Raw genomic sequence first — 533,133 nt, forward strand, 5'->3', positions numbered from 1 at the left:
AACATTTAACTTTACATCTTGTTTCCAAATTTTTTTTTTTTTAATATTTGGATGGCTTTTCATTTCACCTTATATTTAATGTAAATGACAACTAATGATATGAGATTTTGGAGTACTAGATTAAAACTGAAGGCACTTGATGAGTCTGATGGAAGTAAGAGCTAAACAGCCTTTTCTTCTGAGCTGGGGCAAGTCCATATTCAGGAGGAGATTCTCACTGATATGTGATAATGGAGAGAGGACATGAACAACAATTTGCTCTTTTTGGCTTTTGTAAAGTTGTGAACCACATGGTAGACACTTTGAGAAATTAATGTTCTTCAAAGACTCAATTACTTCTATTTGTTTAATAACTTAATCCTCTATTACATTTTTGAACTTTTAGGAAGGAAGTATAGTGGTATTTAGATGATTATGGTTGTCATATTAGATAAAGATACCTAAGTTAAGTCACAACATCTGAAATTCTTATGGAATTGCAGAGTTGGCAGAACGAATGTCGAAATTTAAAGGCAAGAGGTAATGGCACTGGTCAATAATTTAAAAGGACCCAGTTTGTACATTAAAATGACACAAAGCTTATTGAAAATGAAATAATTTATATTTTTTTACAACTACAGCTCTACGCTGTGCTACAGTTGTACCAGAAGATCCGCTGTACTACATTCCATAAAAAATGTGAATGCTCTAACTGTGGCTCATCTAATTGCCTGAAGAACACCACAGATGAAACAAATCAGAAAACGAAGTACTACATTCTTCAGATGTGTAAAGGTTGTAACAATAAGGTTGCTGAAAATCATTCTCAGGCAGGAAAGGAAATTATAGCAGACCTGCATGGACTGCACTGCATGTGTACAGCTTGTCATTCAGGGTCCTGTGCATTGCAGGAAAATCCATATCAGTACCTTTCAGGCTGGCTCTGATTTCAATCCATAGGAGATGTACTGTCCACAATCTCTGAGTCATCCACTCATGACTCACAATGAGTCATTACAAATGGAAAACCAAGGCACAGGAATAGTGTATTCACCTTAAAATCAGACCAGCAGTCTATAGTACAGCTGGAAATGAACATGTATTTTATATTGCCTGGTAACCTAAAGCTTCCATCTTGGCTGTAACTTCTTTCTGAAGACTAGAATCCATTTTTACAACTTAATGAGACCATGCAGCAATCTTGCTTTTCACTTTTGTACCTTATTCACTATGGATCTTATCCTCACAAGCCAGGTATCAGGAAGCTTTTTGCAGAATGGAATTATACACATACTAAGAGGCCTGGCAGCAGAATTCTCTTTATATAATGAGGTAAAATTTTCCTTTTTAAATTCCATATCTCATAGCATCAATACTTTGGTGCACTATACTACCAACTGACCCTTCTTCTCCTAGCAAAGTAGGCAGACATACACTGTCATATTTCTCCTCAAAAGACCTCCTAAATTAATCAGTACCTATTCTCAGCTTACTATAAACCTGATGTTGATTCTGTTTTTCACACTCCAGACATCATTTGAACTGAACAATATTACTTACTCATTGTGGGAACTCAGCACAGCATTCCTGATGTGCAGAGTCACCGAGACAACCCTTGGGGGGCTCGGAGGTCCTGGAACGTTGCCAGAAGTGTTTGGTGGTTAGACTTTGATCCTGCACAGGATGTAACACCTGTATGAGGATGGGAGGATCACACAGGGATAAGTGGTGAAGGGATAGATTAATTATAGTGTGAAACACAGGTTTTGGAATTTCGGTACAGGGGGGTTTTTAGGAGACAAGATGGAGGAATTAGGGCGTGTCCTGTCCTTCTTCTTCTTGTCATCCATCTTCGATGGTGATGGTGGCACTTTGAGATTGGTTCTTACTGAATGTGCACTTGTCAATAAGGGTGAAAGGTATTGGGGAGAAAAGGTAAATATCTTACACGTAGTTTTTGGTATAAAGATAAGTGACCGCCCCGAGGGCAGTCAGTGTGCTCATGGCTGGCTTGCTGTGCAGACCTCTGTTGGGCCAGGAGTAAATATTGTAGATAAGAATTAATAAACAACTCTGAAGAACTGAAAAACCTGAAGACTCCTTTCGTCCTTTGGAGCACGGGCTGCCCCAAGGCCATCCCGAGCCTTTCCAGGCCATTGGAACAGCCGAGACAGGACAACTCATATTGTAGGGAATTGGAGATTCTTTTGGAAAGAAAAGACAGTTACCAAGGTGGGGGGGTGGGGGGGAAAGAAACTCACGGGCGTTTCTGAAGCTGTCAAATAGACAGAAGGCAGAACCCAGACACAGTGCTCTTAGAACTTTTCCAAGATCCCTCTGTCCCTTGAATGGTGACTTCATGCTTATTGACACTGTGTTGAGAAATCACAATTCATGGAAAAAGACTGAAGGAACTCAGGTGCCTTAGTGTAGAGATGAAAATAGTGTACAAATAATTTTATAGGTAGTTGCACAGAGGAAAGGAATAAATTCCTTTAGGTGATAGGATATGAGTAGAATAATGGGTGAAATAATTCTTTTAGTGAGAAAAGCAAAACAGCCCCTGAGAAACTCCTTGATTTCATCAAAGTACTTTTACAACAGGTTGATTAACACTGGCCAGGAGTGTTGTAGAGACAGTTGGAAAAGGGGCTAAATGTCTCAAGATCTTTGATTTGTCATTTGCAATTAACTAGATACTTGTTTAAACATCTACAAAACTTGGTAAGAGCTTTTTCATCTTTGGCTGATAGTTCCTTTGCTCTTTGACTTTTGCCAGAAATGTGAGCTTATGAAATGTTTTTACCTTTCTACTCTTCAGTGAAAGCATTGTTTGTGCCTCCATTTATATATTAATTTTAGTTAAAATTTTCAACGGTTTTTCAATTCTAGGATATGGTATATGTTAACTTACTGACTAACCAAACCTCTGAATTTTCCATCTCTAAGGTCTGATCATCCTGCTATCCACATCCTCCATTTCATTTTTCTTTCTTTCTCTCCCTTCTTTTTCCTGATATGTGACCCTCCAAAAATTTTTGTGGAGCTTTGTGTTCTGTAGTCAACAAAGCAGCAACATTATTCAGAACTTCTGACTCATACAGAAATAAATAAGTACCACCAAGACCCCAGAGTCCAGGCAAGGAGGTTCCAATGGAAGTGTTTGAAAGCAATGAGTCCGGACTTTGCAGGATGAGCCATCTACAGCCATACATGTTGATTTGAAGAAAGTAACAGTAGAGTTCAGAAGTTCTTCCACATTGCTACACCTTATGAAGCCTAGTAGCTGGTAGCATTAGAAAGTTGTGTTCCATCTATAGACATTCCTGGAAATTCTGATCTATTTCTTCAAACAAAAAAGATATTAGAAGTGGGTACCTCATTAGACATGTGACTATTTTCTCATTGCTGTCCAAAAAAAAAAAAACAAAGGCCAAAGCTATGTCTAGTCATGCCCAGAAATAGTTTGCTGTCACTTTGGTCTTTACTGGCTTGTTTCTATATTTTTTTAAAATTCAGACCAATCCAATTTTTGCCCCATTACATGATTTAACACTTATTACATTTAATCTTAAATAATTATGGATAATATTTATAATTATTAAATATAAAATATCCATATTAAGATGTAAGAATATCTTTACGTGACTGGAGATTATTTTTCATAGAGTCAAACTTCTTAGGAAATCATATTCATGGCCATGCACATGCCAGCATAATTAAATTTTTTTGTTTCATAGCAACTAGCAACTATGTGGTTATAATAAAGTTTAGTCTGGCAAGCCTTTTGGGATTTGGAGTAATTTCTGTAATTAATGTTCCTGCTCTCTAATTTCAGAGTTTTGGTGTGCAGTACTTTCCTTCTTGCAGTCTACAGCCATGTGAGACACTGAATTAAGACAAGACACTGTGTTGTGATTTAACCCCGGTTAGCAGCTAAATCCCAGCAGCTGCTCATTCACTCCTCCACCCCTCTCCCAGCGAGGAAAAAAGTGGGTAGAAAAGGCAAACATCATGGGCTGAGATACAAACAATTTAATAATTGAAAAAAATATGAAAGATATTAATTAGACACTACTACTACTACTACTAATTGTAATGGAGAGAGAAATAAAACCCAAGAGAAACAAGAGGTTCCCACTACAATTTTTCCCCACCCAGTGCCTGATGGCCAGCCTGTCCCCCAGCAGCCACTGATACCTCATGGCCAACTCCTACCCCATTAATGTACTGGGCATGGAGTTCTGGGACAGGAAATATCCCTTTGGACAGTTTGGGTCAGCTGTCCTGGCCACGTTCCCCTCCATTCTTGTGCACCTCCTCACTGGCAGAGCACAAGAAGCTGAAAACTCCTTGATTTAGAGTAAGAACAACTCAAACCCAGCTAAAATATCAGCCTGTTGCCAACATTATTCTTTCACTAAATCCAGCAATGTAGCAGTTACTATAAAGAAAATTAACTCTATCCTATCTGAAAGCTTTACTGATTTATTTTGCACTACCTGGGATACTTAAAAACCTCCAGAACAAACAGAGGTGCCCGTTTGCTGTGGTTCACAACTGCTGACCAACAGCTGCAGAAAGAGACACTTTAACATTGAGAGAGACAACTAGAACTAACAATGTAAGAGCTGAACAAAGGGCATAGGACAGGTTTTGGCTCAGGGAAACTTTTTCCAGGGAAATCAACACAATGCATCTGAGCTTAACTACATGTACTATCCAAAATAAAAAGGAAAAAAAGAAACTAGAGTAGCTGAATTTCATATTCTTATTTACATAGAGATTTTAATGTGCTGGTGGTTTTCTGGGCTTGGTTGTTTGGGGTTTTTTTTGGTATGTGGCAAAGTTTGCACTGACAGAGGAAACGCTGGTATCTGTTATGCTTACCAACATCTCTGAACCTAAAATAGTAGAACAGAAAGCCTTGAAGAACTTCTTGGTCTATTTCTGGAGTAGTGACTTAAAAAAGATTAGATCTTTTCTTTAAGGACTTCCTTCACATAAGTGGAAACAGATTTTCCTTTTGAAAAGACTCAGTTTTAGTTTATTTTTTTCTCTGTTTGACTTTTATTTGAACCATCCAGGTTTTGTCTGCTTACAAAGAGCATGTGGTAATTTGGAAACTTACAGCTCACTATACTTCAAGTGATGATGAAGGAAAGGCTATTTGGTCTTTTAGAGTTTTCAGTGTGCAAAAAGACATGTACACATGGTGTGATTCTCATGATAATGTGCATGTCAATTGTATTAGATAATGAATTAACTTGTATTAGATAATGAATTAACTTCCAAAGTGATGAGAGAAACTATGTCCCCTGGATCTGAAACGATGAACAGGTAAACAGACAAACCAGATAAACAAGTTTGTTAAGGTCTTTGCATTCTCTTTAATTGAATCAGAAAATTCTCCTGAAGAATTGTACACCGCAGGCAACATGTCAATTATTTGGGGCATAATAAAGAACTCTTCACAAATGGATTAATACTCATGAGCTCCTCATTGCATCTAGCATGCAGCAAGTTTTCTTGGCATAACTTATTACTTAAATTAAGAGGTGGTTACGGTGTTTATCTACCCTGGGAGGAAAAGTACTGCCTACTTTAGAGTGAATGTGAAAAAATTATTTGTTTAGTGCATAAGAAAAGGTGCTTATGCTAGAATAACTGTCACCTTTGCAGTGCCTTTATGACAGATTTGAAGGAATATGTAGTTCCAGTCGAATATTTTCCATCTGAAAAATTGTAAGTGCCTTTTAAAGGTAAGCAAAATCCGTAACTCCTTTTTGTAACCCAGGAAAAGATCTACTATTGTGTATAAAAAAAGCAACTCTCTCCATCTCTTGCCATCAACATTGGTTCATTTCCATTCACAAAATGAACATTTCTTCACTCCATCAACTTGTTTATTACCTGCTTCAATTGTTACGACACATAATACACATATGCCTTCACTACATATAGAGAAATGAATGCTTATCAGCAGTGTTTACCCACACCACTATGACTGGTGGCCCACTGGTTGAGGCAATTCCCTCTGATAATGAAGAAGTGTCTTCCTGAAAAGGACATGGAGCAACTCGCAACCTTTTGGGTTCACCGCTAGGTTTGGTTCACAGCTCCCACTTCTGGGTAACTCACTTGTAAACTACAAGAACTAAAATCTTCTTTTTCATAAAGTAGCAGGAGGAGATACTGTTTCCTAACCCCACTTTTTAATGATGATCTCCTAGTGATGAATGAAGAATGGGCATAAATGATTCACACTATCTACTTATCCAGCTAGGAGTAGGGAAATAAAGGCACTTTTATTTTTTCCTGCTTATACGGTGTGTTTACTCAATTCATACAAGCTGCTATGAGCACAGCAAAACTGTACTTCCTCCTTCCCGCAGCACAGGCCTCCTGCAGGGCTTGGTCCCACAGGCAGACTAAGGCACTGGGCTGGTACAGTGGCCTGCAAATGCGTCCTGTGGGCTGCTCTGCGATGATGGCCCCAAGGAGGAGTACCTGCTCCGTGCCCGCACAAGCCTCGAGAGTCGTGCCTGCAGTGAGGAGCCGCCTGTGAGAGCAGGAAGCCTTCCTTTCAAATGCCGTACTAACCCAGGCACAGGACACATCACAAACGCCCTTTCCAACTGGCACTGTGCAGAGCCCAGGGGTGGCAGACCTGCTATGCCGGAAAGGGGGAGACAGTCCCAGAAGAGGGAGCGAGTTCTGTGCAGCCAGCCTACTCTAGGGAGCCATTCCTAATGCTGAGCATGAGAGAAAAGCATCAGACCTGCCCGTGCACTGAGAGGAGGCCGCAGGGGCCTCAACGCGCTGAAGCGCTTCAGGCCTGGCACCAGGGACACGGGCTGTGACACGCCCCGAGTACAGGGGCTCACGCTGGCCAGGGGCCAGCAGCAGGCAGAAAGGGGCTGGGGAAAAGCCCTGCCCTGCTTGCAGGGTAGCTGGGCTGGGGGCCGGGAGAGCTCCGTTTCCCCCTGCGGGGCGGAGGCAGGGGTGCTCACCCTCCTTTACAGGGTTGTCCCTCTCTCCGGGCAGCCAAAGGAGCACAAGGGCAAAAGGCCCAAGCACAGCAAAGACCAGCCCTGCACACAGGAGGTCGCCCAGCGCAAAGCCAGCCGCGGCGCCCTGAAGGTGCCCTGGCCTGGAAAAGCCCTTTGCCCAGAGGGCCCCTCATGTCCCTCTTCAGCTCCCAGCTCGCTCTTGCCTCGCCCTTCCACTCTTCAGCTCGAAGCCGCTGTCGCTCTGGCCTCGTCGTCCCACGGCTTCTGCCAATGCACGACGACACACCCAGGCCTGAGAAGCTCCAGACCCCGTGCCTGCAGGGACCCGCCACCCAACAGCCTCAGCTGGTCACCTCCAAGCCATGCAGCCAGAATTACTAGCAGTTGGCTTTTCAAGATATCCGTTTTTGGAGTACTGTGTGTAATGATCCCTCTCCATACACACCCCTCAGTTCTGTCTCCTATATTTGTAGGTGAGATTTTTCCTCTCTTTGGCATGGGTGGGTTATATTACGTTTCATTGTTTTGGTTTTTTTTGTAGCTTTAATATAATTAGTGTTCCTTTCAGGTAAGGCATTATACTACACTAGTTTATTGTGTCTTTATGGTAGTGTAAATCTTTCTGATTATGAAACTTTTGAGTAGTTTTTATCTTAATAAATTATATCAGTTTACCTGAATAGCTTTGGTCTGCATTCCTTTGTTCTTAGAAAGAATCTTGAGAAAGATTCACTTATATGTATTAAATCTTTCATGTAGAAACCTGTGATAATGGGAGATGGTAGGATTGTATTACCCTTACCCAAGTTCCTCTCTAAGGAGTTTGGAAAGCAATGGGGCAGTATTGTGCACCTCAGGATTCATCAAGAAGGATTTTCTAAGAAATTTTGTCTGCAGCTCCGACTATGCCCAGGACAATACCCTTCTAAAAACTTGGAGGCTTTCAGGTAAAAATATCACCTCTTTCCCTTTTAAACTATCTCAGATTGTCTATCAGAGATGCTGCCTTCTACTGCTGTGTTACAACAGACTCTCCCTCAAATGTGGTCATTTTTCCTCTCTAAATTACCCTAAACTCACCCATCCAGAAAGTGTTAATTTTTTAGCTAGGTGTTTTAGCTAGATTTCCTCAGGTTTTCTGAAGATAAAGTCACTTTGGCACCCCCCAAAAGAGAGACTCTGATTTTTCCCTCCAAATCATCCCCTAGTCATGTCCTATATGTCACCTAAATTTTATCCCAAAAATGTTTGTTTTCTTCCCCATACACTTCAGATTTTCCCTCTAGAATATCTCCTACAGATTAACACAGACTTTGCTCCTCAAAAGTTCTGTATCATAGAAATTCCTTTTTTACTTTGATTTATTTCATTGCAGATTAACTGAGATTTCAAATTAAAAATGTTCCTTCTGGCCGTTCAAATTACCTCAGGTTTTATCACAAAACTGTCTCTGCCCCATCTCCCCAAAATACCTCAGACTTTTCCCCAAAAGCCATATTGTTGTCTAGAGATCCCCTGTAATTTTCTTGCCAAAAAAATATCTGCTCTATGACCTCCATATATGACCGCAGCTTTTGACTCTCAGGTCCCCTCAGAGGAACACAAGCAGCATTCGAATCCTAAGCCGTATGTAACAAAAGGCTACACGTTATATTGTATCAAGCAATGGTAACAAGTAATATTGTACCAAGAGGTGCGAGGGAAACAAGCAAGACACCAAAGTCAGTGACATAGCATGCACCATCAAGACAGCAAATCCTAATAAATATTGCAAATTGCAAAATTAGCTAAAGCCATAATAGACTGAAAAAACCCAAGACGCACCAGACATGTCCTAAAGACAGAGGTTAAAAGTTCAAATATAAGGAAGACTAAAGAAGTCTTCATCAAAAGACCACCAGAAGACTGAGGATCACAAAGAAACTGACGCGGGTGTGAAATCAACAAACTCTCATAGAACCATGACACAGCTTTACACAAATATGGGTATCCTAATGATACCTTGTAAGTGTGACTTTACATTTTAGAATCAAACAGAAGCCAAAACAACATTGCGTGAGGTTTGGAAGAGAGATTCACCTCACTCCCAGCTGAATAAACAAACACCTGCGCTGTAGCCTTCTGAATATAGAGTTTTGTTCTCTTACCCAGCTTTGCGCTTCACATCTACCTCCCCTCAGGAACACTCATGGTCCCTCAGCAGCACATGGGGCTTACACTCATATTCCCTCAGTGACCCTTACATCCCCTCAGCATCACCTGGAGAGCAACCTCTCCCTCATTGATCACTGTGGTCCTTACAGATTACCTCAGGAGTTCTTTCCAAGTATTCTGTCAGTCCCTTGCAGATTACCTTACATTTTACCCCCCAAAATGGTCATTCTGGCCATTAAAAATGACCTCAGGTGTTATCACAAAATTTTCTCTGCCCAACCTCTCCAAATTACCTCAGACCTTTCCCCAAAACGAATTTTCTCCCCTAGAGATAGGTTTTTCTTCCAAAAAATGTCCACTACATGATTGCCCCAGATTACTGCAGCTTTTGTTCCCACACTCCTCAATTTTCCTCCAAGATGTTCACTCCATGCTCTCTAGGTGATGCCAGGGAATTCTAGCATTCCTCCCCCATGAAGTTCTTTTTCTCCCCTCTGACTTATCTCTTACTCCCGCAAACCGAAACATCGTGCAGACGCGTGAGGGCCGTCCATTCCTCCTCTGCCTCACGCCAGGGGCTGCCCGAGGGCGCCTCCCTGCCCGCGGGTGGCTCCCCGCCTGACGCCTCGCCGAGAGCGGCAGCCACAGCGGCTTCGGGTTCCCGCCCTCAGCGCTGAGGGGACCTGAGGGGCGAGGGCACCGCCCCGGGCGGGAACAGCGCCTTGTGGTGCCCCTCAGCAACACAGCCCTCATCCAGCTGCCCTCAGAGATCCTCACACCCCCTCAGTGACCCTCACACCTCCTCATCATCACTAGGGTCACCCACCTCTCCTTTAGTATTCATTCTGGTCCGTATAGATTACCTCGGATTTTTCATTCCAAAATGTTCTATTCCACTGAGATTACCTCAAATTTTCCCTTCATAATGTCTTCATCTACATCTGTATCCTACCTCCGATTTAAGCCCCAAAATGCCACCTAATGATTATCTTGGGTTTTGTCTCTAATATGTCCAATATTTTATCTCCAATATGTCCAATATTTTTCCCCTTACTGATTAGCCTCAGATTTTCCCTCAGAAATGTTCCCTATTGGTCCCGTAAAAATTATCTCAGATTTTGCCTTTAAACACATTCATTTACTCCCCTGCTGATTACCTGAGGGTCTACCTTTAAAATTTTCTTTCTCCCCTTTAAAAATTACCTCAGGTTTTTGTCACAAAATTTTCTCTGCCTATCCTTCCCAAGTTACCTCAGACTTTTCCCGCCTTTTCCCAAAACCAACTATTCCCCCTAGAGATCCTCTTAGATTTTCCCACCAGAAATGTATGCTAAATGTGTTGCAGTGATTGCCACTGTCCAATGGATATAAAACTCCTCAATTTTACTCCCAAAATGTTGATCCCCTGCCCTACAGATGATGCCAGGGAATCCCATTCCTCCCCTCTGAAGTTCTTGCTGTCCCCTCTGAGTTACCTAAGCATTTCCCCTCAAACTGAAACACCATGCAGTCCTGTGACAGTACAGGCCATTCCATTTTTCACCACAAATTCCCTGTTCTTGGTTTTCCAATTGTCCACACCCATTCCTCCCCAGTGTGACATTTCTTATAGTTCTTTCATTCCCACCGCCAGGTTAACAATCCCTATTTTACAAATCCATTTTAGCTGTGCATCACAGTTTTAGTTCTCTTCCTACCATGTGTCTTCTTCATTATCCTGTCCTATTTTCTCCCCGCGTGCTCTGTCATTCCCTATAAGCATCCCCAATGACATCAAAAGATTTTCTTTCCTCTTCCTGAAAATAAAGCACTTCTGGATACTTTCTGGACAAACTCAGTTTGGGAATGTAGCAGGGGCACTTTGACCCTCAGTCAGGGTGATATGTCTGTAGCCCTCACAAGTGACCCCAGAGCCATAACCACAGTGTTCTGTCATTCCCATGACCAGAGATCTCAGTCAACATCTTGAGAATATTTAACGACTGAATTCATTACAAATCCATTACAAATGTGCAATTATTATTTTTTTATTTAAGGCTGTAAATATAAACACTTATGTAGAGTTTTGGTACCTGAAGAGAAAGTGTTCATCTGAATCAAAGGCTACCATCTTCTTCTCCTGATAAATTTTAGCCTTCACTCCAGACTTTAGGAAAGTTAGAGACAGGTTTACCACAGTGCTTTGAAGGCTTTTTTGTACCTTGAGAGCATTGTTTAACAGCCTCATCTCTAGGATGGCTCTCAGCCAGAGAAACTGCCAGAGGACTGTGGGGAGACAAAGGCAAACTCTCACACAGCTTCAGAGCTGCTGGGAGAAGAGAATCTCATCCATTGATTTGCTCCCAAAATAGCACCCGCTGGCAGGTGCTTGCCGGACCAATACGTGTGGTGTTTCCATCACTTATTGAGATGAAGTCTGGTGCCAGGAGTCCTGGGGTGGTTTCTCTGACAACCATAAGACACGCACAACGGAGATGCACATGACTTTTCAGGTGGTGTTTTAACTCCTCTGAAACAATGAGCTGCACCATCAGAACTCAAGATAAATAAAACCTAGGTGTACAGCCAAATGGTGAATGGCATTTATGTTCAAGGGCAAATCTGGGGTGAGCCTGAACACAGCCGTCTGCAGTGTCCCGAAGGGGAGAGAGCTCCTCCTGGAGACGCGCGGCCACCCACTTGCCCCGCCCCGGCCTGTCCTTCCTCAGCCCTACCCGCGGCCGGGCAGCGGCCTGCGCCCATCGGGGCCCGGGCAGCCCGCCCAGGTGCGGAAGGCGGCCAAGCCCCGGCTGATGAGGCGGAGGCGGCACTGCAACGAGGACCCAGCTGCCCGCCGGCAGCGGCCCTGTGGCGGCGAGCGCCCAGGGCCAGCGCCGACCCCCGCACGGGCGTTGCCCCTCGGAAGCTCGTCGGAAACAGGGACTCCGGTGCCCATCCCGCAGCTCGGTCCTGGGGCTGCGCGGGGGCGGCCACGGTGGTACCGGCGCTCGCTGGCTCAGCCAGCCCCGCACTGCACAGCGCCGCGTCCAAGTGCGCCCGCCCCCGGCGACCGGATTGACAGCGCTGAGAGCCAATCGCCCGTGACGAATCTCGGCAGCTGCCCAATCACCGCTCCGGAAATAGGATGTGGGCGGTGCCCCGGGGGACAGCGGGCTCGGTGGCGCCGCGGCCGAGGAAGGGCGAGCGCGGGGGCGGCGGCGCGGGCGAGCGCGGCCGGGCTCCGGCCGGCACTGCCGCAGGGATGGCGGCGGCCGCGGCGAGGGGCTCAACCCCCATGGGGAGCGCTGCGAGCCGCCCCGTGACCCGCTGAGCGCCCTCCGCCTGCGCGCTGCCGTTACCCCTCCCCGCGGGCCGGCCCGGCTCTGCAGTCGCCATAGAGACCGCGCCGCACGCCATGGGGCGGAGGCTGGGCCGGGGGGCGCCGCTGTAGCCCCCGCCCCGCGCCGCGCACACCATCTCCTGTGGGGCCGGGGGTGCCACCGGGACTCGCCGCCCCGCCTCGAGGAGCCGCCGCCTCGGCCCCATTCCAGGTGAGGATTCGCGGTGCTGCGCCGCGGCCGCCGCCGTTACCCCGCGCCTCGTCCCCGCGGGCGCTCTGGCCGCCTCGGCGGGGCGCGGCCCGCGGGCTCCGGCGGCCGCCGGCCCGGCCCCAGCGGCTGCTGCGTGGGAGCCGCGTCGCGGTTTCTGTCCCCGCGGGAGAGGGAGTTTGCCGGGCGCGGGAGCTCCGGGGACCACGGCCCGCCCCGGGAAGGGCTTATTCCAGCGGGGCAGGACGGCGCGATCCCCTCCGTGGAGTTAGGTCGGCAGGTCTGGCAGGCTCCAGTAGCAGTCACCGCTGTCCCGGCCTCTACGGAGAACTCAGATTCATAGGCATGAGATTTTTTTTTTTTTTTTTTTTGTTGTCCCTCCCACTTGGTGCAAGAAGGCAAATGGTACAGAAATTTACGTGTTCTGACGGCGAAAGATTTCTGTTTTAAAATAGCTGCGTCTGTATTTCCAGCTCTGGGTTGTGGCATGCGTGTGACGGCTGCTGTGTGGGCACGGCTGGATGGGAAGCGGGCTGTCTGTCGCCTGGCGCTCTGAGTGCTGGAGCCATTAGCGGCACTTGCATCGATCCGTGCATACAGATATTCCTGGCTAGGCCGCGGGTGCGCGCACCACGGCGCTCCGGGGAACACAAACTGCGTGTGGAACGGCGTTAAAAAGACGTTATTGCACGTACTTTTAGCTTTACAAAGAGGAAGTGGGAAAGCACCTGGTTCCCAAGTCTTCTGATGATCTCTGGAGCTGCAGCGGCATCCTTAGGCTTCTGTTGTCACTCTAGAGCAAAAGCAATGAGAGGACAAAGATTGCTACGAGGTTTGTAACCTCTGCTGTGAGCCAGAGCAGTTGGAAACAACTGCTAGTGTAAGTGGGGGTGGGAGTGCAAATAATTATAATATTGATGTAGTGTCGTGGGAGGCGGAGAGAGATGGACACAAAGGAATGACCCTGGAGCATACCCCACAGCATTTTGAGAACCTTCTACTGTATTTATAGTTAAGCTGAAAATGGCTATAGAAAATTAGTTGTAAAATAGCCTGTAGTGGCTCTCTTAGTTAGACTTTATGTGCAGAACCAGTGTAATTTCAGCTTAAATGTTCTGAATTAATAAACTGTATTGCGGGAATGTTGAGAGCCTTGAAATAAATCATACTCTATTTATTTAAGTATCTTGTTAGCCTTAAAGTGTGTGGTTAGTTTTTGTGTTATGGTTCTGGAAAGAATGAGTAGATTTTTAAAATTCATTCTGTGTAGTTAATGCCATGCCTCTGTTGAACACATGCTAGCTATGCTTGTAGGTATGTTAGTTCATTTTAAGAACAGAAGGGTTGAGAAAGCAAAAGGTTAGGATGTATTTTGCTACTCTTGTTTGATTTTGGTAATGTTTTTTGAAGTCTTTATTGTATGAATTCATGACAAAAAGATACCCAGCGTTTTTATTTTGTGTTAATGTTGTCTTAATGTGTTAATGTCTAATGTTGAATACTTTTTTGATGATAATTCATTTGCTTTACAGAGTGAATTATGTTTAACAAACTTTCTTAACTTATTAAGCCAGAGGTATACTTGTTAACATTTGTTTGGCCTGTCAATGAAATTATATATAGGAAAGTTTGACTGCAATAGTATGAGTAGTCATTTGTCAAAAGTTATTTTGAAAACAGTTCATCAAGATGCAGTTTAAAAAATGTGGAGATGGAACCAATTATCCCTAAAAAATACTTTGTTCTTCTCTAATATAATATATTCCTGATGTACCATTATTTACTTGAAACTCAGCATCATTTTAAACTTCCTGTTTGGGAAGGATGAAGTTAGAATAAGAAGAACAAATTGAGTGACTGGAATATCGTGACATTGCTTATGTTTAGTGTGGTCACTGTACTGCTGCTGCATGCTGCAGGCTCTGATGCTTCTAACATCACAAATTCCAGAGAGGCTTTTCTCAATCTGGCTGATTATATCAAGAAGATTTTTGAGTATGACAGATGAGAGATACGAGTGGGGTTTTCCTTGTTCAAAACTGGCTTCTAAACGATCAGTTTCTACCAGTGCTAGATGTTTGTGTACAGAAGGTTAAGCATTTGTTTAGTGTGTGAAGTTGCAGTGTATGGTATGTTAATATACTACTGTGTTTTCTATTTTACTAAGGGCTTGTTTATCTAGTGGGAGTGAATTGGTACTTTACAAAGGCGATTGACAGTTTCTGTGTGTTCCTGTGTCTTGCCTTGTCTGTTTCTTTTTCTCTGGGGAAGCACTACACAAAGCCTTTGTGTTAGGCTGGAGGGGAGGAGAAACAGCTGCCTTTTCAGTAGGAGACCCCAGGATTAGTTGTGGTCTCCCAGGGATGCGTTGTGGTACACGGACCAGCCATTGTCCTTCCTCCCTCATTCTGCGAAAACGCTCTCACCTCAAAGGAGAGCTTCCTTTGGCTGATCTCTCAGAGCAGCGAGTTGTGCCATGGATCTGTAGCAAATCAGTCTGAAGGGCCAATTGTTAAAGCATTGGTGGGCAAGAATTAAAACATGCAAAATTGCCAAAATACAAGGTTTATCTTAAGGAATTTAAGAGCTACGGGTCATGTGTGTTTAAAATTTTCTTGCTATGAACTTGACTTCTTGTTCAGGATTAGGGTGAAAGCAACTTTCTCAAATCTTTTACTTGGCTTTTTTTTCTTTTTAAAAGTATAGTATCTAGGGTAGTTAAGTGGTAATTAAACATGTTAATTTTTAGATGTGGAAATAAAAGCTTTTTCAGTTGGATAAGAGAGTACAGCTACATGGAGCAGTTTCATTTTTCTGCTTTCCATGCACAAGTAGAGTGCTCTAATGCTTGTACTGTATTCTCTGTCATGCAGTGGCAGAATGAAAGAGAGAAGTTGGCTTGCCTTATTTTGTTAGAAATATTGAGTACTATCTCATGTGGATTTTAGTAACTATATCTTGTATGTTCTTTCATAATAACTTCTTTGAGAATATCATCCAGTCTTTACTTATCCTTTAAAACTTTAATTATTTATTTACATTTTAGAGTCAGAATATTCCCCTCTCCTTGCTTCAGGGCTAGGTGTTCAGTAGCATTCTTTTGAGGGAATCTAGTAACTTGGATTTTTTTTTAAGCTGCTTGTGAAATTCAGATGCCATTCTTAGCCATTTAAATTTATAGTCTATCATTCTCTGTAGGAGCTTATAGGTCACTAGTCTTGAAACCTAAGTAGTGGAAAATTCAAGCAATAAAATCTGGCCTTCTGATACTTCGCCTCTTGATCTGGTTGATAATTCTTTTTCCCATTTTTGAGATGTTGTACAAGTCATAACTTTTGAACAGTTGTTTTTAAAATTATTTTTCAATTAATGGAGATGAATCCTGGAAAACTTGAGAAGGTTTTTGGGGAGAAGGGAAAGATTTAACCTGAGAGGAGTGAGGAAAGGAGGGCAGATTGAGAAACTGAAGAAGTCTCGGGTGTTTTTAACGAAACTATTTTGTTAAAAAGTTAAAAATATTTTTATTGTTATGTTCAGGCATGTTTTTCTGTGGTTCTTGTCCTGTGTGTTTGAGAACTTTTCATCACAGAATTGCATCATTTAAATGTTATTTTGTGCTGTTGCTTATTGTCCGAAGAGATTAATCAATGATTAAGAATTGCACTGATGAGGAACTGTATCCACTAATTCTTTCTTTTGGAGAACTGTATGTAGCTTAGCCTTGCATTTAAGTGCAAGTAGTAGTTGGAAGAGGTGAAGGCCTCTTTCAGGGATGAAGTTTGCCAGATCACTGATGGTACTGATCAGGAGAGTAATTTTCTTTCCCGTACAAAGCTGTCTGATGCATAAAGGAAGAGTAAAATATGCTGAACTTGCTTTGAGAGCTTGTAGAGGATGTCAGGTTTCTTTAATATGTTGCCATATTTTTCTATTAGGGTGTTAAAAAGGGACCTGTTACTTGTTGCAGGGACAGGTTACTAATGTGGAGTTCACACGCAGAAAAATGTAAAAAACCAGATTTTGTCATCCCGGTCGGTTTATACAGAAATAATTTTATTATGTTTTTGATACACTTCTCTCACAACTGAAGTTATACAAAATTTGTTCCACTAGTTTCATCCACAGATAGGAGAGATCTTGCCTTTCAGAGCTTGCGTCCTTGTAGTAGTTGGGAATTGTCTTCAGTCAACAGCTGCCTATTGATTCTGAGAGGGGGTTAGTTCTGCTCTCTGTCACTTCCCAGATAATTCTTAGATAGTATTTGTTGCTTTTGTCATGCTCTGTCTCGGAGTACTAACGTTTTGTGAGGGTTTTAACCGCACTTATTTGATACAATGTTGTTCAACATAGTAAGAATTAGATTGCTTGGTTACATGGTGTATCAGCAGGATGTATCTTGTAGCTGTCAATTTACTTGTTGCCATAGTAATGCTTCAAATGCCACTCGTGGCAAGCAGTGTGACTTTGAGCACATGAAGTATGACTCTAGCTTTGCAGTGTTGAAGAATTAGAAAAAAAGGGAGACAGTGATCTGTAAATAGAATATACTTTTCAGCATCAAACTGGTGACTTTTTAGAATGTATTTGTATTCTTGAGTTATATGCTGCCTTGAAATAATTATTTTCTTGTCTTTCATTTATCAGCATCTTGAGCTTAATAGATCTAGAATGGGCATTATAAACTGATAGAAAATGTATCAGACGAAGAATGACTTTGTATTCCTTGAGTTTGATTGAATTAAATGCCCTGTTCATATGTGATGCTTTGATTTTCCATCTGCAGTAGTCTATAAATAAAATCAAAGTATAATTCCCTGGGTCAAGTCAGCCTAGAACAAACTGTCATGTTGCACTCTGAGAGTTAAAGAAGAGGATTGGATCACTGTTCTTTTTCTGTGTGACGTTTTGTGCGTTTTCATTAAGATCTAGAGATTATTCTGATAATCGTGATGGTTTTAGGTGAAATTACAGTTCTACAGTTTTGAGCAAGACAATGTATCCAGTGAGAAAGCCAGTTGAATAATTCATCTGGTTAGAGAAAAATCTTGAAAGACTCACAGGATAGATTAGTATGAAGAAAGGACTGACTGATCTTGTGGAGCGACGTGCTAGCAAAACCAGTCAGGTCTTGTCTTGACCAGCCAAGAACTAAGAAATTGATGCTGAAGTTGAGGAGCAAACCCCAGTAAAGGGTTACCCCTCTTATAGTGAAGGAGATGTGTGCGGGAAAGGAGCTCTGTTATTGACTGACTGCTGATACTTGTTATTTATTTATGGATGAACATAGATATAAGAATATTTTTCACACATTAGCTCCTGCAGAAGAAAATGTGCATTATTGTTAAACCAGTCTAGCAGTTGGCTACTGCTTTTAAATGGAAAATTATGTTCTCTGCCTGAGCCTTTTCTAGTGCCCTTGGATCTCTGAGCTACACCGAGTCAACTCACTAACTTGGCAGAGAATGATTGTAAAAATGGAGTTGTTTGTATTGTTTTTTGGCTGATATCTGTTTGTAACTCTTGCTAGGTCATGCTGTTATGTGCAACTTCACCCTGAATGCGTAGCTGAGATAGTCATAGCCAGATCCTTTTGTTTACTGTAGCCTGCATGCTCAGCTGACAGGTTTTCCTGCCTATTGTCGGTTCAGGGATGACACAAGAGAAAGAGGAACATTTTATGTGAAAGGCTGCTTTGAGGTGATGGTGCACTTTCTTCTCTGTTAATTTGAAGGAAATAGGGGCAGCGTGCTAATTTCAGACTGGACATTTCTTCCTGTTGTTCTGATATATTTCATTAATTTTGAGCCCAGGATACCTCAGTCATGTGGCAGTGCTTCTGTAAGTATCTTTCCTTGATCAGTCCATTTCCCTCTCGTAATCAGGGAGCAGCTGTACTTCGTCTGGCTTGTTGGAACTGGCAGTTAATACTTCAATTCTATTGTAATGCCCTGCTCACTGAAATATTTCTTTTTCCTGGAGTAAAGGTTTGGACAGAATTGATTTATGGTCAGAATCAGGACTGTGACTGACATACAAGTAGCCATGCAGTAGATGTTGGTCATATTTGGTGTTGGCATATTATGAAGTGCTTTTATATTTCTTACTCTGAATCACATAAAAACTCAATCTTGATCTTAATAAATAAGAATGTAGTTATTACTACTCTTAACTGTGTTATTTCTATTCTATCTTCTGGTATTACAAAAAAACCACCGACTGTACACAGATTTCACCCATATCATTGAATGTGTCCTCTTCCTCAGCAGAAAACTCATAACCCTGCTTGCCATATGATTGTGTGTCTACATTATGCTCTTATAGAGTTGAAATTAGTTGTTGTTTAAATAATAATTTTAAAATGCAGAAGTATCTCACCACAGTTTAAAGCTGAATATACTTCAAGCAAATGTAATGACTGTTGGTGTTTAAAAAACCACCATAGAACTGTATTTCCTTTATGTAAACTCAAGAACGTGTAGAATACTGGTATCAGTGTAGGGTTATTACACTTTGCCATAATGATGTCATGTGTAACTGTTTCCATGTCTACAAAGTTAAATCTCCTCTCAGTCAATCTGAAGTAAAATTTCCAGTGTTAGACAAATTATTTCTATAGATCAAGTGTTCAAACATTTAAAAATACAAATATGGCAGGTTATAGGTCAACAATACAATCAGGATTATTTTTGTAGCCTGGCTTTAATTTGGAGGGATTTGGAATTTCATGTCTTTATTTACATACAGTCCATATTTCCTAAAATGTGTAACACTGCTACTCAGTACTATTTATTATTTAAGTAAGGGATAAACTGAAAGCCTGTAAAGGTTTCTGAGAAACTTTGCTCTTTTGTTTTTAGGAATAATTGTACATTTGTTTGGAAGATAGTTAAAATCTGATCTTGCACTCTTCTGATGTGTAGGAAGTTCCTGTAATTTTTGAGAGCCTCTTGAAGCCCATGTTTGTAATATATAAACTTACGGATTTTCGTGCCTCATCGTTCTGCCATGTTTTATTTTTTCAACTGATCCCTGGAATGTTTTTTCTGAACTTAAGACAGTCCCAGCAAATGAAATATGCCTAGGATAATTGTATTTTCATAATGAAATATGCTTGTATAATTAACTTCCAAAGACAAAAGCCTCATCACTTTACTCAATCTGACTGTGTGAAGACCAAAGGAATTGTTGTGATTGTTGAGGCTAACTTTATGCGTAAAACCAGCTTCCCTAGGGCTTCTCTGAATTATGTGTGCTAGTAGTAGTTGAATAAGAGTATATAGTGTAGAAAATCATTGTGCTGTCTTTTAAGAATTGTCAGTAATGAGGAATCCATTGAAAGAGTTAATGAGATATTCTATTAGTAGAGTATTTTTATTAATGAAAGCTAAATATATTGGAGATATTTGTATGCATTTAAGGAATCTAAAGATTTGACTTTTAACTTGTATGATTTGTGTGTCAGAATTAAGATCTTTTGCAATTTCCTTGACTAAAGCAATTTCTATTAAATAATCTGAAGGAACTGAGCTTCATAATTCTGAACACCAGAATGGGATATAATATTGTAGCAGCAATCCTACAATGAGGATAGAGAGGTATTATGATCTCTCTTAGTATTTATTTGCCTATTCATCCATAATTTTAGTAATCCAACAAATACATATATCAGCAATAATAGATTACTCCTTTGTGTTAGGTGATGTTTCCATTTATTCCTTGGTCCTTGATGGATAAAATCTTGTTTTATCTAAGCTGTAAGTTATCTAAGTTTTATCTAAGTGTAGTTTGATTGCTGTCTGTGCAACCTCTTGATGCCATTTGTCCTTTATCACTTCCTGATCTCAGTATCAGCTACAAACGTCATAATTTTTTCCTGAGTAAAAAATGTTTCAGTGTTAAGTAGGAAATTGATTCCTGTGGGAGTAATTAGAGAGGTATTTGTTCAGTTCACTTATATTTTGGGACCTATTATTTTGTATGATCTGTTGATTTTCTGGCAGAAAGACACTACAGTGTGATGTGAACTTATATGTCTTACAGAAGTAGAAGTTCCATAATAACTATTACCCTTACAGACCAAACTTGTAGTGGCATAGTAAAAAGTTAGTTTGATAGGACGGGGAACTTAATTAAATGGCCATAGCTATAGTGCCTTCCTTTAGTTCTTTATTAGTCAAGTCCCCTTATTTGTCTGGAATTGATGTTGAGCTAGTGGCCCATAGTTACCAAAGTTTAATTTATCCTTTCCAAACTTTAATATCAGTTATCTTCTGGAGTGTTCTATGTTTCAGGAACCTTTAAATCAGAGATCTCCTTGAAAATTCCTATTAAGGTACAAGTTATTCAAATGCGTCCTTCTGAACGTTCTGTCTGACCTGGCAGCATCTCACTAATATCTGTGGCGCACTGGAAGGCAGCGGCGGGGCTCGGGGCGCCGCCCGTCCTGGCCCCGCTCGCTGCCCGGCCGGAGCTGGCCAGGGTGCTGAGCCGCCCTGATGGCTCCGCTACTGAGGGGCTGCCGCTGACGGGAGTGTCCCGTCTTCTATCGCTGCGTCCTGGGACTTGCACAGATAGCCTGGATGCCTTTGCTGCTTATATCAGAAAAAAACTCTACTGTGAAAGTTTTCCCTGAGCCACAGCTGCTGGCTTTTTAACATCTCCAGTCAAGATAAATTCATCATTGGGACCAGATTCTTTGCTGTCCAAATTATACGAAATGCACCTATACCTCCCACAAGCAAGGCACTTTTATAAGTGCATTAGCATTCACTGTGCATTATGGTGAATTTTCAGACAGTGTATAAAAGGCAAAAAACATTATTCTGTCTGTAGCTTAACAACTTTCACCCAGTGCCTCAAGAGAATCCTATAGAGCAGCCTCCAAAGATGAATCTGGAAAGTAGCACTAAACATCTATAAACAACTTCACTATTATTACAGATATTAGTTTAAGTTTTTCCTCCATGACCCACAAAGTTCTGCCTTTTTGTCTCGACCACTTTTTTTTTTTTTTTTTTAAATATTGTAAAGATGATCAGTGATAGCACTGGTTTAAATTATTGTTATTAAACATACCCCTCTCCCATTACTTTAGTAATTCACTTTTTAAAATATCATACCCATTTGGTAAGTGTTAGGGCATATTCATTTGAATCTGTATGTAGCTACATTGCTAAATTTTCTGCCATTTTTTATAAGTAGTTATGGTTGAAGACATGAATCCTCATTTATACAGTTCCAAAGTTCTGTATTTCTGTAAAAAATATAGCAGTGTACATGGAATAAATATGTGAATAATATAAGCATATATGTGTATATCATAAAAACACACATGCACGTAATGTATATATATAGATATGTATCAAAAAGTGTGTTGTGTCATATTCTTTATAAAAAAGTATGTTAGCATAGCAGTATTATATATAATCTATGTTTCTGATTCCCTGAACTAATTTTTGCTTTGATGTAGTTATACCTGGGAATCTTGAACAGAGAAGAAGCTCTTTGATGGCTGCCTCAGCAATTATGAGGAAGTAGAAACAAGAAATGTGAGAGAAGCATGAAGGTGTTAATTAGAACATGTAGCACCATCCTCCTTCTCTCCCCTTTTCCCGTTTAATTCCTTTTGCTCAGGCCCTTTCTGGTGAGAGGTTTGGATGCCCTTCTGCTGTGCTGCTTGGCTCTCAGGCAAGAGCTGGGATTTCGTGACATGGCTGCTGTTCTGTGTAGTGTGAAGGCAAAGGCTAGAGCAGAGTGTTGGACCTGAAATGTAACAGAACCTGAAGGAGGCAGCTGTTGATGTATTAAAGGCAAACCCAGAGGATTTGTTTATTTATTTAGGCTTCATGTGTGTGAATTGTATGTTATAGTCTAGACATGGTGAAGGGAAGTAATTTCCATGATTTTTTAAATCCGTTGCATGTTTTGATTAATATGCCTAATTTCTTATGCATCACCATATGCATGGCAATTTAAGTTCACACACACACAAAGAAAGAAATCTCTAGCTAGTTGACTGAACTATTTTAATATTTTGAGAATATGACTATTGCTCTATCCATGAGTGCTTTTTCTCTTAGAAGTAAATGTAAGCCTCTCTCATGCTTTTTTTTTTACATTTTCAGCTTTAAAATTATTACTGAACAATTGTTAGTGGTTATTGAAATCTTATTTACTAGCTGCCAGACTGAAGCAAAGCTGTTGGATGGAAGCAAATTAAAGTCACTTTTGCAATTCAATAGTGCAGCCATCAACACTTAAATAAAACTTCTGAAAATGCACTTGAAACTTGAATCTCTTTTCTTGTTCCCATCACCAGCTACCAGCTCAACAAAATGTCCAGGAACAGATTGTCCTTTTATCAGCCTTGACAGCTGATAGTGACCAACAAATGGATTAAAAAGCATACTTGTGCCCTGTTTTTTGCTGCATGCTGTAGGGTCTTGTATGGTTTTAAATATTTCATGATGTGGTAAAAGCCTGGTCTCCTTGGGGAAGGAAGTTCTATGTCACTAACAGTGTGTGATCACTTCTCTAGCAAACAATGTAGAAATCTTTGTAGACTTCTTTCTTGTATGCAAGTAGTGCCATGTCATAAATAGGTGTATATGTGCTGAAGGAAATGAGGGAAAAAATGCCTTAATCCAAAACAAAACAAGCTTCCATGGTATTGGATGTAGTCAGTATTTGCCTGTAATGTGTTTTCTATGGGAAAGGTAGAAAATGCTAGAATTTAGTTAAATGTTGAGGAATATCCAACCAAAACCATTTAGAAAAGTGAAAAGTATATTAAGAGATGTGAATATTGTATCAAGTGGCAACAAGATTTTGGAATTTTTTGTCCTTTTTTTCATCAGTTTTACATAGTAACTTACTTGTGGAAAGAGAGTCATAAGTCTTTGCAGTTCTTTTACAGCAATTGTTTAGGACTACTCATAAGAGATTTAATTTTTTTTTTTTTTTGTAAAGTTAAGTATTGAGAGTTCCTTGAAGTAACAAAGTAGATACAAAAATCACATTTGTTGTGGTTTTTAATATGTTTGTTTCTCTTGAAGCTCAGGCATTTAGCAGTCTAAAATTTTTGTCCTGTCACCTATATAAAAATTACTGTCCTATGTTTTGCAACTGCCAGAAGTAACAATCAGTTTTTACATTAAAGTTTTCTTTCTATTCAAACTGTAACATTGCTGTATCTGACTGTCAGTGATTTAAAATGTATTCTGTGAATTTTCATTGTCAAAAATCTGACCCTGGATATCTGCACCAACTTTATTAAGATAGAGATAGTCTTGAGGTTAGGAAATGTGTATTAATAAATTAGTTCTCTGCATTCAAGCTATCAAATTATTTGAGTATAAAGATTAGAGGCATTTCCAAGTATTTTCTGAAGTGAGGCAGAGGGAAGAAAATCTGTATGGAAACACTGAGACAGCACAAAACCCAACACAAAGTGGAAGGGAGAACATGTGTAAAATAGAAGTTGAAGTGATAGAACAAATGATATTTGGAGTTCCTGAGTGTTTATAATATATTTTTTTCAAAATAACTTCACGTAAGTGCCAGAGAAGAAGAGTTTACTTGATTTGAATTGTTTTGCTTTATGATGCCACTCCTGTAACAGCTAGCTAGTCAACACTTTTAGGGTGGAAGCTTCTTTCAAGTAACTGACAGAAAATTATGCACAATATTTTGAGTTGCATCTCATCAGTTCCAATAATTTAAATATATGTTGTACAGGGAGAATAATTTCTCTGTCCTTTCTCCATCTTCCCAAACATAATGTATGAATGTAAAATTCTAGAGTAGAGTAGATATGTATTCAGCAGTAGTCACACATGGATGCCTAAGGAAAAGTTCAAGACCACAGATAATATAAATTATACTTCCCTCTAGTTCTTTTCTGTTTTTCAGTAAGGGATTTCCTGCACTAAATATATTTAATATGTATTTTTGGTAACCTACAGTAGTTTTCTTTTTCATGTAGTTGACTGTTGTTCGCTTGAACCATTGTAAACTTTTAGTATTCACAGTATCCTTTTGCAAGAAGTTTCACAGATTAGTTTTCTCTCAGTCTGGCTCCTGCTGACCTATTTTGTTTTGGTTTTTTCTTCCTTCATTAAATGACATCATAAATAGCTGATTCCTAACTAAACTCTATATCTCCCTAATAATTTTGTAGACCTCTGTCAAGTACCTCTCTCTACTTCCCATCATCCTTTGAAAAAAATTGTAAGTCATTACTTTGTGTGGAAACTAGTTTGTAGCCCTGATTATCTTGTTCTATTTTCTTTTTTCTTTCCTTTTTTTTTTTTAGATAGGAAGGGCTATTGTATACAATACTCAATATATTAGTGAACCATGGATGTACACACAATCTTCATGTTGTTGTCTGCTTTGTCTGAATTCCTAAGATTTGATTTTTTTTGGACTGCTATTTAGCATTGAGTTGCCATATTTTCTTTCTGAATATTTACTTACAATATTTCTTATATCATAATAACAAGATCTTATTCTTGATTGCTAATAGTTTCTCATGTGTTTAGTGAACAGTTAAGATTTGTTCTTGTGTTTAATAATAACAGTTATTATTTTTCTGATACACATAATTTTATATGTACACACATAGAACCTCATTTGCCTTTTTATCTCCTGGTCATACAGTACCATGAAGTCACCCAGAAGTTTGTCTCAATTGTCCCTTTAATAGTTTGGATTGAACTTTAATGATCATCTAGATCCAGCCCCTGCCATGGTTGCCAGGTTGTTCAAGGCCCCATCCTGTCCGTCTCCTTATTTTGAGGGAGTATTGTGTTTAGGTACCCAAGGAATCCATTCCAAATTTGAAAGCAGAGCTGTTAATAATCCAGATGGAAGATGGTGAGTCAGGTTTTCTATATGTGAACACTTTGTGCAAAAATATTTTTTAATGGAACTTGAGTGAAAATATTGATCTTAATAAATGATAACTCATCAGCCTAAAAAGGGTAGCTCTCTGTACTGTACTGTATATTTACAGATGATCTCGGCACCATGCAAATACTGAAATTACATAGTCTGGTGATACAAGGGTATTAAAATTAGCAAAAAGGAAGATGGAGAACTGGAGAAAGACCTTGCTACTCTGAGGTAATGATGAATGAAAATAATCATAAAGCAGTTGTCATAGGATAAATAATTTTAAAATGTTCAGTGGTGAACTTCATTCTTTTGAATGTGGTTTTGCAGGTTCTGTGAAAATAATAGGTTAGTGCTTACTAACAATGCTTTTCTCTGGATCTCAGAGGGGATGTAGTAGAACTGGGAAAAACACACAGGTGATGATCAAAATCAGTGAATGACCAAACAGTTGAAGAGGTAAATGAGGGGGCATATGGTAGGGGTGTATTCCTTGTGTAGGACTGAAAGGTGAACAGGGAGCAACCATACACTGCCTTTCTGTACAAGGGTTAGTGAATCTCAAATGTAACCAGCAAAAGGCAAACTGGAAACAAAGATGTGCTTCCCACAGCATGGAGTTAGGTTACAATTTGCTTTATGAACGTTAAGAGTGGTAAAGTTTTCATGGTTCAGAAAAGTTTTGATGAACTTGGAGACAAAAGAAGTTAAATATCATCCTTGGCACTTTGTGTTTTGTGTCCCAGCTTGCTATATCCCCAGAAAATATTCTGGCAAGGGTAATCACATGCTTTGTGTGTCTTTGTATTTTTCCCTAGCCATCAGCTGCTGGCAATAGTCAGGGACAGAAGATTGGACTAGGTGGATCTTTGGTCTGATGCAGCCTGTCTCCTCTTCTGATTAGCTGTCCATGCTATCTGCTTTTCTCCTGTCTGACCTAAATTTTTTTCTGCTGCAAATTAAGTTGATATTTTTGGATTTGTCCCAACTTTAAATACCTTTGCCAAAGTTCCATTTTGGTTCTTTAATACATGTCTTCCATTTCAAACCTTGAAGGACCTTGGATTAGGAGCTCAAGTTTCAGTCACTGTTGCTTGAAGCCGCCTTCAACTGCAGCTATAAAACAAGTGCATACTCTGACCAAGCCACATTGCTGACTGAAGCTCCTGTACCTTTGTAGTTTCCAGCACCAATATTTTTTAGGGACAAACTGGTTAGGCAGTCTTAGATGAGATACAGCCATCTCCTTTGTTGTTGTGTATTGTACTTGTAGATTTGATGTTGCCTGAGCCCATGTGATGATTGTGGAATATTCTGTGAACAAGAGAGGCTTCCTGGCACTGTACAGAACCTCTCTCTACAGCCATGCCAAACTGAAGATAAAGTAGTAACTTGTGCTGCTCTGCTGGCAGTATATCATATGTTTATTCACCTGCCTTAGTGCCTCCTTCCTTCACCAGAGCCAGACGCCAAGCTATTTCCCACCTCTCCTGTCATTTGGCAGTGCATAAGGACCCACTTATGTGGCTGTGTCTTACTCTCTGGTGCTAGGGGTGTTGTCAGCAGTGTTGAATTGGTCTTGGCAAGAGTGTCACTGTGGTTTTTCATCTTTGTGCCTGACTTTTTTAGTGCTCTTGATCTGCTGCTGAAAAGTACAATGCTCCTTGAACAACTGAGGTGTTACTGCATAAACTGTAACGTGATGCTGTGTCTTCCCTCCTTAACTCTGTCAGGGATTGCTGTGTTGTGTGGCAGGATGGGTGTGTGTTCCCCTCACTGAGGGGTCCTGTCAGAGTTTGGTAGATATCCTGCACTGTGTGGACTCCCTCATGTTCATCCTGTCAGCTAGGCTCTTTTGGAGTCATCCTGCTTGGTGTAGTAGTTGCTGTCCTCATTTCACACATTAGCAAAAAGCAGAGCTTTATTTAAGAGCTGTATTTAAGGAGATGGCACACCTATCTACTCACAGCCTGTGTCCTCTCTTTATCACAATGCTGCAGCAGATTTAGTTATGTCCCCTAAAGTTAAGGATGCTAAGAGATCAGACATTACAGACTGAAAAAAGATCTTTTCCTCTGTACTTTTTCCTGTTCTGCTTAGCAAGCTGTCAGGCTTCACTCACCATGTCTTTGTGATGTGCTTTATACACTGATATATCAAGAGAATGCCCAGGTTTTGTTCATGAGTCCAGGTCACTTCATGGCTGGTGCTGCAGGCTGAGCACAATGCTGTGAGAGCAGTCATGTGGCTGCCAGCTGCGCTGCTTCTGTGCCACTGGCAGCCCTCTTGATCACTTGAGTGTGTCAGTGCAGACAACATTTTGCTATTCACATGCTGTCTATCTGAATGTCTCATCAAAGTTTCTCTGCCAATTTTCTTGTATTTTCCAAAAAGTGAAGTGTTATTTCCATTTATAATTAGAGTTTGCCCTGAACTTTAGTTGTTGGGATTAGGCATTTAGCTGTATATATTCCCTTGCATCATTCTCACACAGTCCTTAGCAGCAGCTCTTCTCTGTAAATTGCTGTGTATCTACTCTGAAGAGTTTCATAGGCTTTGGCAGAAGTTCCTCAGAGCAGTGTATTGCTTGCCTTCTTGTCTCCTCTAGTTGTGTGTTGTATGCACGTGCTGGGCATTTATATTTTTCTTTTCTCAGAAAATGGATTTATGAAATAATACATAGTACTAGTCAAAAGGTCAATAGCTTGGAGCATCTTAAAAGATCAATTTCTGTTATTCCTTGGAATATAAATGGTGAACTATTAATATTTCGGAGTTTATCCTAAAAGGATGACTTAGTATTCTGACATTTCAAAAAACTGGAAGCAAAGATTTTAATACTGCTGGTAAATCCAGACTATAATTAGTTTGTTATTATAACACTGTGCCTATCTTAACTGTTTGACTTCAAGCTGTCTTTGTTCAAAACCACACTTCACTACCACTTTCCTACAATGAAATTTTTCTTAGGATCCTAAAAAATTATTATTGTGAAACCTTGTATAATTAAGGTAATTGCAGAACAGAATTTTCAAGTTTCTTTGAAGAAGGCTTGACAAGTAAAACAAATTTTTATTGCAAAAGTCCATGGTTCTAGTTCTATTTCGGTTTGTTGTCAATACCACAACAGTCTTGGTGAATCTAAGACGGAGAAATACAGATTTATTTTTTTTTAACAAGTGACACTTTTAGGGTTTTAAAATTAATTTTTGAGTAATTAATGAGGTTTCACAATCTGCTTTTTGATTTGGAACTCACTCGGAGTTGTGAGAAAAAATTGAGAGTGAATTTCACTTTCCCAAGGGTTAGGTTCCCACAGTAGTACTAAAGGCTTTGCACCTGAGGCTGAAGTTCAACAACTGGTTTCAGTTGAAAGCAACACAGTTGTCCAGCCTTTCCCTGTTCCCTACAGCTAACTTCTATTCTTTCTCTTTTTCTGACATAAGCCTTTGTGCTCTAGTGAGACAGATCAAATTAGGAAATTAACTCAAGCATCTGAAAAATGTCATGGTAAAAATGTCATGGATTAAATAGAGTTTTTGATATATAACTCATTCTAACTCTCCCTGACTGAATTTTTCTGTTTTTCTAAAGGTGATATATTACATTCTGCTTCTCTGATAGGTGTCACAACCATATAATCTCCTCCTGTCATATGCATGCAGATGCTTTCCTTTCTCTATGGCAAGATATAGAGTAGCCTTGTTTTAGTTCGTCTGATCAAGAAACACTAAAGTTTACTTCAATGCAAATGCTTTTAAGTCCAATTTAATTTTCAAGTTGTAAATTCTATTTTGGACTTGAAGAGGGTTTTGTGAGCCTAAAACTTGTATGGTTTTGCTACATGAATTAGTTGGTTTAGTGAGAGATAATACACTCCTTTGATAAACATTGCCTTACTTGGGTTTTCATAATATTTTGGTACTGAATTCTCTTGCAAACTGAAAATTGCGTGGTAGCTTGAAACATATATATTTTTAAAATAAAACTGGAAACTAAATGTTATATTTTTAACTCCATCTTCCAACTGAGAAAATTTCACCACCTTTGTAATAGCAACTGCAGAAGTTGCCAGAAGGAAATACAGACTCTTTGGCAATAGCACACAAGGCAGTTGGGAGCTTTTCACACCTGGAATCTGCAAATGGTGATGAGTATTTTTGGCACCAAGCATTTGAGAAAGGAAAACCTAAAATTACATTGATTCTTGTTGAATTTTTTAAAAGATTTTCTTCACAACCAGTACAGTTGGAAATTTAAGTCAAGATTTTAAATTCAATTTTCTCATTGATGTGATGAATGATGATTTTTCAAAACACCAGCTTTTAATGGATGTATTTAGAAAATGTTCAGGTTTAAGTGTAGGATGGCTTTCTAGTTTGGATGTTCAAATAGATGCCTTTAAATAATTTCTATCCCTGGAATTAACAATTTGAACGTGTTCTTAGCCTTTCTAAGACAGTGGGCTTTGCTGTAAATGTGGTGAAATTAGGACCTTTGAACATTTCCTGCCCTGATTTTCTCTTTATTCTGGCCTTTTAAAATGTTCTTTGTTCTTCAAGTTCTGCTTAAAAATAGAAAATACAGAAATGGAAACCATCTTAGGCAGATTTCAGTTGGTTTACTAATTTTTTGAATGAGTTGAAGGCAGGCAGGTAGGGCTCCTAGTATGCTCAGAGAGTTCCTAATAGCAAAAGGTCAATACTATTCCATAGTGGAGGCAACACGACATATGTTCCTTTCTATGGAACAGAAGTAATCTTCTGTGCTCCCTTGCTTTGTCCTGGAACTTACAGTATCTACATTAGGCCAAAATTGTCTGTGCTACTTTTTCAACCTTAGGTCTGCATTTAAGCATCCATAAAGGCTGGTAAGCAGAGGTTGGCTTCAGTTTAGGCTCTTTCTAAGGGAATTATAGACATATACACAAATACTTTCAAGGATTGCCCTTTTTACTGGAACTTTTGCACTGTTATTTTCAAATACCATATAATCTCTTAGTATACTTGGATGGGATAAATTCATCTTTTACAAGGCTAATGTGTAGTTAAAATCAGTTAAAGTGAATAGAAAGGTTTTAAATAATGGATGTCTGTACAGCATTCTGGATATTAGCTCTAATGCTCTTTTACCTGTTCTTGTTTTATACTGCAATCATTTGCCAGCAAAGGCTTATGCTATGGAACAGTCTATCCTCATTCTCTTGTCCTAGTTACTCCATGACCTCTCACCTGGAAATAAATTTGACAGAGGGCTAATTGTCTTTCATTGTAGTTGTGTTATCTTGAAAAGTGTCTCTGAAGTGACAAACTGATGAGTTCATGAATACAGAATTTAATTATATCTATTGCAATTAGAGTGACTGTTTCTTTTTTAGGAGAATTGTAAAGACATGTTTGTTTTGCTGAAAATAGCCTTACTGCCACCTAAAAAACTGCACTGCTAAAGGATTCATCTGCTGAATGAGTAAGGGAAAGCTTGCATCTTAACTGTGTGTCATTAATTATTCATCTGCTTCAGTAGAATACAGAACATGCTGCAGCTTTCTTAAATTGTTAACAGTATTATAGCCTGGTAAAGAGCTGTGCTGAAAACAATGTATCTCAGTAATACAGATGCAACGGTATTTACTTATATGAGTCTTTAATTCATCTGTGAAATTTGGAATGGGCCAGTCAGTCTGAATTCAAATCCTTCCAAATTCAGAGAAATTTCAGTTTCAATCTTGACCTGAGAACCACCTCCAAAGAATGCATATTTATATCTGTCCAAAAGTCCTTTAAATGTAGTCATCTCTAGTAATGTCCTTTTCTTTTGTATAAATTTGGGGAAGGTGATTGTAGTCTAAATTGCACCTACTAGAATACATGTTATCTGTTACTAGGTAAGGAATATAAAGATATTTATCCACTGCAGTACATAAATAATTAACAGATTTGCAGATTATACAGTTTTAAGACCATTAGAGACCACATCAGAGCAATGAAACTCTGCCTGGGTTAGATTGTGAATAAGGTCTTTAAAAACCATATTCTTGTAGCAAGAATATGCCTGAGTGTAAGGATGGAGGTATTTAAGTGTTATAGGGTATAACTGTGTAAATGTATAAGTGTCTGATAGTGTTGTGGTTTAGCAAAAGTATAAAGCATTTTCAGACTTAAATTAGGGAAACAAGACTTCTACCACAAAGAAGTAATAAGAAAAACTTTTCTCTATATTGGGAATTGGTATGATAGAGTCTAATTCAGTGTGGATGTCTAACTCAATGTTGTTGTCCACACAAGAAAAATGTGGAGCAAGGAGAGAGGTGTTTTGAAGGAGGACCATATAAAAGACCCATGGCTGTGAAGGAAGGCTTAAAACTAAATGTATTAATTTACAGGAAGTTAAAAAAGTATTTTTAGGTGTTTAAATGAAGTGAAATTACTGGAAATGGAATTTGGTTACCAAAACCGTAACCTGTGGTAAAAAGTTAAAATTAAATGCATTAAACCTTGAAACAAAGCAAGTTATGTTTATTGTGAGGAAAGAAACATACTGGAACGTGTTAGCAGTGAAGAACATTTGGAGTCTTACATATTAGTGTGTGCTAATTCACTGAAACGGGTTGAAGCTATGAAGCGGCCTGATCAGGAAAAGGTTTGGGCCAAGTTCAAGCCTTCTGGCCTTGAAATTTGTCACTGAATCCTTCTTCTGCTTTACTTAAGTCTTGAAAAGAATAGGATTCTTCAATTTGACATCAACATGTTTGTAATGCTTGCAGTTGATTATTAAGCTTCAGGAGGAGATTAGCACCTTGTCTTCAGGGGCTCATGAGAGAACTTTTGCCTCCCATGCAGGACAGTTCAATGGATCCTGGTGTTTTATGGCTTTGAATACCTGGTTTTGATGATATAGAATAGATATGGTTGCTTTGTAATGATCTAGGATGAAAGAGATTTAACAAGGAATTAGTGTATTAGAATAGGATTGAGGAATTGTATGCAAATGAAGATTTTGTTACCCTGGCCATGCAGATATTACATACAGCAATAGAGTACTTCTACGGCAATTCTTAAAATACAGGGTGGTTCTTTGAGTGTATGTGTTGGACCTTTGCATTCTGGGCCAGTTGCTGATGCGCTCTTAGTCTGCTCAAGAATTCACAAATGCACAGCTGCCAGAAATACTTGTCAGAGTTGTGACTATAAATTGTAAATTTAAATGTATTAAAAAAAGAAAATAAGTATCAAATCAGGAATCAAGGCTGATAGCAGAATTAACAAAAAACTCTGAACTGTCATATCTTTGATTTAATAAAGCACTTTTCCTACAGGTGATGAATTTTGTTCATGTTTGAAAGCTTCAGCAAAAATCTTACTTGCAATTTTAGATTTTGCTCTGGTGACATGAATAGTTTCACCATTACTTGTTTTAAGCAAGTATCAGGAAAAAAATAAACCTTATTGGAATTCCAGTATAGAAGTGAACAATTTGTCAAGACCAACCCATGCTTTGATGTAACTGACAGGTGGTAGAAAGAAAAGCAAACATTTGAGTTAAAGTGGGGAGAAGGGGAAAAGCCGCTGTATGTGCTTTAAGTATGTAATTTTGGAAATAGATCTTTTCCCCTTCATTAGTGAGTTTTTGTTTCATCTCTGTTCCTGAGTGTGTTATGATAATTCTGTTAGAAAAGACTGTGAATGTGGTCTGTGGTTAGTAATGTTAAGGGGTTCACATAAATGGCTCTAGTTTTTTTAGAATTTTGACCTTATCTGCAGGGGAGAATTTACTATCACCAGTAGAATTTGAATTGGTTTAGTTGAACCTGATTAAATTGCAGGATGGATGCTGTTACTTGCAATACACAATCTCAATTTGTTTTCCCTTCATTTGTTTGAATTAAATCAATTTAGGCTATGTATTTTGAATGAACACTCCTTTACAGGCACATAATGCACTCTCATTGGGTGTAAATTTAGATCCTCAGCCAATCCAGATTAATGTTTCTCCAGAGGAGTTTCTTTTATCTGGAGTTGGTTCAACTGTCATCATGTCCAATTTAAGCAAAAAGGCATAAATACAACATGAAAAAGAAATATTAAAAAACCATGGAAAACAACCACAATTTCTGTTGTGTCAAACAAACGTTTGTCTTAAAAAGCCAGGTTGTTCAAGCAGTGGAATGTTTACTAAAAAAGCATCTTTTAGTCCCAGTAGTAAGATTGGCAGTTAGCCACATGGAAGGCCATACTGCTGATTTAAATCAGAATGATTTTACCAATTTTGCATATCATTTGTGTGTTAATTCAGGGAGAGAAGCATTGTTCACTTGTAGTTATGCTATTTTGAAAGCCATGGAAATAACCTAAAGCAAACATACTTTTCAAAGAGTGTTGTCTTTGAATAAGAGGGCTTATACAAACAGTTACATTTGTATAATTACACCAGTGTAAAAATAAGCCCAGTTCTAAAAAAGCTCAAAGAATTGAAATAAGCTTTTAATTGGTTGTAGTAGTTGCTGATGGGAGCCATTGTGGATATGTTAATCTCCAAAGTACAATTTTTTATAATACTATCTATAAACCAATTCAGCAATGATTGCTAAAACCAGAAAATAAAATAAAAAATGAACTGTCAAAATTACCAAAGAAAGGGTTTTTTCCCTTACCAAAACCAGTTGTTTATAGCCTGAGATAATTGTACTTAAGATGTATTTAATCAGAAATAATCCTAGCTATGTGAAACGCATTGTAAAATGTGAAGTAGTCTGTATGCAGTGCAACTGAAACTTAAGTATCTATTTCTAACATAGTAATTTTTTGCTTAATATTATTTTAATGTTGTTATATATTACTATAAATTAATTAAACAACTATTGAATAAGTTATTAATTAGATTATTTAATTAGCTACTAATTTTAAAAGGGATTATTAAAATTAGGTTTAAATGTAATTATGCCTTGCTGCAATTTGAAACTGCTTGTGGAATATACCTCTGAAAATGTTTAAGTTTATTAGTTCTGTATTGAGATTGGTATTGGAGATTTGGGAGGGAGCAAGTTGGAAAATTAAGGAAGGCTATCCTTGAATTTTTTTCTGTACTGGAAACTGACTAAAATTTCAATGTTAGTCACTGTGGGATACAAAAACTAGTTAAGGTGCTGGATGAGAAACAAAACTTTTGCTCTATTTCTTGTTATTCTGTTAATCACTGAGTTCTGCCCTGTTTCTGCAGCGACTGGTTAAATGGAAGCCATTCCTGGGATCTGGATGGTTTCTACTGACACAGACTTTGCGTAGCAGCTCCATCACCTCAGGAGGTTGCAATGAGTGGAGGAGGGGATCAGCCTGACATCCTCAGTGTGGGAATATTGGTCAAAGAAAGATGGAAGGTGGTGAGTATGCCTTCCTGCAATTCTGTGTCTTCTTTTCATTTTAGAAAGAAGTGGTTTGTGCTTTGAAATTAATTTGAAAATTCTTATGAGATATATTTTGCTTAGTAATTAAAATAATTGTGAATGAGCTTTAAAACTACTTGTTTCTCTTACCCTACTTTAAAGAAAAGTGATGAGGATTTAGAGTGGGTTATTTTTTTTTTTTCCTGATAAGGACCTAGGAGAGCTCTTAAATCCCAATGTAGTGCCTGATCCAAGCACAATTGGAAGAGTACTGTTAGTATATTGAACCCAATGAGCCAGTGATTATATCAGTCCATTTTGGAGATGAGTCAGATGCCCTCCCCTGAAACCAGTAGGTTTGTGAGATATGTTTCTCCTTATAGGAAGATTTTTCAGGGCCTTGCTGCTCTTCCTTTTGTTTGTTGGATTTTATGGCATAGATTTATTCTCAGCTGATTTGTATTCATTTGATTGTGTGCCAGCATTGGCTTTGCCATAAATAGCTCTGTTCCCTTTTGCTGTTCATATCCTTGATTTGCATCTTGAGGGAAATAGTGTCCAGTTGAAGCTATTTTTGCTGGGAGAAACAGGCTGAGTTTTTGTAGCTCCTTCTCCATTCCTCTTGATCACTTTGGTTTTTTTAACTTAGAATTTTAAAAAAGGGAAAAAAAGACCAGTTCACAATAGAACATTTAGAGTATCTGTGTGTGTGTGTAGTGGGCTGTGAATGGATTTTGAATTGCTCACTTTATATTACTCTCCTATTTCAAATTTTTTGGAACTGTAAGACTGAACATAGAAGATACAAATTAATCATTAATTTTAAATTCATAAGAGAGAATGATTTCAACTCTGTTGTACCCTGTCTTTCACTTAAATATGCAGGAAGCTGATATTAACGTTGTGTGGGGAATCTTTATATTTCCTTCCAGGTAAATAGAACCTAAATAGCTATCTCTGGAGTGTAAGTATTTGTAAAATACCCGCTTATATTTAATCTCAATACAGCAGTGAAGTAAAAACAGAAAGCATAGTCTTGAATCAGAGCAAATAGTATAAAATACCATTTAAAATACAATAATATACAAAATATAATAGATAACATACATATCACTAGCCACAAAACCACTTAGTTGTCTGATCTATGCAACAGCAGCTGTGTTTTCTTCAGGTTTATTTTCTTTCCTATGTAATGAAGACTGCTGATGACATAAGTGTCTTCTGGAAAATTTTGCAAGTATGCTGAAGTTCATTTCATGTAATTACACATTTTCACTTTTATGTTTTCCAGATACAGTATTACAGGTAGATGAGTGCAAAATATTTCCTGTGGGTAGCTCTTCAATTTCTTATCTTCTGTAGCAAACATTAAGGATTTCTTGATGGCATCTAAGGCAATAGACTTCCTGAATTCAGTATTTCATAGGAGTGGCTCCAAGCAGAAGAAAGTGAAGTGTGGTTTTTGGATTTTTTTATTGTTGAGGACCTTGTTCATTGCAGTTGAGAAAATCAAATCTAAAATTTTTGAACATGAACGTTTTAAAAAACCATGTTCAATTTAGTTTAATTTTAACCTAGACATTAATTAGGGTGATTCTATTTTGAAAAGTAAGCATAAAAAAATTATAAAATATTTTTTCCCCAGCGACAACCCCCTTCTCTAGTGTTGTCTGTTAGCTTTTGCTTTTTTTCTTTGTTGATGCCTTTCCTCCTGCCTCTTTTTTGCCTTTGAAACATTACAATCCCTGCTTGGAGAGACTTGCTTGTAATGATAATTGATTTTAGATATATTTAAGAATGCCATTCAATATGTAGTGTAAGCAAAAAGATAAAACTTGTTCGAAATTGTATGCTTTAGCCTGGAAGCATATAAAGGTACAGAAGTCAAAGAGAGAATGGAGAGGAAGAGTTTGGGGTGTGAGATGCTAAATGCAAAAAGAGAAGGCTGAAACTAAAGAGCAAAGTGGGAAATTGTAATGCAGGTGTAAACAAGGACAATGTGGTCTTCATCAAGGTAAAAGATGTTGAGCAGGTGTGGCAGGAGACCAGTATGGTTGAGTGGTCACCACCTGTGTGAACTGGACAGCAAAATGCAAATTAACAGAAGGTGGGAGCAGGGATGGGCTGCCCAAGATTATACTGGAAATGTTGCCTCAGTGTGATGAATATATGGGAAAGCCAGAGCTCAGCTGGCAGTTGTGACTGGTGAAGGATGTGAAAAGCAACAAGAAAAGCTTCTATAGGGATGCTGGCAGCAAAAAAAAAAAACCAAAGAAAACATGGACTTATTGTTGAATGTGTGTGACTCAGTGACAAAGGACATGGAAAGTATTTTTTTCTGTAATCAAAGACAGGTTAATTTGTGCCTGGAACTACTGAGTGGTGTAATTATTGGGTGTATGTTAATGATTCTTGTGTATTTTAGCTGAAGGTATAAATTGATCTGTTTATTTTGTTACTGTAGTGATGGTTTTGTTTGTTTTAAATTTATTTTAAGCACATATGTTGAGAAACAATGCTTTCAGCAGCAGTCTTTCGTGGTCTGGCCATTTCTCAAAGCTGGCAAATGAAGTTAGATGATAAATGTGTCTACATTTGTAAGGGGGTGAGGATGGCTGTGTCACCTCTTTCCTTTTCCTCCCACCTTTTTCACCATGTATTCTCACTGGTGTGCTTGTACTATGCTGAAAATTCATGTGTTATCTGTTACCTTCTTTATTCTGTTATCTGTTACCTTCTTTATTCATAAAGCCTAGGCTATTTTAAAAAATGTTTTCCCTGCTCAGTCAAATGTCTGATGGTGTTAATTAAGAGACATTAGATTACTTTTCAGAATCTGAAGATAGGTCAGCATAGTGCTGCTCTCTAGAACCCTGGACAGTTTAGATGACATTTTATACAGTGTAGTCATATAATGTTAGCAACTGTATGCGTTCAGATGACATTTAGAAAACCATATTAGTCTTAGGGTAAGTTCTTTTTTGTCTCCTTTTCTCTTTTATCAGCTTTAGAATGTTAGCCAGGGGAGGCATTTTGTGAAACAGCATTGACATTTTTTGATATTGAAAACCAAAGAGGTGCCTGTTCCCCGTGACCACTTAAAGCAGAGTGAAAGAAACACCTTTTAATATTTGCTCTGAAGGTAGTGCAAACTAATTAGTATGCTATGAGCATTCTTTTTACCTCTTTCTTGCACAGATGAAACTTTCAGTGCTGCAAGTTTCTTGAGTCTGTCTGTAAATAAGAATGATATTGGTGAATTTTAAGTGAATGTGAGTAACATTTGAGATGTATATTCAAAGATAATCTTAGCCATTTCTCATAATTTATGATTTAGCCGCTGTATGAAAGTCTCTCCACATAACAGATAATACTGCCTCTTTTCAGGAAGTCCAAAAACTGGTATGACTTTATACCGTTATTATTCAGTGTGCTTATTTCTGAAAGGACAAAAAGATGGTATATTTTAAAAATGTCGCTGTGCATTTGTATTTAAAGATCTCTGGGCTGTGTGTGACTATTTGAGGAACGACTTTATTCAGCATGCTGGCTTTGCCCAGATTCATGCTGGGAATACTACTGCAGTCTTCTATTATGCTATATACAATAGTGCAGATGGGGATCAGGTGTGTTCTCTTCCAAACTGTGGTTAGCCATACCTTGGTCAATTATTCAGTAGCTCTTTTATGTACTGAAGGATGTAATTATTATTTTTAAATCTATTTGTAATAAAACAGGGTTTGCAGTATGACAGGCAGAACAAAGACGTATTGCTGGTTTTTTTTCTTTCCTCTCCCCTCTTTAAAATATGTTTTTGTTCTTTCTTTTTCCCCAATATAGTTGAGGAAAATAGGAGGTGGAGGATTTGGAGAAATTTACGATGCACTGGACTTGCTTACTCGGGAAAATGTTGCACTGAAGGTCGAATCAGCTCAGCAGCCAAAGCAAGTGCTGAAAATGGAAGTAGCTGTGTTGAAGAAGCTGCAAGGTAGGGCTATACCTTGGATATGTGAGAAGTAGAATGTCAGTGTATCTTCTTTAAAAAATAATTGTGATTATAATAATATTTTTAGTAAATATTTCCTATATTCTGCAGGTTCTTGGTAAATGATTATTAAAAGTGGAATAGAAGCTCTTTCAGATGCTGAAAGTTTTGCTACAGTGAAGCTTTTGTTTGAAATGGGATGAGATGAAAATAAAACGAACAAAAATTCAATTGCTGCAAAAATCTTGGTTCAGATTTAGTTTGTTCTGAATCCATATCTTCTCTTTGTTTTTTGCTCTAGACTTTGTTATTCTTGTTTTTATTTTTTCTTCTAAGATTTTTTTTTCCTGTACTCTGTAGCATTGAATATTTGAGGGTCCTTCACATAGCATATGCGTTAAGAATATTTGTTTGCTTTGCTTTGCAGGTATTGCTGACATTTCTAATATTGAAATAGGAAACATACTTAAAAAATCCCCATGAGCAAAAGCCCCGGCTTTAAAATACTGTAACTTGTATGAGAAAACTACTGGCACATAAAATCCTGAAATACTTCCAGAGTTCAATTACTTGAATCAGAGTTTGGATAGTCACACTTTCTGTACCTTTAGATACTTAATGAAGTTATCAATACAGAGAAATATGCAGTGACTTCTCTTCATTGGTTTTTGCAACACAAGATTACAGAAAGATAGTTTAAACAATTACTTTTTCTTTAAAAATTATTATTTTTATTCTGGAAGATTTTGAATAATACATGCATTCCTGTCAGCAGCCCAGTTTTTCCAAAGTCTTACTTTGTATAAAACAAAGTCTGCATGACATATGGTGCTGCCTAATGTGCTGTAAAGGTCACGCTGCAGCAGGAATTGACAGCCTCTATAGATTTAAGAGGGCAAGCATGTCACATGTTATGATGGTAACAAACTGTTCCTATGCTTTTGTCTGTTTCAAGGATTTCACTAAAACATCTACTATTATATAGCTGAGCAGGGAGATTTTCTTAGAATTTTAAAGTTTCTAGTCCAGAGATGAATAGGAAATTTCAATATTGCCACTTGAAAGTTTGGAAAACATTTGTCAGGATTCTTGAAAGAAATTATCCTGAAGACAATGAGTTTTGAAGAACAAAATATTCTGTAACTCCTGGGGTTTTTAAATGCTCAGAATTAATTTTTTCCAAGAGTTTGTGGGTCTTTTTCTGTACACATGAGCTTGATTCTATTTTACAAAACCCAGAGTCCTTAAAATGGAATAGATGAAAGAACTAGATGATAAGGAAATTAGTAGAGCTGAAAGAAAACACTGCAATTTGGTAGCACTACAATGCCAATGGATTTATGAAATCATAACCTTATATAGGACTGTGTAACTGGAGTGCATTTTAACTTTGCACTGTTGATTACAGTATGGTGGAATTTCAGTTAGGGTATTAGAAAACAGATTTTTTTGTTAGTCAAAACTTTTTTATCTTTTGAAATACATGCGGAAAAAAGTTGATGAAATAATAAAATATTTATGTGTGAAAAATTGCCATAGGGCCTTACAGAAGTTATGCTCTCCGAGGAATAATTAGGAAACTATAATTCCAAACAGTCCAAGTCTTCCTACAGAAGAGTCTTTGGTTGTATTCAATAATGGGAAACATCTAGATGAAAAGAACAGAACAATGAAACACATGAACAACAGATCCACTGAGACAAATAATCCACAAAATATGTAATCCAAATAAATATTTATGTTATTTATTTTCTCAGTATTATTTCTCTGAGCAAATAATAAGTGGAAGATTTTGTATAACTTAAAATCAGATTTTATATGAGATCGTTAAAAATAACACTTTTTCCAATCTTTCTTATGAGAAAACAATCTAAAGATATTATTCCTTACCTTTTATTACTTGTTGCTCTCTTGCACCACAAAAAAAAAAAGAAGTTGGTGGTGATAGTAACACTAGAGGTGACCTCCAGTCATTGTTGGGGAAGTTTACACCTAACACTGTTACTGCTCTGGTTTTAGACAAGGAATATTGTCAGTGATCAGTAAGGAAAACTTAGTGAAGGGATGGGTCAATGAACCTTTTGCATATATTGTGATTTATAATTTGCGTAGATACAATACTTTAGTTTTACATGCAGCTTTTTTTTATCCATACTTGGAAGGTTTTTTATTAAATAAGGTTAGGGACCATTTTATGTTTTATAGGAAATTTTTTCTCCTAGGAGCCATTTGCATTAATTTCTTTACAGTCACAAGCTTCATTATGGAAGGGCTAAAAATTTGAAGCATAGGGAAAATGAAGAAAAGTGGATGAGAATGGGGAATAGAAAACAACTTTATAATTACTTCTTAAAGATTTTTTATTATTCCTAAATGCTTTTCTTATAATGTAGAAATTAGTCTTATTTTTGACATTTTTTTTTCTTTTCATGAAGATTCTGACCAGGTGAAATTGTAAACAGTTCTTTTAGGATGTTTTTGTAACAACTTTACATTATCATACGTCCTCTAAGACCAACTTTTATCTTGTTCTTCTACCCCTTTTTGGTGTGTGTATGTATGAGTATATATATAATTACTCTTCTCTTCTCTATGGGTTTAGGTTCTCTTCTTGCAAAGTGTTCTGGTTACATTGGTTGTAGAGAGGAAGGAATAGAATTGTCATGAAAATCCTTTTTATTTCAAATTTTGGAAAATTTCCTCTGTAATAAGAGACAATGAACTTGCAGTGTTGGTGAAGATTTTCTTCATGTGTGGATCTGAGTTTTAAAAAATATTGCACAGTTTGTGGAATATTATAAAGAAACAGGCTTTTAGAAGAGAATAAATCAACAGGTGTGTTCTTCTAGTGTATAGTAGTCCAAGGGACATTTTTATAAATATCCCTAGGACTACTATAGTTATAAACATGCTTTTGAATGTATCTGTACTAGAGTCTTACTTCACAGAAACTGTGAAACTGATATAAGAATAGATGTTTGCAGAAGTAGGGATGCACTATTTGTTACCATTCTTCATTTTCAGATACTTTTGAAATTAGAACAGTGTGGTCATTATTGCAGGGGTAAAATGAGTAATAACTATGTGGTATAATGAAGTATATAAAAGCAGTATCTTTGTATATGGTACAGTGACTAATGAAAAACTTCAAATAAGTTTTTTTTAAGACTCTGAGCTAGCAAAACCTGCTGGAATATGTGAGCAATTGTATGACTTCTCTCTCAGTTGTGAAGGAGGACTAGGCTCACTGATACGGCCATTTATTGCAGCTTAGTCATCAATTACATCTTAATTTTTCTTCTCCCTGCTGTCTCCTAATTATTGTTGCAGAATATTGTTTAACTATTTAAGTTTTTTATTTTTGCCTTTTTTTTTTTTTTAAAGAAATCTGCTGCAACAGATGGTTGTTTTGTTTAACCATGTTTTTAGGCCATCTGTTCCCACAGTCAGATGGGAGAAGACAGATTTATCACATCTCACTCAGTGAGAGTGAGACTCACTCAGTTGGTTTCTGTCTCACACAACCTTACAGACTTCTCCCTCACTCATTTACAGCTCTGGAGTGTAATTTAGTTATGGGCTGTGTCTGGTGTAGGCTGTAAAGCTGCTGTAGTGCTACACTGCAGCAGCCTGAGGAATGGCACACAGGCTTAGCACCCTCCCTAGGAGATTTTTCAAGGGCAGAGTTGTTCCCTGCAGCCTATTAACATCATCTTCTCACTCTGCAGCTCAGCAGTGTAGGTCACAGGTGTAAGAAAATACTGTTTTCCTGCTGAGGAAAAGGCTGTAGTAGGTGTGCACAGCCCCACTGGAGTGGTGGAGGATCATTCTATTTGAATAAGATATTTATGTTCTACTTCTGTCCTTCCTCTTTCCTCAATTTTATGTAAAAATTTCTAGGAAATTTACCACACAAACTGAGTTGGTGCTCCTGTCAAAGTGGGATTTCTCTGACTAAACTGAGTTTTAGACATTTACTGAATTAGTCAGATAAAATCTGACTAATATACCTTTCTCTGGAGATGTTCCTTCACAATACCCACAAGTGGCTGTAAAATTAATCATAACTATTTAAGATGAGACTTCATTAATGGAAACTACAGGAATGAATATACAAAATTTCATCTTGATAAATTTGCTACTAATCCTTTTTCTTCATAAAATTATACTGTCTGTAATATTGCCGGTCTTGAACAAATGGGTGGAAGGAAAAAGTGGAGAAAAAATGGTGATGCTTAAAGTTTAGCACTTACATATTTTCAGAAATGTAGAGATATCTTTTAAAATAAATTATTTTGATGGATCTTGTCAAATTTTCATTGTTTGAGAGCCTACCAACCTGTTTTAATTGGATGTGGCAGGCAGCTTCCTGAGGAAGCAAGAAACAGCAACCACTTTTCTGTCAAGTTTGAAATTGAATTAAAACCATTTAGAAGCTGTAGGGTCAAGTTTTAGGGTTTTGATGGAGCTACAGTGCAGCAGTAGCAAAAAGTCCCCTCAGATCTGTAGCTAGACATTAGGGTGTTTTGAAAACAGTAATGAGTGGGATGGGGATTCCCTGGTTATGGCATTCTTGTAATCCTAAGGGTAAAGATATTAATGATAGAAATAATAGGTGACAAATTTTACACATCTTTAGCAACCACTTGAGATCATCAGCTTTCTGTTGGCTGTAGCTTCCATTGATGTGAGAAAGGAAGGTAAATGGCCTGAGGAACTTTAATCCCACAGTTCCCTGTTCTGTCAAAGAATGGGGCAGACTGGGATCATAAGGGGTCACAGCTTTTCTCCAAGTCAATGAACACTGGTACCAAAATGACAAGAGGCTTGCATTCTCATTCTGTTTCCAGCTGCAGCCTTTGGCTTGCCTTTTTCTCTGTATTTACCTGGGGAATCTTCTGCTTTGATTTACAACTGCAGGATAGCAAGGAGATTATTTTTGACCTGTCTTCTCTGCAGTTTGCTCCTAGGACAGGAAGAGGCTTTAAAGAAAATCGGCTTAAACAAAACTCTGATTTTTTTTTTCCCCCTTTTTCAGTATACCTGAGCTGAATTTATCTTTTGTAGCTAAACAGCAATGATTGTGTTCTAGAGAAAGATATTAATAAATTAGATTAGTTGAATTACATTTTCAACAATTTTTTAATACAAAACATAACTCACAGGTAGTACTACTGTTTTCTTTCATCATGGCATCTGCAGCTTACAGAAAAGAGGAATATTGGCTAGGAATATTGTCTATTACAAACCATTAGATTTGTAAGAAAATAACCTTTTCCAGTCCAAAATGTCTCCAATTTGTGGACATTTAGGCATGGTGTCATGCATGTTTTCTTGTGGAAGAGTGAGAGCTGTGGTTATGGGAGAAAGCTTCTCTTTAATTGCAGGTAGAACTAACTTTGGTTTTATTGCTGTTGAACTGTGTGGGGCTTAATTTATTATTTTACATATTTTCCAGTAATTTGCTAGCTATTTACAGGAATAAACCACAAAATTTCATTGTTATTTGCTAATTTGCTTTTTTTTTCTCTTAGGAAAAGATCATGTCTGTAGATTCATAGGATGTGGACGGAATGACAGATTTAACTATGTGGTCATGCAGTTGCAGGTTAGTGTATCAAAGTGTTCAATGTTTGCTTGTGTCTTTAGGTTTATTACCCAAGTGTATATGAATATAGAAGTGAAATTTTAGAGGATACTAAACAAGCAAACAAAAGAAACCCCAAAGATCACAAATGCATTGTAGTAAGTGAATGTAAATTGAGCATATCCTTGTATCTTTTTCCTTTTATATCCTTTCCATAATTCTCTCAAAAGGGAGAAAGCTTGCATCCTGAGAAAGACCAGACTGTTGGAAGAGTAAACTGTGATGTCTTCTGAGATATTTTACCTTCCCTTTTAGTCTTCACTTGAAGATAGTCTAAAATGTGTTATATGAGCCTCTGTATTTTGTTGGCTTTTTTAATGAAAATGAAAAATTATCCTATGCAAGTAAAAGAAAACACTTCATTTTACTAAAGGACTTGTTCATTAAAAAGGGATAAAATAGGTGCTTAGTACTTAGAGTTATGGGGTTAATGTCCTTTGTCATCCTGGTGAATATGAATAGTGAACAAAGTGTGTTCTAGTGCCTACTGCTGTTCATCTGTTATTGTAGAAGAACAGTTCTATGATGTCATGGGGTTGCATTTTCTACATGATATATTTTTCATCTGTTTGATATAATGTGCTTTTAAATTATGTACTTTTCCTTAAAAAAGTGAGTGTGAAGAAGTCTTCATGAGCATTTTCTCGGGGCCTTTTTTGGGTGTGACAAAAATACAACTTTAAGTAATTGTGTTTGTACTGGTCTTCTGATAGAGATTAGTTTGTTCCATGTTTTTAGGAATAGACAGGTACTAAGTTTGCATTTTCAAAAGCAAATTCTGAACTTAGTGTTGGAGATACTTGTGGACATACAGTCATTACATTTAGGTGTGATGTGTTACCTGTGAGCGTGAAAATAAGTATTGGGAGTATTTCATGGTTAATCATAAACCACTAAAGAAGAAGTAGGAAGACTTTACAGCATCTGTGAATCTTGGTATTAGTATTTTTCTATGAAAATGCCCTTTTAATTTTATCAGGGTCGGAACTTGGCAGACCTGCGTCGTAGCCAGTCTCGAGGGACGTTCACCATTAGTACCACTCTGCGGCTTGGGAAGCAGATCTTGGAATCTATTGAAAGTATTCATTCTGTGGGATTCCTGCACAGGGACATAAAACCAGTAAGTCTGCCCATTAAATCAAAACAGGCAAGTAAGATGTGGTCATTAGACGGCTGCATAAGTAAGAATAGCTTCTATACTCGCTGCTAAAATGCAAAAATGAAAAAGGATGGAAAATTGAATGTTTAATCATCAGATAGGGCAGATTTTTGCTATTAATTAATGTTGGATTGCAACAAGAGTAACTTTGGTATTTTTCAGTCTTTGTCTCCAGTTTAGGCCTCCTTGCAATTTGCTGTAGTTAAAACTTCCAACCCTTATCTTTAGCATTATGTAACCAAGAGTATTTGCCATGAGATGTAACATAATGTGCTTGACTAATGGCAATTAATATTGTCATATAATAAATCCAAAAGAATAGATACTAACTGCAGAGTGTATTTATAAGTCCTTCAATAGCAGTTTTTATGTATTTAATATATTTTCAACAAACAAGAACGTGAAAGACAGACTGTATGAGGAAACTATTTTTTATGGTGAAATTCTTATTAGATCTATTGTTAATAGGTTAGCATGAGGAGACTGCCTTCCTGGTAGTATCATGCTTTTGTTCTTACTATTTTCTATTTTTCTTTAATTTTTTCCTGAAATTCAGTCACCTATTTTTGATATTGCTCTGTATGACAAATATAATTACAATTCTGAAGTGCCAGAATTTGTAAATGAGGAAAAATGAGCAAATTTTTGTGTTTTCAATAGATGCAAATATAGTTTGTTATTGTATTTGAGGGGTTCCCAGACAAAGGGAGGAAGGAATGATGAATCTGACTCCATGTTCTTAGAAGGCTAATTTATTATTTTAAGATACTATATTATATTAAAGAATACTAAACTAAACTATACTAAAGGATAGGATACTTACAGAAGGCTAACAAAATAATAATGAAAACTCATGACTCCTTCCAGAGCCCCGACACAGCTTGGCCATGATTGGCTATTAAGTCAAAACAATTCACATGAAACCAATGGAACAATTGCCTGTTGGTAAACAATGTCCAAACGCATTCCAAAGCAGCAAAACACAGGAGAAGCAAATCAAATAATTATTGTTTTCATTTTTCTCTGAGGCTTCTCAGCTTCCCAGGAGCAAAATCCCGGGCAAAGAGATTTTTCCAGAAAATATGACAGTGACAGTTTGTTATATCTGACATATATTGCTAACTTTCCTGTCAGCTGAATGATGCTTACATAAAACTTCCAACAAGTTTCTGTACATTAGGAAAATTTCATTTCCATCACTTCTTCCTGGCAACTTTTTATAAAACTTGTATTCCCCCTGACCCATCCCCATTTAAGCCTTCATTTAATATGAAAAGAACATAGAGGCAGTGGATGTCAAGTGAAATTGGTGAGAAAAAATTAGCTGGAGCTAACTCTGCTTTGTGCTGAACTCCGATCTTGAAATCCTTGATGGTTTGTTTTCCTTGAGACCAATTAGGCAACACTGAAATTCTGTGAGTAGGTGACATGATTGGAAAATTCTTGCTAAAAATTAATATATTCGACATGATAAAGTAAGATGACAAGCTCTTTGGACAATTTAGGCCGCTGTTCAGATATGCTAAGTTGGATGCCTGTTTCTCTTAACAGCATTTTCTTCAAATTTATTGGGAGTTCAGTAGAAGTTAAAACATGGAAGGATAGACAAACAGAATATTAATTTTCTGGTTGTGTTATTGCATTAATATGTGAACATATTGAAACCTGTGTGTATTCATCTCTTATCTGTCTGTATTTCTTTTTCTTCCTAGTCAAACTTCGCGATGGGACGTTTTCCAAGCACCTGTAGGAAGTGTTTTATGCTGGATTTCGGCTTAGCACGGCAATTTACCAACTCATGTGGGGATGTCAGACCAGTAAGATTTTTTTCACAGTTGAAACCCAAATTCTTGAGTGTGGTAGTATGCTGTCTTTTCTTCTGGAGAAGTGTTGGAGTTGCATCGAACTGGTAACTGTTGTAAGCTTGACAAACACCATCCCCAGTCAGAAATGCTATATGATTTATTAATTATGTTTAAAGATTGTTAGTAGGGAATGAGTCAGGTTTCTGGTTTTTGGCTTGAGACAGAGGTGTACATCTAAGATACTTTGGGATAATCTGTCATTTGGTTTGGAAAATCAAATGATAAATAGGTCTTCATTAAATAGCAGAAAAATATACCAGAACTGAATTTCACTTGCTGTTTTATACTGCATATCATTATATTTTTAAAAAAACCCCAAAACCCAACAACAAAAAAACCTCAGGAGAAAATGTAAAGTCAGACACTAAACTGAATACATATAATCTGAAAGAGAAAGTCTGAATAACTAAAACAGTGATAGGACACATCATTATTGGGACTGTAATTTCAAATTTAATTTTTTCCTTACAGGAAAATATTGTCCCTCTTAATAAAGACAGGTAAAAGGTCATTTCAGGAAATTACAGGAAGGAGTATTTTGAGGGACAATTTTACATAATGAAAATGTGTTCAAGCTTTATTAGTCTGCCCCAGTGTCTGAGCATACTGTCAAAAGCAAATGCCTTTATTGCTCATCTGAAGAATCCAGGGATTTTACATTATTTTGGGTTATTCAGTTAGCAGAGACAGCTTCCCACTTGTTCCAGATATTAGCCTTAAAATTAATTTGTCATAGTTGCAGTTTTCTTCTTGTAGTATCATTTTACTATAGTGGTCTATGTGAATCTTCAAAACTGAAAGAAAAACGTAAAGCATAAACCAAAAACAAGGCTTTGCACACTTTTTCATGCTACAGATAGTTCTCTCTCAGAATTACTATTGTAAAATAAAACATTTTTAACTGCTGATTTTGACAGATTCATTTTACCAAAGCTGCCCTGTCTTCCAGCTGTCTGAATGACTATGCTTGTGAGGAACTGACTTCTAGGAGAGAGGGATATGTCTGTTGTATTCAGTAATAAGATATCTGTAAAGTGAATAAACACATTGAAGAGAGTAGTGAAGAGTTGCAGTTTATTAAGTAGTATGATCTGATGCTATTACCTGGCTAAAACTTAAAAATCAGAAACAAACATTTATTGCATTTTCTATGTTTGTGAAAGACGAATGAAAGGTAACAGCTTCTGATACTAAATTCTATATGGTGGGGACAATACTAGGATGCAGGTATTTGGGGTACATGTAGAATTAAATGATAAAATGGAGTTTGATAAGGAACTACTAATTGGTAGGAGGAACCTTCTCTGGGAACAGAAAGGATCAGAAGAGAGAAAACTGAGTGTGGGAGGAACAAAAACTGCTGGGAATGATGTAGGCTGTTAAAAGAAGGAAGGATGAAGCACAGGCAAGCAAATAAATTGTTGGAGAGAGGAAGCCAATAAATGAATTAATGATGTAGATAAGAATTGATTACTGCAAAGCAGGGTAATTAGAATTTAATTGTAGGGATACTCTAATCATCAAGCAAATACATTTAGCAGGATGCAAATTTAGTATATTTATGAGATTCATAGTCTACTGTTTATTGCTTTTTGAGGGTGTAGTACCTAACATTTTTGTTATTGATTGCTATTGTCTTAGAGATAGCTGAAGTAAATACTAGCATATATTTGTTTTTTTAATGGAGGCAAAGAATAAATGATTCTTTTTGCATGTCAACCTAACTTCATACAGCCATCAATTTCCATGTCTCTGTTTACATGCCGAAAATGGAAAGTGAGGGTGTCAGCTGTGGTACAGAAATAGAAAACCTTGAGGGACAAAATGCGAAGGACATTTGCATTCTTAACATGATCAGTACTGCAGCCAGCTCTTAGGCAGTTGTCATCACTCCTGTTTTAAAGGGAACCTTAACCACAACTGTTTTCTGAGGTACTACTCAATTTAATACAAAGAAAGCAAAATAAAATAAAAGACTAAGCCATTAGTCTTTGCTGTTAAAAAAATTAACCTTTAAAAAAGAATTTTAGGTCATAGTTCTTTAAAAATCTGTCATTTCAGCCATCATATATTATCAAACTTCTGAGTTTTGTGGTCTTTTATTTATGTAGATTGCAAATTATAAATAGGTGAATTTCATTTTTTTTACAAAGAAGATAGTACAACATATATATGCAAGCTGAGGTGAAAAAGGTAGGGAGTAACAGAATTAAAACCCTATCCATAAGAAGGTGGCATTTAGATGAAACCTTTTCATTTAAAACACCAGTGGTTTTCTACTTGGTATACAGGTCTTACTGACTGGCAGCCTAAAGAATTGTTCAGATTAACAGCCAATCCCCTGAATCTGATGATTTGGACTCAGCAAAGAGATTTGAAGGAGAAATTTCCCTTTTGCCCAATTTGGTATTTAGTTTGGAATGTGGGATTCCTTTATTGAGACTATCGTGACTAGTGGGTTGAAATGTAATCAGAGGAGAATAGTTTTTTTGTGAAGTTGTTGTATTTTTGATAAATAAGACTTTTTAGGTCAAGGGGAGAGCTACCCTATGACTGTATCCCCCATCTCCCCACCTATCTCCTGCTCTTCCCTGTGACTACATTTTAGGTCATTCTTCAGTGGTTACTTGAATAAAATGAAGAGCTTCATCAGAGATGTCATTGTCATATATACAGCATGACCTTAATTTCAAGTGTCTAAATTTTACTTGTTTTCAAATATTTATTTGAAAACAAGTAAAAAAATCAAAATTGCTTTATTTTTAACATTAAGTAGATTTAAAGTATTTTACTGTACTTACTTACTCTGAACATTAACAGAAATATTCAAATCCAAAGGCAACAGAGTATCCACCAAAATTTTCTGAGGCACTACACATGCTCTTTACTGGTGACCTGTCAGTGACAAAAATTGTCTTTGACTTCTGCTAAAGCAGGAGATGCACCAGCTGCTGTACAGTCTGACCCTTAAAAATGCTGTGAGAGCAGTTGTGAATGCAAATGTCTAGATTTTTTTATTGTCTAGGGAAGCAGTTACAAAGCTGTTCACATCAAACAATGCACGTTATTCCATATCAGGTGTTTCTGTACAAATCAGCTAAATGCTGCTTGCCTTTCATCAGTGCCCTCAGGTTCTGAGGATTTTCGAGCAAATGGGGTTTTATCTTCAAGTTTCACTTTAACGTACAGATGGTGTCCTAGAAATGTAGTATAAGAAGTCGATTACTTTAAAAAAAACCAAAACAAACACAAAACGAAAAGAAAGAAGCAGTAAAACGATGGAACACACCCCCAATAAACAAATAAGCAACGCCAAACAATCCTCCACAGAATACTTCACAAAAAATGTATTGGTAGATAAAAAAGCAGTGTGTTATATCCATTTTGAAAGCTTTGGAAGTCTACTGTACTTCAATTACATACAGGGACAGAAGGTATAAATTTCTTATATACTGGAATTTTCATTTGGTTTTTTACTTGTGAAAATTTGGGAATGGTTATGCATTTCAATTGCATGGATGCTTCTTCTAGTAAGATTCTGGATTATCTTGATTGCTGAGGAAGTCTAGAGAATACTTCCATGTTGTTCTGCCCTACCTCCTCTCATCTTGGCAGAAGAATTGCAGATTGTTCATTTCTGTATTTGGAAGAGAACATTGTTTTTATGATGCTGAAATAGTGGAAGCTATATCCATTAAATGCTTTTTATGATGAGGGAAAAGGAGTGGGATAGTTTTGAGAACTAAAGGAGCCAATGGTGAAGCTAGACTATTGTAAACAAAATGGTCACTGCAAGTCTTTTGTCTTCTTTGAAAACGGTTTGGACCCATGGACAGCTTAAAGTTCTCAATCTCCTTTTTAAGTAAATGCTGTTATAGCAAACATTGATACAACTTTAGGTAATAAGACTTAGAAGTGGTCCACAGATAGCGTTGACTAAAACTGGTGCAGGTTTTTTTGTTTGCCCCAGTGCTCTTCATGATCTAGAATTTATATTTGTAACTACTGAATAATCCCTTGACTGTGTGAATTTATTATAAATAAAAATCTGTATACTGGAAGTTGTTCAAGAATATGGCATTCCTAATAAAATTTGGCATAAAATGAGACCACCCATTAAATTTAAATGATTGGCAGCACCTCAGTCTGAAGAAAATTGTGAAACTGATCTGGTTTTGGTGTTAGTTAAAGAACACTAAGATGTTGTAATAGATGTAGACTTTCTTTAGCAGTTTCTTGACACACCTTTGTTTTGAGTGACACAGGTTAAAGCAAAGTCCAAGGACAACTAGGATATGTTTATGAGTACAGTATTAAATGGCAGCAGATTTCATGGAAAATAATTAAATAGTACAGGAGAGTTCCAGGGGGCTGTTTGATATCTTTGGGCACTGTATCATGACTATAAAAAATAATTAGCTCAAATATGCCCACTGTTCTAAACAAGCCTCTCTTCCATACCTGACCAAAACTGTTGAAAGCGCTGTGCTGCAGGGTAATGGTGCATGTCATTTTGTTAAATGCACTGTTCAGTTGCTCTTTCATCCTGTTGAGAAGCATTTTGTAGCTGGCATTTACCTTATGTTATCTCTTCTCAGTAATGGCCTCTCTCAGTGCTGAACAGTACATTACAGAGGGATGTGATTAGCTGAGGATTACATGTGTACACCTAAACAAGGAACAGAGTATTTATTTTTCCTCTTGAAATATTTTTCATTTTCCTCAGAGCTTTTTGGAAAACATGTGTTAATAAGTTTCTGTATAATAGTTCACTGAGGCTTTTACACATTGACATACTTCAAAGGGGACTTTTTATAAGTTGTCTCTTAAAGTGAATACACCATTAGCTTGCAACATAATTGTTTGGAACAAGATAGTGACAAAAAGTTTCTTTTCCTCCTCAACTGCATGGAAGCTATGTGCGATGTATTGCACACCTCTGCACCAATGCTTACAAAACAAAGACCTGTGTGTGCTGAAATTTGACATTAGAAGTTCCCAGGATCAAATGTCTGTAACTGGGCAATCCCAAAATAATTTTTTTAATTAGTTTCTTCACTGTTTATTTAGCAAAGGCATAAAGTAAGGAGAAGAAGCTGTGAACACATAGAATTGTGCAATGGTTTGGGTTGAAAGGGACCTTAAGGGTCACCTGGTTCCCACTCCCTTGCCTAGACCAGGTTACTCAAGGCGTACCCAACCTGGCCTTGAACACTTCCAGTGATGGGGCATCTGCAGCCTCTCTGGACGACCAGTTCCAGTGCTTCACCACCCTCTGAGAAAAGAATTTCTTCCTAACAAAGCAAAACTATGTCCAATTTTTCATTGTTACCAACTTTCTGCAGACATAGGACAGGTATCTTAACGATGTATTTTGAGAGCAGCTTTCTTAATAGCCTTTTCTTCTTCTCTTCAGCACTTCATGTGAAGATGCAACAGCTGGGATTGTAAAGCATTAAAAATACATATTACATTTGTCCTGAACTCTCTATAAATCAGCAGAAAGGCATAGAATGAGCAAGAAATCATAAACAAAAAAAATTAATAATTTTAATGTGTACATCTTTGCAGTTATTTGATTAATGTTGATTTATAAGTGGTATGCATGAGTTGAAAGAATTATGACAGAGATTAAAGTAATTGTTAGACTGTTTGGTTTGAAAGGTTTTTAAAGTAATGCATAGCTGTAATAACACCTACCAGTGACAGGCCCGTACAGCTATAATGATACAGCAGTGTTACACCTGCCAGTGTAACATTAATTATTGTGTGCTAAAACCTCATTCAAGGACATAGAAGGAGATTAGTAAGGGCACAAGCGTATATATAGTAGCTATATATGTATATACAGTGTATATATAGTAGTATATATAAGTAGCATTTTCAGCATCCACTGAACGTGATCCTTGCAAGTTTGGTTGTATTACTGACAAAGTAATGAAGTAAATCAGTGTTACCGAGACAGACAGCTGGTGTCTTGTGTGTGGTAATACAAGGTGAAAAATGCAGGTGGTGAATTAATGCAAAAGATGAAAAAAAGAGCATTATCAATCGACTTGGTGACAAAAGCCGAATGGATAAACAAATTTCATGTCATGTGACATTGTTTTGTAACACCTCAGTGGAATAATCTTGGAATTAAATAGTTAAACAAAAAACTTAAGGAAAACAAGTGTGGTTATATTTGAGAGGAAGATTCTTTATGACCTGTAGTTTGGGGTTTTGGGGTGAAAAATAAAACTAAATACATGATATCCTGCCTGAACAAACAGTTTGATTAATAGCTGAGATATGAAAAATTATGATGAGAGAATACTTTGTTAGGGTATATTGTTTATTTTTTTCCTCCTTTTCTGTTGTGCGCAGAACACTGGTATCATATCCAAACAATCATTAAACAATTTAACTATAGAAATTTAAATTTGACATTCTGAAAGATGCTTATAGCTGTTCTATGTTCTGATGCAGCAGTTCCTTTATTTTCTGTATAGCTAATAGATGCTCAAGGGAATGGGCTGTAACAGCCTTAAAAAAACCCAAAGAAAATAAATAATTTTTCTAGTGATATTTGATCTTAGTTTTGAAAGAAATTATTCTATGAATGATGAAACTTACAGTTTTTCTATTCTTTTGTGCACAGCTTCCCTTTTGCCCTCCAAATTTCTTAGTATTTTCAGCTTCATGCTAGAGCTTACCTTTCTGATTACTACCTAGTTGCACCTTTGGGACTGGGCTTGTATTTACATGCCATCTAAAACTAATGCTGGTTGACCAGCTGGTTGGTGACTCTTAAGATAGATGTGAGCCATTTTAATTGAATTTTAACTGTCTGTCTCTGTGTCAGTTTACTAATTTGGGTTCTGTCTTTAATCACCAATTTTCATTAAATTTGCAGGAACTGAAAGTCTTTGAGAGCTATCCTATTTGTTTGAAATTAAAAGCTATTGTGGTGGAAAGACAGATGGTTTGGTCCAGTAAAATTTGTTTTCTGGTGAAAATAAAAGCAAATGAAAATCAAACCAGAAACTCTGGTTTCCAGTTCTTTCTGAGTTATGGGCTAAATTCTCTGCTGAGTTATGAAAAAATACTTTGAATCATTTAAAAGGAAGAAAATGTGTTATTTTATTTTTATGGTTTAATCTCAGCTGGCTACCAAGTACCACAAAGCTTCTTGCTCATTTCCCCCACTCCCTTCCTGCCCCTGTGGGATAGGGAAGAGAATTGGAAAGAAGGTACATGTATGTACATTAGCTTCCTTGAGACTTTTTGCTTTCCATCCATAGCTGAAATAAGCCTACTACTCAAACAGTCTACTTCTGGATTGTGCAACTCTTTAATATATGATATTATCATTATAAATAATAAACTAGATATGTACAAAACATAAAAAATAACTACAAAACATAAAAAAATTAAGGTCTCCATTCTCCAATCAGCTAAGTGCAGAACAACTGTAAAAATTTTACTTACAGAGATAAATAAAACAATATTCTGCTCTGTGGGGAAATTATTTGCCAGTGCATAGCTGGTTTATATAGATAGTATTCTTCTTACAGTAATCTCTGCTTCAGTTCCTGCAATAAGAGAAAGAGGAAAGATTCCAGGGAGCAAAGCAAACGTACATGTGGCAGACTTATCCTGTGTGATTTTTCACTGCAGGAAGTTTAGGTTTGTGACAGACATTAGTAGGTTGTTACCCTCTTCAGCCCACCAGATTTTTTGTCTGCTCATAAATCAGCTGTGGAGTGACTGTAGTCTTTAGCTCATGCATCATTTTGGCTGAGTACTCCAGACTGAAAACTGAGTAGCTCAGGAGATGTTTTGCGTATCAAATACTGCTGTCTTAGAGATGGTGTTGCTCTTTATTGCACATGCAGTAGGCGATAAATTTTCATTTGTCACATATCTATTAGAACTCAAAATAGTGAAATTTAATTGTATTGTTAGTTGTTAACTTACCTTGATACTCAGCTTCTGCTGGAACTAGGTAGCATAGGATCAGACAGCTGCAGTGAGTTTTTGGAAATCACAACATTTGTTTAGGTATATCTGAGGCCAAGTAATGTGTCATATCAACAACTAGCAGGAGATGGGTTGATGAAAAGTTCTAAGTCCATGTACTCAATTATTAGTGTCTGATGTGGGTTTTAAGATAGAGCTGAAAGTCTGGGTTTGAAGAGCTTATATGCAGGGAAAATCAATTGAGAACTATAATATATTGTAATGGCAATTGTATTTCAGCTGCTTGATCTTTCCTTACTCAAGTGATCCCTGAAATTTTCACTTGTTCTAAACTGGTGCTAACATGTGCTAGGCATTACATTAGACTGCAAAGTCTGTATGTTCAAAAAGGGGAGGATTGGAATATGAATTGTTGAAGCTATGAAGAAAGGTTTCAAAGAATTGGAACTGTTTGTAGCTCCAATCAAGGAAATAGATTTCTGATGGAATTTGAACTAAGAAATTAGCTTTTTTGAGGGAAAATATAAAAAAGGAGAATTCTACCTTTAGCAAAGGAAAATAGGGATAATGTAACTGGCTGCTTCTCTACCCATCCCCTATGGCTTTTGAATCCTACTCTAGAGACAGCACTGCTGACTTCTCAGTGCAAAACCTAGACACTTGGGAATACTCAGTCATGGCCTGATTGATTGGGAGAACCATGGTGTGTCTCAGATATAATGTAAAGAACCAGTGTTGATTTTTTTGTTCATGTTGATTTTCTGGTTTCTGTGACTGCGGTAATAAATTAACTTTTTTGTTCTGTGTAACCTTTCCAATATTGCCTTGAGCAATAAACCCAGAGCATTTATCTAGAGACACTGAACTGAGCTAAGGAGAGTGATTTTCCTCCTCCACAGCCACTCCAAAAAAGCAACATTCTTAGGTTTGTAAGCATACTGTCTCCCAGGAGTCTGAAAGCTGTGTGCTTAGTGGAAATAGTTCACTTTGCTAGGAACTGCTAATTTCCTGCATGCAGATTATCTGAGACCTTGCCAAGTGTTTCCAGGGCAGTGACATCTCCAAAGAAAACTGATGTTACATTTAAAAAGTACCTTGATAAGTAGAAAAATTCATTGTAGTCTCTGGATAAGCTTAATTCATCTGCATGTACCTTCAAAAATTTTTTTAACTTAAATTTGAAGGATTTAGTATTTTTCTTTGGCTACGTGAGATGTTGTGAGATGCATGAAAATTTCTGAAACAGTTTCAGAAGTTATGCAAATGCTCAGAAGTCTGTAAGTTCTGTTCTGAACTGGGCAAACTTGATTTGACCTACAGAACATCACCCATGTCAAGAAAGACATGATAGAATTATTTTATTATTGTTGTGTGGCATTGCAGTACTGCTATTGAAAAGTGACCAGCTGCATTACTAAAGGTATTTTATTGCATCTTGAAATAGAACAGAGTGACATATGCTTTTACTTCTGATTATAGAAATGATACTTTAAGGCAAGAGACAGTGAAAGGTTTTAGATGCCCTTGCTGGAATAAAGAATTCAGAATTTACTTCATTATAAGCTCATAGATAGAAACAGTATTCATTCTTTTTTTTTTTTTCCTTCCCATCCAGGTGATTCTCAGATAATTGAAATCATGTTAGGGCAGATAAGGATGGCTGTGACTTTAACATTCAAAAACATTTGAATTGGTACACAATGAATTTCCTCATATGGACATTTCTTCCCCAGGACAGAAGTGGAATAGGTCAGATTTTTAGTTTTTGTAAACTGAGTGGGATAATTTAGTTATCATATGAAATTTCTTAGTCTTTTTTCTTGATTTGTCCAGCAACTGAAGCATTTTTGTCTTAGTTATCAAGTAGAAATTGAAGTCGTGATGCTAGAAATGAAAGTGGCATTTCATCCTCGGTTTCATATTTTCCATTATTCTCAGAAGAACAGAAATATTTAACTAAGTAAAACTGAATATAGTCCTTCCTTTTTAACATTCATGCCAGAGGCAAAAGACAGCAAACATTTGATTTCACTTCTGAAAGTATATGCTCTTGAGATTTATGGAATTTGTATTTGCAACTATTTTAAACTTAAGCTCTCACTGCCCTCCTGAGAAAATACTATTAATTAAACTGCATATTTTTTGAAATTTATCTGCATTTTCATTGTCTTGGCAGTGATGCTATATTACCTTTAGTTGGATGATTTACCAACCTGCAGAACTAATAAGGAGATTTAGGTGCTTTTTAAAAAAAAAATGTTTCTGCCTAAATTTAGCAGTTCCAAAGCATTTTGAGCTGTTCTTTTTCTAATTGCATGGTACTGTGAAATTTCTGCAACTACAGTGTAATGTTTCAGGGGTAATGTTCAGTGTGGAATATGATGTAGAATTAAAAATAAGGCAGACAGACAGTTGAGTCTGTCTCACATTATTATGAAATGTGATCTGAGCACCATTTAAATTGTATGATGACATGCAAAGTCTAAGATCTGTAGACTATCATCTGAGTTCCTCTTCTTGTTAAGAACATCCTATAAAATATTCTCTCCCTTAACTAACACTGGTTCAGCTCTCATTGTACTACTCTAGCAGATATTGATTATATGGGCTGTTGAATCCTTTTTAAAAGATGTTGCTGTGTAATCCTGCTGGATTCAATAATTAGATTTATTGATGGTAATGGCAGCCCTTGATTTATTTAAATGATACCTCTGTATAGCATTTGTTGGTGGATAAGAAAAAGATATACATATATATATAGGTAGAGAGAGGTGGAAATGTTTTATCTTAATAAGGTATCAATTATGTATTGTGGTTGTCTTTGTGTGTATATCAAACCAGGCTTTTCAATGTATTGTGCAAATTTAAAAAAAAAAAAATTAAGAATTGCCATGAGTCTTGGGAGACCAGATGAATCACCATTACCTCTCTAAGTACAAGTCAGAGGTGAGGTAAATAATTCAAGCTTCTTATGCTCATTGTTAGAGGAAACAAAAAGAACTATTTATTGGGAAGATAAGACTGCATAAAAGAAAGCCAATTTAATAGTCCTGGCAGTTTTGTCTATATATAATGATTAATTAAGGGGGTAGCATGGATCGGATATTTGGATATCTTAGGCAAAACAATAATATCACAGTTTGATTGAAAAAATTTAAATATCTACTAATTGTGGCTGTCATAAATTATATAACTCCTTCTGTAATACGTTTATTTGAATTAAAAAAAGGATGGGGAAAATACATTCTCTGATTATAAAACATCAATTGACTTAAGATCACAAGATCTCTAGAGTGTCAGGGAAGAAATGCTGGTTTTCAGAAAGTGAAAGAAATAAATATTTTAAATTGGTGTCTAATGCAACCTTTGCTATTTATTGGTCAACCAGTTAGTGCCCACTTGAATTTCCACTGAGAACTTGTAGCAGCACAGTAAACCAAAATAAAATCTCAAACGAGATATGTTGTGGCTCTGTACTCACTTTGTAGATGCCAAGTTCAGTAGTCAGAGGGTTTATTTCTGACAATGAGTCTCTTTCTTGTTCTCTGGCAGCCACGAGCTGTTGCTGGTTTTCGAGGAACGGTACGATACGCATCAATCAACGCGCATAGAAACAGAGTGAGTATCACAATCTGGACCTAAACCATCTCATGCAGCTGGAAGCAGTCAGTAACACAGCTACTATTAATTTCCTTTTTTGTATTCCTATCTGTGCTTTTATTATGTAGAAATTAGCAGCTATACATTTTGTGAAAGGATAATGTAATTTACAGTAGTTGAGGATAAAAAAGTTCTTGTATGAATAATAGTGATTCTAATACTTATCTTTGGTGTTCAATTGTATTGCAAGTTAATAAGTTACAAAAGTGAAGCTACTGAGTTTTATGAGGTACATAATGCCCAGTATATTGTTTTAACATCATACTCTAAAGAAATCTGAATTAACAGAGATTTGCCCTGTTATTTTAACACACTTCAACTTTTATTGTATTTCTCTCTGTCTTCTGTGGAAATTTACTTGTATGTTTCTCCTTAAAATAGCCACTGGATTTAATTAACTTGTTTTGCAGCATAGGTTATATTAAATTTTATATAATAATTGAAGTTACGAGCAGTAAAGAACTTATCTTCCCATTTGTTTAGGTATTTGTAATATGCTTTAAAATAATATTTCCTTTTACAGGAAATGGGTCGGCATGATGACCTCTGGTCTCTCTTCTACATGTTGGTGGAATTTGTGGTTGGGCAGCTGCCTTGGAGAAAAATAAAAGATAAGGTAAAGCTGAAGGTGAAACCAGAGCAAAAGGAAGGTTTACTTCTGGATTCCAGGGAAATGCTGTGATAAAAATTCCTCTTAGAATAATTAAATAATTTTAACATTACATTTTCCATTTTTTTCTAGTGTTAGTTCTTGTGACTAGTGTCATGGTATAAAAAGCAATCAAATTTTACTAAGTGTTCTAGGAAGAAAGGAGGTTATACTTCTAGATTGAAATTATTGTGAAGGGCAGAAATAAATGTATATTTGCCACTTACTTCATTATTCCTGTTACCACTTGAGTACTTTATTTCAGCTATCACATGCTTAAAATGTCTAACCTGTTTTGATTATTTGTGAAATAATCACAAATAATTTTTTGATCGTGAACGAAAGTGGATAGGGCAATATGCAGTAGTTCTTTAATCACATGTCATAGGTGAAGTATGCAAAGCAAAAATATCTAATCACCCTGTTATTGCTTCTTGCAGCTTCTTTTGTAATCATATTGGAACCAGGTTACTCTCTGATGTGGTTTGTGTATTGGTAGATAACAGTGTGGTGTATAGGTAGCATCTCCTTTTCGGTTTGGGTTTGTGCATCTTACATGACTGAATATACACTAAAAAGTGACTGAGCTTGACATGATGCAAGAACACATTTAAGCCTTTAAAACATACTGTTAGAAAGGGTTGGAGTGTTTAGTGACAGTTCTTCGTATCAGTCAGCATTCAAACACAGACAACAAAAGCACAGTAGAAAACTAAATGGCTTTTCATATTGAATTTGAAATTTGTACATTATTTTGCAAGTGTACTGAGGCCAAAACCTATCGAATCTCCTGTCTTGGTATCAGGTGTAGAATGGCCTTTCTGACTACCATTCAGTGTAATGTAGTGACCTGTCTCTCTGGCTAGTGGTGTATTTAATGGCTGTAACAGAGAAGGAAGATGTGCCAATGTTTGTTGTGTTACTCACTCCTAGGAGCAAGTGGGCTCCATTAAAGAAAGGTACGAACACAGACTTATGTTGAAACATCTTCCTCAAGAATTCAACGTTTTTCTGGATCACATTTCTAATTTGGATTACTTCACAAAGCCTGATTACCAGGTAAACACTTGTACTATTTTGTCTTTCTGTTTTATAAAGCAGATAATTTTATACTGTTTCATCTTCAATTTACTTTGATTTCATTGTGTAATCTTGATAGTTATTATGGTTTGTGCACCACAAAGTTAATTTAATGACCATTTAGTGCCACAGAAACTCTGTGGTTCAAACATGTTATTTTTTTCCATTTGGGAAGGTTAAGACTTCCCTTAAAGTTTCTAAGAACAATTGACACCTGTTTTTCAGTCAGTATTCTGTTAGGGTTGGGAGCTATCCTACTATCACAGCCTATAGTATGTGCTCTGTAAGTTAATTGATCAGATTGTTCTTTCAGGGATTGTCATTCTGGCAGTTTTCCAAAGTCTGGAACTCAACACCTACAGCTAGAGCACAACATACAGTCATGGTATGAGTGGAAAAAAACCTGAACTATTGTGTATAGAGATCACAGAAGACCAGTCATTTTCATTTTTCTTTGTTTAAGAGAGTGTTGCCTGCTGAAATGGGCAGCCTCTGCTCCGTGGTAAGGTGGTATGTGCTGAGAGCATATGCTGTAGAATGTGTCTTAACTCACTCAGTGTTGACCTAGGATTAAAGAATAAATAAATGTAGAAATTCTTCCCAGTTTGTGGAAAGCAGCAGAGGAGTGCTCAGGAGAAGCAGGGAGGGAAAGACTTGACATTTTTTTCAGCCTCACACACTGTGAGAAGTTGTACTGATCAAACTGCACGCCGTGGCGAGCCATCCCTGTGTGCCTTCCTTCTGGCTCCCAGAAACATGCATTCCTGCTTCCCACTTGCAGGACCTATCTTCCTCTGTGCCTGTGTTCAACTCCCTTAATCAGTGAAATCAGAAGGAATGAGTTTCTGATAGTGTTCAAGTGTAATTGGGTCAACTGAATAAATAAATCTGACTAATTCTGGAATTGTAACTTTAATGAGAGCAACTTGTCTACTTTGCTTGGTAGAACAAAGAAATCAAGATATATAAGAATTGAAATAAGAGCTGAAAATCTCAAGGAATAACTGATTTCCTGTTGTAAGTGGATTTCTCTAAATCTTCTGGTATATGATTCTGCACATTTGCAAAACAAATAATTTTTTGTGAAAAAATTTGAATGTTTAAAAAAACCCTTATTACCAATACAAAAAATATTCAGTATTGCTGAAAAATAAATACTTTGATTTTTTTTCCTCTTCTCCATTACAAATTTCCATGAAATTTATCCTATAGTTTACAATTAAATGAGGAAAAAGTTTTCAATGTTTTGTGCGCCTAGTTATAAAGATGTATCAGATTTTTTTCCTATGGTAAAAAGTACTATTGCAGAAATTTTTATGTTGCATAGAAAAACTTGATTATAGACTGGTAAATACATTTTACATTGCAGAATCTGAATGATAAAGCATATAGACAGTCATATTTTTGCAAATCCTTTTCTGTGGTCTGTTTGTATCTAACACAGCACATGCACTCAGCAATTAACACAATACCAGGAGAGAGTTTTTCCATGATAGAGAAAGCCTAGTAATTTACAATCCTGTGACTATTCATGGAACATTTGCAGTTGTGTAGCTGCAGCCTGAGCCTTACAACACAGTCTTGCTCATGTGCTTTAGAGCAGAACAGGGTGGTTTTATTTAGAGCAGTGAGAATGCTCTTTTAAATTCTGGTCTCTCTTAACTTGTGTTTGCAGTGGTGTTCTTCCTACCTACTATACTCCTTGTATTTCTGGGTGGGCACTGAACAAGAATGTATGTGTATCCTTGCTTCAAGGAGTTTGTAGTCTAAAATGTTCATCACCAAGGTTGAGAAGCCTTGTTTGATTTGGCAATATCAGATGGTTTTTTTTTTCAAGTATTTATGCATACAATGCCTCAGCCTCCTGATATCAATAAGCATTTGAGTTTGCATTTGGCTTATAGCAGAAATTGTTGAAAAGATTTAAAAGAGAATGGCTTTAAAAATTACTTCAGAGACACTACTTAATGTTTAGAGGAGGAGAAGAATTAAACACAGTGCATAAGGGACAGAGTGAACTATGGCTTTGTGCTCTTCAGTAGGATTACAAAAATGACTGGGACAGGTGGCACACAGAAGGTTCTTGAGAGTAAAAATTACATGGGTGAGACCACTCTATACAAGAAAAATGATCCAAACTTTCCATCTATTTTAAGTTGCCAAAGGGTATGGCAAAAGAGAGTGTGGAAGAATTTTCAGCATCCTGAATTGGAAGAAACCCCAGATTTTTAGCTTCTTGGGGAAAAAAACCTTAGAAATGCTACAGAGTAAGAGAATGATATGGACACAGCCTTCCTGTCAGCTATTAGAATGAGACAAAGTTTGTTTCACAGAGAGAGGAAAGTGATGCCATTTTTTTCTCCGTCATGGACACAAATTTACTAAAGGCTTTTTCATAGCATAAAATGGGGGTTGAACAGGTAGACATTTATATACTATAAATGTCAGCATTATATGAAGTAAATGATTATGGTTCTTAATACACAAAGGTTTTATGAATTAGCAGATCAGTATCCTTTTCTACATCTCATTCATTTCCTAGGTTTCATGGTGTTAGCAAATGTAGTATTTTCTCCTCCTCTGCTACAGAGCCATTGTATGGTATTCTGCAGCAATGTAGTTATGCTTCTCTGTGTGTATTTCTGTCTTTCTGTTAAAGTCTATGGTGTATCTTTGCCTCATGCCACTTAAAAACATAGATGTGGGTGGATTTTTTTCTTCTGTTTCAATAAAATGTAATTTTGTATATTTTGGCCTCAAAATCTTGAAAAAATGAGAAGTGTTTAATATTAAAAACTCTTTAATGTTGTTTTCAGTATTATATTCAGGATAAGTAAATGAATATCCTGATAATAAATACCAGGATATTTCTTAATTACTTGGTCTCTTTGGCAAAAATCAAGCTTATTAACTTTTTTCTTTATTTTCAGCTTCTCATGTCTGTGTTTGACAACAGCATGAAAACGTTTGGGGTTATTGAAAGCGACCCTTTTGACTGGGAGAAGAGTGGAACTGATGGCTCTCTGACAACAACAACAACTTCAACCACCCCTCAGCTGCACACTCGGCTTACGCCGGCTGCAATTGGGTATGCACTGTGTGGTCTCTTCAGTGGCAGCCACAGAGGGGCTTCCTACCAAAGGGAAATTGCCTCCATAATTCAGGTTTTTGCTGCAGGAGTTTGAATGTATAGAGGAAGGGAGGTCTGGGAGCATTTGAAGTATTTCCCTTTTTAGGGTTCCAGTTTATACTGTCCTAAAAGACCAGCACTGCAGTCCTAAAATTATAGCAACAAAAATAGTACTCCAGGAAATTGCATGTAAATTTCCTCATCCATCCTTTGCTAAATTGTATTTTGTGAAACGAAATAATGTGTTCTGAGTGTAAGTGCCTGGAAATTTAACTGCCTGGAAATAAACCTGTTGTTTTCTGTTATCTTGAAATAAAATTCTAGCTGCAATTTCCTTTATAAGTTTGAAAAATGACTGGATCTTTATAAGAAATTTGGAAGTAGGTTTTGGTTGTGTTTGAAATAATATTTAATATGTTGTATGAGACATTCTGTAATGAAGTAACTTGGACAAGATGTGATGTTCAATAACACCCATACTCATCTCAGGGGACTGAAGAATATAGGAGGTGTTTATGGATGAACGTAAGAAGTGTTTATAGGTGCCATTAATTTTTTTGAATAGAAGAATACATAGAGAAGAATCAGGAGAGAAGTTGAGCCTGGACATGATCTGTAGCAAATTTTCTCAGAAGTGGCTTCACAAACATTTGAATAAACAACTTTTATGTGATAGTGTTTTTTTATTTGCATTTTGTTATGTACCTACATTAAATAAATTGTGAAAGCCAGGAAGTTGGAGGTGTTATATTAAATAATTTCCAAGTTTTATTTTTCTGCAGAAATGTGATTTTCTTTGTAAGTTTTTGCTTGTTTCTTTCTTTTAAAATAGAAAATAATTTCTGTAAACACATGAGAGTATAAAAATTTTTAATTTTCTGATATTTTTTTAAACTGCTTTTGTAGAATTGCCAATGCCACTCCTATCCCAGGAGATTTGCTGCGGGAAAATACAGATGAAGTATTCCCTGATGAACAGCTCAGTGATGGAGAGAATGTTATTCCTGTTGGTGTATCACCAGAGAAAATACCTGGATCCCCTGGACATCAGCGTCCTCAGGAAAAAGATGTTTGGGAAGAAATGGATGCAAACAGAAACAAAATAAAACTGGGGATCTGTAAGGTACTTTCAAATCTGCATTGTGAAGACCATCTTTGCACAGCTTCATGTTCTTGTAGTGCCCATAAGATGTAATTAATATGGCAGTTGTACTTATACTGATTAACCAGAATGACCTAAGAAAATTATTTATGTTGGAGATAACACATTTTATATACTGAAAAAAGCAGGCAGATTTTTGAGACTTGTGTCACTTTATCAGGTCTTTATGATTAATAGCTTGCTGATAATTTGAGACTCTTTGTAGTTTACTCCTATTTGTTTTCTTCAGACATTATCTTCATTCCTGCTCACTGAGTGAAATCAAAGCAATTTTCCTGCATCTTGCATGTGTAGAAGCTAAATTCTAAATGTGCAAAAGAAGATTTTAATGTTCTCCAGTCAACAAATCCTCAGTGTGAATGGCAGTATCCATTTAATGCACTTGGTGGTTTTGTCTCCATAAGATGTGATACCTTTGTACTGATTCAGAGGTTCATTGGCTGGTCTTTAGAAGAGAATACTGCTTTTTTTTTCCAAAGTGATTGCTGAGAATTCGTCCCTCTCTTCCTTACTCACAATCATTGTGTTTCATACTTGGACATATGTTGCCTCTTTCCTAATATAACAGTGTTTTTAACATGAAAACAGATCTGGTACTAAAGTGTTCTTTATCTAGGAGGGCTGTCTAGTTTTGAAGCTGTTACTCATTATGTGCTAGGAAAACAAATGTATTGTGGGAAAGACCAAGGCATGGTGCCTGCTTTCAAATGTGTTTGTTTGTTTGTTTGTTTTTACCAAAGAGAGAGAAAGGAGATTGTTCTAGTTCAAACAAAGGTACTTTCTGTTACACCAGTAGAAACCAAGGATGATCATGATTTCCCAGCTCTAAATCATATTCAGTTATTCTAAATCATGTTCAGTCATTATTAAGATAGAATGCAGCTGGGTTAGAACATAGGTTAAAGTCACAGAAATATTTAGTAGATTTAGAGTATAACAGTGTTATATGCTCCAGAGAATGAAAAAGACAGCCTGAAAGCTAGCTTCTCTTTAATAAGAGCACTTGACTGTGAAGCAGATCAAAGATGCTACCAAATGCTAGGTTTCAGGCTATTACTGAAGAAAATTTCAGAGATGGGTTTGAAGTGTCAGAGTAAATGTAACTGTATTAGTGTCTTTGATACTCCTATTCTCACTTACCCAGAACCAATGTATTGCCAGTATTTTGTCAGCTATAGATGTGTGCTGAAGAGTATATCTAAACTCATAACTTAACTATGGCATGAACTTAAGGACTATTCCAAACACAAATGGGCTTTTCACAGCCAAAAAACTGGGGGGGTATTTCCCATGTAGTACCTTGTCTTCCTCTTGTTTTGCCTCTCCTAGTGAGTTACGTTTTTACTTTACATTTTGCACAGGCTGCCACAGAGGAAGAAAACAGCCATGGACCAGGGAATGGAATGCTAAATGCCCCAAGTCTTGGTTCTCCAATTCGAGTTCGCTCAGAGACCACCCAGTTAGACAGAGATGTTCCACTGGTGCGGAAGTTGCGCTCCATTCACAGCTTTGAACTGGAGAAGCGTATGACCTTGGAGTCTAAGCCCGACACTGATAAGTTTCTTGAGACCTGGTAAAGAAATTATGGTATCATTTTGCTAGGATCTTTTAAGGATATGTGGTTAGGATACTGTTATCTATGCTGTGTGAAGAACAGGAATGGACCTGTTGAGTATGCTTATGCAAGTTACTGCAAAATATTTTTCATAACATTGCTCAATTAATGGATTCCACTACTTGTTAACTGCTTTAGAAAATTCTTAGTGCTTGAATATGGTTGAAGTTGGACTCCCTCACCTGGGAATTTTTTATTTCAAGACTTAGTGGTTGTAACCCTAGTATTTATTAAGTTTTTCTTCGATGGCATACTCTTGAAAGTCAGTACAAGTCATTCTGAATAAGAAAGTTGACATCAGGTGCCCAATAGAGGTAGCATGAGATTAGGCTATATGATATGAGAAGGGAAGTTTACAGGAAGTGGAGTGAAGAAGTTAGAAATCTACCTGCATGCAGCAGGCTTAGTTATGTCCAAATGTTTTACACCAACATAAAAAAATCTTGGTGGAAGACAGATAACTTAAAATATAATTTGAAGGTAGAGAAGAGACAGAGGTATGAAAATGGATTCAGTTTGCCTGTGTCTAGCAAGAATAAGGGGAGAGGGACAAAGTGAAGTCTGACTGAAAGGCAGAGGCTGAGTGGGGACAGTAGAAGAGAGCTGGGGCGACAGTTGCAAAATCTTTCTGAATACTTCATAGGGGAGCTAGGAATTTGAATTTGTTTGATGAAACAAATTATGCAAAGCATAAGTAAGGAATCAGTCAAAGCAATAAATAACATTCTTCTTGAAAGCATATAATAACTCCTGCAGGAGACATCCGTTTCTTCTCTTCCTCTTTGAGTCTCTGCTTTGTAACAAATTAAGTACACTGGACATCTGTGGTTACCTCACGCCTGACTTTTTTTCTCTCACAATTCTCCTTTCTGGTAATTATATTTACAATACAATGTCATGCATTACAACTAAAATTAAAAATGTGTACATTTCTAAGACCATCCATATTTACTTGACATCATACTTATTTGTCTCAAATTGTGGATCTTTGAACCATTGTAGGTTGTTGTAGAATATGACAACAAATTTTTATATAAATCTAATTTTCTTCTTCTGAAAACACTCAAATGTAATATAAATGATTTAATTAATTCTTAACTAATTCGGATATTAACTTTTTTTCTCTAAGTTTGGAGAAGAAGCAGAAAGACTTGAAAGTGGCAGAGACTCCTGTTGCTGGCGTTCCTCCTCTTTCTCAGAAAACATCTCTTCCTGCCCGCACGGACCATGTTTGGCACTATGATGAAGAGTATCTTCCAGATGCTTCAAAGCCTGTGTCAGCTAATTCTCCTGACCATGCTGATGCTGTTATGAGCAATGGATTTGTAGCTGTTAACCTAAGCTCCTGCAGGCAGGAGGTTGATTCTAAGGAATGGGTGATAATAGATAAGGAACGGGACTTGCAGGACTTCAGGACAAATGAGGCTTTAGGGCACAAAATGACTGGAAGTCCCTCAGATGAAGAGCCAGAGGTACTACAAGTTCTAGAGGAGTCCCTTCCAGAAGAGCAGTCCAAAGAGGGTGGTTGGGCAGGAAACGATGTCCATGCCAAGAACCAAACTTCAGGTGTGGAGTTTGTTCTCGACGTGGAATGTCACCCTGCTGCATCTGAACAGCTTACAGATAAACTGGAACTTCTGTCTGGAGCTGCAGGACAGCTTCTTGCAGCCACCCCTACAAGTCCTATGGAAGCTCAAGCAGAAGGAGCCCTCACTCCGGTAAGAAAACCTCTTCTTCATTCAGAATTGTAAGAGGAAATGGTAAAGGTGGTGTAGCAGAAATGTCTAGTTTCAGCAGGTATGGGACTTGATTCTTGAAGACTGATCTTCCATATTCTGTTACACAGCTGTTTACAGTCACCCATGGAAGTGCTAATTGTTCTGCAGGGGTGATCCACAAAACTGGCCACATTTTACAAAGAGCTATCTATCTATATATCTGTCTGTCTAAAGAAGCTCCTTGTGCAGTGATTCCTAATCAGTGAGGGACACACATGCAAACACATATTTATTATGTTTGCAGTACATAAATATAAAATTGCAATTGAATATGTAAAATACTGTGCTACTATGTTTCATGTGCTCCAGGAAAAATCTAAGTGGCTGAAATTAAAGAAACAGTTACTTGCTCTCATGTCTCGCTATTATTCCTGCAGTGTTTGCTTCTGGAATTCACTTTGTTTCTTCCTGTTACTTCAGAAATTTCTAACGGTCCCTATACAAACAACTTGTTGCCTTTTATAAAGTGTTGCTGCTTTTCACTTCTTAAATCCTTTTGCAAATCCTACTTTACTCTTATACTTTTTGCCAAAACAGATTGCTTTGCTTTTGTTGCATATCCTTGCTTTTCTTTTTCCATCTTTTCTGAGGAATTCTCTGTTGCACAGTTTTTGAAAATTTATGTTTTTCTCCTATCACTGTTTCTAAACAGAGACTTCTTTGCCTTTACTTAAGGAGTAAGTGAGGTTAATGTTTAAGTGATTGGGAATCACGTTGTGGTTTTATTTCTCCCCTTTTTAAAGTAGATACTGTGGCATCTATGATCTAAAGGTCAGTTCTGTGTAGTTCCCTTGAGCCAAAAAACCTAGCTATATTTTTCTTCTTGTATCACCACTTTTTGTGAAAGTTACTGCCAGCTCATTAGAAAAATTTGTCACCGATTAGTCATTTATTATCAGGTGTGGATTATCCTTTATAGTGAAAATGAGCTACCCAATGTAATTGACTATAGCAGCACAGTAAAATTTCAACTATGCCTAGATTATCATGGAAAAGGCAAGATGTATGGACATCATACTTTAAATAATGTCATTTATAGAAGATTTGTTTTGTATAATAGAAAATATAGAACTGTGTTAAACAACACAGATGTCCTGCAGATTTTTGAGATTTAGTTTGAAATATTAGATGCATGAAAGAATTTTTGATGGTTAGAAATCTTTAAAGGTGAAAAATTATTTTAAATTTTCAAGTTTTTGTATTTTAAGGTCAGTTTTAGTAAAACAAACAAGAAAAAGCAGCACTTGGTCCTGTAAAAAATACTAATTATCAAGTGTCTTTATTTCAAGAGCCCTTAAAAACAGCTTGTAATTTTCTAATAAAATGCACTATACAATTGTACACTTTATGCAAATGTGGCTCTTTTGGGGGAAATAGCTGTTTTACATTAAACTAAAAGTAGAGGTGGTACAAATATTATATACTACAGTGCAAAAAATGGACAATATCTTTGTCTGTGAAGGAAGAAGCTTCAGAACATGGGAGCAGAAATGGTTGCAAACAAAGTTAATTACTATAAAATGCATTGGAAGAAATACTGGCTGAAGTAGAAACTCGAGTGAAATTATATTTTACTCTCGCTTTGCAGGGAGATAAGTAGCATTTGTCATTACCTCAAAAAAGGGGGAAATTAATATAGTTTATGTTATGCTGGAAGAGCAAGTAGTGTTGTGAGTGCAAGATGAATGGCAGGAAGGAATTTGGTGTTTCAAAGGTGAATGATGTACAATAGAAAATATAAATTGACCTGAGAATAAAAAAATGGAAATTACTTAGCCAGTTTAGTAGCTGGGAACAGAGTGTGCCTATACAGTGTGTCTCCTCCAACTGTGATGGCAATTTGGGGTAGTCTTCCATCTACCTCATTAGCCCTTGAAAGCCACACAAAGCCTAAAAGGCTATTTCAGGGTGAGTTTTTCTTTTTGGCCTTCATTGATGCATTCCACTTTATAAAGGATACTTAAATATTCCCTGTGAAGGGCACTAGAACCTAGTTCTTATAGGTGAGTGTTCTTGTCACTTCACTGGGAGCAAGTGTGTGTGTGCCTCTTCTTCTCGCCGTTCTCTCTGTGCAAAGGTCCTGGTGACCCCTGAGAGCCGTTTGGTAGACTCCTTTTCTTTCTTCCTCCGAGTACTTGCCCTGAAACTACACATTGTTTTTTCAATGTGATCCTTGATTGTGCATAAGATGTTCTTGTTCTTTAGTATTTTTTCTAGGTAGCACCTTCCTGGCAATAAAAATAATAGGCAAAGGTGATACTTTACTTTTCTGCTGATTTAATTATATTCCGCCAGTTACTAAGAGCAGGCTTGGATTCAAGAATGTCAATTTTAGAACTATAAATTAAATTTATGTTACTAAAAGGGGTTAAAATAGATGTTGAAATTGTAATAATTTAGAAACTTATAATTACTGAACTAGTTCACTCATTTCAGACAGCTTGAAACTCTAGGACATGCCAACATTCGTGATCATCATGCTTATGAATATACCTCTCATATGGGTATATGTATTCTACTGACCTGCTTCACTGTGACTTAGAACAAAGTATGGTTTTGCTTTTTGGGCTTATTTTGATAGGTTTGTTAAATATGCAAGCAATTACTTCAGTGGTGAAAGCATAAAATAGTTTTCCTATCATAAGTCAAGTATTTTTTTGAATATTTCCTTTTTGCTTTGGTGATTCTTCTTTGTTCTTCATTTCTTTCAGAGCTTTATTGTTCACTATTTTATTAACTACTAGCATGGATGTTTCTGTATGAGAAACTAATATTTCATACACTCACCCATAATTTTATTTTCTTTTGAAGGAAAGAAATTTCTGGTCTACAGTCTTTCCATTTGTAGATAAATATTCTTCCTGAAATTGTTTGTGTATATGGACTTCCTGTAATGTGGATATCACTTCTCACTTGTTATATGCAGCATCAGCATTCTATTAAAAATGTAGAGAAATGTAAAGAAAGGAAACTTGAACTCAAAAAATAAGAGAGAAAAATGTGTTAGTTATTGGCTTGGGGATGAGAAAGTCTCAGGCATAAAAAATTACATCAAATTATGCTATTATGAAAAAAAAGGCCTGCAGGTAAGAGAAGCATTTTTCATGTTATCAGTCTTGGTTTTTCAGTTGCAATACAAATTCTGTGTGCTACCAGCAAAGACCAGTTTTATCTGGCTTAGTTGTGGGCACATGATCACATATATGTTGAATACTCAGAGTATGCTAAGGGTGTATGTGCTGATTTTATGCTTTAATAATAGATTTATGTTCGCTTTGGCTGCAGGACAGACAGTGTGGGATTTGCTGTAATATCTACTGGTATGAAGGTAATTTGTCAAAAGAATTTGAGCTGATCTACACTAAAAGTGAATTTATACTGGAGCAGCACTTTGCATCATACAGCTCTAGTTTTCTTTTCCTACACCTGGTACTAACAGGCTAGAGCTGGAGTTTGTGTCTTATGGACCCACAGCCTCATTAATTTTCTGTTTGTATTGAATTGCAAAGAACTCCATACAGTGCTTTCACAAATCCTTGCAACTTATATTTATCAAGCAGATATTTCAGTAAATAAGAAATAATGGATTTGAAGTAGTTAAGTATGTAACAGCTCTTTCCATCTTCATTTTCAGTTTAAATTAAACAACAGTTTGCTTTGATCTCACTTGGCTGACAACACAAATTTGTGTAGATGTATATGTGTGTATGTGTGTGTTATAGAAGAGGGTTTACTGTGTGAATCTATTTTTTTTGTTATTTAGAAATATTGCTGAAATGGAAATTTTATATGTCAAGGTTATGTTTATCAAAAGCTTGCTCTTAAATATCTATTTATTTCTGAGTTGTAAGTAATTAAATTTTCATGTACCTTGTCTTCTCATTTGCTGCTTTTATGAGGCACTGGAAATACTTTATTTTTTTCCAGTTGCAAGTCAGTGATGCATTGTGGGACCTGAAGCTTTAGTATTGACACAATTAAAAGATACCTTTTCCTTAGAAATGGAAATGCTTGCTAGATGGTCTTGCTTTCTAGAGGATATAGGTTAGAATTGCAATGGTATAAAACAAAAAGTCACCTTCATGAAGCATGAAGCTTGCAGAAAATTTCCTTATCTCTACTCTTCATGGTTTTCTCTAACTGTAATTGGAACAAAGAATTGCAAACTATGTATAGCAATCTCATTTACAGGTATTTAAGTGTGTCACTATGAGATATTTATTCAGTACTGGTAAAGGTCTTGCAAAAAAATAGTGGATTTTAGCTTTGTATATCAAAGCTATAGGTTTATTAGAATCATCAATAAGCAATTTAAAAATGTACTTTGTCTAAAATTAACCATTTGGAAGAGTTTGCAGTTCCTATTCTTTTTTCTTACCTCTTATCTAAATGCTTTAATTAATGTAGTTCAAGATGAAGCAATTGTTCCTTGATTCTCCAGGCCAGTGTAGCCTTCTAGTTTGGTCTCATATTTGGGAAATTTAATCAGAATTGTTTAGTATTAACCTTACTGATTAATCCTGTCAGAGGCAGTTCTTAATGTATGCTGCTTTTGGCACAGCAGTAAAGCCTTCAAAGGGTGTATATGCTATCACTGTAGTAATCTCAGAAACACAGATATGATGTTGTGCGGATGTGCTAAGTGTTTGAAAGGATCAGTCAATGATCAACGAGCCAGTTATCAACTGATGTACGCAATGTCCTTGAAACAGCCTCTGATAGTTTATTACATTTAAAGCCCTACCAGCCCTAGATTGTTACTGACCAGTTATTATGGTTGCAGAGGTTGGACTTAAAGAATCTGATTTTATTTCCCAACCTAAATGATTCTATGATTCTAAGACTGAGTGAATGAAGAGTCCAGCTAGAGAAATTATAATTACTCTTGATTTTGATACTGGATTTTTGAAAATGATGGAAAATGTGAAGATTAGACTTAAGACACCTCTTAAATTATGACCTTTCAGCCTCTTAGAGAGTTGTGAATATGGTTTTTGAGGAAATGCATACAGGCGAAACATAAACAAGAATTATTAAAATATATTCAACCTTATTTTCTTCCCCGCCATGTTGTTCTCACAGCTCAACTCATGTCATATGCTGCATTTCTCCACTCCAAGAATTTCAAGTCCCATCCTCCGCACCATGAGCCCTATAGCCTATCTGTCCATCCACTCGGACCCTCTGAGGGAGGCTGCTTTACCCAGGAGTCAGTCAGCTGAGAGCCACTCCTCTTCCTCCCGCTCAACTGGCCGTAGGCAGCTTCCTGTCATTCCCTGTGGCAGCAAGCTCCCCCCTGTCATTCGCATCTCAAAAGCACAAGCTGAGCAGGTGAATAAGCCTTGTCTTCATAGAAATGACTGTGTTGTAGCAGTCAGCTGTAATGTTTCACGTTTTCAGTTGCTCTGCACAGTCTGGTGGTAGGCATATGCTAGTCATACTGCTATACACAGCATCCTAAAAATGTTTTGAAAAATCAAGTTGGGGAGTAAGAATGGATCTTTTCCAGGAATAGAGTTGGGAATACTCTGTGAGGAAGATAATACTGTCCCACTTAGAAGAGGGGAATATTTAAGGAGCTGTTATTCAAGTTAAGATCTGGAGCACAAAGCATCTTTGGATGTTCTGAAAGACAGATTCACTTCCTCAGAGATTTTCTCTTGAAAAAAGATAGGATTATAAAATATAGATTTTTTTTTTTTTTGCTTAATTTAAAGCTAAGAATAATGGATTCCTATAATCACAGTACTAGCTGAATTTCAAACTGGGAACACATTAAAATTTTGACTGCCCTAAATGATTTTAATGTGACAAAAAGAGATCTAGTAATAGTAAGAACATTTCTTTGGAAATTAGCAAGTAATAAAATTTTCCCCTGCTTACAGTTTATAGAATAAAGATGGCAATTATCAGTGGTCACAGATAATCAAAATGCCACTAAAGAAAGGGGACTTTTTGTAGTTTTGTATTTCCAGTTTCATTTCAATATGAAAGATCAAGGCTTGCAGTCATTATTGAAGTTAAGTGTAATTTTTGTATTACAAAAATAATTTTTGTGTTACAAAAATATTGAGATCTGCTAAGTAGTGTGAGTTTGCATTGTTGGGTAAAGCAGTATGACATAGCATTAATGCATAAGACTGACATATCATCATCATTTTACCATTAATGTTTCATTTGGATTATACTTTGTGTTGCCTTTCATTTCCAATGTATTTTTCAGTATAAAAAGTTCTATATTCCAGTTTTTCTTTTCTCAAGGAAGAATGAACAGGAGTATTGATATTAAAAGTAATTCATTAAGCTTAGTTACTTTCAAAATCTTGTAGGACTATTGGTATGTGATAACAAGGTAAAATCCTGACTGTTTTTTAGCTGAATATTAAAAAAAATATCTGTGTTTGATGTATAAAAACAAACAGTAGCTCCCCGGTGTTCATGACTGTGAACTTGATGGGATACCAAAATACCACATCTTCATGATGGCTGACATACTGATTAGGGAAAGGGACCTAGGAGAAAATAACTCATTAGGAGTTAAGTTTCAGTATTTTTTGGCATTAGTTTGTATCCTAGGATGCAAGATGACCTTACTTTTTGGTAGTTGGGGTTTTTTGGGTTGGGTGTTTTTTTTGGTCCCTATAGCTACGATTTAAATTTTTCAGCCAGAATCTATTGCAGATGTAATTAGCAAACTTAGTAAAATGTCCATAATGCTCAGAAAAAGAAAGTTGGCACAGAGGATCTTCTCTGGCTTCCTTAGTACCCAAAAAATAAATACAGCTGCAATATTAATAAGGGCTGCAAAGTGATGTACTTTGTCATGTGAAGAAGACCTGGCATTGTGCCAGGGGCTGCTGCTCAGTGGAGTGAACATTAAGCTTCTTCTTTCCTTTTACCTGGTAAGTGCTTGACTGCTGTGTTGCTTTTTGAGCTGTGATTTAAAAGTCATAACTGTGTTAAGAATGATCAGTTTTTCACTTTCCATGGAAAATACAAGCACGTGATTATTTACTTCATTCCAACAAAGAAAGCCTCATGTACTTTATGGCTCACTGAAGAATTCAAAAACTTTTGCAAGTCCTTCTCTTTTTGACATATTTTAAATATTTAAAAGATTTTTAATGTCATTCATGCTAATCTCTACAAATATTTGGTATTGAATATATTTTCATGTCTTTCCTGCTGTCTGCAATTTGGTTCAGCATTCATAACTAATGTATTGCAGAGGTCAGGGATCTGTACTGTTGAATTTAGTTTCATGTATTAAAAAATAAGAAATTATACATTTGTTTCTGAAATCAAGCAAAGTGACTTTCATTCCAGATTTTTGATGAATGTGGTTTCAGGAGCTCTAACCTATCTTCCTGTACTTTGGTATCAGATAGGTCATGAAATCTCTGTATATTCTCTGCACACTAGTGCAGATGTAGGTTGGTCTATATTTGCTCAATACAGGACTCCTGTCTTGCCATACATAAATTATGAAAGAGAATTGGAGTGTTTTGTTTCAGCTCTCCTTAGTTATTCAACTTGCAGCATAAAGAAAAGAGTGTGACAGCATTATAGCTCTCAAAAAACCCAGATGAATTCTTTGTACTTGGGTCTGAAAAGTGTGTCTGGAGTGCTGTTAGTATCCTTTTCATCTACAGCATGGTCAAATTGTACAGCAAATCCTCTTGAAACCTAACACTTTTCTTTCTTTCTTTTCCAACCAGATGAGTTGTCTGCTTATTTAGAGAGCGGCATTGGGTGTTGTGTGAGGTCAATGGTAAAGGTGATGTGAGTGCAGCAACTGCTGGCCAGGGCTGTGTGTGAAGATACTGCTTAAGTAGTTTTAGTGCTAAATGTGCAGCTGTGTCTTAAGAAACAATCAAAATCAGTGAGTGCAGATTTCTATTTCTGGTTTCTCTAATTCTCCAATAAGATAGTGAACACCTCTTTTAGCCACGGCAGCAATCTAGAATACTTCTAAACTGGCTGCTTTATAATATGATACAGCCCTTAACAAAGGTGGATTCCAGTTTTGTCTGTCATTCAGATGTTTCTTTTTTCAGTCTGCTTAATCAGGTATATTGGAATATGAATCCCAATATTACCAGTTAGATTGTGCCTGGGCCAGTCTGACCCTCGTGGCTGAGCCAGAGGCGGCTTCTGTGGTGCATCACCCCAGAGACACCTTTAGCTTGCTGATGGTTTCAGCTGGGCACTAAACAAGTCCAGGCTTGTTAGGGACTCCATTTACCTTAGGAAGAAGGCTTCAGGCGAAGGTGAGGACAAAGGAGGGATTCTGCTGGAGGGTTTAATATCCAGAGGTTTATTCCATGGTTACAGATGTCTGAATCTTGGGAAGAACCCCAACAGAATTCCGAGCACATTGCCGGACTCACCTTTTAAGCTCAGGGGGAGGGGAGGGGAGGGGACAGGTGAGCCACCAACCAGGTGGGAGGGGCAGGGTCTCAAGGGACGAGGGACACCTAGACAGGCCAATGACCTCTGGGCCTGAGGGGCATCCTTTGAACTTGACCAACCACACTACGCCTTTGCTGGAATGTTAAGCCTGATTGACAGGACTCACTCAGCAAGGGGGTGAGGGGGGAAGGGAGGGTTTTGGCACAGCTGGGTAAGGGACCCGGAAGTTTAAAACACACTGCAACAAGGTATGTGCAGGGAGGCTAGTTTAAATCTTCTTATTTTATGGTTATTCATTGTGTTAGGGAAGGCTAATCTGTGTCTCTCAGGTTAAGCAATTAGAATTAGTTGGCACTTATACAAATATTTTCTGTCTTAAAATTCTCAAATTTCTACCTTACTGGAACATTTAAAAAATATTTTGTAATTATATACTATATAATTAGTTACAAGATGCTCTGAAATATTCCCACACAAGAAGCTATGGAAATGCAAGCCATCACTTTCATATTCATATCCAAGAAAAGAAATAATATACTGATCTGAGTTGAAAAGTTAAGTTTGCCTGTAGAAAAAAGGTTCCAATTTCAGATTTTACAGAATTGTTATGCCTCTTGTTACCTATCTATCCTGATGGAAAATATATGGAGTCAGCATGAGGTTTAAGTTAGGTTCTTCCCTGTTTCATTCAAGGCAGAAATGCAAGAAGTTAGTCCAGCTTGTAGCTATGAGAACTGTTTGATACACAGTAGATTTGATTTTGTTAAGCAGATGTTTACCATCTCATTCATGATGGGGTAATTGTTAATAAGTGTTAATTTTTCAAAAAAATTTACCCTGGCTTGCTCACATTCTTTTAAGCAACTGGATTTTATATTGGTAATAATGTTTCTAGAAGAATTTTCTTCTACACACTCTTTCTAATGCGAACAAGTAAAAATTTTTATTTTTTACTTTTATCCAAGTGTCCGAGGAAATTGCTTGATACATAGAAATCTAAATGCTGCCTTTTCAGAGCAGTCTTCTGTTTGAAGGAAATTCTTCAGGCATACTTTTTTCTCATCTGCCTTTGGTGTAAAGAAGAACTAAAAGTACAGCATGTTAAATTCTTGCAATGGAAACTTTCCACATTGTAAATTAAATAATTAAGAGTTGAGGACAAGCAGTCAGCATGAATGAATAAATTTTTCCTGAATAGTGTGTTGCTGTAGAGAAGATTTCCATTTGTAGTGACAGAAGCATTTTGGCCTTTCTGCTTCTGCAGGTTTCTCTACTAGAAGCAGCAGAAAAGTGATGAAAGTCTGGACTGAGCAGTGGTAATAGCATCTGCATACATTGAGTCAAAGAACCCCAAAAATATAAAAAGTTATAATTGTTTAACATGTTTGTGTTTCTGGCATCAGCAATGCTTTTATGATTCCCAAAATTTGTAATCACAACTTGCAGTTAGTCTTGTCTGTTCTTGAAGTTATCTTTTTTTTTTTTTAATTATTCTTTTAAAATACCCATCCTATCCAAAACATGTGTGATTTGTTACATTTTTCTAACATCATAATTTCATTAGCATAAAATAAGTAAAGGTGTTTCAGGAAAGCTAAGTGGTCTGTGGGATTTCCCATGGAGAGCTGATTAACTCTGGGGTCAACAATTGTTTCCATGATGACACTTCATACTATAATCATCTTGAAATAAATAGGTGGTTACAGTTCAGGACATAATGAATCATGATTGTTTGTCCTGTAATTAAGTTATAATTGATCTAATTAATATAATTAACATTGTGTCTGTAGATAGGTCTACATACTGTCTACAATATAATTCAGAAGATAATCTTTAATTTAGATGTATTTATTTCTTAAAATAATTGTATTCTATTATTAAAATCAGATATGATTCTAGTGCAACTGTAATTACAGGGAAAAAAATTCACACCTCTGAACTGTGCATTGAGGCAAATCAATGCTTTCTTTAAAAAGAACCATTTCTTTGGAACTCAAGAAAAATACTACAATACTGATCATTTTAATAGCAGTATCACAGGAGTATTATGTGTGTGTTATGAAATAATAGTCTATAAGTGCTTCTGCTTTCCATTTCAGCAGTAAATTCCAAGAATGTTCTTCAATTGGTTTATGCAATATATAGAAGTAGTTTCAAATTGAATGAGTACCTGTTTTAGTCATGTTACCAAATTAATTAGTCACTTTTTAACAGTCATGGTCATTCTCTAAAAGGAATCAAATTACTATTTTTAGAGCAATCAGTATTTGCCCTGTATAGGATATAGCTTTATGTTAGAACAAAAAAAAAAAAGTCTAATTTTGTCTGATAAGTGGGCTAGGAATAACTGAAAAGTGAAGCTCTATAAAGAATTCAAAAGTTAAACCATGGCTAATAAGCCTTAGAGAAAGACTGTACACACAGATCTCTATGTTCTTTATCCTCAAAAGCTACCTATCACATTACACAATTTGAAAACACAGTTGTCCATTTATAGCTCTGCGTTTATTCCATCCTCTTCCCATTTCTCACAACCTCCGTGTAAATCAATGGCCAAATTAACATTATAGAAGAAATAATGTATCTGAAGAGCTGTGGAGAGCAACATGTGCCTCTTAATACTTCACTTCTCTTTAGTCTAGGATTAGGGCCTGCCACATGTGAGTTTTTACTAAAAAATGATGGTGTCCTGAGGCCCAGCAGTTCCTACAAATGCCTGCAATGCTTGCAGTACTATATATACGGGACTATTGATAAGGATTCAGTATCAAAATTTAGTCTAGTGTTCCACAACACACTGAATTAAAGCCATATGTTTATCCTGTTTATCCCCATATTAGTCTATTTGTAGAAACAGTCAATATACTTTAGTAAACATATAAATAATTATCTTTAACTTCCCTGCTGTGAGCTTAATCTGGGAATGGAATGTAAGGGATACAATGACCACATTCTAGAAAGTCAGTAGGAGTGACAGTGGTAGATAGGGAGGATTTTGGGAGGTGGGTCTGTCCTGAACAGGTAGCTGTGAGCTGTCTCCCAAGATGTGAGGTGTAGCAGTGTGAGAATGGCACTGGCAGTAAATTACAGGACAGTGCATTATATAACTTTGGCTTTTTCATACAATCTGCGATTCAAATTTCTTTGCAGAGGCATAATATTGTGTGAAGAAATAGAAAGTAAGTAATGTAAGTAAAGAAAAGCTCATGAAGTAAGAGGAAGCTGGTGAACTGGAAAGATTTAGGGAGAATTTTTGGTCTTGCAAATCAGAGTTGCACTTCCAGACTTGTACTAATATTATTTTTGTTCCTACTGGCTGTAGAGCTAACCATAGGTGAAAAAGAAGCAGGGAAAAGAGAAAAGATGTGGGGGATTTATTCTCCTGGATACAAAAGCTTCACGGTTTACAAAGGTAGCAAAGATGTTCTGAAGAGTAAACTGATTAGGTGAAGTGTCTTCAGAATGTCCAGTAATATAATGATGATGGTGTATTAATATGAAAAACTCCAAATAATGAAAGGTTTAGCAGGAAACAGAGCTACACACCACGTCTCTAAGAGGCCCAAAGTCCTGACAGCCCTTGACATTCAGAAGTATCAGACATCATGAGTGGAATGAAGAAGCTATTGCTGATATTATAAAATGATCCATATTCACACCTTTATGTCTTTGAGTTTAGCTCTGCAAAATTGCTAAATGAGTGTTTCATTCCTCTACAATTAGCTGTATATGTACACAGAGGCATTCATGCAAGCATATTGCTTACTATTGCAGCCTGTCAATGGTTTAAAAGGAGGAAAGTTTATCAGATGCCATGGAGGATGTTTATGTTGTTGTTTTGTTCTTATTCCTTCTTGACATCCCACTCACTCTCGTAAAATTTCCTGAAGAAATGCAGGGTAATTTCTCATCTTGGTTCAAGTGTGAATTTGAGAAAACAGGAATTAAGAAATTATTTAGGGAAGGCCAAAAGATTCAAGACTATGGTAGCAGTAATTTAATTGGAATATTTTGGAGTTAAAGGAGAACCTTGAATTAATTGTTCCATATATTGTCTCAGCCATTTTTAGTGATCTGTTGTGTCACATAACTCCTGTTGAAGTGTGGGAGTTGCAAAATCAGTGTTTTAAACTAGTTATCATGTTGAGGTGAAAGGTAGGATTTTAAGTTGTATTCCCCATATTTCACTTAGATGAATTGTAATCTTTGTTCCTCAGGTTCGGTGTTTTACATAATTGGCATAATTAACCGCAAAAATCTCATAGGATAAGAGTGTATTTAGCGGCACAAGAAATAAAAATATGAAGTTTATGACTGCCCATTTAAATTTCTTGAACACATATGTGAAGTGTCAAGTCCAACAGGGATCTAGTTCTTGTACTTTGAGAAGACCAAGAAGAGGTTTATTGACCATGTGAGAAAACAAATTTTTGTTTGTTAGTGAATAAAAATCAAGAAAGTGATATATGTGTTCAAAAAGCCTTTTCTGAAAGTTTGAATTATTTAGTAGTACCAGATTTTTAATTGATAATTAGTCATCCAGTATCCTTTTCTTTTCTCCATTTGTTCAATGTTTCTTTTTCACAAATAGCTCCTGCCTATTTGATTGTAGGTGGTTCAACAAGCCTAATCTCCTCTTTCTTGAATGTAAGGGTTAAATCTCTATGGCCAAGATATGGTGGAAAGACTAGAAAATTCTCTCTCCACATGTGGCAAAGGATATGAAGTCTATTGAAAAATGTAAATTACCTTCATATCAGAGCTGCTTTCTTCTAGCAAAGAATTGACACATGAAAGAGGTTTCACAAGGAAAAGAGAGTTTTAATGTAAATGTATTTTTGCAAAGGAGGATTTAAATGCAGTTGCAGTTCTTCTTGAAATATATCAAATAAATACCCTTCTGAAAGCAAATGCATAAGGTTGTCTCATCTCTGTAAGTTGAGAGGACACCCCGATCATTCTGTTCTGAGGGAAGTTATCCTTCAGATATGTGGAAGATAACTCTGGTGTTTTAATCCTAAATTATTTGGATTGGCAACTGGATTAGCTCACCCAGTGAAAAGTTTGAAAAAGGAAATATTTACACATGCTTATTTTTGAGATGCATCTGCAGCCCTGGAGAACAAGGTACTGAAACAAACTATTGAAACAAGACAGAGCTCAGTGGACATCAAATGCCCAAGTGAGCTCTCCAAAATTTGAACCTCCTCTTCCAAGGATAATATTGCATTAAAATTTTCTGAACTCACTTTTACCCAGGTTGTAGATCAGAATTTTTAAGCAAGCTGATGATTTTTGTCTGACAGGCCGAAATAAGTCCCTCTGTTGTATGAAAGCAAGTCCTTCAATATAGGCTACCTTGAGCAGTGTTGTCTTCAGGCAAATTCCTATGTCTGGATGAAAACCTATGGGACAGCTCCCCTGTTTCATAGATCTTTTTGTTTTTATTTTTTTTTCTCCTCCAGTTTTTTCTTTTTTCTTTTCTGTGCAGAGTTCTCTCTAAACTGTTTTTTAATATTCAAGATTAAGGCACTAAATGATCTAATCATAGAAAGGTGCCTTTAAAGACAATTCTATTTCCTCTGTTCTTTCTGTAGCTGAACTGATGGTCTTGGATTCTCTCAAAAGAAGTCTTTTGCACTAAGAAACATTTCACTAACTCAAAAGGGAAATAGTGTTTCTTTCAGATGAAAGAACCTGGACTAAGAGTAAGAGGAGATGAGTAGGACTGTTTTTCCCAAACTAAGTAACCTCAGATTTTTGCTCAACGTACCATTTTAATTCAGCAAACATGGAGGACTGTATTGGCCCAAACTTGAAAACAAATTATAAAGGAAACAAAAAATAGACTCTTACTGCAGGTCTCTGTGTGATTATTTTTTTGTTTCATTTGGTTTCTACTGCCAGTAATACCAATGTTCTAGGCTTCTTGCACAAGCCTAGTAAGCTCAGCACTGTGTACAATTTCTTTAACAAAATCAAGTAAAATCTGTATTATAACATAGCAGAATGCTAGCAATGCTCCATTTGGTTTCTTTTCTACCAGTAGTGAATCAAGAAAGTGTTTTTAGCCAAACTCAGACTCCAGTTTCCACTTTCTGTTGAGTACAGATTGTGTCAGATTCATGAAGCTATAGAATAGAAAGAGACACAGAGCTGAACTCTCTGTCCATGTCGAAAAAGATGGAATGGTATCCCCTTGATTTTTAATTTTTTTTTTGCTGTTTAGACCAACTTACTCGAACCAATATCTATAAGCCAGAATGCTGGACTCCTCTTCATGTGAGAGTGCATTCCTCCCATGTCTCCAGAGACAAAACTTGTGTATGTGCTCTCTCTTGTGTATGTGTTCTCTCACCCTCTCACCTCATGATTCTTGCATTTTTGTCTGTATATTTGCCTGTCTTCAATGGGGAAGGTGAGAAACAACTCCACTTGGGTTTTTTCCCCTTTTGATGGGAACTAGAGGAAGTGGGTCTATACCCATCAAGTAGGGAGAGATATGAATGCAGGTTTCCCATTTCCTGGACACATACTCTAACAATTATGCTGTGTGCCAAAGACAGCACTCATCATAACCAACTGTTTTTCAAAGAGTATCTGACTTAATGATATATACAGGTGTTAGGAGTGCTTTATGTGTATCTATTGGATCAGACCTGTTAAGGGATTTAGAGATGTAAGTATTTACTTTTTGAATGTCTTAATCACCGTAGGTAAGGAGATATCCTAACCAGGTTATCTAGTTAAAATGGGGCATAGGCTTCAGTAGGAAAAGCTATAACTAATGCAGGATACAGAGAAAAGCTCTTTTTCCAGACAAAAATATATTAAGAGCATGGAATTTATGAATCTAAATGTCACTGTGTTCTTTGTCTTCTGCATTTGTCTAAAAATATTGCTGTGTACTTGTTAAAAATTTTACATTTATATACAACTTATTCTAGGAGTATTCAAACTAAGATTAAATAAAAAACACCAAAAACTGCCTGTTAGGATCTCATTCCCGGGGGGTTATACTTGCTAACTGCAACATTTTTCACTGACATGTTTTTTTTACCTGATACATATTTCTATCTTGAGAGGATAGATTTTTTTTTTCCGGATTATCTACATGTACGCTATGAAGTTAGGTATTGTTTGAACATTGTGATTCATAGGAATCATTATATGATGTATGTTGAAGATGTGGAACCAAAGCTGCTATTTAAAGGATGTTACTTGTATAACATTCCTGAGTTTCTCACCTTTTTCTTTAATTTTCCAATGCAGATAACAATACCCAGACCTTCAGTGGCATCCACACAGTCTGCTTCAGAGAGCTTTCACTATGGCCACCAGCTGGAGAGAAGAGAGCAGGATGGTCAATCTGTGGAACATACCATGGAACTTTCCTCTCCAAAGGAAAGTTTGCCAGGTTTGGCTGGGACAGAGGATGCACTTCCAGCTAGTGCGAACAGACCAGATTTGGTACTTAATATTAACCAAGAGGTGCTTGACAGGGGAGGACTTGTCAAAGAATCTGTCCTGGATTGTGACCAAAAGGACCTACCTGAACACAATGGGATACAGGAAGAGAAAGAGCTTGGAAATATTCCTGTGGAGGAGGCTGAGGAAGAAGGGCTCCCACTGGTTTCTGAGGATGCCATTGAAATGCTTAGCAAAGAACAGAATTCTTCTTTGCCAGGAAACTCAAAATCTGCAGAGGAGGAACCTCTAACAAATACTGAAGCAGCTCAAGAATCAAAGTCAAGGCCTATCTGTTTGGTGCCAAATCAAGATGAGGTTCTGAAGTCAATAGCACCTAAAACATCAGAATTGTCTCCCTCAAGACTTAATAACGCACATGTTAATAGACAGGGAAGCAAAATAGCAACCATTCAGGAAAATGGTTTTCATTCTGATAAGGAGGAAGTCCATAGCCAAGACCTGAAATGCCACCAAGTGGCCCTTACTACTATTTTGCAGCAGGAGAATAAAAAAGAGAAAAATGCTCCCAGAAATGGAGAGTTATTCCATTGCATTTCAGAAAATGAGAATTCTTATAGATCTAAGAAGGACTCCGTTAAATCTTCTTTTGTATTCAGGCAGAGTCGAATCCCAGTTTTAGCACAAGAGATAGACTCAATGTCAGATTCCTCTTCTGTTTCTGCAAAGGAAAAGCTTCTTCTAAAAAAGGCCCATCAGACAGACTTGGTCAAATTACTTATGGAAAAGAAACAGCTCAAATCTTTCCTTGGTGACCTCTCAAGTGCCTCTGATAAGTCACTGGAGGAAAAAATGGCTGCTGCTCCAGTACCGTTTTCTGAGGATGATGTCTTAGCTTCGTTTTCTAAATTGACATTGGACTCTCATTTCAGCAAGCAGAATGAAGATAGCTCTCTATCTCCAAGCAGCCCTCAGTCCAGAAAAAGCAAGATTCCAAGACCAGTGTCTTGGGCAACCTCTGATCAAGTTACCAGTTCAAGTTCAGCTCAGTTCTTTCCTCGGCCACCACCAGGAAAACCGCCTACTAGACCTGGGGTAGAAGCTAGGTAATGCAGAGAAAATAGAAATAGATTTTCAGGTTGAAATAGATTTTCAGGAGCTAGACTGCAGTTACTGTGCAGGATGTAATGCTGTAGAAGTTCCACCCTCCAACCAGTTGAAAAACAAATGCTGGGCTTCAGTTCGCTGAGGAACCTTATAATGTTGGAGAATGAATGAGGAGAAGCTGATACACAAAATGAGCCTGGTTCACTGTTAAAACTAATACATTGATAAATGTGCATTCAATTTTTTGAAACGTGACAATCTATAACTAAATTTTTACACATTTTGTTTAAGTGGGGTTCCTTTTCCAGAACTGCTGGTTATTTAAAAACCCATAGAAATTTTTAGGAGCTCTTGTATTCAGCTCCCTTGAAAATTAATCTGTTCTTAATGTAGACATTGTAAATATTTGGAGATTCCAGCCATCACCATTAAGTCAATTAATGCTTAGATCATGTCTAAGTAAACCAACTAATTAAAGTAGGGCAGAGTGAATTTTAGAATACCTCCCATTTGCCACGTCTATATGCAGACAACCACAACTTAGGTTTTTCTGTCTACATTCCCTAGATAAGGATAATTTTGATACAGTAGTGCAAAATCCTTTCAAGGAAGCTACAGTGGGCCTTGCCATCCCTTAAGTGTATGGGAGTGCACTGATGGCGTGCAGGAATGGATGTACCCCTCTGAAATGGCAATAAGCACTGCTCTTCAGTGCACTTCTTCCAACACCACCAGGAAATTCCTGTTATCCTGTAAACACTGAGGCTATTTGTGGGAGTGAGTTTATATAAATATAAATACTATGTTGAGCTGAACAACACAGAAGCCAAAGCCTAGATCCAAATACCTCTACCTAACAGGAAAGTTGAGGTCCACATGTCTGTTCAGCAATGCAACCGCCTCCTTAGTTTCTAGTGATATGGAGTTTCTATTTGAATTTTAGTGAATAGATGGAAAAAGAAATAATCTTTCTTCGTTTCTTCTCAAGGTTGCGCAGATACAGAGTCCTAGGCAGTAGCAGCTCGGACTCAGATCTTATCTCTCGTCTGGCTCAAATCCTGCAGAATGGATCTCAAAGACCAAGGAGTTCTACCCAGTGTAAGAGTCCAGGATCTCCTCATAGTCCAAAAACGCCACCCAAGAGCCCTGTCATCCCCCGCCGCAGTCCCAGTGCCTCCCCTAGGAGCTCTTCTTTACCCCGTACTGCCAGTTCTTCTCCGTCCCGGGCTGGGAGATCCCATCATGATCAGAGGAGTTCATCCCCACATTTTGGGAGGAGTAAATCACCTCCTAGCCATTCAGGCTCTTCATCTTCTAGGAGGTCCTGCCAACAAGAGCACTGCTGCAACAAAACGAGCAAGAATGGTCTGAAAGGATCTGGCAGTTCTTTCCACCATTCCCCAAACACTAAGACTTCCACAGGAAAGAGCAAATCAACTACTAAGCTTAGCAGATAGGAACTGAGTCTTGACAGGTATAAAATCTCCTCCTAAATCTGATGCATGTTGTGTCTGTGTACTGTGTATTTAAAAAAAAATCAAAAAAAAGTATATTAAAAAAAGGTGTTGAATCTGCACATTTTAAAGAAAGTAGCCATTGTAAACTATTCATGAGAAAGCATTTTATGTAAATAAGCGGCCAGGCTTTGCCTTAGAGCAGGCAGCAAGCAGATCCACAAAATGGGAAGTAGAAGCCAGGGTAAGAATGGCTGGGTAGTCAAAGAGGTGCAATGTGTTTAGAGTGAAAAAGTATCTTGAAGGTGAGTGTTTTAAAATGGTATTAATCTTGATCTGTTTAGTTTCCCTAGTTAGAAGATTTGGCCTAAACATTTAACGCCTTGCGTACTCGAGGGGTATGTAAGAAAGCCTGAAACAGGCATTCCAAAAATGATGTCACTACTTGGGAGATAAGTACTGCTCAAGCATTTCTTTGCAGTTTTAAAAAAGCACACACTTTAGAAGATGATATTTCTGCCTTATAAATTTCTTCCATTTTGAGCTGCACTCACCTCTGAGTCACTGAGTGCTTATTTTGTCCCCTATTATGGCACAGATTTCTTACCTTAGTATCATATACCTTACCCCTTCTTGACACTGATGAAATTTAAAAAATCAATATTTGACAAGATGTTTTTGTACCAATATTATTTAGAGATTTTCTTAGCAGTAATTAGGATCCAAGAAGCTAATTCTCAGTTCTATATCATACAGTTTTTTGGGAGTCATAGTGGGGTTTTTCAAACCACATTTGATAGGATTTGGAAAAGCATTCTCTCCTAGGAAATGAGAGAAAGGAGTAGATGTATGCCCTTCACTGTATGTTGTAGATTTACAGGAAAATGCAATATAAGTTAGAAAATAACAACCTTTCTTGACCCCCTTAATTCAAATGAAAAAAGAACCTTTGTTATTGCTGACTTTTATTTTCCATTATTTATGGATCACTTAAACCACAGATCTTGCAATGCAGAGATGATTACCAATCAAGTTTTGGGTTTTTGGTCATTTGTTTTTTAAAATTATGAAAGATGAAACAGAGATGAGGAAATTGCCTACTTTATGAACGTGATAGGTTAGGGGTGATGGAAGTACACTTAACACCCTTAGAAAATCTGGATAAGAATATTAATCATTAAAGACAAATATACGGAAAGAAATCTGAGATATTTTCAGATTGGATTATTGTAATTCAGTTTCCCAAATGTGTTTTTGATAGAGCAGCTTTGTTGACTCTCAGTAAAGTCCATGGTGTTTAGTTCCTCCAGTTTTATTAGGTAGTTACTCAGTAATATCTTGTGCTCTGCAGGAACCCTGTAGGGAATGAAAGGTGTGGCACCTTTTGCTGTGTTCAGAAAAGCATAGTGGGTCAGAGTAGGGACAGACAAGAACACAAGCCTGAGAAAGATGCAGCCAGCTCTCCTCCCTAATGATTCCTGTTGTGGGGACTCTGGATGCATAGGACACTTGTCAATTACTGATCTGCTTGCTGTAGTCATATGCCTCTCCAGCCAGCATCTGTGTTTTTTTATTTAACCTCTGCCAAATGAATATTTTTGGATTTAAAAGGGAATATTTTGTCTCTGAGCTAACACATTCTAATGCTGCATTAAAGCTGCCCTAGAGCTGCACTGAATTTCACTTGCTTTGTCAGACTATGTTGATTTTTTCCTTTTCTTATTATGTATATTTTTTCCCATATGTAATGTAGCACAGTGTGGAACCTTAATTTCATTCAGGTTTCAAGCACTACAGATGAATGCAATAGGTAGGGTATACCTGCTTTTTCTGAAGAAACTGTACCATTGCAAAGTCCTATTCCTTTGTATTATAATGTATAATAGGTGCTATACCAATAATTGCATGTCCTCATGGTAAATTATATAATATAAATATTTATATATACATATATGTATATGCTTATATAAACTCATTCTTTCTCATTTTTCATTTGTAATTTATGGACCACAAATAGTACAGTTCCCTTTCTGTTAGCTCTTGTATACTTACCTCTTCTATTCTCCCCTGCACCCCTGCCAAAAAAATCTGGAATGCACAAATTCTAATAGCCTTTATACCTTGGTACAAAATTGAAGGACTGCTGATTTCTCAACCAGCCAATGTTTTGTGTTGCAGCTTTGTTGTTTTTATTTTTTATTTCTAATTTCATGTGCACATTTGCATATGGAACAAGAACAAAGACTCAAAAGGTGTTTTTATTTTTTATTACAAATAGGTCTTGATCATTTTTATTTCATTATGTGAGTTCTAAATTGTGAATACTTGTCATTTAGGAACAGTGACAGTCTATGAATACCTAATGGTTGAATGTGACAACAAAAAATTCCATCTTTTCCTTCCTGTTTTCTACATGTTTCCTTATGGTATACTATAAAAAAGAATTTGGTCACATTGTGATGTTTTTGTCCTGGGCGCTTGCTGGAATGATTTGTTAAGGTGGCGTGGCAGCATATGATTATTTTTCCTTATTTCTGAAAGCATTTATTATCATCATGTAAGTTTATTCCTATGTTACATTGTCAGTTTTCATAAGTGCTAACTTTATGCATCCTTGCCTGAAAATGCTGAAGTTGAGGTGTTTATATTTTCTCTCTAGTGTAACAGGATCCAGAAATGGTAACTGCTTTACAGGTGAGAAAGCACAGAACACCTCTGTTACGTTGTCTTCAAAGTACAGGCTTGTCCATTGTTAGACATTACTATGTAAAATAAACCAATGCTGTAGAAATTCACTCGTACTTGAACTACTTGCCAATGTAAAAATAGTAAACTATGCCAAAAAAAAAAAAGAGAAATCAGTCATTATTGGTGACACAGGCTTCTTTTGGTGAGGAAAAGGTAGAAGGACTGTATACCCCCAGTTGCTTTTTTTGCTGTAGATTTAACAGGATCTAAGGAGAAAATAAGAAGATGTGAATGGAGGAGCAATTGTGAATAACTTAGCTTGAACTAGCTGCTCTTCTTGAGTTTTTTGTTGCTTGATACCCTTCTCCCAAAAGTTTACAGAAATGCTTACTGTAGTCTAACATAGCAATCAGTTAATGTTATTAAGTAATGGTCAATTGATTAACTCATACATTAATGTTAGCTTAATATTTCTAGAGGGCCTATATAATCATTAAGGACTCTGTAAGCCTCAGTATTTGAATGTGGATATGGCTCTGCAGAAAACCACCAATGTACATGTGTGTGACCCTTGTGCAGAGTGTGTGTGAATAGTTTATGGCAGGTTATCTGCAACACATTTTCAGGGACGGGGAAGATTTTTCTCCATTGTACAAAATGGCTGCCGTTACTCTGCATAGCACACAGCAGTTCATTTAGGAATATTAGCTGGGAAATAATAAAATTCAAGGAGCTGTTGCTTTGTCTTCTCCCTTTCTTTGGTGAGCAGTGCAATGGGGCCATGACATGTAGCAGGTGCAGATGCTGCATGCTCATTTCCTCTTTATGGTGTATTCTGTGTTGTGGCCAGCACTTTGGAGCATTTTTTAGAGAAACTGAGGCATGAAGCCTTTAAACTAAAATAGAACTTGAAATCACCAAACATTTCACACAGACTTTTGTGCTACAATAATGCATGGTAAAATCGATCTAAGTTACAATCTCACAAATCAATATTAATTAACCTCTTTATTAATTACAAATGCCAATTACTACTTAGGTAAAACCCTGTTAGAGTAATAGAAAGTGTGATACGGTAGAGCAACGTTGGCAAGTTGTATGATGCTACGCACCTATCTACTGCTTGAGCAGGATCAATAAGCGTAGAAAATGTCACTGCTCAAAGGCAGGAGCAAGATGAGGTCTTAACTGCTAGTTATATGTAATTATACAGGAGGCAAAGCCCTGCAGAGTGACACAAGGCATTCATTACAGCCACCAGCCACATCCTGTCTTGGGAAATCTGGACATATTCTTACCTTGAAGTCTGCATGTTTGAGATCAAGCTTTCTTGCATACCTCACTAAACAGTCTTGATGTATAACAAAGGATTTGGTCCTATATATTTAAAAATAGCTTGAAATATTTTTCATCTGAAAAAGACTTGCTGGAGCTCTATCATCTACAATTTGTAGTATTATGGTAATAACTATTGCTGGGAAAACACACAATTTTGATTTTATATATATATATAAATACACATTTGTACCTAAGTGTATCTTCATATACACTTATATAGATACTGTATATTATATAGAAATATATACATACATACGTACATATGTGTGTATATACATATAGATAGGAAGAGTCTCAGCTATTCCATCCTGTTCACTGGAATTCATTTGCCGGAGTGAGCCAAGGCCTGTTTTGCTTTGATTTACTCTGGTCTCCTTTTCATCTACTGCAATGTCCCTATGCCCTAATTCTGATTTTGTGTCTTTTTCATATTACAAGGTCTCATCCTATAGTCCTACTTGGGTAAAACTCCTGTAAGTCCTTCTTATTGCAGTAATACTTATGCAATGGTTGACTGTAATGCTTCTAATTTTTTTTTCTTTTTCTCTTTGATGAGAATGTAGATAAAGCCAGATTTACAGTACAGTCTTTTTCCTGTAAACAGATTTTTTCTGTAATGAATTGTACATTTTTATGGAACACTTAGAGGCACAAATTCTGGTAAGAAGAATGTAATTATTCCAACTTCTTAAAAGGGTCTAATGGAAAATGAATTATATGTGCCTCCAGTTTTTATATATATCTTAAATTAGAGATTAGTCTTCTGGAAATGAATAGGAGAAAAAAAGAAAGCTCAAAGTCAAACTCTTTCTCATGACAGGCCTATAATACATGAATTTTTTTCATGCAGGACTGATGCTGTGAGGGGACAACAGCCATGTCTGTCTTGTCATTCTCAGTGAGTCAGGGTCTGCTTAGGTTAACACTAAGCTTCCTGTGGTGCATTCTCTGTATCCTTTTCCACTTCTAGGAATGGTCAGAGAACACTTAGCTGGATAAAGGCCTTGACTTTTATCCATGAGTCCTCTCTTCAGCTGGTGAAAACTTTGGCTGCTCGTTGGATGGTGAACATGGCAGTGCTAGGTTAGCAGTTGAATTTGGATCTTGGCAGTGTTTTCCAACCTTGATGGTTCTATGATTCCTCTTTCTGAAATTTATAGAACAGGACATAATATTTTTATTCAACTTCTTTTAGCTAATCAAGTAGGCAGTGAACAACTGATTGGGTTTGTTTGCTGTTTTGCTTTTGGCTCAAATGTCTTCGGTTGTAATTAGTACCATTTTTGGTTACCAGAAATGCTGGTAAAAGAAGTGAGGTTCAGTGTTTTGACTATATGCAATACACAGGCATAGGTCATACATTTTTTAGCTAATCAAATTGCATAACATGCACATCACATAAGAATACCTCACCTGTCTGCTTGAAGCCAGTGTTCCTTTTCCCTACACATAATATTTGTGAAAGAGAAATTATATAAAATCAGCTTGGATTATATAATAATTATCAGGAATTATCCTATGATATTGTCAAATGCCAAAAAGATTTTATCACTCATTTTCATATGGTTTAAATAATCAGGCTTTTAAATATATATCTTTAAGGAGGGGGTTTTGTTTGGTTGGGTTTTTTAAGGAAAAATGTACAGGAGTCCATTGTTTCAAAGACTGATGTATTAACTTTGCAATGACTCTTGCCATCCAGGTTTGAACAAGTTGGGCTGATTTTACTCTCCATTGATGATAACACATTCTCTCTCAACAATGATAATGACAAGTCCAAATGCTATGCTCCTGTTTCTCCTCTACATTAAGAGCTTGGACCCGTGGGAGTTCTTGCTGTTCTTGTGCAGGTGCAACTTCATTAAAATCAGTATAGGGTCCTGTTTTGTTGAGGCTCTTTCCCCTGATTAGGAACTGAAAAGATAAACTCACTCTATGAATATCAAATTTGCTGTTGCTGTATTTTAAATTGGAAAGTACTAATTTTCTTATTGTTGTTATTATTATTACATGACATGACATGCCTCTGGATCTCTCCTTTTCTGTCAGAATTACTGTTGAGAGCCAGCTTTGGCCAAGAGTACAATGTGGTTTCTTTTAAAACAGTGTCCCAAGTGGGCTACTCATGTGAGGCCCCCATCATCCACAAGTGTCTGTGGGAATTCAGCTGGAATTAATTTGATGTTTGTTTTGAGATCACTTGATCTTTGACCTTTTATGTAAAGGGCCTATGGTAACAGCAGAACAACTTGCTCCAAAAGATGCATTGTAATTAATTTTGTCTGTCTGGCTTCAAATCCTTTTAAACCAGTATCTGCTGCATGGCAGGCATGGTCATAAAGGTTTGATGCAAAGTGAAGTAGGATTTTTTTGACAATTTCACATATTTTTCTTCTGACTGGAGATCTGGATTTGTTCCCAAGCAGCCTTCTCTGCATCCTCTTTACTTTCATTGGCTAGGAAGCAAGATTGAAAATTCTTCCCCAGCTTTTAACTTTCTTTTTTATAGAGTCAGCCCAGACTCAAGCTGCAGTGCTTGTGTTAACAGATGCCAATTTTCAAATGCTTTCCTATGAACATCCAAACTACTAAATTAAGGAAATCACCAGCAATGCCTTCAGACAAGTACTGACTTTTTGAAGTGGCCAACCAATGGCTGCTAATCTAAAAATCCCTGGGCAATACCACAAAGAATTAAATCTGTGTATTAATTAAAAATACAATGTTGTAAACCCCATAAGAAATCAAGTACTCAATAGTAAAGTCTGCAGTGTGATTAAATTAAGTGGAAAGTAGTTCTGAGATTGTTTTTTACCATTGAGGAAGACAAATGTTGAGTCCTTCAAATTCTCTTACTCAGTAATTGCAATTCTCTTCCCCTCCTTAGAAATCCTCTAAGCCATTCTTTTCATTTAAGTTTGCTCAGGCACCCAAGAGCATAAAGAGTTAATGCCCTTGTAATGGTCATTTGTACATAAAGTTGTAATTATTTATTTTCTCATTTGTACCATATCAAGGCTTTGTACAATGTTTAAGTTTTGTTTTCAAATTATTTTATATTTTATTTTTATAAACTGGTTCTAAATAAAATATTCATTCAGCATGCAAAACTTCAGTTCTTGATTGTGTTTGTATAATGATTCATTAACTTATAAAGCTTTAGCTGAAATATTTTTCAGTGTTTTTTATTACTGTAACCCTGTAATTTAAATGGATAAAGTGCTTCAGTAGTGATTTTTTTTCTCTGTTTCAAAAAAGTAAAAAACAAGTGTGTGTTGGTACTACTACAGCATGAATCAAATGTTCATATTGCAAATTGAAATGATTGGATCAATGGAAGTTTAACTGATTTAGTAGGTTCGTGTGCTGTATATTAATAACTACAGAAAAATCCAAATAGGCCACCTCAAAAACCTGACTTCCTATTTGTTCTTATCCCTTCCATTTTTGTTCATCTAAACAATAACTGATTGGCACAGCCAGATCAGGTCAATTTTAGTAACAATAGGATGGTCCTGAAAAGCCAGCTGCTGATGGCATTTTTCCCTTCAAAATTGTATTTTTTTATTTAGTCAGAGGTCACTATAATTGACCTCTTTTGGGGATAATCAGCTGTCTGGATGTAGTCACTAAGCTTTTACAGTCTCTTGAGGGGACTTGTCTCCCTCTGTATAATAAACTTAAGCAGCAGATAGCAGAGAAATGAATGAATGGAAGTTGTTACTGAATCTGAGTGCTATGGGGCAAATGCAGTGTTAAGCTACCAGTTGCTCTAGTTTCCTCCAAGACCCTTTTATCTTTCTAGTAACATTAAGCATAAGTAGAGTGTAAAATCATCACAATTTATATTTGTGGTTTGTGCCTGAATGTCTTAGTCTTATGCTACCAGAAAATAGTCTGCACTTTGCACAGCAGGACAAGTTTTTTAGGGAAGTCCAGAAGAATTTGAGAAAATTCCCTGGATCCCTTTCTCAGTATTACCACTGTTATGCCATGCATTTGGGAAAATTTAAAGCCAGCTTTGCCTTTGTTCAAGTAATTAGCAGTATTTTCATTAAGCTTCATGACCAGGTCATTAGCTCTTGTCATTTACATAAATAGCCTGGATAGCTTCACAGGAAACAAACTGGGAATTCATTTACTCAGTAACAGTCCAAGAAAATTATTTCACCTTCTGTTAAGAGCAGCCAGAAAGTTAATGGCATGGCTTCTGGATGGTGCATGTGATCACAGAAAGGGTGTGTAAAGAAATAGCAACCAACTGTATTAATTTGAAGATGAGAATAACAATTTTGCCCACTCTGTAGTGATGAGAGGTAGCTCAGTTTCCTTCTCTATTTAAAAGATGTAAATCTAGAATGTGTCAGAAGTGGAAGAGTGACTTTGATCTGGCTCCAGTATATTTTAGCAGTTCAACTGAAACACAGGGAAAGAAGCAAGATCAGAAGAAACATTGATGTGAGGTCTGGTTGTTCTCTGACCATCACAGTGTCACACAAGCATTGCCTGGCTTGTCTTCATTCATACAGGAGATCCAATCTGCCCCTTCTGCTCCCAGGATCTTGCTGCACTTCTCTACTTGCACTGTAGCTGCCTCTCATGTAAATCAGCACTGGAACACCAGAAAGCGGACACAAGTCACCTCTCCCAAGAAGTATGTGAAATTCAAGAATTAACAGTTGCAAAAAGAATTGAAACATCAAGAGAGAGACAGGTTAGAACTGCCAGTTGCAACCTGGACAAGCTCAAACTGCTGCCCAGAAGTACCAGGTAGATCGCGTTTCCAAATCTACCTGGAGTACCATGGTAGCATGAATTACCTTCTGTGTCCATGAAAACAAAATACAGAAAATCCGGCTCAAAAGAGCCCATCTGTACTGATGGAGGAGAAATAATGCTTCCAACAAGTTAATTTGAAAAGCTTTTAACATAAAAACAAAAATCCATAGAAGGATTCTTTGCCGTTCTTAAACTCAGCAATTTCTTAATACCTGTCACCCACACTATCTTCTTTTGTTAAGGGAAACCTGGAAAAAAGAACTTTCTCTTCTTCAAGGCATTAATCCCAAAGAACATTGTGCTGTACACATATACATTTTATTTTTGTGAGATTTTTTCACATTTTACTCCATCTGTGATTCTGAAGGGAAACACTTGCTAACTGGTTACCCTGTTTTCACATTTTAGTAGGCAGCAGTGGCTGGTTTCTGAAATGCGGATGAGTTAATTCAGTACACCAAAATGGTGGACATGAACATTTTCATACGGTGCTGTTCAGTCAAAGCTGACTGCAAAAGTGGCATACCTTATGCTATGATTACATAGGCTTCTAGGAGAGGGGCAGTTTCATTGTGATTCTCTATGTTATTTGTATTTGCTAAATTTCTGCAGCAGGAATGCTTGTGCAAACTGACTGTAACACTACAAGCAGCCAGTCATTGCTATAGGCCAAATTTATCTGCAGAATCTTTTTAAATGTTGGTGATAAATGCTTAAGAAGAGCACCTGTATGACTTTTCAAGTCATTGGACAACATTTCAGGTGAGTGTTTTTGTTTGACCTCTGGTACAGCTGCCAGATACAAGAACATTGCACCTCTGCTACTTCTGAACTGTGCAAAGTAGAGTGGCTCGAATATGTAAGCCTGAAACACAAAATAGTGCCAGTGACAACAGTTTTCCCTATCTAAATACGAAATGGCAATTTTTCTTTTTGGCATGAAGATAAAATGATTTTTGCTTGTTTCAGAGTTGACATCAAGTTACATTTCGCTCCAACTCGTCCTCATCTTTCTTCTTCTTTGGCTACTTAGTTATGAGAAAGGAAATGATAATCCAAGCTTTCTAAACTATGCCTGGAATGAAGTGAGCCCCTGCCTCCTGTAATTTAACAGCAAATCTGACTTCCATTTCATGTAAAAAAATACAAAGCTTTTTGTTCTCTGTATTTCAAACACTGTGGTATTGATTCAATTTCTTAAAAAATCAGATGAAGATACAGCCTACATATAACCTGTATGTCAGAAACAGGCATCACTCATCCATTCCTCATTTTTCTGTATTTCTCTATTTTAAACATGTGACTGGTTAAAAAAAGAGACTACCCTGCTTGTGCAGTAAAACACAATGTCTCTGAAGAGAGGGTGCATTTGACAAGCCAGGAATGAACAACAGCCAAGTGGAACAATGCTGTATGCCTTCTGAGGAATACACTAATGAATGCCAGTGAATGCTCAGTGCTAAACCATTCCTAGAATAAGCAGGTATCTTAAACTCCTTCTGTGATGCCTTGCACAGCTCAGACTTCTGAAACTTCAACAACAACAACAACCAAGCAAACACCCCCAACATAACTATTAGAAAAGAGAAGTACTTAAAAAGCCAGCTGCTTCTGAGGCTTGTTTAATCCAAGAACCAACTAACTTCTGTAAGTTAGCTCCTGGTGGTAGTAACCATAATGGTACTTTTTTACCCCACTCTCATGCCTTTTATTTTTCACAAGGTGACATTAAACAAAGGATGATACAGACAAAAGTCTTACTCAAAATAAATGTTTTTTTTTTTAAGAGAATAAGAGGATAAAGAAAAGAGAAGAAATTTATTAGCCAACTGCAACAGAGTTAACTGGAGGCTGGTAATTAGTGTTTAATGCCACCTATAGTAAAATGTTTCCCACTGGGAAAAACACGGGAGGCAAGTCCACTTCGCTCCTTTGAAGTCACAGGCCGGAGCAGAACATACATCAGCACCCAACAACACAGTCATTTTACATCTATTCAAGTTTTTACACATCTGCAAAGCAGAAATAGTAGCAGCCATTTGGATGTTCTTTCTTAATGGTTCTCAGGGGGGGCCTAGGAAACTCAGAAGGACCTGGTTCTTGTGACATGGAGCTGGAGCTGCAGCTGCTGCTTCTGCTGCTGCTTCCAGCCACCTGTGCTCTAGCTCTGTCCTTAGCAGGGGAGAGCTGGGGGGATCCTGGGCTCAGGTACCCAGCTGTGGTCTGAGTAGATGCAGTGGCATGTGTGGTTGGGCCAGTGTTGTTTTTCACATAGACGTTCTTGATAGCAACAAGTGTATGTGCCATGATGCTGATGCTGTTACTCAGATCTTGCATGCCTTGCTGCAGCAGCCGAAGATTGTGGTTGACACTGTCAAAGCCAGACTGGATCACCTGTATTTGGGTCTGCTGAATCTGCAGTAGGTCCTCTTCAGTCATTTCATTTTGGTCTGCCTGGCACCTGCCTTTTGTTTTGGCTTTTACTTTCCCAGAGGAACCACCACCTGATGTCCCCAGAAAAGGCAGCTGTTCTTGACTAGGTGGAACCACTACCATGTCCCCAGAGCTTTCTTCTGGCTCCACCACCTTCACTACTATTTCTTCTTTGAGGTTCATCTGCTCAAGACTGGATTGATGAGATGGGCCAGGACTGCCATTAAACCCTAGAAGAGGTGGAGGGAAGAAAAGCAAAGGAAAGCCCATAAGAAACTTCATAACCTCAGTGGTGACATATTTTCACGTCCACTAAGCACTAAAATCAGTCCTTGAAACAAGACTCTCAAAATATGCTATCATTGATGGTTTTAGAATACAAATTACTTCGAGAGGTGGTAAAAAACCACAAATACACATTCACCAGTTAACCATGTATCTGCATACTACAGCTCCCTTACTACCACAGAAGCCAAGCTTTAGGATCCCAGAGACAAAGTTCACTGCAAGCTCATTTCATGCCATATCGTGCATGCAATAAACAGTTATCATTGCTCAGAGCTCAGCATTGCTGAAACACTGGATTGCAAGAATCCCCTGATATTCCAGCATGCTAGGACAATATCGCTGGCATGTATGAAGTTATGTGCTCGCAGCACTTTGTACTGGCTGGACCTGCGTGCTGCCATTTGCAAGAATAATAACGGCAATAGTGAAGATCGGTGGCCGGGTCTATCGCCTCATGGATGGGCAGCATCTCCTACGAAACGCTGTTTTTACTCTTGGTGCTGTTCTTAGACACTTCTGTGACCTAGAGCACGAAGCCTCACAGTTCTGTGTGCGCGCGTATACGTTTTGCCTTTCCAAGGATCCGAACCAGCGCTTTCCTGCGAGGTCGGTGCCCGCGGCCCCTGCGCGCACGCAGCGGGCGGGCAGCGCCGCTCCCCGCGCACCGGGGCTCCCGCGGCTGCGCTGGGGGACGCCGGGCGGGCGGAGGGTCCGTGGCGGCGCCGCGGGGGTCGCTCCCGCACTCACCCATGTCCCCCACGACGGCGCCGGGCAGCTCCAGCGTGTCGATGCCGCCCACGATGGGCACGGCCTCGGCGGGCAGCAGGGAGCCGTAGGGGCGGCGCTGGCGGCGGGCGGGCGGCGCGGCGGCGGGCGGCAGCTCCTCGGGGGCCAGGAGGAGGCCGAGGGCGGGGGGCGCCGGCGGCCCGCAGCCCTGCGAAAGGCGGCACAGCTTGCTGCGGTCGCGGCGCTTCAGGTCCCGCCAGCGCTTCTTCAGGTCCTCCACGTCGCGGGGGCAGGCGGCCACCGGGTTCACCTTGTGCCGGATCAGCTCCCACACCTTCCGCTTCTGGCCCGCGGAGGCGCGGCCGGGTCCCGCCGCGAACAGCAACTGCTCGTGCTTCAGCACCTGCTCGATCAGCACCTCCGTCTCCGCCTCGTTGAAGTTCGCCTTGCGCCGTTTGGGGGAGTCCTCGGCCATCCTCCGCCGGGGGTGTCGGCGGGCGGGCGGGCGGGCGGACGAGGAACCGCGGGGAGGGGGGGACGCCGCTGCTCTTCCCTGCGCCCCGACCCGCGGGTGCCGCCGCCGCTAGGCCGGGCCCCGAGCCCTGCTGGGGAAGGAAATACCGCGCATGAGAGGAAAAGACGCGCACGGACCGGCGCAGGCGCCCCGTGCCCCGCGTGTTGACATGGGGAGGGGGCGCGGCCCCCGCCCGCCTCCCCGGCGGGAATCCCCGCTCGGCGCCGCCCCCGCGGGAAGGGGGAACACGGCGGGCCCACCCCCGGCGCGGGTTGTGCGCGTGCTCGGCGGGAGCGGGGCCGGGAATGGCGGCGGTTTTGGAGCTGCTGCTGCAGGAGGAGGTGCCGGTCAGCGCCGTGGTGCGGTGGCTCCGGCACGGCCCCGGCCACCGCACGGCTGAGGTAACGTGCGCTAGGTCGTCCGCCCGCAGCGCCCTGGCTCCGGCGGGACCGGGCCCGCAGCCGCGCCACTCCCCCAGCACCCTCCGCTGCCGCGGGCCGGGGCCGTGCGGGAAAGTTTGCCCGCCCCGCACTGCTGTGAGGGGTGAAGCCCGCGTGGGTCAGCCCGGGGCCCCGTCAGGTGCCGTTCGCGGCCGAGCGTCTGTCGAGCCGCCAGCGGCACCGCCCCCGGCGCGGGCGGGCTCCGGGCACGGCGGCGGGAAGGCGAGGCCGCCGGCGGGAGCTGCGCCGGGAGCTGCCTGGCGGGCGTGTGAAACCCGCTGGAATGCGCGGCGCGGAGCCCGCCGGAGCTCAGCGCCGCCGGCGCCGGGCGGTCTCGGGCGGGCCGTGGCGCCGCGCGGCTCCGGGGCGGGAGCGGGGAGGCCCCGCGGGCACGGGAAGCGCCGGGAGCCCGGGGCGCCGTGTGCTAGCGCAGAGCCAGCGGGACCGGGGGTGGGCTGCGCAGCACGGCACGGCACAGCACAGCTGGTGTCCTGAGGGAACGCGGTGACACTTCCCGCATCTCTGTAGGGGAAGGCAGCGGTGAAAGCAGGACGAGGCTGTCAGCACCCGGGGCTTGGTGGTGGCTCTCTGCAGGCGCCAGCGCGCCTCCCGGGTGGATGTTCCTCCCGCCTGGACCTTGAGGAGGATCTTTGCGGGCTGGTAGAGGGTGGTTATTGGCTGAGTTTTGTAACGAATGATTTGGGTTCTTGTGGAAATAAAAACTTTTGTAACTGTAGATGGACTAGGAGTGCTTATGTTTCCCATAGAGAATGACACAGAGAAACAATTGGTATTTAAAGCTTCTTCTACCTGATCCCCTCGCATAGTGCTACCTAGTATTAAAATCAAAACTCAATGGTGTCACCCCCATGAGTTAGTTGGGTATTGCCATCATCCTAAATGTGTGGGAAGAATGGACCAGCACTTTTATGTTGTGTGGTATTTCTTCAGCTGTGACTTGCAGAAGCAAACCTGTGGACATTATGAAGTTTGAGATCCTGGCAGCTCAGCTAGCGCTGTGTGGGTGAGGGGTGGGGAGGTCAAAAAGTTTGCCTTTGCAATGGAATTTCTTGCTGCCTTTTGCTATTGGGAGCAGTGCAGTTACTTCAGCATGAGAAAGCAAGTGAGAGGTTTGCAGCTGGCAGCTGTTGACAGGTTGCTCTCACCCAGTTGTGGGGGAGCCAAACCTCCGTTAACTTGGACAGAGAAAGATGAGTGAAAATAGGTTGTGCTCTGAAAAGTTGGAGAAACTGCCCAACCGTATGCATAGCATAGACTGTAATCATCTTTGTGCCCCTGTGCTAATTCCAGGGGAAGGAAATGCTAGGCCATGTCTTGCTCTAGCTCTCATGGCAGTTTTGGGCTGGACATGGTCTTCTGACACCTCATGGGGGTTGTATTCTGAACTGTGCTTTTTCACTGGTTGTTGGCTGCTTGGCTTGTTATCTGGGCTGTGTCAGAATTTCACACTTCTCCCAAGGAGCTGAATTGGTCTCACACTTTAAAGTATGAATTTTAGTATAGGTGTTGAAGATTGTGTGAGTCCAGTTACAGACAGGCATGTTAATTTTACTTTCACTTCTTTCTTTCATGCAGAAACCACCTTCAGAAATAGTGTTTGCTTTTTTGGCTTTCCATCTCGTTAGGGTTGTGAATACAACTTTACTGGAGTATGTATGCAATGCTTTCAGTATTAGTGAGGAAAAGGTTTTGAGAACTTCTTCTGTTGTTGCAAATGTTGCTGAATCCCATTGAGAGGAAACAGAAACCTGATGGAGTGTTAGGAACAAAAGAATTTTTACCCAGGGTACAAAACTTTAAACTGTGCATGTAGTGTGAAGTAATTTTTGTCTAGATTTACCCTTGTAAGATCAATGCCACCTGTTTAGATTTCAAATGTGTTGGGTCAGTGGTGGGGGTTTTGTTTAAGTTTCTCAAGTATAAACTTCACCTACCTTAAAATTGCACAGTCTCTGTTTAGACTTCTGTGAGTTCTCGAGCAAAATTACTTAATTGAAATGGAAGAGCAGCTTTGGTCGTGTATTTGGCGCTGCAGGGCTCCAGGTGCTTCAGCGGTTGTTGTTACAGCACCCCTCTGTGGGAGCAGGCGGCATTCACAGAAAAACAGGGCACAGAGACCTTGCAGACTGTAGATTTTTCTGTTAGAATTAGATGCTTTCAGTATTGATGTTTTCAAAATGTTGAACTTGGGGGCGTCAGTTGCTCCAAGTCCTCCATGGTCATAGCTGCAGAGAGTATTACTGATGTTTCCATGGAACAGTTTCATTATTTTCCAATCAGAGACCAAAGTGAATGACTCCATCTGAAAACTTGTGCCAAAATGGCTCGTGTGTAGGCTGGTTTTAGGGTCTGTGACCAGCCCTATTGAATTTCAGTGATGTACTTTGACAAGTCATGTTGGTTTTTATTGTGTATTGAAATCCCATAGTTACTACTTAAATGTGTCTGAGTACTTGGACAGAAAGAATCAGGTAGCATCTTTATATTAATTTTTTGTCTACTTCTCTTGTAGGAGAATCACATCCATGACAAGCTGGTATCTCTTAGCTTGCTTCAGAAAGATTTTGTGCCTTTTCTGCTGAATTTTTTAAGGGAGCAGACCAGCCAGATCCTGACTAATGGACCCCCTACTCCTGCTAAAACTCCTAATTCCAAGGCTCATGGGAGCCAAAGGACAGGATCAGAAAGGAGGGCAGGCCATGCAACCAGCAGCCGAGTGCAGCTCTTTTCTCAAAGGACTTCAGTGACCACCTGCACCACAGATACCAGCTTTTCTCCTGATGCAGCATCCAGTGGTTCCTCTTCCTTTTCTGGGTCAAACCTGTCTAGCCCTTACGGTGATTTCCCCAGCGTGGTCTCCAGCAGCAGCCCGAGCTTTGGGCACAGCCCTGTGCTGCACCACGGTGAGAGGCGTTCCTCTCAGAAGGCCAGCCTGGGCAGCTTCCTGGCAGGCACGCCGGAGGCGCTGCCCGCGAGACGGGGCCGCAGGAAAGGCAGCGGCTCGGCCGGCGCCTCTGGCCGGCAGGTGGCTCGCGATCTGGGCCGTTCCCTTGCTGAAGAGGAGGATGGAAAGAGCGATGGTGGATCGTGGAGTGGAGGGAGAAGGAAGCGGAGTGAAGTGCCTCTTGTTTCTGCCAGATCCCCGCCCAGCCAGCTAAACCTTAACAACCTGGAGGAGTTTCCACCCATGGGTGCTGCCTCTGGCTGGACAAAGTAAGAGCGAGTCCGCCTCGTTGTGTCACTGGGATTGCTGCAGGTTGCAGCTCCTTGACCAGCAGTTGTGGGTGTCCAGATGCAGAAGAGGCTGTAATACACAATACCTGGCTTCTGGGAAGCATGGTCAGAACTGCTTTGTTCTGGTCATTGTGTAGGGAGGGGAGTATTGCCTTGGCAGGGAGTCAGGTTTCCTCCATGGGCTCACCCAAGACGCCTCTTTTGCCTCTCACTTGTGATGCTGCCTGCAGCTGGCCAGTGCACGGCCCAGCTGATACAAAGCTGAGCTCGTCTTTGTCCTTGTGTGTTCTAACGAGTCAGCATTATCCTGGTTCCTCACGATTCTCATTTAACAGAATATCAATTGGTAAGGAAGAGCTATCCTGGAAGGTTCTCCAGCTTTACTGATGCTAGCAAAAAAGCTTTTGGGTTGATCTTCTGTGGCTTCTGGTAGCAGATGTTAGCCTGCAGCTTCATTTGTGCTGTGTAATTGTGGACAAAATAGCAGGCTGTGTTCTTGGTCTGCAGCAAGCCCTGGTCTCCGTGGTGACTTCAGCTAAGCTTTGGGGCAGCTGTTTGTGTTGTGGTTGCCTCAGTCCTTTCATCTTTGTCTTTGCGTTCTTTAAAATCCTCATTACCAAATAGAAAGCCTTTGTGTCAGCCTGTTTGCTCTGTATATCAGTCACTGGTCTCTGAAAGTGGGACTTTCTAGTTGGACATGCAAAATTCCAGCTAAAAATTATAAAATGAGTGAGTGTTCAGCAAATCCAAATGCAGGGGTTGGGTCCTGCTCTAGACGCTACTTTGGCCAAGGGAGATAAGATGCGTTGCCAGCACAGCCAGCAAGTCTCTCTTCCTCAATTTCATTAATGCTCAGCTAGGAAAAGGAAGTAGGAAAGAGATCACAAGTCTTTGGAAATCCATGTTACAGCGATTTTGAGAACACCTTAGCAGTTAATGTGTAGCAACCAGCATTTCTGTGGTGCTTTATGTATCTGTATCCATTTCCATTTTTTTAGTGCTTTTTTTGCTACTTTACCAAGCCTATTCCTGAAGGACAATCAAGTATTTTGTGCAGGAAGGATGAGTTTCCCTGAACTTAAACAGCCTGGACTCCCACTGATAGACAATGGCAACTTGATTGATTTTGGTGGGTTTTTTCCCTCCTGATCATGTCAGAAATGAATTCACCAGCAGTTTCTTACTAAAATGGGACATATCCTGTCCTGCAAATTAGAAACATTTGGAAGGGTTGTGTGGCCCTGTGGTACCTGTTAGATGACTTACTATTTGATAATTAATTTTGCTGCAGGTTTAGCAGGTTGCTTGTAGCAGGCTATAGCTCCATGACTTTTTTTTTTCAGTGATAGAATAAAATTAATAATTACAGGTACAGTTTAGAAATTCAATATCCTAGCTCAACATCCATTTTGTTTTAACATTAGATTCCTCTGGAAGAGTTGATTGCACATCTGTCTTGCGACTGAATTTTTTTTGTTATTGTTTAGCTTGATTTTAGTGGGGTTGCTTCTGTTCTTTTCAGCAAAAGCAAACCATCGAGGCGAATCAACCCAACTCCTGTGAGTGCTGAGCGGCCCCTCTCGAAACCAAAGACCTGCTTCACTTCCACACCTGTCAGCCGGTCTCCAGCCTCAAGCCTCGAGGCCTTTGCTGCTGTCCAGGAGGGACACCTCTCATCTGTGATGAGCAACAGCCTTCAAGAGGAGAGGGAGATGCTGAAGAAAGAACGGTACAGTCTGAGCAGGGGGCTGATTCTTAATTCCCTTGTGTCCTGGTTCCAGCCAGGACAGTGTTCATTTTTCAGTAGCCAGGAGAGGGCATGGCCAGGACAAAGTGAAAATGACAGAAGAATATCCAAACCAGATATTGGTGACCTTAAATTATAGTTTGCCAAAGCCAAATGTGTCTGTGGTATCAGACTAGCATACTAATGCACCTAGCTCATGTTTGCCACTTTAGAGGTATGCTGGCTCTGGAACAATGACCCTCACTTCAAAAGTGTAGTCAGTTCTCACTGCTTTTATGAGATTTTTCTCTTCATGGAAATGAATGTGTGGCTATCTCCTATGCATCTTTCCTTAGATTGCACAGGCAAAGCAATTGGGTGTAATTAGACTGGGTTTGAAGATTGCACCAAAACACATTGGTTTAGAAAAAATGAGTTAGTGATGCAAATGTGTGGAAAGTGTTAATGGTCTTGCAAGGTAGGTAGGCTAACAGAAGCTTGCAGTCAGAGAAAACAGAATATGGGCACTTGAGATTCTGTTTTAAAGATTTTGTTCTTGGGGGAATTCCTCAGGACACATGGGTGTAATTCTTTTCCTGCTAAGTTTTGCAGTTCTCTTCAGTGGGACCAGAACTGGCTGAAACATATCCAGTAGAGTCTAATGAATTACTGCTTGTACTGAGCCTGCAGCAGAAATGCTCAGGATTCAAACCTGCCACTCTGCACTTAAGTCTAGCACCTATTCCAGTCTGAGTTCTACCTGAAACGTCCCAGTAATGTGTATCAACTGAAGTCAGTGAAATAGCAGTATGTGGTTGGTTGGATCTTGCCCATGCAGTGATATTCTCATCTGACCCATCATGCTTGAAAGCTGGGAGACATTGCTGTGTCCTCAGTTGTGGTGAAATACAGAAGTAAGGCAGTCTTCAGCCAGCTAGATCCCTTTGAGCAGGGGCAGAAGGTGAATTTCATCCTGAGGTAGATGACAGCACTGGGGCAGAAGTGAAGCACAGTCTAACTGCATTATTGGAAACTTGCCATGGGTAAGGTCACAAAGTACTTGATAGTGGGCTCATCCCTTGGGTGCGATCACAAAGTACTTAATGAATAATTTTCTTCAGTTCTATCTATTACTCAATAATTTTCTTCGGTTAGTTGATTATGTTCATTGCAAGGAAGCTGCTGGTAATCTTTCTACTTCCATTTTGGGACCAGTTGTTCTTCATCACAGCAATAGGCCAATTGAAAAGATTCTTTGTTGCAGGTGAAAATGCTTCTGACTTCCCAGAGCCCTTAAAGTGACTTAAATCTTTCACTTTTGATACAGTGTGGCAAGAGGTAGTGTGTTGTTCCAAGTGGAAACATTCCATTGGAATCTTTGACAATCATTTGATATTGCTGTTACTGCCTGGTGTCCTGTTTCTCAAGTGTGTTACATATGCTACCCTGGTGTTGCATTTTGGATGACCTCTCTAGATAAAGTTTTGTACAATGTCTGTGTATTTAACTAAGTGATCATTTTTGATTTAGAATCTAGCAGTCAAAGTGGTTTGTTCCTTCTGTTGTTTACGTTGCCAGTCTGGGATTTCATCAGCTGTTGCATTGCCTTTCCACTTATTGGTATTGGATCTTCTCAGAGTGTCATTACTTTACATCTATAACAAAGGGGTGGATGTGAGCCCTATTTTCATAGATGTTTTAAAATATCTACCTGTCAGAAACTGTACGTGAAAGTAAGATTTTTAGGACCAGGTCTCTAACAGATTCCCTGTCCTTAACAGGTAGCAGTTCAGATGAGAGAAGGAATAACATCTGCTAGTTGGTTAATTTGGTCAAAGTGCTACACTATTTTAACAGAGTTGCAGTTTGAATGGGATTCTTTAGTCTTTTGCTTGCTAACCTCAAGAACTATTCTCTGTTAGATAAAGATGACTTAAATTACTGTCATGCTAAAAGCTGCTTTAGACAGTGTAAATGACATGGTTTAGTTATTGCAGAATTTCCTTCATGCTACACTGGAAGAGAAAGACCTCTTCTGGCTGCATGGCTGCTCTAGATCATCTTCAGTCACATGGTTATGTTGCTGCTCTTGAATTTCAGATGCAAATTGCTGCACCAGGCATCTTCTCCTGCAGGGATATCCTTTGATCCTTGTACTCCAACTAAGCCTAGCTACTCTCGCAGTGCCAGCCTTCCTGCTGAAAGCCATTTGGTGACCTGTGCAAATCCTGCTAAGGTTTCCTGCAAGAAACAGTTGGAGTGTCTGGCACAGCTCTATTCATCCTGTATAGCAGGTGAGGACACAGAAGATGTGAAACTGACCTTTCTTTGAGCTTTGAACTTGCATGTGTGTTGTGAGAGGGAGATAGATGGGAAGTGGAAGCTGTGAGATAGTTATAGTGTACAAACAAATGACATCTGGAAAAAGAAGGTAAGCCAATACTTTTATTTAAATAAATGAACACTTGGCAAAAGTGTAGGGAAGGAGGTGAGCCTGATGCAGTACTCTGAGCTGCAGTAGACTGAAGTTGTATGTCCCATATGAAACCAGACTGTTCCCTAACACATCTTCCACATGCTGATCTACACTGTATCACAGTGTCATGTTGGGGGGAGACAATTGTTTGCTGACTACCACAGAGCAGGCATCTACCTTTTTACCTTTGTGTATTAAAGCACGACAGTATTGAGTAATCCACCTTTAACATCTCAATTACTCTCTCTCAGAAAACCTGGTACCAAATATTTTTCTGGAACTGTTTTTCGTTCTGCAACTGTTGACATCTAAAGGCACTTCTACTGCAGAAGATGGGGATAGTGACCCTGAAATCAGTGAAAGAAATAGAGGTAAGCAGTAGTAATGAAGGGAAAGGATTTTGCTTCCATAGAATGAGAAAGTGTTGTAGACTAGCTTGGACAGTTATTCTTAAATTACATAAAAATGTCTTATTACCACTGTGGGACTCATCTGAGATGCTGACAAAAGTCATGCATGTATGGAAAGTGTTCCACAGTATGATAGAGTGGGGTTGCTAGCTAGTTTGAATCTAGTTTTCTGTTATTGTGCGAGATTTGCTGTAGCTACTTCTATCACTGACTTTTAGAGGGAAGGACAGATGTGCATGAGTTGCTTCTCCATTGATCCTACAACTCAAATGTGCTGTTGACCTGCTATGTGTTTATTAAGCTTCAGGTTTGGATCTGAGTGCATAGGATCCAGCTGTATTGTTGCATTTGGTTTTTGGCAAATTCAGCCTTAAGCTTGATGCAATTAGTACTTTGATATGGATAGTACAACCAAAAGAGTGGCTTTAGGATGAGACCCACCACACCCTCCTCCACCCCACATGCCTCAATTTGATTGACCTTTGTTTTGCTATTCTTTGATTCTTAGGGCTGAGATTAGGAACATGAAATCTTCAGCTATGGGAACACCATTTTATAATTGTTTTTAGTTGTTCTACTTTTCTTGTCCTGTGTCTCTTTATTGTTGTTCAGAACACTGAGAGTCTTTTCTTTCCCACACAACATTAAACACTTCAATTGCCTTTAGTATAGGACGGATAGGGAATGAGAACTTCTGAAAATTGAATAGGAGTCTGGGAGATTATTTTTGATTATGTCAGTTCATACTTTCCTTAAAAGCTAATTGTTGGTCCTTTAGTTTATAAATGGTAAAAGGTACTTTTGTTGTTGTCTCATGTTTCTTTTTTCCTCTCAGATGTGTCAGGGAGACAGCATTTTGAAAGTGTGCACAACTGTGTTTATTTTGCTGTTCAAGTCTTGGATTATCAATATGAGTGAGTTGAATTCTTTTTTCATCTGCTTGTGTCTGCAGTTGTGTGTGGGATTAAGCAAATTTGCTTGGGTTGTAGAACTTTACCAGTTAAAGGCACAGAGTTTTAATTTTTCAAAACATACAGCTTGACCTGGATTTGGATGGCTGTGGGTTTCCTTGCACTGATGTGTCCACTGAACTTTGTTGTAATTGTGCAAGAACTGGAGAGTCGTGAGATGAGAATGATAGCAAATACAGATACCAGTAGGATTTCCTGCTGGCACATGTCCTTTAGAACTCTTTTCTTGGCAGCGTCATAAAATGTAAACATAAGCATTTCTTTAGAACTGCTCATGTGTTTTTATCTGTCTGTCTCTCTGAGCGTGATCCCCCATTATCTTGGCAGAGTTATTTCCCATTTAGAAAAGGGGGTGCTGAAGCTTTTGGCCGAAAATGAGCGGATTGCATCGTTTTCTCCCACCTTGCACAAGAGGCTCAGGCAGGCTTATGAAAGCAGCACAGCTAAGGTAAAATTTGGCAGACCCCAAGTGACATTGCTTCAAGCCTTTGTGTTGTTGTTCCTTTATTTGCAATGGCTTTGATGTTAAATCTCATTCTTTCTATTTCATCTTCTTGTGTTGACTTTAGAAACTGCCTAAAAGTGCTTTTTTTCCTTGTCAGTGGGTGAGTGAGTTGCTGGGTCCAGTGATTGTTGGCTGTGAATCACTGCTGGCTGGCCTTATGTTGTGCTCCAGGCCCTGACCTCAGCCAGAGACTTTGACAGGGTCAAATTTTGCTTTTGAAATTCTCACCTAATAAACATGGATCCCAGGAGAATGATTTGTTAGGTGCAATATGAGAAGGTAGTTTCAAAGATTTGGATTTTTTTTCATACATATGGACTCTTTAGACAAACAACATTTCACAAGAGACAATCCAGACTGGGAAAAAATGGTTCCCTTGTGTAATCAACTGGGTTAGGGAACCAGTTTGGTTGGTGGGAATTGCATGGTAGAAATGTATTTTGTATCTCATTTCATCCATCTTTTAAAAATGGAAACTACTGTTATCAAAGAAAGGACAGTGTACTGAGATTGGGACTTGTCAGTAGCTGAGCTTTAAAGTTGTTAAAGTTGTAAATAAAGGTCTTGTTACTTGAAGAACAGTAAGGAGAAAGAGTAAGGTAACAGAAATTGCCAACCGGGATCCTGAATTTTCCCAAGCCCTATATTGAAGGTGTATTTCAACTGTTTGTGGGTACTGTATCAATACTGGTTGCAATCTGGTCAGCAGAGATTTAAGGGGACCAGATACTTTCTCTCTTAATGTTGAGTGATTCTGCCTCTGTAGCCTAGTGTAGATTGTAAAAGTTGGTGTTTGCTGGTAGTTAGCAATTGGGAAGTAACGTGTAGTAACAACTCAGCTAGTGATACTTGTTTCCTAACCTGCCTCTTCCCTGGTCTTTTTCTTGGTCTCAGATCGTTTAGAGACTTCCATTAGCTTAATGACTGCCTTTATATTTTTAACAGGTGTCTCTCCTGCTGCCATGCTCTGTACAGTCTGTTTCTTTTCAGCCAGAAACTGATAATCGCTCAAACTTTCCCAGTGACAGAGCATTTCACATATTTAAGAAACAAAGGTAAGTTTCTTCTACTGTTCCTGAATGCTCAAGGTATAACCTTTGCATGATTGTGACTAAAAGATATTAAGAATGTCTCATGTATGCTACATGCTGTAGAAGAAAATCTTGAATTTTTTGCTCTAATTAAATGAAAAAAAGTCTTTGTCCGTATTGACTGCAGGAACTAAATGGTTAATGTCTTTAGAGAAGAACAGCCTAATTCTTCAGGAGTTATTGAGACTTCTGATAATGCCAGTACAGTGTGTCACCCTACTGGATTGCTTCTGCATATATATCTGGTATGCTTTTATTCTTCCTGCTGCCTCTCTCCATGCTTGCAGTGACAGGGTGAGGGCAGAATGACAAGTTGTCTTGGTCCTTTTCTTTTTCTCATAGGTATTACTACATGTGGCTTATTCTTTGCTGCCTCTCAGTCTTCACTATGTCTGTCTGGTAATGGCTGTTTTGGTCATTCCATCATAGATTGGGCATAACAAGCTTAAGCACTTGCTGTCAAAGACATGGAAAATGGAAACTCACTGAAGTACTGCTAACATTTATGAGTTTTTCAAAGGTATCTGAATGATTGGAGACTGGAGCTATTTAATCTGAGGTAGATTCTTGCTGGGAAGCTTTGGAACAATTAATGCTCTGTTGTTTCTTCAAATTTTGAAGAGTGGGAATTCATTCCCTTAAATATCTTGGTTCACAGGGATATATTTTATGAACTTCTGCGTGAATGGGAGGATAACAATGAGAAAACTGGCTGGGACTTTGAGAGAGTTCTGGGCAACAAGATCAGGTAGGAGCCCTAAGCAACTTCAGCTGTCTCTTTAATGTAGCTGAATTGCTGGTGAATCATGCTGCACTTGGCATCCTTAGTTCCCTGTCCTGCCTGATCTTCTGCACTACTCTGCAGGGTGCTGTGGGCTGCTTGGAAAAAGCTGCCCATGTACACTTGCTTCTGAATTGAAAGGCATCAACCTTTACCTTAAAGAAACAAGCCATAAATGGCAGGGGCCCAATTTGTTCAGTCCTGATGTTGATCTTTCCCTTTCATAATCACAGGAAGAGCTACTCTCAAAACCAGTGTATTGTCTGAACATTGTTGTTATATACACTCATGTGTGCATGTCATGTTTTCCATGTCAGGCTCCTCTTAAGTGAGGAGAAGTGTGTTATATGTTCAGAAGCTGTTCACTCTTCTGATTATTTCAGGGGTCTAGTGCATTGGCTCTGAAAACAAGACAACTGTGTGTCTTTCTGTGGAGAGCAGACTGTTTTATTCATTTATTGCTTTATCAAAATGCAGTATATATAAAGAAACTATTATAGCATTGAAAGCAGTTGCCTTGTGGGTTTTTGTGTTAATCTCAACCACCAGCCTACTTAAGTAACATGTATGTAGGTGGCATTTCATCACAAGAGCAAAACAAGGCTGAGGCTTAAACTGAGAAATTTTGGGGCATCAGAAGTAGCACTGTTGCTGTTTCCTTAATTCATATATGTGAAATCTCAACTTACTGTTCTGGGCAGGGAAGAGTGGGAACTGAATGAGTTTATTCTTTTTTCTAAATAACAACATTATTGAAGGAAAGCAAGAGATTCTTTTTATCTCTAGAGCTGTGTTTGCTCTGCAGGTGCTCAGGGAGAATTTTTGTTTCCATGTCAGCTCAATGCCTGGGAAACTGGGTTATAAATATATTGCTTTTTTTTCAATGATCTTTGGAGATTGCCTTCTTAAAAGTAGGGTTTTTAATGCTTTTGGTGTAGTTTGAGGTTAGAACACTGTTTTTTGTACTACAAAGTTCCAGTCAGAATCTGATCATGTTTTCCTTCACAGGGCCATGATGGCTCACCTGTCTGCAACCTGCAACCACAGCCATTTTGCCAGGCTCTTTCAGAAACAGCTTATCCAGGTAAATGACTTGGGCTGTTTAATGACTGTATACATCAAAGTGGGTTTGATCCTTCCTTGGCCTGAGAAAACAAGCCATGTCTTGGGATCTTCTTTGAGATTTTCCTATTGAAACATTTTTGGGGAGAGACAAGTTTTCAGAATGGGAATTTCTTTCCTTCTTCAGAAATAATCAGTGATAAATTACCAATGAAGTCTCTTTAAATGAGGAATAAGGCACACTGAGAACATGATGAGTTGTAAGCATTCATTCTTCATGGTTAATTACTTTGTCCTTCTAATTTTAGTACAGTTTCTGGAAATTTTCGGGATGTATTTTGGCATTTGTCAAGTGCAGAGGTTCCTAGTTGTGTTTGTTAGCAGCATGAGTGCAAAAAATCTGTGTAACAGTCAACAGGCTGGTTTTTGGTACGGTGTTGCTGTTGTAATTTGGTGGGGGGTGGGGTGTTGGCCAATTTCAAGCATCATCTGCCTTCATTGTAAGTAGATAAATGAAGAAGAAGATTTGCTGTATTCTCTGTAGACTTGTGGCTTATTGGTGGGCTCCTTTTGGAGAGCAAAACAGCCAGAGAGCCTCACCTTGAGTGTTAGCTCATACACATTGCCAGGAAGTTGCATGCTCTTGGAATGTTGTAAATTCCTTTAGTGTCAAGTCTGAGTTTGCATCAGTGACCTGTGTGATTGTATGGGTGTGTTCATGGAAATTGTGGGAAAGAGGTAAGATTAACCTTGTTGCATCAGTAGGGTTTAATTAGTCATAGGTGCTGTATTTCTCCTTTGTATCTGTGCCTTCTTAATGAAGACTGCAGGATTTCACAAGGGTAGCCAAAAATCTAAATGGATCTAAACCGGTGTCTTCAATGGATCCAGTGTGTCTGTCTGGGAAATGATTGCAGACTCTTGTGTGGATTATGGTGCTTTTGCAGAAATGAACCGAGACTGAGGACTTGTGTCAGGGTCTGGTAATTTAAAGATAGAGAAGTGTAGCAAGATATTCCTTTGGGGAGGTGCCCCCAGAACATGGGCTCTGTTTGGAATAAATGGACCTAGTACTTGCTCACTTGATAGACATTCTTAAATGTTGCTTCTTATTATTATACTCTCTCTCATTAAAACTATCATGACTTAGATGTAGGGATATGCAGTCAACTTAGATGTAGGGATATGCAGCCAGCTTTTCCTTTTGCTGGGTATTTGCTAGGTTATGTCTGAAGTGCTGTGTCCAGTCTTGGGCTCACCAGCACAAGGAAAGAAAGATGCAGACTTACTAGAGCAAGTCCAGCTCAGGGCTTTGTAAATGATTAAGGCACCAAGCGTTTTTTGTATGAGAAAAAATGCTGAGACCTGGGAATATTCAGCCTGGAGAAGAGAAGGCTCCAGGTTGCCTTGGTGCTGTTATAAATACCTGCTGGGAGGGAATGAAGAAGAGGGAGTGAAATTTTTCTCAGTAGTATTCACTGACAGGTCAGGAGGTGACCCTGACTGAACAACAGGGTTGGATTAGATGATCCAAGAGACCCCTTCCTAACAGTTCTGCAGTTCTGTAATTTTTTGAGTCTTGAGTTGTATCTGTGTGTTTGAGGCAGTGGGGCATTAATTTTTAAATGTTATTTAACTCCGCGGAAGTTCAGGAAAACCTGCCCTGGGAACATGTAGTGCAGCATCATGTTCCTTGGAGGCTGAGCTAAAGATCCTACTGAGTGGTTCATGAAGATTGTGAGAGGGATAGGCATTCTCTCCACATATCCCTGTGTAGTCTGCTAGGTATGCCCTAGTTAGATGTGTAAGATTAGAATTCCATCTCACTAGACCTCTAGGCTGTGTATGGCCAAGGTGGGTAGCGTGTTTTGGCATGGGGAAGAGTTGTTCTGTATGTTCCTGGGCACCAGGAGAGACCATGCGTGGATTACTCCAAAAGCAGTCTTGTGAGGAAGGGATAATATGCTGGCTGAGAGATGGAGTGAAATGATGCCTTGTTACAAATAATCCACCTCGCTGCTCTTTCTGTCTCCTAAAGATGTGCAAAGGTCCTGTCGGTGGTGGTGCAAGCTGTGGAGACACCCCAGACCAGGATGTCCTTAATATGCTGGGCTCTGATAATCTGAGCCGTCTGAAGAGGCTGCAGGAGAGATTTATTGTTTCTCAGAGCATCAGAGGGCCTTGTCCACCCCCTTCATTCCCTGGGTGCCAACAATTCTTCAGGGACTTCATCCTCAGTGCTGGAAGGTGAGTGGCCTGGGCTTGCTGTTCCCTCTGAAATGTGTGGGCAGTGGAAGCACCAGCATGTTTCTCTTGCAGATGGGAGTTATCCAGAAAGTTGGGACTAGATGATATGGTAATGATTTTTCTGCTATAAACCCACAGTATTTTTTTGGAGCTGTCAGCATTTCCCAGTGCCAAGGCATGCAGTGCTACCTAGCAAGGACACTGGACTGGACAAATGCTTCTTGTGTGATAGTGCATGAAGCTAAAGTGTACAGAATGAAGCCAGGTTGTTTTGTTTAATAAGTTTTTCACAATTCACAGCACGGGGGAATGATAATTTATGTGAAAATTTTATCTTAAATTCAGTTATTTTATTGATTCCTCATTTGGCAGATTGATTTTTATTATCCTTATGCTGAGACTTGTTACATAGCATCTCTTAAAAAGTACAAAAGAAGAGTGGAAATGAAGGTGGTCAGCCAGTCCTAAGTCTTCTCTCTTGCATTCTTGTCTGTCATTGTGTAATGTTGTATGTCTGCTGATTGTTACAACTCACAAGATAAGCTCAAAATTCTGCAGTGTGTTAGTTGAGGTTTTACTGCTGTTTTCAGCTCAGTCTGACTCATCATCATCTTTTGCTGAAGTTACCAGTTCAATCAGCACCTGATGGATAGTCTGTGCCTGAAGATACTTGAACTGAATGGTCTTACTCTGGTGGAGCACGAGCACAGTGATGGGGAAGCAGAGATGGAGGAACAGGTAGGTTTGCTTTGTGCAAACACATCTGTCAGGAATTTCTCTGAGCTGTTCCAGTAGTCAAACAGTTACTGGCTTGATTGTAAATTGCTTGGAGCTTCCACCACAGTTTTTACAGGACAAGAGCTTTGTCATTTGGTTTTGTCATAACTCTGCAATTTGCTAATTTGTCTGAACCCCTTACCTGCATGCCTCAGGGTGCTTCATAGAACTGTCATAAGTGCAGAATAGTGTGAAAGCCTCCTCTTTAGGTTGTTATAACCTGTGTTAGATCAATGAAATGACCACATCCAGTTGTGGCAGCCCATTGCAATAAGTTCCTTGTTACTTTTCCATATAAAAAGATTGTAGTTACATTGAATTTGTAGATATACTTGTTAATGGGTGTACAGGTGTTTCTTCACTCAGGTCTGCATATCAGAGGTGTCACAGCTTATAGTCTTTTAGCAAAGTAGCAGCCAAAGGTTGATGGACACTTGCAGAGTAGTAGTGCTCTAAAGGAGGCAATGTGAGATCAGCTCTGCCTCTCATTGACTCCAAAGTTCTTAATGCATAGATACGATTGAGCAGCTGCTTGTCTTAGAAAGCCCCTGAAGAATTCCCTCTTGTGAAGAGGTGAAGCAATGAGACAGAAGCAATTTAAAATACTTGATAAATATGTATTTTGGAAACTTACCTTTATAAAAAGCAGAGCTGAAGCTATGTGGCCCTTTTAGATGAAAGGAGTGGAGGTTTAGCATAGACATTTGCTTTGCCAGTGTGGGCTAGCATAGCTTCAGCTCCCTTTTCTTCATTTTAGGATGAAAAGAAGCGTTTCACTGTGGCCCTGTTGAGTCTCCGACTCCTCGCCAAGTTCCTGGGGTTCCTTGTGTTCCTGCCCTATCGCACTGCGGAGCAGCCAACCAGAGACCTGCAAGATTCCGCGCTGGCGCTGAGAAACCAAGTAAGGAAGAGCACTGCCTTTTGCTGGACAGGCACTTCTGCTAGCTCAGGGAGCATTGTGGGTAGTCATGCTCTTTCAAAGCAAGCCAGTGTTCCTGGGATGATGTTGTGTGGTCCTGTGTCCCTGCTGCATATTCTGGGGTTGGGAACAAAGGAAAAAGGAATTTGTGTAATCTCGAAAAGAGGGAGTAAAGCACCAGTGGTAAGGTTGTCAGTCTTCTGTTGTTTCTGCTAATCTGGGTCTGTCATACCAGAAATTTCACCTAGCTAAGACAACTTGTATTGATAGTGTAAAATCCAGCTACCAGAACTGATTGTGTTAGTTTTGCACCCATCTCCCAGCAGTGTGCCACCGAACGGAAGCAATGGACCTTGACTCCATTTTTTATGTAGTCAGGCTTTTAGCCTTGCTTTTGAAATTTCCAGTGGGACCTTTGGTTGCAGTCATAGTTTGGTTTTTACCTCTGGTCATGTGCAAAGAAGTGTTTTCATTAGCCAGAAGTCACCAGTACAGAAAATGAAATCCTAGAAAGAAAAGTCAAGATATAGACAAAAGTTTTCTATAAGTAGCAGAAGATAACTTCAAGCTGCTGGTTTAACTTCTCTTGTCCTTTAAGACCCTGCCTGTACTGGATATATTAAAGCTTCTGAGACAATCTATTCGGAATCAACGTTCTATCCTCACTATTCCTTGGATTGTGGAGTACCTTTCCCTTGTGGATCATGTTGCTCCTTTCCTTGATTATTACAGGAAAGTGTTTAGTCTCTTGCTGCAGGTATACAGGTAAGAGCTTGGGAAAATATATCTGTAAAGAACTTTTCAGTGAATGTTTGATTTTTCTTTTTTTTTTTTTTTGTGGTGCAAATCATGCATATTTTATATTACATAAAGCTGCAAAGAGAACATAGTCTAAACTTTGGGATTAATACTTGATTCAAATTTGTGGTTTTTATTAAGTAAACAAAATCTTTAAATCCCGCTTGATCACTCTACATCTGCAGCTGTGATTGACCTTCAAGCTGGAGCTTGAATTTTGACCTTAAACCTACAAGGTTTCCAATGCCTAAATAATTTTCTAGTTTTCTTTCCTATATACATGAGGAAAATTTGAAGCACATTCTAGAGAATGGCTTGTCTAGTGTAAACTTAAGACAGGATGTTATGCAGGTACATACAAAAAAGGCAGACATGCAAGGAATGTGTTCATGGTATATAGATAGTGTAATTGGTAAGTGAATGGTTTGGGAATGTTTTCCTTAATGAAAATTGAGCTGCTGAAAACTGACACTCTGTCTTGGTACTTCTGGTGCATGGCAGGTTAATGGTCCTTTCTGAAGACAAGGAGATGAGTTTCCTGAACAAACTGCTGATCCTTGCAGTTCTGGGTTGGCTTTTTCAGGTAGAGTCTCCTCTGTGCATGTAACTCCTCTCTGAAGAAAAAGCAGGGCACAGAACTCAATACAAAATAGTACTGAAATGAATTAAAACAATTCAATACAATAGTTTGTTCTTTTATCATGGGTTTCCTACCCTGTTGTGGGGTTTAAAGAATAACTGTATTTTAGTGGAGAATTATTTTCCTTTAGTGGAATTGTGTGAAGCAACAATTTTTTTCCCAATAGGAATTGCAATTGCATCTGAAATACATTCTGTATTTACTAATCTGCAACCTTGCAAGAAAATTGACAGCTGATTGCTGTTAGACCTGGAAGCTCTTATCACAAAGATGGTGTGCTAGCTGTCAGCCTTAAATTACTGAGGAATTTATTGGATAGAGGGATGGTGTATGATGAACTTTTAAAATTCTTTTGTGCCTCCAGTTGGAAGCAAGGTAATTTCTTAGCAGGAACCTGTTGGAAATGTGGAAGATGCTGTATGGGGAGAATAAGAAAGGTGGCTTTTGTTACTGTGATTAAAATAAGTCTTTAATTTTATGGAAAATTCTCCTCAGGGCAAGAAGATTTTTAGTAGGGTCATTTTTTTGTGGGTGGCAGGGCGGTGAGATTTTACTGTCCTGTTATCAGAAATAGTGGAAGTTACTGTGTTCATTTTGGGTTGCAGCTGCTGGGTTTTCTGTTTCAGGTTCCATCAGTTCCTGAAGAATTGTTTTTTACTGCTGACGACAGGCAGGAGAGATTTGTGATGGACACTGTGACATCTGCTCAGGCTCTGGTGAGTTAGTGCAGCAGCATGTCTTCTGAATCAGTGAGGGAAGATGGACCTACCACTTCCTCAGGAGCTGTAAGATTTGATCAGGAACTTGCCTTCAGGGCAGCTGCACTGAGCATATGGAGGCCAATGGATGTGGTGCCCAGTTTGGCCAAGTGCCTCAATTGCATCTGTGTTATGGGTTGTGAACTCTGTGTTGCAGCTCTGGGTTTTCTGTCAGGCAGGAGCCATCTCATCTGCTGCAATAATTTGCAGAACAGGTGCCAAGTTATGCTGGAGGATGAGATGCTATTTTCCTGCAAGGTGAGTTGACAAAACTGTAGCTGTTCCCAGAAATAAGCAAAAGTAATGGTGAACAGAAATAGAATGATGGGACTGTAGAGCAAGGTTGCTGTTTGTGAGATCACCTGTTTTCCAGTGTCATGATAAAGGGTGACTGAACTGAAAATGCTATGAGTAAGCAGGAAAGGAGGTGAGGGTATGGCATGTGTGATGTTTCAGATAATTCCTAGACATGCAAGGGGATATATAGTATTCCATGGAAAAGTGGTGTAGATGCTAAGATACATTTCCTTGGTGGATGGGATCTGAAATTCCTGTTCCTCCCATGGCCCTGCATGTTCTGTGTTAATAGTGAATTAACATTTCTCCCTGGCATGGTATTCCATGGATGAAGGCACTTGTGGAGGTGTAATGCATAGCAGATGTGCCTCATTTATTTTCCTCCATGGATAGGTTTCTCCCTTATGAGTAGAGGCTGTGGTAGCAGTCCTGGTTTCTTTTTTTAATGCAGCTTTCAGCTGGGCTTTGATAGTGATCAGGGGCAAAGGCTGAGCTAGGCTAATAAATGAAGAGCAGCTCATTCTGTGTTATGGGGACTGAACACTTGGGCTGCAAAGTTCATTATTTTACTGTGTGTTTGAAATCCAGCGATTGTTTTCATGGAAAGGTAGCCCTGAAACCTGCCTGTGACTGCATGTATGGGATTTCTGACTTGAAGATTGTTTATTTGGTACTGTATCCTTTCAGCATTTCCTTAATTTTCTCACCAGGACTTTGTACCCTTGGTGGATCAGCAGTTACTTTATACCTGCTGTCCCTATCTTGGTGAGTATTTACTTATTTTTACTATATACATAAAATATATTAGTATATATTTACTTTTATTTAGTCAGTTGTTTATATTTGTTGTTTGGTACTGAGTCCTTGGATCACCTTTCTTACTCCTCTTCACAACGAAGGTCCCAGTTGTATATGCAAGAACCTTGATAAGAAGCTGTATTGCAGAAGCTCCTGCAGCTGTGGATAGTATCTGCTAAAGCTGAGGGAGGGAGGTTACCTAGTCAGGATAGTTGATTCAGAGCCTGAATCCAGAGGGACAGGGCAAGCCACTCCTTACAAGCTGTAAGGAAGCTTTACAACAACACAGCTTTTCTATCCTAGGTGCAGGAAGAGGAGTTTGTGCTGCAAGAAATGTCTTGATCCTTGAGCAGATTTTTGCTGCCAGGCAGAGGGGAAAAATCTTTTTGTGCCCTGGTGTTTTGTCAGTTTGTTTGAGATAGCTTTTTCATGGGATGTGTCTGCCAATGGTAAAATTCCTCTCTATAGACAATAGAGTCCCAGATGGGGAGATGGTGCTCTTCTTACTGAGGCTTAGTAGAGAAACTGTATGTTAAACCTCTATCACAAACTGTATGTTAAACCTCTATCACGAACTGTATGTTAAACTTGTCTCACAAAATCTTCTAGGGGCGAATAAGTTGTCCAGCTTTTCCCCCAGGATTTGCTCCTGTCTCTTGGAATTTTGTTTAACTGCTCCTCTTGTTGTCCTTGTAGACTTTACAGTTCTTGCGTGCCACACTAAAAAGGAAAGCACAAAAATAACTGGTCCCTCATCCTTCTGAACAAGTCCCATCTGCTAGGGGGCTTTTCAGAAGCTTCCTCTTCAGAGCCTTGCTGTGCCCTGCCAGTTATACATGTGGGATGCCCCCTCTGCTTCAGTGAAGCTTCTGCTTTTGTAGAAGCTGAGAGAATCTGCTCTGGGAACAGGACGGGAGAAGTGAAAGTTTCTTTCTTGAGTTTTGGGATTAGTTTTTCTCCTTTCTTATGGGGTTGACGATTGCTTTTGCATGTGTTCCTGTACAGGTGAGCTGCGTAAACTACTTGCCTCTTTTGTGGCTGGTAGTGGAGGCAAGAATGGCGGTTTTATGAGGAAAATCACTCCCACAGCTGCAGAGTCCTTAGCACCCAAGGCTTCTGTCACGCAGCGGAAGCTGCAGGTAACGAAATTAGGGAGTCACAAGGGGGAGAGGGGCAGGAGAAATTTGCTTGTGTGAGTGCAGGGTTATACAGTGGTCTCTTAATGCCAGGGAACATTGTGTTTAACAGTCAGGTGTCTTCACTCCCTGTTTTTCTGTTACAGTCATGTGGCTGGGATATGGTGTGGGTGCTGAAATCCAGATAACGTCAGTAAACATTCTTGAAGTTGGAGCAACTAGTCTTATTTATCTATTTCCCTCTTCTTTAACATAAAATGTTGGTATGTTTCTCATACTTTGTTTTGGTTAGATTGTAGCCATGCTTTCCACTGAGAGAAGGACATGCGCAGGAGCCTAGAGGGTTATCAGCCTCTAATTAAAAGGGCTTGTTCTTCCCAAAACAAGCTCTGTGTGGTGACTCACTACTAGTAGACACTGTCAGAACTCTCCCATTCCCCTTTACAGGTCTTTTGTAGCTTCAGAAACCCTGATAATAAGCTTTAAGTGATTAGAAGGGAATAGGGAGTACTATTCTGGGATGATGAATGCTACAGTAGCAGAAAGTTCTAGTGGAGGCAAACTGTCTTTTAGTAGATCTCCAGAAGGTAGTTCTGTCCATTCCTGTGCTGATGAGAGGAGGGTGGAGTGCTCTAATCAATTGTAGTGCTTTCTCTTGAACAGGTAGATTTGGAACAGGCTTTCTTCCACAACCAGCCTCCTTCCCTACGGAGGACAGTGGAATTTGTGGCAGAGAGGGTGGGATCCAACTGTGTGAAGCACATCAAGTAAGTGCTGGTCTGTGACTAATTACATTATAATTAGACAAAGAGTTGATCCTTTAAACTTGTGTGTATGGGGGAAAGAAGCTTCCATGGGGGTGTGCTGCGTAGCAGAGCACCAAGGCTGTGCAGGACTGACCAGCAACATCTGCTGTGATAGAGGGGAATTTGTGAAGGAATGTAGAGAGAAGGGGGATACATCTGTGGGACACTTTGTATGTGAATGCAGTGCAGCATTGAGACTTTTCAGCCTGTTCAGAGCATTCTTGCTAATGATAGGAAAATCTCATATCAGAAATGACCTCTGGAGGTCACTTGATCCAAACTCCTACTCAAAGCAGACCCAGCTTTCAAGTTAGGTCAGGTTTATTGGCACCTTTTCCAGCTGGAAAAGTTTCCATCTTTAAAGGATGAGGATTTAGCCACCTCTTTCTACCATGGTCCAATGCTCAGTTTTCCCAGGCTTTGTGAATAATGTTTCTTGTATCCTGTCATAATAGCTATCCATTGTTCCAGCTTGTGGATATTCCTGTCAATCTTTAGCAGTGCTCTTCCTGAAAGTCTTGTTCTGTCTTCTCTGTAAATTTCCTTCTCCCTTCAGCTTTTTCTTGTCTCCAGGCTAGGTGAAACTGACTCCTCCTTGTGGGTGTGTGCTCTAACATCCCAGCTATTTTAATAATTTTTTCTTTTCTCCTGCAGTTACTCAGATTGTCAATGGCTTTCTTGTCCTGAGATCCCAAAGCTGGACACAATACTCCAGATGCAGCCTCCCAGTGATGAGGGAAGCAGTAACTTCCCTTGACTTGCTGGCTGCACTATTGCTATTGTCTGCCCAGTGTAAGGTTGGCTTTCTTTGGACAGTCCTAACTCCCTTCCCTTGTTGTGGGAACCCCAGGTCCTTTCTGCAGAGCTGCTCTGTAGCCAGTAGACCCCAGCCTGTACAGATGCACAGTCAGTCCCATTTCTCCCTCTTTTCACAGCCCTCCTGTGTGGTGGCCCTGCCCTCCAGCTCATGAGCTTGCTCAGTTTGCACTGATCTGTTGTCAAGCTTGCTGAAGGCATTAAATGTTATCAGCCCCAAGGAATGGTGGTTTCAGTGGCTGCTGCTGACATCTTTGAACTTCTGAGCATTATCAATTGAGCGTGCAAGGGTAATGCTGCCAGAAAGGAGACCTGTGACCAAAAAAGTTTTTGGTAAAACCTAAAGACTTTTGACTCTTGAATCTTAGAACTGTTTTGGTATCTTCATTGCTGTTGTCTTCCATACACACAGAACAAGGAGATGATATAGATGATACAGCATGATTGATTTGTTTTTAGCAGAGTGACTTATAACATTTGAGATGGGTATCCCCCTAACCTGGGGAGAAGAGATGGTGCACTTAGTGTGCACTGTTTCTGTATTGATTTCAATCTGCCTGATTGTTCTTTGTTTTGTTGCAGGGCAACACTGGTAGCAGAGCTAGTTCAAAGGGCTGAAGCCATGTTGCAAGATAAAGTGAAGGAGGAGGATGTTAATAATGACAAACTGCTTGAAGAGGTGTGCACTCATCTGTATGAGGAAGGGGCCCAGGCACTCATCAAAGGCAGAGAGTAAGGAGGAAAAGTTATTTAAACATGTGCCTTCCTATCTCTTCTTACTGCAGAATCTATAAGCCTAATTTAGCTTGACCTGTCATGCTCAGGTTCTGGTAATTATAAACCATGCCCTCTGCTCTTCTTATGGTGAGTGTCTGCTGTGCTCCAGCCAGTTAATACTGTGTTTGTAGAAAGGAATAAAGGTGCTGTGTGTCCCTCTGCTCCAAACAGACATCCGCTGCAGCTATTGTATTTCTCCTCTTTGGAGAATTGATATTGCAGCTTAGTTGCTTGTAATTACCCTTTCCTTGTCTTGTTCTTTTAGTCTGATTTATTGCATTGCTACATAATGAACCTCTGAGTGTTGTCCAAGAACCTAGACTAACCCCGTGGCACACTTTCTTCCTTTTCTTGTAGATTTTGCAAAAAAAAAGGTCCTGAGGCAGTAAGAGTGTTGTTGCCAGAAGAGACATCTGCAGCAGTATGTATTTTCCCTAAAACTTATTAAAAGCCTTGACTTTAAGTCTGGATCATTACCATTTTTCCATTGCTGCTTCACTTATCCCTTAATAGCTCAGGTAAAGAAAATCTATTGATGCCCTCATGGGAGGACTGAGTGATAGCTAAGAAGAGTCACTTCTACTGGGCTGCCTTGCATATTGTGGGTAAAGTGATACTCCAGCTCATAGCTGACTAATGAGGCTAGAATGTTACAGAGATTGCATTTATCTTGCAATGATAATGCATTGGTTTTAGCATCAACTTCCACAAGAAGTTGATGAGGTTTTCAGAAAATCAAAATGCCTCAGTTGTATTGCTCAAACCAGCTGTTTCCATAGAGGAGGTGGTGTTCAGTTTAATTGTTGCATGCCAAAATTAAGCTTTTTCCTCTAGACTTCCTTCTGAATTTTCACTGACTGCAGTGCTGTGGCTGATAGTAAATCTCCAATGATTTGTTATCCTCCCTGTAAAGGTTTTAAGTAGTGCAGAAAACATTGCGGTGGAGCTGGCTACCGAGAGAGCCTGTGGCTGGCTCTCTGCCAACATTGCAGGTGAGTGTTTTTACCTTGAGCTGGAGCTTCTAACCTGTGCATTGTGCTCCTTTTTTTCTGAGATCAAGGGACAGACAGTGTTATAAAGTACTTGGTCCTATTCATTTTTTGGTTTTTTTTTTTTTTAGTGTAAAGTATGCCGTTGCTCTGTTCCTCCTTGTTTAGGAGGAATTATAATTATTTCTAGCTCTAAGAACCTTCATTGGGGATCTTTTGGACTTGGCCCATGGTAGTGATTTTTAGTTATGGAGTCTTGTAGGATGATGAGAGTAAATGCTGTGGAAATGCTTCTGGAAATGTCATCTAGGCTGAAGTTGTCTTAGCACTTCCAGTGTGTACAGACAACTGCTCTCTCAAAAGATCATATGGTCACATGTACAGAGTGCCTCTGAAATCTCCTGTTAAACAGACACTTCTTGGACTGGGTGCATTTTCTGCAGGCTGAAGGCAAATGTAGTCTTTTTATTCTGTAATACTGCACTGGCTACTCTTCAGAATCTCTGAAAACCCATTTTTTCATGAGGTTGGACCAAAAGCCTGGGGAGGAATGTCCAAGTACCATTTGCAGCCACAGGAGTTTAGTGTTTTGGATGCTGATCAAAATGTATTTTGGTAGAAGACATATGGTTTTTATGGGCACAGTGGTTGAACTAGCATGATCACACTGAATCAGCTTTCTGCTTTGGCATTGCCTTCTGGCTTAGCTACTGTGTTTGTTAAACCCATGGAAATATTTTTATGGAAGTGAGAAGAGTTGCCAGTTGTACCTGGCAGTGGTGGGTGGCTGTCTTCTACAGCTGTGGATTAGTATACCCTCTCCAGATTTGCCTCTGCACATTAAATATAGTAGGAGGTCGGAGAGAGGGAGTTGAAAATGTACGCTGTGGCCTTTGGAATGAAAGGCTAAGAGTGTTTGGAAATGATTCTCTGCTTCAGTGGAGACAGAAACTGAAGCAGACAGGATTTGTTCTCTGTTCTCTATAGCACTCATCAAAAGGGAAGTGAAGGCAACCTTCAATAGAATGCTGAAAGTCCCAGGATTTCCCTTGCCAGGTGAGGATGCTCTTGAGCTGAGAAGGGACTGTCCTCCAGGCTGTCAGCACTGTGCTCCATTTCCCTCCCAGATAATCAATGAGATTAAGGTACGTGGTATTCACTTCCTGGCTTGCCTTTCTGTTTTTCACATTGGTGTTTTTGCGGTTTGTTTTTGTTGCTGTTTTGTAGGGTTTTCTTTGATTGTTTGGTGGGTTTTTTAAGAGAATGTTCTGATTCTGAGGAGCTGGCTGTGGGGAGTGCTTAGGAAGCATGATGAAAAGTTCTCAGGTTTTTTCCAACCCCTGCTTGCTGTGTCTATATCAGAGTTCCCTGCTAGGAGTGCTGTCTCAGATACAGGATTTCTGGTAGCATGGCAGTGTGGCCTTTTTGACATGAGTAGAATGGAAACCACAGTGCAGACCCCATGGTATTGTGTGCAATTTCACATTCATTTAAAGTATGCACCCCATAAGGGAAAGAATTCTGAACGCCTCGCCTTTTACTGTTGTGTGTTCTGACTGTGTTTTTTGCAGCTGTTTGTCTGCTTGACAGACAAGTAATGCTGGTTATCACTGTCTTTGCTTTCCCAGCAGTTGTGTGAAAATGAGTTCACATCTTTTAATGCTTTCTTGCTTGTGCTAAAAAAAGGAAGGTAATTTGTATGAGGAAACCTCTGGGTTGGCACTGAAGCTTCCCTGACATTGTAAGAGGGGTCTGGATTTCTGTAGCACTTCTACCCTGTACTGCTTGCTGTGCTGTGAAATTTATTTAGAGCTTTCAGTGCTAGTACTTTTAAGAAATATGAATTTGTTGCCATCATTGTGTTTTACTTCGTAACATTAGTGAGAACTGTGCTAGAAAATGAGATCTTGGTAAGGTTGTAGAAAATCAGCTTAACTCTGTCTTATGAAATGTATATATACTAACTTAGGTTCTGGTTTTAATGAGGACCCAAGAACTGTTTCTGAACTGCTCTGTCACAAGTCTAAGGATCTGTTTGTGGAAGAGCAGGATACTAATGTGTATGTTACTGTTGTCTTTCTCATCAAGGATGTTCTCTGTGTTGCTGTGGGCCCTCGGGAGGAGGGTGAAGTGGTTGACTGCGTGTGGCTGGAGTGCTTGCTGGGAAGGTTGAGTCAGACACTTCGATGCAGAAAGGTAAAAGATGTAAAAAAGCAGCATAAACTCCCTTTGAATCACTTTCGGCTGTCTGATATCTGAAAAATTTAATTTCTTTGCCTCACAGTTGAGTTCAGTTGAGAGGTTTTTATTTGAGCTCAAATGTGGCAATGTTGCACTGTATTTTTTTATACTGTGTAGATCTGCTTGTTACTTCAGTTTGCCTTTGTGAGTCCCCTTTTCATATATGACTGTTTTGTCTTTCAGTCTTTAGTGGCCTCCTCATTACAGCTCTGTGCTTCTTGATGTAAATTGCCTGCCCTTCTTGGATATTTTTTATCCCTTGTGGAGCCCTGTTTTGTCCAGTCTGCTGTATGGGGAAAAAAATACAACTTTTTTTGGTGTTTTCCAGTTTGTATGTCCCACATCGGAGCAGCAGCTGGCCAAGTGCACGGTTGAGTTGGCATCTTTGCTGGGTAAGTTATGATAAGCTATTTAAGACTGAAATCTGTTATTAGAGTTCTCTTAGATCCTTGAGGTCAGAGATATAAGTGTTAAGAGCTCATGGATATTTAATTCTCCTTGGTGCCACTGAGTCTGAAGATTTTTTTCTGTCAATTTGGGTGGTTACTCTTATTCCTATTTACATTCTGCAAAACAGAGTTGTTCAGTGACTAACCATCCCTCTGATCTATTTCACATCTGTTGTTTTTTATTTATTGACACCTTCAGTTAAATATGGGAGATGTTTTCCAGTATTTCTGCCTCTGAAAAATTGTGGTGGAGTTTGGGCTTTTTTGACTAAAAGTAAGGGCCTTTTCCATTAAATTATGTTTTTATGACTTTTTTTGGGGAAAGAATGGAAGTAATTTTTTTTTTTTTGTATTATGACTCCTGTGAACATTTTCAGTCTGTTTTTTTCTCTTGCTCTGGTATGTAAACACAGTTTTTCTCTGAGCAGAAGCTTGTGATCTCAAGACAGGTGTGTTCTTCACGGGCAGCCTTCTAATTTTGTGGGTTTAGAATCAGCTTTAGAAGTTTTATACATAATTTGTCTTTCCAGAAGGCAGTTCACATCTGAATGTTGTGAAATTTATTCTGGGAGCAGCAGTGTCAACCTGTCCCATTCCATTAGATTGTACCAAGGAAGAACTGGTATCTTCCTTCCGTTTGTGTTCATTTGCAGTTAAGCACGGTTCAGTTTTGCTTTCACTTGTGTGAAGTCATGTAACTCTGCCTAGAGTCTAAACTATGGACAGCTGTTCAGTCTGTCTGTAGACTTAAATGTTTAACTGTGCTACTCTCCTCTCCTTTGCAGTAACACCTAGGTTCTCTTTGACTAAATATTAGGCTGACTTTCAGGACTTGGGCTATATTCCAACCAATTGGTGTTCTTTGTCTGAGGAATAGAAATCTCTTCCTATGTCATACTGTCTGTATAGTTTCAAAGGTCATAATTTTGAAATATTGAGCTAATATTTCCAAACTCCATTCCTCTTAGGTTCACTGGTTTCTTCTCCCTAATTGTGCTGCTGAACCAAGATGATGACTAGAAAAGGAAATAATGCAGCTATAGGAGTTCATTTGTCCTCCTCCTTTTAGTTTCAGATCATGTTCCTCTGAGTCTTGGGATCAAATCCCCAGAGAAGAGCCCTGAGAGGCTGCCTGTAAAGAACAATCCCACTTATGGCCTCCTAAAGCTGCTGTTCTCCATCTGGAAGGAGGACTTTGGGACATCTGTGCCCGTGCAGCTGATCTTCAGCAAGAAGAACATGGGTTATCTTGCAGAAGCCAAGCAGCGAGAGGTAAAGCTTGTTCTGATGTGTGGGGCAGGCTGGGATTTGTGTAGGATTTCTGCCAGCCCACAGTGCTCACTGGGGCTCGTGTGACTGAGGCCAGCAGGGTTTGGCCAGCGGGTTGGCCTTGTTTCTGTGGGGCAGTGAAAGAGGGGGATGTGTACAGCTTGTCAGGGGTTGGTGCCTGCCTTGGGGGGCTCTCAGGAAGGCACAGTTTTGGTTAGGAGCCAATGGCAAAATGGCCCATTTGGCCTGGGATATTGCAAGGACTGCACACGTGGCTGTCATTGGTTGCATCCTTGTGCCTTTTATCAGCTTGCATTTCTGCATGTGTGTTGGCGTGACAAGCACTCCAACAAAAGCTGAAAATCACCCTACTTAATTGCAGGCTAAACGCAGCTTATTTCAGGAATCAAATAATTTTTCACATTGTTCTTGAATCAGGCAGGAGTTAAATTCTTGGTGTGTTTATAGATGGAGAATTTATAATACCATATACTTATTTTATGGCAGAAGAAAATCAATGTAAGAACTGAAGGAATTGTGTTCATTCATTGTGGACATTGCTCTTGCCCTCATTGTCACATGCAGATAGTTAACGTGCTTGCTGCTTTTTCCCATGTTCTGATGCAAAAAGAAAAGTGTGAATTATACATGGATAAAGAAATAAGCACACAATCCATTTCTTTTTGACGTGTTGGTATTTTTTTCTCTTTTGCAGTGGGATTTGTTCCTTTTCCTGCTTCATGGTCTTATAGAACATGAACTAATGAGAACTAGTGAAATCCAGAATTGCCTGCATATCCTTGAAGGGCTCCCTTGGCCCTCAGTAAGTATTAGATATGCACAGACAATAAATAAAATAAAAAGTAAAGCTATGTAAACAGAATATCCTTGTATTTCTATTTAATATGGCTAAGGCCCATAACCTTCCCATCTGTTGTTCCTGCTTAATGCCAAGGAAGGACTGGTTTCCAACAAGCTTTTCTCTGTTGCTAGTGTTTGACTGAAAGCTGTACTTGTGTGAATCCACCATTGCCCATGCAGTGGAAGCGTTTCCATAATTGTAAACCAGTTTGGAGACCAGCTGACTCAGTTAACCAGTTCTCAGTTCTAGCCTGAGTGTGCTTGCTGCTTTCCAGCTGAGAATAACGTGTTGGGGAGTGTCTTAACTGGCCAGTCCTGCACTTATATCCCTGTGCCTCCTACCACCAGAGTGTGAGAGCAGCTGGAATGTTCTAGAGGAACCTCACTGTTCTGGCCACAATCAAAATGTAGGAATCAACCCAAATGCCTTGCTAAAAATGGACAATATTCCAAGGCTGAGCACTTGCAGGTTGGAGCAGTTTTAACCCTTTAAATTGTGGCAGTGGTCTTATCTGAGAAGGGGTGTGGGCATCAGAGGGGAGACTGGGAATGTCTGCAGGCATTCATCATTGCAGTCAATTCTGTAGTTCCTCTAGGTTTTTGCACTGGAAAACCATCAACGTGTTTAACCTTGTTAAACATAAATTTTTCTTTATGGAAAAATTAAGTCAGTCTCTTTTGTTTCCATTACTAAGGGTTCTCTGGTTTGTGTCTGTTTGTTGCAGGATTTTGTGAAAGACCTGAAAAGGCTGTCCCGTGTATTTGTATCAGAACATCAGATGGAGGAGCACAGGACTAACCCTTGTGAACTGACCAGACAATCTCTAACTACTATGGCCACACAAAGTTAGCAGAGGTGGACTCTGTGGACAAAAATTACTAGTGAAGATGCCCATGGAATTTTCAGTGTTTCTGAAAGGATTGGGAGCTCGTTGCTGGGAGCTTACTGAAGCTAAGCGGCCACTTGGTGCAAAACCTGCATTGGGCTTTCTGTCATGGACATTTTGCCATGGCGACTCTGCTGAAGGATTCGCATCAGCAAATGGATCTCCAAGTCAAAAGTCTTTTAAGCACCTTGATTGCATCTCAGAGCAGCTGTTCTTTGGACTCAGAGACACTTTTTGTGTTTGTGCAGCAACAGCTATGACCAGACCCAGGAATCAACTCAAGTTACTTTGTGATCAGAGAGATGATTTCTTGGTGGCTGTCTCTTAACTCAGTGTGACTTCTCATGCTCTCTTTTAACAAAGCCTCTACAGTCAGAGGAAGGAAGAGGTGAACCTATATGACACAGAGATGTGCCTATATTTATTTTTCATTGTAAGCTCAGTGTTGAAGGTTTGATTTTAATTTTTTAAGACTGATTTTAAAAGTTAAACCATATCAGATAAATCCCCTAGACCATTGATGGCATTATTCCTAAAGGATGCTTAAGTGTTTTTCCATCTCTTATTGGAAACAGAACTTGCAATTCCCAGGGTTTTTCATAGAAATAAGGAATAAAATATCTGTTTATATTTTTTACTGAAGACATATTTTTAAGACACTTTTATAGTTGTGAACATGAAATCTTGTTGCTATTCACTGTTTTTTTATAATTTTTCTTGCCTTGAGTTTGGGTTTTATCAGTCAGGAAGTGCTGCAGCAAGAGAACAACAGCCTGGAAAAGCAGACAAAGTGAAGAAGCACTGTGATGTTCTCTGGAGAGTGGGTTTTGAAAGGGGCCCATTTCTTGGAGGACAGTGGGCATTTTCTGCCCTTACAGACAGATGGTCACACCAAGAGTGTGACCTCCTGTTCGTTTCCTTCTTCCCAAGTATTTCCTTGAACTGAGATTTGGGACAGGGACTGCTGGTGAGTAGCAGAATATATTTAGGTGCTCATCAGCTGTCTCATGGGATTGCCTCCCCCTGCCCCAAAGCAGTGAGGACATTATTTCCTTTTGTCTAGGAGTGTCCTATTTCTGTAGGTTTTTCCAGAAAGCAAGTTCTGTGTTACTTAAGAACAGTTTCTGGACAAGGTGAAGCCCAGGGCTGTTTAGCTTGCTAATTAACTAACCTCTTCCCTGTACAAGGTGAGAAAAGGTAACATCTTGGAGTTAGTTTTTGAAACAAAACTACAGACAGGACTGATTACGTAGAATTGTGGCTTCTGTTAAAATATGTGATACAGAAAGAGAAATCACAGAGGCACATTAGTGTCTGACCTATATTGTAATTTTTCTTGTCTTGTTCATTAAGCACTGTATTGAAAGATTTGGCAGGTTCCACCTGCATTCCTCTTTTTAGGGGCTTTCTGAATGAAAAGAGTCCCCAAAAGTAGGCATGCTGCAATACAAATACAAATGGAACAATTCAATACAAATTGAAGAGCAAGTACACCATATCATGCCATACCTGCTCCCTGAGGCTGAGTATTATGTGATGTTTTGCTGCAGATTTCATTTGAAATTGTTGCCATAATAAACATTATTAAATGTCTTGTCTTGTGTTCAAGGTGTCAGTATAGAACCTCTTGGTATTAAGCTGAATAACAAAATGGGAACCTTGCCACAAAGCGTGGGACAAAGTGCAGCACAGACCTCCTGTCTGGCCTGTTGAACTTCTGCTAAATAGAAATCTACTTTGCTGTGTAAGGGAGGGCAGGGTGGTGCAAGGGGGAGAAACTGGAATGCATAAGAGTTAAAAAAAGTGCTTTTGGTTCTGGCATGGATTTTTTTTGGTTATTATGAAACTGTTTGCATAGCTACTATGCCACAGTCATCTTCATGAACTCAGCATACTGGAATTATCCTTCTCTTTATTTAAAAGGTGACCAAGCCCCAGGAGCACTTTGCAGCAACCAGAGAACACAGTTGTGCCCTATGGGGCTGGAGACAGTTGTGCAGTGGGACCAGCAGGTAAGAAATGCCCCTGTTTCTGTGTTCTTATGACTTAATGCAGTGATGCTGGTTCTTGGGCATCCACAGCCCCAGGCAGATTTGCTGTGTAACACCAGATGCCCCGCTCTGTATCCGAGGCCCAGGGGCAGGGTGCAGCACAGCTTTTCTGCCTGGGACCATGTGTGAGGACACGGCCCTGCAGCCCCCCGGGCTGGCAGCTTTCTCTCAGTGTGAGTCCCTTTGTTCTGGGCGCTGCTGCTGGTGCCAGAGGTGCTGCAGGCAGCAGAGCAGGAGCTCACTGAAAGCCAGCTCTGAGGGTGTGGCCTTTCTTCTGCCAGTCTTTCCTATTGCAAACTCAAAGGTCTCAAAAGAGAATTAGGAAAAATGGTGTTAAATTAACTTCCTCCTGAATGTGCTGGTCTGGGGAGTTGTGTAACAGGAGCCAGGAAGAAGCTTCACACAACTTTTTTTTTTTTTTAAATAACCAAACAAAACCCCCTTTGCTTGGAGAAAGCACTGTCACAGAACCCCAATTTAAGCAGTGACTGGCTTCTTGATTCCTGTGGCAAGAGTTCATATTCCATGCTCATTCCTCAGCAGGTAAGTAGGAGACCTACGTCTGTTATCACAAACTTGCCTTTGTGTTGATTTTCTATCCAGCATAGTTCCATAGATGGGTATCTTAGCTGGAGCAAAATAAGGTGGGGCACATTTTCTTGTGTAGAAAATACCATTTATTGTGGATATGAAAATAGCAACCTTGATTTAGGAGCAGAGATGCAACCGTAGGTGATACAATATAATTGGTTTGATCATCTGCTGCTCAGCAGTAACTTACAGGAAATTGGTTTTTGCCTGTTGTAGAGAAACAAATTTGATATCTGCTGGGCCTTTGTTTCTTTCTTCCAAACAAACCGATGCCATACATTAGCAAGTACCAAGAAATGTTGTATTTGCAAAAGAAAACATTCATATAAATAGGCTTTTTAGTATCAATTGAAGACTGTATTAAAAAAAAGTTACAATACTGATAAAAATAAAACTTAGCTTTGATAGCATATAAAAATGCTTCAAACCAAGCATATATAAATAACTTAATCTGTAAACGTAGAAAAAAAATTTTAAGTATATATAAAAATAAACATCTGATGCACTGTACAATAAGACACTATCCTTCATAGGCACTGGCATCATTGATCAACAGGAGTCCCCCGAGATGTTTTTCCTACAAAACCTGCTTTATCACTAGTGCCATGTCCAAAATAAAAGGGAAAAAAAGCAAAGCGCTGAGCAAATCTGTTGTGGTTGTATGAAGACCTCCCCTATCTCCTCTGGAAAGCTACAGGAGCAGCACTGGGGAGACAGCCAATATCCCATGCTGCTGGTTCTGCTCATTTTTCCTGGGGCTTTACTGTTCTGCCTTGTCTGCTCTTCCTTCTGGGTTTCCACTGAAGGGAGGACATTGACACGTTACAAATCTGGAAATCTGTCATTTTGCTCAGTTGCAGAAAACTGTGACAGCTTACCCATTCTTCCTTGAGGGGCTGTAAGATGTGTGATGCTCAGAGCGAACCATGCTGTGACTCAGGCTTTTAGCAAAAGGCTGCACCTCACCAAAAAGAGAACACTAATATGTTGGTGTTAAGATTGTAGCCATGACTAGCCAAAGATGAAACAAAGCAAATTTGTAAGTAAAAACTTTTGTCACCCTCCCTGATCTAGTTAGAGAAGGAAGCCTTGGGCAGGTATGTATCAAAACTGCTATATTTTTAAGTATCAAATCAAAATAGCTATGGTCTTTTCCTTTAAAACTCACTATATTAGTAACAGGAAGTAACATAGAAGCTGAGAGCCAAAATTACACCTGTGCAAAAATAGAGTAAAAGTAGATCTTGGCTCTTGAACTCAAAGGTGGCAAGTGCAGCTAACTTCACCATGTGCTGGGAAAACTCACCTTATATTGAAAGTAATGGTGTGAAAGTAGCAGGCACTGGCTGCAGTGGGGTGGATGCTTGAGTACACGTTTCTCACTTGACAAATTCAAAGTGCAAGACCTTCTTGAACAATGTGGGCTTTTTGAGCTAATGAAAGCATAACACAGCAGCTTTTATTGCTTAGATATATCTAAAGTGATTCTGTACTGTTGTGCTGAAGAATTAAATGAAGGTATTTGGATATTTGAGGTGGTTGTGGTTTTGCTTAAATTTAGGAACATGTGAACCAGCTAGGGAATTGTGTTGAACAAACATGTAAAGCCTGACAGCAGCATTGTTGGACTAAGTGCCACAGAAGTCCCATGAGGTAATTGAATGGGAAGAGTCTGTATTTGCTACAGTGAGACAGCTGGTCACATTATGAACAAAGTGTGATAAGACTGACCAGGCTATATTTTCAGATCCTAATGCATTTGGGTGCAAGTGTAGAAGGGCCGATGGGAAAAGGCATTATGGAAAAGTGTTGGAGCTACTCTTACTTGCAGGACTTAAATTCTAGGAACAAGCTGATTACTGAGTACTAACCTATCTGTGACAGTGTCACTGTGTAGAACGGTTTGGTTTCTTTGTTTGAAAGCACCTGATTCTGCAGTACAGTAAAACTGTGTCCTGAGGTATGATGGTGTCTACTGATGCTGCTTAGTGTAGTGGCAATCTGAAACACCTTACACTGGCTGCAAGCAGTCAGAAAATTCATGAAAAATCTATCCAGGGTGTAGGATGACTAGTGCATATTGCGCTGCTTTGACTTCCCTCTTCAAAGGGAAGGGAGCAGGCAGCCAGCTAAGATAAATGATTTAGCTACACAGTCAGGAATTCTGCATTTGGTACTTATCATTAGAAAGTGGCTTTGCAGCTCTGCTTAAGAGCTTGTAAAAGGTCTCAAGCCATACAGATACTGCTTCCAGGCTAAACTTACTTAAAGAAGTTGATCTCTGAAGCTGCTTGGAAACAGGAGTTAAGTAATATGCTGTATGATTCTGGCTATTGTAAAGCAAGGTATCTTCCTCTGCTCTTTATAGAGCAGTACACCTTTCTTCTCTTTCATGGAGGTTTTCCACTGCTGTTTCCAGGAGAAGATGTTCCCCACTAAACTTGCTGCATTTCTTATAAGTGGTGTTGGCTAAAACAAATGATCCTTTTCTCTAACTGCACTTTCATAGAGTCCAGCAGTAGCAACCGGGCTCCTGAAGTGAGGCTTGGTGGTGGCTGCCTCAGGAGGCAGCATTTTCCATGGTGCTTTCTGACGCCGGTATGTCCCTGTGAGCTGTCAGGAGCTCTTCAGTGCCCGCGGTGCAGCAGCGCTAAGCCGTGAGCAGGTGAGCCAGCTGAGCGATCACCAGGGGCTGCCGCTTCGCCACAGAGCTCAGGAGCCTGGTGGGGATGGCCGGGGCACCAAGGTCCACCTGCAGGGATTACAGGAAAGGCTGCAGCGTGGAGTCTGTGCCTGCTTTAAGCAGAACACTTCTCCAGTCTGGAACAGCTCTGATTTAATGAGGATGCGTTGGGCACAAAAGTCGTTAACACCCAAATGCCATTATTGCGGTGTGGTTTGTATCTTTTTCTTCTCAACGCTCCACAGACTTTCAAAACTTTGCTATTCCATGTTGCTTCTCGCAGGTATGACCCACATTGCTTTTGAGTTTGAGCTTGGATTAAAGTTTACTAGTTTGAAACACACAGTGTTGCTGAAAATGTGTGTGCATATACCAAAGGGCAATGCATGTGCATATATGCATAAAATGCATATAAAACTTTTAAATGCATATATAAATTTCACCTATGCATTATAAAATCTGTGTGGTAATTAATGATATTTTTAAAAATGTTTCTTAAGTTTTAAATAGGTGAGTTTAAAGGACTAATGGAATTTATTGCTACATAAGCATTCAAATAAATTTTATACATTAAAACATGCTCTTCTGGACATTTTTAAATACTTAGTACCCCTGCCTCGCAGTGAGCCTACTTTTCAAATAAGTCTAAAAAATTGATGATAAGATTATAATTTTCTTATTTTAAACTGGAATCCTAATCTTGAATTCTCTTTTGTATCTATTAAGTGTGAAGAATTAAAGACTTTGGTTAGAAAAATGCACCAAATATTTTCAGGGATTTTGAAAATAGTATAACCCAAGGTGGACTTCCTGTGTCCACAGCACGGTGAAAATGCAAACGAGACTCCCCATATTGGCTCTCCACATGAGCACAGCATATACTAAAATTGCTAATAAATCTTTACAGAAGAGCTTGATATCCAAGGAATCAGTGTTGAATGCTGTAAAAGCTTGGGAATGTGTTCTTTAACACAATCCTAGTAAGAGTCTCTGCATTGAGAAGTGTGAAAGAGGTGGCTTTGTGGTCACTTCATAAGGTTCATGGAGCATAACATGATGATTGTGTTTTTTGTTGCTTACCAGCTCTTAAGTGTTCTGCTGTGTAAGAGCTTTTTGCATTCAAAGTTGGACGTAAAGAAAAATCCTTACCTGTGCCATGTAAATAACTCTGGTGATCTCTCTTCCATTCACTATGTCAGGTTCCAGTATCCAAGCACTTGGCAAAATCTCCCCTCTCACTGCTTCTTTACAAGGCTGAGGCATGGCTGCATCATAGACAGACTGAAAAGCCAGGACAGACAAGTTCTCCTGCACATGACAAGGTGTAAAGATGACAATTTGAAAAATATAGCAATGTTTTCTTTGTTTGCCACGAGGCATATTTCTCACATCGCTTACTTAACATGAAAAATTACTACTCTCTTATCTATTAAATGATTCTGTCAAAATCATGTGTGTTTGCAACCAGAATATATTGTGTGACACTTGTGTTACTCTATGATGGGCCTTGGTTGGCAATTGTCATTCACAAGAGGGTTTTTACACATAATTCACTTGTGTGATGCTGGCATGTCTTTCCTTCCTGCTACACTGGCACTCCTGCAGATATGAAGATTGACTTCTTTCTCTCCTTTTTCCTTTAATCAGGATATCAAACAACTCCTCTGTGTTGCAGACAGAATGTTCACTTTACCTCTTTGGCTTCTGCAGTAATGCAGCAGAAATCCCGGGGCTGCTTTAGGTAACACAGGGAGGTATCAGTCACTATATATACTGGGGGGAAAAAAAATAAGGAAGGGGAATTAGACTTTGATGACTTCAACTTGTCACAATTTTCCCCACACCTTACATGGAGATACATATTTTATTTTGACTTGCTTCCTGGGAGCAGAGCTCTAGTTCATATGCTATAATACATATTTAAAATGCTTTTTCAAGCCACTTCAGGTTTATCTTTACTTTCTAACCACTGTCTCTACCTGCACTTCACAGCAAGATGTGTTTAATATCAGCTTTGGAAAAGTTTTGCAGAGCTGAAGCTCCCATATTAAATAATGAAATTGTTTATTTACACCTGAAGAAATGGAACAAGAAGCCTTTAACTTTCCTCCTGGCTGCCTACATCCAGCCAGGATGGTGCTGGTGGTTGTCATGTGCTACATGTGAGGATACTCACCCAGGTGGATGTGGCTGGTTACCTTCTTGTGTATTTGAGCTGTATTGATAGAGCTGTCGTAGAGATGCCTCTTGACAGGATCTCTCACCAGTCCCCACACAAAGGGAAGAGGCCTTTCTATCACTCCTGCTCCCAGAAATCCATGTCTTGTTGCTGAAGGGAAGGCTTTGTAGTACACCTGCACCTCTTTTTCTGTACACTGATATCTGTCAAAGGCAAACAAAAGGTATTTGCCCTCAAGAGGGCCAGGTGTAGAGAAAGGCCTCCCCTGACACAGAGCTGCCATAAACTTACTTCCACCCCGCTGCTGCTTGGCACGTGTAGAGGTTCCTCAGGTTCTGAGAGCATGCTGCCATTACCTTAGAAAACAATGACAAATGACACGAGCTTCACTCAAACATTCCAGCTAACACCCCATGCTCTCTTCTGCACCCTTTGGCTACAGCCTGGCTCACTTTCACCCATCCTTCAAAATTGTTCAGTGTGTGTGTCTGTACCTGACAAAGAGGTAACTGTTTGTGATGTAGGACAAGACTTGTCCCACCCATTTTTGCTTCAACTTCCAGAAGGAATAAGTGAAAACTCTGTTTTTACTTACCTCAGTGGTAGCATTAGCCAAGATATGTTTGGATAAATCTTGGTATCCTTTTGTTGAAGAGGAGTTGACAGAAATAGTTAATCCATGAGTGAACCTACAGCTGGTGCCACTTGAAGGAAGAGGTGGCTGAATTCTGCTGGCTTCTGCAGGAAAAAAAAAAAAGCCAGAGAGGTAATAAAAAAATTAAAATGTAACCCCAACACTCTTCTTAAATTGTAGGGACTTAAACTCTCCAGTGGAACCCCCAATCCATCTGATCCTAATGAAGGAGTGATAACATCCCTTGCCTCCACATTCTCTGTGTTGGTAATTACACTACAGTTATATCTGTCAGTTTAAACAGTTATTGCCACATGTAAGAAAATAAAATAAGGAAAAATAGACAGCTTAACTCTTGAGGCGAAAAATAAGAATTTGCTTTTAAAATTCTATACTCATTACAGATTCGGGCCCCACACCCCTTGCTTCCTTCCTTCATTCAAAATATTATCCTCATATTATCTGAAAAAGCTGTACTTTGATGTTACCACATCAAAAGACCAGTTTCAGAGGAAGCAAGTCACCATTTAATATTTAAAGAAATTCTAAGCAAGATCTGACTAGTGGTTGGTGATATTTTTCTGAATTAATGTAAAGGTAGGGATGTCCTTGCAATATCCAGATTCAAATTGATTTGCATAAATGACAAATCTCATTAGGCTCTGGAATGCAAAACTCAAAAGAAGCAAATGTATGTTTTACTTACCAAATGTTGAATCCTTATGCAATTGCTCTAATGTATAAAGCTGACTATTTCTAACAGCTGAGCGACCTCGTGTATCCCTTGTAAACAAAGTATTTCCAGAAGAAACCTGGTTTAAGAAAGTGCAGAAGTGGGAATGTTCATTTGAAGTGGGAAAAATAATTTGTGTTACATAGGCAGTGGAATATTAGTAACAAATCTGCCTTACAAGGCTGGAAGTTTCTCTTTATCGTGAGGTAACCCCTTTGCCTTTCCCCTAGTTATGAAATGATACTTTAACTTGGGAAATTTAGCAAAACAAGTGTAAGGAACTAGCATGGGTGCATACTGCAGAAGTGACTTCAGGAAAGTCCATTTTCACACATGGAAACTCAAGTCAATGCATGTATCACTGAGGGTGTCACTCAGAATATCAGATGCCATCAGATTTATCACAAGAATAAATTTTCCAAAACATTTCTAAAACTATTTCTAAAACATTTGACAGATTTCTGACAGTTACATAGGCAGTAGTAACTATCTGATTTTTTCATCCATGAACTACAAAAAAAACTCCCTGCAAAATAAGTGTCACTGACCTTTGCAATTACATTACAAAGTGCTCCCTTGCCCCATGTCATCCCTCTCTGTACTGGTACTGCAAACTTGTGCTGCTTCATAGCTGTGACAGAATTCAAATAATGTCGAAAACCATCTCTGCTCCTACACGATAGCTCTGTGCCTGAAGCACCAGGGGACATCAGTCTCACCCAGCAGCGGTTTCTCACCTGCCCTTCCTGGCTGCTGAAGTGACTTGCGGTGTATGTGGCAGTATTACTGCTGTTGTAACCAGATGTTGGGCCAGAGGACAGGCTGAGGCTGGAGTCTGTACATAAAGTGCTTGTACTTGCAAGAGTCTTCAGTCTCGCTTCTTCCTGTAATAGGAATCACAGTATTGCAAACAAAACAAAACAAAACAACACCAAAAAACCCCAGCACTGAAAGTTGAAAGAGGAATCTGAAGAAATCCAGTTTCTTCCAAGAAGTGTTGACACAAACTTGCCATACAGAAAGCATTAAATAAGCAGGTTTTTTTGAAAGCCTAGGATCATATAAACCATAGAGTGAATAGTCCTGTAGAACTTGGCAGTCTGGGAAAATGCAGCTTTTGCTGTTTTCTTCACATATAAGAGTTCAGACTATCAAATAATGCTAGGATGCTTTTAAGAGGAAGAAGGTTTATAGAAAGATATCTTTTCAGTCCCATTTGTTGCTCTTTGTCTACTTCTCAAGCCCCTGACTTAACTTGCTGATCAAATACAGTTGTTAAAGACTGAAGATTTTACTTTACCAGTGCAACTACTCAATGCTAGAAGACCAAGTAAAAATTACATACAAAGAAAATCCTGAGAACTTCAAGACTATGTATACTTTCAACATAATGCTCACCTTCTGTAACTGAGAAAGTATTTGTTCCCGTATCCGCCTTTTTTCTTGCTCTGCTCTTTCCCTCAGTTTGTCCCTAGCTCTTGCAATTTCAGTTTTGGTTTCCTCTCGTGCCCTCTGATAGTCTCGGAGCAGCAGTTCAATGTCTGAAGGGTGCTGAATGCTTCTTCTTTTTGGTTCTTGAACTCTGTAAGGATGGACAAGTAATGGGAAACACACATAATTACTTGAAATACCATGAGAAAATCATATTTCAATTCAGAACAGGAAAACCTGCCAGAAAAGCAATTAAACCCCACCACATTAGCCTCCCAAAAGCTTTTCTTTGCTCACTAAAGGCTAAGTAGACATAAGCCTTGGAAAATTACTCAGATTGCAAGTCCAATTACTACTGAGATTACTACAGTGGTTTCCTAACCAGGTCTCCATATGATATAAGGTTATGGCTTTGGCAAATCACATACAAGATTATTGTGTTGGGAAAATAACTGTCTCCTGACCACAAAGGAAGCAAAACATTTAGGGAATATTGTGGGAAACGAGAAACAGAAATTTTAAAAAGTGAAGTGTTGCAGAGTTTTTCTGATATTTAAAATTAAACTGAACTCTGTGGCTTCTAAGTTAGTGAAGGAGTGTTCTGGTTCCTGCTGGGCTAATTTTGCTGGGAGGAGGCATGGCCAGGGCACAGAGGTTACTCTGTACCACCTCACATCATTGCTGTGGTAGGGGAAAGGCGCTCTTCTGGCAGAAGGGGTTCATTCCAGCTGAGATGTGGCAGAGGGAGCCATCCCATATTGTCTATTGCCAGGGGGCTGAAATTACTTCAGTTTGAGTAATTTCTTTTCTCATATATTTTGTTATTAATGCTGTTGCTGTTGCTGCTCTTTTTTTTATCGCATTGGTGTTTCCAGTAAATTGTTCTTATCTCAACCCATGATCTTTACCTTTCCTACCTCCAGTTGGAGGGGAAGGGGAAGCAGCACTGATTTTAGCAGAAGTACGAAATTGAAGAATACCAATTTAGTACTAAATCACAGCAAGATTGGTCTCTAGTCAGTCCAGAGAGAATACTTGGCTGTCCCCATCCATCATACACATATAATAAATTAGACACTTGTTATGGCCTGAAATAAAACTAGATCCAATATTTTAATGAATGTTTTCTAAAATCAGGCATGTGTTTTTCCTGAAAGCATTTTCTAGCCCAAAGGTGAATGCACCCACACTGAGAAGAATTCTGCCCCTGAAGTCTCGGGTGTCAGCAGGAACCATAAATGTGCAAGCATTGTGAACACTGTTCATGAGCAGCAGGACTAAAGGGAGGTTTCCAATGCCCCACCTGGTGTTTTCCACCACATCTCTTCTCAGCTGTTGCAGATATTCTCGGCGTCTGCTGGGGAGATCTGGATCCCTCTGACTTGCATCCAGAGTCTGGGACAGACTCAAATGCTTCAGGGGGCTCAGGCTTCGGCTTCTTTGGTATCTTTGGAGCCTTTTTACTCTTTCCTTCCTCAGAGTTTCAATAGTTCTCATGTGTCTGTTAGAGAAACGTGATTAGAGTGACAAATCACCCTGCAAAGTTACATTTTCTGATTTTTTTAAGCACTTAAGTATTAGGTAGATTTTTAATGTAAAATTTTCTAGGAATCTGATACCTCTTTGTCTACATGCTGAGAGATGATGTAGAAATTCTAAAATGCCACTGCTTTTCTGACAGCAGGAAATGCAAGAGAGGGTTGTGATTACTGCTGGTAACAACTGAGAGGAAAATTGTGAATGAAGACTGATGTAGCTGCTTCAAAATTTTTGTTGCAATATTTTCCCAAATGTTCTACAATCACAAGAATCAAGTTGCTTTTTTAAAATGTTCTACAATCACAAGAATCAATCTTGTTTTTTAAAAAAATTATTTTGTATATTTATGGGGAGGTTAAAATTATTTTTGTTTATTCATACAGCAGCATTTATTCGCAGAAGCATGAATGGGATATTTCCATAAATAGGATGTATCAATCATTTTTACATCGCAATAAATCAATTAAATATATTCCCACATCACCAGGTACACAGGATAACTCTTGTGGCTGCTAGAAATTTTAAGAGTGAGGTAACACTAGATTTGAATTGCACCAAATCACTTTTCCTTGTGTTCTTGGAGTAACCCCAAAATATTGTCCTAAATGCATTGCTTAAAAGTTTTCAAAATAATCCTGATAGTGTATCTCTTCACATTCATTGTGACTAAGTGATTGGCTCATTATTAAATGCTATTTAAGCTGCATGAAGTGTATTAAAAATACTTTAAACAACAGTACATAAAGTAATTTACCTTTCATAAAGTTGCTGCTTCACTGGAATTGTCCCTGGCTCATCTGCAGCTCCTCTCTGAAGGACCTTCAGCAGGGCATCTGTTTCCCCAATGCCATAATTGAGCTTTGCTTCAGTCAGTTCCACTGTGAGGGGATGCTGATGCAGATCCAGGTGAATGCTGGACATGATCTGGGCACGCTCTCTCTGAAGTCTCTTGATCTCTCTGCTCCTGCTGTCACAAGACTGGTAATTCCCTTCCACTTCTGTTGATTGTGTGCTTCCAGGCTTCTTGTCTGCCTGACCCCTTAAATCGGTCACGCTGCCGCTCAAGCCGAGGAGAAAAGGAGGAGTGCTGCTCTTTACACCACACCAGTTGCTGAATTTGTTGTGTATGGGTAAGTCACGGAGGCTGTAGCTCCGAGGCCTGCAGGGCTTGGCAGAAGCAGAGTTCTTGCTGAGAGGGATTTCGGTGTCACATTCACTCCCAGTGACCGATTCTGTACTGTCATCTTGGAAGGATGTCTGCACGTCGCTCACATCAGAAAGTGGAGGAGGGCAGCTTTCCTCACTCTTCCAGAAGAAATCATGAAATTGTACAGAAGATGCTCCTACCAGAGGTTCTGAGGCTGTGCCAGCATTTTTCTTACTTGAACAAGTGGCACTAATTTTTTGATTAAAAAGTAAGTCAGCATTTGGAGAAGGGTAGTTGTGAATCAAAGCAGTATCAGAATTCCCAGAGTACTTTTCGTGCCCGATTCCACCTGAAGGAGCTCTTCCACCCCTTGTAACATACATACAATGAAGGGAATGTGCCACTGAGCCCTGGTCTCTGACATCACCTGTTACCACTTCACTGTGGCCTGACACCTCCAGCATACTGCTGGAGTGATACAGCCGCTCTGCACAAATGGTAGTGCGGGTGTCAACCCTCAGCCTATGTTGCTGTTCCAAGTCTTTTGAACCATCCTGCCCTAAAAGGTCTTTGCCTGCTTTCTTATCAGAGAAAGTTCCAGACTTCTTTCTTATGCTCTTGTGTTCTCTAGAGATGCTTGATTCACTGTCTGTTTCTGTCTGTGAAAAATTGTCCACATGATGTTGCATGCTGAACTGTGGACCTGCCCTCAGCTTTCTCTTGGTGTGAAGGGGACTTGAAGCAACACTGGAATATCCAAGAGGTTCTTTAGTAGGGCAGACAGACTTGCTAAAAGCAGTCTGGCTGCTGGGACTAGCACTAAGAGTAAGAATAGGGGAAGAGGCCCTGTCGACTAGCAGGGTATTTTTGTACCAAAATTTTCTTTCAGCTGGAGTCTCTGTTTCATTGACACTTCTTTTATCCTGAGTGCAAGACGTTGGAGATTGAGAGGTGCTATTAGTAGGGCTGCTAACTACAGTGCATGAAGAACCATCTTGCCCTGAACTTGGCAAAGATGGTGTGAGAGGTGAAACTCTGGTGCTAGCAAAAGCAACATTCTGCTGTGCATTTAGTGATGTTTTTTGAAAATGTAAGATAGGGGTGGAAGTTTTGGGTAAAGAAGGCAGATGCATAAAGGAGTCTTCCAAAATGCTGTCAAGACTGTCATGGAAGTCAGAATTGCCCAGGCGTTTCATCCCTGTTTGTTCTTGTGTACTTTCTTCAAGAGTGAGTGTTTCCTCTTTCCTTTTGGGAATCTCTCCTACTACATCTGCACCAATTTTTTTCCTATCAACATTTACTGCCTGAGCTGCCCTCAATTCCTTTCCCATTTTTGCCTCCACTTGTTTTTCTTCATGTTTGCTTTGAGGTTTTTCCAAAATCTCAGTCTGAGTGCCGACATCTGCTGTAGTCTGAGTACAGCTATCAGACCTAACAGCACCTTCAGTTCTTTTTTGGTTGATTTTGGCATTCTGCTCACTGTCTATAATACTCTGTTGGGAAAGGTTTCCCAACAACTCAGAAGTGTTCTGAAGTAGCTGTGACAGATGCATGGACAGGTTTTGCATGCTTGTCCAAGAAGAAGGTTGATAAAATAAATCTCTGTTTGTTTCCTCCTTTTTTGCAGAAACATCTGTATAGCTTCTCTGATGTCTTCTCTGCCTTTTATACCTTCCTGTAGTTGCAGTTTGTGTTCCTTGCTCACATGTAATCCCTGGAGGTTTATTGGAAGGTTTTTCAGACTCTGAAGGATACAATAGTACAATTTCATCAACCTGCATTGAAGAGTTACCAGGTTGTGTGGAAGGATTCTCAAGTTCAGCAGTGTTGTTTTCTGAGTTAGTCTCCAGTGTTTCGCTGGATATGTTGCTGTACTGTTTGGTACTGTCACTTGAGTACGCTGATTTAAAGTCTTGTCTGACACTGTCCCATTCTTGAAGACCTTCAATGCTACTCAAAGTGCTTGACAAAACTTTTGCTGTAGCATATGAACTTAGATGAGAACGAAAAGGAGAATTTTGAGAGTTCAATCCATTGTCTACACTGGAACATCTCATAACTTTACGATTTTCCATATTCAAAGGAATTTGATTGCAAGAGACATCACTTGCACTTCCAAAAGCATACTGTTTCCAGCCGATCTTGCAGGCTCCATCTTGTTGCCATGGGTGAATGTATGGGTTGATATCACTTGATCTAAAATGCATTGCATCTTTATTATCTTGCAAAAATAAATCAGTTTCTGGCTGGTATCCAGCTTCTTCTCCTTCCCCTTCACTACACTGAGCTACAGAATTGCTCTTTGAATGGACATTTGCTTCTGCACACACAGAACTGCGAGCTGTGGGCAGTAAGGATGATGGAGATTGACTAGTACAATCTTTCAAAGACTGGCTACTTTGGCTTCTTGCTGTTAAATTTTGTAAGCTTTTGGGATCACAGTTTGCAAGCTTTTTCATTTGTGCCATTTTTGGCTGAAATCTTGGTTTAGATTTAACTTGTAATAAGTTCTTTGATTCCTGCTTTGAAAATCTTTCAATTCCATAAAGATCATCTTCAGTTGGTGACGGAGGCTCTACACTCATATTCAAATCTTGCAGTGATTTAGATGCAGAATACAACAAAGGATCTGCCTTAGATGAAGCTTCCAAAGTACATTCTGTGTCAGAGAAAACAGCAATAGCTGGAGCTGATACTCTGTGACTTCGTAAATAAGGTCTCAGTTCACTCTGTTTACAGCCCTTTGTACTCCGTGTGGTAGAATATGATCTTTTGCTCCTGAGTTGCACCAATTTGGATTCTTGAAGAGTTAAATCATGGTTTTCTGGCAAAACCTTTATGGACGTTGTTTCATTATTTTTTACAGGAAAATTGAGTCTTTCTAATTTCAGGGTATTATTCCTCATTGTAGTGTCTTCCATTGTTGAACAAGTGTTCGCCTCAGCATCAGTGCTATCAATGCTTGAACATGTATTATTTTTGCAAAGAAAAATCTCTTTTCTACCATCTGCATTTGTTCTGTCTGGCACCTGTTCTATATGTTCACCTGCAGGCACATACTGACAGTTAACTTGCAGATCTGCAGGGTTTCTTTCAAAACCCAAGGCAGTGTGATATGGTTGCCTGGGATCAGGGCTTCCATATGTGGCATATGCTTGACCAGATGAATTGCAGGTGTACTCAGGATCCACTTGAACATCTCTTGGATACAGATTTTCCAACACTGTAACTGCTGAGCCTGTTAATTCATTTGGAGAATTTGAGGATACACTAGTTTGCTTTTCAGCAGGTTCTCTACTTAACGTTTTTCTCTGCTCTGTCTTTACTGCAAAATGTTCATCCTCAGTATTTGAATGCAGTTCTTCCTTACTTCTGTTAAGTGTATTTGTCATTTGTCCCTCTTTAATAAGAATTGCCCTGCTAGTATCCCAAAAAGGTAATGATGGTAGTAAAAGAGAATTATCACTTGGTATTTTCTCTATGTGTTTGTTGCAAGCTTCTTGTGGTGGAACTTTATCCCAATAATGCTGATCAATTTCTGTATCACTGTCAGGTTTTTTATTATTACTTCTGTATGCAGGTTCCCTATCTATAGCAGAATTTTCATATGAAGTACAGTCTATGTCTGAGACTGGAAAATGCCTGTTTTCTTTTGCAAGAGAAAGTAAAATACTTCCCGAAGCACATATTGGCTCATCAAATACCACAGCTTTATCTGACTGCGTGTCTTGTATTTGCAAAACACCAAATGGAGACTGTTTCAATATATTTGAATGTGAAGTATCATATGTGCTAGTTTCATCATGACCTATATCTGCAGTTGAAGGAAATTCTGAAAATGCTGTTAAGGCTGGGTAATTGACTCTTGCTAATGATAGGGGAAAATCTCCTTTTACAGAGCACACATCTTCAGAATTGCAGGACACTTTCTCAGTCAAACAGCTGTCCTGAAATGAGTCCTCAAGCTGATTAAATACTAGAGATTTTGAGTCCCCAAGTAAAGAAGATGTGGTAAAAGCACTGAAGTTCTTGAAGCTTTGAAATGGTGTCTCAGGGGCAGTTTCTTCTGCAGAGTGTGATGGCAGAGACTTTGATTCATTACAGCCAGTCTGTCCTTGGCTCTGGAAACTGAGCAGACCCGATTCTGGTACAGTCACTCTGTTAGTGTTACTGCAGTGTTCTGAGAACTCATTAATTTTATCTTCTTTTATGTCACCACAGTTCTGGAAATAACCTTGAACCATTTCCTCCTTTTTCTCTGTTTCCACAACTTTTCCAGGGAGTTTATTACTCTGAGCATATGTGGTCTCTGCAACTGCAGAATTATTTTCCTTTTCGTCTCCTTTTTGAGAAACACCAGGAAAAGTTACAGATACACTTAAATCTGTTGATTCACTTTCAAAGTACTTTGTTTCTTCAGAGAGAACATTATTATTTATACCTTTGTCTCCACTGCTGACAATTAAACTATCTGCAGTTGATGCTGGACAATTTAGAAGACCAGGAGAACATTCAGAAGTGTCCAAGTTCCTATTATAATTTAGAAAGTCTTTACTATAATGTGGATGTTCCTTTGGAGACTTGTTCAGGCCTTCTGAAAGGGCTGAAGAATTCTCAGAAGCAGCATTGCCTGATTGGTCTACACAGCACTCTTCAGAAGCTTCATGCTCCTGGTTTTCTGTGGGCTCGTGCTGATAACCCACTACACTGGGAAACTCGGCATTTTCACATTTACTGTTTGCTGTTGGATACCTTGCACTTAAAAATGTCTTCTCATCATGCACTGATGAAGCCCCCAAGTGAGGTACTATCTGAGTTGTATTAATATTCTGAAATATTTTTTGGGTGGAGCTTTCTAGTAAAGAGTGGGGTTTTCCCACCCCTACATCTTCCATCACTTCTTTTTCTGAGGAAGACAGCAGATGTGAAGTATCCAACATTAGTGAATCAGGCACAATGGTATCCTTTACCTCTTGAGCTGTATCTTCTATGGAATCAGGACAGTCTTTTAATAATTCATTAACCATGAAATCCATACCGTGTTCTTCACAAACATTATTAATATCCTGTATGATATCTTCAGAAGAATCTAATTTTTCCAAGAAAAATGAGCTTCCCTTGGCCCTTTGCTGAAGTACAACAGTTCCGCACTCAAGGCCACCTGCACTGTAGGGAGTGAAAGAGCTGTTCTCATGGACAGGTTGTGCAGATATGGCATAATCAGGTCCATTTTTAAATACAAAGGATTCTTCCTCCTGCCTCTGCTGCATGGTGCTGGTTTGCAGAAGAGGTACACTTTTACTTGGTGTTTTAGCTGGAAGATGTTTGTTTGTTTCTCCCATTTTGTTGGCTGCAACAGATGTACCAACACTGATCTCACTCTCCATTAACGTTTTGTAGTAAGGCAGAACAGCTCCAGTTCCAAGACTGCTGTTAGATGGTTTTGTACATCCTCTCAGTGCAGTGGGAGCATCTTGAACAAGATGGGAATCATCACTTCCTCCAAGATATAAAGGCTGATTTACAGACTGACATGGGGAGTCTTGAAGCTCTTGGTTTTTTTCTGTACATGTCTGTGATGCTGGTGGATTTTGTTGCTGGCTAATGTCTTCATTATTTCCAGAAAAGCTGGTAGACACCCACTGGCTTTCTCTTAATATTTCATTTAATCTGCTGTCATCATGTGTCATTTGGTAACTGCCTTTGTTTTCAGGGAAGAGTTCATCCAGGTTTTGTAAAAAGATCACTTCTACATCCTCTGTGTTTGCTACATATATCTGCTTTTTTCTGTCTGCTTTGGCCATTTCTACTAGCTTCATCAATTGCACTGTCTCCTCCTCAGCTCTGGAGCCTACTTGATCCAATTCACAAATGTCAAAACTTTTTCTAACAATATCGTCGTTCAAGTTTTCTGAAGTGCCATGGTCAGGAGATCCCACAGAGAAACTCATACACGTATGTCTGTCAAGACTTGTAAATTTTTGTTTAGTTCTGTATTGGTCAATATTAGCACTATCTTTAACTGAATATTCATATGCATCAACTACATTTCCTATCTCTGTTGCAGAGTCCACTGAATCACCATCCTCACTCATTTCAGTAGGGTCTTGGTATCTTGAATCATCCCCTAACAGTATATTTGATTCTACTTCAGAAGCCATCAGGTACCTTTCAGGGATCTTAAATTGATCTAAAATTTCTTCTGTGTCACCTCTGTCACAGTACACTTGATGCAGAGCTGGAGACTGTTCATTAAAGTAAACATTTTCATCTGTGCATAACTCTTTTTGCCCCATACTAACCAGCTCCTCAGGGTTTGCCATGGTAATTTGTTCTTCACTCCCAGTCACTTCACATTCATTAACCTTGTCTTCCTGGGGCAAACAGTTTGGTACACAATGCTCAATTATATTGCTAGAATTTATTTGTCCTTCATTTTCAGGTTTTGCTGAAATATTTCCTTGCCTCCTTGGGATTAGTACTGTTTCAGCTACATTCTCTGCTGTTCCATTCATCTGTAAAAACCCTTTGCAAGTATCAAGGAATCCCAAAGTATTCTGAATAACATCTGTTGTGTGGGAAAACACAGATGAAGGAGTGGTTTTGGGAGCAACAGAAAGCTCTGTTGAATAAATACCTATTTCTGTTTTCTCACTTATTTCTTTTTGGCGAAAGCTGCTTGTTTCAGGTTGGCTGCCAGAATGCACAAGCGCTTTTGATTCCTGAGTATGTTCTGCCCCTGTGACAGCTTCCTGCAGTTCATCTTTGTGCACCTCTTCATGTGTCAGGCACAGATTTGTATTAAACTCACAGTGAACTTCACAAGCTGTGATATCAGTAGATTTCTTTGGGTTCTGAGTTAGACCAATGTCTTTAAAATCCTTTTTACTGTCTTCAGTTATACTTTGGACTTGGGCTGCTAGTCTGTCAGGTAAACTTTCAGTGTGTCTGGATTTAATTTCCAATGCACTTTTTTCTAAGTTGCTTGCATTATTAATTGATTTTGTTATTTCCTCGTCTGTGGCTGTCCCTGTATTCTGATAAGGAGCCATGGCTTCTTCTGTATCCATTTCTATGTCTCTGAAAATTTTGTATTCTTTATTTCTGCAAGAACTCTCCTCTTGAGAAATGGCAGCTGATGCATTTGTGTTGCATTCAAAAACCTTTCCCAACTCTGAATTTGCATTGTACTCAGCATGAAAGTCCACTGGACAATCACTTTCAAAAAATGCTTCTTCCTCCCCTCTAGATTCAAGTAAAGATTTGTTCTGTGTTTCTGTTTCCGAGAGAACAGAGGCACCAAATTCTGCAGAAATGTCAGTTGTCTTGTGTGTAGTGTTTTTCTGTCCTGTTGACTTTGAGGAGCATGTTGGGCAGAGGCAGCCAGAATGTACATCAGAACAACTTTTTGTGACACCGACTTCCATGGTAAGATTAGATGTAGCATCACAATTTCCTTTCACGATTGTGACATGCTCCAATAGTTTATCATAATTTTTGGTCTCACATGCACTTTGAAAAAGATTAGCTTTTTTTGAAATTTTGTAAAATAGGCTTGAATTAGATTCTGGGAGAAAATAATTTGTATTCTCACAAATAGCAGCAGGAAAGGACTTGGTGTTTTTCCCATTTACATTCAGTAGGAAATAACTTCCTTCATTTACCACTAGGTTTTCATATTTGGATGAAAATTCTTTCTGAACTACAGCCTGAGAATTCAGTACATGGTGTTCCTTGCTTTCACTGCTTTCTTCTCTTATGTTATCAGTGCATAATGTAGAATTTTCTGAAATTTGCTGCGATAAGCAACTCACCTGACTGTCTGCTAGGGCACATTCAGGGGAATAATCCTTTGAATCAGGTTTATGTTTGAATTCATAATGATTTAGTGAAGACAAGTCTTCATCCTTTGATATGTATTCATCATGATCTGTGAATGATGGCACCTCTGGCACAATGTCTGCCAAGCTATCTGTGCTTATTTCCATACAGATTATCTCTTTTTGAGACATCTCTATTGGTGTTGCAGACTGGTCATAGCTTGTGCTGGCAGCAACAACTGAAGGGTGACATTGATATGTTATCTTCTGTGAGGAAAAATCTGTCTCTGCAGTTACTTCTGCAGGTATTTGCTCATGATCTGTTTCTTGCATGGTTTCCAAATTACTCTCCCCAGACCTGGGGGGTTCTTCTGCATCAGTTGACTCTGCTCCTTGTCCAGCCAGCATCTCAAGCTTGTAACTGCTCACTAGAGAGCAGCTCTTGTTTGTTAAGTCACTGAGGAAGAAACCTTCATCACAACATGTTGGTATTTTTTGTACTGGAAAAAGATGCCCGCAGTTTCCAAACTGGATGTGTTTTACTGCAGATGTCTGTGTTGAGGTCATATTATGAGCAAGTCCCATAGAACACTCAGCAGCAGGTTCACTGACATGTGCGCTTCCACTGCCTGAATCTGCCACACTTGACTCTGACTTCAAGTTATTGTAGTCATTGTCAAGCTCATCTTTTGAAAAAGTTTGGAATAAGCCATCTTCTAAACCTGTATCTACACAGCCATTCGTCTGCTCCACAATTTGCACAGGCAACACGGTGACAGAATTCTCCTCTTTCTTAGATACCAGTGACAAGCAGCCTGCAGTGGAGGTGCTTTCCAAACAGCTGAAGGCTTGTGCACATTCAGTAGCAGACCTGCAAGTAGACAATTCACCCAGTTGTTCTTGTTCAGGATGGTGTGACCTTGAATGTTCAGAATAATCATGCTCTGCTGAAGTAGGAACAAAAGAGGAACTTGGTTCTACTGAGCTAGCAAACGAGAACTTTACATTTGCAGATTCCAAGGAGGAATTTTCATTAGAGTTCGTCCATCCCTTTAAAATCTTATTTAATGATCCACTCTCAGGAGTCCTGCTTGCAGTTGTTGTTTCAGGTAAAGGTACTTCCAATGCGTCAGAGGAGAAAACTGAATTTATTTGGATTACATGATGTGGACTGTGAGTAATGCTGTGAATCTGCTTAGAGCCACACACAAAAGAAACCTCAGCAGCTGACTGCTTTAGATCATCTTTCTTTAGCCAAAGTTCTGGTTTGCTCGAAGAGCACAGATGAGCATCTTGAAATTCCAAGTTTTCATGGGAAGAAGATGCTGTTATTCTGGGGCTGCTGATGTCAACCTTTGAGTCACAGGAAGACCAGGCATCATTATTAAGCAAAGGATTACCACTTGCATAATACAGTCTTCTTTCAGGAGACCTTTCTTGCTCTACAAAGGAGACTTTTGTTCCCTTCAGCAACTGTTTGCAAGCATTACTGGAAGCAGTCTGTGGCTTGGTGTTCAAATAAAAGGAACTGCTCAGCTTCTGATCATAATTTGCCCCTTCTGTATCTCTGTTGCAGGTCTTGGATTCATGGTTTTCCTCAATCTGTATAGCTGGTAATTTAGGAGTTTGTAACTTCCAGAAAATCTCTGCTGGCATTTCATCAGATGAGTCAGATTTGGATTCTTCTACCAGATCTTCTGCTGGCATCTCTTCTCCATCAGCTAAGCTATCCAGAGAAAAGCTTCTTTCAGCCTTTCCCAGTCTCCTACGAGATGCATATGATGTCACCAAAGATGAAATATGGTTCTCAGTTCTGCTTTTGTAAATCTTAGCTGGCTCATGATGGGCCTTTAACTTGTGAAATTGGCTTGTATTTTGCTTTTTGGCTTTATTTTCCTTTTCTATCAGAGAGTCTTGTGACATTTGACTGTCATCACTCTCAGAATCTTCTGGGTTGGCAAGACATTTATTTCTGTCAAAATCTTCCAGTTTCAGTTTCTCTGGAACAGCTTTTGCATAAGCACAGGAGAGTGAATCGACAGAATAGGAACTGTCAGTATCAGAAATCTCATTTTCATCATCCTCTTGCCAGTTCTCCAGCATATCTGTGGCTGTCTTGGGCACTCCAGCACTTAGCATCTCAGCACTGTGCCACTTTTTTTCAACATGAGAGAGTGGTGTCTGTGAGTTCATCTTAGTGAGATTTCCTACTGATGTCGCTGCCATCAGAAATTCTTTCTCTTCTGCTGATGATTTCTCATGACTTGGCAAGGCTGAATTTGCCTCTCTCCTGCAGTTCTTGACTGTTTGGTTTAGATGCACTGATGGTGGGTTTCCATACACTGTTTTCTTCATTTGTTTAGGAAAGTTTTCTGGAGAAGACCTATGGCCTTTTCCATTGATATCCATTCTAATCTTTTTATTGGATACCTGAGGTTTATTTTGTGCTACATTGCTGCTGGCAGGCTGACTTAAATCTCCTAGCACCTTTGATTTTGTCATTCTTCTCCCTGTAATAAAGGTTTTAGGCTCATCTTTCTCCTTAAAAAGATCAGGAGAGGAACCTTTAGAGGTCTGGTTTTGAGATCCAGCTTGCCCTGGACTGTCATCCAACTTTTCCATTTTTTTATAATTTTTATTGATATAAGCCATGATAGCTGAATCATTAGAGTACTTCTCTCCTCCTTTTTTATTTTCAATTGAAGATGTTTTTTGTTTTTCAGTTAGCTGCCTCTGGACTGAAAAGGAGATCCCCTTTCCATCATTAAGGTCATCACTCCCAGAAATGTCTTTATCACTTTTGTAAAGGTATTCTACAGGTGACAACCTCTCTGTTCTACTACCTTTACAGTATTGATCAATATTTGGTGAGGTAGATATCTTGGAGACAGACTCCCTCTTCGAAAAACAGCTGTGGAAATAAAGAAGAAATCAAGTTCAATCCTCGCTTGAATAATGTAGTTGACATTTTTACCACAGTAATGTCTTGCAAATAAGAATAACAATTAATGAAGCAACAATCTTAATGCCTCTCAAAATTCAATTCTAGAAGGGAATAAAAAAATAAAATTCTGTGACTAATTATAAAATCCCCTTGCTATCTGGAAAGATGCCCTGCACACAAAGAAATAGCTCAATGCTTCGAGGTATAGCTTCATATTGAATCTCTGTAGACTCAAGTAGCTGTAAATGTTAATTAAAAATAAAAGATAGTTCTAAGTCACAGAAATCCACTGAGCAGAGTTTAGCTATTTCCTGCTGTGGAAATTGCTAAGGACCATGCTGTGATAGACAGTGTAGCATCCCAACATTTTAGCTTTGCATGGAGATGTTTATTCAGCTTGAGAAAGGCTGACCAGTATAAAAGTCCTTTCCATAATCACCCCAAAGATACCAATATTCTGAAGAAGAGTTTGATGATAAGATAAAATGGTGCAGTAATTAGTATTTACCAACAGTCTGAACAAGGCAACAACAAAAGCTAAGCCACTTCTAAAAAGCCTTCTCAAAGAGGTAAAAAGCGCAGAAAGGCTTGAGAGAGAAATGTAAAAAAGGGAGAAAGACCACATCAGACAGATAAGGAGGGAATGCACTGTACAGACCCAAAGGAAAAGGACAAACAGCTCCAGCGTGATGTACAATATAGTGGGCTTACTGATATCGCAGATTTGAGGATTTTCTTCAATACATTGAAAGGCATTCAGGATAGGTGGCCTGAAAATACCTTGAATTTATGTTACTTTTGAAAGTGCAGAGGATTTAGCAGCTATCAGCTTACCTGGGTGCCTGGGGCAGGTACGAGTCACAGAACAAATGCCTGTGCCTCAAACCCAGCACTTTCTGTCTCTTTTGCAAGTGGTGATCCAAAGAGCACTGTACAGCAATATTATCACTTAGGCCTTGGGATTGTTTCACACACTCTTCACTGAGCCAGCAGCTAGCTTCCAGCTGCTCCAGGTTTTGCTTGGCTTCCAACAGCTTCTGCTTCTTGACTATCCTTTCCAGCCGGAACTTGACCTTCTTCCGCCGTATGTTTCTTTCGGCCTTTTTTAAGGAGTACCTTTGCAAGAGCTCCAGCTGCACCAGTCTCTTCTTGTTCTGCTGCAGCAGGGAAAGGCAGGTTTCCAGCCCAGTGGTGCTCTGCACCTCAGCCTCTGCACACAGCGCTGGCTCTGTTTGCACTGCAAACTCCCTCTGCTGCTGCTGCTGCTGCTGAAGGGCAGCCAGACGTTTATTCTCATTTATAAGCCACTGCTGGTCTGTAAACAAAACAATGGTTGAGAGAAAGTAAAAATCACACGAAAACCATTACTTGTTACTATCTTGTTTCTTAATTTAATCAGCCTTTAGAGGTCATTTGAGAACAGAATTTCTGTGCATGTAGAGTAGAGACTCAACAAACTATTTAAAGAAAAATGTACTGTTGCTGTACTTCATTGATGACTAAAAGCCTCTTCATTGGGTTAAGGACTCAGGTAGCAACTGCAGAATATAAGCTTGTAATCATAATATTAAAGAATTATTAAATGGCTTGGGCTGGAAGGGACCTTTAAGATCAACGGGTTAAATGTGCACCGAAAAAAACAAATACTGTCATGGCAAAGATGCAGGTGAAGCCAACACAACCTTTAGCTATTATGACAAACAGTTCAAAAAACACAAGTTCATACCACCAGTCAATGTGTATTTTTCACAGAATTACCACTCTACTCCACAAAAAGAATTAGATTCTCTGCTTCCATTAATGACCCCTACAGTTCATAAATGCCAAATATGTTCACACAACAAGTGATTAGCCTAATTTGATAACAAAATATGGTACCTCTGCTTACATACTAAGTCTTCTCTAAATATTCAGAGCCTGATCTTTGCAGTCAGTGAGGATGCAGTAGAGAACAGAACCAGGCTGATTTGTTTTAAACCCTAGATGAAAGAATACTTTTATTCCATGCAAGGAATGGATGTGCTTAGAGGTTTTTCAGAGCACACCAGCTTCAGTCTGAGCTATGATGAACTGTAACAAAAGAAGACATTATTGAGATCACCATGACCAGGTTGTATGTGATGGCTTGAACCTGTTCTCTTAATGAAGAAGATATTTTATGCTGCCATAAAAATATACACATTCAGTGCTCAAAGCAAACAAAAAAATAATCTTCATTGCTGAACAAGCAACATAAAAATTTCAGGCCAGGTTCCTTTACAAGTGAAGCACTCTCAAAGAACCCAAGTTTCCCAAAGCACTGCTCTCTTACTAGCAGCAATTTTTCTTGGCTGAGCTTACTTTCAATGTGCAGTCCTTTACTAAATAAGCAATGTTTCGTTGCTTATTCAGGGATGTAGGAATTAAGAGGTATTTAAGTTTGATGTGATGAATGAGGGCCTCCTGCAGCTCTGCACAGCTGAGCTGCAAGAGAGGAATTTGGGGGTCTGGAATTTTCCCTAGTTCAAGAGACCATTAGTGCAGAGACATTGTAGGTATCACTTGCTTGATGAATACTGATCTTGTTAAACACACTTCATTAGTGATCCCCACCACAATGAGTCTCCTGTCCTGCTTATATTGGCAGCTCTGCAGAAAGCACATGCACAGAAGTAGGAATTCTGACTCTATAGTAACTTCGTAGATAAAAGGGAAGCATTTTTGTCATTATGTTAGTTAATTTTTTTTAATAACATTTTTAGTTTTGACATACAAAGCTTTTTTTCTTAGCTTTGTTTTTGGATGTGTTCTCTTTAGCATGATTTTAGCAAGCAGAATATTTGGCAGATCAGTTTCCCTGCAAGAGAGCTGCAAGCTTAAGATGCTAAATAATCTCTACTCAAAAACTTGCCTCTGTCAGGAGCTGAGCCACAGAGGGCACAGAAAAGGTGAAGAACTTTGGTGGATTGCCAAGTAAAGAATTGCATTTGGCTGGCAAAAACTACCTGCCTGGCTGAGCTTTGCATGAACACAGTAAAAACAGCAGAACTAGAGGGAGGCAGAGAACAAGTCTACAGAGCCACAAAAAAAAAAGATATTTTGGGGAAACTCTCTGGATTTTCTGTACTATCTACATATTCTTCTGCTATATCCCATTAAAACAATTTCATTTTAATCTCTTCATTGTGGCTGGCAAAATTAAAAGTTAGCTGGCTGCATAAGTTTTGGTCTGAGACCTTGTCAAAAATTCACAGAAGTTTTCTTCTTCCAGGCTCAAACAGCAGATTTTGCCAGGTGGGAATGACACCTTTATACGGGCACCCTTTGCTTGTCAAGAAACCTAGATGAAATAGATTAGAAGACAAGCTAGAGATCATCATAACCACGGCTGTAGGGAGGCAGGATTGGGATCAGGCTGAGAGAGGAGGCTCAGGGCCACAGGGGAGTAGCTGGTGCTGTCCCTCCCAGCAGCGCTAATGACCTGCAGTGCTAATTAAACAGTGCTGCTGGAGCACTGTTAATCAAAGCTCAGTAACTGTTCTCAAGGGAAAGGCAATTGGAGGAGAAATCCAGTAATTAGCCATAATAAAAGTTCCACTCATTAAAAGAAGTATCAATAGCACAAAAAATGTTGAGAGGATGAAAGTATGCAGTGATGGAAGGGAGTTGAAGCAGGGGAAGAGGCAGGTACTCACGTTCTTGGATTTGCTGGTTGATGAGTGCTTGGTCATTTTCTAGTTCCCGCTCTGCTTTGATCTGTCCTCTCAGAATCTGCTGCTTTAAATCCTCAACATAGAGCTGCTGTCGTTGAATTTGTTTTCTGTGGAAAGCTTCCTGGTCTCTCAGTTTCTGCTTATACTCTTCATGCACAGCATCTATTTCTCTGCTGTTAGAAATGTTGTCAGTGAATTTAAACCAGAAACAAATATTATTTGTAATAAAGGAATCATCTTACTAAAGAAAGACAGACAACATTCAAGACATAGTTCAGTTCAATAAGGGTGCATTATGACAAAAACTCATAGTTGTGTATATGCATGTCACAGCAGGCTGCAACCCTGTATGTGTCAAAAATGCCAGAAAACATGAAAGCTCTAGCAGTGAAGCAGGTAATTCCATTGCCAGAAAGATAACAGCAAAAAGAGTTTTTAAAAGTATTGTCATTTTTTATTCTGCTGTATTCTTCCATAGATGAAACTGGGGAGGGGGTTGTTTTCAAATGATAAAATTTCATTACCACTATATAAGATACTTGTCATCTAAGTGCTTCGAAGTGCTTTACAGAAATGACCAACATTCTTTGTTTTCAGACCAAAACCTCCAACCTAGAAATATTTACAGGCATTGTCAAGATTACACCCACAGTCTCTGGCAGTGCCAACAAAAGACCTTGATCACCCAAATCTCTGTTGGATGCAAGAACTATATCAGGTTACTGCTTCTATATTTGGAGCAGAATTGGGATCAGAAAAGCGAATAGCCTGTGAAAAACTGCTTTATAATCTTCTCTAAGATGTTTGGCTTCTGACTGTGCGCCAAAATTTTACACACACAGAACAACAATCAAAAGTATCTCAGAAGTATCAGAACAACAACAGAACAACAATCAGAAGTATCTCTTCTTATCATAAGGCATTATAATACTCAAGATCTCTTAGCCCTCTGAAAGGAATATATATTTTGCTTCTCCACAAGTTACCATCAAGAAATTATTAACATTCAAGTTAGATTATATCTAAAGGTGGTATATGATCTTTGCCTGCTAAACACTGCATTAGTATATATAAACTCAGAAAATTAAACCATTGAGTCTTGAAAATTTGTTTTAATTACATTTTAATAAGAAATTAAATTATGTATTCATTGTACTTCTAAAGCAATAAAAGACACCAAAAGTCTAAAGAGTCCCTAAAGGTTAAAAAACCTCAAAAAATATAATTCAAAGGAAATCTTTGGAAATATCCTGTAGTTTGTAAAACCACTACCAATACAAGGTCATCTGTATGAAAAGAGTGTTTGACCTTTGCTACACAGGAATAATTTAACATCTCAATTTAGAACTGTAAGCATATGTTCAAAGCAACCATTTCTACAGCAAAAACTTGATTTTGTGTGATAGTTTTGCAGAAAGAACAGATGAAATAATTGAGCAGTGAAAATCTAGAAATCTCCTGGAGTACCTTTACATGATACATGCACTGCACTTCATAAGAAGTAGTAGGAAGGTCTCAGTACAAAAAAGCTTTAAGATTTTCAATAATTTATAATATTACTATGAATCTTGCTCCCACGAGAAAAACAGAATTCTGTTTTAATGTTTATGTAAATGTAATGCTGAGAGTAACTGAGAGAGAATATCTTCTGTTCAGTCGTCTGTCATGGTGCAAACAGCACAAACTTTGCTACTGCCATCTGCTAAGTGGTTTGTGTCTATTTGTCACCCACACAAACAATTGTAAGAATATCCAGGTCCAAGATCTCTTTGTCCTTGGCTCATCTCCAAAGATGCCAGTACCCTGTAATTTGTAATTTTTCTGCTCTCAGATAAACTGAGGAAATAGAAGTGGGATGCCTCATTTCCCATTCAGCTGAAGTAGGTTTGAATTGAACCCTCCCTGTGGCACCAAAACACTCCTATGGCAATTACAAACCTGCAGTGTTCAGGTGTTTGTAACACCCCCAACCACGGGAGCACAAACTCAGAGCTTAAAGAGAGACTGGTTCACTAAAGAATAACCACTTTCCAAACACAGTATTGAATCTGAAGTTTCTTGTTAGGCGAAGTTCCCAAGGTTTCAGTGGTAACTCTCAAGGAGGCTTGCCCTAAGCACAGCTTTGAGGTTGCCTTCCATATTTTCTAATGGAGCAACCATGTAACCTGGAGATTCAAGTACTGATCTGGGCCAAAACACTTCTGATTTTGGAGCAGTTACATGAATCTCTGTGCTTTCACATCCTTGGCCTGCACAAGGTCCTCAGGATGAGGAGTGCCTCTGGATGCTTATGCACCAAACCTAACAGCCTCTCTGCAGAATCTGGTGATGAGATAGCCTTTAACCTGTTCTGCTAACAGACACATGAAAGCTCTGGTTCCTCTGCTGGTATGAAAGTTGAAAAATGTGAATCTAAATTTGTCACTGGTCTCACACGACCTTGGGCAAGTTGCTTAGTTTGAGACACGTGTAAAGAAGCGAAGTAGATTCATCCAAGACAAGTGATGGGGATCCATTAGCATTATCAAACATCAGAAAATCAAATATCAGAAGAGCTGATTTCTATTAATTTATTTTTGTTAGCATCATTCTGCATGAATCTGAGGAAATGGAGTAAGTCATTGCCAGCAGGCTGAAAAGAAGCATGATACTAAAACAGTAGTGAAAGAATTTTTGTTCTGCAACTGTTTACTAAAACTAGATAAAATTCCTCTGATAAAATGTCTCTCATTCTTCCTAACCATGACTTTTAGCCCTCAGCCAATCTTCCCATAAAATTGACTTATTAGATTTCAAACAGCTTACAAACTGAAACCCAGAACATTTAAGTAAATGATACAACTCAGAGCTGTGTTTCAATCGAAAGACGTAACAATGCCCACAGGGGTGGTTAGGTAACATCAGCTTACAGTTGTGAGAGGGTCACAAGCTTTTCCTGTACTTCCCAACCTTGCTGAAACCACACCCCACCCCCACATTATAAAGGAACAGAGAATTAGCAATACAAACAATGCACGTGGCAGAGAGCTGTTTGCTCTCAGCAGCACTAGCATATTCCCTCACGTGTGTAGTAATGGCTTTTTGCTGAACCAACATGAAATTGTGAGATCCTTTCCAGCAGCCCTGTGTGTTTGCAGCCAGAGCAGAACACGAGGCAGGCCAAACTGATGGTATTAATCACAGCTCCATATTGTGACTACACCCCAGAAAGGCAGAGTCCAGAGGAACAGACATACTCCACTTTAACCCTTGGAAAACCTAACACAGCACAGCAACCACTGCAGCATTCTTTCTGCTTTTGTTCAGGTGATGTAGCTGGTTGGTACAACTCTCCCTCTGTAAGGTTAAAGTCTCTGTAACAAAATACTGTTGTTCCGGTACATATGCAAGTTGCAGTTCTGCTGTTATTTCAGTGTCTCTGCTTCATTTCCTAATTTCTAGTTGCACAAAGCAAAAATCAGGCAGAACAGTAAAGCCAGGTCTGATTACAGAGACTGAAGATTAAACAGCTTTTTATGAAGCTGCTTCTTACAGACAGCTTTCTGGAGTGGAACAAAAAGATAATGAAAATCCATGCAGAGCCACTTACATAATACAGAAATGCAAGAGGATGTTTTCCCTCTGGCTGTTAGAGCAGAATTACTGGCTAGTTTGGGATACAGATCTGTCTCTAACAGAAACTGCTGAAACCAAGAACATGAAGTCAGAATGCTCCCTTTCTACCTTTGAACATGCTATGTCATGTCAGCACACTTCTGGTTTGTGGAAATAACATGATAAACTAAACTAAAAAATGACATGACAACGGCCCAGAAAGAAAATAACAGATTCACACACTCTTCATAGCTAAATTATCTAATAAGTAATTCAAAGAACAGTCACAGTTTGTGTCATATAGATTTGAATGACTAAACTAAACCAAGTATCAATCCAGTTAACATAGGAATTTAGCTAGATTTTGTAATAAGTAGGAGAGATCACCAATTTTTTTTATCTAAAACATCTTAAATCATATATACTGGTAAATTTACACAGGAAACACTGGAATGCTATGAGATACAGGAAAAAAGCCCAGCACGCTGTTGCTCATGTGCCTGCTTTTCCACACAAGCAATCTGCACTCAGTACAGTTCTAGCAGGAATTAAAATAGCCTCCGGAGAAACATAAGAGAAACAGCTTCATTTCTGTAGGTATCAAGACATACATGAAGTCTTGGTTTCAGAGAACCAGCATACTCTAGCATACAGTATACTAAAAAAAGCAATTCTGCATAGAATTTCATAAAAGCATGCAGATTTCTGGGTGTATCAAATGCAGCAAGAAGTGTCAACAGTTACCCCCTCCTCCAAGTAAACCATTAAAAGCTGCAAGTAAAATGACGACAAAAAGACACCCAACCCTAAACTAAAGATAATCACAAATTACTGAGAAAACATTAATATGATACCGATTCTGCTGCGTTGCTTTTTCATCTCATTTTTCTCTCCAAAGTTTGCACGATGCACGCTAAACGAACCCTCTGTTAATCCACATTTTTTTCCAGCCGGTTTTGTTGTCAGCTCTCTGGGATCCTATTGTGCAATTCTCCTCCCCTCTTCCCCAAACACTTCTGCTGCTGATGCAGAGGCTGGCGGCTGCTACAGCATAATGCAGCTTCCAGTAACTATGGCAGCAATAGCTCTGAATACCTGCTGCAACAAAATCCTAAGGCTCAAATAGAGAAACCACAGTGAAAAATAATGACTTGTGGTAAAAGCTGAAATTCTCCAGTTTTCTCAAAGAAAACATCAGTCAAGTTAGCATCCCCATCTTTTTGACTGCCTAGTGTTCAAGTCCTATATGCCATTTACAAATTATTTTTCCCAAGGGAAAAGGAGTTAAAAATAAAGCAGAAAAAAAGATGTTGGCAAGGCATTTTGTGCCCTTGCAAACCCCACACTGAGGGCAGTCACAAGTTAGAGCTACAAGCCTATCCACGAATGCACATCTCCACCACTGCTCCCACCTTCTCCAGCTCCATCCTCCCCCTCCTGCCGTGTCCAATCCAGGGCCCTTCCCGCAGGGGCTCAGAGCAGCAGCAGCACCAAGCACAGGCACAGGCAGAGGCACAAGCACAGGCACAGGCACAGGCACAGGCACAGGCTCTACGTCTGCTGCTGCCTCACACAGGGGCCAAACCTCTCCCTCCTGCTCCCTAAAGCAAAGGGAAGAGCAACAAAGGAGATACAAAGACCTTGTGTTGTCACCTCCTTCAGCCTCCTGAAGGAATGCCACTCACAGAATTCAACCCAAAATTTGGGGAGTGGTGGGCAGGAGATGGGAGCCAGAAATCAGTCAAAATGGCCAGCAGAGTCAGAAACCTTTAGAAATATCTTTGGAAACCTACACACATAGTAATCCCCTTCACAGAAGTTACCATCAAATGAGTATCATTTAGATTTCTGATTAACTGGTTTGCTTAGAGAATAATCACACTGTTCTGTTTCATATGTGTTTTTTTTAGCCTTTCTATGCAAAACCTCTTTTTCTTTGCCAAAGCCCCCAAAATAAAAGCAAAGCAACGACTTATTTAAGGCACCCCTTTAAATATATCTCTAAACCAGATCTCTTTTTGGCCAAGAGTCACCGGCACAAGACACAGCACATTCTCCAATAAAGGCCAATGTTGCCTCTTTAAACTCTAGTTCAGCTAACTTCACATTGTGTGTTATATATAGAATTTGTTAGTTACCCTGCTAATCCCCTTCACAGAATTCTGCTGTAAATCATAGAGTTGCTGTAAACTGACACAGTGCATTTCTCTGTGAAACAGAATATTTGAGGTATCTTTTAAGAGATGAAAAAGTTTTCTTTAACCTTTTTGGGTTTTTTTGGTAGACCATTTTGAAATTCTCAAATGAAAGCTGTTAGTGAGAACTCAGAATATTTTCCAGATGGTAGTTGGACAAGTGAACTATGCCTCATTAGAATATGTTTGTTATGCTATATCGAATTCCTTCTCCCCCTCACCCAGTTTAACAATTTTGGTATTTTCAAGGAAAGAAAGTTTAAGCATGTTCCAAGCACCTAAATAATTCAGTGTACTGCTATACCACTGAACTCTAATGGAAAAACTCCTATGGGGTTTTTTCTGAAACCAGCAAAGACAATAAAATCAGAGTTTTTATTTGTATGCTGTATGGCATTAAAGCAATGGCAGGAGAAAGACCTTTCTTATCTACTTGTTTGTGGTGATGCTGTAATACGACTGATGCCATTCACAAGCCTTCTGTGTTTGTTGGCTGACAGCAAACACTAGAAATTTGCATTGCTGGGGCTGTTATGAGCAGGGTGTATGAACAAGCAACCAAATTAGAGTATAATGACTCACAATGCCTGAAGTTTTAATATTTGTGGGCAGTGGTAGAAAAGAGTTTTTCCTCTCATTCCTCATAATATTTAATATACAATTAAAGGTTGAACTTTAATTGTACATTAAATATTGTAATTCATAAAAGACGGATGAGAAAAATGTCACCATACTGACAGCAAGGGAGATAAGACTCCTATCATTAATAATCATTACTGTAATACATATATTGACATGACTGAAATAAAAAATCCAGAAGAAAGCAAAGTACCATCAGGTCCTGATGAAAAAGGTTCTTAAACCCATGGAAACTCAACAATTTCTGAATTACTTCTGTTTGCAGCTGCTGTGCTCCTTTGCATGAATGAACCACATTCTATGCCAGGAATTATTTATCTTTACTTTTCCCTAAAGCGATTTTATTCTCACCAGAAGAGAACCCAGTTTATCCAAGCAATTTTCAAAATACTAATGAGTATTCCCAGTACCTACTATTGGCACAAAATCTAATACATTTAGGGTTCTTATATGCTGGAAATTGGTGGCAACTTCAGAGTAAGCCTCACTCTATTAATGGTTTTTAAATGCATTCTACACATGCAACAAAGATGCACACCATTTGCACAAGATCTCATGTGAATAAAGAACATAGCTGCAGAGCCTTGCCTGTAATTCAGCTTCATGTACAGATTCTTGTTCCAATATGATACAATAGTTTGAATTAAAGCTTCCATCCCTTCTGGGGGAAATCAGTGTAGCACAGGAGAAAGGCAAAGCTGAAGGTGCCAAAAATTTCAGCATGATTTAGACACATTAATAGTCTTACCTTGGTTCAAGAGAACATTTGTTTTCTTCACAGTTTCTACATTTTTGACTGCAAAAATAAAAATAGAAAATCATAAATATTTGGGGAAAAAAGGCAAGAAAACTTCACTGAAGCCTATTGCACACAATGTTACTGTCATTTTCAGTAGAGGAAGATGCAGATTTCTAGCAGCTGAGAGAGCACTGAGAACTTTCAAATGAGAGTGGGACAGAGAACAAGACACACACAGAGCTTTACCTGGTCTTCTGCTTTCCTCTAACCATCTCTTACTGACAGAGACAAGGCCCTGCATTAGGGTGGACTTCTCTACTGCTGATCAAATACACACTCCCTGTAGTCGACTTAGTCCTGTATTATGGTTTGGTCACACACACCTTTTAGTACTTGACATTTATTCTTATATCAATCTTAGGCTAGATGTCTCAACCATAACCCCCTCCATGAGCAAAACTTCTTGTCTGTACAGAAACAGGCCCACAGGTTACTGCAAAGCAAGGCTGAGTGGATCACTTCAGTTTACCTATGTCAAATAACTATTCAAAAGGACAGTAGGACCACTGGATTACTTAAGGTGAAAACCCAGCTATTATAAGACATAGTTTACAGATCAGTCCTATAAGAGATGGACATAGATAAAACCTAAGAAAATCAATACCATAACATTTTTCATCTTTACTGAAGTAACCATCTGAAATCCATTTAGGTAAGCATGAGGGTAACTTTAAGCAATGTAATATGCTTGTAATATCCTGTTCAAGGGATTGAAAAATTGTTCAACACAAACAAGTCTTCTTTCTGAACATGATAGGGAAGAAAAAATCAATCAGAAATGTTCTGCAGTTTTGTCAGGCTAAAAAGGGAAAATCAAGGATAAATTTGTGATAAACTGTTCAAAATGCTTCTGGATTTCTTCAGTTTTTTCTAGATTCATCAAAAAAACTTGTGACAAGAGCTCCACAACCAATGTTTTTAGCAACATAAAGAGCACCTTGGTGTGTACATTTGAAGGTCATTAGACAAACCATTGATTTTGAAATTATTTCTAATTTTTCCTAAGAAAAGAATAGCAATGATGTGTAAAATGTTCTTCAGTAAAGAAACAAAATGAAGCAATGTTTTGTATAGGCAGGTATCACTGCAGCAAATGAAAAGCAAATGCAGAGATTAGATACCTTAAAGAGAACATATAAAAACACACTATCTAAGGTGGAAAGCAAGCCACTTGATTAGAAGCATGAAGAATATTTAAAACAGAGATAACATTTTATGCTCATAAAAATGACATTAAATACTTCCTCTAGAAAGAGATAAAAGATTCCCAGTATGTTACCACACTAAAAACACTAGCAAGAAGCAGAACCACCAGCAGATATGAATGAGAAAATGGCTGTTTCTTGCCTTTAACAGGTTAATTGAATGGGTGAGGCTGAGAGGAATTAAAAAAGAAAAAGAACACAGTTTTATTTAATTTAGTAATATTCTGTTTTCAATGTTATGAACTGAAACACAGAACATAATTCATTTTCCTGATACATATTAATCACTGTCTTCATCACACCAATTCTTTCCATTTCATGAAATCTCTGCTACAAAAGCATACACTAAACACTGAGTATGAGCAGCTCTTCAACACTTTGAAAGCAGTATATGCCTTATTTACTGCTCAGTTAAAAAAAAACAAGCAAGGAACAGCATTGGCTTTCTGAGATGAAGGGCTCAATGAGGACTTGAACTAAAGGGACTTTATGAACAAACCTTCTGATTTCCTCAACAAATTAGCAGTGAAAGTCAATAGGTAATAATTGCCTTGGCTAAATCATATCCTGAAAAGGCCATTCTGTGCATTGAAGTAATAATATTGTAAAAATTATAGATTAGCTGTAAAGCAGATGTCCAAGTGAACTGAATTAAGGCTGGCAGTCTCATCTGAGGTACTTTCTTAATTGAGCATCAATAAATGATTTTGCAGGTTTGTTGCTTGTATACCTTAATGCTCTATATTAGTCGTCGGGCCAATGTATTTTCTCTGACAATTCTTTTTGACTACTTACTTAAAAACATGGTAGAACTTACTCTGTATACAGCTTTCTTTTGTCTGAACCAAGTCCCTTATTTCATACATCATCCCAAAAGAGAAACTGCTTGTTCAGTTGGTTTTTTCTCAGTTTTAAACTTACTTGTAGAGAGAAGAAAGGATATAGTGTGGAGAATTGATGCAACTTCCATCCAAATTGAGCCAGTCCAAAGCTCCATAACTCATAGTGAGTGGGGTTTCATTAATCTACAGAAAGCACACCACATAGGACAGGAATTAAAATAAAAATCACAGCAACCCAGGAAGTTCCAAGGTATCATTAGTACTGTCATTGTTACCTATTGTGTGCAAGACTGCATAGTACCTCCCATGTGAGTTTATAATCTCACACTTCTGCTTAGTCTTTGATAATTAGCAAAACAGCTAAGTGTTTGTTACTGAGTACATCTCTTTTTGCAGCTCTATTTGAATGTGCAGCATGTTTCATTAATCAAGGAATTAAGAATGAAAGCAAACAGAAGTTAAGCTCCTTATCTCGGAGTGAGTACAGAAGGATTGGAGAGTGGAAAGTAGAAAATATTAATAAATGAAAATCCATTTTAAAAGGTAGAATCTTGCCAATAGCAGTTGATAATATGGTTAATTCCTAAATGAGAAAACTTATATTTTTTAAGTTAGGTTTTTGGTTACATTTGTCAGTCATTTTAAGAACTACCTCATTTCTTAAACATTATTGAACTAGCAAACCAAATAATAACTTACAGTAATTTTTTTCCTGAGTTTAACATACCAAGAAATATTTTGTCTATTTCTGATGTATGTAACAATTAACTGCTTCCAGAGTCAACAACACTTAAATACTTAATCCCATAAATTTTCCATTTCTTCTAGTATATTTCATTCAAGACAGTGAAATGACAAAGAAGGAAGATAACTCAGAAAAGTATCAAATGTGGAAAGATTCTTAACTGGTCTTTTCTGCAGCATTCTGCCTTTTTGTTTCAATCCTACTGTAGTCATGACTAGAAATAGGAAACACTAAATTATTCAAGGGATCTGCATCATCTTTTGCTAAGCACATCTGAAGGAAGTGCTAGTGTCCTCCCACAAGAGGTTTAGTGTCATTACAGGCCATTAGATGGAGGAAATGAAGCAAGTGAATATGATGATGAGATGAAATATAATCTTTATCAGGCTGGCTTTTAAGAAGAAAAAAAAAAAGGAAAAAAAGAGGAAAAAATATAGCAGAGAAAAACAGTTTTAGAGCTTACTGATCTTCTTAGTCTTAAGATAGCAGCTTCTGCTGGGTGATTGAATCTAAACTTATGAGATTTGCCAAGGACAACAAGGGCCCCTGTGAAAACAAAATAATTAGACATTTACCGAGACATAATTCATCAAACTACTATAGAATAGTCAGTTAAAAAAAATCTGACCAACTGCTTTCTGTAAATCACAGAACAGAGAACTATTTTCAAAATTTGTCACTACGGAATGGCAGAGTTATCAATCTGTAATGACAGCACTCAAGCAAACTAATCTTGGAGATCTCTGCAGAGTAAACATAACTGTAAATTCCCCTTTCATATTAAAAGCCAGCATGTCTTCAGGCCAAACCCATAACCAACCCAGTGCTGAAAACTTGTTTTTACTGTATCTTTAAGACTCCTTACACAATATCTTTGAGAACATTGCAAGTTCCCAGGAGCCAGACTGCTACTTTAAGAAACCTGAAAGTGTGGAAGCCTGACCCATTTAATCTGAACTCATTCATCATAGCCTATGACTTAGTGGCTACCAGCTTCCACCTCAATACACAGTGAAAAAGCTGAAGGTTGTTTCAACCATATTATATAATTGCCAAAAAACCCTTTCAGTGGCCAGCTGGCTTACAGTGTCCACTATTTTCCACAGTAAAGTCTCTGACTACATGGCTTCCCTTTTCAGAAACCAACAAACTACTGTTGCCAAAAGGAGACAGAATATTGTCACCAATGTTTTCATTTTACTTCTGTGGGGTGCCTAATTTATTTAGCCATGCATCAAAACTTGTGGAGCTGGCAGCAGGCTGACAGACATCTTTGATCTGCTCAAGATCAATTGTAGATCTAAGCTGCAGGGATGGGGTGCCCATGACGCAGGGCTCATTTGCCCGGGAAGCGCAAACCTTGCCTTGTGACAGACGGCAGGAGCCGGCCACCTCGCAGCCGTTGACGGAGCAGCGCGCGCCGGGGCCCGGCCGCAGCGTCACGATGCCGCCCTGGTTCTCTATCAAACAGTGGTTCCTTTCAATCCACTGCCCCTGCAAAACTGCAACACAGACACCGTCTCACCTGGGGAAGGGCTTGGGGAGGCCCTGCTGTCCTCAGACCGCCACAAACTGTTTGACGCTATGCATGCTGCACACCCCAGACAAACATACCATGTGCAGAACAAGGAGATTAAACACTGCTAGTAAATACCTAATCACAGAAAAAACTTACTAGTGAAACTCACTGTTGAAACTCACTGTTTCTTTACTTCTGGTACTGGAAAACTACATATCACTTTCTGGTCTGTGAGCTGATGTGCAAATTCTTCTGTTATGTTGAATTTTCTTAATGCCATTATGGCATTTGTTGTTTATAATTTACTAATCTTTTGGCAGAAAACAATCAAACCTAATCAAGCTTAGCAGAACTTAACCAAAGCTGGGATCCCGCAAATTTTCCAATTTCAGTAGAAAGTTTCGGTTCTCTATCTCAGTATCTATCTCCTGAAATTGACTGAGAAAATTAAAAGCAGAAATTAAATTAAGTAAAACATATTCTAAATAATTTGCACTTTATCTAAACTATTCTGTGCAGGTAGAGTTGAAAAGCATTTTCAATGTCTCGTGATCACTTGTGCCCCTAGTTTAGGACAGAACATCTGAGAATTTGGATGTAAGATGTAGATAATTTTAAACTCTAGTGTACCATTTCACAGGTGGGAAGAAAATTCTGAAGAGATCTCAATTTGGTCAAATCCAGTGACTTTTTGGCCTCTTAAACAAAAAACAATCACATATTTTAGCAAACAACAATAATGAGTCTCTTCTACTTAACTTCTTCAATGAAGAAAGCTGATAAAAAGAAACACTACCCTAGCTGTTACTCGTGACAAATGTACACCTCTTGGTCTGACCTGAGCATATGACAAAGTAAATTGCAATATCATTCTCTTACCAATGTCTTGATCTTGGTCTGAGTCACTTCTTCCGATTTTGGTTGTTCCTTCCTAAAACAAGAAAAGAACTAATTTAAAAGTTGGTTACAGGAAAAAAATATTATATATACTACTTCAAAAAAGTTTTGGTACATCATTTTAGCAAACACTTAAAATAAATTTCCTCTGAATGATTGCACTGTTAGAAGTGAATTCTGTGTACTGGTAACATTTCAGCCCACTGTCCCCCTCAGCATTGCAATTACTCTTCATCCAGCAGCTATGTCAGCTTTTATGACTCCAGCAGATAAAGGAACCCTCAGTGGACAATGTTTGGACTGTGCTTGAGACAAGTATTTTGGATATGAATATGTATCCTGATCCTTTGCACTTTCACAGTGAGACTTGGTGTTTACAGATATGAGATCATTCCTTTAATAAATATCCATGCAGAAAGAAAGAAGCTGCAAAAGGATGATTCAATTAACCAGGCTTTTCAAATTTAAACATAACAGAATTCCTAATTTGTAAGGGCACTTTGTCATAGATTATGAACTCTTCAATTTAACTACTAAAGAAGAACTTTTTTCTGAAATTTAAATTACATTTATGAAGTCTTCCTGGTGCTCATGGTATATGGGAAAATTTCCAAACCTGAAGATTCAGTAACTTCAAAAAAAGAACTGCCTAGAAACCAAAGCCTCCAGAACAAGAAGATCTGAATTATATTATGGGTCAGGGATGGAAGTGAGACAGTAGTTTTATGGTTGCCTGAAAATACCAATAAAAGAGTTTGAACAATAACACAAGGAAAAAAATGCCAAAAAAGGCAAATAATGAAATTAATTTACCATCAGTCTATTACTTTCCATTACCAGTTCTATGTTTTTCCTTAGGATAATTTCCCAATTTTAAAGAGACACTGTATTTGGTTATGGTAAAGTGATTGGTAAATGCGGTCTAAAATTTCTTTAGTGGCAAGCCTTTCAGTTTTATTAAAATTAATTATGGACAGTAAACAATGTGATTTTGTATTCAAATTAGAACAAATTAAATATACTCTCTGCTCCAAGTGTATTGAAAAGCTTGAATTTAAAGATCAAGCACGAAGTAGTAATTGGAAGCCTGGAGACTGGGAAAACAGAAGCTGTGCACTACTTCAAGGTGCCCCAGTCCTGGGTAATTATGGGTAAATCACAGTGGGTTTGTGCACTGGGCTGAATGGGAATGGTTACCACAAAGCTCCTCACAGAGCTCAGCTGTCTGAACCAACCAACAGACCCCCAGGCATGAGCCCTGCTGAGACTTCATTTGCTGGGGGGGCTGAAGGCTGGGCTGCGCCTCTGCTATGAAACAATTACAAGTTACATGTCAGCTTAATGATCAGCAGACTCAAAATATCCACCTGGGTTGGCTGCAACTTCTAGAAAACTTGTGGTTCCATATGGCCTTTGATTCATGTCACTCAATCAAGTCAATTAGCAACATGTATTTTATACAGAGAGAAGTAAACCAACTCCTAAAAGTTCTCTTTATCAATTATCTTCTTCACTGTCAATTATGTTCTTCTTTGGCAATGAAATAATTTTTGTAATTCCAAAAGAAACTTTTTCCAAGTTGCTGAACTAACTCTCTGGTAATTCAATTTAATTAAGAAAAGTGTATTACAGCAGTATTGGCTCAGGAAATTCGCAACAGTATCCCAGTTAGTGGGGTGATTCTGGGAAAGTTTAAGTCCAACTAAAAATTACAGGTGAGACCAAGGGTACAGATATGATACAAGCAAACCAACTCAACTTGAGAAAACAAAGAAATAACCATATCCCAGGACCATGCTGATTTCATTTTTTAAATGCTATTATTGAGCTAATAATTATAATATTTATACTCTTTCTTAATTTAATATTGAGTATTCCACCTGAAAAAGGCAAAGGTGTTTCAGATGAAACAACTGCACAACCTGACCTGAGCACACCATAGTGCATCTTCACACCCCTAGAAGTGTTTTCACATTGTTACCTCCTCTGGCTGTTTCTCATCACTAGTGGTAGAATTCCTAAGGTACATTACAGAACTATAAAAAGTAAGATTGCTTTGCCCCATCACTTCTGGAACACTCCAACTTTCAGAAAAGGTTATGAAGTACATCTTTTACTGAAACAATAAACAAACTGCATATTTTCAGGCTACGTAAAAAAGGTCAGCTAAATCGCAGGAAAACATACATCCTTTATTAATGAAAGCCAGAAATTAGGCATAGGCACAGCATCAGTTAGTGCAATTAATGCTACGAAATATCAGGGGAGTAAAAGAGTAACACAATATTTATTTTGCATGATCTGGAAAATGCTGCTGTGACCTCTCTCTAGAAGTACAACGTAAAGGGTTGTTATATGGTGAAGCCTTAGTTTGTAAGGAACCGCTAACGTTTTACCTTCTTGCTGTTCAGATGAAGGTAACAGACAGCAGAGACTAAAAGGTGTAAAGCACAAAGAAAAGAAAAGGCAGCATCTAGAAGCAAAGAAAGAAGGAACAAAGATGTTAGTGGGACAGAGTCATGAATGACTTCAGAAGATGATCCTTCAAACCATGTTATGCCATTAAAATGAATATATTTAAATTAGGTGTTATCAAAATTAGTGTGGGAAAGTATTTCCTCTTTCCCCAATGGCACATAATAGAAAAAATATTTAAGTAGTAGCAGTTGCTTTCAATAAATATTTATTGCTAATGTAGGGTTGAGTAGTTGAAGTTGCATGTTGATCAGCACTGGACAAAAATACTTGGTCCCTAATAATTACCTAGTGCAATTTCTTTGTGTTGGCATGAGAAAAATTAGTTAAGTTTCTCTTTCAACATGATAGAAGAACAACAAGATTTCCGTTTTAACTATTTGCTATCATTTTTAAGAGGAATAAAAAAAAAATCCTGTGTCCATAAATTGTTAGTTACCACAAAATCTAGATAAAGATTTTTTATTAGTAGACAGATACATGATTTTAAACTGTATTTTACATATGTTTTGGCAATGAGTGCATGCCTGTAGAAGTACCCATACAACATGCCTTTCACATTAAGCAGCATCAATATTTCATTAATTTCCATTCATTTAAACAACTTTAAAAATGTTGAAGTCTGGCCTAGCACTGGCCATATCAAAAACAAAAAAATCCCTAAAACCATCAGAGCCAGCCATGCATATCTTATGCCATAATGTTCAGTAACATACATACAATGTTATAAAAGTTTCTTAGCAAAAAACTTGCCTTAAATTAGCAGCTACAGAACACAACAGTATCTATGAGGCCAGGATTTCTACGTGATCTTCAGAAATAGCCACTCCAGCAGTATCACAAGTAATTAACCTTCATGCTACATGTCTGGTATCTACCTGGCAGATCGCTCATAGGGTTAAAAGCAACATATAGTCGTTGCCAAAGTGAGCTTTTGTTTCTTAAACCTTACTTTTATCTATACATATACAAATATTCCAGTCTTAAATATACAAATGCATAATAAAATTTGGACCATTGTGTCTGGTATATTTTAAGCACCATCCTTTATGTTTCCACATATATGGACACGTAACTGCCCTCATGCTCCGTGGACTAATTTAAATATTTTGCTTTGCTTTTAATATAATTCTGATACTTTGCACATGCATTCATAAGGGGTCAAATTATATTCATATATGAATTCTTTGCCATTTCAATTACTTTCTGCTTTTCTCCTCCATTATGTCTTGTGATCTGCAACCTTCATATTTTGATAGCTGTTGTGGCAATGTCACCCACACCACTCTCCATTTCCAAAGAAAACAAATATTTTCAAATTAAAGGGCAAAATAAGACAAGTGACCATATCTCACCCTGAGATGGTATAGCACCACTCCTGTGCTGAGGATATCATCATCCATGGCCATTAGATGAGGTAAATTAGAATCTATTGTTACTCCAGCTTTTTCTTTGTTGATGTCCACACTATATTCTTCCATGATGGCTTTTCTGTCTGTCCACTTACTTGTCCAGTCTTTGGTCAATTGCTCAATCTTAAAGAATAGAAGAGAGAACTGTTTCATTACTAAGCAGGCTAATTTTTCTTTTTGATCATGCTGACAAATTATTTTGCCTGTCTTTGGGCAAAACCTAAAGTCTGCAAAATCTTTCCAGGTTAGCAGTGATCAAGTCCTCTCAGTAATTTTGGTAAGTGTACAATAATTTTACTTGACTAAATTGGAGTTTATGTTAGAAGGGAGAGACTGTGTATAATGGATTGCTGTGATATATTGAGCCAGCTTTCAAACAAGAGGCAGATTGTGCGGGCTTAGTGATGCACAATGGACTGTGTCCCATTAAGGACATGAGACTTTTGTCACAAACTGGTGGAGCACACTCAACATGAATGAAGGACAGCAGCTTCCTGCATCTGCAGAGCAAAAAGGAAAGGATTAGTACAAAACAGTTTTCACTGTAGTTTCACAACTACAGCAATGCTATCCCCCATGCCTGGAGAGAGAGGTAGTTACAGCACAAAGTAAATGAAATCAAACACACCTTCATTTCATTCTGAAGGACCAGCTCTGTCAGATTGCCATCCTTGTCATCACTCCAAGAGGGACTGGAATTTCTCTGTACAAACAACAGCCACCAAGATCTGCAGGTTAGTTTTCTTATGCTCAGCTGGCAGGCATGTTCTTTCACTCTCCAGCATTTCAAGGAGATGAAGTCAAGAGAAGGAAAGACAAAACACATGCATCTAGCCTACATCTCTCTAGCTATTGCATGCAATTTTTGAGTGTAAAGAACTCGTAGAAAGCAATAACTGACAGATAGTTCTGTGTAAATACATTCTGAAGTGTAAGTTCTGTCTCTCCCAGCAAAACATTCACTCCATGGCTTGGAAAACCAAATCATTATTATTATTCCAACAGGGAAAAACACCAGGGATGTCAGCTGTATTGTGAGGGCTCCCAGATGTTCACAACTCCTTTGTGGGGAGACAGCATGCAGGAAGTGTTAAACATCAATTAATCTCTTGAAGCTTCCATACCCTTAAAAATAAAATATCCTATTTCATGGTATTTCTGGACAGGTAAACAATCCAACTCTATGAAAGACAGGCAAGGAAATCCTTTTGAATCATTACATGACTACTTATAATTCAGGTTCATCAGTACAGTGACAGAAAGAGGAGAAATTACAGAAAAGCAGTTAACCTTATAATAATTACAAAATCACCCAGAGAACAGTTTGGAAAGATAAACAGGTGAGATGAAAGTAAACTACCTAAAGTAACACAAAAGTTCCAGTAGAGAAATGTTGCTACATACCAGTTCAAAGCTCATCAGCATAGTTTTCAACCTATCAATTTCTTCTCTCAGTTCTCTGATCAGTTTCACATTTGCATCCTGAAACATTGAGACACAGACTGTTGGAAAAATCAGTCTTAAACTGTAGTATAAGAAGTCAATGTGGAGATTTTCCAACAGCCAGGGAGAGAGAAAATAGGCAAACTCACAGCAGTACCCCTTGCTTCACTCTGCCAGGCCCTTGAATGTACTGCCTAGGGACAGCTGGTTCTCATCTTTGACCTATTCTCTTTTACCATAAACATTTTTCCATCTCTCTTCTGAACACAGACCTACCATAGCATTTGCTCCCATCATGACCAGAGGGATACATCACTGCTTCTAAGGATTTACCTTCAAAATAGCTACATTACATCAGAAAGATGCTGTAACTTAAAGCTGGTATATAAAATCTGATTGGAGGAGAGAAAGCCAGAGTGTCATCCAGGATGGTATTAAAAGCCTTTACATACACACGTAAAGATACATATATAAAGCTGATACATAAAGAATTTCCTGTCTGCTTGGTGTCAGGCATTTATCTCACTTTCAGAGATTCAGAGATTTAGTGTTTCTGTACTGGTAGTTTCTGGAAAACAGCTTTTACAGACATTTCAGACAAACTCTTGAGTCAAGAATCAGCTTTCTCTGGGCTGCCAGGCCAATTTGCAGTGAGGCGAAGAAGACTGAAGGGCTGGGGTCAAGGGTCTACCATGGGCTGTGCAAGAGAGGGATGGGTACACAAGCTGGGAGGCTGAGAGGCTGTGTGTGACAAGTGACTTACCCAGGAGTGTTTATGTGACTTTAGCCTGTCACAGAGCTGAGAACTGCTGCTGGCAAAACCAAGCACACAATTGCTGCTACTATTGATGTCTGAAAACAGCTTAAAGGCACTGCTAATCAAAATGTAAATTAAATTTGGGAAGCCTAGGATTAGAAGGGTTTCCTTCTGCCCAAATTTAATGTAGTATTGTTAGGAAAGCAAATAGTGAAGTACAACTCTAAGATTCTATCCTTCCACCTAAAATATAAAACCTTGATACACTCGTGCCAAATCACAAAAGAGTACTACTAAAGCTGTAAAGTCAACGGATTACATATTAGGAAATGGCTGGAATCAAGACTATTTTTGAAACCTAAATTCACTGAATATTCCTTAAATGGATGCAATCTAATTCAGTCCCTAAGTTATGCAATCATGTGTAAAGGGGGCCTCATGCAGAATTTCAGGTCAAGAATGGTCAGTTACAGAACAGCAATTCTTGAGTTTTAGATTTCTAGCATATGTGATTGGAGATCTGGATCAGTATGTGCTGCTTGAATTCTGCAGTAAGGACAGACAGAATTATGCACTTCTCTGTGAATTATTTTTAATGCTGGTTCTTATGACTATAGTATCTAAAATGTCCAATCTGTTCTAACACTATGTCTTTGATTGAGAGTTTATGTTTTTCACATTTGATAAATGTGGACTGGGTGTAAGGATGGGAAATGAGAAAAAAGCACAACTGAAAATTTGCCTTAAGCCTCTGAACATCTAGGATTGAACAAGAATGGGATAGTAGGGGCAGCAATAGAATTCAGGCCTCCAATGCAGCACCTGACGCTCTCCTTAATACTCTGCCATCTTTTAACTTGTGCAGCCTGTGAAGGAACTCTACACAAACAAATGAATCTGTCATAAAGTCAGAGCTCATTCCTAGAACAGGCAATGAATGAAGCTTGGATTCTGTGGCCAAAATTATTCCCATGTATTTAAGGCATTCATTATTTTGTGTACTGAGAGGAAGACAAATTGTGACTACATAAGCTACTTAGGCAGAACTCAAGGCCTCACCTCATTTACTCTGGGCTTGTTAATAATATTTTTGGCATTTGCAGCATATCTCAAGGTACTCATGGTCTCATTGTAGCTGGAGCTGGCAGGTGAGATAGCTAGAAAGAAAACAAATTACATAATTTTAAAAAATATTCAGCTTAACCAATCATTTTTCAAAAAGGTTTTTTTTCCAGTCTTGCTCCTTTAAAGGATTTTAAAAAATAACTCTAGGATTATTTCATTCAGCTCACAGAGAATGTCTTCTCCAGACTGTAATTATAACAGAATGAATCACCTAAAATCGAAGCTATCACCTTGGTAAGACTCTTAAACATAATTTCATGCACAATCAGCATGCATTTTCATTTCCTTGAGTATTCTCTGAAGTATTTATGAAAATCTTTACAAGGACAGACTCGAAGTGTTATAGCTGTCATCTCACTGCAGTAGAGGTTCTTATTAAAGGCACAATGTGTTGCCAAATGTTAAACAGTTCATAGGAACCAAACTCACTGGCAATCATAATGGTCTTGGAGTTGCCGCCCAGGCTGTCCTTCAGCAGCCAGGTGAGGATGGAGTCGCGGTAGGGGATGTAAGCCGGCCGTCTGCCGCCCGAGGGAGGGCTCTCCACACGGCTGCTCTCCCCTTCACTGGTCAGGGTGTTAATGCTCTGGCAGCTGCTGAACACCTGGGAATTTTGTGCTGAGGGAGAAGTAACACAGAGCTCAGGAAAGGAGTTATTTTCTTCTGTCATGGCTACTTAATTTTCTTAGATGTCATTACAATTTATAAAGACAACACACAGCTGTTCTGTTGAGCTTTTTGATGTAAATGCAAATAACAATTACACTCAACACACAGTGAGTTGTATGCTTTTATTACTACACTTCAATATAAAGAACTAATGTGCTTACCTAAAGTAGATATGACAATTCCAAGTGTAACTAATGACTTGTTAATATTGGCACCTTCGGTAATTCTATCTTTACAGTAACTGGGATCAGCTCTTTCGCTGTAGCAAGCAAGTGTGAAAAAGGCAATGGAAAATAAACAAAAACGCTTAATTATTGATATACAGTCAATATGAACACAATATGTATTTTCAAGCAATACAAGAAAACAGAAATTATGAGCTTTGCAATTAAAAAACCCATATTCTTCAAATATTTTGTATTGCCCTCTCTTTCAGAAAATCCAAACAACCATGAACAAAGGCTGTTGGTGCAATGTACTGTTAAAGACACACCAAAACATAAACTCAAGTCTGAACTAGGCAACCCAATCAGAGTGGTTCTGAATTTAGAAGAACAACGTACATTTCACACCTCCACAAGGGTACCCTGGCTCAGTACAAAAGTCTGTATATTCCCTCAGTGCCACTTTCTCTGACCATACGTGCATGGTAATTTATGTTCTTGAGAAAACAAAAGTCCTTTTCTCTAACTGTTCTATAATTGTTCAGCACAACTTCCATCTTTCTGTTTTCTGTCACATCCAGCACAACCACATGTACCTCACTGAAATGCACAAGATCAGAGACGTAGGAACTTTAGCAGTATAAACAACATAGACAGTGAGACATAACTATTTTCTCCTGCCCATGCTGGGCAGTGCTAGGCAGTCGTGAGGAACGCATTCCTTTTTGCCCCTCTCTTTTCAAGGACAGATTTAGTAATTCCAACAACACTTACTGGAAAAGCAACTTAATAAGAATATAGAGCTGAATGGAATTACCTTAAATATATGCAAAAACACAGTATTGGTTCTGAGAACCCAGGAATTCTCTTCCCCAGTGAAAACCAATACCCAATACAGAAGAACTATTGACAAAGACAATATTAGCTTAATATTCCCTGTTACATTATAAGAAAGTCAGGCTTTCTGTTAGTTCAATGAAATTTAAAAATATTAAACTTCATATTTTAAGACAGTATTGCCAGCATCTTCAGAGAAAATTACCTCTCTGCCCTTCAGTATATTATTACCTGCCTGCAAGATCCACTAAGTTGATCTTGCTTGCAATTTCAGAGGGAAGATTGTTCTCCAATATAGCCTGAAAAAAAAAATCAATAAGGAAGATTATTCCCCTTAATTAATTAATGAAAATAAAATTGATGTGCTCTTTTGTTTAAAGCTGAGTTGTACATATGACTGTCTCTCTGCCTTTGTTTGTGACCTTAACCCTCAGACTATGTTCAAACCACTAACTCAACAGCTTTCTCACCCCACAGAGAAACTACCCTCTCATGCCAATTTCCTCTCAAAAAACCTTTACTGCCTAGAGACTGTAAAAGGCTTTCTTGTAGACCTTGCAGAGTTATTTTCCACTAATGTATTCCAAAGGTCTTTTGTGAAACTAAGGAAAAATATCCCAAAATGTTCTGTGATTACAGGATGTTAAGAGTGTGAGATAGAAAAGGTCTATTGGATCACTGAACGACTTCCCTGCCAGGACAGGATGTAATTCCTCCAGAGAAAGGCTGCATTGTCTCAGGGAGAGTACTGGATGCCAAATGCTCAAAAGATGAGCACATCTAAAAAGCTGGACAGATACAAAATTTTGGTATAAACTAATGCTGTACTTCAATTAAGAATCCTAAACAAGCGTGATAAAACATAACCTCAAACATATTCACATGTAATTTTCACAGCATCTGAGGGGTTATTGCATTTCAAAGGGCCAATTGAAACTGAAAACATTTCTTTTAAAAGTGAGGTTTTGGCATCACTTCTGACTATAAGCTTGCACAAAGGAACAGAATGCTTCAACAAACACTCAACACATCTGCAGTGTGATCCAAAGGAAATAAGTAACAGCTTCCACCATTACTACAAGCAGCACAAAATAGTGACAAGTAAACAATGCACAACACAGTGAGCAATGCTTTTGGAAGTGAGGAAGTTGGGTTATTTTTAACTAACCTGAGTGTAGTGGATGGTGAAGATAGCATGGGATCTGCTGCTGGCATTGTGAATATGTGTAGCTGCTGTGATTCTAGAAAGAAGAACAAACCATTCGATTACAAAGGGTTACTTCCCTGTATTGGGGGAAATCAAAATCAACAAATACAGCAGATAAATGAAAAAATGTGAAACTTGGAGAATACGGCAGGCTGCATTCTTGGATCTGATCCCTGAGCATTTGGCAGAGAACATGGAAAGGTGAAAAGTGAGGATCAATTAGAGGTGCTTTTTTTTCCACCAGCAGCATTCTGAGGAGATATCTTAAAGCAGCCTCACAACACAGGTGGAAGGTGTGGCATAAGCAGGGAGCACAGCAGAGAAGTACAGCCAGCAACAGCATCAAACAGCTCATCCCCAACGCAGATTGCACAAGCCAGCACATCTTCTCCATTTGTTTCCATTTTTATCCCTTGGCATTTCCAAAGGGTTAAAAAATCTTCCTAGACAACTTCTGGGGTTCCTTTACTCTGGTATAGCTCTTTTACACTGCCAGAGGAGCCCAATGAGACTAAGCAATACACCCATGTGAGTGCTAAATGAGTACTGTAATTCCCTGTATGGCACTTGGTGACTCCGACATGGACAGATGGCTCTTGTGATCTGACCCAGGGCACTCTGGCAAGCAGGAACTGCTCACAGAAGGAGCAGTAGAATTCTCTCACTGCCTCTGTAGAGCAAACTTTTGGAAATTCTACTTTCTTTATTGCTGTTTTAATTAGAAAAACCCAAAGAAATTAGCATTTTGTCCAGGGCTTGCCTTTGAGTATCAGCTTGCCACGAGTATCAGCTATAGGTGCAGCCTTTGTCATCAGTTTTGCCAAGCCTGCCCTCCACAACAGCAGGTAACTTTAGTAGGGCAGAAAAGGACTGTGGTACCATGCTTTTGTGACCAGCAGAGAGCAGTTGTACCAGAGAGCAGAGAATTGCAGCTGTGTGTGTGCTGCTGAGTGCCCAGGGCACCAGGGCAAAGCCAGGACTCTCCTCCCCGTTTTTCTCTGCTTCCTCCACCTCCTCCACAGTCCTGAGTGGCCACTGCCAAAAGCTTCGGGCAGCTGAGCACAATGTGATTATAAGCAAGCCAAAGCAGGGGAACGTGAACTGGGCTCCAGATGCTGGAGGGGGACAAACAATTAGGTAAAGGGCAGAAGACAGAAAACAGCCCTACAGTGGGCAGAGAATGTAAGGGCACAGCACCAAAGTTAATAAAGTAAAAGAGAAAAAGATGGTGGTCCAAGACTTGGGGGAGGAAGTGTTAGTACTCCTCACCTCCAACAATACACAAGGGAGTTACAGAGCTAATTCACATCTCAATTACTCACAATACATGTAACCCATGCATTCACCTGGAATGTTGTTATACTTAGCCCTTTTTTTACCATAAAGCTGCATCTATTAATTGCTACAAGCAGAAACAGCAAAACTTAATCCTGATGTATATTCTATGGGAGTTTTGTGATAATGCAGCTTGGTTTTTATTTACTTCCCAGCATCACTGTTATTCTAAAATGTTGACTACTCTTATGATAAGACTTAATATTAATTTTGGAACTGTGATTAGGATTTGGCAATTCTTTCAAATATAAATATTTTCCATTACTGCAATGGCACCTGTAAAGATATTCAAGATTTCTTGTCAAAAAGTTTCTTAATTAATGAGAGCAAAATCATTGGCTTCACCAGTGTTCCAAACCCCACAGTTCACTGGCAGCAAACACACAATTTGGACTAAGAACTTATAGAAATAAAACCAAATAATTGTAAACATAGTAATTTTAGAAAATAAATAAGTATGCATTATATTATCAGCAGTTTTAAATCACTGAATTATACAACAAAGGGAGTTGAAAGCTATCCAGTCTAAAGTATCATGAGCAAGTGAAGGGGAAAACAGATGTCTGTTTACAGCAAAATGTTTTCTTGGCTCGCATTTTTTGTCACTGACAGATGGTGGAATTTTGTGAGTAAGTCAGCACAGGGTCAGTGTTGAAGAAAGATCTTCATGAGTGCTTGTAGCTCTTGCTCTGGACAATATGATGATAGGTAAGGTCTCATGTGTGTCTCATATCACCAGACCACCAAATGTGACAGCTTGTCATCACAAAGCACTGCCAACCCAGTCAGTAAAATAAACATTGGTGAAATAAACATACAGTCAAAGAAGAGTTAAATACAGATAGAGCTGGTTTGTTATGAAAAATACCTTTTAGCTATTCCTTCTTCTAGAAGTTTTACGACTTGCTTGTAGTCTGTAACTAAATGCTGAGTCAAACCTGCCAAGGATTCAAGAAGAGTTAAATTCTTAGCTTTCTCAGAAAGTTTCATTCAGTTCATCCAACAATTTACCCAACATCAGGAGAATAAGAATGTTCTGCTGAGATGGCAGTCTGTTATACAAGTAGTCTCTGGACTAGAGTTAATTTTACAAAAAACCACAACTATTTAATTTTTAAAAAATTATGTAAAAAATTCTAGTTCATCTTTCTGATGCAGTGACATTAGTACAAAAAAATGCCTCATACCTTCACAGATCAGAACTTTTCCATCTGCACAACAATGATACTTAAGAAACAGTATAAATCCATAATAAATTTTCAGCTATGTCACTGCTTCTGTTTGGGTACAGATCCTGTAAAAAAGATTTTGGCCATTGCTCAGGATGATGGCTCTGCTTACACAAGTAACTGAACCAGGAACCAACCCCTGTGAATATTCACCACTTCTTAAATAGGCTTTAGCTTGCACTTGGGGTCTTCATGCACTTTTCCCCTCAGAGGGCATTTTGAAGGATCTCCCTGAATAACGACATGAATCATTTGGCCTTTTCTTGTCTTCTCCTTTCTGTTTGTTTTTGGTTAGTTTTCACATGTTTGTTTTTTAAATCTGATTCTATTTTTAAGCGGGGACAAGGCTGTGAGGAAGAGGAAGGTCCCCGCACGGCGAGCCGGCGGCCGGGCTGCGGCACCGCGCTCCCGGCAGAACGGGAATTCCAGCGCACCCACGGAACCACCCCCAGCGGGCTTGGATTCACCAGAAATACAGCTTAATATGCTTCCAATGTGTCTCCAAGGATTATTTGTCATTTGCACTGCAGTGACTCCTCAAAAAACACCTGAGCTGTGAAGCAAGTCTGTATCATACCACAGCTAGAAAAACATTCTACCTGTGCAGAATGTTTTATCTCACAGATGGAATCCAGGGCAACTCCCTCCCCCTCCACAGATTTAGATTTGTTTTACTACAGACCATAAAAGTGTGTGTGAAGGGAAAGTATTGAAGAAAATATTGATTTATTTGGATCAAATAATTTATCTACTGTTGGAATATAAGTCAAGATTAATATGAAATTCAACCATACTGAAATAGGTACTTTTGATATATTGTTCGTGTCTATCCTTTCATGGTAACAGCTTGCTTTATTCTAAATGAAAATAAAACCTAAGACAAAGAAGAGATTTAACTTTAGTCCTTTAATAATTGATACATATAAAGGGAAAAAAAAGATTTTTGGATCACCCACACCTATAAAAAAACCCCTAACTGCAGTGTGCGTGCATGAACAATTGCACACACAAACAGTATAGGATGATTTTCAAACAAAAGTATTTCTTCTGCTCTCTAGTGTCTCTTTACAACACATTAATTCCAGAAGTCATCACATTTTCCATTTGAGAAAAAGGCCTATTATTTTTCCAGCCGCACTGGGATCTTCAAAGCTCAGAATATGGAAACTATCATACATTGTTTTCCCAGACCCCTTTTCAGAGTCTTATTTAACTGAATAAAAATACTGTTATAAAAAAGAGGCATGGAAGAAATTCTTACCTGTCTACATTTCCCTAAGCACTGTAATTGTGAATCTTGCTGAGAGTTTAAAACAATTAGCTTTTTAATAAGGTTAATGAAATATTTTAAATGCTGCTTGAAAAGAAATGATGAAGTATTCTGTTGGCTGCCAGAAAGAGAAAGGTCATTTTCAAATCCCATAGAAAGATCAAAACCACTTTCCTGTCTAGAAATCTGCCTTGGAGTAAGAAAGGATCTCCCCCAGAAATCTGTCTCAGAGTAACAAAATGGATTGCATCATTTCCTGATTTAAGAGGGGCCGATTCCTTAACAGTGCAACCATCTGTGAGGGAGAAGTTTGAAACGATTCCAATCCAAAGCACTGAAACACTTTCAGCATTTTAAAGGCTACAATCTCTCCGCCTTTATGTGAAAAAACAATGGGTTGGAAAACATTTAAAATACTTAATGCTCAGAGCTGGGACTTTCTGACTGGACTTGAAAACGGAAAATGCATTGCCCAGGGCATCTAAGTGTCCTTAAAGGGAAAAAGTTTTCTGATTTTCTCCTCTCTCTGTACTCTTCATCCACAGCTAACTGTACTCTGGATGTCATTGACAGCAAACACACAACTAAAACTAATGCACACTGAGGAGTTCCTCCTAAGAGTCAGCAAACCTTAAAATTGCTGATTGCTTGCAAGAAGTACAATGCAAACACAGATGCTAGTCCTTAACTTGTTGATGTATGGAAAACAATGGAAAATTTCTGAGCTTTGTTGATGTTCACCAATTTAATTTCTCCCATACAGTAAATTGCCTGGAAGTGAAGCACAAATCAAGTTCTCCTAGTAAATTTGCTGATAATTTTCATCTTAGCTGTCTAGCTATTTGAAATATTATTCTTGCACTCTGATCCTGGACAGAGACCACATATAAAATTATCAAAGTCTACTTCAGCACATAGAAAACCCTCCTTACAGAGCTCAGCAATTTTTGATTGCAGCAATACATTAGTGCAGTTGAGAAGGGAATTTTGTACCAGTGTTGTGAACCTCTTCTCAAGAGGCTTTCTTGAATTCGATCTTATTGAAATCAAGCTACCTATACTTCAAACTTGCATTTAAGTCACTGCAGCTTATTTTTGATGTGAGCTAATGAATGTAGTTCCACCACATTTTATTAGTCCCTCTCCTCAACAGACATTAGGGCTGTCTCAAGTAAAGCAAATTGTCACAGTTCTGAATTGCATAAACTGCATAGGCAAATTTATTAATATATATTGTATGTACATATCTAAAATAAAAGAACTCTGTTGCCACTGACTCATCAGGCTGAAATTACTTCAGTTCACATGGCCTCAAAACAGCATCCAATTGCACCCCATGCTGTCTTCAGCAGAGAAATTATTTCACTTTTCATGCACGTGATCAGTTTTCTTAAAAAACATGAATCACAATTACTATTGAAAATATTTTTTTTCTTTCATGCATTAATACAATTATTTTTTGAGGCTGTCATAATATACAGAGAGAGTGAACAATCTAAAATAAATTTACAACTGTAGTCAAAAGCGGCAAATACTATTTAGACTTATTTTTTGCCATTATCTCTTCTCTTAGTTTACAAAATCTAATCAACTGGGAACTTTATTGGCATATTTCAGAACTCTAGCATAAAATTTTTCCAGTCAAAAAAATTTGGAATCCAAGAATAAAATCCTTATTCAAAATGGGTAAACAAAAAAAGCACAATAGAAACAAACAACCAACCCCGCAAATGAACCCCACAACAACAACAAAAGCCACAATAGAATTTAAAAAGAAGTGACAAAATTGGCCTGGAAGATTCCAGATGAAGACAAAACAGTGACAAAAGGCAAGCCAGCCCATTGGCAGAAGTTATAACTGTATTTTCTTTTAAAACAGGGAAACTCCATTATATGCAGCCAAGGAATCACTGGAGATACAAGGCCTGAGAAAAGAGATGGAAATTGCCAAGGAAGGAAGCAGTTTAAAGATCCTTTCTTGCGTGCTGAATGAGCAGCTGCTAAAAGAAAATACTTAGTCTTTGGACTCCATCAACAATGAAGTTCTTCAATTACAAGCAGGTAGAAAGAGAATCTTGGAAAGCCCTCAATAAAAGCCAAATGTCTATGAATTTACTTTTCAAAGAATTATGTCTGCCATACTAATGAGACCATCAATTGATCTATTATTTTCCAAGTCTCCTTAAAACAGGAGGCTGATGTGCTGGGAAAGCACAGCTGAAGCAACCAGAATGTCTGATAGACCCTTGTGTACAGGACCAGGCAAGTTCAACACTTTGCAAGTGCTGATTTAAAATTTTGAGAGCAGGAATTGGTAATAACCATGGCCTGTTAGATGCACTATGACCAATAGGGCAGGTGTGCAAGGAATCAGAGCTGGGCTCCATTCAATCAGGCTCCATCCAATCACACAGTCAAGTCACTCTATCTATTGTCACATCTTCCCTCCATCTCTGAAGGAAGGATAACCATATGATGAGTAATGCCGCAATAAAGAAAATCAGGGAGAAAAATCAGTCAGGGAGAGCAAGAGAAATCCACTAAACAGAGATAAGGACTCTATTTAGAAGCCAGGACCAATCAGTATTTGCTCTGATGTGACGGGATCCATAACATCCTATGTGATATGCATTTTGTGTACTACCCTAGGTATTACTGCTCACCTGATGGCAAGCCAAGCAGTTGCAGAGGCAGTGATACCAGAGGCTACTCTGGAATTCCACCCACTGGATATAAGGCATGAAGAAAAGGAAATGTATGCATCTACTTTCCAAACAAACACCCAGCTTGGAAAACACTCTTCCTTCTGATGTCCACTGTAAATCTTGTTTGTATGATTTTGCACTGGTTTTGAGATGTGATTTTTGTCAGCTGTTGGTCAGATACACGGAAATGTAGCTGGCAAACTTTATATCAGGATCGAATCAATTCATTAAATACCAAAGGCCAAACTGCAATTTAAAGCTGTATGAGACCTTGAGATAAAAGCACCAATCAAAACTGAAAATAAAATGGAAGTAGAAAAAAAAAAAAGAGAGAGAAGGCAAGAACTAAAGTAAGAAAGACAACTGAAAAAGCTGACAATTGAAAATCAAGCTTATTAGGTTTTCACTTTGGTGGGATTTTTATTGCTTCTTACGGCCTGCCCTGCAACATCAAACAGTTAAATTTATCTACTGTTTTTTTTTTTTTTTAATGTATATTCTGCTGCCAAGGTATGAAACAGGTCTGAAGGGACCTTAGGCTGGTCTGAAGAACACATTTAGAGCTAATGTTGGTAGACTTCTTGATTAAGTTAATACTTCTTTAAAATAAAAGGAAGAAAAATAATACGTCTGGAAAGGCAGGCAGTGCAGGATATCCAGCCGTTAGGATAACAGAGGCAAAGCTTTCAGTGATCATACAAGAAAAGCATTTGAGAAAAGTAACCCTTGAAGGGCAGAGGCAATTCTGACCACTGCAGGAATGCATGCAAAGACACAAACACGCCTGGGACACGTCCACCTGCAGTTGTGCTGCTGACTGAGCAGGCCACTCTCACCTTGGACATACGGTCCTGTTTCAGGGTGCTCTCGAACTCGAAGGGTGTAAGGCTTCTTTTGGTCTGACTGCTTTAACAAGTCTCGGACACGCTCATTATAGATTTCAAGAAAACTGAAAAGAAAAAGGAAAGCTAAATTCACTCAGCTAAAAACAAAACAAAAGGAGTAACTGTATATTTAGACCATGTAACTGACTCCTAGATAGATTTTTTGCACTAGTGGGCTCAAATCCCCAGATTTCCAAACACAATGCTTTATAAGGTCCAAGGGAATGATGAATAAGACCAGAATGTAGGATTATGGCTCAATTTAGGAGTTAAACAGAGCAAGTAAATTTTCACTGCATTCCTATTTCAGCTGTTTATACAAAAGTGAAAAGACAGCATCATCCAAAGAACTATACTTAGATGGAAAACTAAACCCAATACTTCCTCATCATTCCTCTGTGTTTTCCCCCTCATTCCAAAACTACTATAATCTAAGAAAACAGAAACAAAATAAACTAGTCTTTACTTTGTTCAGTCACAGGAGTATGCTGTTAAAAGCCTTCATATTGTTGTCCAAAAGAGTAACACACTTACCTGACCTTTACCCTGCATGATGCCATCTGGTCTGAGTAATCATCCTTCCTAGAAAAGAGGCCCTTCACAAATGAGAAGTTTATGTCAATTTAAAATACATTAAGAAAATCTTACTGCTTAAACAAATTCAAATGAAGAAAAAAAAAATACCTCACATATACGAGGTGTCAGCCCAATGGATGCCTTCAAATAATAAACAGAAAAAAATTTAAATAATATATTTCCTAACACTCATGCAAAATCTGTTTTTATACAAAAGCCAAGTTTTAAGAAAAGGACAGAATCATAGTGCAGTAATGATGGTGGATTACAACACAAACATCCATGCAATGTAGTTCAGAACAGCATCACTAATTATACCAAAAGTAATTTTAGAGCAATGTACACAGCACTGATGAGAAGTTTAGGGGCTTGGGTTAAATCCAAAAGCTGTTTGATGTAATGATATTGGACATGTCTATGTCAGAGGTGCTGCAGACGAGATGAAGCCAGGCCAACACTGAAGCTAGCTTGATTGCTCATTAATATTTTTGGGTTTTCCTTCTCCTAGTTTTATTTCTTCTTGCCATGGCATCACTGAGGAGCCTTAGAACATCTTTATATTCTAGATTTATAAATTTTGTGTCTCAGAGGGAACAGGACATGGAGCTGCTGACAACACCCAGACTAGGCGATGTAAATTTTGCCCAGTCTACACAGCACTGAGGTAACAGTGCGGTTTGGTGTGATGAACTCTCCTTATGATATGATTGCTCCCACTTGAGCAGTGCCAATACACCCTGGGAAAGACACCAGGGCTTAGATGGATTCTGCTTGCTGAATGGCATGAAAGGCTTTTTTGAAAGCCTTGAAAGAAGGCACACTTGAAACTGTGTTCTTTGAAAGAAGAAAGTCCAGGTTCACCAAGCGGACCACTATGGACAAAAGTTCTGTTTATACCAAACACTGGAACATTGTTTCACAGTGAATACATGTCATTAAAGATCAGCCCAAAGCAGTATTGCATTGCAGAAAGAAATTAGTTTTAAAGCAAGAAATCTCTTAGAAACACAAGATCCAGAAATTTCCTTGAAAAAATCTGGTAATAATGTAACTAAATCCTATTGCTGATGTCTATTGAGAAAATAAAATTTTAAAAATCCAAACTCTCATCAAAAGAACAAACTATGTTAGAATTGAATCCCATGGATGTAGAAAATACTGGTCCACTTATGCAAGCTATTAATTATTTTTCTTTTTAGCAGTATGTTTGACCAACAGCTAAGAATATTCATTAATAAAAATCAAATTGCCTTCTGTTGTGGCAAACACAGGAAATCATCAGCTGACTCCATCAATCTGAGTAGCAAGATTAAAATGCACTTCAGGTGGTGCCTGGTAGACAAACTCAGAATGTAACAGCTTCTGTAAATTCCATTCAAATGAGTGTCAAAACTGGAAGTGAAGTATTACTTTCCACAGGTCAATATTACGAGTAATAATTAAGCCTGTTACAAAACCATTACCGTGAATTGTATCTAATTTTATTTGTGAAAGCAATTTAATCTCAGCATAGGCCAATTTGCCAAAATATCACATGGAAATGAATACTTTGTATTATCTCGGGTTACAGTTTCTAAAATCCAGAACTATTCCTGAGTATTGAGATGATTTTTTTTGTCCTCTACCTCTACGACAAGATTCATATGTAGTAAGAAGATTATCAAGTAATAAAAATTTAGACTACACCACATTTTCTAATATTTTTACCTGATACTCTGTTTTTTACCTAAATGCAAAGGCTCACATTTTACAAGTTTAAAACCGGATAAAACATGTGCAAGCATTCTGCTCATCAAGCACCACAACCACTGTTTAAAATGAAGCAAGGTTTCTGCTAGACATCCTGCCCTCAACCCCAAGTTTAAAATGCATGGTGTAACTCACAGGTGTTCCCATCATTGTGTAAGTTTTTCCTGAACCTGTCTGTCCATATGCCAAGAGGCAGATGTTGTATCCTCTAAAAGCACCGGACAACACAGAAGTGCCAAGGTCCTGGAACACCTGAAAAGACCAAGAGAAATAAAACAGCGCATGAACAATTTGTCTCCCTGCAAACACTCTTCATTACTTGTAGATCTTGCTCCTTTAATAACTCCATGGGAACAAGAATCTTCACACATTTGTCTTTCTGTGTTATCAGACTCAATGTTGCATGTTCAGCGTCCACTTGCTAGATCTTCCTTAAGACACTGGTATGCCAAGCACACTGCTGACAAGGAGCAGTAGTAAGTGCTTCCCTGCCTGCTATCTCTTATTTTATATTCACACTATGTGAATTCTTGAGGATCTTTCCTACCCTGAGTGTTTACAGTTCTCATCATAAATGTGATTGAAAGACATGATCAAGGCTCTTTTATGCAATTAGATAAACTCAGCATCAAAATTACAGATCAGAAGCAAAGCAAAGTCAAACCTGCATGCAGATTTCAGCCAAGAAATATTTGTACCTGGCCCATCTGATCAGTAAGTGACACCACCAGAGGCCACACGCTTTTATCTTCTCTTCCCACCAAACACACAGTGATGTGTGTTTTTCTGCTCATTGTATTACAGAGTCAGGACCTGTTACCACCAAATCCTTGCCAGCCTCTCAGGACTTCCAAAGCTTGCTCTGGTCCTGCTGTTGCTGCTGAAGTTGGGCCAACACTGCCAAACTCCCCATACAGGAAGTTCTGACCAGTTTGTCCTCCTACTTTCCCTGCTCCTTTTTTTTTCTTATTTTTGATCCTCAGGTGACTCACATTGTGATCACATTCTCAGGACAGCAAAGCCTTGCCCTAGACCAGCTGATAGGACATCTACTAAGGTTTGCCAGGAAGTGCACTGTGGATCAAAAGGTTCCAGCAGGCAGGCTGCCAACCCCTCTGCACACTTTGGCCTTGAAAAAGAGATGTTACAAGCATTAATGGTTTTGCTGTTCACATAGAAAGGTGGTTAGTATCTATTGAGAGATATATAGGGTTTCACTGTTCCATGCTGTGAAATCTCATCCACTGCCAATAATTTGCTTCTCCAGTGGACAGATAAATGCACTAAAATAGATCCAAAAATCAACAGAAAAAAATCATAGATATCACTACTTTACCTAAACTACCCAGAAAGCAGATTGAAAATCCTCTCTTGAGACTTCAGTTCTCAGATCATATTTAAACTCAAAGTAGATCATATTTAAACTCAAACAAGAGGTTAATCTCCAGCTGAAGAATCAATAACATTCCTATTTGGCAAAATTTGACTACCCCTGCTTGTTTGTAAAAGCATTTGGCATGTCAGAGCATCTGCTTCACTAGGATTATCAGCTCAAGAAACTTTTCCATTCAAAGCATACAGAGAAAGCCATGAACAAAACACAGGGATACAAATGTTATAGACAAAGGATTAAAACAATACAGAGACAAACTCGCCAGTCGCTACTGGAGGCCATTAAGAAAATGAAGCAGAGCTTTGGAGGGGGCCAACCTGGACTTCCCAGCCAACAATCTGGAGGGGAAAAAAATAAACGGGAGAATTTGGGATATTTGAGTGGGGTCTACAGGGCTGTGTAAAACTCACCAAGGAATGTTTAAGGTGAGGCATATTAAGGTTAGGAATATTAATTAGCAGTAGATTCTAAGCTGATGGTCAAGGAATTCAGAGCAGGGATGCTTCTGAACACACACACATTTGCTTGTGGGCAGCAAATTGGGCTGTCAGGCAAGAACAAGCCCTGCAGAGAGCCTAAAAGGGCTCAGGGTCCAGGGAAAGCTCTTCTCATGTCAATTCTCCAGTGAACACTGAACTTTCCCTCAGTAGAAGCGCCACTAGGATCTCTTCTCTACCTGGTTAGCACATAAAACTTGCAGGAATTCTCTAAGACAGGACACTTAAGTTCAAAGGAGAAAGTTCCTCCTATGTGAATTCAAAGAGATCAGTAGCTGGGAATGTGAATACAAAGGGCAGGAGGAAAGAATCTGATCTAAGTTGAAGATGGCAAGAGCTAGTTCTGGAGATTGACAGAGGATTGGCATCAAGCAGCATAAAGGACTAAGAAATTACAGGATGAATTACCTTGAGGTAAGGGGAGCAAGGCAATACTGTGCCCATTTCAGAGTATCAACATTGAATAAATTCAGGAATTTTGCATGGCTCTTTGTACTAAAAGCAGCTGGACTCCATATCAATTCAGAAACCACACTTCACATGGTAGAACCTCTTACAACAGGGATAAATGCAGCCTAGAGAAGTATCTTGATTCTGTGATAGTCTCCTCATTAAGTGCTGTCCTACTTTGTGAAGGTTCACAATGGATCTCTGAGGGTTAGTAACTGATCTAAGTATAATAAAATGAAATCTTCTCAGGTGGCTATCTTTCAGGATAGCAACACTAATCAATGCCATCTGGACAATGAGGCTGGTGTTTTAGAACAACAGCATTTTACTTCTTACTCTGTTTTGTATGGTGTTGTGCAACTCATTTAACATTTTCATGGTTCAGTTTTCCTATAGATAAAGTAGGAATAATGCTATCCATTAGTAGAAAATTGTGGAATGTTCTCACTAGTGTTCATAACACTCCTTGAGATTCTAGAACATCCATGGCAATTCAAGCCAACTGTGCAAACTATTGGGCATGCCCCCTCTCCAGGAGTACCTTGGAAACTCTGAAAGCAGAGCCTCTAACTCCACAGTCTCAGTTCAAGCTGTTACATTTACTCCGTATTAAACACTAATGGTTACTCAGATGCTTTAATTCAAATGTGTTTCAAATCAGACCTTTCTTAATTAGGCCTTGAGAGAAGACATATAGTACAAGCAAAACTGGATATTCTACAAACAGTCACCTAGGATGGTGACCCATCAGAATTTCAAAGCAATTATTTGCTGAACTTTTTTAAAAGCTGATTTGTACTGTTTTGTTTTTGTTTTTTTTCTAGTAAATTACTCTCTCCCCTTCTGTGAGGATAAATTACAATTAGTTTAATTGAATAAAGCCTCAATTTAGTCAGAAAAGCCTCTTTGTTTTGGTGTACTGCAGAAAAAATGGAGAAGTGAAGCACTGCAATGAACTTATTACTTCATTACATATAAAAAGGGAGGAGAGTAATTGAAATCAAAGCTTTTTCTAATATCAGAGGCATTAGTCCAAATACCCATCAGCAATAACAGCTGCAGTTTATACAAAAAATCCTCTAATTAATTTCTGGGCATATATACTAACATATTTCATGATACAATAGATTGAATCACAGATTTTGCTGATCATGAGGTAGGGATGGCAAGGAAAAGAAGATTTTTCTGGGAGCCTTCCAAGCCTGACATTTGAAATGAAACTCCAGGAAGATGAGGCTTTTCAAGGAACATGAGTTGGATGTGGCTTCCTGCAGAGAATACACTCAGCTGGCTGAGACAGCTCTGTCTTCCCTGCATGGCTGCTCTGCGTGACTGGCACTGCTCACTTTGTTCCAGGCAAGAACGAGCCCTTCAACAGAACCCTGGCTGCCCTTGCCATGTCTGCTCCCTGCACTTGCCCAGCTGTATGTGGTCCACATCCCGTGGTGATCTCTGAAGTATTCTACAGTTTATCACTTGTCAGCAGTCCTAACAGTGGAAAAAAACCCTGTCTTTCTGAAAAAGTTAAGAGAAAGTATTAAGAAAAGTCTTTAATTATCACCTTTGAGTTAATCCTATTTTAAACCGAAGACTAAAGACACTGACTATTTATTTCTTTTTGAAATAGAAATGTATTGGAGGTTAAATGAATGTGCCACCCTGCAAAAAATCTCTGAAATTGTTTTGGAAATCAAAAATTATGAAGTATAAACTGAAGCCAGCATGGACAACAAATTAAATCCACTCCAAAAAACTGCAGTTTATATCAGGTCACCCCTGACAAGAACATCAGGGTTTATGACTCAATTAAAACAAAATAAAATTTGGTAGAACAAACTGAGATATGGTTTTGGGTTGCTTCTTCAAGAATGCCTCAGTATTTTAACATTTCCACAAAGTCCATTTTTAAAATGATATATGAGGATTATCAATTGGAAATGCACCTTGTTTTACCAAAAGATCAGAAAATTGAAGGAGTCTGGGAGATTGAAAGAAGGATACCACCTGTCCTAAGAAACAGTGATGACCAAGTGACAAAATACATTTCTTCTCCACTTTGCATGAACTTTTATAAAGTGAGTTTCATAGTACTAAAGTAATAAAACTCTTCCTTTTTAGAAATTGCAGACATGTTTTGCAATTAGATTTGTGAGTAATAAGCATAACAATATTTTTCACTAACAGGAGATTTATAAAAGCAATAATCTGTTCTGATTCTTTCCCATTTGGACAGCAGAATCAGAAATCTTCTCTCAGCTCTCCTTTGCTTGCTTAAGTGCCAGAATTTATAATGGGTTTTTTGTGTCTTTCTTAAATAATGAATTTTCAAGACACTGAAAAATACCTTATTTATTACCCTAAGATTGTATCACAATTTATCACACTAGACCTGCATGTCTATCTATAAGTATGCACTAGCAGACAGATGACTGTTTTTTTCTGAAATATATTTTTTCCTACTGCTAAGAAGTAAAATATGGCATGGAGTTACTCAACAAAAGTGAAAGAATTTTCAGATTTCTTTTATTAACAGTAATGATTTGGGACTTTAGTTTACACTGAATTTTTTGCTCAGATATTAAAAGTGTAAAGCCTTTTGTTTTCAAATTCCTCTTTTTAAAAAGGCCTATTTATTTTTGAAAAAAAGTTTAAGCATGTTCTATTTCTCCCAACTGCCTGTGTATATAATAAAGACTTTTCTTCTTTTATATTCTTTGACTCCTTAGTTATTATCAAACCAACAGCCTGTGGATAATCCCTTCAGTCTATAACCTCTCTGTGACACACACTAAGACAGACACAAGTGTGTTGACTGTCAGTTTTTCTTTTGCTCTTCCAAAAGGTTGGAGACAATTAAACTGTTCTCTAATGCATGAGGCTCAAACTAATGCTACTGACTTTGTAACACAAGGCTCAGTTAAAGTCAGTACCTTTGACCTTTCTTTGAATTAGAATGCATTGAATAGATACACACCTAGCACAGCTGATGACAACAAACAGATATTTTACATTGTAAGTGGAAGGGGCTCTCTATTCTATGAGAGTATTCCTCTTAGACTAATAAATGCCTTAATTTTAAAAATAATGGGGTCATTCTATCAGAAATTAAGGTTTGGCAATATAAATTTCCTGAGCATAAAACTTTTCTTTCTCAATCCAACCAGAACCTGGATTGCAAGCAGAAAAAAAAATTAAATCAATAGTTTTAAATGACAGTAAATTGACTGTTATGCTTTGGGGTTTAATAATTTGGGAAATTGAATTTTTTTCCATATCACTCAAGCCAAGTCTCAGAGTCACATGAAAAAAAAATCCAGTAAACTTTCAGGTACAGCATGTAATGCCAAGTTTGCAAATGAAGGGATCAATATTGATAAATAAGCATTTTCTGCCACTCAGGGCTTTTTTCCCCCAAGTAACTTCTGGAAAATAAGACTTCCATTTTGCTTTGAGAACAATGAACAAGCAAGGACCAACTTTGACTGAAGCAGAGGAAAGGGGAGGAGAAAGCAGAAGGAGGAAGCTACAACTTTTAGGAGCAACAAGTTAACAGAATAGTTTATTGAGTCTTATTTGGACAGCATGTATTTTCTTATTTGCCAGTGTCTGAAATGGTCAATGTGTGATAGTAACATTAGGACATGAAACCCAACTTGGAAATCTCAGAAATTTCAAGAGAGTTTACTTGATAAAGGCAAAAAAAGGAACATAAAAGGATTTCTGAATAAATAAAATTGCTACTTATTACTGGCATAGTCCACAAGCATCAACATTGACAACTCTCCAAAAGCAATCCAGTTTTACTGAAGTACATTAGGCTAAAGTTCGAATACTAAGATAAATTCCCACAGCTAATAACAAGGACCAATATCAAAAGACAATTATCTTCTCTCACAGCACAATTTAAAAATTGCCTTTAAAACACCCCAGTTTAATGAAAGTGGAAAAGACTCAACTGAAGGAAGACACACAGCCAAAAGCTACTTTTGACCACAGAACCAACAAGTGACTTTACAAAGGTTGAAAAAACTTGACAGCCTGGTTTCCATTAAAGATTTGCCATGCAAGCAAGACAAGGGAAAACTTTGTCATCAGTAGATAGAAAGCTTCAGAGTACCAATATAACTGCAGCAGACACAGCTACAAAGTGAATTAAGTATTAAAGAGGTGCTCTTATTTACTACACCCACAAAATCACACTCAGCCAATAGGTCAGGGCAGTTTGAGTAACTGTATGAAGTCTGAAAGGCTCAGTCCTGCAGTATCTGTTTGCCACAGTCTCTAATATGAATTACAGACATGCTGTATCTTATTTTGTGTGTTTTCCTTCCAGAGTCTTGCTCACCTCAAGCTGTTGCTGTTCGGGTTACAACTAAATCATGTTTAGTTAAATTGCTCCTACATCTCAAATGTAGCTGCCAAGACTCAGATTTAAGGTGAAAAAATATTTCATTAAATAGAATTATACAGGACTAAGCAATTCCCGCCAAAATAATGAAAGCCTTTGTCCCACAATCTTCACAAAATCCTCAAGATTAATTAAAATAAAAAAGCAGAAAGAGAAGGCAAGGAAGGAATATGTAAAAACAAATCTAGGAGGTTGTTGCAATAACGCAAGGCTTTTTCTGCACGTGTTTTGTCTTAACAAATGTTACACAAATGTCAGCCGAAGGGCTTTCTGTACACGGGCAGGGAAGGCACAAGCACAGGGAAGCACATTATGCTGATCAGTTGCACAGAACCCTCCACTGTGACATTTGGATTACTTCAGCAACATTACTCCTTGCTTTGAATGGGATGGAGCGGAAGGGGGGAAGGATCGGTCGGTTAGTTTGGGAATGCTTTTTCTCTCTTTACAAGAGGCCACAGCTTCACAACCAGGATTATTTCTTTTCCTTCTCTCTGCCCTGCCTTTTCAGTTCCTTTTTCCCAGTCCGACCGGAAGCAGGGCTGTGAAAGGGACGGCTTCTCTCCAGCTCAAGCAGCTTGGCCCCTGGCAGAGGCATTTGCAGCAGAACCCAAGAGACAGTTCTGCTCTTGGCTCTGCCAACAGACTTCCTGTGTGTCCTGAAATCCCTTTGTGCTTTAATTCTCCCTGTGAGAGACAACAATGGTCTCTTTGTTCTTCCTATCAGGTGTAATTTTTTTTCCAGTGGAAAAGCTGTCTGCTCTGTGTTGTCATGTACAGACACACACTAAATGTTACAGCATGAAAGTTCAAGCTTAAGCCATAGAATAAAAACGCTAGGGAAAGACACAGAGAATATTTGACAAATCTATTGGTTTCCTGGGTGGAACAGGAGGGAGAATATTGGATTCTGATTAGGGTGAGTGGTAGCTTTACATTTCTGCCATTTTATTGCTGAATAAAATAAAATTCAGCAATAAGCACCATGAAACGGGGGGCATTCATGAAAACACATCTTATTCACTCATTAAAAAAATCTCACCTTTTGAAAAAAGGAAAAAATCTCTGCTCACTTTATCAGCCCAATTTATAAATTGTGCGTGTGTATTCTCATCTACCTGTACAAAAGGATATACCTCTCATCTCTTTTCCTTTCCAACAGGGATTCCTATTGTGTTATCACTGATTTATAGAAGAGGAATTTTAATGTAATAGCCACATAATCCAAATTCTACAGCATTTGACACTGCATCAATATTGATTTAGCTTAGCCCAGCTATATTTGTCATAATAAAGCTTTATACACTGAAAAACACCAGACAGTTTTTGGCTTCATTAATGAATACTTTAAGATTCACACATAGCATTTTGTGGTTTTGGGGTCTTTAAAATAGATAAAAACTTCCATAAGCATCCTTAGGGAGAGGAAGAAGATTGGAAATAAATTGCTAGCTACACACAACTTGCAACAGTTTCTACAAACCACTTAATGAGTAGATGAGAAATGAAGCAGTTTCATTTCTCTGTCCCAAGAACCTGAGACTACAGGTTTGAGTGCTGGGTTGGATATTAGAGGTAGAGATTTAATTTCTGTGCTGCGCATCTTCAACAGCAGAACAGTAACACTGGGACTCAGACCAGTGCCAGCAACACCCAGGAAGGAAAACTTTTCCTGAGTGAATTCTGGACCAGACCATTCAATAATGAACTGTGCGGGAAGCTAAAACCTTCAGCTTTCCAAAAGGTCTAGCTAAGGTTAATGTCGCAGCTGGAAGAAGTAACACAATATTATCTACAGTTACACTGTTTTACTCCATGGCCAGATGTTTTAGACATCTCATTCCCCTGCCCCTGATATTACCTCATGCCAGAAAAATAATGTAAGCTGTCACTTTAAATGTTGTGATACCATTGTTATCTGTGCCTGAATGACCACTGAAAAGAAATAAGAATTAAAAAAAGTAGAGCAGTTAATTTTACTGATACCCTTAAAAGAAGCAAAATAAATACCGTGAGAGTTAAGTGGTTTTTTTTATGATGACTGAATGATACCCCTCTTACAATGAAGAGAGCAAGGAATAAACGATGGATTATAATGAAGTTATAAATATCCTGCATTTTCTCCCACTGCCTCTAGCTCTTGGCTAAGATCCCAGGTCATTAGTGGATGTCTGTGATTCCATGTGAAAGGAAAGTAAAGAAAAACAACATGAAATTACCAATTTTTTTTTGACAAGACAGCAGAGATAAATACCCATCTGTGTCTCTAAAAATAACTGCCCCTTAATTTTGTGAGAAGACTGAGGATGCAGATGGAAAAAAGATTGTTCCTTGACTTTATTACCAGGAGGTAGAAGGAAAAAGTAGTGATTTAAATTTTTCAGTAATTCAGTAAGGGCTAACAACTGTTTGAAATACTCAGACAACAGCACAATGACACTATCAAGACAGATTTCTGCTTTTTTTCCCTTCAGCTGGGAATGGGTACTCTCTTTTCATATGTCATCTAGCTCAATTTGATATTTTTGCTGTTAGATCACTAACTCTTAAAATTACAGTACTGGAAAACAATTCTTAAGCCTATAAAATGTACTTTCCCAGTCATCATCTCTATTTTTAACCTTCATGCAAGAGACCAAAAGAAAGTAAAAATTAAACAAAAGAGATGACAAGACATTGGAAATAGTTATTTTTATCAATAATTCTTTTAAAATGCCAGCAGAAATTCTACAAGGCATATTCTGTGTATAAAACTATCACCAATGGCTGCATTTCAATGGTACTCAAACCCAATGTGCTTCACATCATGCTTCTAGAACTAAATTTTCTACATTTGGCATTATTTAATCTGGGGTAACTTTGCAAGTGCTCATGGAACTCACTGGTGCTAGTTCTTAACTTTACCTCAGGTTTCAGTTTTTCACAATTGCAATGATGAGACTTGGAACCACCCTATAAGCTGAATCTACACTACAACATAGATATTTGTAAATTGTGATGTTAAACAAGACGTAGCAGTATATTTTGTTAATAAAGCAATCCTCATTATCTATTAAAAAATTTATGCTGTTACTGCATAAACCAGAAGCATTGGCACTTTACTGCAACAGTTTCTTGTTTAAAAGAAATTACACCTCCATAACTAGGGAGATGAGAAGGATGCTTGTTATAAAAGACAGCAGTTGTCTCTACTTCTATTTCACAGGAAGAAAAAAAACCCCTCCTAGTTTCAGGCAACAGACTTAGGACTATATCTGTTTTAATCACTAGAGACATTTTTATTTCTGTTTCTTGCTTACTTAAAATAAAGACATAAAATGGACAGTTCTTAGAGTATTTGCCGGGCTTACAGGTGTGTAGGGGGATAGAATATAAGTAAATAAAGATAGTATAGACAGTAATCTTACCTCCTAAGGAGTTGCAGCTGAGCTAATTTTTAAAGATTAGGAGCAGGCCTGATTTTAACAGACCACAGCTGTAGCCAATAAGAAGAAGTGTTATAGAAGAGTGTTACAGAAGAGTGGATTGGTTGGTTGGGGGAACTGGAGTCAGTTGGTTACTCTGAGAAGAAGAAAGAGTCAGTGCTTAGAGGAGCTGCCTATGAGAAACATCAAGGAGGCATGAAACTCTTGCACTAAGGAGACAACAGTATGAAACCTTTGCAATGTAATGACAACACAGGTGCACCATAAATTGGGTAGAAAACTGGCAGGATGTCTAGGCCATGAGAGTGGTGGTCGATGGAGTTACATCCAGTGGGGTTTTCCAGGGCTCAATACTGCGGCCAGTCCTGTTTAATGTCTTCAATGACCTGGATGAGGGGACTGAGTGCACACTCAGCCAGTTCACAGATGATGCTGATTTGGGTGGGAGTGTTGATCTGCTGGAGGGCAGGAAGGCTCTACACAGGGATCTGAACAGGCTGGATCAATAGACCAGGCCAATCATATGAGGTTCAACAAAGTGAAGTTCCAGATCCTGTACAACCAACCCAGCCAGCACTAGAGGCTTGGGAAGAGTGGCTGGAAAGTTGCTCAACAGGAAAGGACCTGGGGCTGCTGAATGATGCTGGCTGAACATGAGCCAGACGTGCCCAGGTGGCCAAAAAGACCAAAGGCATCCTGGCCTGTGTCAGCAATAACATGGCCAGCAGGACCAGGGCAGATTGTTCCCCTGTACTTGGCCCTGGTGAGGCCGCACCTCAAACCCTGTGCCCAGTTTTGGGCACCTCACTACAATACGGACATTGAGGTGCTGGAGTGGGTCCAGAGAAGGGCAATGGAGCTGGAAAAAGGTCTGGAGTATGTGACCTATGATCAGTGGCTGGGGAAGCTGAAGTTATTTAGCCTGGAGAAAGGGAAGCTCACGGGAAATCGACTAATTTTATGCTTGTCTCTTGAAACACCTACCTGACAGGTCTGAACTAAAAGTGCAGCTGATGTCCACAAAAAGGATGGGAAGGAAAAATCTACACATTTTATGAATTCAGATATGACTTCAATGTATATTGAGAAGATCAAGAACCACCAGTCAAATCCCCAAAAGCAAATGTCTTGACTGTGATTCAGCTCTTCAAATATTCTTACAATATTAAAGACTTATGTTTGGTTTCTTCTAGTGAAAAAAAAAAAAAAAAAAAAAAAAAAAGAGAATGTTTTCCATAGTATGTCCCACAACTTGAAAAAGAAATAAAAAATGGTTTGGAGCTGTACAAAATCCTATGGAAAAAAAGTCCTTTCTAAATTTGTATGGTTTTTAGCAGTTTCCAGGAGAATCCAAATAATGGGAGGTAATTTAAGGTGATTCACGAATTCACAGAGAGGTTTTGGCATCCTATTCTCAACAATATCTTAAGAATGAAGTTTGACAGGGCTAGTGGTTCAGTAAATTGTTATTTCTGCTCTTTTTCAAGGACATTGGAGCTCTGTTCACTTCCAATTTACAAGGACTGCATATTAACTGCCAAAGCTGCCCATGAGCAGCCACAGCTCACCTAACTAGAAATGTTACACTAAAAAAAAGGTGCAGAGTACCAGTTTCTTTTATTTCAGCTCTCCTAGGGGCAGAAATTACTCAGGTTGGACAGAACCACTGTTTCATACTGTCATTCTCTTCCCTGCTCACTTCATTCCACACCAGCCTCAAAACTGGGCAAGGCACACTATGAAGATGGTTCAGTAGTTCATACTATACTTTGTTTAGCTATCATAATGCAAAAAGCAAGATGGTTCATATCATCTGTAAAACTTCGACGAAGCATTTGTAAAATTTATAAGAGCCCAACTATCCCAATACTCCCCCAGGGCAAAAGTTAATACTGTATATTTTCAAAAATTAAAAGATGCAGATCTTCTAAAAAAATCAGTAAAAACCGCAGGCATCAGAACCAGAGAATCTCCATGTCTCAATTAAGGTCACATACTTGTGTGTCATTACAAGCCTAGTAATAACCAAATCATTGGTATTACCAAGATAAACAAAGACCCTTTGGCAAGCTGTCAAAAAGAAAACAATTCATAGTATAATGGCAAGGCACTGCCTGTGAAGAAAATACTGGTTTTTCTCTCTCAGACATGATGTTTTCTGGGGTAAAAAAAAAACCTAAACTTTTAAAATATTCAGAGGAACATATCTGATTGTATAAGAAAACCAGAATTTTTTCTCCCTAACTAATAAAATACATGAAAAGTTGTGATACAGAAAAATGGCACAGAATGAAGAAATCTCATCAGCATTGAAAGCTCTTGAAGATGCATTAAATATTGTTCCTTTACAAATTAGGATTTTATGCTATGCAGCACACTAAAATGGGTAAGAAATGAACAAGCAATGAGCAGAGCCAGATGCATGTTCAGAAAACATATTTACAAAGGAATGAAATGTGGGAAATTAATGCATTTGCAGGATTTAGCTAGCTGAAGGTTGCTTCTTCATATTCTTTTCAGCTTCTTGCTACAATATTCTATAATGAGGTATACATTTTGTCATTTTTAGTTGCAACTTGATTGTCAGTTCCACCCCAACATACATTTATTGTACTGAGTATATGCTAAATCAATAAATTTTAAATACATGTCTCAACTCTTTTTTAATACAAGTGTCTTATTACAATAAACGTATTAAAATAAATGATTCAGAAAAAGATTCACATAAAACCTCAGGATGGTCTCAAATATGCCAACCTATTAATCTATATTTCTACTTGCACTACCTTTTCTTTTAGGTAGAGAACAGTCACATCATTGATTCAGCTAGAGATTCAGATACTAGAAAATATTGTTACTGTTTCAAAACACTAGAATATAATGACCCTGTGTTGAAGTCAATAGGTGATTTGCAAACAGCTGTGCTGTTTAAGATGACCATGCATCTCCCTGGGAATTGGGTGCAGACTCTCTCTTTTCAGTGTAATGACTTCAGCAGAAGCATTGGGTATTTCTTACATTAAGGATCTGTATACTCTGCTCTCACAGCAAAAGAAGGCCGCAGTATCTGCAAATTCTTTAAAAATGGCTGCCTGCTTTGATCAAAGCTGTCCAAGCAGGTCAAAATAGCACACAGTACAGCAATTTAAAACATTTCACTTCTAACAGTTCTTTTTTTATTAGTCCCTCAATCACTTTGAAAAAGTCAAAGCCTGACTTGAAAAGCATACTTTTATAATATTATTCTATGTGTAAGATTGTTTCTTCTATTTCTGTTATCAAATAATTTCTCTCCCCAAGTCCTTTTTTCTCATTTTTAGAAATTAATCTGTTAACCAGAGTCTGACTGCAAGAAAGGCAGACTCTGAGATTCTTTCCCAACTGTATCAGCCCCAGAAAAACATTACAATGTACATGCTGCTAGTTATCTTGTGGACCACATATTTAAAAAAGAAAAAAAATTCTTAATTTCTTGATACTCACTATGAAGCATAGCTATGCAAAAAAGGTGCCAAAGTGCATGCAACAAATTTCAGCCCCCATAATTAACTCTCCACCCCTAACCCACAACTCTTCAGCCAGCTCCCATCAGCAGCAATTTAAACATGCCCAGCCCATATGGCACAGAACAGCCCATGCTCAGACTATCAAGAGCTCTCAGCCTCCAAGGCAGGGTGGCCACAGCAAAACTTCTGGTCCCTGCCGGTTCCTGGGCTGTGCCTGCAAATCATTACCAGCAGTTGCATCTGTCCCAGGCCAAACAGCACCAGGAGCCACACTAACAGTTCAGCACTATGGATGACCCAGCTGCAGTGCCCATGGAATATTCCCTGGCCCCAAGGAGGGCCTCTACACTTACAGCTGCAGTTTGCTATAAGGAAAAAAAACTAGAATCAACCCTTACAGCTGCAGTTTGCTATAAGGAAAAAAAAAACTAAAATCAACCCTTACAGCTGCAGTTTGCTATAAGGAAAAAAAACCCTAAAATCAACACTTAGATGATAAAATCAGGGGCAAAAGATGACCTTTTAATCAAATGAACTTCTAATCTCTTTTGGTTCCTCTTTCAACTCAACACGCCAATGAAATTTCAGTTGCAAAAAGCCTCTTGCGTTCATAATAAATGGAATAGAAAAAGATTACATTCCATATATTGTAATAAGCAACAAATTTATGCAAATGAGGAGCAGTAGGAAGCGAGACAATAAAAGCATTGTGGTGTACTGAGCACAGTCAGACACACAGAAATGATGTAAAGGAAAACATGAATAGCTGAAAGCAAGTTTCTTCAATCCTCCAAAATCTTTGGTTTTGGACTAAATGTGTCTTCAAGACATTGACAGTTCTTTGGAGTTTCTGATGAATTTGAGTTTAAGTTAAAAATATAAAAGCTACCTGAACCCAGGCTTTAAATTATCTTATTTTCCACTCAAAAATCAAAACAGTTGCTAATTTTCTGAATATGGATTGGAAATTCAGTTTCAATTTCTAGGTTTAGAGCTATAAGACACATTAAAAATAACAAAGAGATACAGCAGTGTTAGCTGTCAAAAACCCCCAAACGATCAAAAAATAACAAGTAACAGCCTCAAGTTGTGGACTAAAGCATTTCACAATCATTACAGAAATTAGATTAATTTAGACTTCAAAATTATAACTGGCTCCACAAACCCTTTCATTTGATTGGAATTTGAATGTGCTAGAAAAGAAAAATACTACCATTACTTCAATGATAAATTCTTATCAACTCTGTCTCTAGATCTTTAACATGATTCAATCTTTTCTCCTACTTCAAAACAGCTATAAGAAATTTGGTCATTTGGGCTCTCCCACCTAGTCATATTCCAAATGAAACAAAGTCCAGAGATGCAAACAGCTCTTCTAAATGACGTGTGAAACTGAAAAATATAAACTTTCCTCAAATATGCCTACTTTACATTGAATAAAAAAATTCCCTACCATTTTCTCTTTCCAGTTCTCCAATACTAACTAGAGAAGGCTTCCCTTATCCACCTTTATCTATGAAATCCTAAAACAATAAAAATCCATAAATATAAAAAAAAATAGACCACGTTAATTGATTCTGGTCTGGATCCTCCCACTTTGTTAGATTAATTGTTCAGACCTGGTGTTTTATTTGTTGGTCTGTTACATGGGGTGGGATGAGGTGCATACTCCTTAGAGAGACTTGACCCTTCACAAGAAAACCTGCCAGCAACACCATAAAAGCGCTAACTACTGATGATACAATCCATGTACACACTCTTAGGCATGTGTGTGTGCGTGAAGGGGATGGCTGAAAATGGAAAACACTTGCAGAAACAGTAGAACAGCAGCTGAGATCTATTTTAACATTATTAGGTGTAATTTTGAAAGCAATCAATCCTTATGGGAAGGCATAAAGAAACCGCCAATCAATTGAGGAAAATATTTGTTGCCATTCAGCATCTCAGGAATAAGACCTATCCAGCAAGAACTGATTGAAATGGTCCACTCCAAAACTTATTAATCAACTATTTAATGTGACAGTGATGTAATTTGGTAGACACCCCTCAAAATACATTTGTGACTCTAAAATATAGAACATCATCTCCCCTCCTTCAGATGAGAATGTCCTAACATTGTAACACTGAAGTTACAAAGAGTGAGAACTTACCTATACTGCTGTGTACATCTGAGGATGAGAAAACCTAAAATGACACACAGAATTTCGAGTTGGTGTGCTGGGGCTACTGGTAAGCATTTCTAGACTGAATTCATTCTATTCATCTTCACTCTGTCTTACACAACATAAAGGAACTGCCATTCACAAAGTAAGAAATTTGTCAGAAAAGCCACAAGTGAATGGAGATGCTAATTTTGGTTTTCACATAGAAGTTCTCAAGGGCATGCTTTTTTGGTAATTAAAAATTAAAAATGAAGCTGAATAGGGAGTCAACATTCAGGTGCTCAGATACAGCCAAAATGATGATTCATTCAGTTTGTGTTCAAGGCCACAAACACATATCTTCCTGAGGCATATCATCTTAGTTAATAGAAAAAAGTAAAAGTCAGCTACAATTAAAGATAGATAAAGTGAGCACAAATTTACACAAAAGGGAAGAGGTGCTTTTTGCTATAATATAAAGGAACTACTGCTGATCATACCAGACACTTTAATAAACAGTGACACTGGACACATGTACATTGTTTAGGTTTATCAGACTTCAGCTACTTAGGCATGCAAGTCCAGTCTCATGCCTCCAACATATCAGAAACATGGCTCATTTTCAGAGATAAACAAATAGGTTGTGTGGAACTCAATCACAGGTGTTGCAATAATATATCTCAGTATTCAATGCTAGCACAGTTCTGCCCAACTGTGCAGAAGGAGGCTGCACAGTTCTGCCCAAAATCTTTCAGAAGGAGGCTGCTCACTAAAAGAAAATAAAACCTCACACCCAGAGAATAAAAATCTCCAAACCTGGACCAGTCTCCCTGCAAAAGCCTATCAACATCCTTCTATCCACTATCTACAGAACTCACAGACCTACATGATCTTGGAGAGTTAGCTGAAGTTCAGACTAATTTTTCAGTAATTTCAGCACCCAAAAAACAAGTCTAACCAAAGTTATTCACATAGCATTGATAAGATTGGAGAAAAACCACTCCAAGTTAAAGACTAATCTTGGATCAATCTGCAGCCTTGGAAGTACCATGAATATGACTTTCCCTTCTGTGAGTAGCCATGGTGTGGAAATTCTTACATATGAACAAGCAAACCTCCTTGCAAAATAGAAAGAGTATAGAATAGTCCTTAGATTAAAAGAAGGCGAAAAAAGCCACTATTTTATGAACATGGAAGAAAAACTGTGGTCTGATTACATAGAGGAATTTAAACTGTGAATGCCCATCTGCAAGTAAGAACAATCAACATCCACATACAGCTTATCTATATAGAAGATTTTTTTCTTAAAAATATCTGTATCTCACATCTTAACCACTTAATTTAAAAAGATAAAAAATATCATCCATCCAAATAAGCATACTTTGCTGGGACTTCAGAAAGTTTGCAGATCATTATGACTTCAGAAAGTTTGCAGAACCAGCAAGTTCTTGGTTTTACTTCTAAACACGCAAGAATCACAAGATTTGTAGAAGTAATTCAAACTGCTCATGTGCAGGCTCACTGCAAACATGCACAACACCTGACCACCCAAAGAACTTGATTCTTTTTTACTTTTAAATTGTTGAAGGCACAGACCCTTTCAATAGCATTTAGTGAGCTATACTGAGTGCCTATTGTAAAGAATGTGCTCTGTGTATCTAGTAAGCAATGGTCAGTGCCTAGCAGGGAAACTATCACTGAGCATGAGCATTAGAAATGTCTCATTTCATTGTTTGTTAAATAGTTTACTGTTTTCCCTCAGCTTAATCCTTTCTTGTGTACTCTTGTTTTGGCTTCATATTTGAACTGTATCTGCACTAGGCCACAGTTGCCTATGAATGTATACAACTATTTCTATCAATTAATTCAATGCCTCAATAAATTGAAAATCAACTTGATTCTTTTTGTCTTCCAACAAAGCACGCTTTGAAGTTTGCAATTATTCCCAATAGCTCCCAGAGAAGTTTTCAGCAAAGAAGTCTTGGTATAGTCAGAAAGAATGACCTTATTTGATCACAAACTGAACACAGCAGCTGTGCTGCTGGCAGAAGATCTATAACATGCACTCATGGTGCCTTCCCTGCCTCCATCATAATCTGCTATGTACGGATCCAATTATTGCACAAAAAGCCTTTTTCTTATAGCACATTCTCCTTTTCACTTCTCTCTCACTCTGGATTGAAGAAAAAAAAATCTTGTGGATGGAATGCTTACTGCTTTTCAAATATTTCGTGCAAAAATGCCATTTTACACCCACAGCTGCTGCTGCCTTCTCTTTCTCCCTTCTTTTACAAGACAAGGAAGGGAACAGGACAGAGAGAGAAAAAACTGGAATAATTTTTCAAGGTATCTAAATTAAAAGTTCATTGTATTGTATTTTTTATAATTAGTCTCATAGGACAGATAATAGATTTTGATTTTGTCCTGATCATTTACAAGGTAATTTAAAATTTTAATCTTGCAGGGAATGCACAGAGGCACGGAAGTGTCACAAACTCAGCTTAGTGAGGAATGGCCTCTCAGGTAAAGTTGTTCAGCACATGACTTTGTTTGCACTTTAGGAAAAAAGGAAGGAATATAGTGACTTAGTTTGATGAAGAGTTGGAAAGTATGTTGCAATATTTTCCTTCTGAACAATACTGTTGTGTAACTTTTCTAAGCTTTTGCAGTTGAACATGTAAAACAAGTAAACAAATCCCTTGGGGGGAAAAAAAGCCAAAAGCCCTAGTGCCATATTGGAAACCTTGCATCCTAAACATCTGTTTCTTTATTCACTTTCCAGCTACGTTTTGACAAGCAACCAAGAGAAAAGGCCTGTCAGCCCCTTTCACCAGCTACTTTTTGTACCTGGAAATAGTATAAAACCCAGCTATGCTGCGAAGCCAGACATGATGGAAAGCACTTAGGACACTTTTTAAACAAACAAGAAATGAAAAAACGCTTCACAGGACTCATTCTATCACAGGAGCCATCAGTAATCCCCATTTCTGCCTTCAGAGCAAGGAGTAATTTTTCCAATTAATGTATTTATAAAGACAGAAATAATTACATATCATATTTGAAGATAAAGGAGCTCTTCCTAGCTACAAATGTGGAATGGACAGACAGGCACAGAGCCTGTATTACTTGCTATATAAAGTTTAGAAATAAACAACCTTTAATTGAACAGGTCTGGCTTTTGAACAATCTTGTAAAATTCTCAGTGGTTCAAATGCACGGTGGAAGTGCACCAAAAAAGGATCAAAGTTATTCTTTCACTTACATTAGTAAACAACTGCTGAAGAATAAGAAGGTGTAGGGTGAGAAGGCCAAGAAATTATGAGCAGTTACTAGATTTGCAATAAGATTTGTTTTCATACTCTTACTGCTTTCTTACTATAAACCATCCTGATTTATTAAGGTAATACTCTTCACATGGAACCCCTACATACAGGGAAATCCATAACAAAATCTTGAAAACAATGGTTTGGGTTTTTTTTTCTTTGATAGGCAGATGCTTCTCTTCAAACAAGACAATGCATTCCTTCCGTGAAAAATATGCAAGAGTATCACTCTTGTAATCACTCAGCTATTTAGCCTCTGTGCACTCTTATGTTTCTTAGATTTACCTCAAAGACAGTTATCTTTCTGTTTGGCCACAGCCTTTTTGGTCAAGGGCTTTTATGGATATATCTTAGAAGGGCCATTGAGAGTCACAGTATTACTGAGATGTATGATCTTCAGAGGGACACTGAAGGAATATTCACACCAGCATAAACCAAAAATACTGTGTCAAACCAAAATAACACACTTGTCAAGCCCAGAAGTGTAAAATTCTTTGGCCAATATGAATATAATTTGTTTAATTCTTTAGGAAGCCTGAGGAAAAAATTCTAAAGTCTAAATTATTATTTCCCTTATAAACACTATCATCTCCATCAAACTGCTGCACTAAGGTACAAAAAACTAAGCTGCAGAAAGTGCTTCAATAAAACCCAGTCAGAGTTTCGGATCCCACTGAAGTCAGTGCTGGCTGGGTCTCTGCCCACCGCGGGCACTGAGCGCACACAATGCCCGGGTGGGACGCGTGCCTGCAGGGAAGCTGGGGGCTGAAGCTGCGGGAATACTTAATGCTTGCATGTGTTCCTGTGTTTCTTGCTCTTCTGCAAATTACCCTTATGATTTTGCTTAATTGTGCTAGCTCAAACATATCTTTTTCCCCAAGCTGAAACACATTTTTTAATCGGTAGGATTTAAATGAGCAGTTATGTAAGTTTCACAACATTTTTAAATCTTCTCCTCTGCTTAGTGGATGGAGCTAAAACAGATTTGGGGAAACATTCACTAAGAGCTATATTAGGTTTTACAAGGGAAGCTCAAAAGTTTGAAACACACTGTTCTATGCCAGACAAAGATTTGACTAAGTCTAAACTTAGGTGCTTGTTTCTGAGACAGCTATAAATATCTCACAGCACTTACATAATAACTATCACATTCAACCAGCAGAAAGACTCAGGCTTGCTGATTCCACCTGTAAGAATAAAAATTATAATCCTAAATAGCACTAAAATAACATTATCACACAGTATTTTTACTGCAAAATGAAAATATATCATGAATCTCTAGGAAAGAATAGTCCTGTAATTATATAATGGCCAAAGAGTGATGGATTTCCAACATTGTCTTTGGAAAACAATCCTGAACTACACACAGGTATCTGAAGTCATCTGGGGAGGAAGGGAGTGGGAAGGAAGCAATAATCACACGAAATGCCCCCCTCTACTAAAGAAGATTTTGTACCAAATCAAAATCACTTCCCAAAAAACCCTTAGTACAAGGATATGGGGAGACAGGATGAAACAACTTCATTGTTTGCAAGTGGTAAAGCCCAGGTGCAGACAATCAGCATTTTCCCCTGTGAGACTGAACTAATTCTGTATCAACCTGTGACAGAGGAAATCTACACTCTGTCTCAAAAATGATTTCACTTTTTTGTGGGGTTTTTTGTTGTTGTTTTTGTTTGTTCTGTTTAATAGGACTTCTTTCAGTGCTATTAAAAAAATAAAAGTAAAGGCATGTAATCTGTCACATGAACATTACAGATTTTACTACATTGGTCCAGTTCCTCCTCAGTTTACTGTACTTCAAAGTCTGCCTTTCCCAAATTAAAATGAAAAAACACTTTCCCTACTTCAAAAAAATACGAACATGAATGTATTGGGAAAAACATACAAGATGGGCAACATGTAGTTCCCTTTTGGAAAATACAAATAAAGTACAGGAGGCAGGGAAAGAACAGTCTTTATAAACAGAAGAATGAATCCAAACTCATTTTCCAAACATTTGAAACTACTTACACACATGTGGCTTAAGACTCTTACAAGTGCCTTTGAAGTATTTGATCAAAGTATATAGGGAATAAAATGCATTGTGTGTACACATCTCTGAAATGCAGGATACAGGAACCTGAAGTGTACAGTGTTAATATCAGGAAGAAACTGTAAGAAGTATTCAGAGAAGCAGAGTTATATCCTTAAAATCCTACTTAAAGCACTACGGTTTGCAGTCCTCACACTATTGTTACACTGTCACAGAGTCCTTAACTGAAGAGACTCTTAGGATTGATTTTTATACATCCATCTACAAGAGGAAAAAAATAATAGTTTACTAAAAGACAGCATTCTACAAAAACAAATCTGAAGACAGATACTTTTATCTACTTTTCATCCTCAACCAATACACCAATCACATATGATAACAGTTGGCAGGACATCTTCAAGAGAAAAGTAATCCAAGGTCAGCCTGTGAAAGAAAGCTTTTACAGGATGACAGTGGTACTGAATCTCCTTTGGCTGCTGATAACATCATTGTTGTCAGCTCAGCACTGAAGCAACGGTTCCAAACATGGCATTAGTACAATCAATTCCTTCATGCAGTGTAAGAGGACAGAAAATGCCCAAAAGCATGGTAAGATTGCAGTATCCCAGCAGCCTCTTCTCAAGGACATTTGAAGTACATTTTACTGGTTCCACAATCACAAAGACAGGCAAAAAGCCCAAGTAATTCCCTCATGGCTCCAGGCCTTTCAAAACACCAGTCCATCTTTTGACTTTCCTTATCTCACACAAGGCATCTCTCTCAGCAGCCAGCAGTTCCACAGAGCAGCCCTGGATGTTCTTTCAGTCAGCATCAGGCACAAGTAAAGAAACTGCTGCCCATTTCTCAGTTTTCTATGGCCCAGGAGCTCATGGCTCCCCCACACTGTTTGTGTCAGATAAAACTGTACTGCATGATAATACAGAGTTCTCCACAGAGTCTGAAACAGCTACTCAAACCCAGCAAGAAAGCTGCACTGTTTATATTGCATTTTGCATTCCTCTTCAGTCACACTTGTATTTAATAACAACATGAACAAAAACTTACATTTGTAGCCAATATTTGTATTTTCCATTTGGCAGTTCTGATAATTCCTCTCACAGAGTAGAGCTAAAACTGACTTGGCAGGCAGGATTTATCAGCATTTCATTTGCTAAACCATTCCAGTTAGAAAGCCACCATATTGTTAACAGTTTTAAGAAGCAAGCTTCTACTTGTATTATGTGACAAACTCATAATGAACACAAAATCAAAACAAACAAGAAAATATAAACGGGGCTGGGGGAACCCAAACAGATCAACATTTAAATGTTTGGTTTTTGCAATCCCTAAAGTAGAAGTTTATCTAGTGCCAAGTACTTCAAAAAGACCATTTTATTTTTTAAACACTAAAATACTTCCCAAGCTCACAAAGCATCTTCCACACTACTGTACCAGGAAGGAAATAAAGCACAGTCAAGAACTTCACCTATAGTTATGGTAATATCCAAATGTGATAAGTTTTTCAAAAACTGACTCCCAAAAGTAAAAACAGTCCTGTGCTCATCACTACCAGAAATACAAATTTTATGGGACTAAGTCAGTCTTAAATATAATTTCTGTGAAAAACAACACAATTATACAGGTCAAAATTTCAGGAACAGCTGTACTCACAACAAACAGAAATGAAATTTGCATAATTTGGGAGACAAAACAGCAGTAAAACCTGATTTTAATGCCAAAATACGTTTGCTTATATAACAACATATTTGGATAGCTTTGCTGTGCACTGTATTTATTTGTAGATTTAATAATTCCTTGTTTATTAACAGAGTTGTAATAACATAATATTTCAATTCCAGATCCTTCAATCTTCTTTTTTATTAATTAACCAAAGCTTGGTTCTGAAGAGAGAAGGACTTTCCATTAGTTACAAGAGATTTCTGACGGTTTATCAAGGAAAATATCTCTGAACAATATGGTGTAAGTAAAGTTTTCTACCATTAAAGATGTGATTACTTCACTGTTGATTCTCTCAGAGAATCACTCTTACTTTCTTTCAGAGCTTTCTCCCACTAGATCATGACACCTGCTCCTGAAAAAAATCTCATTTTGAAGCTAGAGTCCTCAGATCATCACCATTGATGATCACTGCCAAATGTAACATATCTAAGGAAAGTGTGCATTGGCTGACAAACAAGGGTATTGCATTCCTACTGCACCTGTTTCAGACAGAGGCCTGAACACTGTGGTATTGCAAACAAAATTAGAAAAAGATGGGGGCAGAAAAGAAAAGGAGATCTCTCATGTTATCTATATCTCAGCATCTTCCTGAAGACATGGTTATGAAGGACAAAATGGGATGGGAATGTGGACGTGAAGCATCACTCACCATTTCCTGAGATGCATACTTTGGATCCTCAGGATCAACTGACCAGTAGCAGTAGTCAAAGCTGAAGGCCACAGTTTTTTCTCTAGAGTCCCAACTGCTGTCAAGTCTACTGTCAACCTGACAATGAAAGGAAAAACACAGAAAGACCAAGTCACTCTGAAGCTGAGCCCAAAAATACATTTTCCAACTTAATGGGAAGTTTATCTAGGATCCATCTTGTGGAAAAGGAATGGCATAGAGTTAAACCTCTTTATTCAATTTTCTTTGGTGCTTAGAGTGAGGTGGATAAACCCATGACAAACCTGCTAGAGCATTTTTTCAGAAGGGTTCATTTACTACAGCTAAGGTTCCCCAAGACACATACAATAGGCATAATTCAGCTAAATAAATTCTTCATAAATTCTGTGTATTAGCAGGAAAGCTTTATAAACCTTTTGATATTTCTCTGAAATTCTTCTGTTTCACAGAGAACCACATGACACAAATGAGGCCCCAAGCAATAAGAAGAAAACAATTTTACCACTGCATAGTTAAATATGCAGATCTCTTCCCCAGTTTCCCCCTTTGCTTTGTCACAGTTGCAAGCTAATGCTTCTGTCACTGGGACTGCACAATCCAGACTCAACATTTATGGGCTACTAACAATGACAGAGAAGCCTTTCTAGCACAGCAGTCAACAATTATTGAAATGAAAGGAATTGTATAAATCTTTCCATATAATCTTACCCAAGTGATTGGTAATAAAACAGATAAGCTTATGAACACTCAAAGGAGGAGAGTAACGAGTCAAAACATGATAGAAAATGAACACCATATACATGTAGCTTTGATCTAATTCATAACTTTGTTAGAACCTCAAGATTCACACTAACTTCAGCAGAAAAAAAAGCATGCAGGCTCCAGAGCTCTCGAGGAAGATGATGGCTACACTCAGTTTGTTCTTATAGCTCTTGGTCTTTTACCAAGGCCTGAAGTGCAGCTTTACACAACTTGCTCTATTTCATGCAAATCAGTTGCACTCTGAGGGGAAATATGAAAGGAGGAGAGATACAGGGAAAGAAATTATCCAGATGTTAGTAACAGTAAGATATACAAAAATTCCTAAACAATTTACCAACAGCTTTGAATGATGGCATGCAATGGCATTGCAGAGGCTTTGATAAATATAACATACAGACAAGATAGCTGCCTGTTATGTCCCTTCTCAATTTCTTCCCCCAAAACACACAAACTAACCCCAAACCAAAACAATCCTTCCCCACTCTTTTGCTGCAATAATTCTAGGGCTGTGCCAGTTTAAAATTCTCCCTTAATATTTCTGTTAGAATGATCCAATAGGCAAGCAAACAGAGAAAATTATCAGGATATCAGGATTCTTGTATGGGAAAGAGGAGACAACAAAAAGCATACCTTTATATTTCTGACTTTTGCCACTTTGTCATCAACTTCTACAATCACTCTTCCTCCTTCTGCTCTCTCTCTGGAAACAGAACACATTTTAAAAATCCATTTAAAATACAAAGAAACAGAAAGGTGCATTTCAAATTTCTAAACTTCATAAATTTATGTTTACTTTAGTAAACTGCAAATCAGAGCTATAAAACAGAAATTTCAGATATACGTACATGAGACGCTGTGACATAAAATAGCATTTGCAGATCAGCATTCAGGTATCCCAAAAGCAAGGGGCTAAAAAAAAACCCAATAAGATGGGGATTAAAGAGCTTTGAAGGGTTTTTTCCTAAATTGTTGGGATTTTATTTCTGTTTAAGAGTTGTTGCTTTTACAAGAAGGTAGAGTGGAGCACTGGCAGAGTGGCTGTGCTTGGTGGGGTAGGGATCCCTGCCACAGACTTGTGAGCCACAAGACCTGTCACATTTTTCCCCACTTAATCCCAAGTGTTTGTTGTAGTCCTCAAAAAGTACTCTTTAGGGAAAAGAGCGCCAAACAAACAATAAAACCAAAGAACTGTCATGAAATAAAAATGGACAGGACTGTTCCTCAAGTGCAAAGGAGCATGCACTCATATATACTGTCTAAATCTGTCACTGGAATCAGCTATGACTGACTACTACAGACAACTTCCACATCCAAATGGGTCATGTTAGAAAAGAATGAGAGAAGGATGTGGAAAAAGCAAAACAAAACTAACCAAACAAACAAACATCCCAAAACAAAAAATCCAAAGCAACCAAACAAAGATCCCCCCAAACCAAATTCATTTTATTTCTGGGCTGACAGCGGAATAGCTACCTGAAGATAAGGATGCTCTTATCTCTTACTTATCCCTCTCAATTATTATAATGTATTTTTTAATAAATAATAGGATAGAACAGAGGAAGAAGAGCTCAGTGTTCTAATTCTCCAACTTTAGGAAGCTAAGAGCAAGACAAAGATGATTTATATTTTCTCTATATTTTGCTTTGTGGTACACTTTCTGATAAAGTTTTGATGAAGCCTAATATCTTTGTAAAGCTATAAGAAATTGGTTTAGAAATAAAAACAATTTTTTCCTTAGTGCACTTTTGTGAAATTTTATTAAAATCAAGGTGAAGACACACTGCCATTTGGGGTTAGATGTATATATATCTCCTGATAATCTCCTGGATCAGTATCATGAGGTCAGATGAAACAAGAATTAGAAAATTGAAGCCCAGCTGACAGCTGCTCACTCCTGGCCCCAGACTTTTAACAGATTCCCTTCTATGTGTGCAGAAGTATTTAGTCCCCCACCAATTACAATCTGCCTGCACTGTGGGCTCTGACTTCAGGTGGCCAAAAGCACATCATCCCCTGCCTTTGGGTCTCTCCACTTCTCAGTTTTTACCCCATGCTTTCTGATTCAAAACAAGATTCAAAACAATGCCTTAGGACACTTAAGGCTTCCATGAAGACAATCACTGTGGCATTTGAGCTTACCAAGCATAAAGAGGTTTTAAGCACATTTCTGAGTATAGCTGTTCCCATTTTGCAGACAGAAATAGTGCTTTACCCCAAAGTCTCTTGCTTCACATCACTGATTTTTGAGGTACCCTCCCTGAGACAGACTGAACTTGGTATTTCCTGTAGTACATATTTACATATGACTCCTCACACAGACAATACAAGGACAGCTCCCAGAGATTTTGGTTAAGCTATGAGTGCTCAGCTGTTCAACACATCAGTCACCAGAGCCCCAGTCAGACCCCAAGAGAAAGGGAAACACCTTATGTACAGCTGGGTACCAAATGCTGCATTATGTACAGCTGAGCACACAACCAAGGTCTCATAAGGCTCCCTAAAGAGCAAATGAACAAGGAACAGTGCCTAAGGATACCGGCAGGGAGTACCTAAACTAGAAATGGGCAACTGATGCATTTGGCATCCTGGACATGTGTAACTTTATAGATGTTTTGACAAGCAAATTCTTTCCACTGTAAATTACTTAGGGGACTTGATATCCATGCACAAATCTCTGCCAGGTGAGCTAATGGACAAAGGTGGCATTTACCCTGTACAGCAGATCTGATTTAAGAGGCAATGGGATGTTTTGACAGAATTTCACAATATCTTAAGAGCAGCAGCAGACAGAGAAAACCAGGGGGATTGTTTAGAAGAGAACTTGCTTTGGTTACATATACCCTTTTCTTCACTGCCCAAGAATGACATTGGCCCTATCCTGCCTCCCAATCCCATAAGCATCCCTAATTTTCAGTTCTTAATGCTCCATTCTTACCAGCCTAAATAGTTCACTGAGTTCCTATCCTTCACCTCCTACACACATACATCATTCCCTACAGGTATCTGCTATGTGTTCTCAGTGACATCATGTCCATCTCGGCCAGGGCAGTCTTCAACTGCTCTGCATGTCTTGTGTCCCTTCTCCTGCTGCATTGTAGCTAGTCATAGGCTGATGTCCCTGCTCCAAAGATTCATAATCCTGCTCTTCTTGTCAGTTCTTCCAGTGTCTAACCCAAGTTACTTTTATGCTCCACAAGTAAACCAGTGTTTCTTCCTGGACACATGCTGAGGTCAGAAAACAGATTACTGAGAATAAATCAGAGAGAAGATCTTGTTCTCAGGTCCCACTCCTGGGTTTCAATTGTGACTTGTACAACACTGAGCTCAACTTCTTGAAATAATGCTCAAACAATGCGTTATTTTTACTTTAGGGGATGATGCAAGCATTATTTGGTCAACACTGAAGAATTCCAGCTGAGAGAAAGCAGATCCCTTAAAATTTTTACGTGCTATACTATTACAAGTCTTCACTGAGTATGGCAAAGAGTTTTAATTATTTAGAACTTGGGCAGAAATGGGTAGATTGAGATGGGAATCACATCAGATTTCAAATTTTAAAATCAATTGGGGAATTCAAATAAAAGGTCCCCCTAAGTAGCTTTTATATGTTTTAGAACATAATTCCCCCATAGCCTTGTCTCCTGCAACAGCTGAACTGTTCTGGGTGAAGCTTAAAAATAATTTTAAGCAACCTTAAGTCTGAAACAGGCATTAATGAATAGAGCATTTGTGCTCAAAGGGGTGAAATCTGGAATAGCTTTTAATCGTTTTAAATGTCAGGGTACTCTAGTTGCAGAAGTAAGGCAACCTCAACAACAAAGAGTGTTTACAACCCAAGCTGTAATAATTACATGAAACTCATTGCCCTCAGTCCACATGAGTTACACATAACCCTATGAAAAAGTGACTTTACTCTGTGAGTCCTTATAGACTGATGCTTTCACAGCCTACAGTCATCACTAAAGATTAAAGAAGAAATTCCAAACATAAAATATTTGAGATACAAAAAAATAGTGGATTTAAAAAAAATTATACTCATATTTACATATATACTTATATTAAAATAAACATAAACCCAGTAAAATACAAATAACATAAAATGAAACTGCCACCTTTCACCAGATAGTATCAAAGCTTCCACACTATGCAGCCATAAAGCATGATGCAGCAATCAAGTACCCTTGTTTGAGTCTCACAAAACAAGAAAGCCATCAGAAAACAGGGACAGAACTAAAATCTCCCCTAGCTTTGCATATTTACAGCATCCAGACTTTTATCTTAACTCCAGACTGTTGCTAAAAGATGCAATTCCTCTTTGCTGCTCCAGCCTCCCACATGTGTTTCCACTTTCTAGCAATCACACACCCATGCAATGACTCAGATCAGCTGTGATCAGGGAAACAAGCCTCACACCAAAATAAATAATCAGTGTGTCACAGGCCCCTCAAGCCCTTCAGAGCACTGAACCCAGCAGTCACACAACCTGCTGAGCCAAAGCAAGAGACAGGGCAGGAACACGTGGTCGTGGGAATGGAGACCCTTCCCTTCTGCTGCAGCTTACAGCCAGAGACCCAGGGGCACAAAGCAAGCAGCCTTGCCTAGGGTAGCTACCAGCCCTACAGACTCTGCGTTTGAGCTCTCTGTAAACACATATTTATATCATGCTCCATTTAGGTACAAAACAGAGAACTTGGGGAAAGAAAGCCCAGGAGGAAAAACAGACTCACAGCTGTTCTAAATATTTTGACCTTAACTCCAAATTGCAAACAGTACAAAAGCTCTCTCAGCAAAACCTGTGTTTGTCAGTACAGTCTTACACACAAGTGCAACAGCTTACATTTGAATGATAAAGCAACCCATCATCCTTAGGAATGGGTGCTCTGCTCCACAGGTAAGAAAACTGCAATTTTTGTACCAATAAAATCAACTTCAAACTACACTCCTCTAGTGACATGTTTCACTTCTGCTGCTCAGAAATCACTGTGGCCCTAACATTTAATTTTCCCCATCCTTTCCTCTCCCCCACTTCTTGAAAAATGCATGCTGTGTTTGGGAAATACCTCTCCTAAATTATTTGCCACTAAAACCAATTACTTGCACAAAGATAAAGTTAGAAACAGCCGTTAATGGTGCTTGTCCCAGGAAAGACCTGCATCTTCTCAGTCATACAAAGCTTTACAGAATTGCAGACCCAGCAACAGAACAGCGACATAAATACAGAATAGAGTGGCAGGGCCGTAATGGGTGGCTACAAGGGAGACCTGGCAGAACAAAAGCTGCTACAACAGTCCAGAAAATACAGGCAGCCCAAAGGGAATCTCATATTGTTTGCTGTTGCTATGAAAAATCACTTTTGCCGACAGGATATAAAGCTAATGCAACCCCCAGGGACAAAGACACTGCAAGAATGAGTGGTGGGAAAGAATGATGGAAGGATCAAGACCCCGTAGAGGGACACTTCCACAGCTTGCTGAATCTCAGTGAGATGAGTTCAGACACAGAAGTGCAAGGAGGTATGCAGAGCTGGAGGAAGCAGTGGGTGGAAAGAAAGGGAGAAGTTGGTTTTTTTATACATTCTAAAATTTGCCACACTTCTCCTCCGCCCTCTCAAATGACAGGCACTTGGAGAACAAAGGAAGCTGACTTTTTAAAAGTCGCCTGTTTGTTTTAGGAACACGTACATGTGATAAGGCAAAAATACTGTAGTCGTTAGCAGTAGACACGTCATGCAACAAAACAGCTTCTACAATACAGGCCAGCAAAGTACTCACCAAAGTAATCAAAAATACCAAAGCCAATATATATAACTCAAGTACAAGAAAATGTACTTGAGTTATATATATTATCTTAAATGGTTTTTTAAAGAGGCTTCAAAAATAACCCTGCAAGGTAATCACTGCAAGTACGTAATGCTTTCCTGCCAGTTCCCACCACTCAAGCTAATTCCAAACCGAATCTGAAACTGTACTGACACAGTCCCCCAAAAGTAGTGTCAAGAATATCAATCCCTCCCCTCTTGCAGAGGCTCTTCCAGAAAAAAAAGTAGCCTTCTGTGGCAGGATGTGTACCAGCAGTTACTCCCGATGGCTCTTGGACTGTCACTTCCCAGGACATGACCCACACCTATGACAGCCTACAAGTGAGACGGACATTTACCACTTGTACCTGGGGACACTTTGTGCCATCTAATGGCACACCTATGCAAGCACCATGCAGCTTGTGTATAATCCTGAAGGAAGTCAAGCCCAACTATTCCCTTGGTCATGAAGTCTAAAGATTTTATAGGAAAATTTAGTTAGTCAGATTTCTCTTTTCTTTCCATTAACAATATGTTGTACACTGTCCCTGACTCTTGTTTATTGGCAGCCTTGGCAGAACTATCTTTGGGAAGCTGCCATCTTCCCACTTCTGGAGTGATTGACCAACAAAAATACCAGAGAAACTATGCATTATTATCATCTTTGCTAGTTATTATCATCTTTGCTAGTCTCCAGAGAACACTATCACAGGAAAATGGGTTGAGGATATACCTGTTGAGACTTCATGCTGCTCCATCAAAAATTATAAAAAATATCAAAGTTTTCAGCCATTAGAGCTTCTGTACTCTACTGACAAGTCAAGGTACCTCCAACCACAACTTCCCAAACATGGCATCCATCTAATGTGTATCCTTTATACCTGCTGCTTTAACCCATCAAAGTTGACGTGTTAATAGTATGAACATCCTCACTTTGGTCAATGCAGGATTTTTGATAAGTATCAATAATCAAGTATAAATAATCTAAGACTAATTTTCAGTGTTTCTCATTATTCTCATTACCCAATACCATTTTGGATATTTCTCTTTAAAGTCAAAACTGTTTCACTGTGTCTTGCAAATGGGAGTGCACAGCTGGTCAGCAATCCTCCTACCAAATTCAGAACAGATGTTTATAAATAATTCCAAACTCTCTACTGAAGCCAAGTACACAGAGTTCACCAAGACAGCATGCTGCTATATGAGACAGGCTGCTCTAGTAATTTTTTGAGGCACCTCCCAGCAGCATGGAGCTTTCATTGCCTCTCATAATGCCTAACAAATCTGAAAGTCAAAAATCACCAGTCTTAGTGATTAGTATTATTCTTGTGTGATTTCCCTCATTCTCCTTTGCAAATACTATATAGCAAAAAAAAAATGAACATTTTGTGCAGTTATAAACACGAGGCATCTTCCCGGATAAATCCAAGTCAGAAATACTCCTGCTGATACAGCAGTGCTTTGAATTGTGGAATAGTGATGTTTTCTTTTCATCCAGAGACATGGACAGGAGGAGGGAAGGGGAGAGGAAAAAGTCTTTTTCATCTGTCATACCACCAGCATTAAAAAAAGCATGAAACAAGGAGGATGTAAAACAAGGCTACATTCCAGTCAGTGCAATTTCATCTACCCTTGATTTCACAGCTGTTTACTGAGCAATGACATAGTATAATTCAGACTTTTGCATCAAAGGAATCCTGTAAAATGCCACGTTTTCCATGCAAACCAGAATGTGGATGCAGAAGTCAGTTTTCATTTCTTGACACCAACTATTACGTGAATGGCCCGTATAGGGACCAAACCTACAACCCCAGTGCTATCAGCACCATGCTCCGACCGGCTGATCTCATCTCAGGGTCATGCAGAGTTCTGCTCTTTTAGGAAGCTAGAAAGTCTGCCCTTTATCAAACTCTGAAAACCTGGTTCATGCAACTTCAAGAAAAATACATCTGGGAAAAGTTGCTGATGCTGTACCCTTTATTAAGTAACAGATGTGGCTTATGGAAACCACCTGCTAATGCCAAGTACAGATGCTATGAGAAAAGAGCAGCCACCTTAATGATAGCTTACATGAAAATTTTAATAATGGACTAAGTAAAGAAAATAACTAATTTAAGAGAGGGAGGAAAGTATGTCAATATAACCTTAACAGGATATACAAATATTAAATACATTTGTTTGGAGAGGGATTTCCTTTATAAAACCAAAATTAAAATCTCAACTTTTCTTCTAAAAATCCTAGCTCTACTGTGGAAAAGAAACTTGAAATCCTTAGCAATGCATAACTAATGCAGTTCATAGAGATTTTCAAACAGCAAAAGAGTCTTGGAGGCCGGAGACAACTCTCTCCCACCATCAGGTACCAATTCCAAAACTCATGTTTAACAGAGGGAGAGAGAGGAACAACACTTACTCAACTACCACAACATATAAAAGTAGATAAAAGTCTGCCATTTCTCTATGTGTGAGAGGGCAACAGCACCAAAGTCACAAGGAATATATATATGAAAATATATAAGAAGGAGAACAACAAGCTGCAATCAGCTATTGTTTTAATTTTATTTTGATAAAGCATTTAACATCTGTTATGCATAACATTCAAGGAATGTTTTCTACAAAACTTACAAGTTATCACTCTTGTCAACAGTAAACCACATTGCTATATCTGAGTTCTTGTGGTTACACATGAACATGAAAAACAGCTGATAACACAGTCTATAAAACAGCCATAAGTCTTCCTTGCAAAATAATCCTTTCTTTGTTTACTATAATAGAATTATAAAGAGTAAAGGAGATAGAACACAGCAGAGACTAACTAACAAAGTAAAAACCAATAGTGATTTACTTTGTATCATTTTTAAAATGACCTGAAATTAATCTTAATTTTCCACATACCTTTCCTTTTAAATAGAAATGGATTTAAAATACTCACATCATGATGCACCCATGAATTGAGCTCCTTTCTCTGCTATTCAGTGAAGCTATGGTCAGCACACTGCTCAGGTCAGCCTCCCACACCAAGCCATTTTCTGGAAATTCTGAGTGAGAAACCTTCCCTAAAATTCCCTCCCAGGCATGGGCTAGCTCACCTGAGCTCCTAGGACCTCAAACTTAACTCCTCCATCCCATCCAGTCCTCAAGCCTCATAAACTGCTGCATTCCAGGAAGGCAATTAGAGGGATATGTCGTGCAGAGCAGCACTAACAAGGAAAACAACTGTTGCAGCTCAGATGTGACAGTAAATACCTGCACAGCTGGAAGTGTGGCTCAGCTTTGCTACTTTGCTACCTGGGACTGCCCAGACATTTCTTTGATGCTTTCATTTGCCAGAGTGTGGAGGACAAGGCCAAGAACTCCTGAGAGGACTGGGGGATACATAACTGGCCAGGAGGCTTCAAGTTACATCTCAGAAGCAACACAAAGCAGAAAAAAGACAAAGGGCAGCTTTTGGCTCGATGTTTAGCAACACTTTCAGATGACATGCCTCTGAGGGTCATAGTGGATGGGAAAGTTCATTTGTGAGTCAGTAAAGACACCAGGAAAGACTCTCCCAAATGAGAGCTCTCTCCTTTTTGGGCCAGAGAAGCAGCTGGAAAGTGGAGATGATATTTTCAACAGCATAATATGTTTTATGTTTTGCTTGGTCCTGCACAAGTAACTCCCAAACTTCAGGGCACTATTGCTGAATACTGCAGGGGTTTCTGTAGCATACAAACACCCAACATGTATTAAGTGAGCTACTCAAGCACAAGGAGAGCCCTGGACACAGTACTGAAATACTTGAATACTTTCTCAGCCAGTCACATTGTTTCCAAGTCTGGAGGGTAAGGTGTCCTATCACAGCACCACACTGCAGATTGCAGTGTTCGCATCCTCCACAGAGCAATCAAAAAAGAAAGAGGAACAACATTCTTTCACCTAGTTACATGATAGCATTCAGAGTGTTTCCATCCACAGCTTCTGACTGACAGCCAAAAATAACATTACACTTTCCTTACAAAAGTCTGACATCCAATAGACCAAGCATTAAGATGTCCAGAAATAAACAATAAAGAGATTTCATCAGTTCCCAGCTCCTATTTAATACCTGATTGTTACCTATGGCTATAGACAATTTAATGTACCCATTAAAGCTTCCATGTTTCATTCCAATGGGGAAACATATTTACACAGAGCAAGTATCCATGTAACCACAAAGTAACAAATATTTTTTAGTATGTAGAATAGTAAATGTGTAATAAAGATTTTAAAATGTTACTCTGGGGAAAATATTTGACGGAACTTACACCCAACACTATATTTTGGTGATAAAAAACTCATTTAGTCTGTTACAGAATGACTGATAGCATTATGAAGAACATTGGCTATGGGCTGTTTAAACTTCAGGCAATGAAAACCTGCATTTGTGTAACCATGTTTGTTTTATATCTGTGATGGATTATTTGGCCATAGGAGTTGTCCGTCCAAGAATGCACTGTGTAGATGCCATACAGATGCAGAGAAAAGAGACCACTCTTTGCCTTGTGCTAAATAACAAAAATTTTGACAGCTCCTGCATTAAAATTTTTTTAATGTCTGAGCTTGAAGTAATTTTTCAGATGCAAAACCAACGTTCATCTGCCATTGTAAATTAAACAAAGAGCAGCAATGAGGAAGTCTGCGTGGCAGTCTTGAAAAAACCAATGGACCCATGAGTTCTAGACTTTGCCTGAAGCTTTCCAATTTCTGATACTCTTAAAAGCCAGGTTTAGTATTTTTTGGCTGTAACAGAAAACGTACAAACAGAGTACAGTACTTCAATTCAGTTGAACTGAAATTTTTACTGTGGGAAGTCTCCTTTTTCAAAACACCTAAAAGGTCATAGAAGCTGTGGCAATATGGGTACCCTGTTAGGGCAATTGCAGAGGGTGTGTACAGAGATAGCAGGAGGTTTGTGTGAGGACAGTATGGAAACAGTATAAGAAGATGGAAGAGAGCAGACTTTTAAGCCCACTGAGAATTTTTTTTCCATGTCTATCAAGGTTATTCAAAGCCTTCATATATTTGGTATTTGCCTCTAAGTCATTACATTTGAACCGTGTTGTTCAAATCTAGAAAGCAAGTTCTCCTGTTCACAGAGCATATATAACCACTTTCTTTTCTCATTTATAAAATATAAAAATCCATCTTAAAATGCCTTTGCTGACCTCAGCTGAGGCAGCACAGTAGAAGGATCAACTGGCCTATTGCCTTTGGGGTCAAACACCATGAGACTGGTCTCTGCCTCCCTTCCCATCCCATCTGTTACACCACCACGAGTTGAATAGATGGAATTACTTAACAGTTTCTCTCTCCATTACCCCCTGAGTTTCCACTCTCACCTTCATACATTTCTGAAACATTTCTGTTTCAGCCTCATTAATTCCTCTCATGTGCAGAAAGCTGCCCACCTCTCTGATCCTGCCCTCCTCTCCAAACAGCTGCCCCACAGTAACTACGCCAAAGGTTTTCCTGTTTATCTCACCTTATCTGACAGTTACAGGTGCTGTTTATTGCTATAATGACATATTCAATATTATGTGCTATTTAAACCCACCCCAGAAAAACATGAAGACAGATGTGCTACAACATTCCTCACCAAGGAGGATCTAGTGAGAGGGAAGGTCATGATAAAAATCAACTAATATATCCACGGCTAAAGCAACACCAAGCAATAAAAGTTTAAACTTAGCTTACTTCAATGCTGCAGCTCTTCTCAAAATAGGCCAGTATCTATTAAAATCTGTTCTGTTCACCACTGTACAACATATCAGAGCTATACAACCCAAGTATGATTTTAACTAAAATTATGGACAGAGTATTTTTAAAATCAGTTAGCTTTGACTTAAAGGCAAAGTGTATTGAAAACATGCAAATTAGTTTGCACATTTCCCTTTTCTATTAATACTTGCAGGCTTGTTTGGGGTGGGATTTTAAATTTTATTCAAAACTCTCTGGTGTCCTTTCTTAAAAATGAAATAAAAATCCATAGCCAAATAAGAACAAAAGACTGCAAAATATGCTAGTGTACTGCTGGATAAATGACTAGGCTAGTTTTCTGGCTGGGCAACTCTTCAAGAATCATTTTCTCTACCGCATGAAAGAGTTATTTATCACAAAAGTCCACGCAGTCAGAAGACAACATGAGGGACTCGTACCAAAAAGAAAGGCAGCATCAAATCAAAGACTGGCCCTCAGAGCTTGTACCACTTTTCAAACCATTCCTGTGTGGAGTGCTATAGGATTGCTTTAACAGGAGGAGTAAATCACCAGCCGCTGACATTTGGGCTGCTGGCTTTTTCTCCTCCTTTTCTGCTCCGAATTTCCAAAGTCTGCAAGGTTTTAAGCACGTAATATTTACAAATAACACCAGAGCATTGTGCTACGGCATATTCTTGTTTGTGGGAGTTGTCTTCCAGCTGTAATATGCAACTTTTGGGATTTCCATTGGAGCCAAGTAAGCCGGGGAGGGAGCGGAGCTGAGCGACAATGGGAATATCCGGCTCTGCCTCCCGCTGGAAAAAACAGCAACAACAGAAGGGGAAGGGAAGACTCCTAGACCCTGTATAACAATTGGCCTGTTTCGGGGAGCTCAGGAAGAGGGAAGTCAGCCTAACAGCTCCACTGGTGATTTTTCGAAGCAAACTTTCCAAGCTACTTAGCGAGGCGGCGAGAGGCTGCCGCCTCTCCTGCCGTGCCTCGCTCAGCCGCGGCTGAGCAGCTCCGGGGCGGCGATCCCGCCCCGGCTGACAGGACCCGCGGCACCCGCTCACCCCCGCTGCCGCGGCCCCCGAGCCTCCCGTGCCCCTCCGCGTCGCTCCGCACCTTTTGCTCAGAGGCCGGACCCGCACGGCTACCTTGACGTTGGCCATGGCTCGGCTCACGCCCAGCGGCTGCGGCCGCCCGCGCCCCGGCCCCGCATCCCGGGCGGAGCGGGGAGGAGCGGAGCCGCCCGTCCGTCCGTCCGTCCGTCCCGGCCCGTCCCGCCCCGCCGGGGCGGGCAGGGCAGGAGAGAGCCCGGCCCAGGCAGCCCCCGCGGAGGGAATGCACAGAAACTTGCCCGGGCAGAGAGCAGGCGTTTCGGGGAAAGGCTGCCCGGAGCAGCCGGGCGCAGCCTCTCCAGCGGCCAAACCGCGCTTTTCCGCCTGGGACAGGTCTGCCCGGGAGAGCGGCACCCCCGGAGAAAGAGACGGCGGTTCCGCGCTCCTCCTCAAATTCTCTTTGCAGCAGCAAACCAGCGCGGGTTTTACCCAAGAGTTAATGGGCAAAACCAGCCCGATTAAGGGTGATGCAATTAAAGCATCACTAGGGACGAGCACTGTAAGCCCTCCACATTAATTTGACAGGAATTTAGGGAAGGCAAATATCCCTTCCTTATTAGTGCTAAAGGAAAGGTCTCAAGTGTTTTAGATTCCTTTGGAAACATCCAATCTTCATGTGGGTCGTACTTAGGATCTAAAAGAAAATTTTGAAACTTCCAAAGAACTTTAATTGAAATCAAGATATAGTTGTTGCATTGATTGAAGTTTTGTACTTGGAGTAGTATAAAAGTCACGGAGTTTTAAAAAAATTTATTTTAGAATACTGTCTCGGTCAGCTATGGATGTTACAGGAAGATGCAAGAGCAAATAGCATTGGCATAAAGAAAATGTCAGGCTCAATAGGCAAGTCCTGTTTGATTTTGACAATTCCATTTGCCAATGCAAATTTTTAAACGGACTTCTGGTTTTGCATTTCAAAATATGATAAACTGTGCCATATCTGAATATCATATATGAGAGTTTTAGAGTCCTAAGTTGTTTTTATATTTAAACAACTTCTCTTTTAACTGATTTTTAACTGCTTTTTTGTACTTTATGTATAGTTATTTTCATGAAACAGTTTGCCTTAAACTCCAGAAATGTTATATCTAAAGGAAAAAGGTACCACAATTCAGAAGTTTTCCCAAGTGAAGAATGGCATAAATCCTTGGGTCCCAATACTCCATTCACCACAGAGATGCTAAATGAATACCTACAAGCTGTGAATCACTGTATACTTTGATTTGTCTCTTTTAATCACGCTAAAGAATTAATTGACACATCACTGGCAAATGGCAATTAGCTAAACTCTACCAACTCCAGTCAACTCTTCAAAAGTAGATACAGTAAAAGAAGAAAACACACTCAACTCTTTGGGAAATGGCAAAGAGTTACAATGAACAAACTGACTACAATGTTTTGTAGTCAGTTTGCTCATTGTAACCCTTTGTGCTCCAGAATGATTAAATTGTGCTCTAAAATTATTAAATTACAACAGCTTTAATGTGCCTGATCTAAATCATCACTGTAAGACACCAAAAGTGAGAGTCTAAGCCTAGAATATATATAGAGGTCATTGACTGACAAAAATCACAGAATCAACTAGGTTGGAAAAGACTCAGCTCATTGAGTCCAACCTATGGTCACCTATTGTTCTGTTTTCTCCCATGTCACAGAATGTGCAAAGGATTTTTATTAAAAATGTCAGGGTCTCTGCAGTTGGGTGGAAGAACACCTTGATTGCCACATCTGAAAAAACAGTGACATGGGACTTTGGACTCAAATCCTGTAACAATGTATAGCAAGTGTTGACACAAAGATCCCATTAATGCTTGTGGGACTCAAACACGAGTTTATATTCTTAGATTCTATCTAGTGACATACTGCTTAAACCTAATTCAAATTGTTTCTATCCTCTTAACTTTTCTCAGCAGCAGCAGAGGAGCACCAGCTAATGTTCCTCAACAGCTGTACTGTATAGCTTACACAGTATGCTAGAGAATTGTTAAACTGGATGTCTTGCATTCACACTCTGCAGAATGGTTACAAAGATTAAAATGAGATTCTCAGAAAAGTTTAAATATAAAACAGACCAAATACAAGTAAGTTTTAGTAGAGTGTGCTCAACAAAGAGACAAAGAGTTCTTCATTAATTCTACTTTAAGTTTATATGCAATAATCAGATAAACTTGTGAACTTTGTGCTACCGAGCCACCCAGTGGTTACTTTGAGAAAGCAAAACGCTCTTATTTCAGCAGTAGGAATCAACAGGTGGACGTTCACATAACAAATGATACAACAGTAGAAAGGAATACATCTGCACCGCTACTGTGTCTATTTCACATCCTGAATACAAAACCGGGCACCCTCCAAAGACAACCAGCTATCCTGGATTATAGATGTCCTGCTGGTGACATTGTACCAACCCATCTCTTCATGAGGGCTACAAATTGGGACAATCAATGGTTTTGATAAACTGTCAATCTTACTCATGGAACAAGAGTTTTATTCTAAGTGGGACACTGAAAATCGGGCAAACAACAGAAAAAGAGAATCTGAAGAATATATTTATCATTACCATTGAAGCATGGTTTCCAAATCAGTAGATCTGTCATATATTAGCAAGTCCATTTCCTGCTTTCCCACAAAACCACATCAGTCATAATAAACTGTAATTTAAAACTTATTTAATTTCTTGATTGGAACTCCTATAGAAGCATAAGCTTGGACCTAAGACTTTGCTCCGTAATTTTAATTATAGGATTTTGTAACAAAATTAAAAGCTGAAGAAACTGACCTTTTGAAATCTAGTGCTTTTATTAAAGTTTTATGGAAACATACAAAATACAAGTGTTTTATCAAGATGCTTACAAAAATGAATTGAGATACTATAGCAAGTGCAAAAAAAACTGAAACAATTTTCCATTGAAGATATAGGCTCCAAGGGACCCCTATTTAACTATTCCAGAAAGGAACTCTTTTAACAGGTTTCTCAGTAGCCTATCTTCCTATGAGCATTGCCCTTTTTTTTAGTAAATAGTTGGAGAACTGTTACTTAATAACAGAAATATAACTACCAACAAAGACTCTGTTGGATTAAAAGAGACCTATGTTTCAGTTTTCACAGAAGACTCTAAGAATGTAGTTCTTTGAGTAGTCATCCAAGTTGAGGAAAAGGATTTGTTAGATTAAAGATAAACCAAAGTCCAAGTCAGCAGTATTGCGTACATTGTTAGAATACACTTCTTTCTGCAGTTCTTCCCATTTCAGTATTTGCTCTGTCAGCTCCCTCAATTCTATCATGAGCACCTCTGTTTTTGACAAAGTGGTGTCCTGAAACAGAAAAGGGGTGGATTTAGTCTCTATACATCCTGTCAGCACATAGAAGTAACCTAAACAACCAAACAGCACTGCATTTTTCATGCTGGAGAAGACAGCTGGCTCAATTCTTTTACTACTCACCATGTTGTTCATCATATGTGGTACCTGAGGGATGCTTCTCACAGACTGCAAATGGCTTTCAAGCTTCTCAATGAAAGTCACAGCCTCATTCAACAACTCTACTATAGACCTGTAACCAAAAAGGAGCTCAAAAGTTGTGCTAAACAACAAAAATTTATTACTTAAAAGTTCTTTTTCATTGCCCTGCTTTTCTTAATCCCCTTTTACAGCTTTATGCAAGTTCCTAAACATCTAATTAATTTTTCTGCAATCACACTTCTTGTATGACTCTTAGCAACAAGCAGGGCAAGAATTACAGAAGTAAACTCCTTCAGTACCTGGGCTAGATTTTTAGACTGTAAGAAGAAGGACTATGCATGTCTGGGAATTAGTCACGTTTAGTTCCAAGCAAGCAACAGTGGAACAAAGACACCCAACGCTAAAGTAACAACTCCTGCTTGGGAGAAGCATAACAAACCCAGCATGTAACACATTTGTTTAAAACAACACATCACAACTTGTTCTGTAGACTTCTAAAGACAAGACCAATAACCTCAGTAAATGTTCATAAAATATGTATCACTTCCTTTCTATGAATTTACCAATGAGTAAACTACCCACTTTTAGATGAGGTTTTGCTACCATTTTTAATGTCTACCAGTGGAAAATTATTGAAAACATGATTTTTACTGTCTGTTAGTTCAAATTAACTGGGCCTCCTGCAAACAAGAAAAATTATTTTCTGTGTACCTACTTGTGATAGGTAGCCTCAATAGGCAGGCTTTCTTGACATCTGTGTTTGAGCAACCTCTTTCTGAGATCCCTCTTCTCTTTCAGTATGGCTTCCAGGTGTCTGTTCATATCTTGCAAAATCTCACACTTTTTCCCTATAAAATAAAATTGCAAAGTTGAACCTATTGTCCTGCTAAAACAAGAGAAAGATTTCTCCTGAAGATAGAAAGGAAAATACTGACCTATTGCAGTGGACATTCAAGGGACATTAATCAGAATGGCTTTTCTTGGAGCATGTATGATTTAGTACCAGCATTTGTGACTCAAAGTCACAATACCTACTTTTTAGAGATTGATATACTTGCTTTACGTTATCTATAGCTCTAAGTAAATTCTCTGTGAGATAAAGTCAACTATATCATAGCACTGTGAAGTATCATAACAGATTTCACTGGTCTAGCACAACAGCAGCAAGCTAGAATATTTTTAAGCAAACATAAAATTGTAGTGGACAAAATGTGCAATAACAGAGAAATCAATGCACGTACTCCCCAATTGCTAAATTAAAAATGTAGCAAGTTTGAGAGGATAGAGATGCAACAGCAATACACTGAGTTTCTGGAAAAGAAGCAGAGTAGCACATGCAGGTCAATGGTAACTGATGGTGCACTGACCCCGGGGAGCTGACCACACCTCCCACATGGGAGTTACACATGGACCTTCTATGAGACAGCAGAGTGCAAGCTCAACTAGTATGGAAACATGCTTTAGGTCTTAATACCTACCACCTCTAACAAGTTATTCAGAGATGACTGCTGCAATAACTTCTGGAAGTGTCATGTACTCAGACAAAACATTATTCTGCTGCTAATTTAAGACTCTTGGTTTTTCTATGGTACAACTGCACTTACCTAAGTAAAAATGGTGAGTAATGTCTGCTGTCTCATTCTCCAACTGCAGCATTTCAGTTTTCAGTTTTATCTACAACAGCAATAACATCAAAGGAAAATGCATTTTTAACATACTTATCCAGACACTGTTGACTCTCCTGGGGTGGAGGAGAAAGTGGCAGCATAGGGAGAGCATGTGTGTGAAAGAGGGTGAGCATCAGCACAGGAACATGTTGCCCTGCTCTCTGGAGAATTTCTACTACTAGGTGGGACTTTTTTGGTCAATAAAAAAAAGGTGGTTTAAAAAGACAAACCTAAATAATTTGGAGATTTGTGGTGGAAAAGACAGATCCTGTAACTCATTCCTAAACCGCAGAACTTATGATAGAATGGCTTGGATTGAAAGGGCCCTAAAAATCATCTAGTTTCAAGCCCCTGCCAATGGGTAGGGATATCACCCACCAGACTAAGTTGCTCAGACCCCTCTAACCTGCCCCTGAACACTTTCAGGGATGGGGAATCCACAGCTTCTCTAGGCAACCCGTCCCAGTGTATCACCACCATCACAGTAAAGATTTTTTTCCTAAAATCTAATCTAATCTAATTTCTTTTATTTTAGTTTAAACCCATTCCTCCCTGTCCTAGCATTTTCTGCTTGTGGAAAAAGTCACTCTCCCGCTTTTCTTAAGTCCCCTTTAAGTACCAGATGGCTGATGAACAATCCCTGCTCTCTGAGTCTGTTTTTGTAGGAGAGGTGTTCCAGCCCTTGCATAATCTTTATGGCTCTCCTCTGGAACTGCTCCAACAGGTTCACTTCTCTCCTGCTCTGAGGATCCCAGACCTGGACACAGCACTTAAGTGGGGTCTCACAAGGGCAGAAGAGGAGAATCCTCTCCCTGGCCCTGTTGGCCACATTGCTTTTGATGCAGCCTAGGATGTGGTTGGCTTTCTGGGCTGTGAGGGCACATTGCCAGGTCAGGTCCTACTTTTCATCCACAAGAAACCCCAACTCCTTTCTGCAGTGCTGCTCCCAATGAGTTCATCTCCCAGCCTGTACTCATGTCTGGGATTGCCCTGACCCAGGTGAAGGATTCCACATTTAGTCTTGTTGAGCCTCATGAGGTTTTTGGAGCCTATTTCTCAAGCTTGCCCAGTCCCTCTGGATGGCATCCCATCCTTCTGCTGTGCCCAGGGCTCTTCTCCTGCCAATTTCTTAATCACTGAATAGTCTACCCTTCAAACCCATGTCTCTCCTACTTATATCTCTTACAAAGCAGTTTCACAGTCTATGTAGTGTCTAAACCAACATTACAAAGTACAAGGCAACAGCCTAAAATCAGCCTCACTTAATGCAGTACGAAATGTCTGAGGTTACTGCCTGCTAACCAACAAAATTGCCTACAAAGAGACACATTTTTGAGTAGTGAAGTAAACTACAAATTATCCTTTATTGTTCAGTTTCTTGAAAAAAATTCAGGTAACACCTTAGTCAAAGGTGCAGTCTACCGAATCCTTCTACTTACATCCTAAAATTTTGTTTCATAGTTTTATTTTCTTTATGACAACTCAGTCCACTGGGAAGAAAAAAATGCCAACTGTTAAACAGCTGAACTATTAACAAATCCCTCATAACATGAAACAACATGCCATGTGGCAGTCTGATATTTCATCAGGGCCCTCTATTACCTCCAGGTATTGAAGCGTACACTGACAATAGTAAAGGCTGTACCTCATTAATTTCAGCTTCCATGTTTACCATTTCTTCCATCTCTGCGAATTTTGCAAAGCACGGCATTCTTCTGCAAGTTAAATCCAAGGTTTCCTTTGAAAGTAAGACAACAGGAAAAATGCAATCAGCAGCACGAACGCACCGGGCAAATGCTCCATAGTGACTTGTAGTAGTTTAAAGCTGTTTCTCTCCCGCGCTCGGCAATACGGCCCAGCTCAGGAGAGCAGCGCTACCCGCGGCGCTGTCCCGGCGGTACCTGGCTCACGGTGCCCGCCGCCACGCACCGCTCCAGCAGCGCGGCCACCGCCGAGCGCTGCGAGGGCCGGGGCGCGCCGGCGCCCTGCTCCTCATCGCTCTCCTCGCTGAGGCACTCCGGCTCCGGCTCCAGCTCGGCATCGCCATTCAGCTCGGAGTCGGAGCTGAGCTCGGAATCGGAGCTGAGTTCGGAATAGGAGCTGAGCTCGGAATCGCAGCTGAGCTCGGGCTCGCCCGCCCCGCAGGGCAGGGGGCGGAGGCTGCGCCTGAGCCTGGCGGCGGCCACGGACGAACGCCTGGCGACCGGCAGGAACACAGGGCGCTTGAAGGCCGCCATGGCGGGCGTGGCAGGAACGGCGCTGACACGCGTCCGGTTCCGGGCGGGCGCTGCGGGAGCGGCGGTTCTGGAAGGGCGGAGCGCGGGGGACGGGCCGGGGCTCCGCCGCCGCGGAGCGTCTGCCAGCGGCGCCCGGACAGGTGCGTTGGGCCTGGCCAGGCCGGGCCCGGCGGCTCCCGGCCCTGCGGGGATCGGGGCCGGAGCAGCCGGGCGGGGTTGGGGCGGGGGGAGCGCGGCCTGCTGCGGGCCAGGGCTGGCCTCGCCGCTTGCCGGGGGTACCGCGACGGCGGGGAGCGCGTCTCCGATCGCCGCTGCTTCCGTGCTTTCCCCAGGCTTCACTGCCCACCGCCCGGTGCGAACCCGGCACTAATCCCGGGCCTGTGACCCGTGCGCCCTGGGATTAAACTCCGCTGGGGTTACGGAGGTGGGCGTCGTGTCTCTGCTGATATGCACGGCAGAGGAGTCCGCTCTCTAAATAGAGTAAAGGTCTCAAAAAAGCCCAAATAAAACAATAGCTGTGTCGGTGTGTCGGCAGGCCAGCGCTGGTAGATGCCAAAGAAATCACAACCCGTCTCCGTGGAGAATCTCCTTAGGCGCGGGGCCTCGAAAGAGGGAAAATACAGAAATGTGCAGTTTTCTCACTTAGTTTTGACTGTGCTTGTTGCATAGTTTCAGTAATCAAACTGCTGTAAGGAATACACCTTAATCTAGGTAAACCTAGGTAAACCTTTATACTTCCAGGTTTTAGTTATGAGGGAGATGAAAACAAAGCAGTGAAGAAATGGTTCGTTGTGTCAGAATGCTTGTAGTGCTGGGGGGGACAGTGCACATAAAATGACTTTTTAATTTGCTTTATCACAGAGACTTTGGATTGCAGTTCTCTAGCACAGAGTAAAACTGGCTGACACCATCACTTGAACTCCGTGTGCTTGACAGAGAACTGTTAGGATGGGAAATAGTGCACTAAAAGCCCACCTGGAGACAGCACAGAAAACTGGTGTATTTCAGCTAACGGGAAAGGGACTTACTGAGGTAATGTACTGGGAGGGGAAACATGGCTGTTTGTGTGTATGATTGAGGGGAAACATGGTTTGTGTGTATGATTGACACTTTCAGAGAGAAATTCACACTTGTGGTTGTAATGCACTTGCATACATGTATTTCCTATAAGCAGTCATGAAAAATATTTCAAGTTTGTTTTTGCTTTTCCCATTTTTGCTTGCCTTGTCTTCTGCTTGAGGATTTATCTGTCAGGGCACTTATATCAGCGTATGCTTTACAGTGCACATATGCTCAAAAAATACTAGCTATGATGTGCTTTTAGAAAATGGCTGTAAACTCGAGGGGGAAAATATGAATTTTATAACTTAGAGAGATACTCCACAATTTGTCACATTTAGGTGCTTATGCTATATTTAGTTATAGCCATATGAATAGTCTGTACAGGCTGTTCATTGGGCTGGCAGCAAGCATCCTGAAAGTTTATTATATTGGAAATTATCTTAACTTAGACACAATTGCAGAAAAAGCCAGAATGTCGTGGAAACCTAAGTCAAGCAACAATTCACAGGATGGCCAAAAATAACTCTATATTACAGTAACTTTCCAAGCCTTTTCTGACATATCTTCTTCCACTGTCCTACCTCCTCACTTCACTTTTTCTCTGTCAAGCCAAAGGAGGATCAAAACCACTGGCTTATTCACCAGGACTCCTTGATGGTGATTGTCAGGTTTTCTTTATTCACCTGAGGGCCAAGACTCAGTACCAAAGTGGTACAGGATGTAAATAAGAATAAGGGAAATGGTATACATAGTTATTTAAAAAGGAAAGCAGGAGAAAAATTCTCATATCATACTCTGCTAAAATATAGAGTTATTAACTGGCTATAGAGTATTTTAAAGGATAGGCATGTTTAAAGAAACACATAGGAGGATGAAAATGTAATGTTTTAAATTTTACTTATTTGAATGAAAAACTGCTCTTGTAGATGTTAGTGTTTTCTTTTCCCTTTCCCCTCTCCAGATGAAAAAATATTTTAAAAAATATGTGATAAACAAATTTGCTAATCACACTGTGGTGCTTGGACATTGTGATACATATGACAGTATGCAACAGTGAGACAATTAAAATTTTATCTGTATGACTTGAACATTCAAATTTGTATTAACTCTTTAAATACTGTATCTTTTTTCCCCCAATAGTTTCCTGAAGATCTGCAGAAGCTAACAAGCAACTTAAGGACAATAGACTTGTCAAACAACAAAATAGAGCTCTTGCCACCTCTCATTGGAAAATTTTCCTTTTTGAAGAGCCTTGCTCTAAACAACAACAAACTGAGTATGCCTGCTAATTAATATCTCCACTGATTTTTAAAATAATAACTAATTTTCTCTATCCAAAACTAAATTTAATTATTTAACTCTCACAAGATGTAAATGGGGAGTTTAGTCACCTAAACTGAAATCTTTGGAGTTTTTGTACAGGATAAAAAACTCTCCATCATAAATTCTACAAAACTAGAATATTGCTGCTTAGTGTATTATCAATTTTACAATGACACATGAGTACTTAAACCCATAGAGGTTTTGTGCTGTGACTTAATCTGACTTGAGGATTTAACAGTGCCAGATGGTTTAGTACTTGCCTAGAGAACAGGTAATGAAGATGACATGTAGACAGTGTTGCTGGCCATTCAGCTGTTGTTACTGTTTCTGTTAAACAAACATCCATCATTATGGAAAAAACACAATGAGGAAACTAGGGGTTTTATGCATTAATTATGTATTATCTGGCTTTTTGAAAGAACAAAGATAATTTACAAACCTGATTGACTCTATAGTGCAGCTCAGGAGTGTTAGAGGTTATGCACATGTGTAGGTGTAAAGAGAGATAAATGGATGCCAGCAGACCTTACCTGGTGGTGTTTGTGTGCTGGTATGACACAGTATGAATAATCTAACTTACTTCTATAAGTTGAGTAATACCTTTAAAGGGCAAAGGTGTAAATTTTGTGGTATTTCAAGTGTCATAGAATGCATTGGCAGAAGTAAGGACTAACATAAGTTAGTTAAGACTGTAACTGACAGGCTAAAATATTCAGAACTGAAGTGATTTCACACTGTGATTTGAAGGTCTGCCTTGTCTGCAGATTATTTTTGATACATTTATGGATGATGGTTAAAAAAGCACATGTTGTCTGTGGGCTTAAGTTTCTGTGCAGGGATCTGTGCTTTCACTGGAAATTGGGGAGGAATTCAGTAGTGAGAAATTGCTTAATATAGCACTGTTCTCCCTGCAGCAGCTCATTTGAATTAAATGGGTATGAATGTTTACTGCTCTTGAGGTCATATGTTTTTCTGTCATTTTTCTCTAGCTGCTTTACCTGAGGAGCTGTGTAAACTGAAAAAACTGGAAACACTACACTTGAATGGCAATCACTTGAGGCAGCTACCTGCTGCATTTGGACAACTTTCAGCTCTCAAAACCCTGAGCCTTTCTGGAAACCAGCTTCGGACTGTGCCCACACAACTCTCTGGTCTTCGCCATTTGGATGTGGTAGATCTTTCAAAAAACCAGATCCAAAATGTCCCCGACACTGTGGGAGAACTGCAGGCTATCGAACTCAATTTAAATCAGAATCAGGTCTGGTAACTGAGATGTTGTGGGAATGTAGATTTAGGACTTAGTACAGCCATGGAACATCAGATGAGACCATCAAAACTTTACAGTTAAAAGACATCTCCTGGACACAACTCAAATGAGGAATCATAACTAGATTTTCTGTACCAATACATCAACTGCCTGATTTGATGAACAAAAAAATCCTGAATTTAGTCATGCAGAAAAATATTTGAACAGTTCTTGAGTAGGAATGTGATAAAGATATGTGTAGGTTGCTTGTCATCATGGAATAAAAAAAGTTATTTTGATTTTTGATAATTTGTTACTTATGCATTGCTTTTAAGTACTTGCTGATGATGTACCTTATATTTACAATATGGTAGTTGTTCTGTGTAAGTGGGAGACAGATCACTTATTAATTATTGATCACTACCATTTTAATCCCATTTGTCTTTTCTTTTTATTTCACAAGATTTCCCAGATCTCGATGCAGATCTCCCACTGTCCACGCCTCAAAGTCTTGCGTTTAGAAGAAAATTGTCTAGAACTCAACATGCTGCCTCAGAGTATCCTCAGTGATTCCCAGATCTCACTGCTTGCAGTAGAAGGCAACCTTTTTGAAATCAAGAAACTCAGAGAACTGGAAGGTTATGACAAGGTTTGTGTTTTGTTTTGGGGTATTTTGTCTTCTTTTAAGAAACTTCTGGTGAAGTCCTTACTCAGAATGCTAAGCATTTATGCTGGTGAATAAAAGCACCAAATAGTCCGTTGGTGGTGTCACTGCTACTGGATTCATAACTAACCTCTGAAAACGTCTCCAGGAGTTCTTCAAAGGTAATTTCCTTGTAGGATTCAGCGTCAGTGTTCTTTCATCAGCATCTCTTGAAGAGTAGCTAATAATGACAAGCGTGTCTTCACTTAGATGTGACAAAAAATAAAGGATGCTTTGAATTATACAGCATTCGTTAAGTATTTAATATTAGTTCATCCTTAACACTGGTGATCTGACCATTAATCTGAATTGCAGCAAATGCCAGAAATGCCAGAAATGTTTTGGGGGTGTCTTTGTTTGAAATTAAAGCTCTAATAGCTATGCCCAGCATTTAAAAATGTGCTTTAATGCAGACTGTTTTTGAGTCTGAGAGCAGAAGCTCAGCTGCTTTTAGTAGTTATGAATCCTCTATTAATTTCTGAAAAAAATCATAGATTTTTTTTTTTTTGTCTGTAGTACATGGAACGGTTTACTGCTACAAAGAAGAAGTTTGCATGATCACTATTCTGATCCTTCTACAACTAATAAGAAGACTTAGACTAGAAGCATCTGCTTCACTGACTTGAACCAAGACCTATGAAGGAAACGATCAGAGTACTCCTCTTCTAGTAATCTGAAACAGCCTGTTAAGACCACATTGAATAAACTTGAACTAGAGAATATAGGTATTGAACTGATGAACCTGCCCAGGGGCCAGTTTTGATTTTTGTGCCACAATAGCTTTTAACACAGTACATGTTTTCCTTTGTCAGGGCTTGTTCTTTCACAGAGAAAGGGAACAAGCATTTCAAAGTTGCCAGTTCCCTTTTGTCAGGAAGCTGGCTGTTGATTTGTAAGAGGATTATTTCTTCTAGAAACATTTTTCCATGATAGCACATGGAAGCTCTACCACCAAAGCACTGTATGTCTTGCAGTAAGCACTGTTCTGCAGAGAACTTTTACAAATAAGGTTTTAGTTTATAACTTAAGTTGTTTGTTTTTTTAATGAAGCACAAATAGTTGTGGTTAAGTTAAATGTTTCATTAACAGCTTCCAGTAAACAAATTGTGGTTTGAGCATCCTTAATTTATATTTTACTATACAGGCTTTCTTTTCCCATAAGCAAGAATTGCACTACAGTCCACTTTTGCTTGAGCTGTATAAAATAAAAATTAGGTTCATCTTCAGTGTATTCAGTAAATATGTATATTGCTAGAAAATATATCCTTGCACTGACTCCTTGTGTACAGAGCAATGCTGAAGGTTTTAGTCGTCAGCCCACTGCTGCTGCCTTATTACCAAAAGCACCTAGGAAGAGCTAAAAATGTATGCAATTATGTAACTTATACTGAAAAGGAAAATGTACTTGTATATTTTAGTAAATTATTTTCAAAAAATCAGTTCAAATTTTTTTGCTGTAACTGTTGTCATTTTATTTGGTAGTACTAAGATGTCACTGAAAGCCCTCACTTAGCTACTTGAGTCTGTCAGTTATTGGTAACAGCTACACTTCAACATTACACCCATAATTATGATTAGCAATAAGTGTTTCTTGTGTGAGATGCGCAGAGAAGCATTTATTTCCCTGACCCTGTTGCCATTTTATTTCAGTTCTTACATAGCAATATGTAGTGTAGAAGAAGAGTGTTTTAGGGGACATCAGCTCCTTATTCAAAGGATGGATGTGACTGATCATTTAACAGGGAACCAGCTGTACTAAGATTCCCCATTCCAGCTATTCCATAGTAGAAAAACCTACTAGCTTCTTGACAGAAGCAGCTGACAGCTGACCATGCTTATGAGACTACTTTGTTTTGGGAGGCATAACCAGGGAAGTGCTTTAAGAACACTTATGTCTTACCATGATGCAAGGTCCTGTATAGTTAGAAATCTATTCAACTTCATACTAATAGATTCCACAGATTAGGACATGAAAATTGAATAGTGAATAAAGCCTTCACACATGTTCTAAATTTTAGCTCCTTCTGCTTGATACCTAAATCCCATTTAGCTTTTTTCTTTCTAGAGTTTTGCTGAGACATCAACAGAACAAATTAGCAGTTAGCAGATTCCCCCTTTGCATTCACCAAAGAAGTGGTCTACCATCAGTATGTACAAACTTGGCAGCACTGTGCTGCAGTGGCATTTTGGTTTAACAATTTTTTAACTGAAAGCATCTGTGCTCAGAGATGCTGCTTCTCTCATTTAACATGTGTTTATCAGGGGTCTTCTTTTCTATTCAGCAACAATGTGCAAGAAGAGATGCTAGAACAGAACCATTGAAAATTATGGAGTTAGGATTGCTATTAAAAAATCTTACAATTGTGGGAAGAATTTCACTAAATCATTATTTCTTTTTTATGATCACTAGTACATTTAGAAACCTTTCAATTGCTCATTGTTAGTCTCCTTTGCTGCCTTGGAGTTATGACAGGTATCAAGCTTTTTTAGAGCAAAATGGAGAAAGCGCCACATAAAATACTGATTGGAACCAAGTTAGTCCTAATTAACTAAACTTGTTCCAGAACAGAAGAAGACATATTTCTGTTGCAAGGAAAAATTAACTGACTGATGCCTTGCCTGTTTTAACTCACAGCAATGTACTGTGACTAAGTCACATAGTAGAATGCTGTTTTAGGCATTTCAGCACTCTAACCTATTAGTATTTTTATATTGGGACTTTGTGTTTTCTCTTCTCATCACCCCCACCCTGCAACAAACGAAACTATAAACCAATTTTATTTCTGCGCACAATTTTGCTTGCAGCTTTTTAATTTTGGAATTACTGAGGTAGAACATTACCCTAGTTAACAATATAAACAATTTGTGTATTTTGTTTCAGACCTACATCCCTTGCTCTCTCATTTTCTACTGCAGTAAGACACACATTTCATCCATCTATTCCACCAGCATTTAGACACTGCATTGCTTCGAATGCAGCAAAGATGAATTAGCAACTGCAGGTCATTGTATGGGGTGAACAGCAAGTTGTTTCACCATACAGCATTCACAGAGGTGAGTTCTGCAAGTAGCTGCACAAGCAGCATGTCCTGCAGGTCATAATACAGTTATTGGTCTGCTAAAAAGCTGTCTTTCATCAAGGAGTAGACTAGCTTGAATTTACCAATTATTGTCGTTAAAGTGTGGAAATGGAATGAAATCTTGAAATCAGAGGACAGAGCTGAACAAACACTCCAGAAAGGGGATATGGTCAATTGAAACTGAAATCGAAAAATCCAGAAAATTTTAAATGGAGTGACTACAACCAATTGTACCAAGATGAAATTGGGTATAGGGAAATAGACCAAAAGTAGTGAAAATTATTCCTTTTGAAATCCCTAAAATCAGGAATGAAAGGGAAACAAAGACACAGAAGAGAAACAGAAGAATTGAAATTGCAGGGGGAAAAAAAACCAACCTGACACCCATGGGACATGTGCTGCCTCCTCATAATAGTTATGTAAGCAAGCTGTCCCTACTTTCTTTTCCTGGTTACTGGTAGATATTAGATAGTATATTAGAAGTAACTCTTTCATGCTGTTTCCAGGTATGCTAGTCTGTCTTGCAGGTCAGGAACTGTTGCAAGTCACAAAAGTCTCTACTTCCCCCCATAGCTCCTCCCTGTTAAGAGTGTTTTGGGAATCTGAGGCTGTGGTACTAGAGAAAATACAACTTAAATTGCCTCACAAATAAAATTGCTTTTGCAGTAGGCTAAATCTCTTAATTTAATCTACTGGACTAGTTATTTACTATGTATCTGTTAGCAATACTTAACTAGAAAGTTTTAAATTATTTTACTTTGTTCCTTTATCATCTTCAAGTATACTCCCATGTATGTCACAGCCTTTCAAAGAAGAGATGGACACAGTTCATAGTCTGCATTTAGGAGATGATTATGCAGGAATCAAAACCAGAGTGTTAAAGACCACAATATTCCTCTCCTCCCAACCACACCTATTCTTTTTTTAACACCGGGATTTCTTGAAATAAAAATAGATGAGAACTTCCTAGTTGCATAATAGCAACTAGTTATGCCAAGTTTTTCAAGGACAGGAAACTAAACAAAGACATTTCTAGAGAAAATAGTTTTAAAACACATTCAGTTATAAAAGTATGTATTTTTTGTGCACAATATATAGTGTAACAATCAAAAGCAGAAACTGTAAACCTTCATTCTTAATAGCATTTAGACATACAAAGACGTACAAGTGTTGATTTCATACCATAGATATGTAAATTAAGCATCTATCGACAACAGTAAGACATCCAAGAAGCAAACTGTTTTTGACTAATATAAAGGCACCAACTCCCTCACAGATTTGGCTCTTGCTGCGTCAGAAAATAGCAATGATACTCAGATAATACTCAAGAGTCTCAGAAATTATTTTGTGTGGTATTCACTACAATATTACAGTTTTGATATACCAATCACAGCATTTTATCAGCCAGCATGCTCATTTATTGGTAGAGATTAGGCTAGTCAAGGACAAGAACAATGGCAAGGGAGAAAAACATTCTGATGTTTGGAATGTCCAAATGCTAAAGAGCAGGCTTGCACTGTGTAAGCAGAATAAGGTAACCACTTCAGTCTTCTGTTGCAGGAGACAATCATAATTAAATAACATATACTTTTGTTTTCACAACTAGCAGCAAATATTCATTAAGTTAATCTGAAGTTTTTAAGAAGGAAAAAAAGACATACAAAGTCTCTATGCAGGTGGCTGTTTGAAGTTTATTATGCAATGTTCTTAAAAGTACTTCTTTGCTACTTGCATTTTTAAGCACATTATCCTCATTTACTGAGTGGGTAGCTAGTGAGATTTTGAAATTCAGTAGCATTCCAACAATTACTGGAAGCTAGAGAGGAGCCAACCCACACTACTCAAGTATCTATTCCCCTAAAAATGACTTCACCTTATTCACATAAGGCAAATGACCACTGGCCTATTTTTACGTGCAGCTGCCCCATCCTTTGGTCAGTTGTTTGGGGTTTTTTTGTTTGGTTGGGTTTTTGTTTGGTGGGGGGTTGTGGGTTTTGTGCGTGTGGTTGTTGGTTTTGGTTCTTTTTTCTTTATCAAGTTGTACTGGGACCCAACTGAAAATATACTGGTAACACTGACTGTTATTTCTACTAAAAAGAAAATAGAACACTTAAACACTGTCCTGCATTTTGGTGGATTAGTGTCATCTCTGACTCTGGGATTCAATATTAGTAGCCACAGGGCATTTGTGGACTGTCCTTCAAAAAAGCACCCCATAATGCTATTAAGTTTTAATTATTTGTCCAATCAATTTGGTTTGAAGATTTTTGCCATCCAACACTGAGTATCACAGGTTAGTCCAAAACATCATTTTCAACTTTAAAACAGGCATAATATACTGCTGGGTGGAGTTAAAATAACCTAAGTCACTTAGAATTTAATTATTATTAAGATTTCAAGAAAATCTTTTTATATTACAGTAAAACCAGACTATTTTTCTTCACAGGAGAGTGGTTTACCTCACCTGTAAGAACATTTTATTTGCAAGCAACTTGGACATATAATATTTCCAACTGCCAGTCCCAATGTCTTCAATAATAAACCAGTCAGGAATCTATTTAGAACTAGTTTATTTAGAACTAGCATACAGTTCATAAATAGCTACTGCTTCCTCCAGACTTGTGACAAAGAAGTTTCACAATAAGCTTCTCTGGTTTTGGTAGGGTTTAGAAGCACCCCCAAAGTCACTGCTGAGAGCAAACTCTGCACCAGATCTCAATCATTATTTTGCACTGGAGAAAGGCATAAACTGAACTCCAGTGAAAAGTGGCCAAAAGAGAGTAAGATATGGGAATGCAAGCAAGCTGCATGCTTTTCTACTCAGTTTCTTCCAGTTCAGATGCCTCATTCAAACACTTCAAAGTTAGCTTTTAGATGAGAGGTGTAAAATTTCCCATCAAATAAATACCTTAGGGAGATAGTTTTATTTTCTTCTACTTGTGTGCATGGGGCTTAGATCAGAAATGTATATACACACAACAATATTATCAGAACAGTGCAGCATGATTAGTCATGGCCTCCTAACTGATGTCAATTTACAGTAAAGAAATGGAAACCTGTATATCCCTCTGGCTACCATTACCTTAAAGTTCATGTGGTTAGGAAGTGTTTTAAAGCCCTCAACCCACAAGGTGTAAGTAATGGGCCTCTTCAATTCTGTGATCCACAAATTCAACTCCAAACCAATCATGTGGTTTGGGTTGTAAAACTATGGTTAGATGCTAGAGATACAAATCAGACAACATTCACCTAGTCCCTATTTTAGTGAAGACACTCAACTTATGAGGTATTTCAAACAGTGCAAAGTGCCCTCTCCAACTTTCCACAGCTGTGAATTCAGGTTACCCTGCTTGTTCAACTTAAATAAAGGACTGAATTTCTGGTGCAGGGAAAAAAAAAAAAAAGAAACTGGGAAGAAGAATCAAACATGCAAGAAGATTCTCAAAGCCCTAACACTTTTAGCCCTGAGCAGTTTAAAGAAAGTGAAGGCAAATGAGTAGAAGGAAGTTGGCTGCTTTCTTGGAGTCAAGACCATGTTTACATGAAGCAATAAAAGATAACTAATCCCTACAGAAGGGGTACTGCTTCATTTGTCCCAGCCTCTCTTATTTCAGAATAGAAGTTTCACAGATCCATGAATATGGTGGCTTGCAGCTGGAGAGGCTGTCATTGAACAATGACAGCGGGCTTTAATTTTCAATTAGTTTCTTGGCTCTGATGTTTGCTTGCTCAATGCGTTCCCTGTTTGTATCGGCCTGAAAGAGAGAAATTCATAGGTCATTTGCAGACTCAATGCAAAGCAATTTAAAAATTCAAACTGACATGAACTTCTGAATTGCAAGGTATCATCATTGTGGTAGAGAGAAGGGGAGCAACTTCTGTATGCTGGAAGTAATTTTTTTTCCCCTGGAGAACATATGGTGTCAATTTTGGTAGAAACAACAAAGAGAAAAAGGTTTTACTCTTTAGCGGACTTTCAAAACACATCAGCTTTCCTCAGCTGGTAAGGAAGCATGTTAACAAAACAAGGGAATAAAAATTCTCTCCCAGTGTTTAGACATCTTATGAACCTCTACAGAGAAAAAAGGTTGCTCTGAACTAGAAGTAATAGTAAAACCTGGGCCTATGGGCGTGAAGTCAGATTTATTTTGTTTACTGCAAATCCATAATTTTCATTCACATCCCCTCCAATGTACTAGTGCTGTAACAATATGGTATGTTAAGAACAAGCTTTAGATTTTATTATTTTTTAAAGCATCAAAAGTCAGGTCACAGTATCTAGGTTGAACAAGTGTGAAAATACAGTTTTACTGAAAGGTATGATAAGGAGTTTGTAAGTAATTCCCCAATTATGCAGTGTCCTGTGGGAAATGTGCAGGAAGTGCAATATGCACAAAATCAGCCTCTGCCCTCACCATGAGTGGAACCTCTAAGAAGCTCAACCCGTGCCAAGTATTAGCACAGGTTTATGTGCCAAGTATTGGCCATTTCACCTTTGTCTTGAAATGGGCTGGGCAGAGCACACTTGCAGTTCAAGTCCCTCCCTCCCATTCCCTCCTTCCTGCCTTTCGGGTCAAGGGGAGGGGAGGGACAAAAGCCTACTATGGAAAAGGGAGACTCTAATCTGTTAACAACACTTTGGAAATACTAATCTAGTTACTAGATCTTCGTCTAAGAAAAATCCAGTAATGTAAGTTTCATTATGGGTTTCTTCAGACCACGAGTCTTGCATAATACTACCCAAAGTCACCCAGTCAAGCCTATTTCCAAGGTGAATCAGAATTCTTTAAAAAATAGAAGTATCAATTATATTCTGTTTCTTTACATGATACTGTTGTTTGGAGATTTACAGACAACATTTGGTTTGGTTTCCGTACTGTTCACTACATTTAAGAAGTTATAAACATAGGATTAATTTAAATATCCTGAGACAAGTTGCCAGTCTCAAAGCCAGGAATTGCACTTTCATTTTTATTCTGGTCTGCAAAACAATTCTAACTTGTATACACCCCATTTTAATTATTAATAAGACTTGATCAGCAAGATTTATTCAAATCACTAAACCAAAGGAGCATCAGGCCAGAAGAGATGCTTGAATCTACTAGAAACACTATAACTAAAAACAGTAATTCCCACTAGCAGTTTATTTGACCAGGCAGTTTTCAGTCTGCTTTATAAGTTATAAGAATTTCACACCTCATTTTAAATTCAAAGAAATTTTCTAGTGTACTTCCAAGTGTCTGACTTTTTTAACACGGTAATCAGATGTGCAGTTTCAGGGAACAGTTAATGCATCCTCCATATAATCATGTTGATTTGCCTTATCAATACTAAATTACTAGACAAAATTGAACTGTTGACACACATGCAACTGGCATTTTTGTCACATCAGAGGAATTCCATTCCTTTTTCGTTTAAGTCTACTGCAACATTTCAGTGAGATTTTTAAAATCCCATTTTGTCTTAATACTATAATTTCACAGTAATCAGTGTTTGCTTCTACTTTTTGAAGTCTCTAATTCATTAAAGGTTTTTCTTTACACACTATTCATTAAAGGTTTTTCTTCCTTTCTCAACCAGGATGCCTATAAAACAACTTATACTCATTTCAGAATACAGACATTTCTAAAATAGACTTAGCATTCTCATTAAGCTTCCATTTGAAAGAAACCTCCCAAAATATATTCATATATGGTTAATCTGTTTGGAGAAGCTAACACTTAAATAACTAAATTATATACATAAAAGAAAGTTACTATAATTAACTTAATGTGCAGACCATTTGCCTATGCACCTACAAACTCCATTATTCCACAGTCTCCCCAGGTCCAATATTAATTAATCCACAAGAATTAGGGCAATGAATAACTTGTGTTTTACTTTACATTCATTATAGTGACTTCCTAGAAATTTTGAAGAGCCTTGGTATTGTTAAAAATACTTATTCCCTATCACAAGAAAAAAAAATTCCTGCGAGTAACAATCCACCAGGTATACCTCCAGTAAATGTTTGTACTTTTGATCCCATGAAGTTTATTAGTTTTCAGAGTAAGTAGTCATCTGTGATGTATATTTAGGTTTCCTGGCACTCAAGCATTTGAATTTTAAGCTATATACCTGTATGTATCAAGGTGTATCTCTTGGATACCTCAAGGATAGCATAAACTTATCACGAATTTGCTGCAAATACAGTGAGCACATTCCTAATAATCTCTGAGTGACAACCTCTGAATTGAGAGCAGAGAACACCTTTGACGTTTACCTTTATATTTATCCGGTCTATTTGCTTATTCTGGGCATCAATCTCATTGCCCATATCCAAAGCCATGTTTTTCAAATTCCCAAGAATGTTTCCAACTTGAGCAAGATTTTCATCCATTTCATCTTCTCTGGCATCATTGGTTATCCTGTTCAAATAATTAAGACAATGTTTCAAGAATAAAGAACTTGCTTTTGTCTAGCATAGATTTACTCTAGTAAAACTTGACTGTTTGTTGCACTATGCTATCAAACCAAGGTATGTTTTTCCCCCTTTTAAAACTCCCTGTACTTCAAGCAAGCATTCACCAAAAAAAAAAAGAGTGCTAAGCTAGCCACTACTACAAAAATAGCCTTAAAAATTTAAATAGTTACCTGAAGTTTAAGACGTGAGTTTCTCTCAAATATACTTTATGACAATAATAGACCTTGATATTTTTAACAGTCCCCTCAATAACTGAGTACTAAGCCTTACAGTTCTCACATCCAGAAACAGACTGACCATACCAGCACTATGTAAAAAAAAAAGTGCAGGATGAGCACTACAATACTGAAGGTGTAGGTGTCTGCCATCATCTCTCCAAGACACAACAATTCCTCCAAACAATACTAAAATTTTTGATTTAGCAACCTGACCTAAAATGCATCTGTGAAAGAAGCAGACAACTAGTAAGAGGATTTGTGCATTTGAGATTGAGGAATATGAGCTAGCAAACCTTGTAATATATCCACCACTTGGTCCTCCAGAAGTCTGAGGTTGCCGCTGATTTATACTTCTTGGCTGCATGGATATCACATGGTCTGCTGAGTTCTCTGTTCCATCTCCCCAGGTTGCTCTGTATGCTTTGCTGGCCTCAAAGTTCTTTGTCCTACTCCATAAAAATAAAAAATCTGAACCACTATATCAGAAATATAGCTTCCTGACTGAAATTCAGTATTAATCTAGAATTTTCATAAACATTTGTCTTGTGCCCAAAAGAGATGAAATTTTGTAGAGATAAAACTTTGTCTATATAATACAAGTTCTTGTATCTTGATAGTACAAACACAACTGAGTTACTCTAAGGACAGTGATGACTTTGGTCTTCAGCTTTAATAAAAGAACAGTAATTTGCTTAAAGCAATATTTAGCAGAGGACAGAAGCTTATGACAATCACAAGAAAGCTTACCCTGTCATAAAATAGAATTGCACTTATAACTGGAATTAATCTAGAGACAAGATTAGTTACCTTTCAGGAAGAAATAAGAATGAATGCAAAAACTCACTCAAATAAATACCTATATTATGCAAGAAAACCATTAATTGCTACTATTTTTTTAAATCAAACATTAAAAAATTCTTGGCAACAGAAGAAGTTAATGTTTTTCATGTTAACTTTGATTATGAACTAACAGTAATCATGTTTAAGTAGTTCTTTCATTCTGCAATTCAATTGTACTAACTCCCTTAAATCAATAAGCCAACTTGGCATTATTCTTTTTCTATGTAAATCATAGGAGGAAAAAAAATAAAGAAAGCACACTGACACAAAGCAGTCTCAAGAATCACAGAACCACAAAAGCATGAGGAGAAGAAAACCTAGCAAAATAAACTTATCTATGGGTGTTTATGTATTCAATATGGGAAATTACATCTCATAGGTCAGATCCTACAAGAAGTAATCTAAAATGAACATATTGAGGGGAAAAAATAGAATAATTTCGCTGTTAATAGTGGAAATATTGCACCCAACAAAACCCTGAAGAAACCTAAACTAGTCAATTCTAGCTCCTTGTACATACACAGGCCTAAAGATGTCTAAGTTTACTGCAACTAGATTGAGCATTGTATTTTAATCTCATTTATACTAAAGCCATAAATGGAAGAGATCTTTGTATGATTTGCTTCTGGAGGAGCAAAGTCTTAGATGCCAGAGGCACATGTGAGGACTTCATTAACAAAAAACAAGGGACCTGGGGACTAGTTGCACCTGTGAAGTAGGCAGCCAGAAAAAGAATTACTGTTCAAAATAAGCCCAGTTAAGAAGAAAACTTCTCACCACCTGCTTTTAAGAGCTGTTTTTCAAATTACTACACATTCCCATTTCTCAAGTTTCATTTCTGCAAAAATAAGGCAATTCACACAACCTATCAAACCAGCAATGGCTCAAGCAGTTGCTCACCATTTCCACAGCTAATAATACCCTCTGTAATAATGGACATTCTCTATTCATGTCAGTATTACAAAACATCACAAGCACAAGGAGACCCACATGCAGACAGACATCATGCACATGCAAGCACAAATGCAATAGAACATCACTTCAGACAGCTGGTTAAATATGCATCTGCACTACTAACACTGACCTTGTCCTAAAATCCACTTTCACCAGTTTAAGTGAATACAGCTTCTTATCCTAGTCTTCATTTTTAGAAAGCAAGCATCAGTGTTAGGAAAGAATGGAGAAGAAAGTAGTACAGATCAACAAAAAGGTAAATTGTTAATAGTATATAGATTGTATAACAGTATTTTTTATTTTCACAAAGCTGTTATAAATAATCTAAACCTATGAGATATTAAAAAAAAAAAACAGTAACTCAGCAAGTGTTCTGATTTAGCTTATATAGCTTTATGCTTTTATGAAAAATACGAAAAGTTGTGGAGGTAACTGACAAATAAATCTAACATTGAGAAAGGGTTGGTGTACCAGTAGATATATGAAAGACACTCACTCTTTGCTGCCCTCTACTTACCCATTTTTTTTCTATACATTACTGTCCAGTTTGGTACACAACTACTTCTGTTTTTGTTATCTGTGTACTTGGAGTGCCACAAGAGTTCACAAATTCTGAGCTTGTTTAGTGTCAATAAGCTGCTTAGCTTCAGTGAAATAAGACTATCAACTACAGAAAACAAAGACTGAGTGTGTCAAAATGCTCAAAGTCCACCAGCTTGAGCCAACTAATATATAGCAGTAAGCACATCTATCCAGAAGTCAGGACATCTGCATTTGCAAGGGACTAAAGCACTGAGACTTTCAGCCTTAGAAGTCACATTCACATCTATCCTAAATGACCCTCTAACTGCTATTCTCTTAGTTAAACAGACTTAGCTACTCCAAGGAATATATACCTAAACTTCTGCTACTTCTCCATTGAATGATAATTGATTTTGCTCATGCTAAAGAGCAAAAACCAACAAATGCACGCACTATTCACTTCAGTCACTATACTCAATTTATGCCTCCTTAATTTGGAAGGGTTATGATCACATCCAAAGTTTGGTACTTTACTACTTAAAGCGAGGACACCATCAAAAATAATTCTGACATTGCTCAGGCTGTTTACTTGTTTAAAAGTACAAATCAAGTGTCATACTAAAGATTAGATTACTCAACTGATTTAGATATGGCAGCCATAAAACTGATGTTATAAAAGCAATGTGAAGCAGGTCTGCAAGAATTTACATAGTCACTAGTGAAAAGATTAAAGCTTTAACACCAGTGTCTGCTCTGTTCTCCTAGTCTCATTCTCCCTAAAGTATGAATAAGTTGTCTTGCTTTTAAATTAGTACAAAAGTATTTTGTGAAAAAATTATTTTTGGAAGCAAATTTCTAAGAGACAGGCACTTACATATAGCTATTTGCAGTTCAATTTGGCCTCATCTACATGGATATTAATAATCTTCTACTAAATAGAAGCCTTAAATAGATTAGGGCAGAACTATGCAGGATGCTATATAGCAGCTATATTTACAGTAAAAGGGGCACAATGTTTGGTTAGATACAAGTTAACTTTAGTTTCTCCATACAATTTTAAAAGGATGCAGCTCTATTTATCAAAACAATCCATTTTTGAGATTCAGCATTTTTAATTAGCTCTTTAATTAGTTAATATTGGGAATATTCTGGAACTCTAGGCCCAAGTACCAGTATAACTGACCTGTTGCAGGGACAGACACAGAGCCCACAGCATTTGTTGAGCTCTGTCAGTGTCTTCTCAGCTTCTCTCATGTCCTTGTTTATCTGGTCCATGCCTTCTTCTATACGATTTAGTTGTTCTAGAAGAGAAACAGGTAACCTGACTAAACATGGACTGGGAGAAGTGGGCAAAATTAACATCTCTTTATAGCAGGAAGAAGTTTCAGTGCTATTTTATAAAGACTATTGACTTTTTCCTTTCCTGCCTTCTAGGTTTTTTTTCTAATTTTTAAGAAAGATATTCAATGAGAAGTTTTGGTTACTACTTTGCAAATACCTTCCCCATCCTTAGAGCACCATTTCTATTGCTACTTTTAGAATAAATGCAGCTGGTTACATTCATGCCATAGTGAAAGAAAGCAGTTTCTGTAGCAGAGCTGTGTTACATTGTAACTATCATTACCTCTTAACTACTTTAAAACATATTTTAAACACTACAAATACCTAGGAATAACCAAGTAGGAAATCTCATTTTCACCTAAATAGTCTTTAATAATAAGCCTTTAGTTTCAGCAACAACTCTTCTATGATAGTTCTTTTCTTACATTTGTTACATTCAAATGTTGATTTTTAGTGTTAGGGAAGACTTACCTCCTTGCTCATCCAGCATGGTAATAGTTTTGATGCCAACATCCTGGGACTGCAGAAAGAAATTTAGTTGCACATATAAAATGAGACTGCAGTGCAAAATCAGAAGGTCTGGATAGTAAATTTGATCAACCAGGATTATAATAAATACTGTACTTAAAATAATTTCTGTAGCAAAGCTATTAGAAGTCTCAAATTACCAGCTATGTTAGTGTAACAGGTAAGGTGCTTATCAGCCTATCTCAATTAGTGGGGCTTTTATGGTATTTTTGTGAGGTTTTTCTTACATTACAAAAGATGATAAAATTTATTGTAATATTCAGATTGAACTGTGACAACATCTGGCTAGAAAAGCAAACCTAGCTGTGCTTCATTTTGAGAACTAGCATTTGGTTCATTCATCTCTACATCCTTCAAAAGGGCTTACAAGGCCTTTAGTCCTGGGAGCCAGAATCAATGCAAGCAAAACAAAGCCTGCAAAATAATTTCTAAGAATTTAGCAGAGAGGAACATACTACAGCAGAGCTCTTTGCTGGCTCAGTGTCTTGGATCTAGCATGCAAGTTGCACCCATACTTTACTGTAAACTGGCAGCACAGAATGAATCAGGAAACTACGATGCCAAGAGACATCATGTTGGCTCATGACATTCATTTAATGCTTGTGTGTGAAGGATTTATCAGGTGATAGATGCCTTACTGCTAACAGCTGCATCTTCAGCAACCAGAACTGTGCAGAGGAGTAGATTCCTCATACAACTTCACTTTGATAAACCCAAATACAGATTTGTTTCAAATAATGTAAAAGGGTGTTAAGAGTTTCCTTATCAGTTAAAACTGATGAGCAGATTGTAAGAAATATGTAGAATTACTTGTTTGAACCAAGAGCAGTCATACTCTACCACCCCTCCCAGCTGACCCCTACTGTCCTCAGTAGTGAAACATTTCTAAACTGTTCACAAAGTGAGCTGAAATACAGACAAAAGATGTTATGAAAAGCAAATTTTGCAGCAGCCAAAGACATAACTGACCATCAGAAGACTTTTTACAACTAGTCTGTAACATTTGGAGATCAGATCCTTTTGCTTAAAACAGGTAAAAAGGATATTGATTCTTCTGTAATCTAATAGAATGTGAAAATCATGCAGGTTATGTCATTCTAATGCTACTACTCAATTAAGGCAGCAACTTCTAATGATGAAGTGTGTCTTGAGAAAGACAAAAAACTGTTTAAAATTACAGTTACCATGACACTTTTTATACTTCATAAATCCAGAGAATTCAAAAGCTTTTTCTTACCTCAATGGCCAAGCCAAGAATCCTCCTTGTGCTTTCCAAAGACTAGAAAGACAATTTTAAAATGAGTGCATTAATTACTTATACATACATTAGTATCTGAAAGTCTTCTCTGTCAGTTCATTGTAGTAAGGCAATAGTATACACCTTGTACACCAACAGTTCATCACCTGTTCTATATTTAATACATGCTACAACATATTGGCAGCACATTAGATTTTCTGTTTTTAGTCCTTGCTTTTATTTTTGTTATCCCATTGGAAAGTCTTAAAAAAGATTACATATTCAAATGAATTTTAGTTAAATAAGAAAGCCATGAAGTATCAATACAATTACAATGCTGTAGGAAACCAAATTCTATCATATCAGTAATCACAACTGGCTGATCAGTACTCAGTAAAGTGACTTCAAAATTCAGCAGTTAAAACTCAATTCTTCTTTTTAGGAGTAGTCTTCACTCCAGTATTCACCAACTAAAGTGTAAACTTAAAACATTCAGCTATAACCTTGCAGAATCATTATCCTGGTCCGTATTTTTTTTAAAAGATATTCTGATCTTGTTAGGCAAATACTGTAATCCCAGATGTCTTCCTATAATATTTACCTCATCAGTGACCTGGTTGGCCCTCAGCTGAATTTCTTCAGGTGATAGCTCATCCATGATGAGGAAATACTACTTGTAAGGAATCACGTTAAAGAGAACCTTCCCCCTGTAACAACAGATACCAAGTAAGCATTAGAATTATCATTTCATCAGTATTTTGAGTTGAAAGTAGAAGATAGTTCAAAGAATGAGAGCCTATACATTTCATTCTGCATAGTAAAACATCTCTAGGACTAGAAGACACTAAAATAATTATTCAGCTGATGTGACCTAACTGAGGAGCTAAAAGAAATATAGGAACAATCAGTATATGAAGAACGTTTTTTTCCAAGATTTGGCTTCCTAAACATTTTTGAAAAAATTCTATGGTTAGTAAGGTAAAAAACAGGAAATAAGGTCTTAAAATAATAAACTTCTCCATGCTGGAAAAACACATTAGTTTGCCCAGTAATCTAGAAATAAATTTATTAAGACATTTAAGTTATTAGTAAAAACTTTAAGTGTTCTTTCCATTTCCATTGAAGAATTTAAATATCCGAAAAAGGAGAAACATTTTCACAGATAAAACACCACCTAAAATGATCCCAAGTAAGACTCTAGAAATGGTTGTTGTTATTGTATGGTGAATTCCTCAAATGCAAAAGGATCCACAAAGGTTTTAACTGGTATGTCTGAAACTGTAGCAAAGGTTTTCTGATCTATCTTTCTCATAATAAGCACAGGGTGATAACTGAGGTCCAAAGACACCATGATCTACCTTTTGCTAAAAACAGAAGATATCTATATTGCCTAGAAGACAAGATGAATTAGCAATCCCATCAATAAGTGTATTCCTATCAGAGACAGGTTTTTCAGAGTTAAGAATCTGCATTTTTGTTGGAGGAATGGTAATAAAACCATCACTCCTAGCAATGGGAAAACAGAGCTCACAAGCTATACAAGAATTTAATGAGATAGCACATAAGCTGAGAAATAAGAGGATATTCCCCCCCCCCCCAATTTTCCCCCTTAATTTTAAATTACTCCTTGATCTTTCACATGAGTAGGTTGCAAATAAGTTCATGGTACTCATGGATATAATTCCAAACATCCTGCTTGACTTGACTAATTTTCCCCTACAAGATCAGTATTTTAGAATATCTAACGAAAGTAATTGCTCCTAGGAAGTTAAATTCATGCAGATTTGCCCAGCTGTTACCCCACAGCTCTTCAGAAAAAGTGTGCATTACTCTGATGGTGAACTGAAATCAAGACACCTAAATCCCTTACAGTTGAAGTACTTAAAGATTTAAAGTACATTCAGCAGGTTTGGTCTTCAGCACCTGGCATAGCCTGAGACTATGGCTCTAGGAGATTTCTGTAAAGTAGATGTCAGTGCATGTTAGCTTTTGGTATCATTAAATAAAAAAAAAAATTAAGATATTCTCATACAAGGCCTCTAACTCTGTTTTCAGTAGTCCAATTTCAGTGTATAATCAGTACATTATCTTTTCATTAACAGGCTTAAGCTCCTTTCATAAGGTTTATCTGAGGCAGTCCCAGCTTTGAATTTGAGAACACTCTTCAAGCTGATTTGCACACCTAAGGACCAGTAAACCTGAGACAGGGAGGAAAGTACCTATTTTCACTGAATTAGATTAAGCAACATCTCTGGGCAACCTGTTCCAGTGCTCAGTCATCTGCACCATGAAAAAGCTTTTCCTCATATTCAGGTGGAACTTCCTGTGCATCAGTTTCTGTCCTTTGCCTCTTGTCCTGTTGCTTGACACCACTGCAGAGCCTGGCTCCCTCCCTTGAGACACTGACAGACATTGATGAGGTCCCCTCTCCATGGTTTCTTCTCAAGGCTGAGCAGGCCCAGCTTCCTCAGCCTTTCCTGGTAAGAGAGATGCTCCAGTCTCTTAATTATCTTCCTAACCCTTTGCTGGACCCACTCCAGGAGCTCCATGTCTCTCTTGTTCTGAGGAGCCCAGAACACACAGCACTCCAGATATGCCCTCATCAGGGCTGAGCAGAGGGGCAGGATCACCTCTGACCTGCTGGCAGAGCTCTTCCTGATGAACTCCAGGTTCCCACTGGCCTTCTTGGCCACAAGGGCACTGCTGGCTCAGTTGTTGTCCACCTGAACCCCCGGGTTCCTCCTGGCAGAGCTGCTCTCCAGCAGGTCAGCCCCAGCCTGTGCAGGACCCTGCACTTGCCTTTGTTGGATTTCTGACAGTTCTTCCCTGGCCATCTCTCCAGCCTGTTGAGGTCCTTCTCAAGGGCTGCACAGCCCTCTGGGCTATCAGCCACTCCTCCCAGCTTTGTGTCATCAGCAAACCAGTTCTAACAGCTGACAGACAGGCTTTGTGTTCACCTAGCTTGCTCACATCTTTATGAGTAGCTCCAGTGGCAGCCAGCAAGAAGTTCTATAGAAATGCACAGCATTCCACTCACTTTTGCCCTAATAGTATTTAGTCTTGACACTGTTTATAAATTGACCTAACAATCAAGAAATCCAGCTTCAAGATGTGGAGGAAAAACCCTTCCAACGCAGCAGACACAGAGGGAAAAAAGTTACTTCCAGGATTTTTCAAAGCTGAGTTATGCATGTGCTTATCTTCTGATGCTCATATTTGGACACCTGCAGTGCTTTGCCTCTTGTGACATGAAACCATAATTTAAAGTGATGACTTATATAATTGTGAGGGTATGACCTGTGTGAGTAAGCTAAGTAAAACCATTCAGAACACTTGGTTAAGAGAAATGTTCTGACAACCTTTATCACAGATAAAGGGTCCAGCTATTTGCTGAGCTTTTCTGATAATTTCTTGAGGTCTTATGTCACTGAAAAGTGACAGAACATTTCTTTCTTTCAACTTCCTGGCAAGCTTATCTGCCTTCACTTTTCAGGCATTACCATAGAGTATATAAAACAAGACATATTAAGATTTCCTTATTAAGACAGGTATAAGAAAGCATGCTCTTTGAATTAGTATGGTTATAATGTCTGTTTAAAGTTGAACATCCAAGCCAAATGCATTAGACTCCAAAAACCCATAGTTTTATTCCTGTTAGTTTGCAGCATTGCTTTTGCAAGCACAGGCACAACCTACATGGTACCTCTGCAGAGGCAATTAGTGCCATAAGGCAGAACAGAAAAACACATTCTCTAGGCAATAAAAACTTCTCACCACATGGCAGTTTAAAAAAAAATTCAAAAAGCACACAACACTAATTTAAAACAAACAAAATATTTCCAAAATAGGCTGTTTCCAAAGACATGAATACAGACTCAATAGCTACAGGCCTAAGTGGAATAGCTGAACAAAGCAGGTACCCTTCATGCAAAGAAATTTTAACAGCCAAGATGAGGCCATTTGTATTGAAGTAACTCAGCTGCTCCAACAGAGCACAATATACATACATACAGAAAGGAGACTTGTTTACCCATCTTTCTGCCTAGGAATCAAAAAACATCCTTGGAGGTATCTTACTCCAATGTTAATGGTATAGGAGAAAATTTATAAGGCATTAAGATTACTCAATAAAGACAAAATATACAGAGAGAAAAAACTTGATATGGTTAAGATAACATTTGTTATGATAATATTTTCTAAGGCAAGCATTTATTTTAACATTGATGCTCAATGTCTATTTTCTTCACCTTCCTTCCCCTACCATTTACAAAATCCTAGCCACAAAATAACCAAAATAAAAAAAAGACAACAGCCTACAAAGATATTTCATAATTATATCAATATTCTGCTATTTTTAATTTTCTTTCTAGATGGGCAAACTTTAAACAAGAATCTAAAGTACCTTAAGACAAAGCAGCACTCCTTTAAGGAAGGATGTGATGTCAGCTTTGTTTACTTTCTTTTATCAGTTTTCTGCAGTATTTGCTCAGTTAAACACATTTCAGTACAACTCCCCTTCTGCCCCTTTCAGAGGAAGGCCTGGTACTTGCAGAGTATGGAAACTAAACTTGCTACAAAAATGTATTTTCTTGAGATAACTGGGCTCATTAAACCTTTCTACTAGGAAACAAATTACAACACATTCATTACCTTAACTATGACTGCCTTATAAAAAGGAAGATTGAGAAACCAGAGCAGCAAGGAAATAAACACATGGCCATGAAATTTTTACAGCTATGCTTTATTTGGGAGATTGTACAAGATAGAAAGAGTTCTTTGAAATTCCAATTCCAACCTAAAGCTTTATATCTCTTTACAAGACTACTCATGTTGGACTAAGTCATCCTGTAAGTTCACCACTATAATACACATCATAACTACAACATTGCTGCCCAAGCCAGTTGAGGATGGATTAAGCTTAAGTTACTTCTATCTCCTGGACAAAAGGAAACAAACTTATGTCTGCACAGCCTTTTTCCCACTTACTATCCATTTAGTCATGGCTCCAAAAACCCTGAAAAACTTTCAATTCACTCTCCTATGTGAAGTTCTTAGGTTGGAGAGGACCGAAAGACAAAACGAAGTTATTGCAAAATAATGAGGGACACAAGAAGCACTTTTGGGGTGATTTTATCATTGTCCATTCAAAGCATCTCTGGTTTAGAGATCTTCATTTTGTTAATCAACACTCAGAGCAGTGGAAGCATTTTAGTGGGTTCTTTGTCTAACTTGAGAAAGCTGGAAGGTGACAAACTGATGTGAGCTATGGCTTGGTCTCTATTAGCAGGAGGGTGATCCTGGGAAACTACAGTGCAAATTTTTCTTTGGGAAAAGCACTGCTGGCACTGCCACATTTGTGGTGGATTAGTCCCAAGCACTGAGTTCTGTCCCCAGCTACTGAACTGAGAGCTAACACCTGCCAAGGCAGAACTTTCATAGTGTGAGAGGAGCAAATCGAGTGTTAGGAACCCCCTTGGTGACCTGTCTGACCAGTCCCCAGGTTTAAGTACCCACTTGTGATCAGACAGCTACAGAAGCATCACTTCATCCAACAGCAGTTCACTGGCTGCTTTCCTGACAATAGGCACATTAAAAACTTTGGGGGGAGGTCATAAAGCATTTAAATGGAAAGACCCTCAAGACTTAAAGCACTGCTGTATGCAGCCAGCAACACCATAATCACCTCTGCCACCCACCTTCCCAGAGCACACTGTAGAAAATTAACATAAAATCTTTTTTTGTTGTCTCTCTCATGGGCCTAAAATACCCCACTGCACCACTAAGGGTTTTCCTTGCAAGTACTTTCATTTTCATTCAGAATTACTTGCCAACTGGAAGCCAGTTATTTATACCAATACACTCAGCTTCCAATGCAGACAAGTTTCAGAAGCCATTACAACAGTGACTTTGCACAGCATTTTTAAGGGTTTTTTTTTTCAATAGCAATAATCTTCTGGGATTTATAAGACACTTCCATAGTAATGAAAGCTATAGTAGGCAAGTTACATTATTTAAATATGCTCTTCTTCAGCACTTAGCTGAGAAGCAATTCTAATGCTTATTGTCATTGTCTCTAGGAAAAAAGAAAACTTAATTCCTTGCTTTATGACCACCACAACACATTAAGGCTGTGCTGTCCAGAATACTCAAAACCCTTACTGATCTTTATGAATTTAAATTAATTGCAGGGTGCCACAATGCTGATAAAGTGCTTGTTCAACTCCAGTTACACTGTCCACATCTGGGCAGGGAGAGGCTGACAAAAGCGACAAGTTTCCTGAAGCCAGACAGCTCTACTTGCACCAGATCAATATTGTTTGATTGCTGGCACGTTTACAAACCCACTCCAAATAAGATTTTTGTTTTGTATCTCTGGCTGGCAAGAAGCAGTTTTGTACCTCTGATAGGCTTAATTCCTTTCAGAATTTTGAATGCAATTCAGAAATGGATATATCCATTACATTTGCTACATATCAAACTACTTCCTTACTCAGTATCTGAAGATCCTCTATTTGCACATACCCCTTTTCCTGTGAAGTTATGCTTTTAATCAATTTCACAAACTTGCCTTCCTCTTTCACTGATAACTTGTAAACTGGGGGGGAGAAGGAAATAGCCTATCCGGTGCATCTACAAGTATAATTGAGACATACAGCTTATGCCCTCTTACCACAAAGATAGGAACTAGCTGCTGATACAACCCAGCTGTTGCAGCAACTGACTGGAAGCCAGTATCTCATGAGATGTATTTTTAGCTGCCAGTGAATTTGTACAGCCTCAGGTGATTGCAGATGCTCTCAGTTCCTTCTCTTGTAAAGGGAGCTGTTGCCTTTCCCCAAAAGATGGAAAAATTAACGAAACTATATTCTTAGATATGTGAATGTTAAGTATGAATTTCCTGTGCATACTCACAAAGATCAAAATTAGACATCTTTGTGTTTAGTGATGGAGGTTTTTTTGTTCTCTCAAATTCTTCGTATCACTAATACAGAAAAGTTGGGTTTTTAAAACCCTTCCTTAACACTAACACCTATCCTACTTGCTAGTTAGCTGAAATTCAGCCCAGCTATTACAGGGTGGCAGAAGGCATCAGCACCAGAAATTATTATGTCTACAAGATAAATGAATAAAGCATCTGTGGCCCTGGAGGAAGAGGCCAGGGCCCAGGACCAAGACACTACTCTGCATGCTTCCTGCTTTCCCTTATCAGCTTCCTGAACACACTGCACAGAGGAGATAGCACAAAGAATAGGCGCTACCAATGCCACCTCCTCTGTGCACTGTGCTCAGTTCTACTCTCACCTCAGCAATTCATTTTTGCCCCTGAAAAAGCCTCATGAAACCTCCTCCAAATCACATACTGACCAATACAAATTCACAGTCCAACTTTGATCATTTACCGAGTTACAGACTCCATTTCTCCTAAAGACACAAGCTGTGCTATATAATTGTGCCCCTACTTCAAAAACTGCGGAGCGGAGGAGGTCAGGCATATAGACTGGCTACTAGACTGCCAGTAAGCAAGAAAGTGCTCAATTGCATCAATCAAGCAAGCAGTTGATATCACAGGTGGCTTTGCCTTTGTCCCTAAACACCTTCCTACATAGCTGTTCCCTCTACAGTACAGAATCACGTTTGTTTATGAAGGGGAAGTAAAATAACACCCTTAGTTCTAAAGACTGAGCATCTAGTAACCTTTTTCAGAGAACAAAACAAAAAGTAAGGCAAATAGTTAGAGAGGTTGCATAAAGAAATTTCCCAAGTTCCCTTAGATCGTTTACTTAGAGTGTCATGTGCTAACTTCACATTAAGTGAAACAGAAAGAGAAAAAAGTGAAAAAAGCGAAAAATAAAGGTGACTCATTAGTAGCTTCCCAGAAGCACCAAGGGCATCGAGAGGTACAAGAGAAAGAAGCACAAGAAGCACTTCGATTCTTATTGTTTACTACATAAACACTACAGCATTTTACATAGATTAGTCTAAAAGCAGCAGGACACAATACATAAGCTTAATAAGAAGCAACAAGAGGTGGGTTTTCTCCTGGGCCCTACTAACAGTGCAATTCACGGGCTCTCACCAAGCAAATAAAAACCACCTGGACATGGCATTGCCGCCCCTGCTACGGGCGAGCCCCCGAGGCCTCTTCGCACACGGGGGCGGGCGCAGCCCACAGCTGAGGCGGAGGCTCGGAGGACCTGGGCCCGGCGCCCCGCGCAGCCGATACAGGACGGCAACCGCGGCGGGCCAGGCCCGCCTGGCCCCACTGAGGCCCCCGGCAGCCACAGCCACAGCCCGCCCGCACAGGGCGCTACGCGGCACGGAGGAAGACGCGAACCGGATCAGTCAGCCTGCCGCCTCACCCGGGGCGCTGCGAGCTGCCAAAGCCCAGCCCGTCACACACCTACCGGCACAGCCACAGCCGCCGCCGCCGCTCCCTTACGCCGGGCCGGGCCGTCCCTTTAGGCTCCCATGTCCCGCCCGTCCCCGCTGCCGAGCCCCGGCCCGCACGCGTCACCGCCGCCCCCGGAAGCGGGGCCGGGCCCGCCCCGCTCCTCCGCCACTCCCAAGGTGGCGGCGGGAAGGAACCGCCCCCGGCGCCCTCGCACCGGCCGGAACACAGGCCTGTGTACAGCCGGCATGGCGCCATGCGAGAGTGCTGCGCCTCCTTCCCTCCCCCTTGAAGAGTGGGGGGTCTCAGTGCCGGGTGTGGGTGTGCATGTGGTCGCCCGCGGTCCCGCTGTGCTTACTGGAGCTGCGGCAGGAAACAACGCAGTACAGAAGTGGCCCTATTTGTATCGGTGGGGTTTTTCTCCAGTTTACTCTCTACTAGGACGATGAGTGTCAGCGCCCTTCTGCCACCAGCGGAGAGGAGAGCAGAAAGGGAAAGCTGCTCCTCGCTATCACTGACCTTATCCTTTGCAGCTGAACCGCGCAGCCTTTCCTGAGATATATTCCTTCTCAGGTGTGGATAAGTTGTTCCCTGAGGCTGCTGTCGGGCTGTAAGCACTGAAAGCACACCCGGTAGCTTTCACAGCATCAGGTCCTGCATCCAAAGCCCCTCATCCAGTGGAACTGCTGCTGCGATCTCAGAGCTTGGGTCTTGGTTTCCCCCGCCTCTCTCAGTATCTCGGGATGCTCCAAGTCCCTGTGGACTTTGGCCTCGTGAAAGGTCCCGGTCAGTAAGGCTTACTGCAGACTGCACAACCCGCGCCCTTCTCCTCCTGCCTTAAAAATCGCCTCTGGAGCAATTTCCCAGTCACGGCCACCCTGGCAGGAGTGATGTCCACGGCATCTCGCTGCTGAGGTACCCGCCGTCTGCAGCGTCTGATTTGTAGAACGGTAACACGTAGCACTATGCGTGTTTAAAGCGCTGTGTTTAGACATAACTACAATAATCTCCATTTTCATTATCTGTTGGTAAATGCCCCCAGCTGGCCGGTGCTGGTGCCCTCGCCATGAAGTTCGTTCGCCTGTCGGCTGTCCACGATCGTCCCGCCGCCGCCAGGACTGCATTTCCCGGCAGCCCCCGCGGGCACGCAGGCGTGCCGTCCAGCGTGCAGCGCGGCCGCGTCCTGCCGGCCCATTGGTGGGCTGCGCTGTGCCCCCGCCAAACCGCGCGCGCTCTTGCAGGGTGGGCCCGGTGCGGTCGCCGTGCGGGCGGCCGGACCCGGGGCGGTGCTGGCCGGGCCTCCTCGGTCCCACAGGGGAATGGGCTGCCGGGCCGCTGGCCTGGGCAGGGGTGCGATCCGTGAGTACCGGGGCTCTACGGAGCAGAGGGCTTGGGGAGAGCGGTGGCAGCTGGGGGCGATGGGGGCTGCTCCGGCTCTGGCGGAGTGGGCGGCCTGTGGAGGGCAGCAGGTCGAGCCCGGCCGAGGGGGGCTGCGGCTGCGGGCTCCTCGCCTTGGGGCGGGCATGCGCTTCGCTTTGCCTTGTGAGCATCCCCGATTGCTGTAGGGATCCCTGCACTTTGATGCCCTGCTGGAGAACAGCTTGGGGTGGAGGACTCTCTGTCCCAGGTGTGCAGCTGCCCTGCTGCCTCTTCGTGCTTGCCAGGAGTGTTTCCGGGGATGAAGTGTAACTGAGTGCAGAGTTGCTTAGTTGCCTTCCTCATAAGTCAATATCTAAAAATGTGTTGTAGTGAAAGCATGCATGAGTTTAGTGGTAAATATCTGCTAACTTAAAAGGAGTGGGACTGACAGCGTGAAACAAGTCATAATAGTATGATGAAATATGAGGTATTTGTAAGCAATCATTCATCATTGCACACAGGGTAGTTGAAATCCAAATTTATATTAAGAACTGCTCGGGGGTGCATGTGAATGTCAATTCGCAAAAGTTTATGAAACTTTGGATACAAGTAGCACTCATGAAGCATTGAAGTTCCTGCTTCAGTATACTTTGTTGATGGAGGTTTGGTAACAATTTTCTCATGCAAGTATAAACCTTTTCACCTTCCCTTCTGCACCTGAGGAAAGCAGCTTTAAAGAACAGATAGGTTTTGAGATGGTGTGTCCTGAGAGAGAAGATAATTGAGAATTTGTGGACTTTGTTTTCAGCATGAGTTTCCAGGCTTGCATATCCTATATCTCTGTTGCTTATTGCTGTTCTTCAGGTATTTGCTACTTCTTTCAGTTAAACCTCAATTACTGTATTTAGCAAATTGGCTGTTTTGCTGAACTGACAGATCCTGGCCTAAAAAAAAAAAAACCCAAACACTTAAGCCTTCCAAAAATTTGATTAACGGCTTTGCAGAAGTTTAGAAGCTTATTCTCATTAGTACTGCAGTGTTTGGGATTACAACTGCAGGCTCTAAGGACCAATGCAATGTATCTCTGTAACTTTTTACATGGGAAAATAGATTTCTATCCTGAAGTCTCTCCTATTAAAAGCAACTGAATTATGTTTTGTTTTTTTTAAAGTCCTTGCTTGACTTCAGCTGAACTGACAGTAAAAGGCAGCTGCACTTGCACTACTTTGTGTGTTCCACTAATGACTGATTTTTGTATGTAAAGTTAGCTAAAGGGGTGCTACACTCTGGCATTTTCAGTTGATTTTACCCAAAGTATGTTTGCATTTTACCTAAGTCCGTTTGGTCACTGTGACTAAACTTCATGTAGCTTCTATTCCCTAGGTTCAAAAATGTCACATACTTGAACTAAAGACCTTAATTCCTGCAGGATTGTGAATCCAGTACAGGGCAACAGCAGCCACTATCCTCTACATGCATACCTAAATTGTGTACAGAGATACAACTTGAAGTATCTAGGTAAAATGAAAGTATTTTTCTATCCATGTTCTTTTCACCTTATCTTGTAAAGAAAAAAATTGTAAGATATCCAGAATAAAGTTTAAATTTTTTCAGAATAAAATTTAAATTGTTAAAACTCTTTTTAACATCTGGTAATCATCTTTTGTGAACTCTGCCACCAGATGGTGTCATAAGATTTGAGGTGTTATCTGACTCAAGCTGATTCTAGCAAAGTAAGTGGATACTATATCTTACAAGTAGCTTGTTTTGTTTTTATAAAACTGTGTTTTATATTTCTAATGTAAGGTTTTTGAGTTTCTTTTATTAAGTCCTAGACTATTTTACATTTGGATCCTATTGTGGTAGAGCTGCATGTGTTCAGCCCTGGGACAAACTACAGAGATATGACAATTTAGGCAGAGCCCTGTATTTCTATTACCTGGTCATTAATTACTACTATCTTAATGTTTGAGATCCTTAACTTGATTTTTTCTTGGTATGAAAGCTCTTTATATTGAATAGTGACTTGAGTATCTTGGTTTGAATGCTTCAAAACACCCTCCAGTGATTCTTCATACTCTGTAATGACACTATAAATAGAAGAAGCCCAATTACTTGCTGAATGCTCTCCCTGTTTGTTCTCTTGTGTCTATACAGATCTTTCTTAGGGAGTCTGAGTTATTTTGACAAGGTCAGGTACCTGTTTCTGTGGAACTGCAATAGATAGGATGTATAGAGTAATCTGTTTTGGTGTGGCTTTTGAGTCCTTGTCCTTAACTTATCAGTGAAAGAGATGGCATATGAATACCCGGGAAGGATACAATGAGATTAAATAGCCTAGGAAGGGGGAAAAACGATACAACTTAATGTTACAGAAATAAAGTGTAAAATTAAGTGTTGGATATTTCTATCATTCTTATAAGGGTCTGTAAAGTGAAGACCCTTTATAAAGTGACTCAAGGTCACCAGAATAAGCTAATGTGAATTCTTTTGAGAGTCACAGTAACATTTAAATTTTTAGATATTTAAACCTAAAATTTAATTGGGTTGTTTTGCCCACATGTTGTGGATCGCTATGTTGCTTTTTAATAAGACTTTGTCTCAGTCACTATCAATTGTGTTTGAGGCTGTAACAGTAGTAGGGATACACAGGTAACTCCCTTCTCCTAAGGGTGCTAATAGGGGTGTTAGCCAAAGTACTACGTCCGGTTTTGAACAATCCTTTTAGAGTGCTTTGGGCAGCTTGGAAGGGGAAATGGCTATTTCAATAAGCCCAGGAAATGTGATGTTTGACGAAAATATCTGAAGAAAACAAAACTTGCATATGCCTTAAACCTAGTAGGGAGTATGGGAGAAAACAGAAGCTTTCCAGCTTGTGGAATTTCCAGGTATGTGGATTTTAGGTGTTCTAAGTGACAGCATACAGTAATAATGCTGAACAGTTCTTCATTCCAGTTTGGCAAGAATATATTCCTGAATCTTCAGGTGTGTGAAAAGCTCTCATGAATAAGAAAGAAATAAGGCATTTAGTTTCACTAGAGAGAAATTATCACCTTGATTTACAGCAAGGAAAACTTACTTTGTATATTAAGAGATTATTACCATTGCTTATGTATAGGACTTGGAAAGATGCAATTTGGTTGCGGGTTAAAGTGTATATGTTCTTCTGGTCTGTGCCCTGTTCTTAGACTTACATGAAATAAAAATAGAAGTCAGTGAAAACTCTGTGTTCCTGCCAGGTGTTCTGTGCCTGTGCAGGTCTGTTTAAGATATTTCTCTGTGGTGTCCTTATCTCCTGCAGACTTTCCCTGTATGTTGTAAAATTCCCAGTCATACTTATGAGATAGCACTCTGTTTCTGCTAGATGTTTTCTAGGCCACATAGTGAAGTAAATTTTATTGCTTTAAACAGGAGCTTAAAGAACTTTGATCTGTGAAATAACTTTTCTTTCCTGGCTTAATGTCAAAACAGTTAAGCACTTGTCTGCCCAGTTATACCATTTGCTGTCTAGTGGTGCTGTTTCAGTGCTCAGGGGTCTAGACTACCCCTTAGACTGTCACATGGATAAAATTAAATCTGGAAAGCAGGGAGAAATTTACCTTAAAAGCTTTACTTCTGGTATAAGTATTTGAACTTCTGGAGTGTAATATAGTTTTCTCCTTTGCCCTGTAAAAATAAGAAACCAACTACAAAGTAGTTAGTGGCTGACAGTGTGCTGGGGGAGAATCATGCTGTTAGTCATGACTTACTAAAGTTAAGTCCTTAAGTTTTTGTTTGTTGCCTGTGTTAGGATGCACAGATCAACATCTCTGAAGGAAAGTTAGTGCCCAGAAGGAGAGTTAAGGTAATTAATAGAAGTTATTGTCTAGCGGGGATGTGTGGTAAATTCAGATGCTTGAGGGGCAATGAATCTTGGAAGAGAAGATAGTCTGTGAATGATAGTGCTTTATTCCAGTAAATTCTGCTGGAGGTGATGAAATTGGAGCACAGGGCTCAGTATTATTATTACTATTCTACAGTTCAGCTGGGGTGTGCAGCTGGTTGCTGCAGGTCAGAAGTCACTGAGGCACTAGGAATGACATCTCTGCAAGGAGCTGAGCATGTTGCTGCAGAACATTCTGCACAGTGAATTTGTAGCCTCCTGTTCTTCTCAAGTGTTGAGTTTCCACTGCTCTCTGTAGGGACATGCAGCACTTAGGCAGGCCTTTAGACAGGCCAGCGCTGCTGATCTCTTTGAAGCCTCCTGAGGATTTCTAGGCAGCTGGAATGCCGGGCTGCACACCCCACTCCATGGCACTTGTGGCTTTATATAGTCAGAGTGTTCAGCCACTAATCTGTAGCAGATTTAATCTTGATGTACATTTTTAATGTATGTTATCCGGTAAGGTTGAATAACTGTGGACAAATGGATGTTCTACCAGGAAGTAGTCTAATGCCTAATTTTCTTTGTAGACTATTTTTATTTGTGAGAAGGGCTCTCTAAAGGCTCTGTAGCAGGCTTTCTTAATTTAATTAAAGCTCTGTGGTATTTCTAAGCTCTATACAGGTGCAGACTATTGGCAAGTTGTGTTTACATCACCCAGTTGTAAAGCACATCCCTTCCTTTTAAAACAAACAAATAATAAATGACCCATTGAACGGTTACAACAACTTTCTATTTTGAGGGAATGTAATATCTCCTTTGTTTCAAAGGCTTTGCATTCTGCTCTTAACATCTTCTTCTGTAACATGTAACGTTCTTTTTATATGATGGTGGGGTTTTTTTGGCAAAACCTTATCTTTGCTTGCAGTTCGCTCATTTTTTAGAGTAGCTCATTTTCCTGCTCAAGTCCCATAAAAAGTAATTTTCTATGTTATACAGCAAGCCGAGGATTTCAAAAGTGCAAGGTGTTAAAGCTGATAAAAGCTTGAATGTTGTTGAAGTTTAAAGTATGTGGATCTTTTTTTTGAGAATTCAAATGTGCCTGCATTTATCTAGAGAGGGCTCTGTTTCTGAAGTTTCTTCATGAAGAATGGAAGTTTTGACATTGAACAGACCAGTATATGATGAGATGAAATGCAGTGTCTACATGGCTCAAAAGCTGTCTGATTCTTGCTGATTTTACATAGTGACTGAGGAAATGCCTTTGATTTATTATGTTACTCAAAATACTTCATAGAAGTTCTTTTACAGTAAAATTGAAGTACCTAATTAAAATGAACCCCAGTGTTTATAGGTTTAGCAGCATTTGGGAGAAAGCTAAGGATGATGGGAAGTGGTTTATATCTATGTAAGACTGTAAGTCAAGAGGTGATCTGGAAATAGAATGTGTGTCTGTGTTCTCCCAGTCCCTGTAACATCTACTGAATCTCTTTATTTCTGAGCCCATGCCACTGAGAAAGTTTCCCTTTTCATAGTGACATCCAATAGCATTTGAATTCTATCAGTATTTTTAGTACTCTGTCATAAGTAATGCCCAGCTGATTGGGCAGTTTGCCGAAAACTCTTCCTGTAATCGTGTATAGTTACTATATGTTTTAATTAGCCAAAACAGGTGTAATGTTAGCTCTGCTGGTGAAAGCTTTTTAATGTTCCGTGCTAACTGGCCTGCTTCTCCTGATTTAAGTCCTGTGCTGCTTTAACCCCAGTGCAGAACGAATTCTGTAAATACTTGGGTGCTCTTGAAGGAGATCTTGAGCACATGTAGGGTATTCCTCCGCTGAACTACAAAGTAGTGCCAGCAAAGAATGTTGGGGGTGCACAGAATATTTTAATGCAAAAGGAAGTGTCTGAAATTGGTGCAAGGATTAGCAGCCTCACTTTCCATGAGTACTTCCATATTATCTGCATTAAACCAGCTGTACTATGTTGGATAGGCATCTAAACATTTGTCACTTGTGTATGATCATTAATAATTCCTTTAGATCTGTTGTAGCTGCACAGATCTGTGTATAAACAGTAGATTGATGATGTGCTATTACACTCATCTAATAACTCACTAGAGAATCAGGAGTCTGCAATATCTCATTTTCTGTCTCTACTTGTATTAGCTTAAAGTTTCCTTAACTGCTGTCTCAGTTGAAATATGCTTTAAAACAAGTTATGATCTTTATAAATTTTTTCAAAATAATTTGTTGTGAAAGATAGTGTTTCTGAATCCTGACCTTCCCTGAAGGCAGGTGCTTTTGCATGGACATTGCTGATACCATATGAATTTATATGCAGGCTGGTGCAAAGTTTTGAATAATCTTAAACCTTTGTTGGGGCTTATGTGTCAAAATAAACAGCTGCTATAATGGTTCAAATATATCAGGTGCCCATGTGATCAAGCTAGAAAATGCATATTTAAACACTATCAGGTATCTCAGGGAGATCAAGAATGGTGGTTAGGGAACACAAGATGACTGAATCTCCTGTTGTGTTTTAAATGTGTTTGTTTTAGTATGGCGATGTGGATTTTTTTAGTGAGAAAACTGTTTCTCTCTTGTCTAATGGTGGAAGTGCTATTGCAGCTCTCAGTTTCCTCCCCTTTAACCCCGACAGATGCTGGTACCTTATGTGTAAATGGACGTGGAAAGCTGTAGGGAAAGAGTTACTTGTCAAAGAATTACATTTTGGACTTAAAGGGTTGTCCTTTTACTTGCTCATTTTTGTTTTCAGTTGTACAGAACAACTGAATATCAGAGCTGCTTTAACTCTAGGTAATCTGGATTTGGTAAAAATCCTGTTCCTGCCCTTTGTTCACAGCCTCTAGTCAGTACCAGATTTAGAGATTTTGATGCCACTGGTAAGGTTGATGTTGAATAACTAGAATTAACTTTATGGGGTCAGTTGTGAAGTAGAGTTCTTGAAGAAGGCTCTTGCAGGTTAATTTTGGTGCTATTAGCCAAGTTAGCTCTGAAGTTGCCTAATGTAAGATAGCAAAATTTGAAAGGATTTGTATTTTTCTGTGCAGATAGCAAAATGCTGAGTATTGAAAAAATGCATTTGTTTTCAATTTAGGGTGAGGAACTGCCTCTGCCAAATCAATAAAAAATTACAATAATGCTCAATCATTGTGCATTTTAGTGTATTTTAAGAGAAAGAAAAGTGCAAAGATTGTACTCTGTTATTTAAACGGACATATCTGTTTTTGCATTATAACCTAGACTCTAATTTCATTGCCCTCCTTATGAGTTAAACATTAAGATAAAATACATATGACATCTTATGACCTGCTGCTGCTTTTTTTGCATATATACAGGTCTTCAGTAGATTAGTGTTAAAATGCTGTCTAAATTGAGTATTTAAGTACATGGATATGTGCATTTCTTGCAAAGGCTAGTGAGAAAAATACTGAATTTAAATTACTTCAGGTTTTATTTTATAGTGAGTAAATGGATCAATAAAACTTGAAGACTAGTGGTCTTTGATATCATAAATGGCCTCTGTTTCATTTTCCTACGGCCTTAAATATCTTCCTTGAGTGGCCCTGTGCACTAAAATAAAGATCTGAGTTTGCCCTGCTTGGTTTTCCTAATTCCTTATCTCCCTGTCATCAGCCTAGTTGAAAAGTGTTTTGTTAATCTGATTTGAGTAGCTAAGAGGATTTGTACAGATCTCTGACTGTTGAATGAGTACCAGGTCTTGGATGACCAGGAACAAAATGAAAGAAAGGGAAATCTGCTTTTTATTATAGATGTTTTAGATGGCTGTTCAAAGTACCTTATGTTTTTTTTTTGAAGACTATTGACTATTCATGAGAGGCATGTATTCTCTTAAGCTCAGCACAATAGTTTTCATGAACAGTAACTTTCCTTACTTTATTTAGTAAGATTAATGAAACAAGTAATCCTGAATGTTGATTATTTTTAAATTGTTTTTATTTGCAGGTATGGAATAAGATATTTCCAGAGTAATAAGCATGGTTCAGCAACGAAAATGTGCATTATGTCACATTGTGTACAACTCAAAAAAGGTAAATAATTATTGCTTGACATGCATCAGTAGATATTAATATGAAATGTGAATGAGAAATTCTTTCATTTTAAAATTGTGCAAAGTGCAGTTTCCCTTTACCAGGAATATATTGCCCTAAGTCTATCTCAAATCAAAGAATATATTTCTGTGTGCTTTGGAGTATCTTTCTTGAAGCGAGCTGTGCAGTATGCCTGATTCTGAATGTTAAAAATAGTGAGGTCTTTGAGGTTTTTTATATTATTTTATAAAGATACTAAAGTGAAAAGCACTCACACATATTTGACTGTAGATTATGACATGGGAAGAATACTGTAATACACAATTTTATAGATTCCTTTTGGAAGGTCTGTGCTTCCATATGGAAGAACCAAATGGAATTGTGTTTTCCACATAACACAGCATGTGTTTTCATTAGTGTGTCAGTTTGATGTCCATCTTCTGTGTGCTGAGTATTTATGCAAAATCTGCATTGAATCTGAGAGTTTCTTAATGGACCTTCATGTACGTTTTAGATACATGGCATGTGGAGATGTGCCATATGTTTTAATTCACACAGCTCTTCAAGGTGGAAGATGTTCCTTTCCCTTTGCAGATAGGACTTCAAGGGCTAGAGAGGATAGTGATTATTATCTGGTCTTTGAAGATTTCTGAACACTTTGGCTCAAACACCAAAGGAAAGTTAAATCATCTGACTGCTTCCTTTTGCTGAGTGATGAATGTTTTTTCTCTTCTGGCAGCTCCCTTTCAAAAGCAAATAATTATAACAGTACTGTAGTTCATAGATCAGGGTTGCTGTAAACAGCTAACTGACATGGACATCTCAGTTTCTGAAGTGTCTAGCCAAGTAAAATAGTATATGATGGTGAATTTACAGCTGTCTTACAATAGAATTGCAGAGAAACTGCTCAGATTGCACAGGGAAACTGTTTTAAGTACTGTGATTCTGAAGAATGGTATTAATGAGACTTCTAATTAAAATAATTTTCAACAGTGTTTTGTCAGAAATCAGTCTAATAAACTTTGCTACATAGACTGATATTTGATTTTCTGCTGAAATTCTGCTTCCATTGTGTTGAATTTTAACGACTCGTGTGTTCTTCTTGGGAAAGGTAACATAACTTCCTGCAGGTGTGCCTACTTGTGCTTTCATAGTCACAGAAACAGGAATGGCAACTACTACAGCCCTGCAGAAGTAGAGTACACCCTTGTGCAAGGCAGGAGAATTCACAAAAATGAGCTTTTCAGATATGATACAGCATTTTGTTTTGTTTTGACCAATTTTTTTTTTCTACATGTTGAAGGAGATGGAAGAACACAAGAGAAGCATGCTTCACCACAGAGAACTGGAAAACCTGAAGGGAAGGTATGAGAGCAATCTTCCATCATTCCTCCCTGTGCCATTTTGTATGTCACTTTTTGGAAGGACTCCTGACCTATTTCCCGTACAAGCTGAATTGCACAATTTATTTTTGCGCTTCACTTTAGTAGCGTGCCTTGTCATACAGCTGGCAATGAACATGTTTTCATGATGTCAGAAACCCAGGAGGCAAACAATGACATGGAGGAAAGCTCACCTGCATTGCTTTGACTGCAGTGAAATAAAGTTACTTCGTTCTTGGCAGTTTCATGTTTGTGGGGGGTTTTTTTCAAGCACTAAATTTCTGCCTTTTACAGAAAGGCACAATAATCAGAAATTAGAATTAGGAACAGTAGTATTTTTCTTTTTGAATTTTTTGGGGTTTTTGTAAGTTTTCAATAATGTAAAAACAATTGTTGATCTTTTAAAGCACAGTCACTTGGTTAGGAGACCTAACCATGCTGGATGGTGTTTCCTTTGAGGTTTCTATGTTTTATTTGAAACATTTGGAAAGTAGAAGGGGGGAGTTAAGGGTATTCAAACATGATCCTAATAATTGGGAGTTAGGTTCCAACCAGACTGCACTTTAAAGTGATTTCAGGTGTATGGATTTTGAGGTAGCCACAGAGATCACATAGTGTCAAACACTTGAATATTTAATCTACAAATTAATTTTTAATTATCTTTCAGCAGAAACTGTAACAAATTACAAATCTGTTTCAACACCTCTTAAAGAACTAAAAGTAACCGTCTTTCCACTCTTTGAGGTGTGGGGGATTCATTTTGTGCAGACATCTATCTCATACCCAGGGAAAAAAACCAGAATGCTCTCTGCCCTAGAAACTGACTGTTGGCTTCTGGTCAGCTAACTTGCTGAGCACTTCTGTTCTAGACTGTTGTCTTCTGACAGTGATTCTGAAATTTCACTTATTTTGGGCCTTCTACTTTTTTTTTGTTTTTTTTTTAGTTTAGTTATGGCTCTGTAACACATAATTTCTAGAAGTTATATATTGTGTCTGCAGTGGCTTGCAAATGATTGGACAATTTTTGGTTTTCCACTCCATAGGACTGATATTAAGTTAAATTTCTTTCATCATCATTACACTTTTTTATTATTAATGTAACTATCTGTCTTCACTACTCTTTCAGAAGAATGCACGGAAGATGCTTGTTCTCAAAATAATGAACTTAATTTTTCACTGTGCAACAGCAGCCTTGTTCTCTCTCTTGTGCCCCTTCTTCCATTTCAATTTAATTAGAAGCTTTTTAGGAGTCTTTTACAGCCATGTACTTCAAGAAGAAAATGTGAAGCACAAGCAGCAGCCTCATGAGTGTGGCTGAATTGTGTAACAGATGATAGTACCATTAAAGTATGTGGAGTATCAACATCTTACTATCTTGAAATTTAGTATCTGACTAGAAGTCACTTTTCAGACTTTCTGTATGCAAGAGGTAAAGGAAATGCACACATTGATTCATCCTGTTTTTTTCATTTAAAGTTGGCTTAGTTATCTCAAGGGCTAGAATAATTTTCTGGAATGTTTTAAGACTCTTCTCCTTTCCTTGAAGTCTTATTCTGTGTGATGTATAAGGAGAATTGGATGCCAAGTACCAAGCTGTAGCATATTTGGGTTTTGCTTGTTTTTAGTTGAAAGTGAAATAGTGCTCTTGTTACATGGGACATTGACACTACAGTCTGAAGTATACAGGCAGTAAGTAAAGCTCTTGAGTGCTTTCATACCGAGAGAACTTTTGTTGTGTTTACCTCAAACTTCTTTTGGCCGCCTTGTTTAACAGCTAAGGTTGTGTGGTATTCCTGTATGGCAGGGGAATGTGTAGACATGATCAGTGTGTGCCACGGACTGTGCTAGTTCTGGATGGCATTAACGGGTGTAGGAAAAGTATAGAACTGAAGGAAATATAAATTCCTCTAAGGGTAGCTCTCTGAACTCCTAGCCGGTTTATCTTCAATTAAAGCAGTTGTTCATAAAGAAAAAAAAGTGTTGTGTTTTTCTTTAGGCTCATATAAATTAACAGCAGGTCAAAGAAGTCTTGCCTTTTCAGACTGTCAGTTGGTACAAGAACCACAGCTTTGTAATTAGTAACTTGCAAGTTAGAAGCGATAGAAACAAGTTCTTTGTCCTCAGTCCAGCTGTTAACTCGCTGGCTTTGTTCAAAATAAATAAAACTTTGCATTTAGTTAATCAGTCTATAAATGAGGATGGTAAAAGTTTTATGCAATAATTGAAACATGGGTCTTATGAAGGATGTGGATTGTTCTTTAAAACCTAATTACTACCACATTAGAACCACTGGGATGTGCTTCTCATTGAGAGTCCGTATGGGTGAAGTGGAACATTATGTAAAAAGAACATCTTTTTCAGTGAGCAGCCAACTTTCTATTTGCAGTTTGCCTTGTGTGATGACCTAAGTTAAAAATAAGTCTTATTAGCTATGCACAGCTGTGCCATTTATTAGTGTGAACAGGATTTTTCCAACGACATTAGTAAAATCCACTGGTCTGGTTTGGTTATCTTTATTGCATTAAGATAGCCTGAAGTGCAATATATAGGATATGGGCTTTGAATATTTATTAGCCAATGTGAAATGTATGAAATTAAGTACACTTAGTTCTCGAAAATACAGGGTAAATTTGGAAGCTACTGACATCATGAATGAAATTTATCATAATGTTTAATCTGAAATTAATTAGGCTGCAACATACAGAATAATTAAACAAAAAAAAATCTGATTTTTAATACTTAGGCTGTTTAAAATAAAGCTGTCTCTAGCTGTGTCTGAATGACTGCAGTGATTAAATATCTGAAGTATGTTAGTAGGGAAAACCACTGATATCCAGGATAAATAAAACATAGCTGCTGACACTTGATTAACCACTCTGATGAGGACATTGCCTTAATACCTTGAGTGAATGCACATCTTTTGATCTTTCTCTTTTTTTTTAACTGTTCACTAAAAACAAGGATTCATGTTTGTCTTTTTCTTTTATGGATCCCATTTTCTTGACACTAGTCATGAACTGTGTGTTGTATTGTGATGCTTCTGTTCTAAGACCTTTGTGTCAAGTGCTCCATGGGGACATACATATCTGCTTTTATTAATTAACTGGCAGAATTGAAAGAAGCACTGTGGAGGCAGTCAGTGAATCCTGTCTTGGTCCTGCTGAGTTATTTGCACTGGACTATGCTCTAAATAATTTTTATCTGTGTGGTTTTATTTTTAATCTGGTGAACATATTTTCCTTTTTAGGAAGTTAATAATGTACTTCTTTTACACTGAATTATTGGAAGGCATTGTCAGAAGAACAAATGTTGTGGTTTTAAAAATCTGAATTTCTTAAAAAGAAAAAAAAAGTTCAAGTCTTGCAGTCTTAATCCAGTAATATGAGTAAAGCCATTTGTCTGATACAGCTGTCAATTTTCTCCAGCTGAAATTATTTCTATAATTTTTGAGATAAGTCCTCTAAAGTAGAAAGCAGACCTCATGCACACTTGAACCAAATAAAGTACAGGAAACTGAAGACACCCTCCCATCACTCACTGTGCTGTGGAGTCTTTGGATTCCAGGCAGCAGTCTCAGCTGTCCCGGTTTAGGTTATGTTGTATCAGGATTGGCTGTATCCATGTGCTGCCTCCTCCCTTTTCTAAATTTCACTGGGGGAAGGCTCAAGGCAAGGATTAAATGTAGAAGCTGTCACCAGGCTTCCCCAGTGCAGCTGGCAGCATGGATGGGTTTCAGAGCTCCTGCTAGCTCTGGAAGCCTTTCATTCTGCCTCCTCGCTCACTATGTTTCCTCTGAATAGATTTTGAGTACAACAATTCAAGAAGAATTCCTCCTCCCACTTCATGTAGCTTTATTACCAAGTCTTTTACCTCTTGATTGTTGGAAAAAAATCTTGTTAAAACTGACCATCAAAAAACAAAACCTTGAAAGAAAAAGCCAGAGAATTCAAATAAGCATACTGAGCAAAGCCTAGTTGCCTTGAACTCAGACACATTCAGAGGAAACAAAGTAAGACAGAGCTCCCTGCCATGCCAGTTGGCAGAGTTGAAAGCCCACCCTCTGCCTCTCTTCCTAGGGATAGCAGCCATGAATGCCGGGTGTGCAGGGTGACGCTGGTGGGTTTGTCAGCATATGCCAAGCACATCTCCAGTCAGCTGCACAAAGACAATGTTAATGCCCATGACAGAAAAGAGGAAGAGAAAGAAGTGGCAGAAGAAGAAGACCTTGACAAAGAACTCATTCAACTCATCAAGCAAAAGAAGGAACGGAACCGGTGAGTTTTCCTTTCTCCACTTAGATCATAGAATTGCTTTTAACACAATGAGCATGCACTGCTGAGGCTTAGGTGCTCGCAAAATGTAAATTTCCTGTAGCCAGCATTCTTGTGAGAGCAATCCAAGAGACCTGTGTGGATATCATAGTTTCAACATGTAAATGTGACTCTGCTGAATGTTTTTGTCCTGTTCCTCTACTAGTAGTATGGAAATACAATCATTCTCCATTATGGGTAAAAACAGTCTTGAGTTTTGAGAACCCTAATGTTTTTATTTTAATATTTGATACCTTTTTAACTGAAGGCTTAATAAATGGACAGTAGTGCTAATACTGTTTATGGTGGAGGTTGTCTGTAGGAACTTGGCCTTTAAGAAACTGCTGCTGAACATGTTTTTTTTTATAAAACCAATTGGATTATTCTGTAAATGTCAAGTGAAATCCCCTAGTCCTTGAATGAAATTTCTTACCAGTTGTATCTTGCTGCTTACCATTAGCTAAACATAGTTCCAGTGGCTCACTATGAAATAGAGGGCTGCAGAAAGTAACAAATATTGTCTTTTATTTTACATGAAAATCTGCACATGTGCATTGCTTGTGTGATGTTCCAGTTGGGAATATATTATTTGAATACATTTATGGCATGGTGATGGTACTAAAGGGGCATATAATTTTTAAAACAAGCTTTTGTGTTCTGTGGCTAGAAATTTAAATTAGTGTTTCCAGATGTTGAAATCTGTGATGACTGTTAGGTAGGTTTTGGCATCACTCTGTTGTACTAGTGTGTCTCTGTGCTGCACAATGGTAATGTTTTCATACTGGTTAATGTAGGTAGCAAAATTGTTACTTTTCCTTTTTGTTTTATGGAAAAAGGAGTAATACTGTCAGTGCAGTGTTGTTCTGAGGCAACTAAAACTGTAGAAAATCTCTGTCTGCTGGGTGCTGGTTTGGAGAGGCAGAAAACCAGAAGGTTTAAGTTACTAATTCAGCAAAATTATTTCCATTAGATCACAATCTAGTTGATCACAATCAGCTCTTAGAAATTACTGTATCACTTAGATAGTGTTGTTTTGAATTCTCATCTTAGAGCTCAGATTATTTCGCACAGTAGACTGTTTTCCATTAGAGAGTAGTTATTAGGGAATCTTTTAGCAGAACTGGAATGTATCAAAAACATAAAGGGTGATACAATATGAATGTTCAGTTTACTCAAATCAATTGTTTTTGAGTAGTAGTGTGAAAATTTACTGTCTTTCTTGTCCAGGGATCTAGAATGGATGTGATCAGTTCCTGGAAAAAACTTTTAATGAAAACTCCTCATTTGGTGGGGTAGATTGCTGACCCTGGGAATAGCTGTAGCTGTTAAGGGAGCATTTATCTTTAAATGTACATGTGATAGTTTGCCACGTGTCTGTGATAAGTTGCCAAGCACAAGTGCTATCCAAAGGGCAGCCGATAGTGCTGCTGGGAAGCTCATACAGACTCAGGATTGCATGCTGTGGACTGTTCCAGTCTCTTGTTTAAAAGAAGACAAATTACTTTCCTATCTGAGGTGCGTCTTCTGTGGATGTCTTACATCTGTGTTTTAACTTAACCTTTATAAATGGAGCTGTCATGTCATTTGTTCCCTCCAGTAAGGATAATAATGGAGTTTTCAGCCCAACTTTCCTCTGTTTTCTATCAGTTCACTCTAGTTCCACCTGCAGAATAGTCTTCAGAAAAAATAATCTCACTATTGAGTTTTCTGTCTACTAAGATAGATCAAATTACAAAGATTCTATAACATTAAGAAACTTGATTTTTATTAGTTTCTTATTAGTCCAATAGTAAATATAAAGGAATATTATCTTTCAAGTTAGAGAAAAGTATTTGCGAATCAGTCTATTGACCTGTCCCTATGCCAAATCTTTTGTTCATGTGAGAGAAATTTTGAAATTATCATGTGTAAGTAAAGGTACAACGTTAGTTTTGAAAGTCAAACATTAGTGAAGCTTGAAAAGCAAAGCTGCTAAAAAAGTATCTGTTTCTTTCTACAATAAATAATTTTTTAAAAATTTTCTTCTCAGTGCAAATAAAATTCATGAAGCTTGTGGACTGTTGGATTTTAGTATAATAGCATCAGAATTTAGGTTTTTCTCAATTCTTTTGTAGGCAAACTGAACCAAGTTGTGCAAGCCAAGAATTAGAATGTGATGATAGGAGATCACAGAGAAGGCGAGAAGAAAGAGCTGCTTACAAAGAAAGAGAAGCTTATGATCAGTTGTCGTGGCATCATCATAATGCATCACAAAGGGACTGGAAATGGGAAAAGGATGATTATGTTAGTCCTAGACAAGGCAAATTTTCACACTCTCAGAGGAACCTTAATATAAACAGACATTCAGGTAGTGCAAAGGGGCGCTCTGGGTGGCACCAGAATGTTCCAGGAAACCCTTTGAATCGACATAATTATGGAAATTCTGGAAACGCTTGGCATCTGAGTGGGCGGAGAGGAGGAGCATCAAATTGGCATCATGGTGCCAGGGAAAGAAATTCTACTTGGCACTCAGAAGAAACGGGTCATTTTTCTAGCTGGAATTCCAAGAGTTATGGAGGAAACTGGAAGCCAAGTCCTCATGGTGCAAATGGCTGGAATTTTGGAAGCTCAGGAGATTCATATTCATCAGAGCCAAATATATACAATCAGGAAAGGTCTGCATGGCAGCGGCCAGAGAAAGGCAATGTTCTGCCACATAGAAATCGAAGAAATAGAGGTGACCGTCTGGATTTTACTAGTGATGAGCTTGCTGCTGAGGGAGTGTTAGAATTTAGTACATTGAAACAACCAGAAAGCAAAACTTCAAGAGCCAGTGGAAAAAGTGTCAGTCCTTCCAGAGATAAAACATATCGCTGGAGTCCCTACCCATCCCAGAAAACTGCAGAGCAGCAACCACGGTCTGAAGATAATGTTTCAAAACCTTCAGAGAAAATGGGTTCTGTACTGACACCTCTTAGTGATTCATCAATGATAGGAGAAACTTGTGAAGCCAATGTTAGCCTTTCAAAACCTAGAAACCATGAAGCATCTTCCCCTTCTAATGGAACCTCTGATCACCTTGATTCTTGCAAGGTTATGGAAGACTCTTCCAGTGGTGAAAAGCCTGACACAGATGATGGCAGAAGTAATAGGATGCCATCACTGAAATCCCCCCTTCTCAATATCACAGATATGAAATTATCCTTGATAAAGCAAGACACGAACAGTCTCTTAAAAAATGTCAGGCGTCTGTTATCCTCAGCTAGTGGTGAAGAGCAGAATCATTTGAATGCGGTGAACTTGGAAACAAACAGTTTCTCCTCTTATTCATCAAAGCTGCATGCTGCTTGTGTTGGTAACTTGCAAGACAACAAAGATGTGCTTGGTGATAATCTTAGAGAGCCTGTTAATAACTTAAGTGAAGCAGAACAAAATCCCAAAGGTATCCAGTGCAACCATTCCTTGCAAAATACTCCCTTAAGCTCTTGCAAAGATACAAGTGACCAGAATTGGGAAGAAACTGGGAAGGCATTGCCAGAGACGGAGTTCAGACTAGATTCATTAGATGTAAGTGGTGATGATTTAATGGGAAGTGAGAAGTCAGAAGCAAAAGTTGAAAAGTTGGATTCTTCTTTACCCTGTGACACTCCTGAAGCTAAAACTACCACCTCTGAAAGGGAAGATGATAAAAAGCCATCTGCTTCAAGTATTGCTTCTGCTGAGCTAAAAAATTTTACATTTCGGATAGAACCCAAAGTTTCTTCGTCAAGCAGTCAGGACCGTTTGCATGTGGATTTGAAAAGCTCACAGGACAGGGAAGGGAATGAAGAGTGTGTCAAGTCACGTGATCAATTTGAAATTGAAGGTTTTGAAAATCCTTCAGATAATGAGCTTCAAAGAGGAGGAAGCCAGTCAGGAGGCCTCCTTCTTCCAGATTTAAGCAAACTTGGCCTGCCTGCTTCTCTGCAGAGAGATCTGACACGGCATATCAGTCTGAAGAGCAAAGTCGGGACGCATCTCCCAGAGCCCAATCTTAATAATGCTCGTCGCATTCGGAATGTGAATTGCCTTCGGAGAAGTGAGACAGAGAAAGAGTCAGGGCTTAAACCTACCCTCAGGCAGATTCTTAGTGCTTCCCGGCGAAATGTTAACTGGGATCAGGTCATCCAGCAGGTAACCAAGAAGAAACAGGAACTTGGCAAAGGTTTGCCAAGGTTGGTACCTTTCAGATCTAACCATGTCTCTCAGGGCATGCTGAGGGAGGAGGGATATTTTTTCCCATATGTGAAATGAATCCCAAAATCCTTAAAGTAAGAGCTTATAATGAAGCTTGCTATGCCATAATCTTTTGCAGAGTTTTTGAAAATGCAATTTTTTTGCAAATAATGCAGAGTTTTTATTGATTGATGCTATGAATGAATTTCTGTCCATAGATAAGTAAAAGTAATCTGCTCAGAAAAGATTCTGATCCGTTCATAATGGTTGCTTTAATATCTGAATGTGGATGGTAACAATGTAGTTTCTGTCATTTCTTTTGCAGTTCTAGTAATGGAAGAAAGTAAAAATGCAATCAGGACGGGAACAATGCTATGATAGTTCCCTATTTCCTCGTTTTTTTAGGACTACAAGAAATGCTTGTAGTGCTGCAAGCAGTGTAAATGCTCACTCTTCATTTGTTAATCTTTTATTCTGGTGCACAGTTTGCTTTTGCATTTAAGGAAGCAATTCTATAATGCTGCATTTTTGAAACTTGCTTTAAACCTGAATGATTTGAAATGTCTTGAACAAATGTCGCATTTGATTATTCCAACTTTGCTTGAGAATAATTTATAATAACATGATTTCTGACTTGAAAATCATGCTGCCGATTCTTAGCCACTAAGTCTGGTTATTGATGCACAGGAGATGTTCCATTGTCAGATGAGCACAGAATACCACTGTAATGGGATTAAATTTACTGCTTAAACCAGTAATCTACATTTGGGGAAGGGGAAGGCTTTTCTCTATGTGCAGCAGGCTTGTAACTTGTTTGTTTATTTTTCTTTTTATCTTGTTAAAGGTTTGGCATAGAAATGGTGCCTCTTGTTCAAAATGAGCAAGAGGGTCTAGAACTCAGTGAAGAATCTGATCCGACTGCTCTAGAAGGATTCCAGTGGGAAGGGATTTCCTTAGTGTCTGGCTCAGCCAGAAAACGTAGCTTTTCTGAAAGCAGTGTCATAGCAGACAGAAATCCTTCTGCTTATAGCTTTTTCAGTGAACAAGCCAAAATTAAAGAAAGTGGGCAAAGGCAAGTAATTGCAGCCAGCCACCCACATCATATAACATCTGGATATGAGGCAAGCACTGACATTGAGGCTGATCAGAAAGAGGGGACACCATCCCTTGCTTTGTCACCCTTTATGTCTGAAAGAACCGAGGCCAGCAGAAGTCACAGCCTACAGGCCACCTCTGAGATCACAGGCCACACAGAACAAGACCAGGAGAGCCCAGAGAAGAGAACACCTCTTCTTGAAAAACAAAATGAATTAGATGTCTCAGAAGAAAATTGTCCAGCTTCAAATAGTGCTTCACTTTTTGCAATGTCTAATAACATAGATGCAGCTACAGACAGTAGCTGCACATCTGGAACTGAACAGAATGACAGCCAAGGAATTGGAAAGAAGCGAAGAGCAACTGGAGTAAGTGTGCATTTCTGTCCAGCTTTGATCTGCTGAAAATGCTCTTTCTCTGTCAGTGGTTATTCAGCTTTGGAATGATCTGTGCTGGGAGGACTTTCCCCATCTGATAGTCTTGTACATTGATAATATCAAGTTAATTTTCTGTTTGACTTGATTTTCTTTAAATTTCTGCTTTCATAGTGCAGGACTTTTGATAGTTTTTTGTAACTAGTAGGAATGACAAATGCTCTTTTTTTTATTTGATACCTGTCATACTCTGTTGATAAACAAGAGCTGTTAAAAATTTCTGTGGAAGTACTAGGTTTTGTAGCAAGAATCTTGGTGCTTCACAGCACAATTTAAATGGAAGGTAGCCTATAGCAGAAATTTGTTTTCCTTAGATGTTTCTGGTTTTATGGTAAAGCAAGGAAATAAAAACATTTTGAAGAAATTACACACCTAAAATTATATTCTTAAATCTGAATTTGTTTCAGAGTCTGGCCTTAGGCTTATCCAAAGGTTCAAAAAAAATCTTGTTGATCAATTTCACAGAATGGTTTTGCAGAAAGCAATAATTCAAATTCCTCACTGTTTAATCCTCTACACCTTCAACTAAAACTGTAGAGCAGAAACTGTAATTCAAGTGCAATCTTAAACATCTGAGCAAGAAGCAGGCTGTTGTCATACTTAATATTTCTTCTCAGTTGAGATGAAAACATGACACTCTTGTCCTCCCTCTTTTGAGAGCAGAGCAAATGACGAGTTATGCAAGAATGTGCAAGCAAATGATGGATTCTTCTCTGTGCCTTCAATAATGATTGAAAAGATGAAGGATATTCAACTTCTTGATTTGGGCAAAATTATTCTTGTTACTTTTTAATAGATGATTTTACTTGCAGGAGGGATCTTCTCCTGAAATCCCTAGTCTAGAAAGAAAGAATAAAAGAAGAAAAATCAAAGGTAAAAAAGGTGGGTGAATATCATACATGTGTGCATGTGGCGTAGAGGCTATAAACACCCAATAGTATTTTGACTTGGCTGATGTAGTAGTTCCTTAATGTTACTATGCTGCTTCTTGGGCTTTTACTGAAGTTTGTAGTGTGGACTACAAACTACTAATGTGCAACACATTCTTCTCTGAAAACCTATATCTTAATTTGTCATAAGTTATTTCTAAGAGAAGGGTATGTGCATCCTTTCTGCCTGCAGTTCATATTCCTGATTCTACAGATGGGACCTTTGCTTTCCCCCTCTATAGGGTGGTGAGGTTTGTTGCCTCTTTGGATGGAAGTTCTTAAGGGAGAGTTAATTTCCTTCGAATTTGCCATGCAGCTTTCCCTTTCTATTTCTGGGTGGTCTCACCAGAAAAATTGTACTCTGTTTAATTTGGTCTCTGTTCTGTTTTTGATATCTCTGGCAATGCTTTTTACTTTTTTAATGTCCTTAGTGGAAATCAGTGTGAAATGCCTCTCTCCTTCATGCTCCTGACCAAAGAAAACTTTTATTCTGGCATTAGACAGATATTTCTCAAACATGCCTAAAACATCCTCATCACCATGTCTCAAAATGAATCATCCAACCATGGTGTTTTAGGCAGAATATTTTCTTTGATAGCTAAACTGTTGCCAGGAGCTTTGAGCTCCGAAGATGGCTTTCGCATCACTTATTTTTTTTCCATTATTTATTTATATTAACAGTTGTTTGTAATATAGGGCAATAATATGACTCTTCTGTGGCAATGAATATTTGACTACTTGAAAAGGTGGGGGTTTAATCAGCCTCTTTCTCCAATGACCAGTGTCTGTTATAGAGAATAATAATGCATTCTACTTTGTAAAATTTCTTTCCCATTGCTTTGTTTTAATGTGATTGTTGTAGTAAATTTGCTGAAGGAAACTATAACCTGAGCGCAGTTAAGCAGTGCCCAAATGTTTGGAAGTTTGTTTGGACAATCTCTGTAATGCCAGAAGTCTCTGGGAGTATAGGAGGATCTTTTACTGAGTACAGTGGTCAGAAACTCTTTCTCAAGAGATGGCAAACACCAGTCTCATGGCCCAAAATCATCTTGAGTGGTCAACTCTTTTTTAATCATTGGGTTCCTTTTCTCCTAAACAGCTTTTCCTTGGCTTTTGCATTCACGGAATAATTTAAATCTTGTTTAGCTTAAATTTGCCTTTTCCTTTTTGTTTACATTAATGGCAGGTGTGTATTTGTACGTCTTGCACACATGTTCTTCAAGAAAAGGTTTTTGTGGAAGATAATTACTTCATTTATTTAACTAAATCAGTGCTGGCAAAGCTGTGATGGAATTAATTACTAGAGTCAAGGTTGAGATTCCTTAAAGAACAATACTTAACTTTGCAGTTTATCCATGTGGATGTGTCTAGTCCTGTCCATAAATACTCCTTTTTAGCTTGTATAATTATCCATGCTTGAATGCTTGACCTAATTTATGAGATTTTTCCATTCTGAGACGGTGCTATTTGTTGTGATATCACAAGTAAGGTATCTTAATGTATTGTTCAGTGCTATTAGACTCCACATTTTATTTCTTTTTCAGAACGTTCTCAGGTAGACCAGTTGTTGGCTATTTCTCTGAGGGAAGAAGAGTTAAGCAGGTCTCTGCAGAATGTGGACAGCAGCCTCTTGCAGGCAAGGGCTGCCCTGAGGGCTGCCTATGTTGAGGTTCAACGGTTCCTTGTGTTAAAGCAACAGGTAACAGTGGGCTTTGGAAACTCTCTGAGCTTGAGCTTAGCAGCATGAAGAACTGCCTGTTAAATCAGTGGGACTGATATAAGCCACAACTGTTTTGCAGATAACCATGGAAATGAGTACACTGAGAAGTCAGAGAATCCAGATCTTGCAGGGGCTACAAGGTACAGGATACCATAGAGCTACAACAGTGCAATGCTTACTCTTATATTCTTTGAACTCAGAATCTTTTAAAAACTGTGTTTAACTTGAATCTGCTCATTTAAGCTATGAGAAATTGTAGACTTTCAAAATGAGGCCTTTATCGTCAAGTGTGAACTGTCAGTTTTGTTAGTTCCCTCTAGTGTCCTTTTTTTCAAATTTTTCCCTTCTTTGACTCTGTGTCCACAAGAAATGAGCTCCTGGCACCACTAAATTTTATTGTAAAATAAAAATATTTTTGTTCTGTTATTTATTTGTTTGTTTGTTTCTTTAATGTATCTCTTCTTTTGCCATTAGAAACATATGAACCTCCTGAGCTCTCAGAACAACTTTCCTGCAGTGCCCTTACTGAGAGACGAAACAGCAAATCTCAGATGGCAGCTGACTCAATTCCTTCAAGCTCTCTCCTGCCTATTTTGGACACTTTGTCTTCCTCTGTACCCCCTCGAGGAGCTGCTGTTCCTGTAACCATGCCATCACCATTCCAGTCTTCTGGCAGTACACCTTCCAATACTCCTGACTCCTCAGTGCAAGTTAAACGAGAACCTGTGTCTCCAAAAGGCACAGAACTAAATGTGAATTCTGTACTCCAGAGCTCTCCATGTCCTCCACAAACAGAAGAGGTGCAACAGAATGATGGTAATTGTAGTTTTGCTTTGAGATGATTAGCTTGAAGAAAATAAGGAAATTATTTTTTTTCCCAACAAGAATTTAAATTGTGCCTCAACCTGCGGTCTGTGAGGCAGGGGTGAACTCTCATCATCTTGTGTAGGACTTTCTAGTTCTGCTTTGAAAATAGAACAAACATGAATTTGAAGGTTACATCCTCTTATAATAATTTAGTTAACTAACAAAACCCAAAACCGACACAACCCAACAAACCTGAGAACCTCCTCTGTAATTTCTGTCTTCTACTCTGTATCATGTAATGAGCACTGGTAGCAGAAAGTCTGCCTGCAAAGGAAAAAATGTGCCTGAAAACATGTTGTAAAAAGTTATGAACAGCTACATTGAGATTATTTTGTGTTCTTCTTGGGCTCTGCTAGATAAGCACAAAATGTATAATTTGTAATATTGGAAGTAACAATCCATCTTCTACTAATTGGCTGTTAGGCACTGTTCGTTCATGTGAGGGGCATGAGAGGGCTAGCAATGAAGATAGGGGTTTCCTTTTATCTGGAGGAGAAACTGCTGAATTAATTGAACTGCTAATGGGAGAGCTCTTGCCTCAGCAAAGTGAGATGTTAATGACTACAGCTGAAATAGCCAGCTCTTTATTTAGACAGTTTAAACCCCATCAAACTTGTGCACTGTGGTCAAAGGCTTTGATACTATTGGTAGTTTTCTCTGCAATTTGCTACTGTGACTGAAGGTAAAAATTGAAGATTAAAAGCTCATCCCATACTTTCTTAAGAGTCTGTGAAGTCAAGCAGGGTGACTCTAATGACAGTTGTCTGCCATAACAATGTCACTTACTCAGACCTTTAACTTAGGTAATTTGAGAAAAACATTCATAAGATTGATCCTAGTTCAAAATAGCCAATACAATTTTTTTTCTCCTCTAACTGAAGTACAAAATATTATGGAATAAATCATGTTCCACCTTTCTAAGCATTTTTTTTCCTGAAGCACAGGATGAATGTTGGCTGAATTGAAGTTTACACCTCTTTAATTAAAAAATTTGGGGTGTTTTTTACTATTTTTAGTTTGCTTCAGCTGTAGAATTGCATATATGTGGTGGGTTTTTTTAGTCACTATTGCATTTCCTGTATTACATTCTGTTGAAATACATTAATGCAGTATTTTAAGTTTTGCTTCATCTCTCTTTGGAGGATTTGACAAGGAATGTGAAGCTCTGGAGGTATTCACTAAAGTAAACGTGGGGAAGGGGAAGAATCAGCTTTTTTGTTTGTTTTCATAGTTAAGACTCAACTTTTAGGAAGCCACTACCTTTGCTTTCCTGTTTTTATTGACATGTGCCATACTGTTATGCTTAAAAATCAATGAAATTTTTGGTTTTTGTATCAGTGCTAATTTTATTCTCACTTTTCCAACTCTAAGGAAAGATTTAGTGATCACTAGTTGCAGTGGCATGAAGTGTCTTGCTTGCAGAATCTTGAAACTTCACAACAGAGAAGTTGAAAGAAGTTTTTTATTTTTGTCTTATGAAGATGAACCTTCAGTGTATAGCTACATTTATTACTTGACTAATTACTTCAGAAAGCTCTCAATCACATTATTTTTCCATTTCCTACAAATTTAATTTTGGTGTATTAAAAGCAAGAATATTCTTTTTATGTTCATTTGTCAAGCTACCGTAGTTTTGGTATTGATGAACTTCTGTATGTGCTATATTTAAAACGAGTTTGCCTTCAGATCAGTTTAGTAATTTGGGGGGAAATAAGAATTTGTCTCAAATTCTGTAATTTGAGGAAGAGGAATTCACTCTGGGGCAGACTGTTTACTTTTTGGAATTGAATGTTTAGCTTGTCAGCTGCCCATTGAGGTTAGCTCAGCCTTGCTTTGAGGGAGCTGATTGCATTTGTTTTCCCCCAAATGCCAGCAGTGTGTCTCACCTGTGGTACTGAGTGATTCAGTTTTCTTTCATTGCTATGGTGGTTTCTTACTTCTTTTTCTAATACCCACAGCTCTCCAAATGCTGAGAATTAAAGACTTCTGGGTTTAGAAGTTTCAGTTTAAGTGGCTGGTTGCTATTGCTTTCCTGTTATAAAGAGACCAAGTGACTTCCTTCCCCTTTCCAGTGAGAAATGAGTGGCACATGATATTAGAGGCGTATTCAGAATTTAAAGTTTTGTGTGCCTTCTTCCCCGTATAATTGAACACAGTAACTCATTCAAACTTCATCTAATTATTAATTTTTTCTATACAGAGGTTTTTCTGTATAGGTTTTGCAGTTGTGCATGGCAGTTACATGTCCAGGGAAAAACCTATCTCCATTGATTTACTTTAAATGCAACATATCCTATGCTGTCAGCAAGTTCTAGTTTTATCTTGGAATTCCCCATCTGAGGAAGGTGTGGGTGAGAGATGTCCTCATTTTAGCTGTTTCTAGTTGGATGTGTAATTCCAAAGCATCAAATTTGTCCTGTGATGTGTAATGTGCTTTTGGCCAGGCATTAGTGTAGGTTTAATTTGCTGGCTTCTGAGAGGCTGGAAGAGGGGAGTGTTTCAGATACTGCCAACTTCCCATTTGCATTGCATGATCCTGCCCCAGAAATGCAGTGAGCTTGAAATATCCTGTTCTGGACTGCAGTTATTGCAAGTGTAACTAGGCAATTTTAGGGTGTGGGAAACAGCTGTGAGATGCTGCCCTTGGTCTGTCTCAGCTGAGAGGTTGGATCATTTTGTTCATGTTAATTCAGTCACAAATGATAGGGAGAGTGTGTTGACCCCATTGCATAGTCCAGCACAGATGAGCTAACTAAACTAAAGTAACTAAATAAAGCCTACCCTCATAGCTTACAGTGCTGCTGTTCCCAGGATAAGGGTACAGTGCTGCAGACTGGGTTGTGCATAACTGTCTACCTTGAGTTAGTAGTAACTTGATAGAAATAACTGTATATATCAGCTGTGATAATTCAAATTCATGATTTTCAAACTGTCACTTAACAGCTGAGTCATACTTGGCATGCATTGATTAATATAATTTCTACAGAAGTCATGACAGCTGGTAAGGGAGCGTGCAGAGAGGGATGGTAGTATCTGAAGTCAACAATGTAGGATTCACCAAAGATTGTCAGAACTTTAAAAGCATGTAGCAAATAGCCAGCCAGCAGCTTGAATGATTGCCCCATTCCTTAATTTCTATGTGCATGGATGAACATTTTATTCCCCAGTTAGGTTTTTTAAAGGCTGTGAATAGCTGACTGAATCAGCAGATCTAGATGTGCACATGGTTTTCAACATGTAGGAATATGTACTTTGCTTGCACAATTAAGTGTAAACAGAAAATACAGGGAGGGACACTTTGCATAAATAGTTACTGCTGTACAGATTGCATGTAACACTATGCTGTTTTCTTTAGAAGAGACCAACCAGAAAACTTCAGTGTATCCAGTTATCACTGCAACCATATCTCTAGCAGGGCTGGCAGCTTGTTTCCAACACACTGATCAAGATGTCCAGGAGCCTGCTGCAGACGAGGGACAGTCTGGACTTCCTGAGAACTCTTCTCCTCATTCAGTGTCTGTTTTCAGCAAGAGAGAAGCAAATGATCCAGCTGCTGAAAGAGTTTTAGTGGATCAGTGTAGCACTTCTCTTTCAAAGCATTCAGTCCTTCCCGAAGTGCCAATGGATAAAACTCCCAAATTGTCAGCAGAACCATCTGAGCAACACTTGACAATGGCTACAGTCCCAGCAGAGAAAGGGAATAGAAGGAGGCGAAAGTTAAGGAAGAAGAAAACACTGAGGGCAGCCCATGTGCCAGACAACAGCGATACAGAGCAGGATATGATTGATTTCAAACCTGTCCGGAAAGTCAAGGGTGGAAAGGTTCCTAAAGGAGAAAAAGTTACTCCTCCAAGAGAGGAGGGTGGAGTTACTGCTGAAGCAGCAAGAAACAAAGATGAGAATGACAGCGATGCTTCTCTGGAGCTAGTGGAAGTTCCAGCACCTCAGTGTGAGGTGGTTGATGTTGGTTCATCAGCATCAGGAGATGAGAAACCAGACAGTCCATCAAAGAGGGAGTCATGCAACTCTGTGGATCAAGCAATCCTAGAGGCATCTTGTTCTGGGTATGATGAAGTGAGCTCCACCAGTGAGATTGACACAAATCATAGGAATGATGGGAAAAAAAGGTGAGATTATTGTAGACCTCTGTCAAGTAAGATTATTAATATTACATAGTATTCATAAGAGACCTCTCCTTTTTTCCTTTTCATTTTTTTTTTAAATTCACAAAGTCTTGCATTAGTGACTTCAGGAGTGAAAAAAAAGGGGAAATAAAAACAGACTTGTCTTTTTTGGTCAACAAGTGAATGTGTCTTGTTACCTACTAATTTCACTTAATAGAACTGGGCTGCCCTGTTTGGTTTTAAGCTTACCTGTCACAGCATATTTTCTAAGTCCAGAGTCTTGTGTTTTGGAATATTACTTACCTCAGTATTTTGTCTGAAAATGAACTTGCAAAGTCCAATTTCACTACTGTTTATTTTTGTCTTGCAGTGTGGCTGAGACACAGACTTCCATATCATTCCTAAGAGGATCAAAGAACTCCTCAGGTATATCTTTCAAGCTTTCTTTCCAATGCTTTGTATGTATTGTCTTGCAGGAATTTGAGTTAAGTCTTGATCCACCTGCTTCCATAGGAGAACTTTGCCCTGAAGATAAAAGCTTGCACTCACAACTAAAGTGGGAAGTGACACATACTCGCATCATCTTGCACTGAATGCTTTGTGTCTTGACTCCTCCGTATCCTCCTTCCCCTCCCACATGAATGCTATTGTTCCACAGTCTCTGTAGAGCTCTAGGACAAATAATGATACACTCTCTTTTTAATTCTAAAGATAGTTCTGAACGTAGTCATATGAAGGTCTTTTTAGCACTTTATATTGCCCTCTGTCACATTCACAGTCCTGCTGGAATCCACAATGAAATTTGATTTAAAGGTGCTGAACCCATGAAATAGTTCTGCTGATTGGCAGTACAAACCACAGCAGTGTGTTTTCTTGACTGTGTTCCCATAGTCAAAAGTATGTGTCTCTGTCCTACAGAAGTGTCTTCGGAGCCAGGTGAGGATGAAGAACCTACTGAGGGAACTTTTGAGGGACACTTGGCTGCAGTGAATGCTATTCAGATTTTTGGGAATTTGTTGTACACCTGCTCAGCAGACAAAACAGTTTGTGCCTACAACCTCGTTGTAAGTAAGGTTGTGGGAGTAGTGATACATTAATTGCAATCACAGGGTTGTCTTTTGTAATGCCTTGCTATGTGGTAAAGGAAGCAGCTGCTTTTTCAAGCCCCTAATTTTTTTTATACTATTCTTTTCTTCAAACCTCTCTTCTCCACTTCTCCAACCCCTTCTTCCTGTGAGAGAGACAAGGGGAGATAGATTGCTGCATGTATCCTGATTTTTTTAACAGTCCTGCCCTGTTGTGTTAGGTGCCTATTCCAAGAGGTATTATAGGCTTTTATGCTGACAGACTCTGTGCTTTCCTTTTTAGAGCAGGAAGTGTGTGGCCGTCTTTGAAGGACATACTTCAAAAGTGAACTGCCTTCTGGTCACTCAGACAAATGGGAAGAATGCTGCCCTCTACACTGGCTCAAGCGACCACACTATCAACTGTTACAATATCAAGGTACTCAAACTCTGTGTTGATTTATTTACGTATGCTGCATTTTATACAAGTGTTTCTTTACAAATATAAAATTTAAAAGCCTTTTAAACCTATATGATCTGGATACAAGCAGCAGTTCATACCTCTTTAGAGTAGAGCAGGAAAAAAAACCTCACAAATATAACAGCAAACCATCAATGGATTTACTTGCCCTAATCTTTTGACTAGCTTGTCAGTAGAGTTTTTGCTGGAACAGCTTGGCATAATCCCAAATGTTGGGAACACCAAAGTGCTGGCCGTGCATAGCTGTTTGGCCATGAATCTTACTTTTCTTCCTGTATTTTTAACTTCATTGCTTATGGAAGGCACTGCTCTCTGCTGTATCTTTAGAGCAGCTCTAGAGAGAGCAGGTATCTGTTATGCTGAGGGTACGTGAAAGAGCAGACCTGAGGCTTCCTGAAGCTGGATACTTGAGACTAAATGATAAAAAGACTTACCCAACCTGTTACTTGAAGGACTAGAAAGCAAATATCTGTTTCAGAAAGCAAACTGCCAGACATTTTAAACCCTTAAGTTCCCTGTGGGAAACTTAATAGGGAATTGTCGACCATGTCGACCAAGATTCTTTTCATGTGTGTGTATATATATATATATATACTTAGTCAGTAGTCTAAATTTCTATGCACATTAAAGGCTGTGACTAGAACAAAATCTTTAGGGTTATAACTGGTTGCTGAACTACAGTCAAGCCTTACAGATGGTCCTGATTAAAGTGAGGCTCAAACTGCCACGTGACACCAGACTCTCAGATGTTTTTCTCCAGTTCTGTTGGTTTAAAAAGTGAAAATCATCATTCATTTCAGATTTTTTTTCTTGAATTGTTTTCAGTTAATAAAAATCTTTAAGTACTTCTTTCCATTGCTAGACCAAAGAGTGCATGGAACAGTTTAAATTGGAAGATCGAGTACTCTGTTTACACAGTAGATGGCGGATCCTTTATGCAGGTCTTGCAAATGGCACAGTGGTTACTTTCAGCATAAAGGTAAGTTTGTTTAACTATTGGCACCTGAATGCCTGTTGTGATTCTGTTTTTTTCCTCTGTGTTTCTTTCTATTCTTTGTCTACAGTAGTAAATGTATTGGTAATAAACATATTTGGGTATAAATGGTCGCTGTTGACCCCTTTTGGTTGTTTATTTTGTCCATGCATGAAGCTGTCCTATCTGCCTTTTTGTTTACCTTTCTTTTAGGTGCTATATTGTTGTATTTTTCCTTAAGGTGTCTCCTGGTCTACATAACGTAAGGAGCTTTCTCTTTGATTTGCAAACTTAATTTTTAAGATGCAATTCTTACCACTGCTGTTTTGTGTGTTACTAAACTGAAATCAGATGCCGTAACAAGCATAACACAAAAAGGACTCAGTGGTCTAATCAGTGTCATAGCAAAAGTTTAATTCTTTCCATTTCTTTCTTCCCCCACCAGAATAATAAACAGGTTGATACCTTTGAATGCCATGGCCCTAGAGCAGTGAGCTGTTTGGCCACAGCTCAGGAAGGAGCACGCAAGTTGTTGGTAGTGGGCTCCTATGACTGCACCATCAGCGTGCGAGATGCGCGGAATGGGCTGCTCCTCAGAACCCTGGAAGGTCACAGCAAGACTATTCTCTGCATGAAGGCAAGTGTCTCTGAAAATACATTTTGGACAAAGAATGCTTAAAATGATGAGCAAATTGTGATAGGAAGTGGAGGATTTCTCTATTTTAAATTATAAAAACTGAGTAATTTGGTAGGGAAATTCTCTGTTTGCCTGCCATATCTCATGTCCCCAGCTGCCACATCTATATCTGTGCTTTGAACATTTCAGAATTTGTGATTCCATCACTTCCTTGGGCAGCCTGTTCAAATGCCTGATCATCGTTTCAGTGAAGAAACTTTTCCTAATACCCATTCTAAACTACCCCTGGTGCAAGTTGAGGCTGTTTCCTCTTGACACTTTTTAGGGGTCAGGAGCATAATTTTTCTTACATAAGCAGCATATAAATATGCAGCATGTCCAAAATTTCCAAGAGACATTGGGCTTTACTGTGCATGTGCTTGCTTTTTCTTTCATACTCTTGATTGGTTTTAAGGCTCTCAAATTTAGGAAATATTAGAGTATAATTTTAAACTGAACAGTGTCTTAATATTTTGCTTGCTCATTTTCATATCTGTTACAAAATATAAAACTTTTTTTTTTTTGTAAGGTTGTGAATGATCTGGTATTCAGTGGGTCCAGTGATCAGTCTGTCCATGCCCACAACATTCATGTAAGTCTCATATAAAATATGGAATGACTTTTGCTACTAAGGCACTGAATTCCTATGCTATAAAGTCAGCATTTCCAGAATATTTGACTGACTGGTACGACTGATTGCTTCCAGCACAGGAAGTCTCATGATTTTGTGAATATGACTATGCACTATAGGTAACTCTGGAGGCATGAAGAGGCTACATAAACCTGCTGATTCTTGTCACATGATACACAATGCCTTTTTATCTGGCCATCTTGCTTTTGCAAATATAACTACAAGCATGCTGATAATATGGAAAGGGTTCAAAGAAAAGCCATGTGAGATAGTCTGGTGGAGAAGAAGTTTCTTTATTAGTGGAAGAACTTGAGGAACACTGTGCTCCAAGCTATATTGTTCAAAAGCATCATGAATTCTTTGTCTCTCCCTCTTTTACACCATCTTCCCTTAGTCCTAGCAGAAGTATTCATGCAGCTATGCAATAAGTTAGATTAAGAAACTTATCAAAGGGAAATTTTAGTTGATACAAAAAGAGTTTATTTCTGTGTGTTTAGCTGTATATATATTTAGTATATTTCTGTGTGTTTTGCTAACTGATCCCTGTGGATGCATAAATACTGCTAATACTAAATAGCATGGTACTAGTTTCAGGATGGGTGGGAATATGTAACTAATGATGAAAACAGAATCAATTAGGTTGGAAAAGACCTCTGAGATCATAGAGAACAGCCTGTGACCAAACACCACCATATCAGCTATACCATGGCATTTTCAGCTTCCAGGGGCAGTGACTCCAACACCTCCCAGGGCAGCCCATTTGAAATTCAATTGTGAAGAGTTTCTTCCTAGTGTCCAACCTTCCTGGTGCAGCTTGAGGCCATTTCCTCGTGTCCTGTTTCTGGTTGCATTAGAGAAGGAGCTGACTCCTCTCTGGCCACATTCCCCTTTCAGGGAGTTGTAGAGAGTGATAAGGTCCCCCTGAGCCTCCTCCTCTCCAGGTTAAACAAACCCAGCTCATTCAGCAGCTTCTCATTACACTTGTGCTCCAGCACCCTTCACCAGCTTCTTTCCCTTCTTTGGACTCACTCCAGCACCTCAATGTCCTTCCTGAACTGAGGGGCCCAAAACTGCACACGGCGCTCGAGATGTGACCTCACCAGTGCTGAGTGCAGGGGAGGAATCACTTTCCTGGTCTTGCTGGCCATGCTATCCCTGGGACAGACCAGGGTACCATTGGCTTTTTGGCCACCTGGGCGCACTGGTGGCTCATGTTCAGAAACAGAAGAGAAGAAAGAGAACTTTACACAGACCCATGCATTTCTATTGTACTGAGATAGCTCTGTGTTAGTATGGACAAACAAAAGGATGAGTAGTATTTGATCATAATCTAGAAGTGCCTTCACAGAGAATGGAATTCTAATAACAGGTGTTTCTGGTTTTGAGTAGTGAGCATTGAAGCTAGCTACCCTATACAGGTTAGGTAAAACCATCTTGTACTTTTATTTAAGAGAAAACAAACCCAACACCTTTTTTACCATTGCTTTTTCTTGATGCAGACCGGAGAGCTGGTACGGATCTATAAGGGCCATAACCATGCAGTAACGGTTGTGAACATTCTTGGGAAAGTCATGGTGACAGCATGTCTGGATAAATTTGTTCGTGTTTATGAACTACAGGTAAGAAAATAGGTGGTTACTAATGACATTTATCTAATATGTGTTAATTAGTGATTTTGAAGTCATCTTTGTCCTTTCTGGTCTCTAGCCCATCTCTCTTTTTCCCATCACTCTGAATATGTAGTTGTCTCACCAGTCAAAATACATGGGTTTTAAAGAATATAACCTGAAACATTTTTTAGAACCTGGGTTATTCCAAGACAATGACAGCTCAGAAAAGTGGGGAAATGTTAGCTTTGTCTGCTGATAGAACAAGAGCTTAGTTGGGCAAAAAGACTCCCAGAAGCAATGTAAGCAAAAGTGAGCTTTTCAAGATGACTATAAAGTTTGGAATCCACCATATCAGTTGAGTTGGTACCAAGGAAACTTCTCTTGAAAGTATTATCATTTACATGTCTATGGAAAATGGCTCTTAAAAAATGTTGTGCTAACAAATGTCTGTTTTTATTTCTTTCAAGTCACACGACCGCTTGCAAGTCTATGGAGGCCACTCAGATATGATCATGTGTATGACCATCCATAAGAGCATGGTAACTCCCTTCTTTTCACTGTTCTTAAAGAGAAGGTTGTAATTGCTACAGGTGCATACAAGACAGTTAAATTTCTTCAGATTAAGAAATCAGCCTGCTGCTTGGCTGCATTTCTAAGTTGTTCTCAGTCAAAAAATCAAGTGGCTATAACAGCTTTATGTAATATTATTGTCTGGGGAAAAGTCACTGTTCACTTTACTGCAGTCTTAAAACAATAGTTCTTTTTGCAGTTATGATGACTGTGAAGACACTAGAAATAGTAAAATACTTCTGCTTTTTCAAATGTCAGTCCTGTTTGACTTTTACTGAAGGGAATCTCACTGGAGAAAATCTTCACCCACAGCCAAACCTCTAGCAACCTTTGACAGAACATAAACAAAGCTGTGCAGTTGATTCAGATGTACAGGTTTCTTCATGCATCTGCCCTGCAAGATAAGTTTCAGCAGCACTTCTGGATAAATATTTCTTAAAATAGTCTTTAAAAGCACTTATTTGTCTGTATGTCTAGGAATTTGTTTGCAAAGTTACTTTGAGACTGTAAAATGGAAGGTATTGTAGTGATCTGTAATAACAGAAAATTTAAATCCAAAGGAACAGATTTCCTACTAATTGGAATACCTTCTGCCCAAGCATCACATCTCATGTGAGTCCAGCCTGAGGCTTGAGCTGTGCCCCAGCAGTGTCTGTCATGGACCTTCTCAAATCAAAGGGCTTAAATGAGAAGTTTAGTGATGAGTGAAAGGATTTGCATCAGTCTTTCTGAAATTCTCATGTTTTTTCACACACTTCCTCTCCATCCTTTTTTGATATGCATAGAACTGGTTAGGTCCTGGAAATACATTCAACTTGACATTTACACCTACATATTTTTTAACTTTAGTGGATAGCACTGTAATTTAAACATTTTTCAACTGTTACACACATGACACTATCAACAATAGGGGTTATGGAAGCATTTCTTATTCATGTGTAGGTTTTTGTGAACTATGAATGCAAATACTAAAAGAATTTGGTTATACCTATTTTTAAATATAGAAGCCTTGCATGCTGATATTTCTTTGCTTTTGCCTACACTGAAGTCTCTTTCAGAATTTTACTTTTTTTTTCTTTTATTCCCAGCTTGTTTATCCATAAATGTTTTTTTTACAGATCTACACCGGATGCTATGATGGCAGTGTCAGAGCTGTGAGGCTTAATCTGATGCAAAATTATCGATGCTGGGTAACTAGCAAATTGTATTTAGCCTTCATTATTGAATTTTCTGGGGGTGGTCTCTAGTCACTTAGTCTTGGGTAGGTTGACTTAGATTATTCATGATTTTTTTTAAAAAATGTGTATTTTTTTAATGTGTATGTGTATGTATGTGTATTAAAATATATATCACTTAGGTATTTATCACTAGTTTCATTTTTTATTGTCTTTGCTGTATGTGTGTGTATATAAATATGTATGTATGTGTATATGTGCTTTGGGGTAAGTTGTTAGTGTGAATTGCTTTTCTTTCTGACTGTTTTTAGATGTGTAACTGTTTAACACCTAAAACTTTGGCTGAGTGACATAGAAAAGCTGATTTACTGTGCTAAATAAGTTTAATTAAATTCCAAATGACTTTGTCACAGGTAAGCTTAAATCTTGTAAAGGCTTATTTCCCCTCTTCCTCCGGCCATTCCTGGTGATGGTCTAGGCTTGGCTAAAGGCAGGAAAAATTTCTGTAAAGCTGTAATTAAAAGAATAGAGACCATGGAAAATGGAAATGTAATAAGATAAAAAACTTACAGGAGTTGGCAGGCGTGTTTACTGTCTTGGCAGAATATTGTGAAATTGCAGGAAGAAAAGCATTAGCAAAAATTGTGTTTTCCTGGCTTATTTTGTTGTGTTGTTTTTTCTCCCAGTGGCATGGATGTTCACTGATCTTTGGAGTTGTGGACCATCTGAAACAACACCTGCTAACTGACCACACAAATCCAAATTTTCAGACCCTGAAATGTCGTTGGAAGAACTGTGATGCTTTCTTTACCTCCAGGAAAGGTTCCAAGCAGGTATGTGGTTGAAATAACATGATTGTATTTGGTAATATAAAGTACTTTATATCACCACAATGGTGGGACTTGGTCCTATTTCTCTTAAAAAGGGTTAAATTTTTCTAGCTTTGGCAGGCTTAACTGCATGTGGTTATAGTCATGCAAGGCTAACAGGGTTCAGTTCAGCCTGTGGCAGATGAACAGTGCTGCTATGGTAAATTGACATACGGTCAATTTAAAACAGTTTGATCCTAAATTATTACATGGAAATGGTACAATTCTGAAAATGTTAAAGAAGTTCTACTCAAGATATTAGGACATTTTTGAAGGAAAAATGTCTTTATAAGATGAACAAACATCTGCCTTGAAAACAGGTTTTTATCCTTTTAATTTTTATCCATTGCTATCTCTTTCACTGTTTATTTTTCACATGAAATTGGTTTTACAAACAATCTTTAAATAAGTAGTGCGTAAACTTCTGGATAAAAGTTACCACAGAAAGGGGAAAAAATGAAGAAGGCATAAGAATTGGATGAAGTAATGTGGAAAGGATTGGGGGATGGGTGTAAGGAGGGCAGTTACCTATAGACTGACTGGTAAAATCTACATTTTAGTCCTTGGCAATATAAACTGCCTTCCTTTGAATGCTTTCCAACATATGGGAAGGATGGAGATTTCTTCAAGAATTAATGAACAGTAGAATCCTTTATTTCTCTTTAAGTGCTGCTTTGGATATGATGTGCTTGTGTAATTCGCTCTTCTAATCAAAAAGAAAACTTTTTTATTTGCCTTTAATGCTGTGCTATGTGAAACACTTTATATATGTGATTTAATAGCTTGACAATGATAATATTTAGAAGCTTTAAGCCAAACAAATGTATGTTATCTAGAATGTCACTTTCACTGACACTTCTGGAATATTTTGCAGTCTTTTGTGCTTTTTTTTTGTGATGATCATAATGACTTGTTTTAAATTGACTTCTCTGGTTCTTTTCTAGGATGCTGTAGGACACATTGAAAGACATGCTGAGGATGACAGCAGGATTGACTCATGAAGCTTTTCACCTCCCACATTGGGAAGTAATTTTGTATGTCAGAATTATTCCAAATAACATCAGTTTCTTACTCCAGTCTTTCCTTTTTCTTTTCCCACTTGGAATGCAAAAACTGAGTGGGGCTGAAATGCATTGCTGTGGAGACTGCAGGTTGTGTTGCACTCTGCAGAAGTAAGGCTGGTAATTAAGACTTAGCCCAAGTTCTTGCAAGTTTTTAATTAATTGGTGGACAAGAATATTCCTTCCTCTTGTCTGCCTTGTTTCTTTGTTGTTTGTCTTTTTTCAGGTGGTTTTATTTGTTTTTTTAAGAAGCATAGTCTTTGGGAAGCCTAAAGGGGTGTGAAAACTTAGATTACAATAGGTGCTGCTGTTTGCAAACTCAGCTGGAATCCTGTTAAGTGTCTAAGACATGTCTGGTTTTGTTGTATCCAGTTTTATAGCTGATTTTAATAAAATTCTGCAAACCAGAATATCACAAATTCTAACAATGTAACCTGAATATCCAGTGTACATTTTTACTTTCTTCATATAAAGAAAAGTTATTTTATGGGGACTGGAATAAACTAATTTTTTAATGTTAATTGTAACTTATTTTTTATTTCTTGTGTAAAAGTTGCTATAACTGGCACAATATATACAGTGATAAATATACCATACCTCTTGAGATATCTTGTTTATTTTGAGGAAAGTGATTATTTCTTGAGAGAGATGCCAGTAGTAGCAAAACAGCCACAACAGTGGCTCTACTCACAAGCTTTGCAATCTTAGTCTTTTTCAGTATAGGTCCTAATGTATAGGAAAGAAGTAAGTGGTATCTGTTTTTCTTTTAGTTAAAGAGCAGTGTAATCACCACTGCTGTCTTGACAAAACACCATAATTGGATTGCTGATTTTATGTAATCTTAGTGACTGAGCTTTGCAGTCCCATACTGTCTAGGCATAGCAAACCAAAAGAAATGCAAAGGCACTGTGTGTCTGAGTGTGTCCACTTTGGTAGTGTTTTGTTTCTGTTGTGAACTGCCTTAATTTGGCTTGGGCTATAAAAAGTTCACAAAAACTCAACTGGAAAGAATGGAGCAGGATTTTAAAGTCTAAATTTCTAAAGCAGAAGCTGAGGATATGAAATGCATATCACTTGTAAAAGTCTTATTTCACCTAATGCACAGAAAGTACCACAGAGAGGCCAGTGCAGAAGGGAAGATTGTTTCAGCTTGTCAGGGTTCCCCTGCAAGTGTTCCCTCGAGTGGGGTGGCTTCACCTTGTGAAGTCCAGTGCAATGCCCTTCTGGCACTAGCCATCCTCTCTCTCTTAATGACACTAATTTAGCAAAGAACCCTCTTAACATTGAGACTAATCTAGCAAGGATCTTTGCATTCACTTTTGCCTAGCTTGCTGCTCAGGATAAAATAAGCAGAGATTTTCCTAAGCTGTAAGTGAAGGTGAAACTGAGTTGCTTATACATTAATCCAGTGCCAGTTTTTCAAAAAACCTGAGTAGACTTTCAGTGGGTATCTTTTTCACAACTACTTTCATACTTGTCAACCACAGACCAAGTAAGTTTTATAGCCTCATTCTTTGACTGTAAAGAAGCCTTTTTAGGCCAAGAAAGTGAATGACTCAGGAAATCCCATGGATGTTTGACTGCCATCAAATCAAGGAACTTCAAGGCCTTCTCTGGAGCACACTGGTTTTGTATTAGCTTACCAGACAAGCAGAATTGCTCTTACACTGATGAATATTTTTTGTGAGACAGGAGTAAAATATGAATGAGATGCAATAGCATCTTCTGTCAAAGACATGGGAATCTCTGAGATTCCAGTGCTTTTGTGGTGTTTGATTTTGTTTGTTTACTTTTTATTAAGCTGTTTGTGCATAGCAAAAAGCCCCAATATGTGGCCCAGACCTCAGGCTGTTCTGAGGATGGTGTTGCTTTGGTTTTTGTGGATGTGTGTTTGTGGTTTTGGGGTTGGGCTTTTTTAATCTTTCTATGGGCTGTGGATGAAGCAATTCAATAGAGAATCAAGTTTGGGGAAGTCTTTAAGTGGTGTAGTTGTTTTATGAGGGACAGTGTAATGCTCTGAAGTCTGAGAGCATTTGTTTGGGTTTTTTCGTGGCCTAAAAGCAGAAGACTGCATAATACTTAAACCATTTCCAAAGATGTTGATATTCAGGAGTTCTTCTGGGAGTTTTTTGAACCACAATCAGAGAGCGTGTAAGTGTGACATAAACAGGGTGGGTGTCCTACTAAGGTGTCCTTCGTGGGCTGTGCTGCAAGTGAAGGTGTGGAGCAGTGTCTGGAGGACAAGCCTGTGGGGCAGTAGTGGCATTCTGAAAAATGTGTGTGAGAATAGATTTTGTTACTTCTCTCTTGTGATTCTTTCAGCTGTTTTCAGGAACATATAAAGATCTTTTTCCCTAGATGGTGCAACAGAGTTATTACACTTTATTTGCATTCCCATTTGCTTGTTGGGTTTATCTTTTCTAGTTGGTGGAAGCAGTCTTTTTTTTTTTTGTATGTGGTCCATGATATTTCCTTAACTGTCTTGAAAACAGTCCTCCTGAAAAGTCTGGGCTTCTGAAGTCCAGCTTTGGCAGTGGTATCTTTTGCTACTTTGTTGGTCATTTCAGAAACATTTTTTTAAAATCCTCAGAGGTTCAGAGAAATATGCTGTACTGTTTTGTCATGAGGATATCTTAAAAGGAATTGCTATAAAGTTGTGCAGTTATGGAAATCCCCCAGCTTCTCTGGAGTTCTGTGGAGAGGTTTCCTATTTGTTCAGCTGGAATTTGGTGCAGATTTCACAACTGGCCATTTACTTCTTCTGGAGGCAATTGCAGATGCCAAACTAATGTTTGTTTGTTGGTATTCATTAAAGATCCTCTATGGTCTTGCAACTTAGGGTTTTGACTCCTGATATACTTCTAGTTGAAGAATGTAGTAGCTTTGGGAAGGTGGGCTGTTTGTGACATTTAACACAGTAATATTTGCATGAAAAGCAGTACTGCACATCTGAAGCCACTTTCAAGACTATTTATTTTTGATTTTGGTTTGGTTTTTTATGCAAGTAAAAGGTTGTGAGTGGAAGAGTGAGTAGAGTGAGGATTTATTTTGTGGTTAGCTGTGGATTTTTTTATTAGTCAGGTGTTTAAAAACAAGTTCTGTACTTGCTGTATGGCTAATTACATACAGCCCTTTTGGGATTAGTCTAGATTAGTTTCTCCTTTCTCCTTCAAATTTCAGAGAAAAATAACAGATGTCTGGCAGTGCTAAACACTCTGGCCTAATGCTGCTGCTGCTGCTTCTGTATGTGGAAGGGATGGAGGGAAAACTTCTGCATCTCTGGGTACAAAGATGCATTAAATATCCAGGCTTCTGCTTACATTGTGTCACTTACATGTAAATTACAGACTTTAAACATATTATCAGCACATAAGCTGGCTTCTGCAAAATAGCAGGAGCTTGGCTATGTGGAGTGTTTGAAGTAGTGCAGTTCTTAATGCACATTTTCAAACAGTACAATCAGCTGGATCAAGGTAAATGATAACTGCAAACTGCAATTAATGGCAGGGGAAATGTTTTTGTTGGAAAAATACTTTTCCCTTCAGCTGAATTAAAACACAGGTACAGGTGAATCTTTGTTTTCGGGTTTGTATGGTACTATAATTCAAGCAGTCTAAGTTGTCCAGAGTTGCAGAATATGTGAGGAAGGATAAGGAAATTGTTTCAGCTAGTGTTTGTAAAATTATTAATCATCAAGGAGCAAACTGTGTAGGTATATATTCTATGTGCCTGCCAGCTTCTCAGATTTCATTTTGCTGTAATGTTAAACAGTCTTTTGGGAGAATGGAAGTGGAATAAAATAACTTGATTGAATATTTAGTAATTTAAGCTGTGTAGAACATGTGCACAGACTGATCATTGTTTTCTTCTCTCAGTTTGGTACAAAGCTGTGAGTGTAATAATGAAACTTTACATGACAAAAGAAGAAATAAAAAAAATAAACTTCTTTATATTGTTACAGTTTGTCTGTTTCTCCTTTGTTTTAAACAGAATTATTTTTATACGATTTGGTAGAACTTGACTTTGTTCTGGATTTTTTCCTGTTCTGTGAGTGGTGGATGAAATCAGACAGGCCACTTTGAAGCTCCAGCACTGGCAGGAATGTTACAGATGTGCAGAAAACCTCAGACCCAGTCGTTTGGCAAAGAAATGAAACTGTCCATCCAACTGATGCCTCCAAGCTGATGTGCTGCCTGTCTTGCTTCATGGCCCATTGCAAGGGAAGTTCTGTAGAGCTTGTTGGTAGTTCACTTATCAGTACTATAAGGACCAGTTTTGAGTTGCCAATTAAAAATCCTGATTTTGATCTTTTGACTGATAGATTTTGTTTTGTCTCTGAAGATCCCAGCCAAGAGCATCTCTGCACTACTTGTGTGGAAAATAATAGCTTTGTGGAGGTAAGGCATGGCTGGAAGCCAGGGCTCCAGGTGTTCCAGTCATCCTAAAATTTATTTGGGTTAAAAAACAGTTGAATAAAGAAGGGGAATAACTTTTCTTTAGATAAATTATAGGATTTTCTTCCTCTCTCAGAGTAAGTTACAGTGCAAGACAACACTAAGAACTTTATAGTCAAAAGGTTTTCTGGTTCTTAGTGACCTTTCAGTTAATGTACTACTCACTGGAATAACTTTCAGTGGATGCTAGAATTTGGTTTTTAATTTTTACTTTACATTAGTGGATTGCGTTGCTACTTTTTGCCACTAGACAACTAAGTAAAAGGTTCTCTGACAAAGTCTGGTCTTCCTTGCATGTTTTGTTTGCCCTTCCATTTTTTATATTGTACCTGTTATCCTTAAGCTGGTAGCAAGGGAACCTCTCAAGTGCTTTCGTTTTTCTTTTTTAATGTATTCAAGGAGTAAACAGGCAAATATTTGAGATATTAAGCTAATTTCACACTTGCCATAAACTCCAAAAACTGCTCTATATTCAGGAGAATGATGGAAGAGTGCTCAGTATTTCATCTTCATCTGTTCTTACAGAATGAGACCAAAAAGCCTAGGCCAAAATCCAGTTGGTTTTATTTTTGATTCCATTAAACTAATTGTACTTGCCAATTGGAATAATATTCCCAAAGTGGTCATGCTGACATATATTCTCCTACAAGTCCCCTCTTGCAATAAAGAAATACATGCTAGTGTTGGGAAATAGGACCTGCAGCAGGGGAAATACATATGTGTAGATAAATAAATTTGTATGTATAAGAGGTTGTCTGCCTCAAATGGCAAATAAGTTTCTCAATATTATGGGGAATGCGGTTACAATGAAAAACATTTACGATGTCCACATCTGTAATCAGGATAAGTACTAATAATGAGAGCCAATTGCTCAGTTCTGGTACTTCTGCTGAGGCATTACATCAAGCTGTACTCTGGTATTGCAGTCTGTTATGCCCTGCTCTCCCATTTCTACATAGCAGAGATCCAACCTGCACAGCCAAATCTGTAACTGAGTCATTGGGTTGGATAATATTAATGCAATTAGCACAATCTCATGTGAATTATTCAGTAAACATTACAAAGAGATGAAAGGATAATACCAAGAGCAGGACAAAGAGTTAATGACCAATTACAAGGTAGCAGTAAACACCTTTGACTTTCACAGTTAGATACAGTCCCAGTTTCACCTCACTTGAGGGAAGACCTTTCCAGTTGTCAGCACAAGCAGAACAATTTTGTATTCTCCATGTCTTCACCATGCAGAGAAAGCTTAATTCAGTCATTAATAAATTAATCTTTGTTGCCCAAAGGAAAAATGTCACGATGCTATAAAAGTAGTTAGGAAATATGCGTACTGTGCTGTCCACTACAGTGTGGTTGTCTCTTTTTCCAAGGGCTTCTTCCCATGTGCTGTTCGTCTTGAGGAGTGAATGACATTATTAGGAATTGCCCTTGGGATGAATGGTGCTAGTCCTTGGAATCTTCAGTGTGATCTTCATAGAGGTGGCCACTGGCTCTGGTGTTACGCATACAGTGTGAGCTGCAGCCACTGAAAGAAGAGTTAAAGGATGGATGAGTTGTTGGTGTCCTCCCACAAATTGTGTGAAGACACCACCATCTCTAGCTGGAAGGCAGCTGCTTGCTGTCACTTAGCATGGAGTGGCAGTGGGGAATTTTCTTGAGTCTCTTGCTCCTACTCCTATTTCTCCTTCCCTTGCAAAAAGTGATGGGTGTTTTTAATGTCCTCCCTAACAGAGGACATGAAGTTGAAACTTTCTAATTCTTCTTAACAAGATCTTTTTAAAGGTAAAGAACTATGCTAAGCCCCATTATCATTTAATACCATATCACTGTGTTTGATCTTAATTGCCTCATAAAAAAATCTCAAAAATTTTTTATTGACTTTAAAGATGATATGAAGAGACTGCAGCCATGCCCGTCAGCACCAACTGGAGTCTTACAGAGCAACTGTTGTTGGCAGATCATGGATGTTTTCCATGTAAAATTGGTAGCAAAATTTTAGGAGGTTTTGGGGTTTCTTACCAATTGGGTAGCAATTTCTCTATTCATAGAATTCTCCCTTGAAAACATGTGCAATGATTAATACAATTAAAATTTAGTATTGTGACGTTGTGTTAGACATACTCTCATAAAGCAGCTTACCTCCAGGACATTGAGCTTAATGATGCCATCTCCATCTTTGTCAAAGGCGTGGAATGCCCCTAAAGTAAGGAAACGAAAATATGGGGGGTAGATTAGGTTACTGTGTGAGTAAAGATGATTCCCAGACAGGAATCAAACAGCGCTCCCATTGTGAAATGCCAGCTTGCACAGGTCTTCACTTGTGGGGTCACTTTCTGCTGTGTTTTTCTTTAGTCAATTCAAGGAGAAACACAGTGGTTTCTTCTGTGTTTGTGTGAGACAACTTGTCATCTTAGATTCCCTAAGAACATGTCTGTAATAATTAACACCCTACATAGAGGCAGTAGTGCTGTGAACAAACTTTGCTGTATGATGGGGCTCTGAGCAATCTGGTCCAGTGCAAGATGTCCCTGCTCACAGCAGAGGAGTTGGAACCAGATCATCCTTGAGATCCTTTTTAACCCAGCACATTCCACGGATCCAGGGCTGTGTCTGGGGGCAGGAGGAGAGGCAGTGCCCTGGGAGCGGAGTAGCCACTCACGGAACATGGCGTCCAGGCGCACGAAGCAGCAGATGAAGCTGTCAAAATCAATGTTCATGTTCTTGTCGGCGTAGCGCATGGTGATGATGTCGTAGAGCTGGTTGTTCAGCCGAAACCCTGCAGGGAAGCAAAAACGGGCACGGGTGGGCCTCGGGTGGGGAAGGCGCTGCTCCATGAGGGGTGGGCCACAGGCGCTCCCCTGGCCCAGCTGAGGCCCGGGCTGGAGCATCCTGCTGCAACTGCTAAACAAAATCAAGTGAAGCTGTAAGGAGCTTCAGTGTGTCCAGCTGCCTTCCCAAGCCAGGAGCAATGCTGTGAGAGGGCCCTTAGCACATGAGTTACCTCAGGCTGTAAGTGTGAAGAGGAGAGCTGTAGCCCCAGAAGGCCTGATGGCTCAGCTGGGCCTGCTGAAAGCAAATCAGCTAAAGCTGGCAACAGAAATGCAAGAGGAAGTTGCTATAAAAACACAATTAAGCAGTGGTCAGAAAATAGACAAGGAGGCAACTTCTTGGTGTGGTAGGACTGAACTTTGGCACTGAATGCTTCAGCCTGTGCTGTGCCTTGAAAAGGTCTGTCACGGTTTAGGTACAGCTGTTTGTTGGCTAAATGCAAGGTCATGCACAGCTTATGTGCTGTAAGGCTCTGAAATGTTCTCAGTTCTCAAGTCAGGGCAGGAGGTATTTAAGTATTTTCTCTTTTTACAGTGACAACTTCCCTGGTGAGAACAGAAACCTGAAAAATAAAAATGACCCATATTTCTACCACAGCAGGAGTCCAGATCTAGGTGTAGTTTTGTCTTCAGCAAAGGACTCCAGAATCACTGAGGTTTTGTAAAGTACCAGGTAGCCATTTGTTTCTGTTCCTTGACCTGCCAAAATACTACTGAAAAAAAGGTGTCACTGAAATCATCCCAACTAGTTGAATAGTGATACTACAGATTTTCTGATCAAAGTGGTTGTCTCACTCCCTTAGAGACCTTTTGTGGGGAGAGGCCTGCTCCCCAGGGGAAGAAGCATACTGGTGCGTCTGAGACAAGCAGGAAAAGTCCAAAGTCCCTCTTATCAGAATGAATTTCATTAACTGCAGTTTTGCAAAAATACTTTCTTATCATTGTGCAGATAGAAGAGACTGACCCCGCAGTGGCTCAGTATGGAAGAAACATTAACATAACTTAAGAAATGTCCACCCAAATGCCTGTAATGCACACTTGGACATAGACCTGCTCCATCCCAGATTCAGGGCCTGTACACTTATGTTGAAGGTTTTCCACTGTTCTTTGTTTTTACTTAGACAAATGTATAGAATCCAGACCTTAAATGAGAGTAAATGCCTTCAGCACTCCCTGGTCTCCCTGAACAGCAGGACCCTGAGTAGGACATCCTTAAGGCAGCAAAGCATCACTGACTGGATTAAAGACGAGCTGAAGAGATGTATTTGGATGGCAAGATATACAAGTCTTGCCATTTGGATATTTGAGAAGCTCTGTTGGGGGAAAAAAAAATATTTGCTAATTTCTCTGCGATCTGTCTTTAAAAGGCAGCACAGTGTTCAGTGATCTCACCCTGTGATGCACCAAAACAAAACCAAGTTTCTTCAGCCGTGGGCACTGCACAAGGGACAGTACCTGCATCGTTGACTGCGTTGCGCATCTCGTAGCTGTTAATGGTTCCTGAATGATCTGTGTCATAGCGCTTGAAAATTTTCTGGAAAAAGAAAAAAAACCCACAGAAAACAGTAATAAAAAACTTGTACTGCTCTTGAATGCCCTCACTGAGTGGATGTGGGGTCTGTGCCTCAGGCACTTGGAGGCTTTGCCATGTGCCTTATATTGCCATTGCTAGCAATATATATAATAACTGTTTCCTCTCAGTTGCAAAGCAAAATAATTTATATCCAATTTCTGGGAAGAAAAAAAACTCTCCCCTTGAGACTCTCCTTGTTTGACTTGAGCTTATGCTGGTAATCCTCCCTCTTGATTGCCCTAATTAAGCTATTATTGAGGCCTGATTCTAGTTCCCATCATTCTCCTCCTTTAATTTGTATGCCTCTGTGCTACTCTCATGGGGCAAAGCTGTACATGGGATATTCAGGCTATTTGCTTAGGCTGTGAAGTAGGATGAGGAGAGACATTACTTTTCATTTTTGAAGCTAATTCACAATTATTTTTTAGCTTTTCTTCTTGATGGAACATATGTGGAGAGTTCTAGTTTTTCTGTAGAACACTTGCACTGCAGAAGCTGTGAAGAGGAGCTGTGAAGATATCAGCAATACCTGCCAGCTTTTAATCTTGTCCCAGAGATGTCGAAATTCATCAAAGTTTATCTTCCCTGAGCCATCTGTCTGTGATGCAAACATTCAGGTAAAAAACCCACAATGCTTTTAGGATAAAATTAATTAAGTCTGCAATTACTGGTAAAATGATGAATGTAAAACTGGGTTGGAGATCTCCTCAGCATAAAGAGTTGATTCACCTTTGCAGTAAAACATTTGTAAACGTTTTGGTTTTTCTGTATAACATGGTGCTTCAGGAGTGTGAAGTACTATTTCTACTTTGTGTAGAAGCAAACTTCTGGTACAGGACACAGCTTTGCCTCTGGAATTATTCTAAAAGTGCATGAGTAGGATGCTTTAGTGGGATCCTCTGAAATACCTCCAAATGTGAAGCTCACCTAATGCTTTTTAAGACAACTGAGCTTTACTCTGGCATGGATCTCTTTCTGCCTTGCTTAAAATGAATTAAGAAATAAGCAAAATGTTGACTAAAGCTCTTTTCAAAAATGTGTTTAGGCTCCAACCATTATGGCTGTGGGTTGTAGTTACACTTTTGTTCTGTTATATTTGAATGCACTTACATTCTCTGAAAATTGTGTTATCTCAAACTGGAAAGCCTAGGGTGGTTGTAGCAGAGGTAACCACATGGCATCTTATAGCGTGTTTTATTGCACTTGTTCCAGACAAGTTCTGCCTGCATTGCAAGCTGAGCCCAGTAGAATATGTGATACATTACAAACTTAAAGAGATCAATATAGTAAATTTATTGGCAAGATCTATAGTTATGTTGACTTTATTTCAAATATAATATTGAAAAAATCATGCTTTAGTACCTAATGTGGCCAGTGTCTGATACCTAAAGAAGAATGTCATACTGACTGATTTATTCTGTAGTTTTCTTTTTGGGGACATCTTTCTCTGCCAATTATATTAACATTGAGATGACTGGAATTGAGATGTGCCAAACCAGGAGTGCTTTTTTATTTGACCACAGAATACAATTTGCTGTTTTGTTTCTCTGGCTTACTAAGTGGTATGGTGGTGAGAAGTGGTGAACTCGAGTGGTTTCAAGCAGTCCCTTTTCACCAGGAAAGGATACATCCATTAAAGCAATCATGCTGCGGCAGGATTCCAATTCAAACCCTTCTGACCTTAGGTCCTTATCTGAAACAAATGGTCCCAGGTGAATACAAATCATGCAAATCAGCAAATTATTTTCCTCTCAAGTGTAACTCTAATCAAAGTAAAAGCCAAACCTACTTCCTTTGTCCAGTAAGAAATGAGTGGTAGAGAAATCTGAAAAGACTCTCAGTAATGTTACTGCCTGTGAATTAGATTTACTTTTCTTGATTTGTTACAAACAATAAAAAACTCTGAAAAACTCTAAACTAATTCCTAAATTATTAAGGAAGTCCAGGGTCTGTTGGTTAAAGTTTGCTAAACAGGGAGAAATGTTTGCCTCTCCACTAGAAATTTTTTAAAGGGCATTTGCAGACTGTGAGAATTGCATTATTGTCCCAGTGGTAATTCCAATGAATGCATCTGCTCATTTCTACATTATCAGTACTAACAAGCTGTAGAGATAATCTCTGTGAGAAGTTCAGCTTGTGAAAGTCTCAGATGCATTGTCCATGGAAATGTAACTAGGAAATTTCTGAGTTTGAAAACATCAATAATTTTTAGAAATTCGGGGAGGGGAGTTATGCTCTGTCAGATTTCTTTGTCCAGGGTTAGTAAAAAACATGCTTTAACTCACGTTTTTTTACGACATTATTGAGAACATTCCTAAGTTCCTCAGCATTGATCTCCATGTCCTGTTGGAAATGTGGTGAGAATATCATTAGTTAAAGAATTCTTTATGAAAAACAATTTTATGGCTGAATATGCTATAAGACTTTGGTCACTTTCCAATTAGACATATACATGTTTCAAACCAGAGGGCATTCTACTTCATGTGAACATTAGTCCAGCCCTTTCCTGAGGCTTAGGTACAAGGTAGACCTGAAGTTACCATACAGTGCTCATTAAACTACAACTAGAAGAATGACTGGTAATTTCAAGCCAGTCTATAAGTAAAATAGTAAAATCAGAAAATTCCTGTATCCCATATGCAGCCACTTGATTTATGCAGTTCTTTGATCTGTTTTTATCTTTAACTTCCCTTGTTAAGCATATACCAGAGGGCATTCATTTCTGACTTGTTTATACTTGCTGTGCAAAACAGCTTCTTGTAGGAGATAGGAGAAAAAAAGCTGGATTTAAGTAAGACTCCCTCAGACACAGTGAGAATAGTTTATACATACATATGAGGATAGCTGCATACTTAATGGGGTTCTTATTTGATTTTACTTATCTCAAAACCACAAAGAGAATTTGATGGGAGGAAATTCAAAGGAAATTTTGATATTCAATGTTTTTTATCTATGGAATAGTTGATTTAGGGGCTGTTGTGGCCAGGCTGCTTTGAGGGCAGAGACAGGGATTGATTGCATACTCACATCCCCTGCAATCTGTCGGAAAATGTTCCTGAACTGTTTTTGCTCTTCACTCTCCTCATGAGCTTTTGTTGAAGAATGCTGAAAAGAGACAAGCAAAGAAGAGATACATCCTGAGCCCAGTGGAAAAGAAAAAGGGCCTGGATGGCTCATTTACCCTTGTATGAGGGATCATCTTAGTGAATCTGGAGGCCTTTGGAGGAATGGGTTGTCCTCCCACTTCTTTCCCTATGTTTTTGTTAATTCTCTTCCTTAAAACTGCCAAGTATTTAACTTCATCCCATTGTTTTCTCTTCTATTTGAAGGAGCCTAAATAACACTAGTAGTTATCTTCTAAATTTTTGTTCCAAAATATTGCCAAAGAGAAGTTTGGAGCAGAAGAGGCTTATCGGAGATTCAAAGAATGGTTTTGATTGAAAGAGACCTTAAAGATTATCTTGTTCAAGCCCCCCTGCCATGGGCAGGGACACAGTATCTGCCTCACAGCTGCTCTATAGGCAATAAATGACCATGTGAGAGCTCTTTATGATGAGGGGCAGGGGCCCTTGCTGAAGATAAATAGCATATGAGACAGAGGAAAACAAGGAACATGAGGCTTTCTCAGTCACATGGAAAATGCAACCCTGAACTCTGAAGCTGATACTGAAAAGGGAAATGAAAGCTATAGGTAACAAAGTGGATTTCTTGGCTTATTTCTTGCTTTCCTTTGTCTAAATGCAGAGGAAAGTTTAGATTGGTTTTCACTTCACCCCCTGCATGCTCTAGCAGTCATGCAGCACCCTCCCTGTAAGGAGATGCTCCAGCCATGCCCCCAGATGCCACAAGCCTGGATGTGGGATCTGGCTGTTAGATGTGTTGTGTCTCACCCGCCTGCAGGAAGAAATTCTGAATTTGCTACTCTGTTTTCCTCCTCCCTGGTAGCGAGGGACAAGAGAGGGGTGCTGGAGCTCCTGGGTTTACCTGTCCTTTATCCTCTGGCCAACAAGGACTAGGACAGAGGTGTGTGTTTGTAGCAGAAGAGGCTGTGGTCATTGCCAGGAGCTTCTGCAGCCCCTTGGGTGCAGTTTGTGCATGCGCCCTTCTAAAGTGGTACCACCTCAGGGGGCCGAGCGGGGCTGAGCTGAATGTGGGAAAGGAATCTCTCACAACCAGGATTATTGTGTGAGAGAGCAACCAGGAGATTTTTCAAGCAACTAAATCCTCCTGTAGAGCTGTTAAATAGCTGAAGGGACAGTCTCTCTGTGCTCGTGCTCATTAGATCCACATAAACCAGATGAGAGTCATGTAAAGATTTGAAGAGAAGCTGTTTAGTATCTCAGGGCACCTCTTTGCCCCATTCCTGTGTTCTCCTCAGCCACTCTTTCATGCTAGCCAGACCAAGCCCTATTCCCCCCTCTGCCCCTTGCTGCAGAAACCTTTTTCTTATCTGCTTGGGTTTTTTCACCATCTTTGCCAGCATTTTCATCTGCTGTCAGCTCCTTATTGCTGTTTGCTCTGTCAGAAACGAAGATGATAGGCTAGAAGAAGAAGAAGAGAGCAAAAGAGAGGTGGAAATTACAGGAGAAATAGTGGAAAGGAAAATATTTGGTTACAAGCATTCTGTGGAAATACATGCAGCAACAACTCCTGCTCTTGAAAGACAGTTATTGAATCTGTTTGGTTTGTTGTTTTTGTTTGGGGTTTCTTTGTGTGGTTTTCTTTTGGTTTTGGTGTTTTAGTTGGTTTTTGGGTTTGGGTTTTTTGGTTTGTTTGGTTTTTTTTTTTTTTTTTTTTTTTTTGTGGGGTTCTTCCCCTTGTTTGTAAGCAAAATAAGCCTCCCAGAGTCTCATCACACAAACTGATGAACTTGCCCCTCAAGGACAGTAGCACAGAAAACAAACCAAATGTGCATAGTACCCAGAAAAGGAGTTATTTGTGTAGGAGTTTGTTAGTTATGTGAAGCATATGTTCTTTATCTGTGCTGACTCTTGAAGCACTCAGCAGTAAGCAGCCATTTGCAATTATTCTGCTTTGGTGCATTTAAAATAAGGAAAAAACTGCTACATGATGTGAATGTATTACTCTAGAGTATTAATTACAATCAGCCTCTCTTGGGATTAAAATATCTGCTTACATTTTCAAGGTCCAAAATGTGTTGTGTCAAATCAAAAATAGAACGCAAGACTTTGGTGAGCAGAAACTTCAGAAAAGAGGAATGGCCGCTGCACTAGCTGGTGGAGAGCAAGTGTGAGGGCACATGTCTGGAGAAGGGGTGCTTTTCAGTAGCAAGGGGTGTCAGGTTGCCTCTGGAGGGGCAGGGAGGAGGAACAGTTTGAGCAACCCAGAGGACTGAGCTGAATAGTTTGTTACCCTTTCACCCCCCCTTTGAGTGAGGGGGGTATATGATGCTAATGCTGTTTCATTAGAATCTCAAGTAGGAAGACAAAATCTTTGTTGCATGCAGATGGCCTCGTATCCAGCGCCCTTTATTAACTAGGTCAGTTTCCAGACAGAGAAAATTGTAATAGCAGGGAACTCTGTCCCTGCTCATGCATTGCACATGCTTTTTGCCTTGCTGGCACTTAGCACATTGCACAGGTACCTACCTTGCCCTTTTTCTTCTGTGTGAAGAGACAAAATTAAAAAGTGCTTGATCAGATTATGCAGCACTGAAGGCAAACTTTTTTTTCCCCCCTTTCTCATGTTTATTTTTCCAGTTCCTATACTCATACAATTTTTCCCATTTCCTATATTTATAGAGCTTTCAAATCACTAAAAATGAGGGAACATGCACCCACCAAGAAATGGCATACTGAAGGAAACACATTGCTGAAACCATAATAAAACTGTGTCTCATCTCATCTGGGGCTTTGTCTGCTTGAATAAAATCTCTTTAGTTCTGGGTATTCCTTTTCTTTTTCCCAACCTGCTAGTGTCAGGGAGATTGAATTTCTATGCCCATAGATCAACGATATCTGAAGTGACAATTTAATTCCCTCACATCTGGACAGTTGTTTTTCACTATGACAGCAAACAGAAGGGGAACATTTCTGAGCAAATTTTGATGGTGCTCAATTCTGTGCAACAGCATTTGCTCTGATTTTTTTTTCAAGACTTATTGTATTGTTTGCTCTAGTATATTTCCACAAAGATGTGTAAAAATCTCCAGAGGGAAGAGTTAGAATTTGCCTTGGATGTTATTTTGAATCAGAGTGCTCTTAGGATCCCTTTTCAGAAAGCAGGTACTTCAAAATAAGGTAGTTTTTTCTTTATTAGATGAGACACCAATTTCACAAAGAAAGTATCTCAGGGCACAGAGCCAGGCCTCCCTTGGTAAATGGATAATCTCCATTGATGGAGACAAAATCAATGCTTAGCATCCAGCTTCTCTATGCGAAGACCAGATTTCAAATCTGCAAAAGCGTTTTGGTGTGAATCAAGTTGAGAAAGTAGCATATATAAATCAAGTGTCAGCAGAAGTATCTTAATGAGAAAAAAGATGAGAATTTGGTAAAGGTTCTGTCATGTAGCTTCAAATGATTTCCTGCTGTCGGTTTCCCTAGGTATCATGTTCCTCTCCTCTCTACTCCTGCACACAAAAGAGGACCAGGACAGTACTTACCAATGGACGTTCTGCCTCAATCATGTTTTCAACCTCCCTAAGTAGAAAGCAGAAAATAAATAAATCAGGAAAGTGACTGTTCCCAAAGTTGCTTGTTTCTTTAAGTGGTTTTTAAGCAGCCACTCAAACTTTTCAAGCAGCCAGTGGCGTGGGCTGGCTTCCAGCATTACAGCTGCAGGCTTTAGGAGCAGCTTTTTCCCAGTTTGAGCTGAACATCCCAAGTACCTTTTCCAGGACAGCTGCCACCTGGCTTACTCCTGTAAAGAGCCTTTATAACAGCGAACTGGAAGTAAAACAGAAGATCTTTGGCCTTAGTAAATGCCTAATGGTTAGTTTGCAAAGGATATCCTGCAAGCAGTAAGTTTCTCCAAGGACAATTCAAAGCAGGTTCTTGTTAATCTATAAAGTAAGCTTGTGGAAATGAGTTTGCAGCTTGGAGTTTCTAATGAGGTTAACAAAATAAAAAGCAGGGTGTAGCAAACTGATAGCATGACTGTAGCTGACTAGTGACGTCACTCCACCTATATGGCCAAATAAATGGCTCTGCAACTTACTCTGAAAGACTTCTTTTCTCTGAGAAGACCCTGAGGATGAATTCTCCCTCCTGGTGGGGGTCATATGTCGATGGGATGATGACGTACTCGCTGGGAGGTAACCGGAAGCGCTCAGAGATTTCTCGCATGTTTATGTAGGTCTTACTTCTAGCTTTGGAGGCATTGTAGAGGAAAAAATCCTTCTGCAAGTGGTGCTTAGTACCATGCATCTGCAGAACAAATGAGCCCATTTGTCTTCAAGGAAGTCTTGCCCATTGCCCAGGTGGGTTGCCATGCGGGCAGTGCACGGCTGGGACAGAAAACACAGGAAGCGGCAGCTTAGCAAGCAGGGAGCTTAGGACTGGTGGTAGCTGGTGGCAGGTACAGAGTCTGTCACCTTTGAGTTGCCACTGACTGTGTCTAGTTGGCTTCTGAGGGCTGCTCCAGGGCCCGCCTGCAGATTGTGTGACTGGCTTCTGCTGTGTAGGCACTTGTATCTGACTCTTTTTCTAGATGCTGGGTTGTGTGTAACCAAAGCTCAGCCACTTTCCTTGGAGGGTGCATGGCAAGGAATAGTGTAAGCAAACTCCTACATGCAGAGTGGTAAAGTGAAGGTGCTTTCAGCATAAACATGTCCTTGTCTAGACAAAACATGAATTCTGTATTTTCTGAACAAATGTGATAATCAAACATTGCATTAGTTCAAATATGAAAATTAAGCCAAGAATTGTGGACTAAACACACTTGAGGGCTGTTTTTTGCAGAAATAACTACCTGTAAGATAGTTGGCAAAGACAACATTCAGACTGTCATCCTTATGTTTTCCAGGTAACAGCCTTCAGATGAGCTCGTTAGCAAAACTTCTGATGCCGATGATTCAGCTACTGTCAGACTCAGAAAAAATGTAATCTGTGTACTTTTGATAAGCTTTCTTCAATGTCTGAAAATACCATAATTTTCTAAACCATTCTAAGACTACAGAGAAAACTCTGTGACTGCAGAATGTAGGCCATTTGTATTACGTTTAGGAGCAAATGCAAGTGGCTTAGGGTGGTTCTACATGGAGTGCAGAGGCTAAGCCCTCACAGGCACTGCTTCCCAGATCTCTGACCAACTGTGCAAGTGATGGCCAGGCCACCACAGAAGAGAAAAGAAGCATTGATGAAAGGGTCCAATTGAAAATGGGGTGCGAGTGAGAAGGAACTAAAAATTACTCACAAAATATTACTAATAAACACTCAAAGCAAAAAGGTTAGCAGTTCTACTGCTGTTACACCCCTGAAAACAAACTTGACTGGACAGTCTCCTGCTGACTTACTGCCAGGCACTACAGTAACACTAGCTGTGGGTATACACCAAGATGTCAATCTGGCTCCGTTCTGCGCATACCTCTTTGGGCACCTTAGGGAGAAACAGAGAGAAGAAACCGTCAGAGCTGCAAAGGGAGACTACACGTTTATAGGTCACACAGAAGGGTATTCAACTAAAGTTCTGAGGACACAGTTATTAAAATGCCCTTAGTCAGATAAGCACTTTCCCTCTTCCTTTCTAAGTTTCTTGACTTCTACATGAAATCATGAACCAAAATCTGAACCAAATATGTTTGTGCAAGGGACTGAGTAAATTGACTTTTTCATCAAGTCAATAGCAGGGACAGAGGTTAATTGCTATGTGTGAGCCTTGGATGTCTGTTTCCTTTTCCACACTCTTCTGCCAGTGAAATGCTTAGTTTCAGAAAGGACAAAAGGGAGATTGAAAAATATATGTGAAAGAATATACTAAAATCTGGCATTAGGTCACTATAAAAACCTAAAAAGTGTCTTACTTAATAGATGGGTAAACCCTGACATTGCTGTTGTACGAGGAGCTAGGAAGAGTTTAATTTCCTTCCTCTCTTTCAGATTTTCTGACTCCCTTGCAAAGCAAAAATTGCAATTGATGTAATCAGCTTGAATGATTCAGCGACTCTCTTGGTAAATACATACTGTCAGGATTTGTGACCACAGTGCAAAGAGCAAAATCTAGAGCTGTTACCTCATAGATGGCAAAGCCAATGGTGTAGAGGTTGGCTCCCAGCTTGCGTTCTTTCCTCCTGTTTTTCTGCATGAGTGCGACAAGGAAGCTGCAGATAACCTCTTCATCCTCAGGATCATCATCTTCCTCCAGAAGCTTCAAGCGATACTGGGGATTGGTCCAAAATGTATCTGTGAAATCCCATCAGCAACCCAAAGAAAACATGTAAAGCTTCAGTCTTCTAATAATGCTCATGATCAAAGAGAATTTTTACGTTCCCTGCCTGTGGCTCCTGAGGGAAAGGTTGCAATTGGGCTAAGATATACATGGGTTTTTTTACATATTATGGCTGTTACTTAATTCTAACAACTGCATTGCAAAAGAGGATATATGGAGAACTGTCATCTGATAAACCTCCTAAGTCCCTAAAGCTATCCCTAATCCACAAAAGTGAATTTCCAAGTGAATTCTAACTGTTAGGGTGAAATTCATCCCTTTTACTTGGGGCACTGTGAAGTACTTGAACAATGATTTATCTTTGCCAGGGCTGCCTTTTGGGCTTACCATGTTTTGTTACAGCATAGCGACAGAAGATGTCCAGCAACCAATTTCATGCCTTGTCCACGGAGAAAGCAAGGCTTTTCCTATGGCTGAACACTAACCAGGTTGTGGTATGACTTAGCCTTTGGGATCTAACCTAGTCCCCATCAAAGAGGCTGTATCCCTAAAGACCCTTTGCTCACCTGGATAATTGCGGCAGCCTCCAGCTGAGCAGCCTCTCACCCAGCGTCCTTCATTAACTGACACAGTCCAGGTCTGGAATTTATCCACTTCCAGAGCATCAGGTGTGAGGTTACAGATCTCAAGCTTTGTGAAGTGCCTCATGAAATCTTGAAATGATATCCTGGAGGAATTGAGGGGAAATTGAAACCAAATGCATTTCCATGGTTGGCAGTTGTCTGAAAGACCCTGGGGAGGTGGAAGACGGTGCCCAATAGCACTGTCAGTACTGGGACAAGTTTGCAATGGGAGTGCCATGTTTTCCAAATGCTCTTGGTCTGCTGGTTGGTGAGTTACCACAGGTACAGCTCCAAACGCAGGGAAACTGAGCTGACAGGACAGTAAGTAGGAAGGGTGATGGAGAGCTTGTGGAAGTGTAGCATAATTAGAAAGACTGTGCTGATGGCACTGAATAATCTCTGGTGGGAAAATGAGAGGATCACAGAGCAGGGCTTATTGCGAATATGAAGGGGAGCAGAGATCACTGCAATGGTTTTAGTAGATTGGTAGTAGTGCAGTGGCATTCATTTTTGCTATGATTGCATATTTCCTAGAGAAACTGATGCTCTCACCAGAACTCCCCATCCTCCACAACCTTGTGCTGCAGGCGGATTTTCTCTTCTTCGTTAACAGAGTCCCACACCTCTGACCTTCAAAGGAGTAAGCAAGTTAGCTTAGGCTTTGCAATACAGTTTTCATTAAAGTTTCTACACTTTCGGCTCATAGAGTGAAAAATCAAGAGTCATCTTGCTTTCTCCACATAATTTTTCCTTTGTAAGCCTTGCAACAACTTGTTCTCAATGCTATTCTCTTCTCTATATGCCCAACAAAAGAAGCAATTGTTCTGTTTCTCTCAGCCTTCCTCTTAGAATTCCTCTTATTAACTCTCAAATCTGCTGAACTGTGTTAATTTTACTTAGCTTGAAGAAAAAGGTGTTTGCAGATTATCAATGCTGGTGTACCTATTGAAATTCCTTTAAGGAAAACACTGACATCTTGCTTCATTCATTTCTTTCATAACCTAATTTCCATTTATTAAAGCCTCTCTTAACATCTTTTTAGGTGTTCTTTTCTTTTTTACAGCTTCAGCTAAGCACTCAATGAACTTCAAAATTCAAAGACAATTGAGATACCTCATCACTGAATATTAGGATTATGCAAAAGTTGCATAAAGGCAAATAAAGCTGCAACTTCTTTTTCAAATCATGTGAAGCTCTGTTTTACTCACTTGTCACTCCAGGCTCCATTCCATTCCACCTGGCCCCAGGGGTTTCTCAGCCTTACCAGACGTATTTTTTCCCCTTTAAATACTGTCTAATTGAAAAAAGAAGGCAACAAGAATAGAATGAGAGCTGGTTCAGAAGGAAATGTTCAGCCTGTCACCACACCTTTCAGTGATGGTGCTTTTCTGGGCCACACCCCAGCCTGATCTTCTTGGCGTGGCTGTGGGAAGGCTGTAAGACCAGGAGGTGGCTGCATGTGGCCACCTTTGCCCAACTGGGTGTTGCCCAAGTGAGCCAAAACTTGGATAGGTTTCTTTGTCCACAAGACTTTGACTTATTTGAATATAGTTTTGTTTCCTTGGCTCATAATTTGTTTCGCTTTTCATGCCTCTCATGGCTTTGCTGCCGTGCGTAGGGCCAGGCCAGCAGCGGCTGCAGCTGCGCACAGCTGGAGGGGGGAGCGGGGCACGTACCTCTTCCACGGCCGTCACGGAGTAGGCGTGCCCCTTGACGAGCCCGCAGGACATCCGAGTCTCGTACTGCATCGGCATTATGGTCTGTCGGACAGAGAGAAACACCCGTGCGACTCACCAAAAGCTCAGCTGCTTGCTCGAGGGCAGGTGCTGCCACCCAGGGCTTTCACAGGGAGGGAGACACCATTCGGCTCTCTGGATTTTTTGCCTTGTTCTCCTCTTTGTGTTTGTCAAAGCAGTCAAGCTAAGCGCCCATAGAATTCATGTTGATAGTTAGAAAGGAGTGAAGTATGAACTAAAAATGGAAAAAGTTGATAATATCAATTGGAAAGGACATTTTCTGGTGTCTTTTCCCCTTTTGTGTAGACTATTGCTTTTTGCACTTGGAACATGGCAGGATATAGCGTGCTTAATCAAATAACTAGTTTTTTGTATTAGAAGGACTGTTCAGCCTTTTCTAGGATGGTATGTTCTTGTATGGCTCTGTAAGGTTACTACACGTGAACTGGTTAAAAATTAGAGCAAATCAACACCTAGAATACTTTCATCTTTCCACATGGCTGCTATCTTATCACAATGACATTTAAACAACCTGTTTAATACACTGTGACTGCTGACTGACACTATCTTATTGCATCTAACTTTCAGGAAGGGCATAGCTGTGTTGCTCAGGTGTAAATATATTTGCTGTCTTAGTCATCAGCTTTTAATGTGTCTGATGGATTTTTACTTGTGTGTCTGTGAGCTCTGGAATTGGCAGCAGGATGGCAGATGCACACAGCCTGCTGTTCTTGTACAAGAGATCTCCAGTATTGGTAAGAGGGGTAGACCCTGCCACGTGCACGTGGACCAGGAGCAAAACTCCTCCTCCTTCTTTATGTCTGTTGCTGAGAGATGCCTGCAAAGTCCTGTCAGTAACTCTGCCACCCCTTCTTGACACATCTAATGGCATGAAAAAGGCAGGGCTGGGTCCTGAAATGTTCTCAGCTTGCACAGGGAGGATCTCATCCAAATATTTCCTGGATGTTGCAATTGTTTTCCATTATTTCACTTCAGCATCTATTTGGTTTCTTTTCCCTTGATTCTGTTTTCATACTATAACCTCACACCTATTTCCTTTTTTCTTCATTTCTTCTCTAGTTGTTGCCATCATCACTTGTTAGAACCCTTTTCTCTTCTTTCTATTTAAGAACATTAACTTCTGCTGACCTGGACAACTTCTCAAAGTCCAGGTTTTGGAAGTGTTTCATCTGCCTCTTTCCATTGAGAGCCCTGATTTTTTTCCCTGGTGATGGTTCAGGAATATGTAATAACCAGCAGCACAACAGCTGCTGGAGCAACAAGTGTAGAAAGAGTTTTGCAATCTTCTTTTAGCAGACAGTCACTGAGGAGGAAATTCTCCCCCCAGACATGGGAGGTTTGGGCAGCCATGCTTGCAAAACAAGATAGTCATACTGGTCTTTCCCAAAGAATGACACCATTTCAGCCTTTTAGGAAGAGCTAAATATGGATGCCAGAAGAGAAAAAAATCAGCTATTTCAGCTGCAAATGCAGAAGAAAGTTTGCACAACCAAAAGTTTTGAGTGATGTAATTGTGGAGGATTTTTCTTTGGTTTTGTTTTGTTTTTCTCCACCCTTCCCTACACCCCTGTAAAACAAGAGATGTAATTTCATTGTCATGGAAATGCAGCTCCTTAAAGGGCAAGGTATGACAGCTGCCTGACACAGAGAAGGCAGCAAAGTGTCCCTCTACAGATTTGAAAGCTTCTAAGTTGTCCAGTATGGGATTTTTTTCTTAGAGGGTTTTAACATCCCTCTATCTTGTTCTATTCTAGTATTTAATTTTTTCATACTCTCCACCCTATTCAAGCAAGAGACTTGATAAAATTCACTAATAAATTTCTTGTTCTGCAAATTATAAGCCTGTGTCACAAGCCAACAGCCCTTTAATGCCTCAGTATCAGTGAAGCCCCCTAGTATCAGTCACTGTGCTGGAAAGCATTTAAGTCTTTCAACATACACATCAAACAGCATCCATAAGAACATCTCATTAGTGCTATTCTGCAAAACCAAAGAAGGATTAAAAAACATAGATTATATGTTTTTCTAACAGTTTGTAGATAAAAGCATTCTGAACTGCTTAGAAGACATACCCAGGCTGGCCTCTCCTCGATGCCCTGGTAGTCTACAGTGGACTGAGTCATCTGCGCATTTTCTTGATTCTTCACCATGCGAGCAATCAGTTCCCCAATGTTGCTCCGAGGAGCTGATCCATAAGAAAAGCCTAGGTCATCCTGGCACAGAGAATGGGAGAAAAGTATCATGGAGGAAGATGAATGGTAAAAGACAGCCCAGATTACTTCTCTTTTCCCTCATTATGTCCATGCTTATCTACAGTGGTCAATAGCACTGTTCTCCCACCTTTACTGAAATATGGTACTCCATAAAGTACTAATTTTTTAACTTTTGAATTTCTTTTTTCTAAAATTTTTTCACCACAATAAGGGAAGACAGTCTGAAGCCATGTGGACAATAAAATGTTAATCGGCACACTTAAGATCTTTGACATGAAGATTTGTGTCTTATCAGAGTTGCAGCATCTCACACTAACCTATTTCATTGACTTAGGGTCTTGAGGGGGAAGGGGTACTGATTTTGCTGATTGTACCTGTTCTTTCCACCTCCATGTTCTACTTCTGTTTATTTCCCTTTTGGTACTCACTGTTTGCTAATGGCTGGTGTCTAGGAAGGATTACTCCATCTCCTAGAAATGGATGTTTTTTATGTGGCCTAAACCAAGCAGTTCCAAAGGTGGTATATATTTGGTTACGAATGGAGAGGTCTCTCTCCTCTGTCGTTTCTTATCTGCAAAGTTCATATGGACTCACATCAATGGAACTGGCCATGAGGGATCCTCTGTCAATGGCATGTTTCATGATTTTATAGATATCTTTAGGGGCATCCTTTATCTCGTAGAACTCTGTGACTCCTCCAGTGAAATCCTCCATGGCTTCAGTGGTGTTTCCTCCCTTCAAAGCTTCATATGATCCATGGAGTCTTGAAAAGAGATAAAAAGAGGTATTTTACACAGGTATAGATACCTACCTATGTATTCATATCCAACTTGTGTGTATAACTACAGCTCTGTAAGCACACATACTAAAACCCCACAACCCATCTGTCTGGTAACTCACAATTTAGAACTTCTAAAACATGCCACCTGCACACATAGGGGAAAAAAAAAGAAAGATATGCTGAAAATCAAATATAGACTTCTGAATGGGTAGGAAAACTTCTTAGAAAATACACTTTAACCCATCTCCGGCTCCAAGGCGCGGGAAAAGGCATTGGTATATTCAGGTATATTCTCTGTGTGCCTCTAAACGCTGTATGCAGTGGTGCAAGCACCGCCCCAGCAGAGGGAGCGGCGCTGGGGAGCCCGGCACAGCCACGCCGTTCGCTTTACTTTGCATAGGCCTTTTCCAGGAGGGCGCTCCAGAACTCGTTGCGCTGGGAGGACTTGGTGAAGACCAGCTGGTTGTTGTAGGTGGGTAAGCAGTCATCGATGACGACATCCACCCAGTCTCCATAGCGCCAGAACTGCTCAAAGGCAAACAGAAAAAAACCAAAAAAAACAACAACTGGATCGGCTTGGTGCAGGGAGAGGAAACTTGGCTGAAAAGTCAGGCTGAGAGAGGGGAAATATGGAAATACACTTCCTAATGGGGCCAAAACTGATGGCTACTGTGAAGGAGGCAGCTGTATTGAATTCCTCTGGGCAAAAAGCTCCTTAAGAGAACCAAAGGAAATGCGGAAAGCAGTCAATCTTTTCCGAATAAGAAGTTCTTCGAGAACTTGTTTTGACCAGCTGTTTGTGTGCCTAAAAGCAGCTGCTCTTGCCAAGTGCCCGTGTGTCCGTCTGGCTGCAGTGCTGCATCTGAGCAGTGAGGCAGGAGCAGGCTCCTGTTGCTACTCCTTACAGCCAGGACACTGCAATCTGCAAATGCTTCCTTGCTGGGTTAATGCTCCCTAATCGCTTTTATTGGCTGGCCCTGCTGTGACTGCCCTGATGGAACAGTTTGGGGTGAGGCAATTCAATCCCTTTTCCTCCCTTCTGTCACTCTTTATTCCAAAGGGTGGGGAAAGAGAGAAGAACATGAAAAGAGCTGAGCTTTGGGTAAATGCATATGCTCACCACTAGACGGAGCGACTCACCTGGAAGTGAAAGATTCCAGCATAGTTTTGTATAAAGGACTGGTCATGAGGAATGACTCTACAGAGTAGTTTTTTATTCAGTGTCAGGCAAGCAATGGCAGCCAGAAACCAGCAGTTACCTGTAAATGAGCAGAAGCAGCAGACGAAATGAAGTGAGAGAGCAACTAGAAAAGGAAAACCTGAGATATTGCAAATGATGTTAATTCTCAGTGGAGTATGATTGTCTGTGTTTTAGCACTTTATCTTTTTGTGCTCTAGAAATGCTCATGGGCATTGTTCATGACTGGGTACACACAGGCTAAAAATAGATTATATTCCATGTACTTTGGAAAAAGCCTAAAATCTGATAAACACTGATACCTGCATTAAGAATTCCCTGTGGCATGTGAATCTTTCACTAAAAGTTCTTGCCTAGATTGCTACTAAGCAGATGTCAACAATTTGCTACAGAGCAAAGGAATCACTGAGACAGAGGATTTCAGATATCACCTTAGAAATGAAAGAAAATTAATGGAGAGCTGAACCATGATGTAGACTTTAAAAATTGCAATTGAAGTACAAATTTAATACCTAATTCTCCTTGGCAGATATCTGTTCTGTTGGCTCCACCAATAATAAACCGTGGATTCTCACAGATTTCCTGCAAAACAGAAACAGATGGATGAGCAGGAAGTGTCCATAATGATGCCTGTTTAGTGCAGAAGTAAAGTCAGTTTTATAACATTTTCCTATAGGGTAGCTTGTGGTATCAAAACCTCTCTCACAGTTGTCATCTGCAGAGTTTCACTATGAAAATGTTTTGAATCTGGGTGTTCCAGACTCCAGTCAGAGCTTCCTCCATGCAACTACAGGGTCTAATACTGGGCCTGGGGTGCTCCCTCTATACTGAAAAGTGAAAACACACTGAAAGGAGAAGAATGGGGAAAATATTTTTTTCTGTGCAATTATGAAAAAACAAAACATTGGAGGGAGCAGGAGAAAAAGTAGATGAAAAAACCATCAGGTGACCAGACTAAATTATTTTAAAATGATCTTATGTCCAATTTGTAGTAACTGGCCTGTTGGGGCCTTGAAAGGGCTGAAGAATGCGTTTCTTGGGAATGAACCCCAGGATTACTCCTTCTTAAAATTAGAGGATCAGATGTTTAATTACAAGAAATAATCAGTTGCTGGTTAAGAGATTTTGTTCTTTCCCTCACGTTTTAGTATGTAATTGACAATGCTGCACTCAAAAATGTGTATAGATATAATCTGTCTCCGAGGACAGAAAGGTTTCCTTTCATTCTGCCCATTGCACAATGTATTGGGTTTGTCTGTATGTATACTACAACAGAGTGGGTACAAGATGTATATATGTATACATGTATAAATGCTATACATGTATAATACATCTATACATGTATAAATAATAAAGACATTTCTGCAGGGAGGGAAGGCAAAATGCAGCAAGTGAGGTGGCACAATTGCAGGCTTACATAGCCCTTTTCTGTAATGAACAAAGACTGTGGAAAACCAGACAGAGGAAAACCAAGGAAAGTAGTGGCTATAACCTGTCCTACAGAGTGAAAAATGTCCCTGCTTTATGCCATTTGTCATACTCAAATACTTGGTATGGAGAAGAATAAGAAGACAGAACTTCTGGACACTTGTCTTATGAGGGTAAGGAAAGAAAGATATTGCAACCTGAGGAGCACCGTCTGAGCAGCTGCAAATTGGGAAGAAGACAAAGTATAGTTGAAGAGCCCAATCTATTGAAAAATGTTAGGACAAGAGTGGGAAGGAGACAGAACAAACAATTGATAATTGCTTGTGTGGCAACATACACAGGCAGCTGATGCTACCTCTATAGTCTAAAACTTCTTATTAATATCATCAGTTTGCTTGGCTAAACTCGCTTCTTTTCTACTTCACAGTTATCAGAAGAGTTGCTTTGATGTAAGTATTTGGACTAGTCATATAGCCAGACAGAGAGACCAACTTCTGCCACCCTCTCCACCACCAACCCCTGCAGGCACTTTGCTTTGCTTGAGGGAAGGAATGGTGGGATTGTCCTGTTATTTTGGGCCTTGGTCAGCTGTTGGGGTCCTGTTCTGTCAAAACAGATGTTTGAGATGCCTTCATGCTTTTCTCCACTCACTTGTCTTTTTGAAAATATTCTTCCTTATATTGCTGTGATGCTCTGCTGAAAACCAGTCTGACATGCAAGGTTTTTGGTTTGTGTTTTTTCCAACTCTATTATTGTATTTTGACTCTATCTTGCTCTTATTGTAACTAGCTTTGAAATCCAGCATGCTGTGCTTTAGTTAAAAGTAGACAGGTGCCACCTAGTTGTTTCCAAATATTAAATGTACAGCAATGTGTTACTCAGAGGCATTTATTGCATCTTCGGGTCATTTGTTTTGTAGGATGCTTGGTAAAGGAATGCAAAGGAAAGAATCATGCAATTGTCATGTGGCCTGGTTTAGCTGTGACAGAAATGCTTTTCTTGCATTTCTTTATGCAGGCCAGTTGTGTATAGCACACTGTGGATATGATTTTACTTTGTATTTCCTTAGTTCATCTCCAGCTACACTAGTTTGCTGAGTACAGCTGAAGTTACAGAGAAAGGTATCAAGGTCTACCAAGGCTGAAGTACTCAGTCAGCAGAGCGAGATGACCAGGTGTCAAGATCCAGGTGTCAAGATCCAGGTGGCAGGTCTGTCCTTCCAGTCTTCCTGGCTGAGCAAGAGATTGCTCTTCATCTCTTAGGTCAAGTTATCACAGAGAATCCCAACAGGCTGCACTTCACTGAGGCAATGATTCATCTTTTAAAAGAGCCTCCTCTGATCTGAGTGCCTCAGACTGGCTTGGTACTACCCAAAGGAGCTTTGTGTTGCACTGGGTTGATCCAATTCAGATTGTATCTTCATTGCAAAGAAAACAAAGAATCCCAGGAAAAACCTAGTAGTGGTGCATGCTGCATTCTGGGAAGAGATTACTTATGAGTCAGTTGGAAGGGAGCCCTGGAAAATGCAGAGGCAGCATGCAACTAAAAATGGCATTTGACCTTTGTTACATTTTCATTGGCTTTTCTTCTTATCAGGAAGAAATCTGCCAGCCAGCTTATACTGCTGCAGCAAAAGACATTAATTCCTTTAAAAACTGCCATTAATAAACTATGACATTCTAAGTAAATTCCCTAAACTGATCCTATCAAACAGAGGAAGGATCTTTTTCAGCCTAAGACAATTTTTTTTTGTAGCCTCATTGTCTCTTGGTCTCTTGTGGTCTAGACCATGCTTTTAAATGTCTGTGCTGTGCACTTCAAGGCACAGTTCAATGTCAGACACCAAGCTGCTTTTAGAGCTTCTGAGTTGGATTATCTTCTTCTGAAAGTTCTGCCTTGGCAGCACTAACTTCCATCTTTGCTTTGTGGTATGACCTGCACAGGCACACATTTTGTGATGACTAAATTCAAACAGCTTCATATGTGTGCAGTAGATGATCTGACTGATTAATTTTCATTCCAAGCAAAATCCAGTAGTTTGTTGACTTGATTTGATTTGTATTCATTATGAAAAAAAGCTCCTCCTGGTGATTTTCTGGCTATGGAGAGGATCATCATAGGGAAGTCATTGAATGTGGTGGTTATGTTGTGACTTGGCTGTGAGTGAGGAGAATACAATGGTGCATTTGAAAGCACAGTGTCACAGCAGAGCCTTCCTATCAATACTCTGGTGTCACTAGATCCATACAGGACTGCAGCAGGACCTCTCAATATTCTGTGTTATGTTATAACACAGACTTTCTCAGCTCTCAAAGATCAGTAGCCTCATCCTTGCTCTCAGCTGCGAGAAATTCCCACTGGCAGCATAGTTGTGAGAGGCACAGCCAGTCAATGAGCTGGATGTGACCTGTTGTAGGTGTAAGCAGCTCTCTGGGCTTCTCTTACCTGCTGTGGGTGAGCCAATAGTTTAATATTTTGTGTTAACAGAGGAGGATTTAATTTTCCCTCTATGTATCTAAACCATGGTGTGCATACTCTGAACAGAGACACTGGAGGAATGGATCCTTGGGTCCTGCAGACTTTCCTCAGGGGAACTTTCAGGGCTCTCACTTGGCTTTTGTCTGAATTGAGTATTAGGAGATCTTCTCTGTGCATTCATGTCGTGGCATGGCAGTCAGTAGCTGGGTAGAATTACAAATACCTTTTTTCTGCCCTCATGCTAGGGCTGCCAGCTGCCCTGCACAGCACCTGTCCTTCCCTGGGTAAGGGACAAGGCCAGTCCTCGTGCATTTGCTGCCCTCGCTGCCGCAGAGGACAAGCATTTTGGGAGGTGTTAGAGGAGGACCTGGCCTCTGGGTAGAGGGGCTTTGATGCAAATTGATGAGGTGACGTGACTAAGGTGATTCAGGAAGCCAGAGAGTCAGGAATACATTGTGTATTTCCCAGCCCTCTGTTTTAAGTGGAATCATAGAGCACACTGATCACTTGTTTATTTGCTGTGTCTGGAGGTATGTGGCACATAAAATGGCACAGGGAAATGATCTAGACTGGTCACATTAGGACATTCTCTCAGGAATTCTGAACTGTGAGGTATTTTTTTTCTTTTAGACTACATTATCAAGTTTCATTCAACTATTGACCTGAATTTCAAAGTTATTAAAATTACCACTTTATAAGAGTAAATTTTATAAGCGAAAGTATTTTCTTTCTTTGGGGAGGGGGGGTGGGTGGGTGGGGGGTGTGTGGGAAAACTATTGCAATTTAACAGGAACATAAATTGTCCATATCTTTACAGACTATCACAAAACACAGCCTGTGCAATGTACTATATGTGGTGCTCCAATGATTGCTTTAACCTCTTAGTAATATACTCTTTAGCCCAGTATTACTCCTGTTTGTGTAAATAAAAAACCCAGATAGCTTTGGATTTGAAGTTTATATTTTAAGTATTTGGGTTTGAAGTTTGTATTTTAAGTCTTACATGGCCCCCAGCCTGTGGCTGCTACATGAATAGTAAGTCCAAAGTTACATTTTCATGAGTGACTTAAAGAAATGTCTTTGGAACTAAGACCCTGGTCTGAACCTTTCCAGTAGCAAAGGTTTGATCTGTGCCTGCAGAGTTACATACAAGTCTGAGGTTACATTGTAAATTTCTTTTGTTTTGATGCTTTCTAATATGACACTTGCAGTCTGTCTGCTGCAGGATGCTGGCACTCATCCACTGTACAGCTGTACTGCTTCCCTCTGCAGGGAAAGAGAAGAAAGGGAAAACCTATTCCTTTACACTACTTGGGGCTGCATTTAAGTCATTCACACACATTTCTAGAAGCTGATGCAGCCGTGGTGATGATGAAGGAGTGACAGGGCACAAGTGCACGCAGCACAGCAGATGGGGGACTTGTTTCAATTCCTCCACATTGCTCAAGTTGTTGTGACAGAAGCACATGGCCTTCCTCCATGTCTGTAAGAGCCACCCACAAGACCTCGTGGTCTTTTGCTATTCAGTTACACTCCTGTGGTCAGTTTTATCTATCACCACTGACTTTGCCACTGAAGCACAGATTTGGGCACAGGGGAAGTATGGCAAATATAAAAGAGGTGGCCAAAACCTGCCACAGAAATGCTTAGAATACCCACATTAATGGTAAGTGGGACAAGCAATGCAGGGAACAACTGACTAAGAGCCTGTTTGATAACATAACCCGTCCTTTTATTTTCACACATGAGAAAAATGGCGGAATACCAAAGTAGAAGTTTAAATGAAACAAAGTAGTGTTAAAAAAATTAAGCCTCAGCAAACCCAGTAACTTGTTGCAGAAGGAGGAGAATTTTTCTTTTGTACTTTGAGACAAGAAAATCCCAGGCAAACCATGCAAGAAGAAAATGAAATTCCCATATCTCCTTCTAAACATTTCATTCCATCTCCTTTGTTGCTGCTGTTTTATTGTATTTTAGTCATTATATAGACATTGTCTAAGCTTTCACAGCCCTAGCTACTTATCCTTAGAGCCCAGGAGAGCTCTAAGGAAATATATTTCCAGTTTATTCCACCTGCCTCTCCAACACACAATTTCTGCAAAAAAGTAAGCTCAGGGTGTATACTTCAATTTACAGAAAAAGGCAATCAGCAAACATGTTACTTACACGTGGTCTTTTCCATTCAAACTTGACAGGGCTTTTCTGGCTGTAGAAAAGGGACGACTCATTTGGGGGGAAATCAGGATCTTCATAGAGAATGTTTTTCTCCAGGCACTTCTTGTGAAGCTCTTCATATGTCTTCTCCTTTACGTGGATAATGGGCTGGTTGCGACTTATAATGGCAGAATAAATTCCCCCTGTGCCCCCTCCTGCCCCCTCCGTAGTGCCAGCAGTGCTGCTGGGGACTGACCCAGCAGCCGTTTGCTGAGCCACCACTGCATTTATGGCGGTCGGCATGGGAGTCAGGCTGACAGCAAATGCTGAAAGGCAGCAGGATCTTGCAAACTGGAAGGAAATTTCAGAAAAGAGGAAGTTGCTGTGCAAACCGTCTTCTCTGTCCGTTGAAAGCCTTCTAGTCAAATTTGCGAGCCAGAAAATTCCATGTGGCTTTGCATCCTCCTAAAGGACCATATTTTGTCATCAGAAATTGGAATTTGTTGCTTGATGTGAGACAAGATGATCAGTTGGCTCACTCCTGTATCTGAGTTGTATCTACGGCGTGTGTGTGTGCTGTCCTGTGTGTGTAAGTGTCCAGAAGGGACAAGCTTTAACCGTGAAATCTAAAAATAACTACAGGCAAAGAGAGAGGGAAAATGAGAGGGGGGGCATTAGTGAGATGGTGTCAGTCTTCTGTGCAGCTTGTGCTGAGGCCAGGCATGTTCCTGGGACGGGCTCTATGTGTGGGCTGACTCCTGGTGCAAGCAGTTCATCTTTTCCTTAAGTAGAGGGAACAGTGAAACTGGAAGCTAAACTCCTGCTGGTGTAGGAACGTTATGTACAAAGTACAGCCAGGCAATGGTCCTGACACTACTGAAAGAACTGTTGTACTTGACTTGTTTCTACCCTTTGTGGCAGAAAAGATAGAGACAATTTTTTGCTACTAGAGGAGATGATCAGCAGACACTTCTAATAGTGAAAAAGGAGCTATTTGATGCTACTGAGGTCAGGTCACTTGCCAGCTCTGTTTGGCTCCTCTGGAGAGCAGCGCGGCAACCTAAGATTCACCTTATAATAGCTAACTTCCATAATATAAGCAACTTCTTGTGTAAACTTTGAAACATTTATAGAGCCTAGTGTGGAAACTGGGCTATTCTCTATGTGTTAGGATATACCAAAGTTAAAGGAAACATCTGACTCTACACATGTATTTTTCATACAACAGTGGGATAAGGGACAAATTCACAGCCTCTGTGAGCAAAAATCTAAACACATATTGCTTTTCTCTGTAACCCAGTTCCTTAAAAGGTGACAATATTTATATGTCAAGAAAAGCACAGTAATACCTTGATTTTTCTTTATTGGGAAGTCTTCAATCACAGGTTTACATCAGTTTTATTTTTGCCTAATGATACTCATTTCTGGCTAACATATACATTGCTGACCTTCTGGCCTAGGGCTATGACATTTTCCAAAGCACTGATGGGTTTTTTTCTTCAGCCATTTGCTCAGTTTACACATTTAAAATCAACAGTATAGTGGACAAACTCTACAGCTCATTAAAGAAAACTCCACTGGAGAAACTTTTAAAAGAGGTAATATAAAGTTGGCAAGCTTGACTAACCTCTAGGAATATTAATCATCAGTCTTTTAGGCGATTTAGGTGGCCTAAATCCTTTTCTTTTTATCATGAATACAAGCCTTCTTGCACCAACAGGGCAATTGAAAAAGACAGATTCAAGCATTTGTGAAAATAGGAATGCAATTGCTTTAGGGTAGGTTCTTCAGATGCAGAATTGATGACTTCCTCTTTACATTTAGATGCCAGGATTGCAGGTCTCATACTTGACATTACATTGCAGGACAGCTTGGCAGAGCTATGTGTCACTCTTTCCAAGATAGGCAAATATTGAGACACAAGGGCCTTTCACTGCACAATTCAGCAAAGTGCTCATTTTGCAGCCTGTGCATGTGTTTTTTCTTTCCTACTCTCCCTTTTTGCTCAGTGCACCTCTTATATACAGAGCTGTGTTTCTGGAAGAATTGTAGGGGTATGACATTTGAGAAACTCTTTGTGGGCTGCTGGGGAGGATCATGTGAATAATTAGCAGTGTTTTGGGTTTTTTTTTTTTAATTGGGATTGTCAGCAAGTGCCAGGGTATGACCTGCTGCTACTGCTAGAGCTAACAGATCAGCCAGTGCCTGCATATGGAATGAGAGGTGGACATGCACTTCTCACTTCTACACCAATGCTGCTCTTTAGGCATGTTCAGGAGTTACACCTGTTTAAAATACAATTTCTCCTTTTCCTTTTTCATACTGGAAAGATGAGTTTGTTATGCAGGATTTTGGTCTTTTTTTACAGGAGCTGCTAGTAAAAGACAAATGGTGTCTTTAAATAAACACAGTTTTCCATAGAGGACAATGGATGTGCTGTCTAATACTAACAGCAAAACAAATACTCAGGAATTAAATCCTGTATGTGATGGAACTTCCTGTAAGCAGAAGTACTCAAATAGCTGACCTGTTCAACAGTAACAATGAATTAGTGAATTAATCTTAAATGTTAATATTGCTATTTAATTTGTATGGAGTTTTCTCTCCAGTTGTTTTCACTAATAGAACTATTACTTTTTATAAAGATATACTAAAAATTTATTTTTTCATTTATGGCATAAATATGTGAAAAAAAATGTGAGTTACTACAAACAGCAATGTAAATCATATTCTTTGAAATTTATCAGATCTGAAGACCCAACTCAAGATTTTCAGCAACTAATTTCTACTGAAATCCATAGATGTTAGGAACTTCATACCACTGAAAATCTGACCCATGAGTACTTACTATGGTGCAGATATCTTACTGAGGGCCAGAGAATAAAGGCAAGCCATTCACATTCACCAGGTACCCTTGGAAGAATACTCACTAGTGATTCTTAGCAGTAGAAAGAAGGTTGGAAGGAAAAAGGCATGTAACTTGCTTCATTTCACTTTATTTCACTTTCCAATTTGAGAAATAGCAGTTAAAATATTTTATTAAATTACCCAAGACAATAACTGTATCTTGTCAGAAGCACTGCTATACTTAAACACAGTAAGAAATCATCAATCAAAGCTTAGAAGTTGATAGAAAAATAAGGTCTGTCTCTCTTTTCACAGATGCAAAAGATCTGTTTGCTGCTGTTCTACCCGGATTAGCACATTTGCATTAAGCACAACAGTATTCACACTGCCAGTTCCTGGAGTGGAGGCTCACACTGTCTCCTGGAAGGTGCTGACAAATAGCTCTGCAGAATATAAAAGAAGGGAGCTAAGGGTCTGGTGGGGAACAAACTACACTTGAGTAGTCAAGAGCACTCACAGTTTGCTCTCATGCTTGCTGTTCCCAGCAATCTGCCCTACAGAGGACAAACAGCAGCAGGTGGGAATGACAGGGGGGATTAGTAATGTTATGTTACCTTTAGCTGGCAAAAATGGTGACCATCCTTCTCTGTTTCCTATGAGTTAATTTACTGATGTCTTTAGAAACTACTTCCTTATCTAACGAAAAGAAATTAAATTAACTAGAAATCCAGAAAAACCAGAAACCCAACTAATGGCATGTTCAGACTGGACTCAAAACAGAACTGGTTTGAAAATAATATAGCACGCAAGTTTAGCAAATGGAAAGGTAAACAAACTCTGTGGAGCAATGGCAGCCTGTGAAAAGAGGTGCTAAGATGGAAAAGCCTGAGGAAACAGGCAGGATGTGATGGATGTGAGACTCAGGATGTCTCTGCAAGCAAAGCAAGCATCAAAACATACTACCGGTTCTGTTTGCAGAGATAGTGGGAAAAAAAGGCAAGGGAACATTAGGCTGAGTTTTAAGAGAAAGTGGGATGCCTGCACACAGAATTAATCCCATTAAAATTAAATTCTGCTTCATAAATGCCTAGCTCAAATCTCAGCCAGATAATAAAAACTGACATGACTAAAACTTTTCTAAAGGAAGCCAAAACTTGGCAGGACTTGGAAGATCTGGGAAAGCATAGCTTCTTCACTGGGCTGCCTTTAATCAATGACATTCAATCATCAGTGCCAATTCCTTCCTAACAGAAAACTTTTTTTTTAAGTAGTACCTGTGCCCTTTTGAAATCCAAGTTTCAAAGCTGGCTGTTAGGGAGCCTTCTGCACCACCACATTACTGTCTTCTGTTATTGCACAAACGAATGGCACAAGCTACCCAACCCTCACCTCCAGCCAGCCTGCTGTTTGTTTTCCCGTGCAGACCAGCTAATTTTGCGTTGCCATAAGGACTGGAAAGCAGAAGTGTCTGTGATCACACTGGGTGGCTCCTTCTGTGTTTGTTTTCAGAAGGCAGCTGGCAGGCAGAACTCTGGTGATAACCTCTGTGTCTGCCATACCTGCTGATGCTGCTTGTTGCACTGGCCCAGATCTCCTCAAGTGCAACAGCCTCTGAACAGTGTGATTTTCAAATACTTACATTAAGGCATGTGCCAACAAGCCACAATCTCACCCCACCAACTCATAATTATTTATTGTAAGTGAAGGCAGAACTGAAGCTTAATGCTTAACTGAAACAAGTCTATTGCAAATAGTAGTTAGCTTATTTCCCCAAAGATACAATCCTAGTGCTATTACTTTTGCTGAACAGAAAATTTATCCAAGTCCAAACTGATGCTTTAAAAGAAAAACTGTAAGAAATGTTAGTTTGGATGTGTTGGTGGAAAACGTTTGTTGATTTAACTGGAATCAAGTGAACATCTGAAGTCCTCTCAGTTTATTTCTCCTCAGCCTCTCAATGGACAGTTTCTCTGAAGAAGTTGCATCTTCTTTCAGCTGATACAGATCTCCCAGTCAGCATCAACACTCAGGGCTAAGTTCTCCAGCGTCAGTGCAAAGGTCTTCATATCATATGTGAAAACCACATCTTTTTTTTTTCCATCTGAACAGGACAAGAGAGTTTTCTATTTAATTTAAAAAGAATTCTTCTGAAACACAGCTACATGTGACTCTACAGTTTTTAGTTCTGACTGTCCCTGCAACTGATGGAAAGGATTGATTAAAAAACAAATAGAAGTCAAATCTTCCCAGCACACATATAAGAATGCTGTGGAATAAGAAAGTAAGTATTTCTTTTTTTCTGATCTTTCAAACTATGGTACATCAAACTATGGAACTACTTAAGATTTTTTCTGAAAAAAAATCACCCTGGTTTTTGCACAGGTGTTCCTCCAGGCACCCTTGACAGGTGGAGGCAGAAAGTACATTTCCCCATGACTCTCAAAATGAAGGGACATGCTTGAAAAGTAACCAGAAATTGTATGCTCCTTCTGTAGCTGCTACTGCCTATCCCTATGGGATACCTCACAACTTCTAGAGATCTCCATATAGTCAGGAACTCCAGAGGTTTTGGATGAGCATGGAAACAGAAGAGTAAATCTGGGTTTGTCTGCAAGTTTCCTGTTCTAGACTAGGCAGGTTAACAGACCTAAGCAAATAGGCTTTCATTTGAAGTGCCATCTCTGCTCATGTTGTCTGAATGTGTTCATTCCAAACCACATTTACTGATGTATTTATCATCTTTCAAAGTCAGTGTTCTTCAGTTCTGCATGTAGTATTAGTGGTGAATAGCTGCTGGTTCCTTTCATTAAATTCTGTCCTTGATATAAAAAAGTAACAAAGAAAGCTAAACAAAGAGGCTTCCTAAGCTGTAACACTTCTTCTGCAGACCTGTCAGTTTGACACCTCAGGTGAATGGCAGCAGAGCAACAGAATTTGAAAAGAATGGTAGTAAAATAGAAGTCAATTCATTACCCTTGGCACTGGCTGTCACAAAAGTGGGTTGCTTTCCAAATCCCAGAATTATCACCCGTTCAACTACACATGTAGTGTGGTATTGTCCGCTTTCATCTACGCAGCTGAAAAAGGAAAATAATTTCATATACATCAATTTCTTTCCTTCAGAATAAATTCAGTATCACACAAATATTATTACTTCAGTCTCATCCTGAAAGCTCCCTATACTGGTTTCCTTTCCTCTATTTACCTTTGTCTTAAAAACAAGTAAAGCTTTCTCCCACTGTCAGCTGATTTTTTCACTGCATATCAGATTTCACAGTCAGAAGAAAAACAGTTTGATAAGCTATTTTAAGGCAAAAAGCATGGCTTTGAGAACCAGAAAAGTTCTGGATTTTCAGAAAAGAGTAGTCAAAACTCCTAAATATAAAGCTAATTTTTTAAACTTTTTTTTTCATGTAAAATATTTCAATTTGAGACAAAATTATGTTTAATTTTGTAACTAATTCAATTTTTATTAAAAAGCTCTAAAAAAACCTCAAATCAAATCAAAATGCACCTCTTTTTTAACGAACAGGATGTTATTAATATCAAATTTTTTTTTTCAACTTTAGATTTGCTAGCAATTTAGCAACATTTTTCTTTCCCATCCTGAATTTTTAAGCTTTTCAGATTTCATATTCCATATAAGGAGATTTGAAGTATACTTTTAACCACATTATACAAGCTAAACTAGTTTTGCCCTGTGTTAAATTTTGTAGCTTTAGGACCAACACCTGCATACTTTTGAAGCTTGAAAGAATAAAAAATGTCTGTAGAATCACCATTTATGCACTACACAGCCCCCTGTGCAATGCACCTCAATAGCAAAAGTGTTATAGTACATTTTTGGCATCTCTTTGGCTTTTAGGTTTTGTCACTGAACCTTTGCAGGGGGTATCTGCTTGTGCCTCCCTTCAAGTATTTTTCTTCATGCTAATATATACGGTGAATTTGTTGATTACTTTGGGAGACTGCAAAGGTGTGGTTTTGATTCCCAGACAGAAGCACTGAATATCTCAGGTTGGAAGGACACATAAGAATCAAGCTAACTCCCTGCTCCTTGCAGGACTACCTAAACCTAACCACATGACTCAGATCATCATCCAGATGTGCTTTGAACTAGGAAAGGCTTGATGCCTTGACCACTTCCCTGGGGAACATGTTCCAGTGACTGACCACCCTCTCAGCAAAGATTATGTTAGAAAACAAATCTTAGAAAATATAAACGCTCCAGGTGTTGCATACTTGCAAATCTCCTGATCTATCTTTTTTGTCTCTCAGATAGGCTGTACTCTTTCTAATGACTTCCTTTATATTTGTGTCCATCTGCAGAATCTTGACTACACTGAAACAATGTAAGACAGCTCAGTATTTCACGTGGCACTGCCTTCAGACTTCTGTAGAACACTATTTACCTCAGCAAGTTTTATGACAGATTCTGCACTCTCTCGGACTTCACTAAGCAACAGATGAGACTAATATTGCTACCTTTGTAAGAAGGCCTCATGAACTAGAACAGGCATTTCCAGTGACAGTGTGTTGGTGGCTTTTGTCCATGATTGCTGTTACCTGGAAGAGAGAATGTTCTTGTGGAAAGTGAATTTCCGATACAGGAACTGCTTCTTGTGGAGATATTGAAATGAATGCCCATCATCTACGTAGAGCTCACCTATGGCACAGGCCTGTGAAACACACCAGATAGAGCACAATATAACAGCAACTTCTAGTGTTGAATAATTAAACTGTCTCACTATATGCTATGCTTCATATTGAAGGTGTGTATTTTTTTTTCTTTAGCAGCTTGTATCCCTGGAAGGCTCAAGCAATCCAGCTCTGAGACTGCTGGACATCCTGGTTTTGTAAATTGATGCAGGTGCCATATGTCACCTCTTTACTAGCAAAGACAGTTGTAGGAAGTTCCCTCTCTGTGTCCAAAAGGAAGTTTCTGGCCTGTTCATTCTCTGCTCCTCCCTCCAAGGGACTAGACAAGGGCTGAAAAAAGTCAGAAAAATATTCTGGCTCTGCTGTACTCACATAGTCATGCTTAGAGGGGACAGTGGGGGAGCTGTCTGAGTCCCCTCAAACACACACTTGGAGAAGAGCCATTGGGCACTCAAATGTAGATGCCATTGTGCTGATCAAACAGGGCCTACAAAGGTCAGACAGAGTAGAAGACATCTTTGTAAAAAGGGAACACTATCCCAGCATACCTCTGCATCTAAGGCCACGTGGAGTTCATAAGAAATATCTATCATCCATTCAGTGGATTTTCCAGCTGAGGTCTTCAGAGGTATCACAGTGCCCCCCCGCTGGAATACAGGAATCTGCAAAACACAAAGCCAGGGCAGAAAGGTTCCTGCACTCCGATAATGCAATTTTAACGAGGATCAGAGATAACAGAAGTTTGCTCAACTTAGAAATGAACTTTTACCACAAATATATAAAGAAAATCATTCAACTAACAATGGTAATAGTATTAAACTTCTGCATGTATATAAGCAAGATAATTTTGCTTGGAAAAGTAACTGTTATATTACCTCATTTTACTACCAGGACACAGTAGGGTTTAATCTAACAACAGAGGAGATGGGAGTTTTATACAAAAGCTATTTTAGATTACATTTCTACAAGGAAATTAAATTGTAACTTTTCTGATTCTGAATACTGACAAAACAAAAGCTTGGGGTTTTTTTCTGCTCCACAAAAGTAGCATTTTAAAACAAAAACATACATTCTCCAGTGTTACCGGGATCTTCACTGTGCCCGCATCTTCCATTCGCTTAAATTTTCTGAAATCATACCAAATCTAGAAAAAATGAAATAAGAATGAGCATGACACATATGCCAAAATCTTTTCCCTCCGTAGATGCAGTTACTCTCCTTGACTTGTCAGTATTCCTAACAACCTATTTGATAGGCAAGAAAACGCATTTACTTTTTAAATTAAATGATCTTCTGGATGAAAAGAATAAATTGTAATTTCTGAAGAACAAAAATCATCTGACTTTTTCTACCGTTTGCATAATGTCTTGTATGTCTTAAAGCATCTGGAAGTGCAAAACAATGAAACTATTTAATTTTTTTAAAAATACAGTTCTTGAAAAAGCATATTTATATTGAAGTGAAAATTAACAACAAAGTTGCTAGTAACAGGTGACAAAAGGGAGCTGCATCTGAATCTCCCATGCACCACACTTGGCAGCAGGTTTAAGTACTTTAGGTGTGCCAAGCACTCAATTGCCACAGAGATCTTGATAAAAGTATTTTCCTTAACTTGTCTGGAGAGCCTAGTCTGTTTTTCTCCTTAAACTGAGAAGAATTCTAACTGTTCTCAGTTAGTGGAGTCACAAGACTCTGCATGGTCTCATACACCCCTTTTTGCTGCTTACTCTCTAGAGTCTCAGGCCTTCCCTTAGCAACTATTTTCCCCAAATCATTTCCCTTCCTCCACTTCACTGCTGCTGTAGCCAAATGCTCTTGGTAGGAGTGAACCACTGTGCCATCCTGTGGATAAATACCTTTATTTCAGAGAGGAACTGCTCTCTGCATGAGTCAGTGTTTGCTATACATGTCCCAGGCTACTGAGGCTTGACTTGTTAAAATTTCCCTCCCCACAGTTCCCCTCTGATTACCTTTTGACCTTTCTTCAAAGTTCCCTTTTTTTCCTACATAAAATGAGAAGTTCAACCCAAAGAGAAATACATGCAAAAAGGTAACTGACAGAGTAGGGAAGCTGTTTCGTGGTGATTGATGAGCAAGCTTTGAAGGGAGATTTAAACTGTAGGTGACTTGAAATTTGTGCAGCAGCTTGTGGAAAAGCAAGAAAGCAAATTACCTGTGAGCCAAGCAAGCAAGGCATCAACATGGAAGGAAGGGCTCAGAGTGGCACAGCATGGCCAGCAAAGACTTGCCACAGCATTAGTGCTCAGCAGTTGTTAGATGGGGAACTGGAAGGTTTCTGCATAAAATACTTCTTTGAGATGATTAGCTGAGCAATTCATATACATCCTTACCTCCTCTGACCCTGGAAACAGAACTGTCACTGTCTTGGCCTCTTTCTCTGTGACTGGATGTACCAACAAAGCATTTCCTGGAGAAAAACATAAATACAGTTATGGTCCTCAAGGCTGCATCTTCCCAGAGCAGACCCTGTGTGCTCTGGGGTTGTCAAGCTCCCACAGCAATTCCAGGAGCTTGCCTGGGCATGTCATATGCTTAGGTTCACTTTCTACTGAAGAAAAAGGCTTGTGTAGTGGGCTGATGGCTGACTGACTTTAGCAGCCAAACATACCACAGTACAAACCAATCATGTTTGGGTGGTAGTTGTTTACTACTGCCATTTTTGAAGCAGATCTTAGCTGCTGTACTGAACTTGATGTTTCAGGTCAAAAGCAATAATGTTTTTTCAAAGTGACTAGTGAGATACAAGTGAGTTTGTGTATCTCCTATATCCTCCGTTTTCAAAATGCTGCGAAAAGGAGGTCCCTTAAAGAGGTTCTATATTCTCAAGTTCTATATTCAATTACAATTTTTTTAAGTCTTGGGCAGTGTTTTAATATTTTCTTTTTCTCATGCAACACCTCAAAAATATTTAACTCAAGTTGCAGGGAACAAGACACCTGCTTACCCAGCATGTACTCATTTTCCACATCAAAAGTTTCCATTTTCCCTGGAAACTCTATCCAGAGAGACCTGTAGAAAAGAAAGATAATGGAATTCAGTTACATTTTTCCTCTCCAATCAACCTGTTCAAGTCTTTCTGGCATTTTCAGGCTCCATTTTTTCCCTCTCTTTACAAGGCACAGTTACCAAGAAGTGAACATAGGGTAAGGTTCTCTTTTGTGTCAGTGACTCAAAGTGCCTCTTTGCCCCTGCTGAGAGTCCCCAGTACAGCATGGGTTAAGACATTCCAGTATACCTATCTTTACATCTGTGGCATCAATTTCTTCCCTCCTGCCTTCTTCCTTACAACCTTGCACTACATTTGCCTTCCTTCTATCAAAGGAGAGATGAGTGAGCCTTTGTGTCCCAGTCTACCAGCAATGCTGGCCCCTGATGAACTAGTCCCTGGAGCACAATCCTTCCTGTTCTCAACAGCTCCCTGCTGCTTTTCATAGAAAGTCTCACCTTGGCCACTCCTGAAAAACCTGCACCAGAAGCTCATTTCAGTCTATTTCAAAAAAGTGTAGTGTAATAACCATCTGGTTATGGAACAGGAGTTGTATATTTAAAGTTTGAGAGATTATGACAACAACAGCTTGTTAAGAGACAGGGTCTGCGTTTCTTTACACAAAAGCCTGGCTCACCTGCTCACACACAGGCATCCACCTGTTCACTGCAGTCCTGCTGCTCATGTGCTTGCTAATGAGACACACCTTCCATTCTGCTTGTCTCAGTGAGAAAAATACACTTCCCCTCTAATTCTGTACCTACTGCAGCAAACTTAACACAATGAAGTGTGATTTAATACTGTGGGCAGTTACCATGCAAACAAAAGCTTCATTTCAAGGAAGACAGAAACCCACTGTTTCTGTCAGTGCATAAAACAGGTGCATTTACACCTACACAGGTCCAGACAGACACACACTACTAAGTCTTCAATTATCTTCAAAACTCAAACCACTCAACCCTTGTCAAAAAGACTGTTATGTTTCTAAAACATGTAAGATGTATCTGCATAACAAAATATAAAGGCAAGTGTGAGCAAAAGAACAGTTCTAGGGAAACTGCAAACACAGATTATAATACAAACAAACACAGATTATAATCTATACCAGGGAGCTTAATGACATTAGTCTCCTCCCAAAAGAAGTGCTGCATTCAGTTCCATAGACGTGCATTTTTAAGAGGTTAGAGAGCAACAGAACAAATAATTTATTTTGTAATTTCATTTCTGTTCTAGATTATTAAATTTTCTACTAAAAGAAGCATTATAAGCAATATTGCAGAAAAAAGTGATGAAACTATTAATATGAAATAAGTTTTTATAACGATAACAGTTAAGCAGTAACAAATATTTTTATGAGAGGCAAAATGGCAGTTACATTTCCAGGTCAAGTTCACAGTCCATTAAGCACTGTTTTATGTACTGGCTGGACTACTATGTGATGGTCTTTATCACGACGAAAAGTTTGAAGCCCAGACTACTCTAAAAAGTTCAAAGACTGCAATGTGTTTATTGAATTAGTGTGTTCCAGGTGTCATTTGGGGAAAAACTCAGAACATAATTTTCCTCTGAGAGCCCTAACAAAGCTCACAGAATGCATGAAAAGAGAATTCACTATTAGAACTTTTGTCTGATTTTCTCCCTTTTAATAGTCAAATAAGTAACTACAAAACTAAGAGGTGGTAATTTAGCCTCCCTTCTCCAAGTAAGCTCCTGCAGATACCCTCTAGGCCTGCTGGCTCATGCTCTTACCTCATGACGGGTTCAGCCGCCGTGTGTGCCCGATAGAACAGAGTGTATAAGTAGGGCAGGAGGACGTAGCGCTCTCTAATGGCTCTCCTGATGATCTGGGTGTTCTTCTCCCCAAAGAGCCACGGTTCACGCCGTTTGCTCTCCATGTTAGAGTGACCTCTGAAGAAGGGCTGGTAGGCTCCCGCCTGATACCAGCGAACAAGTAACTCTGGCTCTGGATCTCCAATAAACCCTCCCACATCAGCTAGATATTGCGCAGACAAATAAAAATACACAGTTGTGGAGATTGCTCTGGAAAATGTGAAGCTTTCCTCTAACAAACATCCCAAGGGTATAAATCCATGCATTTCACAGTTTGCTCACTGTTCTGTTCACCTGTTGGGCAGCTGCTTGTCCAAATAAGAGTAAAACACCAGTGCAACAAGTTATGCTTTGAAAAAAAAACAACTCAAGAGAGGTTTTGAAGGCTGAGTGATTTTGCGAGGGACAGAGCACTATCACAGTGATGCTGTAAACAGAACACTACCTGAGGACTGCTACTCCAGATGGGACAAAAAACACTGCACTAAAGTTCGTGGAGAGAGACATGATGGTGAGAGCGGTTTCAGGCTTCTGAAACCAGACTAATCTGTGAAACCACCTGGAAATGCAGAGGGCTGTTGAACTTTCCACCGTCTGTGTTGAAGTCTACCTTGGGAATACAAGCTTGATGGCACAATTTATGCGCAGTGAGAAACTCATTACCTCCACAGAAGGAAATCCCTGCCATGTTGATGGTAAGAAGCATTGGAATGGATATTTTCAAGTAACTCCACTCTGCTGTGTTGTCTCCAGTCCACACTGCCCCTGGAAATTCACAGTTTCAGGACTATGCAGGAAAATTGAATGTATATCTCAGTTTATGCTTGCAGTTAAGGAAAGAAGACAAGAATAATCATTAACTACTTTGGAATTCCTGTACATTACACCTTTCTTTTTTCTTTATAAATCCGTGCTCCTGAAATAGGCAATAAAAACAGCTATTGATTTATCACAGGACACAGATTGCTGTTCTACCTTTGACTCATACACACCCTGCCAGTTTCTCCTGATTTTTTTAATCACTTGCACTCATAAGCTTACCACATCAGTATTTCTAAAACAGCTTCTGTCCTCTCTAGACTACTATCCATCAAACTTAATATAATAAAGCAACAAGGAAGGCATTCAGCTAATCCTTACTGACCATACTTCTGTGATCCAGCAAAGAAAGATCGTGCAAGGACAAATGGTCTCTCTTTTCCCGAAGAACGTCTGATGAGTCCTTCTGCGGTTGCCATTTGCTGAAAAGTCATGAATGGAAAAGTCAGGAAGACAAACTCTTTCATTAGGGTATTTTTACATTGTCTTTTTAGCCCTTCTAAGGCAGAAAAGCTAAGGCAAATCTGTTCCCAGAAATAATACCTATTATTAAATAACATGTTCTTATTAGAAGACATGTGAACAAAAAGATTCAGTAGTCACACCAATGTAATTTACATTACTATGGTAGTAAGGCACAAATGATGCCACATTTTCTTGTGACCAATCACAGTTTATTTCAAACACTGCAATATCCAGCAGAGTTTCAGACCTTGATGAAGGCTATAGAATACCTACTACTGTGTGAAGTACCACATCACACATATTCCATAGAAAAACTGCAGTTTGTGTCTCCTGATACTCTACCTGGTAGAATCCATAGAGGTTGTGTACTTCCCGATGCTCCCAGTTGTTGTAGTGCACAGCATCTTTCTGCATTGTTAGTTCTGCCCCCTTGAAGACCGAAGGCTCGTTCATATCATTCCATACAAAGAGGATATTAGTGGATCCCTGTGACACAGGGCTTCAATTAGGTCATGACAGAGTCAATCCTGTGATTTTGAGTGTTTATCTCAAGTGGGTGTCGGGCCAGTCTGGGGTATGAGTAGAAACAGCAGGACAAAAGCAAGACTTGGTAATTACACTTCTCAGGTCACTTGAAAGCCCCCAGTTAGTCATCTCATCCCTCTCAGAGGCCCTTCTAGTCAGGGTAGCAGCCTGCAAGCCCACTTGATCTTTGCAATTCTTACAAAATTCAGTTAGGCACTTGCTATTCCTGCTTTCTTGTGAGGGAAAGAGGCAGGGAAAAGAGAAGTATAAAATGGCCATTAGGAAAAATCAGAGAAGGCCAGATGTAAAAGCTGGAGAGAAAAAGCAGTATGGGAAATATCTACTATGTATGTCTACTAGGGAAGTGATTTCAACAACTCTCCTGCAAACTAGGACTTTGAAGCAGGGTGGGAGGAACTGGAGGTGTGCAGCAATGGTCATCCAGACACTTTCAGCACTAGGCAGGAAGGTCAGGATGAAGTGACTAAGGGGTGAGAGTGCACTTCCACATCACTCCTTGTGTGCTATCATGGTAGTAAAGGCTGGAATAGCAGCACCTGCTTTAGCTTATGGGTTCTTAAAATGCCTGCAGTTTGTCCCTTATATTGCTGCAACTAAGAGTGTGTGTTCACTGGTGGCATATGAGTTCCAACTGGCTCAGTGTAGATATGTCCACGGAGAAAATCCTTCTGTGGTACTTCAGCTTATCAAGGCATTTTCCTATACACAATAATAGAGCTACAAAGGCCAACAACTTGCTTAAACAGTATCTTCTCTCCTCCCTTTTCAGGCTTTCTGGGATATGTAGATCAGAGCAAATAAATACAAACCTTGTATGTTTTGAAGGCAAATTGATCTGCGTACCATTTTCGCACTTCAGGATTGGTGAAATCTGGGTAACAAGAGGAACCTGGGGATGTTGGAGATCCCAATTATTTATCTGATTTGAAGAATATTGTCTTTGCACCTATATACAATGGCCTAAAACTACAATGGTTTCCATAGGCAGCAATAATGTAGTTGCTATTTTTTCTGAAATTAAAGCTCAAGACCAAATTCCAGGCTGACTTGGAATTCAGCACACCCTTTGCCATGTTGTGAAGGTCAACACACTTAGATTCAGGAGGTCTGAAGCTAAGCACCATTTAAGGATGTCTGCTAGCAGTTTCAAATACGTTCACATGTGAACAAGTAGTCAGGGAAAGCCATCACCACTGGTATTCTGAGCTCAAACAGAAAAGTGTCACTGAGAAGCTGAATAACTACATCCGACCATGCTACTAGAAGTTGTAATATGTCCTTGATTTTTCCTGTAATCATTCCTTTGTCAGGACTGTGTGCTTCCTGTCTGTAAAGAAGGGAGACAACCTCCTCTGCCTCCCTGCAACGAGATCTCATGAAACATAATGTGTCAAATCACTGTGTTTCTCTTGAATCAAAGTCCTCCGGATCAAGGTTCGCTAAATTTCATCCAGCCTACATAGGCTGTGCTCACTGCAATGGACCAGACTGCATTTCTGCGTCCAAGACAAGCTGGGAAGAGGAATGGCTCTTCTAATCAATAAATCCAACACTTCTAGTTCTAGGCACTGACACTAGCTGCACATCCAATAGATATAGCAGAGGCAATTTATACAGCTGAGGCAATTGGGACATTATGGGGAGGACCAACCCTCCCCCATTATTATAAATGATATTATTTTTAAATTTTTATTATAATTACTAATATTTACAACAAATGCAAGGAATTTGCAAGGAATGTAAGGAATCTGAAAGGAATATAAGAATTCAATTCTGCTTCCATGCATCCCAATTAAACTATTCTGCAAAATTTTTAAAATAAACAGCTTAAAATACAAAGACACAGTGTTTTTTACCTGGCCAACAGATGCCCTCAAAATCTTGCCCATTTCTGTCTTTCACAAAATATCCCTTTTCTTTTGCCTGTGCATACAGGGTATATGAGGGATCAATCTTAATATGAGGATCTACGATGACCACAAGCTGTCAGGGTAAGAAAATAAAACACATCATTAAGATCAGCTGTGCTTAATAAAACAGTAAGAGTTCACTTTTGCTAAAAGGCAGAGAATGACTTCATCTCAGGTAAAGAGAGCTGCATCCCTAGTTTTAAAAAGCAGATATCAGTTTTTTATATATTGTGTTAGACATGTGTACAGGACCTGAATTTACAAGGAGTGCATGAACTTACCCTTCTGAAATAAATGACAAAAGCCATTGTTTCAGATAAAAGCAAGTACCCCAACCCCTAAAAACAATCTGTTTAATTCACTGCTGTATTCTGTGAATGGGAAAATATCTTTTGTGTTCATGTGCCTGCTTAAAATCATACGCCTTAAGACAGTTAAATTTATTTTAGTTTGTGTATCATACAACAGCAACAAGTATTGTGTTTTGCAGTTACATTCTGCTGCTTTACTGCAGAGCCGAGAAAGTACTACAGCTCCAATTGAGAGACTGTAAAACTTGAATACTGTTTCAACAATCCCCTCTTCATTGACTTTTGGCAAAGATCAAGCATTAAGCAATTCTACAACTCAATAATTCCAAGGAAAATGTTTCAGCGGTAAAAACAGAAATACAGAAACACAAAGAAAAGCTGAAATGACCACAGAAAGTATCAATGGTGAAAGATCATGTTAAGAAGAAAGATTTTCTGCTGTGTTCATCAATGCTGAGCCGCTTCTGTAAGATGGAGTTCCACATGGGTCAAATTTAGCTGGATTGTCAGGATACAGAACAAACTACTAAATAATAAAATGGTATAAGGAACTGAATTAAACAAGGGAGCTTGCATGCTGGAAGCATCACCAGATGGCAACATAGTCTAATTTAATGTGTTGAAGTTCACCTGATTCCAGTATCAGATGTACCATGCTTAAAGCTAGATTGGGTAGATTCACACTACAGAGAAATCTTTCTTTCTTCCTGCAATATTATTTACCTTGCGTTTTTTCTTCCTGAGATGTTCTTGCATCTTTCTGGGGTTCTGGAATTTCTTTTTGTCCCAAGTAAAATACCTCTTGCCATCTGTGTGCTCTATATCCAGCCATATGACATCATAAGGAATATCATGTGCATCAAAGCCAGCATCCACTGCCTTGACATCTTGTTCATCCTCATAATTCCACCTGCACTGATGGTAGCCCAGAGAAAAAAGTGGGGGCAAGGCTTGAGTGCCTAGAAAGAATATATGAATCAAGATTAAACTCTAAATAAATTCAGTCTTTCCACATTAAAAGGTGGCATGTCTTGATACTTGTGATACATGTCGTGTGACTGGCCGTTCTATCCCCCTGCATTTCACCTCTTCATCTAAGGGTGCAGTTTCAGATAGCAGGGATTATGCTGGCTTCTCAATTACAGGCAAGTTCGACCAGCTCTGAATGCTACAGAAAACAAGGATAGAGGCCTGTCTTCACAAAGCACGAGCCTTTGATCTACACACTGCAGTTTGGGAACAACTGGCCCCTGCACACAATGGGCTAGGTAAATATTGACCCACTCTTGGGTACAGCACGTTCCTCAGACAATCTCCTGGATAAGCGTGCCATTCTGACTCCAATTATGTCAGTTAGTACCTGTCAGTTGTGCAAACTGCTTGAAGATATCAAATGCAGTGGGTCCCATCAGCAGGAAAACATCAATGATCCCACTTTCTGACATCCAGCGAACATCAGTTAGAGGCACTGCTCTCTGCTTAGCAGTTTCTGCAGCAGATCTGGATGGAGTGTGCTTAGAAGGAAAACAAGGTAAACCTGAATCTCTCTCTCTATCATACTTTTATTCAATGAAGGAGCAAATAGGGGAACACACAAAATTCACCACCACATACCTGGCAGGTAGTAGGAATACACACTGAATGTTTCTTATAAATCCTTCACAATTCTTTACCTTGCATACCACTTACACAAAGTAGAGTAATAGGTTATGAGAAAAAATGAGTAATGAGTGGCAAAATATTAAAGCATTTCCATAATTAAGGACTGTGAATTTTCTGTATGATCTTTGAGTAATATCTATATAATAAATAAAAAAATAAAATTAACCACATAATGCAGTGCTGGAAAAGCAAGATTTGCTTGTCACTGTGTCAATTTTAACAGAATTCATGTTTGTGTTTCAAGAGTGAGTTCCTTTCCTGAACATTTTATGTTTCTTCATGGTCAATTACATTCTACAGAAGAATGAGCCTGCTAAGCAGAAATCTGCAGCAATTCCAAGAATTTAAACACTCATAAAAATTTCTAAAATCCAAGTGAACGTCAAGATTTTTGTCCACCATTTTTTCTGCCCTTTACATCCATGTAGATTTTTTCTATGTATTTTCTCTCTGTCTCCTCCTGTAGATCTGTTAAGATACAAAATCTGTAACTTGGCTCTTGAAAGGAGCGATCTCTTTGTTCTTTTAGTTTAATACAACAAATTTAGCAATAGGGAGGACAGGAGGAAGAGACTTACAATTGTTCATTAGTGAGCAAAAGATCTCCAATAGTGTTAAATTCCTGTTGGCCTTATCCTGAAGTGCTTTCTTTTGTAATTTAATTCTGAGGAAAGTGAATAATTCTCACCTCAGCTACTGCCTTTGTACTAATATCCACCAGTGTTTCTGAAGAGTTCAGCCAGAAGATTCCTGAAGTTCTGTTAGGCTTGTGTGCTAAGAGAAGGGGTACTGAACCATAAATGCCTATTTTGTCATGTATCTTGTGGCCGAAAATATCCAAATTATAAAGCCGGTAGGCATCACCATCACTAGGACAAACAAACAGATGTGTTTGTTACACGTAAGCACCTTGCACTAGGCTAGTTTTAATTCTATTGCTGTCTCACTAAACCTGGTGAATACTCAGTAAGTGCTTTGTGTTCTAGTCTTTTGTTTAGCATCCAGAGCTGAAATATGGACTGCCTAGATTACTGCTTCTTTGCTTTGGTCCTTACAATCTGAAGCAAATGAGAGTTTTGCTGCCAGGGAGACTACTGTGAGTTTGCTTTAAATCCTAAAACATTATTTCTGAACTCTCCCATCCTCCCATAGAATTGCTCTTTTATGAGTTCTGCTGAAACATGACCAATCCTGGAAGTCAGAAAAAAACTGCATGGAAAATTGGGAGAGAACAGAAAGGGCCATTCATGAAACTGCACACTAGGGAAAGCAGAATGCCTTACTCCGCATGGATAGGGGCTACAATTCAACTAACTAAAATATTACACTAAAAAATACACTATATGATACACATATCTCAAGGTCTTGTCTGGGTTAAATTAATAATACTATGTTATAGCTCTCTCTTACAAAACAAACAAAAAAAGACACTGCATTCACGAGCAGTCTGATGCCTTGACACCTTTACCTGGTGTTTTTGAGAAGAAGTGTTTCTGCGTGTTGTGGTATTCCATAAACATGGTCATATCCATGTAAAGAGAAGTCTATGCCTACAGAAGTAGGACCTGTGGAAATAATATTAAATTATGAGAATGCAGAGTTCTTAGACTTATCTGAAAGGAATAAAGCAGAGCAACACAACTGGATAAACCAAAAGAAAATAAGTTTCAATGTTTCAATAATTAAGTCTTTCATGCTTCCTTTTAACTTCACTTCCATTATTACTTCTGTTCTATAGAGGTAATATTTGAAACAGATTTTATTATATTTCATTTGATTTTGAACTTCTTAACAAGATAAAATTAATCACTTTAACAGAAAAAAATCCCAAATCCATGTAGCCATGGGTCACTTCTTTATTTTGTAGTGAAACTACTTAAAACTATCTCCTGTTTCTACCCCTACCTAAAAGCCAAACTTTGCAGCACAGCAAACTTCAGTATCTGAATTGTCTGTTTCCCACTGGTCTTCTCTTCAGCCTCAGCCAGGGGAGTAGCATGCACAAGAGTCCCCACCAGTGATATCATCCTGTCACACTACTGAACCCAGAGCAACTTTTGGCAGGCAACCTGAGATCCTGAAGACTGACAAACAGTGGCTTCAGGATCAGAATCTGACCATATGGACCTTATTCCTCTGACACAGAAAACACAAAAAGATGATGCTGGCCTAAGACATGAGAAATAGCATAAACAACAAGGGCAACAGCTTCCTGCCCTCTGGATCTTGACTGTGAACTGAGGAAGTTTCTGCCACCAAAAGGAATTGCTTTCAGACTTCCCTTCTTCTACTGCAGTTGCTGGGTAGTGCTGATCACTATAAAAGTCTGCATGATAATGGTAATGGACAAAGCCAAGCAACTTAATTAATATAGAATACAAGGGGATGGACAGCAGATCATCATATATTTTGGTAATTTATAATTTAAATTTTATTTGAGTTACCACTCTCATGTGTCTATAACTTTTGTCTTTATCACTTAAGATTGCTCCGTATTCTCTTTTTTTAGTCCACACTTAAAAGGGTTTCTTTGTGACAATTATTAATGCTTAGATATCATGATTTCTGATATGACATGAGAATAAACTACAGGTGAAGTCAATGTTACGTACTAACACAAAAAAAAAGAAAAGGAAAAAATGTATTATATACAATATATACATACAAAGTCAGACAATGCAGATAGTGTTAATGCTGTGTCAGAAATGGCATACAGTGAGTTGATGAAATGGGTCACATTTAATGTGTTCCCTCTTGAACAGAGATCAAATGAATATTTGCAGAGTTTTTGTCAAATTGCTACCCATCACTGATTTCTCATTAAGACAAAGTTAAGGCAACTGAGAAGCAGGAGCAAGTGGGACATTGATAAACATTAAGCAGCTAAACAGAAAGCAGACAGAAATATGAATGAACATGGCTATATACAAAACAGTAAAGCTGTTTTCAGAACTAGACTGAGACTTACCATGAGCTTTGATGTCCAAGAAACTGCCAAATTTCTCTTTCCAGAGACCTAGATCCTCTTGTCTTTCCTGTACAAACAAAAATAGCTAAGCCTAGCAAATGAAACTGCACACATAATGTAGTTTTAAGAAAAACATGATTGTTCACATGAGATTTATACTGCTTTATTTTTTTGGCCACATATGGCTAATATAAATAAATCAAAACCACAAATCAGATTCAGCTCCAGGAATTTACAATGAAGAACTGATGTGCATATATTGTACACAAGCAGTCTGCTACAGCATAAAATAATATTTGAGATCTTAGACAGAATCACAGAATGATAGAAAAGCCCAGTTTGAAAGAGACCTCAAAAGATCACATGGTCCACCCTTTAATGGTAAAGGGAGCCTTGATGAGATTATTTAGCAGCCAATCCAAACAAATCTTGAAAACCTCCCATGATGGGACTAGGCCACATCCCTGGGAAGGTTGTTGCAGTGACTGATTATTCTCACTGTGAAAAATGTGTTCCTCCTTGATGTTGAATAAATTCATGAAATGCATGGGTAGAACCAAACAGAAAAAACACATACAAACAGAACCAACTCACTCCCCCAAAGAGTAAAGGTCAGACACAGAAAAAGCTCTTCAGACACTCTGGAGTGTCTGTAACTGATACTTTTAACCTCCTTGTGTCCAGTAATTCATTGTCATAGAATTTACACTTCTTGCAGTGTCTTCCCTAGTTTTCTTTTCTACATTCATCCCACAGTAAGTGGACGTGGCCTCTTGCAGCTGTGTGCTTTCCCTGGCAGAAATCAGAGCTCAAACATAAGTATGCTGAAGGCAGCACAGCTCCTGCCATTTATAACAGGATAGCAGAGTAAGCAGCCATCTGCTCTGCAGGGGGCTAAAATTATATCCCAGACACAGCTCAGCCTCCTGGGAAAACTGCTATGTGCCTCTATGTGCTGCCAGCACGTGGTCTATTTTAAGAGAGAATTTTATGTCTGTATTATGCCTGAATGTATGTGGAGACACATTTTTTGACTGTTATAAAAAAGGTCTTGCTCTTTTGAAACTCTCTTTGCAATGAACAGGGAATTTGAAATGACAAAAATCACCACAAAGCTCCCTTTTACACATCTACTCCAGTTCGAGTAAGAGAACAAAAGGGAAGTAAATTAGTAATAAAAAGGCTATAGAAAAAAACATTTTTGGGCTAAATCTACCTGACTGATGCCTTCTACAAGGTGGTAAAACACATAAACCTTCCTTCAACTATAAATTTGTAAAATATCTCAAAATGTTATACCAGGTCCTTTTTGAAGGTGGTTGGATTGTATTTATAAACATACTATAGGACAAAATGAACATGTAATTTAATTTTCTTTTACAAAATATTCCTGCTTGAATTGCAGTAAGTATGTGTTACCTTAGAGGAATCACTTGCTGCCTCCTCATTTTGTGCTGTAGGTTTTCTAATGAAAACAAATACACAGAAATAATCAGTTTATTGTTAATGGCTACTGCAAGGGATTAAAGCAGTCTTCAGCTAATTGATCTAGAATTTGTTTGTTAAAATAACAAACTTCCCCTTGTATTTACTGTACTAATGAAGTAAAAGAGAAGTCATGTTTCAGTGCATAAGAGCTTTCAGAAATTGCAATTCTATACTTTATTTTCAGCTACAGCACAACCAGTATATACGATGATGAGATATACAAATGCTGTACCTGTCACTGGGAGGTGGTTGTAGGTGCTCAAAATACAACAAACCATTGGAATTCACACTCATAACAGTCTCACCCTTGGACTGCAGCTCAACTTGGAAGGGGTTTGCTGTGACTCGAAGTTTGTAGTTCTCATTAACACTTGACAGTACCAAAATACCTGCCTCCTTGTGGGATATGAACAGTCTGGCAAATGAAAAGCAACAACAGCTTTATATCAATCAACAGCACATGAAATCTGCTGCAACTAAATAGCAATAGATACAGAAGATGGCTGAGAATATCTGCACACATTACACAAACCTCAAGGCTAACATCAAGCCAAAGAAGGCCAGAAATACATGCTGTGATCAGGGTTCACTGCACAGTGCAAAAAGTGGCTACAGAACTGCCATGAAAACTATCCAGAGCTTGCACTCCTTTCACATTAACAGGTAATGCCTTAGGTAAAAACTTTGCATTGTAACAAGTAGGCTATTTTCTGATTGGGTCAAACAGGCTCAGTTTTCTAGTGTGTATGATAAAGCTTTCTCTATTTTTTAAATACTTTCCTAAGTATTTAACATAAATTTTTGAAAGTAAATAAACCACATGCATTTTTGTTTCCTCTTCCTGTAGGAACTTTATATTGTAGAGGGACAACTGTACTGTAATATAAAGGAGGAATGTGTATAAGATATTGAGGTGCTAAATAATCATCACTTAAATCACCCATTGCTTACTTCTGGGTGGTAGGCTCCTTTATAAGAACATCAGGAACTTTGTATCTTGCTTTGAGAGGAGATGCCTCATCAATCTTAAGCCTGAAAATGTTGCCTTCTATTTCATAAATTTCTACTTGTAGAAGAACCTGTGAGCAAAGAAACAGATAAACTCATAAGGATAAAAATTACTTATTTTTAACACAGCATCACCAAACACTTACTGTTTGGAAAGAAACAAAACATGCCTGCTCTCTGATTGATTGTTCTTTAGCATTGTTGAGAGTAAAATTCATCATCCCTATGAATTTACGCCAGTTAACTCTACTTCACCCCTTTGAAGATGTAATGCCTTTTAAGTGAGCTCTTTATCTTCAAGCATCTGATATCTAGCATTACAAAAGAAGAACTTATTACCTTGAAACAGTGGAGAAAACTCTGAATTAAAAATATTTTTTAGGAAAAAAGTCTTCTCTTTTTTCATACAGCCATTAATTTTTTAAAACTTAAAATGTTGATTAGTAAGGACATATTTAGGCTGATAGTATGTGTTATCTCTTAAATATCTATCACTGAAGAATCTCAAACCCTGTAAATATTATTAGTCGTGTTGACAATATTCACTGCTCTTTCTGTAAGCACCCTCTTATGCTATATGGTAGCTCACCTTATTCTCCTCGTGAATGATTTGGAATTTGACATTCTCATCACTTAATGTGACTGAATCGAACAAAACTCGATACAGGGATTTTCCAGGACGTAGAAGTTTCTGACGCCTGTCAAGATAGAAATTATTTTTGGTCTCCCCAGCTCTTGTAGCTTATATCATACAGAGGGACATCATATTGTCAGAAATGTTTATTTAATCATTTTTATTGAGCTTTTATTGAGCTTGAAATACAATTATTAGCACTTTAAGTCAAGAGGAAAAATAAGGAATATAGTTCTGAGCACACCTAAATGCTTATGAATGAGATGTTAGAGGGGTTCAGGGGTTCACCCATCACCACTCTGTATGGCTTTTTGTAACAATAATAGTCTTAAGTGTCCAGTTCTTAGCTGTACAATTCCATTATTGTTCTTTCATTTATCCCTGAAATTTCAGTTGAATAATCTGTTTTTCATTTTCTGTCATATATCCCTGTAACTTACAATGAACACCTTCTACATTCTGAGGTGATGAAACACTGTGTGTTTGTAATGTGTAACCTTCAAATATGCACCAAGCAAATTGTTTCTTGATAAATTTGATGACTACAGAGTTTTGACTACAGCTTTTGGCCCTGATAATGTTTTTAGGTCAGAGATCCTGAAATAAAGGCTCTTTCAAATGTTTGTAGAATTCTCCATGCCAAGCCCAGGTTTTACGAAGTATTTGAAGATAACTGTCTTGGACGCTACCTTAAAGACAAACTTTTTCATTAATAAACCAAATATGTCAGTGACTAATTGGTGTAACAACAGACAAACACTTCTTTTAGTAAGCACAGGAAAGACCCTACAAAGGGAAGAAAAAGGTCGAGAGCACAGTTAGAAATGAGATGAGAAATATGACTTAGCAGAAGGTTAACTTTAAGGGACTAGTGAGCTAGAATTTAGATTTGACACTGAATTCTGGGCAAGGTATTTGCTCAACAGAATTCTATTGTCACAGACAAATGATTTCTACTGAGTGTTCTGCTGCTTTGAACTGCAGATGGTCAAGAAACATCCGTGTCAAGAGAACAATCTGTATCTGAGTGCACTTAAATTAAAATATTGCTGTGGCTTTGTCAGAAGAGAGGACTGATCCTTTTGAACTTTAACAGAAGACATTCTGGGTGTAAGACTACATGTTTTAAAGTCCGCTGATTACTGCTTGCTGATAGGTAAGTGGAATGCTCACCTTTGGAAGATAAATCCTGAAAGTAGCAGACTTGCTGTGATTAAAAGTCAATGCGTAACTACACTACAATTCTCCATACCTGTAAAAAGCAATCTGGTTGCATTTCTTAAAGTTGCTTTTGTCCACAGCCTCATCTTGGACACTAGAAAGAGCAGATAAAGGAAGTATTTAGATGTGTCCATCACACACCTGCTGGATGATCAAATGATGGGGGTCCTTTTCAAGAGAAGTCAGGATTAAAAACAGTGAAGAAAACTCTGGTCCAACATAAAATGTGACGGACCTTGATCTACTGTGCTTAGATATGGGAAGAGTTTCACGCTGAACCATTTCTTTTTAAACCCTGAAATTTTGAGAAATGATTGAATCTATGACAGAAATGGATTTCAGCATAGCTGAATTCTTATGCATTTTGAAGCCAAACCTCCCTCTGCAGTCATTACAGTTAATTATTATTTTCCAGTAATAAGAATGGAGAAATGGGGAGGACTGGCAGAAAGGAAGTAATACTGCACCCTTTTCTTCAATCTTCAGTGGGACTGACGAAGGAGGGAGGCTTCCGATGGTCCTGATGACAGCTCTATGTTATCTTAGGCTTGAAGTAACTTTTAGATTTATTAGATAACAGTAAATTTTTTACTTGCCTGAAAGAAAATGGGCTGCCAGTAGTGTCTATCACCAAAGTATTTCCCAGATTATGCTGGGCTCAGATGGAAAGGAATAAAGTATTAGTTCTGGCAGATAAAGTATTGATGCTTACGGAATACTTATTAATTCCATACATGCAATATAGGAAATGCAGACGGCACCCACTGAGGTTCAGTCACAATTACAAGTCCTCGATTATTATTTGAGATCTCACAGTGACCGTATACTTAGATCACTCAGCCCTTTCCATTTTTGATTGAAGACACGTACGTCCTTTCGGGTTTTGCTCCAAGTTCGTGTGCCTCTGTTGGCGCATGAACGCGGTGCAGCCCCAACTACCCCTGGCGCTGCGGTTCCGCTCGCTGCTCCGCTCCGCCGCGGGAAGGCTGTGCCCGGGCAGGGCGGCGAGGACAGCACGGCACGGCCCTGCACGCCCGCCCCGAGCCCGACCCGCTGCATGGGCCGGGTCTGACCCCGCCGCTCCCCGCGGAAACCGGTGGAGCCTCCCCGGCACCAGCGGGAGCGAGGAGAGACCGGCCGAGGAGCGCCTCCCCGGCTGCGTTACCTGACTCCCCCCGGCGTCCCCGCCTCCATGGCGGAGCTGCCCCGAGCGACCCCCGCGGAGAGAAGGGGTGGCGACCCGCCACGCCAGCCGGGGAACGCCGCGGGCCCCAAACGCGACCGGGCCGGCGAGTGACACCCGGGGGCGGTGACAGCCCGGGCCGAGCCGAAAGCGGCTCCGCCCAGCGTCGCTCTCGCCGGCCCACGACGGCCGCGTCCCTCCGCGGGGAGCGGAAGAGGCGCGGCCAGCGCGGCGGCCTCCGTACGGCGGGATGGCGGCGGCGCCGCGTTCCGGGGGGCGGCGGCGGCCCGGAGCCGTCCTGCTGCGGCTGCTGGCGGTGCTGCTGCTGGCGGGCACGGCGGGCGCCGGGCAGCGCTCCAAATGGCGGCTGCCGGTGCTCCTGGTGAGTGCGGGGAGCGGGGCCGGGCCCGCCGCCGCCGGGCCGGTCGGTGTGGCGACGGTCGGGGCGAACGTGTGCGGGCGGGAGGCCGTGGCTGCTCCGCGCGTCTTCCTCGGGCGGCACGGCTGCCCTCGGGCGCGTCTCGCCCAGGCCGCGCCTCTGTGGAGCCTGAGCCTGAGCCGGAGCTGGTGCGGGGGCTCGGGGCCGTGGCTGCCTCCTGCCTCGCTGCCGGGCTTGAGCCCTCTCGGCGGGTCGGCGGTGGCGGCAGGGGAGAGAAGGCTTGTGCGGGGAATAATCCGATGGGCGGCGGAGGGAGAGCCGCCCCTGTGAGGCCCGTGGGGAAGGAGGGAGTGTCGTGCCCGGCCTCGGTGGGCCCTGTGCGGGGGAGGCCGCCCTGCGCCCCCCGTGCGGCCGGGCTGGCGGCCCGCACTGCCGGGCAGCGCCGGGGCCTGGCCTCGGGGAAGCTGGGCCGCTGCAGTGCTGGACCGAGAGAGATGTGGGCCTTAGGGCAGGTGGAGGGATTCCGGCACTTCTCATAAACCCTGCCTGCTTGAATTTGCATGGAGGAAAGCTGTTTTGCCTCAAATTCGGTCGGACTTTATCAGGCAGTGAGAGTACTATGTACTTTATGTGAAGCTTTTGAGCCTCAGGAACAAAACTGAAGGATCACGGTGAATGCTCCTATTGGTTCTTAGAACAAAGTTTTTTTTTGTTGGATGGTCCAGACCATCTCATCAGCAAGAAAATGGTAATCATTTCAACAGATATCAGCGTGAAGTTGATTCCACTTGCGGATCAAAAAACCCCAAGCCTCTTAAACCGTCTTCAAGAGTATGTTGGAGGGTGGTGAAGCGTGACTGGAAAGTCCAGTAAGACTGGCTCCAGATTTGACATTTGCTTTCACTACTGTATTGACTTAAAACTCAAAATGGAAGATTATGTTTACTTAAGCTCATGACATTAAGCCTGATGCCAAAAGATGTATGTATTTTTCATCTATTAGTAGCTCTATAAACTATTATACTTATATAATTTATTAGCTAACTTCAGTACTTCTCCTACCCTGTTAGGTTAGACAAAGACATTCCTGGAATCCTACTATGATCTTGCTTCTTCAGTGAACTCAGGACATTTCACTTTCCCACGTATTTAGGGATAAGCAGCGTGGGGCTAGAAGCAAGGGGGAGGCTCCAGTAGGGGGTCAAACCAAGAGGGAATTTACTTCATTTACTGTCCTTCTAATTGGGGATTCTTGTCAATTATGCTGATTTGCTAAAGTTAGAAAAGTGCTGAAGCCCTACATCATGTGTGCGCTCCACCATAAGTGCACCTGGAGCACTGTCAATAATGGTAACTGCTTTTTATCATTTCTAACTTGTTTGGCTTGTGATTTTAGGGCTGATAAGGTGTCAAACCCACTAATACCTCTTCCTCTTTTGTGCCTTTGCAGGGGAAGAAGTTTAGCTTTGGGAAGATTCTCTTCAGCAACACCACCATTTTCCTGAGATGTAAGTGGTTACAAGGAATTAACCTGCTCTCTCTGCTTTTTGATGCCCCTCCTGTTTTTAACATTTGGAACTCAAAACACTGTGAAGTGTTAAACTGCACTGGCCCCAGAGACAGCTAATCTAGCACTGCATGAAAGCCACAGCTCTGATATGGTTGAGTCTGTTAACAGCCTTGGAGCTTCCCAGTTGTGATCTGCTTAGGTTGTAGCAGAAATGAATGGCTCTATTCATGCTCTTTGTGGAGAGGGCAAGATGGGCAATGGGAGCACCACTTGGTTTCATATGGTGGGTAACCGTGTGTGGGGTGTGCTGCGCTGTGCTGTGAGATGTGCTTTTCCTATCTAAGATTGTTAAATGTCTGAGAGATCTGGTGCCAGCTGGACAGGGGCTATTTGTATGCTGATGAGAATACAGAAGGCAATGTTTTTTGAAGCCTTGTTCCTTATTAGCTGAGTGCTTCTGGGTGTTGGAAGGGAATGTTGCACACTGCAGCAGAGCTCTCCTGAGAGGTGTTTTCTCCTGATCCCAGTGCGTGATTGGGATCATCGAGTTTGTTCTGTCGAGCAAACATGTTGGCAGCCTTCTGATTTCTTCTGTGTATTGCTCTTTGCTGATCTGGCCAGGTCTATGGGTTATGTAGGTTTCTGGTCCAAGGAAAGTTTCTGTGAAATACCCTCTTGCCTGTGAACATGAGGACAGCATCTAGATGGCAGTAAGATGTTATAGAAGTGACTAGTTGATTTAGAAAAGTGTGAAATCTTTTTTGAACACTTTAAGTGGTTGTTTGCACCAGTTTTTACCATGAGGGAAGGCTGTTTAGTCTCTGTACTTGTGGTTTTTCAGGTTTAATTTCCAATACATGCCCTTCTTGGGACAGTTTTTCAAGGAGAGTTTGTTGAAGTGCCTCTCTTGATCCCACATGAATCTGAAACAGGAGGGTAGAATTTGAGTGGTTATTAGAGAAGGTGCATCACTTCTGTGTTAGGGCTTTCCCACTTGACAAGTTAACTGACCCACTGAAGTTTGCATCTTGCAGTGAGACAATTGCAAGTGTACAGCTGCAGGATCAAAATTAGAAATCTGCTGCTTGGGAAGAGGAGTGGGGGTTGAAAGGGTATTTTGGTGCTTTGGTAGGTTTTAGGCTTTCTTGTCTAAAGTTTAATATAAATAGTGTATTGTAGTGACATGGCATCTAAGATACAGGTCTCTGAAGTGATGTGTGTGGTAAATCTACTTGTGCCAAAAAAACAGAGGGGTGGAGCTGAGGCATAGGAAAAAATTATTTGTTGTAGGGCAGATCTGTCACTAAGAATTGGACCACCCGCCTCCTGATGTGGAATTGAATTACACTGTACTTTTAACCTTTAAACAGGCATTAAGCCTTAAAATTCTTTAGTGAAGACACCTGTTTTACATATCGGTGTGATTAAAAGATTGACGTGAACTTGAAAAATGAAAGAGGAAGGAACAAAGGCTGGGAACTTATTTTTTCAGACTAGATGAAACTTAAACTGCATCTGATGCTGGGAAGCTTCAACTTTGTGATTTTTTTTTTTTTTCTGCCCATGCTTGTGTGGAAACTATTCTCTTTTTGTTTCCTGTCTCTTGCCTCGATGTGTGATGTTTGTGAGGACAAAATGACCGTTCTTGCCAAACATGATTGCTCATGGCCTGTTTATGGTTTTCCTGAGCACCTGCATCTCTTTTTCTCCTTTTTTTCCCCTCTTCTTGATTTTTGTTTTTTTTTTTTTTTTTAATCTGTATGGCACATTGGTGTCTGATGCTTTCTGCTTCTGTTTGGGAAGATTGCTGCTGGCATGCAGTGTTGTCAATAATGAATTTATTTTTATCTAGTTTTTTGAAGTGTTGTTCTAGAAGGCATTTAATTTCTTGTATAGGATCATGATAGAAATCCTGTTCTCTGTAAATGAGTACAAAGACTGCATTCAAGCTGAATATTATTGGCTTTTGTTTGAAGGCTGAGGAACTTAAATTTCCATATTGCTGAATTCAGTAAATGCCATGGATAATTTTTCTGAAGTACTTCCTTTTTAAAGTTTCTGTAATTTTGATGTTTGCAGAAATTGCAGATTGTTCTAGTGACCTATTTTACCTCTGTGGGTGCTGCTGCTGAATATGTAGTTCCCTATTTATTTTTCACAGAGAAAAAGTATTTAAAAGGGGTTTTTGAATCTTATTTTATGCTAGCACTTTTTTTGAGATACTCCTCGTTTGGTCAGTTTTATTAGAAAAGCCTGTGTCAACAAAGAATTTGGCATCTGCCCATGTCACTGCAGTGCTTTAGTTTCCTTATTGTGCCCTCTGCAACATCTAGGGCAATGTGGAACATATATACCTTGTTTTCATGCTTACCAGAAGGTGTAATAAAGAAACTCCTTTTTTTTAGTGATTTTGCTTAATTTTTTGGTATTAAAAATGTGCTTTAGTACTCACGAGGTATAAAGTGGGATTAGTCAATTAATACCTGGTGGCAGGGTTTTCCTTCTAATTGCTTTTTCTGCCTGGTCAGTATGGAAACATTCCTTAGAAGTGTACATGTAAGAAAGTTGTGGATGCCTCCTCTGATATGAATGTTGCCTGTAAAGTTGTAGGAACTTCTTAGCCACTGCAAGTATCTGTTAACTCAAAAGAGTTTTGCCATTTGCTGACTGGGGAAACACAAATGTAATAATCTGAATAGCTCTTCTGAGACTCTGAATAGTCACTGCTCATTTTATGTAAGGGTTGAGCTTGTCTTCTTAATGTCAAATTCTCTTCATTGGGCTTTAGTTTAAGAATGAGATTTGAAACACAAAACCCCCACACAACCTTTCCTGGCTAGGGAGAAAGTCTTGTGTTTCACTTTTCATGCGTGTTGTTACTAAAGTAAATCACAGAGGAAAGGTGTCTTACTGCTGTTTCAGGTAGCATTGCAGCTTAGACAGCATGGGCCAGTGTGTAGATACCTTGTGTGTCTTTTGGGAGGCTGGTTGTCGACTGGCACTATCTTACCTTCATTTCCTTGGTGATGGCATGGTGGTATATTTAAATTATATGTGGAAATGGCTTAGCATTATCCTGTTCCTAGCTTTCTCTGCCTGTTACATGTGCTCCTGTCTCTGAAAGGGAGGCCCTTTTTGTGTATTGGAGTCACTGCTGTTCTCCTCATTTGGTATTTGCAGTTGCAGAAATATCCTTGATTGTCTTCAGAACAAAAAGTTTCCAAATGATCTTCAGCTCTTTAATAGAATTGTATAATGCTATAATGGAATTCTGTTCACATGCTTCTTTCTTTCACTGAACAGTAATGAATTACTTGAGGAAAATATTCTATTGTTTTGCTTTCAGCTTCATGTTTAAAATTTAATTATGTTGGTTTTGCACAGAATGGGAGAAGAAACCTGGAAACCTGGAAGGCAGATGGTGTCTTACATATCTCATGTTTGATTTTTTTTTGTTTGTTTGTTTGTTTTCTTAGTTGAAGGAGATGAAAAAGCTTGTGACGCCTCCCAGGGTTTCAATGTGACTTGGTACTTAAGATACTCTGACTGCTACAATGAAGTCTTCAACTTTGGGGTAAGAATTCCATGGGAAAACGTAAGTTACGGTTTTTAGAGGTAAGCAGGTTTTGGAAGGAGGGGGTTAGAGATGTCTCTCTTGCATCCACGTTGTGATTTGGGCCTGAAAGACACATTCTTCCATTGGAAGATAACAAATTTATGGAATAGAATGGAAATTATCCGCAACTTGCTGCAATTGCTGACTTTTTTGCGTTTTGGATCAGGTGGAAATGTTTATCAAAATTGTTTTAAGCCAAGAACCTAAGTGAATGCAGTGACTCTAAAATGAGTGAGTTTATGGTATATGAAAATATTTGCAGGAATGCTTAATGACAGTGAATAGAAAAAATTGAATATTTACATATTAAGTCTAAATTCTGTTCTTTATGGCAAGCATTAGCAATTTGTGCAAAATGTATAATGTTTCTAGCTAATGTGGTAGAACATGGTTGTGCTTTCTGTGGTTAATGTTTTTCCATGTTTACTTAAATTATTAATTATGCTGTAACTACTAATCTAACACAGGACTGAGTCTTCACTCTTTAAAATGATAATACAGAGTTTGTTTGTGTAGACTGAAGTTTATTTTTTCTGCTACATCTCTACTTTTTAATTCTTACTCGAAGCCTGTATACCATCATTTCTATAGTCTTGTGTAGTTTTGATGCCTTTATTCTACTAAATTTGATTCAAGAGTGTGTGCAGAGCGAAACTACGAAGCTTTCCAGGTCTTGTAGCTGTGTACTGCAATAAACCATTTGAAGTACTTGGTGCTAACCTAAGTTCCACTCTGTTTGTCAGGATGAACAAGCAGATACCTATTTTGGGACTACAGCTGAAGAGCATCCGGGTTGGTCAGGATACTATGCCACTGCTTCTCTCCTTTTTCCAAACTGCTCTGAGCTCTTCAGGCCTCAGGTATGGGTAGAAACCTCAGAGTTTGCTCTGCTGTCTTATACAATATATAGAGAGGGTGGTAATTCCTGGTAGATCTGTTGGCATCTTGTGTAAGTACCACTGTAGGATGGGAGGTACTTCTTTTTATCTGTTTATGACAACCAAGCTGTGATGATGAGTTCTTAATTTTCCTTCACTTCTGGCTTGCTCTTCAATGGTTTGCTCATGGTAGCGAGAAAACCTCAACCAAATCCTGTAGAATTATGTACAGAACAATGTTCTTTTAGTTTGTGGTTTTGTATTCTGAATTTGTTTCATGTACAGGAGGCTACTGCTAGTTGATTAGAAGTGGCAGCAGAGTAAAAATCCCACTAAACTTGAATCAATAAAGGACTGGCATTTATTAGTCAAATAATGAAATGAGTTTTGAAAAATGAATTACTTTAGCACTCATGGAGTAGTAGTGCTAGAATATGTTGGAAAAAAATCAAGTAAAAGCAACAAGACAATGCAAAATTAGCATGGGGAAGTAATGTGCAGACATCAGCTCTACACCAGCTGTGTATCAGCAGACTGATGATAATACCAGTGTAATTTGCTGTCTTTATTTAATGGTATACTTAAGAATTGAAGGCAAATTACGGAGTGTTCCATCTGTGCTCAGCCATTCCTCACGTAGACAAAAGATTATGGATAGAAAATACTGGGAAGTGTCTCATAACTATTGAAGCTAGTGTTGTGGGTTGCTTTTTGGTATTTTTGGTTGTTTGGGTTTTTTAATTAAGAAAAAAGACTAATGCCTAAATATGGCTTTTAATAATCTATTTGCATGCCTCTAATTCCTTTGATGTGTGAAGATGGCTTGAAAGGTTTTCAAAAGGAAAAAAAATCAATGATGCATGCTTTTACTGTTTTTACTTGGTTTTGTAGAAGAGATCTTGTGAGTTCACCTGTGTAACGTGGATTTGGGCATCCTAACTAAACATACTTGTGAAAATCTTTAAGGTTTTAAAAATCTTTAAGTTTTTCTCCAATGTCTCTGGAAAGTCTGTGGAATTCTTAACAATATATTCTTGTCAGATACTAATTTCTGAAGTTTCGCAGCGATTTCTTCTCTAAATGTTCAGCCTTGTCCTTGAGGTGTAGCAGTTTCACTAGATTTTGAGTCACCATAGTTAGGAGAGTTAGAAAAAATTTAATCTCTAATAGGCACTCACTCATCCAGGGACTTACCTTTGCATAGATTAAGGCAGAAATCTCAAAACCCTGTATCTGTTTGTGGTGAATTAATCATGTGATGGGCATACACAACTGATTCATGTTTCAAAAAGAAAATGAACTTCTTACTATCATGTCTGGTTTCTAAAACTAGATGCCTGTTATTTGAGGGGAGGAAAAGTAACTCTCAAATTACAAAACATTAAGTATTCAAGACTTCTTGCACAAATGGACTATTGTTTGATTTAGAAAAATGAAAGCTCTCCAATACAACTGTTTAAAGAATTATGAAGTTTGTTGGAAGCTGTTCTGATAATGTCATGTTAATGTGTGAAGTGCCTGTAAATGTTAAAGTGCCTATTAAGTGTCTATAAATTATTTACCTGTTTTATATCTTGCAGATTTTCTATAAAGAATTTGTTCGTCCAGAGCCTCTCTCACCTGAGAAACAAGAGGTAATTTTCCTTTCCTTCTAATGATGCAGCTTAGTCATGGAAAAGGTAGTTTTGGCATATTTACTTGTTCATTTTTCTGTGTTTTTTTTTTTCTCCCTAAGGGCTTAAAAGATAAGAAGGAGAGTGCAGGAAATCACACAATGGTGACAGATAAAACTGTATGTATACTGAATTTAGGCATGGCTTGTCATTCAGCAGTCTTATTTTGGTTTTGTTTGCTTTTTTAAAATTTATATTTCTTTGTGTAAGAACTTGATGGTAGCATATTCTATGGTTTTTTGACACCTGGAATTTTTTAGCTTGAAACTAGGTAGTGCTGGGAAAACAGAAAACAGAGTAATTGCTTCTTCTGTAAGTGAAATACAGAACTGATACAATTCCAACCAATGGTATAAATTAAAAAATAAAATTCTTTTTCCATTCTAATTTAAAATAGTAATTTAAATTATCTTCTTTAAATGATGACTAATTCTTACAGAATACATTTGGTTTTGTCTTCAGTCAGTTTTTTTTCAGAGACGTTATACTTAACAAGTTTGCTGATTACTTCATAGTATTTTTATTTTATATTATATTACTAGGAACATTTCTCAAAATAACTTCAACTTTAATGTCCTGGATGCCAAGAAAGAAAATGTATTTTACTCCTTGTGTACATAAGGGGCCATTTATTGTAAAGCTGAAACATAAGTAGATGCGTACAGTTATGAAGTAAAGAATCAATGCAGCAAGAAAAGGTGGCATTTTAAAGGCAAAATTTGTGTATATAAATTTACCCATTTTCTTTCAAGTTTACTGCATTTCTAAGTTTTGTGTTTTTATGAATATTAGCATAAACTTTTTTTTAATATATATAATATTCTATTTGCTTTGCATCTTGCAGTCAAGAGGTTTCTTAAAAGAAATGCGTGCTCTTGATACTGACTTTCTCTTGGAGAGGCCTTTATAAAAAAAATCTTTATTGCAGTTCTGGAGTAGTCATGGGAGTGGCATACATGTAGATAATCTAAGTTTTAACTTTAAAGCTCTTAGTAAATAGTGCGACTTCTGAGAGATCTAGAGCTTCTTCACTTGTGGAGTTAACAGTTCTGTGTGCTGGAGCTGCAAGATACCTCTGATTTGATGTATGGTGCAAATATTTATCTGGACAAGGTTCCTCTGTTAGTTCACTGGCAAGATTTGAGCTTTGCAAGTATGAGAGCTGTTGCAGGGACTGTAGTAGTAGTGTCCATAGGAAATGGCTACTATGGAAATCTTTTACAGCTAAGCTACTTCTGTATTATGCTGTAGAATTCAGCCTTCACCAGGGAGATGAGTTCTGTAGCTCTGCAGTTCCCAAGCAATTGACTTCAGCAGGAATCTCTGTGGTGGTCCTAATGCTTCTGTAGTGAAAAAAGTGTGATGCTTTCTTGAATTCTTTGTAGTTTTTGCAGTACCTTTGAGTACTTTTGCAGTAAGCCAGTGTTAGATTTGCAGAAAAAGTCCTGATCATCTCCGAAGTCTTTGAGGATTCTTCATGAATCAAACAACTAAATTTTAAGTGTGATGTCTAATAAGTACCTTTAAAATTCCCATATCAGATAATTATTAACAAGTTTTAGGTCTTGGAAGAGATGAAATTTGTATTTACATGAAGCTACCACTCATATATGGCCAGTCTACTTCTGTCTTTTCCTTGTCTCCTTGACTGTGCACTGTTTATGTGGAGCTGTTTTATTTTCAGGCAATGAATGCTGTTATCAAAACTTGGCGAGATGGGCCGTATATATTTATTGTGCAAATTGTACAAACTGCAAAGGATTCTGCTGCCAGGCTTAAAAGAACTGAAAAAACAACACCTTCCTCATATGAGAGCAAGCCTTTTACAAGTAAGATAGCTCTTTACAGAGTCAACTGAAAATACAGCACTATTTTATGTATTCCCAGTCAAAGTATTCTAAGGTGCTCTTAGCATATACTGTATGGTTTAATTTCATAAGACACTGTCTTTCACTTCACATAGGTAGGGTATTACTACTGCTCATTTAAGAAGAGAGGTAATTGCTTCTCTCTTGAAGATCCTGAGACTGTTCTGTCAGTTTACTGATAGAACTCAGGAAACGTCAGTCCCGAGCATTTCAATTTTGAGGCTTGGTTTTTTTTGTTTCAGAAGTGTGCAGACCAATACAGTGATCTATACTAATAAGTCAAAAATTAAGAGTATAAAGATTATAATTATCACAATTATTATTGTATTCTATTTAACAGTGCATTGATAACCTATTCAAACTTCAGAGAAATTGAAAAATCCCCTTAAGAAGTGAACATACATGTGTTTCTGAATTTTTCCTGTTAGACATGCATGTCCAGCAAAAATTACTTTTAAGTACTGCTATGAGTTACTTAGTAATGGCATGTGTAATTTTAAGCTGCATGCTTTTTGGCTGAGTATGTCATGAGTCTTAGGTTCATTAAAGTGCAAGTTAGATTTTAAAGGCCATGTGAAGATGTGGAATTTCTTTACACTTAAGTGAAAGTCAATTAAGTCCTGGCTTCCTCCTTTTGGTGCTTGTTTGATTTTGTAATTGGATTGTCTTTTGACAGTGACAGTAGAACTGAAGGGGCCATATGAGTATCTTTCCCTTGCAGACTACCCTCTGATGATTGTAAGTAAACCAGCTTTTCTTTGATCTATAAAATTATCAGTTGATTTGAATGTCAATTAAATACACTGCTGTCATACTTCTGGAAACACAGAGCTAGTTTCTCAGGAGCAAAAGTTACTTAGCCAAGGGTGTTTTTTGGTTTGATGGGCTTTTTTTGTTTGTTTGGCTTTTATTTTTGTAATTAGTACAGGATAGGGGAGATAGACGGAGATTTCAGTTCCTTGCAGGTGCTGCCAATGTTGTCCTTCTCTGGATTGTTTGAATTAATGGTTGTTAATTTTATGTTCCTGAAGTTATCAGTATTATTAGCTCTAAACTGACAAGTTTTACTGGTGCTGTTTTTCTCCTTAGCTCATGTCTTAGAAAATCTGCTATTCTGTGCTTTTGTTTGCAGCTACCCTTTCATTTGTCACTGCCTTCTTTGTTCTTTTATAGCTTAATCTCGCTTCCTCCACCAGCTGTTTGACACCCCATGAGGAGGTCTTTAACACTGCTTAGCAGTGAAAGCATAATTGAGCTACCAAGAGCTAATCCCCGTTTTATTCAAAGGAGTTATTGACTTGGTTTCTAGTTTCTTCTGTTGAGAAGGCTAAACAATGAAGGAACTTAAAATGTTTATGTAGTGAAGACAGACTTTAGCTGGGGATCAATAGCAAGTAAGGTCTCTAGCTTGACTCTATTGGCAAGAGCAGCCTGTCAATAGAGGAGCCTGGCAGCATTTCTGAAACACACATTTTACTTCCTGGAGAAGCAAAAAGCCTCCAGCAGCCCTATTGAAATGTAATTCATCAGTGAAAATATCCCATGTGACAGGACCAGAAAAGAATCTGTATCTTTAAATGTTTTCTCAACACAGCATCTGCATGTGAGCTATCTTGCCTAGGTTCTTAGCATTTGAACTGGATGAAATGGTCAGGTGTGAAAATGTGTAAGGATCAGTAAGCTATTCTCCTAAGGAAGGTGTTTTCAGTTTGTGAAAGTTTTGGTGGATTGTGCAGCTAAGAAATTAAGTGTTTGCTTGGTTTTCTAAAAAAAAAATCTTACTTCTGAAAGAGGACACTGCTTGATTATTAAGCACTGTCCTGTGCTAACTACTTCCTGCTATTCACTTAATGTCTTATTCTCTCCTTATTCCTCTTTTTGCCTTTCTTTGGTATGATGAGAAAATTCAGCATTGAGTAACATTGTCAAGCTTATTGTTTGCTGTATGAGACACACCATGAAACGTTCTTCTGAAGCAAGTAACACTGAACCAAAACTGAATCAAAAATCACAAAATCTTAATATCTAAATGAATATCTGGATTTCTTTGTCAGCTGCAGGTTTTTTGCTGGCCTAAAACTTGGTAAAAAGCTGAGTTTGCTGGAAATCAGCTTTTGAGAAAAGTTGTCAAATTATTTCAACACAGGGCATGCAAGCATTGGTTGCTCATCTCTGTTCTATGGAATGGTGTCTAAAGGTGGTCTGTGAGTTTATTTGCAGAGTTCTGTAAATGTATGATGAAGTTATTAATAGAAGAATACATGAGAACGAATAGAGTTTCTAGTACTTGATGATTTGCTTGAATTCTTACCTTTTGGAATCTGGTAGAATGTATCTTCCTTGGAAAAAATTGCCAGACTATTCTTCAAGGGAGAAATTGCGCAGAAATTCAGTTACTCTCATTCCCTTTGTTGGTAGTGAGAAATTAGACTCTCACTGTTAAAGAGTCCAGAGAAGACAAATGAAACAATGCTTGTCTATTTAAAAACTTCCAAAGTTGCTATGCTAGGGGAGAAAATAGAGTTGTCTTACAGCTGTGGAATGGAAGCAAGGATATTATTTTTCTGGGTCTAAAGTTCCTGTGTCTTTCTTCTTTTTGTGCAATAGTTTTTCATGGTGATGTGCATTGTGTACGTATTCTTTGGGGTTCTGTGGCTTGCGTGGTCAGCCTGTTACTGGCGGGATCTCCTGAGGATCCAGTTCTGGATTGGTGCTGTTATCTTCTTGGGAATGCTGGAGAAAGCCGTTTTCTATGCCGAGTTCCAGAACATCCGCTACACGGGCGAGTCCGGTAGGTGGCAGCTGCCTTGTGCAGGATGATTGAGGGGACAGCACTAACGGCTTATGCTAAATTGGGGTGGCACATACATGTTAACTATATGGTTACTTGAGGATTGTTTCAAAACAAAGAACAGGGAACTAGAGTTTCTGTATTTTTGTATGTTGTAAACATGGTGCTCTGTGTTCTTCTAATGCTAAAATGCTGTTGCTTTCTCTGACTCCTGAGAGTAGTGTCTTAGGTATATAGAATGCTACATTCTGTTGTTGCAGTGGTGGTTTTAAGTTTAAAATAGGACTTGCTCAGTGTAGCTTGTAATTAATTTCTCACAATTGGTAGAGACCTTGGAAAGATGCTCCGAAACTCCTTGTTCAACATGACAGCATTGTGGATACCTTAGTATTCGTCCCATAGCCTCATAATCCATATTAAGAGATTCCCTTTACCTAAAACTCTTTTATTTGGGTTTTTAGTTTTCAGACTGGATGCATACAAATGAAACACTGCAAGTAAAATATCATTATGATTTTGCTAATTTGCCATACCCATGGTGCAGAAAGTTTTGTTGGTTGACTTGTTTGGAAGAGTATCCAGGCTGGATGTAAAATTTTTCTGTAGCTTTTTTTTAATGCTAAGTGACCTATCTTTTTTGAAAGCTAACTCCAGATGTAGATAATAAAAAGACTATGCACTTCATTAGCCTACTTTTATGTCTGCTCTCATACTATAATTGCATGCAGTAGTTTATAAAACAGAAATTGCATTTTAATGCCCTGTCTTTCTCCTCTTTGCTTTTGGTAGTTCAAGGAGCAGTAATACTGGCGGAACTTCTTTCTGCTGTGAAGCGCTCCTTGGCTCGAACTTTGGTCATCATAGTCAGCCTGGGATATGGGATAGTCAAGTGAGTAATTCTGTTACAGGCTTTTTGTGATCTGTTTAAAAGGGTTTTCACTATTGGTTTTTAAGAATTTAGGGCAGTATTCATCTCCCTGTACTTTGCTTGTTTAAAGGTAAGTGCTTTAGTTAAGTGCTCTGAAGATCTAGACTTCTTCTGTAGTAAGCAGAGACAGTTCCATACTGTGATTACTCTTCTTTCCATCTACTTCTGTGTGCTACTGTAGGGTGATTTTCTGAGTCATTACTGAGATGCTCTACTGACTGGAATGGGAAATTTATGGGCCTGCCTTCTGAGAGAGAGGAAGCTTATAAAAATGGGGTAGGGTCAAGAACCATTGATAGGGGAGGGGATCTGCCTCAGTAAGATTGGGGCTCATTTGTCTATCCACAGCTGTATTCAATGGTATAAACGCATGCTAGGTGGCAGTGGGAAGTTTTGGCAAGTGTGGGTTTGCTGGGGACACTGGTGAGGAATTGGGATGAGACTAATTGAAATGGTCATAAAAAGCTAAACAGGTTAACTAAGAAACAGGACTGTTGCGTGTCTCTCCCTTAGTCACATCACACCCAAGACAAAATGAATAGTAAGTTTCAAGGACCATAATAATATTTCTGGGTCTAGATGTGGCTTGTTACAAGGACCTTTTATTCATATGCTTCATACCTTATGTTTAGATTCAAGTTGACATGACTTTACTTTTTGGTTTCCACTTAATCTGAATTTCATGTTGTTTCCTACAGACCTCGCCTTGGAGTGACTCTTCACAAAGTAGTTATGGCTGGAGCCCTTTATCTGTTATTTTCTGGCATGGAAGGTGTTCTTAGAGTCACAGGGGTCAGTAACAACTGCTTGAATTTTCCCATATGCCACAAACATATTGGCTGTATGTACTTGTGTGAACAGCTACTTTCCCTCCCCCTCCCCAACAACCAAACCAAATTCCCACTGCTCCAGTTTTGGAGGCTGTGCCTGGGGAAGTGTGTGTGAGTGGTGATGCTACTGGATTCGTTAAGTGCCTCTTGGGATGTAGATTTCTGTTATTCTGGTTTTGGTTTAAAGTATTTAACCTGTCGTATATTTGATACTTTTCCAGTTTTTCTATGACACTGTGGCTCTGATAGCAAACTTGGCCCTGTCCATGATTGATGCCTGTATTATTTTGTGGATATCCTTTTAAAAGCTGCAGAATGTGTGACCTTGCTCATAGCTTATTATTTCTGTCTTGTCCTTGAAAGGAATAAAAGGTGATTTGCTTGTTTCTGTTAGGACTTTGATAAGTTTATGATGTACATGCAAAGGCAAGTTTTGCCTTTTTAGTCAAACTCATGGTTGCCAATGGAGCTTTCAGTTCATCCATGGATAGTGTACAAGATCTAATTACTGCACCTCTAACAAGCTGGTTGCTAATTTTCTGTAATGGAGATGGCCAGAGCAATTAATCACAGCAGCTGCCTCAGCAGAGACTCCTTTTAACAGTGCTAGATTGACTTAATCTGGAAAACTGTTTCTTGCCTTGCTGGTGGAGAACTGTCAGTGTGGTATTGTCAGTTCCTCTCTGTACATTGGACAAAACTCTTGGTTTAAGCCCTCTGTTTCTGTAGCAAAACTTGGAAGTGTTGTGGTGGCATACTGTTGGTTTCTCATAAAACAGCCTGACCCTTCTTACTTCTCTACTTTGTTTTCTTTTCAGTTTGTTCTTATTGGCTCTCTCTTTGTCTCCAGGCCCAGAATGATCTTGCCTCCTTGGCTTTTATTCCCCTGGCTTTCCTAGATACTGCCCTGTGCTGGTGGATATCCTTCACTGTTTTACCTGATGGGTTGTGTTTTCTTTTGAATTTGTTTTTTTTTTTTTTTTTTGAGTCTTTTCTTGGCTGAACTTTTTTTTTAAGTAAGATCTAAGTGTATATTTTTTTGTACTTCTGGTAAAGGTTATAGAAGTTCTATAATTGAGTGTTCAGGTAAGCCTCTGCTGTTTTTGCTGAACTGGTTGTGCCTGTGTAAAGCTGCTCCAAAATGTATTCTGTCTGCTATCAGTCTCTCATTGTTGAGTATGAAAGTATTTTGCCCTAGTGTATAGCATGTCATGGCACCAGAGCAGTAGCCTTTGAAGAAAGGAATCAGTTTATGTTTTAGGGAGAAGGTTGCTTATCAACATCAAACCTAAAAGTCTCTGTAAAATTCGAACTGGTCTTGAAGTCAAGTGACAAAATGAGGCAGTGTTTATTTTTTGGTGTCTTGATGTGTTCATTTTAAGCAACCATAATCTTGTGTGACTTTAGCAATTGACATCAAATGCTGAAGTTGTGTATGGCAAAATCCCTCTAAAGTGTTCTTAGCTAAAGTCGATCACAAAAAATGTTTAAAATGTGAATAGCTGACTGCCCAGCTGTGACAGCCACAGTTTTCCCCTATCATGATGTCTCTCCTAACCACTTGTTTGGTCACTGTGGAAATAAAGAAAAAAAAAAAAAAGTGAAGGCACCCGTATGCATTAAATAGATCTTAACTATTTTCTGGTTTCTGGTTTAGATTTTCATTTTCATTTATCAAAAGCACAGCCAACTCTTTCCTGAGGGAAAAGGCCATAGTCCAAAATAGAGGTTTGGATACCATCTTTGTGTGACAAGAGTTACAGGTGTAGATGATTAAATAACATGAAAAGGACAGATTTTGCTCTCTTGAGACCTTTGTCGTAGCATAAATCTTCTACTGAGAATAGTCTAAATTTTTGGAGGGTTAAGTGTGTGATTGAGAGAGTTGTTGATATAAAGTTTGTGTCCCCCTAAGTTTGTGACTAGCTTGTCCCTTCAGAGAATTTTCCTTGACTTTCCATACATATTCATCAGCTTAACTCAGACAATGAAGCTGCTAAAACTTCGAAGGAATGTTGTGAAACTCTCTTTGTATCGGCACTTCACCAACACACTCATCTTAGCAGTAGCAGGTAAGCAGAAAATTTTTCCAGTTAAGTAAAAGCACTTTTCATTTCCATATAGGGCTTGATTTGCACATTTTAAGTTTGGTGGCCTTTCTGTAAGTACAGTCAAAATTTTTGGTATCTCTAACACTTGACCCATTTCTAAAAGTGGGTCTTTGCCTAGTGTTATGTCGATATTTCAGAGATTGTGGATTATTAGTCTTGATGTTAACAAGATCAGTAGTTCTATGCAGCTCCTCTAACCAAGCACTTTTGTCCCACTTCAAGCTGCCAGGGCCAAAAGTTTATTACTATCTTATACTGTTAACTTCACAGAGATACTTTTTGCCAAAATTGTGATACTGATGTATGCGATGGGGTTTTAAGATGTCTGAAGATCAGAGTGATTCTTAGAAAAACTGTATTCTTAGTTTTTTAGCATAATGCCCTCTCTGTTCTGGAAGAATACAGATTGAGTTTCTTTTTCCATTTATATGTGATCAACTGAATTTCAAGAATAAATTTGTTGGTACTTCCAGGTTATCTGCTATAAATACAATGAACAGAAAAGTTTAAAGACTGTGCTTTTTTATTTAAACAAACAATCAAAAAGTACATTCCTTTTGAAAATTGGCTCTGATGAAACCCCTTTCAGCACCTGGTTCTTGGTCATCTTAAAATACTTTAGTGGAGGAAAGTCTTTTCTAAAACTGTGGTAAGAGCATGGTTGGCCTGTTGGAACTGTTACGGGTCAGGATCTGAATGCTTAAGGCATTCAAGCAGATCAGATTGTTCAGTTACTTCAGGGGTAAGGTCAGCTTTACTTGTCAAGTGATAATGAAACCATGGTTTGAATGCTAGATGAAAGTGATATAAGAATAATAAATAGTAGTTAGGAGTTGGTTGAATACTCTTTATTTGATTTATGCCTTGTGTCTGTAAAGAAACATGAGTAAAATATACTGGTCTATGCCTAAATTTCTAAGGTCAGTGCAATAGATCCATTTCTTGTTTTCCAAAACTATTAAATTGCATTTCAAGACTTGAGGTCTTTGATCTTTGCTTGGGAAACACGGTCCTGTTAGTTGGGTATTTGGATTGATATCTTTTGTAGTAATAAGCAGCTTGTTTGTTTGAATATTGCAGCATCTATTGTATTCATCATCTGGACAACCATGAAGTTCAGGCTGGTGGACTGTCAGTCGGTGAGTTTCTATTAAATGTTTTCTACAATTGCTGCCTCTTGATAAGTTTATATTTGGCAGTGAGATTGCCACAAAGCACCACAGGCTAAAAGTATCACTTTTATGGGTAATGGGCCTCTTTGACAGATGCCTATAGTTCATCCTTGGAAAGAGATGAGGACATGACCTTTCTTGCTTCACAACATCTTTCATTTGTGCTGGTTTTCTTGACAGGACTGGCAAGAGCTATGGGTGGATGATGCCATCTGGCGTTTATTGTTTTCAATGATCCTTTTTGTCATCATGATTCTGTGGAGACCATCTGCTAACAACCAAAGGTTCAGCTTTTCTTACCTCTTTCTAAAAATCCTGGGTTGTAGGAATGGTTGTTTATTCAAAGAGTACTGGTGGATGATTTTTAGTTGCTGTCCATTGATCAATAAGAATACTAAGCAGTGTTTGTAGGGAAAGGTAAACCTAGAGAAGTTACATACATAAAATCCAGTCTGTTCACGGTGCTCAGCTTATTCCAAAAGAAGTAACTTAAGCATTGTTTTAAAGACTGACACTAAACATAATCAGTGAGGTTCACAGAATAATCAAGCCATGTATGTGTTGGAGTAATGGATCTCTTGGGAGACAAGAGATGGAATACTAAGGTAGCTTTCATTCTTTCACTTCTTTCACTATTCTTTCACATAGGTTTGCTTTCTCACCACTGTCAGAAGAGGAGGATGATGATGAGCAGAAAGAGCCAATGCTAAAGGAAAGCTTTGGTAGGAGAAAAAAAATTTTCCACTCAATTTCGGTGTTGAAGGCAGTTCTGTGGAGGAAGGTGTCTTGCTCTCTGGCAAAAATTGCCATTGATACGCAGAATTCTAGAGGAAACACTGGCTTTATGTTTAGTGTTTACATCACCTGTTTAATTCTGGGATTTTCTCTTGACACTGAAAACACTGCTACTGCTGTGGTTGCTTTGCCCTGTCCAGTGGGCTTTGTTTCATTAAATATGTCATGTCTTAGGTTTTAATCCAGTTGTGATGACAAGCATCTCTTGGATATTATTGCTAGGCAGAGGTTTAGTGTGCAGTTCTCTTTTAAAATCCCATTTAAGAATTTTCATTTATTATCTCTTGTCTCAACTGTGAAATCTTCTTCATTCTTTACATTAGGGCTTAGCATAGGAATGTCCAGTGTAAATGTAGGAGTGAATATGTTTATTCATGAAATTGTCTTTTGTAGCACCTCTCTTTGTAAGCTGTGTGAAAGGTAGGGCTACATGCCTACTGCTGTCTGTCCACAAATCGGTTATGCTGGGGTATATCAGTGCTGTTTGGCTTGTTTAGGAGCTGAGGAGAAGTATGTAATCCATTTGGTGCATTTGGCAAACCAGCACTATATGGCTGCCTGCCAGGCCACATTGCTTCTCAGCTTTTAAGGCAACCAGGTGGCTGGTGAGCAGTCAGTAGGTAAAGTAAACTTGAGGAACTGCCTGTGTCTCAGAATGGCTGAGGCTGAAAGGGACCTCTAGAGGTCATTCTGTCCAAGCCTCCTGCTCAAGCAGGATCACCCAGAACACATTGCCCTGGGCTGTGTCCGGATGGCTTTTGAGTATCTTCTAGAGTGGAGATTCCACAGCCTCTCTGGGAACTATGTCTGAGTTCTATGCTGCTGATGTCTGGCTTAAATAAACGTACTAGAAGTTTATATTTCCTAGGTAAAATTGTAAAATTCGGTAAAAACTTTTCCATCTGTCAGGAAAAAATACTGCAAGCCTTTCAAAGGGGAAGCAGTTGAAATCATTAGCTTGTCTAATTGTGTCTCTCTGACTGAGGTGAAATATCCTGAATGAACACTCAACACTTTCATGTACAGTCTATGAACAATTATAATTCAGTTGCCCCAATCTTTTTTCTTTTTTTGGCTTCAGAGGGAATGAAAATGAGAAGTACAAAGCAAGAACCAAATGGGAATGTAAAAGCAAACAAAATTGTGAGTATGACCTCTGTACTTCAAAGAATATAAGACTCATCTCTTCTTTGTTAACTTTTTGGTTTGCCTTGGAGTGTGAGTGAGCCAAAGTATCATAAGTTAACACAGTACTGCTGAAAAGAAAATAAATACAGGTTTCTCGTGAGATTTCCTGTAAATACGATGGGAACGCAAGAATTCAGTGTGTTCTTCAGCAATGTTTCCATAATTCACTGTAGAGAGAACTGTCCAATACAATTTTCTGATAGTGATTAATGTATTATTTTAACAAATCTGTCAGTCTGAGAGGGAGGCTGAGACATATTTTAAATAAATTGCCCTCTGATTTTGAGATTGGTGATTCATTACATGAGTGGGGTGATGTATATATTTTTATCTACATACCTAAATACTTTGGAGGACTTGCATTTTTTTCTTTGTGGCTATAAGCAAGATGTTTTCACATTTATATAGGAGGCCTAAAATATGTCTTGGACTCTTTCCATAGAATTTGTGCATAAATTTAAAAGTGGAAAGTACCTGTAGGAATTCATTATAATAGCAATCATATTTTTGTCATTAGCATTGTTTTCTCAAGAGTTGGTTGCAGCTGTATACTATTTACCTGAGGATAGATAAGATGAAACTTTTCTGTTTTGCAAGGGGGTGGTGTTGAGGACTGTTACAGAGTTCACAGCAAGTGGGTGGGTTTCTCTTTACTTTTTTTTTTTTTATCCTTGAAATGTGTTTTCTGTAATCCAGAAATCAAACTGAATGAGGGTTTTTTTGTTTGTGTTTCTATTTAATTTTTTAACTGACATTAAAATACCTTTTTTTTTATCAAGTAAGTTGAAAAGAAATAGGCTTGAAATGACATCATTGTGGAAAAACTGACTTTTGTTTTCTGTTTAATTTCTGTGATTGTAGCAAGAGGATGACCTGAAATGGGTAGAGGAGAATGTTCCTTCATCAGTGACAGATGTGTGAGTATTTCTGTAGTCTCAATAGAGGCAGGTTCCTTTCCCATAGGAATACATGAGGATGCCTTATCACTTGTATGCTGCACTTCCATGGGCAGAGGTTGGGTGCAGCCTCTGATCCCTTGTATGGAGTCTGCAGGGGTTGCACACAGGCTGGCTTAAGGAGCAGTCTCTTGGTGTGTGAAACCATAGACTGGTCTGCATTTTACTGAAGTTAAATCAATATACATAAATCCAGAAAACAAAGAACAAACAAACCCTTTCTTGTGCTCTGAGAAGACCTTTGAGTATCTTGCTGAATATAAATCATAGAATAATGTAATCCAGTTTTCAGCTTTATCTGGAACATGTGATGTGATTTTTGTGCTTGTGGTAATGTAGTCAGCTATGTACACTGTCTATATCTCTTCTGCTTTTAATAACTTTTACATGCTAGAAGTGTCAGTGCCTGTGTCCACATTTTCCATAACAAAACTGAAGTTCATAGATCTGTGTATTTACAAATTTGAACAGGTAATTTTGGCAGAGGATCTGGATTGAAGTACAAAACTTTGCTTGAACTTAGGTAAAAAAAAGAAATTAGGTGAAGTTTTAAGAGGAAGAAAAGTGCATTTTCTCAATTGAATTTGGTTTACCCAGTTCTAGTACTTATTTTTTGAAGGCTGATAGGATTCCTTAAACAAAAAAGGACTAGACTGGTATAAAGTAGGAGAGGGTAATCTGAGGTAATTTGAGGTAATCTGTTGCAGGTTTTTCTGTTTCTGAGAGTGTGATCAGGGTTGCGAAGAGCCAAGATCCCAATAAATGGGAGATCTATTGTAGCTGGAAAGGCTGAAGTTCCAGTGGAACTTGTTTGACTTCTGGGACATGTTTTTATAACATGGTCCCATATTGTAAATGTCTTCAGTGCAGTTCAGCAGTGTTCCTGTATGAGTGAAGCAGCTTATTTCATGGCAACTTGAAAATTGTTCACTTGTTAATGAGAACGATAATACAAAAGCATAAAAACTGTGAAGGTCACTGAGGATACTCCTTGGGCTCTTCCTTTTTTGTCTGTCTTTCTCTAATTTCTTATAAATTGAAAGGTCTGTCTTCATTGTTTCTTTTCTGTGCCCTAAAAACATAAGGTTGAAAATGGTTGTCAGTATGCTCTTAGTATGTGCTCTAATTATTTTAACTTCTTTTTCCCCCCACTGCAGGGCTCTTCCAGCTCTTCTGGATTCAGATGAGGTCAGTAAAGAAATCTTCAGTTCAAATTAGTCTTCTGACATGCCAGGGGAGTCATGAGTCAGTTGATAAGGTCTTGGCTTATCAGAACTGGACTCTGCTCATGTCAGCACAACAGTAAAATACTACAAGAGGGGAAGGATAGTGGAAACAGCCACAATACAACTTCTTAAAGTACAAATGTGTTTTAAAATAAGTGGTGTATCTGCGATGTAAGTTGGACTCCTAACTTAAAATGCATATGAGTGTTGTTTGTGTGAATGTGCATGTTCTGAATAATGTAAATCTACTGGGGAAAATTACAAGACTGGGTATTTTATTTTCTAGGAAAGAATGATTACCCACTTTGAAAGGTCCAAAATGGAATGAAGAAGTAGCTTTTTGCTCTTGGAAGTGGAGACACCTCTTTTAAAGTTGCTTGGTGGAGCAAGTGCATCCTGCTGATTTGTCTCTTGATCTCAGCCTTGAAAGTTTGATGCTTTAATGTCATGGAGGGTGTCTTGCTGTGGAGGAAGTTCACAGGGACATTATAAAACTTCTGGAAATTTGAATTTAAAGTTGCTGCAAGTTTGGATTTTTAAGCAATTGACATGTGTACTATTCCAGCACCTTCTGTAACTTTTCAAATATTTAATCTGTGAAACTAAAATTCCTAATGTCTGCTTGAGGAGTTTATATTTCGATGTTACAATTGACACTTAGAGATGAACTGCCTCTACCTGTTTGGGGGGAGGGTGGGGACAGATAGAAATAAGCACTGAAGAAACAACAGACCCATTTTCTGGTAGATAACAGCTGCTGTTGTATGTCATGTGGTCAACATGCATGAAAGAGTTTTAGGGAGAAGCTCCTGTTGATGAAGAAAATGAAGATGCCAGAAAGGAAATATTTGGAAAAGTTACAGTGATATGAGTTTTTAACAAAATCAAGTGCAATTTTATTCATAACACTGTGTATGAAAGATTTTCTATTTTAAATGCCATTGACCTGTAGGTAGCAGCTGCCTAGAGCTAACACTCGCTGTTGTGGCACATCTCATTGCCGGCAATGTGGTGGATGCCTGGAAAAACGATTTGCCCCTGCCTTTCATGTGTTGCATGATTTAATTTTAAAAAATACCCCAACAAATAAAACAACAAAAGCAAACATCACCAGAACCACTCCTGCAGTGCTCCACAAGTGCTTGACTACATGTTAAGCAGATATTAACTATATGTTTCAGCAGAACTCTTCTCCCCTTGCGTGTAACATCTCCCACCAAGAAGCTGGTACTCCTCTGTGAGAAGATGGCGAGCACTGCCTGCCTTACTTGAAAGAGGATTTATGGGGAATCCACGGTGCTGGGATAGTTCTGTTCCCAGTGTCTGTTTAGAATTGCTTCCTATGTAAGTGATTTGATGCTGGGCTTTCCTGTCCCAACTGGTCCCTGTGGCCAAGAGGTACTCTGAGATCACTGTGTTTCAGTCGAAGTTGCAGGTTTCTGTTCTATATAATTGCATTTTGTTTCTCCTTTTTAAATGAAGAAGAGCTTTTGGACAATGTTCCGGTTTTTGCTTGGCTGCAACAGCTGAAGTTGCAATAACTTCCTCATGGAAACCTGTTGTGGACTGTATGACAAAAGCTCTAATTTGGGTTCACAACCTTTAGAACTGATGATTAGGAGGCAAGCAGCAGCTGGATATCTAGGAAGCAGATGTGGCTGCTGCTGGAATGGCATAGAGCATCAGGTTTTCTGGGTCTTCTCATAGCTATGTCAGCAGAGGTGAACATGTGCTTGTACTTCATTCATTCCACTGTAAGGTCTGGTAGCTTAGCTGCAGCTCCTCTTTATCAGCAATTCAAGCTGAACATGGCACTTTACAGTAGCTGGGGCACAAGGACACAGCATCTTCTGCTAGCTGTGTTGTGGGAAAGGCACAGGAAAAAAAAAGTGTGGCTATAGCACCTCACTGCTTCTGCAAGAGTTGCTGGAGCTCTTCTACCATCCTCTTCAGGCCACAGATAGAATCTTTAATTAGAAAACACTTCTAATTTGCCCTGCCTAATTGATATAGATGAAAAAGGTATTTACCCCCGTGTCCTTTTGGGGAGAGGAAATTTTTTTGTGAAATAAAGCTACACAAAGCTTGCTATTTAAATTTTTTGTTTTGTTTTGTTTTCATTTTTAAAGAAATCCTGTTGGTTTGGGTTGTTTGGTTTTTTTGAAACAAATAGGTAAAAATGTTCTCTACTAGAAGCACAAAAGTTTGTATGTACTATTTAATAAAGGCTAGGCAAAGAGTAGAAAGGCTCACATTGTGTCCTTCCAGTTTCTTACTCCTGCTTCTCTCACATGAAGTGTTACCACCTTCACAAATCTGCCTGATTTTAGCTCTTTAGTCCATGGTATATATAATGCAGTTAGTCTCAACTTTTTAAGTTCTCAGTTCTTTTTAAGATTGAAAATGAAGTCTGTCATTGAAAAGCTAATGGAAAGAGGGCAAATCATGAATTTCTGAAAAAAAAAGGTAAAAGAACCAACCAGTTTCCCTAATTGTATTAATAGTTCAATTATTAATTTAAATTCTAAAATAAACATAGTAGCAGTGTGGCCCTTCCAGCCTTTGACTTCAGTGGTCTTAAGCAGTCCTTGCTGCCTTCTACTCTTCCATTCTTTTACTCACTTCCAGCAGTATTTAAAGTTGTCCTGAATTTCCCAGGGAGCTTGTTGACCCCTTAGTTAGCCATTTTTGGTTTTTCACTTGTTTAGCAAAGCTTGTGTTGTTGGAAAGGAGCATCTGCTTCCTAGCCCAGAGCAGGCGTGTGCTGGAACTTGGGTGCAGTCCTTGGGAGCAGCTGTGTGAGAGCCCGGCTCCCAGAGCCGGTGTGGGCTGGGGCCTGGCAGTGCAGGAGAGATGGCAGCGCGTGAGCTGTGGCTGAGGAGCAGAGGCTGGGCTTGCAGGCTGCAGCAGCGAGGCCTCTCCCTCAGCAGCATGTTTGGTCAAGTGGGTTGGTTGTCCTTAAGGATCTTTGCCTCTTCTGAAACCTGACGTGTTGGCTCCCTGACTTGGAAAAACTTGGGAAAGCTTCAGTGAGCTAGCTTGCTAGAATGCTTGAAACCAGAAATCCTGCAGGTTGTTACCTTTAATTATGTTGGCAGGGAAGACAACTCAAATCTATACTCCTTTCAAAAACAAACCATGCAAGCTGTTCTGAAGGATTGATGAGCTGGAGGGAGAAATGATCTGAGATCTGCAAAAGTTCTTCAAGAAGCTGTTAGTAGTAAGAAAATGTCTGGCAGGAGTATTTTAGAGTTTATTTATTTTAGAGTACTTGTTTCTGATTAGTTCTGTGAGGATTTGTTTGCTTATTTGTGAGAAGTAGCTGTTGGGATTGTAGCATATACCATACAGAAAACTGGAAACACAGTGAAGAAGATGATGTTGACCAGCTTTTTGTTAGGGTGACAAGATGTCCCTGTTAGGAACTCCAAAGGAGGGACTGAGTAAGAGATCACATGCCCTGGTAAAGAAATGCCAGAGGCTTGATAGGCACCCACTGAGTCAGGATCATAAGACCTAGGGAAGGTTATGTTTATCTTATTCTGCAGATGTAGGGTGTGTGAGTTTGTGGGCTTTATTTATCCTCATGTTCACTGTATATGGCATTTTAGTTGTATGCTACATTGTAAGTCTGAAGAGGGTAATGCTTCACAAATAATTTGCTCTCTGGACTACAAACATGTGAAGTCTTTCTTAGCCAGTGTTACTGATACATTTCATTTCACTAATTGGTGCCATGTCCCTTTTCCTTTTGTGGGATCCTTGGTTAAAAAAGACAGCTATATGCCTGAGCCATAAGACCTTTGGAAATCTGTAGTTTTGCTATCCGTGAGGAGGGATCTGACTTAGCACAGTTTTGTGCTAAGCACAAAATGTTCATTCCCGAGGAGGAAAGAAGTTGGATGCAAGAATGCCATGCTTGTTCTCCCATTCCTGTGCTTTGATTTTCCAGCACAGAGCATCCTCAGTCCCTGTTTTCTAAAAGTGGTCTCTGTTGGTAAAGATGCTTGTAGAATTTAGTACCATGTGCTTTTTGAGTTCGGTTTAGTTAGTTTAGTTTCTAGGTCAGTGATTGTGAACGTTGCACCTCTCCATGACAAACATAAATGCAACCGTGGCCGGTTCTGGAAGGGACAGACTAACAAGAAAGATTTCCTCCTGGAGACTGATATTCACTGGCCGAGTTAATAGGATAAGTTCATTAAAACAAAACTTATGACCTCAAAAAATAGACATGTGCTTGCAAGATAGGCCTCGCTGTGCTCATCTGCTTATGCAGGTCAGTTTTTGCCGTTGCATCCGGGTGACTTTTCTATGGTTTACGGTAGTCAATAGCAACCGGACACTTCCTGTAGTGACGTTTTGGGAAGACGAGAGTTTCCTACAGCCTGTCCACTTTTCGGGCTCTATGAAGATGCATAAGGCTTATGTCAGGGTCCCCTCGATGCCGTGCCGACCTGCGTTTCCCGTTCGCGCCCGAGCCCCCGGGGCGGGCTGTTTGATGCCGGCGCAGAGCCCCGTTTTTGGAGCTCGGACAGAGCGCCGTTCCTGGTGGAACCCCCCGGACAGTGCCAGCACCCTTGAGGAGTCCGCGGGGCGCCGGAGGCACAATCTGGGCGAGCTGAGCGCGGCGGGCGGGGCGGTGCTGGCGGGGGCGGAGCCAGGACGAGCGGGGCGGTGCGCGACGAGCGGGGCGGGGCGGTGCTGTGCCGGGACAAGCGGGGCGGTGCTGTGCCGGGCGGAGCCGGGACAAGCGGGGCGGTGCTGTGCCGGGCGGAGTCGCTGTGCGGAAGCGGCGCCGGGCGGGCGCTGCCGGAAGGGGCGGGAGCCGCGGGCGCGGGGGCGCTTCCGTCGGGGCCGTTCCCGCCGGTGCCGCCTGTGCCTGGGCCGGGCGGCAGCCGGGGCCAGAGGAGCGGCCGCCATGCACGACGCCTTCGAGCATGTGCCGATCCTGGAGAAGCTGCCGCTGCAGATCGACTGCCTGGCGGCCTGGGGTGAGCCGGAGGGGCCGCGCCGCAGCCCGAGCCGCTCCGCTCCTCCGTCCCGGCAGCGTTCGTGCGGCTGCCGCGCCCTGCCCTGCCCTGTCCCGCCCCGGGCTGGGGGGCAGCGCCCGGCCCGGCCGGCGGCACCCTGAGAGGCCGCGGCCCTGCCGCCCGCCCGAGCCTCTCCCCGGTGCCGAGCTCCGCTCCCGGGAGCGGCGGCGGTCGCGGGCCCCGCTGCCCTGCCCTGCCCTGCCTTGCCCTGCCCGCCCGGCCGCAGCCCGGCTTTGGGGAGGCTGCCGGGACTCCCGGGCTGTAACCCTGGGCTGCCTACTTTATTGCCAAAAAAGCATTCCCTGTGTAGTGACTTAAACCTGATTTGGAGGGCCGGTGGTGTGTTGAAGTCTTAGATTTCGAATACGTTTGGACGTGTTAATGATATATAATTGTGGGTTTTATTTTTGGGCATACTGGAGAGTCAAGATTTTGGTCAGGTGACTGCACCAGCTGTCCTAATGATTAGGCTTGATAAGGCTTTTCAAAGCTGTGACCAGGTGCCATTGGATGTAAAATCAGCACCATCATGCAAAATCGACAATTTAAAAAACTCCACACTCCACAATTGTGAACTTGATTAGTTGTTTTAAGAATTGTATCCTGAATGATAATGCTCCTGTTATTCATGGAGGTTTATGATGGAGTTATGTACTGGAGAGGATGTGAAGGTAGTTTATTCCTGCATTGCAGCTTTTATATTTTTCTCTCTTTGAATGCATTTATTTTGCTGAACTAGGAAAAAAACCCTAAACATACAGACGTATAGCAGTATGGTTTTGTAAAAAAGTTGCGTAATTCTCTCTCTACAATATTTCTACCAAGTAGTAGAAGAAAGACCTTGCAGGAAATAAGATTTTATTAAAATGCAAATTCCTTTGGTGATGAGGAAGTACTAGATGTAAAAGGAAATATTCATGTACGCTGCTTTCCTGTAGATATTCAGTGAGGAAGAAATTCAGCCATATTTCATGAGCCTGTAAAGATTTTATGCTTTTTGTATGGTATAAGTGCTGCAAAGAGCATGAGTCTGAAACTGTGCCTTAGAGTTTGTATAAAAAGGCCCTCCTTTATGAATCTTGAATGATTCTTGATTGTCCAACCAAAGCAAAGCTGCAACACTCTCCTTCCAAACATAGCTGACTATTTCAGAGAGGCATTTTAAAAACCTGACTTAAAAAACTTAACAATTAAACCCACGTAAACTTGATGTTATTCTTTCTGACAGTACTTCCCATTATGTAGCACAGTTCCTCTCTGAGAGGTAATAATGTCTGAAGAATAGTTTATTGCTTTTTTTGATGGCACACAAGATGCAGTGGTTTGTGTCTTTACTTCTCTATGAGCCAGTTTGGTGTGATGGCCAGGCTGTTTATGCTGTTTTACTGCCTGCTCTTTGGCTGTCCTCTCCTGAGAGTTAAAGCTACTTCTGTGCACTCCCACTGGAGAGATGGTAGGAGACCTGTGTAGTCACTACAGAAATTTCTTTTTGGTGTTTGATGCAAGTTTCCAGTTGTTCTGGTAAATGTAACATAGCCCCATAATAGGCACTGTGAAGAAAATTAACTCTACCCCAACAAAAACCAGCACAGCTGTGAAGGGCAAATTTTGTTGAACTAATTAGACTCTTTTTCTCCTGTCTTTTTAGAGGAATGGCTCCTTGTTGGTACAAAACAAGGTCATCTTCTGCTTTACAGGATCAAGAAAGATGTAGGTAAGTTGATTTTAAGAATGGGGTAAAAAAGTTGATTGTTATTTTTATTTCTTGCACTTTTAGCACTGTAGTGATTTTAACATAAATGTGATTAATTGCTGATTTTTTTCCTGTATAGATTTCATGTATGTAAAATGTGTTTTATCTCAGGTTTCTTTGTGTTTAAATTTATAGTAAGCAATTTTAATTTTTATGAATACATACAAATATATGTACAAATATATGTAAAAGCAGTGCAGTGTATGAGTTGCTGGACTTTTGATGTGTGTTATCTTTTAATGACTGGATTAGTGAGAGAGCAAATACATTCACTGGGTCCATGACCATCATGTTTGGGAAGAGGGATAAATACTAACTAGTTTTGTCAGGTATTTGCCCTTTCCCTGCCTCTTTGAGAGTCCTAAGTGCTCATAGTCTATTCTGGGAATGCCACAAATAGAACTATTCTATTTTTGCTTTAGTTAAAATTGATTTTCTCTAAAGATGTTTGTATTTCACATTGCCTGCTATTATGTAGGAAATGATGGTTTTGAATGCAGTAATATTTTGTAGCATGACACAGGAAAGTAAACACCAAATGTAAGTTTCCAGGTTCATCAGCTCTTGGAAAGATATTAATTTGTAGCTACTTGGATTCTAGAGACTGAATTCAGTTGATTTTTGTGAAAGTTGTAGGTTGTCTGTCCAGCTGGAATATGCTAGTCTTGAGTTGCTAGTGTCTTATCTCACATGGTAAATTTCTCCCCCTTTTTTGCATCAATGCCAGGAGAGGTTATGTCATCAGAAAGTGTCTGTAAGTCTTTCTCCCTAAAACTCCTTTAAAACCCTTGTGGTGTAGTCTTTATTCCATGTCTGTTTTCCAGTGATGTGCATCTTAGGATTTTAAGTTACTGATACTTGAGTAGTGTGGATAAAATCTTTATGGGTATCTTTGTATTTCTGGGTTTCAAATTACTTAAATATAATGCTTGCAATGTAAAACTTGGGCAAGGCAGAAATGTAACTACTGTTGAGGCTCTCAGCTGGGTACAAGAAGTGTAATTTATGTTTTCACCTGACTCTGTAGAAGACCCTGTGATGCATTTAGACACAGATGTGTTTAAGTGTTAGTCTTCCAGTGTTAAGTGGCCAAGTTTGCTTTCATAATTATTTGTAATATACTTAATGTAAGACAGAGTCATGAGCAGCTTCAGTTTACATACCCTCTTCAATCTTTCTGATAGGTTGCAACAGGTTTGAAGTGACACTAGAGAAATCCAACAAGAACTTCTCAAAGAAGATTCAACAGGTAGGAAATACCATCTTCTTGATGTGGGAACAGTTTTCAGCCAATAAATGAAATATCAAATGTACATCTGCAGTCTCTGCTGTGCTTAACAAAACAAATTCCCAGAGCTAAAGATTTTCTTAGAAGTTTAACAGCCAGATGTTTTTGCCCACTCTTCTCATAACAGAATAAGCTTGGTTTGATTGCTAAAGCAGAAACCAAAGAATTGGAACTTGCAGGTTTATTTTTGGCGTTTGCTAGCAATAGGTCCTCAATTGTTCTGACTATGAATATTTGTAAGAGTGATGGTAATACATCAACAGACTGTAATGTATTATTTGACTCTCAGATGACATTCTATAGGAATGTGAATGTAATTCCACTTACTTGAAATGTAGAAATAAAGTAACTGCCAGTCTTGCTGCCATTTTTTGTTTTTTTGAGAATTTGCACTCAATGGTTATATTGATTCCAGGAAAAACACCTTAAAGATTATGGATCATCTCTCAGGATGCAGCACTCTGTGTGTGCTTTAGAAGTATTTTTTGTACTAGTAGCATAACAACGTTACACCTTTTTCAATCAGTTTAGGTTGCAAATGCCAGCTTGTGAAAAGTTACACTGAAAACCTTTTTCAGTGTAACTGAAAAGAGTTGCAGTAGCTGAAGGAAGCTTGCTCATGGAAAACTGCCTTTTTTATTGTTTTGAGATTTTCTTAGACTATAATCAAACCTTATTGAGAGTTTTAGTTTATGAATGGAGTCACTAACAGCATTCTCCCTTTCAGATCCACGTTGTTTCTCAATTTAAAATTTTAGTCAGTCTATTAGGTAAGTGAAGAAAAGTGTTTTATATTTAATGAGTTCCTCTAGATGCAGTTACTTGTCTGAATGTGGCACCCTTTCCACACACCAGCATAGTAGTCTGGTTGCTGAGAAGTCATTGTGTGGCTTTAAGCTTTGCATTTTGCAGAGGAAGCATTAAGCAGCATAGATGAGAAGCAGCTTTGCCAGCTGGGAGAACAAAGCATTAATGCTGATTTGTGATTAGGAATGAAGAAGCACGTGCATGCTCTAAAGTGTCTGTGTAAAATACAGTTTGTGTTGGCCCCTGTATGTACATGTATATGCATGCATGTGAATCTGTACACTGTAGGATAGGCACTGAAACTTCTGACTAAATTTGCTGGATATATCAAACTTATCACTGATGTCTTGCACCAAATTCACTTTATATTCAGATGTGATCTTTTAGTGTCTTGTGGAAGATTAAAGTTTGCTTGGCTCTGGCTTTCTTTAACTTAGGATCTTCTAGTGTCTTTTTTTGCTTATATTACTACTCACTTCTTTATGATCTCCAAGTCCCAAGTCTTCCAGCTCCAGTATTTGTAGATTTCTGCTGCTTGCATCCTTGTGCATGCAAAAACAGTACGCTACATTTTCAGCTGTTCATTTTCCACTAATTTCAGGAGCCAGTTCAGAATGATCTTTGTCATGCAATCTTGCATTCTTGAGCTTGTTTTGTTCTGGCCTGCTTGCTGTCCCTTCCACTCTGCCTTCCCCTGCCTGGTTAGCGTACCTTCCTGTAGTTTTACCAATGCTGCTGTTAGTCTTCTTTGCTGCATTTGTATTTGTATGTGCCTTAGCATTTTTCAGCTTTTGGGAAAACACTTCTTTTCCTTTCTTGCAGCTCTTAGTTTCACAAGTTCTTTTTTATATGAACATAAAATATGGTAACTTGTTTGAATTAGCAACGCCTCTACATAAAATATGAAATAATAATTGGAGTTTTGTTTCAAACAGAAAATAACATTTATGTCCATGACCTGTTGACATTTCAACAAATCACCACAATTTCAAAGGCAAAAGGTGCATCTCTCTTCACTTGTGATCTCCAGGTAAGGGAAGGAATACAGCTGCACAGATGTCTTTACTGTTTGTAATAAAGATTCATCTTTCACATTGCTGTATGGATTAGGTTTTGTGTTAGATGAAAATTTCTTGGGTACTAGGGCTTTTTAAAATTAGTACCTGCTGCATTTGCTTAAGGCAACAGTTTTAAATTATTTTTCTTACTCTGCTTCACAAGGTGTTTTCCTGTGCCTGTTGTGATTGCAGCTTTTGATACAGAACTTTTCATACAAGACTTAAAAGCATTTTTGTCCTATGACTTTGACTCTTCTTTTTTGAAAGGTCCCATTAATATAAAAGCCATTTTCTTTCCTTGCATTGCCAGTGGACTAGCTCATTGTGGTTTCCTTCTGCAAGCAATTCTATCTGGGTTTTTTAAAGTTTTTGTTTCTCTTTATTGCCTCAAGGACTTCTAGAGCAGTTGTGGTAGATTGAAGCCTTAAAATGGTTCTGTAGGGTGTAGCCAGTCCTCTGTTCATTTGATCTGGTTCATTGAGTGAGCAATTTCTAGTCAAGTGAGTTTCTTAGCCTGCCCATATCATTCAGACACCTTTTTCATAATCAGAAGAGATGATTTAGTGCCCTTTATAATTCTTTACATTTTTGCCCCATGGGAGCATAATGTTAAATATTTTCTAGGATGTACTTGGGGTTTTTTAGACATGAAAATGAATGTCTTTCAAAGTACCTTTACATCTGGTCATTGCGAAGTGGCTTCTTGTTTGTGTGTCCAGGCACTTAGCTTTCCTAGTATTTCTTGTCAAGAAACTTTTCCAGCAGGTTAGAATATTAGATTATTAATGGTTTTATCTGTTAGTATAACACATTCTTTGCATTCCATATCCTCACCTCTCCTATACCGCATGGAGTTCCAGCTATTTATCCTAGTTCAGGGGTTGGACTGATAGCTCTCTACTTATCCTCTGTTTGTGTGTGTGTATGCCTTTTGTGCTCTCTTAGATTTTTGGATTTCCTTGATGTCACAATTCCTGTCAAAGTTAGTTTTTAAGTATCCTGCCACCTCCCATGCTTCCTTTTTTGGGGAGTTCTGTTATGGATGAACAAAGCTGCTCTTCAGTGGACAGCTTTGCTTCTAGCAGAGGCTTCTTTTGGCCTTGTCTTAGCTGACTTGGCTCTCTATGAGTGCCTGTGAGTTAGGTCTGTCTGTTTTCACAGCAATCAGATACAGGGGAGGAGGTGCTGAGGATGTGTGTGGCAGTGCGTAAGAAGCTCCAGCTTTATTTCTGGAAGGACCGGGAGTTCCATGAGCTCCAGGTGAGTTGTGTTCTTTCTGTAGCCAGCATGTCTCAGCAGGGAGGGTCATTGCTCTTCACTGCTTGCCATGTTACTCTGAGGCACTGCTGACTTTCAGAGCATTGATGGTTGGTTCTGCAGAAATTTAACAATGGAACAGCAGAGAGAAGCGAAAACACATGTTTGAAATCAATGCCAGTTAATGGCATTTATAGTTTCATAAGTTAGAGCTGTGTCCTGTATTTTATTGTTCTGGTTGTAGTACACTTTTAAGTACTTGACTTTCAAGTCAGTGAAATATATAAGCATGCATACCTTGCAAAAACATAGAAGTGGGTGCACTTCTACTCTAAGTATGTCACTTCTACTCTAAGTATATCACTAAGAAGATAGTTTCTGACAAATGTAGAGAGCTGCAGTTGTGAATACTAGAATAAGAAAAAATAACTAATTGAAATGGGTAGAGCCTCTTCAGCTACAATCCTCTACTAGAAAATTTTCTACTAAAAATGATCAGTTAACTCAGAGCACACTTGTTTGCTGTACATTAGTCTAGCCTTTTTGCTGAATATTGCCATTCCTTGAGCAGTAGATGCTGGGCATAGGTGGTGGGGAATATGGTGTCAACAAGAGAGCAGCCTGTTACACTCTGTGTTCACAGATTTGACTTTTGCTTTTTATTCCTAACAACCAGTTTAACTTGTTTTCCTCAGGGGGACTTCAGTGTACCTGATGTACCCAAGTCTATGGCCTGGTGTGAAAACTCCATCTGTGTAGGCTTCAAGAGGGACTATTACCTGATACGGGTGAGATGGGGCAGTGTAATAGTGTTTTAAGAAGATTTGGGTAGCAGCAGACACTATGGAGGCTGCTCCTGTGCTCAGGAATTTGGCTTACAGATTTATGGAAAACAGCATCTGGTACTTCTGCTATTTGTGACTTTAGAAAGGGCAGTCTAAGCCTGTCCTTTTAAATGGATATTTGTCAGGAAGTAATTTTCTGTTTGTTGCTGTTGAGACCAGTGTTTGCAGCTCTTGCAAAAAAAAAAGGAATTGGGGAAAGTATATTTTGTTTTGGCAACAGTGTGTGTAAGCTCAGTTTGCATTTTATTTAATGTATTAAGAAATGAGATTAAAAGGACAAAGAGACCAAGAATAACTCATCAGTGAAGCTTACCCATTCTTTCATTTTTCATTCTCTAGCTGAACTGTAATTGTTTGAAAGCCTCTGAACTTGTTAATTTACTATTGCAATTTCCACTTAGACTTCATTTACAGCTATAGTTTATTCTTCTTTCTGCCTTTATAATTGGCAGATATTACGGGAAAATAGGATGGAGATGAGGTGCACCACACATGCACATGTATGCACATGAGTGGCAACAGTGATGTATAGTCAAAAGGAAAAGCACACATAATTTTTACAGTCACTTGAAGCTGATGCTGCTCGCAGAAGAAGGGGTGCCTTTCTGCAGTGCTCTCCTAGATGTTGATTCCTGCCATTCTAGTGATCAAAGTGGTTGTGCAGGTGCTCAGGGGAAAATAGCTAGGCTTCTAGGCTTTTAGTTAGTTGGTTTTTTTTATGTGGCAGTGCTCACTCATGCCAGAATAAAACAGTGTTAAAAGTTTTGGCCTAAATGAGGGGTTTGGACACTTTAGATAATTTTGCTGCTGTGGTATAATGGATTTGATAAACTGGTGTGAATGATGTGCTCAGCTGCTATCATCACCTCAGACATAAAAGTAATATTTTTTACTTCAGAATGATGTATAAGCAGGATGAATTAGGATATGCAGAAACTCTTTAAATTTGCACTTGTCCTGTTAGTGTTTATCCTGGGCTGCAAAATCCATCTAGGGGTTTTCGCTTTAGTCTTATGTAGCTTTGAAGAAAAGGTTATTGTGCAAAACACTTTTTTTCTTTTTATGTTCTTTTTTATCCTAGGTGGATGGAAAAGGATCCATCAAAGAACTGTTTCCCACAGGGAAGCAGCTGGAGCCATTGGTGGCTCCTGTAGCAGACGGAAAAGTCGCAGTTGGCCAAGATGATCTAACAGTTGTGCTTAATGAAGAAGGGGTCTGTACTCAGAAATGTGCCTTGAATTGGACAGATATTCCTATAGCCATGGGTGAGAAGTAGCAGTTTGTTTTTGGTTTTGTTTAAATTTAATTCTTTACTCTTGTGTATGTGATAAAATCATTATGTTTGCAGTATTGTGAAACCAGCTGGATTTCGAGTGTGGCAGGTTCTACAGTATTCTAAGTTGTACTCTGGGGAAGGTTTTGTTTGGTTTTGCTTTTTAGCCTTCTTTGCTTGTGGTCTGTGGGCCTCTCTCATAAAATAGGTGTAGTCCATATCTTTTGTACAGGGACAGGGTCTGAAATGGAAGGTAGTGTGTTAAAGCACTGTAGATCTGGGAGCCTCAGAATTTGATTAGGGTGAAGGATGAGCAAAAGGCTTGGTAGTATTCTGTGAGCAAATTGCTGTCAGTGTCAGGCACTGAATTTTGTTTCGAGTATGTAAAAGGGGCACATTTCAGGGGGGTGAAAAATTGAAGAGAAGCCTTAAGTCATAGCTTGTTTCCAGGAATGCTTGAGACCAATCAGCTGAAACGTTTCCCTTGTTTCATGAGCAGAGCACCAGCCTCCCTACATCATTGCTGTCCTGCCGAGGTACGTGGAGATCCGCACCTTTGAGCCCCGGCTGCTGGTGCAGAGCATCGAGCTGCAGAGGCCGCGCTTCATCACCTCTGGAGGGTACTGATGCAACTCACTGCCGCTCTTGTCTGACTGGCTGGCTGCATGTGGCACGCTGAAAAACTGGGAGAAGAGCAGCTTTTCTGTTGGGTTTTTATGGAGATTGGTGGAGGCCATACCTTGAGGAGGAAAGGGTAGAATTGAGGGTCTTCAAGAATTTGTGACACAGGAGATACAGTCTTCTTTCTGCTTTGCAGTAATGCTCCAGTTGCTCTTGTATTGATGCATGTTTCTATTATAGGATTGGGATTCTTTTAGGATAGGGTATTGCTTCTTTCTGAGCACTGAATCTTAGTAATTGACATTTTTTGTCTTGTTTACAGCACAAACATTATATATGTGGCAAGTAATCACTTTGTTTGGAGGCTCATTCCGGTGTCCATAGCCACACAGATCCAGCAGCTTCTGCAGGACAAACAGTTTGAGTTGGCTTTGCAGTTGGCAGTAAGTACTCAAGAACTTGAGTTTGCAGTGGATGCAATTGTGCAAAAGTACACAAAGGGATGTTTGCCATCTCCTGAACTGTAATGAGTCCAGTAATCAGTCAGTATAACCTCCCAACTGTCCACTTTGCACAAGCTAGTAAACTCTAGACTTTTTAAACTTTTAAGTTTTAGTTTTGTGCTGCCATTACTCCATATTTATCTGTTGTGGTGTAGATTTTGAGAAATCATCTTGTACATGAAAGATTATCTCTTAGCTGTTTGATATGCTACCTTCCTTTAGAATTTGCAATCATTTGGGCTACAGAATCTGTAGACTGCTTGTAAACAGCGTATTTTGGAGTTGAGTTGTCACATGACCTTTTTTTGCATGATACTACTCCTGAAACAATAATTTCTTAGAGATACTGATGCAGTCTGTTTAATTATACTGCTCTTACTGCGTTAAAATTTTTTGGTTTTTGGAAACTCCCCTTAATTAATTGCGTTTTGAATTGCTGACTTGAAAAAAAAACATTGAAAAGGCAAATGAATGAAGAGATGTTTTCTGTGATGGAGCAGGTATAGAGGTAACCAGAAGTAACTTTCAGATCTTGTGGGTTATCTCACACACACAATAAGCACAGACAGGCACCACCAGTGTTCACTTGGAGACATTATCTTTTTTTCTTCCTACTGTCTCCACAGGATAATGCTCCTCTTAATTCTCTAGGGTGTTTCTCTCTTCTGTAAACTGAGAGTTTTTAATGTTTTTTAATTTGTATGCAGGAAATGAAAGATGATTCAGATAGTGAGAAGCGACAACAAATCCACCACATAAAGAACCTCTTTGCCTTCAACCTGTTCTGCCAGAAGCGTTTTGATGAATCCATGCAAGTTTTTGCCAAGCTTGGTACAGGTAAATGCTTGGGTTGGCATTGAATCACTTCAGTTAGGAGGAATGAAGTCAAGCTCACTGGCTATTTTATGGGGTTTTTTGTTTGTTTTCTGTTTTGTTTTAGTTCAAAACAGTGCTATCTTGTGCACATCAATCCCCTGTGAACAGCAAATAGCCTGTGCAGCTATTTAGTTATTTTTGGGTGGAACTGGTGATTAATTACTTAATAACTTAATTAACTACACAATTAAGTACAATTAAATACTTAATAAACTGCACGTAGTAAATTAAGTTAAATCAGGAGTTTTTCCCTTTTTTACAGAATATATTTGTTTTGTAGGGTATTTAAAGCATGCATAGCATGTGCACAGACCATTTGAAGCTGAATGTTTCAGCGGCTGCTAAAAGCCTACTTGTAGCTTGGAATGAAAGATATGCAACATCTGTAGATTTGAAAAATCATTGGACTCAGATGAGGACCCTTAACCCTTGGTTTAGCCAAGATGCTGAAACCAGGAAGCTTTCCTGTCCTTTTGGAAGTCTCAGTTGTCTCTGAGGGGTTTGAAGACTGAGCTGTACCACAGAATAGTGCTTAAGACTGAGATTCTTTTTACTGTTGACAGAATTCTCATGTGCATTTAAACCTAAAGCTTATTCATGACACCTAGTTTTTATTTTGCAAAACTACAGTGAAAAACAAGGGCTTAAAACTCAAAATATTTTGAGCTTGAATTAGAGGATAGTAATTTTGAATTTGCTTAAACTCTGTGAAAACAGGTATGCATTAGTTAGAGATGCATAAAACATTGTGTTCCTAGAAATTCTGTCTTACTGTCAGAGAGGTTAATGCTAGTAGGTTAATACTCTGCAAGTAGAGCAGTAAGATTGTAATAATGGCTTGTCCTCTAAGTGTGCCAAGTGCACAGGTTGGAAATTCCTGTGCTTGGACTTCGAAACATGTTTTGCTTTAGCTTCTTTTGCATTGTTTTAGCTTCTTTTCTGTAATGAGCAAATTTTATTTAAGCTCTAGAACCTTGTGGATGTACAAGTAGACTGCAGACTGCTCTGTTAGAAAGATAAACTTAGTCTAAGTTTGTAAAAATAATATGAATGGTTACTAATACCAGTTATTTTTTGCATAGATCCCACTCATGTGATGGGTCTGTATCCTGACCTCCTGCCCACAGATTACAGGAAACAGCTACAGTATCCCAACCCCCTGCCAGGGCTCTCTGGGGCAGAGCTGGAGAAGGCACATTTAGCTCTGATAGACTACCTAACTCAAGTGAGTGCTCCTCTACCTGGTTTTAGAGCAGGATTATTCAGTTCTAGCATGCTTTGTTAGCTTTGATGTGCTGGAAACAGTACACCTAGCCCAGCTCTGTCATGCTAGCCTTAATGGGCTGTCTTAATGGCTGGAAAATGTGGCAGCAGCCCCTGAGTGAGCAGGGGAAGTGGAACACATGAGATACCCCACAGATATGTGGAAAACATCACGTGTGATTGGACAAAATTTCCTTATGGAGTGGATCTGATTATGAGTCCAGTATTTTATTTCTAGTATCCTGCTGAAGAAAATTTGAGCACTTCATTTTTTTGTTTTTGTTCAATGATTATTATTAAGGGCGCTCTGTCCATGAGATAGGCTGAGGGCACGCAGTAAAAGGTGGAAGGGAATTAATGAGCCTTGCAAGTTCCTGTCCTCTTTATTTTGTCATAACTGGAACCTGAATTGTTTGGTTGCCATCCTTGGTAGAGTAAAAGGAAGCTTGTGCCTGAAGTAGGATAGGTTTTAAGTCTAGTAGTGCAAAATCTAAATAGTTTTCAAAATGTTTCCTGACTTCTCTAAAATGTCTGCTCAGGTTAACAGAATTTCCTTCTGACAATTTTCTCAAGACTCTGGACATTTTTCAAAACTATGCAAATATGCAAAATACATACACCTGAATATGGTTTGTGTTGAATAGTTAGTGACAATAAAATTTTTGGGAAACAGTTGATTAAATAAAATAAGTTATTAAATTGGCTTAATTTAGTCTTTGTAGTTGGTGGGTTATATGTGCTGAGGTGAGATGTGGAAATCCATGGCCTTTTCCTGTTAAAATTTCATTTGATGTCCTGCAGAAAAGGAGTCAGCTAGTGAAGAAGCTAAATGATTCTGATCATCAGTCCAGTACCTCACCCCTCATGGAAGGAACACCCACGATCAAATCCAAAAAGAAGCTGCTACAAATCATTGATACCACCCTGTTGAAGTGTTACCTGCATGTGAGTTTCTGTCTGACCTAGAGGCTTTGCCATGGGAGCACTGATGGAATTTCAGACTGAAACTTTTAAGAAGGAGGATTAGGAGCTACTTCAGAAAGGCTCACACAGCTGTCTGTCTTTGATCTAAAAATAATGTGTAAAATTGAGCATTAACTAGTTTCCTCTCTGGTCAGGAAGCAGTTTCAGGTAACGTGGCAGATATGTCTGTCCCTGATTGCTGCCTCTGTCAGAAGAAAATGGCTGTGTATTTTGAAGGTCTAATGAATGCTTTTATTGCCTTATACTGGTAAACAGAGGAAAGTAGGATCTTTGCTGTTTTGATGTTTTTCAAAGCCTGACCTCTGTTGTTGAAGGGGAGTAGCTTTGGTGTTTTGTTTTCTTTCTGTCCTCAAAATTACAGAAATTACCGTGGACCTTACTGTAAGGTATTAAACTGTCATTTCTTATTTTTCTTACACTCTGAGGCTTCCTTCCTCCCCTGCCCCCACTCCCAGCTTGTGTTTTGTACTGTACACTTAGAAGGTGCAATTCCAGTGAAGTTTAAGTGCTCCCTTTTTAATTGCAGACAAATGTAGCACTGGTGGCACCACTGCTACGTCTGGAGAACAATCACTGCCATATTGAGGAGAGTGAGCATGTACTAAAGAAGGCACACAAGTATAGTGAGCTGATAATACTGTATGAGAAAAAAGGTCTGCATGAGAAAGGTAATTCTGAGGTTGGGAGAGGAGGAGGACTAGAAGCATGTGTTCTTTGTGTTGTGTTTTGACTTCAGTAAGTAGACAGTATTCTGAAGAGGCTGTTTAATTGCTATCTTGTGAGTAAATCTTTGTTCCCGTTACAATTTGGTCTCTATGTTCAAAACAAAACTTTGGTTTGTCTTCAATAGCATAACAGGAAAAATGCATTTTTTTGTGCTTTATGTTGGAGCTAGCAGTTACAAAGGAATTGACTCCTTTTCTTTTGAAAGCATTACAGGTACTGGTGGATCAGTCAAAGAAAGCCAACTCCCCTTTGAAGGGTCATGAGAGGACAGTGCAATATCTGCAGCATTTGGGTGAGTGTGAAGAAGAGCAGTGTTTTTGTGAGTTTTTGTTCTTGTTTGGCTTAGTGGTTATTCTACTGTTTGGCAGCTTTCTGGAGGCCATCAAGCTGAAAGGGTATCCTTGTTATCTTGTTTGGTTTCTTGCGTAATGCAGCCTTCAAGTATTAGCTCAAGGGATTGAAGTTTCATTGAAAATTAAATATTTTTGTAAAACTTTCCTTATTTCTGATTAAAATATCCACTGGGAGAAAATGGGCCATATAATTTGAATTTTCTTCCACCGATGAGGAGCGAAGTAGAAAATAATTCTGAATGAAGTAGAAAATGTTCTTAATCTACTCTTTTTCTGTCAGTTTCTGGGGATTAAATGCAATATTCTAGGTAGTTCTCAAGTAATTGCGAGTTCCTCCAGGCTGGCAGCTATAAGTCAAGTATATATAAGTGTATTACTGATGGGTATTTAATACTAGCCTTGTGTCAATAGAGTAAGCACTTGTTTATTGCATCAAAGCAAATATGTGTGATTGACCATCAACAATATGCTTTGTCAGTGTGCAGGAGAATTATTTATTTACTTGGGTGGTAGATAGTTTTCTGTGTTGCATTATTCTTTTATCTTTTAAAATAATGTTGTGCAGAACCTTTTCCTATTGTTGCTCATATTTAGATTAAGGATTTGTTACTGAGGAAGTTGAGAAATCCCCTGCCTGTGGCCTGTGGGAATCCCCGTGCAGATGAATGTTACATTATGTGCTGAGGGAGCCAGTTGTTCTGTGGGGCAGTGTGGTGTTTTCCTTAGAGTATACTGATCAATAAGCTTTGGTAGTTACTTGATGAGCTTCTCCTCTCCTCCTGATGCTCTCACTGTTTTGAGTAGGTTTTAACTTCATGTTTGATTTGTTTGCAATTTTAGGAAAGACACCTTGATCAGTGTTTTGGCAGGGGGCTATTCTAATTAATGTCACGCTTCTTTATAAGGAGTTAGTTTTCATGTAAAACAGTCTTACTTCCATTTCTTGTCCTGTCTTTTTTTTTAAATGTTCTCTGTGAGGCCAGTGTGCCCTGTAAATTCAGAAAGTTAATAGAGTTCAGCAAAATTCAGGCCCACATGTTTACTGCCATTTGCCAAGTCACACTTTTGTTACTGAAATTTGAGATTGGCTCTTCTGGGAACTATTTCAATTGTTCTACTTTACAGTGCACATCATGTGCATTTTTAAAACTATATATATTTTTTAAATTCTGCTAATATGAAGATGCTGCTTGTTTTAAGTATTGTGGGATGGAGAAATGCAAACAATGACTGCCTTTTTATAGGGTTGCTTTAAGTTTGTCTTGTATGGTGGTGTCATATTGTGTTATGTTGTTCAGGCAGCAAATGCCTCTGATTCTGAGCAGGAGGGTGAAGGGAAAGTCTTGTTTCCTAGCATGCTTTATTAGTATTGTGAACCAAATTGTCCAAACTATAGTATTCTTTTTAAAGGGGCAAGTCCTACATTTTGCTAAAAGCTGAGAAGCTGTTACCTGTCGTGTAGTTTCTATGCTAGTTACTTCAGGACTATGATGCTCTACTACTTGATATAAAGTATTTGACCATTTGCTGTAGCAGTCATTAGACTGACAGGCTGGAAATGGACTGAAGGAAGTTACACAAGTGAGAAGTTCACTGCCTCTGTACCCTAATTAAAACAAGTTGAAAGGGAAGACTTCTGAACGTGATTAAGGCAGCCCATCTTGGTTTTGGGCTGAGTTCTTTACATTTGGTGACACTTACTATTTGAGTTAATTTTTGTTTTGGTTTGAAATAATGTTTGTGAAGCAATGAAATTGTAGCTTTGGAATGAGTGATTTGCTTGACTTGAGCAACAACTGGATTCTTCATGTAAATTAGGCTTTGCTGGCTCTGAAAGCATCTGCTTGTGTTGAGAATAGATAGATATTTAGGATTTTAACAACGAGCACTGCTGCTTTTTGTATTCCAGGCACAGAGAACTTGCACTTGGTATTTTCCTACTCTGTCTGGGTGCTAAGAGATTTTCCTGAAGATGGACTGAAGGTTAGTGTGATTGAAAGAGGTACCTTGCTGATGACCTTCTCAGTGCAGTATATGGAATTTGGATAAGTCATTGTAAGAATCTCATTAATGCTAAACCAAATTAAATATATAATTTTTGTTTCTGGCTTCAGTGCTAATGTTAGCAGTAGATAAAACAGGTCAGTCTTTCACTTTTTCTTATGCTTTTCCATTCTTGGAACACCTTATAATAAATAGCTAGGAACCTTTGATAGAACATTTCATGTTATTGATGCCACACTTTTGCACAAGAGCCTAATCGAGTATTTAAATGTCAGGTATTGATTTCCTTATAAAATTGGCTCCCTGAATTTGGAGGGTGTTGGGCACTGTAAGAGAAGGGTGTTCACTAGGGCAGAAGTGGGGATGTTTGATAGTCTTTTCAGATGTGAAGTAAGTTCGCAGTGCCTGAATAAGCTGCTCAGATCTTTTTTTATATTTCTTGTTTACTCTTTGGAACATGGATGGATTGCTGGGCTTCAGTGCCTCAAGAGAAAAATATACTATGGCACTGAAGAAAAGAAAATCACCAATCTGAATAAAATTTTATTTAACAGATATTTACAGAAGACCTCCCTGAAGTGGAAGCTTTGCCACGAGACAAAGTGCTCAGTTTCTTGATAGAAAATTTTAAAAGCTTGACTATTCCTTACCTGGTAAGAGCTCAATCTCTACTACTGCATTTTACCTTGAGTAAAACAAAATATTACCTGTAAGATCTTAGTTCTTCAGGAGCTGGAGTCTGTTGGGCAAAGAAAGCATAATTAAAATACACGAAATCCTGAGGTCAAGCTTGGTAAAGGCAAGCATGGAACTGTTCCTTATAAAGAACTACATCCCAAAGGAAGTGTCTGGAGCTGAGCCTTAACATGTATTTACAGGAGCACATCATTCATGTCTGGGAAGAAACTGGAGCGGATTTCCACAACTGTCTGATCCAGCTGTACTGTGAGAAAGTGCAGGGCTTAATGAAAGAATATCTCAGTTCTTTCCCTGCAGGTATGTCTAGCCTTTTCTGGGGGGAGGACCAGGAGTATGGGAGAGCACAGGGGAGCCTTCATATACCATGTTGTAATCCTTCCCTGTTGAGATCCACCATAAGATACCTTAGTGACGGAGGGAACTGGAAAACATGTGGGTTTGTAGGACACTCTAGTCTATTGCCTCTCAAGAGATCTTTTAAAGGACCAAGCAACACTTTGTTCACAATTAAGTTGAATGGCAGCTACTGCTCCCTGACTTCTGCATGTTAAGGGTAGGGAAGGGTTTTGAATAACTCGAGTATTGCTTTAACCAGCCATGTGATGTGTTTTTAGGGGCTGAAGTTAGTTTGGCAGGTACATGACAGCTCCAACCCATGTAACAGTTCTATCATCATGAAGTTCCTCTTCATAATGATTTGTATCTCTTCTAGTACAGACTGGTGTAGTGAGTTAGTTGTAAGAATTTAGCTAATGTTGTTTTCTTTCATATAGATAGAGCTCCAGTGCCTGCTGGGGAGGAAGGAGGAGACTTGGGGGATTACCGGAAGAAGCTGCTGCTTTTTCTGGAGAAGTCCACCTGCTATGAACCTAGTCGACTTATCAGTGACTTCCCCTTTGATGGTGAGTTCTGTTTCTGTAGGATAACTAAACCCTAGCTTATTGCTTACAGCAAAACTTCCTCACTTATCACAGAGTCATGGTAACTACAAATAGAGAAGATGACCCTATCTGTAGTTGTAGACCACTGGTGTGTGTCCTAACTCTGTTTTTGCTGGCACAATTGGGTTTACCAGTTTCTGCAGGATTCCTCTAACTGTTGCCCTCAGACCTTGTGGCATCTCCCAGCTAGTTAGCCTAACTTTGTGATGACCCCGAGTTGTGCAATAGATCTGAAGGTTGTTCCTTAAGGTGACTTAAGAATTCATGAAAGGTTTCTGAGACTAGTGTGAAATGTAGGCTTAGAGTGTCAGTGTAACTTATACTGTAGCCTGAGCACAGATTAATACTTCCTTCTGTTAGTCTGGGCACGAATTTTGTAATTTCTCTGTGTAGCTATTGATTTAATCCTTCATGCTATCACTAGGTCTCCTAGAAGAACGTGCTCTGCTCTTGGGTCGAATGGGGAAGCATGAGCAAGCTCTGTTTATTTATGTTCATATTTTGAAGGACACCAACATGGCTGAAAAGTAAGGATTTCTTTATTTTAGAGTTTTTGCATTTTTGCAAGACTTTGCTGATTGCTGTGTGGATAGGATATGTAGTGAAATGTTGCTATATGTGGGACATGAACATTGTAAGTCTTCAAGATCTTCTGTGTTTTCACATTTTATTGGCCTTGAACCTCTTCTGGGTGTCTGTTTATTACAGATGCTGCTTGCTGGCCCCTTGAGGTTTGCCTTTTTGTGCTCTCATTGTGCTTTAGAGAAATATGACCACCATCACTGAGTTAATACTTTACAACTGTCCTTAGTCTGTGATCTTGTGTGTTGTTTTGCTTCCTTTCTCTTTGGAGAGATGTTCACTAGCCCACATTAAAAATAACTCTTGTTAGTGAAAATACAGCATTTTTCTGTGTATTTTGTATCAGGGAACCTCCTGAGTGAATCAGAAGTACTCAGGTAAAAATAGAATTACCCAACACTGGCAGGTGTCTCTGAACACGGGGACCTGTTCAACATAGTTGCTTGTGATTCAGATACACTAATTAGATATACATACACATAGATTTTTATGCTGTGATGTGTTGATTGGGGATATCTTTCCCCTCTTTTTTCTTACACAGCTAAATTCAATTTGGCTTCTGCATTAAAGCTTTTAAAGTTGATTGGAAGTGGGAGACTTGCACAAAACTTTGCTTCTCTCAGCATCGTGATGCAGAGTAAACTGTGTAATCCTGATGTGCAGTTTGATGAATTGATCTGAATCAGATGTACAGTCACTTAACTTGGATGACTTCAGTAGTAATTAAATGTTAATTTCTGTAAACTAGTTCTTTGGATCCTGTAACTGTTTCCGTATTTGTCTTAATTCTTCTCTGTTGATTCTTCTAGCTATTGCCATAAACATTATGACAGAAACAAAGATGGCAACAAAGATGTAAGTAGCTTCTTGTTCAGTAAGGAAGTAGAAGGCTATATATATACCTTGTTCACGACTTGAAAGTTCTTGCTCTGTATAGACTTCTTCAGGGTTTGTGTAGTGTATAGGAACCTGTGTATAATCTCTTGGAATTTCGGAACTCCTAGATCATCGTAGGGTGTTTTGTCTTGAGAATGTTACTGTATCATTGGATTTAAGTATACATTAAGAGCTGTTTAAATGAGCAGTGGACAATTTTGGATGGCATGGGTATAATTTAGTACCATTGCTGGGTTTTACCAGCACTGTCAGCTGTGGATAGGTGCAGCAATTTTAGAGCTTCTCTTGTGTGTGCTGCAGGTGTATCTGTCCCTGCTGCGCATGTATCTCTCCCCACCCAGTGTTCATTGCCTGGGACCCATCAAGATGGAGGTGCTGGAGCCTCAAGCCAATCTGCAGGCTGCTCTGCAGGTTTTGGAACTGCACCACAGCAAACTGGACACCACTAAGGTAAGTCAGATCTGTAAGTACTCTGTGCTGTTGGCAGGAGACTACAGAAGGTCCTGGAGTAGGCCAGTGAATGGAATGTGTCAATCTAAATGTGTCAATTTCTATTCTATTTTGGTCTCTGTTCATCCTTAACTTTTTCTAACTTTGTTCCAGGCAATAAACCTACTCCCAGCAAACACACAGATCAGTGAGATTCGCATCTTCTTAGAGAAAGTACTTGAAGAAAATGCTCAGAAGAAAAGATTTAATCAAGTGCTCAAGAACCTTCTCCATGCAGAGTTTCTGAGGGTAAGCATCCACCACCTGTTATTGATTGGAATAATGTTTTAAAATATGTTCAAATTGAAATTTACTGTTTCTTATGGGGGATGGGTGTCCTCTAGATGGTGCTGTAATGCGCCTGAAATTAAATGGGAATTATGTAGCTTGAACATCCTTTTTGCAGGAGATGGTGTGTACATTCATTTTAGTTTGGATGAGATGTTTGTCTTTGCTCATTGTGCTGTGGTGTGCACTGCAGAATCATCTCAGACAGCTTGGACTGGATTTCTTTCCAATGAAGTGAGCCAGGGGAATGCAGTTCAATTGTTCATCTTAACACCCCTTTAGTGGTTGAATGCCTTAGGCTGTGGACCAAGGTAAAAGTAAAACCCTGTGATTCATATAGTGTGGGTTTTGGGTGTTCAGTACCACCTGCTCTGCTCCACAGAGCAGCTTCTTCTGTCCTGCACAAGTTGGTAATGTAGATACAGCCACTAACAGTTAAATGTTGTGATGCTTTGCAGTTTCATCAGACCAAGGTCTGGCATTGCTTTTTTGAGCAGCTTGGGATTTTTGTCCTCCTTTAGGTCCAGGAGGAGCGGATCTTGCATCAGCAAGTCAAGTGCATAATTACAGAGGAGAAGGTGTGCACTGTTTGTAAAAAGAAGATAGGTAACAGGTGAGAGATCTAGTACACTTAAACTAAGAATGTTGGAAAACTGGATGTATGTATAGCCAGAGAGAACAGCAATATGGGGGAGCTGTTTGAAGAGTATTTGAATTACAAATTACATTAATTAGCTGAATGGTTAGGAATACTTTAAAACTTTGGTCAGTGAATTTGCTGCAAGAGTTTAATCCTCCTTGCAACAAAGGAGAATAAAACCCCTTAAGAAACTCCCAAGAGTTCTTATTTCATAACTCTAGAAGGCATGAAATTGGTCCTCATACTGAATTTTGCAAACTTTGTAAGAACACTGCCTTTCTAAGAACCTGCTTTTTAACTAGAATTGGGGAGGAAGATATAATGTTAGGCTGAGATACATGTGTACTTTTCTATATCTGATGGCTTCATGGCTTCCTGACTGATTTATGTTTTGTAGCCTACATGCAATAGGATGTTGAAAAGTAGAACTAATTTGCATGATTATTTGGATGACAGTGACCCTGAGATGAGCTCAGTTGGTTAGAGCATGGTGCTGATAACACCAGGCTTGTGAGTTCCATCACTGTACTGATTTATTTAAGAGTTTGACTCTTATCCTTGTGGGTCCCTTCCAACTCAGAATATTCTATAAATCTGTGAACTTTTCTTCTACCATTTCTAGTAGCTAATATAGAGTGCAAATTTTATTTGCACTTGGTTTTGTTTTTTTTTTTTTCTTTCAAGTAGAGGGAAATGCTGCATGATTCAGTCATTATTTTCTTCTTGATGGGAGCCCTTCTGAGATATGAGTAGCATTAACAATGATAGGGAAACGTTCTTTTCCCAAAACATTTTAATACACAGTCTAAATATTGCTACATATATTCAATTTTTTGTTCTTAACATTCAACATGTAGCTTCAGCATTTAAATTTGCATATGCAATATTGTTTTGCTTGTATAGAAGTTTTCTGGTACTGTTAAGATCAGTAAGATTTTGAAGCATGCCCCTTAGCCCCTTTAACTTGCTACCAGTGACTTCCAAGTAAAATGTGCCTGCAGAAATGAAAATAGATTTTGAAAACCTCCAAGCAAACCTCTTGCAATATCCATAGAATTCTTTTCTCTATTTTCTCTTTAATACATTCAGGCTATAGTTTAAAAAAGTGTCACTATCATGTGTCTCTCTCTAATTCTGCCCAAATTGGATGCTCTTGTTTGAATGTGGAAAACAATGTTTGTCTTGACAGCTGATGTTTGTGTTTTGTTCTCTTTACAGCGCATTTGCTCGATACCCTAATGCAATAGTTGTGCATTATTTCTGCTCCAAAGAAGTCAACACACTGGACACCTGACCTTGTCATGTCAATAATCCCAACATTTATAGAAAATTCAGTACTGATAACTAAAGAAGTTGATGTGTCTGAGAGTTTTGAGGCTTGTTGCTAGGTTCTCTTACACTGGGTAGAAATCATTTGTATCTGTGGACTGACTGTACCTACCCAGCAATGTTGATTTACTAGAAAATTACTTTAACCATGTTGTTACAGTGCTGGCAAGTACACTGAACCTCTCAGTCCTCAGATGAAGAATAGAAACTGATTTTTGTAGTGACTTTTGTAACACACTCCAGCCTTGCAAATGAATCGTGAGACAACTGTTGGACGTTCACCACAAATCAAGTCTTTACAATAAAATGTACTTTCTTAGGGTGGCAATGTTGTGATTTGGCCTTGTATGTAAGTATTTATTCAAAAAAAGAAAATTCCCTGAAAGTCTTTGCAGCCATATCAGCATTGCATGGAGATCACAAAGTGTTTATCATAGAGGAGGCTTCTGTGTCTGTTTCTAGACTTAGGAAGTGCAGCTTTTATCTCAGCAACAGAAATTATGTAAGTGCTGGCCAAAGGACTCTCTATTGGTATTCGGTGGTTTTGCTTGACCTTCTGGTAAGTTGTTTCACAGGAGATAATTAGAGAAATGGTAGATACCACTAAGAAGCTTTTTTTCCCTTTTTGTTTTAGTTTGAGAGCTATAAATTGAATTAACTTGTGTGTTGTTTGCACTGACTGTGTTCACTCTTAGTGTGAGTGGAAGCTCAGAGACTGTTGGAAGAAGTTCACATCTGCACTCAAAGGAAAAAGCAAAGAACACCCTCTAAAGCAATTTCTGGAAGGAGTGAACTCTAGTTACTGCTTGAGCTTCTGGACTATGCTTGAGACTTTTGTATATAAATTCTTTAGTCTCTGGTTCACTTTCCAACAGTGAAGTAAAATCCAGACTGTTTCAACATCTGTGTATTTGAAATGCTCTAGAACTGCATCCTGTTCAGGCTGGTACTGTTATTAAAATTACTCTTGGGCCAGAAGTCTTGACACAAGAACTAAATTGTACCATACTCACTCTAGACTGTAATATTTTTGTCTAACTTATTTTTTCAGAAACATTAATCAGTAGCAGATTGGTATGAGGGACAAAATGTTTGTTGCAGAAAGAATCTGTGGAGTGGTAATGAAAAGGCAGCAGTAGCAAATAACCCAGTGGAGGGAATGTTTGACTCCCAACATCGTGGTCTAGCAATACTTACAAATAAATCATTATTAAGTGGTATGGAGCATGACATGTAACTACCAGATATCACATCTTAAAGAACAAGCTGGTGAATAAATCTGGTCTGCCTAAAGTGTAGTTGAACCTCAGTTAACATCTTAGGTTTACTTAAATCATGTGAGGGTTTTTTTTTTTTTAGGAACAGTTCTAATTCACTTTCATTTGCCAGTGTTAAGAGTTTCCCTTGATAACTGTTTATTCCTTGTTCATATGTGTTTGTATTTATTGTTATGCATTCTTCTGGATTTCTTTGTCCAGTGTTTTGCTTGGATGTCTTGGGCAGTATTGCTACTGAATACTTTCTGCAGAGGCTGGATAGAGGGAATCTGTGGTGTTAATGTTTTTAAACTTGTATTTCTTCTGTTTGAAGAAGAGAGCCTAAAAATACTTACACTAGATTTGCACATGCTGTATAGATCTTTATATACTAGTTCAGGTACGCAGGGAAGATGGTTTGGGAGAGTTGTGTTTACAGGTCATAGAGAATGAAGAGAGGGCATTTAAAAAGACCTTGTATACAGATGCATTCTTTGTATACAGATATAACAATGCTACTCTGATTTTTACTTATCTTATGTTTAGTACTGGTAGTATGATTTTTATTTGCCTTCATTATCTGTAACCAGGATCTTCATTGTGCTCTTACTTACAAGACTAAAGTTGTGCCTCTGTTCATCTCCACTGCATACCTTTTACAGAGATGTGGTTTGTGCTGTACTTTTTTTTTTTTGTTTGTTTTGTTGGTTCATACAATGTGCTTTGGGTTTCCTAACCATACAGCAGGTTTATCTAAAGCAATAGGTTGTAATAAATATCGTGAACCAGTGTGTGTTTCAGTCTTTGTGCAGTTAAACTTCTCTGGGCTGATGTAAGTTTTATTTTTATTTGTATATAAGACCTCACTTTCTCCTGGAAGTCAGACCCAGTGCAGTATCTCAGTATTCCCTTTGCTTTAGTATGTGTAAATCAAGTGTGGCAATTCTCAATGTAGGTTTTTAAATCTACAAGTTTATACTTGCTTGTGAATGTTCTCAAAATCCTACTAAAACCACTTTTGAATTATCTCTTTGAATAATGTTTTTGCAAGTCTTACACCATTATACCATTAAATATGTACTTACTAGAGAACACTAAAATTACTGACAATTTTTTTCTGGGTAGTGATGTTTGAGTGGTTTTGTGCTGGGGAGGGATGTGAGCTCTGTGTGACCAAATCAGGAAATGTTTAGATTCACTGGTTTGCACTTGCTTGGGCTGTAGGACATAGAGTCTGGTGTTGGAAGTAGAATATAGATCCTCAGTTTTCCTATTGTGTAGCCATGGGAAGCACCAGCACAGAGGAAGTCTCCTGTCTCCATGTTCACAGAGTCCCAGGATGGGTCAGGCTGGGAGAGCCCACAGTGGATCATTCTGTGCAAGCTCCCTGCTCAAGCAGGGGCATCTCCAGCAGGTCAGCCTCAGCCTGTGCTGGTGCCTGGGGTTATTCTTCCCAGGAGCAGGACTCTGCACCTGCCTTTGTTGGATTTCTGACAGTTCTTCCCTGGCCATCTCTCCAGCCTGTTGAGGTCCTTCTCAAGGGCTGCACAGCCCTCTGGGGTATCAGCCACTCCTCCCAGCTTTGTGTCATCAGTGAACTTGCTGAGGAGGCATCTGCTCCTTCATCCAAGTCACTGATTGGACAACTAAGAATATTGGTGTTTCTGGGGAAAACTAAAAAAAATCCCCAACAAACAGAAATCAAATCCTATCCTTGCTTGCATCCTTGAAAATTTAAATCTCTTCTAGTTGTATACTGCATCTCAGCTCTCCTCTTGGTGCTGCTAATGTGACCAAAATTGGTCCCTTGTGATATCTACACACATTTAAAATATTATATAATATAGTTGGTGATGATGTAATTTAATGGTTTCTGATAAAAAAACCTCAAAACTGCAATGTAGAATCTATCTTTACCCCTGTGGGCATGCAAATCAAAACAGAAGTAAAATTACTGGGTGGGAGGATTTCTTTGCCTCATCTTTTGATGCCATTGTGCTTGCTTGTTTTCTTAGTCTGATGGAAAATAACAAAACCAAGTAGTTTATCTTTGGATATTAAGTTTGCTGACAACGGTGAGGATGGCTGAGACTGCACACAGACACTGCTAATAGGTGATCTGTTGTTGACTATGAAACAATTCTCAAGCATATGTTCTAAAGAGCTTTCATTTTTTCTTGAGAGATTCAAGAGAAATTCTGTAAAAGTGAGATCCCTGTGCTGAGTGAGATTTCATTGGAAGAGGGAAGAGTGTCAGAAGACAGGTAAGCTGAATTTATGTGCAGTTGGGCACTCAGGACAAAGTAGAGGGTTTATCCACTGCCTATAACAAACTAGAGTAAGCGTGATTTCTCCATGGTGCTGTACTGTGAGGTCACCTCAATTTTCTGGTAAGTTATAGTCAAACTGTATTAGATTAAATGAAAAAGAAAAAGTACACTTACGGTTCTACAATCCTTTTGAAGATAAATAAAACCTAATGTTATAGTCATAGAATGATTTGGGTTGGAAGGAACCCTAAAGATATTTTAAATTCAACTCTCCAGGACCCCAACCTGGCATTGAGCACTTCTAGGGATGAGGCATCCACAACTGCTCTAGGCAACCTGTTCCAGTGCCTCACCATCTTCCAAGTAAAGAGTTTTTTCCTAATATCCAATTGAATTCTACCCTCTTTAAAACCGTCCTCCCTTGTTCTATCACTATCTGTAGTGCAAAAACACTCTCTTTCTTCAAAAGCCCACTTTAAATACTGGAAGGCTTCTATGAGGAATCCCTGGAGCCTTCTCTTATCCAGTCTGAGCAGCCTCAGCTCTCAGCCTTCCATCCTCGGAGTGGTGCTTCAGTCCTTCACCGTCAGTGCAGTGGTGAGTAGAAAAGCAAAGGAATAGCTTTTTCAGCCTACTCTCTGCTGTACCATTTAGTAGGACACAGGTTTTAGGGCAGTTGCTGGCTGTTTCTCAATGGCATTATGTTTGCTTTTTGCCTGTGTGTTGACTCTTCATTCTGTGACTTCACCACAATGGCTCCCACCTAGTGCTGCCTTGTTTATGTTTGAAATGTCAGTGCTTGTGCTTTTATTAATTTTCTCAAATTCAAGCCTGATGGCTGACGCTAATGACAGGACATGATTAATGAATGGGACCTTGCTGAGAATGTGACACATTCTGATGCTTGCATGGAGCTAATGACATGCTGCATTACTGTCTTTCATACATTTTCTGCCACTTTTAATTGTTGTAGCATTAAAGTTTGGTACTTGGTCTGCAATTCCAGTTTATGAATTTCAGCTCTTTGATAAAATGCTCCAGCAAGACAACTGTCAGCAGCTGCTAATAAGCTAATTGCTTTTTAGCAAATTATTTCCTTCACTATTCAATTATTTTTTCAGGTGTGGTTGACTTTTAAAAAAATTTGTCCTGTCTCTTGTAAAGTTTTTGAGAACATTTGGTGGAAGAATTAAGACTGTATTACATGAAAATGAGGAAAAAGGGGAGACTTCTGCAGGTTGCTCAGAGAGGAGAGATGTGGTGGGGAGTTGATATTCCCTGAAGCATCTTATGGCAGACCAAACTGTGGTGTTTCCACTCTGGCCTCCCTGAAACTACTCTGAACAGCTACAGTCAGTGACAAATTTTGCTTTACTTCAGGCTTGTAAGATGGGAAAAATTTTCTATTTAAAAATACTGGTAGGTTGTGCCGAAGCTCTGAAAAGGATTTGAAATGGCCATAGTTGCACATCGGGTAGCTGGAACTCTCAAAGAAAATCTGGATTGGGGTTTAGGTGTTGTGGCTGGATCACAAAGTGGTGCTTCCTCCTGCCCAGGGCTTCCCTGTTTGGTGCTGCTTTGTGCCCTTATCCTGTAGCAACATTGGAAAAACCTGCCAGCGAGGTTTCGAGCTGGCTTGTTTGGCAAGTGTGGGCCACACCTCCACTTCTCACAGCTGGAGCACAGCCCAGTCCTGCGCAAAACTTCGGATGAGTCCGCGGCAAACAGCGCTTCGCAGCCGGGCGTCCTGGGCTCGCCTTGCTCTGGGTTTCCCTGTCAGATTTTCTGCAGAGACAGCAGGACATTTTCCCCATGTTCCATGAGGTGCTTCGGGGCCCATTTCCACCCAGAGTGCTGCCTTTTCTGGCAGCAGTGCTTTTCCAAAGGAAGGAGAGGAGGGACACCGGCTTCTATCAGTGGCGGGTAAGAGAAAGCGTGGTGCTGGCTCTGAGATGGCATTCCTTGGCTGATGTGCTCAGGAGGGACTTCCTGTTGCTGCATGTATGGAAAACCTGCCCTGCACTTCTGCAGGAACGAAAAATTCATTGCTACCCACACTTTTCTCTTAATGATCATGTTAATGGAGATTTCAGGCTTTTGTTAAATTCAGGCTCTGCCTGAGGAAATCCAGAGCAGATCTGTGTTTCCTTAGGTTTTAGGGAGCAGAATTGAGCTGATGTCAAGTACTTTTTTGGGGGGGAGTCCAGAATACTGCACTTTTCATCAGTGGAGATGAAATCTGCTTATGTGTTTTCTTGCAAAATAACCTTGACTACAGTTGCCTTCTGTTCTGCTTTCTATCTTACCTTACAGGGATTAATGGTCTCAGGTAGACAAAGACTAATGATGGCTTCAGCTCCTGCTCGTAATGCAGTGCAACCACAACAGATAAAGTGGTTTTCAGGTGTTTGTCCTTTAACTGGGGTGAAATCATTTCCTTGTATAAGATGGTCAGGCTAATAACTTCAATTTTGAATTAAGCTAAATGTTTATGAAGGAGCTTTTGACTGGAGATTTGATCTGTAAGCTGATTACCCTTGTCGTATCCTATCACACCAGCCCATCAGTATACAATTAAAATTGAGATGACCATTAATTGTCACAAGACAACTTGCTGCTTGTACAACTTTCTGCACTTCTGCTTGCTGCGTGAAAGAAATAAACTTGTTGACTTTTTGATATTATTGTTTACTATTTGGGAGATCAGGTTAGAAGAGGCTCATGTAAACCTCCATTAACCTGTAAACCACTGAATATCTTTTCCCTCAGGCACTTGCTATTTAAATAAAAAAAATATTAACATTACTTAACAAAATTTTAAGGCTGTAGGGAGAGATTTTAGTATTGACTAATTGATAGCAATTGAGCAAGGGGTGGGGCAGCAGATCACCCTTTTGGCTTTGTAGGTAAATTTAACGTGATCAGACTATTGTAGGTAAATTTAATGCGATCAGACTGCTTTAATTTTTCAGAGTTTAGCCTTAGATTAATTTCTAAAAACAACAACAAACAGACAGTGAACCTGGTGTTTGCCACTGCAGTTGTGTTAGTGAGCTGCTGGCACTGCTATGTCCTGGCTGACCATAAATCCTGCCTGCCAGGAGAGCATGGCTCTTAGGGCTGGCTCTGTGAGTCTCCTGAGGGAGGAGGGACAGTGCAAGGGGTGCCCAGGAAAGGCAGGGATTTGCTTTGGGGTTTAAAAGCAGACTCGTGACACTTTGGCCACAAGGACGGGAATGATGTGCAGCAATGTTTCTTTGGGAGGAGGAGCAAGATGGGGAGAAACTGCTCCATTGATAAACTGAACATTTCTTTGAGCTGCCTAATTTTCCCAATGAACACAAAGTATGTCTTAGAACACAAAATATGTCTTAAAAGTTGTGTTTCAATTTGCTATGACAGCATTTTTGTAATGGTTCTGGCAGGCTTATGGTGAGTCCTCTGCCTTCACTGAGACTTGTGGGGGTGGATCCCAGCACTTACTGCCCACTGTTTAAAGGCAGGTATCCTGGACTACATGAAAGTAAAGATTGCTGGGTCCTATAGCTGGGATTACTTGTTCTACAGCCACTTCCAACTGCATCAGCATCTTCAGTTTAGATGAAAGGTACAGACAGTTTTGTGAAGTTAAGTATGTGAAAATTCGGCCTTGTACCCTTATTTTAGGATTTAGGATTTAAAGGTGGTGTTGTTGGTTTTTTTGGGTTTTTTTTGGTTTTTTTTTTTTTTTTTTTTTGTTTTTTTTTTTTTTTTTTTTGCTTCAGGTGTACTCCTGAGCTCTGGATAAGCAGTGATTATGAAAAATCATTATGCAAAGCAGAAGTTAGCTACTTCTGTCAGTCACATACATTGGTATGCTGCCATGTCATCAGTATTTGTTGTCCATTTCCCATATGGATTTCTTGCCAGACTTTTCCCTGATCATGCAGATAAGGCATATCAGATACTCCCATGTTTTATTACTCTGCAAACTCACCTGGCAGCATGCTATGACCTTGCTGTGCCTTTGCTAAAAGATAAGTAAAAAAGGCATATGAGGAGGTTATGGCATACATTATCACATAGGCTTGGGAGTGACATTTCTGTTGAGTTGTATGCCCTTAAATTACCCTTAAATTATCAACTGGATGTGGAAAATGTATCCTTAGCTGTCTAATGACTGGCTGGAAATTGAAAGTGTTAGAGACCTTTGGAAAGGACATTCTTTTGAGCATGTAAGTACATTTTTGACAGATGGTGTGCAATAAAAGAAGGCTAGGCTATCTTCATGGTACTCTGCACTTGCTCTGATAGTGTCTGATTTATGTGAATGAAGATTGCTTTCACAGCCATGGGAGTATGATTATGTAGCTTTGTGTCTCAACAAACAGAAGAGTTGCAGGAACTTTAGGAAGTTGGTGAGAATAACAATACACAATCTTGAATTTCTATCTGTAATCTGTTCCCCAACTTGATGAAGTAGAAAGGTGGTCACCCTTTGCCTGAGAAACTAGTGTCAGGAACTGAATAAAAGAAAGGTGATTAGGAAAGGTTTAAAGATGAAAGAAACTAGCATCTGAAGCATGGAAGTCATGGTGAAATTCATTGTGAAGGCGTGTCTTGTTTACGGAAACAAATAAAGGCAAATAAGTCTCTTTAAGATTAGTAACAGTATAAATGAAGTTTATTTACACAAATTTAGTTTAGTACCTGCATGCAAGAAATCTTAGGTGACTTGTAGTTTTTGCTCTTTGCTTGTTGGTCAGGATGGAGGGTGCTTGCTTAACACAAAAATGTTCAGTATACTCTGTATGCTTTGGTTTTATTGTGTTCAAACCCTGTTTTGCAAAAGCTGGCAAGTATCTCCAAAAGATGAAAAATAAGGAAGATTCACCAAGAATGTGACTGCTTAACAAACATAGTATAATTTATCAGATAAGGAACATTCAAGAAGATTTTAACAGTTCAGGATTCACTAGTTTCTGTGAGATCCCATTCAGTGATATGTAGGCCCTACATTTTGATATAATATTTCAAAAATCATGGAATTGAAGAATGGTTTGAGTTGGAAGGGACTTTAAAGTCTTGTTCCAACCCCCCTGTCATGGGCAGGGACACCTTCCATGAGACCAGGTTTCTCAAAGCTCCTGCCTGGCCTTGAACACTTCCAGGACAGGAATGGCCAGTCACAGGTTCTCTGGGCAACCTCTTCCAGTGCCTCATTTGTCAGTCTGCAGTATTTTGTTGTAAGTGAAGATCTTGTTGAATTTATTTGTAAGTGAATACTTAGCATATCTAAAATTAAACTCTGGTCTCAAGCCAAACTTGTTGAAAATTGTGAACGTGAAGTGATGACCATTTGTGAAAAGCATTTTGAACATGTGATTTAAGAATAGGAAAAGTTCTTAGCTGGCCAGGATTGTGTCATAACTGATGAAAATGAGGCAATATCCCATTCAGTTCCTGAGCCTTACACAATTACTCCTGTGTAAGTAGTCTCTGTACTAAATCACCTCAAGCTGTTTTTTCTTGTCCCCTGCCCTCCCCCCACTTCTCCTTCATGATATTTTAGGATCCAGTCCGACTTTTTTTTCCCCACTTCACACCCTGGCATTTAAGTACTAATATTACTTTCCAAAAATAGTCTCCCAGAAGCTTTCAAGAGTGAGGATTACATTTTATCTGTGCTGCTAAGGTGATGTGCATGTTTAGAATGCTGATACCAGTTAACAGTCCAGAATGAAAATGAATTTAAGTTTTGTCTTTTCTAACTCCAACTGCTATGAAATGTTTTGGCAAGCGTTTTGGGTTTTTTTCTGATTGTAAACAGCATGTGCCTTTTATGACTTTAGACCCTGCTCTTAAGATTCTTGCCATGTCTGCTTTTCCTCAAGCATTCATGTGCCCTTGGCCACTTCTCTGGAATGAGCTGCCATGGATGTGTTTGAGCAGCTTTAGCACCTGTTTCTCACACAGCAAGAATGTACTAACAAAGCAATTAAAAACTGATCTATAATTGGAGGAATCCCTAAATAAGGGACTTGTTTTCTGAAGCCTGTGAGGAGTTACCCTAAGACATGATTCTTGCATTGCCAAAAGGTAATTGAGTTTCCTTCTGGGCACCTTTAGTTGTCCTCCAGGACACTGCAAGTGCTGTGTACGTTCCTGAACTGATTCGTTAATAGCTCATTTTGGGCTGGCTACTTTTGATCCATTTCTCTGGTGTAATATAAGTGTGGTTATAGAGCAGGCATGGCAATTGAACTAAAAGTTGAGCTTGTTTCTCTCTTTTCAGTGGGAAAAACATCCTTACTACAACCTGACAGTAAAAGTCCTCCGAGCCAGAAACATCAAGGGTACAGATGTGTGTAAGTATTTACCCAAACCATTATGAAAACATGTTGGTTCCTTGGTGCATACCTCTAGCGCAGAGAACATTGTTAACACACTTCATTGCCTTTATGTCTCAAAAAAAGCTTCTCATGTAAAGCTTTATATATATAATATTAAGTATATTATCCGAATTTCAAAAGCTTTTTGTGAGGCCAATCTGCAGATTAAGCAGCTGCAGCTGTTCTTACTTTGCAGAACAAGATCATGTAAGTCCTGGTAAGGTTTTGCTTCCCTGCTCCTTTTCCTGTTCTACTGTGGCCCATTCTGTATTTCTTTCTCTGAATTCAGCCTTCTGGGTATGGCAAGTTTCACCCTTGCTCCTGCTGAACAGTCTTCCTGAAACTGGAAGCAGAAGTTTTTAATTCTAGCATCCAAAGGTTTATTTTCTCAGTTGTAGTAGTGCTTTATTTCATGTACCTGCTATTTGTCATTGCAGACTTTAAAGGAAGCAGGTGGTTGGCTGATTCCAAGATAAGACTTTTATCTGTTCCTGCTTTTGATAGCATGGTATATATTCCCTCCTATTTACACACCTGTGTAAAGATCTCAGGGCCATTTGGGGCCTTTGGATCTTTAAAACTCATTTATATTAAATTACTTCGGATTAGATCAAGTAAGATAGTCCGCCTTAAGTTTATATCTGACATCCAGCATTGAACTACCTGGAATGCAAAATACCTGTTCAGGGAACAGAAAAGCCTCCTGAGAGGCTGAGGGCTAGAATAATGTTGTGAAGAGTTCTTTTCTATGGCCTGTCTCTTCAGCTGGAGTGAAAAATGGTCCCTATATTTGCATTGTTTGAGGGGTCCTAAATGGAAGAAAGAAGGGCTCTGAGACAATAATTTGTTTTCAGGGAATGGAAATAGCCCAGCTCCTTGCCTGACTAAACAAGGGTACAGCAGTAGTGGATGTTGTCTCCCTGGACTTTGGTAGGCTTAAGCTCTTTCAGTGATGCCCAGGGATAGGAGAGGAGGCAATAGCCCTGGTATCAGCAGTAATCTTTTTTTAAAGTTGATCTTCCTCATTTTAAATACTAGTCTTTTTTATTAAGGGCTTTATCATTTTGATGAACCAGAAAAAAGGTACCTAATATTCAATTTGCTCCTGTTTAAAGACATTTACTTCATTAAAGGCTTTTGCTTTAGAAGTCCAGCCCTAAATTTGCACTTTTCTGTGATGCAATGAGATCTAGCTCACGGGAAAGAATGTGTTTGAATAAAGCTTTTCTGGTGCCTGTCTCTCACTCTCTGCTGCAGTGTCCAAGGCAGACTGCTATGTGGAGCTCAAGCTGCCCACTGCATCTCCCAGTGTCTCCCGAACTCAGGTTGTTGACAACTCTGAGAACCCAGAATGGAATGAGACTTTCCAGTATCGGATCCACAGCGCTGTCAAGGTAAGGACATTGTGTGGAGTGGGTTGGACTGCTTGTATTTTTGTACTGGCTTGCTTTTGATACTTCATTCAAAATCAAGTGTTCTTTATTACCCTCAAAACTAGCGTTGCTTGTAAGGTGACAGTTGTCTTCAGTGGTACAAAAAGCTGTGCCATGCATGTCCAGTGATACAAACTACTGTGGTTAACTGCTCTCTCAAGTAAATTGCAGCTAGAATTTTCCATAAACATCCTTGTGATGCATCTCAGGAAAGGGAAGTTATGGCACTACCTGGTGGAATTCAAAGAAATTCCTTGATAAAGCAAGTTTCTATTTGATGTTTGCTTCTTCTTTCACAGGAACTAAATTTCTGCTCACTGCCAGGTAGTTCATTCAGTCAAGTTTTGCCATCAGTTCTGATGATTGAGAAAACCAAATTCAAACTCTTGGGTAGAGACTGCGCATCTAATACCTGTGTAGGACCTAATACAGTATTTAACAAAGTCTTCAGATTGCCAGCATTCACTCTCAAAGCAGACACTAATGGCAGAGGGAAGGAAACTGTACTTTAAAAGATCAGTTTTAGTGGGTCACTATTGCTTTGACTAACATCCCTGGCTTTGGAATAAGGTGTCTATTGCAAGAAACTGTCCCCCTCACTTTTCCACAATAGTTGGTGACCAATGTGGGATGGTAATTGACTTGACTGGTAAGAAAATTGAAAGCTAAACTTTAGTGTGTGGGATCTTTTTCTTTCCCTCCAGGCTCATGAGACCTCAGCCTGGTTACTGCTGGAGACTGCCAGCAACACTCCACGTTCAGTCCTGTCTCCTTGAGAACTTTTGGGTGCCACATGTCCTCACTGTATCTATTTCAGTTTCTCTTGAATTTACCATCTCTGACACAGTGCTGAGCAGGAAGAGATTGATCCCTATAACATCCTAGACTAAATCATCATGAAAGAGTGGAAATTGCTGTTGCTACCTTGGGCAAATCTGTGCCTGGAGCTGGTGGAGAGTACTGCCACATGAGTTCACCTGGGGCCTCCTCTGGGTGGGAAGCTGAGAAAATGCTTTAGCTAAATGGTGTCAACTAGGAGAGTTTTCTGCCTAACTTTTTGCTTAATTTTTTATGCTGTAAGCCCTGCTGAAAATACTGAATTTTTCTTAGGATTGGGCAAGGGTATTGATTAATGCGCAAGGTGTCCATTGTATACAGCTACCCAGGTCTGTCAGTGTTTCTGCCCCTTCATCTTAGGCTGTTTTTTCTTTCTTCTTTTAGAACATTCTGGAGCTGACCCTCTATGATAAGGATGTCCTTGTCAGTGATGAGCTCACCTCTGTTGTCTTTGACGTGGGGGGCATGAGGCCGGGGGAGCCCCTGCTGCAAACCTTCAGCCTGGACCCTGAGGTGAGGCCCTGGCTCAGCTCCTCCTGCACAGGCCTGGCAGTGCCTGTCCCTCACTCATCTGGATGGGAGAAGCCAGAATGTTGTAACAGTTTTTCATGAGACTTAGAGGAAGATAAACTGATTTTAAAGTGAAAGGCATTTGCAGTCGGTAATCATTGTAGGGACTGTCTTATTTAGTTTGTCATCATCTGTTTGAAAAAAAACAAGTTTATTGCTGCAAGGGTTACCTCTATATCTGATAAGTCAAAAGCATAAGAGATGCTTATTTTCCCTGGATTATGTTCAGTACATTTAACCTCTGCTTCATGTAGATGGTGTTGGTGATCAGCTGCTCTCAAGCCCTATTCACCTGTTCATGGACTCACAAGACAGCCTGTTTTACGTGGGTAAAAACCCCATCAACAGACTGATCTATTTTGTAATGCCACAAACACATTGCTACAATAGGTCAGGATTAAAGGTGAGCTAATGATGTGTTTTCTTGAGAAATTGGACTTCAGTGTGTTGGCGTGGTCAGAAGCAGGCTAACTGGTGTGCAGCTCACAGGGAGGTGTTGGGCAGTGCCACAGGCACTCCAAATCATTTCTGATCATGGAAAGAAGGTTAGTAATTCCATTGCTCCCAGTAGCTCTATCCGTTTCGTGAATGCTTAAGTCATCTTGGTCTGTAATTAAGAGACTGGAAATTTCAACTTCAGCAAAGAAAATTACCCAAAACAGCTTCTAGTTTGTTACTTGAAAAACTGTGTTAGGTCTGGTATCACGTATTTGCTGTATGCTATGGGAGGAGAAACGACTTTGGCAAGAACAAAGTCTGTAGAGGACAAAGACAGCAAGGAGATAAGAGTGCAAGTTGCTGAAATAAGAGATGGGAAGAAGCCCAAAGCCCCATGTAGAAGCTGTTTGCAGAGATGATGTTGCAGTGGTTCTTGAGCCAGAGGAGGCTTTTTTCTCTCATTAGCAGAGTAATGGATCTGAGAGACACCTCTCACTTCTGTGCACTTGTGTCTTCAAATGTAGATATGTCCGGTCATATAGGGCATGTCCAGCAGAAGAGGAGAATTTAAAGGCTAAAGGCTACATTTAGCCATTTCAAAATTTAGCTAGAGTTTTTATAAAAGGAACAAACCCAGTTATTTTAACATGAAGGTGAAATATGTTACTATGCTAGAGAACAAGACAAGGGCAGAAGCAGCTGCTCTGGTCAGGAAGTATTTAGTGGCAGCTTCAATGTCTCGTGGATGGGGGGATTTTGAGATTAATGGGAGGATGGTGAGTGTGTTGATTTCAAGGCTGGTCTAGGCCCTTATTCAGTGGTTACTTAATTATGAGAAAAGCTTAATCTCTTGGAAAAATATCCCTAATTATATATTTAGGATCAAGGGTCACCAATATCCAACTTTTATTTTCAAAGGCTAAGGAAGAGCTGGATGTAGAGTTTTTCTTGGAGAAGTGGTGAGTCTTACTTGAAGAGCTGATTGCACTTGTGCTCTGCAGATATGTTGTCAGGGGTCTTTTTCTGTGTGGGGATAGTCTTGCTCATAAAAAAAGGATAATACTTTATAGTTCTCTGTGGGGATTGAGTTGATTCACTAGTGGCTGACCAAAGTTATCCTTAATTACTCCAGTCACCAAAATTTTTGGGGTAAAAAAGAAATAAAATTTTGCCGGACTTCATGGGATGTAAGTGAACACTTTCTGGATTAGTTATTTGGGATTGGAAAGTTTTCAGTTAACCTTGCAAAATACACAAATATATACTTTATCTATCTGGTAGTCTATCTAAGTTCAGCTTTTCTCTAGGTTATCAGAGTAACTGGGATGTGGAGATCCTGTAGTGCATGCTTATATTTGCAGACAATTTTTTTTTCAATTTTTCCAATCCCCCATTATTTTGTGAAGGGAAATATACTTGCTGTTTCCCTGGATCTCCCGCACTGAGGACCTTTTCATCCCACTGCTTATTCAGCCAATTGGTTTGTAAAGTAGGATGAGGGGAAATTAAAACCAGCTGTCATTTGCAATAAACCTCTTGCTTTCACAGCTCAGATGCCCCTACAGAAGTGTTGACCAATGGAGTCCTTGTGGTGAGTACATGGAAGCCAGAATCATCTATGTTGTGATTTACTCCTGAAGATAAGTTTTTAGCAGAAAGAGGAGAAGGATTTTTGAGTATTACAGTCCTACTTCCAAATAGCTCCTATTCTCTCCAAGATCTGCCTCTCTCTTTTTCATTTGTTGATTTAAAAATCTTCCTTAATTTTTAAATTTGATGGCAACCTACAGAAAGCTGCTTTATTTGAAATAACAAAACAATGCCTGATGGGTTTTTTTTGGCATTTTGCAGCTGTAAACCTACAACTAATATAGTAGGTGAATTAAATTTCAAACAAAGTAGTGAGCTAAAAATTGTGTGACCAGAGCTGGTTTCTTTTTTTCACAGGTTCATCCTTGCTTGTGTCTTCAAGGCACTGTCAACAAAGAGGAAAATGCAAAAGAAAAACAGCAAGGTAGGGGTGTCTGGAGGGTTTAAGTCAGGACTACTATTCAACATGTTTGTTCCTTGAGAGAGAGGGGAGACTTGAATCTCTGTCTATACAGTGCATTTTAATTTACTGACTACAAAATTGGCTTTTAAAGTAAATTTTGCTTTTATTTTCAATAATTAGTAAGATTGGGTATTTTCGACTGGGTACCACAATAGAGTCTTTTCCTGTGTACTTAGGGTCTCAGCTGCACTTAATAAGTACTTGATTTTCAACAAATGGCCCCTGTGGTCTAAACTTCTTTTTCTAATGCACAGGAGGCTGTGAGGTCAAGGTGTCTGTCCCAGGGGCATATCAAAAGCAGTTGTCTATTCCTTGGACACCAGACAATGAGAAGGATTGTGGAACCTCATTTGTCTTTCATGTGGATAAAGAAATGTGTTCAGAATTGCAAGTGGAGCTGCAGCAAACCATATCTGTCCTACAGGTAAGCTTCCATGCTGATTCCATAAAGCTTACAGAGAGATAAGTTTTTCTCGATTGTTATTTTTTACACACTGGTGCTTTTCTGTTTGTTTGTTTAAAAAATGTCAGACTGTGCATTGGATCTTTGATGTTGTGTAAGGAGCTGAAATTACCTTTAGAATCTATGCTCCCCAAAGATTTAACATCTGTTCAAACTCAAGGGTTAGGAAAATATTACTCTGCACATGCTTGCTACATGTAGACATCTTTACTTTCACCTGTTGAGATACTCTACTGGAACTCTTTTCTATTAGAAACTTGTAAATCAGTTGCCACTTGAGGAGGTTTATTTATCTTTGTCTTTTACTTTGCACTTTCTCCAGGTAGTGACTGAATATTCATTCTCCAAAAATGAGAGCAAAGAAACTCTTTATTCTATGATGCTTTTTATCCCAACAAGCAGTTGGGTAGCGTGATTGCAAATGATGATCTTGACTACTGTAGAGGCAGCTGTGGAGAAGAGGACACAAAGAAGGATATGGAAGAGCAGCTTTGCCTGGGGGTTTGTTAGGCAGCAAACATGAGCTGAACAGAGACACCTGGGCTTGAGTGGTCAAAAACTCACAGCCAGGCAAGCAAAAAACACTGCAGAGGTCAACAGTGGAGATTGCCCCAGGTGGTAAACCTCTGCCAACCAGTTCTGGTAGCTAGGAGAACATGCCCCTTCAACAAGTGGCATGGACCACAAAAGTCTTCAGTCTGCCCTTTTCTCTCTCATCAGATGTGGGAGAGTGCCAGGAACATTGTAGTGTTGCTTACCCTGTACCTAAATGCATGTTATTTGCCCCTGTTAAGAGGACAGTAAATTTAGAGGGACATTGGTCTCAGACAGTAGTTACTGGTCAGAGGACAGCTGTGAAGTCTGTGGGTGGTTCCTGGCCTGACTTGGGCTCTTGGTGTGGGAAGGGTGACAGCCTAGTGTTTCTCTAAGGTGTGGTCTCCTCCTGGGTGCTGAGCCCTGTGGCTGGTGTGTGGGCTCCAGCCCACCTGGAGGCTTTTGGGACCCTCTGATATGAGGGGTTTTTTATATGCCTCTATGCATTTAGCGATCTGCACACAGCTCTGCACTACGAGATCTTGCCATTTGCTACATGGCAGAAAACCCAAATATTTCCTGGCAAGCTTTAATTTGCTCTGCTTTTAAAATTACAAACTGCCTTATTTCTTATTTTGTGGTATTTTTGATGTATGTGTAATGCTGCTGCCTTTTTTGGTATCTTTTCCAAATCTTGCTTGGAAGATGGAAATGGAAGTTTGTTTGTGACACATGCCAGCACAAAACTATTTGTGGGGGAAATTTTGTACTTGAATTTTTTTTAATTATGGCAGACAGGTATATTAAAAAAACCCCAATAACAATAAACAAAACACCCCTAAAGCTAAAACACCCCTAAAACTAAACCAAACAACCACAAAAAGGAACCTATTTGAGTGAAAAAAAAAAAAAAAAAAGAGAAAGCAAAATGCCCTCAAAAAGCCTTGGAAATCTGGTAAATATTTAGCTATAATGATATTAAGAATTGTTTGCTGTTTCAATGTATGAAAGTCATATTTTTTTCAACTTTTTTCTATGCATCTCACATAAGATTTTGCTTTTATTAGGATGGTGTGAACCCTGATATTGAAAAGCACACGACAGTTCTGGGACTGGGGACTGTACCAGTTAATTCTCTTCCTATTGGAGAAAAAGTTGATAGAATCATTTCTCTGGGAGAGGTAATGTCAATATTTTGCTCTTGCTTTAACGTGCATGAGATAACCTTTTCCTCCATTGCCTCCAGGTGTTTGGAAAGTTAGGCAACATGTGATTGAATCTCAGGAGTTTTCTTGGATGTCTTAGAATGCAGGAATGAGATTACTCAGTTTAATTCTTCCTAATGTGTTTTCATGGTTGAATCTTGCAAAATGAAATATAAAGTTCATCACTTTCTGAAGAAAAAAGTCTTTTCAGGGTGTGGAAGAAAAGTATCAAGAGGAAGAAAAAGGCAAGACACTTGGAGAAGAAATAATTCCTAACTTCTGTTTTGTAGTTCCACCTGTGTAATTGCTGTCAACTTCAAGATGTGTTCTCTCTTTTCACAGGGAAAAAGTTTGGATATGAGTTTGAAAACTGAAGAGAGGTGAGTGGGAACCCCACTTGAAAATCAGAAAAGGCCTTTATTCTCATAGAAAGGAACTGAGTGACTCTCCTTGCTGTTCTGGGGAGCTCTGTTCACTCCATTGATCTCTTGGGATAGATTAAACAAAAATATATTTGATAGGTTTTTTAGATAATTTTTGGAAGGCTGTGACTCTTTACTTTGCAGTATTATTTATTGGACAGTTGTCAATCCTGCTGACACATGTGCAAATTTTTTGTTCCTAATAGTTAAATGTACAACAGCTGTTGATGTAAATATTAAGTAGTTTTGTCATGCACAGTTATACCAGAATATGAAGTGATGTAATGAGAGATAGGAAAGGACATAAGTGTGTGAAGAGCTTGAACTATAAAATAGGTGAAGGCTGCAAGAAAGGAGTAAAAAGGGAAAAAAACCCCCAGGAAACCAAGAAGTTGGCTTGTAAATTGATAGGGTCATTTGGTATCCAGTCATCAGCTGAAGATCCTGCTCCTGTTTTACAGCTTCATAACAAGTTCATTGGTATTCAGCTGCCTCCTCCTGCCTCTTAAATTCAGAATCTTCTGTTTTAAAATCCCTCTTCCCCTCATTTCGCGTTCACATTGATGCAGTGATGTCAGTTGCTCCTCTTACAATCTTCTTCACATACAAGAATCTTTTCTTCCTTTGTGAAATTCCTGAAGCCTAATCTGCGTACTGTTTGACAGGAGCTTTGAATTTAAACATTAAATGAGAAATACAATATGGAGAATTTAATTTTTAATTCCAAAATAGCTGATGCATACACTAAAATTTCATCTGATCCAGTTCAGACCTGCACCTAGATTCTGTGTTCACAAAAATTGCATTTCCATACTGATCCTCCAAAATTTCAATGTTTTTTTTCCCTCTATTTCAGCACTTGGGATCTTGATATACGTCTAGGTTTTGATCTCTGTAAAGAAGAGAGAGAATTTTTGGACAAAAGGAAGAAAGTAGTTTCTGAGGCACTGAAGAAGACTCTTTGTTTAAAAGAATCCCCTCCAAAAGATGAGGTATTGAGCACAGTCCTGTAGTGAGATTGGTGAAATTCTTTAGGCTTGGTTGATAAATAGGCAATGTAGGAATCCTTGTTTGAAACACAGTTTGCATTCACTATGGTGTGAGACAGTGCATTTCAGTTCTGAAGTCTAAATGTTTTTATATTTCTTAAATTTTGAGGAGGTATGTGTATTTTGGAGCACAGATGTTGAAATTTCAGCATGTATGTACTTTGCTTTGGGCTTGGAGTTGTGATGAGAAATTTTGTTTCAGGATGTTTAAAATGAAAATGACACTACAGGAATTGATTTTAATTGTTTATTTGAGGAAACTTACATCTACATATCCTCATGCCTTGCGTAGTGGTATTTGGTTGCTGTTACAAGACTAATTGCCTCTTACATGTGTATTGTAAGAAAGTAAATGTGTGATAATATACATAACAATTTTGGTAAGTGACTGTTCCTAAGATGACTGTGCTATGCTTTATAGTAAGCAATATATTTCAATTACAAAATAGAGAAAGAAGTTCAGCTTGAAATCAAACCCAAAATTACTTGTAATGTAGATGTAAATGAAGGTTTTATCTATTTTTGTTAGAGTTTATATCTCTATTAGAATTTTTATCTCTATTTTTTGTTGAAATGAGACTGAAATGGGGTTAGTTCTGTAATTTATTGGCCATCAAAAGGCTGTGGTTGTGACTCCTGAGTGTGCTGTCTGCAGGTTCCAGTTGTGGCAGTGCTGGGCTCTGGAGGTGGGATGAGAGCACTGACGTCCTTCTATGGCAGCCTTGCTGGGCTGCAGCAGCTGGGCCTTCTGGATGCTGCAATGTACCTCTGTGGGATTTCTGGCTCCACCTGGTAAGCTACATGCAGTTGTGATTCAGAAGCTTAGAGGTGAAATGGTAGCGTTGATGCGCAAAATAAGGCCAAAATTACATTTGTTGGCAGACAGCAAATAAAGGATTTTGCCAGTTTTCACCTGTGAGTTCTGCTGGGGATCCTGAACAGTCTAAGTAATCCAGTATCATGTCCAACCCATACAGTTACTGGCTAAAATGATGAATCTGCTGCTTGTGCAAGTGTGACAGTTAAATATGAGAATGTTTTATATGAATAAGACTGCTGTGAAGTAACTCAGAGCATTGACTTAAAAACCTTCCTCGTTTCCCCACTCTTGCCGAGAAGATAACTGAGGTGGTGCAAGTCACTGGAAACACGTCCGTGCAGGCCACCACGTCATCACCTTCCAAAATGGCATGGAGGCTGAAGAGAGGCACAGCACTGTCTTGCCCTTTGGTGGACTGGAGCAATGTGCTGAAATATTAGATGTGCCTAGAATGTTTCAGTCACTCAGTTCTTGGAGTTTGTGGTGAAGTCACCCCTTGTTTTTGTGAAATTATTTCATAGAGGAGTTGTGCAACCTGACAATGTAATCCTTCCTTCCAAGCTTTTTGTGTTAACTCCTCTGTACCTAGTTCTCCTGCCCCTTCTGATTCAGAGACACTTCCAAACAAATGTAGGCATCTTGTTTGCACAGATAGTCCATGGTCCAAACTAGCTTCTCTTTCAGTTAGAGCTGTCTTCTGGTAAAGGCCACGGCCTCTATTGCTGCACACTGCACCCTTGCCATCAGCCAGCACATCGTGGTTGTTTTGTGCTGGAATTAACATATGTTTATGGGCTGGTTCATGGGTGCTAGCATAGGATGCTTGGAACGTCTTTGGAAGGCAGATTCGCAATCAGAAGAAAGATGTCCTATAGGTGTCAGGGTTTTCAGCACAATTTAGAGTTCAGAGGTCTTTTATTTATGTATTCTTCACTCTTTTAGCTAGACTTCTCAAGTGCTGCAGCACTAATTATGACTAGCTAAAATTATTGTTTACAGGAAGGTCTTTATTACTGATGACATTAATAAAAGCATTTTCAGGTGTTTATCAACACTGTATCGAGACCCTGACTGGTCACAGAAAGACCTTCAAGATGCAATCAGAAGAGCTCAGGACACTGTGTCCAGTAGCAAAGCAGGTGCATTTTCCCCAGAACGACTGAAGTATTATTTCCAGGAGCTGAATGCAATGGAGATCATGGGACAGAAGGTTTCCTTTACAGATTTGTGGGGCCTTATTGTGGAATATTTCCTACAACAAGAGGTAAAAGGATTCATGTTTGGATGTGTACTACTGTTTGTCTTTCAAGTGGGAACTCTGCTGATTCATTTACCCTAGAAACCAATTACTCTTCATCTTTGCATAGGTGCAATGCTGTGGAATAAATATAGTATCTTTCTTAGTAAAGAATTTCTAGTTCATATGGATCAATGTTACAGAAAAATGCAGTCTTTATTTGGAATGATTGTTATTAAAATAACAGCTTTTGTACTGGGCCCGTTAAGCCTGGCAGAATGTTCGTTTTGCAAAATGCAGTTACTGTGCAGTATTTTCTGTGTAATTGAGATTGAAAATCAGAGGGATAGCTAGTTTATTATTAACATTACATATTCTAAATACACATCTGCAGAAATATTGGACAAATCTAAACATATACCTGGACAGAGGAGGAGAAAAAGGACTTTGACTTAGTAGTGTTGTTAATCAGAAATGCTAAGCAACAGCTACCAATTATCAAACTATGGGTGCAGAATTTACCTGACTTAGGTGAGCTCCTCCTTCCTTGCTTGTGACCAGGAAGATCCATCAAAGCTGTCTGATCAGCAGGAAGCAGTGAAATGGGCCCAGAACCCTTATCCTATCTATGCAGCTGTCAATGTGAGACCCAATATGAGCAGTGGTGACTTTGCAGGTATGAACATGGAAATTTATTTTTGCTTGCTGAAGTCCATAACTTTATTTCATCTATCCAGTTGCTTGGGTAGTGAGCAGCTGATAACAGGAAATACAGCTCAAGCAGCAGGTGGTAGTACAAGGGGCAGTAGGAAACCAACTGGCAAAGTATTATCATCCTCATAGCAAATGTCTTCTTCGTGGCTAAAATGGAGAAATGAGATTGAGAACTGTTGGCCACTCCACACGTTTTGCTAGAAACTGCCTGAAATTTTCAGGAACTAAGAATATTCCTGTAATACATGTGTCTCCATCTCAATTAGAGGCCTTGGTGATGAGGAAACCACTTTCTTTTATAGTCTTAGATAAAAAATATGTGTAGGATTCATGTAAAATGATGGATTGGCCACCTTGTAATATGCATCATCAAAATAGTATGTTTTAGTGGTCCGAGTTCTTACAGTAAAAATATGAAGAGTAGTCTTTCAATGAAACTTGAAATATGATGCAACAAGTGGGGATAGATGAGTGAGACAGGAATACACATGCTTGTGTCCACCTGTGTACCACTAGGGAACTTGTTTCACTTTATTCTGAGCAGTTGTGTGTATGGCAGTGGATTCAATTTGATCCAACCTGCCAGAGCTCAAGAAGGATTTGGATAATGCTTCCAGATGCATGCCGTGTTTTTCAGGTTGATCTATGCAGGCCCAGGAGTTGGACTGGATGGCCCTTATTTTTCAGCTCTTTGTGGCAATCTTTCAAGCATGAGGAGGCACTTGGCTAAGCAAACAGTGAAGTCTGATGCAGTGGGTCAATTGGGGTTTTCAAGCCAGTACTGTAGTAGTTCCTGGGAGATGGTTTGCAGTGCAGGGAAAAGCTGTAAAAAATAATGTGGCTTCAATGTGGATGGAAAAGGGAGCCATCAAAATGGTTTAAAGAAAAAGGAAAATAATGCAAGTTGTTTCCATAGTAAGAAAGTCAAGATGGAATGAAAGTCTTCACAAGTTTTTGCTAATATGTACATAGAAACTAGAGTAGAGGGGCAGAGAATTCCATAGTGATTGTGAAAAGTGGAGAGAGAGTCCCTTCTGTCTCCCCTGTGTGAACAGATATCAGATAAATATTTTCACTCATGTTTCCTCTGAGATGAGTAAATATCCTGTTGGCTTGTTCTTAGAATGGTGTGAGTTCACTCCCTATGAAGTTGGATTTCGCAAATATGGAGCTTTTATTCGAACAGAGAATTTTGACAGCGAGTTCTTCATGGGACGTCTTGTCCAGAAACATCCAGAGCCCAGGATTTGTTTTCTACAAGGTGGGAACTTATGATAATGATTAAATTATCATATAAGGAGATGGAAAGGAACTTTGCTGCTTTGGGGACTTATGAACTGAAGTCCATGCCTTTTTTCCCTTCCAAAAGGACTTGAAGTGAAACATGTCAGTCTTTCTCCAGAGCTTTAGGTTCATAGTTGGTTCACAGTGTTGCATTCTGATGTCCTGAGTCTGCAAGATGACTCTATTATAGCTGCCTGTCAAAAATTGCCTGTCTACTGTCGATCTTCCTGTTCTCTTAATGTCTTTTCCATGCTTTTCTCTGGGAAAATTTTCTGCATTCTATCGTAACATCATGATTTGTCACATGATTAACACCAAGGTTTTAATTAGAACTGTTAGAATAGCAGGGAATCAAGTGACAACCCTCTCCCATGAAAAATGTCAGGTGAATTATAGGTCTTTTGGTTCTGTGAGAAACCTTTTGAGTGTTAAATTCTTCTGCATTTTTCCTGCAGGAATGTGGGGCAGTGCCTTTGCTGCAAGCTTGGATGATATCTGCCTGAAGGTGGTTGGTATAGGACTGAGCTTTCTAGATTCTTTCAAAGATGTTATCAAAGTTGTAGGTAAGAACATACATAAAAATAGTTGGGTTTTTCAAAAGATGGCTGATTTTGTAGTGATCACAGATAATATGATGCAAAAATGTGCTGTTTGTAGTTTTCAAGATTAGCACAAAGAGTGGATTGGGACAGATCTCTTTTATTGTGTGTTATTCCCTTTGATCACTCTTATAGTGAAGAGAAAATGTTTCTTTAGTACACTTCCTCTTCTTTTAAAAAGAATTGGTATCTGACTTTGACTAAAATTTGGGCTAGTTCTGGGAGCTGTCTTAAACACATATTAAAGTGCAGGCATCGTAATCCTGAGAAGAGGAAGAATAGAAGCTGGTTTGCTAAGCTGGAAACGGAAAAAAAGAGGCTTTCAGTTTCCCCCATGGTATGCTTTTTGTAGTACTGGATAAGCTGGTTGTATGCTTATTCATTGATCTCCATTTGTCCATTACAGTGAAGTGTTTTAGAGGCTGGGACTTGTTCATGTGCATAGTTATGGCCTTATAGTAACTAGTGGATGAAGAGATTTTTTTTTCTCTGCCTTTCCAGCCCTGGTTCCCCCAGAACACCCCAACCCTTTTTGTTTTGTGTAGTTCTAAATGCTACTGTTTGTGGTTGACTGATGTCTTATGTAACAGTAGCGGTTGTCACTTGGTAACAAAGGTTTCTTTGTGTGGGTTTGAAATTAATATGGGCAATGTTTTATGAGTAATGCTTTCCCTATTAAACAGGGCTAGTAAATCACCCACCTATGCAATATGCATCTCATTTAAATTTCATTACAATACCCTTATTAGGGGACAAATTCAGCTTTAGGACAGCTGGTTAAATATTGTCCAAAAAGGCCTAATTGAAATGTTGGAGCTGGCATTTTGTGCATGTTCTGCATCCTTCTGTGACTTCTGCAGATGACTGCCAAAGATTCCATTTCCGAGACCCAGCACGGCTGAAGACTCGCTTGGTTATACCTGGGGGCCCCTTGTTACAAATATTTCAGGATTTCTTCATGTCCCGGGTCACATGTGGAGAAACCTTCAACTTCATGAAGGGATTGTATCTTCATAAAGATTATGTAAACATCAAGAAATTTGTGACTTGGAGAGGTAAAGGAGTTTGTGTTTCTGACCATCAAAAAATATTAACACACTATATAATAGCCCAATGTCACAGAACATTAGTGAGCTTGACTTTGTTCTGCTGAAGCCAGGGCATATGTCCCTTCTTACACCATTGCAAAAATTTTGATCCACTGTATTTGTTCCGTCATATAAGGCAAGCTGATCATCAGATTTTATCGGTCTGGCTCAGATGAAAGTGCATATTGGAATGTCTTTTTTCTTCTTATAACACTAATATGAGCTTTGTCTTGTTCTTCTGCCAATACATGTGTAATGAATCTATATAGTTACTTGTGTTACTTGGAGTGTCTTACAGAAAGTCACCTGGATGCGTTTCCCAACCAGCTGACTCCCATGGAAGAGAACTTGTATTTAGTGGATGGTGGCTTTTCCATCAACTCTCCCTTTCCTTTGGTACTTCAGCCAGAGAGGGATGTGGATGTTATCCTGTCATTCAATTTTTCCTGGGAAGCTCCATTTGAGGTGAGAGATTAGCTGAGCATTATACATGAACATAAAAACACAGAATCATACTCAGTGGCAGCAGATCACTTTAAGCTGAATACAAATACTAATCAACAAATGAAAACAAATCCTTATGTCTTTCATGGAATCACAGAATGGTTTGGGTTGGAAGGGACATTAAGGATCATCTCATTTCAACCCTGCTGTCATGGGCAGGGACACCATTCACTGGACAAGTTTGCTTAAACTCCTATGCACCCTGGCCTTGAACACTTCCAGGGGTGGGGAGTTCACAGCTTCTCTGGGAAACCTGTGCCAGTGTCCCACCACCTTACAGTGAAGGGTTTCTTCCAAATATCTAATCTAAACTTACCCTCCTTCAGATTAGGGCTGTTTCCCCCTTGTGCTGTCACTACATGTCCTTGTAAAAAGTCACTCTCCCTTTCCTTCCTGTAAGCCTCCTGTAGTACTGGAAGGTGTTGCAAGGTCTCCCCAGTGCTTTCTCTTCTCCAGGCTGAACAGCCCCACCTCTCTTGGCCTGGCTTCCTATGGAAAGACATTTCAAAGGTTATGTTGCTATGCTTTTTCCTGTGAAGGTCATGAGAAAATAGAAAGTTGTCAACTGTAAGAAGATTCAAAAATTTGCAGAAGCCTAAACAGATTAAGTAAAATAAGACTATTTGTTTGGCCCATAAGATAATTGTCACTTAGATATGTGCTTCTGAAGAAAGAGTGGCTATTGGTGATTTTCTTCATACAAACAAGTTATTTTCTGTACATACAAGTGTTTATTATTAACTGCAGAAAAGTCAATGTGAATAGTTTTAGAGTAGGAAAGCATAAAAAGTTTCAGCTGCAATCTGTTGATATTTGTTGCAGTTCTGCTCTTCATTCTTCCATATTACCAGCTGGAGAAATTGTTTCTGCTGATTTGATGCTGAGTTCCTGTCACTTTTTTTTAAATGAAAATATCTTTCCTTTTGAGGATTGCAGTTAGATGATTTTAGAAGTGTTGCTGGTGTTGTGTTGCAATTATCTTTTTCCTCTGATAACAGGTTCTAGAGCTGACTCAGAAATATTGTGAGGAGCAGGAAATTCCTTTTCCAAAAATCAAATTTACAGAGGAAGATGAAAAGAAGCCAAAAGAGTGTTACATGTTTGTGGATGATGATAATCCAAGGGCTCCAATTGTACTGCATTTCCCACTTGTGAATGACACCTTCCAGAAATACAAAGCTCCAGGTAAACTAGCTGCCTCTTAAAGGACTCTTCTAACAACTCTTTGGGTGTGCTGATGGGGAAAATTCAGTGAGGTCAATGTTCCTCTTTTGATTCTTCCTAATATTGCTCTGTAATTGTTAAATTGTTATTTGCATTTAAGGCAGAATCAGTTTCCACTAGTTTTTTGAAGGGCAGGATGCGGGAAGAGGCTCACAACACCCCTTCCCCCACAAAAGTGTTTGCAGTAAACTACTTTGCTGTTCATCTTTTAAGACTGGTATTTAAATTTAAGGGGCACGGTACTCCTAGGGCTATTTGAACTTGAGGTTTGTCTTTCACTTTAGTGTAGAGCAGCACTTCTGGGGAAAATTGAGCTTTATATTCCTTAGTTTGAGCATAATAATAAAAGATAACCTTAAAATTTATCACAATGAAAATGTGTTTTAGCACTGTATTTTGGAGCCAAGTGGAAATAGAAAGAGAATACTTTGCCCCTTCAGCTTTCAAATATTTTGGAAGGAGCTGATATCTCTGAGGAGGAGCTTTGGGGAAAAAGTTAAATTTCAACAGAATTATCTCTGATCTCCTCCTAAGCTGAATTCCACCAAAATGATTCTACCACAGCAGAGGGTCTTTTATGTTTTTTTTTCTTTCTTTCTTGCTGCAGGAGTTGAACGTGAGTCAGAAGAAGAGAAATCCTTTGGTGACTTCATTATTGAGTCAAGCGATTCCCCTTACCGTACACTAAACTTCACCTTTGAGCCGTATGATTTCAGCAGGCTAGTGGAAGTGAATCGCTACAACGTTCTGAACAACAAGGACACTCTCCTTAAAACCCTGAACTTGGCTCTGCAAAGGAGGAAGTTGAAGAAAGTCACCAATAAGTCAAACACATGAGCAGTTTCCAAGGCTGAGGATACAGAGAGGCTGCAGTGTACAAAAGCTGTGAAGTTCAAGATAATATAGTGACAGTGAACGGCTAGAAACTCTCTTCCTGGGGAGGGAGCAGTACACCTGACACTGAAAACTCATTCCAGGTTATGTGCTCTGATGAAAGCTCAAGGAATGTACAGTACAACATGGATGTTGCTTCCTTGTGTGGATGAGAGTGAGGAATTACTCAGCTCAGTATCTCCAATCACAGTGGCTGATTCCAGATGATTTGAGAGGTCTACACAAACCATTTGAACTTCTGGAGAATAATCTTCCAGCCTCTACTGAGTGATGCACCTCTTTTTTGTCAAAGGTGTGTTGGTGTTTGAGGAAACAGTTTCCTTCTGTACTTTTACCTCTTGCTTATGAACCTCCCTTAATGAACTTTTACAAGTTACATCATCTGAAGAGGAGCTCCACAGATGAAAATGACACACTGAGAGAGGAAATGGCTCCTTTTTCTTTCACCTTGCTATGGCTGATGCCCATGTGCTTTCAAGACTGAACAGTCATTACCTGCTTCCCATTTTGCCATTCATGGCTTCAATTTCTTTCCTATCCTTCTCAAGGATTTTAATGGCTTTTAGTCTCTCAGAAATTCTATGCAGAGTATCTTATTTTGGTAAAAAAATTTTGGTAAACAAGGAAATAAATGTTTTTTATATTTAACAATAAAGACACATTGTGGGATTTTGTTACTGCTTCCTATAGTTTGATCATCATGAGATGATGAAACTATGATGAAAATGCCATAAGTCTCAGCTTTCTCTTTCTGTGTAAGAGGAAGGAAGGCTCCTTTGAAGGGTTTGAAATAGATATTTTTCCCTACTCTTCAGCTTGTAATTCACCCAGGCCTTTGTTTGTGCCTACATATTTTAGAAATGTCAATAGTCAAGGTAGGCACACCTTATGAATGTGAATTAATAAAATAATGTAAAATGCTGCTGCGCTGTGGGATGGGATTCATCTCACTTTGCATAAAGCCCAGAGAAAAGTACTGAATTATGCAGTTGGAAAATATGTAGTGCAGAACAGTGGCAAATGAGCACTGATAGTTTTATGGCTTTTATATTGAGCTGAATGTATGGATTCTGGATTTAAAACTGAGGACAGGAGGTTTGTCTTATGAAATTATCTAAGGACTTGTAGATGAGTATGGTTCTTAATACATTTTTTCATGTGTTTCTCTTTTAATAAATATTAGTTTGCTGACATGCTCTTCACAGTTTTTCTGAAGTACACTTGTCAGAGACAACTAGGTTGATAGCTTGTGGATGAAAATCGGGCTGAGCCAATAAAGAAAACTTTGTATTTAGTGTTTACTACAGACCATCTAATCAAGAGGAGGATGAGCAAGATAATACCAGTTACTTCCTAAAGAATCTTAAAAATGGGGAAAACCTGTTTCAGCTGAGAAATTGAAAGTGACTAAGTTTTCAAGGTCAAGAATTGTGGTGTTTTGCTATCTTACTAAGAGTTGGAAGTTGTGCTGGTGAATTCAACTGACTCACAATGGAATCACAAGCACCTTGCTTCAATTGTCTCTACAGCAGAATAATTTTAAAAAAAGTTTCTAAAAACTTCTTGATTTTAAGTTGGACTGAGTGAATTAAGCAGGTACTTCAGCCTCTGATCTGATCTATGATTACAATGGAAAAAGAGCACACTGCCTGCATCGGCAAGACCATCTACTCACATCCACAGGTATTGCAGGTAAGGTTGTCTTCCTTTTGTGGGCTTGCTAGATTGCCACAGACAAGGATCATTTTGCATTCACAATAATAAGGGTTTCTTTTCCTCTGCAGATGATGACCATGTTATACATAGCTGATAAGCTCTAGCTGAATCTTCTTTTCTGCTAAGTGCTTAGCAACTAAGGTTTTGTAAGTTCACTGGTTGATGCTGTTGTATCAGCAATTTATTCTTATATTAAAAAAAAAAAAAAACTTTGGAAGAAGCTTTAATCAGAAATTGATATTGATATGACTTGGATTTGAAAAAGGTAATGAGATCTAGAGGTGCGGGAGGTTGAAATATTTCCAGTGGAAAAAGGAAATGTACTGTTGAATGAAGTTCTGATAGGGTTTTATGTAGACCAATTTTATGCTGGAATGTCACCCATATTTGAGGAAATTTAACTCACAGCAGAGGCATGGATGAAGGAGTATGAATGGGAAAGGAAAAACCTGCAATTTGAGAGGACACTGGATGACTGTAGGTTAATTTGTTTGTCACAGCAACAATTGAGAATGGACCCGTCTGTTCTACATGTAAGCAACTTAGAGAAGGGAGATGAAGCTAGAAGGCCAATGGTGGCATGAGAAGAAATATATTAAGGGATAAACTGAGGCTGAACATTATTTTTACGTTTAAGATTTTTGTGAAATCTGTGAAAACATTGAGAATTGTTAGGCTAACTTATTGGTGGACATGTAAAGCAGAAGCAGAACAATGATTTATACATGGAACAAATGATTTATACAAAGGTATGCCAGTGTTTTTAAGAAGTGTTCTCTTGTTTCACATCTTTGTGATCAGGGCTCAACAACTGGTAGGAAGGGAAATGCTGATATCTCCCTGGGCTCCATATAAGCAATGGGAGCCTGAAATGTTTTCTCCTTATAATAAATCCTCCTGCACGAGTGGAGTACAGTCTGTGCACTGACACACACACACCTGGGTGCTTCTTCACACCTGTCACATTTTTCAATTCCTTTAAAGGGAGTAGTGCCCTCTTACATGACACTTCTCAACAAGGCATCACCTGCTGCGTTTATAATCTTAAAGCATCATAAGACAAGACCTTGAGCTAGAATAGCCTGCTGCGTTTAGCAGGCTTGCTGTAAAATGGTATTTGGTACAAGCTTATTTCCTCCAAATGTATCTGATAGAGGGAGTTTTCAATTTCAGGGCAAAATATGTCAGTCAGATTTGGGGTTAGTAACAAGGGAGACATGTGGGAACAGATTCTGTTACAAACTATAGGCTTCATAAATGATTATCATTACTATATAAATATATACATTATATAAATTATATAGATAAAACATGAATTATTAATTATTTTTCATGTTCCCCATCTTCTGTAATTTTGTGAGTTTGTATTCATGCCAGCATTTTTGACTATTGCACTTTTTTATCCATGGTTTCAGTAAAGCTCAACAGCACATGCAGTAGTTGGACTTTTTGGTTGTGGTTGTTTTTTGTTTGTTCTCTGAACTAGTTATTGCATTGCTGACCATCACAATAAGGTCAGCTAAGAGTTGTATAATGTCACACAAACCAGAACTTCTATTGAGGATTCCACAGAGACTATGATTCATACCTTATGTGCTTTCAGCCCCAGGCTGTTGATGTAAATATCAGGGTGAGTTTACCTTAGGGGTAAACACAAAGAGCTGTAAAGCTTGATTAGCTAGGTGTGGTAAAAAAATGCTGCTCAGAAAATTATAGACAAAATTTCAAATTATTTTCTCTTTTTAAAAAATCCCACAATATCATAAAGGTAATTAAATTTTATGAGACCTCAGCTATAAAACAAACAAATCTTTACATAGCCCCAATGGGGGAAAAATATCTTTATAAAAGTCTAATTATGGTTACTGTCCCTGCCCACTTTGACCATCACAAACATTTCCTTCTGCTTTGTAACAAGTAGAAATTAAAGAAGGTTTTGTGGTGCTTCTGTGAAGTTAACCAGGCTCTGTATCTTTGCAATGCATTCTTTTCCATCTCTGCTGCTAAAGGTTCTTATTGGAAAGCAGCTATATACCCCTAAATCTAAAGTATAGTGTGACCACTACACAAGCATAGCAGTGTCTAGCCCTAGTCAGAATTAGAAGACTCATTGCAGGCATGTCCATGATTTAAATGTAGGGTGTGGGGATATTTTTCCTTCAACATTCCACCACAGGGCAAGCCACCAATGTGGCAGAGCAATGGAAGTTCCCTGCTGTTAAGATTATTTCCCAACTCACTCTGGTTTTTTTTGTTAAGGGTGTGTTGGTGTTTGTCTGCATTTTGTTTTTGTTTTTTGCACTTTTGTTGGGATTTTTGTGTGTGTTTGACTTTTTCCTGTTAGAAAATTGTGGCAATTTAAAAGCAGAGCTGGAACTGAGAGGCTTGACAGGGATCAGAGTGGGTGGGACTGTATTTTTCAAGTGCTTTGTGAATGCTTTGCTTGCAGAAGTTAGCCCCTGTTTTGTAATGAGCTGTGCTGGAAAATGGCATCTGGACAGCTGCATTCATTAGTCCATTGTGAAACATGGCAAGTTCAAGCAAGTTTTATCTGCAAATTTCACCTTGGGCTTTACTGCGGAACCATTACTGGAATCTGCATAATGATGCATATTATGTTTTAAGGATAGTATTACACCAGAAGTTAATTTATAATGTGTCAACAGTGTTAAAGCAATATGTCAGGAAGAAATGTGTGTGAGAAAAGTCAGAAAAATATCTATTCTGTTTGAACCCACGACATTCTATGATTTTATGATACTTGAGGTTGTAGAGTTCACAGTATGCATCAGGAAATGGAAGTCAGCTCCATTCAATTTACAGCTATTTTGAGCTCTCTCTTTTGGTGATTTCTATCTGAATCTCATAGGGTATTTGTAATTTGGTCAGGCATTGAGGGCAAAATCCCCTACTTCTCTTCTGTCAGAGAATCAGGCATCGGCTGCTAATTGAAAGGTAACTGTTGGACAGGTATAATTGTCTCAGTATTCCAAGAAGCCTTATTTTGTGAACTCTGTTTTCTTTAGGAAAACAGTTAGGATTATTTTAAAATAGTAGTAAAAATACTTATTAAATCTTCTCAATAAATAAATTTCCAAGGAACTGTAATTTTTCTTCTCTCTTTTTTTTTTTATGGCTTTTTTTTTAAGGCATCAAGATTTAGGAGAACTTATTCCCTATGCATGTGTATTCTACTCGAATATTTTTCAACCTGTGGCTAATCCCAGCAGAATTTAACTTATTTATCAAAGAAATATCCTTAGAAGTCTGTAAAAACAGATAGCTGCATAGACAATTGAGGTTTTATTAGTGCCCCTCGCTGATAGTGACACAGATCCAAGGAGACCACCATGGTCTTTGCAGTAAAGAATGTTTTACCAGTATTCTGAAATTCTGATTAACATTTTTTTCCACCCAATGCAATTGCTTCATTAATTATTTAGGTGATTCAGTAGGATCTCTGAGGCCCATGGAAATCCTTGTTTCTGTGTTCTCCTTCTCCTCCCACAGTCAGCCCTCAGGGGGCGGTGGCACTCTGTCATGGAGAGTTCTGGTGCCTGCTCTGATCGCCACCTCCACCCCACCCTGGCGGTGCTGCTTTCTCTTTGGAGATCTGACACGCCTGCTTGTCCTCTGCATCTGCTCCAGATGCTCCTCTGACAACACAGTCTGTAGCTTCCTTCAGTTCTGCAAAGCTGAGGTATTTGGGGATCAAGGAGGTAGAGGCCTGCACGTCCCAAGAATTATTTAAGAGAAAAGTAAAATTAGTGAGATGTTACACTGTGAGTTCATTAAGCAAGTTGTGGTTGATGTGGAGCTAAAGTGTGGTAATATTTTAGCAAATAAGGAAAGCACACTTCTGTAATTGGATGAGCTCATTAGTTTAATATGTCACTATAAATTACATCAAAAAGGTAAAATGTCATTATCTGTGATGATCCCATGGGAACTTAAGAATATTTTAAACAGTTATTGTTTAGTGGAATCTTGGGAAAAACTGGTATTTTGGAAATTCCTGGTGGCTTTTTTGTTTTTGTAAGGTGGAATTGTAGAACTACTGAAGTTTATGTGAATAACTTATTTTTTTCTTAAAGTCCCACTTTTGTGGCACCTATTCAGCTTTGGTAGAATTTAAATTGTTCCAAACCTTTGTTTTACTCTAAGGAGTTATTCTAGGGTGAGGTAAAGGGATGGTGATGGAGACAGATGTTCATGGCTCCCTGTACCTGGAGGGCTGAGATCTCTCAATTTCCTTACATAAAGAAAACAAGAACAAACCAACCTTCTGAATATTCTGCCTGTGTCTTTTTTCCTTGCTCCCTGACCAAGTGATAACACAAGAAGACAACTCCACTTTACTGTTGCCATATATTTCATCCCCATCACCTGCTACTCCTGAAGGAGATAAGCAGGAGAATCTTCTTTTTCTTTTGATGACTTTGTGAGCACAACTTGGAAGGTTATTGCTTTTAAAAAATCTTTCCACTAAGCATTAATTTTATAAAGCACTGCCTGTAAGTCACAAGCAGAGGTGCTGTCAAGACTGATGCCTGTTATGCAGCCACTTTGACATCTGAAAGTTTGCTAACAGGAATGTCTCCTCCCTCCTTAGAGTGAGAAACATAGAAACATAGAAGCAGAGAAACATAGGAGCAAAGCACAGTTCTGAAGGTGTGGGCAGAAGGAGTGGTCCTTCTCACTGACAGCTGCTTTTTGTCTCAGGAAATGAATATGATCCACTGCAAGGATTATTTTGACAAGCTGCTTCTTATAAGTACAATACCCAGACTGACAGGCCAGGTACTCCAGGCTTTTTGCATGGCTTTTGAATGCAAGAAATATACCAACAACTGAAATCAGTACTGTAAAACATGAATCATCCTGAGTGAAAGATTCCAATTTTTCTTGATTCTGACCTAAAGCAGAAGGTCAAAATGTTCCAAGTTCTAATTCCCTCTGCTTTAGACTACGACCAACCATACTGAAGTATCAGGCCTACCTGAGTGCTGCTACAAGACTCAGTTTCTCTGGCAAGCTGTCTGAAGACCATGTAGAATCATAGAATTTAGGCTGGAAAAGATGCTTAAGATTGTGTAGTTCAACTGTTAGCATAACGTGTCCAAGTCCACCACTAAACCATGTCCTTAAGGCTTGGGTCTATGTGTCTTAAATACCTCCAGGGATGGTGACTCAACCACTTCCCTTGGCAGCCTGTTCCAGCACTTGACAACCCTTTCAGTGAGTTTTTTTCCTAATATCTAATCTAAACCTGCCCTGGAGCAACTTGAAGCCATTTCCTCTTGCATTGTTGTGTGTTACTTGGGAGAAGAGTCCAATGCCCCCCTTGCTACAACTTCCTCTTAGGCACTTGTAGAGAGTGATAAGGTCCCCCCTGAGCGTCCTTTTCTCCAGGCTAAACAATCCCAGCTCCCTCAGCTGCTCCTCATCTGACTTACAATCCAGACCCTTCACTACCTCTGTTGCCCTTCTCTGGACCTGCTCCAGAAACCTAATGTCCTTTTTGTAGTGAGGGGCTCAAAACTCAAGGTTTGGCTGCACCGAATCACATGCTTGATTGGTGCTGTAGGTGCAACTTTCGAGCCTCTAATATGGGACCACCTTGTCTCCTCTGAGTCAGTGATATCAGGGGATATCTTCTGGTCAGAGCTGAAGATGAAAGTGTGTTCTGGGTGCTGTGACTAGATATTCCTTTGGTGGTGGTTGGGGTCACCCCAGTAGCATCCTTTGAGGGGAAGGTGCCTTTGAGTAATTCAGTGCCTTGGAGTTGTCTCCTGAACAGTAACACAAAGCAGCTTGTTCATTTGCTGTTGTTGTTACTTGTGTCAGCTCACCCCAGACTGTGTTGATGTGCTTACAGTATAACCTGAGAAATTTGATGCAACTGCTTTGTAAATAAGGCCTAAATTTGCAATGTGAATGTGAATATTTTTTGTAGTCATATTGAATAATGTATTAGAACAAAACTTTAAAAGGATATTGTACAGTTGTGCAACTCCTGTGCAGCAGACAATAGAAAGTCAGTTTATTTGTTATTGTCTCACAAGAAAGATGTTTCCTGTGGAACTTTCTCTGTTAGCAAAACATGAAATGCAGCTCAATGCCCTTGTTCTTCATTTTCCCCTAATGCTTTATAATGAAAAGTGCATGAAGATTTAATTTCTTAAGGATTTAATTTGCTGTCACTTCTGTCTTTGTCAGATTCTGGATCAAAAAGGATTATTATTAAGTTTTGGGATGGCTTGTTTTGGTCGTGTAAATGAAGTCTGATATATAGAGATATTATTTAAGAAAAAAGTAAAATAGTATATTCAAGCACAGTCTTCTGATCAGTGACTGGATCAATATCAAATTGTTCAGAGTCTAGACGCACATCTTCAGCATTAATAGTATTGCTTTCACAAATGAATCAACAGCCCAACAGCTTTGCTTTAGCAGGTTATGAAAATCAAAGCACAAGTATTTTTAGAAACGAGGTTGGACCCTGTGTCTGCATTGGTGTATCAGAGCTCAGACCAAGAGTTCTCTGTCTCTTTATCATGGCAGTTTCCTCTCAGAAGCTACTGGTCTTGGGAAGCTTGTGAGCCAGACTCTGAAGGCTATTTTCCCCTTTGCTTTGTATTAAATATTAAATATTTGATGTCGAATATCTGTGGAAACCCTGTGAGAATTTAGAGAAATGATTATCAGTCTCTGTTTTCTGTGAGAGAAAAATGATTCTGAGCCTGTGTCAAAACTGGTGTGGGATCTTGGTGGCAAATGGGCATCTCCAAAACTTGCAGCTGCCTCTCAAGAGGCTGCAAAGCCTGGGCTGGTTCTGCTGCAAGCTCTCTGCTCCTCTGCACCCTGTTGCAAGTTATGTGGCCCAGTCCAAGGGCCTGTGTGACTCCAGACCTCATATCACTGCTGTGGGCTGCTCTTGTTGTGATGGTACTGGTGAAATGCCACCTTGTCTTCTGGCCTGTGGCTTCCTGACTCTGACTCACCTGCACTGTGGTTTGTGATGCACAGTGCCGAGTTACCAAGTAATTTGATATTATTGCTGGGTTACATCTGCTTCTGGGTGGGAGAGTTGTTTAGTTGGGTTCTTTTCTCTTACTATGTGCAGAGTAAGCAAGGGCAGTGTAATGACATAGCAGCTTCAGCAGTTAATAGCTTAATTTGATTTATGAAATCCACAAAAGGCCCAAATGTGGACCTTCTGGAAAGGGTGGAATTTAAGTGGGGAGCATGGCATGTTATCTAAGTGGATGGCTAACTTTGGTTCCTCAAGAGTGAGGAGAATCCACTGTCATCAAACTGAGACACAAAATGACTTTAGTGCCGAAGTTCAGTGATGGAATGGCAGCTGGGCTCAGCCTCTTGTAACCCTGTGAGCTGAATTTCTTGTTTCCATTTAGAGCATTACTGCAAAAATGTTGTTGTATTAAAAAAGTGAAATAATTCTCTATTGTAATACCTGTTCCACAATAAAACAAAACAACCCAACAAAAAACTTTAGGTGGGAAGTCATCTGGCTTTTTTTTGTGTAAGTGGCAGTACAGCCTAAAGCAGAAACATTTATGCATTGAATGCTGGAATCTTTTAAAAGGCAAAACTAATTATAATAATAATTTGAAACTTTATCTAAGATAGATCTCACCTAAGGTAGCTCTTTATAGGACAGTTGGAATACTCAAATACTTTTATTAGAAAGGGTTGGAAATAAATTTTTTATTTTTTCCTAAGATGTCCTGCTGCTTTCAAAAAGGGTTTTCATTCTTTTTATTTTTTAGAATTCTAAAAATTTTGAGTTTTTAAAAAATCTTATTTCTACTGCAACTTCTTACTATTGAAAACACCTGTTTTTGGTGATTTTAATAATGTTGAGTGTGATCGCCGCTTTCTGTGCTATTCTTGCATTCTCATAAGAGTACTAGGTCCTTTTGGTTTTATATGTTGAGGGCTGTTACAGAAAAATAATGGGAAATTACTATAAAATTTAAAAGATATCAGACTTGACAATTTTAATGGAGATGTTTAAAGTATTTTGAAAAAATGGTATGTAGTTATTTTTGTTAAAGCTTGTGAGATTCTAACACGATTTAATTGAAAGCAGCACTTTAGCTAAACAACGTTTCCATAGCAAAAGCTCCTGTTGACTCTGCTGACACCTTAACAACCTCTATGCAAAACAATAAGAAGAAAAGCTACAAGGTGTTTTCTTTAACTATCTGCCCGTGAGGTCCTCCACTTCAGGACTGTAAGTTGCAGTGAACTTGGTGAAAATCCTTGTTGTTGTGCATTTGACTGGAGACGCTGGTGGGGGCTGGAACTGCCCCAGGAGAGCCCTCTGTGTGCAGCTATTCAGACCTTATGGTGGTGGATAATACTCTGGAATTGCCCTGTGATAAAATGCTTGACTTGTCTCCTTTTTTCTCCAAATCACTATGGTGTTAAAAAAAAAAAAAAGAAAAAAAAAAGAAAATATCTTTATGTGGCACAGAACAAGTGCATCATTTGTGCTTTTGAAATCAGCGGGAGGTGGAGCCGTGAGTCAATCTATACAACTCTTCTTCCTGGCCACAGCTGTGGTCCAGGAGCACCTACCAGCTGGGAGACACACAGACTGGAGCCTTACAGTGGTGCCTTTTATGAAACAAAGGTACCCATGGGATCATCAGCCTATTCACCTTTGGTAAGAGAAGATCACTGCTGGGGCAGAAGAATCTTTTTGGTGGTCTTGGTTGGGATTGATCAAAAACAAATGCTTGGGGAATTTTGATCCTTAAATGTCAAATGCCTTTACAGTAGGCAGATATATTAGTAAAAGCAGCAGGTAGATGGTCCTGGTGAGATGGGTATATCCCGTCTTGAAGAGGAGAAATGGGAGACATGCTAGGGTCTCCTTCCATAGTGAATCTGAGCAGAAACTGAAAATCACTGACTGATGGGTTTCATCACTGGCCCTCTTTTGGCTTTTTGTCTCCAGGATCGGTTCATCCGCGCAAATCCACACAGGAAGATTGGAATCAGGAGGAGGAATCATCAAAGGCCATGCAGTGCTGAAAATGAGGTACTGTATGGAAGGCAGCTTCTGGATTGCAAGGAGAGAGCTGCAGGGCATAAAGGGTAGTGCATGGCCCTGATGACACCTGCAGTTCTGCTGTCAGCCTTTCCAGTCTCTCCCAAGCTTAACTGTTTTGTGAGAGGTGACATTTATTAACAGATAGTTAAGGGAATATTTGCTTCTTCTGGGAGTGTGCTATTTAGACTGCAAAGCATTCCCTGTGACTTAGGGGTTGGGAAGATGATGAACTTGTGGTTTAAATGCTAGGCAATGAACTGGGAGAGCTAGATTTTAGTCTTGGCTTACTGTGGTATGATTATATGATGGTAGTCATACCTCATAACACCCAAGGCTTAGTCCTTAAATTGTTTTTCCTTTACTTTATAGAGGTGGATCAGCAAATAAAATGGCTTACTCCCATGTCTGACACTTTTCTGAACACTGATTTTTATGAAGATGAATTGGTTTTGGAAAGTACTGAATATGGTGCATTCTAGATATGTTGCAAATTATTCTATGACTAATGGTTAGTCAAAAATATATTTAATAACTTAAAAAAAAATGAAAATAGTATATGTTTTTCTGCCCCTGAATTTTCTCCTTCTGTTCCTTAGCCGTATTCAGTAGAAAAGAATGAAGCTAACTCTTTCTTAGATCTAGGAGAGCAGTCAATTCACTAACTGCTAGCACTATGGAATAATAATTGGATTTATGTCAGTATAGTTGCTTAGTATTTAAGCCATCTCACGAATAAGTTTTCTCTAAACTCATGGATATGGATGGTACTAAATCTGAGGATGAAATATTAATCCTCTGTGTTTGGATGAAATGTTGAGATTTCAGCAATTTGGATCATGTACTTATTTCATCCTCCATCTCCAGAAGCGCTGCTGCCAAAAATTATGCTGAGATTTATGGGCTTCTTTCAGACCTTCTATTTTAGTTCAAATGACACTTTCTGAGAGAAAATTGTTGAGAATTTTTCCAGTAGGCTGTAAATAACATTTGGCTTGGTGGCTTATTGCTTTCTAGATGTTTAGTCTGCTTCTGTCAGAATGAGGAGTATCAAAATAAAGAGGTACACAAAGAGGTCCTGAGCAGGCAGTTTCTCAGAAATCATGATTCTTTGGGTATTTAAGTGCTGCTTTTAATTCAATTAATGGAGCTGTTGCTTCTACGTGAAGTGTTTTACTCTTGATGTTCTTCAACACTGTCTTGTTTTCCCAGTAACCGAGTGTAGGGTTGTGTAGCTGTGATAGGGATTGGAGAGAGAACAGAAAAAAATGGAGAGAGTTGTGGAGCCTTCAAGAGCCTTCTCCCCCTGTAGAACCCTACAGTGCAGGTTGTCAATATTGCTGTACCTCAGAGCTTCTCCTGGGTAGATCAATCAGGTCAGCCTAAGTTTGTCCTTTGATGAAGCCAAGACGTTCTGAATTGTCCGTTTGTGGTTTTGTGCCTTTTTATTGGATGTATGTGCATTTACATACAATTACAGCTTTTTGTTGCTTATTTGTGTTTAATTACATTCTCTAACACACTGCCAATTTTACCTTGTGTTCTCATCTTTCCATTTTCTTGCATTGTTTAGAGCTTTAGTGATTTCCACTTTCTTCAGTTCTGGTTCTTTAAAACCCCTCTGGTTTATACTCATGTATCAGTTCTGCTTGTTGTATTAATGAGGTTTCATTTTGATTAATGTAGGCCCCAGCTGTGAATGACAGGCTATCTTTACTCAGTGTCAAATTACAAGAAAGTATTTCTTCTCAGAAAATGTCTTAAATAGTTGAAATCAAATTCACTGCAATATAATGATAGATTGGCCTTTCTGTCATTGAAGGGTAAACAATGTTATTTATATCTGAGTTAATTGCTAATAATGGAGGTATCTTTCTCATTGTTCTGCAGCCAGAAGTGCCTCAGTTGTGCTGGCTTTCTGTAAAAATTATCGGCATGAGAAATCTCCGCAAAGCAGATCTGTGTAAGTATCACTGATGGCACATTTATAGCTTAGCAAGAAAACTACTGTCACCTGATTTTAATGCTCTTGTACACCTTTTGCTTGGATTACAGTAATATTTCGAAGGGGTTTGGGTGAAGAAGTTGTATTTATTTTCATTTAAATTCAAAATAATTTAGAAAACACTTAAAATCAGAAAGGAAATGGTCTAGAAATTCTGTGTTGAAGAAGTTGTACTTCCCTTTATCTTTTGCATTACAAATAGATGAAAATCTTCCAAATAAAAATTTCCATTTAATTTTAAAAAGTGCCACTTGAAGAAGTGAAGTTGTAGATGAACTTTTTTGGGAAGTGGCAAGTATTTGAAAATAGGAGTTAAAAAATCACAAGAGCCAGAACACTTAGTTTACCACTGTTGAAATAAAATACTTTAGCTCTTGTTATCATATAGAATTAGTGGTTTAAAAGTGACTTTTTTGAAACTGATATAAATCTAAATAGAAAAGTTATTTAACTGTAAACCCAGAATATTTTCTTTGGGTCTAATGAAATATCTAGGACTCCTCAGAGTTAATCTTTTCTTTCCCTGACTGGGCAAATCAAATAATAACAAAGTACTGCTGTAGTAATTGTGCAACTTGTTGTTAACACAGGGAGCCAAACTGATTGCTATGTCAAGCTGTGGCTGCCAACAGCTTCGTGTCAGGAAGCCTGGACAAGAGCTGTACACAACTGCAGAAACCCTGTCTGGAATGAAACTTTCCACTTCGTGATACAGAGTGAAGTAAAGGTGGGGTCTGTGACAGTGAGCAGGTGCTTTCTAAAGGGGGCATCTTCACCTGCAGCGGGCAAACTCTTTTTGAAAGGCTTGAGACTCACATGGATAACCTGGCTGAAAGAAGTGGTTTAAGCCCGTAAGGTTGTGGAATATCTGGAATAATGTTGAATGCTTCTTTGCGTCCCAGAACAGTTGTAAAAGACTGTTAAATTGTTTATAGAGTTAGCAGAAGTAGGTGAACAGTCAGAGTGAAAGTGATGCAAAATCCAAACTGGATCAGTTTCTCATAGTTTACGGAAGCTGCATCTTCTCATGGTAACCTGAGCCCTGAGGAACTGTCAAGGGATCAAATCCTGTTGAGAGATTGGTAGTGTGCTTTAACTTTCATTTTAAAGGGCTAAGAATTTCCCCTTTATTATTACTTTCTGACAAAATGCCAAGATTTCTCAGGGTAGTGATTTTGAATCCACAAACGATCTGAAGAACAGTGCGTGTAACCTCTGCTCTGCCTGGTGCATGTTACCATCATACATGTCCCTTACGTTTCCTCTTCTTTTGGAGCTCTTTTTGTTTGCCAGATCTGATGATTTACCTCTCTAGGGTTAATCCCTGACTCTGCTCTCTGTGCTGTGAGCTGAGCTCTGTGCTGTCACAGGAGTCTGTCCACATGAGGGCTGAATGCTGGCTCTTGCTGCGCCTTCCTTTTGGGCTCAGGAGTCCCAGAATATGTGATTTACATCCTTCTGTGCCTCTCTGCTCAGAACATCCTGGAGCTGACAGTCTGTGATAAGGACACTTTTACACCAGATGACCATCTTATGACCGTTCGCTTTGATGTGGCTAAAATCCAGCCTGGAGAAAAAGTTCACCTGAGTTTTGAGTTGAATCCAGAGGTGAGGTGAAAATAATACTCTTGATTAGAATTTTGTCTCAAGTTGCTACCTCTATGGAAGGTTAAATTGGTCCTCACACACAAAGACTTTGTTTAAAAGGATGTTACTAAAAAAAGTTGAATGCTTGGGTTTTAGGAGAGGGGTCACAAACACCCCCTGTTGTGACTGGAATAAGATGCAAAGTACTTTTAGAATTCCTTTTTTTTTTTTTTTTTTTTTTAATTTCAAAACGTTATTTTGAAAAATCAGTGAGAAAAAGAGTCTATAATGAAGAAGCTGCTGGTTAGGAGTTCTCATTTCTGCCCTAGGAGATTGACAGGGGCAGGGGTGGGAACAAACCTGTCCTTGTTTCCAGGCAGTCGCTCTTACCCTTTCACCAGTAGCTCACTGGGGCTATCTCCTCTCAGTTCCACTGCGGATTTTGGCCAGTTCTTTCAAATAATGTGCTCTCTAAATGAAGCATTTAATTCTTGTGATAATCTCTTTGGGTTTTTTTTCCTCCTCCACTAAACAACTTTAAGAAAAAAATTAGAGCAAGTGTAGTTATGCTCCTTTGCTACAAATTTATTTTAGAGGGGCTGAGCCAGCACAGGAGAGGCAGGCCTTCATGAATGAGAATATCATCAATATTTTATATTTTTTTCTTCGTGAGTGAAGAAGGGTAAGAATTTTATTTGCTGCGTGTGTATCAAAAATACAGTGTTTAGTTGTATAAACAACCAAAATAAAGATACAGAGTATCTTATGAAACACCGAGTGGATGAAGTTGCTGAGAGCAGAGATGGAGAAATCACACTCATCTTCAAAGGGAGCTGAATATGTACTCAGATTTCCTTCTGCACAATGTAACACCTTCTCTAGAGGGGGTAGTAACAACTTCAGGGCTTTTTCACGCTTTGCCATGAGTTTCAGTTTACAGTTCCCAGGAACTGGTGTGCTCCATTTATTTCTAAACCACTGTGTCAGTCAGGCTCTTTGGAAAACACTCTTGCCTGTTTTTTATGTTACTATTGCTTTGAAGACGTTTATTAATTATTATTTAAACGACCAATCCTTACTGAGGACTGCTTATTAACCCTGTTCCAGCTGGCTACAGCCTTCCTCAGAAAATCCCTCATGTGACTGAGATAATGGCAGGTGTGATTCAGGCCCTGAATTTGCTCTGAGGCATGTGCAGAGCTCTTAGCCCATGAGCAAGGTGGAAGTGGTGGGGGTCAGACCAGTGAGCTGTCTCAAGGGCATCCTGGTCAAGCTGCCCTTCTTCAGTTTGTGATGAATCAGGCCCCCATGAGGCATCACAGATCATGGGCTCTGTATGGATTTTCAGAAGACTTTGGGTTATTTTATTTTTTTGAAAGTGTCTTAGTAATGCAACAAGCTGGGCAATCTTAATAACAGGCTGTAGTGCCGCATCTGCCCATAATGATTTCTTTAATCTACAAAGGTATCTCAGAAGGAGGGCTGAAGAGGTCAGATGGGTGATGTCAGAGCAGCAGGGCTGCTTTGCTGTGCCTCTTGCTCTCTGTGGCCTAACAAGTATTTCCATTGCTATGCTCTGGAATTTTCACCCACAAATATGTGAGTGGGATTTACTAGAAATGTAACTTGTGTGAGTGTAAAACAGCATAAGAAGGGTAGGAACATAAGGCAAGCAGAATTGGGCAGATGGTATGAGCCAGGTTCTTCTGAACATTGTTTCTGCTGTTCTTTGGACAAAGTTGTAACACAGCCTCAGTTAGTTTGAATAGTACAGTCTGGGCATAATTAAATATTTGGCACAGTCTGTCTTGCATCTGAGTAAGGTGACTGCTTTCTAAAATCTGTGCCCCAGCCTTCCATTACAACTTTGCAACCACTGTAATTCTCATGAAATAGACACTTTGGAGGAAATAAGCAAGCACAGCTACCTGCTCCTGCATTACATGCCACAGATACAGCTATCAGAGAAGCCATCAGAGATGTTTCATTTACTGATATGAACTAGTAAATACAAAATTGCTCTGCACTTTACTGTAAAGATGATTTTCCCATGGCAACTGCATTGTCAGATTTGGCATGTTTTTGACAGTCAATTCACAATGTTAATATGATGTGCAGCTGGACAGAAGAGACATTTGTCAATAAATTTTAGCTATTCTGAATATAAATTAAAAAATGCTACTATCACTTGCCAGAAAGAGATTTGTGTCACTGTTAACTGGTGTTTTCCTCCCTATGTGTGATCCAGAAGATCTCTCTGATATAATTTTTTTTAGTCTGGTTTTTCCTGGATTGGCTGTATCCATAGCAAGTGACTGGAGTAATACAGTTCTTCAGTCTCTTCGATACTGTTGGTGTGCTACTCTATTGCTGCCTCATTCTTGTACTTTTCCTGTCTCTTTTTCTCTTGATTTGTGTCCCCTCATCTCTTTCCCTGATTCCCCTTCACAGCTTCAGTCTTCTCTCTTCTTCCCTTCCCCTGGCAGTTTTTATTTTCCAGGCTGGACCCTTCTCCCAGCCTTTTTTAATGTTTAGTGACTTTACTCTGCAAATTCTTTTGTTTTAACCAAGGCATACTCCCTATCTTTTCACTGCACTAAGTCCATTCATTCTTAATTATGTTTTCCTACATAATTTACCTGCTATTCTTCCCTTCCTCAGCATTGATTGACCCATGTCTTATCCTATTAATGAATAAATAATAGGACCGTTGCTCCCTATTCAATGATACTTAATATTTTCTTTCTTGTGATGGTACAGCTGGTTTGCAAACAGTAGAGCAGTGGAGAGGTGAAATCAAAGTGTGGCCACAGAAATCTCTGTTTATATTATGATGTACAGGGTGTGGGAATGGAGCGAGAGTTATAAGTAAAATGTCAGAGTTATATCAGAGGAAAATATTTCTTCATTAATAAATTTTAAAAAAGTCCTATTTTCAGACTCAGGAAGAACTAGAAGTGGACTTTCTACTGGATAACATGTAAGTAAATTTCTACTGGAAAAACACGTAAGTAAAACATAAACGTTGTAGAGTTTGTTGTCAGAAAACTGCATTTTAGAGAGTGGTAATGCAGCACTGGGGAAGTGGCTCCATGTACCTGAGCTCAGCCACCTCATCTCAGCATCATCCCCATTATTGCTTTTCTGTCCTAAATTTGAGTGACAGTCTCACTTACTATTTATAGCTGAGAATGGATGTTTATTTTGTGATTCAGCCTAAGGAGAGGTGATACTCCTCAGCAGAGATAAGAAGGAAGGAGCATCCTTGGGAAGATATGGGATGTGATCTGGCAGAGGATGCAAGATAGAGGGGAAGGATAGAACTGCTGATGGTACTTGCCAGCTAGAAAAACTGAGCTCAGAGAACTGTGCTTTTGAAAGTTTATTGCTAAATACACACTTTTAAATAAATCTTTTTGTTTTGCTTTTCAGACCAGGTGTATCTGAGAAGATCATTACTAATGGTGTACTAGTGGTAATTTTTTTTTTGTATGCTAATCTTATGGTGGGGCAGAACTGAAGGATGTGGTTGGAAGATAGGGAGAAAAATTGCTTGTGTTAACTGTTGGGGACTGAATGGTATTTATATGTAATGACAGATCCCAGTTATTCTGGCTTCCTTAACCACAGTACTGCTTGCAAGATTTATACAAGATACTCAGTTTCTACAAATTCTTCACATCCACAGACCATCATGGCCAAGCACTGTTTCCACAGGACCCCTAGAATCTCAGTGAGAATCCTGAACTATTTCTGTGACCAGTGGTTTTATTGCTTCTCTCTTCCAGTCTCGTGAAGTTTCCTGTTTGGAAGTACATGTGAATGATGCAAAAAAGAAGAGCTCTTGCAAAAGTGAGGGTGCTGATTTAAATTGTTGCTACTTTTTGTGCTATGGGAAATGGAGCTGAATCTAGATAAATATTTGGGTTTGTTTTAGTCTCTGTTTGCATCAGGGGTGCTTGGGTATTTCCTGAATTACCTACTTGCTAATAGTGAGAGTCCTCAGAAGAAGACATGACTCTGTAACTTAAGAGAAAAGAAGCCACAGGGAGGTGGATGGGAGATTTGGAAACAGCACTGTGGTGTGGATAGAACTGAAATACCTTAACCTCTGTTTTCTGGTGAAAACACATTAAAAAAAGGGAGACACAACTCTCAAGAGGAGAAAGACTTCAGTGAAAGCTCGGGGGATGTGAATGCTGCCAGAGGCATCCACAAGTGTAACACAGCTCTCTGTCACTTGGCAGGGTGTCACAAATGGTTTAGGTCACTTAATCATTGGCAGAGGTATCAGCAAGTGTAGGTTTAATATAAGTTTGTAAAAATGTGACAAAGTTTGATGGCAAGATTTGCTCTACCACTAAATGCATGAAACATGCAAAGAAAATTCAGATTAGAAAAAAATCTAGAATTATTTATGTAGAGACCAGGGATGCAAAAGGATAAAGAGGGAAAAGGAAAGGGTGCCAGGAGTGAAGATCCTCCCAGAGTTGTGAGTTTCAGAGTGGGCCCTCTTGCCAAACTTAGCTTCAGACTTGATCCTTTGTCTAAAGGATTCAGCAGCACTCAATCATCCCATAATTTAGCATTTACAAAGAAATTCAATGGGATTTACAATAAGCAGAACAATAACTTAAATATGAATGTAGGATGATAACATTCATACTACACCTGCTATGGGGTACTCAAATCAATTCACACATATTTTTACACAAAGAATTATGTACAAATTATGTACAAAGTGCCTGCTAAAAATTCCCCTCAAGGTTGGTGAAATACTCAGAACAGATGCCTTTGCATTTCTGTCTGTGGATGGAGGGTTGGGCCATCAGTTTTTGGGATCAGTTCTCTGAGTATTGCAGACTGGAGATCTGGTCAGTTCTGAGCCCCTGCAGTCCAGGGGAACTCAAGGGCCAGGTGCTGCACACTGGTCACAGGGAAAGGAAAGCATTGTGGTCCAAATTAACTTTAACTAAGCCTGCAGCACTAAGGCTGAAATGTCACTTTTATTTGCTAACCTTGGGACTAGGCACAGTTAACATCTCCCTGTGGTTTGCTTCCTGTTCTTAGGGAGAGATTTCACCTTCACAATGAAAGGATCCTATGAAGAAACCCAGGATATTTCCATAGGTCCTCACTCCAGACCAGGAAGCAGTGAAACCACCAGGTTCCACTACATCAAGCACAGTCAACCCAGACTGCTCATGACTCTGCCAAAGGAACATTTTTTCTGTTGTGTAGGTTTTGCTTATGGATGGTGATAACACCTAACCTAAATTTTGGGAAAAGAATAATGAGTTAACCTTTATCTGGTATTTCTGTGCCTAGGGTCTATAAATAATGTTCTTCTTATAAATTTTTTTCCCTTTTTTAAATCAGCCTGGCTCAGGTAGAAGGGAAATGGATGTAAGTAGTCCCCTGGCTGTGCCTCTCCATTCTCTGGACTTGGGAAAGAAAGTGACAGTGATGAGAGTGAGTATCCTCTGACAGTATTTGGAATTCTTTCAACAAAGTAAACTGTATATATGTGATATCTGGTCATGTATTAGTTTTGTTGCTAAAAATGCATTAGTGAGTTATTTGTATGCTTAGCTCTGCAAACGTTTAGAAATATAACTATGATTTGTAGGGAAAATAGGATATTCAGAATTTCTGGCTGCTTTAAAAGTAGTTTAAAAGATTGTGGGCTGAATGCTTGAGAGGAGGCCAAAAATTTATCATTATACTATATATGTGAATAATTGCTAATACTGTAAAACCTACTTCTACAAAATTACAGTTCTATTTAAAATTTATGGTGCTGTCATTATTGATTTTTCAGGGGGAATCTTATGAGGTGTCTGTGAATGACGAAAATAGGTAAATCTTTTGTTGCTTTTGAATGATTACTTAGGCCATCTCCTCTCCTTTCATAATGTCATTGTTAGATGAAAGGAAGCTACATCCGAAAGTAGCTAATTTCAAAACAGGAAATAAAAATGACTGAAATATGGGAAATTGTTAATGAAATGCTTTAAAGCTCTTTAAAGCTTTTAGATTGGTTGGTAAGAATTTAGAATAGGATAGGTGGTAGTTAGTTATGGGTTATAAACCAGCACAATATTTTTCCTAATGCTGATGCTTTGTAATTTAAACATCCCTCTGTTTGTAACCTTTATCTATAATAAGTGCATATGTATTTACATCAGATTTCTAACGTGTCTAACACCTTTATGCATTTACAAGACCTCTATAGGTCATTTTTCAATGAAACACATGGACAGTAATTTATTTTTTGACTGGGCTTGCCGAGATTTTCTGAAGGGCAACATTACCCCCTGTTGATATGTTAGCTCCATTGCAAGCCTTAATCAGAGGCTGTTATTGAATAATATTCAGAGAAGAGACAGAGAAGTTTTTGTGGTTTTTTTTTTCCCTGGAAAAAACCTTTGAAACTGGAACCCTGTGAAAATAAAGGTTATAGAATGAATCACGTACATGATATTTATGATAATGTACAGAAGGGATAAATTTAAGAGACACCTTCTGACTTAGAGCACAAATTCTTTGTAGAGATAAGCCTAACTCGGTATTAGGGCTCTTTTAACTAAAGTGTGTTAAGTTTAAATAACTACTTAGACTCCCTTTGTGCTTCAGGAAACACATGCACAGCAGGAGAATGTGAAGAGGTGTCCGAATACCCGAGTTCAATGTCAAATAATTTGATTTTATTTATTTGACTTCCTTATGATTGTGTGAAATTCTTCAGGACATAATTGTGGTCTAAAATCTCCAAAGGAAGGCACAAATATAGGACATAGGATATCCATATACCTGCTTTCTTGTACATAGGGGGACTTTCATGTACATGGAAGTATAATTTCTTTAAACTGGTTTATTATTGTTGGTTTAGCTGAGTGTCTCCAACTGAAATGGCTGCAGGTGATCCCTTGTGCTGTTCTTGTGCTGTAGTTGCAAGGATTTGGATTTGAGGTTGGGGTTTGATCTCTGCGTGGAGGAGCAGGATTTCATCTGTAAAAGGAAGAAGGTGGTTGCTGGTGCTCTGAAAAATCTTCTTCATCTAGATGAAGACCTGCAGGAGGATGAGGTATGTGGGACAGCATCTTGGGAACTTGAAGTAATATGACTTTGAGAGAAGTGGATGTGATGTGCATGCATGACTACCCGTGCAGCTCTTCCACATATTCTACACTAAGTAGTATTGGCCAGATTGTCGTTTGCACCTAAGACCATATGCAAAATGGTATTGCACCTAAGACCATTTTGGCAGAGAGAATGAAAGAGGAACTTTAAGGAGGCTAGTTATATAACTCCTTTATTCACTGCCAACCTCTGTCCTCCCCCAGGGGCAGCCAAAGGGGGCTGTATTTGCTGACATGCTGGTATGTAAAACCAAGCCTGGTGAAATTTGATTATTGAAACGGAGACCATTTCTCCTCTTTGGTACCTCTTCTCTGCCGCCACAAGGTTCAAAGGGAAGGATTCAACTCTCCCATAGCACACTGGTGCAGTAGCATCTGTCTTGTGTCTTTTTTGGTGTTACCTCTTGCTTGCTTCTCTCCTGGGGATCCCTGAACTCAGAGGGAGCTGCTCTGTTACTGGAAGACCAAGATCTGTTTTGGGGCTGTGGTTCCTGGGCCAAGAGTCTGGGACAATGTGCCTGTGGGGTATTTCCTCCACTGCTCTGCTTAGTTCCCAGCACACTCAACCCTTTATGATGTGTGCAGGACAGCAGTTTTCAACCAAGTCAAAGTGCTCTTGAACTTAAGTAACAGGTAGAATAGGACTTGTTGTTATTAAATGAGAATAAAAGGGTGTTTGAACCAAATTAATAAACCTCCCCCCAAAACCCACAAGTAAGAGGTAAAATACAGTGAAGACAAGATTAAAGGTAATGGTGTCATATGTTCCTAAAACTGAATGTCTATTGTATCAATTTTTAGTTTACAGAAAAGTGAGGAAGGATAACAGGATTGATGCATTCCTGAGGAAAATAAAACTAAATTAAGTATAGCACTGATATCAGGGAAGGTAGAGGTAATCTGGGTTGAAAAAAGGGTGTTAAAATAAACTTATAAAGCTGGGCACTATCTGCCTGGAGAATAGCAAATGTTGTATATATACTTAGAGGAAGAAAAATTATGCGGGCAGGTTTAGTGCTGCTCTTCTGACCTTAGCTATACTCAGAACTTTAACAGGTGTTTTGAGGGAAAGAGCTGAGCAAAAATTAAACACATTGAGAAAATCTGAAAATATATTTCCCCACACAAGATCCATACTTACAGCTCCTGGCCTCCCAAAGCATCACTGCTCAGGAAAATGCTTTGAGCATACACTAAATTCCACCAAAGTTTACACAGCTCAAACACACATCTAGGCACTGCCCTGAAGAGGTGAATTAATCAAAACCTACCTGAACCAGGTGTTGCTGTTAGTTTTTTCTGCGTGGCCATCATTCCTGTATTTCCTCTGGTGATGAGCGACTCTGTGCCTGTCTCTGTGTGTTGGGCAGGTGCCCGTGGTGGCAGTGGTGACGGCAGCAGGGGGAGTGAGATCCATGACAGCAATGTTTGGCAGCCTCCTGGCTCTCCAGGAGCTGGGTGTTTTGGACTGTGTGTCATACATCAGTGGTTTATCTGCCACAACATGGTAAGGAGAGCTGGGCTTGTACTTATGTTTGTGTTAGCAGTGATAACCTGGTGAACAATTTTGCCTTACTGATGAATTTACGCAGCTCGATGTGGGCACTTGGCTTCCTTTTGGACTTGTTTCATGGGATCACTCAGTGCTGCCCTCCTACAAGAAACAAATCTAATGAGAATGACAGTATTTCTGTAACTGCACTGAAGTGTTTACAGAGGCCAAAAGAAAAGAACACAAGCCAGGATGGTTTGCCTGTAACTTGTTATCTTGTTGCATGCAACACTTCAAGTCCTTTTGTAATATTTGTCTGGCTCAACTCTTACATGTCTCCAAAAAGCAGACTTTTAAAGACCAGCCCTGAGAAACACAGAGTGTCGCTCATGCACTGAATGGTGACTGCCTTGCACAAACTAGGAGGGGTTGAGGGGATTTAAAACATTTTGCCTCTGAAGGGCTGCTCTAAATGTTTGTAAGACAGAATTAGAACAAGTGGGATGGCTGGAATCTGCTTGAGCCCTGGGTACAGGTGGCTCTGGGCTGCCCTTGTGTATGCCAGGAGCCTGAGGTGCCCACCTGCTGCACACCCAAGCGGGGCTCTCACACTGGCCAATAGCCACTGCTAAACTCCAGCTTAACATTTCACAGACAGCCTGACCCATCTGAGGGAACTGGCCTCACACAGAAGAGGTGGCTTGGACAATCAAAGGGTAATTCTAGCAAAAGCTCGAGTTACATTATCAGTGTTGCTTTATTACTCTGTTGATTCTGAAATACAAACAAGCCAGGATGATTTAAAATGTATTTGTGCAGGGGAAAAAAGAGAAATCATTGCACAGTCTAAACTCTGCCTCAGCTTTGAAATGCTCTTCCAAGTAAAAGTCGGAGGGCAAGAACCTCGTGTAGCCTGAAACAAAACACTTGTGTGTGTTGTAGGCTAATGAATTGACATGTGCCCTGCGATGAACCTCAGTACCTTCCTTTTATCCAGGACCATGTCAAAGTTATATGAAGATGCAAATTGGTCACAAAAGGATCTCAGAGGGCCGGTTGATGATATCAGGAAACATGTGACCAAGAGCAAGCTGCACTGTTTCTCTTTGGATCATATGAAATACTATGAAAATGAGCTTTGTGAGAGAAAGCAAGAGGGGCACAAGGTGTCCTTTACAGATTTATGGGGACTCTTCATTGATTGTATGCTACATCATCAGGTATTTTATATTCTTTCTCTCCCTCTTGTTTCACAGGATTTCTAATTTCCCACATCTAAAGTTGTTGATTCAGTTAGAGAAAAGGCTCTGAAAACATCTGAAGGACTGAATATTTGGCTTTTAGAATAAAAGTAACAAAGTATCCCTAAAGTGTGAGCATCTAGAAGAGGTGACAGAGCATGCAAAAATTCAAGATGTTAAGGAAACTGATTTAAGTTTTGGGGTTTGGGGATATGAGATGACAATTCCAGTAACACCCAAAGGAGAGAAGGCTGTGACAGAGATAAGTTCAGGCATAGCAATGTATACCCATAAGCAGTACAGAAGGAAATGGGTCCAGGTTGACTAAATATGTTTATTTCCTTAAAGCAAGTCATATCCCAGTGACTGTACAGACGTGTTTCTTGCATTTTTGCTCTGTTCCCCTTGCCAAAGCTCCCATAAGCACAATGCCTTGGTGAAAGCTCATGGCAGAAAACACATGTACACACTTGTGTGGCCAAACAGCTAAAGTACACAGAACAAAACCTGCTGAGGTTTAGCAGATACTACATTGATAGTTCCTGCTTAGATACTTAGTAAGTCCATGCATCATGCTCATCTTTTTACAATGACTTTTGCTCTCTGTGAACAGGAAAGTACTCACAAACTCTCCGATCAACAACTAGCAGTCAATCAGGGGCAGAATCCACTCCCCGTATACCTGTCCCTCAATGTCAAGGATGACTTTAGCACTTTGGATTTTAAAGGTATAGATTATCAAACACCCTCTTATAACTCTGAAGAGTTTCCTTTTAAGGCTGATTGAATGCCAAAACTTTTTCCTTTAAGTTCAAGTCAAAAAATCTTTTAAATAATTTGTTTTCCTGTGTCTTCTGTGGAAGGGAGATACCTGTTCTGTAGACACTGCTCAGTGGGGGCATGGAGATGCTTTTTGCTGGCAGCCTTGAGAGCCACAACTGCTGCTCTTTTCTCTCTCATCCCCACCTACCCCCCACAGCCCCTTTCAGCTGCTGGGTTCTTCTGCTGAGGCTGTGAAGAGTGGGGAGGAGGGCAAGGCAGGGAGGAGAAAGGAGAAGGTGAGAGTAGGAGTCAGATCCCAGCAGCCAGAGAAGGATCTGAGGAGGGGCAGGGCTCTGTGCTCTGGTCAGTGATCCTGATCTCTGTTCCCATGCGGTTTCCAGCACAAATGAAGCAGGAGATCCTGAACCTGGTCACCTGCTCCTGGGCACAGTTGCAGTCCCAGTGCACCCAGCCAAGCTTTCTGTGTGGGGAGGGGATTTGGTCAGAGTTTTTCATCCTCAAGGCAGTGATTATGAGAGCGTCTAGAATGAATGGTGGCTGGTGTCATTGCTGACTCAGAGGATCTCAAAATGCCACACTGAGTGCAGGGCCTTAGCAATCAGTGGACTTTCAGTCCCAGGTCTTGCTTCTTAGAAATGGACCTGAATCCCAAGCTGAATGGATTTTGGCAGAGGAGATTATTTTAGCTTTCACATTCGTGTATGTTGAAGGGCACCTTTTTGTTTCAAATCATGGTGGTTTGGTCTGTCACCACCATGGTGAAGCTATAGGACTTGTTCTTCCAGCTTCTGAATCTCTACGCTGATTTTTACAATAAAAATAAATCCAGTTTGATGCCTTATTTGCAGAGTGGGTGGAGTTCACACCTTACGAGGTGGGTCTCCTGAAATATGGGGCCTTTGTCCGCTCTGAGGATTTTGGTAGTGAGTTCTTCATGGGTCGCCGGATGAAGAAGATCCCAGAATCCCGAATCTGCTTCTTGGAAGGTAATTTACTACCTTAAGAAAACATCACCTTAAGAGCTGGCTACACAGAGAGGTAATCTGCAAGTTGCGGTATTAGTACACCAGAGAATGTATCTGATACAATTTCAATCTCAAATGAACCAGCCAAAAGTGACAAAAGAGGAAACCAATTTTTGAGACAAATGTGACTAATTTGCTGAATGTCTTGCAGAATGACCTAAACAGAACTCATGCATGCCCACACACAAACTGATCACCTGAAGTATTTAAACTCGCAGCCTGACTTTTATAGACAGCCAAGTTTCGAAAATGGCCTGGTCGTAAGCCAGACATTGTGTGGAATGGCGTGGCATTTGATAGTTATGGGAAAATTCATAGTATTTCATAACTAGAACAGAGAGTGGATTCAGGTGTGTTGCCATAGCTGTGCTCTAAATATTCAAACTAATATTAACTGTGGAGCCTTTTTTTAACTTTCAAGGCACATGGAGCAATATATTTTCCCAGAGTTTTATGGATGCTGTCTACCTCTCGGGTCATTCAGAACACTTCTGGCACAGATGGACTCGAGACACTGAGCATGACATTGGTTAGTTCTTCAGATTACTTTTCTCTTGTATCTGCATTTTCTTCACACCTCTCTGAAATGTGAAACCTGACATTTAGTAAAGGGTTTGGTTTTGTGTCCTATTTCTGGCTTATGGGACACCAAGCCCCTGAGAATGAGGGAAAAGCAGGAGACCAAGAGTTGTCCTGTAAAACAGAAAAAAACATTGTGCTGCTCACTGTGCAACATCCCTGCGGAACTTTGTTAGTCACAAGAGGGTTGCCAAACCCCTTTGGGGAGGGAGAGGCCAGACAAGGAAGAACAAGGTGATGGTGTGACACTGAAACCCACTGCCCAGAACACTCTGCACGTCCATGTGTGCACCCAGTCACAGATGGGGCTGGGAGCCTGGGTGGTTTCGTTGTTATCATCATCAGAGAAACACTCTGACCGAATGCAGACACATACCCTCTTCTTGTTCTTTCTGCAGAGAGCCATCCTGCTCTGCCCAAGAAGCCTCATGAACAGACAACCTGCTTATCCATCCCCAAAGGTTACCTTTCCAAAACTCTGCGAGAAATGATGACTGGGCGGCCAGTGGTTTCAACTTACCACAACTTCCTCAAGGGCTTGCAGCTACATAACAGATATTTGGAGAATGAGAGCTTTTCCATGTGGAAAGGTAATTGGAAATTGTTTTAGTTATATCTTTGAAGGAGATTTGAGGGCTGATACTTGCTGAGGACAAAAATTTGATAAGTTTTATCATAGAGGTAAATTTTGATTAATATTATTTGATTAACATGTTTGTGGAATGGGTTTTGCCAAGCCCTAGATGATTTATTCCTGGTCATATTCCTGTCTTGGAGGAAGCGCAGCATGTTTGCTTGAATTCTCATCTTTCTAGGAAAAGTCATCAAACAGTGACTTGAATCTTCCAAGGAAGTTAAATAGCCACAAATTTACACATATTGTGAAAGAAGAGTAATTTATCACTTTGGATGAAGCTGAGTCTTAGAACTGCTCCATCTTGCTGATCTCAGAGTTGAGCTGTTTATTTAGTAAATAAATACTAAATTGTGTCAAAGACAAATACGTAACTGTGGGCTTTGTGTCAAAGATGAATATACATCAATTGTATTTTCTTTCTCCTCTTTTATGCTAATTTGGAAAAAAAGAGAGTTGAGCCTGCAGTAAATAATAATAATAATAATAATAGAAGTTTTGGCCTTTCAGACACAGTGCTGGATTCTTCTTCCAACCAGCTGAATGAAATGAGTGACTACCTCAAGCTAATAGATACAGCTTTCTTCATCAACACCAGCTGCCCACCCATTCTGAGGCCAGAGAGAAAAGTGGATGTCATTCTTCACTTAAATTACAGTGGAGGATCACAGACTCTGGTGATGTTTTGAAGCAGTGATTCTTTATCTGTATGACTCCAGCTGCTGAATTACCACCACGGCTTTCTCTCTCTCTCTCTCTCTTTTTAAATTTTCTTCCAGAAAATGGTCTAGTTTTTATTAAATTAAATTATTATATCAGTGGTACTATTCCCAACTATGACCATAATGTCACTGCCTTTATCAGGGCTGTTTTCAGTGGCTTTCTGGGACAGGCATATGAACATAGACATACAGAAGATGTCCTGTTCAATGTTGTCTTGGTAATAAGTTCTTCAATAGTTAAATGGCTTCTACAATGTAATTAATATACAATACATAATTTTGAAATTTTTTAAATGAAAATTTTTGCTTTTACATTTGACTCTTGATGACATGAGTTTTAGTCAGGGTTTTATTTTCTGCATTTGAAGAAACCTTGACAGTCTTATATGATTCAAATTAATGTAATTTATTTGTAAGAGGACATAAAGACATAGTTAGATGTGCTGAATACAAATATTTAAGAACCTGTGATCTGAGAAGCCACATATAATCAAAGTTTCCTTATCCAAATCCTCTACTGTGCTCACTAAATCACAGAAATTGATCTGAATGTCATATACATTTCAGTAAATAGTAACCCTGCTTTAAAAATATAGTGTTAGCAAATCAACCAAATTTCTGTAACCTAGGATACATTAAAATTAAAACAGTATGTTTGTTCCAGTGCATAGTTAGCATTATTTATAAGCATATGAATCAATCTCAGATTGTCTATTGCAGCAAAATATTATGGGGTTTGGTGGTCTTACTTCAAGCTCTCTTTGTGTTGCCATCTCTGCTCTCTGTTGAGCCAGCCACTGGACCTATTCTCAGAGTACTGTTTGGAGCATGGGATCCCATTCCCCAGCACAGAGCTGAGCCAGGAAGACCGGGAGCACCTGAAGGAGTGCTATGTGTTTGAGGACAGCTTAGAGGCACCAATCTTGGCCTATTTTCCATTGGTGTGTCATACCTTCCAAAAATACAAGGCACCGAGTAAGTTGACAGCAGTAATCATTTTTTGAGATTATCTCATCCAGTTGAGCCATTGAACTTGTTCCTACTCCAAAACAAGGCACTGGCAAGCTTCTGAGTTGGCTAAGTTATTATAGTCTTAGTCCAGCTGTGATGCATACAGTATTGGGCAGCTAATCAGGGATTGGAATGAAGAGGTTTAAAAATAAAAGCATGAGAAGCTGTATGTTGAGGGAAACCCCCTCTGGCACGTGAAACAGGTCATGTAACTTTGACAATAAAGAAGAGGACACAGCTAGTAAGTTATATCCACTGGTAATTTATGCTGTCACCTCACAGTCTCATGAAGATGAGACTCATGAGATATAATGTTTACTTGGTTAACAAAGTTTGCATTCTCCTATTACATTTTTAACATGAAAAAATTGAGAATAGAAAGTGCTGAAAACATGTAATGAAGCAAAGGCTTTGCCAGAGTAACAGCCTGCTTTGATACCTATAATTTTTGAAAAGTTGCCAGATTGTTTCCTTTAGTTCAGCAATAGAAGAAATGTTTGTTTCACTAGGAAAAAAAAAAAACCTACTTGGCAAATTCAGTTTCAGTTTACAAATACTTTTGCATGCATCCGCTCCAATTTTATTATTCCTAATTTTGTATGATCCAGGAAACTTTCCTCAATACCTTTGCTTGGCTCTGGTTTCAGATGTGGAGCGCAGTCCCGCAGAGATGGAGCAGGGAAGAGTGGATGTGTCCAACTGTGCTGCTCCCTATGGCACCGGCCTGCTGACATACACTGAAGAGAATTTCAACAAGCTGCTTAACCTGTGCAGCTACAACATCCTGAATAACAAACACTTGATTCTCCAGGCTCTGCAAACTGCAGTGCAACGAAAGAAGCAACTTAAAAACTATTCATCACCTAATTCGAGTAAACACACTTAAAGTGTATTTAGGAAAAAAAAATCATCAGAAGGAGATAGACAAATGTTCTGATACTGGACTAATAAATATTCACCTGCTGCAAACTCACAGATGTTTGTGATGGCAACAGAATTTGTGATACCAACTCCTTTGGTATCCTTTGGTACTCCTTTGACTTCTGCAACAGCGAGATGGCTGGTGTGTAGCTGCTGCTACAGTTTTATTCCCACTGCTATCCAAATAACAGGGCACTTGTCTTAGAAAAATGGTTTCTTAAGGAAGTAAATTTAACTGGTCTTTCTTAGAACTTGTTTTCTGATTGTTGTATGCAAAAATATACATGCCCTGTTGGGGCATGGCAGAGTAATAGCTACTGTTCAAATACTAAGTAGCCATGCATAATCTTATTAAAAATAAGAGTTTTGTAATTGAAATCATTGAAGTTTGGGGGTTTTATTAAGTTCTGTGGAACTCAGCTCAGCTAGCAAGTTGTTCTGGAAAAAGTTACCCTTGCTTTTAATACCAAGAAATCCAATATTGAGTGAACAATGAGCTTTGTGAATAACCTTTGAGGAAAAATGAAAGAAAAGCTGTCACTTCAACTGTGGAAAATGAAAAATGGAAGGAAACTCCACTTTCAATGGTGCAGGTGACTGGACTGATAACTCAGGAGATAAGATTATAACATTGTTACCTCTAAGCCTCTCCTTTTCTGTGCATCAGTTCATTTAACAGGAGATACCACCACCAGTGTCTGTCAAGATTTGCTGCAATATCAATCAAACCAGCAAGTCTCCCTTCATAAGAGGAAACTGTTGGCAGTAACCTTTATGTGTCCTTTTCATGGATCTAAAGCAGTCAAGTCCAACAACTTTCCTTTTCCTCAGTTACTGATAGATCTTTCTGTTTCACTGGCCCTCTCATGCAGAAAGCCAGTTTTTCACCTTCTTTCTTTGCCCTTGGTAAGGATAATTTGATGTTATGTGTCACTAGCAAGACTGCAATAGTTTTCTGTGAGTAAAGAAGAAAAGGAAGTGTCACTCTGACAGCTCAGTTATGCTCATGAATATATTTTTAAACAATAATGAAATGGAGGTTTAAAGATGTGATTATTTTCTTTTGCAAAGGATCTCTTCAGTATTTTTAAAATTTTCAAGTTTCATTACTAGAGCTCCAGGAAGAATGAATATAAGCAGTTCAGTGTGTGCCTGTGTATTCCACCCACTGGGTTTTGGTGGTTGCAACACTTGGCACTGGGCCTTCAGCTTTACTCACCCAAGGTGTGGTGATGATGTGTACTTTTGGCCACTGATCTGGAAAACTAGGATGGCTTAGAATCAGCTGAGGAAAGGGAGTCTGCTTTCAGAAGTCTGGGCCTATTTAGCAAGCCACTAAAAAATCTTAGGTTGCCTAAATGGTCTAGCTTAGCAGCTCAGTATTTTGACTTAAGTCAGACAGATGCTGGTGCTTGTGTTGGGATCTGGCTCCAAGCACCTAACACTACATGAAACTAATGTTTTAGCTGCAAGAGCCAAGCTTAATGGTCTTGCCTTGGTGGCTTGCGAGTTTTCTCCAAAATGGACTGATTTTGTTTCTTGTTTGGGGAAGGAAAGGCTGCTTCTGTTAAAGACCTATTGATGACTTTCACATTGCAGAGATACTTCAGAATCTTGCCTGTGATGTGACAGTGAAAGGCAGCATGAAAGGACAGGGGAAGAGATATTTGTTTGAGTGGCTTGCCAGCTATTAATCAAAAAATAACAGAGACATTCATTATTCCTGGTGGTATTTTTCAAGGATGGATCTGAGTCTTAGGCTCAGTGACATATCAGCTGGATTTTTCAAAATGATTCAGCATTGATGCAATTGTTCTATTTATGACCCAGGTAGGTCAGCAGCAATTTTTTTTCTTTTGGTAAACACCTGTTTGTGACCTGTCACACAAGCTCTGCTGAATGTAATGTCATGATCCTGGAAACAATTAGCTGTGAATCTTTGCAGTTTCTATTAGGGCTCAAACATCTCTTAGTCTGACTGTAGATGAAGTTACCCCCTTAATTACCTGGCAATATGAGGTGGCTTCTTGATATTCTGAGAATTAGTTCAGATTGAAATTGGCTCTAGATTTCCCTGTAAAGGTCCTGGGCTATGTGTCTTGCCTAATTATTGGGTAATTAGCTGACACAGGCTGGTGCTGGTATTCCTCACAGCTGTGGTCTGTTGGGATTAGGGCAGTGAAATAGGTGCTTGAAGAGTGCCTGAAGTGTTGAATGAACCTGGAAAGGTCAGGCAACCTCTGAGTGCTCCTGCAAAGGTAAAGAGAAGTGCTGTTGGATGCTCAGGTCTACAGAGTACAGGGAGGGGCAGAGATAAAGGTATTGAGCTACTGGTTTTTGAGATGAGGATTGCGTTTGAAATTCTGTTGCAACAAATCTAAAGGCAGGATTGCATATATTAACAGATGGGAGAACACTTCAGTGATGATTTTTGAATGGAAAAGCAGCCCAATTACTTCATGTGAGTGAGTAGGAGGAGCAAGATTTTATCTCTCCAAAACATATCAAGGGCTTGTGGAGTTGTTTTAATGCAGTTTCTCAATAGTCTTTTGAAAGCACAAACCCTCCTTCATAAATGTCATAATCAGAATAGTGTCTCAAGCAAAAATGTAATTCCCCCACCCCTCCACCTAGAATGATCTCTCTCTCTCCAATGACTAAAAGAATATTGTAGAGTTTTGAAGAACAGGTGTTTTGAAAGTGTGGTACGTAGAAACATGAAAATAAAATGCCAACATAATAATCATATTAATGTGAATGTTATATACATATATATATATATGGGGGGGAATATTTAGTTTGGTTTTGAGTTTTAGTGTTTCTGTTTGGTTTTTTATACCGAAGAGTTCCTTAAAATTAACCTCAGGCCAAAAATTATGAAGTCAAAGTTAAGTTTTTCAGAGTCTAAAATCCAACACCTTGGGATAGGAAAGTGATGCTTGTCATCCATGGTACACCTCATCTTTGGAGATTATTCAGTTCAAGTCCTTTGTGTAACTAGAGTTGGACTTGAGCTTCTTGCTCTTCTTTGACTGGCAGGATGAGGTCTTAGTAGATTTTGTAGCTTGTGGAAGCATTATACAAAAAGAAGGAAAACAAAGTGAAAGCCCAGGGAAAATCCCAAGCTACAGATATGACGCTACATTTGTTAAATTGCTTAATTTGTTAATATTGAATAATTCTTTTCTAATGTGCTAAAATTTTCTAACACCTCTAGCATATGCTTTGGATGTTTACCCTTCTTGTTATGTTCAGGGTGTGTAAATTATGACCACTCCCATTGTCATCCCAAGGATGGTTCAAGGATACTCTTCTCTTGCAGTAAGATTAAGTCCCCCATTAATCATACATTTTGGTAGTCCTGGATTATCAGAAGGTGACAAAATGGTACAGAAGGCAATTGTGGAGTATTGAAAGCAGCTGTTATTCCTCCCTGTGACCTATTGCAGTCAGATATACAATTATCTGAATGTCATGATGGGGAAACTAGTGTTTGCAGCTGGCCAGTTTAGATCAGAATGATATATTTTCTCCACCTTGCCTTAATTAATACATAGGTGCAAAATATGTGAATGTGAATGTGCACTTGAAAGTGCGTGATGGCAGAGGAAAATTACATCTTCCTTTTTACTCTCCTTGTTAATGTTCAGAGCTTTAAAGAGACTGTTGAGTGTTCTGCCATCAGTTACACAGTCTCTCTAATCTTCAAAAATCCAAGTAAGAGTGTAAGTAGCATGCATATGATGATCTCTGGCAATTTAAAATTATTAATGTGGAAATGTGATTGCTAAAAAGAGGTAATATATAGTTCTTTAGACTTTGGGTAAATTCAGACATGAATTTGCTTAATGAACGCTTAATGATTGTCTTTGAAATTGTCTGCAAAAATCCCAACATAATACATGACCTTGGAATTTGGAAATTATGATCCTAGGGACACATTTCTACTTCTAAAAGTCCAATGGGACAAACTGCAAATTCATGATTTTTTATTTCAAGCATGTGGTGTAGTAAACATCAGTGAATAAGCCATCAAGTTTTCTCAGTCCTGACAAGGACTTACTGTCAGAGGAGGTGTGAGCATTCAGTGCTTAGTCCTATCAGGTATTCCCTGCATGAATGAGAACCTGTTGAGACTATTATTCTTGCCTTCCATAAATATGCCAGCTCTTTAAAACACAGTATATTCCAAAGTCTTTTTGTGTGATGTGGACAGGTAGGGGTTAAGGGAGAAAATGCCAGCCAAAAACCTGATGGTTGTCATGAGCAGGAGAGGGAGAAATATTTAGGAACGTGTTTTGGGAATGGCAACAATGACATTGTTTTGAGATGAGGAAAACAGTCTGAACATCAGGAAACCATTTAGTGGCTAAGATGCACTGACTCTGGAATAATTTTATAAATTGTGAAGTGCTGTCTCATGTATGGATCTTACAAACAGTGTGGGTAAGAGAATGTGGTGTCAGGGAGTCCTGTTTGGCTGTGAAACAGTTGGGATGATATAAATATGTATAGGTGTATATATCTGCTGGGACAACTTGGGCAAAGTGAGCTGGATATCCTACCCTCTTTCCTTTGATAGAAATTTTGCAGATGTTTTTAATGAAAATTAATTCCTACTTTAAGTTTTAATACTGGAATATTTCCAGGGAACATTCTTTCAGAAGCTGGAAAGAACTAGTTGTGTGTGAGGGCAAGCAAGTGATTCTCAGCTGTGACTGCTCCACCTGAGTTTGCTCCTAAGGATTTAGCACAGATATAAAGAGAGAAGTTACAGGAGGTATTTTGTCTTTGGGGTAGAGATGCACATGTTCATTGGAAATATCTTCTAATTGTTCCTTTAAGGAGCATTTCAGAAGCTGTACGTTCACATTTATGAGCCATTTTCATTTGATTCTGAGAAGACAGTGTAAAGTGTGCCTATGAAGCAAGCAGCTAGCCATTAAATACTTCAGACAAAAACCATCAGAGAGTGCCACTGCATATTTTGAATAAGATCTTCTGAAGAGGCATCACATATGTTTATCACACAGACATCAACATAGAAGGAAGCCACTTGTATCTGAAAAGAGGATTTTACTCCAGTGACATTCCTTGGACAGCACCTCCTCTCTTCCTCTGTGCAGAATTATTTTGATATCAGCCTCCATAGCAGAGGGGAGTGCACTAAGGTGGCATCCACTGCAGTTTACAAGGTTGCTTTCTTTGCCTGCATCAAGTGAATTTGTATTGAACACCAATACAAGTAAGATTGGTTTAAAATAATCATTTCAGTTTCATGATGCAAGACTGAGTACCTGCTGCCTCCTATCATCAATCAGAGCGGCCAGAAAGAGTCAGGCAGAGTCAGAGTCTGCTCTTGCATGCTCCAAAATCTACCAGCCTGCACATGCATGCCAGTTTAGGGCTACCCTGATACACTTTACAAGGCAGTGAGTCACTGTACACCAGGGTGCAGAGCAGCCAGGGAGGGTTTTGTGCCCTGGAGTTTCTCACTGTGTATCTGCTGGGCTCGCTGTGAGAGCCAGCACACACAGATCCCTTTGAAGTAAGCTCTGAGGGTGGGTGAACTGCTGTGCTCCCCAAGGCCACGCAGGAGAGCACAACTCTCTCTCCTGCCTCACCCTTCCACTCCCAAATTTCACCGGCTGCTAATAGCTCCTCCCTTCCCTCTTGTTTTATATCAAACTGCAAGATTTCTGGACATGGATTAACATTTTTTTCTGTATGTACAATAAATATCCAGGCAAAGTACATTCAGCGTGTGTTGATGTTGCTAAATGTAGCACAGAGATGCTCAAAGTAGCTTTGGGGGTGCTGCAGTCATCCAGTTGTGGCATCACAATTGAGTCACCCTGCTGAACTGCAGGACTTACCTGCCTGAACTGTGCTGCTATGGGAAGACTGCTATGGGTATTTGAATTTATCGTTTGGAAAGAAGCTGCTGACATCTCTACTGCCTTACAGCATGATGGTGGCAGTGTAGAGATACTCAGAGAGCTGTGATTTAATTAGTCAGAAGCACTTTGTTTGGGGGTTAGAGCTGTTGCATAAATGCAAAAGTTTTCATTACCAGTAGTATTTCAAGAGAGCAATACCTGGGCAGAAAGGGGCTTCAGCACCCTCCTGAACATCGCAGTGGGTAGAAAAGGAATTGCTCTTCATTCTGCTGACTCAGTTGAGGTGTTCTAATAGGCTGCAGGAAGCAGGGAGGTGACTGCCTAATGACTGGAAATAATCAGGGGGTGGGGCAGGAGAGCCTCGTCATAAAATCCTTATTCCTCCACCCCTAACCTGCATGAGGAGTTCCTGCCAGCCATCCGACTCAGTTGCCTTTAACACTGGACTTACATGCAACTGGGACTGCAATGGGATCAAATTTAAGTACAAGTGAGGTAAGCAAAAGAAGGTGATAGCAAGTGTAAAGTGGGTAAAATTGTCTGGTGTTCCAGCGAAGTTGATCACTGAGGAGAACGAGTGGTTTGTGTTGTGTGGGCAATCAAGGGAAATTGAGTTTGCTGTTGCTCAGATCTTGTTGCAAGGATGGCTGTCCTAGTCCAGGCTTTTGCAGAACCTCATGGCACACTTGTCTTTTCGAGCCACATTTTAGGGCTAGAAACATTGCTTATTGTGCTTCTGCTTCCCTGTAAAAAAAAGGAAATAAGCTGGAAGAGAGTTGTGATGGTGGTCGGTAAAGGGCTTAATGATGCAGCTAAAAGCATAGCTCTAAATGTATCCTTGAATGTGAGATGTTTTGACATGTCAGCCTAAAGTAAGCATTTAACATGTAGTTTAGTTTTCTTAACTTTACCTTGTGTTGTTTTTCCTAGACTTTTACGAGCACCTCAGCACCAGCGGTGAGAACGGTAGGTAGCAATTAGCTGGCCCTTCATTAAATGCTGTCCAGTGCTGAATGTAGATCACTAGAAAATATTTTAGGAATTCAATGACTCGGGGGAAAACTGTGTTGCAAAGTTTACTGAGCGTTGAAAAGCGGAGCTGCAACTTCAGCTCTGTAGATGGAGTATTGCCATGGTTTTCCATAAGCTTTAAGTAGTCTGGCTGCTGTTGGTGTCTGATGCTTATGTGTTGCACTTTATCTGGGCTGGTTTGTACTTCAGCTATATCAAATTATTAATTGCTCCCTTCTTGTGTGTTTTGATTTCTTTCGATGAAATATTCCCATTTTCTTACAGTTTATTCCTTTGTAAGAAGAGCTTTTATGTGGGTCTTCCTAGTGTTCTGGTATTCCATGTAGCCTTTCTTTGCAGTGTGATGGTCTGTCCTAGAGCTTGCAATTCTCTGTGCAGCACAGCATTCACAGGTAAAAAGGTGGAATAAATGTGGTGAGTTCAGTCTCCTGACACGCTTGATCTTATCAGCCTAGTAGGAGTGGGAGTAGTGCCCAAACTTCTCTGAAGGCTTAAAAGGAGCAAAAGGTGTTTTGTAAAGGCTGAATTGAGGATGAATTCTTTGCACAGGCAAATTAAAAATGGCCCTTAATTAGCAGACATTTATGTTAAGAGGTATTAGCATAAAGGAAAATGTATCAGATAAGCTCCTATGAGCCAGTGAATGGGAGCAAAGGCATTGACAGCAGGATGAGGCTGTCCTCTGGCATTTGCAGTGGGTTTGGGGCTGCCAGTATCAGTTGAAACTCTTTGGAGATCTGTCTGCAAGATGGGCTTTTGCCCCTCCTTCAGTGATGTGGGCACTTCTCAGCTTTGCATCCACATAGGGAAACCAGAGTGATATAGAGAATCCTTTAAATGGTGGAAAATTCTGTTTGCCTGTGGAGGTTTGCTGTTATTGATAGTATCTGAAGCCTGGTTGTGCCTGAGAGTCACATATTTTCTCTGTTCTAAGTGAAATGCTGTGGTAAAGACTTTGCAGAATTTCTTCAAAAACTATCTTCTGAAATGATGGAGGTCTCTGTATATAATCTTGCAGCCCTGAGAGGTGTGCTAGAATCATAAAAATTATTATTTTGAGTTCTAGCCTGTGTTTTGAAGACCAATCTGATTCTTTTTTAATCTGTAGTGCTTTTTACATTGTTAGTAGGTCCCTAGGTGCAAGACCTGTACAATTGCATGGCTTTAGATTGTTACTTTTATCTTCAAAGTATTTAGGATGACATGACATGAATAGAGTACCTGCAATTTAGAGCAGGACCCAGAGCCCCTTCTTTCTGCCCTGAATCTCCAAGGTTCACAGAGATAAAATTCAGGAAGGACTCGAAGTTTATTCCTTTTTTTTTTTTTCCATGAAAGTTGGTATTTATGGTAAGTACATAAGCCTAGTACACCTGAGTTGCTTTTTGTTACTCAGTGGCTCAGTCAAGGAAATGAGTTTTCATTGTCAGAGTGGGTTTCAGAGCAACTAGTAGGATGTGTGGGTTTTCAATTTGAGCAGCTATACGCATTAGGAAGATTATGTAAAATAGCTCGTAAGAAAAATTTGTTAGTGCCCTCATGCTGACAGTCAAAAGGGTAATACTTTTTAGATCACATAAATTACTGATAAGGACTGGTGTGGTCTTGAGGAAACAAAACACATTGAACTATGGGAATCCTGGTTTCTCAGATTTGGATCCATTCCAACACACAAACACACATCCAGCTGTGGAACTGCAAACAGGAAGGGGAAAAAAAAAAACCGCATGAAAATTGCAGTCTGAAGCCACAGAAGTTTTGCATAGCTCTTGGAAAGAAGCAGCCATTGACTCAGTGCTGCTCCATTTGTTTTTATCCTGAAACAAACATGGGGACTTCTACTGACTTAATAAGACCCAGCTACAGGGTATTTTAAAATGGGTGAAATACATATAAAATAGCAGTATAAGGAAAAGTGTTTCTTATGCATTTGGCTTTGCCTGAGGTGAAATCCTGCCTGCCTTTGAGGCTCCAAAATTCTTTGAAGTTAAAAGGTGCCACATACCTGACCCAGGTCAGAATTAGGACAGTGATCTGTGTTTTAAAGTCTTGCTACTTTTTCTGACAGGGTGAGTGATTTTTTTGTTGCTTTTCATAGCTTTTTAAGTAGTGATGAGATTTATATTCTTCTGTGATGAGAAAATTAAGGGAATAGTGCTTTCCCCCCAAATACATAAGCACTTTGATAGCTGCCTTATCTCTTAACATGACTTGGGAATATTGTATGAGTTTCACTCTTTTCTCCTTAAGAAAAAAAATCTGTGAAAGACTTTTAAGCTTGGAACTTTACTAAAATAGAGCAATTTTAGAGACCAGTTATATAATTCATTCATATGGATGAGCACTCATTTATGTGAATACTCCTATTGCCTTCCCTCAGACTAGATATGTGAGGATTGCACAAGTGCGCCACAGGACTTAATTGAATTTTTATCTGACGTAGGACAGTGTGACCAAGTCTTGCATTTGCAACCTCATATATTTAAGTCATTTCAAAAGTGATCATTAAAATGCCTGGCTTGTGTTTCCGGTTTATGAGGTAAGATTCATGTCTCAGATGAAATAAATATAGAAGCCGAAAGTTGAAGAGTGTGTAATGACTGACTGTAATAACTGGCCTCAGAACTTACCCAGTCTGTGATATGGTCATCATCACATAAAAGGCAAGGATGTGGAAGTCCTTGCCAATTGCTAGGAGATTATCCAGTTTAGGAGAAGTTTTTCTGTGTGACTTTGAGTAAGTGGCTGACAGCTAGACTTGGTAATGCTAAAGTTAGGAGTTGTAAGGTTGGACTTCCAGGACTTTAGCTTGGGAAGGCACTCCACAACCCAAAGCTGAGCACTGAGGATCATTTCCATAAGTGTGGAGAGTAAGATACATCAGAATGGAATTGTAATAGCTGTGCAGAAAATTGCATAAACAGCCAGGTAACATGGACAACTGGGAACAACTTTCACAGTTCCTATCCCCACATGGCACTTGGCTGCAGGGAGATATCACTATTCACTTGAGGTTCACAAAGTAAAGGTCTTGGTGCTTGTTTTCCAATAGCTGAGCCAAGGTTATTGTTTTTAAATGGTGTTAAGCCCAGTAATTATTAGAATTTCCATGGAATGGGAACTTGTGCCCAAGTCAATTTTTCTGTAATCAAGGAATGCAAGTCTCCTCCTTTCTGGATAAGAGAGATGTTCCCCATCTTCTGAAATAACATTTCTGAGGTCAAAACCACTTACAATTTATTGGATGGGGAAAGCAGGGACAAAACATAAATGTAAAAATCATGTCAGTAGATGTCAGGGACAGACAAGCCTTGGCTGCTGGTCCCTGTGTCTAGGAGGGCTTTTCCCTTTCACCCACTACTACTTTATTCATATAGAAAATTAGTTGTAGCACTTCAGCTGTATAGTATGGGCTCGATATCTTTTAGTTGCTTGGGATTGGAGACTGTAATCCTTTTTGTTTGTTTGGTTGTCATTTTCCCCCAAAGTACTTTTTTTCTTTCAAGTCTATCCAAGTTGTCCTTTGTGGGCATGTTTGGAACAATGGAGCAGACAGAGGTGTGATACAGTCTTTGTGACAACTGACAATCCCAGGGCTTGCAAACTGTGCTCTGTAAAATTGCCCTGTGTGAGAGACTGGACAGGTCAGATAATGTAGAACAATATCAGTGACTCTTCTGACCCTCCTGCTGCTGTCTCACTGCCCCTCAGCTCTGCATCTTCAGGCCCCTTGTCAACTCAAAGGGAAGTGCAAGACGATCCTCTGGGAATTATTCAGGTTATTTCTTGGAGACAGTTTATGTTCTCTGCTGACTTTTCCGAGGTGCTGAGGTCTTTGTTGGTTAGGACTAGGACCTCCTTCATTACATTGCCTTATTGTCCAATGTCATGTTATGGTCCCAGTTGCTTGACACTCTGGCAAAGCATTGTGAAGCACTTCAGGATAAATCCTGTGATACTGCTGAAAAGACATAATTTGGCAAAATGTATAGCCTGTATGAAGGAAATAATAGCAAGGTATGTATTATTAGCTAACATCAGTGTATAATTTTTGCTTTTCCTGCTTTCTGATTAATATAGGCACTTCTGATGCCTGCCTTAAGCAATAAAGCCCATGTGTTTGTGTTAGGATGCTGTATTAGCTTTGTGAGGTTATATCTATGAAAATAAGAGAGAGAGGGCTTATGGGTAGAGGTAGAATCACAGAATATTCTGAGCACAAAGGGACCCACAAGGACCATGGAGTGATGGACCTGCACAGCACCATCCCCAAGAATCCACAGCACACCCTGTGCCTGAGAGCATTGTTCAGACTCTTCTTGAGCTCTGTCAGGCTGGTGCTATGACCCCTTCCCTGGGGAGCCTGTTCCAGTGCCCAGAAACCCTCTGGAGGAAGAACTTTTTCTCAGTATGCAACCTAAACCTCCCCTGACCCAACTTCATCTCATTCCCATGGGTTCTGTCACTGGTTACCACAGAGGAGAGATCAGTGCTCCCCCTCATATTCCCCTCATGAGGAAGTTGCAGACTGCAATGAGGTCTCCCCTTGGTCTCCTCCAGGCTGAACAGGACAAGTGATCTCAGCCATTCCTCATGTAGCCTCTCCTCAAGATATTTCACCATCTTTGTTGCCCTCCTTTGGACACTCTCTAATAGTTTTAAGTCTTTCTTGTATTGTGGCTAAATATGCCACAATATGTGCATAAAACTAAAACTGCCCCCAGCACTAGAGGTGAGGCCACCCCAGAGCAGAGCCAGAGCCAGACAATCCCCTCCCTTGCCTGGCTGGCCATGCTGTGCCTGATGCCCTCCAGGACAAGCCTGGCCTTCCTGGCTGCCAGGGCACTGCTGACTCACAACCAGTTTGCCACAGCCCATGTGGACCAGGACCCCCATGTACGTTTCCTGGGGCACTGCTTTCCAGTATCTTGTTCCCCAGAGTGTATTAGTGTCTTGTTCTCACCAGCTGGTACAGATAGAAAGATTAGATAAAATTTGGGGCACATTAAAATCTGTTTTTGTTCTAAAACAGAATCAGTAAGTGGAATGCTAAATATCAATTTAAGCAAGTGTTGAGAGAAATGGTATCTGTACATAAATTTGTTTAAAATGAAAGATGGTATATATCAAAGAGGAGATGTTAGTATGTGAGAGAGAGTAAGAAGTTAAGCCGTTATCTCAAAGGTGAAATGGGGAAAGGGTTAATTTATAGCCTGAGGAATATGAAGATTCATTACTATGAGCCATGGAGGTTATGAGTTATTATAGACTTAATATCTCTGAGCTCAAGGTTTCTGATATCTAGTGGGGATGTGAGTTAATTCCCAAGATCAACTCTGGGATGATTTTTGTAGCTTTCTGCTGGGGGTCAGAGCAGAAGATCAGAGGTTTACCAGAGTCTTCAAGAGGAGTATCTCATCATGTCAGCTGCATTTCTATTTTTGGCTATGTGCAGAACTTTGTGCTGGTGTCGGAGCTTGTGCTGGTGCATGGTAGACAGTTCTGCTTTCAAGCTCCTGTGACAGTATTTGGTGTCCCAGAGACAACCTGTTCCACTGCAGGCAGTGGTGTGTGAGAGGGGAGCACACCCACGAGTGTACTCTAGGGGTGTTTGTTGTGATAATAAGGGAGCCGTGAGCGGATGACATGATCTTTATCAAACCAAACTCTTGGCACCTATCATTAACTTGAATGATTTTGAAACATATTACTTCTATTTCAGGCCTGAAGAGAGTTCTGTGCCAAAAATCTGCACAAATTTTTGACTGCTCTGCTTGGTTTGATGAATTGTATTGTCTCAACCTTGAAAACTGTTCTGTCTACGTCCTCAAAATTTCAGGGTTGCAGTAGTCTGTGACTACAGGCTAGAATAATAATGTCATCTTTTTTTTCCTTTTTTCCTTTTCTTAATTTTTGTGCAGGCACCAGTATCTCCCTTCAACTTGCTCACTGTAAAAATACTAAGAGTGAAGAATGCCCGGAAGGCAGACTTGCGTGAGTACTTCTACTATTGTGCATGGTTCTTATAACTTTTCAAAGAAAATATTTGGACAATGTTATTGTTCTCAAATTTTGTAGGAATAAAAGCATATATTGCTGTAAGTTTCAAAGAATCCTTCATATTATAATACTGAAGCATTGCTTTCTCCCTTTAAATTTAAAGGGACTGACTCAAGCAAGGTGATGCGTTTTATATTTTTTTTTTCATATCTTACTGTTTGAGATATATTTCCTAACCTTCTGACCTAACTGCTGATCTGAGATCTGCTCTGAAAAAAATGAAAATGCTTGTATTTTTAAGTAAGAAACCTGAGTATTTCCTACAGAATTTCTGGATGGAAGAAAGGAGAGAACTGGAAATGCAGATGTAAAATCAGCAGTAGCAAGAAACCCTATGAAAACAAAATATTTACAAGCAAAAACATTCTATTACTTCTGCAGAATTTGTACGTATCCAGGAAGTGATGATAAAATCCATTGTGTCTTGGAATTTATTTAACCTACAGAATTGAGCCATTTAAAAGTCAGAAAAAAAATCAACAGAGCAATACTCTGAGCACCTGACAGGAGTTTAAGTGAAGGATAGTGAAGGGAAGTGAAAAAAGGATATCTAGAATTGAGACTTCAAAAGAAAAAGGTGAAATAAAGATCAAGAGAATTAGAAAATTCAAATCTAAAGCTACATTAATAAATCTGAAAGATATAAAAAAAGTCCACACTGTTTCCTAAAATCTTGCTGAACATGGCCAAAACCAATTTTCTTTTGGTATGCTCAGAATTTCATGCAGCACATCATAGTTTGTAAGAAAATTTTAGTTACTGCAATCTATATTTTGATATCGACTTTAACTTGTGTGATGGGTCAAGAGCAGAGGGAAAAACTTAGCAGAGGTTGGATTTGGTGGTTTCTGGCAGGAGGGATGTGGTTAGATCACATAGAAGTTGTGCTTTACAATGGTATTTTTGAATGATCACTATCAGGGAAGAAATCTCTGATGCACTTATATGTGGTATTCTGGGTTACTTAAGCATCCTCCACAATGTAATACTCCTGTATTACATGTATTACTGCTTATTTCTCTTTCTTCTTTGGTTTGTTAGACAAAGGGAGAACACTTTATGAGGTGTAAAGTTAGGCGTTTCCTGAAGTTCTTTTTTTATGTATAAAAGCACACATTCCATGAGCTTATAGTTGTATGTACAACATTTTATTTATCAAAATCCAAATTTTAAAATGCCTAAGTGGTGTTTTGCGCCAACCAAATACGTGATCTGATCAGGCCACCACTGAAATTGCATCTACAAACCCACATGAACAACGGAGTGTGCATTTCTGTATTCCTGTACTGCCTGTTTGTGTTTCATTTCCTTGTGGCTGCCCTTCTCAGAGCAACTTGCTCAGTCACTCCTTATCACAGTGAATCATCAGGATCTTTTTTGGCTAAACCTGTTGGTATGTCTGCCACACCATATGGCTTTCTTACTTGGTGTTCTGGCCTCAAGAGCAGATGAATATCATATCTTGATCCCCTTGAGATGCCTCAAATTCAGAACTTGGGCATCCCAAACACATTTTTAAAGTGTATCTGGCAGAGAGATTTGTAGGCTCTTCATTAAGAGTATTTTCTTAACAGAAAATTTATTGAAAAAACTCTACTATCCATTTCTTTCTCTGCAGTGGGAAGCGTATTCAGGCAATGTTTACATCTTCTGAGATGTTAATTAGGCAAACATTTCATTTAGTTTTCCTTGAAACCTTGGTATTTTCAACTGTAGGAAAATATCCCTTTTCTACGTGTGTCTAATGGTAAAAGTACTATGCTTGTTACAATTCTGAGTTAGCATTTATTTCCTCCACTGTAGCTTTCCAGTTTTGCTGGTTAAATCTTGGTGTTCCCTGTGACTATTTATTTCTCTTGTGTATATTTTCTCATGAGTGTTTGTGCTTTATTTATTGAAGTGAACATTTCTTCTTGCTCATTGACTCTTATGTTCCTATTTAATTAACTAGTGAAAAATAAAAATACTTTAAAAGTACTCCTCCCTACTGATGTTTCAGAACAAGATAATTTTAATAAATTTGAGTAGAGGCCTGAAAATCTAGACTATGTTTTGGACCCTGACATTGACTGCATTATGGGATCTTGGGCAAAGCATGGCATCATAGAATGGTCTGGGTTGGAAGGGACCTTAAAACAACCCCCCTGCCATGAGCAGGGATACTTTCCACCAGATCAGGTTGATCTAAGCTCTGTCCAGGGGGATGATGGTCTTGAACAGTTCCAAGAAATTCAAGTTTTCTGAGTGTACTTATTTGTGTAATCCTTATAGTGCTACTGTGAAGTAATCAGAGTGTCTCATCCTCTTTGAAAATGGAAACTACGGCATTTAATCATTAACCATTTGCATTTTCATCTGCTTGCATTTGTGCCTCTGCTGAACATCTGATCAGTCACAGTCTTCTGATCAGGTGTGGCTTAGGTCTCTTTCTGGAAATGCTTTCCTTCCCACAATCACAATCCAGGTTTTGCTGGTTGTGATAGCATGGTTAACAACACAGTGAAGGCATGGCTTGGCTCGTAGGAAAACCTAAATCTGTGATTGTTATGGGAAGATAAAGAGGAAATACATGAAGTAATTGCTCTTAATATAATGTAATAACACTGTTACACGTTTTGAGCATGATGCAGGGATTGACTATGAGCTGAATTATTTGGCCTCCTCTGACTCACAAGGTTGCTGTAAGAACCAGGTGACTGGTTGAGCACTGCTAATGTAGAATAGGGAGATTGCATTACAGGTGTGAGAGAAAGGCCACTGGTACTTGTATCATGCTTCTGTTAAGTCTCACTCCCTAGAGTGCTCCCTCCAATTTGAGGACTCAGAATATAGGAGAAGCTGATGTCTTCATTAGCACTCATGGCTTCCTTCCCAAACATGGGTGGTGGCAACATCTTTCCAGTCTGCAGACAGAGCAGTAGGAAGGAATTGAACACACAGTAATTTAATTGTGGTGATTAAATGGATTTTGTTTTCTGCTAGAACTGCTGAGGAGCACGCAACGTCTAAAAACTTTGTCAAATATATGAATGAATAAGGAATAGGCATATTCTGATTTGTGATAAATCAAATTTTTCAGCTTTGTTGCAAGAATACCTTTCATGAAAAAAATCTGTTCTTCAGTTAAGCTAGCGTGTTAACAAAGGCTTTCATTAAGCTAAGGTACAAAATCTGGGGAAGAAATTATAGCAAACAAGTCTCTCTGTAGCCCAGATGGAAGGTTGTGAGTTGTGCTGCCTGTCACAGCCATTTGGATAATCATGAAGAGAAAGCTAAATGCAACTTCTACTGTCTGTGGAGGGGGGCACAATTTCAAGTACAAAATAACATTAAAATAAAAAAAAAAGTAGGTCTAACTAAGACTGAAAAGGTGGGAATGGACATTGCAAATGTGTGAGGATGTCAGTTCTCCTGTCAGTGCTTCACTGTATTATTTACACCTAATCCTGTAGGTTTTAGGAAGAAAGCCCCAGCTGCGCTATCTTTGTCTTATTAGGGTTAAATGGGCTCTGTGCAGAAATTCTTTCTCACATTCTAACTGTGCTTGTCTTCTCCCTGCACAGTCACCCTTTCAGATTGCTACGTGACACTGTGGCTGCCCACTGCCTCAGCGGAGAAGGTTCGGACCAGGACCATCAGGAACAGCAAAAACCCCGTTTGGAATGAAGCTTTCTGCTACAAGATTGACCGCCGTGTCAAGGTAACTGACATCAATTCTTTTCACCATTTGGTGTCTGCACTAGTCATTAGATTACACAGAGCTGCAGTTAACCAGTACTTACATAGCTAGTTCCAAATACAGAAGATGTTAAAGAAAAAAACCCAAACTGGTGCTTACATTCTCCTTAGTGTTGTCCTATTCCCCTTATTTGTTACTTAGACATGTACTCTTCTGCAATGAGCAGGAATTAAATGTACTTCAGAATATAGCCTTACTATCCTATCCCAAATCTTGACATAAACAAGCAAAATCCAAGAAAAAGATTGCATAAAAATAGCAAAACCACTCAGTTCTAGATATTGTGAAAATCCTTTAAGCCATTTTTATGTACCTGTGACTGTTTTATACACTTGGAACCAAAGGCCATAAAATATTTAAATTACTGCATTAAATGTAGAAACGTTTAATGCAGTAATTTGTCACCAGCTCATGAGTGTTCTGCATGACCTGCATGTCTTGTCTGCCTGGGGAAAAGAAACAAACTTGCTTCTTTTTTGTATGAAGAGTTATCAGTAATCTGACATCTAATAAGCCCAAGTCTCTCTCGTTTTTCTTTCCCTTTCTCATTTTTCTCCTTCCCATAAAACTGAAGGAACAAGGAAAGAAAACCTAGTCTAGAGATGTTCCTGCCCTTCATGTAGCAGTAACTCCACTATGTCCTTAACCTCTTTGTGCAGAACGTGCTGGAGCTGAAGGTGTGTGATGAAGACACGGTCACCAGGGACGATGAACTCTGCACAGTTCTCTTTGACATAGATAAGCTCACTGTGGGACGAACTGTCCGCGTGAAGTTCCAGCTGAATCCACAGGTGAGCAATGGAATTGGTGAGAACAAAAGGAAATTCTCCCCTTCCATCCCAATAGATCCTTTTACAGTGTTTCATTTTAGGGAACATCTATTTAAACTGTATTTTGCTGCAATTCTAAGAAATTGTGCTTTTTGCTAGCTTTTGTTTAGAACAAATATCTGTGCTGAAAATACAGGATGGAACCACCTATAACTAGTTATCCACTCTTCATTCTGAATATTTCTGGGATGTTTGTTGGCTCTTGGTGTAAATTCTGAATTTTCAGCTCCTTTTGACTGTAATGGTATTAAAGAGGTTAATTCCTTTTGTTTTGGGAATTAAAATCTGAACAAATGGCTGTTTCAGCAGAATAGCAGTTCTCAAGCATGCAGATGTGCTTATAAAGCATTTAGATTTAAAAAAAATCATTTTAGCAACTGCTTCTTCAATATCTAAAAATTGAATATCTTCAGTCAAATCTATGGTTTTCTTACATTCTGGGAATTTTCCTAAGTTCTATTTTAAATGCATATTTAAAAAATTAGATGAAACTGGTATGATGAAAGCTGTGAAGAAAAATAAGTAATCAGTCTTTCTTTTCTTTTATCTCCTCTCTTCAGGCACGTGAAGAGCTGGAGGTGGAGTTCACACTTCAGAACACGTGAGTAGTCCTGAATTCTTAATAAAGTGTTATATTCAGTATAAAAATAGTTTGAAAATCTGGTTCATATGTGATGGTGTCCCTTAAACCTGCAGTCTCTAAAAGCAGTAGCAAGATGTTTTCATTCAAGTATAGTAAATTAGAATTTTAGAATACATACTTTTAGATTTCAAATGTCTGAAATGTCATTTTTTTCCCTGTTTGAATTCTGCCTCTTGGGCAGCAACTTCTTCCTGTTTTCTTTTTTTCTCATTAAGGCAATGAGATACACAAAAAAGTATGAGGACAATGAAAATACTCAGGAAGTTTTGACCCTTAGGAATGCCAAGCCTCAATGCCCTAATTACCCCCTTCTTGGGGAATCTGGTTTTTCAAATGCACTACATTATGAAGTGCACTTCCATAAGTTCATCTGCTCAATTCATCTGGCTACACATGGGGAGCTGTGGTAGAGGAAGGAACCAAATATTCTGCATAAAGTAAGGTCCAAAGCCCACTGTGGGAGTCTGAGAACTGAGGAACCAGGAAAGCTGGAGGGACAGCACTAGCTTCACTTGGTAGGCTTGAAAGATGTTGGCGGAGTTTTACATTTAGAGGATGTACTTAGAGAAGGTACTGCTCTTAGATGGTACTGCTGGAGCCTTCTCAAGGCATTTGGGCCACTTCAGGAGGCCCTGCAGGATAATACTTGAGTGGATACCTTGAATTCCTGACAGCAGGGGAAATAAGAACTTGCTGGTGTAAGGACAGTAGCCCAGTGTTAAGAACTGGAGAAGGAAAGATCTCAGTGCTCACATACAAAAAAACTATCAGAGCTGAAAGAGTCTCAGAATCCCTTTTTGCAACTCATGGAGACTCATCAGGGTGGATTGTTTGTTGTTTACTGTGCACCAGAACTGGCAGAAGGCCAGCAATACCAAGGCAAATGGTGCCTGTCACATTGCAGGAGTGTCACAACATCAGTAATGGCAATGGGGAAGCTCCAGCAGGCATTGCAGATATCCTGTCTAGGGTCCTCCCTCTTTTGCAAGTTACAGGATGGGTTATGGAGTTGGTACAGAGAATCACACTCTTGATAATCCTGTCTTTAATGGGGGAGGTCCAAGTAGGTTGTCTGGCTTGGATGTTGTGCAAAAGTGGGTTTGTGTATGTATGGGAACAGAGGCTGGAACTTGTCTTGGAGCATATGTGCCACCAGCTCTGTGCCAAACTCTTCTCACTGACCTTGCAGCCAAACTGCCTTTTCCTGGAGTTGTATTCAATAAAATCAGAAGTGGGACAATTTTTACAAGTGATGCCTGAGTAGGAGTTCTACTGGTTAGAAGATGATGATTGGAACTGTACCATTAAAATGATCCTTTGCAGTCTAAAGGGAGAGATTTCAAAAAGCATTTCATTCATAGTGTGGTTTCTGAGTGACCAATGTAACAGTTATGGCATGAAGAACTCCACATGCAAAGGCAAAAAGGTACTGCATTATAAGGGAGGGGATGTCCCTGTGAGCTCACAGTAGGACTGAGAAAATGGGCTTGATGCCAGAAGGCAGATAGACCTTTCCCCTGCTATTCCTCGTTCACATTTCTTGTGTTTGTGTGGTGGTCAATGCTGTTCTTCCCATCAAGTCTGGAATTAGGGCTGGATTTGGATCCACATCTGGATTGATTAAATATGTGGTCTTGGGAGGATATTGAGAGGGTTGGTTTTTTCCCTTACTTTGGAATGTGTGATGTCATGAGTAATTAATGAAAGGATTTGTCCAATAAAATTGTGGACAATGGATTGCATTGATAAACTAGAGAGCCCTGGAAAGGTCTGAACAATTCAAGTGAAGTAGTTGAGGTGGGTCATCAGAAAGCTATGGACCCAAACCAACCTCTTCTGTGTCAAACAAGCTCAGCAGGTTTTGGCAAGATTTTTTGTCAGTGTGGGATGGGAGAAGTGTTGACAGAGATTAGAGATAATTTTCAGTGGGAGAGAGCCCTCTGATAACAAGGAGTACAGCTAAGCATGTGGGATAGTTTCTAGAAATCCTGTATTGTGATCGGAAGAAGAAGAACATACATTTGTGCGGGTGATATGGCAGTTTATTTCTGAAATTAATGACTATTCCCACAAGCAATTTTTCCTGATGCTCTTTATTCACAGTTTTAAACTTCTTCCCCATCTTTGTTCTAGATTTTACTAATTGCAAGGTTTGTTACATTAGCTTGTTCTTTCTTTCCAGCATTTTGGGTGAATAATACCACACATGACGGGTAACCCCAGGCCAAGAATGTTTCCTGGGTTGCACCTAGTGGCTTTGCCACTCCTAGTTTTGTTTGCTTATAACTTCACTGCAAAGGTTGTATTTTGTGTTACCTCTACCAAAACCAGCACTATAACAATTACCTCATGTTACACTGAAAGGCTGTACGATAATTTGTTCCTGCATCCATTCCTGCTATATTTCATTTAAAATGGAAGAAAAGCTTCATTTTGTTAGTGGGTTTCCACAACAGCAAGATGAACACCCTCTCTAGTTTTGCCTCACCCTTATGCCACTGCTGCAGTACCAGCAAATGCTCACCTCTGCTGCAGAGTGGCAGGCACTGAGGGCCAGATGTTTGATCCTAAGGACACAGAGAGGAAGGCATGCTCCTTCCTCCAAGTGCCTTTTCACCAGCAACCAAGCCAAGGGATTGCAAATGCCTGCCCAATGTTTTCTGGGCCCATTACAGGAGCCCAGCTGGCGGGAGAGCTGCTGCGCTTGGGCAGCAGTGACAGAAAAGGTAAGGCTGTTGTACACAGGCTGCTGGTTCGTGTGCTTTAGTGCTTTTTGAGCTGTTCTCTGGTGATTATCAGCGGTAACCTGGGCTTTTTGCTGTGTCTCCACGGGCAGGGTGCAGCACCAGAACGAGCCCATCCGTGTTGCCACAGGCACGGGGTCCCGCTGGAGCCGGTGGCTGCGCTCGCTCAACATCCCGCTCCCCTCCGACTTCTACTGAGGGCCACGCCTGACACTGAGGGCCACAAAGAGGCTTCTGCTGAACTGCCAGGTGATTTGAGTTTCCAAGGGAAGGTCTCAGAGCCCCAGGGTATTTGCTGTACCTGCTGATCTTCTTTTTGGCCTCTTTTATCTTTCAGGTGTCTCAAGCTGAGGAAGTGCATCTCTAACAACTCTTAGAAGAATGAAGGACCACTCTTACACAACCTTTCATCTTTGCTCCCTCTCCCCTTTTTTTTTTTTCAAATGTGAAAGACTATATTTAAAACAAAGCCCAATTAACAGAAATAAATGTAAATAGGTGTACAAAAACTGTATAAAACTTAAATATTTAATTATTGAAATACGGCAAAAGCAGGATTTTTAGAAAATAAAAGTCTTTTTTTTCTTTCTGTAGTTCTGCTGTGTTATTTTGAGAAATCCCCCTCATGTGAAGGGGGAGCCAGCAGATCATGCCAGCCATTTGGCTTGGGCACTGCTGAGAAACCCCCAGGCTGAGTCTCCATCAGCTGGGGGCCAAATGCACTGTTTGTATTTGTGTGTGGAGGAGCACTGAAGGCAAAAGTTTTAAGTTAAGAAAGAACCTTTGAGATGAATACAGCTTTATTTACTGAAACACTACCATCCCCCCTGCTTCACTTGAGTTGTCAGAAAGCTCAGAAAAGTAGCCTACATTATTATGGAAGCTACTAAAGGAAGGGAAAGCTGGATCTGACATGAAAGAATTCAAAACTTTTAGATAAGTATCAAAAATTCAGATTCTCTGGTGAAATGGAGTTTAGCAGCCTAAATGAGAACTGCAATATAAGAATCTGTGTGACTGTAAGTTCATATTCAAAATTACTCATTCCATTATATCAGGCATAATCCAAAAGGGAGAAGGCAGAAGTTTGATGTATACCAGGTGATGGGAAATGATCCCTGGATTCATAGAGTACACTGCAACCTTAGGCATTCCTGCAACAGACTTGGAGTGGGGAAGGATGCCCAGGGTCTCTGTTTTTGTCTTTCCCTGCTACAGGTCATAATATATTCCCAGTTCTCCTAGTGAAACTGAGGCCTGCAATAAAAATAGCCCGCAAATCACAAACTGTGATGGAGAAGAGAACAGGAACATAACTCTGTGTGATGAGAACTGTCTAATAACAGATTGGTTATCAGAGAAATTACCAGTGGAACTTATTCTGTGCTCCAAAGGGTAGGCAAAAATTCAAAGATCCCTGGCAACCTGAGCTCTTCTGCACCCAGCTCAGCTATGTTTCTAGCCACAGCTGATTTCCTAAGATTCAGAAAAAGATGAGAGCCCTTGCTCTTCTTAAAACAAAGGCATGGACCACCAGGTCCACCATACTAACAAGCACCTGGACTTCCTTACAGGGGTGGCAGCAGAGGTGACAACCCAACAGAGACATCTCAGCCATTGGTCCTTCATGACTGAGGTGTCCTGGTTCTTCCCAGGGGTTCTTCTTGCAAGCTCTGCTCTGTTCTGTACAACAATGCAGGGTCTCCCACCCTGTTTGAAGGCCATGCCTTGCACCTCCTAACTTTGAACCTAACTTTACCCGTTGCTGATACCAGCAACTCAAATAATACTAAACTTTACTGGATGTTTACCTCCATGAACAGATATCTTCACCTGTCTTTGCATTTTCATTTCACCAGGCTATGCAGGCTGAGGTCTTCTAATATCTATCACGCTGTTTCTTGCTTTCCTTGATTTTAATGAGTTATTTGAGGATGGTGGCACCATATGTCATGTAATGTTAGAGCTGTTTGACTACAAAATAGTAATTAAGAACAAAAATTTGTGTCTGAAGCAAAACTGGAGTGGTGCTTGCACACATTTACCTGTATACAGATGGAAACACTGAGTATATTTTCACCAATTCCTGACCAATGTTCTTTGAACTCTTTAGATACATTTCCAAAAAAAATTTACAAAATTTTAAAGCTTATGATTGCGGGTTTTTGACCAGAGGTGTTTGCTTGAGTTTGTTGTTGATGCTTTTTATAATTGAAAGTTTTTCATGAATTTTCTGAAGTGTATTTAGCCAGTTCATGTTTTTCTCTTAATGGAAATACTAATATTCTCTTAAAGAAAATACTGACTTGGAGACAAAACTTTAAACTGTTTATGAGCTTTTCAATGTTGAGCGAATGCTATCATGTGTGTTTATACTTAAATCTAATAGTTTTCACTTTAAGTGGATAAAAACAATGTCACTCACCTAATTTTAAAGGAATTGTATTGTTTAGTTTCAGCTGAGATAAAATACATATATCAAGCATAGAACTATATGAGAACTCCAAATGTGTAATCCATGGCTTGTAAGGTCAGAATAAACAGCTCATACTCTCTGCAGCAGACTGGGGAGTCAGTGCTCAGTCCTTGTCAATAGTCCATACATATGTACATATTCTCTTTGGAGCCATCTCAGTTCTTAAGAGATTATATGAATTTACATCTGTAATTTAACGAAATGGTACATTATGAGATATCCTTAATGAGATACTGCCTGATATTTCTGATGGAAAATATTTTAGAATATAGAAATTGTTGGCTGCAGCATGTGAATTCATCCCTGCTCTTAGATGTGGAAACACATCTATACATACAGTGATCTATTACTATCTCTTGTGTGATTTGCAGATCACTTCATAGAGGTAAATACAATTTTTCCTGCCATTAGGGAAATTTTTTTATAAATTGTGAAAAGCTAGGCACTTGTATTAGACAAAAACCTGGGTAAAACTGTGAAATGCTCAAAAGAATCAAGATGCATTTAACAGCTGCGGCTGTTCTCAAAATCAATGTGTCTCATACCAGCATTTATTGCATGGTTTACTGAAGCAAATGTATAAGACCACAGGAGTATAAATCCAGCTTCATATTCTGAGTGGATGGAAAAACCTGAAACTCAGCTCATCATCTAATCCTAAGCTTTAAAGTATTTTTGAGTGAGAATGGTAAAGTCAGAAATGTCAAAGGTCATGTAAGAACTAATTTGTTAACCATAGACTTAAATATTTGTCTGAACTTTCCCACCTGTGACATTATCTTCTTTTTTTTTTTTTTCCAGTCTGGACTACCCAGATGGCATTATTACGAATGGAGTACTAGTGGTAAAGTACATATTTATTGTGATCTTTCTTGTGTCTGAATAACAAATGTTCATGTTTCTAACTCTGGAAACTTTGAGCTGTGTCCCAAACCCAGTACTGCTGCCTACTTTCTTCTATAAATGATAGGCTCAGAACTATCAGGAGTTAATTAAGAAAGTGTTACAATGCTCATAAAAATAGTTCCATATGTTAATACACTCATTATTTTGAATAGGGCTCATCTTCTTTGCTTAATTGTCTCTCCAAGTTCAAGCAGTTCATGAGTTGTTTCTCTTTATTTCAGTTTTGGAAAGAAATACCTTATCATTATTGTCCTCGTGTTATCTGAAGACATAGTAATAGATAATAATTGTCTTGCTCATTGATCAACCAGAGGGGTTGGTTGGGAACAGTATGAATCACTTGCAATGACATTTACACTTCTCTCAATCATCATTCGTCCTCTCTTGCTGCAGGCACGTGATGTTTCCTGTTTGGAGGTTAGAGTGGATACAGGGAAGCTGAAGCAGCAATCCACAAGTGAGGTTATTGCTTCATTAGCCTATTGTTCTTGTGTTGTGATTCAGCCATTATATCAGATGTTGAAAAAAATTAATAATCCGTTGTGTACATTGCTCTATCTGTGTCATATAATACTTAGTTTTGCCATGCCCCACCTCGCAGAAAGATTGTATCTGTCAAAATTCAAGTTCATCAAGTGCTTAGTTATGAGGAAAATGTTAAACTGATGCAAAAATAGAGCCAGGTATACTAGACTGAAAAACTTGGAAAAATGAGGTTAGTTCTTTTTTTTTATTGTTTGTTCAAAACAATTTTTTCTAAGTGGGATCTTTAAAAATTATCTCATAAGTAATATGTAGGAATCTTATCCATTTGGTGCCTTAATAAAAAAAATTAACCTAAGTTTAAATACAAAGTTGTATCAAAGGGGTCTTGGCAAATTGCAGGGAAGCTCTCTGCTACCATAGACTCACCAAAACAGTACTTTGTCTATAAAATATAGCTCTAACAAATACAACAGGATTCTTCACTAGTTTTTAAGTTGATTTAAATGAACCGTAGCTTGTGTAATGCTGTTCCTGGGGGAAAATCTCAAAACCTCATGACTGTTCTGAGTGAATTTGTGAATGGAAAATTGACTTCTATGAAGAAAATGGTGGCAATGACTAAGTTGCATTATAGGAAGTTTCAGACTGAGATGTAACAGAGGAAGGAAAGGTTAGTGACCTAAAATTATATGTCTCTTAGCCCTGATCTTGCAGGAGAACAGCGTATGACCTCTCTGGAAACATAAAGGCTTTTCTGCACAAGAAACTCAGCCTGCTGCTTGTTTCAGTTTTGTGATGTGGAGGCACATGCCAAGTAGTCTGATTGAGTTGTGGGTTTATAGATTTATTTGTGAGTCTTAATATTATAAAATGTTTACTATGAACCAGAACAGATTGACATCAAATAAATTACTTTTATGCAACATGAATAATCCAAAATGCCTCTGACACTCCTCTAAATCCAAATCTTGGTTTAATTTATTCATGGAAAGCATCTAACAAATAGAAAGCTATAGTATTTTAAAAATTTGTGAATTCTGTACATTCATTATGTAGAGTCACCAAGATATTTTTCATCAGTTTTCAGTCTGTTTTTGCCACCTGAAGTCTACTTAGTCATTGTGGTGTAAGAAAAATTCAACAAAAAGTGAAGATTGGGTTTTTAAATTAGTTATGTGTGTTTGCTTGTAATATTTAAAATTCTGTTTGTTCCTTGCCTCTCTGCTTAGACCCAGAGCTTACATTTACAGTGAAAGGATCACATGAAGGAAGCCAGAAGATTTTGCTGGACTCTGGCCCCAGCCTTCATATAATCATATTTCACTGCATCATAAATGACCAGACAAGACTGGATATCATGTTACCAGAAGAGGTAAGTTCTCCTTCTGTTTGTTATTATTACTCAAATGAAATTAGAACAAAAAATTAATAGAACCAGTAAACTGAACTAGGCTTCTGAGTGGAGAAGTTCTAGAGATGATAAACCTTTTATGTGTTTTGCTTTTTTACATTTTTTCAGTTGACTGATGGAAATGAAACAGAGAAACCTGGGGTCCTTTCTTTTCCCCTGAATTCACTCCCTTTACAGAAGGAAATAACACTAGAAGAGGTGAGTGCTGTGAAACTTTTGAAATATGTAATTTAAAATATCCTTAATATTGTCCTGCTAGAAATAAAGTTACCAAGTAAACAAAATCACTGTATAAAATTGTACAGCTATTCATTAGAAATGTTAACAAAATTTAAGATTGCAATATTCAACTTTGAGGAAGAACATGTTAACAATAATTTTAATAATACAACAGTCATTGCAAACCTGCATCCTACTGTTAGAATTAAGTGGTTTCAATGAACAAGAAATGACTGTAAAATGCACATTCGTTCAAAACCACATTGGTTTTTTTTTATATTGGGGTGATACAAGCAAAGAACTGAAAAAGAACCATCCAGATTATGAGCTTAATTAAGATTTTAGTTTGTCTTAATATTGATAACGGGCGTGCTTTTGTGTGGTGGTTTTTTTTTTTTCTTAATTTGATAAGGTAACTTTTCTCATTCTTGTTGCCCCCTCTAAATGTGCAAACTGGGAAGCAGTGTAAACATGCCAGCTTGTGGCACTCTACCTGCCCCAAACACATACAGGCTTATTAGAGAAGCAAAAATTTGATTCCAGGGCAGGGAGTGAGGCTTTGGTTAATTGTATAAAAATAATGTCCTTAGCCATGTGATTTATTATTTGAGAACCACCTCTCTTGGTCTGAGCATTGCCCGAGCTTGAAGGGAAGGAATGTTTTAAAATTTGGTAGTAATTACCTTTACCTTTCTCATTTTCCAGGATAATTCATTTCACTTGTGCTTGACAGCAAGAAAATGGTAAGATAGCCTCTTTTAGTCCTGGCCCCCAGGACTGCTGTAAACTAGTTCTGTAGGCTTTTTCTGTGATAGGTGCAGAGATGAGCACGTACTGTGTGAGTGCTGAGTGCTGTGCTCACTGGGGCCCGAGGTAAGTGCGAGTCTGCTGCACTTAGAGCACTGTGCATTCTGCAGGAGTCCGTGAGCCTTCATTCAGGGGAAATTCGTTGGTTTTATGCCTTTTGTTCTCACACATGAATAAAACTGTACCATTCACTTATTATTTTATTCCCCATTTATGCCAATTGTCAGATCTGCACATGGGGTGAAATAACCTCTAGCAGTCTCTAACTTTGCCAAATCACCAAAACAAACTTAGGGTAGCCTGGCTTCTGCCCCTTCTGCTTCACTGGGCAGAACGGGAGCTGAGACCTGACCAGCTGCACCTCTGCCAACCCACTTGCAGGGACAGAATTGCACCAGTGATAGGAAAATTGAAGACAGTGGCATTTTATGGTAGAGCTGAAAACTTCCTATGGTTCACAGCACCCCCATCTCATCCCTGTTTGGGATGAGATACAGAAGGAAAGCGTGTGGATTTTCACAGCACGAGAAAACTTTGTGTAAATGGAGAGCTACCTGTACAACCTCAGCCCATAACAAATATCTGACTTGTACATTTAACAGACACACATATAGAAAGAGAGCAAGAAAAAAATGTTAATTTACTGCTCAAAGAGTTGGGTTTTTTGTAAGGTAAATCATTTGACCTTATTCTCTTTTCAAAATTACACTGTGTGATAAATCAAATTTGCTGGAGAAGAAAGGTTAATAGCATTAATCCTTGAAGCATTCATATTTGTGAAATATTGGTGAACATTATTTTCAGGACAGAGTTTGCAGCCACCAGAGGGTGATGTGATCCAAAAGATTTGGTCAATATTTAGTGTTATTCTCAGTAATAAGTGTATTTATGTTGCTGTAGGCACATAACATTAGCTGCAATTTGATTGGATTTTCACCTTTTTTTCTGAATTTTCTTTTGCTTGTGCTTCACATTTTTCAAGGGACAAAATTTCATGTGTCTGCGCATGTGAAAAAGAAAGTGATGGATATTCTTGTATTATTGCAGGACGAAGCTTGTGAATACTTGTCTAGGAATATGTTCAGGACACAGGTGAAAGGCTGGAATTCCCAAGAGACTGAGCTGGGGGTGATGCTTGCCCTGCAGTTCAAGCTTTATCACATAGCTCATTAGAACTCTCACTTTAAATGCTGTTAGTGGATTGTCAAAACCCGAGAACAAGTGATAATGTTGGCACTTGAATTTTCCAGGGTGTCTTAGTGATAAACAGGAATGGGTGCAGAAAAAAATACTTCTGAAATTACTCCTTTTGGTGGTCTTTCCCTGACTTGTGTGTCTTGTCTTTTTGTCCGTGTTCACAAGAGATCTACAGTACCTTGGAAACTCCTCTTCATCCACACTGCTATTTCTTGCTGGCAGTAGAAATGGGGTGGTTTTGTTTTTCTTCTTTCCTTTATCGCAGACTTGGAAATAACTTATTTTACAGATGATTTTTTTTATTACCTGCCCTACAGATCTTGGAATCAGCTATAAATGATGTGTGCATTGATTTGTCCCATTGTCTGTTCCAGCTCAGGAGACCTGGATGTGCGCTTGGGGTTTAGCCTGTGCAGGGAGGAGCAGAACTTCCTGCGGAAAAGGAAGAAATATGTTGCTGCTGCTCTGAAAAAGATTCTTAATTTGGAAGAGGATCTGAAAGAGCATGAGGCAAGCCAATACAATCCCTGGTAGCAACTGCTCTCGGGGGATCAAGGCCTGGCTTACAAATTCAAACAACAAATAAAATCCCACTGTAATTAGTCCTGCTGTTGTGGGCCAGGCATGGTCACCTAGAGCAAGGCATGAGCAAGAGAAGCAGTGGGCTGTTAATGTAGCAGAGTGAGGGAGGCAGGATAATGTCTTTATGGAGCCAAAAACTTCTCAGCAGCTCCTCAAACAGCCCATTCCTGTTTATTCTGGGTATTGCTCATGGATCTCAGGAGAAAAGTTTATAGGGCAGACATGGAACAGCTGGGCAATGCTGCTTGCAAAACAGAGGGCCTTAACACAGAGACGAGGTGGTGGCCATGGCATGTGCGTAAAGGGCGTTGAGGAAGAAAGAAAAATTTTCACAGACATCTGAATGAAAATTCTTGGAGTGGTTTCTGCAGCAAAATAGCTGTATTGTTGGGAAAAATGAGGGATAGAATAAAGCTATCAATCTGGCAAAGAAGAATGGATCTTACAGTATCACTGAGTTGTAGATGAAATAGCTCTTTGTAAGTTTAGCTGTATCACTCTAGACCCTGTTCCTGCCCTGTAATTGGGTCATAAGCTTTGCAACTGCTGATGCCTAACTGGGTTGCTGACAAGCAGAAAAGTACATACATACCAACAGCAAGAACACTCTTCAGCTGACAGTTAAAAAAAAATTCTGTGGAAAATATGATTCAAAAATATTAATTTGGATTTCAGAACAGAGCATAATACAGGAAACAAGTTTTCAACAAAGCTGAAAAGAACATTTTCAGCCATTTTTACAAGCTGTCTGAGAGGTTCCTCACACACAGAAAACTCTTTTCTGAAAGGCCTAATTACTGTGGCTCTCCTATTCATTTGTTTAACTTCAGAAATATGAGAAAATATCCCCTCTACATTATTAGCTGACTTATATTTGAACTGAAAAAAAAATCATTAGTATTTTAACTTATAAAAAAATAGGTTAGAAAATGTAAACCCCAGAATATAATTTCTGGAGTTTATTCTGACTTTAGCTAATATTATGAGATTTTCCTCATTATTTTATAAAATTTCCTATATTTAAAAAGAGTTTAGGGTACGAAGAACATCTGTTTTCTCAATTTTCTGAGGTTTTGTTTTTTTCATAGAGGAGGAGAATTATTTCCCTCAGGCTCTATTCATTGACTTTGGAACACAGATTCCTTTATCAAATTAGAAGCTAATACTTGAAAGGTATAAATAGACATTTTCCATGGGGTGTGTAAGCATCCACACTCTGGTTGCTAACGGAAGCAGAGGGTGTACTAGATCAGGAAAAGATAAGGAGAAGAATAGTCTGTCTCTTCCATTACACTTGGCTCATGGAGAGGGAAACCCTATCAATGACTGTGCTTCAGGACATAAAGTAATTGATGGCCGGGGGCCAGGAAGACTTTGGCTATTGTGTGGTCTGGCTGATTACAGGGTGCTGCACATTCCTGTGTGACACTGGTCATTGTTAGAGGCAGAATCATGGATCCCTAACCTGCACCAGTGTGGTAAATCCTGTGTTTTTTTCTGTGACAGCTGCTAATAATACACTTTGAGAAAAATTCCAGGGTGGTGAGGTTGATTTCCAGTTGTATGTTAAGTAAACACCTTCTCACCCCATCAGAGAGGGTAAGACATAAGCCTTCCTTCTTGCAGCAGTCAGGTGGTGGCAAACAAACCTTCTGCAGCAATCACATCCTCTCCATCCCAAGCAGCATCCCTGCTTGTATCAATTACAAGCAGGGATGAGCTGTTATCTGATTTCTGCAGTAAGGGCTGTTTGTGTCTAATTCATGCACAGCTTTTGCTCCTTCTGCCTTGCTGTGTTGACCAGGTGCCAGTGGTGGCCATCACCACCACCGGGGGCGGAACGCGATCCCTCACCGCGATGTACGGCAGCCTGCTGGGCCTCCAGAAACTCAACCTCTTGGACTGCATTTCCTACATCGGGGGCTTATCGGGTACCACATGGTGAGAGGGATGCAAACAAGCTTTGTGTGTTCTCTGCTCAAAATGTTGGCTCTGTACAATACTGTTAGCTTATATGGCACTTAGCAAGGCAAAAGCATTTCTGGTCTGCCCACTCTCTGTCCACCTGGAGCAAGGAAGAAAAACATACTGAGTAAGAGATCAATCATCACACTCATCAACTGCTTTTGTCAGCTCGCTGACTCAGTTTATGCCTAATATCTTCATCTAAATGCTCTATTCCCTTTTCATATTATATCAGTTGTACCTTAGACTAAATACAATAAATTTGTCTTTAGACTGGAAATTGAAGAAAGATGGGAAGAAGAATTTATGCCTGCCATTTGCTGGTTATTCTCACTTCCATTTTGGATTTACAGTGCATCTCCCTCTGGTAAAAGATGTATTTGGGGCTAGAGGAATTAATATTGTCACAAAAGGCCAACAAATGATATTAAGTTACTGACCTTGGAGAGACTGCAGATACAGTGGCTTGTTGTGAAGTGCTCTCTTCTCCCAGTGGGCATAGAGCAGATGATGCCATAGTTAAACTAACCGAAGTATTTAATCAAGTAGGTTCTAGGTACCCCACTCCTCTACACCTGTTTGGAAGTGGAGAGGTTTTTTTTTCACTGAGTTATGGGTCACTTTATCTAAGTCCAAACTTCAATGGTAGGTTTTTCTTTTGACTTCTCTGTATATATGTGGAGATCTGAATCTACCTGTCTGTGTTATGATTTCAAGGGGACAAGTAAGAGTGGTCATACAAGGACATGCCCAAAACTGCCAAGTTTTCTTGGTGGCAGAAGTCATTAGCAGATATATGGGAACAAATGCAGGACCAGAGCAGAGGAGTAGTGACTGCTCCCTAGAATACTCCCTACCTTCCAAGAAATAGATTAGATGAATACTTGTGGAACCTTTGAATTTAAAAGCCTTGGGTCTTGGTTTCTTTTCTCCCTTGAATTTCAAGGTAATTCTTGAGCCCATTTTAAAACATCCAAACCAGGAAAACTTGGAGGTTTTGTTTGCTCCTGAAATGAGTGTTTTTTAAGTGTGAACCCCATAAGAATTAAGAAACAGGCAAATAGGTTGCACATCTGTTTTTTGAAAGCAAACCACAGCATTATGCCTCTTTCATTATTTTCTACTAACATTTCTTCAGGACCATGGCAAACTTATATGAAGATGCTAATTGGTCACAAAAATATCTGGAGGATGCAATCAAGGAAGCTCGCAAGCAAGTAACCAAATCCAAGATCTGCTGTTTTTCTTTGGATTGTCTGAAGTACTATTACAATGACCTGATGGAGAGGACTAAAGAAGGACATAACACTTCTTTCATAGACCTTTGGGGTCTTGTCATTGAATCCATGCTACACGATAAGGTATTGCTCCTTTCTTTCACATCATTGCAGAGCTTCTATAGCTACAGTGGAGAAGAAAATAAATCCTGCATGCCATTCACTAATACTGATGCAAATAATTAGTTTAGCAGTTGATTAAATATGATATATTCAGATCCATTATTAAAACACTGCTCTAGATTTAAAGAGAGCTTGACCTTGAACTGAAGGAGCCATGTCATACCAGTTAAAGGTGTTCTTTCCCCTTAAAGAGAGAAGTACCCTGAGAAAAAATATTTTGAATTGTAAATAAATCATTTTGGACATAAAATATTCTGACTATAAGAGGCACTTAAAAATTTGAATTAATTTGCTTCTCCAGCATAAATTATGATATGCATTTATAAAGTGACCTAGGTATAGAGTGCATATGGTTCACATAGTGAGAAAGACCATTTTCTAAATATCGCACCAAGTTTTAAGAAGTTTTGTTAATTTAAAAATAGTGTATCTTAAACAGTTACCTTCTGGTTGAAATTTATACAATAAAGTTTTAAATTGTCATGTGCAATAGCATATATTCTTGAATATGTATATATTTGCAGGATATCATAAAATTCTTTTCTAAGACCTAGCCAAGGAAAGAACTTTACCTTTCACTTAGCTGCATGATTTTTCCTGGAACTGGTTTGTTGTTGGTTTTGTTTTTTTTTTTTTCCTGACTGAATCTACAATCAATTTCTCTGCATATCTCAAAATCTGAGAACCCATATAGGGTGTAGCTGCTTCTTATGGGATACTTGCCAAGTTTGGAACATCCCATGACAGATATTTTGGAACAATCCAGTTACCTGGGAATGGAAAGGAGAACTTAGATAAGGCTGGATAGGGCTGATAGTTCACATTATATTATTTGAAATGCAAGTTGTTTTACACCTCATTCCATTTACCCTTTTAACTCAAAACCAGAAAGATGAGCACAGACTCTCGGACCAGCGTCAGGCAGTGGATAATGGCCAGAACCCACTGCCCATCTATGTGGCCATCAACCTCAAGTCCAACTATAGTGCCCAGGCATTCAGAGGTAATGGTTATCATCTACATTTCTTAACAAATTTATAATTTAAATGGTCTAAACTAAGATGATGTGGATATAAACAGCTTTATTAATGCAACAGTATTTTCATTCTAATCGCAAATAAAACCCCCCCAAAAGTCAATAAATTTTCAGATTATAGTGGCCAAAACAAAACAAAAACAAAAACAAAAAAAAAAAAGAAAAGAAAAAAATTTCTTATATGGTTCCATTTGGTCTTATTTTGGACAATTACAGAAAAAGTTTTGAATTTTTGGGACCAATGTCAGGTAAATCACTATTTCCTCTATTAGTTTTCACAGTATTTAACATGAGCAGCTAAGTACATGACACCAAGTGAATGCCAAGCTCTCTGTCACTAGAGCTCTAAAGGCAACAAGTTATGCATGAGCAACGCATATTTTGGGGTAAGATTAAGTCTATTAAGGGAATGCCTGTGGTTTCATTCAGACCAGGGCTTCTTTTCCTGGAGGTTGCTCTATCACAGCCTGGAACTGCCCTGTCACAGTGAGATGCCACCTCATGGCAGCAGTACTGCTGGCAATTCCGATACAGCCATGGCTGGTGAATGGCATGCTGTGAACTAACCAGCATCTTTCTCGTTGGGTTTGCTTCCTGGAACTCTTCTGTTTAGTATCATCTAACGTGTCTAACATGTTGCTTTTTCATCGTCTGGCTGTTGTTGCCATAGAGTGGCTGGAGTTCACTCCTTATGAAGTTGGTCTGCTGAAGTACGGAGCATCTATTCGTGCAGAGCACTTTGGAAGTCAATTCTTTATGGGAAGGATGGTGAAGAAGCTCTCAGAGACCCGGATCTGCTATATGCAAGGTGAATGTTGCCTTGGGGAAAGGTGGTCTGCTGGAGAGACCACTGGTAAGGGTGAACGCATGGTCTGTGGTGGACATCACTGGGAATACACCGGCAGACAGGTTGAGCAGGTGTGAGTTTACACTAGCAAGGATGTACTCATGAAGTATGCCCACAAAAGCATCTGAACAGACAGAAAGGAAGTATCCAATGGGAAGAACTGAAGGTATGTATCAATTAAGATTCTTCCGAGGCCACTCCATCAATCAGCTTCTATTCCTCTTTCCTGTTATAGGCATGTGGAGTAGTATATTTTCCATAGATGTGATGTATGTTTGGAATTTGGCTGCTGATTCAGAAGATTTCTGGTGCAGATGGACCAGAGACAGAGTAAAAGATATAGGTGAGATTTTAAATTTTTTTGCACCACTGGTATATATTGTTTATATTTTGTGAAGATGTCTAATGCATAAAGAAATGCTGTCAGAGAGTAAAAGATGAGGAACGAAAAGCAGAGATGACAACTAAGAATTTTTTCTGCCTGATTTGAAACTAAATTGCTCTTCTTTGGAAAAGTTGTGTAAAAGCTGTACCTTTTCCTGAAGGTCATACAGACACAAAACCAGTCTCTTTCAGATATATAGAAATCATGTTGTATCAAAAACACATCTTGAGATTGTTAAATTAGGATATGGTCCTCCTTGGCCAGTAATAACATGGGTAGAGAGAATGGCTCTTGCAGAGGGCTGATTTCTCCACTGAACTACCCATGGGGAAAGCTTGCTCTTGCTGTTAATTGCACAGGGAACCTGTAGTGACTGGTCTCCTAATTTACTTGATGCTGAGGCTGGGTGACACATGCATTTTGAAGATGTCCTGTTGACAGGTCTCCTGTATATTTTGGGACTGCTCTCTCTCCTCCACAACACGCTACAGTGGAGGTGGGCATCATTTGAGGAAGCTTAGAGTGGAAGGTGATCCGTGCTGCCTGGCAGCCTGCTGCCTGCAGGTAGCTGGTCATTTAATTCACTGTCTAATGCTGAATTTTATTTGGTGGCATAGACCTTAAGGGCTTACAACTATGTTTGATTAACTTTGGAGTGGGGGAAGATGATACCTGTTGCTATTAGTCACTCCATTTTTCAAAATACTAGTCATTTCAGGAAATTATCCTAAACTTAAAATGTCTTCTTTCCATCTTGCAGCAGAAGAACCCTTCCTGTCTGTGAATCCCTATGAAGTAGACACGTGTCTTTTCACTCCCTCGAGTGTCTTCTCCTCCACTCTGCGAGATGTCTTAACAGGACGCCCAACCATTGCACAGTATCCCAATTTTATCAGAGGCTTCCAGCTGCATAACAAGTACTTGGAGAGTGAAGGATTTTCTACCTGGAAAGGCACAGTAAACCAGCATGCTTTTCAGTAATATTCTAAGAAGGTTTAGGTTTCAGAATTCACTTAGGATTTCCAACAAATAGCTGAGACTGACTTCTGAAATGCCACTTCTCCCTTTAAAAATTGCAAACATGAAAGCCAGATTTGAACAGCATTTCAGTTTTGGTGGGGGGTGTTGAAGAGTGAAATTATACCTGCCTGTCTGGGGATTATGTTCCTGTGGATAAAGTGAGCTCAGCCTAAGACAGCACGAGAGATCACCCCTCTAGGGCTGAAGCAGCATGAGGTGCTCAGGAAGGGGGAAGGAAAAAGCAGTAGCATGTCACTTACTCCTGTAAATAAGTACAGCTAGAGTGAGGACAAAATTCTTGATTATTTATTCTTTACCTTCCTTCAGAGGAGAAATCCATTCTTGTGTTTTATTTGTAGTAATGAGAAATAATTATGTTTCAGACACAGTGATAGACTCCTTCCCAAATAAACTGATGGAAACAGCAGACAGTGACCTCTCCCTGGTTGATACTGGCTTTTTCATTAATACCAGCTACCCACCACTTGTGAGATCAAACAGGGAGGTTGATGTCCTCCTGCATTTGAATTACAGCGGAGGGTCCCAAACACTGGTAAGGAAAGCCATGGTATCTGAAATCGTTTTCCTTCATGTCCTTTTGGTCTCTGCCAATTGTCAGTATTGGAGTGTGAATTACATTATTATTATTATTATTATTATCTAATTTATAATTTAGATCATTAGGCAATTGATTTCTCAGTAACTAAGAAGGATATTAGAAGATGATGATGGATATAGGCATTTCAAAATCATCAAGATCTTCACTGCAATGTATCCAACAGTTTTTAAAAACTGATGGATTATATTCTGGATTATATTATAAACTGATGGAGTAGTCTGAAACTCGTCTACTGATTTTGGTTATCCTTGTACTGAACAAACTACAAAGGCAATGGAAAGTCCTGAAAATATTTTAACAGACTAAATGAGAAAACCTGTCTTGGCCTTTATATCTCATACCAGTCCTATGGAAATGTAGCAGCTAATGCCAGATTGATTCATAATCTGAAATAATATAATAGTGTTGCATGTATAATGATAATAACACAAAAACAAACATAGGTTTATAGTAAATATAACTGTTAAAGTTTTTTTTATGAGGTCACAAGGTATGTTGATAAGTGTATTTATTAATAGGGAGTCTTTATCAAGGAACACCAATTATGCAGAGAACAGAAAGACTGGGAAAGTGGTAAATAATGAAGAATTCAAGACAATGATGAAGACGAATCTGGACTGATGTGTTTCTTCAACATTCTTGTAGTTTCTTTTCCTTCCCCTTCTGAACCTCTTTCAATCAGACCTGTGGGTTTTGAATTAGTTTTCAAGTTCAGAGAAAGTGACTGCTTTCTTGTTTTGCCTAAAGCAGTGTGGAAAATAAGATAAGCTGCAATGTCTGGTATGGTTATGATTGTTTCCATCTGAAATTTAATATCTTGCCAGAGGGAGAGTCAAACCTTGGGATATTCATTTTAGCTGCTGCAGTTTAAAATATCCAGGTCTCTGTATTAGTTTTCATTGTTTGCAATAATTTTATATATATATTTTTTTCCTTTCATCCAGCCTCTGGATCAGATTGCGAAGTACTTCTCAGAGCAAGAAATTCCATTTCCCAAAATTGAGATAAGTGAGGAAGACCGGGAAAACTTGAAGGAGTGCTATGTGTTTGAAGAGGCTGACAGTCCACAAGCTCCAACAGTGCTTTTCTTTCCCCTAGTAAATGACACTTACAAGAAATATAAAGCTCCTGGTGAGTCATCTGTGATAGCAATTTTAATAAAAAGTTGTTTTCCTAGTGAATTCTTTCAATTTCATATCTAATGTGTCTGTCACTGTCATCTCTGACCTTTCCAATGCCAGCATGGGTCTCATTACTGAAAAAAAATAACTGCTCTGTCTCAGGACATCTGAACTATATGAACTCCAGAATCTTTCTTAAAGCACAGGCACTTATTTCACAAGAACTACTAGAGGTAGTATGAAAGCAAAAATTCTGATACTTCTACACCTTGAGGGGTAGGTTCTGAAAATAAGATGTTTTTCTCTACAGACATGGACTTGTCATGCACTGCTGTTTGCAAACAAAGACAAGGGAAAACCTTCTGCTGGTTTTGGTGTGAAACCCATTCATTCAAGTTTTTTTCACATATTTAAAAGTAATCTCTGAGACTGAGGTTTGAGTGGGCAGAGATCTTTGATTTTAATTGAATTATGTCCTCTGTCTGAGTGCAATTATTTCTCCTGATCTTTCAGTGAGGTGGCTATTATTTTGTCTAGTATAAGAGTATCCGTTTTCCTTTTTGCTTGTGCTTTTCTAGCTGGGTAAAAAAGTCTATGTTGTCCCAGCAGTGGTCTAGCATTGCTGCTGCTAATGTTCTTCTAACTTCAAGCTGTTTGAGTGATGTAAATGTCAAATGATGTAAAATCATATTTGGACAAAGGCTTGATCCAGAGGCTGAAGAATACAGTGCTACTAGCACAGTACTTTTACTTGCCTCTGGCAAATTACATCTTTCCTTCCAAGTCTCCCTTTTTTACCTGTAATTATGTAAATACTGATAGGAGCCACATACTGCAATAAAACCTTATTGGTGCATCTCCCTCTGGTTTGTCCCCTTAGGTGTGGAAAGGAATCCTGAAGAGATGGCCGAAGGCAAAGTTGATGTCTCCAGCATCCTCTCCCCATTTACAACAAGAGAGGTGTGTTTCAGTGAAGAGAATTTTGACAAACTGGTGAAACTGACAGATTACAACATCCTGAACAATGAGAAGTTGATTATTCAGGCCTTGCGTTTGGCGGTGGCACGGAGGAAGCAGAGGAATTTTTAGCCACCACACACTACCTTCAGTCTTTCATGTGGTATTTCTCGGGTTGTCTGTGTTTTGGTGAGGTCAAGATGTTTGATTCTTATCAGTGATACTTGCAGTGGAAATCACATCATCCTAAGGACATTCTGGACTCCACCCTATTTACATGGCTCTTCAGAAAAACAGATTGGAATTTACCAGTGGTTTAATCCAAAACAAACTTCAAAGCAGTAAATTTGTTTTTAGTTTTTTTACCAAGTTACATTACTAATTGTTACATATATTCAATATAAATTATTATAATGTTGTGGAAGATAATAATGAATTATGTGGCCTATTAAAATTTGTATCAAAAGAGTATTTATATGGTGTGTTTTCTGTGTGGCAGGGCAACAATCCCTTGAATTGTAATTTTTTTGTAAGTAACTAATTAATTGGGCTGGTCTTGCTTATTTAGTTATTGAAGGTTTTCATCTCTGATTTGATTGTCTTTCCACTATGAGATTTTTATTTAACTGTCTTCACAAGTCTTTGAATATAAGATTCTGAAGTTAGTATCAGTGTTGTTAAAATTTATACACTTTTCACCATCAATAAAGAATTACCCCTGAATTAGATAATTTTTGTTTCAGGAGATCAAACATGTCCTCTTTGAACTGCTGTTCTCAGACCCATTTAGATTTAGCCTAAGCAGTAGACGTGTTGCCCAACTTTCCTTCATTTTTCTCTTGGAGTTTCTGCTGATTGTCCTGTCTCACTCATCTTTACTGGCCTTCACTGTTCCTGAAGGATGACCTTGTGATTTCTCTCAGTGTTTCATAAGATGGGAAGTGGCTGCTAGCTGTTTGTGCAGAATAGGGCAATGCAAGAGACCCTTTCATAGCTTTCACACCTGTTCAACACTTACATATAGGTGGCCATTGAATCTTAGTATGTATTGTATAGGTGGCCTTTGAGCCATAGTGAAATATATGCATTGTATGAGTGGCCTATGAGTCTCAGTAAAATATATGTATTGTATAAGTGGCCTTGCCCCAGTCCTAGTTGTTCTAAATGGGCTGCAGCTGTGGCTAATGAAGATAACTGTGATAAAAGGGTGTGGGTTGGCCAGTCAGGGAGAGCCTTGGAGGAGCCCTGACGAAGAAGCAGGAACAACACTGCTGCGAAGAGCTACTTGTGAGAAAACCACCCACAAGGTATGGGACTCTAGATATATCATAACAACAATATGATAACAACACTTACAGGAAAATGGTCTTTGCAGACGGTAGTTGCCAAGACTCCTCTCACAGCTCTCTAACAGGCAGATCACAAGCTCAGTCTTTCACAACATCAGCCTTGCACTGTGGAGCTGTGATTCACGAAGAGATTAGTCACAGGAGCTCAGAAAATATTCTGGATTAGCTTCCTTTTGTTAATAAAAGATTTCCACTGTTGTGAGGAAGTTCAGACAGTCAGCAGGGCAGAGTTAGTGTTGAGATCAGGATAGTCTTGACAATCATCAGAAACAACAATTCTCGTATAGAATGAAGTTCTAGATAATGAACAGTAGAAAATGATTATTTGATTTATTCCTAAAAACATAACCAGCTGATGGGCCATCTAAGAGCCTTTTGGGTGGAGGGGGAGAATGAGAGGGCAATGTTTTTCAATTATGAGCACGTTCATTATGTTCATATACCTGAAACTCTTGAAAGAGCACAGTGTAACCCTGATTTCAGGTACAATATTGTAAGTTTAAATCTAGATTATTGTCCCTCCAAGTGTAAGGCAGCTGTAATTGTGGTTCTGCTTCAGTACAATAGAATAGTTAGTTCATGGGATGCTTCTGGGTTCTTTCTAGAGATATCTTTCAGTTTACTCTCATGGTTTCCTAGACCTTTTTGCTGGAAATGAAACAAAGTAGGATGGAGGATGTTTCAGTCTGTTTTACAGGGGAAACTTGCTCAACAACAGGATGGAAAAAAGCCAGGAAAGTGCAATATGTGGGCTGAAACTGATTAATGCTGCTTTTCTTTGTGTCCTGCTGGCTGACACGAAATCTGCTTTTCCCTCTCTGAGAGTTCCTACTACTCTCAAGCTCTTCAGTTTCCCCAGCGTTTCAATATTGTCTTTTTGAAACAGAGTACTAATAGTGATTGTTTTTATATATATAAATATAAAATTGTTAATTTCAAGATATTCAGGATGACTGATAAAAACATGCAGGCTTGTAATCGAGCTTTTGCCATCTCTCTAGGAATATTTTCCTTTTGGGTTGACTTACTTTTACTCCTGCTTCTGTGATCTGTTAGTTACCCATTCTTAATGTGTTCAAAATTTGTCTGGGTGACATCTAGTTCTTAGGTTAGAATGTATTAAAGTGCCAAATATTTTAGAAAATAAAATTATGTCATGTCATTGAAGTTACCTTTATCAATGGGTTCTCAATTCATTGCAAAGTGAAATGAGATTATTTTGGAATTGATTGATCTGTTAATTTTTACAATAGCAAGGATGATTTTAAAAAGACAAAACCAAAATCCAAACTCCCATTTTTTTACTTCTTGTGTACTAATTTTGTCTACTTCCTCAATGAGGCAGGGACCACCTCACATGCTGTGTAGTGTCCTGTGCAGTGAAGTCTTATAAGTGTGAAGACATAAACAGTATGTGACAGCGTGAGGAGTGATTAATATTGATTTCAACATTTATTTCATCCTCCCAAATATATTCTCTTAGAGGTTGCTCACAGAAGCATCTTAATTCAGATGCACAAAGTAACAACATGTCTGAGAAAGTAAGTGAGTTTTTAAAGCTTTTTTTTACAAGGGAAACTTTCTCACAGGTTCCACAGGTTATTTGGGGAATTTTTTCATGCAGTATTTGTCACTGCAACATCTGCCTGGCTGAAAGACAATTTACTGCCTGAACAGAGCAAAATGGAAGGTAAGATGGAGATTACAAAATTTCTTTCATATGTGTCTTTAAGCAAAGAACACAGACTCCCTAAAAGCAATGAAAGCTATAAAAAGGCTTTTGTATGCACATTGGTCTGTTTGGATGCCCTTGGCCAAAGTCCTGGTCCCTGGCTGCTGCCAGTCACTACCCCACAAGGGACTGCAGGTTGACAGCTCACCTGTGGGCAAGAGCATTGTGGCCTCCTCCAAAAAGTGATGAGGATGCTTAAAAGTGTAAACCATTTGCTCAGTGCCTGTAACCTTGAAGGGAAAATCACTTTTCAGTCTTCATTTTCCCCTCACAGTAAGTGCAGAGACCTTCCTTCTGCAGCGCCAGAGGCAGGGGCTGTGGTGCAGGTGCGCACCCCGCGCTCCGCTCCCGGGCAGAGAGGATGAGGAAGAGGAGGAGGAGCCGGGATTGCTCAGGTGGCGGTGGCGGGGTGAGGCTGCGCTGAGTCAGGCACTCACACACCTGCCTGCCGGCTCCTGGCCGCTTAAAGCACAGGAGCTGCCTGCCGGAGGCTCCTTCGGGCCCATCCACTAGCACGTTTCACACCTGGCTGCGACTGGAAAGGACCACGATGGGGCTGTTCTACAGCAAGAGCCAGGTGAGAAAAGGCAAGAGGAGGCTGCCTTGGGGGCAGAGGGGACCTGCTCCACGAGGGGGTGTTTCACCTCTTGTATCTTCAGCTCTGAGAATTATCCTGAGCAAAGCAGGGTTTCCTTCTGACTGGGTTTTGTGACTACTTTGTGTTTTGGCCTTCAGGAATGCAAAAACTTTATTGATGTAGTAATTTACTGTTTTGAAGATTCCCAATTAATTTAAAAAAATACCTTTTTGCTTCCACCTGACTGGGCTAGGCAAAACAATGCACTGAGGAAAAATAAGGAGTTATCACTAATGTCAATGAATGCATAGGGAAAGTAAGGAAACTAATACTATATGAGATGTTAAATATAGCTCTCTTAAAAAGTGTGTCAGTTTTTGGGCATAAGGGAATGAATGGTAATGTACTGTTATATACTGATCTATGTATTTGTTGCAGTGATACTCCCTGCTCTGTAGGTAGTGTGCTGTTTCCTCACAGGTTTGTTAAGTGTCTTTTGGTAACCACCTTTAGGTTTTGGTGGTTTCCCAAAATAATAAAAAGGCTTGGGTTGGAAGGAATCTTAAAAATCATCTAGCTCCAACCTCAGCCCCAGGGGGAGGGATATCACCCACTACTCCAGGCTGCTCAAGGCCCCATCCAACCTGGCCTTGAGCACTTCCAGGGATGTGGCACCCACAACTCCTCTGGGCAGAGTGTTCCAGTGCCTCAGCACCTCTCAGTAAAGAATTTCTTTCTAATACCTGATCAAAATATCTTTTTTGGTTTAAAACCATCCCTTCTCATCGTATAACTAGCTGTGGAAAAAGTTACTCTCCCTCTTGTTTAAAAGCCCCCTTTAAGTACTGAAAGCTGCAAATATTTCCTTTGATACATTCCTCAGAGCTTTGCTTAAAGGAAGATTGAGTGGGCTGAATTATTCACAGAGAAGGAATTAACTACAGAGTTGAGCCTTTCACTCACTCCTCCTGACAAGTTTGGGATAGTCTCTGAAAGGCCCTTTCTAGTCCTCATTTTTTAAAAGCCAGCACTTTTGTCTCTATATCAGACATAAGAATGTAATTATGTAGCTATAAATCAACTGATGTGCAGCATCATTACACCATGATATCGTTACTAATTCCTGCCCTGCTAGATTGTTTGCTGTTTGTTGTGAAATATAATGGATGTATATGACATCCTGTGAATTTTCTCAGACCAAGATGTGTGTCAGCTGTATTAATAACACAGCAAGGTTCTTTATCACCCCTTTCTATGAGATTGGGTTGTAAGAGTCAGATACCTCAAGCTGAAGGTTTACCACAAGCGTTCTCAGAATGGACAAGGGAGGATGTCAGAGGTCTGGTCTGTGGTCACACTTGGCTACAAACCTTCTGGGAAGAAAGCAATGCACAAGGAGGAACCTTTCCGAAATGTTTTTGTTGCTTGGAACTGAAACACTAATTCAATTCTGTCTCATGCTATACTTCTGTTCTTCCTTTTTGCATTCTCATCGCATGCGTTTTGTGTGCTTTTCAACAGACAGAACCGTCTCCATGCAACTTGCTCACTGTAAAAATCATACAGATGAAAAATGCCAGGAAAGCAGACTTGTGTGAGTATCTTGGCTATACCCCTGGAGCATCCTCGTGCTTGTAAAACTACTCTGAATATATCAAGTGTCACAAACACTAGAGACTGCATTTAAAAGGAGAGAGATAGAGGATGTATGATCCTGGTATGCTGAAGATGAGACAACACAGTTAGAAGACATTGTTTTTCTTATAACTTTGTCCATATAACACTGAAGTCTAGCCACCAGTTGTAATGCAGAACATGTTTGCATAGATTGCATAAAATATTTCACATCTTAATCTGCAAATAAATGTTCTTTTATTCACAGGAAAGATTGCAATAAGAACTTTCCATGGTTCCTTTTTACAGAAATGTCCACCCTGTGTAACCCTGGGCTTATCAAAGAATATTTGATGTGAGCTCAGAACTGCACACTTGACACCTCTTATGGATTATCAAATTTCATTCAGCAATAGGCATGGCTCATAGTCAGCTTTTTCTATTCTTAAAAACTTTTACAAACTGCCCAGGATTTACAGTTATGCAAATATTTATTAATGGTCCATAAATATCTCGACAGCGAAACATTAGAAAAAATGGCTTGAATGACACCCACCTCCTCCTATCTGAGAAGAGGGCTGATTGTCTTGCATCTGTTCATTTATACACATAGAAAGGTCGGAATGCAGAAAATTTCTATATAAGCAGGACCAAGCTAAAGTTGTTCAATTAAAAAGATCCAGGCCAAGATGTTTTTGTGCCTTTCCAGTATTATTTGCTTCAAGTTCTGCAACAGTTTGTACAGAGACCAAAGATATGTGAAGTGGAGTTTTTCACTTTGATTTTTAGTGAAGAGCAGTAAGATGCTTTGTTGTTGATAAACGTATGGGGAATAAGAATCCATATGAGCCTTCTGACTAGATCACTTCTACAGCATGGAAAGCATATTTGAAGCTCAGTTATAGTCTGGAGAAAAATACTTTCCTACAGATAAAATCTATTTGAATGTACAAACATAGACACTGAGCTGAAAAAAGAGGTGTGGAAAAATTGCAACGCTTAGATATCTCCCTTATATAATTATGTTCTATTAAGAGGTCTGCATGACAATGAGCTTACCAACATTCCTTTCAACCTTTTTCTCATCTAGATCAATGCTTTTCATTTTCATCCTTAAGCTGATTTTTTTTTTCAGAATGGACTTTATTTTGTTTTGATGGTTTGCTATTCAATATTAGAAAATTTCTAGGGCATGGGACAGGGAGTGAAATGCTCAGCCTTTTCTGCTTCCCAGTCCAAGCCATGTCCCACCCCCCCCATACAGCTTTCTAAGGGAGAAGTTTGTGTGAGAGATGATTTTGGAGGGGAAAAAATTTTGCACAAAAAACCGAGGACACACGTTTGCAAAAGGTGAATATTTGTTGTGGATGTTCATTGTGTAGGAAAAGAAAATCATACCAGTCAGGGAGCACTGCCTTGCTTATATATTTAAATGTTAAATCTAGTTTTCACTGACAGCTGCTTATTTCCAGTAACATTTAATTTTACTCAGTGTGAAGATTTTTAGCTGTATTTATTAGAAAGATTTGCATTTAAACTGTTTGAGGACATATTTTCTATGCAGCCAGACATACAGAAGTCACTGAGTTCAATGACAGGTTCTTTATAATATAAAATAAACCTATATTTCAAAAGCTTAAATGGATTAATTTAACCTCTGCTTAGCTTTTCTGACAATGTAAAAGCTAATGCAAATTGCATGTCCATAACTTTATAGGACTTTCACAGAGAAGCAGCAAAATGGGAGCCTTGAGATAAAAAAATGCAAACAAAATTTTGCTGATTTGTGTAAAACCAGGGGAGTATTTTTGAGTTGATTCAGTCATCTTTACAATTCTCTAGAGATTAGCTTGATGCAGTCTTACAAACTCAGAAGCACATGTCCTCCATCACCAGCAAAGTGGACTTCTCATAGGACCATTTTCTTAACACTTTCTCATTCTACATTTTCTCAGCCCTGTTTTTATTACTTTCTCTTTCTTGCAAAGTTTTATAGATAGAGCAAGATTGCAAATGTCACCTACTTTTGATTTACCTTACTTATTTTTGACATTTTAAATTGGCTTCTTCTATCTCTTGCCAATTGTGCCTAACCTTGCACTAGGTTTCTGTAGAGTTTTCAGATCACTTCATTTAATACTCATCTAGTGCTTAAAAGGTCTCCCAACCTGGTACTGCAGGTTAACTTTATTATTGGTCTATCTGCTCTGTTTTCCAGGTAATAGAGATGGGAAATTAATCCATAACAAGAGAATCTCAAAACCTCACTACCATTTCTTATGGAATAGATAGTAAAAAACATTTAATAGGAGTTCAGTGCATAAGAGAGTATTTTTAACTAAGACAATTTAAAGGGTTTCCTTCTGTTTTTTAAACCCCGAATCTTTTTAGTGCACCCTTCCCACTGATCCCTTAGTGTGTAATTTATAACACAAATTTCCACTTGTGTATTAATGCATATCTGATATCATTAATAACACATGTGAATTTAGTGCCTTGTTTGTGTTCTTTACGTTCCCCTTTCTCACTGAGCACACCCACAAGCTCATCAGGCCCATTGGGCTTCTTGATATTCCTGGACCTGTGATTGCTTGCCAGTTCCCAGATCTGGGTGTGTCCTCCGCAAGCATCCTGATTCCCTAATGGGGTAAGCCTTGGATGTGCACCAGTCCAACCCACCCTGAAATACACAGCTTTGTCTCCTGAGATTTTGCAGATTTCAAGATCACCTTGGGCAACCACGATAGCTCCAGGACAAACAGGAGGACCTGGCTTTTACAGCATGTGGTTCAACATGGGAGTTCCCCATGGCAGAGCATCACGAATGCCAAAGCTTATGCAGGTTGCAGGCAGAGTCTGGACAAGTTCATAGAAGAAAAAAGAAAATCCAGTTAAAGTAGGCTCAGGAAGTCTCTATATCTTAAAATGTGAGGACTGAGAGAGCAGTAAATTGTGTTTTCTCTCTTACACTGTCCTTAGACACGCATTTATAAATGTGAGGCATGATGTCCATCCTTGATAAGACCAAAGGTCCTTCCCCCAAAAAAGTGGGCAAGGGGACTAAAAACCAAGATGCTGCAGAGAAATTAAGTCTTTAAGTGGAGTTAACAAATGGAAAAGCAAAGAAACAAAGTGTTAAGGGTTAAACAATGTGAAAGTAGGCTACTGCATGGGGATGCTAAGGTGAGGAATTTTAAGCCATCGTTCTCTGCTTCCTGAAAACACCCAAGACCCCTCAGTGGACATTGAATGTGGGTCCTTGGCTAAATGGACCTTGACCAGTATAGAGTTTAAAATATTATTCATTATTTTCTTAGTAAGAAAATTATATTTTTCTAAACTTTTATAGGTTTTTATTTTAACTATGCTTTTTAATTTTGGAAACTTCAAGTTTTGGATTTCTTTTATATAAGACAAATTTGGGTACTATATTTTATCAAACGATTAACCATATTTTATATTTTAAACAAAACTTTTTTACAGAATTGCAGTAGCAATTCTGCCACATATGAGATCAATTCATGTTAAAGTCCCTTGAGATCCAGGAAAAATTATAGTATGTAAAATACATTATTGTTTGAGGAACTGTGTTCTACCATGATATTTATTGCAGGAACACGTAGACTTCCTCTGGTGTTCTGCTCTTGCACTGTTGTTATTGTTTCATTGTTATTTCACCATTTAAGCACTGGCAACTACACACTAGCAGCCCATTGTTCTAGGTGCTGCATGAAATATGATTATAAAATCAGAGGATGTGGCGTGATAAAGACAAACAAGCAAGGTTGTTTAGCAAAATCTCAACAAAGGAGTGTTTAAAAGAGGGATGTAAATGATCTTACATAAGTACAGTTTTAGGGATGCTTGTAGAGTGCTCCACCCAGAGTTAAGGGGAGGGTGGGAGAAAGTGTGAAAGCTTTTTCTTGAAGTTTACCAATCAGAAGATGAACACTGAATGCTTCCTGGGGCTAGGAACTGATCTCCTTGGACAGAACAAATTCTGATAAGTCTGCCTGTAAATTGCCTTCTGGAAGGCCACAGAAGTAGCCCACATTCCTATTTAAAAGACAGTATTAAAAGTTTCAATGCCATCAATTATCTAGTATTTTGCCCTCTGGAAGACAGTGCTGCTGACTTGTCCCCCTGCCCTTAGCCAGGTACCTACTCAGCTATGAAGTGGGAGAAAAAGAAGAAAAATGCTCCTCTCCCTTGGTATTGATAGCTTATATTTTGTGATTTGACTGGATCCAAGTGCAGGGAGAACAGGTCAAGGAGATGTTCTGGGCAAAAACAGGGTTTGAGACCACATTCTTGGTTCAGGTCCTTTTAGCAGCACAATCAGAAAAAACTAAACCTTAAGTATCATGAAAAATCTACCTCCCAGAAAGAGTGAGGGGCTAAAGGCAGTCCATAAGGAGAAGGATGCTTGAGGCTTCTGCCCAGATTACAGATGGGCTGAAGCTTGCAGCTGTTAACATTAAAAAAGGAGATGTAATTAAAAAGAAAACGTTTGGTTGAGCCCTGCTTAAATTTGAGCTCTCGATGAGGCAGATGAGATTTCAGCTTGAGCCAGATGTGTGGGTGTCCTGCTGTTTGGGATGCAGCATGGGGCTGTGGCTGTGGTGTTTTTTAGCATGGGTCACGTTGTTGCAATGCTTCCTACACACAATTAAGATCCAGTCCTGCCTGCTATTATCCTGGAAGATAATTAGACACTTAGTGTAATAACTGGACGAGGAGACCATGCTTTCATAAATACCTGCTGCCACACCTTCTTTTGGCCGGATATTGCCCCACAGGAATACCATGGCTGCCATCCCAAGCATGTTTGACAGCTGTTAATGTGTCATGGTGGAGGGGAGGGACCCGAGAGGCCCCTGGTGTGATGCTGTGCTGTGTGCATCCTGTCAGAGCTCGGTTGCTGTAGTTAGGTGTTGGTCAGGCTGACGCACAGGGTGGTGGGGGTTTGCTGGCACGTGGCTGGCAGTGTGAGCCTTGTGTGTGTGCATGCAAAGGCAGAGGGATATTGCAGTGAGACCCACCAGGCAGGGCACAGGACAGGCTGTGGAGTGCCATTTCTCACACACCTGCTTATAACTGGAGGTGGTCAGGCAGAGCACCAGCCTGAGGTGTCCAATGTGTGTAAAAAATTTTCTGGGTGTTGTAAATGCCTTCCTCTTAACAGCTGGAAAATAAATTATAAACAAGAGGTAATTAGGTTATAGAGACACTTCTGAAGTGCAAAGGGGATCACCAAATGCATTTTGCACATGGGAAGAGGGAAGCACGCTTCTTTAGTGGCTGTCAGAAATCTCCCAGAGAAAGTCAGAGATTAAATGAGAAGCCAGGGCTCTGCTGTCTGACAGGTAGTTGTTTCTCAAAGGCAGATGATACAGTGCAGTAGCAGACAGTGACCACTTACAAACAAGAAATAATTGATGGAGTTTCAAAATACTACTGCGTTCTTTGCAACAGATGAAATCAGAACATGTGTTACTAATTGGGAAATGCCAATGAAATAAACTTTGGTTTACCCATAGACTTACCCATTTGGATCCTTCTGATCCTTCTCCTAGTGGTGACATGAGCCAACAGCAATCTGTGCTAATATAAGTCAGGGCTTCCCAAGTGCCAAAAAAGATTTTTCTAGGGACATTTCCTTATGCAAACAGAATTTTGGGAGCTATTAGAATTACTAGAAGCTCAGCTGATTGCTATATGTTTTGATGGTGTTTTTAGAAATCAAATATCTTAATAGATACAAAAACTATTTCATCAGTCAAAGTTACTCTTCTTTCCTTCAGAGTTACTCAGAAAAGATGACTTAAGCCTCAGAGAAATCAGGGACAGAAAAAAGGCCGATTTTGTTAATTAGTGAGGTACACATAGGGAGTCAAGTATGGGTCAAGTAAATTATTTTTCATTTCCCAAAGTCAAGTCTGATAGTAAAATGAAGGGTGACAGGAGTTAGGCCTATTCAGATGCTGTTCAGATGAAGGCGTGTCTGCTATGTGATGGCAGGAATGCCTGAGTATGTGGTATCACAAGAAGAGGAAATATAAATCTACTAATGGGACTGGCATTTATGGCAATGCTCCCCGTGCTATCTTTGGCACTTGTGTAGGTTGGTGTCCGTAACTAAAAGATCATGTTCTGTAGGGAGACCATCCCTGACTTTTGAGTGTGGGTCCACAAGATCGTTAATCTAATGATTCACGCTTGCTTTTTTATTTCCTAATAATGATGACAAATATATTTTCCAGTAGATTATTCTGACCTCAGAATGAAAGTGCTTGTTGATGATGCAAGCCCTGCAGACTGCTGCTAACCACTCCTTCCAACTAAAAGCTCCTACGTGGAGTTCAGGTGGGAAGCTGCGCTTTACAAGTGGCCACTTCAGCAGAGAAAGGAAAATAAAAACACTGAAGCTGCCCTCGCTACATCTGGAAATATTAAAATTACAGGTGAACTTTACGACCTGTACATGCCCCAGATGGAAACAGCAGAGCAATGCAATTTTGTGCAAAGAAGCAACGTCAGCTCTGTCTGGGCTGGGAAGAACAGACAAGCTTCCACCTGGACACGAAGTGTTGCAAATACCTTTGCCACTCTGGCTGAGGCACAGAGATGTAGGTGAAAATAGTGACATTAGGCAATACATTTTTTAAACACAGCTTTATTGATGAAAACTCTGCCCCAGTACAGCTGCTTCTCAAAGCAAATGTCATCCATCAAACTGACATTTCAATGCCTTTCCTGTAATCTTCAGAGAAGCTTAAATCCAATATTTTCTTCTCCACAAGTGATTAATCTTCTTTTCTTGAAGTTTTTTTTATATTTTCTTGAAAAATTCTGTTGCTGAGTATTTCCTTTTTTAACTTTCATAAGGGAAAAAAGCAGACTGAAATCAGGAGCCTTGGTAAAAGATGTGCCTTCTGTGACAAAAAATTGTCTTCATGGGAACCTTAAGTGAAACAAGTCTTGCCTCCTCTGCGCTGGCAGCCAGAGGTCCTAGAGGAAAGAAAGGATGCTCAGGTAGTAGACAAGACAGAACTTACAGCCAGACCTACTCCGGACATAGAAAGGCATGTTCATGCTTGCCTGTGGAAGTCCCGTGTGTAAGAGTTAGGCTCTGTCCATGTGCAGCCCCTGTCACAGCTGCTAATGTCCATGGTGGCCAGCCCTGTGAGGCTACTCTGTGTTTGCCCCTGTGTGTATGGATGGCTCTTCAGAAACACAACTGAGTATTTTGAATGGGTTTTTTTTTTTCCACAGGACTTATAAAATAGTAGTTCTTAAGAAGAACACACTTACAGGCCTCCACAATAGTAAAGCAAGATGGTTTTCCAGCAGCAGCTTGCTGGTATCTTAGCTAGTGCCAGGCCTGAATTCTATGTATTGCTTTGTGTACAGAGATTAAAAATGCCTACCTTACAGGGGACTAGATTGTTGCATTGGACCATTGCTTTCCTGCTTTTCCTGTCTTCAACAGTAAGTCAGTCTGATTGCTATGTGAGCCTGAGACTGCCAACAGCTTCAGTGCAGCAGTTCCGCACCAAGACTGTCCAGAACAGCAAGAACCCAACATGGGATGAGACCTTCCACTTCACCATTCAGAGCCAGGTTAAGGTAAGACTGCTCCAGACACCTCCAACAGCTATTCTTACCAGATATCAAGCACACCATATAGTCCTTCACCTCTGCAGGTCCTTCTGAGATCCTTTGTGCAGTATCCACACTCTCTTACTGTACTTATTTATATTTTGATGATTTGCTAAGACTGTATCTGCCCACACAGTCAATAGAGTACACTGAAAGCAACTGCAATATTTCTGTTTTTTCATTCCTTCCCAAGGTTCTTCTGCTAAAATGAAATATCTGTAGCATGTTATATTTGTTAAACCCTTCATATTTATTCATTTTTTTTCCCCAGAACATTCTGGAGCTTAAAGTTTGTGATGAGGATAAAGTAACTGAAGATGACCATCTCCTCACTGTTTTCTTTGATGTCTCCAAAATCCAGCTGGGAGAAAACATTCAACTAAGTTTCCAGCTGAATCCACAGGTATGGATAAAATTCAAAGACAAAGTAAAGAGGGTGTGGTCAGGTGAGAATATGCTTGTGTGGAGAACATGCCAAGAGAGAGCAGGGGGGAGCAGTCACCAAGAGGCCCTGCAGTATGGATTCCATTTGTCCTGCAAGGCCTACACTAGGAGACAGCTAAATTAGTGGATATGATACTAGGAGTATATGATACTAGAAGTATAACAGGTACAACATGAAGAAAATTAGGTCTGTGGCATGTGAAGCAACAAAAGGTTTATAGAGACCCCTGAAGGACACAGATTCCTGTAGGGTATCTCTCTCCACAGGATACCAAGCTGTCGTGATTACCTTAATTTTCTTTTGCAGGGAAAAGAGGAGCTGGAGGTTGAATTCACAATGGAGAGCAGGTGTGTAAGACAAAAGCTGGAAGTGTAAGATGGAAACACAGGGGTACTGCTACAAATTAGTTCACACTTGCAGTCCCCTAACACTCCCAACATCTGAATAGAACAGAAGGTAACTTTGGGTAGAGTGTTTAATGAAGAAAGAATGCATGATGGTGCCTGGTATGCATGCATCTACTCTGGGCATCCAGACACACAGAGAAGCAAGCACAGGTGCTAGTGGGAGCATAGAGATATCCCTGATGGCAGCTGTTCATCAAGCTCAAAGGCATGTTCTACATAGGAGGAAGTTTTAAGTTTCCCCTCTTTACTGTGGGATCCCAGATGTTTGCTCTGTCATAACTACATTTTTTTCTGTTTCTTTGCTGACTGTATAGTTTATAGAGAGAATAAACACATAGATCAGTCCTTGTGCTGCTGATTTTTAAGGCAAATGGTATTTCCCTCCCTTTTTTATGACATGTTGGATGAATTCATTAACTTTTTAGCTCTGATTCTACAGTTTGAACTGAACAATTTTGGTCAACAGTGTGATTATGCCACCTGTGTACATTGTCTTCAGTGTGCCAGAAAATTATCCTCTCTAATACACTGAGGAACTTCGCTGTTTGGTGGATGTCCAAAAATGTTGCAAAATTCAGACTAACCTGTGAGGCAAATTGGATTGAATATGCATGTGGAATTTCTGATTCTGTTTATCTGCGCTGCCTATACAAAGATGGACTTTATCTTTAAAAGATAATGAAGTAATGCTTAAAGAAGAGTCAGTAAAAGAGAAAAATAAGAATGTTCTGGTTTTGAATTGATTGTTTTCCATTTTGTCTTTCAGTCCAGATCCTCCTGAAAACATTATTACTAATGGAGTTCTAGTGGTAATTTTTATTTCATAATCCTTTTCCCTTCTGTATGGGAATGCTTGTTGCAAAGCTGGTGTTAAAGGTACCAGGCCATTGTGATGGCATGGAGGCATTGACCAAGTGCAACACACACAGACTAAAGCTGGTGTTGGCATTGGCTGTCCCATGTGGTCCCAGTTCGTGCTGGGAAGAGATTAGAGCAGTGAAGACTGTGAGTGCTTACCTCTGCCTAAACTGAGCTGGGCTCGGGGGTATGACATCCCTCCCTCTGCCTGGGGAGAGCTGGGCACCCTGTTTGGAGAGCCTTCTCCCGTGGCTGATCCTCCTGAGGCCCTTGCAGGGCCATTCCTGCAGGCAGAGCGAGCAGATCCCTTCTCTTTCCTCATCTCTGTGCATTGTTATTTCCTATGGGGATGTCCAATCCCATCTCCCTAGACCTGGCAGTGGGTTTACAGGCTGGCACCCCCTCTCCCCTGAGGTCTGTGCCCCAAGGCCCTGTGGGCATGGGTCGAGTGTAGTGGATGAGGTCGAGCTCTGCTGACAGTGAATGCCTTTGTCTCTTGCCCTGTTGTCTCTCACAGTCCCGTGAGGTTTCCTGTTTGGACGTGCAGGTGAACGATGGCAGGCTGAGGAAGGACACTATGGGTGAGCCTTTCACTGACTTACAGAGCAAATCAGGTTGCCACTTAGTGGCAGAAGCACTCCGTGTTCCACACTTGAATATCCTGGTCTTAAAATTATTTAGGATGCAACACAAAATCTCACTGATGCCAGTGGCCTGTGGAGATGGTTGTAGTTGAACAAAAATATACTGATTATTCCTGAATTTGGTGACATGAGCATGTGGTCTAATTTCCCCACAAAATATTTTCCTCTTTAGCCACACCTTGTCAGATATTTACAATTTTCCAAAGCATTTGTGCAAGGAATTGAAGTTTTTTGGGGCCTAAACTTGAAGTAACTCCTGTTGTCTCTGGATTCTGGGACAAAGTAATGGGCAGAATGAGAATTGGGCCTCTTTTACCTCCTAACTTGATAGAATACTTAAGGTGTAACAACATAAGACATGCCACTGGGTGAAACACAAGACACAGTATATTGAGAAAGACATGTACTGAACACTTAAAGCAGTGTATCACTGCCATGTCAAGCCCATACTTGTGGAGCTGTGTGCCTCCTACTCAAATTTTCAACTATCTTCTTCTAACATCTCATGATGACCCCAATCCAGCACACTGCTTAAGCGTCTGGATGATCCAGTTGAGTTCAGAGAAAAAGTTTGCTAGATGTGGCTGAAAATGTTTAAGTGAGGTAATTCTTTTGAAGGCTGACTATATACTTTGGAGTGTGTAGCTTTACAGAATATATTTCACCTTGAACCTTGTGGATTGATATCTTTCTATACAAAGGCTATTTTTTTATTACTGCAACAGAGCTATCAGATGCTTTTGGTATGAAAGGAAAAAACCATCAGACATTATTTAAGTGCTAGAAATATTTAAAAGAGAAATATTACAGGTTGAAGGAAAGAGAAACATGATAGAGGGACTGAGATTTAACTGATATCAAAGAGAACTGTAGTCTGATTAAAAAACCACGTTTCTCCCAAAAGTCCAAAATTTACAAAGTATTTCAGCAATAAGATAGCATATAATATTACTACATTATTCTGGTGTAATAATAAGGTATTTTGCACATTTCAGACTTTCAGAAGAGTGTCCCCCCAAACTATTATTGTAAATCATTACCTAATGAACAAAGCCGTAGTATCTGCTATCACATGTATTTGGAAGTGCAGTGGTGCTGTAGCAATAGTCACTATATGACACGTTCTGTACACCATCTCTAAAACCCTCAGATAAATCAGTCTACTTATTCTTCCTGTAATTTGGGTATCAAATTGATGTTGTTACTTTAGGAAAACATACATTACATTACTGTGCAAACAAATTATCCACTATTTTTGAAGAGCTTAATTTTGAACACCTTTGCTTCAGAGAGAAAGTTTGCACTGACTGTGGACGGGTCGTATGAAGGAACCCAGACGCACACGCTGAGCTCCTGCCTGTGCCCCACGTCCCCGGCCAGGTTCCACTACATCAAGTACAACCAGTCGGCGCTCACTGTGGCTCTGCCGCGGCGCAGACGCCTCAGCAGGGTACGTGAGCGCCACTGACATGGAGCTCTCTCACTGGGGGCCTCCAAGAGCTGAGTGCGTGTGCAGATCTGTGTGTGCTGGGAGTTGGTTAGTGCATGTATGTGAGACAGGAGAGACTGCTTTTATCTTCTTCCTCTCCCTTTTTTTTTTTTTGTTTTTTTTTGGTCAAATCAGTAACTTGTTTATTTTTGTCTTAACTCTTTTTCCAGTCTATATCAAGTCAAAATGAAAGGGATATGAATGAATCTGTGACTCTACCTCTGAACTCGCTTCCTATACAAGAGAAAATATCAATAGGAGAGGTGAGAATAAGTCTTTCCTAGCAGAAAACAGCCCAACACCACTCAGTTCGGTGGATAGTTAGTCTTAGAGCTCAATGATTCAGTTCCTGTCAGACACAGCATGCTGTCGTGTAAGGTGTGAATGACAGTCACTCTGCAACAATGCAACAGTTACTTTTTCTTCTGTTCTTATATTTGCAAAGTGAATGCCTGAAGTAGAAGATAAAATAGAGATCATCCATATGTGTACGGTTCAGATGCCCAGCTTTCAACAACCTTCCCAAATAATGAATATTAAACAATGCGAAGCTGAAGAGCCCTAAGCCCACCTAGCCTGGGTGGATGGCTTACTTTTATTCAACCCAAATTGTGCTGGAACTTGTGAAGGTCTCTCACAGTCCAGACCATTGCTGGCCAGATTCTCCAGCCACATTGCTGAATTCAAAGATAGTGAAAGTCAGGCCCTAGGTGGAGTGGGGGAGGGAGGGGCAGGAGTAACAACCTGAGCTTGCTTACACTGTTTGTATTGCAATTTTCAGGACAGGACAATTGACTTGTACACAAAGGCAAATGAATGGTAAGTGAGCCTCCAGCAAGACCTGATTCTGTAACTGGGGAACATCTGCTCCTACACAAAGCTCATTTGAAATCAGTGGGGGTCAATGCAGGCTCAGATGGCAGCAGATTGTGAGTTCATCATGGGTTGTAGGCTTTTATTTGTGAGGTTCTCCTTTTTAATTGATGGCAAATTAAATAATGGGTCCCCTGTCCTCCAAATTTCCAAGCTGCTAGCGCATCTCAGCAAGAGGTCTTGATTTGTGTGCACTACTGTGCCAAAAGATGGAGAAAGCAGCTCCACAAAGAAATCACATTTCTGAATTATGCAAACAAAATAACTTCAAGGCATGGTAGCCATTTCTCTAATATCACAGCTGCAGTGCCTGTATCTAGTTACAGGATGCATGGCAGCACTACTGAAACTTGAAAAATAAATTATATGAGCAAATAAAACCAGAAGTCTGTAGTAGACACCATAATAGTGTCATGATTTGCTTTGCCTTCCTATTTACATTCTCATTTTCAGCCACAGCAATTAGCAGAGGCCTGTCTGTGGTGCTGTTTTTCCCCATTTATTACATTATGCTGTCCACAAACTGGTTTGTAAACACGCACAAGCACAGCTGGAGTTGTCCACAGTGACTAATAATACAGCAATATCTGTGCCCTGGTCTCAGGACTCAGGGTCTGTGTTTCAGACCAAGAAACCTTGATGCTCGCCTGGGGTTTGACCTCTGCACAGATGAACAGAATTTCCTGAAAAACCGAAAGAAGGTAGTTGCTGCTGCACTAAAGGACGTTCTTCATCTGGAGGAAGATCTGCAAGAGCATGAGGTAACTAGTTAACGGCACTTTTGGGGATTTTTCTCTCTCCTTTCCCTCAAGCTGGAGATGAGGGATGATTTTTTTACCTCCATCTGGATAAGGAGTGAGGATTGTTAACATCAGCTCATTCTCCAGCGCACTTTGCCACCAGTGTGGTCTCAGCTAGAGAGTTCAACTGTCTGTTTAGATGAGCAAATTCTCTGTTTCCACTCAGCTTACAAGTGAATTAGTTGAAGGCATTTCAAACCAATAGTTTAGTTTGCATTTCTTAAAAATGCTCTCTGAAGTGCCAAGACCTAGTTTATCCCACAGGGATGTACAGTATAGAGAAATGTTGCTTTCTCTCTTAATTTATGTGTTTTATCTTACAAGTGTCTGGATGCTGCTTTTGCATTTCTGTAATCTTTTGACATTATTTGTGCCTTAATGCCTAAAAATCTATACTTTCTGCTCTTTTTTGTGTCAAACAGGTGCCTATAGTGGCTGTGACCACTGCAGGGTGTGGCATAAGAGCCCTCACTGCCATGTATGGCAGCATTTTGGGTCTCCAAAAGTTGCGTGTTCTGGATTGTATTTCATACATCAGTGGTTCATCTGGCACAACATGGTGAGGAATCATTTTGATACTGTTGTTTGTATCTTGTTGTGTTAAGAAAAGCCTATGTTCTGTCGTGGTTTCAGAAAGGGTAAAAGTGATGAATTGAGTTATTGCTTCCATCTTTGGGCCATGAGTCACCTATGAAAGAATTATTGAGCATCGTGATTGTCATGGTTTGAGCCTGGCACAGAGCCAGTGCCCCCATGAAAATGCCCTCACCCTGGTGTCTGCTGTGAGATGTGACCAGGAATAAGCAAAACAGGCTTTAGCTTGAACATAAAGAACACTTTATTACTTAAACTACAGGAAAATAGGGAAAGACCATAAGGAAAAGAAAAAAAAATTGAAAACCTTACGAAAACCACTTTCCTCCTCCCCACTACCTGACTTTCCCAATCCGATACATTCTCCCAAATCACCAACTGCCCAGCCTTGGCCCCACACTTTAGTATACTCAAACTGCAGTTCATGAAGAGGAAAGGAGTCCTTCTTGTTCCATAGGCTTCCCCTGGAAACACACTGAAACCTCGTGTGCTTCCATGTCACTTCGGCACCGCCCGGAAAAAGAGTCCTTTTGCCGCTTGTGACATCTTCCTTCCATGCCCAGTGCTCTCACCACTGACGCATGGACCAGAGCTGCTTTTAGGGTTGTCTTTCAAGGATGCCTTGTCTCACTCCAAAAAGGCACAGTCTCTGCTTTGGGACATCTGTCCCCCCCATATTTTTCCAACCCCCTGGGGCCGGGGGGTCCTCACGGTGAACCCTCCTGGTTCTGAGCCACTGCTTCCCCCTAAGTGCAGTCTGTGTCACAGGAACGACTGAGTCCATGGCCACAAGAAAAGTCCAGCCAAAAGGCCACTCCAAATCATCTCTCCCCATTCAATCATCTCCACGTTCTTCGGGCCAGGTCCTTGTCTCATCTCATCTCTCATCTCCCTTCTTATTCAGCTTCGAGGAGGATTAGCATTTTTTGCAAGGCCCCAATCATGAAAGAAAGGGGTTAAAACTTTCAGTCTCTGTCTGTCCCGGAACGATGATACTCCCACACGTGCTGCTGCTGCGGCCGGCCGGGCTGCACCCTTCTCCCCCCTTTCTCCTCCTGGGCCGGCTGCTATCACATTCCGTCTCGCCGACTCTCCCTCTCTCTCCCTCCTGGGGGGGGGAATGGCTGCCCGATGTCTCTTGGGGCTCCTCCACCCTTCCATCCTTGAGGGCCTTCTCACCCCCATCTCTGTCCAGGCCCCGGGCCTACCACGTGGCTGCCCCTCCCCTGCCCAGCAGCAGCGACTGGACAGGGGAGGGTGATCTGACCTCTTCGCCGCGACGTCCCAAGAGAGCCTCCCAAGGCCAAAGCCCTGCTTTTAACCCCTGTGTATTCTCGGAGGTGTGTCCAAACTCCACTGGCTACACCAGCTGCCAGTCTCAAACTCAAAACCTTCATTGGTTTGACCACAGCTTCCCAGAATTCCCACTTCTTCCTGGTCAAACCACCACAGTGATCCATCCCTAACCAAAAGAGGAGACTTTATTGGAAGTTAAACATCCTTAATCCTATAGAAAATGATCTTTCATTGTTATCTACTGTTTGACAGAAACAGCATTGACAGCTCTTGTGTTGTATCTCAGATTAAGTGATTTTCCTCTGGTTGCCTTTAGACTTTCATTTCTGCTCAAAGTAAACTCAAAGAGAGGAGTAACTAAAAGATAAAATTATATGCATCCAAAACTCTACAAGTTTTTCTTTGAGTTTCAAAAGCATCTTGTTAATGTCTCCCTGCATTCCATTGTGTTTCCTGTCTGCAGGACAATGACAAAACTATATGAAGATGCTGAATGGTCACGTAAGGATCTTGGGGAAGTAATTATTGAAGCACGGAAGCAAGCAGCCAAGTGCAAGATGGGGGCTTTTTGCTTGAAAAGTCTGAGGAATTATTACAGAGAGCTGAGCCAAAGGACCCAAGCAGGACATAAAACATCTTTTATTGATCTGTGGGGGCTCATGATTGAAGCCATGTTAAATGATGGGGTAATGTCTATACATCTTTCTTCTCATAAAGTTGTTGACTTAATATTTACAACCATTGCAAGAAACTAGAGCCCTAGGAAGAGACACCTGGTCAGTAACACTGTACTTGGTGCATAGGCAGAACACCAATTATTTACATTAATATCTTGGAGGCAGAGTGTATGTCTACACTGGAGCCTGAAGTGTGATGGAATGTGCCAGAAATGCTTGGACTAGCTCAAAAGTAAGCATAATGCTGATTTACACTACTGCTGTGCAAGAAATTTTTAAGGTTCTTAGGTGGTTTTTACGGCCCTATGCTTTTATCTCTCCACTGCTGCAATATTTGCACAAGGTGCAATCTTAACTTGATTGTACTGCAGATGTACCCATTATGTTCAGTAGTTTGTGACTTAGTGATAAGAAAGTATATAAATCCAGAGCTGGTGAGATATATTAGCTACAGTGGGTGCCTTTCAGCTATTTTGAATTTGATCTCCCAGGATCTTCAATTTCTAATTTTATTGCAACGATACAAGCAAAAGCTTTCCAAACTTTCTCCAGACTGATGATATCTGGAAAAAAGTTTGACAGTTTTTTTTTGAAAAAATTTTCAAAATTATGTAAACATGGTTATTGAAGTGAAGGGAGACGACCCATCCTAATTGATCAGCATTGAGCTCCAATTTATTGATTCAATCAGTCACCTTTTATAACAGTGTTAATTAAGCTCATACATATTGCAAAATCCGAGCTCATCATAGGTCACAGATTTAAACATTAATCCCTCCTTTTGTTTTCAATACCTGTGGTTTGTTATTGAAACCAAGATTTGTGTTCTCACCCTGATATGAGTGGTTCAAAAAACTTACTTTTACTTTCCCAAAACATCCAAAGATAGTCACCTGTTATGAGAAAACTGCCTGAGAACCCTGCTGTTTATAAAAATGTGCCTGAGAACCTTATTATTTACAGAAACAGGCTTTGAGAAATTGCTCCTCACAGATGCCTTTTACTTTTCCATCAGCTGTATATTTTCATGGCCTTTTTTCCTTCAAGCCAGGTCTGAGCAAAATTCTCCAACACATGGAGAATTTGTCTAGATGAAACAGATAAGATTAAATACTCTCATTTCATATAATATTCCACACAGTGATTCCAGCCTCAGTGCTACATAGCAAAATTTGCTAGAACTTAATTTGGCTGAAGTATACTCAAAACCTCCATTTCCTGTATAAGTTCTTAGTATTAGACAGCTCAAGGACTTTTCCTCTGTGGATTTTAACTTTCAATATAGTATTTAAAAAAAGAAATCTTGATTAGAAGGGTCATTAATGTGCTGCCTTGAAGAACTCTTATCATTAACAGATGAAGTATATGATAACAGCTGAATTACCCAGATATGCAGTATATTCTAACTTACATTTAACCATACAAAGCTAGAACAGAATGTGAAGTGATTCACTGCTGTCATTGTGTACTGAAAGCTGAACATGGCCGGTTATCTTAACAGAAGTTGTTCCTGCTTTCTTGTCCTCTGTTATTCAAGCACATGGAAGTAAATTTAGGAGCAAATTCAGGAAAATGATGTCTTCGTCTTTATAAGCTGATGTTTCTGATGTTTTTGAGGAACTGATTATAAGCCAACTCTTTGGGGTTTTTTTCAAATCCAGAAAAGCCACCACAGACTTTCTGATCAACGTCAGGCAGTGAACCAAGGTCAGAACCCACTGCCCATCTACCTTGCCCTTAATGTCAAGGACAAAGTTGCCACCAAAGATTTCAGAGGTAATGTTTCAATTGTAAAAAGAGCTATATTTTCACCCAGGGAGATACACTGTGGGGATACAGTAAATAATGATGAATTGTTTTAAATTCTCACTCCAAGCCCAGAGAAGCAGTGTTCAGATATGTAATGAGTAACTGGGCATGGTACATGTCAAGAGTTCAATATTTTGTAAGATCTCTTGGCATGCGATTGTCTATTTTCAGGTATTAACTTCAGACTAATAACACAACATAAGTCTGTGACAAAGTCTCAGAGATTATATTAATTCTTCAAGAAAATAATTCACTAGACCTTTAAGTTTGCTGAGTATATGTTCTGGTCCATGATGGGAACTATACGATCTTTGAAGTCCTTCCTATCCAAGCTATTCTGTTACTCTGTTTCTCATAGCTGGCTAAAGGCAATGGAAGTCATTGTGAGTTCTAGTCCACCTTCCATGAGCAAACTTTGTACTGACTAAATATAAAGAAGAATTTGAATTTTCTCCAGCCCTGACATAGTTCTTCCACAAACCTAGGGACAGTGTGATAGCTGGTTCAGCAGCAGCTGTTGGCAGGGTTTGCTCAGGACACGTGCTGAGTCCATTCTCTTATGAGAGCCAGTGTCTGAGAGGCTTATTCCAAACCTGGCAGCCGGGCTGTTTTCTATAGTGGAGCTAACCTTGGTGCGTGTGTTGGCAGAGTGGGTGGAGTTCACGCCGTACGAGGTGGGCTTCCTGAAATACGGCGCCTTCATTCGCGCCGAGGATTTTGGCAGTGAGTTCTTCATGGGCCGCTTGATGAAGAGGATCCCTGAGTCACGAATCTGCTTCATGCAAGGTAACTCACCAACCTGGGGGAGTGACAAGATTTTAATAGAAACATCAACGATTCAGGAACTCGTTCCCAGAAACCTGCTGCTGTCAGCATAGGCAGCAGAGGCACTGGGTGAGTCAGCTGAAAGGCTCCCCAGGGAAGTGGTCACAGCACCAAGCCTGCCTGAGCTCAAAAAGAGTTTGGACAGTGTTCTCAGGCACAGGGTGTGATTCTTGGGGTTGTCCTAGGCAGGGCCAGGATGATCCTTGCAGATCTCTTCCAACTCAGGATACTCTATGATTCTATGTTTCCTGAGACTCATTCAACTGCCCGTGCCAGCAAATGGGGTTTTATCATAAGGTCTAAGAGAAAAATAAACTAAAATGGCAAAGAAGTTGTCATGCAACTTTGTGAGTGCTTTTGAGGCATCATCATTTCCTGTAGCTTGCAAAAACTTTTCAAAATTGAAAATCTATGATACTCTCTGGAAGCCAAATAAAATGTTGTAAAGAAATCAGTGGGGTGAAAAAGAGGACAATCATACAAGGAGCTGTCTGAAAAATATTTCTTTATGAAAGGAAAAAGGAATTGAAAATAGGAACATGAAAATGGAATTAAAAAATATTTGCAGGTAAAACATGGTGAGAGGGAAAACACTTGGACTTTTTTTCTGAAATAAGTTTGCCTAAATAAGTTTGCATTTGGAGTCTACCACTGAAACAGATTATGAACTTACACAAAAATTGAATAGAAATTTGAACAAGTTAGAGAAGAGCTGGGGAAGGAGCAGAAGGCAGTTTTAAAAGAACTTGTGTTTACATCTGCACTGCTTATTATACCTCTCTGACTTTCTAGGAATGTGGAGTAGTATCTTCTCCAAAAATCTCTTGGATGCCTGGCATGCAGCTGACAACTCAGAAGACTTCTGGCACAGGTGGACCCAGGACAAAGTGACTGAAATAGGTAAACCAAAATACTTTCCTACAGACCGCTCTAAAAAGGGCAACTGTATTCACATTTCCCATTTTTTGAGCTTTTCTGTCATCCTGTTTCTCTCAGACTCTGGATATGGGATATACCAGAAAAATGATGTTATTTGATTTTACTGAATAATCAGTGCTTTCTTTGCTTAGATAGTGAGACTGTGACAAGAAGGAAAAGCACCATCAGACAGGCCTGGATATAAAGGAGATAGGGATGGACACATATGGTGGTCTCTAAAGAGTTGTCCTTAAAAAGCTGGAAAAGAAATACTTGTGTCAAAGCCTCATGTAATCTATTTGTTAGCCAGAAAGAAGCTTGATTGTTCGTTTCAATATCTCCTTGCCCACACACATCCCTCCCTCAAAATCTGAAAGACTTGGTAGACAACAAACAAGTTCAATGTGGTGGAGCTCTTACAGCAGCTGAGAGAAGCAGCTCCATGCTGAAAGACCACTCCTTGGAAATACTCATGAGCATCTTCATAACAAAATTCAAGCAAAGTCAGTGAATAGACTTGGGCCACATTTCTGTGGACTATGTTTTCATAAAATATCCCCAAAGCCTTATGTTTGAGTTTATATAAATAATTTGCAAGTTTTGTTGAATTCAGGTGTCCACAACTGAACCAAATAGAACAATCTATGTTTTTAAAAGTAAAAATATTTAGTTAGAAATTAAAATGCTGAAATTTTTCTATGCTTTTCAAAATAAACTTTAAATTTAATATTTAACATAAAAGCAGTAATCCCTTAAAATGTATTAATAAAATTATTTTCCCTGTTTGTTGTATGCTTGGAAAAGTGAATTACTTCAGTGTGTACCAATATCATATTATTTTATGAGAAACATATTCCTTTTGCCATGTGTAATCAACCAGAGTTTAGAAAACACAAGTTTATACTTTTGTCACAAAATTTACTGAAACTCACAGCAGGTCACAGGAAAAATTATGCAATGCTGAGCTGTGAACACACGATTACAGAAGATCCAGTGACCCTTTCTCCTCTTTGTGTCTAGCCTCTGCTTAATTATGGTTATAATTCACTTTCATGCCATTTATGCTGTGTATCTGCAGAGGAGCAGCCAGACCTGCCTGAGAAGCCGTATGAGATGGCCACGTGTGTTTTCACTCCTACGAGCGGCCTCTCCACGACGCTCCGGGACATCCTGACGGATCGCCCCGCCGTCTCCAAGTACCACAACTTCCTAAGGGGCTTCCAGATGCACAATGAGTACATCCAGCATGAACAGTTCACAAAATGGAAAGGTGTGGATGGCTCCCCTGCCTACAAATCTCATTGGGGCAGGCACAGGGGCTGGGAATTAGTGGGGTGTTTGCATGTCCCGAAGAGAACTGAGTGGGTTTTGTGGTTTCCTGTTAGTGCTCACTGAGAAGAGGGAGAATGAAGGAACCACCCACACCTTTCACTTTCAGTAACACAAATGTTCAATTATTTAGTCCTTGGGTACTCAAAGTCCTTACAGGAATAAAAATTCCTAGGATGGGGCTCTGCATATAAGGCAACATCTGTATAGGTTTCAGTGCAGTTCATGCGTTTAGAAACACAACAAAATGTGAGTGGAGAGGCTGAAGGAGCTTTAGGATTGCTGCATGCTACCTGCTCTAGCACAAAAGGAAAATCTTGGGTGGGAGGGAAGCTCACCTTCCTTTTGCCTTCTAACTTGACAGACGTATTTTTGCAGTTTGCTAAAAGCTCCGAATCTTCTATTCTTTAGACACTTTGCTAGACACCTCTCCCAATGACCTGAGAGGCAACTCAGAACACCTGGAGCTGGTGGATGCAGCTTTCTTCTTTGAAACCAGTTACCCACCCCTTCTGAGACCAGAGCGGAAGGTGGACGTCATCATACACTTAAATTACACAGGCGGATCACAGATATTGGTGAGAAGTCTAAACTGATTTTCTTTCACAACAGCTTTTGCTGTGCTTTCCGCTACTTTCAAACAGGTGTCTATGAAACATGGAACTTAGTGGAATTTAGTAACATGCTGTTTTCAAACCTTGGAAAAAGAATGGAAATTTCTAGAGAGGCAAATATGTGTATTTTTCTCAAATTACTTTTGAAATATCACTAAGTTCTTCACCAGTGAAATGCAAACAGGCAAAGGGAAGTTAAGAAAGCCTTGCTGCAATGTTTATTATGGTTTTATATATAATATTTAACATCACAAATATAGTTGGGAAATGTCTGTGATTCAAGTGCTGAATTTAATCTGCATTTTGCTTATAAATGCATGAGTTTTTTCTTCCTTTTTTATTTTAATGTTGATTTTCTATCAGGAACAGCCTAGTGAGTAATGGGTTTCTTCATGTCTATTTTATCTTTTTTAATAAATACATTTTTTCTCCCTAAATGGTGGACTTGAGCATTTACTGCTCTTGCAGATACCTAATTTGGTTAAGATGGTTATATACATTTTGAAAGCAGTATTTAGTATTTAACCACAAAGTTCACTGGTGAATGTTCTGTCAGTTTTTCAAGTGGAAAACATTTAAATGGTGCAATTACACATGAAAAATACTTGCTTTTGTACTTGAGTGGAAATGATAATATCTTCAACTATATTTCTTTCTTATAGTCTGAAATCTTTTGGAAATACTTAATTCAAAATGAAGTGATACATTTTGTTAGATATTTTAACAAAGTTGGTCACCACAAATGGGCTTTCTGATGAATGTTTTTAGCGCTATATTTTGAGGTCTAGAGCATGTTATTTGAAAGTCTCATGTTATTTCTAAAATTCAAAGCTATAGACATGGGTAGATTGGTCTTAAAACCCTGCTAAAGTTTACTGAGGTCAATGCACAATTTATCCTGCTATATAAGCAGATAATGGGACTGGGACTCCTACTGCCTTAGACTGCAAATATAGTTTTGCTTAGAGGCATATTTTTTCTCACTCAGTTCTCATTTAATTAATGGTCTGTAAAGTGTTTTGAATTTATCTGTTCTGTTTCTACATCATATTCTCATTTTAGAGATGTGCCTTAGTACAGGTTTAAACTCTCTTTGCCATCTTGATATTAGGTGTTTTCTTGGAAGACTATTTCCAAATGGTTCCTCAGGCAACTGAATAGCAGTCCTTGGGCCTGCATGTGTCCGTGTTATTTCTGCTGTCTGATTCTCAGTCTGTTTCGTGCAACTTTGCATGAACTGCTGGGCTTTGGCAGCAGTCTGATCTTTGCTCTTTTTTCTGTTCCTTGTGCTGCTGCTGTTGACCAGCCCCTGGAGCAGGCTTGCAAATACTTTGCAGAGCAGGAAATTCCATTTCCCTGCATTGGACTGACAGATGATGAGAAGAACCTGAAAGAGTGCTACATGTTTGATGGTGCAGACACCCCAGGAGCTCCTCTGCTGCTTTATTTTCCATTAGTGAATGACACTTTTCAAAAATATGTAGCACCTGGTAAGTTAACAGTACCCAGGTAACTTTATTGACTCAAGGAACATCCCCACTCCCTGGGTGTTTTTCCCTCAACCCAACAGAGCCTCCCTTTGTTTGCTTGTTCAAACAAGTGAATAGATTGCAAAATGGGACTATTCAAATTGTTTGCAAAATCTGGTGAAGTCTTGTGCATATTTTTATTTGTATCTTGGTGCAATTCAGGGAATAGAAGAAATGTGTTCCTCAACTAGAAGAATGGAAACTAATCTCCCTTTGCAATTTCTGAGAGTTTACTTTAGTGAATAGAACAAAGTATATTTTTCAAATTATGTGTGGTTTTATGACACTCAGATCTAGGTGAGAATCACAGTATAGAATGGTTCTGTGAAGGGCCACTATGCCTACTATTTAGGCCATTTAAGATGCTGATTTAATATGCTGGAATATCAAAGCAATCATACATAAAGTGTCCTTCTGGATTAGTATTTGAGATGGAGACTTTGCTTTTAAGATGATGTCCAAGCCAACCAATATTCTGCTTCGTCTTGTCCCATATATCTGTATTCCTTTCAGTTTGTGCTGTACCAAAGAACCTGCATGGTAGGTCTTGAGCAGTGGTGACCTCACAAAATGATGTGGCCAGTAGATGGTGCTGATTGCAATGGAAATGACACTTGTTTTATTCCAATAGGCTTTGTTCGGAAGCAGATTTCTCAGAGATCATAGCACTGTACTTATCTTCATAGTAACTGCATCTATGATCTCTCCCTAATTATTATTGACCTATCAAATTATGGTATTTCTGTGGGACTATACAGACACATTCCTTTTTTTTTCCCTTGACAGGCATGACACGTACTGCTGCTGAAATGGAACAGGGCAAAGTTGATATCTCCAGTTTCTCCTCTCCATACTCAACCAGGGAGGTCTCGCTGAAAGCAGAAGATTTCAACAAGCTTCTGAAGCTGGCTAATTACAACATAATGAACAACGAGAACATGATTCTTCAGGCCTTGCGCATGGCTGTGGCACGGAAGAAACAAGCCCTGAGCCAGCCAGCACCACAGGCACAGCCCTCTGCTTGAACAGCACTTCCCTGTCCCTTACTAAGCATTTACCAACACAGCATACCTGTGATAAATACTTCACCATTCTTGACAGGGGCCATAGCTTTCTAAGTAACCTTCTCAATCTTATCCAGAATTGCGGTATTAAACTCAGCAGTTTCTGCTGTCAATACCATCTCACTGTGATGTTCAAAAGATGAAGATTCAGCTGTGTGTGATAGGGAAATAGCATTAGCTCTCCTTGTCTGCAATCTCTTATGGTCTTGGTGCCTAGCTGCTAATATTTTTTCATATGCAAAATATTTTGGCCTTGGGACTATTGGCAGCAAAACCATAAAGCCCTCTTCAGACATCAAAGGTGATTGCCATGCAGTATCAGTTTAAAACATTTTACTTAGTTTTAATAACCTGAATGAAATGGGCTTCTACCTTTAAAGAGTTTTGTTTCCCAGGTGCTTCTTTTTGCTCATAAATTGTCGTGAAATCAATATTTTATGAAGCATGTTTAATTTTTCAAATTTGAGTTGGACAACAGAGAAATGGATCAGTGGCCGTTTAGGTCTTTGACCATCTATTCTTATCAATTAAACCAAACTTAGAAATTTGATTTGAAGGACTATTGCTATTTCCTCTCACAACCAACTGTGTCCTGTCTCAGGTCACACATATGTTCTGAAGGTATCTCCCTGAAATGCAATTTTGCTTAGTATCATCTGGAACTTGTTCAGTACAGTGTATTGAACTATTTTGAAATCAGAGAGCATGTGAAGGGGATTGCAGGATGTATGGTAATTGAACACTGGAGACATGCAGTAAGATACCAATATTCTGCTCACTGCATCACAGTGTATCCCACACTCAAACACACTTAAGGCCAAGAAAGGTCCAGCAGAGAGAGATGTGGAGCTTCTGTTTCTGGTGAATTTTTCCTTAGAGGTAACTGGAGAGAGAGAGCTATTCTTTTCTAGATCTGGAGCTGGTTAAGAAGTTGATTTTTACTGGTTTTGCATAAAGAAACATTGTGAAAAAAGGCAGATGCTGGCATCTAGGAGTTTGTCAGGGGTCAGCCAAGATAAGCCTTACAGGAGTCCCTCAGAGCCTAAACAAGTAGGCAAGAGCTATAGAAGAGTATATTCTTTCCACAAATTTTCCAAAAAGGTACATGGATAATTTCTGCCTTATATTCTGAAACCCTGCTCACTGTTTTATTTGAGCTCATGAGCTCAAACTAAGATACCTGAACTGTCAAAATGGGTATCATGACTGACTCCTTAATGCCTGCCAGGGAGGATATAATTTTATTTGTCAAAGTCCTCCCACGACTGCAAAGTTCCAATATCCTATTGGAATTTACAGCTTTGTAAATTCTGCAGGTTCCAAGGAACTCTGGTGCAGTTTCAATTCTCAACTGTTGTTCCTTGTTGGAAATATTTTTGTCAGGATTAGATACTGTGATTTTTGCCTCTGAATTTTTCAGTGATGGTGAGCACCTGCTCCTTCCTGATTTTACCAGCCCCGTACTGCTTGGAAAACACGTATTCCTGAGACAATGAAAGCAGCTCCCTGTAGATGTCTGGTACAGCCTGCTTTACCTTTTGTGTGTCCCATCTCAGAATCTGTGATGCACACTAAAATCTCAGGTGATCTGAAGGAAACCAGAAAAGGTAGCTTCTCAGCCACTGGCATGGCGTCTCGTATGTTCACACTTGTTTTGTCCCAAGTGCCAGTTCTGGCACTACTACTAGATTTTCTTCAAGCAGAGGCATTTGACAGCCTTGACAGCCAATGTCTGAGATGAGCTCTTTCCAGCTCATGCCCTGCAGCGCTTCCTGTGGAGAAAATTCCTGCAGAGAGAACTATTTGGGTAGGAGAGGTGACAGAGGCCTAGAGATTGGCCCATTGTTTCCCTTCCTTGTACAAAGTTGAGCTAGTGAACACATCTTTTGTGGGTAAAACACCTCTTTTTGTATACTTTTGTTACTAATATTTCTGCCATTACTGTGTGTTTCTTATCCCACTGTTTTTTGCTTTCAGTAAATTGTTATCTCAACCCATAAATCTCTCCTTTTGTCCCTCCCTTACCAAATGGGAGGGAGGAGAGGGGGTGGCTTATCTAGAGTTTAATTTCTGGCGGGTGTTACACCACCACAGGGTGGCCCAGTCATTCCCTACCTCAGCGGGACACGGCTGCGCTAACTCTGCAGGGCCAGGTTCCTGCAGCACAGGGTGCTCCCATGAGGGTGGCCAATGTGAGAAGCTGCCAGAAGCTTCCCCCATCTCCAGCAGAGTCAATGCCTGCTGGCTCCAAGACTCCCCCATGGCTGGCCAGGGCCGAGCCCATCAGCAGCAGTTGTACTGCCTCCAGGAGAATGTGTTTAAAAATGGGGAAAAACCCTGTGCAACATCAACTGAGAGGAGTGAGAATATGTGAGAAACAGGCTTGCAGATATGAAGGTCAGTGAGGGAGGAGTAGCTCTAGACTTTGGAGCTGTGATTCCCCAGATGCCAAACAATTGTTAAATAACTATTTAACTGGCTGTTTAATGGCCGTGGAAAGGCAGGCTGTCCCTCTCAGCCCTTGGTGGCCCATGGTGGAGCAGACATTCACCTGCAATCCCTGGAGAACCCCACACAGAGCAAGTGGGTGCCTGAAGGAGGATGTGACACTGTGGGAAGCCTGTGAAGGAGCAGGACCTGTGGGCCCATGGAAAAAGAAGTCCACGCTGGAGCAGGTTTGCTGGCAGGCACCCACACTGGAAGGGTGTGTTTCTGTGGGACTGCACGCCAACGGAAAGGACCCACCCTGGAGCTGTTTGTGATGAATTGCCTCTGGGAAGGACTCAGGTTGGAGAAGTTTATGGAGGACTGGTTTCTGTGGAAGAGACCCCACACTGGAGAAAGTGAAGCTGCTGGGGTGGAGGAGGCACTGAAAATCAGGAGTAAAATAAAGCCCAAGGAGAAGGGAGGGGTGGAGAAAAGGTGTCTTACAATGTAAGTTTTATTTCTGATTTGATTTGTAATAAAGTAGGCTTATTTCCCCAAGCTGAGTCTGTTTTGCCTTGATGATAATTGGTGAGTGATCTCCCCCTGCCCTTAACTAAATCCATTTGCCTTTCATTAAGTTTTCCCTCCCCTGTCCAGCTGAAAAGGATGGGGTGCATGATAAAGTGAGTTGGGTGGGCACCTGCTATCCAGCTAAGGTCAAACCACCACAGCTTCTCAGTGTTGCTTGGTTGTGTTTTGTTGAGGGTTTTGAGTTTTTTTGGTTGTGGCA

The 533,133-nt window shown here is 39.4% G+C and overlaps 16 protein-coding genes across 32 annotated transcripts; 10 read left to right on the top strand and 6 right to left on the bottom strand.

Moving 5' to 3' along the window:
• Window positions 1–12,287: 12,287 nt before the first annotated feature.
• TTBK2 (tau tubulin kinase 2) lies at window positions 12,288–94,224 on the top strand. 3 transcript variants are annotated; one of them, XM_064713863.1, is made up of 17 exons: window positions 12,288–12,676; window positions 13,147–13,505; window positions 34,784–34,943; window positions 38,787–38,934; window positions 44,466–44,539; window positions 45,558–45,698; window positions 47,450–47,554; window positions 59,117–59,182; window positions 59,748–59,840; window positions 60,807–60,932; window positions 63,884–64,041; window positions 64,990–65,206; window positions 66,607–66,818; window positions 67,990–68,578; window positions 73,721–73,969; window positions 84,323–85,584; window positions 86,574–94,224. In XM_064713863.1, the coding sequence occupies exons 3-17, from the start codon at window positions 34,875–34,877 to the stop codon at window positions 87,040–87,042; spliced, it is 3,978 nt and encodes a 1,325-aa protein (XP_064569933.1). In that variant the 5' UTR covers window positions 12,288–12,676; window positions 13,147–13,505; window positions 34,784–34,874; the 3' UTR covers window positions 87,043–94,224. The 3 variants fall into 3 exon arrangements, with proteins under 3 accessions (XP_064569933.1, XP_064569932.1, XP_064569934.1); XM_064713862.1 differs by lacking the exon at window positions 13,147–13,505; XM_064713864.1 differs by lacking the exons at window positions 13,147–13,505; window positions 73,721–73,969 and having other exon boundaries at window positions 12,290–12,676; window positions 86,574–94,221.
• Window positions 94,225–96,146: 1,922 nt separating this feature from the next.
• Window positions 96,147–99,905, bottom strand: LOC135448175 (uncharacterized). Its single transcript, XM_064713866.1, has 2 exons — window positions 99,313–99,905; window positions 96,147–98,507 (listed from the first exon to the last, which is right to left on the bottom strand). Exons 1-2 carry the CDS (start codon window positions 99,764–99,766, stop codon window positions 97,849–97,851), a joined length of 1,113 nt encoding a protein of 370 aa, XP_064569936.1. The 5' UTR covers window positions 99,767–99,905; the 3' UTR covers window positions 96,147–97,848.
• On the top strand, window positions 99,905–131,929 carry CDAN1 (codanin 1). Of its 2 annotated transcripts, XR_010440411.1 has the most exons (29): window positions 99,905–100,206; window positions 102,779–103,479; window positions 105,023–105,229; window positions 107,327–107,520; window positions 107,954–108,073; window positions 108,948–109,026; window positions 109,411–109,531; window positions 110,534–110,643; window positions 111,338–111,427; window positions 112,469–112,544; window positions 114,561–114,769; window positions 115,393–115,507; window positions 116,304–116,447; window positions 117,064–117,230; window positions 117,765–117,846; window positions 118,530–118,619; window positions 119,669–119,723; window positions 120,762–120,895; window positions 121,556–121,659; window positions 123,097–123,246; window positions 123,649–123,712; window positions 124,205–124,283; window positions 125,268–125,425; window positions 126,369–126,476; window positions 126,850–126,913; window positions 128,040–128,242; window positions 128,955–129,062; window positions 129,826–130,420; window positions 131,911–131,929. XR_010440411.1 is itself a non-coding variant. In XM_064713865.1 (28 exons), exons 1-28 carry the CDS (start codon window positions 100,111–100,113, stop codon window positions 129,949–129,951), a joined length of 3,954 nt encoding a protein of 1,317 aa, XP_064569935.1. In that variant the 5' UTR covers window positions 99,905–100,110; the 3' UTR covers window positions 129,952–131,615. The 2 variants fall into 2 exon arrangements, 1 of the variants encoding a protein (XP_064569935.1); XM_064713865.1 differs by lacking the exon at window positions 131,911–131,929 and having other exon boundaries at window positions 129,826–131,615.
• A 520-nt stretch (window positions 131,930–132,449) lies between these two features.
• STARD9 (StAR related lipid transfer domain containing 9) lies at window positions 132,450–226,718 on the bottom strand. Its single transcript, XM_064713867.1, has 34 exons — window positions 226,670–226,718; window positions 214,660–214,729; window positions 213,250–213,366; window positions 189,839–189,955; window positions 188,063–188,095; window positions 187,913–187,974; window positions 187,331–187,443; window positions 182,159–182,228; window positions 179,917–179,989; window positions 178,980–179,047; window positions 177,909–178,006; window positions 177,508–177,696; window positions 177,013–177,110; window positions 175,158–175,235; window positions 174,382–174,456; window positions 173,697–173,876; window positions 169,849–169,900; window positions 168,815–168,952; window positions 167,914–167,996; window positions 166,785–166,888; window positions 164,608–164,655; window positions 157,414–157,604; window positions 154,574–155,054; window positions 142,583–153,706; window positions 141,593–141,790; window positions 140,257–140,440; window positions 139,596–139,742; window positions 138,832–138,937; window positions 138,087–138,229; window positions 137,783–137,847; window positions 137,489–137,694; window positions 137,006–137,085; window positions 136,462–136,620; window positions 132,450–135,381 (listed from the first exon to the last, which is right to left on the bottom strand). Exons 1-34 carry the CDS (start codon window positions 226,714–226,716, stop codon window positions 135,280–135,282), a joined length of 15,099 nt encoding a protein of 5,032 aa, XP_064569937.1. The 5' UTR covers window positions 226,717–226,718; the 3' UTR covers window positions 132,450–135,279.
• Window positions 226,719–229,442: 2,724 nt separating this feature from the next.
• HAUS2 (HAUS augmin like complex subunit 2) lies at window positions 229,443–234,167 on the bottom strand. Its single transcript, XM_064714652.1, has 6 exons — window positions 233,693–234,167; window positions 233,437–233,529; window positions 231,729–231,798; window positions 230,840–230,972; window positions 230,107–230,215; window positions 229,443–229,977 (listed from the first exon to the last, which is right to left on the bottom strand). The coding sequence occupies exons 1-6, from the start codon at window positions 234,026–234,028 to the stop codon at window positions 229,828–229,830; spliced, it is 891 nt and encodes a 296-aa protein (XP_064570722.1). The 5' UTR covers window positions 234,029–234,167; the 3' UTR covers window positions 229,443–229,827.
• LRRC57 (leucine rich repeat containing 57) lies at window positions 234,049–239,801 on the top strand. The gene is made up of 6 exons (XM_064714651.1): window positions 234,049–234,168; window positions 234,890–235,060; window positions 236,231–236,366; window positions 237,403–237,671; window positions 238,123–238,308; window positions 238,879–239,801. The coding sequence occupies exons 2-6, from the start codon at window positions 234,977–234,979 to the stop codon at window positions 238,918–238,920; spliced, it is 717 nt and encodes a 238-aa protein (XP_064570721.1). The 5' UTR covers window positions 234,049–234,168; window positions 234,890–234,976; the 3' UTR covers window positions 238,921–239,801.
• A 2,617-nt stretch (window positions 239,802–242,418) lies between these two features.
• SNAP23 (synaptosome associated protein 23) lies at window positions 242,419–262,595 on the bottom strand. 3 transcript variants are annotated; one of them, XM_064713879.1, is made up of 8 exons: window positions 262,454–262,595; window positions 254,147–254,252; window positions 253,546–253,587; window positions 252,252–252,300; window positions 251,623–251,740; window positions 248,417–248,569; window positions 247,705–247,849; window positions 242,419–245,197 (listed from the first exon to the last, which is right to left on the bottom strand). In XM_064713879.1, exons 2-8 carry the CDS (start codon window positions 254,201–254,203, stop codon window positions 245,132–245,134), a joined length of 630 nt encoding a protein of 209 aa, XP_064569949.1. In that variant the 5' UTR covers window positions 254,204–254,252; window positions 262,454–262,595; the 3' UTR covers window positions 242,419–245,131. The 3 variants fall into 3 exon arrangements, with proteins under 3 accessions (XP_064569949.1, XP_064569950.1, XP_064569948.1); XM_064713880.1 differs by lacking the exon at window positions 262,454–262,595 and adding an exon at window positions 262,293–262,439; XM_064713878.1 differs by lacking the exon at window positions 262,454–262,595 and adding an exon at window positions 261,951–262,075.
• A 120-nt stretch (window positions 262,596–262,715) lies between these two features.
• On the top strand, window positions 262,716–303,326 carry ZNF106 (zinc finger protein 106). Of its 4 annotated transcripts, XM_064713873.1 has the most exons (23): window positions 262,719–262,884; window positions 262,977–263,293; window positions 271,145–271,230; window positions 272,534–272,595; window positions 276,689–276,886; window positions 279,037–281,115; window positions 281,961–282,579; window positions 283,458–283,527; window positions 285,119–285,273; window positions 285,374–285,434; window positions 285,769–286,110; window positions 289,517–290,288; window positions 290,656–290,711; window positions 291,204–291,349; window positions 291,654–291,788; window positions 292,693–292,809; window positions 293,249–293,440; window positions 294,009–294,071; window positions 295,610–295,729; window positions 296,188–296,259; window positions 297,409–297,480; window positions 298,152–298,298; window positions 299,279–303,326. In XM_064713873.1, exons 3-23 carry the CDS (start codon window positions 271,177–271,179, stop codon window positions 299,333–299,335), a joined length of 5,589 nt encoding a protein of 1,862 aa, XP_064569943.1. In that variant the 5' UTR covers window positions 262,719–262,884; window positions 262,977–263,293; window positions 271,145–271,176; the 3' UTR covers window positions 299,336–303,326. The 4 variants fall into 4 exon arrangements, with proteins under 4 accessions (XP_064569945.1, XP_064569943.1, XP_064569944.1 ...); XM_064713875.1 differs by lacking the exon at window positions 262,977–263,293 and having other exon boundaries at window positions 262,716–262,849; XM_064713874.1 differs by lacking the exon at window positions 262,977–263,293 and having other exon boundaries at window positions 262,817–262,884.
• Window positions 303,327–305,198: 1,872 nt separating this feature from the next.
• On the bottom strand, window positions 305,199–330,539 carry CAPN3 (calpain 3). Of its 4 annotated transcripts, none has more exons than XM_064713884.1 (24): window positions 330,249–330,539; window positions 324,689–324,758; window positions 324,119–324,237; window positions 323,370–323,503; window positions 322,792–322,960; window positions 322,057–322,197; window positions 319,904–319,987; window positions 319,436–319,521; window positions 318,780–318,857; window positions 318,171–318,331; window positions 317,449–317,618; window positions 316,804–316,815; window positions 315,436–315,644; window positions 314,882–314,918; window positions 313,866–313,880; window positions 312,696–312,797; window positions 311,284–311,361; window positions 310,542–310,599; window positions 309,885–309,949; window positions 308,786–308,854; window positions 308,139–308,217; window positions 306,515–306,631; window positions 305,995–306,053; window positions 305,199–305,380 (listed from the first exon to the last, which is right to left on the bottom strand). In XM_064713884.1, the coding sequence occupies exons 1-24, from the start codon at window positions 330,537–330,539 to the stop codon at window positions 305,354–305,356; spliced, it is 2,430 nt and encodes an 809-aa protein (XP_064569954.1). In that variant the 3' UTR covers window positions 305,199–305,353. The 4 variants fall into 4 exon arrangements, with proteins under 4 accessions (XP_064569954.1, XP_064569953.1, XP_064569955.1 ...); XM_064713883.1 differs by having other exon boundaries at window positions 314,873–314,918; XM_064713885.1 differs by lacking the exons at window positions 312,696–312,797; window positions 313,866–313,880; window positions 322,057–322,197 and having other exon boundaries at window positions 319,436–319,517; window positions 319,900–319,987.
• A 1,142-nt stretch (window positions 330,540–331,681) lies between these two features.
• Window positions 331,682–356,950, bottom strand: GANC (glucosidase alpha, neutral C). The gene is made up of 24 exons (XM_064713882.1): window positions 356,777–356,950; window positions 355,643–355,705; window positions 354,346–354,454; window positions 353,700–353,827; window positions 352,981–353,163; window positions 352,680–352,725; window positions 351,261–351,327; window positions 349,761–349,857; window positions 348,981–349,161; window positions 347,991–348,144; window positions 347,354–347,589; window positions 346,266–346,392; window positions 345,219–345,298; window positions 344,206–344,349; window positions 343,724–343,820; window positions 343,243–343,344; window positions 342,499–342,742; window positions 340,708–340,772; window positions 340,094–340,170; window positions 338,812–338,886; window positions 338,291–338,404; window positions 337,650–337,762; window positions 336,057–336,160; window positions 331,682–335,184 (listed from the first exon to the last, which is right to left on the bottom strand). The coding sequence occupies exons 1-24, from the start codon at window positions 356,803–356,805 to the stop codon at window positions 335,075–335,077; spliced, it is 2,745 nt and encodes a 914-aa protein (XP_064569952.1). The 5' UTR covers window positions 356,806–356,950; the 3' UTR covers window positions 331,682–335,074.
• Window positions 356,951–356,978: 28 nt separating this feature from the next.
• Window positions 356,979–380,964, top strand: TMEM87A (transmembrane protein 87A). Of its 2 annotated transcripts, none has more exons than XM_064713888.1 (20): window positions 356,979–357,176; window positions 358,624–358,681; window positions 362,160–362,257; window positions 363,043–363,159; window positions 364,758–364,811; window positions 364,913–364,969; window positions 366,535–366,679; window positions 367,395–367,456; window positions 369,326–369,509; window positions 370,299–370,398; window positions 371,136–371,229; window positions 371,489–371,560; window positions 373,231–373,339; window positions 374,459–374,517; window positions 374,731–374,834; window positions 375,199–375,272; window positions 376,427–376,488; window positions 377,395–377,450; window positions 378,647–378,677; window positions 379,002–380,964. In XM_064713888.1, the coding sequence occupies exons 1-20, from the start codon at window positions 357,045–357,047 to the stop codon at window positions 379,041–379,043; spliced, it is 1,710 nt and encodes a 569-aa protein (XP_064569958.1). In that variant the 5' UTR covers window positions 356,979–357,044; the 3' UTR covers window positions 379,044–380,964. The 2 variants fall into 2 exon arrangements, with proteins under 2 accessions (XP_064569958.1, XP_064569959.1); XM_064713889.1 differs by lacking the exon at window positions 371,489–371,560 and adding an exon at window positions 372,118–372,186 and having other exon boundaries at window positions 356,983–357,176.
• A 2,565-nt stretch (window positions 380,965–383,529) lies between these two features.
• Window positions 383,530–405,548, top strand: VPS39 (VPS39 subunit of HOPS complex). Of its 2 annotated transcripts, XM_064714346.1 has the most exons (26): window positions 383,530–383,709; window positions 385,397–385,462; window positions 386,229–386,255; window positions 386,686–386,750; window positions 387,517–387,559; window positions 388,532–388,626; window positions 389,816–389,914; window positions 390,607–390,699; window positions 391,838–392,021; window positions 392,529–392,649; window positions 392,973–393,093; window positions 393,861–393,990; window positions 395,112–395,254; window positions 396,094–396,237; window positions 396,803–396,944; window positions 397,208–397,294; window positions 399,265–399,338; window positions 399,914–400,012; window positions 400,238–400,355; window positions 400,832–400,960; window positions 401,424–401,526; window positions 402,391–402,436; window positions 402,779–402,928; window positions 403,082–403,216; window positions 403,777–403,868; window positions 405,114–405,548. In XM_064714346.1, exons 1-26 carry the CDS (start codon window positions 383,637–383,639, stop codon window positions 405,187–405,189), a joined length of 2,655 nt encoding a protein of 884 aa, XP_064570416.1. In that variant the 5' UTR covers window positions 383,530–383,636; the 3' UTR covers window positions 405,190–405,548. The 2 variants fall into 2 exon arrangements, with proteins under 2 accessions (XP_064570416.1, XP_064570417.1); XM_064714347.1 differs by lacking the exon at window positions 386,229–386,255.
• A 5,014-nt stretch (window positions 405,549–410,562) lies between these two features.
• On the top strand, window positions 410,563–433,028 carry PLA2G4F (phospholipase A2 group IVF). The gene is made up of 20 exons (XM_064714080.1): window positions 410,563–410,673; window positions 415,025–415,097; window positions 416,379–416,515; window positions 417,776–417,904; window positions 419,318–419,358; window positions 419,948–419,990; window positions 420,347–420,413; window positions 420,707–420,876; window positions 422,517–422,630; window positions 422,997–423,034; window positions 423,933–424,068; window positions 424,781–424,917; window positions 425,987–426,209; window positions 426,744–426,858; window positions 428,020–428,157; window positions 428,636–428,743; window positions 429,640–429,834; window positions 430,166–430,332; window positions 431,370–431,556; window positions 432,203–433,028. Exons 1-20 carry the CDS (start codon window positions 410,563–410,565, stop codon window positions 432,430–432,432), a joined length of 2,559 nt encoding a protein of 852 aa, XP_064570150.1. The 3' UTR covers window positions 432,433–433,028.
• Window positions 433,029–442,873: 9,845 nt separating this feature from the next.
• LOC135448346 (cytosolic phospholipase A2 epsilon-like) lies at window positions 442,874–462,394 on the top strand. The gene is made up of 21 exons (XM_064714279.1): window positions 442,874–442,900; window positions 443,195–443,278; window positions 445,178–445,250; window positions 445,883–446,019; window positions 446,769–446,900; window positions 449,819–449,859; window positions 450,312–450,354; window positions 450,668–450,731; window positions 451,950–452,116; window positions 452,259–452,351; window positions 452,701–452,738; window positions 453,831–453,966; window positions 455,392–455,528; window positions 456,511–456,733; window positions 457,368–457,482; window positions 458,386–458,523; window positions 458,984–459,091; window positions 459,540–459,731; window positions 460,286–460,452; window positions 461,292–461,472; window positions 462,156–462,394. Exons 1-21 carry the CDS (start codon window positions 442,874–442,876, stop codon window positions 462,392–462,394), a joined length of 2,535 nt encoding a protein of 844 aa, XP_064570349.1.
• Window positions 462,395–468,687: 6,293 nt separating this feature from the next.
• LOC135448092 (cytosolic phospholipase A2 epsilon-like) lies at window positions 468,688–501,066 on the top strand. The gene is made up of 21 exons (XM_064713586.1): window positions 468,688–468,824; window positions 469,260–469,295; window positions 475,283–475,355; window positions 478,985–479,121; window positions 479,820–479,951; window positions 480,551–480,591; window positions 486,655–486,697; window positions 487,153–487,216; window positions 488,475–488,617; window positions 488,765–488,854; window positions 489,581–489,618; window positions 491,254–491,389; window positions 493,266–493,402; window positions 494,565–494,787; window positions 495,715–495,829; window positions 496,533–496,670; window positions 496,945–497,052; window positions 497,855–498,046; window positions 498,498–498,667; window positions 499,678–499,864; window positions 500,735–501,066. Exons 1-21 carry the CDS (start codon window positions 468,798–468,800, stop codon window positions 500,941–500,943), a joined length of 2,439 nt encoding a protein of 812 aa, XP_064569656.1. The 5' UTR covers window positions 468,688–468,797; the 3' UTR covers window positions 500,944–501,066.
• A 972-nt stretch (window positions 501,067–502,038) lies between these two features.
• LOC135448091 (cytosolic phospholipase A2 epsilon-like) lies at window positions 502,039–529,945 on the top strand. 4 transcript variants are annotated; one of them, XM_064713581.1, is made up of 22 exons: window positions 502,039–502,118; window positions 503,750–503,850; window positions 504,167–504,469; window positions 505,991–506,063; window positions 513,576–513,712; window positions 514,017–514,148; window positions 514,497–514,537; window positions 515,364–515,406; window positions 515,973–516,036; window positions 517,389–517,549; window positions 517,759–517,851; window positions 518,370–518,407; window positions 519,066–519,222; window positions 519,684–519,820; window positions 521,615–521,837; window positions 523,490–523,604; window positions 524,286–524,423; window positions 525,255–525,362; window positions 526,459–526,650; window positions 527,121–527,287; window positions 528,630–528,813; window positions 529,639–529,945. In XM_064713581.1, exons 3-22 carry the CDS (start codon window positions 504,443–504,445, stop codon window positions 529,875–529,877), a joined length of 2,469 nt encoding a protein of 822 aa, XP_064569651.1. In that variant the 5' UTR covers window positions 502,039–502,118; window positions 503,750–503,850; window positions 504,167–504,442; the 3' UTR covers window positions 529,878–529,945. The 4 variants fall into 4 exon arrangements, with proteins under 4 accessions (XP_064569651.1, XP_064569655.1, XP_064569652.1 ...); XM_064713585.1 differs by having other exon boundaries at window positions 504,362–504,469; XM_064713582.1 differs by having other exon boundaries at window positions 502,047–502,118; window positions 504,147–504,469.
• The last annotated feature ends 3,188 nt before the right edge of the window (window positions 529,946–533,133 follow it).

Source organism: Zonotrichia leucophrys, chromosome 5 (assembly GCF_028769735.1).
Source record: "Zonotrichia leucophrys gambelii isolate GWCS_2022_RI chromosome 5, RI_Zleu_2.0, whole genome shotgun sequence".
NCBI classification, from domain to species: domain Eukaryota; kingdom Metazoa; phylum Chordata; class Aves; order Passeriformes; family Passerellidae; genus Zonotrichia; species Zonotrichia leucophrys.

What these genes read in the sequence shown, in the direction of transcription:
- STARD9 (XM_064713867.1), bottom strand. Translation starts at nt 226,716, where the DNA reads ATGGCCAACGTCAAGGTAGCCGTGCGGGTCCGGCCTCTGAGCAAAAG. An exon ending in AGACCAAGATCAAGACATTG is followed by an intron (nt 168,953 to 169,848) that starts GTAAGAGAATGA and finishes TCTGTGTTGCAG; the next exon opens with TTTTGCAGGGGCAGTGGATT. An exon ending in AACCAGCCACATCCACCTGG is followed by an intron (nt 137,086 to 137,488) that starts GTGAGTATCCTC and finishes TTTTCCCCCCAG; the next exon opens with TATATATAGTGACTGATACC.
- LOC135448092 (XM_064713586.1), top strand. Translation starts at nt 468,798, where the DNA reads ATGGGATCAAATTTAAGTACAAGTGAG. An exon ending in TGCCCGGAAGGCAGACTTGC is followed by an intron (nt 475,356 to 478,984) that starts GTGAGTACTTCT and finishes CTCCCTGCACAG; the next exon opens with TCACCCTTTCAGATTGCTAC. An exon ending in AGATTGACCGCCGTGTCAAG is followed by an intron (nt 479,122 to 479,819) that starts GTAACTGACATC and finishes CTCTTTGTGCAG; the next exon opens with AACGTGCTGGAGCTGAAGGT.
- LOC135448175 (XM_064713866.1), bottom strand. Translation starts at nt 99,766, where the DNA reads ATGGCCGAGGACTCCCCCAAACGGCGCAAGGCGAACTTCAACGAGGCG. An exon ending in CGCCGTCGTGGGGGACATGG is followed by an intron (nt 98,508 to 99,312) that starts GTGAGTGCGGGA and finishes CACCTCTTCTAG; the next exon opens with GGTTTAATGGCAGTCCTGGC.
- LOC135448091 (XM_064713581.1), top strand. Translation starts at nt 504,443, where the DNA reads ATGGGGCTGTTCTACAGCAAGAGCCAG. An exon ending in AGAAAATATCAATAGGAGAG is followed by an intron (nt 517,852 to 518,369) that starts GTGAGAATAAGT and finishes TGCAATTTTCAG; the next exon opens with GACAGGACAATTGACTTGTA. An exon ending in AAGATCTGCAAGAGCATGAG is followed by an intron (nt 519,223 to 519,683) that starts GTAACTAGTTAA and finishes TGTGTCAAACAG; the next exon opens with GTGCCTATAGTGGCTGTGAC.
- CDAN1 (XM_064713865.1), top strand. Translation starts at nt 100,111, where the DNA reads ATGGCGGCGGTTTTGGAGCTGCTGCTGCAGGAGGAGGTGCCGGTCAGC. An exon ending in TTCAGAAACAGCTTATCCAG is followed by an intron (nt 112,545 to 114,560) that starts GTAAATGACTTG and finishes TGTCTCCTAAAG; the next exon opens with ATGTGCAAAGGTCCTGTCGG. An exon ending in TGAGTTGGCATCTTTGCTGG is followed by an intron (nt 126,914 to 128,039) that starts GTAAGTTATGAT and finishes TCCTCCTTTTAG; the next exon opens with TTTCAGATCATGTTCCTCTG.
- CAPN3 (XM_064713883.1), bottom strand. Translation starts at nt 330,539, where the DNA reads ATGCCGACCGCCATAAATGCAGTGGTGGCTCAGCAAACGGCTGCTGGG. An exon ending in CCGTGACGGCCGTGGAAGAG is followed by an intron (nt 319,522 to 319,903) that starts GTACGTGCCCCG and finishes TTTTTCAATTAG; the next exon opens with ACAGTATTTAAAGGGGAAAA. An exon ending in GCATGATTGCTTTAATGGAT is followed by an intron (nt 308,855 to 309,884) that starts GTATCCTTTCCT and finishes TTTGCATCACAG; the next exon opens with ACAGATGGCTCAGGGAAGAT.
- GANC (XM_064713882.1), bottom strand. Translation starts at nt 356,805, where the DNA reads ATGGAGGCGGGGACGCCGGGGGGAGTCAG. An exon ending in CAGCAAGTGATTCCTCTAAG is followed by an intron (nt 351,328 to 352,679) that starts GTAACACATACT and finishes TTGTTTGTACAG; the next exon opens with GAAAGACAAGAGGATCTAGG. An exon ending in TTGCCTTCAAAACATACAAG is followed by an intron (nt 344,350 to 345,218) that starts GTTTGTATTTAT and finishes CCTGTGTCACAG; the next exon opens with GGATCCACTAATATCCTCTT.
- SNAP23 (XM_064713879.1), bottom strand. Translation starts at nt 254,203, where the DNA reads ATGGATGAGCTATCACCTGAAGAAATTCAGCTGAGGGCCAACCAGGTC. An exon ending in CCAACCAGGTCACTGATGAG is followed by an intron (nt 253,588 to 254,146) that starts GTAAATATTATA and finishes TTGTCTTTCTAG; the next exon opens with TCTTTGGAAAGCACAAGGAG. An exon ending in TGTGTCTGTCCCTGCAACAG is followed by an intron (nt 248,570 to 251,622) that starts GTCAGTTATACT and finishes TTTATGGAGTAG; the next exon opens with GACAAAGAACTTTGAGGCCA.
- HAUS2 (XM_064714652.1), bottom strand. Translation starts at nt 234,028, where the DNA reads ATGGCGGCCTTCAAGCGCCCTGTGTTCCTGCCGGTCGCCAGGCGTTCG. An exon ending in CGGCGGGCACCGTGAGCCAG is followed by an intron (nt 233,530 to 233,692) that starts GTACCGCCGGGA and finishes TTACTTTCAAAG; the next exon opens with GAAACCTTGGATTTAACTTG. An exon ending in TGGAAGCTGAAATTAATGAG is followed by an intron (nt 231,799 to 233,436) that starts GTACAGCCTTTA and finishes TTGCTGTTGTAG; the next exon opens with ATAAAACTGAAAACTGAAAT.
- LOC135448346 (XM_064714279.1), top strand. Translation starts at nt 442,874, where the DNA reads ATGGGATCATCAGCCTATTCACCTTTG. An exon ending in CATGCAGTGCTGAAAATGAG is followed by an intron (nt 443,279 to 445,177) that starts GTACTGTATGGA and finishes ATTGTTCTGCAG; the next exon opens with CCAGAAGTGCCTCAGTTGTG. An exon ending in TCTCCGCAAAGCAGATCTGT is followed by an intron (nt 445,251 to 445,882) that starts GTAAGTATCACT and finishes TTGTTAACACAG; the next exon opens with GGAGCCAAACTGATTGCTAT.
- ZNF106 (XM_064713875.1), top strand. Translation starts at nt 271,177, where the DNA reads ATGGTTCAGCAACGAAAATGTGCATTATGTCACATTGTGTACAACTCA. An exon ending in GATCTTGCAGGGGCTACAAG is followed by an intron (nt 285,435 to 285,768) that starts GTACAGGATACC and finishes TTTTGCCATTAG; the next exon opens with AAACATATGAACCTCCTGAG. An exon ending in AGGAATGATGGGAAAAAAAG is followed by an intron (nt 290,289 to 290,655) that starts GTGAGATTATTG and finishes TTTGTCTTGCAG; the next exon opens with TGTGGCTGAGACACAGACTT.
- VPS39 (XM_064714346.1), top strand. Translation starts at nt 383,637, where the DNA reads ATGCACGACGCCTTCGAGCATGTGCCGATCCTGGAGAAGCTGCCGCTG. An exon ending in CGCTTCATCACCTCTGGAGG is followed by an intron (nt 392,650 to 392,972) that starts GTACTGATGCAA and finishes TCTTGTTTACAG; the next exon opens with CACAAACATTATATATGTGG. An exon ending in AGTTGGCTTTGCAGTTGGCA is followed by an intron (nt 393,094 to 393,860) that starts GTAAGTACTCAA and finishes ATTTGTATGCAG; the next exon opens with GAAATGAAAGATGATTCAGA.
- TTBK2 (XM_064713863.1), top strand. Translation starts at nt 34,875, where the DNA reads ATGAGTGGAGGAGGGGATCAGCCTGACATCCTCAGTGTGGGAATATTG. An exon ending in TGTGTTGAAGAAGCTGCAAG is followed by an intron (nt 38,935 to 44,465) that starts GTAGGGCTATAC and finishes TTTTTCTCTTAG; the next exon opens with GAAAAGATCATGTCTGTAGA. An exon ending in TCACAAAGCCTGATTACCAG is followed by an intron (nt 60,933 to 63,883) that starts GTAAACACTTGT and finishes CTTTATTTTCAG; the next exon opens with CTTCTCATGTCTGTGTTTGA.
- PLA2G4F (XM_064714080.1), top strand. Translation starts at nt 410,563, where the DNA reads ATGTTCCATGAGGTGCTTCGGGGCCCATTTCCACCCAGAGTGCTGCCT. An exon ending in AATATTTCCTACAACAAGAG is followed by an intron (nt 426,210 to 426,743) that starts GTAAAAGGATTC and finishes GCTTGTGACCAG; the next exon opens with GAAGATCCATCAAAGCTGTC. An exon ending in AGATGTTATCAAAGTTGTAG is followed by an intron (nt 428,744 to 429,639) that starts GTAAGAACATAC and finishes TGACTTCTGCAG; the next exon opens with ATGACTGCCAAAGATTCCAT.
- LRRC57 (XM_064714651.1), top strand. Translation starts at nt 234,977, where the DNA reads ATGGGAAATAGTGCACTAAAAGCCCACCTGGAGACAGCACAGAAAACT. An exon ending in CGGGAAAGGGACTTACTGAG is followed by an intron (nt 235,061 to 236,230) that starts GTAATGTACTGG and finishes TTCCCCCAATAG; the next exon opens with TTTCCTGAAGATCTGCAGAA. An exon ending in TCAATTTAAATCAGAATCAG is followed by an intron (nt 237,672 to 238,122) that starts GTCTGGTAACTG and finishes TTATTTCACAAG; the next exon opens with ATTTCCCAGATCTCGATGCA.
- TMEM87A (XM_064713888.1), top strand. Translation starts at nt 357,045, where the DNA reads ATGGCGGCGGCGCCGCGTTCCGGGGGGCGGCGGCGGCCCGGAGCCGTC. An exon ending in ATGTAAAAGCAAACAAAATT is followed by an intron (nt 376,489 to 377,394) that starts GTGAGTATGACC and finishes CTGTGATTGTAG; the next exon opens with CAAGAGGATGACCTGAAATG. An exon ending in CCTTCATCAGTGACAGATGT is followed by an intron (nt 377,451 to 378,646) that starts GTGAGTATTTCT and finishes CCCCCACTGCAG; the next exon opens with GGCTCTTCCAGCTCTTCTGG.